The 576,716-nt window shown below is 35.4% G+C and overlaps 1 protein-coding gene and 2 long non-coding RNA genes across 10 annotated transcripts; 1 reads left to right on the top strand and 2 right to left on the bottom strand.

Annotated features, from left to right (window-relative positions):
• Positions 1-209,637: 209,637 nt before the first annotated feature.
• On the bottom strand, positions 209,638-227,198 carry LOC148224917 (uncharacterized). Its single transcript, XR_015801756.1, has 3 exons — positions 218,747-227,198; positions 212,283-212,428; positions 209,638-210,056 (listed from the first exon to the last, which is right to left on the bottom strand). It is a non-coding gene; the product is annotated as an uncharacterized LOC148224917 (long non-coding RNA).
• Positions 227,199-228,265: 1,067 nt separating this feature from the next.
• LOC148224916 (uncharacterized) lies at positions 228,266-288,731 on the bottom strand. Of its 7 annotated transcripts, none has more exons than XR_015801753.1 (6): positions 288,671-288,731; positions 286,372-286,434; positions 242,953-247,198; positions 233,218-240,937; positions 231,866-232,098; positions 228,266-228,705 (listed from the first exon to the last, which is right to left on the bottom strand). It is a non-coding gene; the product is annotated as an uncharacterized LOC148224916 (long non-coding RNA). The 7 variants fall into 7 exon arrangements; XR_015801750.1 differs by having other exon boundaries at positions 233,218-233,409; positions 239,590-240,937; positions 286,372-288,729; XR_015801755.1 differs by having other exon boundaries at positions 233,218-233,409; positions 240,766-240,937; positions 286,372-288,729.
• A 169-nt stretch (positions 288,732-288,900) lies between these two features.
• NLGN4X (neuroligin 4 X-linked) lies at positions 288,901-447,332 on the top strand. Of its 2 annotated transcripts, XM_014884528.2 has the most exons (8): positions 288,901-289,305; positions 317,142-317,225; positions 337,779-338,612; positions 378,590-378,649; positions 382,127-382,279; positions 432,570-432,755; positions 434,636-435,425; positions 443,618-447,332. In XM_014884528.2, exons 3-8 carry the CDS (start codon positions 338,141-338,143, stop codon positions 444,465-444,467), a joined length of 2,511 nt encoding a protein of 836 aa, XP_014740014.1. In that variant the 5' UTR covers positions 288,901-289,305; positions 317,142-317,225; positions 337,779-338,140; the 3' UTR covers positions 444,468-447,332. The 2 variants fall into 2 exon arrangements, with proteins under 2 accessions (XP_014740014.1, XP_014740017.1); XM_014884531.2 differs by lacking the exon at positions 378,590-378,649.
• Positions 447,333-576,716: the final 129,384 nt, after the last annotated feature.

Below are 576,716 nucleotides of genomic sequence, written 5' to 3'. Positions count from 1 at the left end.
AGGACTGTCTGTATTGAAAATCAAATTTTTAGATGGCATAATATAGACTTCTCCACAATGTTAAAAAATAGTTGCGTAATTTTGTTGTTGTTGGCTTCCCTAAATTATTTAAATATGAAAGAACTGATCAAAGTAATACTTAAGAAGAAAAAAAGGTAGTTATAATATAATTACTGATATACCTGTTCTTATGGTACTGTTTTACACCTTTCAAAATATTTTAGCCATAAAGCAAATGGGTTTCTTTGCACTGAGTTTTCTCAGTATGTACTGTCCTCCTATATTACATGAAGGAGAAAATCTAGCAGTCCAGATAACACTTTTCTACACTGAAAATATGAATAAATATTGCACTGAATATGCACAATATTGTAGCAAATGTGATACGTTTTCTGTCTAGCTACTACTTTCCTGTCCCAGGAAAGTATTTTGTTTTGTATTTTTCTCTGGATTGCAAATTGTCCATTTAAAATCACTGAATATAGCACTGACTTTTTGTTGATGTTGTTGCTGTTTTTTGTTGTTGTTTTTTGTTGTTTTTTTGTTGTTGTTGTTTCAGATGCCATCTGTATCTGCATGATATTTCATGAGAAATAGTGAAGGGAAAGAAGATAATAATTTCAAGAAATGGAGAGATGGTACTATGATTGAAAGGCTGAGTGCTATAGTGATATCATACAAACTGTGTGATTTAGACTTGACCTAGATAATAACCTCTTCGTGCATAATTACAAAGTTTTCACTGGATGTTGCATATAGGTAAAACCTTATAAAATAAGCCTTATTACCCTTGTAAAATCAAAGTAGCAGGCCTGCTACTTTGGCTAAGTAGAAAAGGACTGTGGGAAAGAGACTCTGCTGAATTGGATGTATAAAAAACAAGTTATATAACCATTAAGTGTTCACATTGTGGTGTATGGTGGTTGGTTGAATGATATTTGTTATATTTAAATGGAATGTAACTGATAATGAGCTAACTGCTTAAAAAGGCCTGTTTTTTGCAGTAAAGGGCTCTCCTTTACACCTGCCTGGGGACTCTACATAACTTTGCTTCATACATCTGGAATGTTAACAAGACAGCTTTCTTCATCATCTCTTAGTCACAAATTAAACCCGCTTCATCGAGCTCTTATGGGAGGATTGTTTTGGTCTTTTTAAAGACTTCTGAGTTGCTAGCAAATATTTATCTTAAATTTTGAGTGGTGAAAACTACAGTTGTTTCAACTCTCACTAAAACTATAATTATTGAAAGGTACTGATTTTGTTTTTCTTAATGAAAAAATGTTTTTATATTTGTGGTTATAAGTCCATTTATGAATGGAAAGGCATTACAAAACCAGAAAAATAATTCTTGGTGGTTTTTTTATTTTTTTGTTCATATAGCAGCCTTTGCTGGTGATCACAATGAAAGCAGATATTGTCACAGGAAACAGTTACAGTTTTTAAATTTTTTTAACATCTCTGGACATGGTGAATTCTCACATAATAGATCTGGTAGCCTCATGAATACATTAGACAAGATGTAATGACTGCTTCAGTCATAAGTGTTGGTGCAGCAGGCAGAATGTGTCACTGGAATGAGAGCTTAAGAAACTGATATCTGTCTACAATTGTAAGGAATTGACAAATAATCTAGAAAACCTTAATGTGAAGCCTGTTAATTTTTAATTTTATACATTTAGGAAGTGTTACAGGTAGTTGTAAAGTATAGACATGCAAAGTTATTCTTACTAATGCTGATTAAGTTATCTGATGAAAACTCTTTTACCCATTACTTATTAGGTTCTATGAAATAGCTTGATAAAATGCACAGAATGTAACCCACCTTCCATTAACTGACTTGGAATGGGGGTGGGTTTTTGCCTTTAAATAGGAATCAGATTAAATGTCTACGCTGTAAGTACTATTTCTATTTTTTAAATAAATCTATTTATCATCTATGTATCTATCTTAGAGAAAAATAAATCTTTTAGAACTTTTTAAGATGCTACAAGTACTATGGATATACAAATTTGTAAAGATATGTGGTTTTGTGTTTTGTATGGTTATCTCTTTCAAATTTGTTTGTAGCACAGCCTTTAGACCTCAGCGTTGGATCTTTGTACACAGTGAGAACCTGATATGCTTCTGTGGTAAAATAAGTTGTTTGTTTGTTCAGAAAGATTTGAAAGATACTATTCATGATCTCAACTTTCCTTCATCTCTCTCATTCTCATTTCACAATTCTGCCAGATAATTTTGATTTGTTGTGTTGCTGAAATAATCCTTGGAGGAAAAAACAAACAGTTATTGCCTATACCTTTAATGAGAAACTTCTTGTATAACACGAAGACTAATTTGGATGAACACTGCAGGTATATACAGAGAAAAAGTAATATCTTTTGCAAAGAACTACCATAAAAAATCTTTGGGGAAGATACAATCTGCCTTGTACAGAAATAAAGCCAATTTTATTTCCCACTCTCCCTTAAATGTAAGCTGCTTAGTGGGATATCTCAAAAAAAAAAGATAAAATCTAGAGATTAAGAAGTCATATGACACATAAATCAAAAGAACAGAAGGGGTTGAGAATGAATTTATAAAGAAGTAATTTTTAGCATTCTCTATAACTGGTCTGCTACAGTACTTAACCGTTATCTGCTTTTTTTAGTTTATCACCATCTTTCTGGAACATGATGGATAATTGTACTTAGGAATTTGAAAGTAAAATGTGGTATTTGCATAAAGAATTCATTTTTAACTCAATTTCACCTTTACATTTTTTAGCCTCATCTTTTTCGAAAAATACACCTAAAATGCAAAGTTAGTTTTTGTAAGGGCATATCTTACATTGCTACAAATCACGGGACCTTCTGACTTTTGAAAGATAGGTTCCTACCCTTTACAAGATTTCTGTCCTCTGTGTCACTGTGACAGCAACCTCAATTTGATACTATAATGTAGCTGACTAGAGAAGCTGGCACAGTATCTTTGAGGATTCAAAATGAAGGTACAAATGTTACCTCAAAACATTTTCAGTATTTCTAAAGAGAATGAGGGAAGAAAACTGAAAAACTTCAGCCTTTAAATAATACAAACTGCTGAAATATGCATATCACACATTTAATCAACAATAGAGGCCCTTTTGTTGAGAGTGATTTATCATCACCTGGACAGACAGGTGATGGGTCACAGGAGAGCCTGTTTCTCTGCATCAGTCTGGAGAGGTAACTGCTCACCTGAAACACTGAGGTTGTTATACCTGAGAGATTTAATAAGGGGTTTAGTAGGGCATATCCACTCCTGAATTATAGCCCTCTTTTTCCAACTTTTACATAAACCAACACTTAGAAATGTGTGCCTGCTAAATGCTCTGGTCTCCACTCTCCAGCAAAGGTAAACAGCTTTCTGTGCTGACACAGTTTTCTCCCAAGCACTGTTCTGCTTTCTGTTATGCACTTTTCAATTTAGCCTTTGAAAAATAATCCCTCCATGGAAATATCACAACAATAGTGTATCAACTAAAAATAAAATTTAAATTTCCATGTAAATAGTTGCCTTGCCATATCTCTCAGTTGATATTATTTTGTCTCAATTGAATAATTTCTTTAAAATTCATCACTAACATTCCTTTCCTATGATGCTTTGATTATGAATAGATTTTTGTTATGTTTATTCTTGCATTTGAAGGTTATCTATTATTTTCCTTTCACTTACTTGTTTTTATCCACCTGTGGTCCCTCCTCCTACTTTAGGACTGTAGGGACATCCTCAGCAGAACTGAGAGGGAATAACTCTGCTATCTCAGAAGATGCAGGGAAGTTAGCACAGAATATGGCAAAACTTCACCTTATTTCAAACCTGGACACGAGAATTGGGTTAACGCATAACAAATCATGTCTCAAATGTAAAAACAAAAAAATCAAAAGCACGGAAAGAGACTTCTATAAGCATTAAAGCAACAGCAAGAAATACAGTTAAATATACATTTAAACTAAATTTTCAATGTTTCAAATAATTTTCTTGACATTCACTGGTTTCTTGTTTGCATACTCCCCATATTATCCATTTCATTCCAGTTTATGCCTTCTGCTTTGCTGCATATTGAAAAGCTTTCAGCTTTTTTTTTTTTTTTTTTTTTTTTTTTTTTTTTTTTTTTTTTCTGACCACTGCTGCAGTTTCTGAGGTCTTTTTCTTCACATGATTTTAAAGATGAGTGCTAGGATTCATCTTGCCTCGTTTGGCTGCCCCAGACTGAGGTTGATAAGTCTTGGTTGTTTCTTCAGACTTTTTTATTAGATAATTCAGAAAACAACTACCTACACAGCATTACATTATATTGATACACATAACATTATTTTTATTTTAAGAAAGGGCATGCAATTCTTTTATCTATTGTTATCTAATTCCCTCCACAAATTATCAAGGAAATCAAGACATTTTATAACCTTAGATCTGTCTTTAAGTTGCTTGAGTGTCATGGACTTCATCTGTAATTTTTTTCCCGTATTTAATTTTATGTATATTTTTAAAATTTGTCTTGCAGGTAACTTGAAGAGGAGGGGTGAGGTATTGCAAACGTTGTTCTGCCTATGGCTAGAAGTACCTAGAAAGATGCATATAAAGGGAATCAGACTTCAATCCACCCTCCATTTTCTGGCATCATTCGGTTTTTTTTCATCCTAACATCATATTCTGTTCTCTTGACTCCAGAATTTGCATTGTCCCAGAAAAGCACAGCTGTCAGTTTTTAAATCAAAATTCAGCCTTTAACATAGCTTTGTTTCAATCTGTGAATATGCATAAAACTAAGAAAAATATGCTTTTCAATGAGGACAATGAGCAACAATGCTCAAGATGGAGTGACTCGTATGTATGCATGCTTATCTGTAACTCCAGCAGTTTGAAGTTTGTGGGGGGTTTTCAGCTGATGGCTCTAACTTTCAAAAGGACTCGTCACATAGATCCTCAGTCATCTGGAATACTTTTGCAAGTGCTTAATTCTTTGTCCCTGAAGCTTGCTCCCAAACTTTCATCCATCAGTGCTTGAGGCACAAGCCTGTGTGGGAGCCCCGGTCCACTCCACCTACACAGCCAGAAACCTGCACACGCATCAGGAACAGAGCATTTTGGAAATTGCCTATTGTCCTTTTCCTAGTAGAGTAAGTCTTTTACACATTTAGCTGCCACATTCAGAAGTCAAATGCCTTTATTATGATTGCTCGTTGCCAACCGTGTGCTCTGCACTATGCAATATATAACACTGCAGGTAGGGTTTTCTCTAGGGACAAAGAATGTTGTTTTCTAGCTAATGGCAGGCAGTGAGATTGTAGCAATTTCTGAAGGCAAAATACTTTCTTGGGCTTTACTACTACAATAAGAAAAAGATCAAAGTCTCTTAAACGAGATAGTGCAATCCTCACAGCTCCCTATTAGTGCAGAGTTTTAATTTCTTTTGGATGTTCTGATCTTGTGGACACAACTCTAGACAATTTCTCAAAATAAGTCAATACTGACATTGCACTTTGCCATTGTTTGCTCATTTACAGAGGAAGCTATTGTCTTTCTGTATATTTGGAGATAGGAAGTGCAGTCACAGTGCAGTGACTTGTCCTTTGTCATTCCATATGTCAGAGTCAGAAACAGCACCTACACCTTTGAACAGCACATGGTCTGTATCCAGCAGCTACATCCTTTCAAATGGTGGTGCTTTGGAAGCAATGCAAAAGGAGGCAAGTTTTAATGTGGTGGAGTGCCATACTAAAAGTGAACTGTACACATATTTATGCAACTGCATCATGTCAGTGAACTCAAAAAGTCTACTGAACTGTGCCTAAAAGGCAGCAGTTGTACAGTCAATCACCTGCCTCTGCAGATGACATTTGGAAGCCTTTGCAAGGATCTGAGATCCACAGTGCTACTTTTCCTTTTGGCTCTTCAGTTACTACAGACTGACAGACAAAGTACCTGTAAAATATCTCCTGTTGTTCTTTATATGTAAAGGACTGAACTTTCACACACCTGCATTGCATTAATTCTCAGTGTCATGAAGTGGATCTTTCAGCTTTCTGGAATGAAGGTTGCATTTGGTAAATAGCTATTGTAAAGTCAGTTCATGGTAAACACACTCTCCTGGCAGACAAAAATAAGAAAATATCAAGATATTATTTCCCAACACTGTAAATGAGGAAGAAACTTAGGAATACCTATTATTCCATTTAGTGATGGATGGTAATATTTTTCAACAGTGTTAAATTATTTTAAAAGGGGCTATGGCTTTATAGCAGTGAATTGCTACTTACAAGAGCAACTCTAGTCAGTCTGGAGGGCAGAAATACTCAGGAACTGTCAATACTAACACAGTGAGCATGGACCACACTCTCCCCTGGAACAGCTAGTAATGATGTCAGAGAATAGTCAACCATGTATTTACCCTTATCTGTTACAATATAATCATATTACTCTGAGTTTTAAAGAGTCCTATTGCTCTTTTTTGAATCCAGTTTTAGAGATGAACCACTGTCACTGACAGTCTTACTAGGCTTAGTCAGAGGTTGTACTTTGTTTGTAGAGATATCCTTTTATTAGATATGGTGAAGGATTAAACATTAGTATTGGTATTAGTATTAGTAAAAAACTCCAAAAATGTAACCCCCAAACCAAACAAAAACATTGAGGAGGAAGATTAGGCTGCAAAAGGTTTATTTTACCACTGACAAATTTAGAGTGAGGTTCTCACAGCTACTAATAGTGAATGGTGCTAAATCATCTGATTTAGCTTGCAGCTTACAAAGTATATGGAATTACCTTGCTAGAGCATCCCATTATAATCCATTTACTATTTCTTTCTTTCTCTTCTGAACTGACACTTCTCTAGAGAATGACTCCTTTATGGTGGAAACTCTGTAACTAGTAACAATTCCAAGTGAGCTGTCAACAATATTAATATATATTAGAAGACTATGTGTGTTTTCTCTCTGCATGTCTGCCTATAAATTTATTTTTCACACTTGCAAAATTTCAGTCATGGAAAAGAGTCATTAAGTACTGCTGCAATATTTCTGTACCACACTTCTGCCAAGATTTGGTTGGTCTCAATAGTGCAGTTTTCATTACATTGTCCAGCATCTTAATCCATAAATAACATTTCGTATCCTGATACTTTACCTATATTTAAGGCAGGTAAATCTTGTGAATGTAAGAAACTAAGTTCTGAGGGAATTTATATTCCTAGCATGAAAGTTGCCATGTAACAGGGCTTGTGGCTAGGGAGACGACAGGAATATCTTTTTCTGATGAGGCCCTATGTATATTTTTTTGGCCTTTAATAGGTTGATTCCCTGATAGCTTCCCAAAAATACTGTTGGACTGAGAGCATAAAGGAGCTTTTCTGTGTTATTTTCACTATCTTTAGTATTTATGAATGTTTGTGAATGTTTCTGAAGTGCTTACATGAAATTTGAAGAATGATTGTTTTTAGGTATTTTTTAGATTAAATAGCCAAAGAGGGTAGTCTGATTTTGCGCACTCTCCCCAAATTTCTGTGTAGTTTCTAAGGTAAAAAGATATACTTTCTAATTTACTCAATTGAACAGAGCCTGCTCCAAGCTGTAGAAATATAAGATCTTTTTCTCATTGATTGCAGCTAAACTCTTATTCAATATCATTTTGAACTCCTCTGTTGTTTCTGGCACTTACTCTCATTAATGTTATTTCAATATTGTTCTTTTAGGTTTTTTCCTCTTCAAAGAAAGTCTCTGTAATTTGTCTTGAAAGCTCTAGTCACACAGCCAAATTATTTGCATTTTTTACCCAGTGAATTGCTTTAGGCAACTGCTATAGGAGTTCATATTTTGTGCAATCTTCAGACCTTCTCTTCTTTCAGTATGAAAAGGAGGAAGAAGAAATTCACAGTCAAAATCATTCAACTGCAGAAACTTACACAATTGCAAATTTTATGGAGAATTTAACCTACACTAGAGCTGATTGCACAGCTGCTACATGTTTATACTAATGTGGGCTCCAGTTTTCCTCCAGACCCAAGCCCCAGTTGCCCATATTCTGATATGTCAGCTGATGTTCAGATTCTACTCTTGAGTGAGCCAGCTGTCTTCCCTGGCAGGGAAATGAGGGATTGCATTCAAGTCTTTTCCCTGCAGACTGTACAGTGACCAGAACCATTCTGATTAAAGCCCTTTGCAGTGCCCCTCTCATATCTTCTCATATCTTTCAGAGTGAACTATATTGTCCTTGCTGCTTTGACCTTATTTTTTTGCTGCAGAAGTTCTTTCGAGGTGGGCTGAAAGACAGCCCTTTGATTTCTGGGTAAATTTTCTGTGTGCATCTTATGTAAAGAGTGTGATTTGTATCACAGTGGAAAAAAAAGTCTCATTCGTATTTTGAATGTGCCCACAGATAAATTCACAACATCTGGTGTGAATTCTGTAACAGAAAAAGGAATCAAGCTCCTAGGATTTCCTGTGCCTAAGCCAGCAGGGAAGCCACACAGACTTTTTTTTGGTTATTTGTTTTTTTCTTCATTTTGTTTTTAAAATAAACTCAAGAGTGCTTGTTCTCTGTCCTATTTTATCTGTAGCGAATTGCAAAAAATACATAACAAGGAATCTACAACTGAGACATCTCATAGGTCGGGCAGCTTTAACTAAGTTGCAGGGCAAGTCCCAACTGAAGTCTCAGTGAATGGGAATCCCAGAATACAAAGAATGAAATCACAGTTAGGTCTGAAGTCCCAGTAGGAAAAAATCAGGAGACTAAGACCTTCAAATTAATTCCTTAAGAGAGCCTTTAGGACCATGCTCATTTCTCTTGTAGTCCACATAAATACACTACTATACTATGTATGAGCATTCTGACATTTGTGGAAGATTAGATAGGTGTATGCACTTGGAGTAGAAGCAATGCTTTATGAGGGACTGACTGGTTGGTAGGACCTGGCCTCCAGGGCACAAGAAACTTTAAGAGACATTAAGGAATTCATACGTCCTCAGCATAAAGTATGTCTTCATCATTCACAAATTACGATGAGAAGCCACTTCTAGTGCAAGTAAAGGAGACTATGATTTTTAAGGCTGTGCACATCCCAAATAAATTGCCTTTTGAGTTTTTTAATTACCTGATTATGATTTGTTGTTGTGTGATTTGGAGCAAATTTCTTAACTCCTTTTTTGCCTCAGTTTACCAAGTTGTAAAGACAATATCCTGGCAGAGTTTATTAAATTAAATATTAATTGCATTAAATATTATTGAGTATTGAATTATATATTATTGCATTAAAGAACATTGTTGGATTTGAAGAAACATTTTAGCTTATATCAGGGTCCACAAGATCTTTTTGTGTTAAAATTATATTGGGGATGCATAATTTTGTTGTTTGTGAATCATCTTAAGTTTGCTGAAAATACAATGTCTGTGATATATGAAGACTGATGAATAGCCTTCTACTGCCCTAAGCTCAAGAAACGTGTAAATGACATTTTGTATGACATTTTGTGTTACACTTCTTGTACTTCCAATCTGTACAAGAACTTTTTTTTTTTTTTTTGCTAAGAAAAATGGAAGATTAAAGGAACATCCTTGCCTAAATTTTTATTTCAAGATTTTGAAAAATCTTTTCCTAAGTTTTAGAATCAAGCTTCTACACAGCTTTTTTGAGTATCTTCTATCCAGAGATCCAAAAGTGGAGTTCAGATTCCAAATATGGGGCTGAAAATCACTGTGTCCTGGTTTGTCTTTGTAGCTCTATTAGAACTGCCTAAATCTACGCAGAGCAGGACTAAGCTTTTTATAGAAAGTTTTGACAGGTCAACATAATTTCTCTAAAATGGGGCACCATTTATTATCTATCATTAGAGTAAATAAAAGGTTTTACTCAGAAACTCATGTTATTCTTTGTCCCCTATAGAGCAGGACAGTTTAAAACCATGATGAATTATCTGTTTTGTAATATTCTTTTTCTTCAATGACATTTCACTTCAATCCTTGTCTTTATGAGTGTTGATGCAAGCTCTGTACTTGTGAACTCACAGTTATATGGTATGATTAAGAACTCTTCTGCAGTCAATCTTCCTCTTTGGGAAATCTTTATCTGATTTGATTAAAGACAATTGAAAATAATTTAAATTTTTTTTTTATAATAATAACACTCTCTTGGGGTCAATGCAAATAAAATCCAAAAAGCATCTATAAACCACACTTTATGTGTCACATAGCTAAAAGAGCAGTGTAAGGAGATAATATTAAAAAAGTTAGAGCTTTTCATGTACCAAAAAATGATCCTCTAATTAACAGTTTCTTGGTTCAGGATTGTTTTTGTTTGTCTTTTATTAATTTGTTAGGTTGGGATTTTTTTGTTTTACAAGTACAAACACAGATTTGCAAATAATACATCTCCAGTTGTCCTTGAAAGCAACACACACTAAGTGGAACAATGCCATTCAAAAGATTCTGTCAGTGTTTGATGTACCCGAGGAGATATTGAGAATTAGCCTAGTACTGTACATTGTTCCCTCTTTTTCTTACTGAAGTACTTGCATCAAGTATCTCAGTAGATAATGATTTTCTCCTCTACTTTTTTCTTCTCAATGTCTTTACTTAAAATGTTTTATCCAAGTGATATAAAAGCATACCCCAGGCAATGTATCAACAAGCAACTGGCTGGTAGAAAAAGTATCCTTAAAATAAATTCTCATGAAAACATAGTGTATTGACTGTAACACTTTCAGTAAATGACTGAGATATATGAGAAGTAAATTAAGGTGTTTTTAGAAAACCCACTGTTATGAAGAAATACACTTTGCAGGTGAAATACACTTTTCGTTTTGTATTATAGATATTGTTTTGTCAAAATAGTAGCAATATAAAGTATTCAGAATTACATATTTTTATAAAGTACTAATAATGCTATGAGCAAATGAAAAATAATAGTTTCTTGCTTCAATCTCAGTTGAAATATTTCTGGGAAGGAGGGAAACTGAACCTAAAAAGCAGCCCAACGTAATTTTCATTTAAGGTACCTAATTAACCTGGTTCGACCTGAAGCTGACCTTATTTCAAGAAGTTGGGACTAAATAACATCCCAAGATAATTCCAACCTGAATTATGCTGCAATCCTACAATTTAGATATGATTTTCCACAGTCTTGAAATAGAGTTAAGACCAATCCTTTTATCTGCTGGACCACTTCTGAATCACAATTAAATTTCTATAAATATCCTATAAGGCTGTCATCAGAGATATTATTTAGGATTAATGGTGTATAAAATTGCAATGCTGATTTCACACCTCTTTCCAGCCACTTTACAAGGCCCAATTAAAATCATCACGAATATCTATGTTCTATGGATTTGGGGAGCCCTAAGACCAGAAACTCACAGTAAGCCTAATGAGAAAAAGGGTATATTTCCTTCTACTTGCTACTGATTAAGTTGATTTTGGAATACAATCTCCTGTTTTGGATGTCCAGTGGGTTTCTGGGGACTTTGTACTGGGAAGTGTAAATAGGTCAACATAGTCACCTCTGATAAGTCCTCTTCTCACACTGCATAGATTTATAATCACAGCTATACATATCAATAAGGAGGGATGATATGGTTTCTGACACACACAGTCCAATTATCCCAAGCGCTGCCTATGCCCAAACATCTCCTGAGAGGACAAAAATGTCCTGGAAATTGTGCCAAAATATCAACAGTATAGGTGCCCATCCACTCAAGGCATAGGCATTATTATCTTTAAACTAAGAGTAAACACACATCATGAAGACTATTAAAACATTTTCTTTATAAATTTCAAAAAACATTTCAAACAAAAAATCTGGAGAGATAAAGATTAACCAGTATAAAAACAATAAGTGCTTAAACCCAAGTCTGTATGAGAGCTGTGAGAAAGTACTAATGTCAAAATGGGAAACTTCATTTATTGGGAAAAAAAATAAATTGAGTTAGTGAGTCAGAAGGTATGTGTGTAACAATTGTTAAAATGTGATTAAAGTCTAAAAATACAACATAGCTGCAAGAAAGAAAAAAGAACACCATTCATACAATAATGCAGGAAACAGGAGGTGGAACAGCTGGGTGAAGCTGAAATTTTTAAGAATCTGTGATCAGTTAACTCCATTCTTAGTCATAACATTTGGGTTTAGAGACAAACGTCTCCAAAGCCTTGCAGTGTGAAAAGCTTTCAACTGAAATTCTGTTATATTTGTCAGAGAACTAGATGTGGCAGCTTCAGTGTCATAAATAGGAATAGGTGTGTTTATTTGGTGAGACCAAGGCCAAATGTTTGGGACTTCAAGGCAACTGATAATCACTAGAACTACACGTGTTAAAACTATCTCTGTTAATTTCATCTCAGTAGACTTCAATTATTGTCTACTTCTTAGATAAAAGAAGGATCTCCCTAGCAGTTTTCAGGGGAAAAAATAGAAGTAAGTATTTGGAGGTCTCTTTCCATCAGTGTGAGCACTGAATTAGGACATGGGTCATGGCTGAGTGCTTCCTAACATCCTTACTGCAAATGGGGGTGATTTGGGAAGAAGGACATGAGATCTGCATCAGGGCTCTACAAGAAAACAAAACAAAACAAAAACAAACAAACAACAAAAACCCCCAACAAAGAAACAAACAAAAAACCACAACAAAACAACACTAGCCTCTGGAAAAACATTTAGTAAAGTACTTTACTGTCCTTTCATTACAATCACTTTACACATTTGTGTGAATGCCATGATGTTTTTAGAGTTTCCAAACTTTCTGTCTACTTCAGTTGTTACTTTATCTTGATTTTCAATTTTAAAACTCAGCCTGTGTTATCTCGGTACAAAAAGCTTACCTTTTTTTTTTTACATTAATCAACTAATTCCTTTTTTTTTCCAGTTTTCTTATGCTTGATTGACAAAGATTTTTTCCTTGATCGTTGCTAGAAAAAAAAATCAGGAAAACTCATCTGGCAGAAAAACATTGCTTGGCAGTGAAGACACTAGGTATATATTAAAGGCTTGACATTGCTTGATTTAAAGATTTCTGTATCTAACTGAATAAAACTACTGAAGTACTGAGACTCAGATCAAATCTTCACTAATCTTACATCTAAGTACTCTAAATTACGTTGAACATCTGAGTATAAATAAAATAAAAAATTAATAAGTAGTCTATCACAGAAAATCAAACATATCTTAATAATAAGTTTAAGCCACTAAACAGCTATAAATAAAAAGATATCATTTTAATTACTTCATGTGAGAAAACTTGTTTTTTTCATTTTAAATACTACCATCAAAGAATGAAAGATGTTTTACCTGGAAAACTAACATGCATATTTTAAAAACTATTTTATAACTTTAATAATTCTTTAGCTAGTTGTGTATTATAACAAAAGTACTATAAAATACAAAAATATTTTAATTGAGTGGTGGAATTCTAAAATATTGAGTCCTGTCCTATCTTTTTCATTGACAGATACATTTTTAATTTTCTCCTGTCTTATTTCCAACATGTGTAAAACACATCTAATTAATGAATGTTTTTCTAAAATTAGATCTTAAGGTTAGGTATTAACAGAAGATATAGATTTAATAATAGATTTAATAAAATTTAAATTTAGCATGTACACAAGTTAAATTTTGAGAATAGCAAAGAAAAAACAAACTGAACCATTTCCAAAGTCAAATGCAGAAGAAAATGGAAAAACTAGAAGTGAGAAGTACTCTGGAAAAAAATTCAAAATAAAAGTATGTAAGTTCCAACCCATTTGATATATTCTTCATACATATTTTCTTAAATTCTACCATATACTGATACTTGACATTAGGGACATGATTTTAGGTGAAGATAGGAGTAAAAAAATGGCAGGGGTGAGTGATAGAATAACTGTGTATTGCAGCAATTGTTCTTCCTTTTAAATGCTCTTTGTAATTTTGAAACTCGTAATTTTTAAACTCATAATATGCCTGATTGCTTATACATGTAACAGTGGAATAGCTGCAGACTAATACTACTCCATACAGTAGGAGAGAGGAAATTTTTAAAATTATGACTTTTCTACTTCCTCTCCAGCTGAAAGATCACACCAAGAAAGTTGAAATAGAATTGCTGAACTGCCATTTTAAAGTAGTAATTAAATAGCACATAACATGTCCTTGAGAATATGACCAAAAGAAACATTTTTTTCAAACTATCTTGTCATTGAAAAACCTGTGTATAATATCTCATTATTTACTACTGGTCACAAGGCTTGCACTTCTAGAATTACTAAAGCAGTAATGTCAAAAATCAGCCTGGTACCTCAGCTGCTTCAAATCAGATACCCCAATGGGCTTTGATGACTTCAGTCACTCCGAGTGAATATTCTCCTCTTTAATATCTTTGTTGGCTTTCAGTGTAGTTTAAAATTGAGCTAATTCACAGAGATATTCTGAAGAAGTTTAAGCATCACCAACTTAAAAACATCAGCTGCCAGCTGTTTGCTGAATGTGTGAATATCATCTTTTTCTTGGAGCCTATGATAGTAGTCCTATGATGAAATCTGAAGCTGAAGTGTGTTCTGTATATAAATAGGGCCTAGGGTGTGATGTGAGGCATGGGATAGCAAACCGTATTGGACGTTTTTATATAATAAGAGGAGACAGAGTGTTCAACTTGAAATTGTTAAAGCTGAGCATGAAAAGTTAAAAAGCCACATTCTGACTTTCAATATAACAGCCTCCCATGAAAAAAAAACCTCTTACAAACGATGTAAAATCTGAAAGTCAAGTAAATTTTTTTTCCCCCAGAGCTACACAGTATTCTAATTGGGTAAACAGAAACAAGATTCAGTTAAAAATACTTATTTCCATATGTGTATTTTTTCTTGAGGTCACTTTCTTAAATAAATCAATTCATGTTAGCTTTTAAAATGCTCATATTAAGAATATCTTAGGTGCCAAATTATATTTTTAAGATTTCCTAGTGAACTATTGACTCAGGCCTTGAATGGCAACTGCAGGTGTAAGAATTATGTAATTCATCACCCATTAAAGATCTGACAACCAATACCACTATGTTATTACAGTTAACTCGCCCAAAGGCTCACCAAATCTGCAAAGACTATGCTTATTTTCCAGAAGTCTGTTTTACCTAGAGGAGTGCAACAGAGTAAGCACGAGCAGGACTATCATTCTTGGAGGAAGAAAACATTACACCCTTTTGAAAATTCAGTGTATTGCAGCAATGAAAACAATGGGTAGCTGGTAGTGTAATAGTCTTTCTTGAGATCCTTAACAGTTAGTTTAATGGTAATTTTTTTAAACTCATAAATATATGTTACAGTGGTCAAAATTATATGTATATCAAAAGATTAACACTTTAATTGGGGAATTTTATAGAGGACGTATACAATATGTAGGCATTTAGATTCTGTCAGAACAAAGACATCTTTTATGCTTTGAATTGAAAAATATGTTTCTGAAATATCACCAGAAAAAGAGTTCTTACTTCAGTCAACTTTCTAAGAACTGAGACAACTCAGAAAAGGAAGGATATGAGAAGAGCCACATGGGAGAAATTTGGCACTGTCTCCATCTTTGCTAGTTAGACTCTAATTTCCTTGGACCTCTCATTTTTGAGATGTCTTATTACTCAGGTAACCAATACATGTGTTGGCTGTAGTCCCCTAGCAGGTATGTATATCTGCTAGTTAATATTATGGCAATAAATATTACCATAATAATGAAAGGTTACCATGAAAACAAAATGTTAATGAAGTTTTTGATTTCAAGGAGGTCTAGAGAATGTTCAGTAAGGCATCAAAAAGGCAGGAATCTGTCTCTAGGGCTGCCTTCTGGAGCATAGCATTTCAGATCCTGTCCTATACAACGTGACAGCTACTTGCCACCAAAGTAAAAAGCATGCAGTTCTATGGTTCCTGCTTCTCAGCAGGAACTTCTCCTTGTCAAGAAAACTTTTTGTTGTGAGTTGGTGTCTACAGAATAAGAAAAAAAACTCTTTTGTGATTATAGTAAAAGTCTTCCAGGGTGACCTCTGGCTGATTATTTGACCTGTCATCAGTGCTTTTCTAGGGGGCAGGTCAGATGACCTAGAGCTTGGAAACTTATTTTCCTGTCATTGCTCTTGTTCTTATGAACAAGATGAGTTCAGTTTTGGTAAATCGTTTCACTTAGAGCCTTCAAGTCTGCAATGCACTTATGCAAATGTTTAATTTTAAACATGTGAATAGTACTATTAACTGGTGGGACTACTCACATACCTAAAGCTAAGGACATGCTTAAGTGCTTCACTAATAACAGTGAAGGAGGGAGAAAGAACACCCATGACCTCCATTTATGTTATTGCTTCATTAATTTTTTTATTTACAGTCTCTTTTATGGCATTCATCATCACAATATTGCAGCATGTCAGGAATATTAATGTTGCCATTCATTCGCCTTTGCTTGACAACCGTTATGCTTCACAAAAAAAAAGACGAAAAGAAGATCCTGCAGAACACTGGATGGCTTATGTAGATAATCATGACAATTTCTTAATGTAATTAGTAAAAAAGCAATTAAAATTTCACACAAATCCATCAGCACATTAAAATGATAACAACTTCAACTTTAGTATGCCCTAAGTTTTTCAACAATCTCAGCTTTCCTTTTTATTAAAAAAACGAAAAACAAAACACTCCCATATGATGGAGATTCTTTCTGGAAATATCTCTAGCTAACCAAAGTGAACCAAAGGAAGCTGTCATGTTTTTGAAATGTTTGCTTAGAAACTACTAATTATTATGTAATTTCTTCCTTTGCTATTCCACAGATGGTATGTTAAAGGTCCTATCCTGGGAACTCTCTCGTGTTAAGTGTATGACCCATGCATCTAATTAAAGAAACTCATGTTGCTTAAAATGTTAGCAAGACAAGACAGTATTTCTTCATACAAAATGAAACCCATGCCACAATATGATATATTCTGAAATCTGTTCTTTTGTGCTCCCTGTTTTTCTTCCATTCGCTTCTTTAGCTAACATTGGAAATGCAAATTTTAATGGCTGACAGTTCTACTGGTTGATGAATGTGAGAACTATAGAGTTGAATAAAAAGTAATGCCCAGTCTCTCAGGTGGAACTGCTGATTCTCTTGGGTGCTCTCCCTGAGTCTGTCCCCAATTCATTAGTGACAGAAAAGATTACTTAAATCTGCTTTTTAAAAATGTTTTGCACTATAATAAACAAAAATGAAGTATGACATAATTAATCACTTAGGCAGGATGATTACAATTTTCATCAAGCTAATTGAAAACTAAGTTTTACCATTATAAATTTAATATCGTATAGCAGAAATGTTTGTGATAAACTTGAATTTATGATCTGTGTTCCTTTGCAAGGATGAGGCTTAAGCCCTGACATTTTCTGCTGAAGGCAACCCCCAGTCAGCTAAGTAGCTTCAAAAAATGGATCCTATCTTTAGGTTTGTTGACCACCTGGTGTTGACAGACCTGTGTTGCATCTGCAGACTAGTCAATGTGGTAGCAACACCTTGCTGGTGCCAATCCTGTCACATCCTGTCAATTCTTTCTGAGCTGGAGCTGACTTATGGGCAGCCAGGATGGACAGCACAGGCAGAACTAGCATTATAAACTCTTCTGGTTCTGACCAGGACAGTGTTAATTTCTTCAGCAGTAAGGAGAGGGTGTGGCTGGGACCTGAATGAATGTGAATTGTGGTACAGAATAACTACCTCATATCATTTCTGGGGACAGGAGAATGGGAGTCTCTTCCAGGGAAAAGGGGTTCCTTCTGTTTGAGTAAGCATGGCAGAGAGAGTAACGGGATAACGCCTGTTCCAAACTGGAGGGAGGAGTCAGGGTGGGATGGCTGCAGTCAGGTCAGATCAGGCTCTGTGGTGAATGAGCATTTGGCAAGTGGATCACTTTCCTGTCTCTTGTACACCGTCACTGTTAATTTTCTTATCTCACTGCTGTTTCCAATAAATTGTTCTTGTCTCAACTTCTGATCTTCAAATTTTATGCCTCCAATTCTCCTGTCCAGCTCTCTGCAGGGGGAGAGGGAATGAGCAAGTCACATAGTTTGGAGAGTCTCAGTGGGAGCACAAAATCGGGATGTCCCATTCCTAAACCATGACAGACGCCTGCACACATCTATGAGTAGATGAAGTTTCCCAGCTCTTCCACTGAGCTAAATTTGACTTTGAGATTTCCACTACAGGAAAGCATCTCAAAGTTGTAATACTAAACTTTAATAAGCATTTGTGGATTGCTGCTAAGGGGTTGAGAATTTCATTATTAAATAGTCACAAACTGGTTTTGTTACAGAAGTCTAAATAATTTTACTGACTAATGAGTATATTATATATTAGCTAAAAAAACCTCTCATGATTTATCAGTTCCATCTAGAAGGAAAAAACCCAAAATTTGTTATCTATCTATCTATCTATCTATCTATCTATCTATCTATCTATCTATCTATCTATATCTCTACCTTATATAATACTATTTTATGTATTTTAACAACATTGACTTCAAAGAGCTTTTGCTGTATATAATGTTAAAATATATATGCTTTCTCAAATGTTTGCTAAGCAGAAAGGGTGGGTTTTTCTAATGCAGTCTGCTTCTGAAGTTGTGCAGCATCAGATTTCCAGGCTGATTCTGGTGTGAAGACTAGCAAATAGAACATTTTTCATGTTACCCTATTAGAAAGTGTTATGGATTAATGCAAAAGGTTAGTCTTATCACAATTTGTGCAGTACAGCATGCTAGAGCACATTAAGAATTGGAATACATTAAGGGCTAATATTCTAATACATTTTTTCATTAATAGAAAGAAACTAGAAGCTTTACATAATCAAGGTTAAAGGTTTCTGTAAAAGCTTAAAATTATGTTTTCTTTTTAAACATTTAAACCTGCAATTAGAGGTGTATCCAAGACATACAAGTATGATCTTGAAACCTAAAGAAAAATTGGCCATGGTCTCAGATCAGAGGTTTTCATAAAAGAATTTGATTTGTCTCAGAATGTTTTTGTATGAAGAAAAGTTAAGAAAAAACTTTAGAATCTGTACCAGTTCATTCTAGTTATCTCTGAGTCTCAATGTTTGAGTCCAGCGTCTTGGTGTAGATCTATTTCCAGTTCAATCTCTTCCAGATGGTGGACATATAACTGTCTTTCAGTAGATTGAATCTATTAATGACTGAATAAGCATAAAAGAATATGTTTATTTGTTTTCTAAGCAATTCTAAGTGTAGAAGCACAAATACTTTGGCACAAGGTTTTCCATTCCCAACATCTTCTGTTAATACTGAGATTACTGCTCAGACAGTAGTTCAGTGACATATAAGTTCTGTCATGGAACTCTGGGACCTTACAAAAGTTACCTTATAATTTAAGTATTTGTCATTGTTAGGATTTACTATACTGAACTTTTTTCCTCATTCAGTCTGTACCATCCTCAGCTTTTAATGTATGACATGATGACAAAAGGTGATGAGTAGTCAGCACGGATTCACGAAAGGTAAATCATGTTTGACCAACCTCATTGCCTTTTATGGTGCAAAAGCTACCTGGATGGATGAGGGGAGAGCAGTGGATATTTTTTACCTCCACTTCAGTAAGGCTTTTGACACTGTCTCTCCCAGTATCCTCATAGGCAAACTCAGGAAGAGTGGACTGGATGAGTGACAGTGGCATGGCGTGAGAAGTGGCAGATCAGCAGACCCCAGTGTCATAATCAGTGGCTCAGGGTCTAGTTGGAGGCTGTCACTTGTGGTGCCTCCAAAGCTGGGAGGAGTGGCCAATAGCCCAGAGTGCTGTGCAGCCCTTCAGAGGGACCAACAGGGTGGGGAGATGGGCAGGGGAGAACTGCCTGAAATTCAGCACAGGCAGGGTCCTGCCCCTGGGGAAGAACAACCCCCTGCACCAGGACAGGCTGGGGCTGAGCTGTAAAGCAGCTCTGTGGAGAAGGACCTGGGGGTGCTGGTGGATATATGTATACATATATACATATATACATATATACATATATACATATATACATATATACATATATACATATATACATATATACATATATACATATATACATATATACATATATACATATATACATATACATATACATATACATATACACATACACATACACACACATATACATAAATACAAATATATGTGTATGTGTATATATATTTTAGCACTATTAGGCTTTTTAAGCAGTCCTGTGAGGTGCTGGGCTGCACTGAATCCTGTGATAACGAATATTATCTAAAACCTCTCAAAATTGTTTTCAGAAATGAAGTACAATGTGTAAAGAACAAGATATATGTTACACTGTAAGTATAGATTCAGATGAATGCCACATTGTTTTATTAAAAGCAAAATTCCTGCAATAACATCATAATAAACCTTATAAATGGTTTTCTAGAAAACTCAGTTTCATAAGTCATTATAATGCATGCTCTAGCTATTTCAGGAGGAAGCTACTTCCAAAAAAAGCCAATATTGTGACTTTATGGAATGTTTTGCACAATAATACAAGTTCTTACTGACAATTTCAGTTTCATAGATAATATCTAGTGCATACTAGGAGTTCAAAATGAGTAGATAATATGGTTCTTTATTTGTATACTTTGCAGGGAAAAGGTACCTATAATACTTGATCACAGTTATCCCTGTGATCTACTTCCTGAAACTACTAAACAAAGTATCCATTCTAATTTATCCATTCTCAGATTAAAGTTATACAAGATTTGAGCTCCTATGCTGAAACAGATATTGACTTATTTTTCTTTCATTGTTTTTCCCCCATGTAGACTCAAGATACCTAACATTTATCATACACAACACTGAAAAACTGCTACATTTCCTAAAATGTGGAATAATTGTTACTGAAATAAAAAATTTTGTACTGTTTTTCCCTCCAAAGCCCACTTTTTCTATGGTATGCTTAATCAACATTTCTGTTTGAGGTAATTACTGTGTTGTAAGGAGGAATGAAACGGCATCAAATAAAGAATCTATAAGACAAAAATAATTATTAGGCAAATTTATTGTACTGTACAGTTAGAAATTATGTGAATTAAAACTTCATATTGGAACTTCTATATAATTTATTAAATTTCTAAATCTGTGAAGAACTGAAAGCAGTAAATTCATTGCTGCAAGAATGTAAGGTTATGCAATGTTGAGAAGAGACAGTGATGGTTTAATAAAAGTCCTAAGCAAAGCAAGATCTGTAGGAACGTTTTATCAACTAACTAAAAAGGTGGGGAAAAAAATTTAAAATGTAAATACAATGGCAGTAGTGATGACACTTTCTTTCAAGGCTGTAACACTTTGCTGATGATCTAGTATGACCATTTCTTAAATAGCATTTCTAACTTATTCTGAAACAAAATACCTTACACATATGAAAAATAATAAGTTTTGGATGATAAATATCATTGTCAATCAAATGTATAATCTTATTTAAGAATGCCAAGTATATTTAGCAATATTGTTTCTCCACAACCTTGTGCCACTGACACAAATTATGTTTTTCATGTTTATTTCAACAGAGGTATATGGACCTTATCTTTCATCCTGTGATTTTGCCCAACATCCATGCCAAGTTGCCAGAGATTTTATTTTTGCAGTATCTGTTATTGGGAGTTTTGGAGTATCTACGTTCTTTTTTGTCCACTGTCATTGATTTCATAGGCTGACTTTCAACCTAATGTATCAGAACAATGGAGACAATGGAACACACTTTGAATGAAGGCTGTTGTTTTCTGTGTGTCCATACTGATCTACAGTAAAAGCGGAAAATCTGCTACTAATTGTAAGCTAACATCTGTAAGCTCTGGGTATACCCTTATTATTGGTAATAAAGAGAAAGAATACTCAATAAAGGCTATTTGCCTTTTGTGTAATTTTAGCATTCTACTAAGAAAATGAATCAGTTTTAAGCATTCTATTGCCTCTGATGTATGCTTTGAAAGATGTTTAATGGCAATTTAAATGGCATTGTAATAGAAAGGCTGATGAAGTCTAGATTTCCATTCTTTATTCCAATGGTATGCTGTTAATCTGCTGTTGTTCTTCCCTTTTTTTCTCTTTTCTTTGTGGCAGTGACATTTTTTCGTAATTTCAACAAAGAAGACTTGTAGCATTGCACATTTGCATGTTCAATAACATTGTATATCGACATATATTTTAAATTTAAGATCATGAATTTGTATCTAGAGACTATTATCACAGGATGCTTAAGTAGTGAAAAAGCACATTTTTCTTCTTGTACACTTTCCTTTCTGTAGGGAAAGTTTTTTTGGTGATTTATGTGTAAGACCACATCTTCTCATCAGAATAAGTTGCTTTAACCAGAACGTGCTACTTTTTCCAGGCACATTAGCAAAGATTGTCTAAATTTATAACTACAGGGTTTGTGAGTGGTCACAAAGTTTACAGTTTCAGTAGTTAGTCAGCAAGGCAATCTGTCAAGCACAAGTTAAATACTTTGCATAGGAAAACACAGTGCTGCTATGACACTGCAGAAAGGTTACCCTTGAGATATTGTGCAGACATCTTAATTTATGGTAGCACATCAATTAAAGAAGTAATGGGAAGTGACACATGCTTGAGACCTGAATTCTTAAAGTGTGATGGCGTATTGCCTGCTATGGTGACCAAAGTTTGCAACTCCAAAGCATGCTGCAGTTCTTGAACTGAATTAAGTCAGTGTGGGAACACCATTTGCTGTAGGCAAAGGTTGTCTGTATTCAGAACAGACAAGATGCTGTAATCTGTGGCTCGGAATTTTGATATCTTTAGATGCAAAAATAGATGGGAGTGGGGACAGGAGTTTTTAACGTATGAAATTGGAACATAAACCAAGGTATGCTGTACTAAAGCTTGGCAGCTTCAAAACAGGATCCTTCTCTTCTCCCCCTTAACAACAAAGTTAATCAGAAGAACAAGTTAGCAAGACCATAATACATTCTCTGTGTGGGAATTTTGGTATGGTGCACCTTAAAAAAAGAATCACTATTTTGGTGTGTGTGCTGAAGCAAATACGAGTATCACAATAGTATGCATATAATTTATACTTTCTTATCAAGGGGCTCTGTCCAAAAACATGAAGTGGTACAGTGACATGAAGGAATATTACAAATAGGACTGAGAATTGCAATGGATGTGACCTATGGGTAAATACAGAAAGGATGTAAAAATTTCACAATACAAACATCTGAAATATAGTTACATGGTTGTAAATGATTCTTTTTTTCAACTGTAAAAACATTTAAAACAAACAATCAAGCAAAATATATCATATTTGAATATTCAATAGCATATAACCCCCATTAAATTACAGACATGACCTTTATGAGATGAGACATGACCTTTAATTTGTTAAGGACAAAGTTTTGCTGGCATTACTTTATGAGATGTTTTCTTCTAGTATGAAGAGCTATAGATTATAAGAACCTACTTTTGAAGAGTTCTATCCAGAATTTTCCTTCTTAAAATAATGGGTGCAGCTAAAGAAGCATTTTTAAAAAATCAATCAAATCAGGTTTCAGCAGAGCTGCACATACATAATCTTTTCACTGAAATCAGGACAAAGTTGGTAAAAGCCCTTTGTTCCAAATAGGTTGTCTGTCATTATATTTTTTTATATTAATAATAGCAATTGCACTAAATTGCTTTGGAAAATTAACTAGGTTAGGGGGTTTTGGGTGGTTTTGGGTTTTTTATTTGTTTTTGTATGGGTATAAGCCTCAGTCTTAATGGAATCTTATGTCAAAATATAGGTCTAAGCCAGTTCAGGATGGAAAACCTATCAGACATCAGTGATATAGCAATAATTTGATCTCTGCTTCTGAAACATAATACAAACTTACAAACTAAAAATAAACCTACTGATATTGCCTGTTTTCCTTTAGTGCTGATACCCTAGAGGAAAACAGAAAGATGACAGATATAACATGAAATGTCCCCCTGAACATTTCTAACAGTGTAGTGCCAACCAATAAACAATATTTTATTGTTGCTAAAGAGCTGACATTTACCAGCTGCTGGTTTTGAACTAATTGTTGTGATACGGATTGTTAGACTGAATTCAGAGGTTCAGGTGTAGAACAATCTGTATTCAGATGTAGTGGTGGTAAAAGAAAAAAAATGTTAGAAAAGCTGTCTTATCATTCAGCAAAATTTTAGGTTTTCCTGCCTTTGACTAGGCAACTGTGGTCATTATCACTAATTTTCAAGTATTTTCTGTCTTCTAACTCCATGGAGACTTCTGGGTTTTCCAGTGCTCTAGTAGTTACTAGAAAGATTGTGAAGTGACAAATCAGGACTGACATGATATTTTTACCACGAAGAAGCAAAAAAGAGGAGCAGTATTAAAAGAAAAGCTTCCTGAGAATTAAGGCCCCAGGCAGGAGGAAGATGAAATAGAGTAGCCTTAGGTAAACCCACCCTAAAACCACAAGGAGTTTTAGCATTACATTGGCACTCTGCTGTCCCAGAGGGAGTAGTGGGCTTTGAAAGTAGAACTGGAAGACCCAGTCTGAGGGTTTAAATGCAACCGAAGTCAGGGGCTGTCACTGGTTCATAGCTGTGTGAAGATGCTCTAAGCTTACATTTCTGTGCCAGCTCCAGCATTATCCCTGTAGATAGATACTGCCCTCTTACTGATTTTAACTTGAAACTGAAATAAAGGTCCAACAGACAGACAGACTAGGTTAGTTAATAGTTAAATATATTTTTCTTCTTGAAGCAGGTATTTGGGTTGAACCATGAAAACACAACTCCTAGGAGTTACAATATATCTTAGAACTAAAGACATGGTGATTCTGTTCTGAAGCACCTACAAAAGTAGACAACCTTTCAGACCATTAATCAAAGTATTTACAGTTTTTATTTCAAGCTGGTTGAAAGCATAATAAATACTGAACAAGGAAAATTAATCTGTCTCTGCTGCTTCCCGTCTCACCACTTTGGGGATGCTGAATAACTTTTCCTGTCCAGAGTCAGACACAAAAGTGTCATGTATTACACCTGCTGCTTCCTTAAAATTGCTTTCTCCCTTGAGCGTATCTAATTCCACAAGCAATGTCAATGCCAGTTTAAATTTGAGAATGTATGAGTTGTGACTTGAAAAGATACAAGAGGGAGGTGACTTAATTTTATCTCCCTGGAAATTAGAAGAAAATATAGTGGTTTTGTTGTTGTTTTTTTTGTTTGTTAGTTAGTTTGTTTTTTTAATTGGAAGATGGAATGCCACTTCAGCAAGAAATAAAAGACTGTTCCTACTCTTCAGCTTTCAAAGTTGTGTTTGTCATAGGGAAGTTTTAAATTCTGTAACTGCAACTTCTTAGCAATGTGACATACAGAGTGAACTTTATGATATGGGAGAGGTCAAGCTGTGATATTCATCTGCATTTAATCCTCTAAATTCAGCTGCACTGGTGACTAATGTCCACTATGAATGCAGAACTGCTTATCCTGAAATTACTGTAAACTGTGCTTTAAGAAATTTAGTCTCTGAAATAAGACTGGCAATTCTGTGTCCTCTGTGAATCCTAGATATTCTCAGAAAGAAAAGTGAGTATAGGAAGGTAAATGTGTTACAAACTTGTGGAAAACATGAGAAAATCTAGAAAAGTGCCATGTAGTCCTCACAGCACCAAAAGCTAGAAGGTGTTATGAAGACTGTATAGGACATTGCAGATCAAGGGCTTCATTGGTACCAGACAAAATGCCTAAACTTCAATGTATATATTTATCAGAATTGTATTTATCTGAATTTATCTGAATTGCACAAGAAGCAGACAGCATATCATATTTTCTCAAAGCTATGGCAGCTTCTCCATCCTTGAGTATACAAAACTTAACATAGCTCACAAACATCCACTGTCACTGCAATTAAGAGTTCTAAGGATGGAAAGACAGACATAAATAAAAAATAAAAAGGAATTGCTAAACAATAATGAATTTAGAGAAAAGCTCAGACTTTCATATATAGGATTCTTACCTTATCAAAACTCCACGTTAATCTTAATTGAGGCACAGAAGTCTTCAACAGGGTAGGACAAGTGCACCAATCTCTTTCAGCTAATAAAAGAGAAAAAATTGGAAGTTATAGTCTTGGACATAACTGAGGAAAAAGAGATTACAGTAATGGGGCAAAAAATACTTTATCTGTTTAATACTTCAGATTTTTGCCTAGTGTCATGCCAGTATCCTTGGAGAAAAGCTGAAATTGAATGTCACTGTTGTAGTAATCTTTGAAATATTTCAGCATTTATTTTATTGTTTGTGTGTTCACTCAGAGTTAGGCAACTAAAATCTTATCTTCTCTTCCTCATTTTTTAAAGTTTGTCTTTTTTTTCTCCAAACCAGTTTTTTGTAACATCCTTTTATGAAAAAAATACAAATATTCCCCGGATTAATAATTAATATTTACCCATATTTATGAAATGTTAATAAATAGACTTTGCATTTTGGTGAATTTCCCTGTTTTAGATCAGCCTTATTTCTCTGCTTGTGGATTATCACTCTTTCTTTCTTTAGAGACTTGATAGTAAAATTTAAAAAAAGAAAAAAGAGTTAGACAATACAAACTTCAAACAATCATTGGGCCTGACAGAGAAAAATATTTAAGCCTTCACCCTGAACTCTATTTTTAAGTGTTCTGCTGATACGGAGTCATTATAAATTAAATATTTTTTCTTTTTTATTTTTTTTTAAGACAAGCGTGTAGATTTTAACCAAATTACTTTGGCTACAAATAAAAATCACTCAGCTTCATGATCATAAATAATGCATTTTTATACAGAGTGCAAACTCAGTAGCATTTATAATCTGCCCACAGTCTTCCTAATAAATTAGGTCAAATTAATAGTTGATGTTATGCATACTGACATGAGTGAAATTACATTAAAGTTTAATTTGGCCCACTGCTTAAAATTCAGTTTTGAACCTCTAGGGTTAGACAATTTGCATTATGAAGAACCGATTCTGTATTAAGGTTACTTTTGACTATGTATGTTCAGAAGTCTGATTTAAAGCTCAGATATATAAACGATGATCAATAGATGGTCAATTTTGAAGACGAGAAATTATATTGATAATAACCACTGTGAAACAATGTCTCATTTTCAAACTGGCTGTCATTGCTTCTGTAAAAGCACAACTCATTGCATACACTTTGTTTGAAATAGAGCCCCTAAACAGATCTCAAAAGCATTCGTGTATGAGGGGAGACTAGTGCTACCACCCACCCCTGAAGACAAGACAACTGAGGTTCTTTTTAATAATAGAACCAGTTCTTTTTAATGATAGAACCCTTTGACTAGATTAGAATGAAATGACCCTAAATGGCTGATATTCATAAATATATATATATGGTAGGTTTATTTCAGAACAATTTGGTCGCAATGGAAAGGAGATATGTACCTGGTTTAATTATTTATAGAAATATAGGGATATAAAATGCAAACACAACCTTTTAGAAAATGTATAAAGAAAGAAAGTGTAAGGTAGAATAAGATAGAAAGATATCACCACCCATGAATCCAGTCAGGAGACCTGCAATCACAGTGTCTGCTGAAGTGGTAGTTGCTGTCTTTGCTTTGGGGGTGGGGGAAACCCACAAAATATAAAGTTAAAATGTGAAGTTAAATAAAGTTTAAATATAGTTCAATAAAGTTTAATAAAGTTGAATATATTTAAATAAAGTTTAAATATAAAAATATAAAGTTAAAATATAAAATAGATGGGTTAATATACCTTATCAGGTATATTAATTATCAAGTTCAGGTGGGAATGCCCAGGTGGGAGAGTTGTACATTGCTGCAGCACTATGAAACATGTGCTCTGGGGGAAGGCCCCAGAAATTAGTCTGGGGGTACTTTGATCATTTATGACACCTCTAGGACTTAACAACTGTCTCTCATGCCAGCATAGATGAGCCAGGTTAAGTCTCATCAGAAGGGATGAACAACTTCAGGACTACATGCAAGTGTCCCAAAAATTCCCCTGGGTGGAGGGGAACAGTTTCACACCTGAGCCAGTTGTATCAGGGAGTTATGTAAGGAAGGACATTGGCCTGATAAAAAAAGCATTATCCCACCTAGCAGGATCTGCTTTTTTTCAGCTTCTTTCCTTATATGGCTCAAACCCCAGCTTGTTGTTAAACTGGTTGTTTTGGCACAATCATCCTCTAGTTCTCACCCTCTGCACATGGGCCGTTTTCATGCAGATCAGAGCTTTCCCTACCACACTGCCTCTTCTCTTCTTCAGCTGGGGGATGCAAACCTCAACAAAGCACTCTGATGCTTTTGCCAATGGCCAATTGTTTGAGTCATTAACTCTTAACATTTCAGTCTCTCACAGGCAGTGAATATAATCTACCTTGATGTTAGCACCATCTGTGAAAGCATCTCTGTATCTAAACCATGTTGTTATGGTTTAGCTAGGTGAATTATTAGAACTAAGCTTCTATAGTAGCTGGACTGGGCACTGACTAACTTGGGAGCAGGCTTACTATAAAATGCCTGGGTATCCCAGTGAGCTGCAAATTGAACATGAATGAGCACTGCATCTTCCCAGGAATTAAGTTTACTGGCACACTGTGGTAGAAATATTGCTGGTATATGAAGGAAGTGATTACTCTCCTCTAATAAACAGAGAAAATATGAAGAATAATGCACCCAGTTTTGCCCTTCCGAATAAAGGAAAGACATCTATAAACTGAAGTGAGCTCAGAGAATGGCCATCGAGTACTTGGAGTACTTCCCTCAGGAGGAAAGTCTGAGAAGCTGGGAGAATCTTCAGGTGTGTTCAGCCTTGGAGTTATTTGTCTGACTAGATGTGCAGTACATAAATCAGAACACCATATGAATGCAGGTCTAGACATCTGCATAGATAATATGACACAGGATTTATAGAAACCTATGCCCATCTGGAGCAGCAGGTAGAGGCCAGACAGGATCAGATGAATAAGACAGATCTAGAGGCTTATGTTTGTGCAAGTGTTTGCTAAAACAGTGACAAGTAAGTGGTAATAGGACCTGTTGGTCCTAAGTGAACATAAAAGTAGCCAGGATGAGATAGGGTCAATTGGTAGGTCAGCTGACACAGTGGCACACCTAAATGGTACTTATTGCATTTTCATATGTGATGCTCAGTGCTGTCCAAAATGTGTAACTACAGAAATCTAGTAAAAACTAGAAAAGGAAATCAAATGCATTGTGACCATATGCAACTTACTGATGGTTCAATGTACTGTTAATAGCAAATTATTATCAATAAAACGAAACAACTGAAAAAAAGCAAGAACCAAGGATAGGCTTAGCCCAAAGAGCTTTCATTTCACAAAGCTATAAGCACCTGAAAAAGAAATGCAATAAGAAGGTTTCTCAGCTATAACTAATATTGTTAACTAAGATATTAATTATCCTTTACTACCATAACACCCTACTCCAAATAGTTCATTGTGAAGCCAGGTTTCAAATATAACTTTTCATCATACAACTGATTTTCATCATACAACAGATTTCCTACTGTGACTTTTTCTTTAATGTGCTGTAAGTATCTTTGAGCAACATTGGGAATATGTAGAGAATATGGGGAGATGACGGCTAACAAATATGAAACAAATAATAATTAATTTATAAATAACATTACCTATGAACTAGATTTTTCCTGCTCTTTCATGTCTTTGAAAAATTTTGATATAAAGTTTAATAAACACAATTTTGCTCTGAAAACAAGGACATTTGTTTTCTGTCAGAGAAAATAGTATATGTAAAATTAAATATCAAAACACGTCCATACTAAAGTTTCAGTAGCATTTTTGCTGACATGTCAATACTGCCTACAAACCCAAAGAAAGGCAAAAGTGGTGTTGCTATATATAGTGGAAAAAATACTTTGTAACACATGCTAATTCTTCCAGTTTAAGGAAGAAAATTGACAGACCAAAGTATGGCATTTTTCTCTTTTCTCGGAACAAGTAGTGATGCAGTGTTAGATGATTTATTTGAGTTTTGAATTTAGTTTTCTAGAGTTGTAGTTGTATATAAAGTCTCTCACCTGTGCAAAATATCTTTCACCTCTTTTTGTTTATCTTCCTAGCTGATTTAGGATTTCTGATATCATTAAAATTTTTTTGCTTCTTGCTAGCTTTCAGTTTTGTCAACTGTCATCTCTGGTATAATAGATTTCATTAGAAAAGTTGACAATCAAGGAATGTATTTAAGGACATGTTATCTTAATTCTGAAAACTGTGTTCTTTCTTAGTGATTTCATTGTAGAAGTTAACTCTAAATCTCTTAGGAAAAAGTGTCATCTCCTAAAGAATTTCACTCATCCCTGTACAAAAGTGTATTATTATTTTATCATAATGTTGGCAAAATATTTAGATACTAGGAAATGGTGCTGTGTATTTTAGCTAATATAAAAAAATGCTATAAGTGTTAATAGAAATTCATGCAGCAGTTCCTGTAAGATGTTAAATTTTGAGTGCTACTTACTTTGGAAAGCAGAACAAGAATTCTAAATATATTATTAAGCTTCAATAAATTTTTGATAAATATTTACAGATAAAAATAATTCCAGAAAACTTGAAATACACTCATTACAATATGTATGATATTTAAAGTTTTATTTTGCTTAAGTGTAGCTAAATGTTTGTTTTTAAAATAAACCAGAAAAATTGCAAAGAAAAATTAGAATGGTATCTAGTGGAATGGGGAAATTGTCAATATGAAAAAATAATTCAAGTGAAATATTGAAGTGATGTAGTGCAAGCCTGTATTGAGCTAAACAACTTTCCTTCATCAAATAACTATAAAAAATCAGGGTTTGCAGAACACTTAATTTTTTGTCTACACAGACCTTGTATTATGTCTGTAAAAATTTTCAAATGAAATTCAAATTAGGTTTGCTATTGAGCCCAAGTATATTTAATCAATGGGAAGAATTTGAGAAATGAAGTACACATGAACTATGTACTTGGAGGGAAAAAATTTTAGTTTTCCACAGGGGGACAGAGAGATGCACATTCATATGGGCACACACTTATGAAAACATTTTTCTCTTCATTGGCAGGCATAACACTGGAAACCTCCTGCCTGGGAGTGAAGAGTTTAAAGCCAAAGATGAGGAAAGACAAAAAGCACATCTGAGAGCAGTTGTGTGTCTCTGAAAGAGATCAGATGCAGTTCTGTAAGATTTGATTTAGCCTAACAGCCTTCTTCTAAGTCCAGCAAGAAACTGAATCAGCTCAGCTGTACTGATTGTCCATAAACTCTCAGCTTCCATGTCCTCCCATCTGACTTCTGACCATGCAGTGCTACCCCGAACTATCCCAGTAAAAAGAAGGGGGACAAAAAAAGCAGGATGAAAAGCTGGGTCAGTTTCCCAAACAAGCCCATTTAAATCACAGGAGTGACAATAAGAGTAGAAATATGGGTTTTCAGAAAAAGTCTCAGGGTAAAGTTATATTTTGGATCAGACTTAGACCCAGATTCAATCACCTCAATTCATGTGTCTGCAGTACAGATTTCTACAGGTCCTCCTAGTGTCTTTAGCTCTCATCAAAGTCAATGGAGGTCTCTGATGGTCCTTAGTGCCAGTTCAGATGGTGCAAGCTATCCCACCTTCACCTCTTAACAGCTTTCAGAAGTATACAGTTTCCTGCATATTTCATATCTGCTAGTTCTATTCAAGTATCTCATATACCTAAATACATCCTGAGTGGTATTACCTAGCTATGTTATGCCCACTAATCTCAGTTTGTAGTCAAATTACATGTTTCTAGTACCTAGAAAACCATTCATCTGGTAAAATATAGGTTTACTTCTGGATAACAAAATAACTTTCCATATTTTTCTAGTTAGATCTCTGCTGGCTTAGCTGTAATGACTGCATATAGACACTTTTACTATTGCATGCATTTGCATTGTGTTGATCTACAACTGTCTTGATTAGGAGCTATTCTCACTCCTGATCTAATATATCTTTATTGTCTGGAAGGATTTGTCAAATTACACACCAACTAAAAAAATAGCTCAAAGAAGATGTAGATCTTTTATAGAAAATATTTTCTTTCCTACAGTAGTTGGAAAACTATCCATCTCGAGCAGAATTGCATCAGTAAAATAACTTCTAATACTGCTAATGTTTCCTCTTAATAAGCCACAAGATCCAAAATGTAGCCTATTATGGAAATAAAACCTGATTAATTCTTTATGACTTCTCAGGTAGTATTGCTTTCTAGTAAAGTATATATAAGATGGTCTTTCCTTGGTCTTTTCAACCTAGTCCTGCCATTTTTCTTACCACAGAAGTCTATTGGTCTTTATCCAAAGGAGGATTCAGTACAACTAATGTTTATGCCTTGCTGCTTAGAGAGAGGCAATGTTAACACCACCAATGGAAGGCTATATTTGATGAGCACCCAGTGGGTTTTGCAATAAGCACTTTGAATACGAACCTAAAGTCATGAAATTGAGATATGGCAGCAAAGGAAAGGACAAAATGGGACTGGGTGTTGGTGTCACCTGAGTCAAAGCCAAACTAATTTACTTAGAAAATCTCGAGATTTTAACCTGCTCACTGGGCCTCTAGCTTACTTAAATACTTTTGTCGATGTTGTTAGATGTGAATTACAGTTTTAGATTAAATCTAAATAAATTAAGGCATTTTCTTTAGCAAGTTTATATGAAATTGTGTGGATGGAAGAGTAATAGTGACTTCCGAGTGCATCTTTTAACCCGATGGTGTATATTGTAAACCAAATATTTAGCAATAGTCTGAGCAACTGAATTTTAGTACAATCAGTCCTGGAATGAACCAAGGAAAGCTTTCATGGTAAAGCTAATGTCACAGCAATTGTGCATGTCAGAAATTTTGTATGTGTTTACTATATTTTAGATTAAAAATATCCTTAATATCTGCATGAAATATTCAAAAATTAATTTATGTCTGACTATTTGTGGAAAACATATACCACAGGACATGGAAATAAAATAAGAGGTCATTGAACTGTGCTCAGGCTCTGCAGGGCACCTTCCAGGTGGGTGCTTAGTAGAACAAGAGCGGTAAAAAAATCCTGTCTTTTGTTTTCAAAGTCATTGTGTTGAAGGCAGTTAAAAAATCTTTCCCTCCAACCCCCCTTGAAAACCAGTATTCATTGCTACAATGTTTACATTGTTCTTATTAAAAACAATTATTCATATATATGGTATGGTCAGTTTTCTGAATTTCAGTTTAACACATGAACTTGACTGTGTACACAATTATTACCCCATATCCGCTCTGAAAAAATTTTTATTTTTAAGACATAAAATGCCTTTCCAAAATACTAATTAGCTATAAAGAGATCAGAATTCATTGACTATCATTTTGCTACTCTTAAGCTAAAGGCTTTCCAGAGGTGTCATGCAAATAGGTAATTTTTTAAGTTGCAAGTCACATTGCTTCTGGAGGGGCCCCATGTTTAGATCTCTGAGCCACAGACCATAATATACCTTTGAGTGATTTACAAGGGCCAGTAGAAACTGAGCTCAATATGAATGTGCAAGAACTTAATTTGTCCAGTGGTACCTGAATTTATCTTCACAATTTTGCTAAAGGATGACTTTATTCAAAGAAAGTAGCCACAGATATAAATGTCTGTCAGACAGAGGCTTTGGGGAGATTTGTAATGGAAGAATATTAAAACTGTATGAAAGACTAAGGCTAATATCAACAAACAAGTAAGACACATAAGTAAAATGTAATTTTCTTTTCTACTTTTATACCGTTTGTATGCATCAAAGCTTTCTCATCACTGAAAAAAACTTTTTTGCAATCAAATTTTTTCCTAAAGTAGCACCTATAATATTTACAGCACAAACATTTCTGTAATCTCTGGTAATGAGATTCTGAAACAGGAGAGATGTAAGATAATGTATAATTGCTTTTTTTGTCTCCAGAGATTTTTGGATACATTTTAACATCTGGCACGTTACTATATCCTGGAAGACCTACAAGTTTTCATGGGGGAAGAATTTTTATGATTCTGTAAGCCCAGGTCCCACTTTTGACATCTGGTTTATTTTTGATGACTTTAGTTTTTGTTAAAATTAGATACTTTTTGGCTAGTTTTCTTTTCCTATGCTACCCTAAAAATAGTTCTATTCAAAGGTGCTTTTCTTGCTTCCTCTAAATAGAAAATACACAATGCGCTTTGTTGGAAAGATTAATGATTAGGAATTAATTTTTCATAATGCCTAATAATCTGTCCTCTGAATCTACCCTGCTGAGACTGGTCTATCACTTTCATGTAAGTTGTCTTTTTTATTAGTTGCTTTTTCTTCTAGTAACTATTATAAATATAGTATCTAATTAAGATTACCTTGAAATATAATTCTTATTGGTACCTTGAGCTGTATTATTTATCTTTTTATATTTTAAAAATTCAGTCATCTGTGTCCATGCGGTCATCAACTATTACATCTTCCTTTCTTATTAAAAGATATCATACTAATATGTTAATATATGAAACATGTTATCTCTTTACAGTTAGGAGATTAATTTCTGTTTGCTTTTATTGTAATTTGTCTATAATCACACTGTTCTCAGTCATGCTCTGGTAATATATTATATTGGCATAAACCTCTGACTAAACTAAATTCAATCAGTTACAAAAATTAACCTGTGATAGAAAACTGACTGATACAGAATCAAATGGTACTTCATTAGGAGTGAGGTTTATTTTGCAGCAGAAAAAAATTACTATTTTAGTACTAATATTTGGCATCTCTGCCAATGGCAGGAGGATTGGAAATAAATAATGTTTAAGGTCTCTTCCAATCATTCTATGATTTTATGATTACTGAATAAGAAAAATCTGCTATTTGTAGTCACATACCTTTTGGCTTCCATGACTTTCTAAAGTGAATTCCACTGTTTCCCCCTCCCTTTGTTTCACTCTTCTCTCATACTCCCCTTCCCTCACCCCTTGTGCTAGTAAAAGGATTCCTTGGTGACTGCTATGAATTAATGCTTTGGAAAATGTAATACTAATAGACATATCTCAAGATCACAGATATTGTCTGCTGGAGAAAATTATTTTGCTATGAAAGTAACTTTTTTTAAAGACCAATGAAAAAGAAAGTAAAATATGTCTGGTTCCTGTCTTTCATATGCATCCTCCTCCCCCAAGTTCAAATGCTGTTAATTGCTGGATGAAAAGAGGATGTGGAGGCTGGTGTCATTTAAATATTTTATTCATTACACTTACTATGTGATTTGTGGGTAGGAAGTGGGTAGGGACTGAAAGGCTCCTTGGATAGTGCTATAATAGCTATGAATCTATTTCTTCAGGCTCTGAACGTCTATAACTCCTTGCAATGAATTACAAGACAAAAAGTCCAAAAGGTCCTGTAGAAGTACCTGTGTATGTTGGCATCCTACATAGACAATAAAAAAGAATTAAATGCACTAGTACTGTCTAAAAGGAGACAGTAGAGACCTACATTAATATATGCAGTGATATAATTGAACATTTCTTTCTGAATGTGAGTGAATAAGTAATGCCATGGGAATGATGAGGACATAGATCTGTATGTAGATTTCTTATAGTAACATAGAAGACAAAAGATGATATTGAAGGCTGCAGAATTACTTCAGGTGTGTAGCAGTGAAGTTTTAAAAGTCTGTCTCAGAGTAATTCTGATAATGTGAGCATTTAATGGTGTTTTTTATCAAATACAAAGGAAGCAGCATTAATACCAGATCTCAAAAGTATTGCTTCCAATTACACTGCAAAAAAATTTCTCTGTGTTAGTTCACAGGGCATGAGAAAATATTTCTGATGGGGAAAAAAATTAAAAATCCTGGGTAATTTCCGTCTCATTCCCAGCTAACTGGAGGCAATTGTGAGAACTGGTAGGTACTACCCACTTTATCTGGTCATCAGTGAAGATTCAGGTCTACATGATGCTATTTGCAGTTCTTAGTGCAAACAGATTACAGCGATAAAATACCAATTTCTGATGCTGTATTTTGAGATAACATGGGCTTTTATGTGACATAATGTTGTGAGCTGTTTTCTAATTAAATAGTAGACCTAAGACCTTTATGTTTTCTGCTTAGCCATTAAAATTTCTGCCTCTAAAATTAACTAACTAGGTGTTCATGTTTCTAAACAAATAATGTTACAAATTTGATCAGTGCAAAACTGTGATTAAAAAATCCAAAATGCTAATTTTTAAGCACTTACATATTAAATTTTCTATGATGCTTGAAAGAATAATTCTGTTTTGTTCTCAATTAAGGTTTTTAAAAATAAACAAACAAACAAATCTATCCCCTTTCAGTATACTAAATCTCACCAGGCAGGTATGCCCTCAAAACAGATATTTCAAATATTAATTTTTCAATCCCTTACAAAAGTATGAATTTTTGTTTTATTTGGTAACATGTCTCACAGGATTACCTATCATTAGAAGTTGTGTGTTGTTAAAAAAATATCCATTAAAGAAGTGGACTGGCTAAGTAATTCTGCAGTTATTGAAAATGTACTGCTAGGAGCTTAGTTCCTTTCATTTGTATTTAGCCCTTGAGGCAGACAAACATATTTATGATTTTTTTCCTCTGATTAACCAAGAGAATTCATATATTTTTAATGAAGTCATTATACATCAACTATCCATTTTATTTCCTTATACTAGGCACTTTCAGTATTGGAAAATGTCACATACATATGTGTAGGAAATCAGAGGAATGACTGACTGGCTCAAACAGCTGGGTGAGGAGTGTATGTATGTGGGCAGTTCTGTGAAGAGGGGACAGGGCACTGCCCCTCACCCTGCCTTAGTCAGCCCCTGTGCAGTCCCTACGTGGCTGCCAGACACACAGCATGCCAAAAAACCCCAGTGCATCAGCTGACTGCTGGATAAGATCTCAGGAACTTCAAGTAGCCTTGTAGTTGTTCTTGGGGAAGGGAAGGGTTTTTCTTGACTTGACTTCATGTTTGGGACTATTAGTTAAAAGCAAGAGGTGTTGCAAAGAAATTGAGAAACTTTGGAGAATCAGTGTGGTGTCAGTAACACTGAATTATTACACGTGGTCATTAAGGCCAAATACACCCCAGAAATGAATCTGCAAAAAAATCAGAAGATATTATGGATTAGAAAGGGGCTTAAAGGTCATCTAGTCCAACCTTCTCACAGTAAGCAGGGACAATTTCCATTAGACTAGATTGTCCAGCCTGGACCTGAACACTTCCAGAGATGGAGCATCTGCAACATTTCTGGGTAACCTCTTCCAGTGCCTCATCAGCCTCATAAGGAAGAATTTCTTCCTAATGTTGAGCAGAAACCTACCCCTATTTTGATGTAGCCCAGATAATATTTTATCAAATACTAATTGAATTAATTAAATTAATTGCCCCCACAGCTCTGTATATAGGGTTATCTGTAAATTTACTTCATGACTGTAATTTTTTTTTTTATTTAGTCTGGAATTATAATCCATTTCTAGCTGTTTGCTTTTCACCAGCATTATCTTCCAATTTAATTAGTTCTTTTTCACATCTTCTAAAGCCCCAAATATTTAGCTTAACAAAATTAAATGACTCCTTATATAAATAAGTCAAGTCCTTTAACCTCTTTTCATAGGCTTGGTTTTTCATTACTGTAATTATTTTGACATTTCTCTGAACCTGTTTCAATTTAAGTTCATTAATGTAGGTAACTAAGATTGTAAATTCCATTCTATATGAGGTGTAAACTTTACTTTTTAGAGTGTTATGAATATAGAAGTGGTTTGGTTCCTTTTTTCCAATCTGTGCTTTCTGTTGCTTCCTAGAAGTGTGAGGCTTTTTCAAATGATTTGTTGCACTTGTAGGTCAAACCCATCTCATAGGATTTGAGATAGGAAAAGATGTGGTGCTCTTAAATTGAAGCAAAGGAGACCAAAGTTCACTTAAAGAAAAGCACTCTAATGCAACATCAGAATAAATGGTTTAAGGACACTGTCAAAGAGAGAAATTTAAAGAAGAGTTTTGACAAATATCTGTCAAGAAAGCTTTATTTTTAATTCATGTGCCTCTTAGTGTGAGAAGAGACTACAGGACCTTTTAAAGACCCTTTCATTGTTATGGTTCCATAGCAAAGTATATTTCTATACCATCGTAGTAGCAGTTTATGAACCATATGGTTTATTACTTACAGCAGCAAACAGTATTCTTAAATTAAATTCTATTTCAAAATACTTTTCTAAATCCTTGAGGACTAAGGTGAAAATATTTAAATTTATTCTGAAACATACACAGTGAGAGATGCCCACAATTATATTTCTCAGTTATCATAAAATACAATGTCATAGAAAACCCTGAGGTGGAAGGGACCCACAATGATCATTGAATCATTGGATCCTGGCCCTGCATAGGATAGCCCCCAAAATCACACCATGTACCTGAGAGCATGGTCCAAGCACTTCCTGAGCTCTCTCAGGCTAGGTGTTGTAACCACTTCCCTGGGGAACCTGTTCCAGTGACCAATCATCCTTTGAGTGACAAACCTTTCTTTTCCTAATATCTCATCTGACACAGTCTCATGACATTTCCTTGGATCCAGTCACTTGTCACTTCACTAGAGAGATCAGTGTCTGCCCCTCTGCTTCCCCTCATAAAGAATGATCACAATGAGGTCTCATCAATTTCTTCTTCTTCAGGCTGGACAAGCCAAGGGACCTCAGTCACTTCTCATATGCATTGCCCTCATGGCTGGACCGTGAGTGATCCAGTTTAGAAAGGTCTGGAGGCAGCAGTGTTTGTGCCCTGCTGTGATCTCCTTGGGCTGCCTTTTCCAGCGTGACTGTCCCTGGAGCTTTGGCTTTCTGCATCTCTGGCTCTCTGAACCCTAACTCTAACCATAGAGGAAGCTTGGCACTGAGGCTGAGGTCCCCATCACTGTGGGTGGCCCAAAATATAGAAGAGACAGAGAGCTATTTTGAGGTCCTGCTGTGATCCTGTTTGCATGCTTTTCCATCCCCAGTGTCTCTGGAGATGTAGACTCTATTGGTCCCTGATCCCTAACCTTAACTGTGATGACAGCTTGGCACTGAGACTGATGTCACAATCCCCATGGGTGGCCAAGATTATAAAGGGTAGAAGGAGAAATGCTGGCCCTATTGTGATTCCCTTTGACTTTTTCAGCCTCATTGATGCTGGAGCTTTAGGCTCTCTGGCTCTCTGAACTCTAACCATAACCATAAATGCCTCTTGGTGCTTCAGCTGGGGATCTCCTCACTGTGGGTGGCCCAGATTATAAAAGTGTGGAGGCAGCAATGTTGGTGTCCTGACATGATTCCCTTGGAATATCTTTTCCAGCCCTGGTATCCTTGTAGCTGTAGGCTTTGTAGGCAGACACAGCCATACTTTTCCATCCATCCATCCATCCATCCATCCATCCATCCATCCATCCATCCATCCAATCTCTTTGTTAATGTTATTTCTCCAGCATTTATAATAAATGCAACCTAATGAGGCAGACAACCCCTCCCATTAATCTATGGACTCTGCCTATGTTCATATATCTTGGGAACTGCCAGGAAATACCACAATAGATGTTCCTACCACCATCCAGGCCTTTTTTACAGAGCAGCTCCATTTTTTCCATTCTGTCTGGATTTTCTGAATGGCATCCCTGCTCTCAAGCATATTGACTGATCACCTCATCTTGAGGTCAGCTGTGAATTTGATGAAGCTGCTCTCCATTATTGCCCTTACTTTGTTGGTGAAGACTTTAGATACATGAGGAGCTGGGATGGATACCTTTGGTGAGCCTCTTGTTAGGTGCATCTGGATAGAGTACAATCCATTACCATCTGGGTCCAACCATCAAAATACATTTTTGTTCATCTAATTGTTCACTCATGCACTATAGTATCTTAATCCATAGTAATATTACAGGGGGAAAAGTCTAAAATGTTGCTGAAGTCAAGATATCGGACATAACCTCTTCTCTACCCATCTACATATTCAATCATTTTATCATAAAATGCAATCAAGTTTGTCAGACACAATATACCTTTAATAAATCCATGCTGTCTGCTCCTTGTCAGTCCTACTTCCTTGTCTTGAATCATACCCACATCATGATTTTTCCAGGGATGAAAGTAAGACTGACAAGCCTGTAGTTGCCTAGATTGAGCTTCCGGCCCCTTTTGAAGTTGACTATCACTTTTTATTTTGTTCTATTTGTAAGAAGTGTCTTCCAATCTCCACATTTTTTCATAGATAATGGAGAGCGATCTTACAAGGATCACAGAATCTTGCAAGGTGCAGTCTGTCAAGTCCCTTGGACTTTAAATTAATCCATGACTTTATCTTCATCCACTACTGCTTTCTTTCTTCCTTGAACTGTGCCTTCAGGCACAAATTTCATATAATTCTTCTAATACTCTTAATTCTGAAATACAATTTTTCTACAGAGCATTTGAAGTCATGAAGTAAACTAAATTACTCAGTCCAGCACAGGACTCCTTACCTGAAAGTTCCCCAGACACTTAGTCACCAAAACATGCTCGGTAGCATCATAATCACGAGATTAGAAAGCTTTTCTTGCTCATGAATCCCTTTGTTTCCTTCAGGAGGAATATTTTTACTTGCAGCATTTCATAATCTGATGATCCCAGCAAGGTAAATCGACTGAATTCTTAGTCAAGTACCTAGGATCTCTAATTTCTGTCTTAGTTTTCAAAGCCCACAACTTTTTTCCAAAAGGTGTTCTGATAACAACTGGGGCTCCAAGCATGTGAGGATGAAATAATTCTCATCAGCTATCTCTATTTTCAGTGAAAGAGAGGGACATGTAACGTAAGATAATTTCATGTCACCAAACTCCCACAAAATTAAGTTTCATAGACAGTTGGGAGGACAGGAGGAACATAAATGAACAGTATGTCTTTTGGCTGTCTCGGAAATTATATTACTATGCAAAGTAGATTTCTTCCTGTTGAGGCAAAAATAGAGTTTCATTGGCACATTTCCAGGACTAGACTTGTCTTGCTGCTGTTTGCCATGTTCATTTCTCTTACGCCTTTGCTTTTACTTGTAAATGTTGGACTATTGGCTCATTATATTCTTTTCGTTAGAGGTGAAGTTAAAAGGCTTTGAGTGTTTAAATGTCTTCTGTTTCACTCAGTAGCTCACCTCACTATTTCTCTTAATCTCTCTTAAAATTTTTCTGTGCTTGGGGAACATCTTATTGCTGTTAATACTCTGCTAGTTTTAACTCCTTAGGTTTTCTGAATTTGTAACTATAAGCTTTTATTATTTTTTCATAGAGATTTTATGTTGCCATTTTCACTTTTTCTATTATTGCCTTTAGGTTTTCAGATTATTAAACAATTTTTTCATTCCACAATATGGTTTTCTGACCACCTAAGCTTATCTTTCCTTTGTATGTGAATAATTTACCTGAAAACATTTGATGTTGCTGATTTTTAATATATAACACTTACTCTACACTTTTCCCTTCCTATCACTTTCTGCACAAACAAGTTCTCAGGCTTGTTTAATTCCTCTTTATTGAATTACAAGATATGGTTTTGCTTTACTTTCTTCAGAATGGTGGAGGTCAATCGCTTTTGCTTACTTTGTCTTAAAATTTTAAATTATTATGCAGAGTTAACTAAAAAAACTGCAGACCTGTGAGTTGATTACAATATTTTTTGTACGAAAAAATTCACCTGCCAAGCTTTCCCTAATTCACTTGAGACTTTAAATGCTGTGATAGTACTTTTGGAACATGTAATTCTGTAGACAGATAAAGTCTTCCACTGGATTGCCTTTCCATTAACAGTTGGTGATTCTCTTCTGCTAAACTTAACTTCAATATTTTCATTTAACTTCCAATTTTTCCAAATGAACTACCAAGTTTGTTCAAAATCAGGAAGTTAGGAAACTTGGTTGGAATTTCTACCGCTGGTTCCTTGTGTTGTTCCTGCTGCATTTCCTGGGTTTGTATTTTCTTTATCTCCACGTTGGGAGAGTTTATACTACACAATTTATTGCCACAAACAGACAAAATATGTATCAAATATAGCAAAATGCATATAGTAGCTACAACACATTCCTCAGCATTCTGGAAAGCACTCCTTATTGCCATGTACAGAGTAAAACACATTACCAGAAGACTACAAAGTATTACTAAAAAGGTCTGTGCAGGTATTTGCAGTCAGGTACCATTTTAGAGTGAGTGGCTTTTCAGGCACCACCACAGTTACTCCCTGTTAGGGTCACTAAAGCTTTCAGATGTCTTTGCATTCTCTCTATTTAAAAATACATTGATCACATATTTTATCTTTACAGAGAATGTCAATATTTCAAATTTTTGCATTGTAGATTTATTGTTAGTGATCTATTAAAGATGAAAGAGAACTGATTGATGTATCTAAACACGATTCTTGTTCAATTTTAAATACCTATAGGACATTATTCCTTATGCTCTTCATTTATCATTCTAGGATGGCAGAGACATTCACTGAGATGTATCTGCCAGGCCAGTAGAAGCACCTGAGGTAGTGTAGTGAATCTAGGATAGAACCACATGCCAACTCTTAAGCAACCAAGTTGCTGTAATTTTTTTCAGGTTATCATCTGACTTATCTCCTTTTATCTAACATGTATTGCTTATAGATCAAATTTCATTTTAAAACTTTCTAATTATCTTTCAAATTTATGTCACTTTCTGTCTTTTCCCTTCATTTCTTTCAGTTCAGTTTATCTGAGTTTGTTAAAGGTTTTTGCTATACTGAGATTTAACTTCAGTATTCTGCCCTTAGACATGTGAACACAGGAATTATTCCATGGATTAGAAAGTACTGGAAAAAGATACTAATTCAGAGGAACCTGTAAACTTGGCCCCTTTCCTTCATCCATCTCCTTTTAACTGCCCCCACATCTTCAACTGTTGGATATGAGATTCTAATGACTCTGCCTAATTCCTTTGGATTCAATTAAATTTAAAAACCTGCTTATACCTCCACAGCTTCCTGTGGCAATAAATAATGAAAATTCACTATCCATTGAGAAAAAAAAAAATAATGGATTTGTTCTGAACAGGTGTCTCACAAGTTTCAGTAAGAAGAATAAATTCTGGCATTGTGTGTTTTGATACATTGTTTCTTTCATTATGTTATGTATTCTTCTGTCCAAATTTTAGCATATCAGATAATTTTTTCTCTCTTGAAAAGCAGTGCCTCCATCCCCTTGTTTGCTGCTCTACTCTTTCTATAACTCCACTCTATGCAATTTCATCCCTCTTGACTTGCCTAGGCCTAGCCTCTTCAGAGTACCCAAGAAAATCTCCAATAAGTTCTTTTAAGGTGATCAGTTGAGGTGTGTCTTCTGTTGTTTCTTTCCCCTGATTCACAGTATTTTGATACCTTTCCTTGCTGGTGTGCACATTAAGGCAGTTACTCCAGAGAACCTCAGAAATTCCTGCCTGAGCTGCAGCTACCAGGCATAACAGACAAGGTCCTACGTGACACTTTGGAAACCACACTTTGTAGTAGGGATATATGTCAGGTTTGAATTGCAAGAACTATGCATAGGGAAAAAGATTGGTGGTAGGTTATTAACAGAGTCTAAGTAATCAGCTTTAAATATTCTTAAGACAAGTGAACAAATATGTTGCTACTTCAGAGTTTTATTTCCTGGTGCTTTCCAGAGACAACATATGTTCACCTGTTTGCCCAAACCTAATTTCAAGGGGAAGAAACATACAGACATATGGGAAGAGATGAGCACTGGGAAATGTTTAACTGTCTGAATATGCATTCTGGTAGGTGTGTAAATGTGTGATGGTCAAATGAGGACAATTTAAACTTTACGAGGATCTACTATTAAAACTTTAATGAAATGAGTCTGAAAAGTTCATGCATCATTAAGGACATCTGTCACAGGGTGTGCATGTGAATTTCTTGCTAACTGGCATGCTGGAAATGAAATATATTATCAGTGTGTTCCAGAAAGGAAAATGAGACAAAAACCAAGTGAAATGTGAGGCAAAGACGGAAAAGGACCTTTTTGTATCTTCAAACTTATATGTAGATAATCGGTACTTTGGCAAAGAAATGTGTACTCACCATTGATTCATTCTCTAGTCATCTAACACTTTCAGGTAAATAGAAGTGTTTGCTTTTATTAATTTTCTGTGACAAGAGAATAGAGACCACTTCAGGTAAAAGATATATTATGGAATATTATTATGTCAGGTAATTATTTTTACTTTTTATTTTACATAACCAAATTAACAATTTATGTAGTAAAAAGTAATGTTTATTTTTACACCTTCAGAAAATGTTCATTAAATAGAAATTTTTGCAGAAAATTTCTCCATCTGGAAAAACCTTCTAATAAAAGTTTTGGGTTACAAAAACACTACTTCAGTGGACATGTGTGCTTGCAGCTCATAAAAGCAGTGATATTCTGGGCTGCATCAAAAGCAGTGTGACTAGGAGGCTGAGGGAAGTGGTTGTAAAGAGAGGCTGAGAAAGCTGGCATAGGTCAGGAAAGCTGGGAGAAGAGAAGGCTTCAGGGAGACTTCAGTGCTGTCTTTCAATATTTAAAGGAGTCTTAAGGAAAGATAGAGATGTTGAGGCCTGTAGTGACAGGATAAGGGACAATGGTTTTAAACTGACAGAAGGCAGATTTAGTTTGGACGTAAGGAAGAAATTTTGTTTACTATAAGATTGGTGGGACACTAGAACATATTCCCTAGAGAAGTCATGGAAACCCCAGTGAAAATGTGCAAGGCCATGTAGGAAGGGGCTTTGAAGAACCTGATCTAGTGAAAGATGCCTTTGACCATGGACTTGGGATTGGACTAGCTGATTTTTGAAGGTTCCTTCCCATTCAAACCATTCTACATGGCACATATTAGAAGGGGTTTGAGTAGGAAATCTTTAGTAAATCTTTGGGGAAACTAGTAGAACTTTAAAAGTAAAACATTTCAAACTTGCTGAAGCAATGATAACTGAATTTATTAAAGATAATCTTAAAAGAGCTCAAGTGGTCACTTGTGTTATACTGAACAGCCAGGGAAAAGAGCAGTCTGAGTTTTCTCAGACTAACATATCTAACATCTGGTCTTGTGACAAGAGGGATGTATGAAAACCATGGTGTTTTGGTGAAAGCTTGTTTACTGGGGGTGTTGTCTTCATTGAACCAATGAGTTTGATTTTATTCTCAGTTCTGAGATCACGTGTTTATAAAAAATGTAGTGTTACAATGAAGTCATCCTTTTCATATCTTGAAAGGAGACCATGTCGCTGTGTTTCACTCTTGCCATTCCATAGCTACTCATATAGCTAAACAGTAACAGCCATATAAGCTGTCATTTTCTGGGTTGCAAAACTTGCATGTCCCTTGCAAAGTAATGTATATTTTAGAAAAGATTGAGAACAACCTTGCTGAGAATGATTTGGGAGTTCTGGCAAATGAGAGGCTGGACATGAGCTGGAAATGTGCACTCGCAGCCCTGAAAGCCAATTGTCTCCTGGGCTGCATCCAAAGCAGCGTGGCCAGAAGGGCAAGAGGGGATTCTGCCCCTCTACTCTGCTCTGGTGTGAGCCCACCTTGAGTGCTGCAGCCTGCTCTGGGGTCACCAGCACAGAAAGGACATCAATGTGTTGGAGCAAGTCCAGAGCAGGCCTGCAAGATGATTAGAAGGCTGAAGCATCTATTCTATGAGGAAAGGATGAGAGAATTGAGATTGATCAGCCCAGAGAAGAGAAGGCTTCAGAATGACCTAATTGTGATCTTGAGCAAAGTACATGAGGGGAGCCTACAAGAATCGTAGAATGGTTTGGGTTGCAAGGGGACTTTGAAGATTATCTAGTTCCAACACCCCTGCCATGGGCAGGGACACCTTCCACTAGGCCAAGGTAGGCTTGTGATCAAACTAGATTAATAGAGGCAACCTTTTAGTAAAAGAGTAAAAAATTCATCTAATGGGTGTAGACTTAATAAATTAATATCCTTTCATAGGGTGCCAGACAGAAATGAAGAGGCAAGTAAGCTCCTGACAAACTAACTGTCCATTTCTTCTGTGACAGGGAAATTAAAAGGATTCACTATTAGTAAAATGAAAGCTGAGGATAACCAAAAGTTAATTTGCCTTTTGTTTGCTTGTTTGCTTTGTAAGATATTTAGACAACTGTGCCTCTTCATTGCTGAAAGAAAAACTCCTATATCCAAATCAGAAAAAAATCACTTATGTGAACAGAAGGAAAACAAGAATTTGTAAAATTACAACATAACTTGAAGAATCTACAAAGAAATAAATTATGGACAAAACAGAACAATTGCCAAAGCCAAAGAAAAACTAAGTTGCTTGTATTTTAAAGTCATGCAATATTCTCTGAGATGGTTTTGAACAGTGTAGAAAGGATGATGCAGAAGACAGGCTGCTATATGGTTTCATCAAATAAGGAACCAGAATAGAAATGGACTGCACAACGAAGTCTACAACCATGAAACTTACCTTTAGTTATGTCTATTGTATGTAATAAAAAGAACCAATACTAGTTTCTGGCTCTGAAATCAAGGAGTATGGACTTGTTTACAACAATACTGTATTCCTTTGATAGTAGACATAGAATTAGTCTAGGCATATTCCCTGTATTTTGATTGTCCCTGAAGTCAAAGGTATGGAGTAGTTGCAAACAAACTTTACCATTTTTCTTGTGTTTCTTTCTTTCTTCACAAAGCTTTAGTTTGGAGTATGAAACTGGTATCCTAGCTGTTGTCACTTACACTTATCATGGCAGATGGGAAGTGTCACTGATGATGAAGAGATTTGGAGAACATTTTCATGACCCAAGTATGACTCATAGTTGGTTGCTGCATATAGAGAAATGGCCACAGACAACTTCTTTCTAATGTTTTTTAAATGTTGTTTTTGAATGGCATTATTATTTTAGCATCTTCACAAATGCTACATCACTTGCTGCAACTCCTTTTCACCCTCACATTTTGTATTTTGTCGTGGTATCCAAAAAGCCAAGATTAACACCAGTGAGATTCATGCATACTGGCTAAGTATAAGTGAGAGAAGAATTAGAGTTATTTTGTACTTTTGTATTTGCTGTGGAAGAAGAATTAGAGTTATTTTGTACTTTTGTGTTCACAGTAGAATGCTTTAAGAGAAAAAAGAGGTGGTATTTTCACTTTGTTCTCTGAGGCATTTTTCATATTCAAGTCAGGACAGAAGTAGTTACTGGCAAAAAATATCCAGTCTGGATTCTTTTATTCTGGTTACTTTTATTAATATTAGCATAATGCAGGAAGAACTACTTCAGTCTTTCAAAATTTATAGGCCTCTAAAAATCTGGTGTACCTATTTGTTGGTGATGGATTCTCTGAATCAGGGGCTGGAGCACAATCAGAGCAAGAAGCCAAACCTAGTAGCATTGGGAAATATGAGTACTTTATGAGTTTAAAGGAAATTTTGGAGTGTGGAAATGGGTCTGGTGGGAATGGACAGGAAAGCGCCTTCACCTGCACATGCAGAGAGCTTCAGCCTCTGGCCCTGGGAAGCACCTAGCTAGGAGAGGGAACATCTTTTGATGTTACAGTGAAAGAATAGAAACAAGAGTTGTCTCATGGGAGTTAATATGCCAATCAGTCTGTTACAAAAACGGTTATGTTTATTTATGGTTGGCTGACCACCTGTTGCATATATGGTTCTCCTTCTTATCCTTGTTATTGATTGGACCCTGCACCCCATACATTGTTATGTTTGCCACACCCCCTAGTTTTTGGATGTTGCCCTTCAGACCATGCAGTTTCTACATTTGTTATTTTATCCATTAAAGTTCTTTATTTGTCATTCCCATCCCTCTATTTTCACCATGCACTTCCCAGGCTGGACGGGTCCTGGTATCACTGCCCACGAGCAGTGATTTTGGAGCACTACATGGACAGCTAATTTAGAGGTCTGCAGCAACATCAGCAACTAAAAGTGATCTGATGTTGGCAGTAATGGCAAGACAACCTGTGAGGCTCCATGGAAATCTGTTTTGCATTAGCCATCTGTACTGTCATCCATTTGCACCTTATAGACATGTGATATGTATCTAGCCCTGGGAACTGTTGTAGATTCATTGCTAGTCAATCTGCAGTTATTTCACATGATGTTAGAACCTTAATGGATCCAACAGCACCAAGTACCAGTCGAACACTTGTCATTCCCTTTTTGTGCTGCACCATTCATTCAGAAATACAGATGAACTCTGAGGAGGTAACAAAAATTATACTGGATAAGGAAATTCTGCAATAAACCCTACAGAATTCTGGACAAGTTCTACAAGCCAAGAGGCATAACCATTTTGATTATGCAGATGAGGAAGAGAAGGGTTAATCAGTAAATTTGCTGCCAACCTTAGCTAATTATTTATTAATAGAAAAGGGTGAGGAATGTTTGTAGGAAGAAGTAGAATCCTTAATATATAATCAGTATTAGAATTTACTTGGTTTGATGAAAACTAATGGTCAGATTTATCTCACTTTATTATAAGTAATAAATAAATTCCCCAAAATACCTGTATCCAGTGCCATTAAAGCCACTCTGCTCTGTGTGAGGCAGCAGCATTTGACTGTTAAACACAACATGGGAACTACCTTGCCCTTCTGAGGCAGCAGCTGAAGGTCAGCAGGCAAGGGTACCAGAACTAATACTAGATTAATTACTTATGTTTCTGCAGCTAAACTGCACAATGGGAAGCAATGGATGAGGTTCATACACTTATAATGTAGTTGTCAGCATGTGATTAAGTAGTATTACATGAGCTAGGTGTCTGCATTGTTATAGGAGATCCACTCAGTGTAGTGATATATTAACTCAGTTCCTTTGAGATATGCACCTCTTGCCATTTGAAGCAGCACCCAAGGTTGTCCAAGACACTTGTCCAGAGATAGCAGAAATAACAAGGGAGGTAACTAAACACCTAGTAGCTTACATAAGGCTGTCTTAAAGAGAAACAACAATTCTTCCATTTACACAAGTGAAGCAGGCTTACTGGAATCTGAAGATCTTCTCAGGTGAATGAATATATCTTATACATTTCTGGGAGTATTTCTGTCCATATAGATAGAGCCCAAGCCTGGGGTTCAAGATGCATGAATATTCCTTTTATAGCTTGAAAAGAGAGAAATGGAGGCTAAAAATATTGGTTTTATGGACTTAACTGCAACTACTGGGGAGAAATTTTGGAAATTTGTAAGCATGAGAAATTTGATGAGAATAATTTTGAAATTGAAGAATACCTAATCCTTATAAAGGAATGAAAGCAAGAGCAAACTGGTGACAATGGACAACAGACTTCTGCAGAGTCAAAGAAACTGTGGGATGCAAGGTTCCCCTAGGAAAAAGGTCTATGAAATCAGGTATTTTAGAGAGCAAATGATTCCTTAAAAAGCAATATTAGGAACAGAAAGACAAAGAATTGCTATGAAGAAGAATGATAGAACATAAAATGAAATTAAATGGAGTTAAATGTTGGATCTTGCATGACCTGAAACTTTAAAAAAAAGTTGACAAAAATTAGGTGGTAGGCTAAATTACTAAAGGAATAAAATTGCTAGATAGAAGCAATGAAAGGCTAAAAATTACTAATGGAACAGTAACAAAATGTTAGCAAAATTCAAAGGACTGAGGCACAAAATGAGGTACTTCCAGCCAAGGACATCATAAAGGAACCAAAAGGGCATTCTTAGTGTATTTGAAGAAAAAAGTCCCCAAGAGATACATTACACACTGAAGATGAAAAGCAATTGCAGATTATGCTGAGTGGCCAAAAGGTTGAGTGAGTTTTTGCTTTTCCTGAGGCAGCTTTCAGATATGATCAGATAGCTAAGACAGTGAGGGGTTTGAGCCATACACGCAAAACCAATTGGTATGAAAGTGCTCTGGTAAGTTAAAAGACCTCAAATCAACTCAATATTACTAAATCACCCTTGAGTATTAAGAGTATTAATAAAATAATTACAGTTATTGGTTGCAGAAATATACTTTAGATCAAACTTCTAAAAGGGTGTAAAATAGTTATCTAGTCAGGGCAGTTACCACTTACATGTTGTCAAGCTCTTTCTAATAGAAAACAATCTAATGGTTATAGTAATTTGAAGCATCAGCAATATCATGCTGTTGTGTAGAAACAAATATGACCTGATTCATACATGTACAAATACAAATATTATTGAAAAATAAATGCTATACCATGATTGGACTGAATACCTGAAGATGCTTAAAGGCCAACTCTCTTGGTTTTTCATGGCCTGATTCTTTGTAATGGAGGAGCCATTTGAGAAGATCCTAGAACCTTCTACTACGTCTGACAGAGACAGTTCCTGATGGCTCTGAAGATTCACTTGCCACTGGCCAAGGCTGGGCCAGTGAGAGATGTTGATAACATGTCTAAGATAACATTTTTAAGAAGAAATCAAAATGATTGGTAAGAAGTTTTGATTCTAGCCAGAGAAGAGGAGGAAATGAGAATGTGTAAGGGAAACAACATGGAGACACCAAGGTCAGTAGAGAAGGAGGGGCAGAAGCTGCTCTGGGTGCCAGAACTGAGATTCTTCTGCAGGCCATGGTGAGACCATGGTGAGGCAGCAGTGCTCCTGCAACCCATGGGGATCCACGGGAGATGCAGAGATCCACCCACAGCCCATGGGATCCATGGGGAATGCAGAGATCCACTCACAGCCCATGGGGAAGATGCCTATGCCAGAGCAGGTGGATGCCTGGAGGAGGCTGTGATCCAGTGGGAGACCCAGTGGAGAGAGGGGGCCCTGGTTCCAGTCTGGAGCAGCCTGTCCTTGGAGGACTGCACCCCATGGAAGAGTGACCCTCACCACAGCAGTTTTGGGAGGATTGTTTGCCCGTGGGAGGGACTCAGGCTGCCAAAGTTTGCAGGGAGCTGCTGCTTATGAGATGGAGCCACATTGGAGAAGTTCAGGGAGAACTGTCTCCTGTGGGAGAGACCCCATGGTGCAGCAGGGGCAGGATTCCTCTCCCTGAGCAGTGTGAGAAACCATGGATATGAACTGACCTGTAAGCCCCAGCTCCCTGTCTCTCTGTGCTGCCAGTGAGAGGGAGAATTTGAAGGGGAAGGTATTTTTAAGGGCTTTTTATGCTTTTCATTATCCTGCACTGATTTTGTTTGTAAGAAATTCACGTAGTATCTCTAAGTTGAGACTGTTTTGCCCATGATGGTATTTAATGAATGATCTCTCTCCCAGACCTTAATTCATGAAGCCTTTGTTATATTTTCTCTACTCTGTCAAGCTGCAGAGGAATGAGCGAGAGGTGTTTGTGGGTGTCTGGCATCAGGACAAGGTCAAACCATGACACAACAATTTGAAACCTCCAGAAAAACAAAAAGAATGATCAACAGAAATTTAGGAAGCAAAAGACCAAAATAAGATGTAACAGGTTTAAATAAACAAAAAGGGTATTAAAATAACAGGAATTAATTACTTTTCATGTTCAAAGTGGATAGAAGTAGCTGTTGAAATCAATCACTCCAAGAGGTATTTAGTTCTGACATTTAAGTAAAACCTCCTAATCAAAACTAGTTAATCAGCAAATTACCTCATCCAGTGATGTAGTAAAGTATTCTACAGGAAACATACATATATAATAAAACAGAATAAATAAATATCTCTTGGGAATATGCAGATATAACTGAATCTAATAGTGAATTCTAATAGTGAATTTAGAGTCATGGCTGGATCCAGAATTTATTCATGTATTGTTTTCCATCCATTGTGTCTGCAAAGCAGACATGAGGCTCAGTTCACCTTAAGTAATTGAGTGGAACAAGATTTACTGAAGCAATGTTACAGAGATGAATTGTATGTTGGTAAAATTCTTTGACACCTCAGATGAAAACTGCTGCATAAGGGAAAAATATTATATTGCATTACTAACTTCATGCATCACAGATATTTTGGGAGGAAAGCAAAGTGTAAATAAGGTCATCAGACTGATAATATTTGCAGACCTTTCTCCACTCTGTCAACCGTATTTAGAATTTGCCCAATGTGTGCATTTGGAACTGCTGAGTTTCAAGAACTGTTCAAAATAATCTTGTTGCTCCACAGTAATTGTTTGTTGCACTGTATTATTCTTAAATATTATTGAAGAAAATGACAAAGGTTTGTCTATTTGCATGGCAGTTTTTCCACTGAATATTAGCAACTTCCAAAAATGGTTTAAAACAAAAAGAATATAAAAACCCCATCAAGCACAAAAAATGTATACTTAGTTTTCTTATAACTGAGTTGATCAAAGCTATGTAGAGTAGATAATAATCTTTATGAGAAATAAATTATTATTTTGGATAGTGTAGAATCATGAATAATATTGAAAGAGAAAGCTTACTTGAGGATATTATACTAATGGAAAATTTTCTCTTAAATGTTCTTTTTACACAATCTTATAAAAAAGGACAATTTCAGTTATTTTAATAAAATTAGTACCTATTTGTAATGCTTTTATTTTCAAATTGGACATTCAATAGTATAAATCTAGTAAAAACAGTAGCTGATGGAGAAATAAGTTGATGTGTCCTCAGAGAAGAAAGTAATGTAATAAGGAGACAATGGCAATAAGATGCTTTTCATGCAATCTGTCTTCATACAGACCATATAGGATTCTCTAGTAACATCTCTGCAAATTACATTTTTTATCAGAGAACTAATGCTGTTAGTTGAGTTCTCAACAAAAAGATTATATTTTCTTTATATAAATGTTGTTGAGAAATCTTAACACAATTCATCAGCTACTTGGACCTGTGATGGTAATTTTCTGATATTTTTATGCATGATTCCATGAAAGATAATATCATACCATAAAGAAGTCACATTATACATAGTGGTAAATACTTTTTTTTAATCAAAATGCCTTAAGTTCTGTGTTGACCCTGTCTGGATGCCCACCCAAGTTTCTCTATCACTCTACTCACACAATAGGTGAGAAAATGTAATGAAAGACTTATGAGTCAAAATAAGGACTGGGAGAGATCATTCACCAAATACAGTCAGGGGAAAAACTGACTCAACCTGGGGACATTAACTGCATTTGTTACCAATCAAAATCAGAGCAGGATAAGGAGAAGTAAAACAAATAATGAAAACGCCTTACACCCCACCCATTCTTCCTTCCCAGGCTCTATTGTCTTCCTTCAGTAGCACAGGGAGACAGGGAATGGGCTTTATAGTGGGCATTATTTCTGCTGCTCAGGGAGAAGAAACTTCCCCCTGATCCAACATGGGCTCCCTCACAAGGGAGACAGTTCTCCACGAACTTCTCCAGCATGGGCCCTTCCCATGGGCTGCAGTTCTTCCCCAGCTGCTCCAGCACGGGTCCTTTCCAAGGGGTGCAGTCCTTCACGAACAGGCTGCTGCAGTGTGGGTCTCCCAAAGGGTCACAGGTGCTACCAGGAACCCTGCTCCTGTATGGGATCCTCCCTCCTAGGGTCTGTGGGTCCTGCCAGGAGCTTGTTCCTGCACAAGGGTCAGAGCCTTCCTTCAGGCACCCCCTGCTCCAGTGTGGGTCTCCTCCACGGGAGGATTTCTGCACACACATGGTCCTCCATGGGCTGCAGGGGCACAGCTTTCCTGGAAACAAAGCCCATTTCCTGTGAAACACGAAATCCTCTGTTCTGATCAGAGCCAAACCCCTGTGCTGTTTCTACTCTTGTCAGCATCCTTAATCTCTGATTTGTCATACAAAGCGGTTTCCACACAGACCTTTTTGTTGAATTATGATTTTCTGTTTGAACCTTTAAATTCTGCTTTGAAAGACAAGGAAACTATTGTGGTAGATTTTTGTGTTTATTGAATTTTCTTTTTTTTTTTTTTTTTTTTTTTTTCATGTCCTGTTACAACATACATGAGTTTTAAATTTACTTTGTATAAACTTTCTTTTTGTGATTATCTAGTTTGCTCTGATTTAGTACCCCTAAAAGGCATTTATTACCTTATAAAAATTTTGAGATTTAGTTTCTTGGAACTCAGGGTAACTAAGTGGAGACAAGAGTACTACACAGGTTCTGGGCCATACTGCTGAAAGTTTATACGTACTATTTATGCATTTAAAAAGTCAGAATCCTTTTAGAAGCAATTATTGGATAGTGGACCGGGGTTTTGGGATGTGTAGTTTCTACCTGAGAGTTTTCTGTTTCCATATTTTAAATACTACAATGTTCTGGCTCGTATCACAATGTTCTGATCACTTATGAGACCTGATTAAAATAATGTCTATTCTACCATATTTGTACTGCCAAAATCTTATTTCAAATGGTATGAAAATGCCTTTATTGTTTTAAAAGCAAATATTTATTTATTACACATTTATTTATAGAAAATCTATATTTAAAAATTTTGCCTTTCAATTTGAAGCAGACAACTTACAATTAAGCTTGTATTATCTGTGACAAGAGGCAAACAATGTTCCTACAATCTCAGTACTTCATAATTGTACTGGGATGCTTTTTCAGTCATAATGTGTGTATTATCTCGTACATGAAACTGAATGCCAAGGAATCAATTTTGCACAATAACTATGACTTACTTGTGTTTTGCTATTTATTATATTCATTTTTCTGGTGCTAGTGTTATTGAAACTGTAAAAAGGATAAATTGCTTCAAATTAAAATGTCTTTGAATATCTTTTTTTGTCTTTACCACACTGTGAACTTCTAAGACACAATGGAACATAATGCATGAATTTTTTCTCACTTCTTTATATATTAAGATTTTGTATTGGAGTTGCAAATGGTGCTTTTAATAGAGCTAATTTGCATAACAACAGTACTGTACAAATAGATTTGTTTGAAAAGAGGAATTACTGAAACTTTTATTTTATATTAGATGTGAAACATTTGACACTATCATCAAAACCTCTGCTCATTACCATCATGAATAACAGTCTTTTTTTTGGTTCTTTTTTTTAGGATAACTTTTTATGCCAGTAGTGACTTGGCAAAGAATTTAAAAAATCCCTCAGGCTCTCAAGATCATGTATTCTGTCTCTGTAAGTATTGTAAAACCTCTGTTTACAATTGTAATAATACATTGCAATTTAAGGTCAACTTGGATTTGAAACAGTACAAAAATAAGTTGTTTGCTTAGAGTTCTTTACAGATACTTTTCAATATAGTGTTTAATTGTTGAGAACTGTCATTTTTTTCAAGATTTTGAAGGATGGGGTTGTGTTAACTTTCAAGACTAAATTCTGTTGTTGAAACATATAAAATAAGGAAAGCACTTCTTTGCATCACCATAAGTATTTGCAAGATTCAACCATTGAAGAAAAGAAAAAACAACCCTTAAGTTAAACATAGATAAAACATGAGCAAATAATTTCATTTGCAAAAAAAAAAATTAATTAGTCTAACAAATACACATAAGATGAATGGTTTGGGTTTTTTTTCTTAAATGCTTTGATTAGAACTACTGGAGAACTACTAGAACTGCTGAAAAATTAAATAATAGTCTCCAGTTTTATTTTCTTTCTCTTGCATCTATAGCCTAGTACAATGTTATCAAAAGCTCTTCCATGACATGCATAGGTTAGAGCCTCTAAAAGGCATAATAAAGATGATCTATAAGGAAAAATTATAAAGGAGAAAATGGCTGAGAGGATTCTCAGAGAAAATGATCTTAAGGGCCCTATCAGAGATAGGTGCTCATTCCAGTGGTAGGGAAAAGGTGATATCAGATTGGGGAAAAAAGGCTAAAGAGACATGAGTGAGAGATATGCAACACACAACAGGCAACTGAATTGTCTCATGGCTTTATTGTGCTCTAAAGTCAGTAAGTGTATTGGTTAGCTATCCTTTGACTTTGTAAGGCACTTGGACCTACATGTAAACATCTATCTTCCAATGAAAGTTTAGCTTTTTTGTTAGTAACTACACTTAATATTGCAACAGAACATGAAATCTCTTACCTACAACTTAACAGGCTGTGTTTTTCTTCTGCCTTTAATAATATTGGTTTAGAGGAGGCAGCAAAGGAAACTCATAGGAAAAAAAGAAAATATAATTTCATTATTAAATTCACTTTTATGCATTACAGTGTATAAGTGAAGAGCCAGTCTCTTTAGTTCTCCACTTTGGGATGTCACCAACTGGTATTGAAAAATGCATGATGTACAATGAGAAAAATTCTAAACTCTCAGGACTTTCTCAAGAACAGAGAAAACATTTTTCCACCTATTTCTTTTGGAGTGATTAGCTGTTTATCATGTATTAAAACAACTCAGTAATGGTTTCAGGAAGTTGGGTGTTTTTAACCCCAAGTCCTCAATGACAAGAATGACAACTTCATAATCTCCCCAGAGAAGAACAGGATCTTATTAAAAAACAGAGGGCAGAAAAGAATATTTTCATTAGAAATGCCTAGAGTTCTAATTTATATACAAATACAAATCAGTAGCCTAGCTGAAGTACGTGTACTAATGCACACAGCATGGGTAACATACAAAAAGAGCTGGAAGCCATGGCACAGCAGCAAAGCTGTGATGTAGTTGCCATCATGGAAACATGGTGGGACAATTCATACAGCTGGAGTGCTGCACTGGATGGCTACAAGCTCTTCAGAAGAGACAGGAAAGGGACAAGAGATGGAGGGGTGGTCCTTTATATTAGGGAGGCTTTTGATGCCTGGGTATTGAAACTGATGACAATAAGGTTGAATGCTTATATGTAAGAATTAAGGCAAAGGCCAACAAGGCTGACATTCTACTGAGAGTCTGTTATTGTCCACCCAGCCAGGAAGAAGAAGTAGACAACCTATTCTATGAGCAGCTGGAGAATGTTTCAGGATCACCAGCCCTTGTTCTTGATTTTAACCCGCCAGACATCTGCTGGGAACTTAATACAGCAGAAAAAAAGGCAGTCCAGGAAGTTTTTAGAGTGTGTGGAGGACAACTTTTTGTCACAGCTGGTGGGTGAGCCCATCAGGGGAGGGACTATGTTAGACCAATTGTTTGCAAATAGAGATGGGGTGGTGGGAGATATGGTGGTTGGAGGCCGCTTGGGGCACAGTGATCATGAAATTATAGAGTTCTTGATATTTGGTGAAATCAGGAGGAACATCAATAACACTTTTACATGGGACTTCCAGAGGGCAGACTTTGGCCTATCTGGGAGACTTAATCTGAGAGTTCCTTGGGAAGTAGCCCTTAAAAACAAAGGAATCCAGGAAATGTGAGCATGCTTCAAAACAGAGATCTTGAGGGCACAGAAACAGACTGTGCCTGTGGGCCAAAAGATGAATCAATGAGGCAAATGTCCAGCTTGGATGGGCAACAAGGTTTTGAAGGAAGTTAGGAATAAAAAGAGGGTGTACCATCTTTGGAAGGAGGATCAGGTCTCTCAGGAAGTATTTAAGGGGCTTGCTGGGGCTTGTAGGAAAAAAAATTAGAGAGACCAAAGCTCAGTTCAAATGTAATTTGGCAACTTATGTAAAGGAGATTAAAAAATGTTTTTTAAAAATATATTAACAGCAAAAGAAAGTGTAAGACCAACCTTTGTTCTCTACTGGCCAAGAGGGAACTTAGTAACTGCAGATGAGGAGAAGGCAGAAGTGCTTAATGCCTTCTTTGCCTCAGTCTTTAGTAGGAAGATGGTTTGTCCTCAGGACAGCTGTCCTCCTGGATTGGCAGATGGTGTCAGGGAGCAGGATGGTCCCCCTGTTATCCAGGAGGAAGCAGTCAGAGAACTGCTGAGTGCCTTGGATGTTCACAAATCTACGGGGCCAGATGGGATTCACCCCAGGGTGATAAAGGAGCTGGCAGATGAGCTTGTGAAGCTGCTCTCCATCATTTATCAACAATCCTGGCTCACTGGTGATGTTCCAAATGACTAGAAGCTGGCCAATGTGATGCCCATTCACTAAAAGGGTGGGAAGGACAATCCTGGTAATTACAGGCCAGTTAGCGTGACCTCAGTACCTGGTAAGGTAATGGAACAGTTTATACTGAATGTCATCACACAGCCCTTACAGGATGGCCAGGGTATCAGACCCTGCCAGCCTGGGTTTAAGAGGGGCAGGTTGTGTTTGACCAACCTGATCTCCTTTTATGACCAGGTGACCCACCTGGTGGATGTGGAAAAGGGTGTGGATGTTGTACCTGGACTTCAGCAAAGCCTTTGGCACTGTCTGTCACAGCACACTCCTGGAAAAGCTGGCAGCCCATGGCTTGGACAGGAGCACTCTGTGCTGGGATGGAACTGGCTGGATGGCCAGGCCCAGAGAATGGTGAATGGTGCTGCATCCAGCTGGGATCAGTCACCAGTGGTGTCCCCCAGGGGTCTGTGCTGGGGCCAGCTCTGTTCAATATTTTTATTGATAACATGGGTGAGGGTATTGAGTCTTTCATGAGTAAATTTGCAGATTGCACTAAGCTGGGAGTGTGCATTGATCTGTTGGAAGGTAGGAGGGCTCTGCAGAGAGACCTGGAACATTTGGATGGATGGGCAGAGTCCAGTGGGATGAAGTTTAATACGTTCAAGTGCTGAGTCCTGCATTTTGGCCACAATAACCCCCTGCAGCACTGTAGGCTGGGGACGGTGTGGCTGGACAGTGCCCAGGCAGAAAGGGACCTGGGGGTATTGGTCAGCAGCCAACTGAACATGAGCCAGCAGTGGCCAAGAAGGCCAATGGCTCCTGGCCTGGATCAGGAACAGTGTGGCCAGCAGGAGCAGGGAGGTCATTCTTCCCCTGTACTCGGTGAGGTCACACCTTGAGTGCTGTGTCCAGTTCTGTGCCCTCAGTTTAGGAAGGACATTGAGACGCTTGAGCACATCCAGAGGAGGCAACGAGGCTGGTGAGGGGCTTGGAACACAAACCCTGTGAGGAACAGCTGAGGGAGCTGGGGTTGTTTAGCCTGGAGAAAAGGAGACTCAGGAATGACTTTATCACTGTCTATAACCTCCTGAAAGGTGGCTGCAGTCAGGCGGGGTTGGTCTCTTTCTCCAGACAGCAACTGACAGAACCAGACGATACAGTCTTAAACTGTACCAAGAGAAATATAGGTTGGATATTAGGAAAAAGTTTTTTACAGAAAGAGGGATAAAATACTGGAATTGTCTGCCTGAGGTGGTGGAGTCACCATCCCTGGATGAGTTTCAAAAAAGACTGGATGTGGCACTCAGTGCCATGGTTTAGTTGAGGTGTTAGGGCATGGGCTGGACTTGATGATCTTGAAGGTCTCTTCCAACCTAGTGATTCTGTGATTCTGTGATATTTATATATCCTCACTGAAATAAATGACCAGGAAATGTTAATAGCTGTGATTTTTTTTTCTCCTTAGTCCGTCTTTATCTTTGAGGGATTGCAGTGTAGCATTATGTTAAATTGCTTTCTATATACTTATTCTTCTGAGACCTAATCAAACAGAGCCCATATCTCTGGGCCTAAACAGTGAATCTCTGTTAACATTGTTGGAGTGTTGACTTTCTCATCATTGAAGCCCATGATTTTAAAAGCACAAGAAGTTTCTAAAATGCACTGCTAGGCTCTAGAAGACTTTGCTGCCAATGAACCTGCCTCAGCATTAGGAGGAGGAAATAAAATTTCTATGTGTCTGGTTGAACTTGATAGGAAGGCAGGCTGAGGGGGCTTGTGATTTCAAAAGGTGCAGGGAGTTAACAAGAATAGGACTCTTCTTCCTTCTCAGAAACACAAGTAATTGACTGCTAGAACTGCTTCTTCTGTGCTATTGATCAGTGACAGTTAGAGATGTTCTTTACAATCACTCGCCCTGTGAGGCCTAATTAACAAAGGCTGGCTTGCTGAATTAGATAAAACTCAATGTCCACTGAAATTAATGTGATGCTGTCTAAGCGTCCTTCAACTATTAAGGGAAAATCAAGTTTAAGTGGAAGAAACGAGGGAAGTCCTGTTAAGGGCTAAAACAATTGTGACTGGAAAAGTGGATTAAGACAACAGTTTTGCAAGGACAATGTGAGGCTCAAAGACACTCTCTTAAAAAGTGCCTCTTTGTTTTCTTGTTATATTTTTAATAGTGTTTATGCTATTTAAATAAAAAATTATAGTTTTTTCCTGGGTATCACTTAATTGAAGAAGAAGCAGAGACTGATAAATCATAGCTTTTAAAAATGAAACAATTTCTTGGCTATACTGTACTCCGCATATCTCTGGCTTTCTGGGTGGTCAAGAAACTGATAAAGGTTTCACTGAAGCCACCAACACTCGTGCTTTCATGCTCAAAGTACTATATTCACAGCAGAACCAGGATCAAGTCTGTATTTAATCTCCAGGACCTGTATGGTTTTGAGCTCTTTGGCCTTATTCCCATGTTGGCTAACCTGGTGTAAAGGTCCTGTGTTACAGCCAGATTTATAAATCTGCTCTCAGAGGAGCCTAAATAGACCAATTGATCACAATCAACACAATTTTCAACAAGATATTTAAGAAATCCATTTAATAGTAATAATAATTGCTTATGTCACAGCTAGTACTGGATCTAAAAATGACAGAGCAGAAGAGACGAGGCATATGCAAAATTAAGTGGGGTTTGTAATGCTCACATATTCAGTTTAAGCCAGTTCATTATCTTTAATATGGGCTATTCAGTAGTTTATGTTTTAGATAAACTGCTTATTCTGGATCCTATTTCTATACAGCTTCTTTATACATGGACTGTTTATTTTCTTAGATAACCTTTCTATCTGATTGAAGTCAAGGTTGTTTTTTTTTCTCAAATGCACATTTGCATTCTTTTAAAACATGGGCTCTTCCACGGTTTTTTCAAGTATGGTTTAATACAGTTTCAGTGTATGTTTGGCCAAATATTTTAACATCACTTAATTTATGGTGCTTTTAAATATAGTTAACCTTTTTCACTTAAATTTATTTCATTTTCATCAGACTACAATACCTGGGCTCCTGAGATTGCTAAGTTTCTTTTATCGTGGATGATGAGAGTCTTCAGAGGTAGAGCATAGCTCTGGAATTGTCTGTTCAAAGCCATATTCCCTGAATCCCAGTGAATTATCCTGCTGTCATAGAAAAATCCATAGATGTACTGCATATGGGGATGAGAAATATTATGTGGAAAATCAGTAAGATTATTTATGGCGGTTGCATTTAGGCTAGTTTAAATTCTCAAGATTGAAATACAGACCTGTAAGCTAAGAATGGAAGAAGGGTTGCTTTAGGAATACTCTGGCTTTGGAACAGACTTTGATATCCAGTAACAGCAGTTGAAGTTTTTATTGTACTCCAGAGAAGACTATTTGGCAGAATGCCCCAGAACATTATGCTTTCAGAACTTTTTGAAGTATACACTGGGTAGACCTGAAGTCTATCAGCTATAAACTAGTCTCTCCTTCTGCCTTTCTTGATTTTGGTGACAGTTAATGAAATCTGAAATGTCTTAAATGATAATTCATCTGCCAGTTTAGAGTAATTACTTACTTTCAGTTAGAAACTTTTAAGAGAGAAAGAAATCAAAGTCTCATCATCTTCAGGATACAATAAATTGAAAGTAATGTAATTTGGAAATTGAAGTCTGTCATAATTAGCCAAGATCAATATCTTCTATTTTCTGTCTGTAATCATTGTGCGTTCAAAAGTAAAATCCTCAAAGCTTGATATGATGGAAAGTATCTACCTTTGTGACAGGAAAACACAAAGCTAAGAATTTCAGTCACTTCAGCCTTTCTATAACTTTTTGGGAGAAAGACCTCAGTATTGACAAAAGGGTAAGCTTTGAATCTAAGAGGTTGCCCATCAACTATAGCACAAGAGCCATGCCAGTAGATTTCTGGTGCTCATAGGGTCAATGGCATAAACTATAAGGTTATGTATAGAAATGCACATCAGTTTGCTTAAATATCCAGAGGCATTCAAACACCAGATAGTCTTTCAAACACTTTGAAAAATGATCTGTTTTGTTTTGTAAGTAGAGGAATGATATAGATGCTAGCTGTCAAATGACAGCAAATTACACATACTCTTCCTTTTATACTATCATTTATCAGAATCAGGTTTTGTTATATGTAAAGTGGTTTAGATCAATAGCTAGAAATCTGCTTGTGTTGTATTGATTTCCTGAGAAGATTATATATGAAGATGACAAGTAGTTATGGCTGACACAGACTAATTTCCAATTGCCTAATGGATTTAACACTTTTCAGTTCTGTGAGTACAATACACTGTTGAAAGTATTTTAAATATTTTTACAGTATGTTCAGTGACAATAAGAATACAATCTGGAGAGCTTAAACTAGAACCATTGGCATGAAAACATAATTTTTATCCTTTAAGCATCATTTAGTAAACAATTAGTAAGTCAAATATGTGTAGAAAGAAGACTTGTTACTTGGCATTATATTTTTTCATTTGTGTGGCTAAACCACAGATATAGAAAAAATCAGCAAAGAAATCAGTTCTATGGTAAACATGAGTTAAGTAATGAGAAAATGTGACAGAGCATAACTGAAGCTTCATTTATAAAGTACCTCAGCTCCATTCATTCGCCTCTTTTTATTAAAAAACTGTATCTATTCACAGCTTACAGTAGTTGACTAAAATGCAGCATCTAAAATTATTATAGATATTTTTCTTCTAATTCTTATCTTTTCATTGCCAAGAGTTTATTTTTATTTTCTACTCACTTGATATGACTTTATAAGAGAAATTATTTGAATTTAACCAACTGGGACATTCAGTGTCACTGGGAGTGCTGGTGGAGGAGAGGCTGGACATGAGGAGGCAATGTAGTCTCATAGGCCAGATTAGGTATGGAAATAAATTATTATTATTATTATTAGTTAAAATAATAAAAGAATGTGTAGGCACACCATTGCCTTCCAGCTGTTCCGAGGAACATGTAGAAACCTGCAGGATTGAGCTCCAAAAATACGAAACAAAAACATTTTGACTCATCATCTTACAAAGTGTGGAGCTAAGACAGAAGTTTGACATCTTTCAACGTTTTCAGGTGCATGAGAAGGACAGTCAGAAGCTGGCTGAAATAATGTTTTGTTCTGTCCTTTGCTACTGGAATATTAATATTTACTATATTTCATCATAAATTTGAACAGTTTAGATAACATCTCCAAATGCTGAATTTCTCTTGTTATATTGCATGATTCTGGCCTGAAATTTGCTGCATAGAGTTAGTGGACTTAGAAGGCTCCTGTCCCCAAGATAACAGCAGTTTTACCATGTTCATCAAGTATTTCCACATGAGAAAATAATTTATTAATCTGCTTTTTTCAGACATCCTCTAATTTCACCAGACTGATTGTTGTGAGATAGTGGCTGAAAGTAGAATTAATATTTTATTTTTGTTTCCTTTTCTTGTGTCAATATTTTAATTTTGGTTTAAATGTATAAATTTCTAGTGAAAACATGCTTTTCTTTTATCAAAGAGTATGCAAAATATGCAGTACAGTCAATAAAATAAAATAATTTATATCTGAGGAGCAGAAAGACTTTCGAATGAATTGATTAATTTTTACTTATTCAGTTGAATAGCATGTGGAGCAATTTTTTCAGTAGTTGATAGGTCAGAGCAGCATCATATAAGTAGTTATATATGGATGAAAGGACTGATGTAATTTATGTTAAGATTTCACTTTTGTCTAGGCTATTATTGTTACTATTATCAATAGTATTAATCAAAAAAACTCTGATGATTTGAGCTACAAATTATTTTAAAAGGCATGAATAGATTTTTCATTTGTTATCTGTGAGAATCCACTCTCCATCTCCCATAACATGCGTTTTATCGATTGCTCTTTCTGCCCCTTCTGACCTGTTTATTTCTACCTGTAAACTAAATCACCACAGAATTGTATTGCAACAGCCCTAATATTTCTTTGCCCTAATTTCCAGTCTGTTTCTTTTACTACACCTATGATTATTCTATTGTCCACCATCAATAAATGCGCCTTTTGATTTTCTTTTGTACCATTCTAAGTACGCATTTAATTTCTATAACTATTAGATGAAATAATAGTTATAAATATAAGTTTTGATCTTCTAAATAGGATAAGTAATTTTATTCTTAAAATAAGGTCAAAGGCAAAATGGACAAAACTCGTCTCTTTTCAAATTCATTGTTGTGCAATTTTCATATTAGTGTACTTATTTCATCACTATTATCTTTTAAATTATAGAAGTAATTTAATCTAGCTGCATTTAAATCCAAGACTGAAAAGCCCCGAGTCTTCAGGTCAGGTAAGCAAGTAAAAAAGGGGAATGTTTAGGGCACAGATCCATCTCATTTGTTCTTTATTTTCTCTAGATATAGCTGTTACAGCACAGACTGATAATACGTGAGAACAAAATGCCAAGAGGTAAGAAATTATGCTGTTGTAGGAGCTGTTTCAAGAAAACAAAGTTTCCTGAGAGATTAAGTGACCTATCTAAAAGTATTACTCCTAGGTAGAGGAATATAGGAATTTTGGATGTTATAAATGAGCATCAGATATGGAAATACAGTTCACTGATTAGAAACTAAGGTAAGATTTCAGTTCCCCCAATCCCATCTAGATTGTTTTTCTTATTTCAAGAAATTCACTAATTCAGCACACTTAACTCTAGGGAACTACTCAATAGAACAAAGAACAAAACAGAACAAATAGAACATAGGTGTCTTATTTGTGATATTTCCAGAGATATCTGAAACATTCCCAGAGGTCTGAAAGAGAAGATAGGACAGAGGGGCCTCTTAAGGCTGGAGAAATAATTTAAAAAAACAGTAGGCCTCCTCATGCTTAGAGATTAAACACCTACTCCAAATTAGTTCTCTAGGGTTTGCTTCAGTTTCCCGCTTTCTCACTCAATGAGTGCCAGCAGAGATGCCTTGCAATCCCGTTTCATCCAAAGCCAATACTCAGATGAATGGAGGACATTGTATCTACAACCAGAAACAGAGAATCACAGAATCATTAGGGTTAGAAGGGAAAGGAAAGGGTCACCTAGAGTAGGTTACACGGGAATGTCTATGTGGGCTTAAAGGGTATCCAGAGAGGGAGACTCCACAAGCTCCTTGGGCAGCCTGTTTCAGTGCTCTGCTACCTTCAACATAAAGCTCTTCCTTGAGTTAAGGTGAAAGTTCTTGCATTTTGTTTAAAATGTCCTTTGTTCCTCATCCTGTCAGTGGGAGCAGAGAAGAGTCTGGCACCATCCTTTTGGCACTCACCTTTGAGATATTTATATGTATTGACAACATGCCCTCTCGATCTTTTCTCTTCTCTTCTCTTCTCTTCTCTTCTCTTCTCTTCTCTTCTCTTCTCTTCTCTTCTCTTCTCTTCTCTTCTCTTCTCTTCTCTTCTCTTCTCTTCTCTTCTCTTCTCTCCTCGCCCAGCTCCCTCGACCTTTCCTCAGAGGAGAGATATTCCAAATCCCTAATTGTCTTTGTGGCTTCCACTGTACGGTCTCCAGTAGCTGCTTGTGTCCCTTGTAGTGAGGAACTCAACTGGACACTCCAGCTGTGGCCTCACCAGGGTTGAGTAGAGTGACAGGACCAGCTCCCTGGACCTGCTGTCAATGCTATTCTAATGCATCCTAGGGTACCACAGGCTCTCCTGGTCACAGGGGCACACTCCTGGCTTGTGGGCATTTGTGTGGAGCTGTGCTCCTAAGCGAGAATGGGTGACAGATGCCAAATCAAAATTTCTTAAAAAAAAAAAATGGAACACTCAGCTATATGGATTTACAAGGTTTAGTGCTGAGGATGATTGTCAAAGCTAACAATAAAAAAAAGGAAATTTTTTGTTCTGTTAGCATTTGTCACTTTTAGATTTGCACCTGGTACTTGGCTCAGAGGATCACTTAAATAATATAAATACATGAAGCTATTCACATTTCTCAAACAAACTGTGGTACTTTTATGAGAAAGGGATATTTGACTATAAAACTTGGTAATGCAAATAAAGGCACAGTTGTATTTGCAGTGCAAATATGTATTCTCTCCCTCTCTTTAAAAATTTGACCAATTCATTGCAACACATCTCTTAAGTGAACCCCAAAGGTTAACTGACAATAGCACATGTTTTTGTTTGAAATCACGGTCTCCCTTCTCCTAAAGTTTTATGTGTAAAAAGAAGACAGTCTAACTTTCAATTAGCATAACTACATTTATATTTCATAAGAGTGATAGTGGTAGAAAAGATAAATACTCCTGATACTGAAGCAGTAAATAAGTCAGAGGTGTAAACTAACGGATATCAAGGGAAAACAGGCTGGAAGAATAAAATACCCGTACAGATGTTGAGGACTACTACACCTGACAATTTTATTACTTGGTGAAGATGGCATCTCCTCTGTGATGTTCAGTAGCAGAAGACTGCTAGACAGAAACAGTACAAGCTGAACTCAATATTCTGTAAAAGTTGTTAGTGAAAGCACAGTGCATGCCTAGCATGAAATGCAGACTTCATCTGCTACATAGACGCTTTGATCCACTTTGCAAATGAGGATGTGATGGTTTTCATGAATAGTAGGTGGTTTTCATCTCCTGCAATGTTGAATATTTACAGTGCAAGCAGTTACATCTTAGCCTGTGATCAATTATTTTATTAGTAGTCCCAGGGACTACTGGGCCATTCCAAAGAGTGAATGCATACAGTGTGCATGTCAAGTGTGTGTTGTATATATTTGCTGCCAATGTGATGCCCTAATTGCTACATCATAGAAAGAACCCTTAGGATCTAGGTCATATTGTAATGAGTAAGACAATGGGTGCACTGTGCTGTAAGTAATGGAATTAATTTTACGTTTGCAATATTGATTCAAAGAATTTTTTTTCTTTCTTCAATTTTTCTTCTCATAATTTTTCTATTCTGCTTCTTTCTTGCAGAAAAAGAGTCCCACACATAATCACATACACATGTGTTCATGTATTTATTTGACTAATTCAGAGACAGATCATTTCTGTCTCTTAATGTGAAACAATATTTTGATTCTCTATTATAAAAATATGCATTATTTGAAGAAATTCCTCTAAAACTGAATGCTTGGAGCTTCACCAGGAATTACTCATCAGCACATTACTACTGCAGCTTGAAAAGGAAATGGGTGGTATGGTTAGTAGCAGCCACATAATTTATGATGAAAAATAGAGGGAAAATAAAAATAATCCTTCTTAACTGTTTCAATGGGAGCTATTTCTTGATGTTTCCATTAATTCTAATATCTCCTTCTACTTTCTCCCTCAATCTCTCTTCTCAGTCAAGCACCTCTGGTATTACAGTGAAGATGGATAAACACTGAGATACAATAGCAGAGAAGGTGAATAATGGCTTGCCAGCATGCCACTACCCTTGCACCAGCTCAGACAGACTTTTTAAAATGGGATGTAGAAGACAGGTGTTTGCTGAGGTGCAGATATTCTCAGAACCTGCACATAAAATAAAAATGTTATCATACTCTGTGATTGTTCTATGTGTAAGATTGAGTAATCATTGTGAAGTAACCACTTACAGAAATACTCTTCCTCTGATATTTCTACCACAGCTGGAATTTACCCAATAGCTCCAACTTAAATCTTTTTAGTTGTTTGGCAGATAGCTTTGGTTCAATTTTTTCCCCTTGTGAGGGCATTAACTTTTTTCATGCAGCCATACAAGTGAGTTAGATTTCATGAGTGGAAATTTTGCAAAATTAAGAGCAAAATTCATGGGGCATTGAGAGGAACTAATAAAATTTATGAGACCGAAGACACACTGAAAGATCTTCTTAGGAGTACCTAATGAATCAAAGATAGGACAATCTACAAATCCCCTAAACAAAAGTCTGTAATGGAGCAGAAAAGAGAAATTCTGCTAAACAAGAAGCTGTTAAAAAGGAAGGTGGACAGGAGGTAACTGGTAGAAATTCAGGTGTGGATGGGAAGTCTAAAGAAAATATTTTTACCTTTTACTTTTGTCAACAAAAAGAAAAGGATTTTTATGATGTCAATACAGGAAAAAAAAGGATAGCGAGTATTAAACTCCATGAAAAATCAATTCAGTGTAATTATATTTTAGAATACTTAAAGCTCAAAATCCGACATAGATTGATACTGTGGAGACCTACATTAACAGTCTGAAAAGGCCCAAATATGCAAGAAAGGCAAGCATGAAAATATATTAAGGAAAGATAAATGAAAGAATAAGGAGTAAGACCCTAACTGTCTCACCTAGTAGTCCATTCTGCCTCTTTAAAATTTTTAAAAATTCTAGAATAATGAAAGCCAAGAATTAGAAATTGAGGAGGAAAAGAGAAAAAAAAAACCCCAACAACCTCTAACTACCAATGTAGATTACTGAATTTTTGCTTTTCCAAAAGTGAAGAAAAATAAGAGAAACTCACCAATGTTTCTGCCAAAAAATAGATATTTTTGAAAATTTGGAGATAGAAGAATTTGTTTCTAAGGCTGCAAATATGGAGGCTTTTGTGTAAAAACTAAATTTAAAAATATGTATTTACAAAGTGGTTTTCAGATTCACTTTGAGATTAGGCAAAATAATCCAAAGGAATATCTCAGGAGATTCAGTAGATGCTCCAGTATTATTTGCAGAAAGATCAATAAGAAATCATTCTTGTACTGCATGATAGGCTCAGTAGATTTTATACGTATTTTCTCATGTTTCACACAGCTCTGGGTAGTGTTAAGGTGTGGGCCTAATTTTCTTTAAGATAAGGAAACCTCTTCCCTATTATGCAGGAATATTTCTCCCCACAAAATGACAGTGGCAAATCCTCCAGCATTATATTTCTTTTCTTTCAGTGGTAAATGCATTTCTAAACGATGTAACACTTAATTTCTGATTTAGGATACAAACACTCACTCTATCTGGAGAAAGATAAACATGATGTCCATTTTCTTAATAGCATTTATAATCATGACTTCAATGCCTGTAGGTCTCAAGATGCATACCAATATATAACTAAAACTACAAGGCAAATGATGCCATGGCTCATTGAACTTCAGAGCCATTAAAAAAATGTAGGGAAAAAGCCCAACCACCCCTGTGAAAGTACATGAACTATTCTTCAGTGAAGAATTTTTAAATCTTTTTATCATTAACAGTGTTTCATTACCAATTGGCAAGACCTTTAAGGGCCTTAAAGATCATCTGCTTCCAACCCCCCTGTCGTGGACAGGGACACCTTCTACAAGACCAGATTGGTCAAAGCCTTCATCCAACCAAGCCTTGAACACTTTCAGGAATGAGATATCCACAACTTCCCTGGGCAACCTGTTCTAGCACCTTATCACCTTGACAGTAAAGATTCTTTTCCCTAACTGAACCTACTCTCTTTCAGTTTGAAGTAATTTCCCCTTGTCCTATCACTACATGCTCTTATAAATATTCCTCTCCATCTTTCTTGTAGGCTCCTTTAGGTTCTGGCAGGTGCTCTAAGATCTCACTGGAGCCTTCCCTTCCCCTGTCTGTACAACCCCAACCATCTCTGTCTTTGTAGGAGAGGTGTTTCAGCACTGATCATCTTTGTGGCCTCTTCTGGACTCACTCTAACATGTCCATGTCCTTCTCATGTTGGGGTCTCCAGAGCTGGATGCAGGACTGCAAGTGAGGCTTCACCAGAGCAGAGTAAAGGAGCAGAATCACGTCCCTTAATCTGCTGGCCACAATGCTTTGGATGCAGCCCATGGACATAATGATGGTTGGTATTCTGGGCTGTAAATAAACGTTGCTCTGTTGTGTTGAGCTTCTTGTCAACCAACACCAACAAGTCCTTCTCCTCAGAGTCTCTCTCAATTCATTTTCCATATAAGCCTGAGAGAAGAAGGAGAAAGGAGGGAATGTTAAGAGCGATGGTGTTTTCTTCCCAAGATGCTGCTACATGCGGTGGAGCTGCCCATGGGAAACGGAATAAATCCCTTGGTTTTTTTTGCTGACATGAACAGCTTTTGCTTTACCTATTAAGCTAAATATATGTCAACCCACAACTTTTCTAATCTTCTGATTCTCTCCCTCACACCATCAGGGGTGAACAAGTGAGCTGCTGTGTACGGCTCATCTGCCAGCTGGGCTTAGGTTAAACCACAAGGTTCACCTTTGAGAATTTTTCAGCATATATTGTTCACTCCAGTTTATTGGTTATGAAATGTCTCTCTTTAAGAGTTTATCACTATAACTGTGTCAAATTCAAATTTTGATAGCTACATTCTCTTTACAGATATGACTAGTAGGTTTAATTTAGCTAAAGTATCATTTTTCTATTGTCCTCTGTTACTTCAAGTCACCTTCTATTGCTAATCAGCTGATATGTTCAACTAGAAAACTGGTTGGAACACAGTGAAAAAATACATGGATGAACTTCCATGGAGCTTGGCATTGCTTTTTCATGAAAATATGGTATTTATGAAATATGCTTATTTAGTAATTTCATAATACTGTATGAACATTTAATTAACTTCAGAATGTTACTTTGCTAGTAAATGAATACTATTATTATTCTAGATAATAGTCATTGAGGTCAGAAAGCTGCATAATGGTGATGACAGTTTCTTACTCTCACAGCTTATTTTCATTCTTGAAAATTAATCTTGAATAATTACTTTCTAAACCTGAAATGGATATTTCTAAAAAAGAACATATGCAAATAGAACAAGAGAGTCCATTACAATTTAAATTATAAAATATTAATTTTAAAATATATTTATGCACAAAAATAATTAGTCATCAGCATCAACTGTACAATAGCTGTACATAACCATTTCTCTGCATCAGATGATTTGGCTATGTTGTGTTTTCTGGCATGCTTTGTTTTGCATACAAATGTTCAAATAACTTCTATTTCCAACTGGAAGAGAAATAACTCCCAAAAGAGTTGGGATTATTGTGGTTTTTATTTGTTTTCCTTTCTAGGAGAATATGAGTACTTCAAGATTCAAGAATTGTTTTTTTCCTATAGAATTTAGTTCAGGATTTTTGATCCTTAGGCTTGAATGTATTACCCATTTATGCACATGACACTTTAAGATAGAACAAGTGTTTTATAGCTTTCTAGTTCCTTTCCTCCCTTTTAAATGTCTGGGGGTGTTCTGCTTCCAACATCTCAGGGAATCAAGCCCAGATTTTTAGGGGATAGAAAGGAGGCTTCTGCCTTCTGCTCTTCAATACATTTTATTACAGGGCAAGTCCCATTCTCCCACAAAAATATGTATATTTTTCTGATTGAGGCATTTTTCCTCCTGCTTTTCTTCCTTTTTCTTCTTCCTTGACCCCTGCCCCTCCTCCCTTTTTTATTTAAAATATACAATTAGCCCTTACTACTTTAGTGACCTGTGCAGAGCAGGTTATAGCTAACAGTAAAAATGCACTATTCTGAGATTAATGTTGTTATTCTTGTGACATTGGGACATCAAAAGCCATATAAAAACACTCAGAATGACAGGTGGCATTTGCTTTGTTACTGTGCTTTTGCACATGCCTGTGACATCTCTTCACAGACACAGTGGGGCTTTGATTCCTTCGTGTTTTGTATTCATGCACTTTCCACAGTACTGCTATGGATCTACAGTATGCTAGGAATTGCAGAAATTCAAAGCATGCATGTAAAAGGATAAATGATAAATTGTTGATGGGGAAAAAATGGCTGTGGTCAAGCATGGGAAATAATCCATGAGAAATTTGTATTCCAGAAAGAGTACAAACTCCCATGGGGAACATAAATGATCACTATTGTTTGTCCTATAATTTTCAACCATTCCAAAGAGGTTTCATACTAATACTAATCTTAAAAATAGTTGATCATTAACAAAGGCCAAAATGCACCCTCTCATAGCTGGGTAGTATATTTTAATCCTGTAAGTGTCATTGTGCCACTCTCTGGTTCAACATTGGTTTCCCAGTTTAGTATTCAGAGAGCTAATTCATTTTGTTGCTGGCAGCAGTGCATTAATGATGAAGCTACGACAATGAACACTGTCTGCATAACAAATGTGTCTTTCTCAAGCTGCAGTAAATACAAAGTGATTAACATGAAATAACTGCTCCAGCAAACTGCTTCTCAGCTTTTAAATAGATACTAGTGTTTTAATTTAACCCTGCATTTGTCAGATATATCTTGAATGGCCTTGTTTTCATTTATTTTTTGGAGGAGAGGCAATTGCTACCTTGGAGGTTTATTTTACAGAGTGCATTCTCTTGGAGATCTGCTGTTAGCATACTGGATGCAAATGATTATTAATACTCTGTTCCCTGCTTCTGACATTTACTAAGGCAGAAGCATCAAACAGAACTAAATCACATCATGCTCCTTCCAGCTATCTTAATCCTGCCATCCTATTGGAGATAATGAAAATAAGGTCTGAGCAGGTTAATGTTGCTGTTGTTAATAACCTTTAAATCTAAAAGAACCCAAGGTGAAGTTGGTTTCCATCCCAAGTCAGGCAGGAAAGTACAAAGAGAGAAGGTGGTGAATAAGAAAAATCAAACCAAAGTTGCTCTCCTCTCACAGCTCCTCCCCCGTTTTTTATTCTTAATCCAGGCATAATGAAAAATCTGAGCAATGTCACTGTATTATGAAAAGATGCGATTATTCTATTCTTAGAAGAAGTAAGACAGAGACAGAAACAGAGACAGAGACAGGGACAGGGACAGAGATGGAGACAGTTGATTTGACAGTCAGTGTCCCTTATCCTTGTTGCTGCTCAATCCCTGTTGGGGGAGCCCCTACCTGAAATGTTACAGCAAAAGCAGAAAAGAAGAGCACCCTCCATGAAACACTTTGAAATGGGTCTCTTGTCATCCAGACAATCCTCTAAAGCCGTGCTGTTCACATTCCTGCTGTCATTTCACTTTATCTCATGATAATGTGCCAGTAGCGTAGGCTTTCTACTCCACAACAGTCTTTTAGAGAGAGTTTTATTAGAAGATGCTATATAAGAGAGCTCAAGTATTAATTTCTTTTCCCCTTCTAAGGCATTGCTATAAGGTCTAGAAATTTTTCTCATTTACATCATATATGTGACACTTTTGCCATGAGTTTATAGAAATTGAATGTTTGCATTCTGGAAGTATGTGTTTTTACTGTTCTGTGAAGGCCATTAAAAGATTTATCCTCAGTGAAAAATAAACAGCATCATGACAATATGATGCATATTCAAGAGTAATACAAAAGGAAAATCAGAAGTGAAAATTTTGCTTTCCTCAGGGAAATCGCAAAAAGTACTAATGATATGTTGGGATATTTTAAAGACATGCTGATCCGCTCACCAGAAGTATTGAGTAAAGTTTAGAGTGTGGGGGAAGCAAATAAGTATCTTCAGGCTCTTTAAAAATTTGAGAACTGTTCTTTTTTCATTCGTTAAACACAAGTCAGATTCATGGGAGCCTTAAATCAAAGGAAAAAAATACCCTCTATTCCTAAGAATGTGCATGTGTTATTAATAAGGGAAAAAAGACCAGGGAAACAACTTCACTTGGAGTAGGATGTATATGGACTTGTGACTACAACATAACCTACCACAGCCCATGATTAGTGGAGACGGGAATGGCTGGTAAATGGGCAAAACAAATTTCCTGAAATACTCCCTTGACAATCAGAGACTCAAATGTAATCACGTTTGAATAGGATGAGATCAACAGAGAAGTGCTGGTTCAGAGACAAAAAGATTCCCATAATTACAGCTCTCATCTTCCACTTTGGTAAGCTAGAATAGTTTGAAAACAACAACCAGGTAAGGTAAGATGAGCTGTGCCTGCTGTGCTCAACAGAGGATGATCCGGAATTCCTACAACCAAAAGGCCTGCTGGCATTTAAGTAATCACAAAAGAAGTAACATCTTCAATTTCCTGTTTTTGAAGTATGTTAGGTGTGCAATGAACTGGCATAAGCACTTGCTCCCTGCTACTTTAGTCCCAGCTTTTTTCTACTCCGCACAGTAATGCTGATGGTGTGGGACAACAGACTCTCTGGCATAGCAAAGGTAGGTTCAGGAAAGCCTGAGGACACACAGGCATCTGGACTATGGGCCCTGCTAATATTTATCCCCGCTCTTTTAAAATTATGACTACTGAAGTTTTAGTTGGTTAAATCAGTTTCATATTGAGGTCATTTAGCCAAGATTTTTTTTTTTCCTTTTGCTTTTCTTAAACTAGGGGTCATATGCCAAGCTTTAAAGGACAGGCCACTAATGAAAATTCTGTAATATTGAAAAAAATATAGCTTTTTATGAAAATAATGAAAAATAGTACCAGATCATGAACACAAAGAAAAACCACAAGCTCAAACTCACGGCTCTCATCCTTAAAACCAATTTAAAGTGATTTCTAAATGAAAGCATATAACCAACTCCCTAAAAGACTGAATTATTGAGTGAATTAACAATATAAGATTATGAGAGAAGTTCTGATTGCCATGCACTGATAGTAAGATGAAAGTGTCAAGTCAACATCAGTTTTCAGATAAAGTTGTTTAACTACCAAAAAACTGCTGTAGGGCCAACAGTCGCCATTTCTGCAAGGGTTTATTGCCAGAGGTGTGGAAATTCTGATTAAATCAAGGCACAGTTTTTGAACCATGGATGAAGCTATACAGAAAAAAAGAATCTCAAATATTTTACAGAGTCCAGTTAAATTTTACATTAATAAGGTAACCTTATTAATGTGAGTAATAAGTAAGTAAATAAGTTATTCTCTGACTAAACTATTTGGACAGTTAGTACACAATCAGAATGCCAACTCTCACACTAAGGAAACTTGGCAAGAAATGTACCCCTGCACCATGTACATTCTTGTAAGGTATCTGGCAGCGTTATTTATGGTAAGATCATTAAAGAAAAGATGGTGCTAATGATTGGATTTTTTAAAGAAAACTTCCAAGTATCCATTTTGAGTCTTCCTTTCTCCGCTCTGACTTTCCACTGGAGCAGTATTAAATGATAACAAGTTTTATTGACACATGCTTTGTGGCTAGTGAAGCAGGAAAAACATCTGTGTACTGGGGCTGAGGTAAAGACTTTTAATCATAATTAATTTTACTTCTAGATCTTGGCCTGCTTTTCTTTTCTAACTTGCTTCACTCATACAGTTTTGTTTTTTGTTGGGGTTTTTTTGTTTTGTTTTTTGTTTATTTATTTTTCTTTTTAATTTTTCCTTCTTTTCCACTTGTTCACAGAAGACTCAGTGAAAAGAGAACATCAAACAGGTCAGAGTTGAATAATATTTGCCTTATGTTGGTGTTATTAGCATACTCTCTCAAACCACTTATACTGTTTGATCGTTCTCATCCAGATTCTACCTTTTGCAACAAGTCTCCTACATTTACATTACTGATTTTGTTTTTCCCAATTTTTATTAAAAAAACCTCCACATGTTATATAGCTTCTCTTTTCACCTTTATTGTCAGCTAAGCTATATTTTACATTATTTATCAATAGAAGAAAAGTTTAAGTCAAAATTCATACTGAATGCTATAAAATTGCATTGTGTCCTATTAAAATTTATGTTGACTGAATGCCAAATTGTGCTTTGTTTATACAATCTCCACTGGATTTCTGTGGTCTGTGGTAACCTACATAATATTTGGGGATAGCAGAGTTTTGAACAGCTTTTGGCAAACACTCTGAAACATACATAAGAAGCATCAAGGAAGAAAGTACTAGAACACCACATGAAGGTTGCATTAGTAGAGTTGTGATAAATTGGCAGTTTACTGCTTGGTCTTTTATTCATGTGCTATCACTGGGGAGCACTGGGCTGCTGAAGTAAACATCATGGATAGAAGAAACACACAGAGCACATTGCTCTTCTACAAGCAGGGGATGATTTGGAAATTTATCAGCATATTCTTAGTGCTTTTCCTTCACTAGTGCCAGGAAACAATTTCTGCCCAAATATGGTTGCAGGTTCTCACTATCTTGCTTATATTTCTTCTAAGTTGCAATGCTAAAAACAGGGAAATGCAGAACAATATTACATCTTTACTAGTGTGAAATTTTGATATTAAGAATAGTTATCATATGGTATGATGTATCATCTTGTGCCAAAAGTTTAATTTAAACTATTAGTTCATGGAAATGTTAAAAGGCAGAAACTCTTCAGGAAAAATGTATGATGGTGATTGTGATTTAAATGTCCATATTTTACCCTATTCTTCTTATAAGAAGAGGTATCTATTTATCTCAGTAACCAAAAAAAGTCTTTAAAAAATTGTAGCAGAAAGCTCTTTACAAGAAGTCTATAAAGATTTTGAGTAGCAAAAAGGTGCTGAAGTTATTGTATTTTTTTTCCATTTTCTCCTAGATAAAATACACATGTGGATCATACTATCAATGATAAAAATAAGAAAAAATGAAAATTAATTTAAAAAGATAACACTTCCCTCTCCCCAGTAAGACTTCCACTGGTTGTGGGTTGTATTTTTTTGTTTTACTTTGTTGTATTCTTACTATTTCTACTTAGTCACATAGGGTGGAGGGAAATGAGGCTCCTGACAAGCTGTTTTAATGTCTCTTGATACTGAAGTGATGAAGAGCTGTTGGATTCCCACTGGTTCCCCCTGTGGACTAATGCAGGGTGAGACAGAAATTGTAGAGCTGCCATGCAGAATGACCTTACCTGATAAGACTGTTCTGCCTTCACTGCAGTAGGTGAGAAGGGCAGGCTGTATGCAGCAGGATGGTTTTTCCGCACCTTAATGAGAAAAATTGACCTGTTTATCCACCAGATGTCTCTTTGTTTTTGATTCAAGTAATTTTTGGAATTTTTTTTCTGAACTTAAATGTTGTATTAAAGCTGAATCCTCCAAAGAATGGCTTATCGGCAGCAAAATCTGGTGGATTGCTACAAATTATGGGAAAACAGCTGCCAATAAATGCATTTATAAGACAATGATATTCACAGAACACTTCAAGACATAGTATTACTGACTTATTTTATATTATATCAATGAACAAGAACTCTTTTTTCCACCTGCTAAACTGCTTTTATTGTCTTTTATAAGCATTTTGTATAGCTTAGCTTTGCTTTTTATTTTTTCTGTTGCATATTTAGGACATACTTGGGTGAAAAAATAAAAGGTGAACACCTCCAAATTACAGCTGGGGGAGGGAGGGGAGGGCTTAATGTAGGAAATAAACATTTCAATGACATGACTATGCTTGGCTTCCATCTCATGCTAAAAGATAAGTATTTTCTAATACATGTAATAGAAAGATAACCTGTGTCTATCAGATAGTACAAGAAAATGAAAGTATTCTTTAAGGTTACTGTATCAAACGTTGAAGAATTAAGAAATGAAAAAGTAAAGGTGGAATGAATAATTCATTTAGAATCAAGGTAAACTGAATGATTACCCATTTCACTGCTCTTTTTTGAGTTTTACAGTTCTTGAATCTAGTATCTTTGTGCAGTTCAAATTTCTCCCCAGATGCTCATCTCAGCATCTGATTCCTCATTCAGCCATTAGACTCCTGCTGCTCCTTGATTTTCCTTATCGCTTCCAAATCACTGAATTATAGCAGCCCTTTTCTCCCCCAGTTCTGTATCATGCTCAGACTTTCATTCTCCCTATCACCCAGGTAGTCAATAAACAGATAAAAACCACTAATGCCAGTATTCATCCCTGACGGATGTCACTGTTAACCATCCACCACTGGGATTTTGCACTGCTCATCACAACCTTTTGCCCCTGATAATCCAGCTGGCTTTCAATTCACCTTTTGGCTAGCTTGTCCAGTTCAAATGTCTGCTAAAGTGCTATGGGAAACCGTATAGAAGGCTTTACTAAACTACAGGTAAACAACACACAGCTCTCCCTTGGTCCCCAGCACATTATCTAACAGCAAAAAATGGTAAGTTCTGTCAGGCACTACTTCCTCTATATAAAACCATGTTGGCTGATCCCAGTCACCTTCTTGCCTTTCCTAAGGCTGGCAGCCACTTACAGCATTAGCTGCTTCATCATCTTCTCATGCATTAAGGTGAGGCTGAGCAATTTGTTTCCCTAGATTCCCACTTCTGCCCTTCTTTGAAATGACTGGGACCTTTTCCTTTCTCTCATTTTCAGGAATGTCCCCCAGTCATCATGATCTTTCAGGTAATATATGGTGGCTTCACACTGATATGGACCACATCCATCAGCAACCCTAGATGGACCCATTTGATCCCATGGAGTATGCCCAGAGGTCCAAAGTGTTCCCTCACTCCATCTTATATTGCTCTGTGTAATGCTTGTTGCATTACCACTGGACCTGTGAGAAAACTTTCACCTTACCAGTGAAAACTGAGGCAAAACAGGCAGTGTGAATCTGTCTCAATTTTTAAAGCCTTTTCTTGGCTGCCATTTTAAAAAGAATCCTTTCTACTTGCCCTTCACACCTCTTACTGCTTTTAGTAACACCTGAGCTTTGGCTTCCTTAACTTCTATATTTTTGTAGAGAGCATTTAACATTACAAGGTAACTTCCAGGAGCATATCAAACATTTTTCAGCACCCTACACTCTCAGAAAAAAGTTAAAGCCTTAATTTGCAGATGGCTGATTCAGCCCTCAACATCCATAAACTATCTTTTACAGTACATACTACATAGTTATTTGCTGTAGGCCATTTCCACAGACACCTTAACTTCTCTCCTACTCCGAACACAAAGCTTTCTGCTTGCACAAATTATCTGCGATTTTAATTTTTTTTAATATAATGTTTTATATTTCAGTCCATGGGTTGCTTATTAATGATGTGCTGAGGGTACTGCTTTCAGTAGTATCTTATAATTCCCTGTTCTTCATGTAGCAACACATAATTCCCATCTACTATGATGTTTCAGGCATTCTAGTGCTTGGCAGAAATCATTCTTGTCAGCTCCCTCAGACTCTGGGACTAAGTGCAGCAGCATCATTCACAAGGCAGTTAAGTTCTGTTAGCAGGTAGTGATATGTGTCAGTATTGCCATACTTGTTCCACATGATCAGTAAGGACAGCCCAAGTCTCTCAGACTGATTCTCTTACCACTTTGTCATATCTACATTATGCTTTTGCCACATATGTAGCTGTTGCTTAAAACTGTTGTGAATCAGCAAGCACTCCCTTGTTCAAGCATTTCTGGAGTGGGGTCCACAAGACAACAATGAGTTTCCAATAAGAATCTGAAAACAGCACTGCTAAATACATTTATAGTCCTCTAGGAATAGCAAAACTCCATTAGAAAAGAGCAAGGTGGGTAGTCAAAGATGTCTTTGCATGAAAACAAAATGTTTGTTTTATAATAAAGTTTGAACAGATAAGGATTGATGGGATCTACAGCTATATAATCGATATCTAATATATATGGGATTAGATCTATTAATCCCATAAAGATTTTACATATATTTCTATTTCTATTTCTATTTCTATTTCTATTTCTATTTCTATTTCTATTTCTATTTCTATTTCTATTTCTATTTCTATTTCTATTTATTTCTATTTCTTTTTATTTTTATTTTTATTTATATTTATTTATAATTATAATTATAATTATAATTATAATTATAATTATAATTATATTTATATTTATGTTTATGTTTATGTTTATGTTTATGTTTATAATATAAAATATAGTTTTAGTGTGGGTGTCCAGACCCTGGTGGAAGCGTGGTGTCTGTGAGGAAGAGGCCAGGAGCTGCCCTGAGTAGGTTACAGCAGATTCCAGCTGGCTCCAACAACCTAAGATGGTGGTGCCTCTGTAAAAATAGACCTAAGAAATAGCAGAACACCACACATTAGAAAAATGTAAGGGAAAAATATGTGAGACAGCCCTGCAATTACAAAAGAGAAAGCAAAAAAAGGATTAAGCGCTCCAGGGGCTAGAGCAGATACCCATGCTGCCATCCATGGGGGATTCCATGCTGGTGAATGCTCCCTGAAGAAGCTGCAATCCATGGGAAGGGCTGTAGACATTGCAATCAAGTTCCTGAGGTGCACCAGTCAGTATTGTCTGCACAGTCCTAACTGGACCTTATCAAACCCTGAAGCTGTTGGCTTCTCAGGAGGAATGCCTTGGCAGTGGAGTGGTGAGAGCAGTCCATGGCCATGCTGGTGAGTCTCAGTAAAAACAACGGGCCCCTCTAGATGATATGTACATGCCATGTACAACCTGATCTATGTAGTTTACAGATATGAAGCACTTTTATCCAAACCCTTTTTTCATAACCTTCTTTTTCTCTTCTTTCCTCAAAAGACCAAACCCTTTCTTCCCAAACTCAGTCATGATCTGACTCATTCAGAGGCATATGCCAATGGATCTGGTCCTGTAGAGAACAGGCCTTTGTCATCCTGAAAATCAGTGACATTGCCTCCGGACATTTGGGGCAACTTTGCAACATCTGAAAAATTTAACATAATTTTTAGAGAAAAGTGAATTCTGTGTGCCAAGGGAAGGGCAGAAAGCTGCAGTAGCTTGGACATATATCCCAGTGCTGGCCCTAACTTCTTGGTTAGGAAGATGTTTCTGACTATGCCAAGACATAGAATTATGACTGCAAATTTTTTCTAGGACAGGAATTCCTGCTGCACTGTTAATTCTGAGGATGCAAGGATACATTACTTTCTTGGCAGCACTACAGAGGCAATCTGGACATGTTCTGTGAGAGACAGAAAGATAGATAAGACTGGAAAATGGAATAGTTATGGCCTTACATTTTCAATAGCATCTGACTTGAATAAAAAGCTCACAATACTCAAGTTCATTGAGCTGTGGGCTGACCAAATGGAACTGTTGCTGGCAATAAGAAAGAGCTCAGCATCACCAATCACATCACAACATCTCTTTCCTGAATAAACATGTTAGGAAGTGTGGAGTTAAGCTTAATCATATTGTGAGATTTTGAGACAATTGTTCTGCTCTATGCCTTTGGTTGCTGTGCATTTTCATCTTTTTCTGTCATATTGCATGGTGGAGTAATCAGCATTGTCTAATTGATGTAGTTGGAAATCTAAGAACTTGTGTTCTGAAAAAGACTTACAGACAATCCTAAGATTTCAGGTTAGAAATTGTTGGCAATACATGGAGGCAGGCAGAGTGGTAGATGGTTACCTGGGGGAGTCCTGCTCATGGACTCTTTTCCAGATGTGAGGGGCTGCAGCTTGTCTTCTCACTCTCCTCTTCTGTCCTCCTCTTTCCATCCACTCTGGGCTAAGTAGAGCTGAAAAAGTGGGCATGTGGCTGTGATCTTAGCTACATTATTTTTAAGAGTTTCATACACAACCTTTCCCTATTTATTCCCATTTTACACAGATGAAATCCCTGATTTCATCAGTTCTTCTGAAGAACTACACATAATTTTTCTGTTTGTACTATAGAATGTTAACAAATAAAAGTTTTTGTCTTCATACATGGTATAATAAATTGGTTTTTTCCTCATCTTATGGATGCGAAACCTAGAAATGTGGCTAATTTTTGAAGAAATTAATTGTAGAGCAATTTCTTACTATCAGTCAGTCATGAGGTAGAGGACCTTATTTAAATCAATAGGAATTTTGCATAAAAGAAGATATTTTATCACATGCCTTTATTATCAAAGTAGGGAAGGAACATTTTTTTCTTTTCTGTTTTCTCATTAATATAAATTACAATTTCATATGACTTTTTTTCTAGACTGGTATTAGTGTTATGGAATTCCATATGAAAATATCTTTACTATCTAAAATAATTATTCAAGTTTAATCTTTCATCATGTATTTGTAGGGTGTTGAAATGTGGTAAGATGGAAGACAGTAATTTATTTATTTACTGTAGCTTAGAAGAGAGAGTGTCAGACTACCAACTACTACAGTAAAAGGTAGTAGATTCCATAGGTAATTTAATACTGTCCTGTGGCTTCATTAAGAAGAAGGTATGCATACAAAAATGTTGTGGTTTTCCAGCTGACTTTATATGCCAAATTTGTAGTGCTGCTAATGATGTAAATAAAAGGAAAACAGATCCCTATCGGATCCTAGTTTGTTCACTGATATGAGAGGTCTTATTAAAAGAATGAATATTGTGTACATGTGTTCCACATTAAAACATTAAAATAAGGAGTGTAGTTGTGAACATACAAAATTTTCTAGCCTTATCCTACTACCAAAACTATCTTGTTATGAAATAAACATTCAACTATTAGATTCAAAAATAATATTCCTGGCTTTCTATAGCAGATTTGCATTTAATAATTAAAGTTTGTCAAACAAACAATGCAATTTTTTTTTTAAATTTGAGTAGCAATATTGCTGTGGAAATATTTTGCAAGTAATTCCATTTTATTTTCTGCAGTTATATATTTCATGCCAGTTACATGTTATGTGAAAGCTTCAGAAAACACATTTTTTATATCTTAAAATTAAGAAGAATATAGTAACAGCTTAATGCTTTTGATAGAGATCTATCAGCATAAGAAGGACTTCTAATTTTCCCTGATTGCTTTGTTCAAGAAACTGTATAATGATTAGAAAGTGATTATAAAATAGTAGTCACTGAGCATATTAACACAGTAAGTTCATTTTCAGAAAATCAGAAAGGAAAAGAGAGTTACTATTTAGCTTTTAAATAAATACTGTACATATATAACCATACATTACCATACATAAATCGCATTCATATAAAAAAGAATAATTCATAAAATTGCAAAATGTCAAACAAGTTGGGTGGGGTGACCCATGCAAATAATTATCCCCAAGAAGCACTATAACTTCAACAGACCCCTGTCCTTCCTAAGTTGTCATCCTTCCTAAATTGATTCTTTCTAGCAGTAGGTGTCTCAACACTCCTGGAAAAGCAAGATTGATGAATGTCAAATTAAAAACACAGATCTGCTGTTATAAATGCACCTCTTCTGGGAGAGAGGGAATGAAATTGAGAGTATCAATGAAGACTTAATTTGTCTTTACCATCAGCCTATGGTGAATATGCTGCCACGCCCCATCATGGGGTCATTCAGCCCTAATTCACCAGTATGGAATGGGTTAGCTTTGACTTCTGAAAGAAACTTTAATCCAGAGGAAAATATTCTATGCAGACTAGTAACATCCTCTTTATGGGGAAAGAAGACATTAGACGAAGAAATAAAGATCACTCTTTTCCTTACACTATTGCCTCAGAAGACTGACAGCTCTTGGGCTGACAGATTTTCCATCCTTATGCTGTGCCTGGTCCATAGAATGTCACAATCTTCCTGCCCACAATTTATCTAGTTATTAACCAGATTAATTACAAGATATACAGAGACAGATGGGGTTTGTCTATTTATTCTACTTCTGATCATGACCCCTTGATTTTTCTTTGGATTTCTTAACAGGCAGAGGTTTACTTCAACAGTTTCAGCTTTTCAAATGAAACTGTAGTGGTGGTTTGGAGTTACATAGACTAAGCCACGAGGGAACCCCTCAGATTAAAAGCTTCATTCTCTGCAACACTTATGATTAGTATTTTATGTAGAAATAGGAGCTTACATTTTCCTGTCCACAACCTTCTCTTTCTAATATGTCTTTATATTAAGCACCTCACAATGGAAAGGATTGCTTGGTCATATAACTGTGAATTAATTGCATGTCATATCATTACTCTGCTAGTAAAATTAAATTGCAAAGTTCTTTCTGCGTTTGCCAAAATAACCCCCAAAAAACAACAACAAACAAACAAACAAACAAACAAACAAACAAACAAACTAAAAAGAGCCACAAACAAAGATACAAAAAACTTTTCCTGCCAGACGTTGTCTAGCCTAGACAATTTGTAACTGAGTCTTAAGACTCATGCAGGGTGTTTGCTCTCATCACTGCTGCATGGGTGAGGTGATTGAGGTAACATGCTTGAAATTCTGGCTTCTGTCTAGGATCTTGAGGAAGCTTAGAAAATTATCTGCACAAAAAGAAACATTGTCTTCAGTTTAGTCCAAATTTAAAATTTTTTAGGAATTTGTAGGAGACAAGTAGGTAGAACTCTCATGCAAATTGCTTGTATTAGCAACAGAGTTCAATACTGACTATTGTGGGAATGGTCTGCAGTCACTTACTTTCCATTATTGCATGTAAGAAATGAAGTATCTGACCCATCAAAAAATATCAAATGTAGATCAAACTCTGCAAGCAATTTCCTACTTCTGTGCAGAGCTGCAAAATATTTTGTCTGTTTAGTTATTTTCCCGTGTATGCATATTGTGTGTATCAGTTAATATGTGATAATCTTTTAGCTGGAATGTATGTGATGAGAGAAAGTAGGTGAATGGAGGAAAACTTTTAGTCTTCTGCTAATGACTTGTGATTGCATTAACTTTCCAAAGGGACACAGGGACTTACATGTGTACTACAGAAAAAATTATTTTTTAAATTCATTTTTGAGGCATGTTCTTCTTTATATAAAGATCCTTTCTTTTTCTTTGCTACTTAACTATTGATGAGCAGGCTGTTTTCTAAATAAATTCATAATTAATAGAAGAGCTTGAGGAAATAATTACAAAATCGTGACTAGAAGCAGAATTTTTTCTCTAGTCTGCAAGTACAATTATTCCTTTATTGGAAACCAGAGGCTTTGAAAATGATTTTGCTAAGTGAATTATGGAGAAGAGTAAGATCTTTAAAAGTGAAAAGGAATATAGAGAGTTTCTGGTAACATTTGTTTTTTGAATGAATCAGCCTAGATATGATTGGGTTTAGAGCTAAGAATGGCTGAAGGATGATCTTCAAGAAACACATAATAAACCACCAAACTAGATAAAATATTTGAGAAGCAAGAAATGTGCACTTTCAACAAGAATTGCAATACAAACCACAGTATTTTAAAATCTTCTGATGGTATCCATAAAACTGTGAAATCCTCTAACAGTCAAGAATTTAAGCCTCAGGCAGTGTATGAACAGTAAACATTTAACAACAAAAACTCCCATCTCATTTTTCCTCCTACTTCATGCAGTTTATTTTGTTTTATTGTTTCATATTTCAGTTGATTGCACACTACCTTTTCCCTCCTCACAATACTAGTCAAGAAAGTGTATGGTAATTAGATAGCATGCCTCTGGCACAAGTTGTTCACTGCAGTGGAGTCAGAAGGAATTTCTTCCAGTGCACAGTTCAGAGTTGCATTCTGGGATAATTTAATTTCAAATGCTTATGTATTTTCTGTGGTGAAAAAAAACCCAAAAACTCATTAAAGGAATAAACATGATGGGGGGGGAAATAAAGAACTGAAGGTGTTTTTTCCTTAAAATGGAAATCAGGCATGCCTGAAGACACAGATGACCAAATGAGGCCATGCCACTGCTGTTGGATTTAGAGTGAACCCTACAATTTTATTTTCACTGCATATAGATTTTTTTAATGCCCACTTACATTCTGTCCAACTCCAGCACTTCTCCCAGCTGAATACATCATTTCTCAAGCAAACTCCCATAACTTACCTTCAGATATTTTGCCATTAGAGTGAGTATCTGGGTTTTCCTCTACATATCTTTTAAACTAGGCAGCAGACATATCTTAGGAACCTCTGGGACATAATGCTATCTGTTCAAGACAGAAGTCTTAACAAAATTTATCTTAAAGACAGATTCTCCTGGAAGATTTCTAAATACCTCCATATAGAAAAAGGCAGAAGGAATAACATGGAAGGGAGGGTAAAAACCATCTCTGTGGCTGTTCAACACAATCCCCTTTCAAAAAGAAAATGAAGTTCCATTCTACCTCTCCCACGCCCCCAAATTAGTACAGCAAAGTCCTTACTCACAAACTGTAGCTGGCCTAAAGGTAGGTTCAGAAGGTATTTTTAGTGCTTGAGCTTCTGATTTTTCAGGGTCTTTTTTGGAGCGAGTGCTCAAGAAAGCCTATGAAAAACAGATAAACTTCATTTTTTCCAACATGACTATGGTACATAAAGAAAATAGTTGCATTAGTATGCAGAGATACTTAAACTAAACTAACCCCAGGACAAAATCTGCTTGGAGAGTATATTTTCCATTAATTCATTTTTAGAAATGTCACCAAAGTCTTGTGTCCCTCAGAATTTCCAGGTGAATCTGGCAAGATAGCTATTTTATAATTTTGCTGTATCTACACAGATGAAGTGAAGATGAGGTTGGCAGTGGACACCTACTTTAATAGCTTTATTTTGCCATAACTTCCCTGAGGGAGCCAGGGAAGTTCTAGCTGGCCCAGCATCTGACTTTCAGTAATGATTAGACAGTGGCAAAAAAAGAGATACTCTTAGCATGCAGATAGTGCCAAATCTGCTCCTGGTTTGGCCCTTGAAAAAGGGATACATCCTAGGAACCATAGAGAGGATGAGAGCAATATTTTTAGTCTTCCTGGATGGTGGATATTGTATGTAAGCCAGGCTACACGTTGTTGGGCAGGACTGTGACAGAGGTAGGAGAACTGAACTGGCACATGGCACACCTTGGCTAGGAATGATTGCATTGACCTACAAGTGTTGTGAGTTACCCACAGCATGTGCATGACATATCTGGATTAGCTTTCTTATGTGTACTCATAAATTAACTAAAACTTGGCTTGGATGTGAGACAGCTCTGTGTGGGTTTCATCAATCTACTCCTAGCTATTTGCCTTGCTCCAAGACCATGCAACTGTTTAGAAGTGACCTCTGGAAGTTAGTTAGTCAAGGCATAGTTAAATTCAAAGTCAAATCAGGTTGCTCAGAGCTAAAATCAATCAAGATTTAAATATCTCTGAGGACAGATTCCACAACCTTCTGGGGCAATCTGTTGCAGCGTTTAACAAGTTTTTGATGACATTTCTCCAGTCAGAATTTCTGGTTTTGCAACTAGTTTCACCAATTGCTTATTTAATTTCTACCTGAAAATAGTTCAGCACTGCTTTCTCTATAACAACCCATTAGATACTGGAAAAGAGCAATTAGATCCTGCTTTAGCATTTTTTTCCTCAAGGCTAACTTCTCTACCCACTCTCTCCAACTTATCAATATTTCTCTTGCAGCAGGGAGCCCATAAGTGGTACAATATTCAAGATGAAGACTCTCAACTGGTAAGTAGAAAAGAAAAATAATTTCCTCCAACCTGCTGGCTGTAATCCTATAATGCAGTCCAATATTCAATTAGCCTTCATCTCTGCAAGATGCACTGGTGATTTAGTCAGCAATCTCTTTCCGTAAAGCTGCTCAGCTATGCAGTCCCCTGCCTGCATGGACACATGAAGCTGTGCTATGAGTAAACCTGTGTCCAGATGTTGATGAACTGTCATTTTTCTTTGCCACCATTTTGTTTTGGACTCACTACATCAGCTTCTCCCATGATCACTGGAGCATTGAATGTATATTTCGCTATCATTATCCCTGTTCTGCCCGCCCTGCTCAGACTGTGCTCTGTTTCAGCAGTGCAGCATCCTGCCTGGGCAATACTGGGTCACCTGTGGCTCCCAAGTCACCTTCCCTGAGAAGGAGCCCTGCTCTAGCTTCTCCCAAGAATGGGAGGGCAAGGGTTCCATTCAAACAAGTCAAAATATGCTCATCTGAAATCTGGGCTCTCCAGTCTGCAGCTGGTCTTACAGAAGTTCCTCAAACTTAAATTTTACCATTTCATAGTCACTTCGGTCAAAGCTGGCATCAGCTAATTAGTTTTTCTTTATATGTGTGTGCATAGCAGATCCTCCAATGCACTTTCCATTTTTGTCCTTTCAGCACAAACATTTAACAATTGTACCTAGCCTACTCCAGAATATTCTGTGTCAGCATGCATTGGAAGTTCAAAGTTTCCTATGGGAAATAAAAGTCATGTGATTATCAGGCTTTCCTTAGCATTTCAATTTGTGGACAGGGCAGGAAGGGGATAGGAAGCATTGGGCAATTGTGTGAGAAGGCAGTGGAGTTATAGACTGTGCAGCAGAGGGAATGTCCATATCCAGGTAAAGAAGGTTACACTTTTCTCCATTTTTCATCTGTACTGCACATGGCCTACAGTTAAATGCTGAAAGAGCAGACACCAAGGATTTCAGAAATACATATAAATTTTGCACTTCACTACCCTTCAAAGTGTAATCTGATTGCGATATTCTGACATTACTCCTGGTTAGGAAAGTCTGCAGCACTGGGTAGCCCAGGTAGAATAAGGTCTGCAGAGAAAGTGAGGTAACCTCTCTCTCTCAGAGTCACAACATCAGGGAAAAAGGGATATTGCTAAGGCAGAGGCAGATGAGCAGCTCTCTGCTTATTAGTCTATATGCATAGGGAAAGCTCCAGTTCTATTAATCATTATGCTCACAGTTTTTTGATTATGTGGAACATGATTCCTTCACAGTATGGAGGGGATTATCTTGCTGCACAGAAATCATTGGCACACGCTCTGTAAATGAAACAGAGTTTAATCTTCTGCCTTATCTCCATGACAGCATAGCATGAACCCCGTTGTGCATCCTTCTCAGCATAGCTGTAAGGGTCCTAAGGCATGTTATGGAAAGGCCATTCATGACTGCTGCGTGACCTCTGGGTGTTCCAATTATGGCTCAGATGTGTTTCAAAATATCATGGAAAGCCAGGAAACTTTTCCTTGGGAATATATCTAAAACTGTTGAAAATAGGAAGTGTAGACATAGTTAGCAAAGTTAAATGCTGTTGCAAGACAACCCAGGAGGCTAGTGGTGAATTTAATGTTGAGTTCAGCTACTTTAGTCTGAGTTGAGAGCTTTCACAGTGGCATGGGCATTTCTCTGATGTTTATCTGAAACCTCTGGCAGAGGATTGCTTCTTGCTTCCTGTACATTATATTGAGTTAATGTGATTGAGGTGTTTTTTAACATTATTCTCCAAGATAAGTCCTAACTTTTAGTATTGAATTAAAGCTGATATGAACTAACCAGAAATACTTAAGAAGGCATGTACTCATGAATGGTACGAGGCAAACAGCAAAACTAAGGAAAACAAACAATTCTTAGTATCAAAGATAATTTCCAAGCTCTGTATCAAATAAAGCTCTATAATTTGCATGAGAACTGTTTGTTCTTTCAGAGTTTTTAGCTTAAACTGTCAGATAAAAAATCAAAGCCATCAGATAAAAACAATCAGGAAAAATAAAAACCAAAACACACACAAGCCCCACCTCTCCCAGAATCCACCACCACCATCAACCAAAACCAAATCAAAACAAAATAGAAACACCCAAAAAAACCCCAAAAACCCTCACCAAGGGAAAAAACGCCAGAAAAACAATCAGATTGAAAAATTATATGCGGTTCTAAGTTTAATTTTTTTCCTCTTTCTAAAATTTGAACAACTCAAACTATGTGTTTTAAGACTAAAAGGTAGTACAGAGAAACTGAACAAACCAATAATGCCAATGATTGCTTATTGGTATAGCCTATTACCTAATGATGCTTACATAATAAGCTGAAAAAATGTCAATTCTTGCTTTATTTCTTTCTAGTTTTTAAATTATAATTGTCTTACGTTTTTGAATCGTCATGTTGTATTTTAATAATTATATTTGCTCTGTGTGCTGCAATACTTGTTAATGGAACTACAAGTCTTTTGTCAGGAAAATAAGATACATGTTCCTGATTAAAAAGTTAAAGAATAAAAATTACAATAAAGCAAAATTTAAGTAGTAATTTCAAATTTTATTTAAATCTATTGGATAGCTTTTCATTTTCTTGCTTCATTTTGGCAGACTATGATAAATCCAACACAGTTTTCTATCACAACCCTAAATGTAGATGGTCTTTACATTAATAGAACAAGGCTGAAAAACAAAACACAAAAAGCCCCGACAGTATCACTCTCCTGCTCTGAAAGTTTAAAAAAGCATACAGAGATGAAATGTAGGCTGTTTTTCATGAAAGCTCAAACAAGGCACTAGCATGGAGGAAAGGTGGGAATTCAGGTTACTTAAAAAGTGTCTGCTGAACCAGAAACTTTAGCTACCTTTATAGTCAATGGGGATATTTTGGCAATTTTAGAATATGACTCATGCAACCTATTTTAAATGCCTGTTTGAGGTTGATAGAAAGCCCAATCTATAACAACTCTTTCTGCTAGCTAAAACAGGAAAATAACATAGCTATTCAGAAGTAGATGTCTGTTTAACGAGACGAACTATACCCAAACCTTAGTTTCTTCCTCTATTAACTTTGATAGACCATGTAAACAGTAAAAGTCGTACTGATTTCCTTTGCCTTTTGCTAAAACAAGACTATTTCTCCATAGCTTGTCCTGAGAGATTCATTACATTGCTCTAAACAGGATGAGACAAGGCTCTGGCCTCTCCTCCTGTGCTAATGTGATGGTTTTTGAGGAACATACAAACCCTTCACATTTCCACGAAGAAAACTCTTATATGTCCTATTAAAGTCAAGTTTTCCATAGCTATACCTAAGAGAGCAGAACTTGTCCCTTATCTGTACTTATTGGCTGTCCTAAAGTGGTGAATTGAATGGTGATTTTGGATGCTGAAATTCAACCATCCACACTCGTATATTGTTAGATTGGTCCCTGGTGTGATTTTTGCAATGGACCAAAAGGCATTCTCACAGGTGTCTTCTGGACTCATAGGAGTTAGCAAAGACAAAGGATAATCCTCAATATGCAGTCTGCATACAAATGTCATTTTTGGGGGAATTAAAGCAATTAATCATGCAGACACAGGCCAGTGCATGCCAGTAGATCTAAATGCTAGAGCATAGTAAATCTTCTGGGTATATTTATTTTTCTACTACAGACAAAATTCAACAAGGTAAAGGAGATCATATCTTTCCTTCAATTAACATGCCTGTCATTATTTTTTTCTTTTCAATGATACTAAAAATTTTAATTAGATATAAACTTTTTCTGTCATATCCTATAGAAAATAATATAATTTTAATATAATAAATTTTAGAAATAATTTATTTTTAATTTATAAATGTAATATCAAATATTAAATATAAATGTAATATAAAATAATAAATTAGCTGTTTTGTTTAGCAGCAAAATGGCTGATCATAAGGGAAGAAGTGTAATGTTCAAGCTACTTGATTTAATTGTCAGTGAATAAAGTAACTAGGAAGAATTTAGTTGGTTGTAACTGTTCAGCTTCAAAGCAGCCAAAAAGGGGACAAGTGATAAAAAAAAGGTATAACACAGTATGATGAAATTTCAGTAAATCTCTAGAAAATGTAGCTATCTCCACATAGGATCATAAAAACTTATTGCAGGAAGAGGCTATTGAGATTTAGGCATGCTTAATCTGGAAGTTTAAAGTTTAAAATAATTTTCTCTACCAATGGCATAGAATTTTTGGTGTACCTTTCCAGATTTTTTTTCTTTTTTCTAGCTCTCTTTGCATCTAAAACCCAACTGATTTGACCCCATTACAGAAAAATCAAAATAATGTTGTATTATGCAGATTTTTTTCCACTATTCTTGTCATGTTTTGGTATTTTCAGTGTATTCTTTGAATTAGAAAATAAAATCTTCGTATCAGAATTGATTTGCAACTCTTTAAGAGACTCCTTATTGCTTTACATCTGAGGCATTCACTGTTAGCAAATCATAGAAGATCATTCTTCTTTTCTTCCCTTGCCTCTTTTACAGCAAAAGTTAAAAAATATCTTTTATAACAGGACTTAAAAAATAAAACAAACCAAACCTTTCTATAAAGTGTATTCAAAAACTGATTATCTTTTTTGAACGACAGCACAAACCAAATGGGCAGGAATTTATTGTTCAAAATACTAAGCATGATTTCCTTGGGCATTAGAAGAAGTGCCACACACACACACATATATATATATATATATGTGTGTATATATATATATATATATATGTGTGTGTGTCTGTGTATATATATATATATGTATATACATGTATGTGAATGCATGTGTGTGTATATATATTTTTCCTAAATAATATATTAGAAGCAGAAGTATACTTGACAAAATTAACCATATAGTAAACATTGTTCTGGTGAGACACTGATAAAGAATGCTAACTTTTCATTTATTTATATAATTAATAGGATTTCTAAGAAAACTTAATAAAACAAATATATACAAATTTTATGTATTTGATTTTGAGAAGCTGCAGCTATTTCTAGAATATAGCATAATTATTAAATATTTGGTTGACTGATGATGTGTTCATAAGAGGTTAGCTTCAATCTATGTAGTGGGAATTAAGAAATCTAAACCCAAAGATTGCCCTTAGAGCTCACTGGTTTGCCAGTTTGCTCCTGATGGTAGTGCATGTGCATATATATTGTGTAACTAGAACAGTAAGAATATTCTAAATTAGTGTTTTGGATACTCATCAGGAGTATCATCTTTAATCCTAAAAAGCTAGGTCATTCATCTCAAACTCAATGTTACTATGTTTTTTGGAAACCAACAGTGAGATAAATCTTTTTACTCACTTTGTATATGTGTGTGAAGTGCAAACACACTGAGAAATTTTATCTTGAGCAAACATTTTTTCATTATAGAGGTAAACACTGAGCTTCAATTTGCTTCCAGTAAATCAGAAAACATTCAATTTGAAATGTATAATCTATTCTCTATAGCCAGTTAACCCCAAGTGACAGTTTCTTTTGTTACCTGTGAGACATGGCCCTGCAAGGCTTTACCTGTCAGGTATTGATGTTTCCAGTTTGCAGTGACTAGTATATTTACAGACATTCTATTTCTGGTGTATGACTGGAAATGTGTCTCTTTGTTGTATTTTACAGGCTATCACAATGACTACCACTCCAGAACAAGATGCCAAAGAGGGAGCACAATTCTTCCATACTAACCTTCCCAGCACTGTTAGGATATTGGTAAGGCAAATTCCAAACCTCTGAGGGAAATTCTAGGTAAAAGCATTAGCCAGACTATTCCAATTCACAGAGAAGCATGAGAGGTTACAATGTCCAGTTCCCAAGAGTCTTGACTAAAGAGTGAAGAGAATTGAAAAATGTCTCCACAGCTAATCTTTGTAACTAGAAGAATGCAATTAGGGGTGGGTCTGGTTTTTTGGGTTTTTTTTGGTTTTTTTTAATGCTCAGTTTCTCAAATTTCTGTCCTGCAGAAGGCTAATTGCAGTGTAGCTATACAATTAGATACAGAGACAAGACACGATTATTATCCAAGAATCAAAAAAGACTATTTCAGAAATTCATTGGAGTAGAAATCATCCTTCCAGAGATAATTAATCTGGATTTCCACAAAAATTACTTTTAATATAGTATGTTTAGCTCTGAAGCATGGGCCAGCTTCTTTGGCATACATTTATCTTATATTTCTTATCTGAGTATATTGTCTTTTGCAGCATTCTTGACAGTTTCCTCATTTTGGATGCAAAACTTAATGAACTGAATTAATATAATCTTCTATCTCTTCGTGTCTGGCCATAGTGATAGTTTCTTTTTTTAGAATTATATTCCTTCAAAGACTAACAATTTGGATACTTCAAACTAGATATATTTTTCTGTTTCTATGATTTTCCTTTCCTTTCCACTTTCTCATAATCAAATATTTCTTGGTAACCTGTCCATTAAAACAACACAGAATTTAACATCCTCACTAGAGAAACAAAGTTAATTAATTTTCCTATGAATGATTTTTCTAGGGCTCTTTTTCATTCCTTTGTAACACTTTCTTTCAAGGCCAAAATTGTTTCTTTTTCTCACCTGGTTTTATACTCTGATGTAAATGACTTTTTCATCACTTTCTCAGTGTTCATTTTCAGTGTAAATAAAAGCTACAAAAAAAGTTTTGAATAGACATCTGTCTTCTATTAACTTCGTCTGATAATTCTGCTGCAAAATGATGGTTAGAGTGTTCCATGAGTTTCCAGTGATAAGAATGATGCTGGTCCTTTTATAACACTAATGGAGATTCTGGTAAAGCACACTTTGTGCAAACTGTTGGCTGATCATAGTTCTCAAGTCTTAAATTTTTTTGATTTTGTGAGTTTTTGTTCCCAATCCTTTCCCAATATTGAGGGAAGCACCCACTCCACCCTTCCAAACCCAGAGTGAAACTGTGGGTTTATCCCTTTTAATCTTTTAGTTCTTCCTCTAAAACCTGGAAATAAATATTGCATTTTTTTCATATCTTTTGTTCATAGGAACTAGGAGTGTGCTTGTAAGACAAACATTTCATATTGTAACTCTTTGATAATATCTATTACATTAAGCAGAAAAGTATCAAGAAATCTGCATTGAAAATGTAAATTAGAGCAAAGGATGAAAAGTAGTCTCATAAGCTGAAAAGTAAATTACTTTATCTTAGCATGTGCCACTTTGTATATTGAATATATCTTACAATTTTGATTCTTGGCGTAGAACTTAGCCAGTGAAATGTTTACAGGAGGAGGAGGAGTAGGAAAGATGTATTTTAAACTCCACTACAAAGTTGTACTTTTCCTGAACTTTATATTTCACTTTACTTTACTTCGAGGAACATCTGTCAATATAGAGAAAGTTGTTTAGCAGTTATGCTGATGGCTTTACATTCAACCAAAATATTCCATCTAAATACAATTTCTGGGTAAGATTAGTTTTTTACACAGTACCATTTTTGCAGGGTTTTTTTTGTGTGACCATATCTTGACTAACAAATTTGGAACACTGTTCCTTTCTCAGTAAGTTAAAATTAAGAGCTAACACAAAAATTGGAGCTAACACAAAAAGTCTGCATATGAGAGATTGTACCTTCATTTGTCATCATCACATGATTGTGCATCTGCTGTTGTCATTTGAAGGCTGTGTTCAAGACAGTGATTATGATCCAAAGATGCTGGGAAATTGAAAACTTATCCAGTTCAAAGAACATTCTTTTCAGTTAAAAGAACCATTTCCATCATGCTTGCCATAATGCCTAGAACCTAGAAATCCAACTAGGGACTTTCAAGTTAAAGATACAGACTAACAAGGTTTGACCTTAGGTGAGATTATATGCTCCTAGGTTTTTTTGGAACAAGTTGGAGGAGACATAGAACAATCCTTCAAAGTAACTGTCACACAGTTCATCTTGTTCAATAAAACACATTTTATTACTACACATTCTTCTTTATGATTTAACTATTTTTAGACAAGTGGAAAAATCTATTTTTGCAGTCTTCTCAACAGTTTCCAGTGATTCTCTGGAGTCTGACAACTCTGATAATTTTTTCTAATTTGGTAGATCACTGTCAGTGCAGTTATGTCCACATAGACAAACCTAAACTTGTGATCTACAGATTGATTTGATTGAGACTATAGTAGAGTATTTCTTTCTATGATAGTTGGTATAGAACACTTACCTTTTCTTCCAAAAAGTTTATTTTTTCCTGCCTTCTAGCATATAATCCTTCATGATTATAAATATTTTCAATTTATCAGAGGCTATGATTAAAACTGTGCAAATAAACCCTGAAGCCTTTTCACTTTTGGGTTATGGAATTCACACATGATACATATTCTTGTCTTTCAAAGCAGTTCCATCCAAGAATTTAGCACATGACCAAACTTCTGTAGTGCTGGGTATCTTTCCTCCTCACTTTTATTTCTGTCATAAAGGTTAGTATTCTCTATACACACATTATACCACTCTTAATACAGTCTGAAAAGATGGACAAATGAATATGCAGCATTTTCTATCACAGTTGCCTTGGAAAATAGGCACAACAGGTGGCATAATTTTGTATTGATAGGCACATTTAATAATTAGTTCTTTGTTTTTGATGAGAACCACCAAGACATGGTAGATTAAAAAAAAAATTCATCCTTTTTGCAAAAAACAGTCAACACAAATATTTTTCTTAACTGTTCTTGTGTAGAGATATGAATTCTAAGGATATAAAAAGAACTAACTCTACTTTCATTGCAGTACCTGTGAAGTTCACACTGTCTTCAATATCTCCCATCCCAGTATACAATCTCTCACTAGTGATGGTGAAAATATTCCCATAGTCACAACTCCTCTTTGCTGCTTTTGTAGCAGTAACATCCCTGTGCTGTTGTAGAATGCACAATGTCCCCTTTCCCTTCCTTCTCAGTCTTCTGTGTGCTTGAGGTACTAAAGTCCGTTGGCTATCTTAAAGCAGTAAGTTGTATTTATGGTGTTTGGGCTGATTTTCAGCCTTTTGAGCAGAAGGTGCATTATGCATCACTGTTTCCAGAGGCAAAAATTAACTTCCCTCTGGTGCTAGAGCTCTGGTCAATCCTTTGAAGGACTTTAAAACTTGATTTAGTTCTACACTACCTACAAGTTCATGCCTTTCTCTCATAGCCTGGTAATTCTCTTGAGACAGTTCTATGTCTATAGTATTTTTCTTTTGCTCCTCTTTTTATTTCATCTTAGACTTTATGAGACAGCATTGGATCATATGCAAAGATTTGTATTTGTAAAGGTGCCACAAAATATGAAGAGGCCTTGTTAACACTTCTCTATTAAAAAAAGTATGTGCAATCTTGAATCTTAATTCTATGCTATTAGAACGTTGACTGAAAATACATTTAAAAATCGCCTTATACATGTTGAACTATTTACTGATAGTACAAATATATATATATGTACAAATATATATGTATAAAAGATATGATTCAAAATGTCCTAATAGTGGTAAAAAATTGACTTCTGATTTTGATGGCCAATGCAGAAAGCCCTTTATATATATTTTGTTGTTGTTGCTGCAGTTACTTTTTCCATTAATCTAAAAACGAATAGTAGTTTTACTAATCTGTTTCTTAATGTGTTAATGACAGGCTGAACTGCAGCAGAATATTTTGGCAAGCTGGACACTTTTAGTTCCCTCATCGCTGGTCTTTCCTCACGTGCTCAAGATCTACTTCCAGTCTCCAGGAATTTCCTCCTCCACCATAGACTGCACTGACTTTTGAACTCCTTATGTCTGCCACAGAACACCAGTTCAGGAACAGTTTCCAAAAGAAATCTAACATATTTTCCCTCCTTGACAAACCTCACTGTACTCTGAGGTGCCAAAGTTGGGCACTTCATTCACCTCTGATATTTCAGTTTTGGCCATAGCTGCCTATTTCTGCATAGAAGAGGATTTCCTGGTCCATGAATTTTTTTTAGATTATTTGAGGTTTTTCCACCCTGAAATGGGACTGAAAACTGATCTCTTAAATTTCTATAAACACACTGCTAACTAGAAAAGGTGATCAATGTATTTGAAAAATTTCAAGTTTGAAATATTTTTAGTTAAAAATTTTCTTAAATATAATAACATTCACATTAACAAATGATGAATGAAACTTTGACTTTTAGAAGTTAGAATATTTTATAATATTTTTCTTTTATTAAGACAGTCACTTAAATGAGGTCTTTCTCTCAAGGTGATATTTTTATAAGTTCACTGTTTCTGTTAAAAATGTTCAGTGAAATATTTACAACCCATTTTACCTGTACAATCAATAATTCTTCATAGAAATTTAATAGGAAAGATGCATAAATGCTGAAGTGTCATCAGAAATTAGTAAAGAGTTTAGAATAAAATACAAAAGGGGAAAAAATCATATTTGAACTCATGTACGAACAAAACTATTAAAAAATAAATTTAGACACACAAAGAACTAAGATGGCAAAATCTACCCTGCATTTGCCAGAACTTCAATCCTGAAATTTAAAGGATGACTGAAAAATTGTCTACGAGAGTCATGCAACAGCTTCTAATGCCTGTTAGAAATATATAGTTTAGAATATTTAGAAAGACACAGGATTACAGAAGAAATTAAAATCTTCACTTTAAATGTCAGAAAAAAGCAAAAAACCAAAAATAATCAACCAAAAAATGAACTAGGAAAGTTGAGAGAATATAAGAGAACTTGAGAGTCAATCCTTGCAGAAAGGAGTCCAAAAGAAAAAATAAGATTTAGTAGATGCACAATTGCTACATTCACAGGAGTCAGAAAATAAGATTATGTCTTTTACAAATTGATTAATCAGGAAGAAAAATAAACAATTAACTTTGAAAAATAGAAGAAATTTAAAAGAATCTTTTGAAAATACAAGAAGATGATATTGTTTTGTATAGTTATATGGCCTTTAATAGTAACAGCTATGGTCTTAATTGATCTCAGTTGACATAATTTTCCAGTAATAGAGCTAAAAGGATGAAGTAATAACAAAGGCAAGCAGATGTAACTGTTACACAGTAAGAAGTTACACTTAATATAACTAATTTGCAGGGGAGTAATAATAAGTCTCTTTGATTTTGTAGTGCCTTTTGTAAAGCACTATTACTTTGCCTATTTTAATATTATATTAAATATTATAACTATTATCATATTTCCATATGCTACTGCTTAAAGCAGAGTCAGCAACCATAAGATGAAAATTTCTAAATTACTTTTGTCTCCAGTTTCTCTCCACTCAGAATTTTATATCTGAAATTTACATTTATCTTTTTCTATTGTGTCTAAAAGGTATAAAAAAAATTACTAATGTGTGCCTATTAATTAGTTCCCCTACTCTCTAAGAATTTTACTCTATTACTTGTTCTTTCTGCTGTCAATTTTTCTCTTCTACCAAAGTATTAGAGTTTTGTCTGCTGGTTTTGTTTCACATTAAAACTTTTCTGATCCTGATATGTATTTAAATGCACAAAAGTGTTTAAAAGCTGCATTTCAGATCTCATTATATTTTTAAATTCTCTGCAAATGGATAAACTCAGTCTTCTGTGATTTAACTTGAATCATTGTTTTGGTATCTATGTCAATTCAATCTGCAAAGGTAATGCTTTCCTTCCCTGGAGAAGTGGCCAAAATTTCTGTGTGGAAATTTCTAACATTTTGAGAAAACTTTCAAGTCTCATTGCAATGGAAATAGAAACCTAAAACTTAAAAGGAAAAGAAAAAAATGAACCACCAAGCAAATCACAACTTTGATTTCAAGTGTAAAGAAAGTCTCTGTAAAAGATATTCAGTCTCTTAAAAAAAAAGAAATTTCAAACTCCACATGATTTCTCTAACTAGAAGACTCTGTGAAGAGCTGAACCCATTAATTGTCACAAAGACAGGTGTGAGAGACACACTTTGAGCCATGTCATACCTGGGAGAACCCAGATGCTCTATGGAACTGAAGTCACTAGCCCTCACACAGCAGAGACATCATCACCCACATTGCCCAAGGGCAAGCTGCCAGCTCCAATACTTCAGGCTGTCCTGACTGTGCTCAAATCAGTCTTGCCTTTTAGCAGAATTTCTCAAAAAATATCTTTTTGTTTTGCCAAGACTAGATTTTGTGCCAAAAACGTGACGGAATTTTTGCTTTGTTTCCTTGACCCATTCTATTTCCTAGGGTATTTCCACAAGAAATAAGTACTGAGAAGCAGAGACTTGTCAGGACAAACAGGCTCTGTCTTATTCTGGAAGTCCTTATTAACATTCTGACTCATGTTTAAGTAAGAAAATTATGATAAAAATTCCCTAACTGGTTAGAACAAACTAAAGCATGGTGTTGCCTAAGACAAGGACTGCTTTTTTCATTGAAACAATTCCTTCGTACAATAAAAGGAGAGTCAAGTAATTTAACAAAAAATATTCTTGCTCTGATTACTGCAATAAATCCAACCCACAACACTGAAATAAAGCCACAGAATCACTGTGATACACTGTTTCCTGCTTGCTTAGTCCTAGCTATGTAGCTGTGGGGGGCTCACACTTATCCTCTCATTGTCAGAAGGTGATATTAAAGTCATTAGTACTAAAAAAAAATATTAATAGTTTCACGTTATCTTTTTCCTTAAAGACTTTTGTGTGCTTAGAACCAGAAAACATTTTTTCTTAAATTCTTAAATGCCTAAGCATTTTAATAGTGGCCAAGGGAAAAAAACCCAAAAAAACAATAAATACTTCTTGAATACACCAAAATGTGAAGTGTTTCTTTTCTAAAAATCTGTTGCATATCTGGATCAATAGAGGAGTAAAACATGAGGCAAATAGAAGGATATACAGTGTAGTAATCTACTACTTACAGATTCATTTTGAGTGCTTGTCCATGCTCTGGTAATTTACACAAACTAAACAGGTGAACAATCCTGAGATCAGCCAGTGAAGCTTTATTCACCTTTTCATGTGAATACTTAGTAACTCTGTTAACAAAATATTATTTATCCTTGTGTTTCTTTTCACTGAATTTTTCTTGAGTTCTTCTCTGTAAAGATTCAACTGGAACAATATTAAATGCTTCTAATATTGAGCATCCCAAAACCCCTCTATTGACTACCTGATCCACCAGGAAATACGAGGAATTTGAATTTTCTCAGGCAGAACAAAAACCTTGATATCTCTCATTCTCTGTGTTCTGACCATTACACTACACTATAAAAAGACAGAGTAACTTATCCTGCTAACAAGGATTTCTGTTGCAACCATGAGAAGAACAAGAAGGCCATCCAGGGCTTAAAAAATCTGACCAGTAACTCCTTTATATATACTAGAAAGAAAGCATCAAAATAATTTTCACATCCTACACAATCTCTTTGACAACAATTAGGAACTCAGTAAAGAGAGAAACCTGGGGCAATTGTCAAGTGACTTGCAGCAATTTAACTTTCTTGTCCGAGAAATATCTGAAAACTCCAACTCTGCTGCACAGTCCAAAAGAGGGAGACAAAACAAAGAAGCATGAAAAGACTACCAAATTTTGAAAATTGCAGCACCTACAATGGTTTGCTTGCTGTATGTAAGGGGCAAACAACCTAAAGCAGATTTGCCAGTCAAGAAGCAATCAATTACTGACTATAAACTAAGTACCATGATACTTTTTAAGTCCCTCTTTGCTGTTCTTTAACTCAACTCTGCTAAGAAAACCTGGCTAAAGAGCAATGCAACCAATCTGCCATTCAGGGTCAACCTCAGGGTGAACTGAAAACCTTTTTGACCACATGGCTAGATTTACATTAACTGTGAAAGAACATCAGAGACTTGGCTCACACATAACCCCAAGTGGGTGAGTTGGGATGACATTGATCCTATGCACAGAAATGATACAGAAAAGCAATGGCCTCAAGAAGGGGAATATTCAAAAATTTTAACCTCTGTGTGTAAAGTTAAAGGCCACAAAGGTCTTACAAAGACTGGATTTACTGCTGAACATATTTTGTTTTGAAATACTATTTATTATAATAATTGGACTAATTCCTTTAAACCGAAATGTATAAATAGCACCAGCATAAAAAAATAAATTATCCCTGGCATTCCGGTGTCAGAAGATCCATTGCAAAATCTTTGGACTGAAGTAGACTTTGTACGTGCATCAAAAAATAAAGATAACACTTTTACTCAGATCTTTAAATGGGTTGCTCTTCCAGTGTTCTTTGCTTCTACTTTAGTTCATTCATAGTCACTTTGATATTGAGAAGTACTTCAAGAAAAGTGTCAAAGTAATTCTAAAATTTAGAATGTTGCTTGAAGAATCACTAATGTTTCTAAATTTTCCCTTTTAAGGATTCCATTTCATGTATCTACTATAAGACTTCATAAAACTTCATTCTTGCTATCAGAATGAAAGATTATGACAGTAAGCACATGGTGCTAAATAGCAGCCTGCAGCACCTAAAAAGTACAACTAACCTGGAGAGGGAAGGGCCCTTTTAGAAGGGAGTGTAGTGAGAGGACAAGGGGATAAAATAACTTTAAGCTGAAAGATGACAGGTTTAGGTTACACATTAGTAAGAAATTCTTTACTATGAGGATGGTGAGGCATTGGAACCTGTTACCCTGAGAAGTTGTAGATGCCCTATCCCTGGAAGTCTTCAAGGCCAGGTTGGATGGGGCTCTGAGTAATCTGGTCTAGTGGGAGGTATCCCTGTCCATGGCAGGGATGTTGGAACTATGTGATCTTTAAGATACCTTCCAACCCAAAATGGTCTCTGATTTTATGAAATATATCTCATATATTATATACATATATATCTCTCATATATCTCAAATATATCTCTTATATTATGAAATATAAATCAGCCTCATATTGAACACTTAGTAGCAAGACACCATTCATGTGAAGTGCAATCTGAATACAGTAGAATTTCAGATGCAGTTTGCTTTCTTTAGTTCTTGAATAAATTAAGATTCATTCATAGCATGTATGTATATAATTTCTTGCTTTCAGGTAAGAAAGTGATATTTTACATAGAGGCACAACACCATGTCCTCAAGATATTTGTAGGATACAGAGATGGCAGACTGCAGTATTCACTGATCTCCATGAACATGTAATTTGTTCATATATTCTACGAACAGAAAGTGTGTCTATTTACATATAGATGTTTTTTAATTTCTGCACTAAGTGGCTTTCAGTACCAGATTTCATTAGACTGGAAAGTTGGAAGAACATTTTGTTTTCTTCTCTTTGCTCTTCAGTTTCATAAAGTGCTTATGCAACTGTAGCACAGAAATGGTGAAATAGAAAATATTATCTTTTATCAAAATTTAAAAGCCAGAGTTGATTTGATTATCTAAGGCTTTTATGTATGATTCTTCTCTCATATCCCTCTGCTTGCATATATTTTGTCAGTCTTCTGCTCCTTGTTTGGGAGTCTGCAGGATATTTTTGCATTTTCCTTGTCAGGATTCCTCCCTGAGAGAAGCCCTGCTTACAGTATTTGGCTTTGGGAACTTGCAGATTTTTGTCATCATCACAGCTTTATCTCCTTCAGTTCCTATTGAATCCGCTTTAAATACCTCATTCTAGTTCTCCATTTAAAATTCACTTAATATGGCCAAAAGCAGAGGTATTTTATTTTACAGGTTTCACATTTTTCTTCTTTATAGTAAGTTCCACAATACTTTGTCATGCAGTTATTTTATTAGTTAGGATTTGGTTTCTCTTGGCGCAACCATAGTTCTCGTTCCTGGACACAAAAACTCCCACATTTACCTTTTCACATCACACAAACCATTTGTAAGCAAACTGATTTTCACAGGGATGAATAAGAAAGGAGACAGATATTTTGACTGTCCCCCACTATCCTTCCATTTCAACATTATTACTTTAACATTATGAACAGAAATTTTTCCACATCATTTGTTCTTGTCTAAACATTTGTGTACTAAATTCATGCAGCCTCCTACATGTATAATTACTGATATAATGGCTACATGAGAAAAAAAGATGCAGCTACAATAATACCAAAATATTTTATCTTTTCCCTTTATCACATCATTTCCCAAATGTTTTCTTATGAAATTTTTTGGTTTAAAATTTTCTCTTGTCATGCATTAGACTGGCTCAGAATTGAATGGACAAAAATACAGGGAGAAATAATTTAATTAGTGAAATGCGTATTGTCTAATACAGAGAACTTGAATAGAATTCTCCACCAAGTGATTATAAGATTTCAGTTTGCTCTCTTAATAAAAAACCACTCAAAACTCATAAAACAGGAATTGCAAAAAAGGGACTATGAGTTTTGTTTAACAATATCAATGAATTGATAAATGTAAGTGCTAGAACTTTGGTTTCTGGCTCTATATAAACAAGTTGTTTATGTTCTATTGATCTTACTGTTAAAATGCTTTTTAAAAAGGACACCATTACTAGTGTACCAAAAATTTGCAACATAATTTTAAGATAGACATTTAAGCTCACTGTATCTGCTTGATGCCTATTTGTCTGTCTGACATCATTTTGTGTTCATAATATGCATGCTTGGGGTGCATTATCGATTAACTGTATTAATCTTAAATGCAAATTGAGGGAATAGCTCATAAATGCCTCACATATGCCTTGCTAGACATAATGCAAGTTAACCTGGTCTTTTTAAAAAGCTGAACATTATAAAAACATGTCATTGAAATAGAATTTTAATGAGGTATAAAGGGAGTTGCTATGGAGAAATAATATGGTATGGTGATATATAAAAATGTGTAAAATATCAGAATTTCTTGGAACAACTCCTTATAGAGACTTCTACACTTCATATTTTTAGCTATCAATCACTTTACAAAGTCTGACAAATAGCAGGTCACACTATCCCACTGATTATCATGTATGAAATCTGACACACAAATCAACATGTCCCTAATGAAGGACCAGTGAAAGTCCTAACATTTCATGTTCTGGAGAATTCCTGAGAATTCTGTTTTGGCAGAGTGTCAAATCAGGAACGCATATGGAAGTAAAGAACTGGAGGCTGCAGAAATTCTTTTATTTTGCCCTGCCATGTGCTGACATGCCAAATGCCTTAAAATTACATCACTGTTCATCCTTTCTCTTAATACAACAGGGTATGGATGCAAAAGCCAGCTTTTCTCACCAGGCTTTATGGAACTATACTTCTCTACTATATGTGCCAAGTAAATCATACATTTTTCAATTCCAACAATATAAAAATCCCCTGCAGCAAGCATATAATCTTTCAGTGAGTGAAAGAGCAGGTAAGATGAATTTGGCAATTAGAATAAAACTGAACCAGAACTGAAGAAAACAAGACAAGAAAAAAGGAGAGACTGAGCTAGTGATTGCAGGTACATCCAGATCCACAATTGTCTGTCAGCCATCTGCTTCCTGGAGAAAAACAAGGAACGGTTTACATCCAGCACAGGGCATGCCTTCACAGAAACAAACACACCACGGGCAACATAAGCTCCCAAGTTGCTTCTTTGCATCTTAACAGGAAATATTGTTCAGCTCCTTTAATTCAGCAGACACATGTGAAAGTCAATCCAGGATATCATCACACACTACTTTGCTTGGATTTTCTACCTCCATGCAGATCACACAACATGAGTTTGACAGTCTCACCCTGCCTCAACCTGTCTTTCTCAACAGAGGCAGCCTACTGTGAAACTAAGAAGTTTCCTCAGAACAAAAAATAAAGATAGAATAGTGGTTAGAAGACTGGAAATAAAAAAACATGGAAAGCTAAAAGGAATTATATGTAATTGAAATTTTACCAACCTGTGCTTGTTCTGTTTTGAGATACCATTTTTTCTACCTAAGGAAGTTAACATGACAATAAATCATATTCAGAATTTAGCTGGTCAATCTTACTCTATTACATGAACTTATTAACATCATAAGTCTACTAACTATTTTTCACTAAATTAAGCTTTCGATAATCTACCACAAATACTTCACACGTTGTGTTTTTCTGCGTGAACTTTTATGAAGAGCACAGACAATGTCTATTTCCTATGACTTTGCTATAGCAGCATCAAGGTTGATACTTAAGCAAATTTAGTCTTCTTCTCAGTGGCTTTCATAGTCCCCTGTAAGCTCTGAACAATGTAACTGTACTGCTACCAAGACACAAGACTCTTAGGCAAATTCTCTGCCTACAATACGTTGCAGGCAGCTTTCTCATTGTAGATATACTCTGAGCCTTATGGAAATGCACAAGATCCATCAGAAATACTCCATTCCAGAAACTATATTAGGACTCATTAACTAGTTCTTCCATCAGTCTATTCTTTCCCTGTAGAGATGTATTTCTGACTGAGCAATATTTCATTTTTTAATTTCTGAGCAACATTTCAAATGAAGTCATGCTTTACATAAGTTTATTGATTTTTATTGACAATCAGCAATGAATATATATAAACTAACAAAATCAAATAAATATAAACCAGCTAAATATAGACAAAATAAGAGAATTTAAAATCTGGCAAACACTACACTCAACTCTTTGATGTTGCATAAGTCCTTAACAGTTCATAATAAAAGAGTTGGTTTTGGTATGAAAAATAATAAAATAAATAGACTTCACTACGAACAATGAGCAATGAAATGCAATAATTTTATTTAAAGAAAATATTTACATGTCCAATAAAATAATATGGAGATGAATAAAAAAATAGTAGCTACTTGAAAAATCCTAAAAGTGACAAGGTACTTACATAAGATCCTGGCAGTATCATGGAATCAACTATCTTGATGTGTGAAAAAATCTAGACACAAGCACATGGGATACTGCACAGTTGAGAACAGACTCTAAAGCACACAAAAAAGCAAAGTGATAACATAATAATTTAATCCCAAGAAGTCCATAACGTTCTATGTTTTATCTGTACAGTTGCTCTAGATACCTTTAAAATAACAGGACGGATAGAGATTAAGGTAATCTTCAGTGATTTATGGTCATTCTGAGATTATCAGATTTTTGTTTCAGTTATGCATTCTTTCAGAAAATTTCTGAGGAATTTTCAGATGTAGGTTCCTTAAAAGAATCCCCTCAAAAAAAAAGCATTAGCTATGTTCCAGAAAATTTTCCAAAATTTTCTGTCTGCTGTAGAGACAAAATGAAAAGGCAACTGAACTTGTGCAAATTACAGGAAGTGCAAGTGTGGTATAGGTAATAAGATCATCATCAGACACTCTACTATGCCATCACTCATTAAAATATCCAGGGGAAGATTGGTTTTCAGGATCACAATTCAACAGGAATCTAGAAAAATGATCTAGAAAGTTATTGTCTGAGATAATTCATTCTCCATGTCTATTCCCAGGGGGTATTCACACATTCTGTGTTTTCACTATCTAGATATATATAGTAGATTTCTGAGTCACAGTCAATAAAGACAATAAACCCTTCTAAAGTGTGGTTTATTTCATTTTAAAGAGATATTAGAACAAACTATAATACACTATCTACAAGTGTCATTTTTTTCTCCATTGTCTTTGAAGGAAGTCCAGGCTGATTAGCTGAGGTTTGGATGTCTGCACCCTTTATATATATATATATATATATATATATATATAAAAATTAATTTTAGTTATTGCATTTCTAAAGCTTTCCAATTGTCTCTTTTACAAAGCCCAAAGCCACAAGGTGTCCTAAAAAAATCATGTTGCATTCCTTAAGACATTTGATTTACCCTTTAATTTGTTTCTGAGTCTGCATACCACACATGTACCAGACTACTACACTGCCAAATGTATAGGTTCCAGAAGGTCATGCTTTGTCCTCCAGGCCCAAAAAAAGAAACAGAGAAGCTCATGTTCTCTCTGCTTTGGGATAACTCCCTCTGGTGCAGCCTAGTGAGAGCCATATGAAGAGCATTTGGTCCCGGGTTGTCTCATGAATGTCTGGAGCATTTATGGGGTTATTAAACTCACTTGCTCCCTTTCTCCTTTGGATTAAGTAGCAAAGGTGTCAATAGTAGTAATAGAGACATTTGTGTGTACATACAGAAATACAGGAGATTTACCTTGGGACTACTTTAATTTAGATCAAGTCCTGAGTAATTTAAGTGTGCACTGACTTCAGAAAACGTCATTCAGTCCTTGTCTGTAGAAGAAATATCCACAGGGACACTTATTATCTTTACCTACTACTACTTTGCTCCTTGTAGTCTCATTTTGAGCTGATAACTGAAAGGAATAAAGGTCTTCTTAATGATACAATCAGTTTCCTATTAGCAATTTTTCTTCTCTTACATCTGGGAGAAAGTATTCCTAGGCCTATGACGTTTATCTCTAAACAGAAGCACTAGATTATTTTTAAGGTCCATTCCAGCCTCTTAACAATCTATGATTCTATGGTATACTTTGATCATTCAGAGTCCAACACACACATTTTCCTGTGGTAGGCCACACTTTTATACTCTTAATGAAGTTTTGTGTAACATTCTGCTCTCTTTAGCACATCTGGAGACATTTGTGCAAAATTCTGAACACTTGGTGTTTAGGAATGAATCATAGCTCCAAATGTTCTCGTCAACTCAGAATTTTCAAAATATTTGTTCTAGACACAGAGTTGAGAGCAACATTAGACAGGATTTTGATGGTAGATGTCTCTACATCATCCTAGAAGGGCATTTCAATGATTACTTTATTTCCTCTGTGTCAATGTATGCCTATTACAAGATTTTATTTTCTTTATTAGACGAATCAAATATGAGTCCATGAATTGCAATCTGAATGTCTTAGAATTTAAAAACAATCAACAAGATCTGATCTAACATGCTTAAGAAATTATTGCTGCATTATTATTTTTCAATTTTGAGTCACACACAAAAAACCAGTATGCGACATGAAATAATGTCTTCACCTAAAACCATGATCATTCTGCTATCTGTATATTTAAAGGCACTCTTTCCTTTGCTACTTATCATATAAAAACTCACCTTTATTCTAAATTTTCTTTTCCTTCACATTTTAACTGTTCTGAAATAGTTTTATTTAAACTCAGGTGTCCTATTCTTACTCATATTTCATAAATAACTGGACACATTCTGTCTTATAGGCAGATTGCATACCTGAAATTTATAAACTGTTACTGGAGAGGCCTCATTTAAATTACTACTTTTTTTTTAAGTTTTTTTTTTTTTTTTTTTGACCAATATATTTTTTAGCACAGTACAGAAGTATAAATGGGAAAGCCAGTACTCATACATCTTTGTCTTTGGCTTCTATTTCTGACATACTGTTTTGAATGATGTTCTATTTTTTCCAATTTATCAAGCAACAAGATTAAATGTAGCAGCAAATTCCTAATAGTAACAATTATAAATGTATACAATTGGAGTATTGGAAATGAATAAAATCAAAATGCATATATTTGAGAATATACAAAATTTGGCAGTAAGTAATTTAGTATAATTGAGGTTCGTATAAAGCATAAGCAAAACCGACCGGGGATACGGGGAGTGGTTCGCCATTCCTCACGTACCAAAGCATCCAGGCTAACAATCCCACTCATATACTGCAGGCTACAGAAGTTTCTAGAAAACTCCTCCTAGTTTCTATTCCTAAAATGTGCATCACTGTGTGTACAGTGCATGCTCTACCAATGGGTGAGGGGGGTCTCTCATCCTTTTGAGGGTCTTATTTCCGATGAAGGCTCATCCTCTTCATCAGTGATCAAGGTGTGACCTGCAGGTAGCGCAGGTGCACCATGTGACTGAGCAGATGTTTTCCATAACAAGACTTTAACTGAGTCCCATACTTGGAATCATCCCATTTTGGCTCATGTCAAGGTCGAAACTTTCTATTTCTAGATGCTGCTTGTCAGACCTATGTCCTTTTACTATTCCTTTCCAACATTCTTCTTTGACTCCCAACGTCTGGATGCTGTCCTTTGTCCTGTCTCACCCATCTCCCCCCTCACACTGTAACAATTGTCTTCTATTGATCTAAATACAATTTTGTTAATATAGTTACAATTTAATTGGCACAAATCACATTTATCATAATACTAATCTCTGTAGTTTAAAAAAAATGAAATAGCACATCTAGAAATATGTGTCTGGTTTCAGACACTGTTCTCTGTCAATTTTCTGTTTTATAAGGCATGTAATGCTGTTGCTCAGAAGGGTGCTCATGTCAGTCTAGGCTGACCTCTTTTTTTTTCATTGATCAGTAAATTGTCAATGGCTTTGTGTGCACCTGCTAAATGAGTTTCCTTTCAGATAAGTCTGAAGAGGAGTAAAGTTGCCAGATGTCTATTTAACTTAGAAGATGTCTCTGACTGAGGCCAAAAACAGCTAATAAAACAAAGGGAGGAGTTGTCCCCACTGAATGCACAAACAAATGCAGGACAAGCAGAAGAAGAGTTCTTTCCAAAAGGACAATGCACAGGTCAGATATGAGAAAGCTAGAACAATAAGTGTGATATAATAATGGACATATTATGCTAGTGCTCTCAGAAATGACAGCTTCTACCTCCTCTTCTGCCTGATTATTGTATCAACAGCACTTGCCTAAATTATAGCCTACTGGAGATCAAGATTTAATGCATATTTTTCTTCAGCAGCTGGTTGGAAATTAATGAAGTTAGAATAAACATGACTGTAAACTTGAGTTGTTAGAGGTCTCAAACTCTACTGATTTGTATGGTGCTAGGATGACAAGATTCATGGAAACATACTATACTTTGATCTGATTGTTACCTAAATCAGTTAGCATTTCTGTTCCAATGAGTAAAGCCCACACAGAGGTGTTGTAAGTACACTCATCTCTTTCGGTCTGGTCAGTTCTTTGCCCAGAAATTTGTTGGATTCAGTAAGACAGGAGTCTCTCAGAATCCTTCAGAGAGAGATGAGAATGTAGGGATTGAATTAAAGTATTTGGATTTAATAAGTAAGTGAATAGATGGAGTGAATAAGTAAGTAAGTAAATGGAATAAGTTTTAAGTGTTTTTAGTGAGTAAAAGGTCTTAGATGCCTGAGAAGTAGTACTTGTTCTAGTGAAGGTTGAAAAACATAATAGTGTTTCCTTAGAGGCTCCAAGAACCTAGCTTCAGACATAATAGAGTTAAGAATATTGTTTACATTTTTCAGTTAGAACAAGTGGTCTATACATAGCCTGGCGTGCAAAGAAACTAGAATTCTAATAAGTTAAGAAGTAGTGGTCCGAGATTGTGTCTTAGCTAATTGGAAATTTTCTATAAAAGAACATTCATTAGGGAGAGCTGGGGGTCTATGCCATGGCTTTATGCCATGTGCATTTTGCCACTTGCTGTCTGCCATTGCTTTTGCCACTTGCTTTAATGCCATGTGCTTATGCCATTGCTTTGCTTTGTTTTTGCCTTTGAGACTGATGTGCTTCTGTAATAAATAACTTTATAGCAACTATTAGCTGCTTCACTTTTTAAAGGTGAATATAGCCCAACAGTGTGGGTGCCCTCAAGGCACTCGGAGGTTTTCCTAAACCTCACAGAAGTTGAACAAGAAGTGAATACTTAAGGTACTTTCTAAGACTGTATTTGAGCTGAGAATGAGGAAGCATTGTAAAACATTATGATCCAGTCTACTCAAGTGTCATACAGTATGACATTCAAGTATCATTGAGGAACCTAACCTTCAAACTAATAAAGGCATATTATTTTTATTTCAAAGAGGTGTATGTTCTTTCCCTCCATTTGCTGATCTTTCATGATTTAAAAGGTCTAAAATCTTAAATTCTCTCTAAGAAAAAATTTCCTAGTTCAGAAATCACACTCTGAATCATTCAGAATCACATTCCCTTCCTTGGCTGTTGGTAGTTGTTTCGAAGTTACATATTTTTCAAGATGCCAGAACAAGTTACAAGATTTCCACAAAAATAACCTCTGGGTTATAAGTAAAAACAATTATCATCAGTAGTGCAAGCTATATCCTTACTTGATAGAGTAAAGCAATGTTTTATTGGTTACTCTGGTAACCATCCTTCCACAAGATCCATTGGTTTTCTCACTTTACAAAATACCTCCTCAGGTCTCATTTTATACATATTGTAAAAGATGAAGCTATACTTATGAAAACTTTATATCTTCCATACATGGAAGCTTATTTAACTTTTCAATAATATAACCAGAGGCTTCTTCTTTTCAGTAGTATGTTACTGGAAGCAGCAAAATTATCAGAGCTGCTGATAGTCTTGGCTTTGGTATGGGACAGTGGAAATTAATTTAGACTATTTACATTGACATAGAAAAGTCATTGGAAGATAATATAAGAGAAACTATGACAGCTGTATTTACTAAGACTATATTTACTTCCCTGTTGTTTTCTTTTAATTTCTGTCCAAATTTTCAATACAAACAGAAAATAATTTAATGGAGATAATAAGATTATTTATTTCAAAGTAAGTAAGAGGTATGTTTATTTCTTTTCTATTTATATAAAAGACAGTTTAAATTATTAAACATATTGTAGTGTATTAGTAGTCATTTACAATTTTATGTCTTATGTAATACTGTCAGACTAGTTAAGAATTAGTGAAAATATAATCAGTTATGCAACTTAAATCTAATTCCTTGTAAATTCAAAATTTATCAGAAGATATTTCTCATTGTTAAAAATTTCTTAAAGGAAAGATTATATTTTGAAATTAAAACATGGGTTTTTTTGTTCAGAATTCTGAGATTTGACCAGCTTTGAATTTAATTTTCAAAGCTGAATTAAGAAGCACATCAACAACCCACAAAAGCTGTTGAAAAGTGAAGCAATTCAAAGAATATGCAGAACTACCCATCTCTTCTACTTTAATTACTTCAGTCTCACCATAATGGAGAAAAGAGTGGGATAGCAGTGGCCATGAATAGAGAGAATTTAGGGGATGAGTTATCTAGCTGTTAAAAACATGCAGTCTTCATAACTTGCCTAAGGTCTTTCCTCAAGACTGTCCTTAAAAATTCCTTTGATCTTATTTACTTCCCTCAAAGGCTTAGGAAATGGGGAAGTCAAATAAGAGTAGGCATAGAAATAATAGCACTTAATTAGTACTTGGTGCTGAAAATCTCCAAAGTGCCCTACAAATATATACTAATCATTCACAAGATCATTTTCAAGGAGAGATAAATGTTTATATGCTAATAAAAAAAGTTTAAAAAATATGCCCCAATGTCAAATGTCTTGAATCAAGATTAAAGTATGGCAGCCCAAGAATTTGGAGATTAGAAATTCATAAGTTTTCATCTACACGCCATGTTTAATCTACGTTTAGGGTCAAAGGCAGATTTTAATTAAAGGAAAAAAGAGAAAACTAATTACATTGTTGATAAATTGTTTGTCACACAAACTTGCAGCTATAAAATATGAAAACCTCCTTATAATAAATTTGTAAATTTATTTTTTACTATAATTTGTTTAAATTCGGGAAATGTATGACTCCAATTGCCCCCTTCTTGCAGGAGAAGTGTATCATCCCTCTAATCACCTTTGGGTTGCTCCCTTGGCCTTGCTCCAACAGGTTCTGTCTTCCTGATGTGCTGAGCACCCCCGAGGTGGATGCAGCACTGTGGGTGAGCTCTCACCAGAGCTGAGCAGAAGGGCAGAATCCTCTCCTGTGCCCTGTTGGCCCAGCTGGTTTGGATGCAGCCCAGGGTACAAGTGGCTTTTTGGGCTGCAGGGGCACATTGTCAGGTCATGTCCAGTCTCCCTTTGACCAGCACCCCTGTGGACACACACATTTAGAGGGCTAGGAAATTACAGATTAGCAATTCTTTCAGGCCTAGATTTCTCCTGTCTCTCAGGTCCATTCCCAGGCTGACAAGCTGACTACAGCTTCAGTTAGGGAGGCAGTCTCCCAGGGTGATAACATAATAAAAAACAAACAAAAAAATCATAATAAAGATTAACACCTGGGGTCTTTCCCATGGGACAACCGGACATGCTGTCCCAGGGATGTTTGTCCCAATTATCCAATAAACTACTGTCCTGTCCTAACTGCACATAACACACTTTAAATACAGAATGTCCATACAATAAAATTGGCCTTTTTTCCCCAAAAGAGGTCCGTGTGTGTTGCTGTCTTTTCTCTCTCTTTGCAGCTCAGTAACCACACACCCCCAAATCCTTCTTGGCAGAGTTGCTCTCAGTCTGTTCATTCCCCAACCTGCCTTTGTACTGGTTCTTGTTTGGTTATTTCTGCCTACTGCCCATATTTGCTATCAAGAGAATTTGGATTTTGATGTGAGACTGCCCTTTTGTTAGAGAAACGTTTTCCTCCTGACTGGACATGTCCTTAGCACTGACATACTGTCCCACCAATGTGGCATGCTTGCCACAGAAACCAAAGTGAGACAAAATAGACTTTGTACATAGAGAAAACGACCTTCAGCAGATCTTTTTAGGGGCTCTGTTGGTCCACTTGGGGTTCCATGGAGTTAATCTCTCACATTTTCCTACAACAGAGAAATCTCCTCCTGCTGTTCTACATTTTAAAGTTTACAAGAGAAGACAAGAGGGGAAAAAAGATTTAAAGGAGTAAGGATGTCTCTAAGTGGAGGAGGAATCTTAGGCTTTCTCTTTGTTTGTCAACTCCTCAAGTGAAGGCTCAGAGAGGTGACAACTGTGTACTTTATACCTACAGGATATCTCATCTATGAAGGGTGATCATTACTGCTTTTTGTGAGCTTTTGAGCTACTAAAGTCTTTCTCTGAAGTGAAAGAGAAATAATCACCACCCTTCACGGAAAAGATTTTATTTGTTCTGCAAGAAGTCGTGTCTTCATAAAAGCCCACATTTGAAGACTGAATTAGTAAGCACATCAGCTTCAGTCAGTCAGTTTTTATTTCTGCTTTCTATCCTTAAGGAGGAATGCTAGTCCTTAACTCTCCCACGGGAGGAGGCCAAGCTCTCTGACAGAAGGAGAAATCCTATGGAACATCAGGAATATACATATCACAGGGAATAGCAAGCCACAAGCTCTGTAGAGCTCAGACTTTTCCATTAGCTGACAGTATGTTATATATTGAATGTTCAGATAAAAAATAGTAACGATTTTTCGTGAATTTTTCAAAATACATTGGCCCATTCCCCATATCTTGAAGACACAAGTTTCCATTTAAAATTTGCACATTAAAATTAAATCGTTCCAGTGGTGCTTCTCACAACTTTTTTTTTCTTTTAGCACATTTAATTTTCAAGACTATGTGTTCTGTTTGCTGGCTGACCTGAGAAAAGACAGTGCACAGCTATAACACCTTGACACCTTCCCAAGTACAACTGATTTTCTGCACTACACTTCTAAGGAGTGTTTTGTGCATTGTTAAGGGTGCCTGGATTGCCTCACCATATGGAGTTCTGGAGTTCTGCACGATATTATTTTGTGCTTCTAAAGTACTACTGGCACTGAGTGCTGTATTAATACATTAACACACTGAGTATCATGTTGCCCCTGACTCAAAAGAGACTGCACTTACATGTTTCTAATTTGAAAATGCTTGTGAGCTATAAAATTCAGAGTAGGCTTTCAAGACTAATCCCTCAAAGAGGAATGGTTACACTATGCCTCACAGAGTACAAGTAGCATTTGCTTTGAGTATTTTACTCTTTATACATGAAATAGAATTGTATTAACTTCACTGAATTTAGAGTCTATCTTCCCCAACACTTAATTCTAGTGTATTCACTCTGTAAGTCTTATCTGGATGATTTCACATTTCTATTCTCATTCTAGTTAGCCACTTGATGTTTAAAACATTTAACAGCTCTGAACGCACTTAGGAGTATTGAGTTATGCTTTCAGGATTTTAAGCTTTCGCCATGCTGCCCACTGCAAATGTAGGCACTGATTCATGAGTTTTGTAATCTGGGCCTTGTTGTAAATTGGGTTTATGGATTTGTCCTGAAATCTGCATATTGCAAAACACCATAAAACTAAAAAAAATTCAATTTTTAATCATTAGAAAACTGCAACAAGCTGTGATATTCATGGTAAAACCTCCCCCTCTTTGGCACTTAGAAATCAGTGAGATGTATTGGATGTATTCACAAGCAACTTCACTGCTATGGAGCTGCTCCTGAAGAACCCAAGGTTGGATTTCCTTAACGCTGCAGACCCTGCTGTAAACCCCAGAGATCCCCCGGGGCTTCTTGCTGCACATAACAATGTGTGCTTGGTCCCACTGCCCATCTCAAAGTCTTTGAAGCTTCTAAGAAAATCCCTGCCACCCATCTATAATTCAGTGGTCATTTGCCACTATCCTATAAAAACCATATGAAGCTCCAGGTGAAGGGCCCTTGAACAGCCATCTGTGTTCTGCAAAATGACCCTATTGCAGGGGGATGAAGGCAAACAACTCAAGAACTTGAGAGAGAATCAAAGATGGGAGCTAAAACAGAAGAAGAGACGAGTTACATAAAACTTTTCATACCGCTGTCACATTTTCCAAGGTAGCACAAAATGAACTCACTACTTGCAGAAAGCCTAGGAAAGATACTGAATTGCAGCTCTTTAAATACAGTTTAAAAAAAAAAGGTTATGAAAGTAGATAAGTAAACCATATTAATCTATAACACAAATTTTAATTTCTCTGATGTCACTATTACTTAGAAAATGTCAAAATATGTTTTCTTTAACACTGTGCTACATATACACCACGCTGCAATGGAGTGGTGGGCTGACCTTGGCTGGCCACCAGGTGCTCACCAAGCCATTCTCTTGCTCCCTGTCATCAGCAGGACAGGAGCATGAAATAAGAAGAAAAGATCATAGGTCAAGATAAAGACAGGGAGATCACTCACTAGCTACTCTCTCGGGCAAAATGCACTCATCTTTAGGAAAATAGATTTAGTTTTTTGGCAATTAAAAATAAAGTTGTATGGGAAGAAACAAAAACAAATCCAAAAATATCTCTCCCAACCTACTTCCTTCTTCCAGGCTCAACCTCATTCCTGACACTTCTACCTCCTACCTCCCAGGTGGCACAGGGGGATGGGGAATTAATTTTGTCTCCAATGCTTCTTCCTGCTCACACTCTTCCCCTGCTCCAGTGTGAGGTCCTTCCCACAGAAGATTCTCCACTGCTCCATGAACTGCTCCAGTGAGACTCCTTATGGGCTGCAGTTATTCAAGCACTGCTCCACCATGGGTCCTTTCCTCTTGGTACATTCCTTCAGGAATAGGCTGCTCCAGCATGGGTTCCCCATAGGATTACAGGTCCTGCCAGAAAATCTTCTCCAGTGTGGACTCCTCTGCATGGGCCACAGTTCCTGACAGAAGTCTGCTCTTTCATGGGCTCCCCACGGGCTGCACAGCCCATCCACCAATTTTGGTGTCTTCCATAGTGCCACAGTGGGGATATCTGCTCCACTGTGGTCTTCTCTATGGGCTTCCAAGGACTCCCTGCTCCAGCATCTGGAGAATCCCTTTTGCTCCCGTTCTTACTCTTCTCAGTTACTGTACAACATTTTTAGCCTTTTCTTAAATAAATTATGACAGAGATTCCATCAGAGTTACTCATAGGTTCAACTTTGGGCAGCAGCATACCTATTTTGTAGCTGGCTGAAACTGACTTTGACATGGGGACAGCTCCCAGTCTTTTCTCACACAAGGCACTTCTGCAGCCTCTCCACTACCAGAATAGTCACATTGCCATGAGAATCTAATACCAACCAATAGAAAAAAACATGTCCCAAGTTTACGAGGTGATGGGAATGATTTTCAGATCTCAAATGTGATTAAAAAGTGTCTGTTTCCCAGTAGACACCTAGCATATTTAGCGATCCTTTATCAGCCAGACAGACCAAAATATGGTTAATCCAGCAATTCAGAGTTGATACATATGTGATAAAAAACATTTGATCTGGGAAGAACATTAAGTGTTGGAAAAAAACCTCCAGAATATATTAATGAAAAAAAATGCATCATATTAGTTGCTATAATGGTTCTACTGCAAGTAGAGTAATGATCAGTGTTCGGTGAAAGACAGCTCTACCAGAATTGCAATTGCTCATAAAGCAAACATTTATGGTCTCAAACAAATGGTCTACAGTCTTCAGAGCTGAAGCTAGGGCATCATTTCATTAGGTAAACACAAAACAACAATAATGTATCTTTATCACATAATTTATTGCATTATGTTTCCAGATTACAAGAGCCTTAAAACTCATGTCCTTCACATAATAATAATGACTAATGAAGAATGACATCTGATATATACATGGTTCACTTTTTACAATTTTGCTGCCTCTGCTAGCTAGCAAAATGCACTGTGTGCAAGGCGACTAAATTTATTTGGCTTCTAAAAGAAATTACTATTTAACTGATATCCTGATTATTAAATATTGGTCAACAAGTGCACAGCACCAATGGCACACTGTGCAATTTTCATTGCTAACCATGGTGAATAAAAATGTCGCTATACTTAGAAATAAGCCACCTTTTGTAATTAATAGAATACTCAATTCAAGTTTATTCAAATGAAATGCCCTGAAGAGTTGAAAATATCTTAGCATATGTAATGTAAGGTTTACTCACAGAGAGGAACTTTCCATGGATCAAATTATGGCTTTGAAAAAATATCGGGTCAGAACAATAAGGAGAAAATTCAGAGCTCTCTAATTTTCTTGCAGAGTTTTTCACTAATGTTGTACCACGATAAAGAATCACACTGCCTTTCTCAAAACCAGTTGCTTTATTTTTCTGTAATTTTTTGTATTGCTGCAAAACATTTGTGACTTTTTGGAAAAGAGGTTTTCAGTGTTTATCACATTGCAATCTAAAGCACAAACAAAAGAAAATGCTGCAGTAAAGAAGCACAGCATATGAACAAAAAATGGTGTCTGTGAAATTAAATACACAAATTTTTATTTTAATTATTTAACAGAATAAGACAATCAGCTAGAGATGAGTCATAAGCAAAGATAACTTGTTTCTCAATATGTCAAAGAAAATTTTATTAATATAAGGTAGTTCAAGAGCAGGACAAGAAATAGAAAGGCTTTGAAATCACTGTGTTTGAAGTTGCTTATGGCAAGACAAGACACCCCATCAGAGAAATCAATTCCCCAGGCATTTAGGGTTTAGTAGAAAAGCAACCTACTATAAATACTTTTTACTGGAATATTCTGTAACTGTAGAAAAATCTCAGAAGCTAAATTCAGTACTGAAAGATAGGAACTATACACAGGGTTGGAAAAATCTGGCTAATTTTCTCAGTTTTGAAGGTAGTTCTGATTAAGGAAAAATAGAGGAAAGATAAAGTTAATGGCAAACTCCTTTGACATATGTCTCTCAGTCCTGCGCAGGATCCTATTCAGACAAAACATGCAAAAAGATATTTTTCCCTCAAGATCTGGAAAAAAATTGAACTTTAATGAAGATGAAAATTACAATTTAATGGGATCTTTTACAAGTTCAGCTTCATCCTATTTCCCATTTACTTACATGAGACAAAAAGACAAAAATAGCTCTAAAATATATTTGGGTGTTACTAGTATTTTGGCTTAACTCAGCAATAAGAGTCTGACAGCTGTGAAAGAGATGTGAATATTCTGAATAAATATATTAGCTTGATTCATAACTGCATTACTTCTTTCTGTGCAGGTAAAAAATTCTAGTGATGTCTGCAGAGCTACAGTAGTGCAGACAGTCTACAACAATTGTTCCATTGAAAGTTTGACTACTCATGGAACCAGGCAATTTTACAGCTTTCCACTCATCAGTTACAGATATATTAGAGATCTAAATCTGCAGATATGAATGGTATTATTAACCCAAATTTCTATTTCTGACTAAAGTGGAAAAATACGGTGTCAGGACAAATGATATCAAAACCGGGGTTCTTTCTGCAGAATAGAAGCAATCCTTGATTACAAGGAAAATCACTTTGACCCGTGGTGTGGATTGCAAAGGATGAACTAGGAAGGAGTTAGAAAAAAAGGGAGGCATCTCAAAACAGACCTTTCTGTTCCTCCTCAACACGACTGATTTACACTGACTAGAAAAGGTAGTGTGCTAGTTGTGCAGTTTTGGCTTCCCTTTCCTAGTTTATGGCTATTTTATGGATGGAGGTTGACAAGAAACAGAACTTATTCCTACACTGTGATCCCCCGTCATGTTATAGGGCTAGAGACTCAAGATACTGGAGGTGAGACAGACTATCTGCTTGGGTTAAGAAAGATTCTTTTTCCTTCTGGGATGAAAGTACTAAACCTTAACAGCTCGTTCACCTTTGCTCACCTCCATTTCAGCAATATTTAATCAATTAGATTTAGAACTTTGTAGGCTTGTTAGTTTTTTATAATATGCACCTCATGTCCACTATGGACAAAGGAGCCAGGTCATACAAATATGAGCCCTGAGCAGTTCTGGTCACCTCAATATAAGAAAGATGTTAAACTATTGGAGAGAGTCCAAAGAAGGGCAATAAAGGGCCGTGAGGGGAAGCCATGTGAGGAGTGGCTGAGGCTTGTTCAGCCTGTAGAAGAGGAAACTGAGGGGAAACCTCACTGCAGCTACAGCTTCTTGTGAGGGGAAGAGGAGTGGCAGGACCTGATCTCTGTTCTGTAGTGACCAGGGACAGGACCCAAGGGAATGGCCTGAAATTGTGTCAGAAGAGGTGTAGGTTGGATATCAGGAAAAGATTTTTCACGCAGAGAGTGTTTGGGCACTGGAACAGGCTCCCCAGGGCAGTGGTCACAGCACCAGACTGACAAGAAGGGAAGGGTTTGGACAATGTTCTGGGGCACATGGTGTGACTCTCAGGTACGTTCCTGTGCAGGGCCAGGAGCTGGACTCCATGATCTTTGTGGGCCCCTTCCAGCTCAGTAGTCTGTGATTCTGTATCAGCAATATAGAAATGATATGACCAGAGTCTGACAATCCCCCATAATGCAATTAAATGCTTTGTACATGAAGGGGAAAAGGAAGAACAGATAATTCTCTTCTTCATTATTGAGGGCCATACAATAATTTTATTAATTAACTCTTTGTCTATATTAATTTCCATGCATATCTTTATGTTTGCCTTATAATTTTTGATTTTTGAAAATAAGTTATCCACTTCAAGATAAAATGAATATATAGAACATGAACACTAAAACGTTAGAAACAGAAGTCACTAGTGCAAATGTACCACACTGCAATGCCCTTTTTACTGTAACATGACATGTTCTTAGAGTACCTCCAGGCCACACCAGTCTCATTTCAGACTACAGAGCATGTTACTGCAGATTGCATTTGCATGTGCACACTCTTCTCAGCTCTTCTACTTGTCTGTTTCATGCACTACTGCCTTCACCTTGCTCTAGTTTAAAAATAACTCAGAGCAGAGGCAATGCTAAGTGCATTTTGTTCTGGTTTCATCTGAGATAGACTTAGGTTTTTTCCTAGTATCTGGTACAGTGCTGTATTCTGGTTTTAGTATGAAAATAATGTTGATAACGCACTGAAGTTGTGTTGAAGTTATAGTTGTTGCTGAGCAGTGCTTACTGTAGGTCAAGGACATTCTAGTTTCCTGTGCTCTCCCAGTGAGGAGGTGAACAAGAAGCTGGTGGGAGCATGGCCAGGGCTGTTTACCCAAACAGGTCAAAGGGATAGTTTGTGCCATACAGTGTCATGCCCAGTATACAAATAGGGGAGAGTTGTCTGGAAAGGGCTGATGGCTGCTCAATGTCAGACAGCATCAGTCAGCAAGTTTTGAGCAGTTGTATTGTGCCTTTCACTTGCCTTTCTTGGGTTTCATTTATATCTGTTTCTACTTTTGATTACTAAGCATTTTTAGCATTATTGGTATTATATTTTACTTATAAACTTTAAATTTACTTATAAGGTTTGGTTATAAACTTATATTTTACTTGAATTGTTCTTATCTCAACCCATAGGTTTTATTTTTTTTTAAATTGTCCTCCCCATTCCACAGATTGTGGAGGAGAGAGAAAGCGTCTGCACAGTACTAAGCTTCCAGATGGCATTAAACCATGACGGCCCTTTTTGCTACCCAGTGTGCAGCACAAAGGGTTGAGATAACAAATCTGAGCAGAGTGTGTTAAAAGTAAGTTGCCATAAGCATCCACTGTACAGGTTTTATAGCCACTGGTCACAATTTATTTCCTCTGAGTTGCACTTGTTCTCAGGGTTGTGCAGCATGAAATCCTTGTGGTGATCTTTATCATTTGTGAGGTCTCAGCTAAGACTATAATTCTGTTGTACTTCCTAGTATTGGCCTGGCCTATTATATGACAGGATCCCTGGCCATGAAACTAATCCACTGAGTGCTCTTGGCATGTTGTCACCTCTGTACTTTGGGAGCTACCTCTTGGGACCTACTATTAATTACACCTTTTGCCTGTTCTCCTCCAACAGTCAGCCTACAGGAGAGTCTCCCTCCTTCCTTCCTTCTTTCTTTCTATCCATCCATTACATTTGGTGTTTGAGAAATTAAAAAAATTTGAATACCCTTTGGATACCCTTGAAACCAGCCTGGTTATTTTTGTCAGGAACCAGCATGCTGCTGCACATGGTTCAGGTCTTGTTTAAGATTAGACAACTATTTAAGACTATCATCCAAAAATCTACCCCAAGCTTGAATAGATAATGAGTGGCAGAATGTGCATGATAGCATGGGCAAGCATGGACTGTGGGTACCTCCAATGTTTTTAATCTCACCTCTGAAAAAGTGCAGACTCTAGAAAAACACTCAAAAGTATGCTGTCAGCCTTGCAATTCCAGAGAGACACAAATCACTGCAACATGCCTGGGAGTGCACAAAGGAAGTGTTGATGTGGTGCTTAAGGACAGTGGTGGATCTGGCAGTGTTGGGTTACTGATTGGACTTGATGGTCTTAAAGGTCTTTTCCAACCTAAATTAGTCAATGATTATATTCTATGCTGGGGATTGTTGCAAAGAGTGTTTTAGGTTGCTCAAAGAATCATAACTTTTGAGTCCTGTTCAACATTTGTCAATACTCTGAGAGGGAGAAATAGGTCTTTGTTTCTGACATTTTTATGCTATAATACACTAAACTCTTGCAAGTTTAGGTGAAGATGAAGAATTAGCACACATTGTTTTAAATAAAATTACAACACTCATGGAACAGACATTCCTTCTTAATTGAATCAGCAAGGTTACTTCACATAGAAATTATTCTGATTACAAATAGTCTCTCATTCCTTCTCTACTGACTGTGACCATGCACACTTCGTGCAGTCAGCACATGCACACTTATTGCCACTAGCTCAGAAACAGAGCACTTCTGACACACAATAATGAGAAATAGACCTGCCTTTCTTATGAGATCTTAGTGCCCAGCTGCCACAATGGCAGAGAAAAATTTGATGGCTTAATGGAACATACTAAAAACATTTCTTTGAGTTCTTTGCATAAAGATGTTTCACTATTGTCATATTTATAATGTGTCAGTAACAGGGTTTTTACATGGGACAATCTCTTAAATTTAATGAAAAAGGACAAGACATCATAGCTTCATTATTTAGGGATTTTATTTTTCACTACACTTTTATTATTTTGAAACCCTGAGACTGAGAATAATCTAATTACTCAAAATTATTGCTCATTTACCTAATTCTACTCTATTGCAAGGATAACATTATGTAAAATACACATTCATATGTTGTAATGCTTCTTCAATAAAAAATCGTTTAAACTATTATCAAAATATTGTCAGATATAATCCTAATTTAACTAACAGCTATAAGGTAGTGCTTTTTCATTCTTGTCACCATTTCTCTGAAGCTAAAACTTTGTCTATTTATTTCAGAATACATTTCAGAAATTTCTTTTCATGGTATTCTTCTATTTTTCAGCTAAACATGAAAAATATATTCTTCTGTTTCAAAGCAAGACTAAGAATTTTTGACTTTCACACTGAGAACTTGATCAGGAAATTTAAGCTTCTCAGATCTTTGTTTCCGAATGTTCATATAATGCAAATTATGTCTCCCTCTCATAGTCTTGCTTTGAGCTTGTAACTTGTATTTTCTGATAGGCTCATTGATGAAAACTTTTTTGTCAAAAAAGGGAGAAAATTATTAATATCAACAAAATAAATTAAAATTTTAAAGCCCAAAGATCAAAATTCTATTAGAGCTGAAAAATTACAGAATATATTTTCAACATAAAAAATTACTTTTCCATCAAAATACTAATTAGAATTATTCAAATACACTTCTAGTACATATTTATAAGGTGGATAAATAAAAACTTCAAATATCTGAATCAGATATCATTCTTCTCATATATGTAAATTTCCTGTCTCCTACTTCAGCCATGTAGTGAGTATTTTAAATTAAAATACTCTCTGATCTTTGGATATTAAGGGTCCCACACTGCTGCTCTGTTTATAGCATGCTTCCCAATACCTCTTCAACTTTTGATTCTTGATTCATTCCCAGAGGTGGCTCCAATTCTGTGCTTTTGTAAATATTTGAGCTGAACATTTTTATATAAATTTGTATAATTAATGTGTTATTTCCCAAGTTACAGAATTGTATATGCTAAATGAGGTACATGATGTAAATACAAGGCAGGTGTATAGAACTGCAGGAGGAGATTTAGCTCCTGCTTTTAGAACAGCAATAACCATAGTGTCTCTCAATCTGATAGTAGTTTTATAGTAAAACCTATCTGAACTAGTTTTAGAACTATGTCTATTACAAATGATTTTGCTGTGAAACAGCTTTTCTGACATTTTGTAGAGAAAAATTTTTAATTATTAGAGTGGTTCTCTTGGTAATATGATGCAAACTTGTTTTCTGATTTGTGATAAAAGTACATAGCATTAGTAGCATTAAAAATTATATTAATATTTCTCTGCTGTTTTGTTTATTAACATTAGGTCCATAAGTTTCTCTTAGCTGTACAGCTATTTATAACAGAAATGTTGCAGGAGACCTCTCAATAGGGGTAGAAATGAGCCAAGACAGACTCTCATTCTACATGAAAAGGGTCCCAGTTTATTCTTCTTTACAGTTTAGCCACCCTGACTCTGACTGCTGGCTATTTCCTGCTGGGCTGTGACTGCAAGTTTTGGTTTGCAGACTCTGAACACAGGCTTTCACCTAGCTCAGCTATGACTGCAGCCTCCAACTCCAGACCCAGACTGACCTCACACCAGATCTTTCACTGCAGCAATTCTTTCATGTTTCATTCTTCTTTGTGCCTCTCTGGAGACTTCCTTCTTCCTCAGGGCTCCTCTACCTCCTCAAAATCCCCTTTCTCCAGGCCCTCTTCCTCCAAGATCCCCTGACCAGCCAACCCACCCCTTTTATCACGCTTATCTTTATTAGTCACAGCTGTGACCCATTAAGGACAAGGCTGTTCCTCTTTGGTAATTAGTACAACTGTGACTTATCAGGGGCGAGGTCACCTGCAATCCCTTCTTCTACACCTGCAAGAAATTTGAATAATGATGTTTGAAAAAAACAAAGAGCAAAAGAACAAAAGACCACATGCAAGCGCTGGAAAAACTGTTTCTCACAAAATCAAAGGAGTGGTCCTGGACTTGGATGAAACTAATACAATAATATAAAAAAATCATGTTTGTTTCCTTGGAAGAGTGTTTATACCAAAACTAAGTTCATGGTTACTTTTAGTACAGAAAAGACAAGCTCAAATAGTGGAAATAATCATGTTGCTAGGAAGCTGTGCATATGTTCCATCTCTCCTGAGTTCAGAGCATCATTAAAGGCATAGAGACATAATTGTGTATATCCTGCTATCTGCTGTCATGGCTAACGTTCTGGCTCTTTAGAATACTACACCTGGGCTCCAGACTGCACACTAGAAAGTTGCAGATGTCCTATAAATCCGCTGTTGTATCTGTCCATTCCACCTTGAAGTCTTTAGTACCAACACTAGGTCCACAGGCTCATGCTGCAGAATCACTTCTTCAGATTTCTGAACAGTAGGTATAAGGTTCAACTTTAGAAGAGATGTTCTAAGGAGTGTATAGGAATGTATCAACGGATAAGCCAATCTCTGTCTCAGTGGAGGTGTAGTTAAAGTAGGAAATGTAATCTAGAGAGATATCAGATAACCCTAAACCAGTTACCTATTAACTCAATTTGATATCTTAAATATAGGGGTTTAGTAATATTTTGAGCGACTTAATGTATCCTTTCTGACCTTGGTTTAACTTGTCTCCCATAGATGCTCTGTTAGTTCTTCATACTGGTATCCCAGATAAAACATGGTATAGCAAATATAATTAGATTCTTCTGCTTACTGATTAGAATTAAACTTCGAAAGGTTTTTCTTTAAGGTAACGTAGGTGCCTTGATAGCATGAAGATATCTGAGATATTTTACAGGGCTCTCAATATGCAAAAATCATCTCTCGGATGCTTCAGAAGAAGCTTTAAACCTGTATTTAGGGTAGATATTAAATTTTTTTATAAACTATGCAAGATATTATTCAGTCATCATTGAAATATTAAATTGTATTAAAAATATTTGTGATTAATTCTACAGAGATTCTTTCTCCTAGTTGTAGACTAGAGTTTCCATCACATATTGGATCTTTATAGAACTTGTTATCACTAGTCACATTGTCTCGATGTTGATTCCTTTCAACCAAGAAAGTTGAAATTTCTATTAATTGTCTCGATAGACTAATCATTTTATCTGTTTTGAAAATTAAATTCACTGTCTTCCCCCTCTAAAGACAAACATGGGAATGCCCCCATGCAATTTTTTCTTATCTTAACGATATTTATCTTAACAAAATGGCATAAGTTAAGCTAAAACAGACAATTCTCAGTGTTTATATTAAAATCGCAGAAATTAATAAACAATTGATTCCTGTAGTACCTGCTACATAATCTATCTCTACTTGGTCTTAAAGTTCTATAAGTTTGTATCAAGGCAGGCATAAATTAATTTTGCTTAGACAAGAAATAAGGGAATGCCTTAAATTGTAAACTACAGATGTTAAGACCTTAACCTAAATGATTTTATTTTGGATGTTCACACAGACATGTATTCCTCTGTTATGATGGTGAAGATAAATAAGGCATTTCCTTTAAGAGATTTATTTCTGTAGAGATCCAGAATTTTTGTTCAGATATCTATATGATAAAGATGTCTCATTACAATAAGTAAATAAATAAATAAATAAAGGTTAGACAGAGATTGGTCACATTCTAAAAATCATGGAAGTTTGAGTTCTAGTGTCTTCATTGTGACTAACCAATTAAAATAAATAGTTTCTGTTGGCTTCGTATTTAATTGCTCAAAATGGAATGCTATTTCTGGTATTTTGTATAGGTACATAGTACTAATCATCAACTGCATAAACATATCCATGGCCATGTGGTCTAAATCTTTTAAAGGGCTTTTGAAGACCTATTCTTTGAAAGTCAGCATACATACCTTCAATGCATGGATATTTTTAAAATTTCACTAATAATACAGATGGGAACAAATGTTTCTTTTTCTCATGAAAAGCTAAAAAGCTTTACAGTGATGTTCAGCAAAATTTTTAAAACCTTCAAAAGAGTTGTACAGATGCAGCGCCTCTGAAAACACAAAAGACACAGCGAAGCTCAAAATCTCCTAATTCCAAGCAGTTGGTCTTTATAAAGTCTGAAAAAAAATCATTGCTGGAGACCACAGGGTCCAAAAAAATCTAGTTATGGTTTATAGACAGCCTGGACAGAGCAAGTAAACTTTGTAGGCTTGAAAGCTGTGATTTAACAGACTTCAAAGTTTTAGCTGCACTTCATTAAAACCCATCATAAGATATATTGTTTAAATAAAGCTTTTTGTAAAATTCCAGGGTTCTTGCACATTTTGTTTCAAGAAGCTACAGGTGAGGAATGGGAACCATAGTTTCACCATTCAAAGCATTCTGTGGCAAAACTTTTGTCTCCGTGCATACTGCTTGGTTTCTCACTCCCACACTGTTGTGTGAAATTTCCCAGTTGTGCTGAAGCAACTGCTTCTGAGTTCAGCCTGGAAGACAGCCAGGGGCTGATATATTTTTAAAAGAGATTTTCCACTTCCACCTCTATTTCAAGAAGGTTTTCTGCATAGATCAGTTGCTTCCATCCCACAAATACTGGGGTGAGAATGACTGAGAAGTGTTGCTCTGTTACTGGCAAAAAAAGGCCAAGGGCTGTTGGTAGGGTGAGAGCTGCTTTCACTGGGGCTGTCACAGACATCACTTTTTGAAACCTCAGTCTGAGACTGACAGCCCAAAACCATGCTGGGACTTGAATGCTTCGACCTACAGGCAAGCTAACAGTTCTTTCAATTCACAGGCTGATCCACAAAAGCTTCTGAAAATTATTGTTCCAGAGCTTTCCAGAGCACTCAGAAATAACACATCTTTTTCTATAGTACTTAATACTTTTAACATCAATCTTACAGTAGTGAAATCTGGCCACTGGAGTTCCTAGGATAGAATTTTTAAAAGTTTAAATCTCCCTGGAACTTGTAATCGTACTTGACTTGCTGAGCAACAAAACAAAGCAGATTCAGGTCCATGCTCCTGGAGCAGTTGCAGTCTGCAACATTCTCTGTGTGAAGTCTTACTACCTCAGTATTGATCTTAAGGAGTTTTTTTCACCATCCCTATTTTGCAAAGAACCTACCCTTATGTTCAGCACTAAGGAAAAACATTAAAGAAACAATACTCAATCATTATTTTTAGACAAAAAGTCACGAAAAAAATTAAAAACTGTAATGAAAGACTAGTTATTTTGAAAGTTACTGCATGATTTTCTCCCCAGGGCCCCAGCCACCCTACTCATATTAACTACTTGTGTTAGCCACGTTTGTTTGCAGTCCTAACTAGAGAAGTGGATCAGGAACCCAGGTTAGGGGGAAAAACCCAAAAACAGCAGAACAAAACAAGCTCAAAACCAAAATAAAAAAAAATGAAGGACAGAAAAAATGGTTATGCAAGAGGAATTTGGAGGATGGGAATTACAGACACTGATTAAGGTTATGAAATGTCCAAATTGCCAGAGCCTTACCTGATGTGCTTTATGTGTAGGACAAAACTGAAGATGAAATATTTTTGTAGCAGCTGGAAGTCTGGATATACTCTCAGATGCCTATACATAAAGAAGTGTGTATGTTTATTGCTTTATTGATTTTATTCTTTGAAGAAAATAATAAATACATTATTAAACCAGTAACAGCTCTTTTTATTAAAAGCATCACATGCATGATAGGTGTTTCTTTGTCTTATGCAAGATATGTTTTCAAGCTCAAAGCACAGAGTAGCTTTTTTGTTGCTTATCTATTTTAAATATAAATTTTAAGTAAATTATACAAGAAAACAATCTTGTATTATCTTTAGAAGCAATTTTTCCTAAGCTTTCATACCTGTTTCATCAAGCAATATCTAAATAATTCGTTTCCAAGAAAAGCTCTGGCCTTCTAGAATGATCTATTATCTTTAAGAAGATTTTTTTATTAATTTCTGTTAACTGAAAACTTGCAGGAATAGAATTACTTGAATAAATTAGTTTTTCTTTAATAGACAAAAAGCAGCTTAAATTCTCACTGTTGTTATAAAAACCATCTTCCCTTCATAACAAACTCTATTATTATAAACCCAGTTGTTAGAAATGTTATTACCTATTATATAGATAAAATGCAAACTGACTTCAGAGCACTTAAAATAGAGAGAGAGACCAGGAAATCCATCACGAAAGGAAGAAAACCCAAACTTAACACATACTTTCAAAACTAAATAAGAAGAAAATGGAAATCTAAACATCTCAAATGGTTAGGTAACACATTTCCTGAAATGTTATATATTATTCTTTTTCATAGCACACTAAGAAGTGTCATTACTGATGGTGCCACGGTACAATTTTAGAACGGTCCACTATATTGTTCAGATTCTTGAAGATCGGGGAAGCACTATAATAGTAATGGATAGTAAAAAATTCTAACTTAAAAAGCACTGAAATAAATTTATATCCTGCAACTGCCTCCAGTGGTTGGAATAGATGTATATTTTAAGTCCCTTCCAGCTGGAACTATTTCTATTCTATTCTATTCTATTCTATTCTATTCTATTCTATTCTATTCTATTCTATTCTAACCTCAGTTTGTCCTTCCCGAAAAGGAGTTCTTGTCAGAAAAGCAAATTAAGCCTTGTTACCAGACTTTAAGATAGCTTGCATACGGTGCTCACAGTCTCTATCTGTCCTTCACTCCCCTTTGTATTTATGTGACCTCTACATGATTTTCCTCAATCTATCAGACTACACAGTAGCTTCTAGAGTATATGGTAGAGTGTAAAAAAGATGGTTCCCTAGAAGAGAAGACTAGACAGAGAGACTTAGACCTGCACAGAGAGGGTGCTCCTTCCAGAAGGGAACAAACAACCAGAATCCTGGCCAAGGGATACCTTGCCATATTGTCATTGCACAGGTCTGGGTGCAGGAGAGACAAGAGCAAATCCAGACTAGTTATCTTGTAGAGACACATAATGAATTCATAGCCTGTTTCCACTCTCCAGGTGTGAAAGGAAAAAAAAAAAAGGGAGGGGAGGTGGACCGTCACTTTTGGTCAGTGAAGAGTAGCATCCTGACAGCTCTAGGCAGAGGTGTCAGAGCCAGGCTGTACTCAAGTAGCTGACAGACTGAAACCTGTAGAAAATTGTAGAAACCTCTGAATGAATAAAGCTTATTAACAAATGTAAGAAATAAAACAACAAATGACAGCCATCAGTTTAGGAAGATTGGTAGGACTGATGCTAGAAGTAGTCATCACAAATCAGGCTCAAGGAGAACCTGTCAGTAGAGCAGTGTTTCAGGAAAACACATGAATCTCACTTCCACCTCCTACTAAGCTCAGACTTCTAAGGCAAATATAGTTCCATGGAACATTCAGCTCAGAAAAAGGATCAATATCTAACCAATTTAGATTCACTTCCCAGTGAGGAAGTTATTATAAACAATTTGTTGGAAGAAATTTGGAAACATCTTGGGAGCAGTGATTTGGATAGAAATAGTCAACAATAATTCACAAGAAAATACAGGAGATAGATTTCCTTTTCTTAGAATGTAGAGCTTCTCAAAGAAATTACTGTTCAATTGATATAGAAGATTAAATGCATCACCTATTTTTAATTTTTTTTAACAGAATTTCATCTTCTTGTGTGGAGAGGTGAACTGGCGGGGATGGAGTTAATTTTCTTCATAGCAGTTCACCTGGGGCTGTGTTCTAGACTGACCACCCAAAGCAGTGATGATAAAATGCTCATGTTTAGCAGCTATTGAGCAGTGCTGACATAGTGTCAAGGCTTTCTCTGTTTCTCACTCTGTGTCTCTCCAGTAAACTGAGGGTAGTAGTGGGGTGTGTGTGCACAAGAGGTTGGGAGTGTGCATTATCAGGCATATGATTTGAAATTGTCAAAGAGGCATTCCCTCCCATACAACATTATACTCATCTATAAAAAAGGAAAAGAGGGATTTACATAGCCAGTTACTCAGAAACTGGATGGACACAATTTATCCATGGAGTAAACTACCTTTACATCACTTTTTTGGGCTTTTTCTCTCTTCTTCCACTTCTCCACTTATTAAACAATTTTTATCTTGACACACAAATTTTTTGTTTTTATTTTGACCCTCCTCCCATTCCACTGGGGACAGAGGGAAGTGAGGAAGCAGCTGTGTTGTGTTTAGCTAACCAGGGTTAATCCACAAAAAGAGGGTAAGGGGGCAGATATTGCTGCATAGATAAACGACTGAAAAATAGAGCTGTTGCAAAATGCAAGAAATCATGGGAATTAATAATTCTTAGGCTGGAAAAAGGTATGCTGGTGTCTCAGGGTACAATTTATTGCTGTAGCCTCTGTTCATTTATCTTTAGATCTTTTAAGCTTCCTATATGGATTAAAAATAAAAACAAACCCAAAGAAAAAAATTTTAATTGTGATTCCAGTTTAGTTAGTAAAATTAAGCCCTACATGTATTGACCTGTAGACATCCCCAAAATTATAAGTTTGTATAGAGATTGTTGTCATGTTTTTTTCCTTTGCACTGTAGTGACAGATTATGTAGGTATTTGAAAAAACCCATGTGAGAAGTACATACATCATCAGTAGTGTAAAACATTAAGCTCTGGATTGTGCTAATTACAAAGCATATTGCACATTCTGCCTGCTTAACATATCTTCATTTTCAATCTAATCCACTTCAGGGGAAAAAAACAGAATATCTCAGCATTTATGATTAAGCATTAAAGAGAAGAACCAACTAGTGTTTTCAGAATTTGGAGTATTATTTCTTTATAAAGATGAATATATTTAGTAGCTCAGTAAAGAACAATGCCCTAGCTACTAAAAAAGGTTAAGTACTTGCATAATGTTTCCATCTCTTCATTTTCTGAAAGAAGTATAATAATAATAATTACACTTTATAATAGAATTTAGTCGCTGCCTAACTGTGTTTTGATTTCTTAGGATTAGCAGTTGGCACTGTAATTGTTATTCCTTCTGATTGCAAGAAGCACAGCATTTAACCAGTCGGTTCTCATTTAGTATTTCACAGACTGCATCCTTTTTGAGACTGATTTACAGGTAATGAAGTAACCTATATTTAGATATTTTTCAGGGGATGATTCTTTTGGTATTTTTAGTTGGAAATTAAATGTGAACATTCTAGGTACTAAATGAATAATGCTGGTAATATGCATAAAGTTATTGGATTCTTTTTAAGATAGGATTTAAAGTCTTACTTATTTTTAATTGTGTTAAAAAAGAAGCAGAAAATAGACTTGCATATCTGCATTTTGTATAGTTCACCCTTCTGACACACATAGAATGCAAGAACAGATCAATTGTAAGATTCATAAAATGGAATATTTGAATAGTGATTAGGTGTTGAATCAATACTTATGTCAAACTAATCTACTACCTTGTTTCATTTATTGGATTGTGTAGCACCTGTCTCTTGACATTTATCAAAGTATGACTGGGAAGGGAAAGATGACTATTATTAAGATTTCCGGTTTTCCTTTGAGTTTCTTTTTTCCATAACGTAAGTTAAAGCACGATTCTGCTCTTCCTTAGTAACAAAATAACATTATCTCAAAGCCCCACAACGTCCAGATACAAATTCCTACTGATAGAGCTAGGAATTCACCATTGATAAAGCAATAAATTTTATTTCAGCTTATCAGACATTAATATGTACTTTTTTAGACATCCCAGGTTTGCGGAAATGTTGACTGCAAGGACATTACTATTCCTATACTCTGATTGAAGCAGGATCACTGCCAGGAGTCAGTTCATTCAGAATGTTTTGGTCTTATTCTAATCTTAACAGTTAACAAGGATGGAAGTTTCATAGCTACTCTGAGAAAGACATTCCAGTGATGCACAGTGAATTTTCTTTCTTGATATTCACCTGACACTCACAAGGTGCAATCTTCAGCCATTATCCCTTCTATCAGTGTCCTTTGCACTAACCAGAGAGGTTTATCTCTCTAACTTCATCACTGCCTTTCAGATAACTGCAGGCCTGTGCAATACCACAATTTAGCCTCTTCTTTGTCAGACTAAACAAGAAAAGATTCCTTGGCCTCCCCTTCCAGGTGATGCCAGCTAGACTGTAAACACCCTCTGAGCAATGTCTGATTTAACTATGTCCTTCTTGAGCAGGGGAGTTTAAAACTGAACAGTCTACTGGTGTAGCCTCCCCAGTGCCCAGCAGAGGGAGAAAACAACTCTTGACCTAGTGGCCATGATCTTGTTATAGCAAAGTATGTGGTTCACAGCCATGTCAACCAAAATGCAAATACACATCTGAGGGCACGTTGCGTTGTTTTTAAAATAATTCTCTCCACACTCCCTCCTGTAGTGCTATCCCTTACAATGAGGAACATCTATTTCTATCCTTTGATAATGAAGGATATAACCTTTGTCAAATAATCTGAGGTTTCCAAGTCATCTTCACAGGGTGGTAGAGGACATTTCAGTTGTCTCTATCTTAGAATCAATGCTAAAACAGTGAACCTGCAAGAGATATCATGTAAGAGGTTCTGGATCTACTGGGAACACATATCCTTTATACAGGTTGCATATAGTCAACATGCACTGACGATTTCTGGCACATAGGTATGTCTAACCTGTATTTAGGTTAAAATAAACGCATTCCACATATATAAATTCCCTGTACTATTATCTTTGTTTCTATCGTACTGGATTGCAGCAAAATAAATTTGCTCTCTTACACACTGTTTACATGCCAGTGCTGGGCTGGCTGCATTTGATTTCCCTTATGACATTTCAAATAGTATAATATATAGACAGCAACAAAGGAAAAGATTTCTGTTCTCAGAAAAAAAAAGTCAAAGGACTTCAACATTAGTAATAGTAAACATTAATGGGGTCAGATGGAGCCTTCATATTCTCTGTTTTTCTATTATATCCCCATGAATAGGAGTCATGGCTTTGAGTTATTTAAGTTTCAAAATCATTTTATCTACTAATCTTGTGGTTCCTTTTTACTTGCAGACTGCTACTAATGTCTGTGGAAATTGGTGGTTACAAAAGTTCACCTAGACAGAGTAAAATAAATGTAGGATGTGACAATTCCTTTTGCTGTCATTCCTGTGTATTTTAGTATATAAAACTTTCTAAGAGTGTGGGAGCACCTAAAGCTACAAGCACTGAGATAAACAGTTTCCCACTTACCTATAATGGATCAAAGCTTGGAAAATTCTCCTGATCCAGCTATACAAACAGCTCACCCTTGTGTAATGCTTTCAGGTAGAATATCTTCTAATACTAGAGGGTTGTTTAATGGGCATCTTTATTTTTCGTTGACAGTGAATTCATCCATTTCAAAGGGCAAGTACAAGGTCTATGGACATTTAGGTCCCATTTGAGTGCTCAAAGTAGAACCAAATGGGATGTAAATGGTCTTGTTATGGACTCAAGGTAAATTCTACACTGATTAAATAGGCCATAGTGTCTCAGTGAGAGACAATGGTTAACAGCAGTAAGGGCAGGAAAAAGCTGTTCAAGTGATAATGTGTATATAAAGTGTCCTCTTTGCCACTTCAGAAATGTAAAATTAAGCCTGATGAATTTAGGACCTTGATTAAAGCTTCCACCATGAAGAACTTGCAGAAATGCAAACTGCTATCAGGTAAACTGATGTGTAAGTGCTATCACCTAATTTCACAGAGTACACTTATTTACCCTAATTCTTTTCAAAGCTCTCTGCTAGTCTGTTTGTATAAGCTGTTGCTTTCCCTGTCATCTATTAACCCACTTGAGAGACTTTTCTTTTTGCCTCCCACAGAGCCTGAGTATCATGCTCCTGAAAATTAACACTTAAACTCTAATTCTTAGCATCCTAATTGTAATTTTGAAATAAAGGAAAAAAATCTCATTTTAGTAAAATTTAAAATAAAGTAACCCCTTAGATAAACAAAACTGGCCTCACTTGTTAGCTCTTTTATTTTCAAAACACTTTCAGAGTTAGAGCAATTCAAAAGAACTACAAAATAACTGAAAGATCTGCATTGAGCACATTCATAATTTATCACATAAATTTTCTTCAGTTCACTCATCAACTTTTCAAATATCCAGAAACGAATTATCTGTAGATAATCCAAATTCTTCCTCTGAAAAACCCATTTAGTAACTCTTAATTTTATCTCTTTATTTATAAATTGATTATCCATGCTGCCTAGCTGAATGGCATGATGTCCATAGACAGTCCTTTTGATGTAATGAGATTGTTCTCAAGTAAATGGACAAAAAGAAATTATAAGGACACATTTCCATTGTATTTATAAATCAGAAGACCTTTGTGCGCTCAGCTTTCTCATTTCTTTTTGGCATTGTTTGTTAAAGAAATGTCTATTAATTTTTTTTTCATAGTAAGTTATCACAGTTCTCTGCTCAAGAATTGGTATTGTTCTGTGATTTTAATTAGTTTACCCACTGGGAAAATTAAATGCCTCACTGTGTACACAGAGAAATAGTGAATGAAAATGGATTCCCCATGGAGATTTCCTAGGAAAAAATTTACATTTATTTTATGCAAACTTGGTGGCTAGTTTTTCATTCTTGCACTATTTAATTTATAATTGTATTTATTTAGTGCAAGTTTTCTTGAAATTGGTAGCAGTGATAATCTAATGCTCTGAAAATGGTTGACAGCATTATTGATAAGTGTAGTTACTCAATCTTTCTATGCATCTGTACACAGTGCCAGCTAATATTGCCACAGTACTCATGAAATATGAGCAGATATTGATAATATCATCATTGTAAATGATTGCTTATCCAGTGTGAACACTATTCTCTGGTATGTAAGTTCAATCCTAGAAAATGGAGTGTCTGTGTTTAGCAACAATGTAGAATCAGCTATGACTCAGGAACCACCTGTTTCTGTGATCTCTACTCCATGAAACTATTAAAATTTTCATAGTGCTTTTTCCACAATATCTCAGACCTCTGTCCTCCACTATCATTTTCTCAATCCTCTCTGTTCATACTACTAGGTGACCCTGCTTGTGATGCACATTGACACCCTACATTACTTCCTTCAATATTATTCATTCCCATTTGGTAAGGGTATTCCAGTTGCATATTTGTGTTTTGCCACATTATTTTATCCATCCTGCTGTTCAGCAGTGGTAAGATCTTAAAGTAAGCTTATTTTTATTATACTTTCAATTACTATGTCAACATCTCCAAGAGTAGTAACTTGTTCTCGTCTTTCAGTTTATAATACTTGTACCCTGACACCATTTCTGTCCTCAAATAGCCATCTAAGAAAAATTTCTATCATGTCAATTTTCACCTTAAATTTTCTATTATCTCACTTGTGTACCTTAAAATTTCTGTGCTGCCTACATTGAACCTCTCATGTCCATGTCTGTGTCATGTCTGTGTTCTCCAGAATGTCCTGTATTCTATGTGCACCTCCATGTGCACACACAAACTTGCATGGGTCTACCATTCTAGTGTGCCCAAAGGACCCTGTCTTGATTTTTAAAACAGGTTTCATGACACAGCTGAATTATCCAAAACCATTCTATGACGGGGAAGGTACCCTCAATTCCTGACTACAGGGTGACAGTTCTTTCCTGTGTTTCTTATGGTCAGACATATCTGGCACCTCAGATGTGGTAGAACCCCAGGATGGCTGAGGGTGGAAGGCACTTCTAGTAATCATCTATCTCAGTCTTATGCCCCCAGGAGAGTCAGATAGAACAGATTGTCCAGGACTGTGTCCAGCTGGATTATCAGTATCTCCAATGATGGAGACTGGATATTGAGCCTTGGTGGTCTCTCCCTAATGTCTAATACCCTGTAAGCAATAAACCTGCCTGCCTGCTCAGCAGACAGTTGCCCTCTGCTGCCACTCACCACTTTCTCTTGGTGCTGCTCTGGGACTCACTCTCAGCTGACTTTGTTTCTTCACTGGACACAGCTCACAGCTCCCAGGCACTTAGTGCTACCAGAGCACTGAACCCATTCAGGAGCTGGACATCTGCAGGTGGAACATGAGGAACAGGAACTGTCTTCGTGGTGCTAGAAGAAATGAGCTTGCAGCTTTTACTCCTATTTTCTAACCCAACCAGCACCTTGCCTGCTCCTGTCTTTGGTACAGCTGTGAGGCTCAAACACTTGTACCCTCAGGATCTCAGAAAAGCTTAGGTCACTCTCCTTTTAGTCATCTCTGACATTACCCAGAGTCTTGACCTCAACCTGCAACTGCTGTCTTATGTAACACAGAGGCTTCCCCAGCACCTCAAGTGGACAAGTGAACTCTCTGAGCCAGCAATAGGCACCAATCACCTGACTGTATAGAGGTGCAGAGCAGCTTCCTCCCTTGGGAGCCCTCTCTGCCATGTCAGGAATAGTTGCTGCAGGACTGGTGCCTGTGTTGTCACCACCACTGCAGATCCTGTGTGTGCTGCCCTCAGCAGAGCTGCTGGACTCACTTCTGTATGCCCTTCCACTCTGCCTACTGCCTCCTTTGGCTATGCTCTGAGCTGGACACCCCAGGCACAAGCTGAAATGTTGTTTGTATTTTCCTAATCATTTAGAACAAACCTCTTTGACCAGGAATAGCTGACAAAGTTTAAAATCATATTGTCTGTCTCACAAAACAAGAGAGCCAGGGAGGAAGAAAGGAGCTGCAGGACTCAGCCCTGAACAGGATGAATGCTCTTAGCTTTAACACTGTTTGAAAAAAAAGGAGGAATCATTGCTTCCTTCAGGCAAACTTGAGGGGGTATTCTCCTACTCATGCACATGTTTTCCTTCATTCCCAAGTTTTCAACAGAAGTGACTCATAATTTCAGAGAAAGCTTCAAGGACACAAACTTCAAGTCCATGTAAATGTGTCACGGAAGCTCTGGGGAGGATGTTGAAGCTTGAGAGCTAACTAAAATGGTTGCCTGCTTTATCTTCAATTCAGGTGTACTAATTTTCGCCCCAAATATCCCACTGAGTCTTTGAGAAGCATCAAAAGCAATGTAATACACCAAAGGCCACTGATAGCACTCTTGAATAGTACAAACTGCTTAACTAAATAGGAATGTGAAAATTTGCAAAGGTTTTGACTAATATGAATAAGACACAACAGTTAGCATCAGTTGGCTCATTGTTTTTCAGAAAGTTCTTTCTCATATACTAATTACATCATTAAAATAATAACTGTTGTGTTTGCTTTTTAAGTTTATAATTCAATTAACTAAAGAACAGGAATATTTAAAAGTTACATTTGTGTTGCTTAGAGATATTTCTTGTTTAAAGAAAAAAGTAGCCCAAAAAGTCTTGCTCATTTTCAAGTTCAGGAATTAAATGAATTTGTGCTTCTCAATGGAAATCCTTTATTTAACAGTAAAATATAGAAAGTCAATGAAACTTAGAATGTAAATAACAAAAAGTTAAGTAAACAATTATGGTTACCAGACTAACATTAACACTACTGAATTGAGTTATAGATTATTTTTCTCACAGATTTTATAAGAAAATTTACAATTTATTTGTATATAATCCATTAAAATGAATAACAAATGCTGACAATGCTCCTCTATTAAACGACTTGGAAAGATGAAGAGCCTATATGCTTTTGCCAAAGGTAATAATGTCTGTATCTAAAATTAATAAGGCCAAGATGAGAAGTCATTTATTATTTAGTAGTTGGTGGTGCTCATATGCTCATTTAGATGCTACCATAGGGTTTCTGTTTATTCATTAGTAGAAAGCCATAAGAATATTTTTCAAGTGATATCTTGGGGTTTTATATTTTCTTTAAAAAATATATGTATAAACACATCTGAACAGTTGCAGAATTATATTGGTTTGATAATATCTGAATCAGGAAGCTTTCCCAGCTCCAAGACAGACAGGAGGGGCAAAATTGCCTGGAAGTTATAACCTTCATCTGAGAAAGGAGAAAAAGGCTTGGATTCTAGTTTTGGTTAGTGAATACAGACTATGGTTGTAAGGAGAGATACAATCTTTTTCACTAGCCTTCTCACTCAAGAAACAAATTTAAAAGAGCCTAATCCCCAGCCAGAGAGACAAGACACATTGCATGACAATTCTTTCCAGCCATTAGATCATAACTATTTTGGGTGGGAACCATTTTCCCTGGACTTTCTTGTCTATTTTTTTTCCAAATGAAAGATGAAAAAAAATCACATTCTCACCTCAGTAAATTATTTAACTCAGGTCAGTAGAGAATATTTCACCACTGTTTTTATGTCTGCAAAAGGCAATTAACTGGAAACTGAGTCTAATGTAAGTGAAAACTGGCACAACAACATTTTGGCTTCCTGACTTTGGGACATAATTCATAACAATTATTATTTTTTAATAAATTGATCAGGATTCCCTATTGTTAACAGATTTTTAACAGAACATAGATTGGTTAACAGGTGAGGCACTGCCATGGTGGAGGGTGTGGCTGCAGGGGGCCCAACAGCAAAGTCTGGAGAGTCTCATCATGCTGAGTAGAGGAGCTGTGGCTGAGCACACTGGGAGGCCTGAAATACATGAAGAGTAGAAATAAAACATAAAGTCATTCCCTGCAGGGTCAGAAAAAAAGTCACTAATTATCACCATGGAGACACTTAGTAAGGAGTCAGTTGGATAGTGCACCAAGAAAGGGGGGAAAAGGACTCGGGGTGAGATAACTTGAGCCTGGTTGAGGAAGAACAATCTGGGGATGGGGATTACAAAACTGCAACTCATATTAAGCAGAGAGTCAGGATACTACCTAGAACAAAGCTTTGGTGACTGAAAGGTAAAAGTATTGAAGTGTCCTTGAAGGTGAACGTAGGAATATTGTTTTTGATGTCCATGAGCATTTGTTGTATGTTTTTTTCTCCAGTTCCTCAAAGTACACCTAAAGCACCTATTATCACAATTTCTATAATGGGATTTAAATGGTCTTATTTCACTTTTATAACTTCTTGGTGTCGTTCATGTGAATTCCAGATTTTACAGGAGCTAATAAGCATTTGCTGTTTCTTCATGGTCTGTGGTGATATTTTTCACTTGACAAGTCAGCATTGTTACTAATGGAGAGGTTTTTATTAAATTTACATTCCAAATTTGTTCCTAACTGAGATGCCTGATGATGTAAGGTATACACTTTTTCTAAATCTCCTTTCACCACCCGTCAGAAATCCCATATAAGTAGAAAAAATAGTTGAAATATCCAGACAGATATGCTCTACTATTGTTCTTCATAAAAATGAATTAACTTTTAAAAAAGGTATTAAAGAATAAATTCTAGAGAGAAGACACATAAATACTGAAAGAGTTGAGAACTGTTGGTTTGCATGGCAAAATATGTTGCAGCACATGGGACAGCTGGGTAATTGTTTAGAACTTTTTTCCCTGGGTTTGTTTCTTTCCCCCAAGGTTGTGTTTTCAATTTTTAAAATCCAAAAAACTTTGAACATTTTGGCATTTGGAAAAGAGGCTAATTTTCATTCAGTTAAAGATGATTTTTTTCTTAATCAGATATTTATTCCTAGTGTACAGCAATATATGGAAATGAATACCTCAGTTATGATATATGGATATAAAAACTGTTTTGAAAGGATATAGTGTAAGAAAATTGGCAAGTAAAAGCAAACATGGTGGTTTTCTCAGGGAAGGTAACTCAGGTGTTTGTTATTAGGGCACAGCTAGCAGTAGTCCAGCCTCCATTTCATTCCAGCACCAAATCAGAGCTTTCCCAGACCACGCCTCCTCCAAATACTTTCCACAAAATAGTTGTCTGCCTTATGAGGTAAGCATGTATGTTAAAGGATTGCAAGCAGAATGAAAAAATTGTTGCTTTTGTGTTTTTTACTCATATTTAATGAGCAGAAATTTCAGTGAGTTTTATAAAAGTGGGGGAGAGTTTGAATCCCTAGCAATGTTCTTGAAAATCAAAGACCTTCTTTCCTTTTTTAGGTGAAAATTAAATCACATTTTTATCCTTCCTGACTTTTCGCTAAAAGCTGCTTGAGAGTGAAATAGGATACAAAAGGAATAGTGATGGATAAATGTTCAGGATTTCCAGTCAGAATAATCCTGTACATTGCCTAACAGAAAATAAGTTCAAAACATATTTTCCTGCTACTCATTTTATTTCATGTTATTTGATCTTTGTGTTATTCATACTTCAAATTATTTTTAAACTATTGTTTCATTCCAATATGCTTATATTCTTTAGTTTGTTGCACATGAAAATTAGTAAAAATATTTTGGATTATTCCACACCAGTATCTGGGAGCTGTTGAAAATGTTTCATGCATTTTCATTAAAAACTGATAGTTAGAAAATTACCTTTTAATTTTTTTTTATTATCAAAATATGAGTGTCATGTCACTAGGCAAGAATAAGGCATTACTGGAACAGTATTTACAAATCTGGTAATTCATTTTGATAGAAGTGCTTAAGACTGGATTCAGTAGAGGTTATTAGGACATATAGAGACAATGTTAAAAGAGTACACAAAAGATCTTGCTCTTTTGGTTTGGTACAAGAAAGCCTGAGGAAGGGCAGAGTTGCTCCCACAAATGTTATTAAGTAGTATATACATATTCTGTGTTGTACTTATGTAAGGATTGCATTATGCACATGTCTATGTAGGCAGTAAAAGCATCCAAGCTGCTTGTCTAATTTCTATTTTCTCTAATTTAATTTACCTCTATAGCAACTGTGCATTTACTTTTGCTGTTCTGTACCTTACTCCTTTATTTGCTGAAGGTACTGTTCTTATTATAAACTTCTTGTAGTTTGGGTACTCACTCTCCTACAATTTGAAATATCCTAGGAAATATTCCCAGGATTTGCTCTATTTATCTTACTTCATTCAACAATTCTTCCCTTTTACTGTTCCATAGAAGCTGAATGAAGTCTTCTATGATTTTAATACTGTGCATTTTCCCGAGTCTAAACTATGTATTTGAGTGATTGTAAGTTCATAAGGGCTGTTCACAAAAGACTCCTATGAACCAGTTTCCTTAGTAATAAAAGACCTGGTATATGCCCATCTTTAAAAATGCGTGATATTTTTGTTATTCTCTTTCTATTTAGAGATAAACAGTTCCTTAGTCCTTAAAATATGCAAAATGGTGTGGATCTGTTTGCCTCACCTGCAGGTTTGCTCTGTAGCACGTGAACATCTACTCCTCTGTAATTACTGAATGTAAAGAGAGATACGTGTTAATATATGTGTAATTCCATTTTTCTTTTATGAGTCCTTTTGTTTTTTTAAAGTTAACTTAGTGTTTTCTAGAGTCAGAATTTTTACCATTAAAAATAGGTGTTCATTATTTCATAGACTGCAGTCTAAAGGCACCCATGTTTGTTACATGTGCTTATTGTAATTGTAATTGTTGTAGTAATTTTTATTCAATAATTTAGGGAAAACAAACTACAGCTGAATCACCCTTCAACTTTATGATGTGAACATATTAAAATGTGCTCAGATAGGAATGTAATGCTAAGACCTCTTCTAAAGTGTTGACACAGGACTTTGGGATGAAATCAGAACCTATAAGTTTAATATTGTGGTGTAGAAACCCTGTTTTTTATGATACTGAAGTGCCATTCTATATATAGTTAATCTTCATTAATGCATTGAAAAGAGAGACTTTGTGCCATACTGTGTTATCAGTATAAGTCAGCATTGCACAGTACAGGTTTAGCTTCTCTTCTAAATTGATATTGACTTCATACTTGGAAATTTATAATTTTTTCTTAGGAAGATAGCATTGCGTTTTTTAGTATTGTTCAAGACAATTGCTCTGGTGTGTTGGTGTACAGATTTCAATTTGGACCTCCACAGTGTTGCTAAAAAGAGATCAGAAATCCAAAAGAGCTGCTGACTCTGGCAAAGTAAATTGCTCTTACAGTCTTGATGTATTTTTAAGTGACTAGAGAAATCAAGATAGGAATCAATGAAAATGTAACAATGACAGAATGAGACACTGTAATCTCTATACAGTTATTCAGTTTCACACATGGTAAAACTCTCCTGGATCAGAAAGAGAACTCAAAAAATGACCCCAAAATATATAGCTCTTTTTTAGCTTTCATAATGACAAATGAATGATAGGAGAGGAAAGTTTTCTGGCAGTATGATGTATTAGAAAACTGCTAACAATGAGCAGTTAACCCTGTTTATAGAAAGAAATCCATTTGGGGACAAGAAAAGTAGATAAAGATTGTTAAAATTAATTTTTAGGAGTGAATAAATTCGCTTGCCTTACAGAGAACGGAACGCCCTCCTGAAGTTTGTGTTTAAGTAATCCACAAAGAACAAGACCAATTCTTGTTACACAGACAGGAATGGAGAGGGAATTAAAACACTTGGGAAACAGATTTTTAATGAAGTTAGAAAGGAAACTCAAGTTCAGAAAGGAAATTCACACTTAAAATATCCCACCACAAAACTTACCATCAAGACATTAATTTCTTTTTGCCATCATGTGCTATAGGAAGGAGAACAAGACCACTAAAGGTTTTTGGCTCTGTTACACAGCTCCAATATTATAACTTCCTATGTTTTTCTGTGTTTTTACATTCATTAGGGTTACCAGAAATCAGATGATGAGAACACAAAACTGCTGTGAACTTCTGAAAAGAGGACAGGACTTGATGTAGTTGGAGAATTTGTAAACTCACCATATGCTCCAGTATGACAGCATCCTGATCCATGATAAAATGGCCTGAAAAGTAATTTTTGAGTTCCTATTTTGAACTCTGCATCTCAAACTATTTACTGACATTTTTTTTTCTACCTTTTGAAATATACACATTCTCTGTCCTGTTCACACACTCCCAGGAACTCTCCCATGGAGAAGTAATAACAGAATGACTTTTTCTTATACATAATCCTTTTCTTCCTGGCTTCTGTGTGGTTATTACCTTGACTTGTTCAATTCTCTTGTAAAGACAAGACTTCCAAATCATAGTTTTCTTCTCAAAATGGTTGCACTTTCTGATCACTTTTAATACTCTCACTTACACATAGTAAGCCTGCTACACTGGGCTCTCCAGAGACATAACTGGAAGTTTTAGCAGATAAATTAGGAGGATAAAGATATATATGTATACATACCTATATGTACACATAAAGACTCTTTAGTATTTCTCATAATAATATCTACTGAATTCCTCCATGGCTCCTGAGCCACTGTCCTGGGGTGACGTTATGGTGTTTGTATCTCCAATCGCGTGTTCTGTTTGTGCTTGGTATTAAGTCCTGTGCTTTCAGGACTGACTCTGAAAGTGAAGGTTTGTTTTGTCTTGTTATCAGCCGGCTCACCTCCCCCATGGTCTGTGTTTAGGAGACGCTCGCTCGCTTGCTCGCTTGCTTGCTCGCTTTTGCTCCTACTTTTCTTGCTTTGCTTATTAGTTAGTTCAGCTAGGCAGTCCAATTTTTCCTCTGGACTGTTTTGGCTTTTTTTTTTCCCTCTTCCTTTCCTGAATACCATCTGAGCCTATTCCGGAGGGGGACCTGGGAAACACCAAGAAACACCGGCAGTCTGCATTCTGTGTCCTGCAGCAGTCATTCCCCAGCACTGGAGACTGATAACTGGGAGACCACTCACCGGAGAGACTTTCTGAGTTTGTTATCCATTCAGAGCATGAAAGAGTTTTTTGTCATCTGGTGTTGTTTTTTTTTGTGCTGGGGAGTGGTTTCACTTGTTAAATAAACAGGGTTTTTTTTTCCACTCCTCTCTGAGGAAATTCTTCCCGAACCCCGTGGTGGGGGGAGGAGTCTTGGGGGTTTGCTTTCTGGGGGCTCCTTACAGAGGTTTTCCCTCAAATTTGCCCTAAACCAGGATAGCCACAGATTAGGAGTCTCCAAAATACATTGATTTAGATTATTTACTAACATCACAGGGCTTATACCTCCCTGGAGCTCAATGCCAAAGCTCTCATTGATGTCAATAGGACTCAGGGTCAGGCATAACTTTTTAGAATGGGTATCTCTTCTTTTCAAGAGTTTTTGTTTCTGCTACTGCATTTGCCCAAGAGCTATATTTTATGTACAGTTTTTATTGTTCTCACTTAAGGTCCCTGACATGGTGGTTACTGTTTTGCTTCATCTCTGACCCAAATTGAAGGAAAACAGTTACTATTAATGAATGATTCTTGCACTGTTTTTATGGGAAAAGAGAAGTAACATTGTTGGTATGGAATTATGATTGAGCTTAAAACAAAAGACTCTATTTCATCAAATATCAGCTAGGAACTTGTCTGACAAGTTCCAAATGAAAATGACAAAGACATCCACACCAGTAGTTTCAAATGTAATCATTTTGTCTGTTTTCATAATACTTGTGGTATTGGCAACCCAGCTGGAAGGAAGAAAATAAGTGACACTTTCTATCTTAGAGTTGGAAAGGAAAGAAAATGCAGATGAGTGCTGTATCCACTTGTCTGTTATAAAAAAATCTTGGGGTTTCCTCCTTTTTAATTTTTCCTTTTTCTTTTTTCTCCCTGAAGTACCTATACTATGTACTGTGCTGAACACATATAAACTTTCCTATTTGCATCCATGGTGTACCAAGCTAGGCTACTATTTTGGGATATTCAGGGAAACAAACAGAATGTGAGCTAGTAAGACAGTGAGATTCATCTGTTGTTTCACTGTAGATCCTAATTTTTTTCTTTACATAATAAAGAAAAACCTAGACAAATAGATTTTATGAGTAAGCCTGTAGTATAGATGTCTGAATTTAGTTCTTCTTTCTTCATATTTGGAGAGTTTAGGGTAGGACTCAGTGCCTGAGTAGGTAGAAAAAATTCTGCCGCATGGGGGTGGCACTTGGCTTAGAAGTCAACACTCAAGGCAAAGTTGCTGATTTAGGCATCACCAGCCTAAGAGTGTTGTTGAAGGGATCTTTCTAGATCCCTTTTCCTCAACCTAGAAATTAGTTTTTACCTAAATCCCATTTTCAATGTATACTGGAAATCATACCTGCAGCCTTGTCATCATTGCTATAAATTGGAGATTAAATTTTACTGACATGGATAGAAATATTGTCACTTTAACCTGTTATAAATCAGTGTAGCTGTACATAAATTGATCAAATCTTTGCTGATTTCCATCCAAAAATAATCTATCATGCTGAATTTATTTGAAGTTTAGCGAGTTCTGTTGAATTGATAACTGTAACATGGTAGTTGCTGTGATTTGTGGGATATGTAAAAGCTTCCAGTATACTTACCACCAATTAAAATGCAATGTAACCCCAGATTTTTTTTTTTTTTCTTTTTGGAAATGCACAAGAGATGCTGAATTTCTGTTTGTTTGCTTTCTTGAGAAAATAAAGTATTTATCACTGGATCTGAATGAAAGCTAGTTGTTATTGTTTTACATCTGCTGAAGAAAATCGAGGTTTCATTTCATACATTAAGCCGGGTGAATCAGATTGCATATGACACCTCTCCTGTGTGACAAATGGGTTTGTAAAGTATTACTTGCACAGCATAATGGTAATTTGTCTACTTGGTGGCTGTAACAAACGCATTACATTTTTGTTTAACGGTTATAATTCATCATTTCAATACACAGAATATTTTATTCTTCAACAGGGGATAAATAGGATGTCAACATTGAAGTCACATTTGTTTCCCAAAAGCAGCACTAATAATTCATTCTTGTGTCTCCCCATAAGTAGTAGCCAGGCTGAGTCTGCAGGATTGCATTTTTAAGAACAGTCAAAAAAATTATACTGAAGAAAGAACCATGACAGCTCCCTGTTCATTTGAGCAAGTGTAGCACTATGGGGAGGTGTCACATGACACTTTTATTTTTGTCTATTTGAGATGGAAATTGTGACTGCTTTATCTATATTTGTTGATATAGGCTTAGAGAACATTTATATATCTAAGTAAATCCTTTTTTCTGCACAAGTCCTTTGAAAGTTTTGCTTGTCCATGTCAGCTTCAAAAAAGAAAAAAAAAATCTTCAGCTTCAGAAGACCTTTACAAATACGATAGTATAATCAGAGAGAAAAATGTTGTCATGTTACAAGAAATATCTACAATAGAAAGTCTCAATAACAATATTTAAGATAAATACAGATACATCCATTGTGGCTTTTATGTGCTGGACATGTAAAAAGTGTTATCAACATAACCTTTCAAATAAAATAAATATATGGTAATCATTAATAATCTAATTAAATATTACCCTGAGATAGCCTCAGCTGGATTTTAAGCTCTCAACAGATTTGGCACAGCAGTGGCCATTTTTATATAAGTGAGTAATTAAGAGCTGCAGATTTCTGAAGAGGATTTCTTCCAGATTAGAAAATAAGAAGTAGATTTAGTATTTCTTCAGATGCAGTTATGTCTTTGATCTTAAAGACAGAAATCTAGGTTTTCTTTAGGTGTTTGGTATAAAATAGAATAGACTATTTCAGTTGGAAGGGACCTACAATGATCATCCAATCCAACTACCTGACCAATTCAGGGCTTACCAAAAGTTACAAAATGCTGTTAAAGGCTTCATCCAAATACCTAGTAACCTCTTAACCTCTGGAGGCATTGACCAGCTGTCTAAGAAGCTTATTCCAGTATTTGAACACCCATTCTTTAAAGAAATGCTTCCTTACATCCAGTCCAAACCTTCCCTAGAGCATATTTAAACCACTTCCATGTGTCCTATCAGTGGATCCCAGAAGAAGAGACCAGAACCTCCCTCTCCATTTGTCTTCCTCAGAAACTGGTAGAGAACAATGAAATTATTCCTCTATTTCTCCAAAGTAGACAAATACAAAGTCCTCAGTCATTCCTCAAAGGATATGCCTTCCACACATTTCACCAGCTTTGTTGTCCTCCTCTGGACACATCAAAGGACCTTTACAGCCATCTCAACTTGAGGGGCCACACAAGTGATTGAGGTGAGGCCACACCAATGATGAACACAGTGAGATAATCTCATTTAACTGGCTTGCTATGCTGTATTTGAGTCACAGCTGGTTATGCTGTGTTTTATGCACCCCAGGATGCCATTTAGCCCTTGCTGTGGTTTAACTCCAGTTGGCAGCTAAGTATGACACAGCCCCTCTCTCCCCCCCACTCCCTAGTGCCATGGGGAAGTAGAAAATAAAGAACATGCAGGTTTGACATAAGAAAGATAAGAACAGTTTGACACTTATAAAAGTTAAAAAACCCCTACTACTACTACTACTAATACTAATAGTAATGAAAAGAGAGCACACACACTTTCCCTCCACCCCCCAAAAAAATTTAAAAAGAGAATGACACTTGATGCCCAATATGATTTCTCACCACCTACTGACCCATGCACAGCCCATCTCTAAACACCTTTTGGCCCTTCCCATCCAACTCCCTACAGTTTATACACTGAGAATGAAATTGTGTGGTATGGAATACCCCTTTGGCCAGATCAGGTCAGCTGTCCTGGCCACGCTCCTTCATAGCTTCTTCTGCACATGCTTACTGGAAGTGCATGGGAAACTCAAAAGGCCTTGACTTCCTGTAAGAACTGCTCAGGGACATCTAAACATCACTGAGTTATCAACATTATTCTCATACAGAATCCAAACCACAGCACTGTAGGAAGAAAAATCACAGCTACTAGGAAGAAAACTAACTCTATCCCAGCCAAAACCAGGACAGTCCTCATGACTGCCAGAGAATCCTGCTGACTTCTGTTGAGTTTATCATCAGCCAGCATCCCTTTCTGCAGGGTTTCTCTCCAGCCACCCTCTCCTTGTGATTGTGCCAGCATTACTCCATCCCAAGTGCAGAAGCAGCACTTTGGGTCATTAAATTTCATGGAGTCCTGGTTACAGAGGGGAGGGCAGAGTACTAGATAAACACTATAACATCTTTTGTTCTTCATCCCCTAATCCTTACCCTGCATTTTGCAAACATATCAACCCTAACTGTAAGGGCTGTGCAGTCAAATATCTCCCCTGCATACAGTTCAACCCTTCCACTTCACCTGTCCTGCCAATTATGCAACTTTAACCAACTGTCTAAAAGTGCTCTACTTCATAAAAAATAAAAAAAAATATTTTTTTTCTCTTTTCACATTGAGATTTTTTTTTCAATAATTATTGCTCCACAGGAGACAAACATTGTTTTATTAGTAAAGAAAATGAGGTGGTTTTTTAAAGGATTAAGATTTCTAGTTTATTTCTCCCCTACCTTTATACTGGGCCCTCATAATTTTTGCTCTTTGCTCCCACAAAGTAAGCAAAAGTACCTTATGAGATGCTTAGTTGCTGTTTAGAAAACTTATTTATAAATGTTTATAAAAAGAATATGTAAAATAATTTAATTCTGAAGATAAATATGAGATTAACTACATGAACAGGAAGGACATGATTCACTTTTACAGTAAATCTTTTTAGAGCTTCCAGTACTGTATCAAAAGTCACATAATTGCATGATACAAAATGATGATCTAAATGATATAAATGCATTCTGTTATTTGAAATCCTTCCAGAAATACATGGTGGGTTACCGTTGTACTGTCAGGTTTTATGTAAAATTGTAAATATTTATAATGTTTATTCATTATTTTTTAACTTTATGCTAAATCAGGTATAGGCTGTTCTCTTACAGTTGATATAAAAATAACAAAATTTTCAGCTGTATAAGGTCTGGCCATTTCAACAGAAGAAGTGCAGACCAAATGCATTTATGCGATGTATGCTGTTTGCTGGAGTGTTTCAACAGTTCTAGGATTAACAGTCATGGAAGAAATCTGAGACAACCCCTGCTCTGTGAAAGCAGTAAATTTATGTCCAATCTATTGCGTTATATTAACATAGGTTTCTGCAGAATTAAAATTTAATATGATGCAATCAGTGTGAAGGGCAATATAATTTCACAGAGCAACCAATCTGGTGCAATGGCCTCATATAAAACTGCTAAATTTATGTCTTAGTTTAAGACAACTACGTGGGATGGACAGTCCAAAATGTGTTACCTCCCCTTTCAGTTTTAACCACTTTGGGGTCACCAATAAGCAGAGAGCTATATGGGAAGATATAAGAGAAGAAAAACCAGTTTACTAAAAAATTCACAGAATTCACAGAATCACTAGGTTGGAAGAGACCTTCAAGATCGTCAAGTCCAACCCATGCCTCAACTAGACCATGGCACCGAGTGCCACATCCAGTCTTTTTTAAACACATCCAGGAATGGTGAGTCCACCACCTCCCCAGTGATTAATGAATGAAATGAAACAGCAGCAGAAAAAAATAACAGTAATAAGCACTAGAAACAAAGCTGCTGAATCCCACAGGCTCCCCAGGAACAAAGGAAACAAAATGGCGGAGAAAGCTCTCCCCTCAAATGGCGCCCTCTGCAGACAACTGCACGCTCCGAGAGACAAAGCAAAATGGCTGACAGGGCCCCTCTCCCAACCACGTGTGGAGAGAGAGAACAAAGAATGAAAAACAGCACAGCAACAGAACCTCCGTGGTTACTAAAACTCCTAAAAAACAACCAGCAGGGAACAGCGACAAAACAAAAAGAAAACCTAGAGTCCAAAAAGTCTCATGCTTCTCAAGCTCTTTGCTTCAGGCCGTTGGATAGGACCTCTCTCTCTCCTGGTGGCAGCAGGTCTGTCGATAATGGCAGACGGAAAAAAAGAAAAGGGAACTGGGACAGCAACAATCCTGTGGTGTCAATTTCCCTCCCTCTTCCTTAGCTGTCTGGACCCACTTGGCGCTGCAGGGAATGTGTGTGAGGGAAGAAATGGCGCCACTGAACACCAAAAACCAGCAGCTCTGTGTGACACATATTGAGAAAGCAAGAAAATTACAGCCTGAAAAATATTCCAGGCCGGAGCTTCTCAGCTCTGTTCCCAGCCAATAAGCTGGTCCAGCTCAAGGCTAGGGAGAATTTCTCCCAGGGTGATAACTTGGTCAAAATAAAAAGGAATTAATAACAAGATAGAACACCTGTTGTGGTGTGTGACCAGGCCCTGGGAATGGGGTGTCTTCTCTCTGAACCAACCATCTTTTCTCTACTCTTGGAATTGTGAGTCATGCTATAAAACCAAGTGTGTTTCTGAATAAACTTGTCTCTTTCTTCCTGCCATGAAAGACGACCATGTAGCTGTGCATCTTATTTCCGCCGCACTTAAAGGGTTAAAACCCCTTTCCACGGCTACACAGCTCCAACCTCCACAGCTCCCGCCACAGACAGGATTTGTGTAATTCGCCCTGAAGTAGTCTGGGATTGCCAAGAAACTGCAGCTCCTTGGAGATGTAAGCCAGGCAAGGAGCTTGGAGAGAAATGGAAGGTTTCTGCCTTGCGCTGTCTCAGTCTCCCGGTGGAAATGAAAGAGAAAGGGCGAGGGGCTTCTGCCTGAGCAGCCCAACTGTTAAACAAGACCCCAGCATCTCCCAAACCCGGGGCCAGACACCCCTGGCCCCCAGGACTTTACAGGAGCAATTACAATTTTGGGTCATGTGATGTAGCACAGATATGGAATACAATACACAGTTTTGGGTTACCCATGACAATATATCAAACAAGAAAATGTGTAACAGTTTCATGTGTATGTCTTCATTCATGTGTATATATTTATTCACATTTATGTCTTCATTTATGTTTATTGGGGACCAATAAAAAAATCTATTGCATAGAAATATGGGAAACTGTCTTTAAGAAAAAAAAGCAACAATTTTGTGTTAATAGTGCCTGTCACTCCAGCTACTGCAGACAGACTTCCCAAAGAGACTATCCCAGCTTCTAGAACTGTATGAAACAGTTTAAAAATTAGAAATGTTAGGTTTATTATTAAAAAATAGGAAACCATTTGATTAAATTGGAATGAAACTGAGTGATGGAGAAAAATTATCATTTTATAGCATCAAAATGACCGATTTGTCAGGGACCTTAGCAGTCAGAAAGTCCACTGATTTTATGCTTATAAAATAGGCTAAGAAATTTAATACTCAATCTGAAATTCTGTTTTGTTATGATGGAAATATTATAAAAATTAATAACATGCATTGCAATGGAGAGTGAATGAATATAAATCACTCCCTATATGGGCAAAACTAGAGAGCACTGACATACTCCTAGCTTGAAATGTGAGCCAAGATTCTGAATAATTAGTTTAAAAGTATTGCAGAATTCCAAATTAGAAAAAAGGTATTGGGGAGGGGGCAATGAATCATTGCAGTATAAATGTGTAAAGCTAAATAGACACTGTTTACTGGTTAATAGAATTAGTTGACAGAAAGCTATCAATATTCAAAATTTCCCCCGTCAGCTTTGTATTTTAAAAAAAATTAAAGGCAATATTAGATTTTTTTTTAATACGTTTCATTTAATCAGATGGATAATTTACCATGTCTTTGTGGACAATAGTGTGGAAATGTATGATTTATACTGATGAACTTCTTGGAACAGGGAAATATATTCTCATGCCATACATATTAAGCACAGATCTCTTAGAATAGCAAAACTGAAATTTTATACCACACTTCTTGTGATGAGTCTTTTGCAGGAACAGAAGTGGGATTTGGGTTTGGGAAATAAAAATGTTTTTCTGTATACTTGTCTAGGTGTCTAAACTCTCTGAGCTCCTTAAATCACAAGGGCTACAAATAGATTTTTCTCTCTGATGGCTCCACAGAATTATGTAGGGAGGTAGCCCCAGTAGGCAAGGTCTTGTCTGCATCCATACTGCAGCTCCCCTGGGGCATCACAATGCATAAAGCAAAATGAAAAAGAGGAAATAGGAAAGGGACAAGAGTTTTTAGGGCTAAGTGCTTCTTACAGTTTTCCATGGTAAAAATTAATATACCAATATAGCAAGATGTCGCTGATATTGTATTTAAGAGAAGACATGCACACTCAGAGGTCATTTGTAACTTTTATTCTTTTTACATAGGCAATAGTATGCTATATTTATTCCTCAGGCATGAAGAAAGTCCTTCTATGACATATATAGGTCAATCCACATGAATGGCAAAATTTTTACATCATAACCATACCATGGTTCACTTTTGCATGGGACTGCTGCCAATTAGCTTTCCATGTGCAGTATAACCTTTGAAAATACTTAAGGGCTCTTTTATGTATGCACAGTCTGGAAATTTAATTATAAAAAGCACAAGTATAGAATATTCAAAGAAGTTATTAAAAGATCCAAGATATAAACAAATCCTACTCTTTTTTTTCTAGTAAAGAAAATCTGGTATCTCAGAAATTCTTGAAAATTTAAGTGCTTCTCTGTAATCATGAATTTTAGATTTGAAAGGTCATGAGATCGTATGCCTTAAAAGCATACCAAATTTCTAAATACAGAAAAATTGTTTGTCACAGAACTGTACATCATTGACCTGAGACATCATTGGGTTAAGTTTAGGGTAAATAGTGTTATTGAGATAGGGAGGAGAGGTGTCTAGCAAAGTCACAAAACCAGCAAAATCTGCTTGGAGCCCTTTTGGGTCCTAAATCGACTAATGAAAAATAAATAGAAATTTGATAAATGCTCTGTTAACCTTATGCATAAAATGCAAATTCTGTTTACACAGGTTGTTGAATATCTGTACATGCTAGTGAAGTCATTAGGAAGAAGTCTTTCTCCACCACTTTCTTATTCTCCTGCAATTTGCCAGCCTATGTGGAAAAGGGACTTGTATCTTCACTAGTCTGCTTTTTCTGCTCAGTGCCAGTGAAGAATGGTCTGTTGAATGGCACCTAAAACATGCAGCTAGCTAGAAAATGGTTGCTGTAAGTAGCCAGTGGGCTAGATACCTGGTACAGGCAAATTTGGTGACCCTTCTTCATTTCTTCTGTATTTGGCTGATGTTTACAGGAGTTTTATTTTGTTTGCTTGAAATACACAGCCTGTGGTTTCACTTCTTTGTAGACTTCACTGACAGTATTTTTAAAAATAATGGATATTTGTGCTGTCATAGGCAGAGTGGTGTTCATGCTGACACTCTTATCTGAGAAACCCCAGGTAAAGTTGTTTTTCAGGCTTAGTAGATTGAATGTCAGTCTTGGATACTGTACTAACTTGGATAAGAGAATTGGGAATTACTTCCTTTTTTTGTAACTGTGCCACTATACAAACACAGACATGTAATCTACATAAAAACATGATTAACAGGGAAAGTATATACATGAAAACATATTCTTCATGAATAAGTTGGTTTGAGTTCTAGACAATATTTGATATAATATTTCTATTTAATAACTGTACTGTAAAGATATATTGGGGAGATAAGGAGCTTCTTTTGAATAATTCTGATGGTAGAAATACAAAGCGATGAAGTATTGTTTGGGGAATCTATGGAGCCTTAATAAGTGTAGAGAAATAAAATACTTCATAGTTTGAAAAGGTGAAAATTCTTCAGGGAGATGCATTCTGAAAAAGAAAGTGCAGATTTTTTTGGATTGTTTATTCCTTGCTCCAGACAATAGTGATAATATTATTATCTATTTTTTTGCTAATGCAAAATTTTTATTTTTCATATCTGAGTTGCATCCAATTTAAATAACTACATGTCCAAGTGGATTCAGGGACAAATTTATTCTAGATAGGCTTCTTCACAATGGATATGTGCTTATGATTAGTGTTCTCATAGAACAAATGGAAACTCTTTCAGTGACAAAACATTAATTAGGAGTTCTGTGTAAGAGCTATGCCAACACAGAAGCACAGAGTGATGGGGATATGAATGCAATTTCTACAAGAAATACTAGCTAAATTTAACAGTTAAACTTGAAATAGATAGATAATTATCTTTCTAGAGGCTCTTTCCAGCCTATCTATTCTCTTTCAGCATGTGTAATATAAGGACTTCTATTTGAGAGTGAGAAACACATGCCCAGCACAAGTTCATGGGTGAACATGATATTTTTTTATACCTGATATATTTAGTCTTTGATCTGAATGAGGATGAGAACACTTAGGGAGAAAATATCTTAGATTTCTTAATACCTTTTATCTAAATTACAAACAATAAAAAAAGTGGAGAATAAGCAAAGGATTTATTTCACTTGTTGTATTTCAGCAATAATAAGGAAACAGTATTCTTTCTTCCCTTATAATACATATACTTAACCCTTGTTATGCTAAACTCATGAAAAAAACCTCACACTTAATGCAAATAGCTTCTGTAAAATACAAGCAAAGAAAGGGCAAATCAGAATGGGTACAATAAAAATATGCTTAAAGAAACGTATTTTTGAGAAAACCTACCCCTTGTTTAAATGTGTGTATATTTATATATATATCTATGTATCATATATAACACTTTGATAAAGAATTAGAAGAATGCTCACTTAATTTCAAAACCTCTTGGAGGGAATATTTTTGCAGGATAATTTATTATGTATTAGTTTATGTTAATACACATTATATTTGTGTAACACTCAAATGTTCTAGTTTAGATGAGAAAGTTTAAATACCTCAGGCAGAGTAGTTTCTTCAATACTCTCTTGGAGGAGATAAATACACTAAGACAAGACTAGACTTACAGGAACCAGATAACCAAATTTATTGCTGACAAAAACTCAAACCTGTCTAACGTTCCCAAATGTCCTGTTTATGTAATAAAGAATAGCTCATTTGCATTTCTCATTAACGTCAATATCCTAATTAATATTAGCAATCTGTAAATGGGAAAATATAAGTGAGAGCATTCGGGCAAAACATGAAAAAATAAAAATATACAGGAAAATATTTCTTCCCCCTCCTCCACATCTGAACATAGAAGGTATTCTAGTTAGTTGTGTGTAAGCCATTAATAATTTAACACTTCTTTCTTTAAGAACTAGATAAATCCAAATACCTCTTGGGGATTTTATCCCAAAATTTTGCTGGAGAGGTTTTAATCTCCCTGAATTAATAAAATCAAAGCTAATTTTAAAGGCTTGACAAGCTAAACTAAATTTGACTCAAATAAAGAAGCCCTATAATAAACTGTTTTTCAGTTGATATTTGTGAGACCTATAAATTATGTATCTCTGCTTTGAAAGTCTGTATAAAATTAAAGTGAGAGATCATTTCTTTTTGGACAGGAGATAGCTTTAAGCTATTTTGAAATGGTATAAAGGGAGAAAGAGGATAGAGAGGGAAAGACCTGAAGGTAATTTAGTTTTATTTCACATAAAATTTGATGTGGTAAGCATTCACAAGCTTTCTTCTTTTGTTAGGTATGAGAAATCCTTACTTTCAATAAATCTGTTATTTTGTCTATTTTGCTTCTTTATCAAATCTAAGATCTGGAGGTAAACCAATCCAAAGCAGGATTTTCAAGATGTTGGAAGTCCAATAAAAAAGTCAAAATGAAGTGCTCTGACTACTGTCTGTCAGGTATGAGGGTGTCAATTCTCTATTCCCTTCCCCATCTTTTGTGAAAACCAGTTATGTTAAGTGGCAAAAATCTACCACTTTGGGTCCATCAGTGAAGTGAGGAAGTAAAATGCTTAATTTTCAGTTCCCTTGGGGTTGTTTTCTTAGAATGAATATATTCTCTTTGACAATGATAAAGAGGATCCCTAGAAGCACATATCAGGATGTAAATGGTACTTAAAATAAATTTGTGGAGCAGAAACAGAATTAAAGAACTTATTAGTTGCCTAAACTGTAAGTACATATTGGAAAAAAGTATCCAAATTGAGGAGTACTAGAGCAAAGCATCCAGGGAATCTGCATGAGAGAATTTATGTCTGCAAGCAATTTTATCATTTCAAATTTCATCCTAAGGATCATAGATTTCTAATGTAGGATTTTCATGCCTTAAAAATTCAATAAACCTTGGCAAATACCAAATATTAAATGATAAGTCCAATGTTTATTGCAAATTTTTCTTTTCATAAATACAGATAAAATTAAGCTCTACTTCTTGACAGATGAGCATTTTCTATACATCTGTTTAAATATTGGATCAATGTATTCTTAACTATGTCAAAATTTCTTCCTAATCCAATAATTAAATATATTCTTCTTCATCTATATCAAGATAGATGAAGAGCATATTAATTATTTTCTCAAAAATACTTAATATGAATTGGTAAAGTCTTTCTTATTTAATGAATGAATACCAGCACCACATTCCTGGTGGTGTTCAGGCAAAGTCTTGATTTTTGAGGCTTTTTTTACTGCTTGTTTTCTATTCCTTTCATATTTCTGGAATCATGAATTGCAAAATTTGGTTTAAAAGTTACTAATAATACTTCAGAAAAATATACAATTCTTTGAATGAACTTATATTTATGCTCAAAGTCCATACTTATGTTTACAACCTAAATCACAATATAATGGAAGTACAGACTCCTCCCATGTGAAAACTATCAATCCTGCAGTTACAGTTTTTTGAAAGAGACTGCCTCATTAGAAGTCAGCAGAGGAACTAGCATCATTGCAATATTCAAAGCTTCTCCTGAATAGCCAAGAACAGTAGGTTTCCTTACAGAGTCTTAGATTATTGCCATTTATTTCCTATTTATGTGGAAATATTGTCATATCTGGACACAAGGAGTCATGCTACATGACTTTCATGCTATGAAAGGAGGATGTTTTAAAAGCATCCTCCATCTGTTTTGAATGGACTTGATTCTGTTTGGCATGCATTTCTTGTATACTTTTCAAAATATAAAGCAATAATACTCAACACATTGTGTTCAGGCTCTTATAGCACATGTAAACTGCCACATAGCATATCTACTTTCCTTTCTGGAGAAAAGTCCTGGAGAAGCTTTCTAGAAACCCTTAGTCATTCATTACAAATCTCTTCCTGAATATTTAATAATTTTTATAGTATTGACTTTGCACCTGTTCACAACGTTATTTCTGTCAGGTTGTTGGTACTACATTGTCTTTATTGATTTGATGAAGTGTGTACCTATTTGATTCAATATTCTTGTGAGAAGGTCATCCTAATTTTACTGGAGTTTAGTTAAGAAAAGACACTATTCTTCAGATGGTAAATATATGTAGCATGACTATTCTGTGATATTTTAACCCTCGTTTTTTCTGTTAGTAATTCAATATTTATGCTTTAAATTTTCACAAGAAATAACAAATATTTGAAGGATTTTATCTCCCTTGCCAGATGTCATTAAGAAACTTAAGGAAAGCTGTCAAGGAAAATTTTCCTTCCCTGTTTAATAGGCTAGCTGAAGCCACCAAGAAAGAATGTACGGACATGAAGCTAATCATGCTTGTTTCTTGTTGCCTAAATGGTACAGTAACATAAGCATGTCCATTTAGGAGATCTTCTGTGGAGCTGTTGGAGACTGTGTCCATCACTGTCTTCTATTGTGAATTGTCTTGCTCCAATCTAGCAAGAAGATAAAAGTATTTCTTGTCAGTCCAAAAAACTTCAACCTCCAGGAGAAATTTTGCAGCTCTTAATAGGTTTCATGACCTCTATCCCTCAGCCTTTTTCAGGTGCTTGTGATGAGTTCCCACATGCAGCCTTGGTACCAGTAGCACAGTCCATTTGCTGAGTGTTTATAGTCGGTTTTTTTGGACTCATTTGCAGGAAGCTAGCTGAACTTTATAGCCATAATTAACATGCTGTAAAATATAAATCTCAGTTCTTGAAACCCAGATAAAGTAGAACTTACTTTTACTGCAGCATTATTTCAGCCTACTGGCAAATGTGACTGCATAGTGGTTATATAAGGAATATGTTACAAACATACAGGTCATGGTGATATGCTGACCAACTGAAATGTATCATGTGCATGGGAGTTTCTATTTTTCTCCAAATTATAAGGCTGAAAGCAGAGTGTACTGTTCCATTTCTACTAGTTTTATCCTGCACAGTGCTTCTTCAGACACAGTTACATGAAGTCACTCAAAGAAAATGTTTTTCAAGGATGGCTTACAATGACAACTTCAATTTTAGTAGCGATATCTTCCACAGACTTTGTATCCTTCAAACCTTTAAGAGATAATGAACTAGTTGGTAAAGACAGTGCTGAAATGCTTCACACTGTGACTTGTTCCATTTACTACTAACTTCCTTCCTGCTACCCCTAGGCTATTCAGGAATATAAATCCTATAGGATCATTACAAACAAATTTAAAGTGTTCACAGCTTTCACCTTCTTCTGGGAATGGTTTCAGTGAGACATACTGAAGGTCTATCTAGGCAGCAATTCTTCCACTGCCAGCACAAATTGGTGATGTTGAGGTAGTGTATGGGAGGAAGGGCTGATGCACAGTGGTAAGTCCATTAATATATTCTCCCAGGCCCTTGAAATCCAATTTGGATGGATTTTAGGAAAAAAAAACATATTTATGCTTATTAAGCACTGATAGTTTTCTCTTTCATTAATCTTGCTTTTCTGATAGTATGTTTGTTCTCAGATAACATGAAAAATTTTGGCATGGTCCCTGTAAACTCCAAGTCTCTTGGCAGATATTTCAAGAAGAGTGGGGCAGGATACTGAACTTGAGTTTTTGGATTGGCCAGTGAAATGCTGACTTTTCAGATGATACCTTCCTATGGTGTTAGAAGGCTATTTTGGAGACAGTCTTCCAAAGTCTCCCAGTCCTGAGGCAGATGCAGTAGAAAGTCTTTCTTTGTCCAAGTTCTCAAGAAAATTTCCCACACAGACTAGTGAAGTATTCACTATATCGTAAGTTACCAGGGGCATTACACATTCATAATATGCCAAAAAATGTGAATGGTGCACTGCCAGGTAGAAAACTAATTTTCCATATTTTCTATCATCACTATTCCTAGCAAGCAATATGAAAGTCCTTTCTGGTTTACAAATAATATGTAGAAGTACTGCAAATAATAGAGCAATTTTCACATTTAGACCTTAATTTTATTTCAGGATAATATTTTAGATGTTTTACAGTATTTTAAAAATTGTATAGTCACTGTAATAATGCCTTGTATACAGTTGTGTTTATTCTTTTTTCCATGTAGGTGTCCTGGTTTCAGCTGAGAAAGTAGTAATTTACTTCTTAGTAGATGTAGAAAAAAAAACCCCAAGGTAAAGTGAACTGATGAGAAACCCAAAACTACATTTTTTTAAGCTAGATAAAAATCTATCTAATAATAGACCTTCATACTGAGGGTCTTGTATAAATTATTATTCTGCAGTAGAGAGATTTTGTGTAATGGATTGGGACAATTAAAAAAAAAAAGTTTAAGGACATATATTCATAAGCACAATAACAAGATATTTTTTGTCGCTAAAACTAGTAAAGAAAAACCACACAAAGGAACCTGGGGGTAGAGTTGTTGTTTATTTGTTCTTTTTTTTGTCTCCAGTTGTTCGGATCTACACTGATTTTTACACCTTAAAAAAAATCAATGATATTACTTCATATTCATACTTTTCTTGCTGAAGTATCATAATGGTCCAGGTTTCACTTTTAGCACTCAGCACCCTGGAAAAGAAATGCTGAATAAAGAACAAAAATATATAGAATATAAAATTTAAGTAGCAAGTGCTTTCCCCACATGGGAACTGTATGTCTTATTCCAAACTTCACTTCTATTGCAAGCTTGATAAAATATGAATGGAAAGAGTTTGAAATGTTTTATCAAGTATGAGCTTTCTAGAATGATTTCAGTACTTCAAGAAAGGCTGAACTTGGATGAAAATATGTTTAAAAAGGAGAAAACCCACTACTAACAGGACTGGAGAAGCCTACATGACTGTAGGAAAAATCCTTCAGAACTGTACAGTTAAAATGAACAGGGAAACAGGGTTCCTTTAAGATTTACTCAGTATATGAAAGTTAAAGAGTCACCCAACTTTCAAGGAAAATCATGCAGCATTCTTCTTCAGACAGTGTGTGTTGTTCAGCATCTGGACAGAGGTAGACAAGAACAAATGGTTGAATATTGCAGGTACTTACTTCCTCCCATGAATTCCTGAATTTTTAATTCTGTACCTGAGTCCAGAAAATGAGATAATTCCTTTTCAGAATTACTTTTTTTTGAGGCAAACCCCTGTATGTAAGATCAAAAATGTCTATAGGTCACTTTTGTGTAAAGTATATAAAGAACTTAGTGAATCTTTGAATTTATTGAATCTATACATAAGTTGCTTCACTATTAGATTACTAGAAAAAGTAAAATATATTTTTGAAAGTACCAATAGATTATAAAACAGTCTGCAGATAAGAGTACTTTCTATTCCCAAACCTTATTTTCTGAGAATAATGTTTTATCCCATATAGTTATGACAGTCAAAACATATGGTATTGAATAAGATATAAAATTTGTCTTAGAAAAACTCAGATTTGTGAGGAGAAATTTCAGGATCTATTTTCTAATTGTTGTAGATCTGTAGCCACATATGCCCAAAGCCATAAACATATCAAAATTTTTCTATAGTTTCTCATTATTTTATAGCTGAAAGGTAAACGGTCTATTGACTTTTCAAGGCAATGATGGAATTCCTTTTGAATAATTGGAAAAGTATTAATAAATATGAAAGTGTAGGAAATTCAAATGTTTTGAACTTTGACACTGTGTCCTTGCTTGTAGTTAGCAGGGTTAATATGAAATTCAGAAAATATTGTTATGTCTTCACAATACCTACAGTAAAATAAAAATGATTATTTGCTCTTCTGCAATTGCTCAGATAATTTATCACATGATACAACAGAACAGACAATCTATAATTCATTACTTGGGCTGTGTAATAAAAGTTGTGCACAATTTTTTTATATCTTTCAAAAATAGACTTGCAATAAGAAAACAATTTTGAATATTTGGAAAAGCTGAGATATTGTCACGCTAATATTTTTTACTTGATGTGCTTCATGTTGGAATAGAGTGTAAAATGCTTGGGGCCTTACCAGGTGTTGTCTTTTATGCTAGATGTCTCTTACTGGCATTGTAAGTTTATCTGAAAGGATGAATAGCAGACATTTTCCGTGACTATTATTTTTGTATTTCTTACACTGTACTAAGAGATTTATGTGAACAAAGAATGGTAGCTTTACTACCCAATGAATTCCCTTTAATGAAAAATCATTGGAAACAATTTTTCATCTCGCAACTGACCAAAAACATAGTTATTATATATAAAAACACATATGACAAAATAAAAGCCTTTCAGAAAGAATCCATAGTAGCACCTGAAGTACCTCCTGTACTGGACAGTTCTGGGGCTGCACTTCTGCAGTTTGTTGGTTCTGGGCCCCTCCCTTCAAAAAAGACATTGAAGTGCTGGAGTGAGTCCATGAAGGAGATGGAGCTGGTGAAGAGTCTAGAGAGTAAATCCTGTGAGGAGCAGCTGAGGGGCTGCAGGTGTTTTGCCAGCAGAAGAGGAGGCTCAGGAGAGACCTTATTCCTGTTTACAACTTCATGGAAGATGTTTTAGCCCGGTGGTGGTCGGCCTCTCCTCCCAGGCAACCAGTGACAGGATAAGAAGTGGTTTGAAACTGCACCAGAGAAGGTACAGGCTGGGCATAAGAGGAATTTCTTCACAGAAAGGGTTGGCTAGCATTGGGATGCACTGCCCAGGAATGTGGAGTCACAATCCCTGGAGATGTTCAAGAAACAACTGGATGTGGCACTTAGTGCCTAGTTGACAAGGTGATGGTCAGTCAAAGCTTGGACTCGATAAATTTGGAGGTATTTCCTAGTCTAAATAATTCCATGATTTTATGTTTAAATATCATAGCCAACAAAATATTTTTAGCAACCAAAATTTATGTGAATATGAATTAGCTGCTTTATTTGTAAAGAAGTGCTAACTCGTCAGAAAATTTATTTAAAAAATAAAACCTAACAAAATACATGACAAAAATTATGAAATAAATAATTTGGTACAAAGTTTCTTTCCATGTACCAGAAATCCTGTCAAAGAAAATGACAAAGATTTCTATCTTCAGATTCTGTTTTTCACTGTTTAATAAAGCTCAAGAAACTAGTCATATCTTAGATTTAGGAATAATAATAATAATAATAATAATAGAAATAATAAATTTTTTCTACTTGAATGGGAATTTTGCGTTCTAGGTGTTGGACTCTTTAGTGCTAGACCTTCAGATTAAAGTATATTTTCACTAGGCATATAAATAGTCATTATTTATTGAAAGGTTTATTGAAACATATTTTTGAAATAAGATTATATTCTTGCTTGATTTAGCTGGCCGTGGTTTATACTCTTGAATAACTAATGGAAACCATAGGAAAAGTTACCCATCTCAGCAGTCAAAGATTATGCCCCATATTAGACATATTAATGGTGGACAAGCAGACATAGTTCTGTTACCTTCCATCCAATGAATTTGTACTTAATTTGCTTTTCCAAATATCTGGACATATCTCTTGTTTGCCATTCAAGAGTTGTGGTTCTGTACTGCTTTATAAAACTAAAAAATACAAAAGGGTCACCACGGGATACTTGCCTCTCAAAATCAGAGTTCCTGTTCAGTTTTCCCTGTTCTCCCCTGGCACCTTGCATTACTGTCACATCTAAATGTTTTTCACAGAAATGACATTTTGAATACTTTGTAGAGGAGTTGCTTTTTACTGTCTTCTGCTCTGAAGAATAGCTAAGGATTAGGCTTCTTTGTTCACTTCTCTTGCGTGGTTATCAGGACCTATGTCATTTCAAACTAAACTGTTTTAGTGCCTGACTCTATTGGGTCTTGAATGCCGCTGCATTTGCAGATTTGCTGGTTTCTATTTGCTGCCGTGTGTGGCCACTACTTTGGCTAGATGTACCAAAAGGAATTCCCAACTTGCTAGTAATGTACCTATTCAAGGATATCCAGGGGGCATCAAAAAGTTTTTGTTAGTCCCCTGAACATACTTCATAGTCTGAAATTTGGCAGTGGATGTCAGAGTATTTTTTCTGAAGCGTATATAGGTGTGGGATTTGCTGAGCTTTGAGAATATAAAACTGAGTAATAAAGAAATTGTGCCAGGCCCAATTGGTTTTTGGTTAGTATTTTTGTGCTTGTTTTTTATTTTTTTTCTTTTAGTCTTTGACCTGAAGTCTGCTACTTCGAGTGTTTTGGGGGAAGGACAATTCTTCAGTTCTCTTTCTTGTGTGTATCTCTGAAGTAGAACAGAAGTGAATTTAGTGATATGAGTATATGGGCAGATTGAACAGCATTTCCAATAATGATCCAATAATAATAATAATAATAACAATAATAACAGCAACAGCAATAATAATAATAATAATAATAATAATAATAATAATAATAATAATAATAATAATAACAACAATAATAATAATAATAATAACCTGTTGCCCTGATGTTTCTGGCCTTCTGATGTTGACATATTCATGTTATACTTTCTCACACACTCTTTCTGATAAACAGAATTGTTTTGCATTCCTCTTTGGATGAAGCGAGCATTGAAGGACAGATGATGAGGCCAGTGGAGTCAGGAGGTCTTATCATCACTGTCCAATCCGTGTTCATTGTTAGATGTCTTTAAATAGACATGTCATGTAAATAAAGTCCTCTTTTCTTGTTCATCCACCTTGGGGTCAGGTATGTGTCTCTCCCTCTCTTTTCTGTGTGCATCACAACAGACCACAATAACCCTTTATCCTTCAGTAGAATTAAAAGCTTCAACAAAAGCACTTAAAGAAATGTGTGTGTATGCTTTGTTTAGCAGTTAGTGTTCTGACTCAAGGGCTGAAGAAAGAGATAGGTAGTGGCATTTATTTCCACAGGAAATATCAAGAAGAACTTGATCTGAGAGAAATTAAGTACAGTCTTTTTTTAGGTGGATCCTTGTGTTCCGTTTGTCTCAAAGTCACTTAGGGGACTTTCAGCTAGTCTTCATTCAGCTTTACAAGAATTTCCTGAGGTCAGGTTGCAAAAAACTTCAGAGAGAGATGAATATTTCGAGTGATTTGAAGGGATTTAATAAAAAGGTGTTTATTAGAAAGTTGCAATTCTCAATTTATAGTGAAATCCACTTCAATAGCGTCTTCATTCAACAGAGCAGTCTGGAAAGGCAGCTGTGATTCATTCCCTTGAGGAAAGGGCAAACAATATCTATTACTTACTATTCTACTATCACACGTATCAAGTTTCCAATTTTTGAAAAATTACATAAATATTTAAGAAGGGTTGTTGCAGTTAAATATTGTGATTGTCACTAGAAGTACCTTCTGAAAACAAATAGATATAGTGATTTTTGTGTAAATTGTAATTTTTAAAGTGTTTCCAGATGCATTCCCCTGAGTTAAAATATGGAACTATTGACAATGTCCAAACAGTAGCAGCTACATTGGCAGAATCTTCCTGTTGAGCCCGTAGGCATCTCACAGGTGCTTGATACATGCTGTGCCTGGAGGACTTGCTCAGAAGTTTGTTAAATTGTTAATTTTCCACAAAACATATTATTGAGGTTAATCAGTATTTGAAAATCTGACATCAACAACTCTGGCTGACATTATCCAGGCTGACATTTTACTTTTGGGTTAAATGATCTTTATAGTCCTATTCTAAAATATGTAGAGACACATCCAAGTTTCTGACTTTTTCTGTATCTTCTTAAGTGTCCTTGGCTTATTTTTTTTCTTTTTTTGTTTTCCTGTTTGGTTGATCTAGCCCTCAAAGCAATACAAACGATCCTTGAATGTTGCACACAAGAGGATTTTCTAATTTTTCAATGACAATTCGGCAATGTCATGATAGAATTTGATCACAAATGAACACTGATTAGACATCACCACCACAGGTTTCAGTAAGCTTTTCTTTTAATTGATGTCTGATTAGCACTTAAATTGTTACACACCATTACTTACCTAGGATTTTAGTGATCATTAGTGGGTCTGAAATTGAGTAAGAAAAAGGGAAGCTTTGTTTTAAACTGGGGATGGTTTGCTTTTTGCAGAGTCATTTGCCACTAAAGAGGTGTGTGCTGCTGATTAAAGTTTAGTTTTATGCATCATTGTATTCTGTCATGAATAATAATGGTATTTTCAAGTTAGGCAGGGTATTCTTTACTTTCTCCTCTAAATATTGAGCAGTCAATAGTGGTTTTGTGCACCTGAGTAAGTTGGATGTAGCTTACTTTAGAAATACTATTCTTGTTCATTTCTACCATAAGCTGCATTTTGGTGCTCTGAGGATATTTGTGTCTACACAGAACATGTGTCATCAATAAACCTGTACAAAATAGATGGTACAGTTTCCCACTGACTTATATGGCCGGTACTACTGCCTCTGAGCTATAGTGTGGGGCACCCTTTATGGAATCAAATCATTCTGAGGTTGTCTAAGAGGTCTATACAGAATAGTAATTAATGCGTAGGTCTTCACTGTCAGTATGAGAGCATAGTGATCTTGCGAAATTATATTTATCATGCATTTTTAAATGAAAAAAATAAGATTCAGTTGTTAAATTACTTAAGGATGTTGTGCTAAAATCCGAAAATTGTCTTGAGTCTTGTTCTCTGGCAGAGTTCAAAGTATAAAAGAAAACTCAAGACTGAGCATTTCCAGAAGACCTTGACTGCAGGTCTTAGTGGAAGGACTGTGATACTGGAATAACAACATCCAACCGGAACAAAAGTTGTGATTAAATATAACTCCCTTCTTGAAACAGCATAAGAGAATTGTCTTCAAACAAATACAAATTCTGCACATATATAACGGTTACCCTGCAATGTGTAAAGGAGTTTAATTTTACCATAATTTGTCTTTTCTGGGGTGATCACAATACTATCCCAAAGCCTTTAAAGTTACTTGTTGTGGCTCTAACTTCAAAGTTTTTAGAGCAGAATATGGTTGTCAACACACTTGTCTCCACAGGCATATTTGCCATCTGCAGTGAAATAGATGCCTGTATATGAGTTAGAGTCTTAAGATTGTCTTATTATGCACCAAAGCACCACTTCTTCGTTTCATAGCCATAAAAAAATAGTGCTATAATTAATTTTCCAGTCACATAAAGATTTGATTTAAGAAGCTGCAAGTTCTGTGCAGAAGGTTAGGCACCTCTATTTAAAGACAATTTTCACTTCCCACTATTGCTTTGATCAGCATCATTATAAAAAAAAAAAAATAAAGGAGCAAAAATACTATTGTAAAATGCTTGTTTAATTATGACATATGCCATAGTATCTATTTTGTAATTCCCTTTTAATTGCTGAGCAAGGTACAATAATTAAGTCTGAATTTGAAGCCCTTAATTTGGTTGTACTATTTGTTAAGGCGAAAAGGTTATACCACGACAGCGAGGATGAGATTTTCTACAATCATGAACATTATTTTGACTTTAATAACAATTTTGAAGAAGCACTAAATCTTTCAACTTTTTCTCATAGGTGAAGAGCTGGAGAATTACTTTCATTTATCTGTGAATCCATGTCAAAATAACTCTAATTTCTGCTAGCTAAACAAATACTGGAGGAAAAAGAGAACAGAAATAATAAAAATCTATTTAAAGTCAAAGTAAAGGGCAGGTCTCAATTACTTCCAACCTTAGTCACTAAATTCAGGAGCTCTATGTGGTAGTCTTGTTTCATAAGGCAAGAGACAAGCTCATTCAGTGGGGGTTAAGTCTTCCTGAAACTAGAATCATTCTATAGAAGCCTGCCTCTCTTTAATTCCCACAGGAAGGATAGTAATTTTCCAATCAGGACTTTTCAGCCTACTGTGATTTGCCACAAAGCTGAGCTGCTCCAAAAGCATGTAATTGCTCAATGATTCAATCCTTCTGCCTCTTCTTCCCTGCATTCTTGGATAAGGTTTCTTATGTGTTTTCACCTGCTGATAGTAGAAGTAGTCTCATTCTGAAGTTATTCAAAACATTAAACATTCAATAAATATTTGTTCTTTGTTATGATATTAGCTTTTGGTGCCTTATGTCATTAAATGGTTTCACTGCAGAGTCAGATGACCACCAGGGGTATTTTGTGTCCTATCCACATGGTCAACAACCTCAGCTTTTTTATAAAACCTTACTTTAGCTAAAAGGTCAAGAGGATGATATAGAATTGAAATATTGGTTTGTATGAAGGGACTCTGAGGTTTAAAACCCTTATATTTTCATATAAGCTAATATTGCATATCAAAGAATCACTGAGGTATGGGAAGAGATAGCATTTTAATAACTAGGCTTTATTATCTCAGGTTAAAACTGACAGACATCATTCTCTGGTTATTCCTGATTCATATTTGTTCAGAATGTCTTTTGCAATTATAAAGTTGAGAAAATGGCTTCTTACTTTTAGATGAAGTTACAATTGCAAACTTTGACTTGTCATTTTCATAAAGAAATGCCAGTCAGTAGACTGACACAGGCAAATTATTGTGCCATGTAATTCAAACATGAGTTTCATGTAGGTCATGTAATTTGCTAAATGTTCTGTCAGTTTACTAAGTGAACTGGCAATCTGTATTCAACCTTTTTTTTTTTTTTACTACCGTGGACTTGAATAGCAAAGTCAGGAGTTATGCATTTGCAACAAAGATTACCATGAAGCCTCTATTCTTGCCATGAATCAAGAATTGTAGAAGCAGAATATGTATAGAAAACTGTCAATTTGATATGCTGTGTTCACATCTCTGTCTCATATTTCCTCTGTGATTTCGCTTTCAAGAACAACTTCCAAACAAATTTGGAATCAAAAGAAAATCATTCAAGCATTTAGTTGCATTTAAAATGAAAGACATACTTTGCAATATTCTGGCAAATTAGTATAGCATATTTTAAAAAACCAGAAACTTTTGTCTGAAGATATCACAGAACCAGAGATGTTTTTCTGAGTTTATGAAAAGCTTGAAAATACTCCTTGTGTTACAAGGAACTCATTTATTTACAGTACTTCCAGGTCAAATTTGTAAAGTTATTGTATTTGGATGTCTTGCATTGAGAAACTGAAATTGTAGTAGAATTGAATCTCAGCCTTTTATATCAATATTGGTCTTCTCCTCCACGTTCAACTCACTAAAATTTTTATAACACTGTGGTGAATACAAAACTTTTTAGAGTGAAAGATAAGAGTTCACTGAATGTTATTTTGCTCTGTTATTATTGCTGTTTGTTATTATTTATTATCAGGTTTTGTTATTATTACTTTAAAAAATCATCAGAAAGAATTATTTTGCTGTCAATGTATCCAAATGAGCTAAGTAACACTAATTCTTTTTTTTTTTAATAGTTTTTCTACTTTAGAAAAGATGCTGCTTTTGACAACACGCCTGAGAGTTCTTCAGTGTTAATGAAACATTGATGGCTTTATTGTATTACCACTCCATGAAAAATCACAATGAAATTCACTTCGTGTCTGATATTCAAAAATTATTTTGTTGTCTCCAGTGTTTGCAATTAAAAGTTTCAGGCTACTTAAATGTTTTTAATACAGATTTATCAGAATAATTGTGGGATAGTCCCTGCCACAATATATCCAGCAGAGAGGTATTTGTGAGGATTAAAAGCTGACCAATTTTGCTTTTGAATATTGTTAATGAGAAGCATTTTAATGAATGTATAGCCTAAAATACCTAAAATCTCACACTCCGAGGAAATATATTTCTATTTAGACAGACTATTGCCAGTAAACAATAAGTATGAGGATTATTGTTTTTCACTACTGCTATTATTATCAAAAGAACAAAAGGAAATTGTGAATTTCTTTATTATCTCAAATATTCTCAGGTAAATTTATCCAAGACACCTTTTGTTTTGAGAAGAGTTGGCCTAGGTTTGAAACTGAGAGTGTAATACAATGTCAAGATCTTTGCATGTCTCTCATGAGCTGTGCTTTGCTTTGTTGAACTATTTAAAGGGCAGTTCTATGGCTTAAACCTTGGGTGAAGGGGGAAGAAACCATTAGGTATGTTGAACTTTTCATTTTCAAATGTGTTCCTGTTTTAAGGACAGCAACCCACTGAAATTGCACATAGCTTCAAAATCTTCATACAGTAGGCATTCACATCTGACATTAATATTCCTATATCTTCCTGAATAGGAAACCCTAGTAATCATTGCTGCTCCTCACCAATTGCCTTTCTTTCTTGTTCTACTTCTCACCTCTGAAAAAGCTTCTGTTTTATCTCCCATTCTACATCACCCATATAAAATGGTGACAGTTATTTTTACAAAAAACATGGACTGCATTAAGTCAAAAATGGAGAATAATCTAGGAAATCAAAAGAAATTTGAATTCATCATAAATCAATCTTTGCATCCAAGAACACCAAAATTAGCTACAACCTACAGGAATAAAACAATTTGTATACATGTTAATTATTTTATTCCTCTAGCCTAGTAGTGAGATGCTGGCTGGGATAAAAAATTCTTGACCACAGCAAGAGACAACAAAATACTCGGATTTCTTTCCCCATGTATATAAAAATATAATTATTTTGTGTAAATCTATATACGGTCTAAATTAGGTGCTTTAGCTGGAGTGATTGTATTAAGAAAAAAAATTCGTGTCAGAGTAATTTAATTCTGTTTTATTAAGATGGCCCAAGACAAGTGTATATAGCTCACATTTAGTGAACACAATAGTGTTCACATCTTACTTAATGAAAGAGTGTGAAACAGATGTCACAGATGTCAAAAGGATTGAAAACACTGGAGGCTTTCTTTCAGTCATGCTTGTAGGATGATATCTTTTTAAGATTTTCCTGAGAGACTACAGAAGAGATTGAATTTTCCAGAGAGCAAGTGTAGGAGAACAATCAAATAGCCATAGAGTGCTTATCTTGAATTATCCCTTACCATTTAAACAACATAATTGCAATCACTAGCTTTATACTTGTTTTTTATAGATTATTAAATTTAAAAATATATTGGTGAATATTATTTTACTTTAGAGTGATCTCTTGTTTGTCAGCAAAGTCTTACTAAGGGTTTACTGTTTTAAGCCCATGATATCTGGTGGACTAAAACCCACATTTTTAGATATATAACCTACCTTAACCAACAAACATGTGTGAGATGCTGAAGTTATAATAGTTTATTAGTGTACACTGACACAGGAAAACTACAATGTCCTAGCAAAAATCTCCTATTTTGACAGCTGGGTCTAGCTTTAGCAAATTGTGAATTGCCCTCATATACAACAAAGCTTCTACACAGCCCCTTTTAGTGACTTCTCTTCATTTTCTGAGCAGTAATTTCAAAATCTAATTACAGACTAAATTAAATTGTTTTATTATGGTCTCATCCTTCTCTTCTCGCTTTCCAAAATCACCATGCTTTCCCTACTGGTATCTGAAATGCAGTTCCACTTTATGGAGGTGAGGCTTGTATTTATAGTTCCCAGGTGTATGCCTTTTAATTTAACTGCACTGGCATACATGCATGAATGTGTCTTGGCTAAATGAAATAACCTAACTATTTTAGTTATCATTCCAGCAATGCCTGTAAATGTTACATGTTTTCCCAGTGTTCCTGTTTCCTTTCAGGTTTTCAACATTTGTTGACAAGGTTTTCAGTAGACACAGTCAAAAGCAGCTCACTGTGTGTGACTACTGGTAGAAGATCTATAATGTCTATAGATCAAGCTAGAGTTGAGGATATTGAAATTCTATTTGACTTCATGCTGGAAATATTTTTAATAAAAACTCTGTTTTTTCCCTTCCAAACCTTGAATAGGTTTTGTGATGTCTGATAGCGAAGCAGATGAAAATCTCCAAATTCTAAGAGGTTGCAAAGCAATGTAAATTTCTGAAGAGCTATGAACAGCAAATTCTGCCAAGACAAGTTACAGGCAGTAGCAAAGAAAACTTAATTTGCCCTTTGTGATGTTCATGCAGTAAGTTAATTTCTTAATTTATTAAGTAACCTCATTTTAAAGTGGTAAAGCCCAAACATTTGTGGTAAAAGCTTCTATTATGAACAACAACAAAAAAATGTTGCTATGACAACTTAAAATTTTTTAGACCTTACTGCCTGATGTAACTTTCTAAACTTAGTCACTTTCACAAATTAAATATTACAAGTAATAATTTACAACAATCAATCCATGTGTTTCTGAGGAAAAAAACCCTGCACTTTAGACTAAAAATCTATCTTTAAATTATTTATACCTGATGTAAATGGACATTTACACAAATATTCATTCAATTAAGTATCTGTGTACTACTAGTGCAGCTATCACAAGGCTATTTAAAGTTTCATCTTGCAGGGGAAAAACAGCCTTGTATTGGAAGGAGCTACTTGGATTTTTGTTTGGTTGGATTTTTTCTCATTTTTTTTGTAGGGCAAGCACAAAACTATATGGCAAATTGGAGGAAAATAGTCTGAAGCTGAACTTCCACCTAGGGACAGTTCCCAACCTAATAATTTTTACACATTTCCTGTGGTATTTTTTGCACCCATATTGACAGTCTCTACAGCAAGACACAGTGATTGGTGTTTGAATTTGCAAGAAGGGAGGGATTTATTTTGAAGTTTTAAGAAAAAATTGTTTTTTAATGAAATTTTTAGCCAGCCCCCAATCTAATCTGGCAGACTGTAGATGCTGTCATCAGACAAAGACAGTCTACATATAGACTACAAATAAAAGATATTTGCTGAACTTCTGTGTGTTCTAACAGAAAGACAGAGTGATACCAATAAAAGTGGTCATTTTAATGGAAAATTCTAAATGTAAGCCTTTTAGAAAGAAAATAATCCAATATGATTGCAAACCTCCCATAAGGTTCTGATAACTGAATTTGGTTTTGCATGCCTTTTATTGTTTTGATGGTTGTCACTGCTAATAAACCTGGCTCAATCTAGTAGATAATAGTGTGACTGTACCATAATGCTTTCTACATTTTCCAAGCTGCACATTAAGCTAATAATGTCATACTTCATGCTCTCACATAATGCAGAAAGTTACCAAGAATTTATGCAGAGCTCACAGTTATTTAACAGGCTAACTGGATTATCCAGGAAGGGGAGTCTTTTGTTAGCTGAATTGGTTTGGCCATGTAAGTATTTACAATAGGAGATTCCTGCAGCTGCAAGCATGAGTTTACTGCTGTGTGAGAGAAGGAGAGGCTTGTGTAGCCAATTAAGAGATGCAGTGTAGTGATTGCTCCAGGCAGGCAAAATGTCAACATCAATTTCAGGTTCTTCACATTAAACCAATCAGCAATAGACTTTGTTTCAGCTTCTGCTCTCTTGCAGGTTTTTGGTTAAATTAAATCTTATAAACAGGCAAATTGAACTGAGCCCTTCACCATTTTGAAGCAGGTTTTCTGCTTGTGCAAATGAAGGTTAATAGGAAATGCAAATACCATATGCATACCAATAATTCTTTTAAAATATTTCACCTTCTGCACTACCCTTCAAGTCAATTTCCTTCCATGTAGAAGTGCTGTACTTTGAGTTGCCTAGAGTTTAACCATTTGAAAATATATAGGCATCACGAATACAAATTGTATTAAGGATTCCTGGCTTTTTAAGTGATACCCAAACAAGATCTGTTGTCCAATTTCCTTTAGCTACAGATATGTGATGGTGTCTGTAATTTAATCTTGTTTCAGAGCAACTTCCCTTCCAACACAGAAGTTATACTTTCCAGCTCTTCTATTAACTTCATAGCTGTTATAGGGAAACATCTGAGGCAGTGTTCTTCTCAAAAAGTGGTATAGATATTCCCTTTTACCTAACATGTATATGATGGGCTTCAAGGGTAATTTCATTATTTTTTTCAGACAAACACTATCTCCCAAGTTTACCTTTTTTTTTTTTTTTTTTTTTTAAGCCCTAATGGTGGTTTCCTGAGGAAACAGATTCAGGCTACATGGTTCCGAGCTCAGACCTTCATGGTTTGCAAGTGTGATTCTAACTTTTTAGTGCAAAAAAGCTGAAGGGAAGATAGTACATTCTTCCACAATTTAGCCCCTCAGATAATTTTTCCTTCTCCATGAAGAGACAAGCCTTTCAGGCTGATCTAAAAAATAAATCATTTGGATGAATCTGATCCAGCCATGCAGCAAGGCCATTCTATCCTTGTGGAAAAAAAAAAAAAAAGAAAAAAAAAAAAAAAAAAAAAAAGAGAGAAAAAAGACTTATCCCTTATATATTATGACAGTTTCAGGTCTTTGTACTGTAATCATCACAACTGCTGTGATCAACCCACGGATGGGTGTCCTCAGGAATTTTACCACCAGAATTATGAATGTGATTTATGAGTACTTTTGTATGATATGGATGCATCAGGGAAGTTGTTTATATAAACGTGGGTAGCATCACCTTTTTCAGACAGTCCCTAAACACTGTCCAAACCTTCTGGTACTGTTGGAGATATCATAGAAGTGAAGTCTTTATTTGAAAAGGCTAAGCACACATTACTTCTGCTTTACACACTTATTTGTCAGATTCTTTCAGAATCACAATATTTAAAGATTTATTTAGATTGTTCAATGTGGTATGATCAAACTATTTGATCACAAGATCATTTCTAGAAGAGAACTTGGAGAATAGACACGTTTTCTGGTTCTTAGGGGTTGGTCTGCATAAGACTATCTGAAATTCATGTCAGCAAAATATTCTCAGATGAATGATCATGCAATTTTTGTACAAATGCAGGTCATTTTCTCAGTTTGTTGCTACTTCTCATGAAGTTTCTGGTGCTATGGCAGTCTGTAGCAGCCTAATGAGAGCTTAATGCTAGCCTTGTCATTGTTAATAATATCATGTTTTATTCTGTATAGTTGCTACCAAGTAACAAAAAATCCATCAAGATCATGTTTGTTTGAGAGAAAAAAATCTTCTGCAAAGATTTTGTTTTCTTGCTTGCAATATGAAAGCAAATGAAAAAACATTTGTGATCAATTGTATGAGTTACACTTCTTTTTCCACAGAAGGTAATACATGTTCTGCACTCTAAGTAGCCTTGCCTGATACTTACTGATTTTTTTTAATACTTTGACATATGCAACCTGTTTCCTCCATTTACATTTTAACTTCTCTTTAGGAATGCAATGAAAATGTTACTCTCCTTTGGTTATCTTAACAGGTTTTGCAGTCTAAAGATTTTGAATTGCTCCACATACTCCATGCCCCATGTGTATTAGCTGCTTGTTTGCAATGACTGAATGATTTGCCAATCAAAAGGACGTCAGGGCTTAGAGATGTTTATTGGAAAGATAATTACCTACTTTTAAATGCAATGAAGACGTTCCTTTGGAAGATATAGACCCGCCTACTTCAAGAATTTCTTGCCTCTTATTTTGTTTTTCTTTTTTGAGCTGGGTTTATAATTTCTTAAGGGGAGAAGAAGATGAAAAAAAGCAGACAGGAGAGTTTTAAAGAACTTTTCTCATCAGTTCAGGCTTATCTCAGTCTAAATTTCTTTTCTAAGGAAAGGGTCTGCATGCACTCTAACTAGCCTGAGCTACCAAAGTTCAGGACAAATGGAATATATAGAAATCCAGGACAGGTTAAAATAATTAAACATTCTTGCATTAATATTTGAGAACATCTTGATTGTCTGACAATAAGACCATCCCAGCTGGTATGATGATTCTGAGTGCAAAGAGTATGAGATGCTTGTGGTTGGGTTAAGGAAAATGTAATCCTATTGTTTTGACTTTATGATAATATTATATTCCCTATCATATGCTTTATGCCCAGAAATGGGTCCTGTAACTTTAAGCTGGGTCCTAGAGATGGGGGGAAGCCAGGGAAATTCTTTCAGTGGTCTATGTTCAAATACATATTTATTCTACCGTGTTCTCTCAGCTATGCTGTGCAGTGGGCAGAGTGCATTCTTTGCTTTTAGATTGTTTCTTTTTGTTAACTGAGACAAGAAGTTTTCCCGGAACTGCAAACAGCATTTCTCCATTGACTTGTGTGGCTTATTCTAGACCAGTTCAACTCTGGCCCGAGAAGAGACCATCGCTGGGAGCTGACAAGGATGCACTGGGATGCTGCATCCCAGCTCCAGACCTTGGGAGAAGCTGAGCAGAGCTCTAAATCCACCAGCTTTCTCCACAGTTAGAAGGTTCAAATATTAAGTTATTGTTCTTCTCCCATGCCTGTGTGCACTCGGCTTGCTAAATAAACAGGTTTTTCACTTTCCACCAAGAAATTCCTTTCATAGGAGCCGGAGAGATTTATGGGAGAGGGAGTTCTCAAACCTGCCTTTAGAGAAGATGTTAATTCCTGGATGTTTCCTCCTGAACTTGTCTCAAACCTAGACAAAGTCTTTTAAGCTGGTCTTCATTGGCTCTTGGGCTCTTCAGGTAGGAGATCTGATTTCTAGAATACTTATTCTGTCTACCAAATTCTAAATAATTTACTTGCACAGAATGTGCCTTCATCCCTAATAATTTCTCTGCACTTTTCTAGTTAAAGGATTTTCTTTTTGAAGTGGAGCGGACAGAGCTATGCGTAATATTCAATGTGTGTACTTACCAGCAATTGTTAATATCACAAAGTTGTTTTCTGACTTATTCTCAGTTTCTTTCTCAGTAGTTTTTCACACAGAATTTTTTTTTTTTTTTGAGTGCTGGGGGAAACTGAGCTGACATTTTGAGAGGTACGAAACTGTGGCTTTGAATTCTCTATGTGGTAATATATAATCTAGAGTCCACCACTGTCTACAGGTACAGTGATGACTAACCATGTCTTCAGGGTTGACTCCTTTTAGTGAAGAATAATAATGCCTCCTTGTTCCTAGGTTGTTCTCTACACCATCAAATGATGACTTACCTCATACAGAAACATCTTTGTTTGGCCTTTCTAAATTAAACTTAAGTATTATTTATGACTTTTCAAAGATATAGAATATAAACTGCAGGTCTTTTCTACTTCAAAGTATTACAATTCCATCTTTCATTTCCTGAATTATTACATTGCAATAGAAACATTATGTATTCAACACTATATTTTTAGTAATTTACAGAGAAGAAATATTAAGTTTTATTTTGCTATTATCAATCACTAAGACATTAACTTTCATTTTATAATTTAATTCAGTAGCAGAGTGATATCTGAAATAAGCGGCTTTTTTGATCTGTCAGCAAACAGGACAATAGACAATTACAGGCAGGAAATTAAAATTAACAGTATAGATTGTTTGCACAATAAAAAAGGGTGTTTATTCATCCTACCTAAATAGCTAGAAGTATTGAAGCATTATCCAATGGTAAGACCTTTTTTTAAAAAAAACCCAACTTATAAAAACCCATATAAAAATTTCTGTACTTTAGGAAACAACCTAACTGTTGCTTTAGGATTTTTTTGCCTTCTGATGTTCTGATGTTTACACATTTCTTCAACAGTTCTCACACTCTCTTCTGATAAACAGAAGATTGTTTGCATTCCTCTTGGAAGAGGAAAGAATGGATGGACACTAGAACAAGCCAATTGGAGTCAGAGATTCTTCCAGTATTGTCCAATCCATGATCATTGTTAGATGTCTGTAAACAGGCATGTCGTGTAAATAAAGTTCTCTTTGCCTGTTCACCTAACCTGGTGTGAGGTGTGTGTCTGTCTCCTTCTTTTGTGGGTGCACCACAAAGCCCACACCTAACCAATTATTAATTGGGACCAGGTAAAACTAATAACTCGAGAAGATGTTTTGGCCAAAGATGAAAAGGAGTCGTCATACACAGAATACTATGCACACAAGCTTTTACGGAGTTTAGACTGTCTTTCTTATTCCCTACTTCTAAATCAAAGGTGAGAGTTTGAATACTCAGGCAGAATAGGAATATAAATGAAAAGCACAAGACTGTGATATTGAAGCTGATTAACTTACCCAATAGGATTTCAAATTGAAGAACAATTGAAAAACCAATTGTGTTGTGTTTTAAAGAAAATAAACAACTTTAGCTGCCTTGGAAGGAATAGGAAAGCATCAGCCAGAAAGACATTTCTGGACACAGAAACAAATTTCAGGGTTTTACAGGAAATGAGTATTGCTGATGATACACAGCAGCAATGTGGACAGTTATAGAGGAATTTACTAACTTGTGGAGGGACATGAAAGTGAACAATTTCTCTTAAATGTTCTCACAGATAAACAGAAAAAGAGCAGAGCCCTAGATTAAATATCTGAGGGATAAGAGCCTACAATTAGGAAACACAGGATATTCATTGCAAAATATCAGATGGTTCTAATGAATTTGTTTTATTTATAAGAGAAAATTCCCATTCATAAATTAGTAAAGAAATCGGCAGGCCTAAATTAGTCAGCAAATTGAAGACTGGGGCCAAGGTAATCCTCGTTCCATAACTTCCATATACAAAATCTTTGGTTGCCAAATTTGAAAAAGCCCAAGCAAAATCAGATATGCAGATATTTAGAAATTCCTCATACTACTAATAAAGTGAAAACTCAAGATGCTTGTAGGTTCAAAGGAATATATCACATTTGATATAACCAAATTATCACAGAATTTTTCTTATAGATAGTAGATAGTTACAGCTACCATACTATTGGGCTATAACAAGAAAAAGAGAAGAGTATATTTGAAAAAAGATACCATTGCTTCACAGATAATTAAGGATTGCTATGCCATAAAAAATTAAACATATAACCTTTAAAATAGTAAGTTTTAAGAGAATTAGTAATTTCTGAGAAATACTGATGTCTGAAGGAAACCTGCTCCTTAAGAATCTATTCATTTTATATATTATAATTCTGTATATGCTCTTCTACATGAGTTACTGAGGACATTGTCTGTAGAATGGTACTGTAGAATGGTTTACTATGTATTAAATGAATAATTTCTTGCAGCAATTCTTGCATTCATCACGGGCATTTTAGTAAACAACTAATTTTTGGTAGACATCAAAAAGTTAATCACTGATATAAATTTTGCAATTTCAGAATCACATAATATTCTTAGTTGGAAGGGACTCATAAGAATCATTGAGTCCAGCTCTTAAGTGAATGGCCCATATGTGGAGCAAACCCACAATTTCCGTGTTATTAGCACCAAGCTCTGAACAACTGAATGAATCTCAGTGACATTGCTTAGTCCAAATTGATTAGGATCTTGACCCATATGCTTGATGTAAATACTTAAGGTACTTGGTAATGTGTACAGGTTTACATGTATGTAGACCAATCATTTAATTCTAATTTTTAAATAAGCTTCTATAAAATATGAGTTTTACATATATTTTATCCCAAAACTATGAGTTAGCTTAGACCAGTTGAACTTTAGTTCAGCTAAATAAGTTGTGAGATTGAAGGTATGAAATAGATGTTAACTTGGGCCTCCCAGGGACCAAAATTTAGCTGGAAGAGATTGAGCACCAAGTAGCAAATCAATTTAACTATTGCTTTGTTTAGATTGAAATAAGATTATTATCCCTCACTATTTCATTTAAATTAATATTATTACTAGGATTAAAAGAGAAGCTGCCAAAAAGTCTGACTGAATTCCTCTATTCCTCTAGACTAAAATTTTACTTATGATGAAGGCTTACCTCTGCAGTCCTTGAAATTCTACTTAAAGACAATAAAATTTCTGATCCAGAAAGTAATTTTTCTGTCTTTAAAATGATCCAGAGTTTTTAAATTTAGCTATCTACTTTTCCTCTCTTAAACTTGTTCTTCATTTTCTTGTTTGTGCACATTTTTTTCACTGTACCAAATGACTGCCATATTGTAGCTATATTTCTTTATTTCCTCACTGTGCTGTATGATGAAGTTGTTGAACAACCCTCAGTTCATCTGTTATTGTGAAAGACTTACTCTTCATGAAAAAAATTGCTTGAGGTCTAGTGATTTGCAAGGTCATGATCAACAGAAATGGAGGTCTGTAAGAATTTGATGTTGAGGCAATAGATAACATTGCTATATGTACAACTTTAATGTTTGCATATACATAAATATACACAGATATTTATATTTACATAAATTCTCTGGTTTATATATAAATATATAAACATAAATATATAAATATAAATATATAAATGTATATATATTTATATATATATATGTTTAAGGGATAACTGGTGCTCGTGTACTTGACCAAAATAAATAAAATGAAAAATTATTTAATGAAAATGAGATATAAAAATTCATGGATCTATAAATTATGTATTTAAAATGCACATAATCATTAACAAATTTTAAAATTTTAAATATCTTTTAAGAATTTGTAACACCATGGATCGAATATTGCTAGATACTGAAAATATTGCAAGACAATAAGATTGTAAGATAAATGCCTCTGTGCAGCATCTGAATTGAACAGAGATGAGTATGGATTCAATCTAGTGCTGTAGCAAAGAAGTGAAGACATCATGGCCAAAATTTACAAACTAAGTTGTCCGTATAATGTATACGGAAAAATCTTAAAAGAGCATCTGAGGATTCTCTGAATCTCTAACATGAATAATTAATATAGTGTGAAGTGAAGTGCAAAAAACAGATTTTTTACTTTTTTGCATTGTATTTCAATCACCATTGGTAGACGTTTCCTGCAGACCCTGTGGAAGCCATCTTTGGAGACTTTCATAACCTGACTTGGCAAAGATCTGAGCAGCTGATCTGAATTCAGCATTGACCATGGTTCAGGCAGAAGGTTAGTCACAGTGAGTACTTTAAGGACTGCTCTCCCATTCTCCTTTCTTAGTTGCTAATTTATAGAAAATGCTAGGGCAGAAGGACATTTGTCAAAGTGCTTTTCTGGTGAGGGATGACTCAGGTTTATAGGGAACCTATGAAATTTGAAATTTTACTCATTCAATTTGGAGGAAAGCATTTATTCACAATATTCAAAAACAATACCACAGTTAAAACTGTGACACTGATAAACAGAGATGAAAAGCTTAATCTGTTCACATGAATGGTTCTGTAGGAAATGAGTACATAAGTGAAGCAGGAGATGGGTGCATTCAATATCACCCTCTTTCCCTCTTACTGTAGAAGTCCTAATCATTGTGCAACTCTTTAATTTTAAAACCAGAAATCTCTTCTACTTAATCTTTCAGAGGACCTATTGTACTCTTTCTTAATGCATGTCTGCTTGGGGTCCTGCCACTTCTTTCTTGATGGACTGCACAGCCAATTATGTCCTATTTGAAAGAGCTAGAAATATCGTTTGAACCTCTCCAGGATGATTTTAATCTTCCACTCCAGGTTTAGTTTAGCACTTCCATATATCCAAGACGTATTCTGGTCCTTCATCTTTGCTTATGTGGCTCAAATGCCTCTTTGTTTCATCACATTCTTAACTGCCAAAATCTCAGTGAAGCATAAAACTCTCCCCTCTTTCCCCTGCTGGTGTTGGTAGTGTGCACACGTGTGTGTGTGTTTGTCAAGATGAAATATTCCACTTGGGAGATGCTTTCTGAATCACTCTGGTCTTTGGCAGTCATACCTAATGCCAGTAGCTTGATGGAATAAATGCACTCATTTCGATGAGGCACAATGGTCTCATTTGGACACCTTCATGTAAATAGTAGGTTTGTGTGACTCAATTTCAGGTCCCTTTCTGAGATACAGTACATCAGGAAATCAGCTTTTATATTTTGCTTATGTGCATCAGGTTTTAAGAGTAAAGAACTTATTTCTTGCAAATGCTGTTGTGTGTGCCTGTTCACAGATATCATTCACATTCTGGGAAGTGTCTTCAGAGATCTATAACCATAATTTGTTTTGCTATTTGGATTGCTCATACAATGCAGTCTCTGATTTGCATGCAAAAGTCATATAGCAATATCCCTTTATGCATTGTTATCATTACTGGACTGCTTTGGTTTGGAGCATGAAAAATAGAATTACTCTGCTCAGACTTGAGCCAACTGTTTGGTAAAAGACATTGTCTAAATCCCCATTAAGAAGAATAAGTGAACACCATAAGGAAGTCTAAGTGTTCAAGGCAGTGAGATAAATCTTCCTCTTTTCCTCAGTTACAAAAAATATTTGCTACAACTCTCCATTAACTCAAGGCAGAGATGATACTGGCTTATTAATACACACTGAGAATTTATGCAGATGACACAGATTTTCTTTTCATGGTAAAAATGTTTTCTCTAATTTCAATAGTCCTTGCTCTGTCAAAAAAATATTTTTAAGCTATGCGTATCTGTAAGTCACTTATGTATTATTTATGCTGCTCTTATCATAAAAACTAGCTTGGTATGAATGCATATCCACTTAAAATATAATTTTTTCATCCCAAAACTGAGCCATGTAATTTTAATTGCATTCATGTATTTGGTGAGATCAATAACAGTCTTAATTTACTAACAGAAAGCTTTAAAAGACTTATCATGAATATTAAGTAACACAAATCAATATGAGTTAGTAATTAATTACTTGTTCTAGACAACACTAACCATGGTTTTAATTTCTTGAAATGTCTTTCAAGTTCATGAAAAAAATTTTTCTATTCTCTTTATGTTATGTTTGTACATAACGCAATACATAGGGGGAAGGCTATCGAAATCCATTCCCTACCAGAAATCTTGTATTTTTATGTGCTTAAGGATATGAGGCAGCATTAGCAATAAAAAATTGTAGTCTTCCTTTTTCTCCATCAGTGAGCGATAATTCACATAAATAATAGAGAATTACAGAGGGATTTAATATAGTTCAAGAATATTGTTGGTAAGAAGTAATCTTCTGGAGGAAACTATTGTGTAGTTGATCTATATACAGGATGAGATAAAGGTAGTGTTTATCATATTTTCTCAGTTTCCATCTCAATAGAAGTTAGTATTGAATCTTGCCTCAAACCAAGAGCTTTTCAGGAAAGGAGTCATTACACAGATTCCAATCAGTCATCCCATTGTAAATCTGGATTGCCTCTATTGAACTCACCAGCGTAACTGTGGAATTACTGCAGTGTAATTTGGCACATGCAGTATAACAAGATAAAAACCCCAGTGGCGTGATACAAAAATATATATATGCACATAAAAAATCATAATTCTTTCTGCAATGCATTTAGCAAGTCTGTGTAAAGTTCTTTGCAAAGAAGTGTGCCAGAGAAGCAGGTTAAATGATATGCACAATGTTCCAAGCTACAACTGCAGGAGCTGATTTTTCTGCAGCTGCTCGTGGTATTGCTCACTGCACAGTAGACAGAAGTATAGAAAGTCTGAGAATGACTATAGGATATTCAGGAAGTAATGGAAAACATGTTTGTGTGTAAATATTCTGGAAGTAATTTTAAATGGTTTAATCAGGTAAAATTGTCCAAAAATTGCTCTTCATTTTTTTCATAAATCTATTTCTGAACATGAAATATTTGCTTTAATCATCAAAAAAGCTAAAAAATACTGTGATAAACTCCAAAAATTTCATAGATCACATTTGTCTTTCAAGAAATGAACATTTCCTCATTGATTCTTGTGTTTGTATACTCAAAATAGAAATTGTTGTATGATAGGATATAAATATTATTCACATGGATTAGGATGGATACAGTTCCCAGGGGAGGCAAAATTGAAAGTGATTTATACAGCTTACCCTTGGACTGTGCTTCTATAAACTTTTCATATCATATTTTATCTGTTTTTAAGTTTATGAAAATAATCACTAAAAATATTATTGTTATCATAGCTTCTCCAAGTAAAAAGGTCTGTTAACCCACCAGCTGTAGTTCTTGTTAATCATTTTTGGAAATAAAATAAAGCTAAGTGGAAAGAAAACTAAATTCTGAGCCTGAGATAGATCTTACATATATAAAAATGGTACCCAAGAAATAGATTAGTTTTTGTAAATACAATTTATTTTAGTAAACTATTATGGACTCTTCATGTTTGAGAGAGGTCACTGACAATTCAGACAGAATTATTCACTTCCCTGTGCCAGGACAGTATTTCCTTCAAGCTTTGGGAATCCTGCCTTGAAATCAAGTGAGAAAAGATACCATAAATATATGTACATGAACATTCTGGGGGAAAAAATTACACAATTCTTATGAAATTAACTCTAGCTACAGTGATATAAAGCTTTTTACTAATTCTTTGTCTATAAAAGCGGATGAACCCCAGTAGACAAACTAAAGTCACTATACCAAAAAAACCCAATTTCTAGAACATTTAGAAACCATTGATTATTAAACTCCATTCTCACAGTCTTGAAATCTGCTGTTTGTTACCTCCTGCCCCTGTGCCAAATGCAAATATGCATAATGTTCAATGGCCAGTAGCCAGTATCCCAAACAACTATCCACTTGTTAAATTATATGTGGCATTTTGTAACTGATAGGCTTGTCTTCCCAGTCTGCTTCTAGGAATCTGGCCAACAAAATATGTATTAAATAAGAAAATATTGTATATTGTGTTCTAAACACAGTGCTCTTCAGAACAGGGGAGGGAATATAAATGAAAGAATTGAAAAATATTCTGCAGTGTTGTACATGAAGCTGGTGGTACATTTCAACTGAAGGAGAATTAAGCAGCACCTTATTTCATGATCCTTGTTTAAAATGAAAGATTTAATTCAATTTATAGTGCATGTCTCCACTTTCCTATCTTCATTAAATACTTTATACAAGTATTTAAGGTCTTTCCTTTTATTACAAGGATAGAGGAGCTTGCTTCTAGCTAACATTTACTTCAGTATACTGTTTGACAGAAGCTAATGGAATCAGCTCTTGCATTTTGAAGGGGTTTACTTTTTAAGAGGAAAAAACCCCAAAAATATGTCTTTATACTAAGATTTATAATACCCTTGAGTGGTTTTTCAGTTTTTGCCTATTTGAAATTATTGAAATTTTGACAGCAAGACAGACTGTAATTTTTAAATGTTATTTGCTTTTTTTTTTGTCTGTTTGTTGTTCACTGCGAATAATGAAGATTTTTGGGGGCTGCTAAAGAGTTAAAACCATTATGAATAATTACTTTAAAAATTTCACCCTTCAAACTAAAATATAATATTTTCAATAAATCAAATAAATCAAGCGTAATTGGTTTGCTCAAGCATTTGTCTCAGATCATCTTGATGGCCTGGAAAAAAGCAAGCTAATGAGAGAGACAGAAACCTTCACTCCAATGCTGACAGATGTTTGAAAAGATTGCATCTGAACTTTGTGGATAATGCTGCTTTTTCTTTAACAAGCCTAAGCTTTGTTAGACTGTCTATAGTAAAATAGACTGATCTTATATACTTTGCATTTAGACCAAGACTGTGGAAAAACTTTGCATCTCCTGAAGTTAAATGCAATGTAGTTGGTACATCATTAGAGATAGAAAGTTGCAGGCTGATACTGCAGATACTGTTGTCCTTCAAAGCAGTGTTAAGACAAAACGGTTGGGTTTGATGGGGCTGGATTTGATTCTTTGTTTTTTCATCATTACATTCTTGATATATTTTCCTTTTTTTTTTTTTAATGACATGCTATGCAAACAAGATAGAGGATAGCCTATCTAACTTGCTCCAGCCTGCTCTTTCTCTCCTAAGAAAAAATTGGCATGGCTTTTCTCTATTCCACTCATAACACTGAGAAGAAGACCCTTCATATGGGTAATACACCATAAATAATTAACGTACTGCAAACGCACTCCCTAAACTGTCACTTCAAACTTGCTTTTGTTTGTAAAGTTGGGATAATAGCACAACTTGTAAGGGAGTATGGTTTAATAATACATTCTACATCCATGTTGTTGGCCATGTTTCTTATGACAGATTCAATGGCTCAGTTGCAAACATATTTAATAATGCATTCCAACACAACAATCAGCCATTTTTTCTGTCACAGACACAATGGCTTAATTGCAGTCACTTTTTAAAGCAACATTTTGTCTACATGTTGCAGTCTGTGTACAATAAAGAAGAGCGTAGTGTCCTACAATACATCTCTAGAGAAAGAAAGCCCCCTCACTGCATAAATTCAATCCATAAAATGGATTATAAAGAAGTGTGCCTTTCTTAAGCTTTTAATGCTTTGTGTCAGTAGCTTACAGATTTTCTTATAATTCTTTAAAAGATACTGATAAACACAAGGTTACCTAACATACAGAAACAAGACTAACATCTTTCTGAAAAATGCTGTGTCATGATGTGCTCTTGCCCACTGAAGCAATCTTTAATTACAATGAATGATACTTGGGAGATACCTTTATTACCATGTGGAAGTTGATTTATTTAAAATAAATTCCTTTCTGACCAAACAAACATATTTCAAATCCTTGCAACGAATAAAAGGGTATGTCTGAAAATATATAGGTTTCTGAGGAATCCTGGCACTGTCACAAATTACTATCATGGTCACTGGGTTGTAGTGGAGTAAAGTGAGTCTCTGGTTTCATGGTCACTTTCTCACATGTAGTTTTTTTGGAACTTGAAAAAAAGAGAAAAATTTTTGCTTTCAAAAGTATGATTTTTAATACTATTTAATCCATGCAATTCTCAAGACAAGTGCAGATGTTCAGACTGATTGAAAAATTGAGCATGCAAATTAAAGAATTTCAAATATAAAGCATAAATGTTTTGCTGGTGACCGGTGTAGTTTCTGTGAACAGCTGTACTGAGACACAACTGAGCTGTACTGAGATCATGGAGCTCACTCTTCATCCTCTTCTTTGTTGAAAGGAGAATCATCGAGGCAAAAGCAAGGAAGAGTGTCCCACTTTTCTCTGCCTTTCTGTCATAACAGATTTTAATAAACAAATATAGACATAGTTGCTGTTCAGAAAGCAACAGCTTCATTTTAAGGGACACTATTATAAAAAATTATCCATTTTTTTTTTGGCAAACTGAAGCTTAACAATCACACTTTCTTTGTTCTTAGCAGGAGCTGAATGTCATAAATTGAATGTTTTTGCTATGTAAGCTAACATTCAGTTCATGCAAACTTCAAACAACTTCATGAAGAAGATTACATTCTGGATGGAACCGCAATAGGACAATGATCTTGGACAAATTTATATATCAGCCAAGTCAAATATCAAATAGACATAATGTTGGAGACCTGTGATATCTTCTGAACAATAAGAAGAAATACAAGTATACAGATTTTATTTCTTTAAAACAGTCTTAAATGCTTTTTTTTTTAATTGTTTCATTTTGCTATCAGTAATTTACTGAACAAGAAATATTTAAGTATATGCAAGACTAGAATTTTCATAGGTTCTTTTGAATATATAGTTTGTGTTTGACAAATTATGTAGAAGTGTACGTGAGTGTGCGAGGAAAGGGACAAACTAAAAATGCTAATATTTCCATTAGAATTCATCTATTCTTTTTCATCTGCCTCTTTGTAATTAAAAGTTTGTCATTTTCTGTTCCAGTATGGAACAGATATTTTTTAAAGATAAATGAATCAATTTATGTAAAACAATGTAAACAGAGATTTATATTTTATGAAATTATGTTGTTTCAGTCATCTCTTTTGTTCCCCCTGAAATATTGGAAAAACTCATGGATGATGAGCTCTGTAAGTGAAACTGTTTTCTGATGTATTTCATATGAGTCATTTGAAGCATTAAATAATTTACAGCATTAAATAATTATATTAGTTTACTTTATTTTCCTACGTATGGTGTGATTTAGAAAAACCCTAGAGCGAAATGTCTTTGGGGGGTGTTTACTTTTTCTGTATGGAGAAGTTTCTTTTCCACTGGGTATCTTCTTTTCCTGATAAAATATTATCCAGTTTAAGGAATGCTTTCTCTCTCAACTAAAAAAATCTGCATTTCTGGACCTGATCCAGAAAGAAGTAAAATCAATGAAAATCTTTTCATTTGTTTCAGAGGGCTTTGAGTCAAGGTTTTAGCTAAGCAGCTGTTTGGTACTTCTAATCACTATAGATCATTCTTTTGAATGATATGCATTTTCCTGTACTACACAGCTACTGTATATAATTTTTTAATTTAATAGCAACATGTATACTTACAGGTGACATCAGTATATGTGCCTGATCTGAATAGAATAGGGATAATAATAGCTTGTAATAGGGATAATTGTTAAATATCATGACTAATTTGACTACAGTAAAATACAAGGTCATCAAACCAGAGATGCTAAATAATACAATTTCCAGGAAGCAACTAACACTGGTGACATTGCCATGTATTCCTGTAAAAAGCCATGATGAAAATGAAATATCTCAAATACAAACTCAGATGATTTATGTCGTATGTAGCCTTTAAGATACTGTCAGGATAAATTAAAAATGTAATGCTATTTGCAGCCAACTGCTCATAGTTCTACCATTAGAAACACAGTTGAGGTTATACGTAGGTGTTTTCACACAAATACTATATGTAAAAAGGGAAGTTTAAGTTTCCTGCCATCAAAAATGGTCCTTATATACAGTACATCAGGCAGAACTTTTAAAATGGGAGAGTATTACACTCGAAGGAGTAATATCTGCGTTCTTAACAATATATCCTAGCAGAAGAACCTTCTCTTATCCTGTTGCAAATAACACTGTTGATCTCAGCATGTGTGTGCTGTCCTGAATGATCCTAAATCTGACTGGCTCTTGGAATAATGCTCCATTGGGTAAGAGTATCTTGTGGTACTTTTGCTAGCACAAAATTTTTGCCAGATTAGCATAGTGCTAATCTCCAGAAATAGGGGAATGGTTGAGTCTGAGATTATACATATGGCCTCATTCTGATGCAGTTCTTTTGAGACACTGTATTTCTTCCCTTCTGCTCTTGCATATGGGTTGCTTTTCTCTTCCCATGTCACATTTCTTTAATATCCTCTCCAAATTTTTGGCACGAAATTGCATAAATCTTAGAAAATGCACTGCCTATGTTGCAAGTTTCAGTCTTTTTTTCTAATGAAAATACTTCAGATATTATATACTATGCTATTAATCTCTTGTACTCACTGAAATTAATATTGCATTATTCTCAAACAATGCTTGCAATTAAGATGGCATGTTCTGTCCAGCATATTATGGCCTGGGAAATAAACTTTCCTTTAATTGCTTAATAGAGTTAAGTAGTAATTTTCTTTTAAAAATCGATGACAAGTGTAATTTTAACTTTTAGGGTGCTTCTGAAATTCTGAAAGACCTTGCAGAAAATCCATGCTTATTTTTTAACCTACTTGGTGGTAAATAGGATCATGTAATTCAGCTGATTTAAGAGTTACATTGGACAAAGTTAACGTATGCTAGTAAAAGGACTGACCAAGGCTATCCTGCTGAAGAAGGTTAGAATGTCTGTTTGGCTTACAGCTATGATCAGTTTCCCTTCTCTGTCTTTTATGTTGGATTGCACACAGGATCACAGGATAGCTGAGGCCGGAGGCATCTGGGGAGATATTCTCATCTAAATCAATGCTCAGAGCAGGGTAGGAGAGGGCAGGTTGCTCAGGGCTGTGTCCAGTCAAGTTTTGACTACCAGCAAGGATGGAGGCTTCAGTATATCTCTAGGCAGCCTGTCTAGTGGTGGATCATATTAGAAAAGTGTCTTCGTCAGGTCAGACAGTATTTCCTCTGTTTCAGTTTGTGCTATTGACTCTTGTCCTGAGCACTGATGAGAAGAGCCTGGCTGTCTTTCTTACTCCCACAGTGGTGTATTAATACACATGAATAATGTCCTCCTGAGTCTTCCCAGCTCTCTCAGCCTCTCCTTACATCCCAGATGATCCAGTCTGTTAGTCACCAACAGATTACAGGAAGGGCTGTTTCTTATGGTATTTCTACATCAGATCACCACATATGCTGGCATGCAAATGAAAAAGGGTTAGTCAGTTAAACAACATTTCAGCAATGTCAGAACCAGTCCTGACAAGACACAAGCATCACTTTATGTCTATTGTTCATATTTCCAGACTAATATTTTTTCCTGTACGACCTACTTTCAACAGCAGTTCTTATTTCAGTAACAAAAGACTGGGATGTGTGAGTAGCTCATACCTAAACTTAGTGCCAGCTTCTCATCATCACACAGAACACAAGTAGCAAAATCAAATGTGCTTGTTGTGAAATGCTAGTGTATTCATCCCAACACACAATTTTTTCTGCTTTATTGCTAAGTCTTAGGCCTTTCTGAGTCACTAGGAAAACTGAACCTGGTAGGCAAAATTATTGAAATATCTCTTAGCAGAAAAATAAGAAAGAAACTGTGGAATGGAAATCTGTGGCCATGAAAGTGTTGAAAATAACTGAATTTTCAAGAACTGCAGCCTGTGTAGCATAGATTGGGAGGCACTCGTGATAGAAAATTTGGTTTCGGTTAGTTTGGATAGGAATGACTGACTCGTTTGATGGCAGATTTCATATCCAGTTTCATGAAGGGTTTTTGGTTTTGATTTTCTTGTCTGTTCCCTTTTTGTTATAACAAGGTAAAAGAACTTAGGGCATATGGGAACCCTCTAGAAAGTGATTAAATGGTTTCTGAGAGTATTCTTCCATCTGTTTCTATTTTCCTATGCACATTGACTTAGTTCACTCCCTTTAAAGGGTAGCCAAATAAGAAGGAACAATTTTTTGGATCTGTTCTTAGAAGGAGATTTTTTTTTCCCTTTGGTCCAAATCCAAAATCTACAGATACTTTCCTCAACAGCTGCAATAAGTGACATAACTTGAGCATCACTATTTTTAATTTTTCAAAATAAAAAAAAAAGAAAAAAATATTTGATTCTTTCCTGCATTGATAAAAATATATATTGAGAAAAATATTGATAATGCTGATGAAACCTATTTTACTTATAGATGATATATGGAAGATGTTTTGTCTTATGAACATTTTCCTTGAACTTTTATATTTCATGCCATGTATGTGTATATGAGCACTAATACACATCTAATATTAATTAAAACTTGTTTAAAAACTCTAAAGAACTTACCATGCCACTTTGGTATGGATTGTAGGAAAATGCAACAGTACATTCTATCTTGCATATGCAGAGACTAATTACTCAACACATTTCTAATATTATTAAAGAGAGTAACGGTTTAAATAGCTTAAAATTTCATTATTGTATTTAATGAAATTTCCAAAATGGAAGTGAAAAATAATCCATTAAGATAAAATAGGTGAATTTCCAATTTTCTACTGCCATGACTTAATGGTAAATATATATGTATGTATATTCATATATATACTATATTTACATATATACATATATATATATAGTTATGTAGTATCATATCTCTAGCATGAATAGGTGACATTCTTTTCTCATTATTTCATGACTACATGGGGGGAAAACTTGATTTATAAGAAAAATCAAACACTGAAAATGCAAAAGCTGGGGTTTTTTAATACAACTAAGCATTTGATGCTATTTTTAAGGCTGAGTGCACAGGATAGTCTAAAAAGTTAGAATCAATTATATTTAATGAAGCATGTGGATTTATAGGTTTTCTGTAAAGTCAGTAAGGGGAAATGAAAGTAACACAGTATATTAACTCAACAAATATTCTAGATTGACCTCTTCTTGTGACTTAATGTGATATTTAGCAGACAGTCTAAGATTAAGAATACTAAACACACCCAAAACTTTTCAAATAAAAGGCAAGAAATGTCCCTGAAAATTCAGCATATTCTGTAAACTGTTAAAGTGCAAAATACAATATTTTTTTCTGTAAAAATATGTCATCTGGCAGTGTGTGGTTATATTGGTAATTTCACTCTTTCATTATTCAATTATTTAAATGTACATTGTTTTTTAATACTGAGAAATCAACACCTGTATTTTGCAAGGGGTTATTATTACTGGAATAGTAACACGTTTTCTGGCAGGACTTGTGACCCCATGGGGGCCCACCAGAACTTTCTGAAGGAGACTGCAACCCCATGGAAGGGACTGATGCTGGAGCATTTAATGAAAACCCCTAGTTATGGAGGTCTGTCTCCAGTAGGAGAGATCCCTCGCTGGAGCAGAAGAAAACTGAGAAGGGTTCTCTCACTGAGAATGGAGTAGCAGAGACAATGTGTGATGAACTGACCACAGCCCTGCATTACCTGCCCCCCTGTGCTATTTAGAGGTGAGGAGGTAGAGCAAATTGAAGGAAGAGTTAAGCCAGAGTAGAAGGGAAGGGTGGTGGAAGGTCATTTAAGATTTGGTTTTATTTCTCATTAGCTACACAGAATGCACTAATTAGTTTTGTGCCTTGATTGTGGAGTTCTGTCATATGAAATCAGTTCACGTGAAGCATGAGAATTATACGACTTTAATGCCAAATAAGACACTAATTATCATAATAGGAGTTGAGTGTGATTTCAGTACATACTGGAATTGGTGCAATTGCTGGTCTGTTTATAAAATTTTATCTTCTGAACTCCATGTCTGTTTGGCTTTTGTCAAAAGATGCCTTTAGTTATGTAGCCTTTACAATCTCGATGTAGTGAAAATGTGGGTGTGATTCCAGTGCTGAGTTTTACATCAGCAGTGGACCCACATACATATATATATATGTATGTCCATTGTCTATGCATATATATGTATGTATGTAAATAATGCCATATCTATTCTGAACACCAGTTCACAATTTTGTCACCTGCCCGGTGTACCATTCCAAGTCTCCCTAGCAACACACCAACTCTTTGCAGTAACAATCCATCTGTCTGTTTTACCAATCCAACTGTTCACAAGAAAACCCAAAATCTTTCCAGGATCAATCAATCTCAGTCTCCTGCCAAGCTATTTTCTCCTCCATGTTAAAATGACACAGATTCTTATGCAATAAACTGCTCTGGATTTTTTAGGGCCACATCTGTTGTGGTCCACTGGTCTTCAGACAGTCATGGAACTCAAATTTCAGTTAAAAAATTAGATAACAAAAAGGGACCGAAGAAAACCAATTAAAGTTCAGCACCTGTGCCAGAAAAACGCAGAATATTTTTTAGAAATTATATACTCTTACAACGCCTTCAACACCGGGCACATCTCCATATGGGAGTACAACGCATAACTTTGAACTGAAATTGAAAGGAAGATAATTTTCTGCAATCACAGAGCACATTTTACACTAGAAAATATGCAGTATTTCTTTGTGTGAGTGCTGAGTACTTCATATATATTGCAAAATTCTAAATGTAATTATCTGTATTCATTTCTCTCTCTTTCCCTAATGCTATGAAAATAACAATTTATGCATGTCATTTACCCTATTTCCAGTCTTATTTATTCTGTCTTCAAGCTCCAGTGACTCCGTGCTTCCTTGGGTCATTTTTCTTTATTTCACAATACAGGATCAGAGTGTATTTCCAACACATATCTTTGTTTTCTATGCACCAAAGAATAAGTGAGGCTGTCAGGGAATTCAGGAACCATCTAGGCCACCCCACAGCCCAAAGCAGGGGGAGACCATGTTATTCACAGCATCGTCCAGTTGGGACTTTAAATCTTCCAAGAACAGAGATAACACAGTTTTCAGAGGAAACTAATGTTCTCACAAGATAAGTTCTTCTCACAAGTTCTTCTCCTTTCTGATCTGAAACTCTCCTGTCACAATGTACACCTGTTGTTTCTTGCCCTCCCTCCTGTCTCCAGCCTGTCCCAACTCCATTCTCTTCTCAAATGGTCAGAACTCCAGCCCCCACCATATCAGTGGACCTTTGCCGAGCTCCCTTCACTTTGTCCATGTCATTCCTCTTGAGAAAAATAAGAAAAGTTAGATGGGCTACCTAGATGTTATCTGAGAAGTGCCACATAGCCATTCCCTCCACCTACAAGCTATGCCATGCTCTGGCATGGTTCATATGGTCCAGGAGGTTGCTGTCTTCCTTTTCTGCCAGCAAACACCATGGACTAATGTCCATCTTGGTGTCCACCTTCATCCCAGGGTATTTCCCACAGAGCTGTTTCATGGCCTCTCCATCTCCACATAGAATTGCATTGTTGCAGGAGCTGTTTTTAACCTGTAATAGGAAAAGTTTTTTGATGTTTAGAGAATTTGTCTCTGCTGTTCCATAATGCTCCTGGTGGCCCAGTTCTTCAGCCTGTTTGGGCCTTGTCCTTGACTGTAATGACTTGTATCCCTAATTTGACATAGTCTGCAAAAGTGATGAGAATGTCCTCTGCTACTTCCAGTTCATCATTGATAGAGATTTTAAAGAGGGCAGGTATCAGTGCAGATGCCTCTGGTAATCCATGTGTCACATGCATCCAGGTAAAGTATGACCTGTTAATCACCTCCTGAGCCCCATATTTGATCCATTCACTTGTCTAGCCATGCAGACTGTAACACTCTGTAAATATCATGGATGACAGTGCCAAAATCTTGCTGACACAAATGAAGTCATTGTCATAGGAGACAACCACATTAGTTAATCATAATTAACTCTTGGTAAATCCATGCTGGTGACTTCCAGTCACCTGTTTAACTTCACATGCATAGAAATGTGCTCCAACTAGACTCAGTCTGTAATTTTTCCACAAACTGAAACAAGGCTAACCATCCTGTAGCTTCTAGGGTTAATTTTCTGGCCTTTTCTAGAAGGTGGCTGTGACATTTCTTTCTCCAGTGTACATTGACCTCCTTTTCTTTCTCAAAGACCATGAAAAGAAACTAAAACCAAATTGCTATTTTTAAAACCTTTCAAAACTTGCACATTTGTCATTGAGTATATATTTTGTTTTGCTGAATAACAATAGAAACAATAAAATTACACATCTCCTCTGCAGATGGCTTAACATTTGATTTCAGCTGAAGTTGTATTCATTTTCATGGTACGTAAATTCTTCTGGATATGAATTACAGATATAAATTTTCTGTCTAAAGAATATATCTTGGAAATCTTCAAGAGGATTATTGTGTTGGATTGCTGTCAAGTGTACTATAGCTTGTAAGATGTCAGAGGAAATTAGAGATGCATGGACATTAAAATATGAACAACCAACTTAGCTGAGGAATTTTTTAATGATTCCAAATTAGCCTACTCTTCACTCACAGGAAATTCAGGCAGTGTTTCAAGTCTAAAGATTATTCACATGAATTAACAGTGTAAGCCTGAGTACACAAATTTGCTAATTGTAGTTATGAGACTAGTATTTCAATATGCTTCCTGAGAATTTAGAAACTATTTTAAAATGGTTTCTGTTACTGTAATTACTGCAATTCATCTAAAGTTAAGTCAGTTCACATTCCTTAAGTTACTGGTCTTCTCAAAGAGGCTGACACTGTATTTATCTGAAACAATAAAAGTTATGGAAAGAAAGCCAACGTGACATATGCTAATAAGTTACTTCCCTGCCTAGCACCGTGTATATATTTTGTCTTTTAGATCAATGCTTAAATTGGTATGTCTGGATGACTTTTAGATCCCATTCACCTGCACAAGAAGATGGTTTTGCACTGTTTTTTGTAAGCAGAAAACTTTATTTATTCTCTCTTCTGCTTGTGCTGTCAGCATAAAGTAATTTCTGTTTTATAGTCTCCTACTCAGAAAACTCAGTATCTGGAAAACTGGGTAGGAGGAAGTTCATTTCTTGTGCATGAATTTTTGAGGCGCCTATGGAGATCACTAGCAACACAAGAAAGCTCTAATAAAATTTCACCCCTGCTGCTGGATAGTGTTATTAAGCGAGGTTTGTGCTTTATTTTGCTTTATTGATGTATGAAAAACATTTTTATTTATGCTTGTAACACAAGCAGCACATCTTAATGTTTCTACTGGCTTTTAAAAATAGTCATCTCCTTGTAAAATATTCTGTGAAAATCAGGTCAGCTTTATTTTTGAAGTCCAAATTAGCACTGAGTTGCTGGGGATAATATCCTTCTTGTCCTTTATACAAGTTGCTTCATACATGCATGTACTTTGTATTTCTGTACTTTTTTCTTGTCCAGCATGTTCTTAACAAGAACTAGCATGTTAAACAAGTAGATCATATGTAAAATATACTGGAATAAAATATAATATGAATGCAAAAAATAATAATGCTGAAACAGACTAAAATAATCAAATTATTAATGATATTATAGGTAGGCCCCTAGATATTCTTGGCATTTTATTACATGGAAAAATTTCAGTCGGGAGAGATAGTCTCATAGTCCTGGTCAGTAAAATCAACAGATATCCTTATTCAGACGAGTTGCCCTGTACATCCTGAAAAATTAGATTGTATAGGGTGGCTTGAACTTCAGCACTTGGTGCAAAGAGCTGACTAGCATCTCTTCAGATCATGTGAAATTAATTTGGGATCCGTAATGTAATGGAGGTTAGGCTTTGTGCATGATTCTCATGCCAGACTGACAACAGGGGATTCGCAGGGGTGATAGGGTTGAATGGATGAAAGCACTGCTGTATTACAGACTCACACTTTAAACCTAATTTGGAGACAGAATTTCACCTCTTCAACTCTTCCTTGCATTCAGTCACAAAGCACAATTGATCAGACTTCATACAAGCCATGACTTTGGCCCTGCAGTCATAAGCAGAAATGTCACAGTTAATTGATCTGAAATGTATATAACACTAGGCACTACTTAGGAAAATGTTTAAAAACAAGCAAAACTAAGTGCTGACTACTCAGAAGTTGGATACTGTGTTAAATTGATGAGACAAAATGTGTTACAGAACCTCGTGGGAGGCAGACGTAGGAAATAGCTGTAGATCTAATGTTGCAGAGTGTTCCTCTACCTGGAACACTGCAGACAAAAATAAAAATGAGGAATATTTAATTTTTCATTTTTCATTTTAGAAGTGAAAATATTTATACACATTTTTAATCTTTTATATTAATCAAAAACGGAAACATACCGCGGTTACATTCTACTTCTTTTGCATGCTTGCTTCTACAAAAACAGAGGATGTTTTCAGTGTTTCTTATGTCTTTCTCAATTCTTGGCAGGTAAAGAATCACGCGATTTTAAAAATTAGAACATGCTAGACAAGAAAAGGTGATGAAAGAAGGAAAATAAAGTTATATTGAGAAAAAAGAAGATAGCCATTGACCCAGAAATATAGCCTGATTTTATACATTAGAGAAAAACCAGGCACAATAGATGTCCTACCACAGACAAATTCTGAGGGAAAGTATCAAAAGAAAATAAAAACTAGGCGTTGCACTGCTATCATTCCTGTATGTGATCAGCCCATTTTCTATCTTTCTGATGAAATTGCAAATAAATGCTATAATAATAGTGTCTTCTTTTAATGCAAGTGCTATTTATTTTGTTTTGCATTGGAAAAAGCAGCGGGTGAAGAAAAGTTTTGTAGTTGGGTTCCATTTCACATCTCATCTTTATAATCAAACTGACTTATCTTGTGTTGTTAAATGGAACACAAATAGATGCTAGAGGACAGGGAAAGAGGAGAAAATTGTGACATAATTTGACAGGGAAGCTTTGTGATATTAAATGAAAGAGTTTGAGTGTTTCATCTGAAAAAAATCCAATGAATCTTGTTTGTAATCTTTGATTTCTTCTTGTTCTAATTAGATATAAGTTGAACAAAGTAAATTTTTGTAGATATTTTTAAAATTATAAAACCATTCCATATTATAATAAAAAGGAAGCATTTTGAGCTTGAAAATATGATGCAAATTACTTCACTTAGCCTATAGCAAAACATTCTGCATCAAAGAGCTGTGCTAACTGAAGCAATAGACAACGTTTAAAAAGAAATAATGAATGTAGAAAATAAAGCTTGAATTTTAATTCTCATTGCTTTTGGAAAATTATTTTATCTGTAGAGTTACATTCTTGTCTTTAAATACAGATCAAACTTTAGTCTTTGATAATGACATAGTTCATAAACCTGCAGTCCATAATTCTGGCAGATCTGGAAAAACAAAACAGAAAAAATCAGAAGTTGTCATTTTAATATGTTCAAATGGATGTAGTGGGCTTATATTTGAAATGGCACATTTTTATAAAAATTAGAATATTTCCTAAAAGAATCACAAAATCATGGAATAGTCGAAGTTGGAAGGCACTTCCGGAGGTCATCTGGTCCAATCCCTGTGCACAAGCAGGATCACCTAGAGCTGTTTGTCCAGGACTGTGTCCAGATGCCTTTTGCTTTTGAATATCTCCAAGGAGGGTGATTTCACAACCTCTCTGTGCAACCTGCATCACTGTTAGGTCACCATCACCATAAAAAAGCATTTTCTGATGCTCAGAGGGAACCTCCAGTGTGCCCATTGCCTCTCATCCTGTCAGGTTGGCACCACTGAAAGGAGCCTGGTTCTGTCCTTGCACCCTCCCTTCAGGAGTTTGTATACATTGATGTGAACCCCCCTGAGCTTTCTTTTGTCCAGGCTGAACTGCCTCAGCTCTCTCAGCCTTTCCTCATAAGAGAGCTACTCCAGTCCTTGAAACATATTTATGGCCTTTTTTGGACTGTCTCCAGTATGTCTAAGTCTCTCTTATCCTGCGGAGCTCAGAACTGGACACAGCACTGCAGGTGTGGCCTCACCAGGGCTGAGCAGAGAGGCGGGATCACTGTCCTCCATCTGCTGTTGGTACTTTGTCTAATGTAGCCCAGGATCCATTCCCCTTCTTCATAGCAAGAGCACATTAGTGGGGCATGTTTATCTCATGTCCACCAGGACCCCCAGGGTCTTTTCTGCCAAACTGCTTCCCAGATGGGTGGCCCCATTACTGGTGCCTGGGTTGTTCCTCCACAGATGCAGGGCTTTGCAATTTCTCTTGTTAACCTTCCTGAGGCTCATATCAGCCCATTTCTCTTCCTGAAGAGAACCCAGAGACTTCTGCAAAAATGGCTTCCTAACCTGGCTGCCACTGTTGTCTGTGCTATTACAGAGATACCTCAGAATAATCTGCTACAGACACAGGATAGTGGAATTGTTTCAGCACCCTCTGAATTTTAATGAGTTGTGGTTAGAAATAGGCTCTTACCTTTGCTGCGTGTTCTGTCTAATGTGACCATCCTGCTTTAGAGTGCACTGTGTAGACATACATGATTTCTTGGTGCTTGGGTAATATTCCTGCACACTAATTCTATCACCATGGAATGATAGTATATGCAGATTACTTAAAAGATTATCACCTTCTTCCTATATTCATTCAGCTTTCATTCAGCTCTCAAACAACCGCTAAGAATAACCAGTTACAAACTGTAGGGAGCAGTTCAATTGTCTCTTTTATAATTTTTTATTTTTTTTAAGAGAAGGAACAAGTAAATATTGAATTTTTAATGTGTTTGTTTTGAGGGTTTTTTTTGTTTGGTTGGTTTTTTGGTTGTTGTTTTAGGTTTTTTAAAAATTATTTTTATATATAAAAAAAACCATAATATATGCAAGGTTATGAATATAAGCAGCTATTTAGATTTAAGGCTTACAAAAAATTTTTGAGTAAGCCAACCTGATTCTTAAAGGTGTGAAAAAGGCTGTTTCAGGATTTGGTTCCTCATTTATGTACCTAGTTTTCTTAGTAAACATAATCATCTAATTATACAAATAAACTTGAGAAAAATTGCAAAGGCTTTTCGTCCTTTCTAAAATGTTTCCTTTTATTACTGTTTGCACAGTAACAGGAAAAAATGTTGCTTATATACCATTCAATACCATTAGATCTACCAATATATTTCACAGTTTTATTTATATGATGTGGCCCCTTGCTCAAACTTCCTATTTCCACCTTTCTCTAACTGTTGTCTTTACTCATTTTATTTTATTGTCAACTTAGATAATAGCAGTGATTTCAATGGAACTTAAGATTATGGACCAACTTATGCTAAACAGAAGCATGTACAGGACTCTAATGTTGGTCTCCTTTTAAAAAGACATTTATTTATTTCAGAAAAAATAGGAGGTTTTGCCATTTGTTCTCAATTCCAAACTTATTGCTTTATTTTAAAATATTTTTTGATTGTAAGGTTTGACAGACACAAACTTTCATAGAAACTGGCCCCACCAAGAAAAACTCCTTAACGAATGAGCTCCTAGACACTGTCAATTGGTTTGAAAGAGTTTTGGTTCAGTGTTCCTCTGAAAATCTGCAAAGACAACCAGGAAAATAATTTCTTTCCTTCAAGCCATATGATGTGTTTAGGGGAGAGCATTCAGGTAAGAGTACTTCTTGGTTTTAGAATACTCCTGTCCAAGCCTGAATGGTTTTTACATTTTTAATTAGTGGACTCACTGTGCTTCTCTTACAGCCTTTATCATAAACTTTTTCCATCCACTTGCTGCTCAAGTAAGAAAGAGAAAAATTATTTAATTTAAAAATTACAAATTAAAAATAAGTCTAACAAAATTGTGGAGACAGATGTTAATGGTGTCCTAATCCATTTTTCATACAAGAACTGCAACATGTTTTCCCTTACATAATAATCAAATGTTCCCTCACAAGTAATTTATTCTCTCCCAAAACCTTAAAAGCTTTTGAATGTGATGTTTCCCCCTTTTTTTCACTTAGAAGTGTTAGTGCTCCTAAACAAGTAAGCTCTGGCTGTACTCTGATAGACCTGATAATTTTTCTTTGCTCTTCTTTGTATTACTCTATGGTTTTGTGTGCTCCTAGATAATTCCACCTTTTAAAAAGTACTCTTCCTTGGAGAAAGGTAATGAGATAAATGCTGTCTTCAGATAGTGTCTACAAAAAACAGGGGGAATAGTAGCCATTACCTGCAGTGAACTTTTAGTTCTATTAGCACACACAGAGATGAATCTTATGACTGCTGAATTTTAGATGCTTTTAAAGATAACTTAGAAGTCATAGACACGAAACATACAGTACTAAATTGTTTAACTACACAGCCGATAAAAAGACTCTCCAGATAAAGTACACTATTTTTTGCCTTCATGGCAAAGAAAAGACACATATTTTTATTCAGGAACCAGCTTTCAAAGTTGAATTTTGGAACCTTTGGACATTTTGGAATAAAACATTACACATCCTCTAAGGTATCAGCTTGAATTCAAGATCACCAAATCAGCAACTTTATTTTATTTATTTTTTTTTTTTTTTATTTAGCATTCCTTTAGAAAAAAAATAAGTAATTTTTAAAGGCAAAGTTAATTTTCTGTTGGATCAAAGTAAATAACTACCTCTGTCTTTATGGAAGTTATAACTATCTTTAATTATACCGATTACAATCTGTAATTATTGTTAGGGAGGTTAAGGTTAAGGTTATGAGAAAAGCTATAAAAATGGGTCAAACCATCTTTGAAGGAAAATTTGACAATACATTTCTGTGATGGCTTATGTCTTCTATATAAAGAGCCTTTCTAAAATGTAGTCCAGGTTTGCCTATAATCTCAGGCTGATATACACTGAATGCAAAGTAATTGCGAACCTGCACAGAAAAAAACCTCAGAGTGAAATACATTTTGACACCTTAAGCCACAGCAAATAGTCATCTACTTCAAGAGTGATTTCACTTAACCCAACAGACTTCATGCCAGCAATACACACCTATTTACTGCTGGTGTGCGTCTTGTGCAAAGTGCTTCCTAGGCAAGGTGACAGCAGATGCTATCTGCTTTGCAGAGGTGAAAACAACTGCACAAGAGAATCAAGTCTTTAAAAGACATGTGTAAATCAAAATGTCCAAAGCAGTGAGCTGCAACTTGTGCTAGAGGGATTGCTTTTACTTCTGTGAATTTTGTCTCATTTTTAACAAAGAATCAGCAAAACCAAATAAAGCATATCTAAATATACTCTGAAAATTATTCCATTAAACATTTTGTGTTACAGGTTTCAAAAACCAGTCTTGTGCATATCAGATGACACTTCTGTTTGTACTCAAGAATATATTTCTATTTGTATCCACTCTTCATTGTTTTTTAAGTAACATGATGAAGACTACTGACTGGTAAATATTCCAAAATCTAGGGAAAGAAGATAACTAAAGCTGCTAGAAAACCTTGATTTGAATGCAGGGCTACTTAGAAGATTTCTCTCAAACTTCTAGTAAGAAAAATGTTAAAAATTACTGTAAGCAGAACTTGGCGACACTTCTATCTACTTAATGTGTAAGTTTCATGTGGCATAAATTTTTTAATACTTTTTTCCTCTGTTTCTTACTTTATATAATTTATTAAAAATATACTGCAAATTTTACAAAACTAAATGCATCAAAGAGAAGAAACAGAGGAGTCTGGCACAATATCTCCAGGGAATCTGGAATTAAACTCTGGTGGGGCATTCCAAGCCTCCCACATTCCCCTCTAGGAAGATGATTTCTAAAGCAGTAGATTCAAATGCACTATATTTTAAAACATGGTACTACAGTATTAATTTTAACAGAATTTATTTTCTTTCCAACTGTGTCGAGCCTATCAAGAGACAACTGTAAACAGCTGCATTGTGCCAACACTCCTAAAAGGAAATCCTGTTTCTTATCCAATATGAACAACTTCATTAACATTATTTTTCTCTTTAGCTTCTGCAATGCAATTCCACAGTGATTTGGAGACAATTGCAAGTCATCATTAAGAGTATTATTCATGATTCCCTCAGAAATGCTTCAGATTGTTAACAAACACAAATGAAGTCATGAGGAAGATGTATAGTATTTTAATTCTTAATTCCAAAGCAATAAAAGAACTGTGAAGACCTGTAAGGAGCACAGACAGGTCTTTCAGCAGTAATGTATATAAAAAATGTATATTTAAGTCAGTGTAATTTACTAATGTTGACACTTCAAGGTCAAAGCTCTTTTGAGTAGAGACAGATCTTTCAAAACATAAGCATATGAATAAACATAAAAATTTGAATTGAAAACCTAAGAATAAATTTCTAAATCAGGGTACAGAAAATACACATACATTTACAATACATAGTGAGATGTTTTGTGTTGGTTCCCTGAGTATTTTGGCACCACATCTAATTTTCTTACTTAATGATCCAAAAAAATTTTATTCATTCTATTTGAAGAATATCTGTCGTGTTGCCATGTTGAAGGATACTTTTATGAGTTTCAAGAAAATAGTTGAAGCCTTAGAAGTTCCCTAAAAATGTCACACAAAGACTAGGAATGCCTAAGTGGTGTATCTCTTACCAACTAAGTTAGATATTTTATCATCAAAGATAAGTACTACCTTTCACATTACATCTTGGCATTCATTTCTCTGACCTTTTCATCAAATGTAATATAAAAAAATTACTTCTCTGGTCAATGAAGATGAACGATTGAGGTGTAAATCTGAAAGTGACAGAGCCTTAGAGAGGGGCCTCTCTCTCTCTCCAATGCCTATAGAGGGAGCCTGGCTGCCACATTTTTAAAATGCTGTATTTACGTCAGAGGAAGTCTCATCCTTTCATATGACAATATGATATATGAGCAGTGATACATTCCAAACAGTTTAGAAAATAACTTAAAATCTCTGCATCTAAAATAGCATCTGGTATTCAACATAAAACTGAGGAACTTTTCCAAGAAACACTGCTTGTCATTAGGAAAAAAACAATTAAAAGGTGTGTATAAGATTTCTATATGGTATAGTTAAATGGTTCATGGGTAGAGTGTGCATTTTAGCGATGCTTAACTTTGCATTTGTCATTAGCTGTTGATTAATATAACACAATAAGAGAAGGAGAAAACTGTAGAGTAACAAAGTTCAGGGACACCAACCATAGCCCATTACACTAAACATAAGTTTAAAAAGACATTTTTCCAGAAACAGGAAAGATAATTTTAGTATATAGGAATAACAAGGAGATAATATCAACATGGTTTGTCAAGAGTAAATTATATCCTTTCATAACAAGGCAACACATTTTTTAGATAGAGAAGAAACAGTAGCCACATATTTTGAATTTCAGACCTATTCTCTGTTAAGCCTAGTAAGCAAGTGACTGAAATAGAGAAGAGTTGCTAATTTCTCTCTAGAATGGATATATTGACTGAGGCTACTCAAGGTTCTGTCTTAGGTCTCATTTTGCTTACCTTATCTCTGACTTGCTTTCTGTTGTACTAAATTTCTAGATGAAGGCAGATTAGGAAGGACTGTAGCAATGCTGGAGGACAAGATTGCAATCAAGGAAATCTTGACAGATGTAAGAAAAAGACTGGAAATGAAGATTAATAGATGATTCAGTCAAAACATAGGCAAAATTCTTCCATTTTGTTCACTGTAAATGCAGTTGGACATTGACTGTAGAACGTGTCAACAAAACACTTGATGTCACTGGTATTCATTAGCCTGAAGAAGAAAACCTTAAAGTGAAATGAAGCTGGTGAAGGGTCTAGAAAACGTATCCCATAAGGCATGGCTGATTGAATTGTGGTTGTTTGGTCTGGAGGAGGCTCAGAGGGGAACTCATTGCTCTCCACAACTGAAAGAAGGTTTATTGAGGTGGGGTTGACCTCTTGTGCTATATCTCAAGTGAAAGGACAAGAGGAAATGGCCTTAAATTGTGCCAGAAATTCAAATTAGATAATAGCAGGGGAAAAAATCATTGGAAGAGTAGTTAGGCATTGGAATAAATCAGCCAGGGAGATGATATGGTCACCTTCTCTCTAAGAGTTCGAGAGGCATCTCAATGTTCCATTTGGGAATATTGTTTAGAACTGATTATGGATTACATTTGGAGCAGATGATCTTGAATGTCTCTTCCAACCTTGATGATTCTGTGAGTCCATGAAACATGGGAAAACTTTCTGCATATTCACAAAGTAGGGGCTAGAGATTGCACAGGTCTGTGGTTACCTGCTGCCAGTTGTGGTTTTCACTGGCTGCCATACTGGTCAGTCTAACACTGCAGTGGGGGCCACATCCCTGCAGCTTCCAAAGGGTTCTTTGGCACAAAGTCTGAAGGGAGAAATCCACTGATAAAAATTACCCCTTAGTCATGTAGTGGAAAGTATCCCTGCCCATAGCAGAGGTATTGGAACTAGGTGAACTTGAAGGTCCCCTCCAACCCAAACTATTCTGTGATCTTGTGATTCTGTAATTCTGTGATTCTGATTATTCCATATGTTTACTGATGACATTGCAAAAAGTATAGATCACCTATAGAGAAACTCAAAGGAGAAGAAGAAAGAGAAGGAGCAGGAGTAAAAGAAGAACAAGAACACAAAGGATGAACTTTCCAATTCTAGAAAATAATTACTTCCCAATTCTAATGATAGTAGTTCCTGGGATTTTCATGGGACCTAGCTGGTCAGGGAGGAGTGAACAAGTTCTTATTTTATTTTTTTTTCTAAGCTTATGGGGTAACATTATTCCTTACTTTGGAAGTCAAACTTTGTGAGTCATATTTCTTACTTATGCTTATGCTTATGATGAAAATGGAGTTGTGCATCTTACCCAAATATAACTTAACTGGGGAAGAAAAGTCTTCAAATTTTAAACTGTGCCAATGAGATTATCTATTGGTTCAGTTAAAGCTGCATTGTTAAACCCAGGGAAGATGCATATTTTGTGGCATCTTTTATTACTATTCCTATGGAGTCATGTTTTCCTTCCACTATGCTGGAATGTGTGGTAATTTATAGCACTTTCTTTTAAATGTTATTTGGGAGGAAAGGACTCTTCTTTTGGGTCTACTTTAGAAAAGACTACTACTAAATTGAACATAAACACAGTTTAAAATGGAAAAGACAGGAAATCTTCCTTTTTTGGACTTAGTCCTACCCATATTTATGTTGGTAATGGAGACTTTGATGGTAGTACAATTAGACCCATTGTTTGTTATTTCTGAAGATAATTTAATGGGGGTAATGTACAATTGAAAGCAACTGATATGGTGGCAGTACCACCCAAAAAAAGATGTAAAATCAAATCCATATTCTCAAACCTGGCCTAAGGTTGGCGTTTACAAGCACATGCAAAAAGGTGCTTTGCAAGGTTTTAAAGGAATCATACAAAAAGACCTAAGATTAGACTTTGTTGTAAACTAAGAAGAAATTTCTTCTCTTCTAGTAAAAAAGTCTTTATTTCAATTTTTTAATGCATTCTCTGAAAATAAGCAGGGTAATTCCAGAGCTTTATGGCAATATGACATGTTTCAGAAAAAAGATTCATAATTTTTGCTATCTAGTGGTTTAAAATGTCTGCTTTGCTGCTCTGTCTTACAGGAATGAAAATGTTATTGCAGATTTTAGCTCTGATATGTAGCTCTATCAAGTGTTAACAAAACTTTCTTAAATACAGTATTGCATTTGTGCAAATAATTAGAATATAGACAACTCATAGAATAGTATATTTTATACTCTTTCTAGTACATTTTCCTAATTTCACAGAATCTGCATTGTATTGTATTGACTAACTAAATGTGATTGATTAAAGAGAATAAAATATCAGATTAAAATGTTCTTTATGACCAAGCTGACTGAAGTGGCAAAGGCAGGTAATTGTGGTGATACAATAAACATCCAGAAAGCACATAAGGCCACCTAGTTTTCAATCAAGCACTAAGTGCCTAAGATACAGGCAGGTGCTACAAGGAATGAAACTCTTTTGTGATTTCATTTACTCACTTTGCAAATCTACGTAGTTAAGAAAATCTGATAAGGATAAGAAACTTAGGACTTATTAAGAATTTATTTTATTATTGCATTTATGTTACTGTTCCTTAAGGATCATTAATATTAATCTCTAGGAGCTATTAATTTCCAGTTAGAATGAAAGCCATAAACCATAATACTGTTTCCTGCTGAATAAATATTGACAAAATATGAATATGTAGATATTTATATGCTCTTCTACTAAAGGGAAGTAAACTTCTTCATTAATTGCAAGCAGTAAAAATGCTTTTTGCTATATTATGTTACTGAGCATTTAAAGCCTTGCCCTTAGTAATGTAATAGCTTTTGAAAACAAAACAGAATAAGTTAGTTTTATTTTGTCACTTCTTTGTCTTACATCAAAAGTTTAAATTGTCTGGGTCAAAGACTGTCTCTGCAGGATGTATTTATGATGTTTTTTTTTAATATTTGGCCACTTTTTGTATCACCAAGAAAAAAGATTCAAAAACTTTAAAAAATATAGAAGAAATATATGTAAATGTAAAAGCAGATTATTTATTGGTGATGTAGCAGTAGAAAAGTTCTATGCACAGCAAATTTTGAGAAAAAAGTAAACCTGAAAGAGAATCAAGTCTTAGGTACAAGTAGAGCCCAAAGTAGTGGTGAAAGTGGAATCCAAAATGTTATCCTGAAAGCTGATTTTGCATGTTTAATTGTAGATATTCTAAGTATTCCCAGGAAAGTCTGCTTGGACTTCTGGGAGCAAGAACATAAATTTTTACAATAGGAGGGCTCAAAAATCAGTATCATGTGTACCTTATAATTTTATATTAATAAAATACTGGCATAAAAATATAAAGTACTTCATTTGTAAAAATTTGAAGCATTGTTTTCTTGACTAAAAATGACTACTTACAGAATCGTGTCTCCAGTAGAAGAAAACCATCTCCTTGATCACGACATAGCTGATAGAGAACACATTTTTAAGCTTCTTTTATTGATTTCTTTCTGGTTAGTTTTCACTACTATTTCAGAAAGTAGGAGGAAACAGCATGTTCTCTTTGTGAAAATAGTGACAGCTTCAATATTTTGCAAAAACAGAAGTCATAGAGCAATGCTATACATTGTCTATGACAATCTCAGCAAACGGCTCATTTTCTGAGGAAACGAAATATGATGAAATGTCAGAAAATCTAATGATAATCATTAAATATCAACTTTCCATCTTTTAAAATAGAACTTTGAATATTCTTTAGAAAAGTAATTATTGGGTTTTGATTTTTAAAATTTTTTTTGTTTGAATCAGCAAGGAAGAAATTATATTTATATATTAAAATAGTTTATAGTAGTGGCCTAAAATTGCCACAGATTTTTGCAATTGCTTAAGCATATAGAACTCTGAACATGCTGACTGGTGAATGATCTTCAGAGGTGTGTGTGTGGACTGTGTATCTCTAGGGATTGAACACCTCTAATTATTGAGTTCAAGACCTGAAATGTTGTGTATTTCTAAAAGAAAATTAAAGTATCTGCAATGCTATAGCTGAGCTTGAGAACATCTCTGTGTACCAAGGTCAAGTCTCTTTTCTGTTCAGATATTAACATATTCATTCATACTCTCTTGAAATCCCTTGTCCCTCAGGGACTGCAGAATAGGCTTAGTGACCCTTAATTATGGTCATGAAGAAAAAAAGTCATTAATGAGCTAGTGCCCTTTGGCTAGCATAGAGAGCAAGAACAGAAGCAAAACATCCCCAAACCCACAATAAAAATGACAAAAAAAAGAAACAAAAAACCCCCCCAAACAAACAAATAAACAAAAATGCCTCCAAATCTCTCCAAATGAAATTAACTTTAACTCAACATTTAAAATATGAGGGAATCCGTATATGAGTTTAATAAAGCAGTTGTCCCTCCCAAGCTCTGTTCTGTTCTGATTTTGTTTTTTTTTTTGAAGATCAAGGAATGATGTGATTTAAGGCAACAGGAAAAAGACACGTGGTGACCCTAACAAATTCTGGGAAGTAAGACAAGTGTACTGGGGTCATAAATTTCTGATACATTCTAGCAGAATTTGAGAGACAATTGGATAGACTAAGAACTAACAAAGAATAGAATAATTTATAGCAATAAATATCCTCAGTGTAAGGGAAAAAGGGATGCAAACCAACACACATGGTAATGTTGCTATGAAAACGAATTTTTTGAGTTTCAGATTGTTCCTGTTTAAAAGCATTCACAAGATTTGCACTACAACAAAAGTCTGTCTATGAGTGGCCATTTGTCGTATTTCCAGGGTATTTTGCTTTGTCAGTTGATTGTAGAATCATAGAATGATTTCATTTGGAAAGGACTTTAAATATTATCTGCTTCCAATATGCTGTCATGGACAAAGACATCTTTCACAAGACCATTTGTTCATACCCCCATCCAGCCTGGTCTTGAACTCCCAGGAATGGGACAGGAATAACCTCTTTGGGCATTCTGTTCCAGTGCCTCACCACCTTCACAGTAAAGCATTTTTTCCTAATGTCTAATCTAAACCCATCCTCTTTCAGTTTAAAAATATTCTCCCTTGTCCTGTCACTACATGCTCTTGTAAATAGTCCCTCTTTCTTTTTTGTAGGCTCCCTTCAGGTACTGGAAGGCTGCAACTTGATCACCACAAAGTCTTCTCTTTTTCAGACTCAATAAATCCAATTATCTTACATTTCCTTGAGAGACTGATGTTCCATCTCTCTAATCATCTTGGTGGCCTCTGGTGGATCTCAGGAAAACACAGCACTGGACCTGAAACCTTGGAGAAGACTTGTAAATATAAATAATAAGTTAGAAATCACAAATGTGTAGTGGGTTAGATGTGTGTATTTTCACTGGGTGATGGGTTTTAAATTTGAGGTTTTTACAGTATAGTAGCTATGGGACAAGATGGAGAATTTTGGGTGGTGTCTTTTCTTCTTGTTCATCTTCTCTTCCTTCTTTTTCACAGAACTTAGGTAGTAACCTTTGGATTGGTCGGTTGAAAGCCACTCTAAGGGTCACGGGAATCTATTATTGGGTTAAAAGTATAAATAATATAGGTGTAAAACCTTTATTGGTGTGTTTAGTTTTAAAAGCCCTTGAAGTCTCAGCTGTGGCCATTTTTCCTACTTCTAGCAAGCAGCTAGAGGTACTGTTGTACTTTCTGTAAATTTTGTTAAGATATAATAAACATCCAAGTCCAAACATGAGAAACTGATTTGATCTCCTTTCTAATAATCCTGGCTCTGAACAGAAACAGACGAGACTGATGATAAACCACTAATTAGTGGTGCAAAAGCCTGGCACACTCTTACAGCCCCCTCTGGACTTGCTCCAAATGGTCCTTTCTGAGCTGGGGACCCCAGGGCTGCATGCAGCACTCCAGCTGGGATCACACAAGAGAAGAGCAGAAGCTCCTTCACCCTGCTGCCCACACTGCTTTGGATGCAGCCCAGGATACAGCTGGCTTTCTGGGCTGTGGGTGCTCATTACTGGGTCATTTCTGCCTCTCATCCACCAGCACCCCCAAGTCCTTCTCAGCAGGGCTGCTCTTGATCTGTCCATCCCCCAGGCTGTGTTGATAACAGTAGTTGTCCTCACTCTGGTGCAGCATCTTGCACTTGGTCTTTTCAAACCTCATGATGTTTCCATGGACCCCCTTCTCAAGCTTGTCCAGCTCTGTGTGGATGACATCCCATCCTTCAGTTGTGTCAACCACATGAGTTGTGTTGGTGTCGTCTACAAATTTACTGAGGGTGAACTTCATCCCTTTGTCTATGTCATTAATTAAGATGAAATGACAGAATTCAGTTTGGGCCACTACGTGCATATTAACTCTATTACTGCCTAATTGCTATGGCAGGAGTGTTTTCAAATCTACTATGCAGAAGAGGTAATTAAGACATGTTAATAAAGGTGTATTTTATACCTTTTTTATGTATTTGTATAAACATGTATACAAAGTATAGAGATGCAAGAACAATTGTGCATAAGGACTATTTTATTTTAGTAGAGTATTTAAAACTTTAGTCCTTTAAAACTTTAACAAATTTGGGGGTTAGTAAATTACTACAACTGGCTATAAAAATATATTTATTGAGTAGAAATTCCATGGATTTTTCCAGCATTTTTTACACTGAATTTTAATGTCCATACAAGCACAGTTTGATATATATGTTATGCCCCTTATCATAATTTAGAGTATTCTAATAAAATGAAAATCTGAAGAAAAAAGGAAGTTTAAACAGCCAGCTGCTGTTGACCAGTGGGCACAGTATTGAGAGGATAAGATCCTGCAGGCAACAACACTCTTGCTTCTTTCTGAAGGCTTCAGTTCCAACTGCTGTTAAAGCCTGAGTAAGCAGTTTAAATTTCTCTCGACCATAAGCAGTTGCTTCACATGGGACAACATGTTTCTGGGGGCCTTTAAGTGATTGATTGATCAAGGCAGGCCTTCCTATGAATAGAAAAAGGGAAAGCTCAAATTATCAAAAAGAAAACAGAGTTTTAAAAATTTGAGTCAATATTTTAATGAGTATAAGAAAAGAAATGGCATTTGAGGAATAAAGCAATTCAACAATTTATCAAGATTTTCCTCATCAATGACAATTTTACTTTTGCCAGGACACATATTCAAACTGTTGTGATGGTTTCTGTCATCTTGGACTAGCAATTCTCAGTTATTCAGTCTCAAGAATGGGAACTAAACTCCTTGATCCTGCAGGATGTTTCAAGTGAATTATGGTGTAAGTACCCATTGGGGTACACTTTATTTTAATGTGTATACATTAAAATATACAAACAGGCAATAATGAAGAACTTGGCTAAATAACTATTTAAGGAAAAAATTGAACTGAAAGACTCCTGAAAAAAACAGTTTCATACTAGATATGTTGTTTTTTAAATGTTAAAAACACAGCTTTACAGGTCATTCAAGAATTATTTCTTTTCAGCTATTACAGAATATGAAGTAAATCAGTAATAAAAAGAGATACAATCAACTAGATTGAATACATTCTAATTGTTTTGCATTGGAGAAAATAGTACAGAATTCTTTTATATGTCATGAGCATTCGCAACTTGCTGAAATGGATATTTTCGTATAATGTACCTATTAGCTGCATCTGATAAGAATTGTCTTGAAGGACTGAAGCTCTGGAATCTAAACTCTTTTAGAAATTTAGCCTGTCAAAAATTAACTAGAATGTGTATCTGGCATTGAAGCAACACGTACTTTTGAATTACTATTTTGTTTTTCTCTTACTCTAGTAAAGTTTTTCTAACTTTAATAGGAACTATGCTTATCTAACCAGCACTAGGGTTTGCTTCTTCACTTTATCTTTCTATCATTTCATAAATGTCTGTATAAATCATCTCAGAGAGGACTAAGAAAAATAAACGTCTATAGCAAATGAACTATACAACCACCCTCTACTATAACTGATATTTTCATGCTCGTGTTGCAAGCTTTAATGCTGATGAGCAACAAATCAAAATCTTCTTCATAGTAAACCAGAAAAAGCATTTCATAAGAAAGTAGAAAAAAGTATCAAGTATTTTGAATGTTACAGAGCGGGCTCATGAGTCTTGAATATCAATAAATTTGATTCTACAAAGCAATACTGACTGGTTTTCTAATTTTCAGAAGTTGATAGAATAATGCTTCAGTAGTTTTTCTGTTCTTCCTAATTAAACAAGCAAAGAAAAGCACTCCCAAGATTAAAATGCATACAGAGCTCAAGAGAAATCTAATTTAAAATAACTTTACAGAAGGAACATAAAAGTAGTTTACTGTCTTAGCTTAAATAAAATTGTATACAATGAAGAATATTACTAAGAGTAGGAGAAAAGAAAATTGCATCTACAAGAAATGAGCGTGTAGCACTCTGTGTTTCTCTCAGAAGCTAAGGGAGTGAATCCAATTGGGGAATATGAGAAGGATGACAACAAACTCCCTATTTTTGGCCATCCTCACAATGACATCCAGAAAGTCTCCGTACAAATAGATCTTCATCCTTTCTCTTCTCACGTGCAAACCTAAAATGATCATTCCCTAAAAAATTATCTCAGAAAAGTTTTTCACTTCCTAAATTACATATTATTATATATACTGGGAATGCATAACAGGGGGATGTATCATGGCTGGTTTGGCATAAACACCAGCAGAACTATCAGGTGAGCACCAGAAAATATCCTCACCTTGACTGAGAGGTAGATAGACCAATAAGGGTTGAACAAATGAATGAGTTGGGCTACCATGCAAATGTTTCTTCAGATGGTCCTATTTCTTTTCATAAAATAATGAACATGTAATACCAAAAATGTTCCAAATGGTATTTTCCTTTTTGTTCAATACCAATTACAATGTTACTACAGGAAAAATCCACAAAATACAGTCCACACTCTTTTGGTGGTAGCATGTCTTTTTAATATAATGGAGTCTTATAAAAAAAGGGCTGAGATAAAAGATAAAATGCTGGTGAGGAATTATTTTGAGCGTTTTTTTCTGGCAACATAGTGCATCACATAAGAACCTTTAACTACACAAAATATGCTCAATTTCCAACACAATTTTTCTCTCTTTGAAACATTTCCAGTTCAAAATGAAATCTTAAATAGAAAGAGATAGACAACAAGAGTTAGCCTAATGTATCACTAAGCCAGGGGTGTAAAAGTGACTCACCTGGAACATTGGAGACCTTAGTTTGTCTTTCTGCTCTGTATAATTTCAAACAGTAATTTTGAACCTTCATCTTTTATATTCAAGGTGACTGGCATTATCAGTAAAGTGGAAAGTTTGTCTCTTTCTCTGACCTAATGAATATTCATCTATATAAAAAAAAGTAGAAAAGCCTCAGTAAGAATGAATGAAAGAGAGAGCAACTTCAGTTATTCATATGTATTATACTCATTATAGGGGCCAGAAATTCAAAATTAAATCTGACATTCACTTGTTCTGCTAAAAGGGAATTACAAAAAGCATGCCAATTGCAAAAACACAAACAAGAATGGTAAACATTGATAAAATTATGTTTTAAAGACTGTGAATGTGTTTAAGAATGGTTTGTTTAAGTAATATATTGAGTAGATAGAATTTGTATTTTCCATCAAATGGATTCTTCTGTTGTCCTTATGCCCCCTCCCATGCCTTTTCTGTTAATTTAAATGCTGCCTGTTCATTCCAGCTGAAGGATCAGCTTTTAAGGGAACCATCCTACATTTCCACAATGTATGCTCCAGCCAGTCATTAGCCTTATAACGTTTAGGTACAAATGAGAAATTACAGTCTTTGTAAGTCACACAAATAAAACTTCTTGTGCCTGTCAGGGCATAAATCCCTGATGTTTTACGAGCTGCTCTTGCATGTCTCTGTTTCTGTTTTGTATATCTGAATCTAAATTTCTTTTATTACTACTCAGATTGATTTAACCTTTCTTGAAGAGTTATCTTATCCATTTTAAAGAGGAAATACTGTGATCCATACACAGCAGAGTTATGATAAAAAACTGCAAAAATGAAAAATTAGTGGCATTAAGTGAAAGTTTCAATGTCTCATTGCTAAATGTCAAAGGATTTTTTTTAAAAAAAGTACTCCATTTCGATGTGAGTTTCTTAGTGAAATGTCTGCTAATTTTTGGAGATAATTTGAAGCAAAGAAGATAGGGAAACCACTTGATTGAAGAACTTTTAATTTATGCTTTCAAAGCATACTTATATACTGATGTCATAACATGTAAATAAATAAATATTCTTTATATTTATCCATAAAAATATAACAAAATACATAAATTTAGTGTTTGAAAATCAATACTTGATTACAAAATCTCCTGTATTCTATCATGACTCAAATTAATTTTTGCTCCTATTGTGTCTGAGTTTCCAGCATTTGGAAGCACAATCTCACAACTATTGTCTTGTTACTATTTATTTTACAATAAAATCAGTGGTTTTCCACTACCATGCCATATTCATATTTATTTAGCAATACTTGTTGCCCCTAAAATTTGAATGGTTCTTATATGTTAAATTTGCATTTTATTATTTAATGTACCCATTAATGCAGCTCTTCTTTGAGAGTCAACCAGAAAAAAGTGCAAAGATGAAAGGAGTGGATACAGGACTATAAGCTGTTCCATGTTAGTTGTCAGTTTTTAAGTCAAAAAACTTGAAAGAAGTGATTTGTAGTCCTTTGAATCATGGTAAATGAGTTTTAAGTAGGTCAGATGGGTTCTCAGTATTAGAGGGTCTGTGTAATGTGGTTTAACTGGCTATAGATGGGGTGTGATTCATCATAAATTCCACATGGCTTCCAAATATAACTGCATTTTTTGTGAGAATCACTGTAAAAATAAGTTATTTGAAGATTTAATAATAGTTTTTTTTCTGTGTTGTCTTATATCAATTTGATCATATTAAAGAATAATACTTCTGTTTATTAATTATGTTCTTTTTATGAATTGAATTAATAATCCATCATTATAAATGCATAAAATGAACTTCCTTATTTAAGACCATATAAGATATAAAAAAGGGAATTTTTTTCTCAATATCTATATCAGTATTTAGAATTTGTAAGTACACAGATGTGCCTGTGTGTATGCAACCTTCATGAACAAGGAGCAGGATGTAGGGAAATCAGTCAATGTGTTTACACTTGCCTGAAGAGTAACATGTTTTTTAACCGAATTGGCAATTTGTGGTGCATTTCCAGAACAGAATGAACATTAGGAATAAGGTGTGAAGAGACATAGATACATGAAAAAAAATTTTGTTAAGAAGATATTTGATATTAAAATTATCCACAATATGAAGGTACTACTGTAATATATAATCTGATTTTTTTCTGTGTAATTTTGCTTATTTCAGTGGTACTAAATATTTAACTAGACAACACATTTTAAAAATATTTTTAAACGGGATTTTTGCAAGGGTGATGAGACAAATCTTAAGGGAATATAAATTACTCCCTGTCCAGCTGGAAAGGAGAGGTAAGTATCATCTCTGTGGGCAATTTCACATAGAATTATATAGCTCTAGAAGGAAAGCAATACCTCTGGAGATAACAATCCATAGGGAATGACTGTATAATTATTATATTTGGGTTTTAATCAACTTTTGCCTAATAACTGGTTGTGTCTCAAGTGTCTGTGGGCCTCCTGCTGGAAACATTAACTCAAGAAGGGAACCCAAAGTTCCCCTGGCCTAAGGCTCTGTGTGTACAATAGTCAAGAACCATTGCCTAGACAGAGGAACATAGAGCAAGCTCACTGTGATTCTCCTCTTATACATTTCTCCCACCAGCAGTCAATCAAATATCTGTAATTCCTTAGCATCCAGACAGTTGCAGTCTTGCAGGACTTCCTGTACTCTTCAGGCAATTAACAATGTTTTATCACAAGTCACAGCGAGTCTGTAGTTTATAAATGGGCTATAAGTTTTTTGCTTAAGTTAAGCTTGACAGATTGGTTCTTCTATGCTGGAGAGAATGTTTATAGCTTACAGGCTCAAGGTTTTCGCATGCAGAATTACTACATAGATCTTGCCTTACTGTAAAAAGAAGTAACTTCTTTGTAATCAGTGCTAGGAATTAAAGAGTTTCTATATTTTTATTTAGATATAATCTCACTCACTACTGAAATCAGTATTCATGTGAAAGTTTGAAAAGTGGAACTAAACTATACTTCTGAACAATGTTATTCTTTTAATAATTTACAGAGACGTTTTGGGATATCAAACCATGCAGTAAGTAAAAATAAATGTTAGAGCTGTAGGTGGATAACATGGTGATTTCAGGCTCTGGGCTGATTTAAACTGGGAGAGGAGAGGAGAGGAGAGGAGAGGAGAGGAGAGGAGAGGAGAGGAGAGGAGAGGAGAGGAGAGGAGAGGAGAGGAGAGGAGAGGAGAGGAGAGGAGAGGAGAGGAGAGGAGAGGAGAGGAGAGGAGAGGATACAGGACCAGTGGTGTCAGAGCTGTGCACGTGAGGAATTTCTGCGTTGCATGACTTGGGAAGGAGGAGTCCTGCAAGGAATTAATGAAATCTGTAACTGAAAGGGATGTGGGTGCTCCTGTTTGGGTCGCAGAGCCTTACAGAACCAGCAGGGACTAGTTTAACCCTTTCAATAAAACTACATAATGACGAGATTACCTAGGTAATGATGTTGGGTTTAACAACTCTGGGTATAGGTGCAGCAAAACTAATATCAAAGTGGTAAAAACAATTATTGGTAGTTTTTTTTGGGAGAGAAAATTGGGGCAGAGAAAGGGAAGTAGAAGAGTGGCAAAATGAAGGGTTGAGAAAAGGAGATAAGTTATGCAAATCATGCACTAAGTAAATCCTGGGGTCCCCACTGGGCAAGTCCTGCTCTTGATCCATCCTATGGAAATCATGGCCACAAACTCAACCTGTTGCTGTGACCATAATATATATGTTTCCAGTTAGGAACACATTTTTCCAGTCAGGATGACAAAAGAGGAAAATGTGCTTTCTCTAAATGGAAAAGGAGCACTCGGTGTATGTAGGAAAATAGTTTGTAAGGATAGTGCAGAAGGCAATTTTCCTCATGAATTACAGCTGTACTGATTGCTGAAATGTGAAGACATCCTTGCCTGTCCAGTGAGGATGGGTGTTATAAAAGAGTGGGCTAGCTGGTTGAGAGTAGGATGAAGTTGGAGTGTGCTGAGGTTTGGGATGGAATCTGCTGGCTGTGCTGAGGTAAGGGACATGAGGTTATGCAAGGGACAGACAGGGGTAGGTGGCTGGGTAAGGGATGGGTTGGAGTTAGCCAGTCAGGAAGAAGGAGTCAATGCTGTGTGGAGCTGCCTATGAGGAAAGGAGTCAGAGTTGCCTGGAAAAAGGTGTGAAAAGTTTTTAATAAAGGACTGGTGATGATGCCAGTTGTGTATGTCTTGACATAACTACTGAAGGTGTAGCCAGTGTTGGTTTTTGTATCCAGCTTGGTGGCAGTGTCTTCACAATCTTTTTTAAACAATGACTTAGTTGAGCTTTCTACAATGCACAAGCCAATATTTGATGGTGGGTCTCAGCTTTTTATCAATGACATTTATGCAAACTAATGAATCTCCAGAAAATAAAAGTGCAGCCAAAGTATCTCAGCAATAATCCATCTTTGCATTATTTAGTGTTGTGTTGAGACTCCCTTCAGTGTTTCTGAAACTCTCACATTTTTGAGGCTTGTTTTGTTTAAGTTTGTCACATTGCAAAAAAGACATAATGAAATAAGAGGAGTCTCAGCGTCTTGAGTTGGATTCCAATTGTTTGCATCATCATTTACAAATGATCACTGGACTTGAGTTGCAACTTTACTAATTCACATTATTTAAGTACACTGCACACTTCAGAAAGGCAATGGGCTATTCACACAATTAGATATGAAACTGAAGACAAAGTGAATGTTTTCAGATAAAATGAGATGAGATGAGATAGTGGAGAAAAATCAAATTTCTTCCTCACCATCTAAGTTAAAAAATGCAAGTCAGTGAAGTTAGGACGAGCTTCATGGTAGGCTATAAATATTAACACTGTTTTAGTTTCTGGAGTAGTTTTCATTAATAAACATATCTTTGAACTTAATTCTTATCCTAATGCACTATTCACCGTGTCAAGTACTTTTTGTAAAAGATTTTTGGTGGTTTTAGTATTTGTTAAAAGTACTGTAACCAGTTACAATGGTAAGGTTTTCAGAATGTTTGCATATCTTGTCTCAAAAGGTGTTTCAGAATACAACTCATCTGTGTGTAAAAAGTTATTAGCAAACTGTTTTGATATGGCTTAATCTTTACATTTATATTATTTAGGGCTCTGTGTTTTTTTTATTTATGCCTTTTTTTTCTTGCAGGGTATATTTGAACTATAGTGTATGCTAGCTGAGAAGTAATTTAACTGCCAATTAATTTTTTATTTAATATTGTAATGATTCAATTAATATTTTATTTCAGAAATTTGTGAAAAAATGTTTTTAAATCACCTTATTTTGAAAAGGTATTTATAGCTGAGGGAAGAGCTGTTTTTTCCCAGTCTTAAGAAACAAAGTTGACTATGAGTCAAATTGGAGAAACATCCTGAGGTTCCTTACAGGCTTATACCCAACATGTGATTTCCCATGATCTTGCCTTAAAAGCTATTACAGATTTTCAAAATAAAGTGAGAAGTGGCAGAGTTGTTACTGCAGGTTCTAAATAAAACTATATAGATATTTACTGTATTTAGGTAGGTTACCTAAGACACTGTTTTTCAATAATTATACTTAACAGCAAAATAAAAATTAGATTTCCTGCAATGTTAATCATAAGGATCACAGTGATACAGCAACAATGACAAAAATAATAATGGTAAAGATGGAGATGTTGCTGATGATGTTGATAATACTAATGTAATAATAAAGTATTTCTGAAGCAAATCTCCAAACCTTATATATATCTCCATTCATCTGGAAATTGCCACAGAATTACAGCCTTCTTTTCCCTTGCCTCTAGAGAGTAGAGAAAAGGTTTGGAACTACGTATCTTCTCCAGTAAGGTACCAAAAGGGAAGGACATACTGCATGAGAACCATCAGTGTGGAATTGGAGGAGGTTGTTTGTAGGAGACCAGGTAAGATGCTCATTTGAACATCTGCAGCGAGTTCTGTCTTAGAGCATTCTCCCAAAATACAGTCATAAATTGAAGTTTTCATTTTATACAGCAGCTTTTGCTGGAGAGGAAAATCTTCAGTAATATTAAATCACTTGAAGAGTAGGAAATGAAAGAAATCTATGTCCTCCACCCACAGTTTTTAAGGCATTGCTGATTTCCTGTTCAAAAGTTTAGTGATAATGCTTACCAAGGTCAGGACTTTTTTTTTCTTGGTCTTAGGACTGTGAAAGGTCCTAAGACCTCTGCACCTACTGCAGAGCCTGTGTCTCAGAATGCAGTTACAACCAAACTTCAGAGACACTTTGTGATTACGGTTACCTTACTGGAGGATAGCATATTTATCATAGAAAGATTTGTCTCTCTAACACAGTACATTCAAAACAAAACACTTCGCAAAATGATCCTGAAATTACATTTTATTACCAATAGTGGTAATAGATCAAAAAGGAAAATTAATGCCTGGGTCATTTAACAACAACATTAGTAAATAGATACCTGCATATTTTACAAAAGTAACTAACCAATCTTCAGATCTTTCTGAGTGTTATTTAGCATCAATTAGGCAATAAAATGGAACAGAAGCTAGATTGCAGTTTCCTCATTCTAAATGTCTGTAAAAAGAAGAAAAACTTTTATCTTGGATGTCAGTCCTCAGATAATCCTTAAAATAGCATGAGTTATAAAATCTGAACAACAGTTTTCAGACATGGAGGTGTCCATCTGAAGCCTGTTGTAAGCTCAAGTCCACAGTGTTTTTATCACCCTTAAATTTGAATAAATTCAAAACATGAAAGGAAATGGATGCATTTTGTTGGCCATTTATGTACTTCCATTCATTAGACACCAGTTTACTTACTGCTTTTGTAGGCAGAAGCTTAACACTATGAAGAAAAGAAGTAGCTTTTACCCTATGCATGACTTCAACAACAACTTCTACTTGTAGAGTATTCTATATTTTCAGCTTAGAATTTATCTTTCTTGTCCTCTCACTTAATTTCCTGCGGTGCTTTCATGCTGGATGATTGTCAGGATCTCTTCTGAAAGGACATAACTCCAACTATGAGAAAACAGAACAATTGTTCCTGCAGACAATGAGAACCAGATGATGTCAGATTTAAGTCCTTCTAGCTACCTCAGTCTTCAGACTGTCTTCCAGCATTTTTGTGCCCTAACATATGTTATGTATTTCTTGCTAGGAACATAGTGTCACAAAGACCTGCAGTCATTAACCAACTAGGAACTCTTCCAAGTGCTTTGCAGTGTCAAGTCAATGCACAGGAAATTTTAGAGGCCACAGGTTTTACTCAAAAGGAGATTGGAGCCTAGCCCCCTGCACTGTGAGGAAAGAAACCTTAGCCACAGGGATTGTTTATATACTTGTATTTATTATGCAGAGATAGTATGTGACAATTTAGAAAGAATAATGATAATCAAATTATTTTTGTCATTATTATCATTATTGACATTCCCATATGATGTCAACAAATAAAAAATGAAAAAGGATACAATGAAAGAGCAAAATAATTTCAACTGCTGTAGATAATGGAGGAAATAATGATGTAGACTTAGAGAACTTCTATAGTAAAGAGGAAGATAAATATCCTGTAGCAGTGTCCTTCTCCTCTATTACTCATCTTCACCTACCACATTTACCAAGGTATCATGAGCAAAAAGATGATATCTAAAGTTTTTCCACAATGGCATTGCTTGATTTGTTAGTCAGAGGAACACATGTGAGGATAAGAGCAGGTCACGAACTGCTTTCAAGTTATGCTGTTTAATGCAAGATCAGGGGGCTAATTATTTTAATATTATCTTCCATTATTCAGGCATGGCTAAGGTTCTGAACTCGGTATATAGATATTGCTAAGGGATAATACAAGGCAATTATGGCTATAGCTTTCTCTTGCATAAACACAGCACAAAATCATATTCAAGAGGGTGTTAATTATGCAGAATTAAAGCCCATAATCACAGCAATAGGACTATCAAGAGCATGTGCTTTCAGTCCCAAAGGATCTTGTATAGCTGTACATAATTCACAGGCAACTTGGAAGCATTTTAAGACAGGAATCTGCAAGTAATTCACCCTCCATGACTACCTAGGCCCTCAAAGTTCATGGAAAGAAAGCTGGAGATGATGCCTGTTTTAACAACATTCTATGGCAACACCTATACATAAATATCTTCTTACTCTTGATCTTAGCAGGAGCTGTGAAGTTCACCTGTATTTGAAGGTATCTTCTTGTCCTTGGGAAATGAAAGAGGAAAAGGACTTACATGTATTTTACATTTGAATGTAAGATGTGGTTAAATACACTTTTTGTACATATCAGAGTTACTCTGCAAAATTGCTCAAGTTTCTCAGCCAGTATTTTCCTCATGACCTGCTGGTGCCAATATCTGTACAAGCATTCTTCTATGCCAGTTCCAGTGACTCTTCTCACTCAGCATTGAATCATGGTATTGCTGCTGATACTGTTCTGTGTTTTTAACATGCATTATGAGAGAACCTGTGTCTCAGCACAGCCAGTGAACTGCTAGGCAAAATGAGAGCTCAATGACTTGTCCTTGTTATGCAATTCAAAGCATCTGATAATCATAGATCTCTAAAGTGCAGGTATTCCTGCTAAGTTAGAAGTTCACAGTCACACAGTGGGATGCACAATAGCAGAGACTGTGTATGTTCATTACCACTTTCATATGAGCATTAGAGATAAGTCTTCATGTTTGCCAAGTGACATTAAAAGCTTCATGGATGCCACAGGGTGCTGAGAGGCTGAACTTGTCTGTGGAGGCCAGAATTACTTTTGGTCCTGCATTGCACTGCCCAACGCTTGAGAATCCTGACAAAAGTCTTTTGATTAGAGCTCTGCCAAGATGTTAATGCATATATTATTTTTAATGCAAGTTACCTACTGCAAATGATGGGGTTTAGATCAACACTAAAAAAACCAAATCAAACCAAACCATACCAAACATAAGTTAAACTAAACTAAGCTAAACTAAACAATGAAACCCAACCAGAAGCAAAACAAACAAAATAACCAAAACCCACTTAAAAAACAGAGAAATGCCTTAGATTGCAGTGAAGATGCAACACTGTAACTCAAGTTGTTTAAAAAATCTGTTTCCATTGACAGAATGTGAGAAATTAACCTGGAATTGCTTAACTTTTAACAAAACATATTACTTTATGCAGAGAAGGGTTTAATTGATTCTTGATATTTTATGGCTTTGCTAGTTTCCCTTAAGTTCTAATTTCAGAATGCTATTTATTCCATTACATTTGAACAAAAGTAGAATGTCTCATCTTTTATTTTTACTTTCTCATATTTCCTTCCCCTCTGGACTTTTTCATTGGATTCACATATAAGTCAGGAAGTCATAATTTGCTTAATGCAATGCTTATGCTACTTGATGAATAAACTTCAGATTGTAAATTTCATTTATCTGTAGTCATAACCTAAGGTCAGGTTCTGATACAGGATACAGGGGAGTGTGATATACAGACTCCAAAGAGTCACAGAAAATAGATTATTTGTACCTGGATACAAAATTTCAAAATTCTTACTGTACTGGGCTACATGATAAGTGCTTTCTACAGCAACATGGTTGGATGTAGTACTATCCACAAGGATACTTTTGGCCACATTTAGAAAACTGCATCTGTGAGAATTTTGGACCTTTAAGCTGTAATTATTTTTTCATTCCCATCACCTCCATTTTTGATGCTATCTATTAAATTCTAGCAGGCCAGTAACAGATGATTTCTTTTCCTAAATCTTAAATAGCACAACAGAGCAGTGCTAAAGGAAATTCTTCATCTGTATGGTGCTGCCTTGCAACTGGAACTATCCATGAAAGAAAAAAGTAAGGAATATCTGTCAGCTCCAGGCAGTTTCTTGTTTTCCATACCTAGCCACTCATTTTGCTGTGCTATTCTTATTAAAGAAAAAAACATAGAAAGAAGAAACAAAAGGTTAATCATATCTGAATGGTAGATAAAACCTGGAAGGCTGTAGATAAAACAAGAAAACTGGAAAGATGCTGATTCTCTGGCATTGCTGTGATCAGGCATTAAATGGATTTTATTCTGACTGCCCATCTAGCATTTTGGTTTTTAAAATACAAAATTATAATTTCCTTTCCTCTGGTAAATTTTCTGAATTGTGAAAAAGCTATTTTGCTTATTCTATCTACAAACTGAACTTTTTGACATTTTTAATGATTCAGTTTTTTAATACTAAGTATAGATGCTAAGTAAAGTTCCCTAGGAGAAATGAAACTAGGGAGTTTATATTTTATCATGCATGGACTATTTACAGGCAGTCATGATTGTATTTTAAAATATCACTTTTACTTGTAATTTATTTTCAGGATACAAGGATCAATTAATATGCAAAGTTATTTGTTGCATATGAGGGGGGAAGCTTGTAAAGAATATATATGCTTTGGTTTTTTGACACAAAAAAGATATGAACAATAAATCCTAAGTCTTTTATTATCATATAATTTAAGTGCTTCTGACACAGATGTTTGTATTTATAATTGAAAATTTAATTTAGCTTCAGATTTCCCAAGAGAATGTACACAATATTCAGAGACTTGGAAAAAGACAAATTATGTTTTAAAGTGATTATAAAAGAGAAGCGTAAGCAATTAAAATATCCAAAACTTTGTTAAATTGTTTATGATTCTTTTAGACCTCTAATTGATTGCTAGTTCTCATTTAATGGTGCAATCCACTTATTAAGCAGAGGATTCCTTCTTTCATGTTGAATAAAGATTCTAAAATGATATAACAAATATAATTTGACTACAATAGATTCAATTGCTCATATTGTACTTTTACTTTATTTAATTTAGCATCTTAATCCTGTTACAGAGTTCTAATCAATGCTGTTTCCTTTTGTATGACATAAGCTTTTTTCACTTTATGTTGAGGCCAGTAAAGTCAACATTAGGCCCTTCTGAATTGGAAGTTACCTTTTCTTTAATTGATATTATTTCCATAAATATCTAGTCTTTTGTTCTTAAATTGGACCACAACACAGAAGCAGCGTGGCCAGCAGGTCGAGGAAGGTGATTTTGCTTTCATGAGACCCCGGCTGGAATACTGCATCCAGCTCTGGGCTCCTCAGCACAGGAAAGGTGTGTGAGTGAGTTCACAAGAGAGCCATGAAAATTATTAGAGAGCTGGAGAACCTCTCCTCTGAGAAAAGGCTGGGCTGGGGTTGCTCAGCTGGAGAAGAGAAGGCTCTGTGTAGACCATGCTGCAGGCTTTTGATGTATATAGGGGACTTGAAAAAAAAACGGAAGCAGGTTTTTTTTTACAGGGGCAAAGGTTTTAAATGGAAAGAGGGTAGAGTTTTATGAGGTATAAGGAAAAACTTTTTTTATGTTGAGGTTGATGAGACACTAAACTAAGTTACGTAGAGAAATGGTGCACACCCCATCCCTCCAAGTGTTCAAGGCCATGTTGGATGGATCTTTGAGCAACATGGTTTAGTGGAAAATATCTCTGCTCCTAAAAGGGGGGTTGGACTATATGATTTTTGAAGTCCCTTTCCAACTCAAACTATTCTGTGATTAGATGATCCAGTTCATTATTTCCCTGAGATTGTGCATAAAATGGCACAGAAATTCTTTGCTCCTTCACCTAATAAGTGAATTTTAAACTAATATAAAGATGATGTCATCTTCCACTTCTGTCTTGGTGAGTTGCAGCAATCCTCAAAATGACATGTGTGTTGCAATTCTTACTAAATAACTCTTTGTGGCATACTGCATTGTATGAACTGAACAGCTGCAAAATGCCAAAGGACAATTGCATACTTAGAGTATAAAATTCACAAAATCTGCAAGTTACAAAGGCAAACTCTTACAGAAAATTCTGTTCTAAGCTTTCAGTTAAAGGCAGAGGAAGAGTTTAATTATGTTCATATTTTTTTAACAATTTTCTCCAACTGCTGGACCAGAAATGTTAATCTTTATCTCCATATAGACCATTAAGGTACTTATATAATTCATAGTTATTTTTCTAATAGTTTAATAATTGTTACGCTAACATTACAGAGAGGAAAATTAAAGGTGTTCTTTGTTCATTGGTTGCTCTTGATTTTCATAATTCATGATCATTTACAATTTAAGAACTTATGGACTCCAGTTCTTTTTAGGTATTATTCACTCAACTTGCTTCATTTTTTTCTGTTTCAAGTATTTCTAAAGAAGCTGTTAATGAAACGTGGGGACAGCCCTGATGAAATGTAATCAGCATTCACCGCTTAGGACTGAAGATCTACTTAACTTACTATATAGAAAAGCATATTTTCCAGTATATTCTGAAGATATTATGTTTCAATCTTTTCTTTTGAAGGTAGGATTTCATAGCATGACATTTTGAATATTTTCCTGCACTCAGATTCTCCTTGAATTTTGGTTTGAGCCCCTTTACCACAGTGTCTCTTGGCAATATGGCCCATGGGCTGAAGTACTGAGAAATAGTCTCGTGTAATTAGTGCTGAAACTAGTCAAGGATTTTGAATATTAATATAAAGATCATTAAGTATCACTAAATCAAGTAAATCATCAGGAACTGAACAAAGCACTATTTTTGAAATGTTTCCATAAGCTGATTCTGTTTAATCACAGGTTATTATGTGCATTAATCCAAAGACTTTTCACAGTTTATAGAAATGATAAACTAAAGATATGTATTTCAATACAGAGTGAAATAAGTTGTAATCATTTTGGAGGGGACTGGCAAGTGATTAGCCAGTGGATCACTTCTAATCAAGACTGGTAAATTGTCTAGGATAATCCAAGAGATCAAAGGAAACCTTTGTCATTTTATTACTATTCTGTTCTAAAGAACATCAGTATCCCAGGGACTTTTATTAAACTGACAATCAGAGGAAGTAGATATTTGAAGAAAATGCTTTTTGATTACTGATATCCAGTCAATGTGTAATTATGAAGACTTTTATCTCAAAGATTCCTTCAATTCTTTCAAACGTGCTTTCTTTCAAAGATTTTTCAGTTTAAACTTTGAAAGATGAGGGTTTTGAAAGTTCATAGACCATACACTGAATGAAATAAATTGCAGAGTAGAGGCTCTATTTCAGTTACTCCCAAAACATTATAATGTACAAAATGGAAAAAACCCCAAAAAACAAACAACTATATATATACACACACACATATATATAGATTGAGAAGATAGAGGTACTAAGACCAAAGGAGGTTCTTGCAGGTCAAAACATTAGCCTGTTTTTCCAGGTACATCAGGTGGTCTATTAATTGCCACCCCCAAGTTGTGAATTGCTAATTAATTTTTTTAATTACAGGCAATAGAATTAACTGCCTAGATAAACTCATTAAGACTGGATAAATTGAGGTCTTCCTGAGAAAATTCAGTGAAGACATAAGGACATTCAGGAAGATCCTGAAAAATTGTAAACAGTTTTAGCAGACAAGAGTTGAGGAAAAAAATGCAAGTGTGGTGATATTTTTCAGCATATAAAAAATAACTGTGTCATGCACTTGCTGGAGACAAGCAGGTCTTTGACATTTAAACCAGAAAATATCTTTAGTGCCCTCCCTTTCTATGATAAATTTAAGATACTGCATTTTTTCATTCATAATACTGACAATCTTCTTCATTTTCCTGTGACGAACCCATGACTGGATTGATATATCTGCCAGGGCAAGAAATCTTAGGACACACGAATATTTCAGTACATTTTACTTAACAGATTTTAGTCTTTTATTGATGGTGCTAATGACTCAAACAACGTTTCTTTTAGTTGCCTGTGATGTCTGCATTACAGGTTTCTGAGAGGAAAATATGTCTTTTTTTTTTCGTTTGATATCACCTCTAAAAAGGTTGGACTGGAAATGGAGAATAACCCCGACCTTCTGTTTGCCGGGGCAGAATTTTAGCAATCAAAATGGCTGCTAAGTCATGCAGCTGATTGGGGGAAAAAATGACAGTCTAATCACACACTTGACTGCATGCTGAACTTTTTTTTTTTGACAGAACATTTGTCTCTGAACCAGGAACAAGGTGGCAAATGAACTACTGATGCCGGTCTCCTAAATGCATTTATATCTAATTTGTATTAACGATATATTTCTGATTATATCTTTAGTCCATCAGCTGCAGTTGTATATTTTTGTGCTTGTGCACCTTAATTAAATTAGGATTTTAAAAAATCTTTTAAATTTGATAAAACATCTTCTAATCTAACAACATACAGTTCCAACCTGGGAGTAGTACTAGATACAATTCTTGAGTGTGTGCATAGCAATGCATAATAGTGCATTCCCTAAAATATCTGTGTATGTACACATGATGTATTGATAATTAAACCTTTATTAGGGAAGGGAAATATTTTTAGTGGGAAATATTTTTAGCAGAAAATTTCTCTTTGCTAGAATCCAAAAGGGCAAATTTAATGGTAGTATTGAACATAAAACCAAAATAATTTATCTCAGCATCCACAATATTAGATGCTTTTGGAGACATTTACCCTCTGCTAAAATTCATAACCTTGCTGAGAATCTCTCCCTATTTTGAACCTTCAGAGTTCCCAATAATGACTCATGAGTCAGATATGTCCTAAATGAAGCAGTGCCTTTGTTTCTTAAAAAAATTTAAAATCTGCCTCGTAATTTATTTTTTCTACTTCATATATTTTATAATCAGCAAAAGAGAATTTCCTGTAAAGTTTTTACACACATTGATTTAGAAATTTCAACAAGTCCCCATTTCTGACAAGCCAATACCTACTCATTTCTTTTGTCCTTTTGTGAGACTATCATTTCCACCCTATGTCTTCCTGGGACACAGAAATCCTACCTCAAAGCATGCATACAGGGTGGATGCCAACTGGCATGTCTATATTTTGTTCTTGTTCTCTATTCCAGCATTATAGGATTTTTTTCTTCTCCATCCCTCCCTCCCTACCCCCCTCCATTACTGAGGATGCAGCTGTTTCAGTCAGTGTTCTGCATTGGCCTCTGAACTTTTTCCCAAGCAATCAAAGCTGATTTACAGTCTGTCATGATGCACAAATAGAGGTGAATTATTTTGCACGTAGTAACACTGAATTTTGCCTACTAATCATCTTAATATGGCTATCCTAAACCAACATTTGGATTTGCTCTGTTTTTCCATTTTCTCTGTTCCATTTTCATTCTTCTTTTCCAAATAAGGTAGGGCTTTTTTATGTATTATGAACTGCTCAGGTTCCAGGTTGTCTTGATTTTACACTAGCCAAACACCAAGCACCCATGAAAGTTGCTCATCCTCCTCTGCAACAGCTGGGCACAGGAGAGAAAAATATAATGGAGGCTTCATAAGTTAGGACTGGGAGAAAACACTCCAAGGGCAAAACAGGCTTAGCTTAGAGGTATAAAGTGAATTTATTATTAACAGAATCAGAGGAGGATAATGAGAAGCAAAAAAAGCCCTTAAAACACCTTCCCCCCCCAGTCTCTCCATCCTTCCCACCAACAGCACAGGGACACAGGGTATGGGGGGTTTGGGTCAGTTCATCACCGAGATTTTCTCCACTGCTCTGGGAGAGGAGACTTTCCTCTGTGAGACTGTGGGGTCCTGTGGAAAGATAGTTTGCAAGGATAGTGCAGAAGGCAATTTTCCTCAATGAATTACAGCTGTACTGATTGCCAAGATGTGGAGACAGCCTTGCCTGCCAATGAGGATGGGTATTATAAAAGAGTGGGCTAGCTAGCTGAGAGTTAGTTTTTGCAGTCAGAGACTCAGAGTCTGCTGGCTGTGCTGTGAGGAGAAAGGGACATTAGGCTGTGCAAGGGACAGACAAGGTAAAAAGATGCTGTGTGAGGGACAGACAGGGTTAGGTGGCCGGGTAAGCTACAGGTTGGGAGTTAGCCAGTATGTAGACAGAAGAAGGAAACTTGCAGAGAGGAGAGAAGGAGTCAGTGCTGTGTGGAGCTGCCTATGAGGAAAGGAGTTAGAGTTGCTTGAGAGAAGGCATGAAAAGTTTTTTAATAAAGGACTGGTGATGATGCCAGTCGTGTCCATCTTGACATAACTGCAACAGGATCCCTCCCATGGGAGATGATTCTCATGTGGGTCCGCTCTCAAGAGCAGCAGCCAAACTGTACCTTCTGCAATGTGAATTCCCCCTGCGGGCACACAGTGCTCCCAAAACTGCTGTGGTGAGGGTCACTCCTCTATGGGGTGCAGTCCTCCAAGGACAGGCTGCTCCAGACTGGAACCAGGGCCCTGTCTCCTGGATCTCCCACTGGATCACAGCCTGCTGCAGGCATCCACCTGCTCTGGCATAGACATCTTCCCCATGGGCTGTGGGTGGATCTCTGCATCCCCCATGGGCTGCAGAGGGACAGCCTGGTTCACCATGGTCTCACCATGGCCTGCAGAGGAGTCTCGGCTCACTTAGCTGTTCCTAAGACCACAAAAAAAAAATTCTCTGTAAGTTACCAATTAAGAGGAGGCAACAAAAACATAAAAATCCAGAATATTTTCCAGACTGAAAGGGGTTAACACCTCAAAAAAATTAGAACTTATTATGGAGGACAAGAGAGAAGTGCATTTTGGATCGAGTAAATTTTAAAATGGAATGTTTAAGGGAAGGGACAAAGGCAGGGTAAAGGAGGGAACAAGGTGCATAAGGGAGGAAAAAGCATGGAAAAAGAGACGGAACAAGGGGATAAAAGGGTCCAGATGTGTATAATCTAGTTCTAGACAGTACACTTGAGTGAGAAATCTGCATCTGGTCAGTGCCCTCTGTCTCACTTTCTTATCAAGTTCTAGTCTTACCTTTCTTCTATGTGGCTGCCCTGTCCACTCTGTCTGTCAATACAAGTGAACCTTGACATAGAAAGTAGAAAGAAGGTCTGAGCTCTAGTTGCTGGAGTAGGACCATGAAATACCTTTGCCTGGGAGCTCCAGGTGTCAGGAACTGGAAGAGAGACACTGGGGGCTAGGTGCTAGATGGGCTGCATATCAAAGACCAGCTCCCAGAGAAACACATGTGTGTCTTAGAGTGGGCTTCACTCCTGATAATCTGGAGAGGAAAAGCAAGACTACAGCATCTGTCCTGTTTCTGTAGATGCCTGTAAAGGTTCTGCTCTCTGCCTCTGTCAGCTTTGTGGTTGGCTGTGCTATTGCAGTGTGTGTGTGTCTTAGGCTGGGCTCATCATTGCTGCTCTGTGAACTTGGGCACATGGAACTACAACATTTAGCCAAGGACCAGTGAACCTCCTTTCCTCAGCCCCTAGCAGTTTGCAACCTCTAAGATTTTCAACAGTGCTGTGTTAATAATTATTATACACACAATATAAGACTTCACTAAAAAAAGGAAATTAAAACATATATTGCTGTTTTGCAAGGCGAAATTCTTGCACAGTGTGATTCTTGCACCATTTAATATGTTAATATTAAAATTTTAATTAAAGAGGAGGAAATACTAAAAATCATAAACTATTTTAAAATCACCGTGCTGTTTCCATATTATTTTGGTCAAATGGCAAAAAAAGAGGTAACAGGTTACACTATCAGCATGGTTGCCTGTGGAGATTGGAAGAGTATGGGAAGAAGATACTAAAGTGAGAATTAGCCAAGGAAATGCAACACAGTAAGAAAGAGATAAAAAAAGAGAGATATATAAAATGCAAGAGAGTCTACAAAATTAACTACAATAGTGAAAAACACTGTAGCATATTCAAGAAGCTGCAGCAGAGTATAAGACATCAGCCAAAAAAGTCCATGGAACTTTGGGCTATAAATAAGGAGTAACACAACAGCTGAAGTACCACAAAGGAAAGAGGGTTCCTCTCTGTACTAAGCAAAACATCCAATGTACAAGATACATATATATATATAATACTCCCAAGAAATTGAATTTCATTCAGAAGGTAGAAACAAGAAATCTGCGATATTAACCACATATGGTCTTTCTATTATCACTTATTCAGAAACAGTATTTTTTTCATAACTGTATTGTCGAATACCTATTTCCCGTATACCTTGTTATTCTCAAGACAGCATTTTCATCACACATGAGGAAAGAAAGGGGATATTACAAAGTTAAATAATTTTGACTGCAAAATATATGGTCTTGTTTACAGGTCACTCTAGGCATAAAAAGGTAGTTTTCTTGTCTCATCATATTTCTAAACTACTCTGGTAGAAATATACCACATGTATTTTCTATTATTATGATTGCTACATTCTTCTATATGGGCAAGGATTTTACAGTATACATAAGGGATAAAAATGCTAGGAAGTGTCACAAGAATTCCCTTAGATCATGTGTAGAGAATGTGGATGATGCATCCCTGGGAGGGTTCAAGGCCTGGCTGGATTGGGCTGTGGGCACTCTGGTCTAGTGGAAGATGTCCCTGCCCAAGGCAGGGGGTTTGAATTAGATGACTAAACTCTCTTTAAATCCAAGCCATTCCACGATTTTATGACAGGAAAGAGAAAACAATAACATGGGGATCTGTGATGTTTGAACTGAGTGTCAGTGGGACTGTGCAAAACTTAGGAGGGAGCATAGTGGGAAGGGGATGGGGAGGAAGGAAGGGATATGGGGCAGCCAGGGCTGTGTGTAAGAGCGTCTGGCTGTGTGCAGACTCTGGTCAGCCAGCAGGCTTGTCTGAGCCTCACATCCCCAGGCTGGTCTGTCTTCTCCTTCTTCAGTCCTGTGATGCCTCTCTGTGCTCCTCCTCATTCATCCCTTTGCTTGTCTTTAGGTTAGTTATTGTATGATTTATTAGGTTATATTCCAAATATTTTTGACACTGGTTGATTTCAAAACCCCAAATGTATTATTAATTTTAGTTTTTCATTTCCTCAACTTATTTTAGATATTTCAAAGTCAGTAACCCCCTTAATTTATTCCCAAAGTTCCATCAACTAAAATATTTTTCTAACATTATTTTACTCAAATACTAGCCTTTTACAGAGGAATTAATTTCAATTTCTAGGGAAAAAAAATATTTAAGCAAGTAACCAAAGACCGTTCAAGTTTATTCTAGAACAACAAGTAGAAACTTGCCCTGTTTTCCAAGTGTTGGCAGAAATTACATCCTAATCTTGCACTGTTTGAGTAAATCCCTTGAATTCCCTGATTGAGCCTTTGCTCACAGTAATATATTCAATAGCTGAGGTACTGAGAATTATAGTTCAATAGTTTGTTAGAAACATCTTCATTTCAAGTACCAGTAAATAAAACTTTGATGTGATGAATTATTTCTTCCTGAAGTTTTCACATTTCAGTAAAAATACAAGTCCAAATTTATATCTGGTTTCCACTTTGGACAGATTCCAAAACCAGAACTCCACAGACACAATTCCTTTGTATATTTCCTATTCTGACATTTGCTTCTACAAAGAACCATAACAGGAAACTAGAATATGTATGTATTCCTGCATCAACTATTTTGTTACTAGATCAAATAGACCTGGGTACTTTTTGTCCAGCCCTTATTTCTCCTCAGTCTATCCTTTCTGCAAAGTCTCACAGATGTCTTGATTCCCACAACAATCACACATGTAAATAACTGTAAGCACACCAGCAGAAATAAAGGTCCTGTGCTTACCTAAGGTTTTCTTTGTCAATGTACTTGCTGTTATGGGGGGGAAATTGAGGGCTTAGAATGCAAGATTTTGATCCAGAGGTGCATGAAATTTGAGATACCGGCAAGATCACTGTTGAATATTTTTGATAAAAGTAGGTTTCTGTCTTGTAGCTGGATTAAAAATCCAATGGCTTATCGTGCTTTCTGAATTTATCTCAGAAATTGATCTAGATGAATACATAGATATCTTGAATCTGGAACAGGAAAGATGAACAAACTTATTTCAACAAGATTATGTCTGTGTCAATAAAATTGTTAAATGCATTCGAATTAGTTTTGTAGTGAAGAACTATGAGAACTAGGTTATTTAATTGCTGCCATTAGATTTCTAAAAAGAAAAAATAAAGATCTTAGACTTACTTAAACACAATATCACAAATAAAAATTATTAAAGGAAAAAATCTCCAAGATTATATGCACATATTATATGATGAGAAGAATAGGTTCCTGAAAGTGGTAACTTCTTTCTACTAATTATTAAGGCAGCCTAGAGTGATTAACATAGATCCAGCATGTTTAGCCTCCCAGGTTAGGATTACATTTTCAAAGGAAATTCTGAGCATTTTAGCCATCAGTATATTGTCCTAAACTATTATTACAATTTCTGTATTCTCTATATTCTTTATTGACATGAAGTCTATTTTTTTAGTGGTTTTCTTATTCAAAACTCCTAAATTTAGTATCCAAAACATGCATTTTTTATTGTTTAAAAAAAAAAGTAGTATAAAATATATATAAAGTGTTATAATTAGTAGGCTTTCCTTCAGTAGACTTATTTAAATAACATCTGTTCAACCACCATTTCAAGGAATAAATTGCTCCTCTCCTTTTCATTCTCAAAAATAACTTCAATAAAACTACTTCATTTTTTGTGAACCTAGATGTATGTAAAGCTCATAATATATTTACATTTCATTCCATTCATGTAACTAAAAAGTTAATAAAATCTCACTCAAAACAATCTGTCAGAGAAAGAAACACTGATTTAGTTTTCATGGAGCACCCTGTAAGATGCTAATCTTCCATTTTAACAATAAAATAAAGAATATGCATTAAAAGGCTGAAATGTTGGTAAATTTATCCACCCACAAAAAAACTAAATCACCTCCTGATGTGCATTTTAATAGGCCTTCCTATATGGCCTTTCATTTTCCTTCCTTTATTATAATATCACTTTTTTTGAGGTACAACCAAATATGCTACCTAGTAACAATGCTATTGATAGCAGAAATACAGAAAGAAATAAATATTGAGCTTGAGGCATAATGATTTGATTTGTTTTCTTTGACAAAAATATAGGGTGAAGAAATTACCAGACTGCTCTTTTTTTTTCCGGGTTGGTTGGTTGGTTGGTTTGGTTTGGGGTGGGGTTTTTTTTTTTGATTGGTTTCAGTTCTGTTTTGTTGGGTTTTTTTTCCTCCTGGATTCAAAATTTTTCAAATGAAGTTGTTGATCTCTAGATATGGGATTTTCATCTTCCAGAGGCTTTCAAGCTGACCACATGGCTAATTAAAAAAAAAAAATAGGAAGTTAAAGTTTGCTTTCAATAAGAAGCATGCCAGGCTAAACAGAAGACAATGGTGTGGAAAAGAAGGAAATAAAAGAGACAAGAGTCATCAGACACAGAGAGGAACTTTACAACTCTCACTGCAGATTTCAGTCTTAAAGTGAAGAAAATGTCAAGTTAACACTTCAGCTTCATAAAAACAAACAATTCACTAAAGAAAAAAAATATAAAATTCTTAAACAGAGTAAGTCTGGTTTTTTCTCATGCAGTTTTATACTTCATGGGTTTTGGTCTTTTTTTTTTTTTTGGTCTTTAGTCATATCAAGAGTAAAGAATATTTAGATTTGGTTCAGGATAGACATCTTCCAGTTTATTCTTTGAATAAAGTCTCTTGCAACTGCAGGAAGAATATTGCAATCAGAAATACATAAATGTGGGAAGTTATTCTCATGCTTGGGCTGAAGGCATCAGGATAGTTTGTGTCTAGAAGTATCACCAGATAAAGACTCTAGATGTAGTAGCTAGTTTCTGCTCAGAATCAATACTGAGATTTTGTTCTGCTTACCTTTTTCAGTCAGCATTTTGAATCAAGAAGTTTAAACAAAGAAAAGTAACTCAAAAAGCATCCAACAAAAAGCTTTGACAAATAGGGAATTCTTTATTGTTCTCGAAAAAGGAAAATTCGGGTTGCATTTAGGCTGCCTTATCTTCCAAGGAAAAGTATTATCCTTATTTATGTGTGGCATATATGACATTTTTCTTTTCTGGATGAAAATTTGTGTCGAAATATTTTGGCTTCCTGGGCTCACAGATGGGAATATCATCAGTGTTAGGGACCATACTGCAAAAAATATGATAATTCCTTATAAGCAAAAAAAGCCCCAGCAAAAATTGGAGAATACTCAGGACAGAAATACCACTTTTAAAAAATGCATTTTTAACATAATTTCTGAAAGCAAATCAGATTTCTGTCTGCTGATACTAGTGCTTGAGTAGTTAATGTTTGCAGCAATAAATCATAACTTGGACTCTTTGTAAGAAAATAGTCATTTGACCCTGTACTCTGCTTCTGAGTTGAACTTCATGGTTCAGTACTCACTCATTTTCTATTGTAAAATTTGGGTACATAGAAGAAAACAAATACTGTCCTTGCAAGCACATATAATTCTTTCTATGTAAATGTTATGCAGTGCTCCTGCTATTCTTAGCTTATTTTTCAGGGAATTGTGGTAAGAACCAACAAAGTGTGGACTACTCTGAGAGTGTGGACCTTCACATTTCTGACTCTCTAGATATAACTGACATGGTACTTCAGAAAAAGAAAATAGTTGATTTTTTAGAAAAAAATTCTGCATTGCCATTGTTTTCATGCTTATATTCTTTCATTCTGCAGTTTTTTTTCTTCACCATGAGAGTGGCAAAATAAAAACAAGGTTTTTCCACCAATCATTATCGTCAAAAATTTCCAAACAAATTCTAAGATAAAATTTGTTTCATAGGCATACCAACCAAACTTGTAAGTTAGTCTTGTACAAGATTTGGTTTTTCTGTAAGTTTAGAAAGCAAAACAAGCTTGATGTATTCTAGAGCTTCTTGCAATTTGCATGCTGGGTCCAGCATCTCTATTTTTACTTTTTCTTAAGCTCTGCAAGAGTTCTAGTCACACCCAAAAAATTATCCCTAAAGGCATGACAAAAGGTTGATTATTTACTTTTCTACTTTTCCCTTTAAACCTTTTTTCCGGAATTTTCTATGACCTGCCATCTCTCATTTAGTGCCTCTTCCTGTACAATAAAGTATTTAGTACCCATCCAGTAGAAAATAGAAATTTCCATTTTCTCATGAAAGGAAAGGGGGTTGGCAACCCCCTTCACATTCTATTTTCCTGAAGACAGAAATTCCTTGGCCAAGAATGACTGAACTCCATTTCACAGAATCATGTAGGGTGGAAGTGATTGGTTACCAACCACTGTCCTTGATTGCCATGATTGCCACCCTTTCAAGATGACAGATTTCCAGTGTCATTATCCAGACCACTCAGCACTCTGAGTGGTCCACTCCAGGTCCCATGAACTTCTCTATGGCTCACGTCTTGTGATGTGTGACTCGTAATTGCTTAAGTACTCCTTATCTGGCAATAAATTAGGCCAATTTCCCCAGGTCAAATCTGTTTTGCCCATGTCAGTAACTGCTGAGTGATTTCCCCCTGTCCTTATCTCAACTCACCAACCATTTGTTACATTTTCTCTCCCCTGTCCAGCTGAGGAGGGGAGTGATAGAGTGGCTTTGGTGGACACCTGGTGTCCAGCCAGGGTCAATCCATCAAAGATAGCATATCCTTTGGCTTTAGCTTCTCTATATTTGTCCCCAGGAGGCCTTCTGGAGTTATGTGTTTGTTTCCTTCACCTTTTCATATCATCTAGCAGCTACCCTTAAATTTTATTCATTTAAGAACAAAAAGGATAGGATAGGATTCCTCTAAAGAAAAATGGTTCTCTGAAGAACTAGCTACACAGCTACTTCTCTATAAATACACAGTGTAAAAAGAGGGAGGTTTTATTCTTGTGTTTAGGGGAGGAGGGAGGGAAGAATTGAGTGGGACTGTTTGTTTTATTGTTTCCCTTCAGAACTAAACCCTTACTGGATTTTTGTTGGTTTTAAAATAATATTCATTAACCATGTCTTCAAAATTGGTAATATCTCAATTTGTTTGAAGATCTTTAGAAAAAAAATAGCCTAAAAAATGAATCTCAAATTTATTAATCTTAAACAATTTAAATTTCTTATGAATCAATTTGTGCTTAAGATACCTTTTTTCCTCTTATCCTTGATTATTATCATCGATTTATTTAACTGGGCTTTGAAATAATTCGGCTAGAAAGATGTCATTTTTCTTTTTCTTTATGTGGTTTATCACGCACGTGATTTATGTTTCACTTGCTCTGATGACAGAAAGAAAGCCTTCACATAACAGAAGTGATTCTATAGTATTGCATTATTTTTCTTGGAAAAAGGAATGTCGTGACTGTTTGCCAGCACACCCCCAGGGAACAGACTAACTTTTATGCCTCTCTTAGGGTTAGCAAAACTGTGGATCTGCAAGGATTATTAATAAATTTACAATTGGCTTTGAATCTACAGAGTGCTTTATATATCATAGTTCGCCATCACTGTACCTGAGGGAATAAGTTGACGATCTGGAGAAAAAAAATATTAATTGTTGAAAGAAAGGAAAGCCTTACAGTCAAAATTCATGAAGCTACAGTGTTCTGAAACTTATTTATTTTGTCTACTTACATTTCCAAAACCTGTTCCTATTTGAAATCTAAAAAGAATAAGCAAAACTTTAGATGACAATGGTTTGCAAATAGTATTAATGTGGTTTTCAGTCTTGCAACTATCACATTGTCTTGGATAAGTTGGACTGAAGCTCAGTGATATATGATATAAACTCACTGCAGGCTGGGAAATCACTGTCTGGAAAGAACCTGAATTCAAGAGACATTTTTATTTAGTAAAACACTGGGATCCATGCTTGAGAATTTATGCTGTGCTAAAGTGAAATGGTCTAAGACTTTTCCCAGTGGTTACCCTAATCTATGTTCCAGTAAATTCCACTCTCCAAGGGCTAAGAAACTGCAGCCTCCTGGTATTACTTATTATATTAATTTAAAGTGTCCAGGTGTCTTGGTGTGAAGGACTCTATATCAAAAGATCATTAGTCTGCTTACATTCGGATAAAGAAGTATTGGTGTGCAATTCTCTTGACTAATAACTCAATATGTCTTCTGCAAAAAAGCCTATATATTCTAAGCAAGAAAGAAAAAAGAAAAAAAAAAAGAATAACAGGCAATCCTCAGAAAATTTTCAATTGACAAATGTTGCTGCCACCAACTTCTTCTATTATAAGCAAATTTTGCGGGTATTTTTCCTAAAATATATATGTAAAAACAATAAAATATGTGAACCATAACCTTCAATATACGTATCCTGAAAGACTTATTTTGTGACTATCAATATGCTGCTCTTCCTTTACAATTTCAAAACAGGACCGATTCAGACTTGAAATACAGTGACGATTTCAAAAAATGACAGCTATTAACCATGGTAGGTATACATTGTCACTGGTGTATTATCAGATTGTCTGCTGCAGCCCCTATCAATGGTGAACTTAATATCATGAATAAATATTTTTTTTACATATTCTCAGTGAAGGAAGATTCAATTCAGAAGTCTTTTTGCCTCTTATATAGATCAGATAATGATAGTAAATACAGGTAAATCACATATCAGCAGATAAAAATATTACTGCAGTTGTACTGCATGTTCCATTGTTGGAATCAACGAAAGGCTTGTTTCAAAATTTATATAGTAAATAGATACTTTTAAAAAATTCTTAGCTTTTAATTATCTCACTGATTATTGTGAGTCAAAAGATATATGAATAAAAAAGAAAAAATCTCATTATTTATAAAAATAAATTCCCTATCTCCAAACTATTATAAAAACATCTGTGTGTTATGTATAGTGGAGATGGCTTTAAAGAAAAGAAAAGCAATGATAAAAACGAGGTCAGTGCACCCCATCAAAGTGGTAATCTTCACATAATGACTACAGCAACACATCATTATAATTTTAGGCATCGAGCATTCAGAGTTCCCCATAGTCATTAGAAATTACAGTGTAATTGACTATTCCATATCTTTAGAAAGATATTAGTCTGACTCTTTAATAAAATCTGCATAAATTATATTGCAAGAATATCCTAAGCCACATGTTGTGATTCTAAAAATTTAATCATAATTTATATAATAAAACACATGACCATTAATTATTCTTGTAAGAAGTTATCAGTACAGAAAAATGGTGTATTATTCAAACTAGAAAAGAAGTAATTCTGTCTCTGGAAAGAATTATTCTCTGTGTTATTCAGGTGCTTGCTTTTCTGTTTAAACATAAGCAATCGATGAGATTTGCCCTTTTTCAGTACCCCTACAGAACTCATTTTATAAATGGCATCTGATAGAGGATAACATAAAAACCCATTACTTACTACAGTTCACTTGCAGATGTTCTTCTGCCAAACCATAATTTAAGAGTACAAAAAGAAATTATATGGAAGTTTTGGGCAAGACACTAGTGATAGTAGCCAGCTCCACTTGTGTATTTGAAAAGATTCTTTCTATCCATTTTCCACTTAAGTCATTGATGCATTTATATTTTTACTGTTTCTGATACTAAGAATAGAATTTCATGTGAGATGGGTGTGTGCTTTAATGTCCCTAATCCCACAGCCTCCCATCAGTGGTTGATATCAGGAGATGCTGCACTGTGTCTGGGGCTCATTCAGAACGAGAGGGAGGTTTCAGTTCTGACTGCAGCTCAGAGCAGTCACAGAGCAGTTGTTTTTCTGAGGTTTTTTTACATGATGGGTTCAACAGTTTTATGACTACTGCTTATGAATTTTGGGCCTGTATAATTATCTACAAGATCTGGTTTATGAGATAGTATAACTGAAAGGGAAATGGGACTTTGCAAATTACGAACATATATCATAAAAACCTGGGTTTGTTCCAAAGCCTAATGTAACTGGTGGAAGATTTTCAGTTTATTACAATCAGCTTCTCTTGTACTAATCGTTCAACTAAAGAAAGCAGTGGAATTCAGAAACTTCAAAATCTCTTCTAAACTAAATTACTTTTTGGAAATATGGTCTGACATCTGTTGTCACAGACTAATCTCAAACTTCTCCTTTTCTGTCGCCTGAGATTTGTACCTCCTTTCATCTAAAAAATATCAGCTTTGTTCTCTAAGAATTTGGTTATATTTCCTGTATTTCTGTTTTCTTGCCTTACACGGTAATTTGGTGCCCCTGTCCACTATACACAGTACTAGTTAAGATTCAAAATAGAGGAGTCACCTCTACCTTAGTGAGACCATGTGTGATGGATTGACCCTGGCTGGATGTTAGGTGGTCACCAAAGCCACCATGTCACTCCCCTCCTCAGCTGGACAGGGGGTAGAAAATATAATGGAAGGATCAAGATAAGGACAGGAAGTCATCACTGACCACTTACTGTCATAGACGAAACAGACTCAACTTTGGGAAATTAAATTAATTTGGTATTACTCAAATCGAAACAGAGGAATGAAAAATAAAGCCAAATCTTAAAAACACCTTCCCCTGGCCCGTCCGTTCTTCTTGGGCTTAACTTTACTGATGAATTCTCAAATTTCTTCCTACCAGCAGTGCAGGAGACAGGGAATGGAGATTGCAGTCAGTTCATCACAAGTTGTTTTTGCTGCTCCTTCCTATTCAGGGGAAGTACTCCTCACACTTTCCCTGCTCTGGGGTGGGGTCCCTCCCATATGAGGGAATCCTCCAATAATTTCTCCAATGTCAGTTCTTCCCAAGGGCTGCATTTTTCCACAAACTGACACAGCTTGCATCCCTTCCACAAGCTTCACAAGTCCTTCCAGCAAACCAGCTCCAGCTTCTTTCTCCATAGTTCTACCAGTCCTGCCAGGAGTCTGTTTCAGGGCAGAGTCATATATGCAAATAAAATTAAATAACCATACAGCGTGGCATGGCATGGCATGGCATGGCATGGCATGGCATGGTGCTATTTGTACAAATGCTGTCTAGCACCACTATCTTAAACTACTAGGAGATTTTGATAGCTCAGCTATCCAAATAGTTGTGCACAAGTCCAAATACTTGTCCACTGATCTAAAATAATTTCTTCAGACTGTTAAAAGCTATCTGCTTGCTTCTTGGAGAAAACTTCTAAAATTCTGAGTTAATCTTTTGGGAAAACCATAGCCAGATATCATTCCATGAGGAGTAAGTTTAAAGCTTTCCAGACAAAAGGCCTTTAAAATAACAAGAGCAACAGAAACCATGCAATATTCAGTAGCATATTCCTTGTGGTTAGCAGAATAAATCTGTGACACATCTGGCTTTTCCAAAACAAACTGTGAAGGTATATTTTAGAATAGCATGTAGAAAATTATGGTTGTTTGAAAACAAGTTAACAAACTGTCTGGAGTGTCTACAACTAGGGAGTATCCATTGTTTTTTCCAGGAAAGAAATAATACCAAGTAACTGTTAAGTTGTTTTTCTTCCTTTCCTCTTGTGCTATATGATTCCCAAGGAACATTCTGTTTATGTCAGAGAAAGTAAGGAGTTCTGGGGATACTGGATAATAGCTTCATTTAGATGACCAACGTGTGGACATCAGTGTTTCTAAGTAGTCTATGGTAGTGGTAGTCAGGATCATGAAAAATGTGCTTCATAGATTTGGTAAGGGCACAGTTTAATTAATGTATTGAATGAATATTTCATCTGATTACTTCTTTTGCTATGACAGTAGGAATGAGGTGCTTCCCCTTTGAGGTAATTTCTTCTCCTTATAGTGAAGATTCTTCAGCCTCTGCTGTAACATAGTCTCTTCAGAAGCAAGCAACAGGCAGTAGGTTATTCTGTAGCCAGGCATCACTATCAACTAGTAATCTTCACTGGAGTCTGAAATCAACAAATAGAGGACAAATAATGAGAACATTTTATTCCAAAGAAGGAGACAGGAGTGACTAATTCTAGTGGTAGGATAAAACTTGAGATCTGTGGTTAAGGACTACACTACAGTACTTTTTGAGGAATACTGTTAATCAAAGAGAGCTTGTGAAGTTCTTTGCTTTCAAACAGTACAGGATAAAAAGAATCTCCTTCTTTCACTAGTGCTATTTTGCTTTTTCCTGTTTAATGCATGTCTACTTAGTAATTTTCATGTGCTAAGCTATGGAAAGTATTTTTACTTTATTTACAAATACAAAGTTACTTAAAAGTCTCTATTGATTAATGATCCTGATTTCCTCACAGTCTTGCATATTACAAAATTGAAAAAATAAACTGGAACATGTTAGTCAAAAAATTGTGAATCCCAGATGATAGGATCATTAGAACATAATCTAAATTATACTTGCTTATTATTTAAAAGAAGCTCAAAACAGAAATACAGACTGAAGTTTAAAAAAAGAAGAAGGAAAAATGGATTCACTAAATTTTTGGAGAGTAGAGATAAACACAGTTAGCTTGTTCAGCCGTGTCTTAATGTTCCTTTTTATAAGATACTCAAATACAATAGTTATGTTCACTCAAATAGAACTCACGTAGACAGATCTGAACTTTTCTTGAAGGGGAAATGATTGATGATGTCTGCCACTACATGAAGGATGGGTAAGTCACTGTGAATGTTGTTTTATTGACAGTGCTTGAACCTTGACTGATCTCAGAGGAAAAACAGTGGATATATAATGTCACTTCATCACAAAAGGAGCTTTCAAGACTCTTCATAAATGATTTGTAACAATGTTTTATCACATTAATTTTGGATATTGCTTTACTATTATTTATTTCTTGTATTCAAATTCAGATAACTTTATTTAAGCATTAGTTAACCATTCATGTTCACTTCTTAAGAAAACTAAACTCTTTTGAGAACAAACATGACATTTTGTTTTTACACTGAATTTTTGATGTGTGCTTTGCAACAGTGACCACTACCAGGACTCAATTGCTTTTTGCATTAAAGCCCTTGGATACAATTCTCACAATATGAAAAATGGATTAAAGTGAGAATTACTTCAGCTTATTTTTAGATGAATATATCGCTTCACCAATGGTACAAATATTGCTGCAATAAAAAAACACAATTGTTTTTTAATGTAACCATGCTGATTTTTGTAGTATTAATTTAGCTTCTAGTCTAGACCAAAAAAAAAGAACTGATTAGAAAGTAAAAAAGCCAAAAATTACAAAATTTATTAGCATATCTTGGGACTTCTGACAAAGTCATACCTTAAATTTATGCCCTCCATCCATGTTAAGTTTAATTTGAATCAAATCCTAAGCTGTTTCAATTTCTCTTATAATTTTTCCAAGGTCTGTTTGATTTTTCTTTGATCCATGCAGTGAACTCTAGCTGTCAGAACCTTATCTATGACCAAGCCAGCTGACTGTGAACCAGAAGATGGTGTAGATGACAGACTGGTAGAGAAAGCAACATTCTCAATGTTCTTGAGCTACATCATCTCACTTACCATCCAGGCTCTCAATGGCATGTACAAATACTGGATGTATAATGCCAGATAATGCTCCATATGCTAAAAGAATATCTTGCATTTCTGAATGAGTAAAATGCTATCCTTAACACAGTCACTGCACATAAAAGTTCATCCAAAAAAGCAAAAAATGTGTTTAATTATATTATTTTTTAAAATTTTAATAGTTGAAATTTTTACTTTAGTCAGTCAGAGTTAATTTTGAGGAGGAAATGCTTAGCTTTTTGTCAAAAAGTATTATTTATTGCCTTACTTTGTAATTCTTTGCACCAATGGACATTGATCTCCATTCATTTCAGGTACCTAGTAGACTTTTTTATTGAATAAGATTTTTGGTTTCAATTTTAAATGACGTATTGAGAAGATTTTAATTTTGATGCCACTAAAATTTAATTTACAGACAAAAATGCTTCAACTTACATTAATTTACATTTGTTAAAGCTGTAGATCTAGATCCCCATATCACTTCTCCCCATCTAATCTCTGGCATAGTTTTGCCTCATGACAATGAGTTCTGTCCCAGAGGGTACCTAGAAGAGGTATTATTATAGACCAAATATTATTCTTAATAGGTAGCATAGACCATTTTTTTTCCTCATTAGGAAGAATGGTGAGAGGGAGAATGAAGTATATTTTATGAAAACAGGTGACTGGCAATCTAGTAATGTAGATGTAACCTATAAGAGAAATTAAGACATTTGGCATTGGTGAATTTAGATTAAATGCCATTAAATTGATTTTGACCATGAAACAAGATAGTTACAGGTTTCACATTGTGTGAGAATGATTTTGGGGGTTTTGGTTTGTTTTTACACAGTTTTTACACAGTTTTTTTCATAGTTTTTTTACAGATTTTTTCCTCTTTGTCAGACCTATGAAGTCAAACTGAGGTTAGAAAATTGGTCTATTTTGTCTCCTTTTTCCTGGACTCTCATCTGTAATAAGGATTTTTGAACCATAGTCAAATATAATATCAACAAAAATAACACCTACATCAAATAGAGTGAAATGCAATGTCTTCTATAGCTGAATTAGTACTTTAGTGTTCGCTGTTGTAAAAGCCTACTTTAGACATAAAAGTAGTCATGATTTACCTGAAGAATAGCTGATATGTTAAATAACAAGCTCCACATTGACAGCCACTTTTCTGACTATAACCACAGTTTTAGGAGTACATTCCAACACTTCTTCTGACATAAAATTCACCTAGAAGATTGAGTTTAATAAGGCAAGAATAGTCATTTTATTCTGTAAATATCATTTGCAGTGCCACCTGCATTCATATTAAAGTGGTAACAGAATTCTACCTCTGATATATTTTCATTGTATTTCATAGTACATAAAATATCTCAGAGGCAGCAAAGATTCTGTCAGATTCTCAGACATCAGTGTAGGTCACCAAAAAATCAACATATTTATTAATACCCTTATAAAAAAGGCATTTTTTACCTTTGTACTTTCCTATCCCAGCCAAAGTCCCTGGATAGTGCTCATACCTGAGACTAAAGCAGGTGATCAGCTACTCTGGGTGACCCAGAAAGCATCATGAGAAAGACATGAGGTGGCTAACAAATTTACAGAACTTTTTGTTTATGATGTTTTTCCTGTTTATTATGTGACAAGGGATAGCACCTGACACAGACCATTTTGCCTTATATAAATGTGGCATCCTTAATATATTAACCCACATTTAGAGCAAATAGAATGGAAGAAGTGCAGCACCGTATGTAATTTGAGGCAGGGTGCATGGTGGTTGTGACAGTTGGATTGTGCAACAGAAAATTCCTGTACCTGAGCAACAGCCAGAAGCAGTTTCTCCACTGTGCCCTACATTCAGTGCAACCTATTTCTTCTTGAATATGCACTGAGGGTTAGAAGAGTGCTGTTTAAAATTCATCATATACTGAGAAGTTTCCTATGCTCTCAGCTTTCTAAAACACTGCAGGTTGCAAAGAAAATAATTCAGGCTTATAAGTGGTTTTCTGCCTCATTTTATGCACACAGAGTGCTGTTAGAATGTTCACCTGAAAAACAGGTGCTTTTTTAAAGTGGCTTGCTGTGTGAGTACTGATATATAGCATTGAAGGGCTACGTTTTTGGAATGTCAACCCCAAATTTGATTGAAGTTTATGATGCTGATCTTAACCAAACATCTTTCAAGTCATGATTCATAAATTTGTCCTTTTTTATCCCAAGTGAAAGAAAGATTTTTAAATCCAAACTTAGCATTTAGGATTTATTAGGAAGATTTAAAAATGTAGAGTCAAAAATGCATTTTACTAAATTATAGAGCTGGATTTTAACTAGAGATTAACTTGAAAAAAAGGTCTAAATCAAATTCTTGTCTGAATTTCAGTACAAGGTTTTTTTAAAACCTAGGGAAAATATATTGTTCAGACTTTTAGAAGTGTCCATTTTGAGAACCAAAAAAAATCAACAGGAAGACACTAAAAATCTATTATATCCATTTCCACTTTATCTGGCCAGTTTCTGGGAATATTTGTCTGTATCCTTTCTAATATTTTACATTAGAACAACTTAGCTCTGCAAACATTGGCAAGTTCTGAATCAGGGTGTTTAAGGGCAATTTAAAAAAATTATATTTTAAAGGCATTCTCATAATAACCAGTTTTCCTGCTCAGTAACCTAGGAAAGTAAAATAACCCAAAAAGGATTAAAAATTCAAATTCTGTTTCAAAATGGCATGCTTTTCTATCCTAATTACATAATCAAGTAAACAAAGTAGTAAGAAGCTGCTATCTTAATTACAGCTTTCATTTTATCTTAATTCAGGAATACAAGGATGTTACACTTCTGTTATTCTGATACCTTGACAAAGCCCTGATGAAAGTATGTTTCTCTAAGCAGATTATACAGCAACTCAAATAGCACATTAGGAATTCATATTTTCTAAATGCATGTAGACAAACTCCCACATATACAGAAAAGCAGCATAAAGCCATGTCCTACTTAAATCTCCCTCTAACATATTTGCATAGGACTATATAATTATGCAGTTATTAAATTTCAGTAATACCAAAATGAATTTATGAATATATATTTTCTTGTTGTAGTCAATGACTTAACTATTCCCAGATAAATCAGTTGTCCTTCTCTATCCTACATGAATATCAGTATTTTAAGAGCTTTTTTCCTTTACTGTAGGACTATATCTGTTATACAGTAACAGCTGGAACATTAAAAAAAAACTGCCTTTAAATGCTTCTGGATTTATTTGCTCTTATGATTTCCAGTCTATCTTGTCCTTTGATTTTCCCTCTCTACAAAGTTGTCTGAGTTCCTGTGAGTAGAAGGTTAACATCTATGTATTTCAAATACTATGTCATAATGTCACAGAATCATAAACTGGTTTACATAAGAAGAGACCGTCAAAAATAATCTAGTCCAAACTCCATGCCATGGATAAGGAATATCTTTCAATAGATTACATTGCTTAAGGCCTTGTCCAACATGATTTTGGACACTTCCAGGGATGAGGCATCCGAATCTTCTCTGAGCAACCTGTTTCAGTGTCTCCCAACAGTCATTGTAAAAAATTTCATCCTTCCATCCAATATAAATCTTTTTCCCACTTTAACCAATGACTCTTGTTCTGTAGCTACAGGTCCTGGTAAAAATGCTCTCTCTATATTACTTCTACTCAAGTATCGACAGGCTGCAGTAAGTCTCCCTTCTCTTTTCCTGGATAAACAACTCCAGGTCTCTGAGCCTGTCCATAAGAGAGGTGCTCCTCCATGATTTTTGTGTCCAGAGGCAAATCCTGCCTCTGGATTTGCTCTAATACGTTCATGTCTTTCCTGTGTTGATGATCCCAGAGCTTGACACAGTACTGCAAGCAGGGTGTCATAAGACCAGCATAAGGAAGAAGAATCACCTCTCTTGACCTGATGGCTACACTTTATTTGATGCAGCCCAGCATATGATTCCTAGGCTGCAAGCATACATTGCTAGATCACATCCAGTTCTTTTCATCCACAAGGTTGGTGGACATCAAGTACTTCTCCTCTGAATTGGTCTCAATCCATTCCTTCTCCAGTCTGTATTGATGTTAGAGATTGACATGACCCAGGTGCAGGACCTTGCATCGGTCTTGTTGATATTCATGAGATTCATACAGTCCCACTCCTCAAGCCTCTTAAAGTCCATCTGGAGGGTGTCCTTTCCCTTTAATATGTAAACTGTACCATTCATCTCGGTGTTATCCAAAAACTTGATGAGAGTGCACTCAACCCCATTGGTCTGTGCCATCAATGAAGATGTAAAATAGTTTTTGTATCCATATGGACTCTTGAAGGACATCACTGGTTGCTGGTTTCCACTTGAGCACTGAGTCATTGACCATAACTCTTTGAATGTGACCATCCAGCCAGTTCTTTATCCATCCAACAATATATCCATCAAACTCATAATCTATCCAATTTAGCATCAAGAATGTGATGGGAGACCGTGCCAAAGGCCTTAAAAAGTGACCAGGTAAATAACATCAGTTGATCTTTCCTTCTGTACTGATGCAGTCACATCATCATAAGAAGACCATCAGGTTAGCCCGGCAGCACAACTCCAGATTTGCCTTTGGTGAAGCCATGTTACTATGTCTACTCACTTCTCTGTCTTCCTTATGCTTCAATGTGACTTCCATGAGCATCTGTATCAGAAGAGGAAGTTGTTATTTGTCAGATTTTAGAATTAGAGAAGTCTTGGTAGGGAAGGAGACAGATAAAGTAATGGAAATTTATTCCTAAGTTATATGATACTTATAGACAACTGGCCATTTAACTAGTGTCTAGGAGGAACACTAGGAGACATTATAAATTGGAATCACAATTTACTGAAAAATCTCAATAACCTCAACAATATTCATAAAAGAGTGAACAAAATAGAGAATTTTACCCACAAAAGGATATTCACTACCAAACAAACAAAAATATTTCCTAAAGACAATATCCATCGTGATTTCCCAGGCAAAGGCAAAACGGCCACTGGCCCTGTGCTACAGCCACATGGTGCTCAGGAAAACTAAAGCAATATATTTGGGAGGCTCTTGTGGCTTAATTTCCTGCTCCCCCAGCCTGAAAACAACAGGCCCTGAAAGCAGGGACAAAACATAACCAGGAAAGCTAGTTCATCCAAATGAGGAGCTGTGCTGCCAAAATGGCAACTCTGTGTGGCTCAGGCCCCGCTGCGGGGGCTCTCTCCCTGGGGATGGTGGCAGTGTGGCAACAGCAATGGTGGTCCCAATAATTCCCACACCCTCTCCAGAGCAAGCCCAGCAAACCAAAACAAAAGCAAAAATAAAAAACAAAATCCAAGGCAAAGTTGTGGTTTAATTCTATTCCAATATGCACGTCCTGGAATATTGAGAGCAGATAATGTGTGGCCAGGTTTATGTCACAGAGAAAGGGTGGCTGCAATAGCGAGCTAAGAAAATTTATTTAAATTACTTTAGTTCCAACAGGAATACTGGAATGGTTACCAATTGATTTGTATGAAAAGCAATACGTCCACTGAAAGACAGCATGGATTTGTTAGGAACTCTAACAAATCTTTTGAATAAAGTAAAAAACAGTAAATCTAGAATCCATCTGACAAAGCCCAGATGATTGTAGGCTGCTTACACAGTGAATAAAGAGAAATAAGAATATGGAGGGCAAAGGGTCCAGTTCTGTATGTTAAACTTCACAAAAGATAAAGATGGTACTGATTTGTTGTTCAGAATACAGTAGAGAGAATGATCATTGGGTTATAATATACAGCCTATGAAAAGAAAATTAAAGAATTATATCTCTTTTGTTTACAGATGGACACAGAAGGAAAAAGAAATGACTGTGTAAGCATGTAAAAGTTGTTGTCATAAACAAAGATAAAGAGAACAAAGATCAAGAGGTTTAATTTAAAGTCAGGGAGATTTATTTAATTTGAGAACCTCTTTCTAGTAAGGAGAGCAGTGGATTATTAAAGTGGACTGCCTAAGGAAAAGTTCTAATCATTTATGGAGAGGCTGCATAAACTTCTGTCAGGTAACATACAGAGTAAGTCATGTCCAGAAGCAGAAGACCAAAGTGGGTGATCTTTTGATGTAAGCCCTAGTACTCCGTGTTTCTATTTGTCTATTACCTAATGATGAAGCCAACTGTTCTGATAAAATGATAACATAGATATATTCCAGTCCATATTGAATTAGGCATGTATATCTATGGAATGCTTTCAGTAGTGATGCAGAGAGCTATTTATATTAAGCAAAATAAGCTACAGCCTCTGTCAAACTGAACTGAATCTTCACTATCCAGCACTAATCTGATTTAAAAGTCTATTGTCTGCATTTTTGTCTCCCCTATCTCTTTTATTCTATGAATTAAACCTTCAGTGTAGGAAAACATTCCTGATTAAATTTCTGTGAGAATTTTAGGCTGATCCCTACTTCCTTTATAAAAAAATTTGCATTTTAATGTTCCTAGCCATTTCTGTCTACAGGTTAATATAATCAACTTCTGGTGTTTGAGTTTTGTAAGAATATTTTTGTTGTGCACTTTTCTGAAGGAAAAATTGCATAGAAGAGGAAAGAAAATTTCCTGCTTATACCAAATGTCTATAAAATGGTATTCATCTTTAAAGACCTCTGAATTATTTAATAAATGTGGCTCTATTCTTGAAATTATTAATGCATTTCTTAAGCCATGTACTTTGTGTTCAATAAGGCTAATCACTCCTGTAATGTTAAAACTGTGTAAAGTTTCATAGAACAGAGATCTCCCTGAACAGTTTTATGTCTAGAGGTAAAACACTGAAAGCTACTTAATAGTCCTTACTTACATGCCACTATTTCAGTGAAGAGCTTGGATTTCTTACCCCTGTGCCTCGGAAACATTTTTAAGTCTATTTGGACAACAAAAGGAAGACTCATTTATAGACCACAGACATCTCATCTTTGCCCCCCACCGCAGCATTTTCTTCCCTTATATGAAATTTCTTACATAATTTAACAGATGGAGCACCAATATTTAAGGTCATAATATGATTAAGACATTGTAAAAGTTTAAAAGGCAAATACTCATTCTTGAAAATGGTTGAAGGAAAAAATATAATTAGTCTCCATGAAGTAAGACATTTCCATGATCAAGGGCAGTAAGTGTTAAACTTCTGCCCTGAATTAACTATAAAGAAAATGATTTTTCATATACCTTTTATAGCTGTTAGCTAAAAAGAAAAAAATCAAAGTCTTTAAACCTGAAAAATCTGTTTTTGAATGTTTAACAATAACAACAATTATTTCTAATTTGTGAAAATAAACAAAATTTAGCAGTGTTTTTGATCAAAACTTTTTATAATTTTATAGACAAATGCCAGAATCTGCAGTCACCACAAGACTGTGAATTAAATCATAGCTGCAATATTATATTGCTTTAAAAACTGCTTACTTTGTCTGCTCAGATTCTTTCACTTATATTCTACCATTTCCAAATTCGGGCAATTAGCTCTTCTCTCCCTGGGGATGTCTTTAGCATATTTTCACAGTTTCCCTTTACAATATATAATTACTTGGAAGGTGGTAAGAACTTATTCTTTTCATCCAAACCAAATACATCTACTTAAGTTACATTACTAAGAGAAAAAGAAACACCTTACCCCTACCACTGAGTTCTTGATATTGGAGTGACAAAGTGTAGAACCAAAAGGGCTTGTAAAATTTAGGTTGCCTGGCGACCTTTGCCTTTTCAGCAACAATATACAAAAAGTTCTGTGACCTTTTTTTAAGGGCAAAATATATTATTTAAACTTTCAGAAAATAAATAGCATTACTTTCATTTTCTCTGTACAAAAACAAAAACAAAAACAAAAACAAAAACAACAAAAAAAGCCATTAATAAGAGATTCCGGAAAAGAAAATATATTCAGATATTCAGCATGGTGAGGTCTTTAGATTTAACTAATATGAGTTTCCCTTGAAAGATAAAAAAAGATTTAAAAAAGGTGTTTTATTTTTGTTTCTGAGAAGGACAGATATTCTTTCCTTATGTTGTTAGGTTCTATGAATGCCTCAACTTTTCCACTGAAGAATTCTTTTTATTCTATTTATACTCTTTTTCTGGTGTATTTCATTACATTTTATTTTATTTTGCATTTAGGAGGTACATCTTTAGGTCTGCCATGACACTAAAGGCCATTTAGTCTTTCGGAGCCAGAGGTGGCACTGTCTCAACTCTTGCTGGTGAATATTTTAACTGTTCTTGAATTTTGTTTCTTCTGTTTCAGAAGAAAAGTAGCATTTCCTTACCAAGCATCCTTGAAATAATGTGAACACATTATTCAAAGCTTTGTTTTTCTACAGATACTAAATGCATCATTTCGGAAATCACCTAACTGCATAATAAAAATACTTAATTTTAATGGCTACCTATCTGTAGGTATCATAAAGTCTGTGGTAAAACATACAGAGCCCATGACAGGTCTAAACTACCAATAATTGCTACAAATGAATATGCTCTATTTTAAGGGTTAGGAATTTTATTAAATAGGGCTCAGATAAGCCTCAGCAAATTATTTATTGGGCAATAATCCTTAAAACGAATTTACTTTTGCTGCTGGTTGACCAGTTATAGCTGTTTAACAAACCATTCATAATAAAATAAGTACAAGCATAAATGCTGTATAAACATCAACCAAGCCATTTTAAATTAACATAATCATCTGTTTAGAATACTTAGTTTGATTCAGTGATTATAGCAGTCCTTTAAAAAAAAGGGAAGCCAGCGAGTATTACTTTGATTGGTTATATGTTGTATATGTAATGTAGGTCTGTGGGAAAAATACTGAGATAATAATAAAGTCATGCAATGAACTTTCAAGTAAGAGATTTTAATGGATGCATATTTTTACGCAAAATATATATATACATTAAACCTGTTATTGGTTACTCTTCTGAAAAATATCTTGAAAGGAGGACCTTTTCTTGGCTTCCAAGTTAGATTTTCTCAACTTTCACATCATCACTGCAGACAGTGAACCCCTAGCAGCTTCATTTACCTGATAAAAACCAGAGTACTACTACGCTAACTGTTTTCAGTTCCAGTCAATTAGAAGACCCACTGTATACACATTACATGATAGAAAATGTCAGATGATGAAATAATGTTTCTTAACACTTTTTGAAATCCTGAATTTTAAGCATTTTGATGGATATTTTACAGAGATAAACTTGTTTTAAGTTTTCTTTTGGAATGTTATGCTAAAATAATTACTTTCTGTATCTGTTGCTGTTTACAGCTTTCTTTAATTTGCCCTTGAATTTTGGAAAAGGGATTTGGATTCTTTTCAGTGGATTTTTCCCCTCAGAAATGTTTTGTCTCTTAGTGTCTATCACCATAGAACTCTCTAAAACTTAGTGTTGCTCACATAATTATCTTTTCTGCTAAGAAAAATGAAGCAATTGACTTCTACAAGACAGCAAGTTAGAAGGGATGAACATCTATAAGAAAGGTTGATCTTGACTAAAACATGGAACAAAATTCAGGGTTTAACTTCCCCATTGTTTCATAGTTCTTTGATTTTTTCAGTCATCACTTTGAGAAGACTAATTGGGGAAAATAGGAAGCTAGCATTCACCAATTTTTACAAACAGGACAACTAGGAAATTGCAAAAGAACATTTGATTTTAAAAGCAAGCAAACAACAAGAGCCCCCAAAACAAAACCAACAAATACATAGACTTCTAATCCAACAAATTCTGAATGAAGCTAGCTGAAAGATTAGCTTATGCTTTTTCAGGGACAAAGTGGTCTGAAATACAACCAAAACTTTTAAGAACCACGCCCACTACAGTAGACAGGATCATTCAGTCTTCTACGTTATATAGGAGATTTTAATTTTATATTTGTAAGATGTGAAAATAAGTGAGTGTGTGTTTCTTCTGCTGCTTTATTTTTCCTTAAGACTTTCCACTACATATTTGATAAAGTTATTGGTCTATAGATACTGAATAGAATTTAGTGCATAAAATTCTATTACAGAGAGGAGACAAAAAGACAGTTTAAAGACTTATATCTTTCAAAGTGAATAAAAACAAATAGTAATAAATTCTTTATACTTTTAGGTAAAAAGCAGAATGAACATGGCAGTATGAAATGAGAAAGATAATCTAGGTACAATTCCAAAATAAAGTTGAATGGTGTTGTCACAGGATACAAACACTGTGGCAAATGTGAAGGCGGGGGGAAAAAGACTGATTATTGCAGGTGAAGTGAAGGAAAAGAATGCCTGTGCTCAAAATATATTAAATGGACAATATGCTGTCAGGATTTTGAAAGAAATGGTACTTGAATACTCAGGTTTCTGAGATTGATAATATGAGTGACTTAGGAACGTTTTCTTCCAGAAACAATTATCTATACCTGCACACAGGTAACATATTACCCATCCAAGTGTTTTAAGAATGGCAAGTTATATTGCTGCAACATGGTATATTTCTTTATACTGACTGAGTTTTAGATTAAATTAACACAGAGGCATTAATCATGAGTTTATTTATTATTTATTTATTTATTATCCTCAACCTGGAGTTGAGGAAAATTGATTTGGAGGTACACAAAATTTACTAGTTCATCTTGAAAACAGTAGCTGATTAAGGAGTAGAAACTTTTTTATTCATGCATTTGTTGTTTAGAGGAGAAGATTCCAACAGGTTTTTTGAGTGTGTGTTGCAAAGAGGTTCCTCAAGGATCACTTTAGAGTTGATCATGTTTAATTCTTTTGCCTAACAAAATAGCTAGAAGAATGTTGGTGGAATTTGCTAATGGCACACAATTGCAAGGGATCAAGAGGTAATATAATGTGGATAATGTAAGGAAAGAAGAAATCTGCTTTGTAAGAGTAAACAAATTTGGCTTCTGTAGCTTAATAAATGGAGGCTGAAAGGGAATACCTGATTTTTTGTGATGATAGTGAATCTGTTCACTAGTGATCCATTATTGTGTCATTTACATTTTGCTTTTCTAGCTTATATTTCTCAGCAAGGTGATCATATATTGTGACTAGGAGTTGTCTTCCTGTCCTCATATCATATAACAATTTTGGTATGCATATATATGTGCATAAAAAAACAAATAAAATTTATACGCTATAATTTCTTTCTATAGGCATATGAAAAGAGTTAAGGTAGAGGGTTATGGACTTGTATGACACTGTTATCTATAATTGCTTGTCTTGGCTCTCTGCCATAGTTTAACTGTCTTATTGGTTTAACATCCCAAGGGAGAATATTCCCCTATTTAGCTTGATACCAAATTTGTGTTTGGATAATGTTTTAATTGAAGTTACTGTTGAAGCTTATGAGCTCTGCATTTTTTAATATAGAAAAATACAACTACATGCCTGTTTTGAACACTCTGTATAAGAAAAGAAGGTGTGTACTCTGGGTTAGTTTCCACAAGATGTACAGAATATGAAAAAAAGAATATAACCTTTTTGGTCAGTTTGAAAAAGCTACTGTTTCCTTGAAAATGCAAAAACCTCAAGTACATCTCTAAACCTTTTAAAGGTCTCTTGAAGAATATAGGCATCAAGAAATTGCATTTATATTGCATGTTTAAAGCTGTGTGCTACAGAGGCAATTGCAAATGGTTGTTTGCTTCTAGACTGTAAGAGTAATTTATTTCCTTTTATGTATTGAACTGGAGATAATAACAAACAAAAATAATGGTGGCTAATATCCACAGATTTGCACTAGCCAGCAGGACCAGGAGAGAAATTGTGATAGTTGTGAGGTCTCCTCTTTACAAAAAAAATGGAGATAGGAGCTTTTGGTAAACTAGGTGAGGAAGATATTCAGCGGAATTGCCTAGGTACAGAATATTCTGTAGAGATAAGCTCAACAGCATGAATGAAGGAAGTGCCCACTTTTGATAATTGTTTATCCAGGGAAACAAGGTTCATGAGTACGTTTTTTTGCAGGAGGCACTTTATCAGTTTTCCCTATTAGATCAACCCTGCTAGATGCTAATTACTGTGAACAAAGAAGCAGTCATGTGCAGAGGGTAAGTCAAAATGGACAATGACAGTGGATGTCTTCTCTGTACACTATGCCATGCTAGCCATGACATTAAAGTGTTACGATAGCAATTGTGAGATTTCAACTGTAAACTGTCATTAGCCACAGACTGGTTTCCTTATCCTTCTATGTATCCACCCTCTAGAGAAATAGCATCCTTAGGAGCACTAGTAAGTACCTCTGTGAGAATAAAAAAAAATAAAAAATAATAAAAAAAAGCTCTTATCAATGTCAACAAGCTGACCTGAATGTCTGTTCATGAGCCTGATCCAGAGCATGTGTGTTTGATAGAGACCACCAGTTTCTCCTCCATCCATGTGATTAAGAAATCCAAAGTTCTTCTGTTTTCAGTGTTTGATACAACTGTTTGACCTTCTCAAATATTGTCTTTCTCTGTTTCGTGTACTATTTCAGAGAGAAAGGATAGTATTTAAAATGTTATATTTTAGAATAGCTTTGTTGGCAGGCAGGCTGATTTAAACCCTCCTGGGTATGCTTGGGGGCATAGTCGGAGTTGTGTCCATGTTGTCTTTTCGGAAGCCTTTAAAACGGGTATTGCTGACATAATATAAGACATTCATTCAAAGAAAATCCTCTTTTTGTTTGGCTCATCTAGAATAAAATATATGGCATTAATAAAGTTCTGTAGAAATTCTGGGCCTGTGAATCTGGTTATTGCCAGCAAAAATTAGGCCAAAAAATTTTTGACTTTTTAAAGAACAGTTTTCATCTGAGACTTAGATAAACCATCTGATTTTAACTGAAGAAAATCTAGTAGTTTATTTACTCTTTCTTTGATAATTTTATATGATTAATACAGCTTGTAGGATAAAAGAGCTCTGTTCATGCCATATCACAGAGTGGCAAAATCTTTGAGCAAAACTTGATAGTTAACCAAATCCTTTTTAATAAGTAATAAACCTCATCCCAAAATAGTTATAGAGAAAGAATTATTAATTGTCTGCTTATCTCACCTTTTGGTGAAAAAGAAGAAAAAAAATTGTGGGTCACTGCAGAAGGCTGAATGCATGAGGCATAATTATCATGTATTCTACTAGCTCCACATAACAGAAACATAAAAAGCTGCAGAATTTTCATCTTTTGGGGAGGGGCAGGGAGGATATTGAAGTTGGAGAGTGTCGGAGAAGGGAGACGCGGACACCAATTCGGTCATCAGCAAAGTCTCGTTTATTGATACGCAGAGTGGCGATTAAATACAGTGCTTAATTAGCTCATGCATAGTGCAAAATCTGAGCTCATCATTGGTCTAGCTGTGCGACTTAGCTAAGCACTTCGGCATTCATGTTTTTCTCAATTCTGCGTGTCTTCCTTATCTCAAGGACACTGTATCCGTGAGACTGAGGCCCACTTTGCTAGCTTTACTAAGTTGATCTGACTATGGCCTTTTTCTTCCAGCTATTCCTGCACCAGGCTCTCTACACTTCCCCCGTTTTCTTTTTGAGCTAGAAGAGTGGTATGTCAAGCTTTGCTGACAGTCTTTTGAATAAAATTTTGTAAGCAAGTTATCAAGCAAGGTAGCAATAAAGCTAAGCACAAGAATATATCTAACACTATAATAGCATACTTAATAACGGTTCGAATCCATCCCCCAAGACCTAGGCTTTTTAACCACTCGTCAATGCCCCAACCATCTTCTTCTTTTAGGTTGTGTAATTTCTGCTGCGTGTTTTGTATCCTTTTGTGGATGGACTCAGAGTGGTTAGATAAATTCATGCAGCACATTCCCTTGAACTTCTTGCAACCATACTGGCAACCTTACTAGGCAGGTTTTAAAAGGATTTTGTACTCCTCCTAGACTTAAGCAGATTGATTCTTGTCTTGTTATGTTAGTGAATGTTACCTATACGTTTTCCCGAGGCGCATGCTGCATTGGAAAAGATTTTGTGTGAGCAAAGTTAGCAAGCATAAGCAGTGTAATGATCATCATTTTGATTTCTTTGGCGGCCTATTCTTTTTACGCCCTGTATTGCTCCCTGTTATCTGCAGTTGTTTTACCTCTTCTATACTTTGATTTAATACCTCCTCTGGGTCTGTACCGGGCTTAATTGGTCCTACCTGAGGCCAAGGCAGGTGTGGGACTTTATGTCTGCATCTTGCAGCGATAATGTGTGAATTTGCATAGATGTGCTGCCTCTTAATCCAGTTGGTAAGTTCCCACCGGGCCCAAGCTAACAGGAGCTGTTCTGGTGTCTCGTATAGGTTTCGTACCTGGGCATATGGCACTCCTGCTTCTTTTTCTAGGGCCCGACCCCAATTTGAATTTCTTAGGTCGTCACTTTGACACCTCCAGCACCACAAATTAAACACTGTTCTCTGTTCCACCCACGAGCAGTCCCCACAGCCCCCGCACTTTAGGGCTACCCAGGCTTCACACCATGACCCCCCACACGCACAACAAGGACGGCTGCTGAGGGGCTGTTCTTCTTGGTGGACGTGGCTCTCAATCCAATCAGCCCAATTCGGTGGTGGCTGCCTTAGCGCCTCACGGGCAGCGTTGTTAAACTGTGCTAGCCTCCGCAAATAGGGCTGTGAGGTCACCGTCAACTTCTGCTGAATCCGCTCCTGGTCGGCTGGAGCCAGCCGCCTCCTCAGGAATCTTTCCACCAGTTCGGTCATTTAGAACGGGCTTCACCCACCTAGCAGGGACCCAAAGTGTTCCTGTGGGGGTAGAAACACAAACATAGCCTCTCCCCCAATATACCACTTCCGCTGGTCCATTCCATATTCCTGTCTTTGGATCCCGGTACTTTACCCATGCCCTCATGCGTTCTCTTCTGTTACCTTCCCTTTTCCCTCTATGCCTGATTGCAGGCGGCTCAGATTCATCCCCGAACACACACAAATAATTCATGACATAAAGAACCTTGGCTAGTCTTTCTTGTGGATCATCTACGGATTTGTGTTTGAATAAATACTGTTTGAGTGTCCCATTGGCTCTTTCTACTATGGCCTGTCCTGTGGGTGAGTGTGGTACTCCTGTAATATGTCTGATTCCCCAGAGTCTCATAAACTGACTTACTTTCCCACTGACATATGCAGGTCCGTTGTCGGTCTTTACTTCCTTAGGCGTTCCCATAACTGCAAAGCAACTTGTTAGGTGTCTAATTACATGGATTGCTTTTTCCCCTGTCTGTGCTGTGGCCCAGATATACTTACTATAAGTGTCTATGGTAACGTGCACATACTTGAGTCTACCAAACTCTGCCACATGTGTGATGTCCATTTGCCAAATTTCATTACTCTTCAGACCCCGAGGATTTACCCCACACCCAAGACCTACCCCACTATTATGATGACTGCAGGTGGGGCAGGCTCTCACTATTGCCTTAGCCTCTTGTATGCCTATTTTGAACTCACGCACCAATCCTTTAGCATTTTGGTGAAATCGTGTGTGTGACTCCCTTGCTTCAATCCCCCTGTCATCAGCTACATTCATAACCAGTCTATCCGCCCTGGCGTTGCCTTCTCCCAAGCCTACGTCCCACTTATGACTCCTGATGTGTATTATACAATAAGGCTTGAACCTTGCTCCTACTGCTCGCTTTAGCTGCAGCAAGAGTTCATAGAGTCTCTTGTTTTGCACCTCTTTCACAGAGGCGTCCTCAATTCTCTGTGCTACTCCTGCTACATAAAACGAGTCAGTGACCACATTTAAAGACCCCTGCAGTTCACTTAGTGCCCACACAACAGCAAGCAATTCCAATGTTTGTAAGCTGTCCTCTGGAGCTGCATCTATGGTTTTACTCCTCCACCGAGGGCCTTCTTTCCAGGTGATCGCTGCTCTTCTCGTCTTTTTTCCGGCATCCGTGAAGGCTGTGGTGGCGCCCGCTATCGGCTGCTCCGAGCGCATTGGCTTTGCTATCCAGTCCCAATTTCCTAGCCACTGAAGGTGACGTGGCATCAGCGGTCCGGTGTGGATGGCTGCTCCGACTTCCAGCAAGGCCGTTTGTAGATCTCCTGAATTGAGGAGATACCAATCTAAGTCCTCCTTTTTCATGGGCAAATAAATTGTTGTTGGGCTCGTTCCGGTGATTTCCATGATCCTTACGCGACCCTTACGAATCAAGGAGGCTACTTGTTCGATTTTTGTGCTGATTGTCCTTTTTGATTGTAAAGGTGGGGTTATCCATTCTAGTACCCGTGTCTCCCGCGTTTTCTTTTGTAGCTGTGTGAGTGCACCGAGTAGGTGGTTGGCAGTACTCCAGATGGTAAGATCGATGGGCGAGGAGATATCTCGGCGAGAGACAAACCCCTCATCGATGCAGCGTATAATACCCTTGAGGGCTTCATGTTGTTGTGGGGTCACGGTTACGGGTGCGGTTGGGTTAGTTCCTTTAAGTAGTGGCCTGAGGGAGTCTAGCAAGGAGTTGGGTATCCCAACAATCGGCTTGAGCCATTGTAGATCTCCTAGCAGTCGCTGTGCCTCATTTAGAGTGGTGATTTTTGTTGTAAGCTGGAGCTTCTGCGGCCGTACGATTTGGTCTGTGATAGACCACCCCAAGTACCTCCATGGTGTGGATCGCTGTATTTTTTCTTGAGCTATTATGAGGGATGCCTTTGCTAGGGTGCTTTGAATTTCCTGCATCTGAGTGTCTGTAAATGCTGATTCTTGAGCAAAGAGGATATCATCCATATAATGATAAATAATTGTGTTGGGCCACTGTATCCTCAATGGTTGTAGTGCGGCATCCACATACAGTTGGCACAGGGTAGGCGAGTTTTTCATTCCTTGTGGAAGAACAGTCCATTCATACCGTTTATCAGGTTCTTCTCTGTTTATTGCTGGTAGGGTGAACGCAAATCTTTTAGTGTCTTGAGGGTGTAAGGCAATAGTGAAGAAGCAGTCCTTTAGATCAATGATTAGAAGAGGCCAATGCTGTGGGAGCATTGCTGGGTTGGGGAGGCCTGGCTGTAATGCCCCCATTGCCTCCATCTGATTATTTACTGCCCTTAAATCATGTAGAAGACGATATTTTCCTGACTTCTTTTTGATCACAAAAATTGGCGTGTTCCATGGGCTTGTTGAGAGTTTTAAATGTCCTTGTTGGAATTGATCTTTTACGAGTTGATGTGCTTGTATTAGACTTTCCCTTTTTAGAGGCCATTGCTTAACCATTACCGGTTCATTGGTAGTCCAGGTGATTGGGATTGGGAAAGTCCAAGCAATGGCAATTACCCCAAAGGGTGCTCATTGGATAAAACGACCCCCATCTGAGCCAAAATGTCCCTACCAATCAAGCAATGTACCGATGGTGGTAAAGCAACTACGGACAACACAGTCACCAAATCTTGCCCATCTATAGTGACCTTTATTGGAGGAGTTTTTCTGGCAAGGGTGAATCCTCCGACACCTGTCACGGTATCCGTGGTCTGCATTGATGGCCAGTTGTGGGGCCATTTTTCTGGTGAGACAATGCTGGTATCTGCCCCAGTGTCTAGGAGTCCTATCATTTCTATTGTCTCTCCTGCATAGGTTAGTTTCACCTTCTTTTTGGGTCTGGTATGGAGATCCATTGTGAGCATAGCAATACCTGATGATCCGAATCCTTGGTCTCCACGTGGGGTTTGTCTTTGTGGTTGAACACCCCGGCTTAACTGTGGAAGTGGAATAAATTGAGCAATACGCTGACCTGCCTCAATTGTCAGAGGAGGAAAAGGAGTATAAACCATTATTTGTATTTCTCCCGTGTAGTCTGCATCGATGACACCTGGCAGCACAAACAGTCCTACAATGGAGCTCGACGAGCGTCCCACTATTAGTCCTCCATAAGCTTGTTCTTTGATATTTATCGGGCCATAAACTCCAGTTGGGACTTTGACGGAGCGAGCTGTTATCAAAGATGTTTTTACTGCGGCTGCCAGGTCGAGTTTTAGGCTCCCTGTTGTGGCTGGTTGTAGACAGGAGATGGCGCTGGTGTCACGGCGGCTACTTGTGACCGGGGCCAATATGGTGGCGGCCGCCGGGGGCTGATCGGCGGCGCCCGTCGGGCCGCGCCGCATCCACCCGCATCTGTAGCAGCGCGCCGAGGGAGGCCGGTGGTCGTTCGATGTGGCTGGGGCCGCCGTAGAAGCACGGAGCGGAGCAAGAGCGGCTAACACCTGTGACTGTGTGGACTCGGCTTGTTTCTGCAGCCCTAAGCCTAATTCTTTTAGTGCATTAACTAAGAAAACCTGCGCCCCTCTCATATACTCTGGGACTCCTGCCTTTTTAATAGCAGCAGCAGCCTTATCTACAAAGTCCCCAAAGGATTTATTTCTTCTCTGTTTTATCCCCATATACATGGGTATGCCTGAGCTATCTTTGACTTGATTGATGGCATTCCTTACTAGACGCATGGCTTCCCTAACCTTGTCGGGTCCCGAAATCATTTGAGCCTCTGTCCTGCGGTATTGACCCAATTCTATTAGTTCGTCTATGGTAATTCCAGCTAACGGATCTCCCGGGCCCCTCTGTGTTGCAACTGACTCCTGAACAAGAGCTTGCCAGTGGGCGTTAAATAGCAACTGCTGATGTTGCGTGAAAATCAGTTTCACTATACTTCTCATATCATTTGGCAACAGCAGGTATGTATCGAACAAGAAATCTAGCATTTGCTTAGCTGGCTCACTCTGGAAACCAAACTGACTCACTGTCTGTCTTAGCTGGGCTAGCAACTTCCAGTCGGGAGGCGAGTATGCTCCTACTTGGACGGCTTGTCCTTGCTGGTTTATTCCCTGTGTATACGTGACGGGGAAAGCCCAGGTTTTCGCTGCGTCAACAGCGGTCTCGTCCCCAGTCTCCAAGCCGTGTCTGGCTAGCATACTCCACGCCTCCCCCCGCCGTCTTGCCATCTCCTCCCACAGGTCGCTTTCCGCCCTAGGGACCGGAGCTGGCTCCACGGTGGGCTTAGGGGCGGTAGGCTCAGACTGGCAAGGGGATTTTTCGCCGCTGGTCTGGGGCCCTTCGCTGTCGGAAGGCGGGGTTACTCCGCCTTCTGCAATTGTCTCCGCCGCCGCGGCGGAATCCTCCTCGAGCTCTTCTAAGGGGGGTGCCGAGGGCCAAGCGCAGCTAGCCATGTCTGTCATTCCTGCCGCCTCCCCAGAGATAGGTATTTCTACTCTGGTCGTGCTGGGTGCTCGGGGCTCATTATCGCCATACTGAGCATTCCTTTTATATGCCTCTACTGCCTCCCGAGCCGCCCTTCTCTCTGCTTGCTGCTTTAGCAGCGCATTATGAACTACCCGCCAGATCTTTCCCAGCTTTTTTGCTGTTTTATCATCCTGTAATACCGCCTCCCACAGTGCATCCCCTAACTTACGCCACTCATTTAAATCATGCACGGTGTGAGGATTAGAGAATAAACCTTTAGCATAACCCCAGACTAACAACCCCGGTATATCCTTCCTGGGATTAATCTCTTTTAACCCTAACTTATCTATATGTGCTATAAATAAATCATATGCTGCTTGCCTGTCCATTTTTCGTCGTCAGCGCTGTTGCAACTCTCCGGCTTCGGCAGCACGTATGGCCCAGGACCACCTTTATGGCTCCTGGGGGTGTCTTCCCTACGTCGTTTGACACCGACCCGGTTGCGGCAGGCCCCAACTCTACTTCACCGACCGTGGCGCGTTCTCCCCCGTTTTCTGAAACCGTTTTCTTTTCAGCGACGGAGGCACGTCGGGGTTCACCAAATGTCGGAGAAGGGAGACGCGGACACCAATTCGGTCATCAGCAAAGTCTCGTTTATTGATACGCAGAGTGGCGATTAAATACAGTGCTTAATTAGCTCATGCATAGTGCAAAATCTGAGCTCATCATTGGTCTAGCTGTGCGACTTAGCTAAGCACTTCGGCATTCATGTTTTTCTCAATTCTGCGTGTCTTCCTTATCTCAAGGACACTGTATCCGTGAGACTGAGGCCCACTTTGCTAGCTTTACTAAGTTGATCTGACTATGGCCTTTTTCTTCCAGCTATTCCTGCACCAGGCTCTCTACAGGAGAGCAAATACCTGCAAAAACCATGAAGACTGAGAATGAGGTTTCAGAATAGGAATGAACTTCCAGAAGATGACTTGTACGCAGATTTCCCTTTGGTAGGATTTACAGATGAGCACTGAATAGGAAGGCAATATCAATCTGATTCCCAAAAAAAGCCCTACATAAAAATTATCATTTGTTCCAAAAAGAAAAGGGAGAGGTAGCAGCGGAGGGGTGAGGAGGGAAGCACTGTGTTATTCCTATCAGTATCTCAAAAATAGGCTTTTATTCTTGATTGTACCTCATGTTGGTGTGAATAAAGAAAGCAAAAATCATCAAGGGAAAGATTTCAAGAAACAATCTACATCATTCAGCCTTCCTGTGACTAGGAACATGGGCAGAATATTAAGAAGAAAATGCTGTCATTAATAAGCTACAAGGAAGTACATGCATGCAGAATACTTCTACATTCACTGTCCAAATAGGTAGGTGTAAAGGCTCAAGTTGCAATAATAATGACCAAAGGATCTGTCCATAGATGGAAGCATGGTCCTGAATGGATGAGGAATGAGACGAGCATGGGAGGAATGGTGGGGTGATAATGTCAGTTTTCAAAGCTGTTACAGATAAATCAGCACTTTGAAAACGTACCTGCTAATAACAGAGTGAATTGCCCAATTGGATCTGTGGTCTCCCTAAGCTAATTGTTATGAAAAATCATATACATTTTGAGCCTGGAAGAATGCATATGATGAAATGGCATAAATCACACCACAGCAAGCCACCAAAATCTGCTGTGAGCACACTTGGAGTTTATTAACTTGAACATGAGCTTCATTTGGTTCCCGTGTCTGACTCCAGACACTAAGAAAAAATAGTCTTAAGAAGGAAAAAACAAAAGAGCTTTTGGGAATAATTTGTTTGGAAGTACTTGGTTTGACAGCCTTAGGACCAGGAGCTATTTTGTAGCCACATAAGCACCTCAGCAAAGCCTACAGTAGCATGCCGTGAGAGGAAGAAGATGGAGTTGCCTTCCTTTTCCTTTCTGATTATTCATATACCAAGGCAAATCATCACATTTTTAACGACATCTGGAGAAATATTTTGAAGATTTTTTTGAGATGAGTTCTCAGAAATCTGTTCTTTTTTTTACTTTCTGAAGAAGTAAAGTCATTGTTAAGCAACCTGGGCACTTGATTTTGAAATAAAAATTATGCAACCTTAAATGTGTTCTCTCTCCATATTAGAAAAGGGATAGCCTTTTCCCCAGGGGAAACTCTTTTCATTTGCATGCAATTACTCTTATACTTGTTTATGTTGCATATTTTAAATGTTCACTGTGAAATCTGTGTCAGTAGGGAAATAATTCTGGATTCATTGAGCAGACACCAGTAATCCCACACTATGGAATATTGCCATACTCGTCCAAAAATATTACAATTGGCAATATACATATATATATATATAACTTAAGACTTTTTAAAGTAACAAGCTGCTATTGTATCTTCTGGCAGAGAGATCAGCCCTATTGTTAAAGGAAAATCTGGTGTATTTCTTAGGTTTCTTCAATAGAGGCATTGATCTAGATTTAAGAGTTTGTAAGCACTATAGTTAGCTCTGTTGTGGTACATGACTTAATTTTCTTTGCACTCTTTTTCTTCAGTTCCCATCAGAGAAAATTCTTCTAAGAAAAGCTGCCTTGATGCGGCTCTCTGCTGATATTGATACTTTTAATAGCCTAAAAGGTGCTTTGCCTGCCTTATCACAGCTAGTGACAGCTGAGGATCTTGGCTTGTTTTTTGCTGCTTTCAACAGAAGACTAAGACTTCCTCCAAACCGTCTCTTCTGTTTTCTTATATTTCTTAAAAGAATGTGATTTAATTAATAAGTTTATTTAAGCATTTAAATATCTACTAAAACATTTAAATATCTGCTATATACATTCAGGACAAGTCTAATATTTTTATGTTCATACTATTGAGTACAGAGGGAGGGAAAAGAAGCATTTGTTGTGGAAAGAAAAAAGTTTGACCATTGAGGAAGATCACACTTCTTTCATGAGCCCTACTCAAATGAAGAGAAATAGATTCAAAAAGCCATTAATAATCATTCTGTGGGCTTTACTGCATCCCAGCCAAGATGTCAAGGAAAGACATGCAGTGTAAGTAACTCAGAGTTGTTTAGGTGTATTTGTTGAGCATTCATATTTAAGAGAAATGAAAAGAAATACATAGTAGGGGCTTAATGTTATTTTATCTAATTATTGGTGAATAAAACTCTCCTGGAAAAATTTTTTTCTCTTCCTAATGGAGGAAAAATTATCAGATTTTTTGGCTACTAAAAAGGAAGTTTAGATATACATTTTGCTCTGAAAGGAGGCAGAAAGTGTATGCATAAAACAATGTTTTGTATGGGCGTAATTTTAAGCTTCAATTTTTCAGTTTAAGGAAGAATAGGAAGGAAAATCAGTGTGATCAGTAATATTCATGTCATTCATTTAACACATATAGGGGATAACCTTTACTTGAGACCAAGGATGAAGTAGAATATAGTAAAAATACATTGATTTTCTCTGGTCCTACTATATTGATATCCAATATGCCTGTTTAAATGACCTCTTACATATGTACCTATTGTACCTATTACACATGTTGTACAGAAATTCAATAATGAATTTTTTTGATCAGTGTTTAGCACACCTTGTAATGAAATAAAGTGTGCTTTAATGCATATTAATCTTATACGTCACATAATGAGTTTCAAACACATAAATTTATTAATATGGTAGGAAGGAAATCAGTGAGATTTACCTGTCAGAGTTTTCTGAATTTTCTTTAACATGGCATGGACTGGCTCTACAAACAATATAGAAAATCCTGCCTAGATACCATTGGGTTGTTTCTGGCTTTTCTTTTCTACTAATAGTCTGTGAATAGGAAACATGACTCTATAGTAAAACAATACTTTAAGAATGTCAGAGCATCCACTGCCATTACAGACTCTTTATTTTAAGGTCCATCAGTGGATTGTAGGGAAACTTTGGACTTAAGCAGTATTTGAGTAATAAAAATATACTTCTTTTGATCTTTTTTATCATCTCAGGACTATGACATGAACTAGAGAGAGGCTCTTTAAAGTCTCATTTTGTATCCGTTTAGATGAGGAACCTTATGGGCTCAAATGGGAGATTGAGGTAGTTCATTTTACTAACTATAGGATGTGTAGAAAGACAAAGCACTGGAAACCTAGAAGGCATTAGGAAAGAAAAAAAGAATTCTTATCAGAGTATGCTGGGTTGACCTGGGAAGAAGAAACTCAGAGAGAAGTTCTCTCTAAGGGGGCTTCCTCTGTGGGTTGATTGGGAACATTGAGGGCTGGTTTAGTTATTGACAGCCTCAACAGCCAATTGGAGAAAGTTAGTTTGCTCCATGAACACACATTTTGAAGGAGGCAATCCAGAACTGAGTCTCTTTTTCTTTCCGGCGGCAGTGCAGGTAACAGGCCCTGGTCTGGCTCCACTGCAGGCCTGTGGGGCTGGCAGGGGGGCAGGGCAGGACCCCCTGTCTGGGGACTGGCATGGCCTGGCAGAGATGGGGGGTGGCCATGGGCAGTGGCCAGAAAGACTCAGGCTGATTTAAGATCCCGGTCGCTTTTCCCACCACCACCCCCACCCTGTCATGGCCGGTTTCGGAGATCCTGGCAAAGCTCCAGCATTGTAGCCTTGGTTTTTCCTCTTTTCCCTGTTCAAAATCTTAACTCTTTGAATGCTCAGATAAGACTTGCAGACTTTTCAATCCTCCCTGGAGTCAAAAGGAAAAAGGAGATATTCTGAAGTCAGTGAAGAAAGAGCTAAGGTTTTCAGATGGAAGGAGAATGAGGAGATGCTGTGAAGATGGCTGAAATGTCCTTTTGTAAGATTGTAGAGATGAACTGATGTACTGAATATTCCTATAAACCATGGAGAAAGACATGGGGGGTTAGAGTGTTCCATTTAATAGATCATTTGACCAGAAAGCACCTGTGTTGAGAATCTTTTGCCCCGAGGAAAGAAGGGGATCTCGATTTTCTGAGGATGAAGCATGAACAGAGAGAAAAGAGATGAAGAGAATCTTTGTTTTGGAACATTTCATTCTTAAAAGTAATACCCCATGAATCTGACATGGCCCACATGAGCAGCTCTGGGAAGGCTGTGGAGTTGGGAGGACGATTGCAGGTTCCTGGGCGGATGCAAATCGTTAAAATGAAACCACGAGAGAACTGTTTTCTTCCTTCCTGTGGAAAAAATCCCTGTGGCTTGACAGGAGGAAGCTTCTCTCTCCAAAGTGAACTGAAAAAAAAGGACTATTTAAGTTGGGAACTGACTGAAGTAGTTTTTCGTATGTTTGTTTTGTTGTTATGAGAGTTGGGAGAGGGAAGGAAGGAGTAGTCTGAAAATCTTATTCTGAATTTGTTTTTTTTCCCTTCTTTGTGTAGTTAATAAATTTCTTTTTATACCCTTTTAAGTTTTAGGCCTGCCTTGCTTCTGCTCCTCGTTCTGTTTCACAACATAAAATGAGTATATTTAAATTGGCAAATCAAAATCAAGACACAGAGATAGTTTCTGCTGTTTATATTTGGAAAATATCTTTGTGGACACAACAGAAGTTTATACTATAATTTGCCTCTTTGCTGCTGACAAGAGCAGAGAAGTGATATTAAAAAGAAGGAAAGACAAATTGTTTTCCTTCATTTTTATTTTAAAGATTCATTATACAGTCATTGATAAGGTACAAGAGAAAGGACTATCTTCTTTCCTAATGCTGGCAATAGCAAATAAAAGTAGTCTGTGAAATTTGTCATCCTTTTCAAATGAAAAACAAATTAAACTATTGAGCATGTAAAAGTAACATTGGAAAATTAAATATAATTTTATCACAAATTGTGTGATAGGAGGAAGAATGAGTGGTGAATGGCTTCATCCAGAAAGCCTGCCACTTAGACTAAAACAAAAAAGAAACCCCTGCTTCCCAAAACAACCAAACAGAAATAGACACATCTTTTATTTTTCTATGCCTGAAATTGCTGTTCAGAAGGCAGTGTGGTGACTTCTGCTCTTAGCCGTGATCATGGCATCAAAAAGTGTCATTGTGAGAAATTGGAAAATTCCATCAATGACTGAGTGGACACACACAATACAGAATGTGCTTGTTACAGAAAAAAAGTTTGACACACTATTTGTAAGATAAATGCAACCACAAGGCTGCCACCTGGTACCCTGTTTTTTAGTTTTATCTTCTTTTTTTTTTTGTCATCTCTTCAGATGCTGTATAGTTTCCAGTCATCTAAATCTGAACAGCTCTAAACACTGAAAGGAGGATATGTATCTATATCTATATATCTATATCTATCTATATATCTATATCTATATTTAAATCTAGATATAGATATAGATATAGACATATGTAACCTAACACACATGAAGAAGCGAGCTGTAAGCATGCTGCTAAGAAAACGGCTTTTGGGCTCCACTAGGGCTGTCTAGGACTCTTGTTCATTTATTGTTGGAGAGTGTGCTGTAACAACAACTTGGTTTACAAAGAATAACATATCAGCGACAGATAGTGGTGGCATTGATAGTAGTTGTCAGATATTTCATTTACAACATTAAGCCACAGTATAAATTGTTTGTGAATTCCAGGAAAATGGGTTTAGGATCACCTAAGAAAACCCATGGGTTTTGAAATGGCATTTTTTTAAGTACACATTATGCTAATAATAGTCTTTTATTTGTGCTGTACACCCAGAACACTTTTAGGGGTTACCTGATCTCTTGTTCCTTTCACCATTCATGTACTGAACATTCATTCCAAAATTATAAATATGCTTGCTGTATTGGCCTTTTATGATCATTACCTAAGTCAGATGTCAATTTTTTTAGACTGGATTGTAAAATACGCCTTTCTGAAGATTGAGAGTGTAACAAAATGGTTGAAGCTATCAAGTCCCTATTAGAAATAGTTTTCACTTCATCTCTGCATCTATGGTCTGACACGATTTTGTTCTGTAACCTTGACAGAAGTATAAGTGAGTTTTTTTACTAGTAGTGCATCTGAGGTGTATCAGTACGTTAAAAACACGTACGTCTTAGAAAAGTGCTAGATGAAGGCACTTGTCACTCACTGCTGAAAGTTTTTCTGTAGATTAAAGCAGTGCTTAAGTAGCATGGCTGAAACCCTCTAGTCACATACAATACAGGAGAAGGAAATACTGAGGTCTATTTTTTCTGCTGCCATTGCTCTAGTTACTAGTAAAAACACAGTGATTATAGCATGCTTAAAGTTCAAAACATTTTTTCAGTTTCTAAAAATGCATGAAAAGATGTTTTCCAGTGTATGGGAAGTCCTCAAAGAAAGCATTAGTGCATTGTTAGCATGAATAATCTTTATCTGCCTTATTGTACAGAACTGTATTTAATCGAAATTGTAGAGGAGAATAACACAACACATATATTAGACAGATTTGGGCCTTCAGTCATATTTACAGGACATCACAAGTACGAGTCATGTACGGTATGCAAAATTGATTAACACACCATTGTCGCTATAGTCATCGTGCTTAGCTTCTAGATGGAAGATGAATTGGACAGAGTTTGATATTATTTGATATGTTTAGTAGAATGAGATGAATAGAAATACTTACCAAGGGAAGCACTATCCACTGAGTGTATTGTATCATATCCTTTGAATTTTCGTTCTGGATATCTCGCCTGTAATAACTTCAAATATCATCTTCATGGTCCTATTCATCTTATTCCTGCTTTCTATTGTTCTACGCACTTGGGAGGGTTGTGAAATTCCCTTTATGGACAAGATACAGTTAAACTTGTTAGATTTCTGATAGGGCAGAAGGATGCCCTTGGAGGCACTTCTCCAATGAATTTTCCTATCTTGTTAACAATGATCTTGCAGAAACGTTATTCTATCTAAAGAGAAGGAAAGATTCTGACTGACTTGGCTGATATTTTATTTCCAAATTGATCCATTCAAGAAAATATGATTACTAGAGATTCCTTTCAGAGTCAAATACCACTCATTGTATATTACAGGTTTGGAATTTGGCCTATTTCCCAAATATTTCTCCTTTTTGATGGGAGGGAGGGAAAGGCCATAAAAATGGCAAACCTGATGACACCAACAGTGATATTTCTCATGGGAAATACTTTCCACAGATAATAATATTACAATGGTGAAACTAAGAATTTCATTTTTTCCTACCCAAATGATGGGCATTTGACTTGGATATGATGTCGTTTGTCATATTTTGATATAAGACTTACTATTCCTTAAATAGATAAAATCTACCAGAAAAAATAAAAGTAAAAACCTGATGTGTTGCTCTGTTGTTTGGGGATTTTTATTTTTTTTTAAATAATCATGCACTATTTTTTTTCTGTAGTCAGATGTACGAAAGAGCTATTTCTTCCACAGAAAAGCCATATAAGCTGAAACACTGCGAGAAGGGAGTGCTAACCGTCACTCTTATCACTCAGTTGCTCTGTGACCTGAGGAACCCCCGTTCTGTACCTTTAATCTGCTGAATGAAAACCCTTTAACAGCAGATGACAGCTGTTGTGCGCTTCATGCTTGCACTTAAACAGTGAGAAATGCCACACTTCCACTGTGGCTGTATGATCTAGTTATGGGCTTATTAAACAAAACACAACAAAGTGAAACAAAACAAAAAATGTTCAAAAAGCCTATGAATTAACTGTCAAGAACTGATTATATTATAAAACAGAAGTTTTCGTGGAAACCAAATTTAACTGTACTGAGAACTTCCATCAGAAGATTAAGCGATCCCTGAAAAGATAAAACTGGAATTAATCTGGGGTGAGCTAGTCAGATGGTTAGGCAGTAGCTTATTACAATTGTCAAATGACTAGAGATCAACATGTTGTGATGTCACCCTGGGAAATAGAGCAGAACATGCAGCTTTGGAAGTAACAATTTATTCCTAAATTTACTATTTGCCTTTAAATAACTAGTTTTTGAAATGGCATAATAGTTTCAGGACAGATGTAACTTTTCATTCCCTCTATGTTTCATGTACATAAATACAAGCCCCATATCAGCTCAAATGGAAGTTCATTTTTCAGTAATACTGATTTATTCAAAACACAAGTTTCTGGAGACACATTGAAACTCAGCAAAATTTGGGATATTCCCATTATTAAGCAAAGAGACTTGAGTATTAAAGTTTCTGGACCTTTTTCAGGCATTATCTTTTTTTACAGGTGTGTCAAATATCTGTCTAACAGATCTTAGTAGATTTAAACAGGAAAGCACAGGCTTTCTACCTGGGATAGAATAGGTCACCATCATCCTTTTAAGAGTGCAACTGCCATTCTCAACCTTTTAATCTATGATTAGTCATCTAATTGTGCGTCCAAATTTAGTTGGTGCACTTTGCATGCATAATTAATTGATTTCCTGAAGATCTCTCCTAATTTTTAATTACTGCTGAAGCTAGCGTTAAATATGGAATGAGCCAGTCTGTGCACCAATTTCCTTAGAAACTGGATGCAGACAGCTTGTGACAGGCATGAGTATTTGTGGAATACAGAAACTGGCTGCTGTCTAGGCTGGGATATGTGAACTTGACCACAGGTTCAGGTTAATTCTCTTACTGTCTGACTGAAGCAAAGTCATTCAGTCTTAATTGGTAACAGAGGCATTGCTGAAATACTGGCATAAAAGAAAACTTATTACATTTAAAGGAACTCTTCTGAAGCTCTTGCCGTTTACACCTGTAATTATATGAAAATGTAAAAGCATAATATTGAGTGATAGATTATCCAGCTTGATTTTTGGTGCTTAAATCAGAAACTGTATGACAGTTTATCTATCTGCTTTACTGTGGTGTATATTTCCATACTTCGTTAATCAGATTAAAATCTCTGCATGCAACATTATCAGAGGAGCAATACCAGTGAGACAAACAGGAGCTTTGCCCAAGTAAGGACTTAGAGATTTAACCTACATCTTTTCTCTAATCCATGCTTCTTTGCAAATATGAAAAATTTTTCCTTTAGGTGTATATTATAAACCTCCACAGTTCAGTTATCATACACTGAAAATAGTACCTGCACTAAACTAATGCTCTTGGTGAAAGAACATTTCATTTTTCTAACAAAAAGGTCACAAATTTGTTGAATATGTTCCTATTAGCAATACCATGTTTCATTCCTCTTTCTTCATCATCTAACAACAAAAGGTTTTAGTAATAGCTTTGTTGTTGTGTTCCAGTTTTCATATTAAGTCCCTGTTTTGTTTCTGTAGAACAAATCTTTCCAAACCAAAAATGGAGGTCCCAGATTTATTTTCCTTTTGTTCTTTCTTGTCTTCTTAAGTTAAACTTTTAGTGAATAAATTACCTTGAATACACTCCACTAGCCTTTTCCAAAGCAAAAGGGTCACGTTGATCAAACAGGAAAACACAGCATATATATTTTACTTATATTTACTTGTATATTTACTATTTCTGTAGCATCCAAAATCACTTCCAGAAGCTGAACTGCATTCAACCTCCTGCATTGTAAAGGATGCATGTTCAAATTTCAAGGAAGAAAAGTATGGAAAAGGAACAACTAATCCTATCATCTACAGGAGAGCTGTAGGTAAGGTTTAATACATGTGATTACGAAGTGATTTACGTATATTCTATATTCCCAAGACTGTACTGGGACTTTTCTGTTAAACATTTTCTCACTGTAATAAAACATCAATTTTATTTTATTGCCATTGTGGTAAGAGATGTTATCAGTAGGGTCATAAAGGGGCTAGAAAAATTTGTGTGCACCAGATCAATAAATGGACATGGAAAGGAACAGCCTACAGTGACCTATCTAGATTGTTAAATACAACAGGTAGAAATTTTGGATAAGTACAAAGCCAGTGAGACGCAGCAAGGGACGAAGGTCATATGTTTAAGTAGGGTTTCCTCTTGCTACTGTCAGACATATATATTTGGCCTCAGAAACTATTGGGATGACCCAGTAAGGCATTTCCTGATTTTATGTAGAGCTTCTTCCTGATAATATGCCCAATATCAATTCTTCTGTCTTAAGCAAGAAAATCTGATCTAGATATTACATAAAGTATTAAAGGAATTTTCTTTAACTCTCCTTTCATGAATGCACTACATGTGCTTGTCACTTAAACTTATCAAATATTCATACTTTGATATTTTTAAAAAAAGAAACTGTGAAAATTGTTTAAACAAAAAGTTTAGTAAAAAAGACTATAGATTTTGTTTTGTAGTAGTTTTTGGGTTTTATACTATATTAGGTCTTTGACTGAAAGAAAGCTTTAAACTGAAAAATGATTGTGTTTTTTAGATGAATGCACCGTCTTGATGCAAAATTATATTCTGTTCATAGAAATGTAGCCAGTAAATATTTCCTTCCACTCATCTCTTGTGCAGATATACACTCCTTTCACTCAGCACCTCATTTTACACTCTTCTGTCTTTAAAGAAAATCATATCTGTTCACATTTAATTATATTCTTGTTATAGAAGCCAAACTTTAAAATAAATTAAAAGCTCCTTTGAGGCATTTTTGACTTCTTCAAACAATAAAATTTCTTTTGTTGTCCCATGGAGCTTCAAAACGGCACCAAAAAATATTAATACATTCTACAGTAATTCAAGCCTTACTAAGGTTCATATTATTACACATTCATTTTGATCTGTGTTTTGCTGATTATTTACTGTATTCAGCTACCATATTTATTCATTCATTTTTAATTTAGGAGAAAACATTTGTAGGGTATTATGTGTCTTCACAACTCTATTGATGAAATACATATCACATTAAAAAAAAAAGCAGTATCTTGTACTAACAATCATCAGTCTTAGATTACAGCCAAGAATATTTACATATTTACTATCTTATTAAGACCTGCAGTGCAATTCTAACTGACATAAGAGTAAGACTGTTAATATATCTAGAGGATATAATAGTAGTAACTTCATCTTCAAGGTGTGAAAGTATTTCGACATGCATAATCGATAAAGCTATACTAATTTAATCATTGCCTTTGGATATTTGACTTCAACTGTGTAAGAATGGGGACTTGTCCAGATGTTTTATGCAACAGCGGGGTTTTGTGCCACAGACAATAAAGTTTATCTTGCTTTCTTGCATAACCTGCTCTCTTAATTTCCAGACAAATTCTAGTGTCATTTTTCACATGAAATACATTTTACACTCAGTAGCATCTGGAATTCAAGTTGATGGGTTTATTTAGGTTTCCACTTAGTACAATTATGAGATTTGGGATGTCTCTATGAGGACCAAAAAAGAGAAACTGCAACATATTTGTGCATAGCTATCATTGCTCCAATTTTCATGTACTTAACCCCTGTTCTGAGTTTGCAGAGAATCCTTCTGGACTGAGACCATGTCTGACAGATGTTTCACCATGCAGAGTAAAAGTATGGAAATGTGATCTCTTTTAAGAGGCTTTTAGAGATTTCACAATATTTTTAGTTAAAGTTTTCTTTTGTAGTGTCTTCTAATTTCTGTTTCTAGCATATAAATTCATTAGTGTAACATCATGAAATTGTTACTGAAGGAAAGTTACAGAAACTAATTGCAAGATTTTTTTATCAGCTGCTGCTGGTTACACAACTCTGATTCTGCTAAATTAACAGAAGATTATATGTCTTGCTAATAATGCACCTCCAACTAGCTCTTTCCACGTACACTGGATCACCAGTCACACACTCTGGTTGTCATAGGGTAAGGCATGAGGAGAAATTTAGTTGGGTACATTCCTTGTCTCACAGGGTTTGAATGTATTTCAAAGATTTCTGAAGTCAGACTCAGAAACCCTTCTGAAAGTTTCTGAAACCAGTTTACTTATCTCCCTCACTTAAACATATCCATTAACAGAGGTTTCATGTCCTGAAGAAGAAATTCTGTATTGTACAACTGGGATGACAAGTTTCTGAATCCCTGAAATTTAATACTAGGTATCAAATATAACTTCAGAATGAAGAATAATAGACATCATGTGGCAAATTAGTATTCAAAATGCAAATAAAATTAAAAGCTGAAAGAAAAATACTGCCATTGCTATAGTTACTCTTTGTGATCAATGGCAAACATATACCCAATTATTATAACTTATTATTATAACTCTTAAAACTCTTGCTCTTTTCAGACAAAAAACGTTAATTGGGTTTTTTTTTGTCTGGTTGATTTTCTGCATTCATTTCTTACCTTACTGAGTAATCAAATTAAATTACACAGCCACAACACTAAGATTCAGAAGATTTAGATTATCTTACATTCAAAAAATGAAACAAAATTGGTAAAATTCTGAGTTTGTTTATATGCCCACACAAGTTCTTCCATATATGTAATACGTATATATTTGTTTTTAAATACATGACAATATCTCACAAAAAACCTATTCACAATATTCTTTTCCTTTGAATTTCCTACCTTAAGATAACTAAAATATTAGATCTTTTCTTCATACGAGAAAGATCAATAAGAACAGCGACCATGAGTGTCCAGCATATTACTGATACATAAAATATATAAACAAGGCTATGTGTGTATGTGTATATGCATGCATATTTGTCCATATTTCTGCTTGCCCAAGTTATTAATAGATAGAATACCTTTATGTGTAGAATCTGCTTGTTCTTAAGATAGCATCCTAAGGACCTCATTTTTGATCTGGTAGCTCCTTATCATGATGTAATATAACTAGGTTTTTGGGTTTTTTTCCAAATAATATTTGCCTTTACTTTTCACATGATTCTAGTCATTATTTTGAGAGCTGGGCAATATCAAGCCAGCCTGTGCTGAACCAATGTGACCAAGAGACCATCATTTGCTCTAAAGAGCTAACTTATAATGCAATGACTCACAAACTTAGCATTTATTTCAGGGGCATGACCTTAAGAAGTCATTTGACTTCAAAAAGATGTTCCTGTGAACTTAAACTCATGTGTCATGGTGGTGGATTCACACTGACTCAAGGCTGCTGGCAAATTTAGGTTGATATTTCTGAGCTGGGAATCAGAAACATGCTATGTACTCTCTAGTCCATTTGCCTAATTGAAAAGTCATCATTTTATCTTCTGATACAGCTGGAAAACAGAGAGAATGGAAACTGTCTTGTGTTTGCTTTTAATATCTGCACATTCTAAACATTAGCATGTCCTGTATATTCTGTGTAATTATTGCACATTGTATTGCAGTAAATGAGATTCCTTCATCAGTGAAAAACATCTATATTTGTCAAACAACTTTTGAACACTTCTAAGTGTTTCAAATAGAAATGTAAATATTTCAGAGGATTTTTTTTAATATAGTGTAAATATTTCTTCACACAGTTGTATATGCTGAATGATCATGCACAAAGAGTGCAATATATAGTGCATCACTCTGATAATGAGGAAGCACCAAAAATGTAATTTTTTTTTCAGTGTTTTAGTGACATGCACTGTGCTTTCATCTGAAATGATGGGGTATTAGGAAGATTGAAATTCTCAATATCCACTAATCTAAAATGGTCATTCATATTTGCTTCAAGATTGAGATTCGATGATGAAATATATTTATTGCTTAAATCTGGACTCTAAAATCATTAAGAGAAGGACATCACAAAATTTCCCATGAGTATATCTTGGCACTGAAAGCCTGTGGTATCGCAAATATATGTTGAATATAGTAACAACCATGAACCTTTCTCTATAACTTCCTTAATTTTAAGTATGATGGCCATCTAGCAGACACCCATCACCAAAATTTAAGAAAGGAAAAAAGAAAAGAACCATCACAGTGTGTTGCTACAGAAGTCTGTGAAAAACAGTACTTTATAATTTTAGGTATTCAATTTGTGACAGTAATTAGCCACAGCAGGATCCACTGAATAGATTTCACCAAAATTATTTTTATTTTCCTTTGTCAATCCTCTATCTCAGCTTTCAGAAACTTCTGAGAAAGGAAGAGAGTACAGCTGAAAATTAAAAGACTAAACTTGCTTTGCCTAAGCAATAATTATTCAATTACCTTAGATCGATCAGGTGAAATGAAAGGCCTATTGATCTGGGTACATATTTAATTTCAGTATCACCAAATCCCTATCATAAATATCAGTTGATCATCATTGCTTTTAATTTTTATAAAATGAGTGATTCCTATAATGAAAGTTTTTTCAAAGAGTTTGAAATATGCTGGTGGAAAATAATTTCTTATATCCAGAATGAATTATAATGTATCATAGATACTAATTTGTGAGGAAAAGGAAAATAAATAGAAATCCATTAAAATATTTCCACTTTCTCTTCCTCTTTTCAGTGCTAGGTAAAACGCCAATCTGTTTTTCATTATCTTCTCCTCAATACTGACTTTAATAGTGCCAATATCAGTTTAACAGATAATCCTACATGATTTTGTCTGATACTATTCTTGCTTCTTTGCTAATATGATTCCCATTGGTTATTTTCTAACAAAGGTTTGAACAAAACACAGTAAAAAGGCTGTTCAAATAGAAGTACTTTGCAATACTTCAGACTTGTAATTAATCCATAGGATTCCTATAGATTGGAATTTTTTTACTGGCTACCAGTACCAAAGTTTACTGTATGGTGTATTAGTTACCTTTTTTTTTTTCCCATACTCTGAAGAAGTATAACCTAACAAAAGAAAATGCCCGTTTTCTGGAACTCTGAATATTTTTAGGTCAATTGATTCACATATATTGCTTACTGTGTGTTATTAGGTTAGTCAGCTACTGACAAATGTAGTACAGATTCTAAATAAGATTATTTTTATATCAGTATTTACAAATCTGAGTTCTCAGCTGGGATTAGAGCGATTAGAAAGCACAAACCATTAAAAAAATCATGAAGATGTGTTAGCTTGTGGCAAACCAGCAAATCTGTTATCATCTTCAGTTATTTTGTCTGTGTTTAGAACAGAAAAGTTGCCTATGGCTGAAATTACTCAGTAGAGGCAAACAGTAGACACACATGGCACATCCATACCATGCACAATGTTCAATGTGCAAATTAGATTTTGAGTGCTGGCTGGATCTGGCTGGCCTCTAGCACAGCCTTCAGGTTTATGTCATCTGCATTGACAGACATAAATGCCCAAGGAGCTGCTCTGCCAGAAAGGAATACCCAGTGCCCACTGCTCAAGCCCCTTCCACCTCTGACATATCCTTACAATGTCTGGCATTGGCAAAAAGTCAATGATTGCTTGCATTGAGATACTCCTGCCTGAAGATATCCTTCAATTCCCTTACATTGCCAGAGTGAAGCAGGCTATATTTGTGAGGGGCAGAGCCTGGAATGATTCAAAATGTTTTTGTGATAACAATGTAATGTTCTGCAGCAAATCAAGTCAAGCTCAAAGGGATCCATAAATGGGAGTTTTTTGCCTTATTCATTCACAGCCCAATGTATACAGGTAAACTGCTGTAAATTTTTGTTTTAAAAAAAATCGCTCCTTACCATTTAACAAAGAATGCTAGCCTTGGTTAATAGAAAAACAGTAAACTGAAAACTGAGGAGCAGACGTGACCATTCTGTTGACCTTGCTATGATATGGCAGCATCTCACAGAGTGGTAGGACCTGTAATAAACTCCTCAACAATCAGACCCTGTAAGACAGAACACTTAGAAATTACCTGAATATACCTTAAGAGCTGCTAGCATTGCTCAAATGTATCAGCTCCCATCTGAAAACCTGATTCCTCCAAATCAAACTTGCAAGTGAACACTTTCAAAAAAAATTTTCTGTGACCTTATCAAGTCACATACCACTTCATGTAACGCAGGTCTTCATCTTGATTATTTTATTATTTTTTTAATTATTCCTATAGATGCCTTAAACCCCAGCTATGTTGACTTCACTGTGTACTTTAAGTAGGACTAACAAAGTAGTCCACTGAGAGCTAGGTCATGTCTCTCTTTGTAGTTCCCTCAAATTATTTGATAATTCCAATTTCTAACATAGAGTATCAATACAGAATTACCCTATTCACTGTGTTCTCCCAAAGTGCAACACCAATAACATTGTCAATGCTAAATGTTTTACATTTCAAGGAATCCAAGTTTAAGAAATTATCTATGTAAGTTATCATCTCTATATATATCGCTATCCAAAAGAGCAGAAGAAAAAAATTTTTAAAGTATGGAACTAATTGTTCAAAATGTGTAGGAAAATTTATGTACACTCTGATAGCATTTGCCACAGTGCAGCATTTCTTTCCCACCTTGCTAGCTTAACTGACTTAGTTGAAGCAAAGAGGAAAACTTTTTTTTTTCACCTTTGGTCCTGGTGAATGAAACAGGATAAAAGGGCAAAATATTTTGTGAGTTTGTGATAGAAATCCACCACCTTCTTTGAGGTCTCTTGATCCACTGAGTGATCAAGAGCTACTAAAGGACAGCTGCTTTGTCCCTCATGTTGGGGTGGTCGAGAACCAGAGCTTGTGAACATGAAGCTTTCCTAGCTGTCCCTAGAGGACTGTGCCTACTCAGTCTTCCTGGTCAGGCAGCCTGTAGCAGACTCCCCTTATAATGCCACCTGCTCTGCCCTTCCCTTAAACCTTCCTCATGAGGTCTCAGTCAGCTCCTCATCCACCCCCATGAACTCCAAGTGGTCACTGACAGAGAGGGTGACACATCCTCCTTGTCCCTCTCCTGTCCTTTCTAAAGAGTATTCTTCACTCCAACATTTCAGTCATAGGAGCTATCCCACAGCGTTTCCATAATGCCAATGAGATTGAAGGTGTGGGCACATCTCTACCTCCCCTTTTTTATTTTCCATGGCTGCTTCTGTTTGCATAGAGCCATTTAAGGTGGCATCCCAGTGAACCTGACTTACTGGTTGGAGGGGCTGGAATTCCTTTGTGCTGCTATGTAAGACAAAGAAACAAGTCAAAACCTCCATTTCTCATTACTTGGCAGGAATTTAACACAGCTTTAAGTCAAAGCAAGCAACAGAGCCATAAAATTAATGTAACATATGGTTAAATAACTGTGCCTAGTTACATTTATTACAAATAGGCATATTAGTTTTGAACATGTGTATTATGATTGTGTCCAAAGATGCCAGTAAAAGCTAAGACCTGAGTGGAAATCAGGAAGAAATTATCTCTACCAGAGAGTTTATATTCTAAATATCACACCAGAAGATGAAGGTTGAGAAGGTATGGCCTATAATTAAATGAACATGATGATGACTGACACAGTTTTATTTCTTAATTATGTTTGTTGTAGCTGCTTTTCTCTAGATAACTCGTCCTCAGGAATTATCTTACATAATTGCTCAAAATAATTAGCAGAAAAAATACCCACAGCAGATGAGGCTTTGAAAGTTTTGGATAGATTCTGTCCAGGTCAGTGAAATATTTTGCCAATGAGTACTGTGATAGCACTAATGGAAGTCCACCTGAGCTCCTCCTGATGACAATATTACCAGCAGACACACTGATAAATTATAATGGGCACACCAGCAGCAGCAACCACTCCAGAAAAATCCTTAGAGTGAATTTCCTTTAATGGCTGGGAAGACAAATGGCTCACATTTTATCATTGGATTCCTCCTCTTTCAGAAAATTGCCAATAAACTTCCTCTTCTTAATTCAAGATTTGGCAGTGTCTTGAACATAAACAATTTAACCCATTCAGTAACTTTAATACGTTTGTTTATTTATGTCAGTCATTTGTTCAAACTATTCTTCAGTCAACCATCTTTTCATATCTGAAATTAAGATAATTTGCTTTTTTTTAATGGCCCACAAACTGAAGTAGTAATTCTGAGGAAGTCAGACTCCTTTAAAACTGTTACTCAGAAAAGCTTGCCTGTACTGCAAGTGCCTAAATTCATGAGGTACTTCCCATTTATATATAAGGGTTTCTCTCTGGTCTTTTCAGACTGACTGCATGAACAGCTTGTACCTGACTCTTCCTAAATTCAGCCAGAACCCCAGAGAATTAGCTGTGGGCACACAAACAAATGTTACAAAATTTCTGTGCTTTGTCACCCACATCACATTGGCTGAGCTTGTGTGTTCTGTTAGCACTCTGATTTTCTTTTACTTAGCAAACAGCACCAACAGACACAGTTTGAGATATTATTCCCCCATACCAACTTGTTTGCTCTTTTTCTGCGTCTGAAAACCATCGTTTGTAGTCAGTGTGGTAGAATAAATATTCCTTTTCTCCTACAGGTTAGTTTAAACTCCTATTCACTGCTCATTTAATCTGATCTGTTGCGTTATGATAAGTAGGTAACGCATATACAAAATTTTCTTCTGCTAATTTAATTTCCGGGAATTATGACCTCTGTCAGAGATATGGCACTAAAGCTGCAGTTAGTTTCATTAATGCTTGTCTGTAAATGCCTTTAGCTCTTTCAGTTTCAAAGCAAAACACTTAAAATCTGTTTGAAGGAAATTGCCCCACATTTGGGATGGGCTAACAATGTGCTGATGAATAGCTGGCTCAGATGACAGGCAGAACCAGAACTTGACAGCGTTCTCACAACTTGGGGATCTCAGGTCTGATAAGTGGCTTGCTACTTGAAGCATTTAAAAGAATATTTATGTATAACCATATCATCTTATAAAAACACTGTCAGAGACATTAATACTTCCAGAGTTGCCTGGTCACTATGTAGTAGCTCTTTATGCTCAAGTATTCAATGAGAGAAATTGTGAGACTTGGATTCAATGCCTTCATCAGTCAGTGGACTTTCAAAAATATAATCTCAATAGACTGCAGTACAATAGATGCTAGTTTGGGTAGAAAGCACTCTCAACATTCCAGCTAAAACTGTACTTTGGGTAGCAAAAAAAAACCAGAATAATTTTGCCTAGGAAAAGCATGAACAATAAAACGCAGTGAGAAAAGCATTTGGAAATAGATACCACTACCTACTACTGAGATTGCATTTTATGTAATTATATTGCAAATAGGAAAATAGTTCCAACACTTCTGATCTTCTAATTGTCTCTTGTTGTAGTCCAAAAGTTGAGATTTTCTAACAGCTTCTACGAGTGATTTTTTCAGAAAACATACTTGCTGTTTGAAGCTTGCAGCTCTAGTGTTCTTTTGAAGTCCACAGGTCTATGAGCAATGTCTTACAGACCACAAGTCGTCAAAAGAATTACCTGCAGAGCTATTCTGTTTGGTTTTGAACATCCGGATCCTTAATATTGTGGCTGTAGATTAAAGGTTGTTGAAGAGATCTGACTTGTGAATGAATGTGAGCTGTGATATATGCCTTAGGTACTTAGACATTGCATTTCATTTCTCTCTGCTTTAATTTAAAGATATTTCTGCTCTCCTTCCTGTGCTATTCAAGTGCAGTTAAAGATCCACATGTATAGTGGTAAACTGGTATCTTATACGGTGTTAGGCATATGATTTTCTGTAATGCTTAAATTATGCTATAAATAATTCTTTCTAATATTAATAACTCATCAGTCTGCATTGCATTTTAAAACTGAAAAGGTTGCACTCAGCTGGTAAGAACTTACTCCGAGGTACCATTTCTAATCTAAAAAACAATAGAAGGATTACTAGCCTCTGGTTAGCATAATCTTTCATATCAATGAAAGTTACTGACCACATTTCTCAAGACCAAGTTAAGAATTCTGTGGGTACTTAGGGCAAAAGTATTAATCTGAATCAAAATCTGACCATATAAAGCCCTAAAAATTGGATAATTATATATCACAAAGAATAATTAGACCTACTATTGAATATTTTTGTCTGTTTGTCTGAAGTATAAGCTTTTTAATGCTATTAATCATATTAACTATCATATCACTCAAGGAGCCTGATTACACTATACCTGTACAATGCCTAATTCAGAAGATACACGGGTTTGTCCTGCAGAGGTAGAGACCTAAATGGCAATAGGGATGTGGACTAAGTGTGCAGAGGGATTTTCTTGACTCACTACAGCCATAAATATCACCTCAGGGCTTGTGTTGTTGAGTAGATGCTGTGGTTTCTGCAAAAATTGCATGGGTACAGCAAGGTTTCAACTGTCCAGAATATACTGCACAGAAATTCATTGAATATCATTTTTGCATGTATCCGAACATGCAAAATGGAAACAACCATTAAATTCCCACAACTAAATTATCTTTTTCTGAATGGTAATTTGAAGAATAAAGATGCTACACTATAGAAATACTGGTATTGTTGTACTGTTAGATATTGATCAGAAGTTTGACTCCTTAATTAGGTTTCAGGTGATAGCAAGAACCTTGTTTTGAGTGATCATCAATGGAAAGAGAGGGTATGCAAAAGCAGGAGTCAGTTTCCGGTTCAGAAAAGGACATTGTTAACTTGGGGACAACCTTTGCAAAATAATTATTAGCTTTTTAAATTATTATTTCTTTTTTTTTTCTGGAAAAGATCAGCAATGATTAAGCATGTAAGATCTTAGTAAGGATCTCAATGAAAACATCAAATAATTGCAGGAAAAGTTTGCAAATGTAATCTCTAGTGAAAAATATCAGTGACAACCAGTTTTGTATAGATGTTAGGAAACATTCTTGTGACTCAATCTCTTTATAGAATAACTGTGTTAAAACTGAGAACATAGATTACACTTTAAGATGAGAGTTGCTTTTTTTGTAACTCAAGAAAAAAATAATTGAAATCATAATTAGTAACCAGGAATGTGAAGTCTTAACTCACATAAAGGCCAAGGTCAAATGTTTTAAAAATAAAAGTTTAGAGTAAAGTATTATGTTCATATGACTACCGTGAAAATTCCATATTCTATTCCAGAGTTTACACTTTTAAAAGGATATTGATAAACAGTGAAGATTGAGAAAATCCTAACAAGGATGAATCATAGTCATGACAGCCAGCTTTGTAGTAAGAGACTAATGAAACAGAACCTAATTATCTCAACAATGAGAAGGTTAGAAGGCTGGCTAATCATGATTTGTAAAGTATGTAAGCTGAAAGAAGGAGGTGTGGAGCCAAAATGAAGTTCAGTTTTTCAGACTACAAGTCAGGAATGCAACTTTGAGAGTAAGAGTAATTAAATTCTGGTTAAACTTACTCAGATATTGTAGAATCTGCACAATGAGAAATATTTACCTTTAAAAAAAATCCCAAACCACCTTGTTCACTTTAGTTCAACAGTAAGTAAAAAGCTTCATAAAAAACCAAAGCAATAACAAAAAACACAAAACAAAAGAAAACAAAAAGAAATCAAACCAAACCAAAAACCAAACTGATGAAGCACTTGGGCTAAATGATACTAAATATCTCAGTAGATAATGTTAATGGCATTTTTAATCTGTGTTGTTACACAAGGTGGACCAGAGCCCACCAACTGCTTCCACTTTTCCAGAATTGAAATATTGTGTCTGTTAATGTCTTAAGGTTGCATCTCAGAAGCTTTTTAGTATAAATTCCCATATTTTGTTCCCAAATAAAACATTAAATACATGAAGTGATCTTAATGTGCTATTTTATATGTCTGCAATATTTTGGGTTTGGACCTTTGTCAGAAGGAGAAAGTGACACTAAAAGTTTTAGTGAAAAACTGCAAGGAGAATGCAATTAGAATGTAACTAAAAAGGCATGTATCGCATCTTTGGGAAACTCTAGAGAGTATTAGTTCTCACAGTACACTACTCTGAAATTATCTGGTTGGCCATGCAGGTGGGACTGTACAGTGTATTTTTGATTTATCTGACATGTAGCAGAGCCAGCAGTGTAGTAAGCATTTAATTTTACTATAAGTGAAAGATTTTGAATGTGAAAATATAGATGTGATTTTCTATGTTGTAATTTTGTTACTCTGTGTAATTTTCTGTGAAATAGTTATCAATCAAGTTTCTCCTTCATGAGCAAACCACAAGGCGATAAGTCACATAGGAAATAAACTTCTTTCTTGAAATTTAATAAGCACCATTTTGGGGCTACTCAACTAGGAGATATTTATTATTTTTCCCAAATCTTATTTTTTCGACATGTTCATTTCAAAATAATCTCTGAAATTTTCTTGTTTATTTGGTGGACATGTTGAACTCATTCTATTTGTTTTTAATTTGTTTTATGTCCTGCAATTTGGCATTAATTTCTTTTGCAGTTCTCATTTGTTTGGAGTCTTACAAAGGACTATGTCTGCTGTGTGTTTTTACCCTTGTACCCAGGAAGCAAACTCACCCAGTGACCTGAGTATGGTCAATGAACCCATTGTGGTCAGCTGAGGATGAGCCATTTGCACCATGAAGCTAGTGAAACATAACATTACAACTGCATAAAGTGTATTAGGATTATACCGGCTCATCCTTGCATAAAAAGAAATCTAATTCCATTGACACTATGCAAATTGGAGTAAGAAGGCCAAGCAGGAGATAAAGAGGGGAAAGGAGTAAATTTCTATTCATGAAATTGTAGAAAAACCCCTCTTGCCCTGCATTAGGTTAGCATTTTCACACATGGAATCAGCAACATTGAAAGACACCTTCAGGATCATCTTCACAGAATCACAGAACATTCTGAGCTTCAAGGGACCCACAAGGATCATCAATTCACTCTGTTAGGTGAATGGCCTGTGCAGGGATTGAGACCCTAAACTAGGCATTATTATCACCCATTTCTAATCCACTTAGCCAATCTTAAGGCTATCCAGTCCTACCAACCCAGCACCACCACAATACTCCCTAAATCATATCCTCAAATGCCACATCCAGACACCTCTTGAATACTTCTAGAGACAGTGACTCCACCACCTCCCCGGGCAAGTTATTCTGATGCCTAATTACTGCTTTTAGTGATTTTTTTTTTTCTGATACCTAATCTGAACCTCCCCTCGTACAACTTAAGGCCATTCTTCTCATCCTTTCACTTGAGATATGGCAGAGAGACCAACCCTCACCTCACTACAGTCTTGTTTCAGGTAGTTGTAGAGAGCAATGAGGTCTCCCTTCTTCTTCTCCAGACTAAACACCCCCACTTCCTTAGTCACTCCTCATGGGACATGCTTTCTAGACCCTTTACCAGCTTCTTTGCCCTTCTGTGGACACACCCCACCACCTCAATGACCTCTTTGAAGTGAGCAACTCAAAACTGAACCCAGGATTCAACGTGTGGACTTACCAGTGCTCAGTACAGGGGGACCGTCAATTCCCTAGTACTGCTGGCCAGACTCTGAGCAATTCTCAATACACTCTTCCCCAAGGTGATAGCTCTGCATGGAGCTGTTGTAACCCAAGGGTAGGACCTGGCACTTTGCCTTATTGAACCTCATACAGCTGGTCTTGGCCCATCAATCTGTACTGCCCAGATGCCTCTGCAGAGCTTTCCTGTCCTCAAGCAGAGCAACAGTCCCACCTAACTTGGTGTCACCTGCAAACTTACTGAGGATGCATATGATCCTACTGTTCAAACCATTGATAAAGATATCAAACAGGTCTGGCCAAAATTATGAGCCCAGGGAACACCACTAGTGACCAGCTGCCAGCTGTATTTAGTTCCATTTAGTTAATTTTGAATACAAATTGTTTGGAATGAATAAAAAAAGCAGAGAAACAAAATTAATTGAGATGCCCCCTCTCCCCTCTCCTTCCCATTCAGCAGCTAAGCCCCACACAGCTCACACAGCCATTCCCTAACTCCCCACTCAGGATGGGGGAAGAGAATCATAAAGATCAAAGTGAGAAACTCATGGCTTGAGGTAAGGACAGTTTAATAGGTAAAGCAAAAGCTGCACATGCAAGCAAAGCAAAACAAGGAATTCACTCACCACTTCCAATGGGCAGGCAGGTGTTCAGTCAGGAAAGCCAGGCTTCATCACACATAGTGGTAACTTTGTGAGAAAAACACCATCAGTCTAAATGTCCTCCCCTTCCTTTTTCTTCTCCCAGATTTAGATGCTGAGTATGATGCCATATAGTGTGTGAAATCCCGTTGGTCAGTTGGGATCAGCACATTGCTCTGTCCTCTCTCAACACCTTGTGTACCCCCAGCCTGTTCCCTGGTGGGGTGGGATAAGGAGCAGAAAAGACCTGGATGCTGTCCAAGTGCTGCTTAGTTATAACTAAAACATCCCTGTATTATCAACATTTTTTCCAGCACAAAACTAAATCATAGCCCCATGCTATGAACAGCTACTATGAACAAATTAACTCTGTCTCAGACAAAACCAGCAAAACAAGTAAAGTTGGGTTAATACTAGAATACAATGCAACCTTGTAAGAAGTGATGGTGTTGTATAGCAAGTGGAATTCTTCTCTCTGAATGACTGCTCCCGGACTCCTGCTTCGAGTAAATATGCAGTGGATTGCTGCAGATAAACTACAGATTCCAATTGTACATTTAGCTTTTTGAAAGTGTAAGAGGAAAAGAGTACGTTCTGCTCTTCTGATCAAATGTCTTTTACTTACATACTTTGATCACAAATTTGTGTACAGTCTGTGGAAAGTTCCGTTTTATTGCTGTGCTTTAGAACATTTAAGTCATAGTTGCAAACATTAATTGCAAACATTACAGATGATCCTTTGGTAACCTGTAACAAATTGCCTCCTCATGTACAACACAGGTGGAAGATCATTATTCAGATTAACTAGCACACACTTTAATATCCTCCAAATTAATCTTATAAATTCATGACATATTCATCAAAATAAAGACTGTCCTGCAAAATTTGGGACAGATGGCAGTGCAAGATGACATCTTTTCTAAATGTGTCAAAATATTCACTCATTCAAGCAATATGATTGGTTACACATTGTGGGTGCATTATTAAAATAACAAAAGCAGTAAAATTCACTTGCATGAACACCTGCTGCTAGAGTGACTTAATATAAGTAAGCCAAAACATATAATTAAGTAATATAAATATAATTACTTCACTGACAAGTAAGTTAGCAGTGGCTATTACAACTTTTAAAACATTTTAAGTCAATGAATTACACCTGTATTTAGATTTACAACATTTAAAACCACAACATACCTTCCTAAGTGACACTTAAGGAAGTATCCTTCATACCATAGAGAAAAATATAAGAACAGACACACAACAGGCCTACTAGTTGTCTCCTAGATGATTAGATCAGATAGTATATATTCCTTTACCACTTGAAACAGGAGAGCATAGAAGTGATTGATAAGCCAATTATCACAGACAATTCAGATTTAAGAATTCAAAGCATTACCTGCTCTCTGTGGAGGATCTGACATGGGGGCAGAAACAAAGCATATAGAAAAGAAGAGCTGCAGATTCTTTTTTTTCAGAATTGAAAATCTCAAAAACTCTTATGGAAGGAAATCTCATAGAGGTATGATTTTTGTTTCAAATTTTGGCAAGATCTTCAAGACCCCCTTATTTTGTTCTCTGCTCTGCTCTCAGCACAGTCAGGCAATGCTCACCTGTTCTTAATGCAGGGTCTTGCACTCTGGACAGTGATAAGTGCTGTTATTAAACCGCTCAAGAGAACATGCTCTGGAGTGAAACAAGGTGTATCTGTGGAGGCCTAAGCACATATTTGCTGCACCACCCTCAGTCTGAAACTGTACACAAGAATGAACCAGAGACCCTCTGTTGTAGTGTGTGGAAATAGGCACAGGGCCCCCACTTGACCATCACTTAGCTTAGTAGCTAGCTAAGTAAAATATGAACATCAAATAACTGGTCTACTTATGAAAAAAATAGGGAATCTGTTTAAAACGACTGGGCACAGAGCAAATGTCTGCTTTGCTGCTTGCTTTTTTTTTTTTTTTTTTTTTTTTTTTTTTTTTTTTTTTTTTTTTTCTGGGAGGATGAGGAACAGGAACAAAATGCTTTATTGCTTGCTGCACAATTTTATTGCCAGCTACACAAAAACGCTGGGTGAATATGGTAACAACAGGCTGGTACTATAGAAACTGCTACTGTAAAGGGTTAACAAAGACTGCACTTGCTGTACATGACCACGGAGCAGAGAGATCGGCAGTGTGAATTGTGTGATTCTCCCGAACACACACACACACACACACATACACACACACGCAGACACAGATAAAAGGACACCTTCAGTCCTCCGTGTGGTGTGCGCAGTGCCCACCTGTCCAGCCCCCGGTGCCGGCGCCGCTTCGCGCGGGGATGCGCCGCTGCTTCGCGGGGGGCTGTGGATGGAGATGCGGTTTCTGTAGCGCTGGGCTGGCTGCGGGGAGCCATTGGCTGGCGGCTTTGTGAATTTCATTCAGTTTGGTCCAATAGCGGGAGGAGAGCGCCTGGTACAGCCTGGACCTCTCCCCCCCCTCCTCTCTCTCCCCCCTCCACCCCCACCCCCCCATCTCCCTCTCTCTCCCAGCTCGCCTTGCCTTGCAGTTCAGTCTCTCCGCGGCTCGGTCTTTCTGCATAGGCAATCACAGCTCCTACTTGCAGACTCAACTCTCCCTCTCGCACTGATTGCAATGAATTTTCTGCCTGAATGTAGGTCGCTTACAACCGAGAACACGAGTTTCCTTCAAATTCAGTGTTGTTGTCTTTCTTCTTGTTATTTTTAATTTTTCCCCCCTTTCGTGGTCGTTGCATTCCTTTGGAGAAGCCAATCGCATTGGATTCCAAAAAGGAGAGCAGGAACCGTATGTGAATAATCCTGGCTGCATGATAGCCCGAGAGGATTTCCTGAAAGATTCTGAGATTCTGGCTGTGTAAAAAAGACCCCTATGCTTCTGCAGCTATCCCAGTGTTAAGGTAGGAGTACCGGATTTGCAGTTTGAGTGTTCATTTTCATTTTTTTTCTGTTTTTTTTTTTTTTTTTTTTTTTTTTTTTTTTCTGTCGTCCCCCCCCTCTTTTTTTTTTTTTTCTCGGCGAGGGTGGGGGAAGAGAGGGAGAGGTGTTGCAGTTGGTACTCTGGCAAAGGGCGAGCAGTTTGCTGCAGTCGTCGGTGCTTTTACTTTGACCATCATGATAAAGCGATACTTTCTTTCTGACATTTCCACCATCATACGCGATCTTCTTGTCACATATGCATATTTATGCAAATTTATTTCTTTTTTACCCACTTCGGTCTCGTCCCTTTTACCCCCCTTGCACCATAATTTGTTTGGAGGCATTTTGCTGCAATCAGCTATTTGGAAAGGCTCTGAGGCTCTGTGTGAGATGTTTACAAAGTAGCTTTGCCTTACAGGGAAATAAACAGAAGAGTGTGGAGGAGAGGAGGGAAAAATATCTGCAGTACAGGCAGAGAAAGAAAGAGCGAAGCCACAGTTTCTTGCAAGCGCGAAGAGGGGCAGAAGCGGTACCTCATGCTCAGTGTGCGCCTGTGGTTTTCAGGGAAACAAAAAACCAACACGTAGGGTTTTGGTTAACCACTTTCATTGCCATCGCCACAGCCACGAAAAAGCAAAAAGGGAGAGGGACGGGGACGGGCGGGGGTGACAAGGGAGGCGGCTGCTCAGAGGAAATCTTGGATCTTCTGGGATTAAGCGGTTCACCCGCTTTCGCTTAAGCTATTCCGTGGTGGGTTTGTCTTTCTTCCCTCCTTCCAACCCTTTTTTTTTTCTTTTTTTTTTTTTTTTCCTTTCCTTCCTCCTTCTCCTTTCTTCTTTTTCTTTCTTTATTTCCTTTCCGGGCACGGGTAAAATGCCCGCTTTTGTGATGGGCATGGGCTTCCGCACGTGATGGAGCGGGGACTGGCACTGAGGAAAGCCAGCGTGCGCGGACCGGTGGCGGGGGGCGGGGGGAAAAGGAGAAAAAAAAGAGACGAGCACCACCACCACTCACCCCGCCACACACTCCTCCCCAGCTCGGCAGTAAATCGGCTTCTCTGCAAAGCTGGGGCGGGGGCGGGCGAGGCGGGGGCTGGCGGCGTGAGGCGCCTCCGCAGCCGCCGTGCTTTGCCCCTTTCCCGCGGGAGCGGCCGTCGGCAGCGCAGCCCCGCACCGCCCCGGGGAGCGGGGGCGGCCCCGCCGAGCCGCCCTGGCCGAAGGGCCCGAGCCGCCGCCGCTCCGCCCGCCCGCCCCCGCACACATCTCGCGGGCGCGCAGGGTCGGGGCGGGCAGGGCGCGTCCCGCGCCGCCGCTGCGGAGGGGTGCGGGACATGGGCAGCCGGAGTGGGTCGCGGCGGGTGTCCCGCCGCCGTGCCTGGACCGAGGCTAAGAATAGATGGCATCGCGGCCGGGAAACTTGGCCGGTTTGGGCGCCCGGCGTGGGGGGGAGAGAAGTTTGCGGGGGACGCGGCGGCAGGGCCGGGGCGCGGCCGCCAGGTGGCGGTGCGGGCCCTTCCAGCCGCGCGCCCGCCGCCGCAGCGCCGCGCGCCCCGCCGCGGGGCCGTCCCGCGCGCGCCGCGGCCCCAGCGCGGCCCCGGAGCGGCCCCAGCGCGGCCCCAGCGCGGCCCGGGCGGGGCCTCGGCGTGGCCTGGGTGGGAAGTCGGGGCGTTTGCCGGGCTCGGGGTGGCGGCAGGAGCGCTCGGGGCGCGGTGAAGGCGGAGAACTCCCCCGGCGGCCGAGGCAGGTGTGAAGGAGCCGCGGAGCCCTGGGCGCGGCAGCCTCGGCCGGGCGGTGAGCCAGCGGGGACGGCAGCGCCGGAGCGGCCTGAACCCTGCTGTGGTTCTGGGTGCCTGTGTCCGCCTGTCCGTCTGCAGCCTCCGCGGAGCTACTGCCTCCCGTAGGGATGGCTGAAACGCACGGCCAAGTTCGGGTGTTTGGTGTTTGGGGAGAAACCAACAACCGCAAAAACCCAAAATACCCCCCTCACACCACCCTTCAAAACACTCCTTTAGCCTGATGTTTGATCGGTGTTGAAAGCAAACATTTATAACATTCTAGCTTGGTTTTAAATTAATAATGTTAATGATATACATGTATGTGTTTAGGAGATTAGAATTCAAAGCTTAATTGGAGGAATTTAGAGTTACACCAAAATGGACATCCCTGCTATTCTCTTCTTAAAACATAAATACAACTGTTAATGCAGATCTTATGTATTTATTAAAGGGTAATACTTTTTCCCATGTCATGTGGGACAAAAATTACGTTTTTATTAGATGTATAATTCCTCAGTTAGCACTAAGGAAATAAACTATTTGTCACCTTAAGAAGCAATTATTTCCACTAGTTTTAATTCCTAGGTAAGAACACTGCTTTGCATTGTAAAAGCAAACTGATTTCATATATCAAATGAACTCTGCATTTTATTTTCATTTTGCTTACAAAATACTTTACATTCTGTCTATTAATATCTATGTAGGCTTCTGTATAGGTAGCCTTGATATAGATGTGCATTAAGACAGGAAATTCTAAGTATTTTTTGCTTATATTGCTGAATAGAGGGTTGCATGCATTGTCTTATGAATCATATTCCAATGAATCATTAAGGTTTGAGAACCATGAAAATATGCCATGCACTTTCTGATTATTCAAAACAGCAATGTCTGTGGTGGCATGCAATTTTCTCAGAATAATAGAAAAAGAAATTTAATTTTGACATAATATTTATAATCATGAAGTTATTACTCCTTTGTGTATAAATGCAGTTATTATTACCCTTTCTCTACTCTATTAATATGCCAGTGTATCATATAGATCCAATTTTTTTTGGTGGGTCGTGTGCAAATGCAACCTATTAAGTTGTACCAAATAATAAAACTGAAATTCAGTTTGACATCCAAAACATCTTGGCCTTATATGCAGTTAAAAATTAAAAAAAAAAAAAAAAAAAAAAAAAAAAGTCCCAATGTTTTTTATTAATCAGCAGAACACAGTGAGCAGTGCCATTTCTTTTAAAGTCATCACAATGCGAGCAAACAAAAGCAAGCCTCATAGTGTGAACAGAACAGGCCAACTGGATTAAATTAGGACAAGTGATTAAACTGGTAGCTTTACTGGAGATGCCGTGCTAACCTATATATTTTGTAGTCTTCCAAATACTTTAGCTAATCCCATGTTCTTGGGCAGATCATTCACCTGCAAATGTTTACATTTGATAAAAATGTCAATCATAATAGCATCCTTCAGCTGGAGACCTGTCATGCAGAGATGAAGGCAAGAGGCAGAAAGAAAACCTATTTATCTGAAGCTTTGTATTAAAAGTATTATATAGAAACAAGGATCTGTTTGGCTTTTTTTTTTATTATTTCTTAACAAAAGATTGATTCAAGCAACACTTACTGATTGCTACATAGAGGTTTGCACGTTTGTTTTTGACAGGTTCTCAATACAGCCTCCTCTTGGCCTTTGAAACACGCACACTGCTATTTGATGGCTGAATCACATAGTGTAAAGAACAGCTCCACCTGGATAGGACAGGAATAAGCATCGTGCTATAACCAGCATATAATTTAGTCATTCTGTCGCTTGAAGACTTGTCATCAGGATTCAAGATCTCTTCTGCATGAGTAAATTGGTTAGTTTTGTGCACAGAATTACAAGGCTGTGAGTCTTTATAGAAACAAAAATCTAATAAAACATAAACACTAGCTGCACAAATCAATATAAGTATCTCATGTCCAGCTGCAGCTATCCTCTGGCACAGTTCAACTCAGGTGCTCTCAAGCAATGTTTGTAAAGCATTTATGCTGTGAGCCATTTTGATCCTCACATCTGACAGGGTTATGTACTCAACTATGTCACCTTTTAATAGTTCTCCATTTCTCATTGTGTTTGTTTTAGTAGTGCCCAGATTGGATTTGAAAGAAAAATAAAAGAGCACCAATAAAAAAACCCCAAACACCAATGAGAAAAAACGCTTTGCTGTCTAGTGGAGAAAGAGCAAGTAACAAGTTTTATTTGCAATACTCTTGGAAAATTTTTAGCAATGAGATAAGACGCAATGCTTTTCACAACTTGGATATAAGGGGGGAGAATAGAAAACTGAAAGATAAGATTTATAAACAATTGGCAGTAGTCGAATTTAAAAAGTACGAAATTTTTCTGGAAACATTTTCATCAATCTCATCCCTCTTTAACCCATGTAAACAAATAGGGATAAATTTTGATATTAAAAATAAGCTGTATATGAAACAGGGTTACTTTATGGCTTGCCTGCATAGCTGACATGAAAGTGAATAGAAGCAGCCCCTGTAGAACACTGATTTATCCTGTGAGATCTGCAGTGGGTTTTACCAGTGTCACGGCTAATTCAAACTGAATGCATTACCACATGCTGGAACGATCCCTAGCTAGGAATGCTCAGATTTGTACTGTAATAATCTAAAAATAAATTGTAGTCACTGATGTCACAATGTATGATTCTTTCAGCTGTCTTCTGTGCTGAGCCCACACACCACTCAGTGTCATAGGACGTATTTCAGTAAGTGTATACCACTGGCAAGCTTCAGTGGAGGGTTAGGATTTTCCATGCTTGTCTATCTTCTGTTATTTATGTGCTAACTGAGATTTGCAACTTGATGGAGAGGCTGAGCCTTTTAAGAGAGATAAGCTCTGAAAATGAGTGGCACTCTTCCTGACTCTGCAGTTACTGTTACGATTTCATATATAGTATGAATATAAATAGAAATTTGTATTTACTTGTGTATTAATTTATTTTGAAATAAATTTAAAATATTTTTGAGATTTAGTTACACAGATCATTAAGACTAAGCCCCTTCAATGTTTCACAATAACAGGTGACAGATGAAATAATACTGGCATGATTTGATGGTAGCAAACTTCCATGTAGCAGTATTTTTCAGATTTTCATCTGTTGAATGCAATAGACAAAACGAGGTAGACCACTGCTTCTCCGTTTAGACAGTTCACAGGGAAGACTTTTCCTTTTTCCTCCAACTGGAGGTAGTCACTGACAATTAGGAGAGGTCTAGGACAGCCAGAAATGAAAGAGGACAATCATAAATAGGATTTCTGACAGAAAGTGTTAATTGAAGTGGTCTAATGCCTTGATTATTTTGAAAATTGCTGTTACTGTAGTGTCTGTGTGGGCTGCAGGCCCAGTACAGACCTAGAAGGAACAGATTTTCAAGCTCTGTAGTAGTGTTGCTGTCTGGTTAATGGTCTTTGAAGGACTGACCAGCGATCTTCGTCAGTGCCATCATGTGGTGATCTTGTGATATTGTTGTCAGACATAGCTGGGTTAGTAATCAAGCTTCTGGATGTATTAACATCACTTTGGACCCTTAACGAGAAGACATGGAGTTTAATGCCAACAAGTCTTTCAAAAATCTGTTTAGAGAAATAGCATGGAGTGGGCTCAAATAAATTAGCTATATTTTTTGTAACTACGTTTCTTTTACAGTTTTAAACTGGTGGCAAGTAAGTGGACAGACTTCAATAAATCTCCTGCTTGGTATATTTTTTTGCTCTGAAACAGATTTTGAAGTAATTATTTCCAAATACCTATTTGATCTATTCCAGTAAACAAATACTCCATTATACATCATATTTTGACTTCTGATATGCAAGAGCATTACTCTGTATCCATCCAAATGTAATAAAACAGGACAAAGCTGATAGCCTCTTTTGAAATAAAACAATTTTGAATCGAGTCAGATGTCTATTATTTATTCATATATCTTTTTTTTGTACTGATTCTTGTGATACTTAAGTTTTGCATAAATCTTATGCTTGGAAGTAGATGTGCCAGACAGTTTTCCTCCTCTTAAATAAAGTTTTTTACAGACACTACACAGAACTCTGCAATTAAATAATACAGGGGTTTGCTCAACAATTATCAATAGTTTAACTATACAACTAAGAATTCTTTCTCTGAAAATAAATAAGCTTTTCTTCCCCCCACCCCCTTCTCTTTATTTCTTTACCTACTTTACTCCAACATATATATATAATTTATCACTTATATACCACTTATCCAATAAATACCTCTTTTGAATACTTGGTTATATACAGAACAAATTACCTTGAAAATATGTAACAAATATATTTATTCTTTGAGATATGATTGTACCTTTTCTGCTCTATGTAAATGTTTTCCAGACATATCACTTCAAATAAACAAAATTAATATATTGTTCATGTAGAACACTGTATAAGATACAAGCCATATGCTCTCTAATGTACAATTTTTTACTCATTTTCTTACTGGAAATAGCATAAACCATTAACATTGAAAGACCTGTGCAACAGGACCAAGATAAACGGACCATTGACAGATCAGTGTCATGCAGTGAGGTCTGTTGGATTCAGTGTAAAGATATCTGTTAATTTCAAGAAGCCTTTGGTCAGGTTCTGGGAGAAAGTAATATTTGTATGAAATGTTATGGAGTATTTCCACAGAACTGACAATATTTTATATAATGCTTAAAAGTTTTCTCCTATTAACTTCCCATTAACTTCTGGTAATGAAATTGCCTTCAAACCTCTGTTTGAAAAATAAAGAAAGCATGGGCTCTGAAAAATAATGCATCTCCATCCCTTCCTTGAAGAGCTTGTTATAAGCATGGATGATTATACACTCTAAGAGTATGCTATATAATATAGGACCATGTACTGTCTCAACCCATGTTTTATTGGTGACTGTATTTATAAAGACAAATGGTTATACAGACTTGGTTCCCTCTGTGATTTCTTTCAGAAGTTTCTTGGATTTGCTTATCAAAGAAACCAGGCATGTGTTATGTGGAGTATTCAAATCCAGTCTGTTCACCTTTTGATTCAGTTATCTCATTAGTTGTGGTGGTGCTCAGGTTTTTGCCAACTCTCCAAACTAGCACTTTAACACTGGTAAATAATTCTCCTGGATGTTCAGTTGCAATGTTTTTGGATAGATTTCAGTATTATTTTATAGGTGATTTGTGACCAAAAAGGGGGCACAAATCCTCTGGATTACAGAAGAGTTATGCAAGAAGAGGTGAAGCCCATGTAAATCTTTGGTACATCTGCCATTACAAAAACTCTCTGACATTTATTAATTAGTAGGAATGTATGTGGATTTAGCCAAAGAATGAAAAAAGATTATAGCAACAACTAGAGAAGGAGCTAGTGAGTTGTTGCTGTATGAAATGTACCCTTCACCCAAATGTTAGTGCAGAAGGTCCAATGCAGCACTTCAGGAAAGCATTCATCAGTCAAAGTGTTTCTTCTCAGTCAGATACGTAGTCACTGATTTGTTTGTTGTAGTTTCCCAATCCAAATTCATTTCTGCCAATAATGTAATTATTTTTATGTCTGCCTAATGCATTTTATGTCATCTACGTTAAAGCAAAGATAAGTTCTCAGTACACAATGGTGTGAGGGGGAGTAGAACTTTCTGCAAATTATGCACAGCTGGACAGATGAGCTGTGGTGCCTGAGGCTGTGAATTTGTATTAACACAGCCAGCAGTAGGCCTGCTTCCTGAATTAGAAATGTTCAGTGTGTGTAGGTTTCAAATGTGCAGGTGGTGAATTTGGGGACAGATGATGTAGATCCAGTGGTTTTGATAGATTAAATAATAGCAGTTGGCATAACTGTAAATTAATCGTGAGATGGATAAGAGAGCTAACATATTAATTTCATGCTCATTATGATAATACTTGATTTAATTCAGGTACACAAGTTAAAGTGCAGGTGGACTTACTGCTTAAATCTAAAACGTCTTACAGTTATTAAGAAAATACATTGCTTTGTTTAATCTTACATTTATTATGTCTTTCTCAAGATCTTGTAGTTAACAGTGACATACAGGTTTTGAAGACAATGCTTCTTGTTTATATTTGTTTGATGTCATCTTTACATAGGGATGTTTCAAATATAGCGCCGTAGGAATATGGAATGCAGGTCACCCAGCACTCAAATTAAAAAAAAAAAAAAAAAAAAAAAAAAAAAAGAAGGTAAACTAGAAGACCCAGTAAGCTTTTTATACTGTTGTACTGTGAAAGGCATGCTGCATTGATTTATCTGCCCTGATGTGGTACAGAGGTGTGATGTTACTGAAATGCAGGGGATTAATGGTGCAGTTAGCATGTGCCATTACTCTTACACCAAGTTGTTATGGTCACGGGGAGGCCTGGAAGTAGAAGCAAAAATTCCTCTCTAGAAGAGCTGGCTGACCCTCCTTTGTGCTGTAGAGTAGCAAATGTATATTTATCCTTGTAATTTCAATTTGTATTTTCTTTTTCCTGTTGGCTTTGGAAATAAGATGTTCTAGTGAATTGTCCTCTTGTCCAAATCTGTCTTGTCTATAAAAGTTTTAGCTTGAGAAAACTGAAATTAGAGCATATAGTTAGAATCTTTTATTTTCTTTTTGTTCCTTTTCTGCAAGTTTTATTGTTGTTTGTTTTTCTTTTTCTGTAACTTTTTAATTTGCCTTAGCCTCCCAGAGCCTGTGAAATGTTTTCCACTCATGACATAATAAAGTTGTAAATACTGGTCAATATGGTGACCAATAAAGTAGAAATCCCATTAACTCTTGGATGATTTGCATTATCAGTTCTCTTATGCTTAATTTGAGTGTCTTTTTGTGAAGGATGTCTTGTTCTGGCAAAGAAAATTATATTAGCAATGTAGAAGTTACACTAGCAATGCTGTAGAAAGCACAGGAGATGGGAGTACTTCTAATAGTGCCAGTGTTGAATTCTCTTAGATATTAAATAGACAAGATTAAAAAGCTAAATAAGACTTGCATTTTGTATATAAGTAAATGATCACTGGATAATAACACTTCATAGAAACATCCTTCTGTAGTAGATTTAATTTTCTGTTTGCCCCTGGAGAGTGGTCATTTGGTGAGGCTTCACTGCATTCTGAAACCAGTTAGAGCTAGTTTATTCAAGAGGAAACAAAATGTGTACATTGGAGAAGATACTGTCTGGAGCCCCAGACATCAATGAAGATGATGGAGAAATGGCAGTTCCATTTCGGGAGACAACTAATGGGTTTCTTAACAGCAGTGATAGCACTTGTAACACCACTTCTGGCTCTTAAAGCCTGAAAGCTAAACACTAAGCATATCCATGTCTAAGATGACGAGATTGCATATTTTAGTTCTTAATTTCTCCGCTGTGAAAGATGAGGATGCTTCCTAAATGGCCCAACCCCTTCCTCTCTTACTCATCATCCCCAGCATGGTGGGGTGTTTTCCTTCTCTTGCTTATTACTGCCTCAAGAGGCCCATCCTAGTCAGAGTCTGTAAACAGACAGATGACCAGTTTCAGAGGAAGGTTAACATGATTAACTTCCATAGAAAAAGAACATCATGACACACAGGGATAGCGCACACACAACAGTACAGGGAGGATAGTAGTGGGAGGAGTGGCAGTTCACATACTGTGTTCTGGAGAACTTAAACCAGCAGGATATAAATCAAGTTGGATTTACAGCAGGAGTTGATGCTTCTGGACATGGGGGTTTGGTTTAGTCTGAAGAGGGAACAATCTAAAAGTTACTGGTCAAGGTAAAAGTAGTTTTTAATATCGTCATCCCTCTGTAGAAATCTAGATTATACACTTTGAAATTGAGTCTGTTTTCTTCTGGAAAATATTTTAATTTTTTTGTCCTGATAAAGTATTTCTTGAAATAAAGCCATTGGTTCTGAAAGAAACCATATCCAGTGGTATCATCACTGAATATGTTTTTGGTTAGGAATATTTGCTTGTTTGGTTTCTTGATGCTGTTTGTCCCAAGAATCATAAAATGTCATTTTTTTTCATTTCAAATACTTGGCTTTCTGGAGTGTTGGATTGTTTTGTTTTGTTGAGGTTTTTTTGGGATGGAGTGGGGTGGGGTTTTTTTTGGTGGGTGTTTTTGGTTTGTTTTTCTATTTCGTTTTGTTTTGTTTTTTGGGTTTTGTCTTTGGTTTTTGTTTGGGGGGTTTTTTTGTTTTTTTTTTTGTTTGTTTGTTTGTTTGTTTTGTTCTTGTGTCTTTTTTTTTTTTGTCTGTGTGCTTTTGTTTGGGTTTTTTTTCTCCTCACATGCCCAATTTTACTATTAATTTTACTACTACTTGCAGTTTCTCAGAGAAACTAGTTTTGCAGAGAAGTGCATGAAGAACGTGAAGAAATTTACCTGGAATTAGAGAAGGGCAGGCTTGACAAACTTCGTATTTTAATGGTTCTGTCACTGGCACATGGGGGTGAGGGAAAGAAAATTAGAGTAAAATGTGTCTTCATCCTACTCATATACATCACTTAGAGAAATTAATGTAATAGTTGATAAAGACCTTGCAGTTGCTGCTTAACCATTATTTCACATCTAAGTTATATTCCACAGTTACAAAACTTTTTTCTAATCACATTTTAAAACAGAATTGGCATACTTTGTTTAGGTCAAAATTTGCCAAGAAATAAAGCAGACAGAAGAAAGCAATTTTTCTTCAGAGGTTGCAGAGTGCTAGCCTTTCATGTTCTTAATAAGCAACCTTCCCCTATTTATATAAATGGACATATTGCATACAACAGCAATTTTGAGAGCAATTTTTCTTTGCTTGCTGTGAACTGTATATTTAAAAGATTACAAGCATGACTAAGATCTTATTAACAATGTACTTGCATTGGTTTGTAGCACTGTCTTCAGTGACACTGGGCCTAATATCTGAGTGTCTAAAAGTATTTAGTGCTTAAAAAAGATAATCAGCTTGCAAGATTTCCCCCTCCTTCTGTAGCTAATATCTCATCATTTAATGTATTGATGTTGCAGAGGTCTCTTTTCAGCTAAGAACTTGTTCTCTGTGGAGTAAATTGTTTACCAGCCAGCTATATGTGTTTGCCTTAGCAAATCTGAGTGAAATGGTCCATCAAAAATTCATGTAACTGCATTAACCTTCTTGACATTGTGACTCTGAAAAGTTAAGATGAGAATAGAGGTGAATGAAAGGAGGTGGTGAAAAGGAGATTCTTGCACATGATGCACATTTCACTGTGTGTAAATAGGCTTAGAACTTAAGTGATTTTTAGGGAGATAAATTTATCTTTTAAATTTATTTGTCTCCTTTAGATGATTCTTGTTAAACATGAAGAGTATGTTTTTATCAGAATTTTAGTTCTTCTTCCACACTAATTTCTAGTATGTACTCAGATTTTTTGTTTGGACAGGCAGAAGTTGCAGGTACAGAAGGAAGAAAATGGATGAAAAAAACTTAATCACAACGTTTTTTATTACTTTACACCCGTTTTATTTCTGCTCTGACATGTACCAGAATTGATTATTTATAGTACATACTTTCTATTAATAAATAAGCACTGAATTTTCTATATAAGCTATCACAGACTAGAAGTAGTGTTCTAGAGAAGATTAATAAAAGTTTGGCTGAAGAATTCAACTTTCTAGAACCAAAAAAAAGAAGAATCTAGACTTTGCTAGATTGTTACGTGCTGTCCGGAGTCTTTCATATATCTTGAGAATAGTTTGTTTGGGGAAGGGAAGAAAGAAACAAAGGAATGAATTTATTATTTGGTTATTTTTCTTTTTTCTTTCTTTGTTTAGTTTTCATTTGGCTAATGTACTGTATAAGACAAAATGGATTTCAGGTATCTAGCTGATATATATACCCCAACCTGCAGCACCACTCAATCTTACTTCAGAAATGCACAAAATGACCACTTTAGGGAAGGAGAGGAGAAGGTGAAGATTTGAGTCTAGCCCAAGTACAGAATCAGAAAATAGCTCCAACACTCAGATTGGGAAATGATTGGGGATTCTCTGATCTGGATATAACTGAAGTGGTGGCAGGAGTCACTCTTGCTTATCCACTGTGATTTTGAAAGTACTAAGTTCATGGATTGCCATGACATGGCATGTACAGAACAACCAGGGGATCAGGCACAGACAGCATGGGTTTTGGAAATGTCAGTCCTGCCTGACCAATGTGATCTCCTTTGATGACCACATTACCTGCCTGATGAGGGAAAGGCTGTTGTCTCTCTGGATTTCAGCAAAGCCTTTGACATGGTCTCCCCCAGAATTCTCCCAGAGAAACTAGCAGCCCATATCTTGGACAGGTGTACTCTGACTGGGTTGAAAAATGGCTGGATGGCTGGGTCCAGAGAGTGGTGGTGAGTGGAGTTAGGCTGAGCTGTCATTTTGCCACAAGAGGTATTCCTGAGGGCTCAGTACTGGGGCCCAAATCATCAAGTGCATTCTCCGGAGTTTGCAGAGGGCAGCAGGTTGTATGGGAGTTTTGCTCTGCTGAAAGGTGGGAAGACTCTGCAGAGGGATCTGGACAGCATGAATAGATGGGCCAGGGCCAACTCTATGAGGTTCAGTAAGATGAAGTGCTGGATCCTACACATCACACATCCTACACAGCAACCCTATATAGGGTTTAAGCCTAGAAACAGAGGAAAGAATTTTCATTCTAGATTTTCACCTGTATGGTTACACAAAGGGTCTTGATCTTTATTGAAGTATGGTAATCTTAAGTTCAGGTGTTGTATGCCTATGCACTGCATATGGGGCTTCTGTACTGTAAAGTCTACAAAACAAAAAGGAAAGCTGAACCAGGAAGGACAAAAGAGAAACCATTCTCACTGTAGTGATGGTTTTTCCCACAAGTACCTACCATACAACACTATTGGGATTTGCAGTTGCAAGACTGTGATAATAGCAACAGAAGACCCAGAATGTGAGAACATCAAGGGAAAAAGAAAAATAATGGTTTGGAGGGCTCTGGAAAACACTGCTTCAGTGGCTTAGATGATAGTTTACACAACCGTGAATTGCAGACCCTTGACATTACTGAGGTTGAGATACTAATTTACTCAAGGCAAAACATGATTTAACAGCATTCATGAATGAAAAATTTGTATTGCATCACTTAAACTTAACATCAGAGATATAAAAATTAGGATCATGTAAAAGTAACTTAGAGCTTTTGCCTGGATACTTTCTTTTTCTTAAAAAGGAAGAATATCGAGAATTCTAAGGGTATTTTTGTTTGTCTTTACCTTGCTCTAGGTAAAGACAGTGTATCAGTAAAGACCTTTATTTTTAAACCACATAGTGATAACTATATAGTGAACAGTATATAGTGTTTTAAAATGAAACAAAACCCCATAATTTTCTTATGTTTTATTATATTCATGAAAATGGAACCAGAACTTTTTTGTATGCTGTTTGTAAGTACTAGGTGACTTTGTATCCTTTTATAACTTCTATTATTTCATAATGGATCTTTTGGAAGGAAGGATGTCGTCTCTTCCTAAGACTACATCATTTATCAAACAGTAATTGCCATGGTACATTTAGATGTACTATGACTTTGTAAATCATCACAAGAATTGCCTGATATCCACATTACCCAATGCCTCAAGGTATTCCAAAATACAAAATCTAGCCACAGGCATTAACAACACATACAGTGATTGCTGTCATATTTTGGTGCTGTTCCCAGAAATGCCACATTCAGAAGGCTGTACTTTGAGGAATGATGCTGCATAATCAGATGGCTAAATTCATTAGAAGCTGAGGTGCCACAACAGGGAGTACAATGTTATCCTTGATGATTTTGGCTTTTGTGGTGGCAAACAGAAATACCCACAGAATTTCTTGATCTGGTTACCAACTGATTCAGTCTTTCAAACTATTCCCAACACTGGCAAATTTTTTGGCATCACATCTTTTAGCTTAGCTTCAGTTTTCTTTCCTGAGAAAGCATTGAAAAAATGCAGACATTCCTCAGTAGTCCAGGTAATTACTTTGGACAATGAGATCAGTTGTTCAGTGGCTGGATGTCAGACTTATTCTTCGGGTTTGGCTGATACAAACTGAAGAAGCTGAGAAATTGTGAATCTGGACTGTTCTCATACACGAAACAGGGAAAAACCCACAGCCACCATCTCCCTCCTGCCCTGCCACCCCCAAAGAAAGAACCAACAAAACCCGTTCTTTTACCATATGCCTAACTCATTAATGGTTGATGAAAGATCCTTACAGGGTTGCTACTCTGTTTCCCACTGTAAACTGTATATGTTCAGTAAGGCCATTTTTTGTGAAATGTTCACTGAATATATTGCATAAACTAGGAGAACTAGAGAGGAATGCATTTTAGTTTTAGTCCACATATTCTAGATAATCAATTCATACTCACATGTGCTGACCTTTATGACAAAAATTTCACACTTCTTTTTCTACAGTTGGTTCAATGAAGACAACTTTGGTGAAGCACCAACAACCTCTGCATTTCAGTGATTTTCTTACTAGTACATGAGCATCTTTCTCTCAAAGATATCTCTGTCAGATCAGTGAGGACTCTATCTGTAGTGCTTTTTACTCCCTCCTAGTATGTACTGCTAGTTTAGCTCAGATGCCACTGAATATCATAGTTCTGAATCTCTTGGAAATGCTGTGAGGTTTGGTTTTCACTATGAAAAAATATAGCTGAAGTTATTTGTTACTCATCCTTCAATCTAGATACTTTCAGATACTGACCAGATTAACTGTCTAGTAGGATTATCAAAAGCATGCTCAGATGATTGGTAATATTTTTCTGAAATTTTTAAGGAAATAACTTGTTTGAGTCCCCTGTGGGTTGGTTCATCCTGCATACCAGATATCTGTTTTTAAACTGAAGGCAGTCATGTACAAATTAGTTATTTTAGGTTCTCAATGCAATTTACAGGAATAATTAAGAATTTTGGAATGCAATTTATCTTTTTTAAGATTTGCTTCAGAATGAGATTAAGAATTGGGATTAATGAATAAATGAATTTGATCAGGTGAAACTGTATCTTGGTCAGTTTACATTGTTCCAGAGACAATAAACTGTTGGCTTTCCTGTTCTGAGGCCTGTCTGAGACACACATATTACTGGTGAAGCAAATGTCCCTTACAATTTATTGCTTTGTTGTTATTTCTGTCTATAGAAAGTTGCAGGTCTTGTTTTAAGATAAAGGACTCCTCTTTCCATGACTTACAGTTCTTGATGTTTGAATACCTGTGTCATTCTCAAACACATTCTCCTTACGAAGCTGTGGGATTGTTGGATGTCTGATATATTTGAAAGCCATTGATAGTCTAGGATCTAGCCTTAATTTTAGGTTATTACTGTACCTACCAGAAGCCTGAATCATTAGACTGTATTCCTTTCTGAACTTCTGCATGCTCACACATTTGTCAGTTTTTTGTGGGTTATTGGTGTCAAGAAATGTCATTCTTCTATCCAACATTGTCATCCAGTGGTGTTAGTAGTACGTAAAAAGTATCAACTATTCATTTTGATGTATGCAAATTGTTATGTATGAAAGAAATAAAGTATTTTATATGCTGATTACCTCCAAGTACATTCTGTATGAGACATCCTTTTGAAGAAATGTGTGGAGGAGTTTTACAGGATTTTCAGTTATTCTGAATGTAAAAGGGATGAAAAAAATACAAGTGGTATAGCATCCATTTGAAATAATTATAATAGATATGTTTTACTGTGGCTGAGTTTAAGGACTAAGTCTATCATCTCTTATTCTTTGCTAAGCAAAAAACTGGAGATGTGGTTGATTTTTTTGGCAGTGGTGAAATGCAAAGTAGAACACTTACATTTAGAGGACGAAGTTCACAATATAATCACAGGAAATTTAATTAAATTAAATTTAAAATTTAATTTAATGTATTTCAGAAGGAAAATCTCCACGTGTTGCCTGCTTAAATTATTTAACACAAGGCATAAAATTTAAACTTCCAAAAGCAGCGATAAAGCCAGCATCTTTCGTTTCTAGCTAATACCGAATATTTGAAACCCCCTACTCTTTTTGGAATTATGCATTGCAGTATGAAAATTTGGAAGCAGAAGACTAGATTCATTATTTATAATAATATCTGAGCACATTGTATAAATCTAATGACAAATAATTCTATTTCAATATTTTACTGAAGGGTACCAGTGAAGGGAACAGCTAATATAGTGGTTGTTGCAGTACAGGTCTGTCCATTCAGCAGCAACTGTTAATATTTCTCACATGAAAAGGGCTAAAGAATTAGACATATATGGATTTTTTTTAAAAATTGAAACTCATATTAAAAAAAAACATTTTTCAAATGAAAAAATATTCAGGTTTTAATGAAAATAGGATTTGTGCATGTATATGTACATGTATTCTTCAACTCATTTCAATGTTTGGTGCTTTTTATTGTCTAACAAAAGAATGTATGTGTCCACCTGATAATATTGATGGCCTTAATGTAGACCTTTTTTTTAAATGAGTGATTTTTAAAAAAATGAAACAAATACAAACTCAATTTCTTTTAAGAAATAAAAAAGTATCATCTATAACAGTTCTTTTACTGTGAAAAGCTTTCACTTGAATACCATCTAGGGGAGGTTGGTTTTTTTGAAGGCATACATTGCAAGTGGATTCTTGAGAGAAATATTAGCATTTTTTCGTGCACCAGTACAAAAGTGATAGTGATAATCTCTGTTCACAGTTGGAAGTGCTTACATGTCAAGAATTTAATTTCAAAAGGTTTTGAGCTGTGTTTTCTACAAAGATATTATTTCTTGATATCTTAAATTCCTTTTCAACTCCTGAGAATATTCTTTTTAAAAAAATAAATAATGCAAATTTAAAAGTGCTACTTAAAAACTCCTAAAAGTGTTAAGAGCTGTATTTAAAAACAACAAGCATTTGCTCTGATATCCTGTTGTTTTCTAAGGAAATATAATAATTGAATTATTAACTAAAATCAGATGATGACTACAACACACGTATTTATCAGTTAGCCATTTGTGAGTCTCAGTTGCATCTTAGACTTGTGAATAGTTAAAAAAAGAATGAGAAAGAATTGCAAACTGTAATGCTTTTAAGTGTTTGCAATGCAAATTATTTATTACTGGAATATTTAGTTTGTTTAGAGAAATTTCAAATTGTTACTCTCGAGTAGAGTACCTTTGTTAGCATATTTACGTGTAGTTGGAAAATTTTTTATAGATTAGGATATTTCTTTTTGAAAAATAACACACACAACATTTAGAGCTTATAGTACCTGAGAAAAACAAGAATTTTATTGCTGCTGAAGTTTGTCATCAAAGGGGTCTTTTGAGTTATTAGTTTTTCAAAACTTTTGAAGATCAAGCCACTTAGGTACCTGGTGTGAGCTTACACTTTCTCATCATCCTTCCAACTTATAACTTCTGCTCATATGTGTTCCAGGAGTCTGTGTGTACTCAGAGGAGTATTTCTACAAATGTTTAAAAGCACTGTGCAACAGCTCCCAAGTTACTGGATGAGTACACATCCTCACAGTGACACAACGGTGCTGATCAGCCCTCCAGAGGCTGGTGCTTTGCTCTGGCACAGAGTCCTCTGGGACCTGAACTGTGGTCTTTGCACTGCACTACAATGCAGTATGTGATGTGCCAGTTTGGTCAGAGTTAGCTTTGTTTCACTACGTGACTCAGGATGTATCATCACTTCCTAGAGCTTTTTGAGGTAAAATTTGACTTGTAGTTTGCAAGTGACACTGTGTTTTGTGTTGTAGATGAGACTTCTAAAATATGTTGCTTTATAATGCTCTGCTTGAGACCTTGTGATAGTTATTGCTGTCACAACCATGCTCTTACATGTGATTTATAATTTTCCAGTAGCAGCTACCAGCTATTGTCAGAATTTCTCCCAAAATAATGTTTCCAATAGACTGCAGTCAAGTATGAGACCGCAAGTATTAGACTTGAATTCGTGGACTGACTTCTGCAGTTTACTGATCTCATGAGAACTTTTGTTGACTTCAAAGGGCTCTGGATCAATCTCTTAGCTTCTACTCAAAGCAACTGTAGCCTTTCTTCATTTTTTAAGACTGAAATAGTAAAAGGCCAACATATTTATAGCTCATTCACTCATGAATATCTTTATTCTTCCAAGTAACAGCAGGGTAGAGAAAAGCAATTGACTTCTCAACCAGATAAATGGAAAGAGTAGAAATATTGTACTCATGACAATCATAAATTTGGGTTTGTTATGACCTGTAATCAACAGCATATGATATAACCTATTGCTGTTGCAGGCAGGAGATCTAAAGATGACTGACAGCCTAGAGCAAGTAAGATCTAGCTGAAAACAGAATGTTCTAAATACAGAACAATGAGTCTATATATAGCCCTACAGTGAGAGAAATCTTTTCATTTCTCCTTCGGATGGGAGACAAGAGAGGATTTATTTGACTTTTGGGAAGCTTTAGAATCTTCAGCAAATATTCCAAGACACTAGAAACATTTTAGGCAACTTAGTCAGTTCATGTAATGGAGTTTAAATAAATTTACCAACATATTGATTTCCTGCACTGGGGAAATGTGAAGGTTCTTCTTATTATTGTGTTTGTTATTTGCTTGTTAAAGTAATTATTTTACACTGTCCACTGCTAATTTTAGACGATTCTAAATACAATAGATTCAGTTAGTACATGGAGTGGTTGATGAGCTGAGGATTGAGATAATCCATTGTCATGCATTAATGCTTCTCTTGTGGGTATTCCAGTGACCTCTCATAACTCTTAACCTTTATCTAACATTTGGTATATGGTCCATTCAGCACAATAAAACTATAATGAATGATTAAGTTGCAATTAATGAATTTTACTTCTTGCATTTGACTCAATTCTTAGTAGAAGCATTCAACAAAGTTCATTTGTTTCATTTGTCAAGAGACAAATGTCTTTTGAATGCCTTCAACTTAATCAAAAGGATTTAGGGCCACATTGTCACCTTTTATATATGTTTTGACTTTGGTTTTCTGTTGATTTTTTTTGTGGTCTTCACAGACTGTTTGAAGTTACAGGAAAAGAAAAAAAAACCCAAAAACTCTTACAATGCCAAATACATTTACCATACCTTCTGTAAAACACCTTATGTCAAAATGTCAAGGCTCAATATGGCCTACTGCTGCTTGAGCTACAGGACTTCACATCATTCAGTTGACAGTAATCTGGTGGTGAAGAGGGACATTGTACTACAGGTGCCACACCCTGGCTGTTACTTTTCTGTCCAGAAAAGTCCATTTCAACCCATGTCACTGCCTCTTTTGCTCTAGAGATCAGGATTGGGTTGATCATGAGGTTCCTCTCAAGTCAGGATCCCTTCTCTTGCAGTCTTCTTGTGCACTCTCAACATAATAGTAATGCTGGTAGTGGCTGCCATCATTGCTGTTCTGTCACATTTTCTCCCTAAAAAAGAAAACACATTTTAAAATATTTGCTTTTTTTATATACTTTGATATTGGTAAACTGCCAAAACTTCCCTGAGAAAGGAAAACTGATAGTTTTAAGCACAGCCTGGATAAATCAGAATGGAATTTAATTAGAGGAAGAAAGGTTTCCAGTGGAAGACTTTTCTCCTCATTGAATTTGAGGGAAAAGGAAATGGAACCCTAAAAGTAAGTTCTCTGCAATTTTCTCTTGTTGCTTTGTTACCAAAGTAAATTCTGGCTGTGTTTAGACTGCAAACCTGGGGCAGGATTTGAAACAATTGGGTCACACTCAGCTAAAGACCCAGGTTGAGCCATGATCTGGAACAGCTCAGTAGTTATTTTCACGCTTCTCTTTCTGTTACTCCTACTTAGAGTTATTTTATCTGTTGAAAGGGAACCCCACATAGACAAAAAGAAAGGTAATTATGTTTTTACTAGGGGGCTTTGTATGTTGACAACTGTGAGAATGAAGATGATAGAGATAGAGCAATTAAGCCGCAAGCTCAGAGGGGCTCTTATAAACATAATGTGAAAGTCTTGTGGATCTCAGGTGTGTTTTTGTTTGCTCACAACGTTGTGGTTGCCAGAGACTTAAGTGTGTTTTCTCTTCTTGTCAAGGAGCCTAAAAGTGGTGTAAGCGTGCCTACATCCCATTTCGTATAACTAAGTATTTTGTGGTGCTGGAAGACAATGGAGTTGTTTCTTTTCTGTTCTGAGTCTGTGACTCATGTCTCTGTGGAGTCTAACTTTGAGTACTCCGAGTTAAGGAACTTAGTGCTTAGATGTATTTAAAAGCTGGTAGTCTGGGTGGAGAAACAATATAGAGGAATGTTATTAAAAATGAGTGGTAATAATTTCCTTTCTTAAGAGATTGCATGAGTTTATTCTGCTGCAGTGTTTGGTGTGGGTTTATCTTCATGTGTTTGCTTAAGTCCACATAGTTGTCATGATGGTGACTGGGGAAAGATATATGGGCTTAGAAGATGCAGATTTTGGTGATTATGTTATGGATGGAATGATGATTGCTGAAAGAAGGATATGTTCCTCATTTGCTTGTCATCGTGGGTCCAATCATAGGTGGGTTTTTTTGCCATGCGAACATTTTATTCACATTAGTAACATTGTGTCATGGCATCACAGGGTGCAGAAATGTTAGAGGCTTTGCATGGAGAGCAGCAGGGCAGGACTGTCAGCTAGGACCGACATGTCCCCTCCCAGTCAGGAGCAGGATGGCCAAGGGCAGTGGGGCAGCTTCAAACACGGGCATCGGGAACCTCTCTGGCGAGTCGAGGCCAGGCTGTAGGGAGCTGTGCCCAGCTCTGCAGGGCCATGGCTGGGACAGGCTATGGGGAGCTGTGCCCAGCTCTGCAGGGCCATGGCTGGGACAGGCTATGGGGAGCTGTGCCCAGCTCTGCAGGGCCATGGCTGGGACAGGCTATGGGGAGCTGTGCCCAGCTCTGCAGGGCCATGGCTGGGACAGGCTATGGGGAGCTGTGCCCAGCTCAGCGGGGCCATGGCTGGGACAGGCTATGGGGAGCTGTGCCAGGCTCAGCGGGGCCATGGCCGGGCAGGACTGTGGGGAGCTGTGTCCGGACCTGCTGAAGGCTGGGGCTGACAGAGAGTCCCGGGCCCCAGGCAAGTCAGGACTTGTGCTGTCCTCAGGGATGTGATATGTTGAAAGGCTTTCTGAAAATGTTCGTTCTGGAGAGGCAGTACAGATTTTAGGTTCATTCAGGAGAACTGGTAAACACCAGAGAAGTGAAAATGAGTAAGAGCTCAGTTTTCAAGAGAAGAAAATCTCAGAACCTCTGTTCCTGTCACTCGGGCCCTTGTGCTTTGTATCATTGGCAACTTCCAGTTCCATCAACACTGAACTGGAATATCCTCCCTGTGCATGTTTTGTCCATCGGAAAGTTGTTTCAATAGTATAGAAATGGAAATTTATGCGGCTGGATAGGCAATTCCCTAAATGCAGACAGATTTTGATTCACTGATTTCACCTTGGTACCTGGGATTGCAATTTCTTTTACCTTACGCTGCATTTTTGCATTTTTATGGGGTGTGTGAAAAACAGCTCAGTGGCTTAACCAGCAGTGATAGTATCTGACACCATCTATGAAGGGATAAACACTTTTACACTTATGAGAAAGTTTTCACGTATGAATTTTTATGGAATGGATTTTTAGTTATTCCAGTCTTTCTGGCTGAAAATTTTGGGAGAATTTTTTCCTGAATCACTAAGGTCTTAAAAAAAAATCATGAGGGAGAAAGGTATATTTATCAGAATTTGCTCATACATAGAGAGGCATATATAATTTCATCAAAGGTAATTGCTTTAGTTATAATAACTTCAAAGTGACAGAGATAATGAACATTACCTTGAGCATAGTAAGAACCTTGCTGTAATAGTCGTTTTAAGTGCCTTTTTGTACATTTCTTACTGTTAGTTTCAGAAACAGAAATAATATTAAAAGGCCCAATGAGACTTAACTAGGTACTTGAAGTGAGGACCAAAAGATGATCTGAACTCCATGCCACTGGGTGGATTATTCTGTCTCCTATTCATCTTATTCCCTATCTGCAATCTCTGAATACTGTAGCTTGACAAGTTTGAAGACTATTATGTGGAGCTCTTGCTGTTCCATCTGATCTTTAATTTCAGTATGTCTCAGCATGGTCTTGAAGCTCTCTTTGGATTTTGTTTCTTTGACTTCAGTTTTGTCCCTAGTCTTTTTTTTTATTATTATTATTCAGATTGATCTTTCACCCTCTGATTTCTGCTATCTTTCTCCTTTAGCTGTATCTCGTCCTCCTTTTCCTCCTCCTCCTTAATCTCAGGCTTGGCCTTTCTCTTATCCCTGGCTTGAGATTCAACCTTTTCTTTTCACACAGGGCTGGCACTCTCCCCTTCTCTTTGACCTTAGACTTAACATTTCTTATGTCCTCCAGTTTTTCTGTGTCTTGTTCTACATACTTTTTTTGGCATTGTTACTTTCTGGCCTGGAGTTTCCCTAAGGGGATTTATCGTTCCATTTGCCATTCAGAATTTTTTAACACGGCAAATTATTCTCTCCCACATCTCCAGCATTTCTCTGGTCTGTGTTGCTGTTTTGGGCCTAGGCTTCATGAGTTTAATTCTTCCTGACTTCTCATAGCAGTTTGCAAATTCTTCAGATTTATTTTGATTTGATTCAAAGTGAGTCTAGTATCTTTGTTTCCAGCCTGCTTATTGTATTTTGGCTTTGGGTTTTTTTCTTTAGTTGTTTTTAGGTTTGGTTTTGGCTTTTTTTCTCCTCAGCATGGTTTATTTTTTTATTGCAATTTTCAGGTTTTGACCTGTAGTATTAATTATTATGTTTGTTTGGAACCTCATTGCTCCAATATTTTCATCCTTTCATCCTTTGTTTTTTAATGAAATGTGTATTATATTCTATTCAAATATTTATCCTCATTTATTCTCCTGATGAGGAGGAATTTTTAATCTTTTTTATCTGCTATATCACACGTGGTATCTTTTTTTGATAGGTGGTTCAGGATGTTTCTGATGTAGCCCACATAAGAAATTAATCTGTGTTTTGCCAGTTGTATTACCAAACATTCATATCCAAATAATTTTGAAGGCAAGATGATTTCTCAAGAAATGTTAGTTCTTTATGGAAAAAAATAAGCACTGCAAATTCACATCATTTGTTCCTAGCTGCCATCATGCCTTACACACAGCTTCATTTCTCCTCTCTTTCTGCATCCTGTGGAGATGGTCTCAGCCTTTCTATTTCTGTGTTACTGCTTCTTTGCTGCTGCTGTTGTATCTTTGGTAGCAGCCCATTTTCTCTAAAGAGCAGTCTCTGTTTATTGTTTGTGTTAGGCTGTTCTGCCTACTTCCTCTGTTCATCTTTGGTCTCTGCTAGACTTTTTCTTGCCCTTAGACCTTGCCAAGATTTATACAATCCTGATCTTTCTTTTTTCTTGTAGTTTCTCTCTGAAACCACCCACTTGATTTGTGGGATATTTTAGTTATTTGTGGCTGAGGATACAGTCCCTTACCTCGGGCTTCAGAGGAGTATCAATCCCTTTTCCCTACTTTCTCTGACTATTACTACCACATGGGTATCCTTTTGGGACAGGCACATATCAAGACTAGAGATACAGAAAGGTTCAGAGGTTCAATTATTAAAACAGAAATAGCAGAGAATCATGAGGAATGTATGTCAGAGGGAGAAAGAAGCAACACAGGTTTCACATCTCTTTCAGTTCTTCTTGAAGACAAGGACTGTAACTCAGAATATGTACATTGAGAGGGAGTTTGTGGATGAGAGGCTTCCTGTCTTCTGGTGTGCTGCTTCTGATTAAAGTTGCAAAATAGGTCTGCAAAATGGGAGTTTTTTCTGGATGAATTTCCTCCCTTTAGGCAGAGAGTTGTTGCCTATTCAGCAAAGGAAAAGTTACATTTCACTGCCTTTGCATTACTCGATACTTAATTATATTTGGTTCAAGTAAGGAATTAAGATACCACCACTCATTCCTTTGATATCTCAAAATCAACATTACCTCAGCTGGGATATGTGAAGAGTGGGTTGTTAGTTTTCTGACTTGAAGCCCACACTCTTTGACTCATGAAGATATTAATAAGTCTTCTACAATTCAGGATGCCTTTTTTCCTCCCCACTAAAATACAAATGAAGACCATGGTCATATTTAGTTATTTTGTTTTCATATACTTTAATCAAGGTAAAAAAAATATTTCCGTATCTCTGATACTCCTCTAGCTGATCTGTGCCTGTTTCCTGCTGTGAGACCTACCTCTAGACAGGCAATAATGAGTTGAAATAGCAGCATCTGCTTACTTGATATTCTGACTTCTGGACTATTGATGCTGAGAATATTACAGAACTGCCTGCATGCATTTACCCATGGTCTCAGGCACATGGTGTGATTCTTGGGGTGTCCTGCACAGGAGCAGAAGGTGGACTTGATGATCCTGATGGATCCCTTCCAACTCAGGAAATTCTATCACCCGTTGTTTAATCATGGATTTTCTTTTATAGTTAAAAAGATTCAAAAATTTAATTGTTGATAAATATGTCACTATAGATGAAATTTTTCAATTTCACAGTGGGGAGAACTGATTGTGAAAATTTTCAAAGAAAGAACTTGGTATGAAACTGAATTGAAAGGGAAAAACACTGTAGAAGTTACGTGTTAAAAGATGTATTTAAAGATGCTGAGATTGAATTCAAAGGGGTACATTTTCTTAGAGTGACTTCATGAACCTATCTGCTCAAACAGAAGTTAATTACAATAGTCCAGTAATTGTGTTGAATAAATTGAGGATCAAAGAATAAAATACATGTTTCTAGCTTATATTTAGGTATTTCCAGGAGCTGTCAGGGGTTTTGGGGATAGCTGGAGACATTGGGTCATATTATGTTCAAAACAAAGCAAATTTTTTATGAGATAGATTTTATTTCTCAAGTTAGACTAAGATTCTGTACATAATGACAGAATGCCAGTATTACTAGGTCCTTGTTGTATCACCTATAAAATCAGAGACAGTTGTGGTAATTTTGAGAAATTACTCAAGTAAGCTTAAACTGGGTAGCATTAAAACTAGGACCATTATAGCCCCATCAGATGTAATTTACAAATGCATCTGTGGAATGGTATAATCAAACCTGTTTATAGATTTCACAAAAAATATGCTTAGAGGGACTTCCAAGTTCCCATAATATTTTATTAAATTTTTTAATTATGATGAAATCAGCTGTCACAGATATGAAGACAAAATAGCTCTTTAAAAAATAAAAAACTGTGTAGAAAATGACTATATTTTGTCTTAGAATTGAAGTGCTAGTCTTTTAATGTGTGCCTATGCTTCCTGATAGGAAGCACAGTGTTAGCTGTTGCTTTTTTTGAAAGCAATTGACTATTGCAGAGATAAATTCTAAACATGATCTGTAAATGGACATTGTGGTTACTAAAATACCTAAGTTTAAATTATAACTTAGTCATCTACAAACAAATTCAGTCTGCCAAGGACAACTAGAAGACAGTGTAAGATAATATGAAGGTGAAAAGGATAAACGCATAGGTACAGAGCTAAACTTGGAAAAACCTAGTTCAAAAATAGTACTTTTCTTAATTTTTATGCTTTAAAGTTAGGGTCTATTTTGGTACCATGGAGTGACAGTAAATGCAATCCACTGTGTTACCAGTAAAGCTCTCTTCTCTTCTCTTCTCTTCTCTTCTCTTCTTCTTCTCTTCTCTTCTCTTCTCTTCTCTTCTTCTCTTCTCTTCTCTTCTCTCTTCTTCTCTTCTCCTTCTCTCTCTTCTCTTCTCTTCTCTTCTCTTCTCTTCTCTTCTCTTCTCTTCTCTTTCTCTTCTCTTTCTTCTCCTTCCCTTCCCTTCCCTTCCCTTCCCTTCCCTTCCCTTCCCTTCCCTTCCCTTCCCTTCTCTTCCTCTCTCCTTCTCTTCTCTTCTCTTCTCTTCTCTTCTCTTCTCTTCTCTTCTCTTCTCTTCTCTTCTCTTCTCTTCTCTTCTCTTCTCTTCTCTTCTCTTCTCTTCTCTTCTCTTCTCTTGCTTCTCTTCTCTTCTCTCTCTTCTCTTCACTTCACTTCTCTTCACTTCCTCTTCCCTTCATCTTCCCTTCCCTTCCCTTCCCTTCCCTTCCCTTCCCTTCCCTTCCCTTCCCTTCCCTTCCTTCCCTTCCCTTCCCTTTCCCTTCCCTTCCCTTCCCTTCCCTTCCCTCCTTCCCTTCCCTTCCCTTCCCTTCCCTTTCCCTTCCACTTCCCTTCCCTTCCCTTCCCTTCCCTTCCCTTCCCTTCCCTTCCCTTCCCTTCCCTTCTCCCTTCCCTTCCCTTCCCTTCCCTTCCTTCCCTTCCCTTCCCTTCCCTTCCCTTCCCTTCCCTTCCCTTCTCTTCTCTTCTCTTCTCTCTCTTCTCTTCTCTTCTCTTCTCTTCTCTTCTCTTCTCTCTTCTCTTCTCTTCTCTTCTCTTCTCTTCTCCTCTTCTCTTCCTGTAGCAGTAATTAAACTATAAAGGATGCTTAAATAAAGAAATACAGGTTTAAAATGAGAAGGGAGGCTGTGTTAGCCTCAGTGAATTTTCACTGCCATTGACAGCCATTCCTTAAATCCTTCTTTATTTCATACATCCTAGGTTTAATCACATACTGCTGTTGGAGAATTGGAATGACTGTCAGTCTACAGGAGCAGTGTATCTCCAGTAAAAGTACCATTGTTATATGGATAGATTTAAGACACTACTATAGCTTGGAATTAAGATTGTCCTAAACTTCAACATCTGATTCCTCAATGGGTGTGTATAATAAGCTGCAGTGTTGCCAGCCTTCCCTTGCAGCAAGTGTCCAGATGGACACTTTGACAGTTATCTAGGGTGTTTCACACATTGCTTATTCATAAGGAATACTGCTTTTTTTCATATTTCAGAATTTCTTCTTTAGAGATGTGTGTTCACATAGCCATCCACTGGTAATTATTTCCAACTTACAAAGATAATCACGGTGTTTACATAGAATTGAGGACTGTGTTTGCAGCTGTTACAAAGAATTGCACTTACAGGGAGTGGTTGGGCTGTACCATCCATGAGGAAGTATTCATTGTGATTCAAATTGCAGAATCTACAATCTTTATGCTGATCAACTTAATGCAAATAAGAATAAATTATAAGAAGTGACTTTAAGAGCGATACAGAGAAAAATAGAGTGCATGTTTACCTGGCAAAATGTGTGCAGGGGATAAGTAAATCCTATAAAATCTACTGGCTTTGAAGGGAAGATACGTATTTAAGGTATTAAAGTCTTGAAAACTATTAAAATTACCTGAAATACCGTTCTTATCACTATTAAGGTTTGAGTTTTAAATCACAGTGTCTTGGGATACTCTTGACAGAACAGACTGTTGGTAAATACTGGAATTTAATCTATCTAAATAATAAATCTAAAATGGATAGATTATTCAGAAATAGTCTATCAATTTAAATGTCATTTGAAGTATAAACTACAATTTTCAATTGCACATAGGAAAGAAAAAACAATAGTAAAATGGCTTTAATATTGATTATTTATATTTAAATTAAATTGAATATATTTTAATATATTTGGCTATTAAAATTTTATATTTGGCTATGCATAATATATGTTTGGAGAAATATTTAAACCAAAGTGTTTTTTCATTATTTCATCTGTTTCTTGGATTTTAAAGTATTTACTTGTCTTTATTATACATAAAAAATGTTTACTTTTGTGGTATTCAGGTTTAAAGACAGTTCTGTCTTTGTAGCAGTGATCAATCTGCAAAGAAAAAATATTGCTAATAATTTTATAACAGAAATCAATACACTATGCTTAATGTATTTATTGTGTGGTTATTAATATTGTGATTTCCCTTTTTGTAATCTTGATAAACAGTGTTACAGATGATTTACTAAGTAACTTCTTTTTTTACCATTTGTGACTCATATGTGTGCATTTCTCTTCTTCATTTACTGAAGAGCACTGTGTATTTTTTCCTAACAGGAAAAATTTCTGCTATAACTAAAATGACATCATGCTGCCTCCTATGGGGGAATGCTGAAGCGTTTTCACAAATACAACACAGTGGTAAGTACTAAAATCATGTTCATAACAATTTCTTTTTTTGTAAAAATATGTAAAAGAAAGAAAGCAGATCTCTGTTGCTAGTGTTCTTAAATGTGTTTGAAATATCTTTGCAATATAGACATCCAGTTAAAATGTTTGTTTACTGTATGTTCATCCAATGAGACATGGAATACAGTGCATTCTAAGCATTAGTGGTGTTTATATGCTTACTCATTATAAGAATGAATTGTTATTATTTTTCAGCTCTAAGAATTGAATGTTACCAATAGGTTTGTAGTTAAAAGACATGGGATTAAAACTGGCTATTGGGACACTGCTACTCAGTACAGTTTGGGGGTTCCAGGCCACACTGTACCAGACAGAGCTGATTGTCTTTGGTTTGTAAGACAAGATTGGGTTTCAGAGTTCTTATGAGGCTGTTACTAAAAAAGAGGCTTGGTTGCTGTTTCATATTGCTACCATAAAGATCTCCTTTTTCCTCTCAGTTGTTAGCAAAATATGAGAGAACATATTTTTATATATAGCAAGCATTATACACAGATAACACATATATGTATGTGTATATATATCACACAGATATACATTCTTATTATGACAATATGAAATATGTGACAAGGGTTTAATTTAGAAATCTATACAGAGAATATATTCTATTTATAAAACACCTTAATCGAATTACCATTCTTTCATACCGTGCCTGACACATTGATTAATGAGAAGGGAATGAGATGTACAAGTGACCAGAAAAGTTTCTCTGGTACATATTTTTCCTTTTCACTTTGTATTGTCCATGAACTTCAAAGCAGATGCAACTTTTTCTATAATCATTGTACTACCTGTAGTACAATGATGTTTCCATTTTGCATTGACACTGGGACCTAAATTCAAGGAGAAGGAGTAATAATATATCTGATGTGATAATAAAATTGTGAATAAGCAATAATTCAAAGTGTGACAGGTTAGTTATGAGAATCGAGGGTACCATTATATGAAGTGCAAAATTCAGACAAAGAAAATAACAGCTTTGAAAATTCCTGTGATTTTTGCATCACTGAACCATGTTTATTCCAATTTGTAACAATTTACATAAAATTGAATAAAAAATACTTTATGAGCAGGATCCTGTTTAATAGTTTAGCATCCACACTGGTTGTGATAATAGCTGAACTCTTAGTAGTTACATAGTGAGTAGTACAATACGCATGAGTGCCATTCATAGATTTCAATTACTTACTCTACTTGAGAGAACTCATGACATTTTTTTCAGGAATGAGGCAAGCAATTGATATAAAGAATACAAGGCTCATATAAAGCTGAAGTTGAAATAATTTAATTTCTTTGGAACTAACAGTTTGTGGTACATTTACCTTGTCTGGCACTAGAATAAGCCACAGCCATGTTCCAAGAAGAGAAATTGTCATCTCTAGATCTATCACAATACACTGAGATAGACCACAGAAGCTGGGGAGAGGATTTTGAAAGGGAAACTGAGGGATGAAAGGATTTTAGTTTTCTCTGTTTTCTCAGCATTTTGTTTGTTCTTCATAACACACAACAGGAAAGTCAGAGAGGAGGAGAAGAAAAGGAAGCAAACAACATTAAAACAGAAAAGTGAGATGGAGCCTACTGATGTCTGGCTTTTAACTCACACTGCAAGTTAGTGAACATCAGAAGCCAGCTGTGCCTTTTGAAAATTTCCTTGTTCATGTGAGGTGATAATTGGACTATACATTAAAAAAAAAAGAAAAAGAGATTATAAAATGAAGTTATAAATCAGCATAAAATTTCTCTCTGTTTCTCTGCTTGCTAATTTTCTGAAGTAGACACAAATATTTGTGTTCAACTGCCAGCCCTGAGGTACTCCAAAATACACAACAAAAATATTTGTTAATTTCTTATTTTGTCTAGAAATTTGTATTGAGAATGTTTTCAGGAGACAAATAGAAATGGATCCAAAGGCCTTCAGGGTAATGCATAATCCAAGACAAACTAACCCGGAATCAGCAGGCAATAGGGATCCATTTAGATGAACAAAAAAATTCAAAAAGTTAACTAGGGATGGTAACTTGGACAGATTGTAACTATGACTTTGGCTATATTGTACTCTTATATTTAAGAGAAATACAGAAAGGAATCCCTACATCTTGAACATTTTAACTGCTTACTTGCTATTTTTCTCATCCGTAATTCCAAATAAAATTCTTTAACATGATAAACCCATACTCTTTCTGAAGAACAGAAAACATACATTTATGTTTGGAGTATGCAATATGTGTTTCCTGGCAATGCACAATATCGTATTAAAAATTGAAGCAAACAAATGGCCCATGATTTGTCCTCAGATTTTAATCTTGCATCAGAAGTTTAAGTGAGTTTAAATGGTGGGATTTTGTTCTAGAATCCCAACCTGACAGCTGAATGTGCAGATGGAGCCCTGTGGTAGTCTGTGAAGTGCTGTGTCGTTCCTTTGATGTAGCCACATACTGTCAGATTCTTGATCATGTTCTCAGACTCTGATCAAACCTTCTGTCTTGTATCATTTATGGTAACAAATGTGAAGGAAAAATAAAGCCTTTATATTAGAAGGCAGGAATAAATTGTTCCAGTTTTAGTCTTGGGAGTTTTAGGAAACAGATCAACTCTTTATTCTCTGAGGAAAATCAGGGCACAATGCAATTCTCATTCTTAGAGCTGTCAGCTCTCCTCAGCTTACTTTTCAGCTCTTGGGATTCAGATAAGAATCTTTGCCTTCCTCTTGTCAGGGTTTATGTCTGTACATGAAAGTACTCTTAGCTGAGCAGTCCAACCTCTGTTTAAGCAGTGTCTTCAACTGCTCCAGTTTTCTCTTTAGGTTCTCACTGATTTTATACTCCTAGGTGGAAGAAAAATGCTCCCCACATTTTTCTATCTTGGTGAAATATCTGCACAATTTTAGCATGGAAATCCATCAGTTATATGGACCTGTACTCTGATACATAGGCTCTGCTGAAATTATGGTGTGCATTCTTCTACCAGTTCTCTTAATTTTGAAGCACAAGGAAGGAAGGAAGGAAGGAAAGAACTCAGTTTAAAATTCTTCCCTTTTATAAAGATAGAAGGTGTGTTTTCCATACTGAATCATAAGTGAAAACCAGAAGCAGCTCATGAAGTTACCACCTAAACTCAGACAAATGTCAATTAATTGAGGCTGATGCTCAACATTTCAGTAAGTTTCCAAATTGGAAGCTCTATCTTCTTCAAGAAATTCCAGTAGTTTAAATTCAATTTAACATCTACTGTTTGGATATTTAACCAGACTTTAATGAGAGTTTGTCTAGATTTTGTTGTAGGATGTTCCACAGCTCTCTATGCATCCACCAGTTTTTTCCAAGGAGAGTGTTCTGAAATCATAAATCCAGTGTAGTGTTTCTCAGTTTGTCTTGAAAACATAAGTTAAGTTGCATCATCTGCTTTGCTATGAGATGTTACTGGTAAATCTAACCTTAACAAATGATGTTAAGGTGTGTTCTCCATTAAAGGTAGAGACCTACTGTGAAGAGTGGAATCAAAATATTCAGATTCTTTAATGCATATAAATAATTCCTTGCTTCCATTTTAATTCAAAATTATGTATCCATTATTTTTTATTCCAATATTTAGTTGACCTAAACTATCTAAAATTATCTAAAAGTAGGTAAACTCTAATTATCTCCACCAATATGTGAATTTCTTAAGAACCCAAGTGAGGAATGGAAATACATAGTATTTTTCAAATATTACTCAAATATGAAATAGCAAACACCAAAATTTTCCAGGTCATTAAATTTACTTTCAGGTGGCAATGCAATTGAGTAATTTTAAAACTTCTACCTAAGCTCATTAGTTTTATTAAAAGCTTTGGGAAGATAGTTAAACAATTTTTTGAAAATATGAGTGATGATTGTCTTAAATCTTTGACTCGTACACTGTTCTTACCTAAGTAATGCTTCTAGAAATATAATTGATTTTGTAGGAAATTAATTTGAACCTAACATTACATGAAGTATTGTACAACAATAACAGAGAATGGTTAAAGAAGTATAATTTCAACATTATACAGACTTCGTGGATAATGGGAGTTCACTGAATCATAACATCATGAGCAATAAGTAAATGTGAAATAAAAAATAATCACACTACTTTGCACAGACAGCTCATTCAAAGTTCAGTCATGTTCAATTCAAAGAACCAGAGTGCAAATTTTACTATCTCAGTGTTCAAACTTGAAAATGTTTTTTTACTATGACTAACATAATTTAAATCTACTGTACTGAACAACAGGTAATGATATTATATCTATTATATCTGTTTCCGTGGGGAACTCTTAACTCTTAAAAGAAGTTTCATAATAACTCAGTGGATTTTTTTTCCCCCTAAGAACAGGAAAGCTTTTGAGAACAAGATTCCAGTGTAAATAAATTACAGGCAAGCAGTTGTCCTCTTCCTGTCAAGGTTCAAAACCCCCTGCATCTTCATTTTTAACCACAAGACCATAGTTTTTGTTTGGACAACTCAGTAGTTGATAGGAAAGGAAGACCATCTATATCTGTTTATAAATATCCCTTTACCTGTTGTTCAGCAGTTATCTCCCTCAGTTTTCAAATAAAAGAAATAGCTCTGTGTAAGAGCAAAATTTTGTGTCCTCCTGTTATTTCCATGGCTTAATTTGAGCTCTGCTCCCTGAAATTTCTTTTAGAAAGAACTCACAGAAGATAATTTCTGGGATCATCAACTCCAGCTTCTATAACAGGGGACGATGATATCATACAATGTTTTTACACAGGTTGTAATCTAGGTTTTGAAACAAAGGCTACATTGGTTACTGGTGGAAACCAGTAATGAATGATGTCTCTCAAAGGTCCATACTGGGACACTGCTATACAATATCTTCATCAGTAACATAGACAGTGGGATTAAATGCACCCTCAGCAGGTCTGTGGATAAGGGGTGCAACTGATTCACTTGAGGGAAGAAATGCCATCCAGGAGTACTTCAACAGGATGGAGGGGTGGGTCAATGAAAACTTAATGAAGTTTGGTGAGACCAGTATAAGGTCTTGCACCTCTGTCATGGCAATATCCATTACCATTAGGGGCTAAATGATGAGTGGATTAAGAGTAGCCTTGCAAAGAAGGACTTGGAGGTACTGGTGGATGAGAAATTGTTAATGAGTAAGCAATGTGTGCTTGCAGCCCAGAAATCCAAGTGTCCTGGGGTGCATCAAAAGAAGTGGCCAAAATGTTGATGGAGACGATTCTGCCTCTTTATTCTGCTCTGGTGAAACTCCACCTTGAAGTGCTGCACCCAGCTCTGAAATCCTCAACACAAGAAAGACATGGACACATTAGAGTGGGTCCAAAGGACAGCCACAAAGATAATCAGAGGACTGGAGCACCTTGTCTGTGAGGATAGACTGAGACAGTTGGAGTTGTTCAGCCTGGAGAAGGGTCTTGTGAAACCTTACTGCAGCTCTTCAATATATAGTAAAGGAGCAATAAGAAATGTGGAGACTTTTTATCAGGGCCTGTAGTGACTGGGAGTAAAGGAGGAGTGGTTTTAAACTAAAAGAGCATAGCTTTAGAGGGGCTGCAAGGAAGAAGTTTTTTATTGTGAGGGTGGGGAGACACAGAAACAGGTTGCCCAGAGAAGCTGTGGATGCCCCATCCCCAGAAGTGCTCAAGGCCAGGTTGGGTGATTTTGAGCAACCTGATCTAATGTGTGGCATCCCTGGTCATGGTCATGGAGGTTGGAACGAGATAGTCTAAAAGTTCCCTTGCAACCAAAACCATTTTTAATTTTATGATATTTCTCCATAATATCATAGTGATTGTCTATACATGTTTATAAAACATGCAAGAGTATTAAGGTAAATGGCTGAGTATATGTATAATGGATCGATTTTCACACTCATATAGCACTAAAGGTAGCACTGAATGTACCTCAGCATCAGAACTGGAATTTGGAGATAAAATAGAAAACCAGTAATGATGGAATCACATTTTGGTTTAGGTTTTTTTTTGGTTTTTTGTTTGTTTTTTTTTTTTTTTTTTCGAGCGAGGGGGTGTTTTTGGTTTTTTTTGTTTTTTTTTTTTAATTTTTAAAGAAATTATATCACACTGAAACTCTTCTGAGTAATGATCTCAATGTAGCTATTTGCAGCTGATGTCATGGTTGTGTGCTCTAGCCGTAGTATGGCATTGTTCATCAGCACATCAGAAGAATTAAGGTCTTTGGTTCTTTCAGACGGATTTTCAAAAATAGGCTTTTAGTACAGTTTTAGGAAAAAAACTTGCAGCACCACTCCAGAGGGCCTGGATATCCCATACATTCTATGTCAAGTCTACTAAAATACTGAATTATTTCCATTCTGTGCTAAATGCGAGTAATCCACCACAATTATGCTAATCACTGCCCTGAAAACAAATTGATACAGCTGTTGAGTGACTAGGGAAGATGATGGCATATTTCTTTCTTTTTTGAAAGAAAAAAATAAAATGTTTTTGCCAGCAGGAAGCCAAACTGCTTGTAGAAATTACTTAGAATTGAAAATCACTATTTGATTCCAAAAGTAAATATGTTTGTTTATATATATGAATATACAATACATTTAGCTTTAGTTGCGTGCCAATTTAGACCCAGATAGACACACACATAGTGTTTTCTATTGGATCTTAAGTATGGAAGCTGAAAGTATCTAAACCACTCCTTCTATCAGGTTTATTATCAACTCCCTCCACACATTTTCTACCATGTATACTACTTTGCATTCAATTTTTCTTTTCCAAGAAAAAAGCCAGAGAAAGGGAACACAACACAAATATGGTAATATTGTTATCCACAACTTAAAAAAACCCCTCAGAATATCTGAATGTAGGTGAAACTACTCAGGTTAAATAAAATCAGATTCTGTCAGCTTTCATTGTAGGCTCTGTTTCCTATAAAGATATATGAAGTAGTATTATTCTCTTTTTCACCTGGCTGCAGCTGTATTAATAGCAATGGAGATTTGCCTTTCTGCTCTCACAGCGTGAACATGGATTTAAAGCTTACACAACCATTCACAGAATGTTAGAAAAAACATCCTGATTTTTTATGTTTCAATATGACTTCAGGAAGTAACTCACAAAATTTGGTGCCTAATTAAAATCTTTAAAATTTGCATTTTTTTCTTTGTATAAGAAATCAATAACCTGCAACCAGATATCTGTTAAAAGTGTGGTTTGTCTCTCCGTGGTAGAAACAAAGCTCTGAAACTAAATCACACATTTAATTCTAATGTAGTTTGCAGTCAATTGAATTAATTATACTGAAAAACTGTGTTGCTTCTATCATTTGAGGCTTTTTGCTTGGCTTTAAAGGTATGTAGGTGATATTTCCTATTCTGTATCGTACCATTGTGACTGCTATTACTGGTAGATATACGTTATGAATTTGATTCATAGAGATGCAAGTCCTTGAAAACTAGCTGTGAATAATGAAGTGCAGTCTATTCTTACTTAAACAATTTAATCAAAACAGGCTGCAGGTATCCCTCCTCGAGCAGAGGGGTTGGACCAGATGAATTCCAGAGGTCCCTTCCAACTTCTGCCAATCTATGAACCTGTAATCTTTATTTAAAAGCAAATAAATATTTCTTTCCATGGATTTAAAATAATAGTATACCCTTTTACTTTCATTATATAAAGTATCAAAATGGATGGAAAAAACCTAAAATAGAATCACTTGAAAAGTTAGGTGATGAACAGAGACTTAGCATTTCTGGTTTTAATACAGTTCTGTTTAAAGGAAGAAAGTTAAAAGAGATATACTTTATTTGACGAAACGAAACAGAAGTAAATACTTTAAAGACTACTGAAATAGTTTTTAGTTAATATTTTTTATAATGTATCTATGAAATATAACTCATTGAGTGGCATGGTGCGAGACTACAAAATAAAGTTCAAACAATGGCAGAACTAATCTGTTTTTGTTAGAAGCATCAAAACTAAAATTTATAAACAGTGAGATAATATGCTACGTAAGGGCACAAGAAATTCAGATCTGATATATTCAGCATCAAATATATATTAATTTGATATCAGAATTAATGAAAGCATATGTATCTGAAAAACAAAGCTTTTAGGATAGTTCAGTAATTAAGCAATCTGAGTTTATTAATTAAGAAAGCAGGATTTTCAATAGATGAGCTTGACAAAGAAAATTGAAGTATTAGAATATCACTAATGAAAATTGAAGCTGGGACAGAGCAATCACAGCAATTACACTAAGAGGTCATTCTCTTGGCAGCTTCATTGTCTTTTGGAATATGAATTTTCAGTGCTTTAAAATATTAGTATAATATTAGTGCAACTTTCTCCAAGTTTTTTGAAATTTAAATATTACAAAAATATGCTATGAAGATAACTTTAAAAAAAGGATATAAAGAGTTATCAAAACTTGACCTTTATTTAAAAACAAATTGAAACTCATTTGGTACAGATGATTTTTTTCTGTGAAAAAATATCTTATGGAGAACTAAATTTAATTCCTTAGTGGAAGAATTTTTCCCTATAGCTGTTTATGGTTTATAATTTGAAATCTATATGCTGGAAATCGTGAAAATCAGAAAAAAATTAAATAGCTTGGTTTCTTTTTTGTTTGACATACAAAATATATAATCACTATTGCCAGAATATGTCAACAACACTCAACAGTTTGTATTATTGGCAGTGTAGTTCCCATGTCCAGAAATACAACCCATCTTGGTGCAAGATTTTAGGAAAGATAATTGTTGCAAATATGCTGAAATTCAGGGCCAGAGAAATAATGAATCAGGACTCCTGGATGGTTATCTTCAATACCTATAGAAGACTATATTAAATTCCAAAAGAAGTGGTTAGCACCTTGCCAAGGTGATAGCTGTATCATCCTTTTGAGGGGAGGACTTCAAGGAGAAGCAGCTGTCTAAAGGCAAAAAGGAGATTTGATTTGCTTGTTCTGTGAATCAATAAGAATACTGCTAAAAAAACCCAAAAAAACAAACTTTCCCACCATTTAAAAATAATTATATACAGCTGAAAGCAAGACCTTTAGATGATGGATCTTTTTCTCTCATGCCAAAGAAGGCATTATGGAAGGAATTATTTTGAAGAATAAAGTGTAAGTCAGATCACATAGGAATTACTGACATATCTCCAATATGAGGTAGAATAATCTTCTCCTCTGTCAAAGGGATTTAATTGTCTGCCCTGACCTCCATCTGTTCTATTAATTGACTGCATTGGTTTGTGGTAGATATTTTTGGTTGGTATTATGTTTTATTAGTGAGATTTCTTAAGATGATATAATAGTAGCGCACAGGAAGCTGTAACTCCTGCCATGTGACAAGGTATATTTTTTGTCAATCCTGACCTAAATCAGTTGACTGAGGGCAGGAAAAAATAGATCAGTCCTTCCTAGTCAACCTGGAAGCTGCAAATTTTCTTCTGTTATGTTGTTTTGGTTTTTTTTTATTCCTGCAATATCATCCCATATGTATATGATACAAGAAAAAAAAAAGGGGGAAAAAAAAACAACCCAAAACCAAATAAGTAAAGTAAACCAGAAACCCTTTACAAAATAAATGAAATAAATTCCTTCTACACATTAAAATCAATTTTACATTGATTGATTTGATGGGCATATTACTTTTCCTGTATACAAAAAGGAAGCTAAAAACAAATGACCAGGGAGAAGAAAGAGTCACAGAAAAGAATTATGATCTGGAGAAAAGAGCATGCTAGCAGTGTGCACTGTATGAGAAAGATTTGAGAATTAGAAAATAACTGAGAAGGCCATGTGCAAAAGAGGAAAAGTATAGAAGGTACTTTTATAAAAGGACTTTTTCAAGTAGAGAAGAAGAAGAGTAAGATGGGTCTTGCAAAGGTAACGGCATAATGTTTTGTCGTGGAATCATATTGTTAAAAAATATTTCTCCTCATATTTTAAAATGCCCATGTAGTTTTGCAGTCTTGTAAGGAGGTAGAGTGTGCTAAATAATATGATAAGAAAAATTTTACTACTAATTATAATATTGTATGGGTCTCGTTAGAAAGTAATTCATAAATGGCATACTTTGCAACCAAAAATCATGGGATACATGTTTTTAAAAATAACCCAAATATTTCTAACATAATACTCATTTTCCACAAGCCTGTCAGTTCTAGTGGTAAAGGCTAGTATTAGGTGAAGATGGCAAAAATGGATAAACTTGGTCTCTGAGATATGATTTTAATACTAGAGAAGATTCATTGCAACATTTTTAAAAATAATTTGAAAATGGCTATGGGAATAACAATATTAATGACAACAATAATTAAAACAGCCCCAGAAAATAAAATTAATTGAACAGTAGGTGAGAAAATATCTGACTTTGAGTCTTAACATTGTCTACTGAATTTCCTACCAATGCATGCTACATCATCTTCGATAAACTATCAGCACAATTAATGATAGAACTGACAGAAACTGTTAAGAAACTCATAGCAGAAACAGCTCTTCCTGATTTTAGTCATGAGGACTTTGTTCATGTATGAAACAAACAGGAAAATTACAAGGTTATAAAGATAATTCTGTATATATTGGTAAGAGGCGAAAGAAAAAATCATCTTGCTACAGCTCAGTTAGGACAGTTAGCTAATCTAGGCTAATCACTTGGGCTTTTTCAACATAATCTTCAGGATGTTTTCATAAAGGTTGACTTCAACTAATATTTAATGTCAAATACCTACATTAATAGGAAAAACTACTTCCTGAAGTGTATACTTCTGGTATAGACAGAATATCTGACTTTTTAATTTAAAGTTTGGGAAACAAATATGGGCTTTAGTATATGCTTCCAAGGTAGAGAAGGTATCTATTCATTGTGCTAGGCAAAGATGGAAACATTCCAATAATTGCAGCGAGAGGATGAACAGGAGAAGAAATTATAACTTCCATGGTTTTTGTTGGTTTCCATTTCCTACTCAGATACAACTCTACACATTACAAAGCAAATATATTACATTAGATTTCTGAAAACCCTTTGATGTAATAAAATATAATTAACTATATGTGGCTTTGAAGTTTCCCATGTAATAGAATGGTAGGGATTGTCATGCAGATAATTTTGAGATTTATTTTTTTTCCTAAGAGAAAAGCATCACATATTATTCTGAGATTTCTCCTGGAATTGTTAAAAGACAATGAAAGATGTTTTGATTTTTATCATCTGGGAGCATGGGATTTGAAATGGAGGACCTTTTTAACTGAACAGAAAACTACCTGCAAAAGATTTGATATCTTTTCCAAGCTTGGATATCCTGCTTTTTTGGCATGTTCATCAGTGGTGAGGAAAGATATCTCTGGTTCTGTCCAGGAGGTTATGTCTTAGTCAATAAAATGGTCCTGCTGTCTGCCCCTGAGTCCACATAACATAGCAGTAGAGCTTGCATCTCTATAGGGAAAATCTTTCTTAGTAAAAAGAAAATGAAAAAAAGAGCTGTCTGTTGAGGAATACCTCTGGCCTATCCTAGTCCCTGTTTATTCCTTTGCATTGAATGGGAGGCATGAATACTGGGGCAGAACAGTGTTGGAGTCTGTGTTCTAGTCCTATCTAGTTTACTGCTTAGACCCTGAATTCCAGTGCTTATTGCATTAGCCTGAAAACAGCTTAAGATATGGATTCATAGTGGGACTTTTGCATGGTAATATTATGCTTAGCTTTTAGGGGTACATAGCTCCCAGTAATTATGTCAGCTAGAAAGTTAAGAATTTCATCTTTCATTATTGAATTATGTTCAATTATGTCATTGACAGGACAGTAAGCAGAGGATATCTCTTCTAGGCAGGCTTTTAAACTGTATTTTAAACTGTATTTGCTGGGAGGAGGTGAAGGCAGCAGGCAGTACAGGAATGGTTTCATTAATGTGTTTTAAAAATCATAGAATAATATAATATTTTTAGTTGGAAAAGACTTCTAAGATTCAGTGCTGCCACACCCACCACTAAACCGTGTCCCTATGTGCCACATCCACACGCCTTTCAAATGTCTCTGGGGATGGTGATTCCATCACTTCTGTGGGCAGCCTGTTCCAGTGTTTAGCAACTCTCACAGTGAAAAAAAAAAATCCTAATATTTAATCTAAACCTCCCCCGCTCCAACTTGAGACCATTTCCACTTGTCTTATTGCTTGTTACTTGGAAGAGACTGCCCCCCCCACCTCGCTAGAGCATCCTTTCAGGTATTTGTAGAGAACAATAAGGACCACCCCTAAGATTCCTTTTCTCCAGGTGAAATAACCCAGGTCCCTCAGCCACTCTTACACTCACACACTTGTGCTCCAGCCCCTTAGGCAGCTTCATAGCAACATTGTGAGTGATTCTGGTGATCTCATTTTTCACAGCATTTTATGGAGACTTTTTTTTGCTGAGACGTGTTGTCTCACCCCCTAAATGTAAGGGGCTCAAGAAAGCATTTAGCAGGTGAAAGCCCACTAAGTTAGGAAGAGAGCCATACAGGAAGAGAAGCTGGAGGACACTTCCTTATGCTGGTGAAGTTGTCCACTTCACTTTCAAACAAATAAAGAAAACCTAAGGGGAAGATTTACTTGATAAAATTTGATGATGTAAAAGCATAGTAAAGATTATCTCCAGTCACAATTTTTATTTTATGAAATAACTCTCCTACAAACTGCATAACACTTGCTTGAAAGTGAGAATACCTGTCAGAAAATTTGCATTTTATGGGAATAAAATGTTAGAGTTTTCTCATAGTCCAAGGGTAAGAATCTTAGAGTGAAGTCAGAAGTCAGTCTCAGAAGTTCAGGGAAAATACTTCACACAGTCCTCATAGCTATCCCAGCCTTATTTGAAAGCTAATGTTTGTAACTTGAAAGAGGGAGCAGTGGGTTTAGATTTCTTCAGGTTAATGAGGGTAGCCACTCAACTTCCCCATTTCCAGAAGGAGTGTATAATTGTGACATTATCATATGAATGAAGGCAGTATCACCACCTGGTAACTGAACCAGGTAATGCAATGAAAATGTCCTGCCTGTGTCTCCTGTGTAAAATAAAGCAGCAACTTTTTTTGGCCATATAATATGTTAATGGTGTGTGTGTGTGTCTCTATGTGTGTTTGCATGTGTTCACATGCCCAGCTGGTTTAAATTGCTTTTCCCACCCTGTTTCTCATTATTATAACATTTTTAATGTCTCCTCTTCTGAGACTAGAATGCCTAGAGGGAGATATCAAATTCTAATCATTAAATAGCCTCAAGAGATCAAATTGCATATCAATCAGTCCCTTAGACAGTTTCTCAGTTGGTTCAGACAAGACTTTTCGTTTCTTTCATCTTTGACAAGGGCACGCACTTCAGTTCAATGGTGAAGACAAGAAAGAGAGGACTGAGACCTGTGAGTTTCTTGTATATTTAGACAAAACCTGCTAGACTTCCTTAAGAATTTTTCTTTTCAGTCATTTGACCTTTCTTACTGGAGAGGAGTTAAGACATTCCGTGTTACAAATGCTTTTGTTTTGAGGTCTTGCAGTGGTAGTGGGTAATTAACTTTGATTTTTTTCAGGGTTTATTCAACTTTTGAAGGCCTACTCTGTAAGCCTAATGTATAAAATACTGATTTTTGTGTGCATGTATTTTTTTTTCAAATCCATAAATTAATGGTTTTCTCCAGGCATAAGAGATTTTACTGTACAGGAGCTTTTGCCTTAAAGAAACTTGGGGCCGAGCATTCTGTTTCAGATCATAATATTTTTATTTTTGTAGTAGCACATCTGAATTTAAGCAAAGAGATGTGCATAAAAGAAATGAAGAGAGACCCAGAGTGTGTTACATTTCTTTACAAGGTTATATCAGGAGTAAAAGCTGGAAATGACACCATCATTTGTGTTAGACTTTACTGATGCTATTTTTTGTACATTTCCCTAGCATATGTACTAGAAATGTAGTATTAAGACTTTGCAGCTGAAATTAAACCACAATTGAATATCTACAGTGTTCATTCAGTCATGAGAAACTTAAATTCAGATCACAATTTGAGCTGAATGGAACACACCTGTAATTTTGGGATTATTACTTATTTCAGGCTTATATTTGTAAGGAGTTTATGCCATTTTTCCCTCCTAATATTGAAACCTCATGTTTATTTGCAATCTTCATCAATTTATCCTCAGAAGCAACAAGTATCCTGAAAATTGTCTAACCAGTGAAATTCTTCTATGCTTACATATAATAGCAGTTGAAATTACTGTTCAAAAAGTCAGTGAGATAAGCACAACTCTCTTAACTAGCTGAGTTAAGTAACTTAACTGAGCATTCCTGGTTAGTCTTGGGTCCTTCTGGCCATACAGTTTTTCAATCATTTTAAATACATAAAAAATAAGGGAAATCATATCTGTGATTGTTCAACAACCACCTCTTATAATTATGTCGAAACAGCTGATTTTTTGAGAATGCTGAGGTGAATTTCTTTGTTTTTTTTTTCTCTGAAAGGAGTGATGATTACGTTTTCTTTCCCTCTGCTTGCTTTTCAAAATGTTTTCATTATTGAGAGAATTGCAGTTTTCAAAAACATTGTAGGGACCACACAGCTTTTCTTTAAAATCCTATTGTTCTTTTTGATAGTGTATGAGATGTAGAAATTCAGAATAAGAGTAGTGGTATCTCCAGGCAAGAAGCAATGATATGAAAGAAATGTGTGCCCATTTTCTGAAAAGTAAATGGTGATTGCATTTTCTAACCTGAGGGATCTACTGACACTGTCCAAGCCTATCTGAGCCTATTTCTCTCACTTGGAGAAATTAATAGAAGGGTAAATACTGCATGTTCTTTTAAAAAACCCCAAGCCTGTTTAATTCAATGTTTGTATGTAATTTGTATTGCTTTTCAGGATTTTTTCCATATTTAAAAAAAAATTAAAAACTCTATCTTCAGTTACTTCTAATCATACAGCTAAGACCAGCTTCAAGGTCAATAGGGATGTTTGTATAGCTGGCTTTTTTTTTTTTTTTTTTAATTTAAGCAAGGGTACATCATAATTCTTAAATTTGTATCACTTTCTTCTCAGGCTAAACCTTAATCTTGAAATTTTTGACTGTGAATTAACGAGTTATAGTTTCCACTTAAATAATTCTTTGATTCTGTGAGACATTATTCAGATGCTCATCCCTAGTGAAGTTTATAATGCTAAGTTAGTATCATGACTCACAGTACAGGGTGTCATGTTGGTTGTAAGTTCTAGTCAGGCTGAACAAAGACACTGGACCACGTGTCAGGGAACTCTTCTGCTTTATTGTGCAGGTGTGTTCTTAACTGTGGGAACCAGTTAAAGAAAAAAGGAAGACAGAGAGGAGAAAGTGAGAAGGGGCGCAATCTGTATGCCTCTTATGTAAATTAGGTTTTTAGCATGTGTTTTCGCCTTTGAACAGCCAGTCCTTTCCCAGAAGGTGAGTTGGGGTGAAGGGGACTGAGCACAAGTCTCAAGGCAGAGCAGGGAGTTGGCTCAGGACAGCACTGCCTCACCCCACCTCTGATCACCTTTCCTGTAGCAATGCTCAGAATGTTTGAGACAAAACATGTTTAGATCTGGTCCTCTACAGTTTTAAACAAATTGCTTTTGTTTAAAAACAATCAACCAAACATACGTACAGACACAAGCCAAAATAGCCAAGAAAACCCAAAAAGCAAGCAATATATATCCCCTTTAGTTAATAACTTTCAAAATTACTTATTTCAAGGCGACAAAGGGAATGGAAAGAAGAAAAAACACAGTTCATGTTCTTGGTAAATGAAGTATTTTTTGGAATCCCTATATTCTATGAAATTAAATACTTAGCAAAATGTCAATATGAGGAGAATCTGAAATTTTATTGATTACATAATTTGTCAGTTTTTTTCTACTGACTAGTGGGTTGCTCTTACATTTCAGCTAATTGAGCTGACTGTATGCTTTCAGAGTGAATGTCTAATGAAAGGGACGTGAGTCTTTAACCCTGACTCTCTGACTTATGTATGTGCCTGAAAAACCCCTTGGGAATATGAGCAGAAGGGAGGGCCAGGGAATAAAAGTGGTCAGTGACTGAAAGCTGATGTGTACTGTTCTACACTAGTTGTTTTAGATAAATCCTGAGAAACCATAGGATATCTACAGAGTCTTCAGTTTCCTGTGTTCATATAATTTATATTTCTGTTTAGTTTTCTTGTAACTTCTCATGACATGGGCAAGAGGATAAAAAAAACCCCAAAAAACAACTTGAAATCACTTTCGTTTCCTATTCTACACTGGAGCAAAGAGGACTTCCATATCTTCTATTTCCCTAGCAGCTACAGAATAAGTGTAGAGCTACTGACAATCTTCTCAGATTGAAAAAGTCATAACTGAAGATCCTGGAAACCATCAGTTTAGCCCTGAAGGCCTGATTCACAGACTATTTAAGCATTTCTAAGGGTGTCCTGGGGCACAGATTTATAAATAAGCACAAGTGGTATTTCCAGACACATATCCATATTAACTTCAATCTGCATTTTCTTTAAAGGCCATAAATGTTCCATTAGCCTCAAATTACACTCCTCTGCCAATAACGAAATCATGTATGAATGTATGTGATTTCAGATCTCCCTTGACTTCTCTTTGTGTGGTGTGCTGCCTGAAGTTGTCATTTTAAACTGAATATTCTGACTTGGATTGATTAGTTTTGATTGTTTGAATGAGTGATACTTCCAACTAGGAATTTTTTGCAAGCAACTTTGTATGCATTTTTGTAATATTTGAAGCAGTAAAAAAATTATGGAAAAAGTGAAACACTATTAGTGATAATAAACAAAGGCATGACAAGTATGTCTTCCTGTAGACTCAGTATGCAAAGGCATTAAATATCTGACTGGATACATCTAATTGAACATCAAACTAGTTTTGATATATCTAAAAACCTTTCTAGAATCTTTACAGTTTTCTATTTAAGATTAATCCCTAGTTGAAATCTGTGACTCTCTATTTGCATCTTCCAACATTTTCAATTATGTATCTAACATCATAGCATAGTCATCAAAGTTCATGAATTAATAGGTAGTATGCCTTCTTCCTTACCTCTCAGTGTTATGACTGAAAATTATTTTGTGTGTCTTTGTCTATGTATGAGCGTGTATACATTTCACATGTGAAACTAAACTTAGGAAAATGGTAATTCCTCTCATAATATCCATAAATTGTGATATTTTCTGCCTAATTGGGCAGGAATGCCACCTTAAACAAGATATTTTTTCTTTTCTTGCCTCTGTCTGGGTTCTTTGCCTCAGTATAATACCAAAACCAGTTGTCCTCAGGATGCACAGCTCACAGAGCTGGAAGCTGGGGAAGTATGAAGAGCTGAGTGAAGCCCCCTTAATCCGGGAGAAAATGGTTAGTGACCTGCTACTTATTGACCTGTAGCAAATTAGACACACACAAGTCTGTGGGCTCAGATGGGATGCACCTGAGGAAGCTGATGAAAGAGCCTGTCAAGCCACTTTAAACCTCTTACCAGCAGTCCTGGTTAACTGGAGAAGGTCAGGTTGATGAAAAATTAGCAAATGTAATGCCCATCCACAAGAAGGGTCAGAAGGATGACCCAGGGAACTACAGGACTGTGAGCCTGAACTTAATACTGGGGAAGGTCATGGAGCAGATCATCCTGAGTGCCATCACATGCTATGTGCAGAACAGCCAGCAAATCAGACTCAGATGATACTCACAAATGGGTTTACAAAAGGCAGATCCTGTTTGACTAACCTGATCTCTTTCAGTTATAAGGTAACCTGGCTGGTGGATGAGGTAAAGGCTGTGGATTTTGTTTATCAAGACTTCAGGAAAGCATTGGTTACTGTCTTCCACAGCATTCTCATGGGGAAATTGACTGTTCATGGCTTGGATGGGTGCATTTTTCACTGGCTGAAAAACTGGCAGGATAGTCAGGCCAGGGAGTGGTGTTGAATGGAGTTAAATCCAGACGGCAGCTGGTCACCAGTGGTGTTCCCTAGGACTCAGTATTGAGGCCAGTTTAATGTCTCTTATTGATGATTTAGAGGAGGGATTGCCTGGGTCCTCAGTATATTCAGAGATGATACTAAATTGGATGTGAGACTGATTCCCTGGAGCGTAGGAAGGCTCTGCAGAAGGATCTTGGCAGGCTGGATTGACTGAGGCCAGTTCTATGAGGATCAATAAGGCCAAGGGTCAGATCCTGCACTTGGATTGCAAAAAACCCGTGCAATGCTCTGGGTGTGGGGAACAGTGTCTTGAGGGCTGCTCAGCTGAAGGAGACTTGGGGGTGCTGTTTGAAAGCTGGCTGGATATGAGCCAGCGTGTGCCCAGGTGGTCAAGAAAGCCAGACTATTTAGTATGTCACATTTTTTATAATTGTATATTATCCCTGTTGTATCAGCTGAGGATTTCCTTCATGTTGTCATTTTTGGTTCTCTCCCTGCTGGAAATGTATTCTTTCTTGTTTATTTGTCATTCCCATTTTCTTTTCTTGTTTTGTTTCCTCTTTTTTTTCGCTTGCTGTTTCCCCAGAATTTATTTTCTTTGTCCGTCTTTCATCATCTGGATCACTGTGTTTCCTTCCACCTTGTCAATTTTCTTAGTGCTATTCCACATTTCCTAGAATGTCATTACAAACTTCTGCAGTGTGGGTGTCAAGGGAATAAGATCTGTTGTTCCTCCCTAAGCACAGATTAAATCCTCAGTTGGATATAACTGGAAAATCTGATTTGTGCTGCATGATCAGTAAAGTGTGTCAAAGTCAGGATGGGACAGAGCAAGAGGAATACTACAAAAAATCAATCACCTGCTGTTGATTTCCATTGTTAAAGATGTTAGCAAAAATCAGAAGAGAAAGTGACACTTGAGGAGGAATTTCGAGTGACCCATAGCTGGCTGACCACTCTGAGTGCCAGGGAGCATCTGAAGTGGGGCTGACCATGGGGGAGGATGGTCCAGGAGCTGTGGGCCCTGCAGAGCAGGCAGGGCAAGACTCTGAATTCCTAAGGCCCCCATAGAGGATGGGCTGGAGCAGGGGCAGGACTCTGCCACCACCCAATAATCATTAGGCCAGGCAGGGTGAGGATCAGGTCCAAGGTCTGTCTGGGGACCCAGAGAGGCCAAGATCCAGGCTGGATGTGGGGTTGGGCATGGGGCTTCCTGCAGTATAACTCCGGGACTGATGGCCCTGGCCCTGCCCTTGGGGACATGAAAATTAGAGCTAGTAATGACTTGTTCTTCAGAAATTGTGTTCAAATTGCACATTCTAGGGAAAATGTCAGTAGAAATTTTGGTCCATCACAAGTAATATATATCTGGTATTTTTCTGGCTTCTGGTGCTCTGGTGTTTCAACAGTTTTGTGGTAAGAGTGCTAAAATGAAGTAATTAAAGAATTCCAGGAGTTTTGAGAGAATAAAATATCTTTCAAATTATTTTCTGTCCAAGTCCTGACTGAAAAAAGGACCTGCTAGTCCACTTATATATAATTTTGATATATGAATGTGTGTTCATCCTACCAAATAGAAGGTATCAGTGTCAGTTTCCTATAACAAGGAATTTTTTATTTGTGGAATATTTTACCTGTGGAATTGTTGTCTGTGCTTTTGGGCTGAGTAATGGGTAAAAAGGGCGTCCTTAATTTCTTTGGGCAGGTAGAAGAATGCTGATATGTGTTCATTTGTACACTTGTAATGGTTAGCAAATACATGCGAGTGACTTGTATTTCATTAAAATTTTTTAGAATTATTGTATGAACTGCTTTCTATTTAAAAATAAAAGTAGGAGAATGCAAGCAGGTAATGTTACATAATTGTAACACTATGTAGGCCAAAAGCTGACTTAGAAGATTGTATAATTTTTTTCTTTCAGTTTTCCATTGTTCTGTTTGTCAGACATAGAAAAAAGATATGAAAACAAAAAAATTGTATCTTATTTTCTTATTCTCACACTTGATTTGAACTAATTATTTGTTGCATTCGTTGGAATTTCTGAATTGGATGGAGGTAAATTAGGTTGTCATACAGAAAAGAAGTCACGTCTGTGAAAAAATACTCTATAGTCATCTCATAGCAAAAAGAGATTACCCAGTAAAGGAAACAAAAGTGACTAATGGTTCCTGTGGGAGGGCAAATAGGCTTAAAAAGAAGATTCTGTTTATTTAGGGCAGAAAATATCCTCAAGCTAGCACTTAAATGTGATACTCTTCCTAAAATCCGAAGTGTTTGGGCTGTGGTTTGGTTTGGAAGCGTATAGAGGAGCAGAAACATTTGTTTTGTGGTATAACCTCTGACAAGCCTATGGCTTCAGGTTTAGCTCTCTAGACTTACATATCTTTGGAAACACATGGCGAACCACGATGTCTAAAGTTCATAAAACATTTGTGGGCCTTGGCATGGAAGTAGTGTGTGGATATAATTTTTGGTTTATTTATTTATTTACTTATTTTAAGTTTATGCCAAGATAAATTTGTCTGTTGATTTGAATTGCTTGTTTTCTCTTGCCTGCAGGCTGACTGAGTGAGCTGGACTTCACAGAAAGGAGCCGCTTCACTGGGGCAGTGGAATAAGTGAGGATCTCTCACCACTCATCAGGAAGTGCTGTGCATTGCCAGGATTAATTCAACACTAAAATCTGGGATGGGCCTTAGAGGCAAACACTCCCTTGTTTCTTCTGACATTGGGATTTGTCTACAGCCAGTCAGCTGAAGCACCTACCACACATCAGCTTTTGGTTTTTTGTTGTCTGAACAAAGATACATTTTCCCTCAGTTCATCTCCTTTTGACTACTTTTTTTTAGTTTTCATTTTCCTTGACTGATTAATTTCTCCTGGCTTTGGAAAAAAGAGCCCTGCTGATGTTGATTTAAATAATGTCGAAACCAATGGGACTCCTATGGCTGCCTTTGATCTTCACACCAGTGTGTGTCATGTTGAATTCTAACTTCCTCCTGTGGATAACCGCACTGGCTATAAGATTTACTCTCATCGATGGCCAAGCACAATACCCAGTTGTTACTACGAATTATGGCAAAATACGTGGTTTAAGAACACCTTTGCCTAATGAGATCCTTGGTCCAGTGGAGCAGTACTTGGGTGTTCCTTATGCTTCTCCTCCAACTGGAGAAAGGCGATTTCAGCCCCCGGAGCCGCCATCGTCTTGGACGGGTGTCCGCAACGCCACGCAGTTTGCTGCTGTCTGCCCACAATACCTGGATGAGAGGTCACTGCTCAATGATATGCTGCCAGTCTGGTTTACAGCCAATCTGGATACTGTGGTGACATATGTTCAAGATCAAAATGAAGACTGTCTGTATTTGAATATCTATGTGCCCACAGAGGATGGTAAGTACCCTGAGACCCGCACTGCAGTGTGCTCACCCCTTCTACATATGAGGAGTGTCCCAGTCTTCAAAGCATCTTACTGAGTATCATCCATGTTTTATCTGTGGAAATGGATAATGCCTCTGAACATGCATTATTAGTGATACTTTGTAGATTGAATATTCTTGCATGGATTCTCTCTTACGTTTCAGTGCAACACCAACCTGCAGTTTGATTGCGAGTGGTGGCCACGGTATGTCAGCCAGCCTTAAATTTGCATCTTAAATACAGCTGAGAATCATTCACAAGAGAGGAAAGGGGAAATAATCATTAACCTGAAGTAATACAGTTATTTTGCCATGCATGAATGGTACAAATATACTGCTACATGCTAATTTTTAAAGGAGAATTTACCTATCTTTATTTTATTATAAAATTTTTAAGCCTATGGTCAGCTGGGGCTTTTTTTAGGATTTTTGTCTGTGAAACTTTTCAGTCCAGCTTATTTTTTTCATTCACTGAATTTAAAATGAAATCAAGGTGATTTATTATGCAGATTTGAACAGGTGGCTTTAAACTTTCATTTGTTTTGTGCAAGAGGGCTACTTTAAACCACTTTCTATAGACAAAAAGGATGAACACAATTGGTAATACAGAACTCTTTGAACATTTACATGATCTCAATCTTAAAAATTGTAGCTGTATGGCATGATGAATGTATTTTTGGTCTTTTTGAATAGCATTGCATCCTACAGGCAAGAAAACCTGTTTTCATCAGGCCCCGAACAAGCTAAGTCTAGTCTATCACAAAGAAATAAAAATACTACTAGGACTTATATTTAATATTCCACTAAAAGCTAGTGCTTTCTGCTAATTAGAATGCAGTTACGGATGCATAAAATGACAGATTTCTCCCAGATATGCAAATCCCTTCACTTTTGCTGAGGTTTTGATTTACACAACCAAGGCATTGTTATTTCTCAGTAACCATACTCTAAATATGCAAATTTTTTACTTTGATTATTATAATCCTTTTGCCTTGATTGGCTTCTTTACTCAGAATTTCCAAGCTGTCTGCCAGCAATAAACATACCACCTTCTTTTCCTGTTCTCATCAGCTGAAGAAAAAACTTGAAAGCTAAAAATAAAGGGGTAAGGTTTGGGAATAGTGGGAGCTTTGCAAACGTAAATACTACCAAGCTGCTTAAAGGAAAAGTGCTGTGAAAGGAAAGCTGTGTTTTTTGGGGCTCTGTGTGTACGAGGGTGTGTGCATGTGTGTGTGTGTGCCTCTGTGTATAGACAAAGGAGCAGGTCTTTACAACTCAGTTCTTTCCCTCTTCCAGTCTCATTGGACCCCTTACTCCTTGGATAATGACATACATAATTTTTTTCCCAATTTTTTTTGATGTTCTGGATTTTATCCTTCATCTTTTAATTAGTCATGGGGGTAAGCTTGCCCTGAGAAAGCATTCTGGATTAGATTTTATTTGTTCTCACTGAAGAAACATCAGCTCTGCTAACTCAGTCTTATTTTAGAATCCAGTTTTAATAAATAATACATTACTCCAATCTAATAATAAGAAGTTTCATTTATTAATTAGGGAATACAGGAAATTAGACATGGAAAAATATATGTGAATATCTAGGAGAAGAATATTTTATATCAAATGAAAAATAATAAAATATTGTGGGGTGAATGACTAGAAACCTATAACACATCTTGCTGTAATAGCTAATGACATTTGCTGTTAGATTTAAAGTAGAAAGGACTGATAAATTTAATTTTACATTCTGTAGACATTTTTGTCCACTTACTTCTCAAAAAAGTGTGGTTTGCTCTTCCTGGTTTTAGATTTTCTTTACTGTAAATAGCATATAAATGGCATCTATTTACTTTTGTATCTCCTGTTGAAAATATAAACACATTCATAAAAAATATGTAGCTGAATAATGAGAAGACAAGGTTTGTGTTAGTGATGAGCTGAAGGTAAGGCTGCTCATATACAATATGACAAGCATTTTTAAAAGAATCCATTGGGAAACAAAAAGCTTAAGAATGAATCAATTAAATACACAATGTTTTAATTGTGTCCTGTATATCTTATCATTAATTAATAAATCTCAGTGGCTTTTTGGCGGGGAATATCTATGATCTTCTGACCATAAAGATGCTTAAGGAGAGCTGACCTACAAATCATTTGCTCTTAGGTAGTGTGTCTCCAAATCACTCTAAACAGTCTTAAATAGTAGTCCATACAATCTGATTAAAGATTTTATACTTCATTATATGAGGCCTAGTTGGCAAAAATAATCTATGTTGTTATGGAAACAGACCATGAAATTAGTTTTTGAAGCAACATTTCAAAGTGAGTGATTTTGAGTTAAATTCACATTTTCAATTCTTTCTTCAGCACAGATTGATTTAAAAGAGCTTTGAAACTGCTTTCTAGAAGGAAAGGTGGCTGGATTCATCCAAACCCCTAATAAATGCTCTGATTGTGAAGCTTACTCTGAATCATTTTTGGTGCTTTTTTTTAACTTCGGTGAAAAGAATAGAACAACAACTAATGAATTAACTGCAGTCATTTGCAATGTTTATTTCAAATCAATTCTAGTGAATAACTAATCAAAATGAATCTCAGGTTTGGGTAGTTTTTCGTTGTTTTGCTTTGTTGCTCTCCTTTTTCAGTACATTGTATGACCTGTTTCTTATTATTTTTGTGGTTTGGCAAGAGGGAACCAAATTTTGATCATGTACTTTCAATAAATCATTGACGAATAAATGCACATCTCTCCATCTGGTTTCAGAATTGCTTCACTGTAATCCTTCCATGATGAACTAATGGAAGTAAGAGTAGAATAAGCTCACTTTAACTAGGTAGATAAGTTTAGTTAGTTATAATAAATTGTTCGAATTGTTACTGCATTTGTCTGAAGAAGTACCATGAAATTAAATAACATATAAATCTATAATTCCTTAAAATAGTTTGAGCTTCTAGGTTAAGGAATTAAAATAATGTGTTACACAGTTTGTGTCTATATTAATCCTAGCCTTTCTTTAGACCCATAAGATTCTGGATTTCAAATGTCAGATAACAGGAGAATCCTGTCAGAATTTCCTATGTCAAAATGTCCTTTCAAAACAAAAACTATCTTCCTTTTTAGGAGCTGTCTTTTTTAATTTTAGGTGAAAATATTATTCATCATAGAAGTCAATACACATACCTAGCAGGATATTGCTGCTATTCTGTCTATGTAGATTTTTATTCTTTTACTGTTTTTCACTGGACAAGTGGTTTTTGGTGTCCCTTTCTTTACAGTAATACTTCTATTTCAGAGTATCTAAGGTAGCTGTAGAATTTCACTGTTTGTTTTCTTTTGCCTTAGGAAAGGAAAAAAAATTTGCAACCACTCTGATCCATTGCGATTTTTTATTTTTGGTCCTAAGTATAAATAATAATGCAGTTATTTTAAAGACACACAATACAAGCAATAAATATAAAATCTAATAAAAAAATTTTATTTTATATGTCAAACCTACAGTAATAATAAATTACTCAGAACTGAAGCAAATAAAATATTTATAGTGGAGCTATCATTTTATCCAGTTGTTTTCTAAACATTTGGTTTGATCTTCAGCGTTATTTGTGTGGGTATATATTGTCTAGGCTGCTTTTTCAGTTACTGTGGACTGTATTTTTCCACAAGAATACTTGAATGTCAGTTTTGAGGAGGTCATCTAGGGAAATGATATTGAGGACAGTGTGTTTATTATAACTTCAGTCTGAATATGGGTTTATCTACAGTGGAAATGCTAGATTGAAGAGGACACAGACTGTTAATCGGCTGTGCTTAATCCCTGGCCTTTATCATTTGAATCTGTGGATTCTGAAAGAGATTGCTAACTCCTATCATAACTGGGGAATAAAGTATAACAAGAAAAAAAAAAAAAAAAAACAGAAAAGATCCTTAATTTTTATTTCTTTCATGATAAACTTCAAAATTTTATTAATAGCAAAGCAAGATTTTAAAAAACAAATCAACACAGCAAAACAAAAAAGAACAAAATCCAACAAGAACAAATCTTTTTATGTTTGACTAAAGCCTACTATGTTCAGACCAAAAGAGAAAATACTAAAGATTACATTTTGTTGTCTTTGCTTGATCAATAGTAAGTGTATATAGTTTTTTACTTATTTTGGCATATGGATAGAGTGTACATTTTAGGAGGGTGGAGCTCCTTATCCACCATGTATCTGTTACACATTAACTAATGAAGTATTTCGCATCTTCAGAGGCTTGCTCTTGTTTATTGTAAGTTCTTGTTTCATTTACTTCAGAATAAATACAGCTGAACTGACAACAAAAGGTGGGAGACCATGACACTTACTAAGGCTGGATGGGAGGTGTTAATTTTTCGTTAGATCATGGAACTGAGACTTGCTCAGGATTAGTGGTATATTTAACTGTGGACTACCAGGAAGAAAAAAGTCTTGTGCAAAAGCAGAGAGATAACAGTGTTCCTTCTCTGGGTGGTGATTGATGAAATATATCTGCAGCTCTTGATTCTGTGTCTATTTGACTAAGAAATAATAAAATGAAAAATTTGAGCAAAGCTGATTGAGAAGACAAGCCTCAGATTGCTCCTTTTGCACATTATGAAATGTCAAATGTCTTCTTAACATATATTTACAGCTTTATTCTTGCCATTGCTGTCGAATTGCAATGTCTTTAACATGGAAAAGTTTTTTTATCAAAATTATCCTAATAAAACATAATTGATCAAAATTGGGGTAATTTTAGTAGCATAAAGATTAGTCTCTTCATTTTGATCACATAGAATGAAAAAGTAAGCTAATCAATGGTATCTTTGTTACTGTGAGAAACAAGGGGTCATACATAAAAATACTGTCAGTGAGCAAGATAGGTGCAATATGCAGAACATTATTTTTGTTGAATTATTAGGAGGTGATGCTAATAATAGTAGTAACTTGTCATTTCCAAAGAAACTTCATTTTCTATACAATAGATTCTTCTAAACTGAATGTAGTTTTAGATTTCAGTAACTATATATATGAGACATTTTTCAGGTAATGTTAAAATTTTAATTATCCTGTTATCTCTTCACTACTTTTGTAAATGTAAGTAGCTATTTAAGAAATAAAAGAATGAATTTATGTATATAGCTTTGAGGAATTAGGAATCCAGTATCTCTTGTCCATATGTTTACAGATTTTATTGTTCCTCAAAATCTTTAGTACATATTTTTAAAAGTTAATTACAACTTCTGTAACTGGCATAGGAACATAGAGTTTTATTTATATTTGCTGAAGTATTTTTAAAAGCAAATTAAATACATTTATTTACTTCTAAAAATATTTTAAATCTGTTTTAAATTATACTTTGAACTTCTGTAGATAATAATGTTTAAACAGTTTCACATTGAAAATAATGTTCTTTTGAAAAAAACCCCAGGAATATAAAAAAAAGTTATTTTCCATTTCAGTATTGTCATAGGTTTTGTTAGTAGCTGATTTATTTTTAACCCCCACCTATTCAGTCAATTGTTTGTCTGTTTTGGAGAACTAAAAATTAATTTTTAAAATGTTACTATGTAAATGTATTTCAGCTTAAAAAAACACATATAAAAATTATACAGAATAAGACATATCCTTTTGTAAAACAATTGTACTGCTTTCCAGAGTGAGAAGTATTGATAATAGATAATAATTACAATGCAAACTGACAATGTTGGAATTATTGCATATAGTACCAGTTGAATATAAATATATACTTTTTAGGATCAGAAAGAAAATTGTTCTCCGTTGTGAAAGATAAACTCCCTGTTGTGTCAGACTGCCTCCAGACAATTCTTTCACCATTAGGGTCCAATATATCCCCTCCTCCTAATCCAGAAATATTGTGGCATCTGTGAGAAAGAAAGAGGCATATGTCTGGCTGTTCTCTGCCTACCAGGATAAAGCTGTGGGTAATCCAGGCCCTTATTTTACATTCTTGCTTTTAACAGTCGCAAATACCTTCTGACACCAAAGAACAGGATTCTAATCTAGATGAAATAAAGTTCTTAAATCCTTAGAGATAAATTCAGATTTAGTTGCTAATTTCAAAATGCTGTCCTTTCCCCCAGGAGCTGCCCATTCCACAGGCACTTTACAGGATTGCACCCAAATGGCCTTCTCAGGAACTGATATGCAATGAAGCCTAGCAAGAAGACTCAGCATTCAACATGACTTTAGTTAATCCCAACAGGATTTTTGGCACCATTTCTTAGAGTCTCATCATTACCTCATATTGAAAAATCTGCTAGAATGGGGAGAATGTTCTTTAAAACATGATGAATTAATGTGTCTTGTGAAAAGGCAAAGTAATGTTATCCTTTTAGTTATAGAACAGTGCCTTTGGAATTGTAGAGGCTGTGCCATTTGGCTCAGTGACACAGGAGAAAAAGTGTTTAGTCATGTGGGTCATGAGACAGACCAGATTTTAATTTTGTCCACTGACTCCCACCTGTCTATTCAGGGTGCTTTTTGTTTAGGTTTGGATTTTTTCCTATGTATTTGCTTCGGGTTTCTTTTCTGTTTCGTTTGGGGGTTTTGTTACTTTGTTTTCTTTTTAGATGCATCTTTCCTCTTCACTCCTGCAAAACACGTCTTTGTGCGCTGCTGCTGTTCTCCCTGTGTCTTCTTGCTTTCTGTCAAAACACAAATCAATGTGATACCTGCTGGCACTGAGGCAGTGCCTCTGTCCTAGAGCAGTGCAGTGGGTCCTTGTCAAGCTTCTGAGTGGTGAATCGTGCAGAATATGTGCAGTTGGATCTCATCAGTGTCTTGGCCACACCATTGGTATTAGTTTTGATTTCCTGTTAAGGCTTTGTGATCTCCTTGGTCTTCCTTCAGGTAATTTTCGCATTGGTCTGAAGGTTTTGAAAGCTATTTGTATTTCTGAATTGAAATTTAGTTCAGTTTCCTTTAATTTGCACATTAATTGCAAGTTCAAACAAAACTGACACATGCTGAATAGCTCAGCTAAATCACAAGGCTCATAAATCAGTCACATCTGTGAAAATATTTTAAGGAATTGTACCACATCAATGTGATAGTCATAGGCAGTTTGTCAACTGGGAAAATTTACAATTCTCTTCTACAAATGTTTAGGTATCTGTAAAATAAATGAACAAAGGTTTGAAATAAAGCAAATGCTCATTATTTCCTCCTCGAGATTCCTGAAAAAAATTGGATAAATCAAACAAAGACCAAAATTTCTCCTGAACATGACAGCTTTTTGCACAGCTTTGGTTTGCCATTGTTTTTAGAGGGAAAGAATATTCTGGCCTTTATTTAGAGCTTCTTGCTTACAATTCCAGATAAAATTCTCAGAATGGCATATAATCAATTACGTATGCTTACACTTTAGGACAGTATTAGTTGAATGTATTAGCTGTAATCCAAACAGAACAAAGGAAAAAAAGGAAAAAAAAAAGTTAATGATAGCGAATTTCATTTGTGTTTGTGATATTATCATCTGAAGAAATAGGAATGAATTTATGTTCTAGGAGTTTAAAGCTTTTCTAAATCTGGACCTTGCTCTTGGTACCCAAATAGACAAACAATAAGAAATAATAATCATGAAACCGTGAAAATGAACTAATGCTTATAGCTATCTGGTACTGATGTGTTAAAAATCCATTATAATTGAAGGAAAATTTTTCTCTTACAATTCTTGCTGTAGGCAAACTTTTAGTGAAGAATAAATTTACTTGTGAAGCTAAGCCAAATTCCTACACTACATATATAGGAAATTTTAATTACAAGTAGATTTCTGGTGCCTCATTCCAAAATGCTTATAATTGCTGGGTTGATGTTAAATAGATTTTTCATTGACAGGGTGTGACTTGTTTAATCTAATGGAAGGAAATTGCTTTGTGCAGATTCAAATGACTATTCAATTAGTCACTGGTAATGTTTACAAGCCATCATAGCTGGAAATCATGGATACATTGTTTTATTAAATATGCAGTAGGGCAAATGAAAACACAATCCAAATGTATACACTTTGTCCTCTTTCAAATAAATTGGTATAAAATTATCTTTTATGTAGTATTTTTAGGGTGGCCAGGAAATTCAAAAAATCATTCTGCATTTGTAATACTGCCCCCATAGTAGTGCTTTTGCTGGCTTTTCATGCTTGATTTAGACACCAGAGGGAGCACAAGTTTCCAGCAAACTCATTTTTTTCTGTCCCTGGGAATCACTGAAAGAGACACAAATCAAGCTGGTGAATGCAGTAGTAAAACATGAAAAGAGGTGCTAGTTTTTACTGTTTAAACAGGTAGGAAGGCATCTGAATCCACCTTTTCCAAGTTGAAAGTTAATAAAGTTGACAATGTTGATTCTGGTGTTGTGGACTGGTGAGTTTATACAAGGGATAGAACTTTTCCAAGCAAAACATGCACTCACACTGAAAAATTTGCATGAAACAATTTTTTTATTGTAAAATAATAAATGTTTGGGTGATAAGCATACTGGAGATGCACCAGTTTTTAATTAAATAATAGTTGTAAGGCATTCAATGGCTGAGCAGATTCCAAAATAGAGAACTTGATCTCTTTGATTGTGGTGATTTAGTACAAACATTCCTGCTTTAAAAAGTATTGATTTGGTCCTTCCGTATCAAAACCAAAATATAAAGAAATTTTTTTTTTTCAATTAATGCCATTATCTTTCCATCTTCTGTTTTGTAGTTATATAGCTCAATCATGTAAAGTGCCAAATGTGTTTTGCCTCCTATTTCGCTGAGACAAAATTTTAAGCATGTTGAAGTTTCATTCTAACTTGAAGCATCTTTCAAGTTTTTGCTATCACTTTGTTGGAATTAACAATATAACTAAGCTATATTATGTCATACACAGTGCCAAATTACACAATTGCTGGAGGGCGCCCCCTCCAAAATACCTTGCTTCCAGATTCATAAGGTATCTGATTTGTGAAGGCTGTTATTTTTATGGTGTTAAGGATTTGAGGTGCTTTTCTCATCTACCTAAACTATAGACCTTATTCTGCCTTCAGGGATTAGATGCAATAGGCTGAGTTGCAATTGATGTCTAGTCTGGGTCCTTTTGGATCAAATCAGATTTTTACTGTGGTGATGCATAAAACTATCCCTCTGGATTAACTGCTATGCCTTCTCACTAACAATTACCTGAAATTATACCTAAGTCAAAGAAAATGACACAGAGATTGCACAAAATGAGCAGCTCCATACGACAGTCTCTCAGTGGGAATACTTTAGTGAAAACAAATTGAAGAAATAACTGAATATAAATAAATGCAGTAATGTGAACTTAAAAAGTAGGATAAGTTCTAAATGTCATACTGTACAGTGTATTCTTTATTTTCATTCTCACAGGGTTATCCATAATGCCTTCAGTGTTATTCCCAGAACTAAACTGTAGTAGATGGATTAAATGGGTAAATTTGTTATTCTTAACTGTGTCCATTTTCACAATAAACTGTTGAGAGATGTTCAAGCTTTATTTCTTTGCTATCCAATTTCACAATCCCTTGTTACCACTTCTTACCTACTTTGGCCACTGTCATTTTAAAAATAAATCTCCTTGCTCCTTACTTACTGTACAAAGTAATACTATAAAGACAGTGTAAACTCTTTTTGGTTTCTATTTCCAAAAATAGTGTTATCTGGTTATTCTTCCTTATCTATTTCTTTATCACAGTCACACACAAGAAGCAGCAGTAGGTGCAGCTATGATTCTTAAACAATTTTAGGAAGGGTAGCTAGGTATATATTAGATATGCAGTGGATGTAAAAGGATCAGGCAAAGAGAGAAAGCCTTATTCTCTTTTATGTGTTAGTCCTTCTGTACTGGTCTCCTTCAGTGGGCTGCTCATCTCTGCTTGCCAAGCTGCATTTGGCCTATAGGATAGTACATAGGGATCCTAATGCACCCTGCTGTAATAAGTTGGGGTTTACTTTAATTTACTTCTTGTCGTTTGCTGTTGTTTTCATTTTTAGCTGAACAGTTCTTCCTTGAATTTTAGTTATCATGAAGTGCTCACCTGACACCCCATGTGTAAATATACCCAGAAAGTATTTCAGGTATTTCAAGAATCAAGGGGAAGGATGATGTTCAGATACTGACTTTTGAGAGTTTTCTTGAGTGTCCTTTAAATGCATACAGTTTTTTATAAAAGTGCCTGAGCATCTAGGAAGGCCATGACTAGGTAAGGCATATAAGCTCTCAGTGTAATCTGTTTCAACTCAGAAAGGATCAAATAAATTTCTGAGGAATGAAAAAGGGTTGTTACTAATACATGATGTAAAGTTAATAGATTTCTCATGAAGTTTACTGAAAGCAAGAAATCAGAAGGGGATTTTGGAAGAAAGTATGTTCTTTGCAGATGCAACAAATAGCTTGGAATGTTTCTGTGAGTCCTTTAATTTTCTTTGTTATCACTCAACTAATAAAGAAATTACTCTTGAGTACAATATTAAGAGTTTACTCTAGCAAATTTGCCAGATGGCTATGATCTAGGTGGCATAACCCTTGTAGACCATTCTGAAATGAAAACATTGCATGACCTATAAGCCCCCTCCTGAGAACAGACCCAATGATATATGTACTTTTGCACTGGTTGGGAACACCAGATGCATTCTTTATGCACAGAACTTGTTTAGTGCCATTTTCAATCAGCAAACATTGTGTAGATCAAAGAACCTAACCCATATTGACTTCTTTTACTTTCTTGTGACTGCTAAACCATCCTTGAGGGAGCAATCCACTACCTTTGTTTTTGGAGTTTAATTCTTCAAAGACATTATATTTTGCATGCAGCACACTTACTTTGTGATGAACTAGAATATGTTGAGTTTGTACATAACCCAGAAGGTGGTTATTAAAAATGCCCCACCTTTCCCCCAGTTTCCATTACCTTAATAAAGCATTTTGTTGTGCATTCCTTAGCTTGATTCTCCTGATCAGTCAGCTGTAACCTTTTCTCTGTAACCTTGACATGATTCATAGTCTAAACAGCTCCATGGAGGATGTGTCCCCTTGCTACTGGCAAGTGCATTTCTCCATCTTCCCCACAACTTCTAAGGACTGAAAAAATTTCAAACACAATTAGGCTACTGCAGTAGAAGAGTAGCTGCATGAGTTCACTTTGCACTTTCTTAATCTATTATAAATGCCCCGGTTTTTAATCTAGGTGTAAAAAAAACATTAATGGAGGATGCTTAAGCTAATGGATTTTATTCAAGTTTGTTGTGAGTCTAAGGCACACACACTATGAACAGCCAGTTTATCTAATGTGTTGTAATGGTAATGATTCACACCCTGAGAACTTAAACCTGTTTCACTTTAGTAATCAAGATGACATATGAATATGTAATTGGTAATTTTACGTTAGTCATATATGAAGACAATGTGAACTCCAGAAACAGAAAAAAACAGTGAAGGCTAGCACCCTTGTATATTCATGACCATAAAACAACATACTGGTCATGTGGAGCACATGTGACATTGATAGGCAAATGAGAAGATTTTTTGGGGTTATTTTTAATCAATAATATGATTTTAGTAATTTGGAAATCACGGGTAGATTGTACCTGTGCTTTGCTCTGTTCTTTGTGGAAATTTTAGACCTGCATTTATTAACACTTCTTTTTGGCAACACAAAGCATGACATACTCCTGCAGGCTTAATGCCATTCAAATATAGCCTATGATAATTCCTAACATTTATGAGCAGATAGTTTTAAGAGCCTTACCTGTTATTTTACAAAAATATGTTGGCTTGCCTGTAACCCAGAAATTATATACACCCTTGGGAATTTTTCATGAACAGTTAAAATGCACTAACCTCTTTGCCTGATAATTACTTTGAAAATTGCATTCATATTTGAGTGACATTTCCTGCAAAATTACCAGTATACACTGATAATTTGAATTACACTTCAGTACACCCTACTGCACAATGGGGTTGCATAGATAAGCTCTCAGATAAGAGAGATAAGGACGAACTCTACATTTTTGCTGAAAAGTTACATTTATTAGATAAAGTCACTGACTAAAGAAATTAGTAAAGAAAAATAAAATGTTCCTTTATTCTCTTACAAGGGCTGTCAGTGCTTTAGCTTGGAGGAAAATATTTTAAGGAAACTGGTAGACTTCACAAGTCTCCACCTAAAGGAAAGCTTCTGTTGAGCACAGCAGCCCTCACGGGAGGAGTTGTAGGCTCTGTTAGATATATAAGCACTGTATTTGTTTTCTTAAGGCCAGCAGACAGTAAGTGGTATCTTGTGCAGTCTGCTGTCAGAACATCCAATAAAGGAATACCTGATGGCAGCCAAGTCATGCAGTGTGCCCAAGTGAAATACTTTGGCTTAATGATGGAGAAAGCTGCTTTAGGGAGCAATCCAAAGCTCTAGCAAAGTGGGGAAATGCTAAGAGTTAGCAAATAGTCATGACAATACATTTCTCTAGTTTGGACCTCACTGAGCTGGACTGATTTGCTAGACAAGGTTGCTAAAGGAGGAAGCAGCAGTGACAGCCAAAAAAGCAATTTTCACCATCACAGGGAAGCCTGGCCTGAATTCCTACTAGAACAAAGAGTACACAGAGAGCATCATTAATCCTCTCTGGTGAGACTGGACCGTGGCAAAGTAGATCTAAACTGCTAAAGAAAGCCTACATTTTCCCAGAAATAGCAGTGCAGATTCTAGAGGACAAGTGGATAGAAAGGGTTTTGATAGGATACAGGAATTTCATTATAACATTTCCCATTTTTTTCCCCTAAGTAGTGCAGAATCTTCACTATTTCTTATCTATGCTCCCTTTACTATATCAATCTTTTTTTTCTCTGCAAATAAGGTACTTTTCTGAATCAGCCCTTAGCTTTTTATTTTCCCCTTTTTGGACTTATATTTACAGATCTGACTAGGCATATTTGGTAGTTTTTATTTAATCTTTTAGTATAGGTCAAAAGTAGTCCTTTGTTTAGCTCATTTTATCTGGAAAAGTCACAATCTATGATGAGATTGAGATATTTTCTTAGGGTTTTATGTGCACTGTGGTTAGTTTTGAAGCAAGCTGTATGATAGGACAACATTGACTTGTAAAGAATTTTTTCATACTTAGAAAGTTTAAATAGGCTGCAATCAGCAGAAATATGTTTTTGTCTTAGGTCAAATGTATTTGTTTCATGAACAGTTGAAATGGGCATAAGGAAACATTCAATATCTACTGTATCCCAAATGTATAAACACAGCCACCCCCCCCGCACACATGCACACACACCTGTATTTGTCTATACATATAATACCTATTTGTCAAATATTTTCTTATCTAGTGCATTCTTTAGTAATCTGAGATTAAAAGTTTTAAAGGAAATTGCAACCTGAACCTTGTTAGAGCAGAATTTCCATCTGAGAGAAGATCATAACTCCTTTGATTCATGAAATCAAAGTAGTTCACAGAATCAGAGAATGTTTGAGATTGGAAAAGACCTCTGAAAATCTTCTAGTCTATCTCTGCTACTAAAGCAGGCTCGCCCAGAGCAGGTTGCACAGGACTGTGTCCAGGTGGGTTTTGAGTATCTCCAGAGAAGGAGACACCAGAGCCTCTGGGAGTCCTGTTCCAGTGCTCTGTCACACTCACAATAAAGAATAGATTCAAGGGAGTCTGTTTCCATTTGCATTCAAATGCATGAGTTTTGTAGTTATTAATGAACATTTATTGCCAAGGTGGTTAGAAACTTCTCATGTTCTACAGTTTTAAGCATTTTGCATATTCTGTCATGAATTTTACATTCTCTCTCTCTTCTCTCTCTGAAGCTTCATCTTACATATTTGGCATTGGACATTTCCTCAATTCATTGGCCTCTTTTCTAGAATATCTGATCAAACCATTTGAAAATAATACTGCTGGACTTTCTTGAACACAGTGGCTGCCTGTGTATCTGTTGCCCATCAGTGGCCATCTATTCATCCTTTTCTTTACTAAAAATTCAGAATGAATGTTCTTGTTTAGGAAAAAAAAGGGGAAAAAAAGACTCATTAAAGTTTTTCATTATCCCTTTTGATTGCTTTCTTACCTGTTGCACAATTAAGCAATGCATTTACTGGAGGTTTCAGTGTCAGCCTCTGCCCTTGAGATCCCACTGGACTGTTAAAGAACCCTTAAGCCTTTGTAAAACAGGTATCTTAGTTAACATTAATCAACTTAGTAATTATCTGTTTATTTCTTTCTTTTACCTCAATTTTTTCAAACATAGTAAATAACTGGAAATACCCACTGAGAAATAAACTGCAAGTGTCATATGACTGCTGTGAATTTATTCACTAAAAGAAACTCCACTCCTTGAGCTTACTCAGAAAAATCAAACTTATGTTCTTTTGCTGTACTTCTCCTGTAGATAAATAGATTATCTCTATCTTAAGAGTTGCCAGCTCAGCATATTCAGGAACAATAAATAGGTTTAAATATTTTAAATTAGTGGACTAACAGCAAGCCTGCAGAGCAGCATTCAAGTTTTATGACAAATTTAGACATTTTTTATGAAGGCCTTTCTATAAATCTATTTGATTCTTATCTTTTTTTAAACGAACTCTTCAATATCTATGTACTCCTCCCCCCCAATTATTTTCTGTTTATCTAAAAAGCATATAATGTTGGTAATGATCTTTTTTGCTGACAACAGTATGTCCAAATTTAGCTTCAGATCTAGCAGGATAAACTTCAGTAGAAAGCCCTTGTGTTAAGCATGTACATCGCCAATAATTAATGTAGTGCAATAATTAAGATATTAGTAACCATGTGACGTGACAGATTTATGTTACAGTTTTATATACTTGGAATATATTGCATTTTTAAGTTTGCTTTTTTTTTGTTTTGTTTTTTTTTCTTTTGAACAAGAGAAGTGCATCCAAAAAAGAGGAAGTCAGGATGTTGAATAATATGAGAGCTCTTGCATAAATAATAATCATTTGAGTACCAAACAACAAAACACCTTGTTTCTTAGACATCTGTATATTTGGTCTCCTACTCAATCTGTCTGACTCTCTGCCTTTCATCATGATCCCAGATCTTTCCATGTCCTGCATGACAATTCAAGGCAGAAAGAAGTGGTTTAATTTTGGGTGTTCCTGACTTCAACACTGGCTGGGCTAGACTGGTTAATATGGTCATGCTGGTAGGGCTGCCAATTGTTACCGTAGAGAAGGTAGAGTTCCTGAGTCAATCCTTACTTTCCTCAGAGGAAACATTAGCTCCTTGATAAAAGAGGTTATTTGCAAAGAATAACATATGTAATCTAGTATAAAAGAGCACCAGGAAATTGTCAATTACGCATGTAACACAAGGCAGTATTGATTACCACTAATAACTGAGAGCAGCAGAACTCTTGTGGACTAAATTTACTTTCTGTCTGTGATGTAAGAACAAAACAATCACATGAATAACAACACTGGATACAGAATAGAGCTGAAAGGACTTTCATTTTCTCATTTATGACTCTAATTAAAGCAAGCAGAGTAAATGCTTTTGCATAGAAAATAATTTTAAAGATGAAATTAGAGTAAGAAAATACTTCTTGACTTCCTATATGAAACATTTACTGTGACCTAGGGATTAATTCTTGTTAAACATTGAACTTTGCTTACTATTACCTGTTTTGGTAAAAGATATGGTACAACTAATGTTTTATTATTATCATGTTGGTTTTGACCAAACTAAACACAACAGTAATTCCAATGATGCAATTATCTGTCACGATTTTCTTTAAAAAAGAGATAGCTCTTTTTGCAGTGAGTTGTAGTGTTTGTATGAAAACAAACTAGCAAATAAACAATTATGGATATACCAGCTTCCTTCAAGGCTTAGTATGGTAACTTTGCATAAATATTCTACACTAATGTTAAAGTTGTTTACAAAGAATTGAAGCCTAGTCAAAGTTGGATGAAGCAGGACACTGTGGATTTAGGAGCATATACTGAATGTGTATCCTTCATGCATGTGTGGCAGTTTTCCCTGCTGTATCTAACTAGCTGTACAATTTGGCTGTTTTGTTGTTACCCAAGAACATCTATCAGAAAGTCTCAACATTAGAAACAACGGCCCACATGAAGCCTGCACATGATTCCATCCTGGACATCCTAGATAGAGCTGGCTGTGGTGGAAAGCCTCAGGGCAGCAGGCGTGGGTGCAGCTCAGAGCAGGAGCCAGGCTGTGTGCCCCAGGTGTGAGCATTTCCCCACTGAGCTCCCTGCAGGTGCATTCCACAGGAACTGCTCCCTGCCAGGGATGTGGGAGGGTGCAGTGACAGCCAGAGCTTGTGAGGCCACTGTGGCTGTTACTGAGGAATAAAAAAGAGCATGGCATTTGGAACTTCACTGATCTGAACCTGTCTGAAAATAATACAGATAGATAAATAGCAGATAATACAGACAAATAATGAGTATGTTTATCTGAGCAATAGGAATGGAATGGTACAGATGAGGAGGATTCAAATATTGTAGCTTATACTTTGATGGTGCATTTTCAGTGATTATCATCTAGTTTGGCTGAGTTTTCTAAAACAAACTGTATATGCATATTTTACATTTTTGTGTGTATTTTACATTTTTGCATATATTTTATATTTCACATATATTTGTGTGTGTGTGTATATGTACTTACCTTTGAAGAGATTTCAATTAAGAGACTACCTAAAATCTAAAATTAAGAGGCTATCTATCAATTTTTATTTGGAATGCTAAGTTGTAGTGCCAGTTTAAGCCTATGAATTACACTTCTGTAGGAATCAATTTTTTTAATAATGCAGCTTGCTTTTACAAGGGAAAGAGAAAAATAATCTTTAACTTTTTTTTCTTGTTCATAATTATTAGAAAAAGTAATAATAAAATAATATTTTATCCAATAATGAAATCAGCCAAATAATAGCTTATTTTTTTGTAAATAATAATAACTGACAGTGTTGGAGATTCATTAGAAACAGATTATTTGGTATAGGGATATTCATTTAAACTAATGTTACATTTTCCTCAGTTGTACCTGACAAAGAAAGCCTGCATTGATTCGTTAAATTGTGAAAAAAATTGCATTTATAATAACAATATTATAATAATGATAATAATAGTAACAATACTACTACTATTTCTACTACTAATAATGTAAGAGTCAAAAGAATTCTTCCTGCTTCAGGGATTTTTTTACCCTGAGTAACCATTGCTATTTTACAGTACCAAATTCCTACTAAATGCTCAATGTTTCAGACACCATTAATATGAAAAAGATCTGTTTGTTAAATAGAGAATTTAACTTCCTTCATTTTTTTCAAAGAGGCTCCATCTAGACTACATGTTGTTGTCACTTATCAGACCTTACTAGATTAATTAGGAAGAATGTGATAGAGTTTTTCTGCTTCTTGTCATCAATAGGTCTGTTTGGTTCTAGCCCAGAGATATCTCTATTCTGCTACTTCATACATGGCAGACAACCTCTTAGGGACTCATGGAAGCTGTTTCTTTTTTCCCCATATTTGAAACGTCTGTGTTCTTCTAAAAGTTAATTTGCATTCCAGTATTATAGGTTTTTTTTTCCATTTCCTGTGTAGTCATTGCTTTACCACTTGTTAATGTAATCTATAGGGTTGGTTATTTTTATTTTAAGTAATAAACTGGACAGCAGGAATGGCCAAAACTCAGTTTACAAGGGAATTGTAGATACACATATTAGAACTAAACAACTTAGTGAGGGCTCATATGTACTTCCTGTTACTTGTGGCACTTATGGCATAAATTGCTTCCTGAGGTGGGCTGCTTCTCTCTAGTGCCCATTAAGGCTGCCCCTTTTTTTGGTTTTGTTTTTTTTTGGTTTTTTTTAGGTCTAGAAGGTCAGAACAGAATTTTTGTGTATATTACACAGTGTTACACAGTCTAATTCTCTGCTCCCTAATTCTCTGTTATATTTCTAGCATTGCACAATAAATATTTATATCTGTGAGTAAGTACATTGATTTCAGGTCATTCCTAGTAATTTAACATGTAGTATATGGGAAAAGAGCAGAAATTTCACTTTGAGTTCAATAAGGGTTTAAACCATCTTCACAAAGAATGAGACATTGACGTGTGAAAAAAACCCCTATAAAATGGTTAAGGATTGTGATTCCTGGAGTTGGAGCTACCTCTAGTAGTCACTTTTCTTTTCAGGAAATAATTTTTTTACAGGTTTCCAGTTCATTTGAATGCATTCATGCATGGCTCTATGCACTCATGAACGGATTTCTGACTCTTCCTGATGCCTTTGAACATAGTATAAACTATGGAAATATTCCACTATGACTACTTATCTGAAGCTTGCCCGAATGATTACCTTTCTTTTTCCTCTAGTGTTTTCAACATGTTATTGGTTTCCTGCCCAATTCCTGCCCTCCAGGCAATACAATTACTTTATATGATATCAGATGTAGCCAGGTTATTCAATCATGTGTGCTATGTATAGAATTTGATTAAGTTGCCCATGATTTTCAAAAGCAAATTTGAAAGCAACTTTTGGCCCCATAGCCATCACACTCTTGCTCGAATGAATTCCCAAAGGAACAGAATAGAAACTAGGGAATTTTATTGTGGTCCAAGGCAACTAGGGAAAAAAAGGGATGTAGTAAAAAGAACATGCATCTTCTTATTGTACACCACTAATAACTTAGGTCTTAATGAAGGTTTAATGGAAACATAGCTTTTTATTTTTTTTTTAATTACCTGGATTGTTAATTAGGCTGCTGTTAGTCTGACATGCTGTCTGCTTTCTGCATATTCATTCCCAGTCATGTATGGCGACTTTGGAAAGAGATTTTAATGCTGAAATTTTAAAACCTGCTTATATGAGCTTGTCATTGACATTTGGGACCAAGTTCTGCTGTTAAAGAAGCTTCTTCAGAATTCAGTCCCTAGCATATAACTTCTATTTATTTATAGGTGTCCCACTTATTTGAATGGACTGTCAGAAGCAATGAGTTAGCACAAGGTAGTTTCTTCATGTACAAATTCAATATTTTTCTTTGAAATTGCAGGTGGACTTGAGATAATAGTTCTCCGTTAAACTCATGCTTTCCTTCGTATCATTTCCAGGTTTACATTTTCAGCATGTGTATAAGCAATGGAACAAGCAGAACCTGTATAAATGCTCATGGTCTGTCATTCTAGAAAAGCTTTTAGAATACATACAACAGTCACCCTAACAAGTCTTACAGCAAAGCTCACATTATATTTTGTCGTACTGAGACCAAAACAAGGATTAGATAACCTGTTTCCTCTCTGCTACCTGTTGGCCCCTTTAGAACTTTTAGGATACAGAAGCACACATTTATGTGCACATAAGATAGAATCAATTCCAGAAAAGAGCAAATACTAAATTTCACAAGGGTTGAGAAGTTGTTAACGCTATAAAGTTTTTCTTTTCTAGTTCATTTTTTCCTAAGCTGCCAGAGGTCTACTTTTACCCCAATATTGCCTTGTTTCAGAAAATGGATCAACAAAATAGTCATCATCTCACTCCATCTACACAAAATAATAATGGTATTTTGTGTGGAAACAGAACATATTGTTTCATAATGATATTGAATGTGATCTCTGCCTGTGTTAAAGTCAGTGGTTGCTTTTGCTTCTTATATGAAGATGCATTTCTACCAGTGCAATAAACAGTAAGATTGTCATGTTTTAAATAGGGATTAGGACTTCAGTATAACAGCAGTGAAAATAATGACAATGTAATGATTTAGGATAAATCGTGGTGAAAGCATATATATATATATACAGAATTCAAGATAGTAAATTATATTGCACAAAAAAATATGTAGCGGCTTCAAACCCACATGAGACTGGACCTTTTAAAGACATTATTAAATTCCACACAGACCTGCTCAACTATTTAGCTACTTCGATTTCAGTTGAATTTGACCTTGAGGTTAGTTTGCAAATATATGAATGTGACTATAATCAAATATCTGTAAAGCTGTATATCAGAAAAAAACCCCATACTTATCTACTCAGAATTTTTTATGCCGTTTTTATGCAAAATGCATGATTTTGCAAAAGACTTCTCTTGTGTGTAACAAAACTGCTGAAATACTCTACTTATACCTTAATAGCAGAAGCCTGATTATTTTAACTTAGCTTGTCATTTTGTGAATCCTTGCTCCTTGGGTACAGGAAGTGCTTTTCACTAATGGTAGAAAATTACAGAATAAATTTTCTTAGTGATTATAAGGAAATGTAGATGTTTTAGCATAAGCCTTAGAGGAAGTCCATCCATAAACCTAAACTTTTCCCTTAAAGGCTTTTGCATAATCTACAAAGGAAGATTTTTTCAGTTTGCTTAGTGTTTATGGGATTCTGACCTGATTCAGAGTTGCTTAGAAACATTATTTCTTTAGAAAAAATGAGTCTTTGCTGGATTTTATTATATGAATATTTATTTATGGCTAGATTGTGCCTTTAGGCAAAACCTGGAGTGAGAGCTGATTCATAATTAGCAGTCCCAGAAGGAGCCCTGGAAGGTATAGTGCCTTAGGAACAACCTTCAAGCTCAGTCTCCTTTTTCTTCACTTCCTGCTTCAGGGATTCAGTTATTTTAACACAGCAGCGTTAAAAATTGATTGTAGTTCAAACACTGCATCTAAAGATTATATTCTCCACATAAACCTACTCATATTAATACAATCACTCTGCCTACACCATTGTATTTGTTCTCCTTTAGAATAGGTCATTTAAGATTGTAATGCTTAACTCTTATTCCACTTGCAGTAAAACTGCCTCTAGTTTGACCTGTTTTTAGAGAGGCCATATGTCTGATACATACATAGACTTTTCTGGAGTACCAGGATCAAGATTCCATTCCAGAAATATCTTTCTCTTTCTTCTGTCAGTTATAGTTAATCTCTTTGACTGTGTTGTGATCTGATTCCAAGCACTTCATTAGTATTATTTTACTATAGAGAAATTTGATTTGTCTTGTCATTAAAGGTGAAAGACAAGGAAGAATATGAACATAAAAGAGATTAAACTTATTTTGTAATTTGGAGTCACATATTTTTGAGAAAGAGTTGTTCTGAGTGCCTTCATTGGTATCTGCTGCTTTACTAGTTGTGGTTCCTGCTTCCTGATGGCACAATACCACTCTGCTTTCTAACTTCACTCTTAGTGATTGAATTAGTGTTTATCTTTCTCCAGTAAATTCTTAATCCTTCCTTCTCTGCCAATGACTTCTCACCTGCTTAAGTATTTCAGAGAAGTGGATGTATCCTCTTCATACTGCAGCTGTGCCAGGAAAGAAAGTCACTGCTTGCCACCCTCCAATATAGCAATATCTGCCTCTGCTTGTGAAGCTACTCAAATGATTGTCTCCTAACCTATTTCAGTCAAAGTATTTTAGCTTTATCAGTTTAGGGTTGTTCTTTGCTAACTTGACACATTTTTGTCTGAGAAGAGCTGTGAAGAAATCACATGTGCAGTTGAATTAGCTTCTAGCAAGAAGATAGTTATAAGCAGATGACAGAAAGGGTGGGATTTAGTCAATAAATGGTAATGCTTTCATGACTATAACTGCCAATGGGAGATAAGACATTTTCACATATAAGTTGAAGACCAACCTTAAAAATTATTCCATTTACATTCAGTTCTTCGACAGAAATTGATACTATCTGGTTTTGTGTACATGTGTGTTTGAGCAAGCTGTGTGTACAATGTGGGAGAAGAGTGGAAAATCACCAGGAATCTGCATTCACTGTACAACTTCTGTATATACATGTTGCAAGACAGAATGGAAGAAACATTAACAGGACAGAAAAACAACAGAGAAAATGCAAAGTTTTCAGTAGACATAATTTGATATAATTTACGCTCAAATCTTACAGGAGAAAAAACAAGAGTGTACTACCATATGATATCATACTCTCCTTGTCAGCTTTTTTTCTTCACCTAAACATAAATATTAAGAAGTATAGGATTAATAAAAAAAATAGTGACTGTCTGAATGTGCTGTAAGTATGCAGTTTATCTTTTCTATGTATAAGCATTTAGAAAAAAAGAGTGCTTCCCAGAGGATTGTGTAAAAAAACAAGCGGGATATAAAAATCTTACTGTGGCCTATGACAAGGACAAGTTTCAACCATGCATTTAAATATCTATTTTCACAATAACAGTACTAGTAAAAATTGCCTATACCTATATTATGATGCCTCTGCTCAAGCTTTAGGGACTAGCATTAAAGCTAGATTAAGAAAAAGGAAGGAATAAGGTGAGACAAAGATTAGACTTGTTTGGCTTTAGTCTTAAATAATTAGGCAAATGATTACAGTTGGTGTGCATTATTTGGCTCTAACTACAGTTGCTGCTGCTGTTCCAGTAACTTGAATGCTCTGCTGGGCACCAGCTCCACCATCAACCACAGTTTAGACTCCAGCACGTGCACTGGGGCCACTGGCACTGACACTGTTCCAATACCTTCAGCAGCTTGCTTCTGCATAGAAATTGTTGCTTCACCTAAGATGAAGCCTGGTCTGAGAGCCCAAGAGCACAACATCCATACCATGTAGGAAAATCTTACCCTTAAGTCCTGTCTTAAAGTTCTACTTTCACATTCGATAAAAAAAAAAAGAAAAAAAAAAATCAAAACCAAAACCCCTAAAAAAACCCACCTCCTTTCCCCCAGCAAAAGCACAACCTTCTGACTGAACACATGGATGTATTTTATCTCTAATTATGCTTATAGTGAGAGTGATCCATATGGTATTTCTCCCCTGATTCACTTGCTCCTAAGTTTACTATATAATATATTCATGTGGGTGGCTTTTCATATCATCATCAAACCAAGCCTTCCTCCATGTTCTACACATTTGTCTTTCTTATATTTAGGATGCTTTTAAGTTCTGATTTCCTTCCTGCATTTTCTTAAGCCAAAAATGTTTCTATTCAAGACCAACCATAAATCCCAAAGAAATACAATAATTTTAATTAACTCAAGCAAGCCTCTCTTGGCCAGGGCGATCATGTGGACAAGCTGAAAAAGTGCTGACTGAATGCGATGTGTGCATTGCATTGCGACGGGTTACATCACTAGTCCTAACATGATGTAACCCAACGCAGCATGATGTAAGCGTCGTGATACATTGGAGATTTAAAGAAACATCAGCATTCTCTTCTCTCCCTCTGCCCATTTTCAGGAGTGTACTTTCGTTCATGATCTAGCAGCTAATAACCAACCCCTCTTGTGAGTCATGAATACTGATGTATTCTTATTCTTATTCTTATTCTTATTCTTATTCTTATTCTTATTCTTATTCTTATTCGTATTCTTATTCATCTTCTCTTTAGTTCTAATAATATTTTCCCTTCTAATTTTAGGCAATGCAGCCTCAGTCCTTAAAAGAGATGTTATTTATTTTACTTCTATGTACATCTATAGGTACAGTTGCTCTCTGTCAGTTATAGATTTCTGGTGAAAATTTAAAGGTAAATTAGTCATGCTGTGTTCAAAAATGTTTCACAAGGTAAAAATTATTTATTCCAATTTTTAAATTGTATAGCCAAACCATAGGTTGAAATGCCTTTGATTTGTATTGCCAGTTGCACATGGGAAGCTGTGCTAGGCTCATGGCTTTTTAAAAAATTTTGTTTCTTCTACAACTTGCTGCATTTTTTTGCAACATCACTGCAGTTCTGAATCAGTTCAGCCTGTCTTCTGTGTGGATGTTAGGATGATTTGTCTTGCGACAATGGCTTCCTATTGCCATTGCTGCTTTCAGGACAGACTTTTGTATGTTCCTTTTATTACTATGTCTATTCTGAAACTAAGTTAGCAGGCACATATACTGCAAATGTTAATTAACCTTAGTAACTGAGATGCAATTCTTTTGTGGGCTTGTGTACAAGTAATTGTGTGATTAGCTTTGATGTTTTGAGAAAGCTTATTTTAAGAAAAATATGAAGCACGTGTAATTTTCTAAGGGTGAACCCCTAGAAGCCCACATTTTAGGCCCTAACAAAATGATATTCCTTTTATGATCAGAAAGGTGGAAGGAACCGAGTATGATCAAATAATATAGTATACTTTAAAGGTTGAATAAAATCAACGAGAACAAAAACAACCCTTTTGAAAACTTAATTCTAAGATTCTCTGATCCCATGTGAGAACTAGAGACAGTAACTAGTTCTTCTTTGATCCTAATATCAATTTAGCATGAGCTTTTGAATTCACTGCTAACACATCTTAAACAATTATGTTGTTATAAAAGTCTATTTTCTCCACAAAATTATTAAAAACTGAGGTTGAAAGTGTTTTAGAACCACATGAAATACTTTTATCCTGTTCCTTTCTTTCAAACTGTCAGTCCTCTCATGCATCAGAGTAAGTAATCCTGATGGTGCAGTGGACTTCTGTGTCAACTAAACTTCACCATAATTTCTTCCCAGAGAGTTTGGTGATTAATCTATGCCATGAAACACACAGTTCACCATCTCTGGTCCATAACTTTTATTTTGAACATAAATAAATCCCACTTATCTTAATTAAATTAGACATAACTGTGTGGTTTGCCTTTTTTTGAGTTATTGGTGCCAGCTATATGGTATAACATGCTTAAGTGCTAATAATAGTGCCAAATGCTAATAAATATCTGGTATTTTATTGCATTATGTCTTTGTAATTTTTTAAAGCATTTATTGGTTTTGAGTTGTTAAAGATTAATAGCTTTTAAATATATTCAGTTCTTCAGAGGAATTCAACACTGTGTTTTCACAGAAAAGTTGGCTTACTTCGTACATGAGATCTGTAAAGCAACAATTCAACAGTGTTAAAATTTCTTTTATTTTTTCTGTTCTCTGGATGTAATTAAGGGTTCTAACTGAATCTCTTCACATACAAAATAATTTTTGTCTTCCAGAAACATAGAGTACTGATGGAAGACTTTATGCTTTTAAGACTTTCTAAAAAAGAATCTAGATGTGAATGTATAATTCCTGATAGAACCTCCTATACCTGACTATTATACCTTAATGTACAAGTTTTTTGTATTTTCAGAATAATTTCATGTTGTACTTTGATATTCGAAGTATTGCATTTGGCAATATTTTTTAAGGTTCTCATCATTATGACTAGAGTAACACCCAAGCCTTTTTCTTTGGAAGTTATGGCTAATTTGGAATCTAAAAATCATGTATCTGGCTCCAGTGATTGCTTCTGCTATGCATGACTATGAGTTTTTAAGCATACTACTTTAGAAGTACGTCCAGCACTGTGCAGTTTACTTTTTACTCAGAAAGAAAAAAAGAGAAAGAAGTACACCTTGTTTGAAATTGTCTCAAACTGGGGCAGGTATTGTTTATCTCCATGGACTGCAGAGTGAATAGCTGACATTTCACAGGCATTTAGATGTTTGTGCGGCTTAAATTAAAAGCATAGCTCCTTAAGTTTAAAAAACATAGCTCCCTCATTTCCCTAGCTTTATAAACTGCCTTTGAAGATATTAATATTCTTTCTAGCCTTGACTCATGTAGTTTCTGTGCCTGGCAAATTGTACAATATGATAATTCATCCTCTTTTCCAGGTCATTAACAGAAAATTAAACATCAGATTAATATACAGAATATTTCACTAGACCATTAATTTTTTGCTAGATTGAAAATTGACCTCTGGTTACAATATAACATACCCTGTGTAGCTTTTTTTTTTAATCCATGACATTACTTCACCACTTTCTCTGTGAATGATTATGTTCTCAATATCTCATGGAAGAAGGTTTATGAAAGGGTTTTTTTTGAAAACTCAAATAAATTTTATCAACATTTTTTAAATCAAGATTTTTAGCAGATCAAAGAGTGATGCTTTTTTTTAAGGAGAGCTATGTCTTATTTTCTGTGTATATATATATAAATGCTCTATAATGCTTCTAATGACTGTTTTCCTTAGGCTGCAATAACTTTTTTCCTTGATTTTAATACATATATATGGTATATGTTCCTACTAATCTCTTGTAGTAATTTATTTTAATTAGTCACTGAAGCATTTCACTGGCAAATCAATAATTATATTCTCAACCCCTTTTTGGGTATAACATACTGGTTTATAATTAATATTTCTAAGGATATAGGTGGTAGTAATTATTCTTCTGACAGTTCAGTTGATCAAAATATATCTTATTTAACTCTCTTTTATACATCTTTAATTCCTGACTACTCTAAGAGAAATGTGTATTGTCTGTTGCTTCTTGACACTAGACACCTAGAGAAGAGAGAGTGGAACAAAGTGATATTAACACGAATTGTCAGAGAAACTGAAATGGCATTCAGTTATTACTGAATGCTGAAAGACGGAGAATAACTAAAGAGAGGATGAGATTGAATTAATTTTTTTATTCTGAAGTGTTGACCTGGTAAACCCCAGCCAGCTCACTCACCTGTTCACTCATTCCTCCCCCAGTGGGATGGAGGATTGTATCGAAAGGGTAAAAGTGAGAAAATTCGTGTGTTGGGATAAAGACAGGTCAATAGATAAAGCAAAAGCTGTGCACACAGGCAAAGCAAAACAAGGGATTCATTCACTGCTTCCCATGTGAAGGCAGTTGTTCAGCCATCTCCAGGAAAGCCGGGATCTATCACGTGAAACAGTGACTTTGGAAGACAAATGTCACCACTGAATATCTCCCTGCCTTCCTCCTTCATGCCCTGCTTTATATGCTGAGCATGAAGCCATATGATGTGGGACATCCCTTGGGTCAGCTGGGGTCTTCTGTCTCTGGCTGCATCCTTTCCCAGCTCCTTGTGCATCCCCAGCCCTCACGCTGGTAGAGTAGAGTGGGATGAGAGGCAGAAAAGATCTTGACTCTGTGCAAGCTCTGCTCAGCAATAGCTCAAACATCCCTGCATTGCCAACACTGTTTCCAGCACAAATCCAAAACAGAACACATGCAAGCTACTGGGAAGAAAATTGTCTCTACCCCAACCAAAACAAGCAGAGGTAGTAAAGTTCGTATTGTGAGTAGTTAAGCATAATCCAAGGGAAAGTTAATGGACAAATAAAAACATAATAACACCAAAAAATGAGGGAAAAAAAGAATAAAATTATTGTAAGGAAAAGATAAGAACATCACTTTAGAAAGCTTAACCACTGTGAAGAAAAAGAATGGTGTCATAGGATGCAGAACCATGCAAAGGAAAGACAGAAGAGTTGGAAGAAAATAACTTGTCAGATGATATTGGTTTCTTGGTGCAAAAATCTGAGAGCTACTCTTGAGAGAGGGAACATTATCAATTACTTTAATGATCTTGTTTGTACCATACTTCTGATATTGATGAATTTGAAATCTATTTTCAAAGGCAAGAGTCTGAATCACAAATTAAGGGTTGTTACTGGAATTGCTGCTTTTTACAAAAATCTGTAATAAGCTTCCAAGGGAAATTTATATAGAGACCTGTGAAATGAGATAGTAAAATGAAATGCAGTAAGTCAATATGGGACAGAAAAGGGCAGTGCACTTTGATCATGAGGAAAATTATATCACCAGAATTAAAATATGGATGACAGCAGGGGTTTATTTTGAAATGCTAAAATGCAGAATGTTGTTTGTTGAACTCTGTATGATATTTTGCAGAATGTCCAATCCTAGACTTGTTGCAAGAATTATTAAACTTGTTCCGAACCTAATGTGTCAGAGATTTTAGAAAACATGCAAAATAAAACCACAGCCCTCAGAAATGGTGAACATGCTTGGTTTTATGCAGCCAAGATTTTGACTGGCTTTCTGGGCTGCAAGCCCACACTGACATCTTATGTCCAATTTTTTCATCCACCAGTATTCCAGAATCCTTCTCTGCAGGGCTGCTCTCAATCCATTCATCACTAGACTCTACTGATACTGGAATGTCCAGACTCAGGTGCAGGACCTTGCACTGGGCTTTATTGAATTTCATGAGGATCACACTGGGTAACTGTTCAAGTCTGCCAAGGTCCCTCTAACTGGCAGCCCTTCTCTTCCATGTGTCAGCTGTACCACACAGCTTGGTGCTGTCCACAAACTTGCTGATGGTGCACTCAATCCCACTGAGTCATTGATAGAGATATTAAATAGTATGGGTCCTAATACAGACTCTTGAGAAACACCACTGTTACTGGTTTCCACTTGGACATTGAGCTGTTGACCATTTTTGTTAGCAGCCTAATCCATCCAAATAGCCCTTCCATCAAATGTTTATCTCCCCAACTTATCAGCAAGATTGTTGTAGGAAAAAGACCTTTCAGAAGCAGAGATAGATAACATCTGTAGCTTTTCCCTTATCCCATAATAATCATGGAAGGCCACTGGGTTAGTCAGGCATAATGTACTGATGATATTCTTTTCACTTTCTATGGCCAGTTTCATTTTACTGGTAAGAATGTGAAATTACCCACAGTGGTGCCTGAAAAGAAAACACAGTACAAAAGACATTCTCAGATTTTTCCTCTGTTGCTAAAGGATCCAGGCATGAAAGCCTAAAAAGTATGAGAGCTTGGCAAATGTCATACAGACACACAGGTACAACCACACACACATACAGTGGAACTAATGGAATTTGCCTTTTGGCAGCTGTCCAGCTGAGGAACAACTACTACAAAAATCACCTTTCACCTGGTGCTTTTGTTTCTTTCAAATTATGCCTCAGGAGAAAAACAGTTGGCAGAAACTGAGTGTTCTTTAGAGGGGAGGGGAGGAGAGAGTTTAAAGGCACAGGGTAAGTTCATCTGCTACACCATGTAGATTTTGTCAGGAGGCTTTGAGCTTGGACAGGAGGTTTGGTTGGTGCCAAGAGGAAACCCTGACAGATTTGATCACAGCAATCTGGTTTTGGTTTGTTTTTATATCTGATAGCTTCTTCTTGTTCCCATTAGTGGTAGGAAAGTTGGCTGTGGTGCCAGACTTTCTGGTTTGTTCGTGTATTTCAGTCCTGATATGACTGACAGAGTAACAACAGCATACAGGCAGGTATAATTTGGACTGATGTTTTGCCAATTTTACCTCCACACAAACTCGCTAAATCCCTTTGTCAGTGACCTTCAACAGACTCATGCTCTGCGGCTTATTTTCCCGAGCAAAACTGCCAATTATAGTTAATTTCCTCAAATAGATGGTAGGTGTTTTAAATTGTAAATTGCACTGATTGAGAAAAGGAAACATTCAGCTCTCTTCTACAGCTGAATACAAATGCAGAACTAATGTTGGTTTTTTTTCCTGTAGGACTTGAAGGTGTATATGACAACAAATAACTTCAGCACATCTACAATAATATTGCTTAAATAAGTCAAAAGAAGAAAAACTTGACCTGTTCCTTTTCACAAGAACTACTTATATTTAGTCAAAGATGACTGGAATTCAATTTCTCAGAGGTAGTTACATACATAAGCTGTATCATTTCACATCTAATTCCATGTAGTTTATATATAATTGCTATGAAATGCAAAATTTAACTTGTCTTTCTTCCGATAGAGTAGTAAATCATATAATACAATATTGATATTATATAATTCTATTATTTTGTATCAAATGGCACATGCCATGTAATATTTACATCAAAAAAAGCTTTTTATTACTTGCTTCTAATTTCCTACTTCTGTCAGAGGATTATTATTGACAAGCCACTGTTTTTCTTTTCTAAATTTTGAGTAAAACCTGAGCCCCAACATTGAAAGTACAAAATGTGAGTTATGCTTGCAAAATTGCAAAATGGAAAGCCAGAATGAGATATGAGTTCTCATCCAGTTTGTTCAATAGACAAAAGATTTTTCCACTAGTACAGATATATAATCCACAAATTATTCAAAACCAACTGATATTTTCAAATAATGGCGTTTAGACAGATCAGATACTAGTAAGCTCAGTGCTGTGTTGCTGAATTTTGAATAATCGTGAACTAAATCATGATTCTGACCACCAGTTTTGGGACTAGCTTAATATAATTAATACTTATATAGCATGTATGAATCAAAATGGTCTGTGTTCCACTTTAATATTGTAGATGAATTATCACAACTTCATAATATGCCCAAAATGAATGGAAGCAGTTAAACTGTAAATAATACAGAATGCTGCAGGTTTTGTCTGTCTTTTTCCTTTCCTCATTCCTCTTCCCCAATATTTTTCTGTGAAAACAAAAAATCTTACCAAGTTGATGACAAAATGTATTGCCAGTTGTTTGGGATAAGGGCACTAATTTCTGTTTTGAAAAGTCATACATTTTCAGTACTGAGTAATAATGAATATTTACATGAACTTTATTTCCTGCACATCTGTTATTCAATTCTAGGGAAAATATTTTATGTGCCCAAAAGTATTAGAATAATTAAATATTCATATTCCACATTGTAAAGTTTTTCATCATATACAACTTAGATCTGATTTCCCCACAAATAGCTGTCGTATATTCTATTCCATCTTTTAAATTTATATGCTTTTTATTAGCAACTTATTTCTTCGATAGTCTATTTTTAGTTGGTTTGGTATCATGAATTCCAGTAAGATTTAATGCATTGTTGTGTGTGGATGAAGTTGTCATTAAAATGTAGTAGAGAAAAAAACCTGAAAATATGGCTATATACTAAAACCAAACCAAACCAACAAGCCAAACAAAAAGACCACTAAAACCCACAAAAGTTTTTATCTCCATTGGATGTCTCATATGGACCTTTTATTTACCTGTAACTAACACTCCCAAGATTTCCAAATAAAACTAAGGGGACAAAGATCCAGCAAACATCAAAATATGATGCCAAACTATTATCTATCACAATGGAATAAAATTATAGTTTCACAGGATCCCCTGACATAACAAACACAATTACTTCCTGAATTCTCCAAAGTCAACCACAAATTAAACTAGTTTTCAAAATGAAGAATTTAATAGCTGCATCAAATAATTAGGTGTGTTCTTAAAAGTTGATTATTCAATTCACAGCTTCCAGTGGTGCCTACAAATGTCCAAAGGGAGAATTTGCACAAACAACTTCACCAGCACTTAAATGCAGAGCACGTGCTTGCAGCGTTCAGTTGTCTGCCTCATTCAAAGTCATTTTAAATGGAACATAGGTACTTACTTCTCTTAAGCATGTTTGAAATATTCACCCTTTAGTTATAGGTAGTATTAAGTCAACATTACTGAATTATTTCTGCAAATTCTACTTAATGTCTACATTAACTAGAACGTAGTTGCATTTAGGCTTGGGAATTTTGATTATTAAGAAATGCTGAATTATCTAATTTAGAAATCATATACATTATTGCAACTCAATTGTAGTATACTCATCATACCAGCAACCTTTTTTCACTCTACAGCTATCTGCACTCTTGTCTTACACTCACTGACTGGACACTGCAGTATTAATATACTCTGAACAAACTTTGCAGTGGGATTTATAGATCCTACCAGTATATGGCCATGCTCCTCTGGCTTCTTGTGCACCAGCAGAGTGTGGGAAACTGAGAAGTCCTTGACTTAGGGCAAGCATTACTCAGTAACAAGTGAAACATCAGTGTGTTATCAACATAATTCTCATACTAAATTCAAAATACCAAACTGTACAAGTTACTTTAAAAAAATTAATTCTATACCAACTGAAACTAGGACACAAGTTTACTACATTCACACTTTCACAAGTGCATTACTTCAGCAGAGAAATGTCAGCTATTTGAGGTCACTGCTATGCTTTCAAACTGACAGTGTTTCAGCTGATGCTTGCACAGAAAAATATGTGCTTCTTTCTGAATTAATCAAACTATATGATAGTTTTATGGTTTTAATTAGTCTTTCATTATTGAATCAGTAAGCATTGCAGGCCTAGTCTATTTCTCTGCCAAATAAAGCAGATTCAGTTACACTGGAAGTGCAAGAAACACTCCTCTTATCTGTTGGAGGTCACTGAAAGGATAGGCTTCACAATGCCCTCTTTCTTTTGAGCCATTATGGATTGTTTTGTCAAAGCAATGTACTCTATTTAGAAGACAGTAAGTTCTAGTTATGGTGTAACTTGCATGACAAAAACCCTTATAAAAACTATTAGTGAATTTATGTGGCTACCTCATTTCTATTTTAGCTATGACTCCTCTAAAATAATAATAATTTTGCTAATACGAAGATGAATGAAAACAATATGTTAAATGATAGTTCAGTAGCTTTAAAAATTATCATTATTGGGAATTTTTATTCAAAGCAATTTTAGGAGGTAAAAAGTGTGTCAAAATTAATTAACAGGGGTTGAAATACAAAATTTATTCTTTTTATAAATTATTTTCCAGGATGAATGAATACAATCTAAGTAAATGTAAATATTTTCAGAAAAAGAAATAACATTTAGGTGTGTTTCTTCCAGTAACCATAACACGTGTACAATATAAATGTCAGTGTTTATCTTTGTCATAGACCCATTTTTAACAATCTTCTTAAAATACATTGCTTACTTTCCAAAAATGAAGTATATAGGAAAATTTTGAAGTATAGTGAAAACTGTGACAAACGGAAAAGAAACCTGATTTTTCCCAGTTACATAACTTAAAGATTTTTCTTTTATATCTTACATGGACTAAGATCTATTATCAGTTATTTGTTTAACAGAGAATAGACCAGCCAAAACTTCATGTAGCAACATCTCTCCTGAGTAAAAATGGTTGCTGGTATTTTTGTAAGCTCTTTTTGGTCCTAACTAGTGGTCAAAATAGATATTATCTATAGAGATAGTCTAAAGATTTTTCTACCCCAGAATCTGTGGGATATTATAATTTCCTCATTGAATTGAATCCATATCAGCATACTGGTGTGGAATAAATTTATAAGGAAAGGAACTCCCATGTCAATCACAGATCTAATAACTCTTAATAAATCAGAGTGTAAAATTGTATTCACAACATCCCTACTTCTGAAAAGTGCTTGTAGTCTTTTGTAGAACTACGTGGGACCCCAAAGTCACTCTATGTGACAATTCATAAAGTCCACTGCCTTGTATTAACTTGTTGAAAAATAAAACTTCATTAAAAGCATGGGAAACTCGATGGACTGATATAATGCACCTACTGTTGTTCAGGAAAATATCTTGTGGGAAACACATAATTAAGAGTGTGGACTAGTCATTTTTTCTCTCTTTATTTGGTAAGAGCAGTATTCAGCATACCATCATTTGTACAATATCATCGCACTCTCATTGTACACGGAACAGGTAATATCCAGAAAGATGTAAGCAATTATTTTTTCAGGAAAAAAAAAAGGTTTGTGTAATCATGTAACTGAAACCTATAGGCAACATAGACTATAGAACTGAGGTAATATAACAATCGCATATTTTTTATGCAACCTCTTTTTCAACCTCAGAATTTTTCTTTTTCAATAGATTTTTTTATTGGTTCTCTGGAACTATTTGAAAAAGCTTGTGAAACAGCATTTTCTTTTTTATTTAATCCTTCATAATGCACAGAACACAAAACTGTAGGGCTTTCTGCTGATCTTCTTTACAGTCCATCCAATTATGGATATCACACAGAACTGTCCTTTAATTCTCTTTTCTTGAAAAGGAACATTTCCTGGATATACAGCAACATTTATGTGTTTTCTCTGGAATCCAAATAATTTTTTGTGTGTGTTGCAGCTGGAATGATTAAGAACATGAATTCAATTATGTTGCATGCTCCTTAGTTAAATGCTGCTGCTTTACAGAGCTAGCACTTGCAGCCCAAATGGTTTTGTTTTGTTGTTATTAATGGCATTAGAATAATGGCTACTTTAATCGTGTGTCTTCTGCTATTCAGTGATAATATAGGAATTAAAACAAAACTAAACACATTTCATTCAGGCAAATTTAAGCAAATTTTTAAGCTTTCATTGAGTTTCACATCGAAAACTACCTACAACAGTAGTCTTCATGTTATTAAGGAAAGAATTAGAAGGCCTCTAATTTATGGCTAAGGACTTCATTGAAGTCATTAAATATGGCTGTTTGCTGGAGTTATGCACATTGTTGATGTATTATAACTTAATTTTAACATGATTATGGGGACAGAGGGCCAGAAAATAAAGCTGGTTTCTTTCTGGAAGCTGATTAGCTGTATAGAGCTTTTTCATGTGCATTTATGTGTACATATTTGCTTATATGTGCACACCCACACACAGTTACACACACATGTTGCCATTATTCAGTTAAGAAAAATAGTTATTTGAATCTAGGCAATATGAATATATTTTTCTTTCTTTGATTAAATGAACAGACTTCCAAACAACAGGTATATAGATATATTGCCTGCCTTTGTGATCTTTCCTAGGATAGGGGATCTATCAACTTCTACATCACTTTAACAAGCTGAAATTCTAAAAATCATTTTCCTCCACTCTATTTGAAGTGTCAAATGCCTCATTTGATCTTTCTTCAGCTGCCAAATTAGAACTTCTTGTTACAACTATAAAGGTAGCTGGAGAGCCTTGGCCGTAGGGGTGAGCAAGGTACAGTGTTGACTGCCAAACTACCCCACTGATGGACCCCTTTTTTTGGACATGAAATGACTCAAGTCTTGCACACTAGATGAGACTCAAAGCAAAGTTATCCCACCAGTCTTAGGAGAAATGCAGAGAGGAAATTTTGCTTTTCTAATGCTCTCTTGAGATTGCAATGAACTATTGACTTGACCTGATTGTAAAATTACAATATTTTTCATGGGTTTGGAAAACAAGAGCTTTGGAATTTAATAAAATGGCTGTACAAATAAGACATATCACTGAGAAAATTACTATTAAATCTTGTATTAATCTGGTTTGAGCTGGAAATTTCCAGAAGGTTAAGCATGTGCTATGTGAAACTGGGAGGTCATAGAACTAATAATGTGCTGTGTGATTTCTGAAAACTGAGCCCTTTTCCAAATTTAAATGGGGTCAAAAGGTATACTATGTGACAGATGGAGCAATTGCATATAAAATGGAAAGAAATGGCATCAGCTTAAGCACTTGTGGATGATTTTTTGCTGCCATTAGAGGCTTCAGAGTGAATACCTAATATGCAAGCCTGGTAAACTGCGTGCATGGGACTTGCCTATATTACATATATGTGATTCATATCATCTGAATGGAGAAAGATGTAGCATAAATTGTCAATACAACTGGGACAATTTACAAAACCAGAAAATCTGTTTCTGAATGAGATTTTTATTCATTATGCAAAGGAAATGTGAGCCAGAGGACATGCTTACATCAGGGTGATTTCTTAATTTGTGATAAATTTGTGCATGGCATTGAGAACAAAGCTATGAATACAAGGTGACTGTAAATCCATAGACAAATTAAATCAACTCCTTTTTAATAGTTTATTAACACATTTATCAGTATTTCAAAATCAAAACCTTTTAGAGATGTTTGCTGACATAATGTTTAGAACTGCATTGCTTGCAATGCTTCCAAGAGAGGAAAAAAGGTAGTCCACATGAAACTCTACTTCGTTATGACCATATTGGCTGGGGCTGTTTTCAAAACAGCTTATATATATATATGAAAAAGAAGTAATTTCTGACAGACAAAAATCCTTCACAAAAGAGGTTTGACAAAGTTCAGTAATACATTGCACCATACTCTTTTCACTGAGCAGTTAATGGAATTGTAGGACAAATGGAAAGAGATCACATGGCCTTTAATATATGCATTACAAAGTCACATATTTTTCTAGTAATGGTCATTAATGGTAAGATATTTTTCTAAACCAGGAACCTTTATACAAATGTATTCTTCAGTAGAGCTATGGTATCTACAGCATATTTAAGATATGTAATTAAATCATTCCTGGCCTTGACCATTTGGAAAAAAAATCCCATTCTATTTACATTTGGAAACATTTTTGTGTATTACTTTTCAGTATCATGAAAAGTGAAACACAAACTTCACAAACCAGGAACTCTGGTCAAACACCAGGTTACTCAATAGAGATACTCAGGGAATTCAGTCTTTAATGCACTAGATCATTACTACTACTGCTGGATCCCAGCAGATTACCATCTGTGTTTCGTGTGGGATGAATGAGTAAACAGTTCTTAGACTGCAGAGGGGCCAAATCCTAAAATACAGTGTTTACTTGGTGTATGGGAACTGAAGGTTAAAATTGCTGCTCCTGTGATTTGGGATAAGGAGACTATGAGATATGGGGAAAAATTTGGCCCAACCCTGAGCACTCAAAAAAGAAGCACCAAAGCAGAGGGAAATGTTGATCCGTGGGACAATCAGCTGTTGCAGGCAGGCAATTTTTCTGAGCAATGGGAGTTTTTCAGTCATAATTCCATTCAGTCTCCTAGATTAATGCAACCTCAAACTAACCTTAGAGGTATAGCAACTTTTTTATCTTATGACAAGGACTACCATGTTTTTTTTAAAGTTTAAGGACAAATTAATTGACCTTTCTAATAAAAAAAACACAACATGGTTAAAAAATTCAAATTTTGCTCTCTGTGTGAGAGAGCATGTTTCTGGAAGCTTTTATTTTTGAAAGATTTGTATAATTTTTCGAAGCAACGCTCCTGAGTATTTTGGGTAGGTTTGGAGCTACTGAAATAATTCCAACAATAATGTCTGTTCTCCTCCAACTGTTTCATGCTAACAGTATTACCCACATGGCTTGTATCAGCAATAGTGTGGCCAGCAGGACCAGGGTAGTAGTGATGATTCCCCTGTATTCTGCCATGGGGAGGCTGCACCTCAAATCCTGTGCTCAGTTCTGGGTCCCTCACTGCACGGAGAGCACTGAGGCACAGGAGTGCTCTGTTATTGAAGGTCAGCAGAGGTGGTGAAGCACTTGGCCACAAGTGTGAGGAGCAACTGAAGGAGCTGGAGTTGTTTAACTTGTTGTTAAGCTCAGGGGACATTTCATCACTCTCTACAACTACCTGAAAGTAGTTTGTAGCCAGGTATGGGTTGGTCTCTTTTTCCAAGTTACAAGACATAGGGTGAGATGGAATGCTGTCGAGTTTCACCAGCAGGGGTTTATATTGGATATTGGGAAAAACTTATTCATGGAAAGGATGGTCAGGCATTAGAACACTCTGTCCAGGGAAGTTGTTGAGTCACCATCCCTGGAGGTATTTAAAAGATGTAGATGTGGCACTTAGGGCCACAGTTGGACCTGAAGATCTTTTTCAGCCTTAACAATTATATGATTTTATGGCTAGTATGCATAGTATGAAAAAAATCCAATGGGATAGGAACACAGAAACCTGGTTTGAGAATTCATTGATGTAATCCATCTTACCAGATCTCAAAATGAATATAAAACCCTCTCAAACCCAAGAACTTCGTTACAAAACAATTGCCAGCAGGCAAATGATTGTTTCACAACATGTAGGAGAAACTGCATTCCCACTCGCATTGTAAATAAACACATACCACCTAAGTTATAGTAATTTCTTCTGAAAATGGATTACAACATAATATTTTACATCTTTGAAGGAATAAAAAGGAATAAGGGGTGTTTCAAATGTCACAGATAGCCTTATATCACATACCTTTTTAGGTAATCCATCTAATAGCATGATGTGAGCACATGTTCTAAATTCTCATTACACTTGTGTTATTTTTTTTCAGAAGTACACTAAGCCAGAGTCCCATTGGGAAGTACATTAAAGAGAAAATCCTTGCAATATGTTATTCATATGTGTATTGGAGATTTTGGGGTGAGATAATACCCAAATTAAAATGTTTTGTGACACAATTATTTCTTTCACTCAGAAATACTGGAAATAGGGATTACAGTCCTAATAATTGTACACACAGTTTTTGACTACAGGTACTGCATATGTGAGATCACACTGACTTTGATATTTTTTAATTCATAGGACTAAAAATATGTGGTAATTGATTTAATTTTTTCCATATGATGATCATATTTTTTTATCAAACAATTAAAAGACTACCTCCCTGGGGAAACTAGTATTGAAATTTGTTATGTTCATTCCAACTTGTGTCTATACTTGTGCCTATATTCTTTGCCTATAAATATGTCTCATAAATATTTTATATGAATCAAAAATAGTTTAAGTGCACGGTTGAGTATTTATTTAAATACAAAATTAACTTTATCTGTATATCACCTGTGAAAGTATTCAACCTTCATTGGGCTATAACTAATTTGGTAATAAGCAATAAAAGAACAAAATATGGATGGTGACTGAGATTATGAGCCTGTATCTATTACTTCTGAAATAAATTAGAGATTAGAGAACATGTATATTTCATTGACAGAGATATTTTACTTAGTTAATTATGTACTGCATATTTATAATGAATCCACTGATGTACTGCATAAACAATATCTTTTGTACAGCAGCATTGAAGATGGACACTTTATGTGGAGATAGAGTTCCAGTCACTGCTTTCCACATTTTTGCTCACTAATCATCATCACTGCATACATAGTGACAGAGCTTCCAGAAAATGCCTGTAGAAAATGTGTATCCAGAAGACAAATAAACTAGTACACTGATTCCAAAACCATATATATTAAAAAATCTTAAATACTTTAGTAATAATAAAGATAATCTATTTTACAATCATGGACTAAGATTTAATTGAAAGCTTGGATTTTGGGGGATATAAATATAGTCAAAAAGTAAAATTTAAAAAGAAAAATAAAAGTAGTAAATCATATCTATTTAAATAGGATATATCTGTGACAAATTTAGACTTCATACATAAACAAAATAAAGTATACTGTTCTTTTTCATCATGTCTTGTAAAGGCACTTCAAAATAAAGAAAAATCAAGAAAATTATTAGAGAGTTTAGACCATTTTATTTCTTTAGTAGCTATGTAAATTTCTAAGCTAAATTATAAATTGAGTTCCGTATTTGTGTTTCACTCCTTATCAAGTAACTGTTTACATTACAGAGGGCTACTTGTTACAGAAGTAAGCACAGTATAACAGAATTCTGGGTGCAAGAATAGCTTGATGTATTTTTATTTTTTTAGTCAGAAAGCAGAAGTATTGCCCAAGGATGGGCATGGTGAAAACTATGTTTATTTCCTCTTCTCCAATAAGCACAGGCTATGACATGTATGAGCATAAATGTTTACCTGTGTGTGTGTGTGTGTGTATGTGCATGAGTACACCTCAAAAGTATTTTAAGAAAGCATCTTGAATGCAAATTAAATATATTCTTTACTAAAGATTCTAATAAAGAAATACAAGTTATTTATCATGGTAAGTAAATGTTTTCAGTCAATTTCTAGGTTTTTCAAAAGAGCATGAATGTTGTATATTTTGAATCAAGGCTGGTTTTGGATCAATTTCATGTCTGAGATCAACTGAACTCTGTTTCACTTTTGTTTACAGTCTTGTTTTAAATATCTTTTTGCTCATATGGGAAGCAAGATTAAATTCTAAGGAGGTCTTTATGGTTTGTCTTGGTCCAGTCACATTGTGAAAAACTCAAATGATCATTTTATTTGCATTAGTTTTATCCAAAATTCAGGTTGTGGCTATTTCTTAAAAAATTCTACTGAGGATGAATAAAATGTTACATCATTGAAGAAAGTAACTGAAAGTATTATTTCTTCAAGGTTACAGAACAAAATTTTTAAAAAATTGCATTTCTTATGTAAAAACATAATTTGGTGATTTTTAACATACTTTTTTGGTTTATATTATTCTTTTTTAATAGTACATTAATTTGTTTTTTTTTTTTTTGCAGAAATCACTTTTAACTAAAGTACTGCATTGTCACAGAATATGATACTTTTTTTCAAATATTTTCAATTTGTTCTTCTTGACATTTTATGTTTATGTGCAGTTTGCATCTTTTTTGTTTTTCAATTTCAAATGTAACAGATCTTGACATTTTTGTTACATTTTTTGTACTAGTGTTTTTTTATTTTTGAGAACCTGCTGGTTTTGAATTCTCTTTTTTCCCTTTATTCTCCTCCTCAATATGATCCCAGGAGCCAACACAAAGAAAAGCGCAGATGATATAACCAGTAATGATCGTGGTGAAGATGAAGGTATTTTTTGTTTTTTCAAAGCCTGACCCTGATGCATGAACATAAACTTTTCAATTTTTGTTATAATAAGAATGATTATTGTTATTATTATTGCTGTTATTTCAACATGATTTTTAGTCCTTTATTTGCAGAAGCTCACATCAGTGTGCTTCTTTATTTTCTTCTTTAGAATTTACTTTGATTGTTTTTCTTTTTAAAATCTAAATTAGCATATAGATGACTGCAGTTCCTCTGTGACAGAGGTGTAAAGTTTATTCCTAAATATGTGTGAAGTGAGTAACATAAATGTTATTTGGAACCACATTTTTTTTTCCCCCCTCTATTCTTTCTTAGGTTGAGAAAATGGAATTTAAAGACATGCATGTGCTCTTTTCCCTCCTACACATTTTATATATTCACTTGTTTGAAATTCATGAAAAAACACATATATCCTTCCTTTCACTTCCACTGTTTCCCCAGTGCACATGCTGTACATTGATGCAGTTGAATTGTGCTTTGTCTTTGCTATTTTTATTTACTTATTTATCTTTTTTTCTCACAGGATGTGGTTTATTTCAGGACACAAAAATAAAGGAAGCTGTTGATGTTGTTTTATTTTTTTTCCTGTAATCAGCTAGCCTCTGAGACACATTCATTCTGACTCTGACCACATTTCCACTTAAATCAGTAACAATCATTTTCATTGACTTCTTTCAAAGTTAGATTGGGTTTCCTGAAAGGAAATGCTAAAAGTTCACAGTGAAGTACCCCAAAAAAGTTTTAGATGGAAACATATTTTTTTTCTTGCCTTGACGCAACAAATCTATTTAGGATGCACCAAAATAGAAAGAAGTCATGAAATATTCCTCTATTCTCACCCTTCCTCTTCATTAAAGTTACATAGTCAGTTTACATGTATTTACCAAACTAAGAGAAAAAGCCCACTTTCAAATTAAATGAGAAGATAAAATCCCTGGGTAGTTTACTGGTCTGGCTTCAAAGCAATGTGTTTATTAATCCTCTCATGCTTGGCCAATCCAAAGTGTTATTCCATGTCTTTTTTCCTGTTTTCTCCCATCTGACAAAATTTCAAATTACTTTGAAATGCTTCTTCTCTATTTCCCTTAGAATCATACACACTGCAGTGAGGACACTATCATCTCTTTTCCTCAGAGTTCAGGTCTATTGTAGCTACTCTGTCTATATATAAAATACCTTAATAAAAACCTCAGGCCTTTGGTTCACACTGGTTGCCCTCTACTCTACCACCTTCACTGCTGAATTACACTTTTTCTTACAGCACAGAAATACTGTGCAGAATACTCTAAAATTACTCTGTTATTTTCTGATTATCACCTTCATATTTCTGTGCAACATATGCTTTTTTCAAATGATGGTATTATCACTTCTATACCAAATACTGAAGTTAATTTTAAAGTAAAAAGACAAGTAACAAGAAAAACAAAATTACTTTAAAAATAAAAATAAATACTAGATTGTGAACACATTATTATTCGGCCTTTTTTAAAATTTATAAAATGTTAGTATTTCATTATTAACAAGGGTATCCACTTTAGATCCAAGCATATAAAGCTTCGAGCTAATTTCCTTTATGTTGAAGATAATCACATTAACATTGAAGGGGGAAGAGAAACCTTCTATTGACTTCATCTCTGAGGTAGAAATAGGTAATAAGAAAAGATTAAATATAGAAATTGTGCCATGAGACTTTGGGGTGAGAACGGAAAGGTAATTCAGCAACACAAATAATTTTGTTAAATAATTGATGCTTTCAGGTTTTTTGAGGACTTAGCAGTGCCTTCATAGAAGAAGCATTTTTATGTGCTTTGCTGAAAATGCTGACAGAATGCACCTAATTTCCTTTAAGTATCTGTTTAATTGCTGTACTACTCTTATAGTCACAACAATTAAAAAGATCTTACAAAAACTTTTGTTCCGCTGCTCAAATACAACATTTAAAATACAAGATGTATGGATGTATCTTTTTTGTGGAAAAGAGGCAGAGTCAAGCACAAGCCTTAAACTCTGACAAGTAGGTGTACATTGCAGCCTGAACTCAGCTGGAAATTTGTGATATTTAAGCTAGTGTATACACATGAGTCAAGCAAAAAAGATATAGGAATATGACAGTCAAAATTTACCTTTGAGTATGCTCTAATTACTTCCATATATATAAAACACTGACTATCTGGTACCTCATTCCTGATGACATTTTTGGCTCAGTATTTCCTAATAAACCTGAGTGAAGATGTTTGGAAGGCTTTCAAACCCAGATCCCTTACCTGTAGATATTTAGTTCAGCTTTTTCTTTGTCTGCCTCTCTTCTCCACTCTTCAATAAATGCATATCCAAAATATTTTCTTTCTAAATCTGGTTGAATAATCAGAGACTCTGCTTTTCCTTGTATGTTGTGCTATATACTTGAAAGAAGTGCTCTGATTCCATACAGATACACCGAATTATTTGTAAGATTTGTATATCTAATGGCAGCTTGATGAATTTGCCTCTACTTTATAAGGGAGCTTAGCTTCTCAACGGTTTTTGTAGAATACATAAGTTCCAGATTTAGGTATTCTGAATCATCACTGGCATCAAGAACCAAGCTTTTTAGATTAATCTGGTCCCAAATATACCCCAATCATTGATTAGCACATCTTTATAACTCACTGTTAAATATGTAATATCAATTTAATTTGATTTTCTTTTAGATTTTTTCATAAATTTTGCCAATTTCATTTAAATTTCTTTTAGAGATAAAGACATAGTTGTTTGTCTTTTTCAAAGTAGTCAGGAATTTTCTACATATACAAAAGTTCAGCAATACCATTAACTCAAGGCTCTTTGAGGCTTAGCTGCTACCAGACCAGGAAAAATGCAACACAAAAGACATAATTTGATTTAAATACAAAAAAATCTGGGCCATGAATTCACACAAATCCTCTCTCTTTATTAAGTCGTAAGCTGTTTCAAAGAAGGAAAATCTACTATGTTTTCTGCTATCAGAACAGTTAGATTTTGTGATATTATCTCTTGGGAAAATAATTTCAATAATTATGTCACATGAGAAATGGGAAAGTATGGATCATTACTATAATTTTATAATTAGATGCACAGATATTTTAATTTGAATCTGAGTATTCTAAAAATAAACCAAGATTATTTCATAATTTGGTTTTTTAGGCTTTAAGACATTTCTATTAAAATTAAATTTCCGGTAATACTGAATGCATTTGAAGTGTTCTGAGACCATTTTAGAGGAAATAGTATTTGAAATTTTAAATTATAAATATTAGGCTTGTAGGATGGTCCTGAACTGCCTAAGCTACCAGGTATTTTTAGTGGTGGTGACATTGAAAACATAGGAAGTAATTAAGATTATTTTTAGCACTGTAATTTAAAGTAAGTTTAAAGTTACTAATACCATTTTCCTTATGTTTTTATTACTTTATTGTGTTTTCCTTACTTGACATTTTTCAGACATTCATGATCAGAACAGCAAGAAACCTGTTATGGTCTACATCCATGGTGGATCTTACATGGAGGGGACTGGCAATATGATTGATGGCAGCATTCTCGCAAGCTACGGAAATGTCATTGTTGTCACTATCAATTACAGGCTGGGGGTTTTAGGTAAGTTCCTCTTTTCTTCACAGAAATGTTTGCATGGAAATATTTGATTGAATTTCCACAGATCAATATAGATATTTGGCTCAGTTTTGATTTTAAAACAGAGCAATCTCAATGATGGATTTTGAATTCTGTCCATTTTTTATGGAAACTGTCTAAACTACATTATTTTTGACAACTGCTTTCACCTTTGAGAGAAATGACTGGAAATGTATCATGTTGTGAGAACTCGTGCATTTTTCTAAATAATTTATATTCCATGATTTAAAAAAACAAAGAAGAAAGTCGATCAAGAATGAGTCCTCACAGTTTTACAGCAGTTGGTAATGTCAAGAAGAAGGAAAATGTTAATAGTTATCTGTATTTATTATGTGTGTGCAAATTGGTTTTTAGAGACACATACAAAAAATATACACTTGATGGAATTTGTGTTGTGGGTAATAGGCAATCAAGCGATTTTAAGGAGTACAGTGACATTATCTTCAAACATATAAGAAACTCCATAATCATGGTACATAGCATGTACCAAACTTTTGTCCAAAAGAAGGTTTATTTGTATATTGAGGCTCTCCTTTTCCACAGGAAAATAAAATCTAAAAAATGGCAGATAAAGGTAGACATTAGAAATACTTGTTACCTTAGTGGAAAAGCTTATAGTGTGTATAGAATGCTCAAAATTTTAGATACACAGGGTAAGACAGTAATTTTGTTTGTGTGTCTTTTTACAGGATTTTTGATCTTGCTTTTCTTAATATCTATATCTATATTCACGGCATGTACTGTTTTGGAACACAGAAGACTTCTTTTGCTGAGTTATCTGTTCATGTTGTTCACATGTGATAATTCGTCAGAATACTGAGAATTTTTTTTTTTCTTGTCCCTGATTTTGAGTATTCATTAAATACAAAAGAGTATTCTTTTCTATAGTGGAAATAGATTTAAATGTAAAGCAGGAAATATAAAAAGATATCTTGGTATATTTATGCATGCAGTCTTGGTACTCAGAAACATCCAAGCAAAACAAAAAACAAAGCAAAACAAAACAAAATTACAAAAACAAAACAAACAAAAACCAAAATTCAAACCAAAACAAACAAAAACCCCCAAAAACCAAACAAAAACAAAAACAAAAACCAAACACACACACACACACACACACACCTCAAAAAAAGGGAAAGAACTGAAGACACAAGAAAAATTGTTGTTCTGGTTGTTGTCAAATGACATGCATACCCAGAATCTTGGTAATAGTTATTTATCTGTAAAAAAAAAAAACTATTTAAAAGGTTTTCTCTTGCTTGGTTTCTTAAAAATAACATTGTTGAAGGATACAAATGTGTGTAAACCACTATAAGTGGTTTAAAATATTTCATTGTCCTCTGTATTTTATAAATCTAAGGGGAAAAGTGCAATATTTGCATTGTCAAACTCCTATTTTATATATTTATACTGAAAACAAACAAAATGGAAGAACAAGTCAGAATTCTCTTTTTAAAAAAATTTGGCATTCAGGAAAATGGGAATTTATATGTGAAACAGAAAAGTAATAGTTATCAGGATTTTAAATAGATAAGGAAAAATACAATTTTTGACATTAAATATTGCTTCTCAACAGTGGCAGTTATAACTTTCAAGACTCTATGGAATTTATTTTTTAATAATATTCTTTAATAAGAGTGTACGTTTGGATTAGAAAACAGAAGATATTCAGAAAATATGTACACAATTAAAAATCAGATGAATTCTGTTTTATGAATGAATATATTTACATTTTTTCTTCCTGGATGAAATGTAAGTGTGATCATTGTGAACTCATTAGGTTCTCCTTGGACATTGGAAGATATGTGAATTCCATGTATTTTTCACTTGCTTCATAAGTTTAAAAAAAAATTAAAAAAAAAAAGAAAACACAAATTTCTTCAGAAAAACAACCACCTGGAAAACAATCATGGCTATTCATGAGAGTTTAAAAAACAGTGTCATTTTTATGACGTACAGTTTGAATATTAACAACATTTGTATCCATTTCTTCTAGTCTGGCCTACTGAAGTTCATATTTCTGTAAATCTGATGTGTTTCAATGGCATTTGATTTGTAAGTGCATACACAAAGTTGCATACAAACTGTAGTTAATGACAGAGTTGTGTAATTCTATGACTATTATCTCACCCTGTAATGAAGGAATAAGGAAGGAAAAAATAAGGTGGAAATTGGCTTAGTGTCTACATCTTTTATTTCCCTCCAGACCTTTTTATTGGGTCACATGGACTTCTGTAAGCTCAGGTTCCTCAGATGATCCAAAAACTGATCTACTACAATGGTGGAGATGTAATTCCTCCAATCTCTGCCTGAAAATTTGGAGATTCTACAGATGTAGAAAGAGAGATTACTAGTGAAAACTAAGGAAAAAAAAAAGTTTTAGTACCTCAAAGTTCTTCATGACATTTTTCAATAGATCTCTTGTCTTATTTATTGTGAGAAATGCATCTTCATTTTCTGAGCAACATATCTGTAAGAGCCCTTCTATTCAGTCTTCATATTCCTTGCCAAATTCAGCTCCAGCTGTGCCTTAGCTTTTCTGATCCCATCCCTATACATCTGGACAGCATCTTTATCTTCTTCCTAGAGTATATGTCCCTAGTTCCACTTCCCCAAATTATGGCTACAACCCAGAAATGGAAAATTCTGGTCTAAAGTAAATGAGAAGACAGACATCTGAGTCAGAAAAAAACCTTTTTTTAATGTAGCTGTAACATCATGACATTCAGGGTTATAAAGCATTTTAACTGAATCATAGAGACAAATATTTTCATCTCTATATTTTCTCTTTGCATATGGCTAAAATATAAGTCTTTAGATTGTGCACTGAACAATATTTACCTGTAACTCCAAAATATTCCCTGTCTTAGAGGACTGCAGAGATGCTCTGGGAATAATTTCATCATCTCTCTCTTTTTCTCTAAGTAGCACTATGACAAAATAGCAGACAGATGGGCCCAAGACTTTCCAACTTTTTAAATTATCTCTCTTTCCCTTGAGCTCTAGAATTTTCTCTAATTTCTAGATCCCCAAGAATGCATGCAACAAGAATATGGGTTGTTATTTAGAAGGCCATATTTTACCTTTAAATATAAATATGCATTTATCAAAATGCATTCCACGGATAGGATACTTTTGGGACAATAAAATAAATATATTTACATTTTTCTTCTACTTATTTTAGTGGGCACTGTTTGAGGAGTGCTGCAGTGCTGAGTTTAATTACTTGTGTATTTCAAGGCTTGTGAGGATCCTGCCTCTGCCCAGCTAAGTAGTTTCTGTTTTTACTCATACCTCACCACAGTGGTGGCTGAAGATGCTACTGGAGCTAGAGGAAGCTGCTAAATCGTCCCAGTGTGAGGCAGTGCTCCTGTATATTGAAAAATTCAATACTGTAAAACACAGAAGTACTAAATCCAATGGCAGTCCTTACTCCTCACTACCTGCTTTGAGCACAGTGTTATTGTACATATAAGCTTTTCAAAAACAGAGTTGAATTTTCAAAATTTCAAAGCTATTTAGAGAGTTATTTAACAAAAATAATAGAAATTTATGAGCGTGGGAGGGAAAATAGATGTCCTAATTAAAAGTATGTTCTAGTGTTACAAAAAATGAAATGGTTTGAATCACCTGGCTCACCCAATCTAGATACTGCTCAATTCCTTTTTATTATCTAAATTCTTAGTCTTTGTAGATATGCTTTTAGAAGTAGCAACATCTTTCCAACACTGCGATAAGCACTCTTTTAGTGCCTTTTTCAGGATTATGTTGGCAGGAAAAATACAAAAGAGGGATTTGTGTTTAGTATCATTTTCCAAAGAAAAGGCCTGAAAAGTCTGTCTCATGGTGAGATTTCAATATACTGAATCTCTGTTTAGATTGTATAACAGCAGAAAGTAAACCTGACAACTCAGCCTCCCTAAAAAAAAATCCAATTCCAAAACCAAAGCTAAACCTTAAAGCAATAAAATCAAAGTCCTAGAATATTTCTTTATGCAGTTAAATTCAATTACAGTATCATGCATTAAAAAAAAAAAAAAAAGCCTAAGCCATCTTCAAAAAAGTTGCCATATTCAAAGAGAACTGTTCTTGTGTTACCTAATAAAGACAATACCATAGATGATTTTTAGAAATATGAATCAGGCATTTCGAAGCCAGAATCTTATTACAGAAAAACAAGAAATGCAAAAACCTGAGATGAATTCTAGAAATATGAATGAGGTATTTTGGAAGTCAGATCTAAATGAAACATCTACTGCAGAAAAACGAGACACGCTAAGACTTTAGAATTGTAAAATTGATTTAGCATTTCTGAGACCCCTTGAAATTTAACCTTTTCTTCCTCTTAGAATTCTAAATCATGCAGATAAGAATAGACTCATCTATCTGCCTTTTTGGCAATAAGCATCCATTTTAAGTACTCTGTCTGAAAAGGCTGGACTTTCTTTTAGCTGAAATTATATCCACATGCAATTATAATCTAAGTAATCATATTAGACAGTACAATATAAATCAAGTTTACAAGGAAGCTCCATACATCTTTAAGTTAGTGAGAACTTTAGCTTTTTCTATTTCACTGAGTACTTGTGCAAGTTACAACACTGCCAAAGTGCATGTTGTAAATGAACTGCTTAGGATTTGTCTGACTGATAGGTCTCTTCCAACTCAGCTACATTGGGTTGGGTTCTATTCTATTCTATTCTATTCTATTCTATTCTATTCTATTCTATTCTATTCTATTCTATTCTATTCTATTCTATTCTATTCTATTCTATTCTATTCTATTCTATTCTGCAGTAATCAAATAAAGCAAGCAGTATATGACCTCATAGGCCAGATTCTTGTGTACACTGCAAGACGTTGAACTTTATCTTCAGTAGTGTAATGGCTGTACAGAATTACTCTGTATTTTAAATTTTTATATACAGATATCTGTTCCCTTTGTGCCTCTGGACAGTCCTTCTCTACCTCCAGTGTCTATGATTCCACTAGTACAGGAAACCTAAAGATGGTCTCTTGGTAGAAAAGGCCAAATAAAAAGGAGGTAATAAAACATGGGAATGACCCAGGAGCTGGAATGTGTTAAGTAAATCAATCTCTTGCTTACACAGAAAGGAAGTTTATTTAGAGTCATTGAGTTTATTGTGACTGTTTCTATTGTTGAAACCAATACAAATTTCTCTACATTGCCTCACTTTTATCTCTAAGCTTCATGCAGATTTCCTGGCCAGTTTGGTCCCGCATGTTTCTTTTCAGTTGGCTAACAATTTGTTAGCTAATGTCAGTTTTCATAGGTGATTTTCTAGTCCAGTGTAATTCCTAAATTCCCAGAATGGCACCTGTTAATCCCACTGCTATAGATATATTTAAATTGCAGTGTCTTCAGAAGCTATATGCACACTCGTAGAACTTCTAAAATAATATTGATTGTTGAAATGTAATCATCAAAACTGGAATTTAGCAAGAAACTTTTGACAGTTAATTTTACCTAAATGCAACAAAATGCACTTTCCCCAGGCTTGAAGGATTGACCCAGTTGACTAAGACAGTAGATCACAATCTTATAAAATAATTTTAATGATAATCTATATAGTAAAACAAAACAAAAAACTACAAGACAGTGTAAAAGGACCCTTTACTCCTGATCTGTGAGCCAGCTACTAACCCAATGCATGATGTGTTTACCCAGCTGTATGCTGGACATGTTATCCAGAAAGATACTGTGAGAGACATGCTTTTGGGTTTTTTTTCGTTTTATGAAGATTCTGTCTGGCTAAAAGAAATGTGTGTTAAATACATCATTTCATAATTTTGTAGGAGATAATATTTTATACGGAAATTAGAAGGAAAAAAGAAAAATAGAAAAGTGTAACTTAATCTAACCACCTCTTGGAAACAAGCCTTTTAACACAATCAGATAGGGTGTATGTGAGATAAATGTCATTATGTTGCTCACAAGGAGACAGGGGAACATCTTGCAGTGGTTAAAAGAGTTAAAAGGTGCATGATTGCACCAGCTCTTGGCAGGATAGCACAAAACAAATGCATTTTTTCCTGAATTATTTTATACTTCCCATGTAATTCCTTGCAATTAGAGACCAGCAGACACTAAAGAATCAAAATACCTTTCCTGTTTTACAATACGTATTCACACAATATATGAATACATAGTATAGAGAGTTGAAAATGCTTCCAGTGTGATTTTGGAGTTTCCATTTTAGAACTGATGGATTTTATTTTATTTTTTTTTTCTTTAATATCTCCAAAAGCTTCTGTAAAATATCTGAGAATATTGAATGAATGAAGCTTTTTGGTGATGGATGTTAAGTGCATTCTTCAATATATATCTGCAGGTTAATAGCTGAGAAAGGCCATCCATTTCCATCAGTTCATTTTTGCTTTCTAATTGAAAATTATGGTTGCCATTTAGGAAACAAACATAATGTGTCCTTTTGGCTTTCATTAGTTCCAAGTCTCCTGCGATAGCACTTGTTCATTTAAAGCTCACATTGATTATGGGATTACAGTACTGGATGTAATAAAATTATTGTTAAAAAAGTGAGAAGGATAAAATGATGTAAGAATTTTCCATTCTTCTGCTCCCTATTTTCACATAATCTGTGGATTGTATTATGTATGTTTCCTAAAACGAAGCACCCCCCACTTTGGATCTGGGAAAAGGTAAAATAAGTTAATACTTCAGAAGAATTCAAGAGAAGAATAAAATCAGAAGGTTCCTAAGTTTTGTCACTCATAAAATCTTAATTTGCATAAAGTCAGATCTTAGACATGCAAAGAAACAAAACCAATTTCTGCAAGTATAATGAATAAGTTTATGTTTTCATTTATGTTAGAAATGTTAAATCAATGTTTAACATTTACTCAGGTGTGTGGCTTTTTGAAACAACTTAAGTATGATTTTTCACATTTCACTTGTGTTCCATGCAAAACAAGTTGTTTGATTGTAAATATTTGTGCTCCTTAAAAATATTTCCACATTTTAATAGCAAGTGAGTACCTAACTGCATTATGTTTGTGTTATAATCTCATCTGTAATGACTAGATGAGTTTCTATCAGAAGATACTCCGTTCAAATAAGAAGGTAACAAATAATACTTTGATTTCCAGGTATTGTCTAGCCCACAGTCAAGTACCAACCACATTGAGACTAATTAACAGGAGAAAAATGTTATGCCTTTTTTATTTTCAGTGGGATTGCATTAGTTCCCAATAAGACATAATCAGTGAAAATTTTCTTCTGTTGAGAATCTTACAGGGAGAAATACTGCCATTAAAACTTTTATGGTTTTTTTAAATTTTTTTTTATACTGATGACTTAGCTACTGTAAACTTCCAGGAGAGTTGACTGTAAAGCTCCTTAATTTCTGTATAGTTTTCCTTTTACCAGGAAATATAGAGAGAATTCCTGTTTCTTAGACAGAGGGGAAACAAACCGAACCAGCAACCAAAAAAATCCCATCCTTTCTGCATGTCATTTTTATTTTACTGTGGGAAGTAGTAGGAATCAAACATACATTCTGCCCTAGATTGTTAATTGTTTTTAATCAAGGACTTGGATTAGTCCTTGATAAAAATACAGGGAATTAAATTCTGAATATCCTTGAATAAAGGGTAGCTTACAGATGTTGTACTCCCAAAATAGAAGAGAGAAAAAGCTATAACTCATAAGGTCCTAATTTCATCTTTACTTTTCCCTCGCTCTCAGGATATTACATTGCTTCAATTGATGATTTCTCAAAGAAGCAAACGATTTCTCTTTTCTGCTAATGTGGATTACAGAGTGACAAAAAAAACCCCAAAAAACTGTTTTTTTCATAGCAGTAGAGTGACAGGAGAATAATTGCTTTTTTCTATACAGCCACAACCAGGAGCTCATGGCACTTTTTATCTGCTTATATATATTCACATGGTCTCTACAATGCTAGACTCAAGATTGTTTCTTTCTGAAATGGTTTTATCTTCATTTTCAAATCCTGTAAATCCATTTTTAAAGAAAGAATATTTCAATCACTTAACTTGGCACGTGGAAGTTTCTGCTCTTTCTCAGAATGGCAGAATTTAAATTATTTGGTAATTTTATGAGGAAAGAAAAAGGGGCCCTTTGTGAAAAATCTTTCATCCATTTGAGACCTAACACCAGCTTTGATTTCGCCCTCTGGATGGATTAAAGGACCTTCACATTCTTCTTAAAAAACGGGGCCCAGAGCTGTGCTCGAGGTGAGGCTGAATAAGGTGGGATAACTTTCTGGTTTGAGCAGCTGGTGATGCACCCCAGGATGGGGTTTGCCCTCCTGGCTGCCCAGGCACCCTGCTGACTCCTGCTGAGCCTGCTGCTGACCAGCATCCCTAGATCCCTTTCTTCAGGGCTGCTCTCTGGCTGCTCCTCTCCCAAATATACCTGTGTTTTTTCCTGTGATTCTAGTCAAGTCTCAATTGAAATGTAAGTTAATTTTAATGAGACCTTTATAGTGCCTACTGAAGCCAGCTAGTCATGCCTGTTGCTGATAAGAGAGAATAAAATCCAGCTAGACTTCTACTTTTCAGTATCAGTAAGTTTCAATAAGTTTTATCTCTTAGGCACCTTTAAAAAGAATAAAAAAGTTATTCGATAATAATTTATCTTCATAAGCAATGTTTTCTATTAAAAATACTTTGCCCCCCTTATGACCTTCATGGAGGGTATGTACATGGCCTACACTTACGAGAAAACATTCCAGAGATTTACTTCAAATACATTCTTCTGAAAGAGAAACTTAATGGGGAAGATAAAAATCCATTGTGCATACCTGCTAAAATAACACAGACCTTGAACTACTATTTCTTCTTCCTAACTACATGCAATGTATTCAATAACCTGTGGGACAAATTTTTCTAACATTCATGATGAAATCCTTATGTTTAAACCAGTAGGACTTTTGCCTTTCAATTTAAGGTATCCAGTTTTCACCTTCATATATTTTTCTTTAAAATGCTATACCTTCTCTTATTGCAGAGAATAATAACTTGAATCTTCAATAATTTGAAAAGATCATAAGAGGAAGCAAATCACTCCAACAAAGAACTATCTCACTCACCTATATAACTATGTAACTGAATCATCAAGGACAAATTGCCTGCATCTTGGTATCTGTCAAAAGGTGGTACCTAAAAGAAGAATATATTAAAATTCAAATTCTCATATCTGGAAACACCTTCTATGTCATCTCAATGAAGAGAAATTTCATTTAGAAACATAAAAAGACCAGTCACCACAGAAGTTTTAAATTGGTGACATTTCACCCTTTCCACATTTTAATTTTTTTTCTGAAGCAGTACTCAGAAGGTGTGACTTTGATACACCCTGCCTAAGGAAAATGAAATTGATGTCTTAGGGAAATAATATATAGAGAGATAGTGCTTTAGAAATTCTAATGAATCACCTATGCAATTTTCTATTTTTATGAAGAAGTAAATAGAAGACAAGGTCAGAAAAATCATACAGCCATAGATACATAGAATGGCCTGGGTTGGAAGGCACCTTAAAGGCACCTCCAACCCCCATGCACCAGGCAGGGACACCTTTCACTAGACCAGGTTCCTCAGAGCCCCATCCAACCTGGCCTTGAACACTGCCAGGGAAGGACATTCAGAGCTTTTCCAGACAACATGTTCCAGTCCTTCACCACCCCCAGTAAAGAACTTTTAAAAAATATCTAATCTAAACCTACTCTGTTTGAAACCATTCCTACCTGTCCTGTCATTTCATGCTCTTGTAACAGTCCCTCCACTTCTTTCTTGTGGGAACAATTAGGTCACTCCAAAGCCTTCTCTTCCCCAGGATGAATAATCCCAATTATCCTGATAGGAGAGGTGCTCCATACTTCTAATCAACTTAGCAGCCCTTCTCTGGATTCACTCCAAAAGGTCCATGTCCTTCCTGTGCTGGGATTACAGGGGGAGTCTCACCAGAAATCCGAGTATAGGGACAAACCCAGCTCCCTCAGCTTGCTGGTCATGACTCTTTTGATGCAGCCCAGGATGTTACTGGCTCTCTGAAATGCAAGCACAAATTTTAGGGTCATGTCCAGTTTCTCACCCACCAGCACGCCCAAGTGCTTCTTGGAGGGCTGAGAAAATAAGAACTAGCAATGTTGTCAAATATAGTTTGGCATATTTACAATTTAATATATTTTACTTAGGAAAGAACTGAGCATCTTCCCTTTTCTGGTAAAATTAAACATGCTCACTGTTGCTTATAGGAAAAACAAAATTGCACCAAAAAAATTCTGAGCAGGATCTTTGGTTCGTCTCACTGATCACTACCATACAGCATTGGTTAAAAATGTAATTTAAGGTTTAGAGAAAGTTCATGCACTGGAGAATACAACAACAAAAGTTAGAGTCAGCATGTGTCTGAGCAAATTGTGATTTTCTAACTTTCTTTGTTTTTAATTTGTAAGGACAACTGCAGGATGATCTTGAACTATATCAGTATTCAAAAAAAAAAAAGCATCTAATTCAGTGTGCTGTAAGCTTATATTCTAAATAATTGTTTTCCATTCTTCCTGGTTTATTTTTCTTGATACTTCTCTGAAATAGAATAATCAATCAAAATCCGTCAAAATCACCTTACATCCTACATGTAGCAAGTCTGACTGGCAGATATTAAACAGATTTGTTTATGTTGCCTGTAAGCAAATGAGACATTTTACAGAATTTGCAAAATATTCCAAAATATTGGTTTAAGGACTATAGGCAGTTTGTCAATGCAATTTGAATCCTGAATACATAGTTTCTTGTAAAGTGTGGGAAGCTGCACAGTTCTCTCATGCCTAGGTATACAAGACAATAGTCTGGATTATTTTTTGAATATATGGGACATGTACTGGATGTGCTGTCAGAACTTGAGTTTTAAAAAACACAAAATCAAGGAAGCAGTGCTTATAGATAAAAATTACTTTTTTAGTCTTCTTGAATATACTGTAGCTACAGTTTAGGGGAAAATGCAGAATTTTGAACATTAGACATCCCAAAAGTTAGCACATATTTGCTCCTATTGTTTTATAGTGGTTGTGTGATGGAGCATTATCAAACATCTTTAAGTAGAATTTACTCTTCAAGACAAAAACGTATTTAAAGAGGTTTATTTAAGCTGAACTGTGAACTTTGTGTATCACTCAGGGAGTTAGGAATCAGACTATATTATTGTCCTGGCTTAGGGCAAATTTGGGAGGAGACATCTGAATGGGGTCCCTTTAGGGAACAGATTCAAGCAGTCCCTCCCCCAGCTGGTTAGAGGAAATATTTCCTCAGAGAGAAGTGGAAAAAACCCCTGTTTATTTAACAGGCAAGGCATTTCCCAGCACAAAAATGAACAATACTAAACAGCAAAACCTCTCTCCGCTCTGACAGATGACAAATTCAGCAGAGTTCTCTCCGTGGCTGCCCGGCTCACTCAGTCTGTGCTTAGTCCCTCCTGTGCTGGGGAATGGCCAGGCCCGGTGGGACACAGGTGTGAGCTCCCGGTGCTCTTCTGGGTTTTCAGTCCAGAGCAGGTTCAAACAGTTCCAGGAAAAAGGGGAAAAAACAATCCAGGGAGCTTCTCTGCCTCAGCTAGCCAAAAACTAACCAAGAGCAAAGGAGAGCTCTCTCTCGCTGTCCACCGCAGACAGCACAGTCTGTGAGCAGCAATGCCGGGGAGCCACTGCAGTCTCTGATAACAAACTCTGCACTTCTTCTCTCCCCCTTCACTCTGGGAACCAGTCTTAAAGCTGCAAAATTCAATATTCAACACCAACCAAACAGACGATTGGGGATATACATGCATCATAAATTCACCCCCAAACAATCATCTTAGATAAAACTGTTCATTTACTGAGCTTCCTCACAGAGAAATGTGTATACTCATGGTGAAAATGAGCAGAAGTAGTGAAGAAGCAAAAGGCAATAACTTCATAGACATTCAGATCAATGGTGAATTCAAGAATACAAGTGTCATTCTTTGAATGAATGCTGGGCTAGTACGTTCTGTAATGACTTTGAAAACAGCTGCTATAGAAACCTTCTATATGATCAACACAATCAATTCCCTTTAAAAGAAAAAAAGGATTTCAGTATTTTGTCATGGTTTCGTCAAGCCGCTCTCAGCTGCTTACTCACTCCTGTACCTGTAAGATCAGGGAGAAAACAGGAAGGATAAAAGCCAGAAAACTCATGGGTTGAGATAAAGACAATTTAATAGCGAAAGCAGAAGCCACACACACAGGCAAAGCAAAACAAATAATTAATTTGGTGCTTCCTATGGGCAGGCAGATGTTCAGCCATCTCCAGGAGAACAGGGAGCCATCACATGTTACAGTTATTTGGGAAGACAAATACCATCAGCTCAAATGTCCCTCTCCTTCCTCCTTCTTCCCTCCACTTTATCTGCTGAGCATGATGTCATATGGTGTAGAATATTCCTTTGGTCAGCTGAGGTCATCTGTTTCATCTGTGTCTCCTTCCAGTGTCCTTGCACCTCCAGCTTCCTCCCCAGTGTGGCAGTAGGAAAAGCAGAAAAGGTGTTGGCTCAGTTTAACAAGTTTTCAGTTTTGGCCAAGCAAAGAAAACATACTCTAAATAAAAATGGAAATGTTTTAATCTTTCTCTGCCTTTCTCACAATCCTGTTCACTTACTAAATAGAAAATTAAGCATTTTCTTGGACTTACACAGTTTATTTTTCAAATTGTTATGTATAAAATGTGTGGTTATCTGAAACTGAAATTTCTTTTTGCAAAATTAGTAAGAAATAGATAATTATTGCCCCTTTTAAATAATGAGCCTTTATTACTTTAAACAATCTTACATTTTTTTAAAGTAAGAAAATAAAGCTTTGGAGAATTTTCAGGTGTGAGTTATGCCATTTCTCAATAAAAATTGTCTGATATATATAAAAAGCAAATCACTTTAGGAAAATATGGACTAGTTGAAAAAAGAAACTCAACTTTTTTTATATCTCTTGTGATCCTAAACTGTAACATCTTTTAAATTTTTATCTTTCAGAATAAGATAATATTGCTAAGCAGAATGTATGGTTTGCAGATACTGTGATTGTTAAAATACTGGCCTTTAAAATAATGATGAGAGAAGGGAAGAACTATCTAGTAGAATGTTAATTTCTTCCTATGCTACTTTTGCACTTTTTTTAATATATTTTACACAGTTCCCTGATTTTTTTTACAGTCAAAATAAGGTCAAACATTTCTAAGAGCAGCTGTTACAAGAAATTTCTTCTTGTGTAGGTGTTTCCCTTGGGCACTGATTCTTTTCTGCCCTGTAGAATAGATTTCCTTATTAAAGTAGCACTTTAAATATTGAAGCATATAAGACTAGTGCAAAGATAATGATTTGTTGTCCTGTAAGACCAAGAAATTACTGAATGCAAACAAGTATTCCCTCTTTAGAATCATCCAAACTTATGAGTACTTAAGGAACATATTTAACACTATTCACTGTTTAGCTCACAAAATGGTTTCTCCATCCCAAAGTGTAACAGTGAGGTCTTATGTAAAGCCATAACTCCTGATTATCAATTCTTTCAACAAGAGTAATTTCAAATAGTAATTGCTCTCTTTTTCCATGTTCTTTTTTATTGTTGTTATATTCAGCTTTAATTAGAAGTTGTTGCTCAGTTGTGACTTTATGTGGGCATTTCAGATCATATGATGTGTTTACTGACTTTGAAACCCCTGCAAAATCTTTGTCCCTAGAATTTTTCCTTCCCCATTTCCCTTTTAATGATAGATTAGGAGACAGGATAGGGAACTGGGAGAACTTGCCTTGAACTATGCAATGAGTAAATCAGAGATAAAGTTCCTTCTTTTAACTCATTCCAGCAAACATGAAACTCTGGACTGAGGGAAAGCATTTCACATATCTGACTGAAAGAAATTTCTGCAGATCATAGTCGTAGACTCCAGCAAACTCATCCATTTTACTTTTGGCTGCATTGGAACTGGCATATGCAAGAGAACAGGAATTGTGTTTTGCAGCCTGAAGTTTAGAAATAATGTGAAGGGGATCAGAGTCACATTCTTTGATGCTTCCAATATAATAAATATAAAAAACAATGTCGAAAAATAAACATGATAGCATCAGAAACTGTGAAAACACATGTTTTGTGGTCATCAGATTCTTTAATTATCTGCTTCTTATATCACTGTTCCTGAAAAATACTGCTGTAACTTTGTCATATTTCTTATATGTCTTCTTGTGATGCCAGGTAGGTTATGCATATCCCTACGTTCCTGAAAAGAGGCTGACTCAAAAGCAATCAAAATTATAATGAATGTAAGGCTTGTAAAAAATGAAAAGACATCTATGAAACAGTTTGATTTTTTTTTTTCTATGGACCTGACTATGCCTTGATTTATTTCATTGCATATATTCTGCGTAGTGTTTTCAAAGTAATACTCAGACCATGTTAAACAGTGGATATACCAGTTGCAGTGCTAAACACAAAAGAAAATTTTAAAAGTCACCAATATTTTCATCCATTAGCTCCTCTATGTGTATTCTATCCCCTATGCCACATAAAACACTAATCTTTGACCCATTGATGCAGGGACATGAAATGTTATATTTCCTTAAGTTGATTACTTTCATGTATTCTTCCTATTTATGCCATGTATCTTTGTTCTTTCTGGTAACCCAGGAATCACATTCAAGTCCTCTTAGTCAGAACTGCCTGTTTTCTATGTATGAGCATCAGACGTTCCTTGCATACTGCCTAAGGACGAAAGCTGAAGGTTACCTTTGACACGGTTTCAAGGTCTGATTGCACATTGTGCCATAATCATTTTCTGAAGCTCACTCTGTATTTTGCACATGGACTGGCTGGACAGTCATGTTCAAAGGGAAGATTGACTTCTAAAAATAGGAGAATTACAAATAACATGGGAAAGAGCAAAATTGAATGCCAGGAGCAGATGAAATACTCAGACACCAGGTAAAGAAAAGGCAGACACAACCAAATCTGAACTAGATAATCACCATGTTGAATTGAGGCTAAATTTGATGATAACGCTTAAGATGAAAGGTCCTTCAATTGTCAGAGTAGTTATTAAGTATTTAATTTATTTTAAATTTATTTTTGAATATGAAGCTCTTTGAGTAGATTGTCTCCTATTGTTTTTGTTTGTGGTGTTTTTTTTGCTAATTGATTAATTATTTAAAGCTTCAGTGCTTGTAGATGACAGAGGTTGAGCAACAGGAATATCTGAATGAAAGCTGTAAGTGTACACTGAAGAGAAGGCTTACAGTCTGTGACAGAGGCATTGTGCATGGGGCTATCACTAAGCTGACATCCAACTGGTCCAGTAAAAGACAAGCTCATGTATTTAGAAAAGAGTCTGACATATAAAACATGGTTTGTGCCAAGAACAAAGAACACATTAAAAATAAATAAATAGGATTTCCTTTCAAAACAGCTTTCTAAAAGGCAGGAATAAATAAATAACACATTATACATGCATATATTTTCTTCTTTATTAACTTATCTAAAATCATGCCTGTACTAGTGTTTAGTTATGTTTGAGAGATTTCCTTATTTTTCATAATCTAATTACATTGTTACAAATGGTACTTATCTTTTTCTTTAAATCATCTGTTTTGAAATCCCATGAATATTCTTCAGTTAAGAATATTCAAACTTAATTCATGATAGTGTAAATTTAGGTTTTGGGTAAGCAAGTTCTGGGCTTTGTATGAATGTGGACAATATAGTTTTTATGTATACTTCTCAGTAGTAAAATGTTTTCTTAAGTTATTCTTATCTACTCAATTTTTTTGGGCTTAATTCTTACATCTTTATTTCTCAGCTTACCTTCTAGATAGGTATGTAAATTTTAACAAATACCATGATCATTGTTGTGGAATAGACTGACATAACATACATTTATTTACTCATAGAAAATAAAATCTTGTCAAAACCTTGAAAAACAATAGAAGAAAAACAATTGCCTATTTCTAAAGAGCAGTGTCTGTTGCTGGGAGAATCACTACCTTCCTCACTGGAATTAACAAGTAGATTTATTGATGAAAACCAGCTCTATATATTACATGGTGTACAAAACATCAGTGCATTAACAAATTTTAATCATTTTTAAATGCATTCTAATCACATTCTGAATAGTTCTGCATTTTTTGCCATAAACTACCTTTTTGTCCGAATTTTTAGTGTTTTTTGGTTTTTTCCCACGTAAATGTTAACAAAAAATTGAAGGATCAAACTCTGCACATTAAGTTTTCAGTGAAGAAGTAGGAATTTCAGTGGTGCCTTTAGAAGACAGAAATTTTGTTATAGCCATGAAAGACACAAACAAAAACTGTCGCAGCTGTGTTTATACCAAGCCCTGACTATTCAAAGTAGTGGCTTGTTAAACTTGAATAAGACCTTGATACATGCTTGTTTGTTCATTAATGTCTTTGTGATCAAATTGAAGAAAATTGCATTTAAATACATTGAAAAAATGCCCTTTTCAAAATCTATATATATTTAATTTATGTTGAATTGATACATTAGATTCTTGCCTAATGTTTATTGATCCTTACTTACTGAGTGCAGATTATATCCTAAAATCTAATCTGAGCCTGCAAACACAAAAAAACTACACTAAATAGTTACCAGTGAGAACACTGCTATAGAGACAAAAGGAGAAAAGTTGGTTATTTGAGTCTTCTTCAGTGCTATGAATACTGACTATGGCTGATAGAATATTATAGCTTAAAAACAAAGAAGTAATATAACATGTTTCTTATAATTTTCCTTCATTTAGAAGAAAATATAATTCATCCCTTTACCTTGCCCTAAAGAATGTACTCTGTTGTGTATCCAAGATGCTTTATTCACATGGGTAACCACATGAGTTAATGTCCATGCTAGCCAAGAAGAGTGAAGGATTGGTCATATCCCACTGAGTGGAACTAACTACAGAAGAGTAATTAATCTAACAGAATCCAAGGAGAAGTGCATGTTAAAGATACTTAATGGCACCTTGTTCTTTAAAATAAAGGAGACAGGGGGTGTCAATGAACTATGACTGAGGTCTTGGGTCTCACAGCTGAAGTCAGGAACAAGACTACATGGAAGAGGTTGCTGGCATGTGAGTTATAAGGGGTTCCTGAGCCATTAAATGGCTCCTGAGTAAATAGAAAAACTCTGAAACACAATTCTTTATTTTTTACTTTCTCTGTAGATATATCTAAGGTTCCAATAGAAAGTCTTTCTATTCTTTATGTCTCCCAAAGGGTTGAAGTATGAACAATAGTGATCCCATAAAATTAGAGCTGTTGGTCTTTCCATGAGCATGAATCATGATTAATTTTGAAATCCCCTTTATGGCTTTCAGCAATTTTATAGCCAGGGGCTGACTAGAAAACAGGAAGGGTGTGAAGCAAGCAGAAGCCTTTTCTCTGGCTTCTGCTCTGGCAGGCTCTGTAAGCAGCAAGCATTTAGCAAGGAAAAGACTCCTTCAGGGAGTGCTCCAGAGCAGGAGCCTAGTTCAGGTGAAGTTCTCTCTAGGAGAGCCCTCAAATCTCACTGACTATACTAGGAAAACAAGAAAAACTATGTTCCTTATGGAAATCCTTAAATTTAGTTGATTCATTTAAAAAGAAATCAAGCACCCTTCTTTTAAAAATGTCTTTAAAAGAAAACTTAATATTTTATTTATTTGAGGTTCTTTTGATTCTTTTGTTTGGGTTTTTAGTAGGTCTGGTATTTTTTTTTTTACGAGCTAAGATTTGTTAAAGTGGGGAGAAGGATTATGGGATATAAAAATGCAGTGAAAGAAAATGATAACATTTATATAGGTTTGTATATTTCTCTTGCAGCTATGCTGGGCACAAGCCACAAAAGCATGGAGACAACAGAGAATATAGTGAGATAATTGCGGAAAAATATTTTCAATTAATAACTGGAAGCAAAAGTCCTGTCCTAACAATAATGACTTGGTCTAAAATACACTGAACTTCTGAGATGGTATTATATTTTTTAAAATGTCTTTTAAAGACTAAAAAATGTCAACAGCTCTATAACAAATTAATCAAAAGGAAAGGAACAGTGCCACACAGAAGTTGGAACTGATTGTTGGGCTTGGCTGGGCCCAAGAAATGTTTGGTATTGTAGACACAAAAATATACATAAGGAAAATTGTTCTCTTTTTTCTCTCCACAGCCTATTTCATAGTCAGCTGTGTCAGAGAAAGTGACTAGATAATCTACACATAAAGATATAAAATTTTCAAAAGGATAGGCTCAATAGCCAAATAAATTAGACACTTGATTCTGTAAGGTCCTGAGCAGTTGGTTCTGATTTGGCAAAATATCTCCTGTCTACTACTTCAGTCTCATTAAAACTTCTGTCCATTAAAAATGCGCTGGGAATTCATTATTAGAAAAAAAGGAAAAAAAACCCCAAACCTAAGCAACCTCTAAACCCATGGATGCAATTAGAGAAGATTCATTTATCAAGAGAATCATTTTAGTGTTTTGTAAAGATTTACTTGTAGCAAGCGGTTGCTACAAAATTGAGTTGAAACAAGTTTTCAGTTAACTTTTTTTTCTTTAATTTATGTAAGAAGATATTTTTTGTCCTTGCGTTCTCCCTTTTTTAGTTGTCAGTTGTTTTTTAGTTGTCAGTTGTCAGTTTTCTGTTGTCTAGTCTTACTTAACATTTTTGAAAGATCACTCTATTGAAAAGTTATACAGCACCTATGGATTATCATGCTTTTATTTTAATATGTAAACATGAAACACAAAATCTTTAATGAATTATATATTCTTTGATTCTCTGATTTAGAATATTTGTCTGGTTCAAGTCTATCTAGGCTTATGATAGGAAAGGGTCAAAAAGGAAGGGCTAAGTCTCTAAAGGTTAAGTAGCACTAATAAGATAATATTTTTATATTTTCAGTGCTTGGGAACATGAGAGATATATGAAAAACAGAAGCTGAATATATTGAGTAAGCAAAACACTGAATAATAAGTGACCACCTCCACCCCAAGCAAGCTTAAATTCACAGCAGGTGCTTTTCTTACTGCAAACAAGACAGGTTGTGAGAAAGAACAGAAGGAAAGAATCACCACAAAACCTAAAACTAACTGGAGGTTGAGGGGATGGGTGGAATGTCACCTCCTTACCTACCTGCTGCACTGGGATACAATATAGGCAGGTTTTGGATAAAGATCTGAGAACCTAAATCTCTTGGGAAGCCAGACAATGTCAGGCCTTTGACTAGCTTCTTTTGACCTGGTCCTTGTGGTGGATGAGTGTGATGGTTACAGACTTCAGAACAGTGAGACTGGGGTCATCACCTGTGCTGAACACTGGGGAAAAGGTAACCAGCAATTCTCTGCTGAGGTGTATTTCTTATCTTTTGTGTCCTAAATTTCAGCCTACTCTTCTTTTTCTCATATTCTCAGCTGCGTGTTTTCTCAGCTTGATGAAACAAAACAGTGGAGAGTCCTGTGCAAGAGTTTAATGTGTCCTGGTGGATAGGACACTTCTAGAAACATGGTGTCACCTTTGCGTTGTCTGAAACTACTGCTTTCTTTTACTTCATTTACTTCTACCTTACACTGAAGTAAATAACACTCTTTGGTATTTCCTATACTTGGTGGTTAAGGCTCATATCAGACATGGGTAGACTGGATCACCTTTCAGAATCTAGGGAAATGACCTAAGATATTAAATTAAAGAAAGAAGAATACACTTCCGGTCTTTTAAAGTTATTTTCAATCAGAGTGAATAGAAATTGGTTGTTAAATAATTTGTTAAATAATGGAGGTATCAGACTACCTGCCCAAAGTTTAAATAAGAAATCATGAGAATGAAATGGAAAATAAATTCTTAGAGCCTTTTAATTCTGACTGAACATCTGGTCATTTATACTACATCTGATTCTCAAAATGACTGATTTTCAAACTTTTGTATAAATGTTTCTGTTTGAAAATATTTTTGCTCAAATATATAATGATGCTAACTGTATCTATAAGCTTGAATTGATGACACTGGAATACTTTCTAAATGAGGCAAGAATGTCACTTGAGGACTTGGGAGGTGAAGTCTAGCTGGATGTTCATCTCATTAATTAGACTGGAAACTTACACAACTCGATATCTATCTAACGTGGTGTATCCTCTCATAGTGGAGGTAGGTAAAATTAATCTAATTAATATTAAGTAATGAATTAAGAAGTGGGCAATGTCTTAGAACTGCCTTCTTCTCTGAACTTACTGCAAATAAAGTCTTGGCAGCTCAGATATTTGAGGGAGATCGATACCTGGGGAGAATAGTAGATGTTGTCTACCTTGGCTTCTGAAGGGCTTTTGACACTGTCTCCCGTAGCATCCTCATAGGTGAGGTCAAGGTGTGTGAATTGGATGAGTGGACAGTGAGGTGGGTTGAGGAATGCTCCACATGAACCTGCTTGAGCAAGGGGCTTGGCCTAGATGATCTCCAGAGACACCTTCATATCCTCACCATTCTGTGATCCTCTGATGTAAAGGACTTTTTTTTTTTTGCAAATTCTTCCTTGTATTCACAAATAATGTTCCACTTAAATATTGTGACATTCTTTAAAATCATATTTTTTTTACCGTTTTTGCCATGAAAAATGTTTTGAAGTTGTTGTAGTATCACAGAAAGTTAAGTTCACAAAATATTCTCCTGAGTCTAATCTACTGTCTATTTATGAAATTTGTGGTGTTACTTTCAGGGACTTTTGTGCATACTTTTTAATAATTGAAACTTTAGTATTAATAGCGTTCTACAAGTTTGTTAATTCTTTTTCAGTCCTGTAATTCCAACGTGAGTTAACGTTAGCAATGTAATTATTTTGCTTTAGAACAGTCAAATACACTCTAAAACTGCTTGTTGTTTCATTTTGGTTTTTGTTTCTTTTTTTTTTTTTTATTTTAATGAGACTTTTAAGAATATGTAGCTTGTATGAAATCAGCAGTAGAAGGTGAGATGTGCATAGCCTCATAACATTTCTAGGGAAAACAATATACTATTAATGTCAGTTGCCAAAAAATATTTAGCATGTTTAAGAACCAATTACTTTTCTGAAACAATGTCTTCTATACTGCTGCCACTAGTACAAATGTCTTTTTAGGATAACTCTACCATCTTCAGGAAGCAAGAGTTAAAACAAAGGGAAAAAGTAGCAAACAAAAAAAAAACTCCAACACAAAACCAGTCTTCAAAGCTTCTAGGAGCTGGTGATCTAAAAAATAATCTTTCAAAATCAGATAATAGCTTAAGAAAAAAACCCATGTTTGAAACTTGTCTGTCATGAATTCAAAACATTACCTCAGTTCCAGTGATTTTTTCATTTCCTGAAGAGTTTTAAAAAATTAATAGAAGTGAAAATAGCAGCACTTTAAAAATTGATTAAATTAAATTAAAAAAACATATCCTGACCTTTTTAATTAGAAGGAATTGAAAACAGTTAAATTCATATCAACTGACTCTTAAGAATTCTTACAGAAACTTATTAAGAAATTCATAATTACAGTAGATAAAACTGATTATATTAAAAGAGTAATCAGAATGTTTATTTAAAAAGAGAGTATTTTTATCATGCTGAATGGAGTTCAAAGGTAGCAACAAGCTTGTTGAAAGCTGTTAAAAAAGAGTAAAAAATCCCTTTTTCTAGCACTGTGACTTTCAAGTAATGGCAACCAAGAATTTGACTCAACATTCAAGTAATGTTAGAACTATTTGAACTAGGAAAACCTTACTCCCGACAATTCCAAAAGACCTGAAATGTTTAGGATATTACAACTTGTGTGTACTGGAATTCAAAACACAGTCTTGTCACTGGACATGATAGCTCTTTTCAGCTTCTTTTAGGTGTAACAGCCAAGATAAGGGTAAGTAAGGACTCCGGTGAGTTTCTTGGGATACAGAAAAGGAGGTGCTATTACTTGCTACTGTTAAAAAAGTATTTCAGGCTGGTTATCTCTTATTTTGGGGGTTTAGACATAATTTTTTTGATTCTGTTTTTTTTCACTGTGTAAGAGTCATATTTCCAATGGATTAACAAACTTGGAGAAAATGTTTATTTTTCCTCATGGAATATGTGTTTTGTCTGTGATGTGAACTGAGCCTTTTCACTACTTGGTACTGTATTATAGGTATAGATAATTTTTTTTTTTATTTTATTCTTTGTTATGAGGTGATCTTATAGCTCAGGTAATCCCTTTTGCATTCTTTATACTGTGTGTTTATTTTCAAAGTTAAACTGTTGACTTGCTTGAATAAAAGATAAACTACAAATACAGACCTTCTTACTTCTGGAACTCTGAAAAGAAGGATATGGGTTGACAAATGTAGAATCAAAATACATTTACTTCTGATGTAGTCTCTGGAATTAGTTGGTTTTTATTATCAGAGTAAGTGGTTTCTATTTCTGGGAAATTTATCATTTTCAAACAGAAAACAAACCAAACAAGCAAAATATGCAAACTTATTAAAAAAAAAATTGTAGGTTATTTTAGAGTAAAGTTATCATTTGAATACTTGCAAATCTAATAAGCATTAGTTAAATGGGGTTCTCAAGAACATGGAATCTTGTTTTACAACAGTCATCCAATATCCTTAACCAGCCTGCTCAACTTTGTATTTGTCCTTGAGTTAATTGGATATATTGGAGATAAAAATGACATTACCTTATGAAACACCAAATAGAAGTGTCATAAAGATAAACACAGTGATGTTACTTACAATGCAAGATGTGCTGAATAAAAGGAATCACAATTCCAAGAGGGGGCAATGTACACAACATTTAATAGGAGCAGTGCACACCAATTACACAAAAACATGTGTAAACATGGAGAAGACCTGACAGCACTAACAGCTTTGACAGCAGAAGATGAGGCTCCAGTGTATGACGTCTGGCCTTAAAAAAAAAGTCTATCTCCCTAGATATTAAATGCAAAGAACAAAAAGGACTTGTCAGAATGGGGTGACTGAGTCACTATTTCCTTCAGCATGACCAAATCCAGGCCAGAATAGGACACAAATATGTTCACATACTAGGGTTTCATTTTTTGTCCTTCCAAAGTTGGCAATTTATATTATTGCATGTCAAATAAACATTATACCAGAGAAAGAGTATATTTTAAAAATATGATAAAATTTTGTATATTTTGAAAACAACAAACTAAAATGAGTTTATTTTTCGCATGACCACACTAGCAGATGTCTTATTGACATAATGGTCTTGTAGGAATGTAGATTTATAGCAATAAAACCAATGAACAAGAGAACTCTTTGTATGGCACAGGAGAGTATCTGAATTGTTATTGAAAGGTCCTGAAAAGATAGCTAAAGGCAATAAGACAAAATAATAAAATTATGTCTCTTAAATATAATTTTCCTATTTTGTCTGGAATATGTAGCAATTTTCAGTTTGTCATTGAGATGTAACATGCATGACTTTCAGATGACATTAGGTATTTTAGTGTAAGTCACCTCAATAGTGCGTTTGTGTAAAAGGTAATTTAACTATTACATTCAATTGGTGCATAAGATATTGAAGCAGCTGATGGAAAGAGAAGGGAATGAAGAATCAGAATGAAAAATGAAAAGTGGACTAAAAAAGAATGGGGAACACATTTCTTTACCTTGTGGCTAGTTTAACAACTTGCATTCTATATAGAGCAGGTTGTACTAGTTTTTCATTCCTATAATAAATATCTTTCCTAGGCAAACAAAATCTTTTAGCTTGTCACTTACTTTGTAAGTTAGTTTGACCACCTAAGTCCAGTTTTTAATTACTAGAGTTATTAAAATTGATTTATCTTCTCATGTCTCAGCTGGGAAGAAAATAGAGTTATTAATGAAAATAGCAACTTAGAGTCATGAAAAGGACACATAATTTTGCCATTTCTTTTGTTCTTCAAATGCAAGGCAGTATTTTAAATACATAAAAGTGGAATCTATGAGATATGACAGTTCCTAAAAAGTCTGAATTTTCTCTAACACACCTAATTTCAGTTTTCACACTAATTTGTGATGATTTCAGTTATAAACTGCCTACATATATAATTTAGTTTCTTCCAGAAAAGCTACTGTGATAGATTTAATATGCATTTGATTCTTTCTCATGAGTTATTCTAATAGACTTCATCTACTATATACTGCACTCAAACTGTCTCCTTTCTCCAGTTTGGGGAGATATTTGGAATTCTAATGAATATGGAGACCAAGACAACTGGCCTTTGAAATGGAAGGAGGCTAAGAATACCAATTTGCTTTTAAAAAAACTCATATAGTTTTGACTTTAATTGAATTTTGATTGATAAATGTGTATGTATTTTTCTGTATAGTTGCCTAGATTTATTGAAATATGTACACAGTCATGAGACAGTTATTTTTTACCCAAAATATTTCTACAGAAAAGTTATGTTAGTGCATTATACTCTTTGAGAAAATGGGTTACATTCTGCATTTCCAAATTTACATTTACAATTTCATTGCTACTTACTTTGCTCTAACAAGAAGCAGCATTGCTATGCAAAGTATTTAATGCACTAAGATGGTCTCACGATGGTCAACAAATGAGAAAGAAGTGGAAAAAAGGCATCAGTGTCTCCATTAAATACTAATGTTAGGGGCATATTAATGAGATTTGAATTTTTCTGATTTTGAAAACATCCTCACCTTTGTTGACAAGTGCAGAACATATGGCAATACCAAACATCTGCACTGTTAGTCCTAGTCTACAGGAATAACTTGACAACAATGTAAGCAGCCAACATAATTTACAAGAGCTCAACAGCTGCTTATAAATTGTATGAGGATGTTGAAAGTGATGTCTTCATGAAGAAGATTCTCTTTGCATCATTCTTATGTTCACATCTTAAATCTGATTATGACCATGGTCTGCCCAGCTTGGAGCAATACTCTGGTACCTCACATCCTTTGTTCACATCAGATACCAGCAGGACATCATATTGTCCTTTGTAAAGTTTGGGCGTGAAGAGAACTGAATTTAGAATTTTTTATTCTAAATCAATAAAGTGCACATAGATATTCTGTGATATTACTAGAGTGAACAAATTCATGTGGTTATTTTCAATATCCAGGGATAGGATACAGATAATTCCTAAGATAATTTCAACTTAATTAACCAATTCAAGTAAAATGAAAGGAAATATGATCACTGTGTGGTAAAGAAATTAAGTTCTGAGACTGTTTCTGGCTAAATAATCATTTTCCCACAAAAATGTAAAGATGCACTTTAGATTTCAGACATATTAAAGATTCAGATATCCTTCATGAACATCATAGATTGGCAAGATCCTAAATAATATTTGATTTCAAAATTGTATTGTAATAAATTTCAAAAATTCTCATAATTGGCCTCTACTCACAGTATTGGGGTGATGATTTTGTTTTCTTTTTGATTTTACATAGGATTATCTTTAAGGAATAATTTTGAGACTTGTGTTGATTGGTCTGCTTAGGCTTCACATTTTATTTATGGGAGAATGTATCAGCCAAAGTGATGTGCTCATATGTGTCTGTTTCACAGCTAAAAATGTGCATCAGTGGATTTTAAGTACTTTAATTCCTAGATAGAAATATAATCCAATGGATTAGACACCTGAGCTGTTTAGAACATTTTCTGTTTATTCCTTTCTCTTGCTCTAGTGAGCCTCCTTTACTGCTTCCTGCCTTGCATTTCTCTTTTTTCAGCTTAATGTCAGTAGGAAAACAAATTCTATAAGAAGGATTTTTTTTGTCTAGAATGCTCTTTGGCCTAATGTTTGGGACACTCTTCAGCAGTGTAGGAAATGGGATTTCTGTTCCTATGTGGTTGAGCAGAACTGAGAATCACAGAAAGAGGGTTTGTCTTTTATTTTCTGACATCCATCTCAGCTTGCATTAATGACTATAGAGATTCATCCAATGGATTACAGACAATGGAAACAGGAGGATGGAATTCATTCTATCTGACAGAGATACTGGATCCATTGTATATTCCATACTTTGACCCAGAAAGACAATTTAGTTAAATGACTGGCATTTCCTTGGAAATATAAGGAAAATACAGAAATCCAATACTTATAATACATTCACTTGATATGCTAGAGATATCCCTCTCTATCTGCCTGGGTTTTGTTGTTTTGTGGTTTGTGGAGTTTTTTGTAAGATTATTTTGAACTCTATGTGCATATAGAGGTCCCATTATGTTTCACAATCCACGTATTATTTATGTTGTTTTGAAAAGATCCCTGACTCAACTATTGCCACCAACTCTACCCCAGCTGACCCCTTTTTGTTCTGCATTAGTACTCCAGTACTTTGGCACTGGTATACTGGGCTTGTCTTTGGATTTTGCCTTATGATGTTGCAAAAAGAGCAACATTCTTTGCTGGAGTGAAATAAAACAGCTAGACTGACCTATTTATTTGACCTAAATACTACCTATTTACATCAGCAGAAAAATTTGGCCAGTTTTTCAGCCATTTATGTTACAATCTTTATTAAGAAATGCGAGGTTATTGACTCTTTCACTTTATCAGATGATGAACTAACCCACCAGTACATCTTGTAATTGTATTGGTCACTAATTTAGCTACACAAGGTGTTGGTCTGAGGCCTTGAATCCATGAAGAATACCTGCTGGCAACATTCAGTGAAATGGTGCTTCCTAGTAGAGGGATTTCCCACCAGAGCAGTTTGTCAGTGCAGCTGCTCATCATTATGTACACTGCACCCTCCATCTTTTACAAAAAGATTCTCCCCCTCAAATATCAACAAACTCTTTGTGCCATCTATAAGTTCTTTATGAATATGTGAACATGAATCATGAGGAATTTCTATTTTATTTTTTTTTTAAATATGGAATTTTCCTATACAAAATCAAAGGAAATATACCCATTGAAATAAGTCAGCATTTAAATTTTAAATTGCCCTTAAGGTTAAAGTGGATGTGTATTCATTTCTAACAAAATGTTGCATCTCCTTCATTAAAATAAAATATTAACCACTATGTAGAAGAAATATTCAGTTCACGCACTCATTTTCACACCTATTTTCCTTCACAGAAGTGTTGAAGTTTTAAGTGTGGCTGTTGAATTTGACTCATGAGTACTTATTATTTATCTCAGCTTTTGGACAATATACCTACTCAAAAGAGTTTTGAGTAATTTACTACTGTGATAATTGAGAAAAAATTACACAATATAGTAAAATGATCAAATAAACCACTTGGAAACTGAAAATTATTCTTTTGACTTTGACATGAAAAAAAATTGTAGGATTAGAGTAATATTTAAAATGGATATATAAATATTATTTCCCCCCACAGACCCACAAATATTTTACATAAAGAGATCTTCCACTGATTGTTCTAATACAAAAAATGCCTTCGTAACCATACCAAAATATTCTGAGTGTCCAAGTCAAATAAATTGCATTATTTTGTTTAAACATTGTGGGTAAAATCCTGACCTGACAGAAAACAGCAACGAAATATTTCTGTGTACTAAATAAAACCTACTTAAAATCCACTGAAGTTAGATTTACTTAATATCTACTGAAATAGTGCTATTGCTACTATTACTAATGCTATTATAGTATTAGTTAAAGGGTAGTATTTTGGTGCTAGATACACAGATTTCTATTATCACAGAAAATTAAATTTGATATCTTAAAGATGTAAGATTCAAGTACAACATAATAGTAGCTACTAGAGGGAAAGCATATTGCTAATTATCACAAACACTGATCATTATTAAATTTGACTGATCTTCAGAGATGTAAGTGCTGTAAATGTAAATTTTTATATTTTTTGTGAGATTTGAAAGTGCAATTCTTTTTTGTATATAAACTTTATAAACTTTTCTATATGTGTTTCTCTAACAATTCAGAGATTCATCCTTTGGATGATCTATATTTTCCAAGAACAAAATTCTACTTTCATTGAGTGATTTCTATCCTTCTATATAAGACTTTTACTCAATATTCTTAGGGATGACAGACAATATCATGTTTCATAGTTACTACAGAACTGATTGAGAATCTTTTGGAAAAGAGGAGGGACTGATTTTTTCTTCTTCAGTTTCTCTAAACAGGAATTTTTTGTTGGTTTTAGCTTTTGGTTTTGGAAGGTGGGTTTGTTTGTGGGTTTTTTTTGTTTTGTTTGTCGTTTCGGGGGGGTTGTCTGTCTTGGTTAGTTGGTTTGGGGTTTTTTGGGGGTTTGTGTGTATTTTTTTTGGGGGGTGTTATTGTTTGTTTGGTTTTTTTTCTGCAATCCTAGTATGTAGATTGAATGTATGCTATGGAATGTGGATAACCTTTGGTGGTGTCAGATATTTGTGATCACTTTAGGCATCACTTGCCTTTGGGATTAATAGCATTTTATTCCTGTGGGACTTACAGAAATGATACCTGGTCCTGTTAGAAAATGCACAGCCACAGAGCATTAGGCTTTCTCTCTCCTAAAATCTAATTTTAGACAGGCAGTCATGGGCTAATGAAAGGAAGATAGCAGAGGCACATGGTGAAAGGATTAATGGATGATAATTTATTTGAAGATAAGTCATTATTAGGAGGATATTCTAATGGAAAGAAGTAAGGAATAGACAAAGAATGATAGCGAAAGTGAATATGCTGAAGAAAGGACAGCTAAGAAAAATGAAAATGGGGCAAAAATACAGACAAGGAAATCTCATTTAAAACCTGGTTATAATCTGCATCCCCAAATTTGGGTTCTACATACCTGCATCTACTAGTCTGACTTTTTAATGTCTGTGCTCTCCTGGAACAAGCATAGGACCAAAGTCATTTAAAGTCTTTATATCTGGGGAGAGCTTTAGTAGCTTGCCTCAAGAGAATGTCAGTGGGAGGAGAGTCTCTAGGTAGTGCAGCCTTTGGTTTGGTTGCTTGTGCTCTGAAGAGTTTCAGCTAGTCCTTGTCTTCAGTCTCTTCTCTGTGTGCAGTGCCTTGTTTGTAGACCTGTCAATCATTATCATGCCTAAATAGCATAGGAATGTAATGGAATAACAAAACATGGAAAGATGAGCTAGCTGCTGGATGTCGCCAAACTAGATAAAAACACCAAAGTGTATTTCTGTTTTGATAAAAAGGGCTTATCAATTTTTTTTTTTCAGCATTATATTAAATCTTTGCTATTTAGGCATGAAAATGATTGGTATCTAGCATCTCATTTCCCAGCCTGTAAATCCGGGGTTGCTCCATCTCAAGTGCACACTCTGGAGCTTCCCTTGTTAAACTTTTTATGGTTGGTGATTGCCCAGCTCTCTAATTTGTTGAGGACTCTCTGCACGGCCTTCCTCTCTGCCTTTGAGGGAGTCAACAACTCCTCCCAGTATTGTATTTCCTGTGAACTTAGTATCCCTTCCAGTCCTGCATCCAAGTCATGAAGATGAAGAGCACAGGGCTGAGGACGGAGCCCTGTGGAACCCCGCTAGTGGCAGGTCACCAGTCTGTCACCCCATTCACTGTAACTGTTTGTGCCAGCCTGTGGGCCATTTGCTCACCATCACATGATGTGTTTATTGATAAAGATACAACTTCTTTGTTCTTATAACAGTAAGATATGTACTTTTTTTTCTCACTTGTGAATGATTTAATAAATTTATGTCTTTCTCATATAGTATTTTTTCTTTTCCGTTTAAAGGATTCTCTTTATTTCCTTGTACAGTTACAAGTAATTAATTTTATAAGAAATCAAGTACACAGTTAAAGCTGAAAGACTTTGCTATTTCTCTTATTTGCATACATTTATTCAGAAAAAATATATAATAATTAATAATTTATAATTTATAGGAGGCTTTCAAGAGTCTCCGGTGGAAAAATGGTTCTAGAAAGATAATATGAGACTACAATATTTCTCGCATCATATGTTTTTAAAAAGTTCTGCCAATTTTACATTCATTTAGTCTTCGAAGTAATCTAGGTTTGTGTAACAATTTCAGTCTGAGACACACACTATAGTGCAATGAGTCACAGGGCATTGTTAATGATTTGTTTTCTGTGGAAGTCAGTCAAATATAGAACAAATTTGACCATGAGTGTTTTTGAGGGATAAGGTAGCAAATAAAGTGGGAATTGAAATAAGCATTTTTTACCAGAGACAACTAGAGGAAGAACAAAATTACTTCTAAGCTTAAAGAGCTCTAATAGTGGATATGGAAAAGACATCCAACTGTCATTATTGTTAAGTATGCATAATACTATTCTCTAGTGTCAGTTAAGACTCGAACGAGAAATGTTGCTGATAATGATCTGTGTACATAGTAAAAATAATTTTCTATCATTGAGCACAGCAGATTTACCAACTATCTCAGAAAATAATCTATTTCTCACTGCAAAATTTACTTCCAGGTTTGAAATACATGGACAATTTTTTTTTGACAAATTTGTATTCCCGTCTTTATAAGTGAGACAACTTGTGTTGATGTAAGAGTAAATCTAAAGTGAAGGTAAAAAAACAACAACTGTAAAGGAATAGCCCCACTCCCATTTCAGGGTAATGGGTCTGCAGAGGAAGCTATCTTGTAAGGGATACTGAAGAATTCTTTATAACCAGCATCCAGTCAATCTTTGTGCAGGCATATTTAGCTTCTTGCTTCTTAGCTTTTTAGATGATACAAAGAACTTCAATTTTCCTCAAGATATTTTTTGCTTTAATTTGTTCTTTTCGTCTTTTTTCCACACATCATATAGACACTCAGAAGTTCCTTAATACATAGTCATGAAGATAAGAAAACAATATATCTTTATAGCACTGATTATACAGAATGCTAATCTGTTGTAGCTTATATTCTTGTGTAGCAGATAGAAATGTGAAAGGGTACATCATTCAAAATGTATTTATATATATATATATCTTATAACTGCCAATCCTTCAGCTGTACTCTCCAGTGCAGGAGACTGTGAGAACTCTGAAGACACTGTATAGAACTCATTGTACAAATTCTACATTTATAACTGCAGATGCTCATACAGCACTTGTGTACTTTCACTCTATCATCCACTTCTGAAATTTTAAGCATCTGGTAGTAATCCCTTGCTGATAGCTGCAGCATAGAAGAACTAAAACAAAGGATAATAACTCTTATCCCATCTAAAAAAAATAGGCAGAGCTGTCATTCGGCAGTCTTCATTGACTGACTACAAGAAAAAGCTAGATTACAAGATTCATCAAGGTTCTTAACCTTAGGAAAGTTAGATGAAGAGGAATCCTATTCTTAAAGTCTTCCCTGAAGTCTCTCAGTTTGGTTAAGCTCTTATAATACCTTAATATCTTTGTTTGAGCTTAGGTAGACACATAATTTTCATCACTCTGAGCATTTTGAGGCCCACTGTAGAGAAGAGAAGTCAGCTCTGTGTCCTTGTTGCTTGCTGCTCTGTGTGTGTTCAGACAGTATGCATAAGAAAAGTCATAAGCAGAAAAGGATGGTAAAAATCTGAAAAAAAAAGACAACAATTGAAGACAACATTTCCAACCTGATTTTCACTTTCTATGTTAAAAATTCTGGAAATAAAACAAAAAGTACTTCCCGAAATGACTGGGAACACAACAAAACTATATTCAAAGTTTGAGCTGACTCATATTTTTCGATATTGAAGGCAAGAAATTACTTTTCAATCTTTATGGGGCTTTGAACTGACATTGACATTTTGATGCATGTTGTTTAGCTTTTTTGACTCCTGTGTCTTCTGTTGATGGCTGAAGAAACATTTAAAATATTTAGTGCTCTACATAATGCCATAGAACAGTCTGTTAAACTCCAATGTCATCTTTTAATGGAATACTCCTGTGCTAATTATATGATAACTCTTTATTGATAGATAATTCCATCTAGTCCCCTTGCATAGTTCATATTACTAGTACTTATGATCCTTAATTTTTATATTCACAGTTTTAAATTAAACTCATTTGTTTCAAGGAAGTTTATCCTGAATGAAAACTACTGCATCTGTTATTTTGTTTATTTTATCCAAATCTTCTTGAGTCAATGGGCATCTTTGTAGGGACTTGCATGGATGTGGGATTTATGCTGTTGAAGAGCACCCTTTCAGTGAAGCTTGAGAGATTGGGCCTCACTTCCAAAGATTTTCAGACTTAGGCTTGATCTTGGATTTATTAGCAAAAGGATATAAGGATCCAAAGTTCAGTTTTGTTGTGTTGCAGTTATGTCTCATTGCTTTTTCTGTAATACAGGGATGATTACAGTTTCTCTCACAAATTGCTTAACTTATCTGCCTGAAGTCTAGGGACTCAATTTAAAGCAGGTAGGTATTAATATTAATGGCTTACTGCTATTTTTGAAATCCCTATTCAGGTACTGCCTAATCCTTTAAGAAGCAAGATCTCTTTCAGTTCTCAATAAAAAGCTGTTCACAGGGAGGGCTTCCTAGATCAGTTTATTAATACTCAAATTAGCCTTTCACGGGAATAACTAGGAGGGAGAGAGCGACATGTGAATAAACACACATGAAAGGCCACTGAAAGCTGCCCAATGACAGTGCCTATTGCCTCAAAGACCAGTTTATAGTATCCCATCTATTCTTTACTTTTGCATCCTTTTGAGAGCAAAAGCAAATGAAATCATGATGGTTAAAATGATACATTTTGTAATTTAAGTGGTATTTTAATACTGCTGTGGATGAGAGGAAGTTCTTCCATGCTCTCCCCTTTACCCATAACCCAGATCTGAAGTACAGATAATTTATTGCTGTTTACCATTCATGAGGAGTAGTTTTGCAAGAATTTTTCCTTGGAATTTTGAGGAATATAGTCCTCATCTATAATGGAATCTGTACAAAACCCTCAGTGTGTAGCTAATGACACTTTTGCATGATTTATTTATAGTTATTTCTCTTGTCAGAGTTTTCTTCCAAATTGTTGATTTTATACTGACCTTCCCATTGACTCCCTTCTGTTTAGGGCTGATCATGGCAACTTAGTAATATCACAAATGTCTTTATGTCAAATGTAAAATGCATCTTACATAAGAGATAACACACACATATATATATATATATACATATACACACACACACATCTATATAAAACATATTACTGTATTCTGCATTGGTATATTATGATTGCAGTATTTCTTTGGAATTTTCATTTAATACTAACATTATTTTTTATGCACTTTCAAGTTTGGGTCATTTTCTCAGGAATAATTCTCGTTCTTTAATTTCTGTGGTCTCATTTACTTCCCTGTGAAACTTTTTAGACTTTAGGCAAAGTTTACTCTGAAAGGAATGTTATGCTGTGGTGCTTCTCCTGAGGTCTGATGGATTTGGTTACTGCTTGAAGAGCTGTTTGTTAACCCTCCTTTGGTTTGATAAACAGGCTGCCATTTGGGAAAATGTCCTTCCTGTAGCATAGACGTGATTGCAACTGGCAAGACAGTTTCACTTCATTTAGCTTTAGACTAATCAGGGAAATAAGTATTAGAAAAAAAATCTTGTCAAGTGAAAAGTGCATTGCACTCTGGTATTTTCAGATAAAACCTGTTTTCCTCACAGATGGTGAACATCAAATTTGCAGCTACTGGATTTTGCATTTGGGAAATGGCTCCTATGCATCAGGAGACAGGAGACATGCAGTCTGATTTTGCAAACATTTAAGAATCTGAGGAGGAGTCACTGATTTCAGAAGACCTAGTCATATGTGCAAAGTTTTCTTTTTTCATAAGTATTTGTAAGAGTGGAATCAAAGAAGGTTTTCTGCCTTAAACAAACAAACAAGTTATTGAAGTTCTTTTAAGGTAAAAGTGTGAAGGTAATCCTTCATTTCATCATTTTATTTTATTTCACACAGGAGACCTATTAGGTCACCAAAGAATCTGTTGTTTTGTGCTCTGTTTTAGTTTAATTTCTCTTCATTCTTGTGACAATGTCCTTTTCACAAATATTGTGAGGCATTAACGAGTAGAAAAAATCAAGTAAGTTCTGCTATGAACTGCTCAGTTTAAAAGTGGTGATAGATTAATCTGTGCTTTTGTCTCAGAACTATTTAATCAGACACCAGAAATGCTGGTTAAAAATTAATTTTTTTTTCTCTATTCTTCATTCTATAACATGTCTCTATGTCCCTTGGTTCTTTGAAAGAGTTGAAATCTAGTTTAACAAACAGATTTGAACCATATATTTTTTAGTGATTTACATTTGTGGTCTAGCTGTCCTTATGATTATGCCTTTAAATTAAATTATTATTTTTGTGCTGTAAGTTCTGTTTCTCAAAAAATCTACTAGCAAAGTGTAAATTTCTATAAAAAATATTTTTGTTTGCCTCAGTGGCAGGAGGAAAATACAAATATGATTATGCATAGTATATCAATAATATATTTATTAATTCTGGTATATTCAAGGCTCAGTCATAACACAGAATGTGCTAGAGTACTTCTATGAATAAAAATTACTGATTTGAAAGGAATATCAGCTTCTATCCTCCTCTTCCAATCACCATGAAATATGTTAAAAAGCCTAGTCTATGAATTTTTCTCTTTATTTGTCATGTTTTATAAAAAATGAGTCATCATTAGAAGAAAGTAATCCTCAGCTACACATGTGGGAACTCTGAATCCCTGTAAAAGACACCGGGAAAGCTGGGTTAGCTGTAGTATGCATTCAGAGGAAATCATAGGCTAAGCTAATATGCACTTTGTTATGAAACCTAAAATTTTCCTTCTAGATGGAATTACTGGGGTTTTTTGTTGCTATAATGAAAAGGCAACATCTCTCAGAGATTTTGAGAGAAGCACAATTTTTTGTTCATTTAATGGCATAATATAAGGTAGCTGAACTGCCATGATGAACAAGGACATGATGAATGGATAAACTATTCCATTTTGTTGTGTAGGTGATTAGAAGTTGCCATATGAAAATCACTGTTTTATTATAGACCAACGGCAGTACCCATTCACAACATTGTGATCATCTGCCTCTGTTTCTGGAAGTTAAACTGCATACATTCCAGTGACTGGCCTCTGGTATAATCAATAGTAGAAGGGAAGGAAAAATTGCTCAGGAAAAGTATAGCTTAAAAATTAAATAGTTTCATATTAATAGAAAAATGGAATGGAAAGAACAGTTACTTATTGTAAGAAAAGAAGCTTCCATCTATGTATGAAATTGAAATACTTAATAAAAGGGTCAAATCTGATGCTATAACTTTACTTAGTGCTGCCAATCTAATTCTCACTCTAAGGATATTCCCCAGTAACTAGTGCTCATGAGTTCATTCAGTAGTTGTACAGAGGGGTTTATATGTAATTTTTAATGAGTCTGCAATAATTTAAAATTAATCATTTCTTGGTCCTAGACTAGAATATAAACTTCACTTTCTGTCTTTATTGGTGGGTTGAAGATAATCTGTGTGTGTTGAAAACGTGATAGTATAGTCATAGCATCTTCAAAGTTGTCTTTCAGTAGGCAGAGGTGTGTGTTTTGAAGTAAAATAATTCCTCACATAAATGTAATACTACTAGATCTGTTCTTAGAAGAGTTGTATCAACATCATGCACTCACCTTTAGATTAAAGTATCAACAGTACTTGCTCTTATGAAAAAAACTTCCATGATTATATCTCATTGGGATTTGTCTCAGTTTAGCTTATTGCCTTTACTTGTTGTTTTTGAGACTTTTTATTGCCAAGTAAGTGAATTTTTGTGATCATAAAGGTATTTTTACATTGCAGTTAAGTTCTATCTCAAATCTTTTTGCAAAACCTCAGCAGATTTGGATTCCAAAATCTAAATAATGGAATTTAATTATATGTGTATGCCTAAAATGTAGTAGATACTGGTTACCCTTAAGATTAAAGAGACAGTTTAGAGATCTAAGCTCTCTACACTGACAATATTTGAAACAAGAGAGATGAATCCTAATTTTTTTCTATTCTCCACAGATCCTGCATTTTTTAGCTTATCCTTCATTCACACTGTTAATATCTTAAACTAAAAACCTCAGAATGGATTACAGTGTTCTTCATAGAGATGAAGTCATCTCTCTTTTCTTACAAACTGCTTCCTCCTTAAATATCCAAAGATAGCATCAGTTTATCACACTGGAATTTTCTTGTCAGTTGCTCCCCAGCCCCCTGGGGCTTTTCTAGTCATTGATTTGTAGGTTACTGCCCATTGTTCCTCTCATATTCACATACATTCCAAAGCTATGGCTTCCCTTCCATGCTGCTGTAAAAATCTGTGCTTTGCTCTGCATAAAGAATTTTTGTATGAAGGAAAAAGAGCAGAATACTAAGTTTATTTGTAGCTTGATTCCTGGGTGTTTTATCCCCTTTAGATCAGTCATCTGTAAGATTTATCATCTGTGATTTTCTATTTACTTTCATTAGTGTAAACATTTGCTTTGCAACATGCTGAATTAGAACTGGAAGCTATATTCTTCTTTATTCATTCTAAATGTTATTTTTTCTGTGTCTTAGGTTTTCAGTTTCTCTACTCCAGTTTCTTCAGTTGCAAAATAAGGATAACTGTATTTTCTTACTTTCAGAGGAAGGGCACTGATAAAGTACCATGACATGAAATAAAAACAAAAACAAACAAACCCAAACAAATTAAAAATAAATAAACTAAAACCAAACAAATAAACAAAATAAAACATTGGGAAAAGGTGAAGAGAAGGCAGGAGAGAGTGAGACAAAAGTAAACGTATCACAGAAATTGCTCTGTAGGCCTACAGTCAGCAGAGGCTAGTTGGACCAGAGAACATTTATACATACATAGCTGTATGTCTCTGCCACACCTTTTCCATCAATTCCTTTTCCTGAAGAGCAAAGCACTAGGGATTCATGCACTTTTACTTATTGTAACCTTAATTATCCGACCAATAACTGAAGAAACAATGACATGAACTTCTGGTAATTTAAGATAAAATCTCTTGATGTTAATCTGTCAAAAAATAATCTGTCAAAAAAGAAAAATCTCTAGGTTTTTTTTAACCCGATTTCACACAATCTATTTCACTTGATATGAAATGAGTCTTAGGGTCTAAAGTTTGGTGTAAAGAGGATTTCTTTTTTGCATCCAAATTATGAAGTTAGAAAGCTATGAGCCTGGAAGTACAAGGCAACTTGACACTTTCAGATTTCCATCCCTTTGTGTAGCACAAAAATTCTGTTAAATGGAATAGATATGACCTGAAGTTTAAGAAGCAATAATAATGGTGCACTAACAAGAGTAAAAAATTCTCAAATCATCCTATGGAAATGAAGAGCCTTGTATCCGTCTAATTTCTCATTGTAATGAAGATTGTGTATAATGAGATTTATGCCTTTAGAGGGCATTTTGAATATGTGTGTGGGTTTGTGTATGTGTACATTAAATATTTCAGAACAAGGAAACAGTAAAAAGATGGTGAACTTCTATTCAGGAGGTTGGGTATTTTCCCAGTTTCCAGTCTTCGTTCTCAGACACTATGCTTGGTATCAAACTACACAGAAAATATATCTGCACTGACGCTATGTCCCTAAAGCTCTTACTCAGGAGGATATTGATGCGATTAAAAATCTTGGATAAAAATAGAGGAAAAAAAATTTAAAGCTGTGAATGGGCTGAATGACCCACTTAGAAACATATTTGGTGACCTGCCATGAAATAGTTAGGGAATGAAAAAGGCACCATAAAACATTCTGCATCCTGTTGGGAGCCCTGGTATCTTCAATAAGAATATTGGTACAAAGACTTGTTGTCACAAACAGACAAATAGTGCTTGTGAGTCATTGCTTTGATTCCAAAGTAGCACGCAAGCAAAATTGTCCCTGTTCATAATGCAACAAATTCAGCAAATGGTGACAAACAACTCACCAGCTTGCATAAAAGAACTCACTATCCAGGCTATGTTAAAAGTTTCATTAATTGTTAGGTAAAATACCAATTGCACTACCTGTTTACTTCTATTCATATATTCTGTATATATTTGCATTGCAAAAGCAAAGCCCTCTGTATATCACAAAGTGTGTGGATCTAAAATGAGCTTTCTGAAAATAGTCTGAAAATACTTTAAAAAAATTCTATAGTAAACAGTGCTGGAAATCCTTTCTGGAGAGTTTAATGTAGATGTTTGTAGAGATATTGGGATATCTATTTGGTAGCATTGCCTATTAGTTGTGTTTGATTAGATTAGTTTGTTCAACTCAAACACTATCTCTATGGTACTTGCAGATGCCTGACTTCATATTTAGGGTCTATTCTACAAAAATAAAGTATTTGTTAGTAAGGAAGTCCATGGAGAAAGATAGGTAGCTCTGGAGACCATAGGAAAGACTGACTTTTTCTTAGTCAGGTTCTTCCTAATTAAGACAAAGCAACGATCCTACAGGAAGCAGACACTGCTGGGAACCTTCCCCTTAGGAGCTTAGAACTTATTAAGGCTTGCATTCAGGAACAGGCAATGTGAAGAAACAACTGTTTCTCATCTTACCTTGACAGTATGCATATAAGATGTAGAAACCCATTTCACAAACTTACTCAGCCCCAAAAGAGATATTCCAATTGAGGATAGAATTTATCTTTCTGGTGAATTGGGGTGACTTCAGACAGGCTAGAAAAATCATGGGGCCATAAGACAAAGAGGCAAAAGAAAGCTGTGTGCATGAATAATTGAAAACTTTCAGGAAAGGGAAAATAATTGGAACAGAGCAAATTATTTTATTTAGGTTTGATTTGCATTATTCTTTAAATTCCCATGGGAAAAAAGACAACAAACCAGAAGTGTGCAACAGCCCAGAAAGTAGATTCTGCGACCTTCTCCCATTTAGCAATTTGTTTTTCTTACATTTCCTGTTTTAGCAATAAATATCACTTAGTGGGTTGAAATGTTTGACAGAAGACAGATTTGTATTTTTCAGTTTCTACTTAATGAACACTAAATACACACGCACATACGCACACACATACACACGTGTGCTTGCGTGTATATATGTGTATAAAAATTCCACTGGAGACCAATACGTAGATGAACATAGGGCAAAAAAGTACAGTTCAAATAAAAAAGAAGAGAGGGAATTACAATTTCTGCGTAATAGCCATAAGTTATGAAGTTCTGCAAACATATGTGAAATAATGTATTAATCTATTTAAACTTTATGATGGCCATTTTATATAAGAACAGATTTGAAGAAACCATATTTCTTTAAAATTATAAATTTTAACTTGGAAAATACGGTTTTAGGTAATGGTATGAGTAGCACAGATGCAAGATTCTTTGCATCATATTTACATCCAAATAAAACCAGACCAGTAAGTAAAGCTATAAATGTTGCTTGCTATAGCTCATTGTCTTCTTTGTGCCAACAATCTAGTGAATGGGCACAATAATACATTTAAGAAACAGCTGGTGAAAGGCTTTGAATGTAAAAGAAAGGCCATAAAATCCTGCTGGAATTGTAGGTATCTTCAGTAAGAATGTTTTTTATTATCACAAGCAATGGTAATGAAAAAGGGCAAAGAAGGTTAAAGAAAATACTGGAATAAAGAATTATTTTCATTTGTGATTGCTTTGTTTGTTCATGTGTATTAGTTATATAAAGTAGCCTTCTGATCTGTATCTAGGCAACACAAAATTGCTCCATTTTAATAGTAAAATATGAATGTAAATAATCATTTTTAATAAGCACATACTGCAGAAGAAATAAATTACTGGTTGACCCTTTTTTAAAAGGTAAAGAGGAGCAAAATTGCATTTTTTAAATAAAGGGTCAACAATAACTAGATTTACTAAAAACTTTCAACAAAGTGAAATATGGATCCAAATATGAAAATTAATTCCTAGTGCTTTCTTCCCCCTTAATTTATTTAATACCTCACAGAATTGTATGCTATTTCTTGTCAGTATTCTTTAGAAGCAGCATAGAATGAAAAGAAACAAAAAATGTTGTGTCTGGTCATTCCTAGATATTCTTCCTTCTGCTGAACATTAATCTAGAGACAGACAACATGCAGCAGAAGTGCTTTAAATGTGGTTGTTTTTTTTCATTAACTCTCAGAGAACTGAGAGTCCTAATTTTAGGATTATGTTCTTGAATACATGGTAATAGAGAGAACTATGGTATGAAGATGTAGAAACCAACCTAAAGAGCTTAGCCAAAACTGCAGAATGTGAATTCCTAGCCCTCGGAACTGATTTCTAAAGAAACTATTATTTCTATTACATTCACTTGTTGAAAATAACAAATAGAAAATTATTGGGTTTATAATACTATTTTGAAACATTCATAACGTGAATATTTAGCAGTGTCTAACTTTTTTTTCTCCATAATAACATCTGTTTCATAACCAGAAGAATTCAGGATGAAAACAACAAAGTCCATATACTCAGCATTTACATTTCGTAAAATAAGATACATGTGTGCAAATCCAGAAGCAATTTGGGCTTTTCTGTATATTTAATACATCTTTTAGAACTGTGTCTCTTAATCTTTTGCTATGTCAAAGAATTTGAAAGCATCCAAATCGTTCTAGGAAATAAATATTTTTGGCTTTATAAACAAATTAAATCAAAGCTTTTCAGGCTTCTCAGATACATCTTCTATGAAGAATAATTTCAGAAGATTTGTCTTTTTCTCACTGGAGTAACCACAGTAAAGTCTGGATACAGTCGTATTACCAGTTTATAAAATACATCCATATTTTCTTTTGCTGCAGATTGATTTCTTTCTTCAACATTTATGCCTTCTGCTGTTGTTTGATAATTATCATGTCCTTACAACTACTTCACTAGAATTTGAGCCCTGAAACATCTTAGCTTTGCTTGCTTCCTAGAGGACCTCAGTTGCCTTCAAACACATTGAGGATCATTTGTAGTGGAAATTAGCAGAGAAAATTTTTAGTAGTGATATATTGAGTGCAGGTGAATCAAGAGTTTTGCTGCTCTAATGCATGTGAGCTAATGCTGGACTGATTTCATAGGAATCAGATTCATGTGGGAGATTCTGATAGCATGTTTCATTTTGAAGCATGTGAACTGCTGTCACAGCCTTGCTCAGCCCTGACAGACAGCAGCAGTTTGTCCAGCCATCCCTCTAACCTGCACTGCTTCCCAAGTGGGATCTCTATACTTTCCATCTTTCTTGTACTTTCTTTAGAGAGTAGTAACTGCTCACTTTTTCAACACCACCTTGCTGGATTGGAAGATGAGTCGTGTCTGACACCCTTCTGTGGGTGCCTCCCTTGCACCCCTGGTGGCACATATCAGGAGGAGCTGAGGTGGTGCTTGTCATGCCCTTAAAAATTATTCCTATTAAACTCTTCTCTTGTGAAGAGTGAGTACTTAGTGGACAACCAGAGCAAGATTGTGACTCAGTGTTTTAATTTAGTTTCTGCAAAAGGCGGTGGGTTGTTTTTTGTTGGTTTTTTTTTTTTTTTTTCTCTCCTGCCACTGTCTATAATAGAAGATTTTCTGAAGACTAACCTTCCTTTACAAAAATTTGCCCCTGTGAGTAAGGTTCTCTTACAATTCATATCTGTGCCTGAGTGGCCAAATTATTGATAATGTTGTGAATATTTTCTAAGACTTGATTAAGGACTGAATTACTTTGCTTTTGAAATGTGTAATTTTGGGTATGACAGTAGTGAGCACTGGGGAGATAAGGTGGAGGGTATCCCCAAAAATTCTATCTGACACTTCGGATTGTCCCGTCATCATTTTCAGTGGTGTCTCAGAAAGCACCAAAATTGAATCTGTCCTGAAGAAAAAATTAGGAGCTACAGCATAATTTGGGGATACTTAGAAAACCCAAAAACTGTTTTAAAGAAAATTCTAGCTTACTGTCTCTATTCAGTTATTCTTTATTCAAGTTTTCTCACATGGTCTGCAAATCACTACATGGATATGTAAACACAAACAGTGTAATAACTGAAGCTATCACTATTAGCTGAACAAAGTAAGTGTACCCTAAGATTCATTAAAAAACCCCAAACATATAAAATGGAGAATAATAATTCATTACTGTTAACCTTTATAATGATTTAGTTCTATAAAATATGTATTATTAATCAGAGAAGCACAGAAGAAAACACCAAAACCCAAACCCAAGAATAACTATATTAGCGAGGAAAATCCCGCATTACCTGGAACATTAAATTAAATAAATCTAATCAACATTTCCTTTTCTAAAGTATGAATGTAAGAATTGAAAATCTAATTCCTCCCTAAGGCCCACAAGTAATTCTATTAGGAAGCCATTATATAGCACTTAAGGAAGTTTGTGTGATGCCTATGGAATTGTAGCTATTGTGCCATAAACTCAGCTCACAAGTTACTCACAGAAAATAACCCACAAGTAACTCACTAAAATGTCCAAAATTTATATGTTGGTCCATTCACCTTATTTTAAAGGATAAGTTTTTACTTAATGGGGGGCGGTAATTAATGGCTTTAAATTGGAAGAGGAGAGATGAGGAAGAAATTCTCTGCTGTGAGTGTGCTGAAGCACTGGAGCAAAGAGCTCAGTGGTTGGCCAGAGAAGCTGTGGACACTCCATCTCCGAAAAGGTTCAAGGCCAGGTTGAGCAGTCTGGTCTAATGGGTGTTGGTGGTAGGGGGTTAGCAATTTTATTTCTCTTAATAGTAACATTGTAGAAAAGCAACAAAGTATGTTGGGCAAATTATTTTCTTAAATAGTGAAAAAAAAATAAATTACTCCATTAAGTTCTTAATATTAACATTGTGAACCCTTTCTTTCTCATTTTCACAGTGGCTGGTAAGCACTTGGGTTTTGAAACCAGTATATTAATGCAATAATATTGTCAGCTTGGTCAATTGGTGCTTTTCCTACCAAGAAAAAATTACAGCTAATATCCCATAACCCATTTTATTTGAAAGATTCTAATCTTTTGAAGCTGATAGTTAAAGATAAAAATCCCCTTGCTGTTTATAAAGCTAGTGCTTGCCATTTATGTCATGCAGGTTAACTTTCCTGTCATTTTTAGGGGTAAAACTAATGTCTTTTTATGTCTTTAAAATACGTAAAATTTTTGTAACTTATTTCTCTTTTAGGGATATACAGCTACAGATGTTGTCTCTTCATCATAATATTGATTGTTTACTCGAAAAAATAAAAAATATGCTTATTTAGTCTCAGTTTCATGTAAGTTTCATCTATATTTTATAATGAAAATAATAAAATCGTTTCTAGCTTTCACAGACCTACAGCACATCTCTTCTGGATGAGACAGGCACTTCTACATAGCAACCAGATGCTTTTTTGTCTTTTTCGCAACCTGGAAATGACACTTGAGATAATTTTAGTAAGGAGATAATATAAGAGGAGATCTTTATTTGAAGGCATTCAGGGGCAGTTCTTGGAGCTCTGGAATTTGTTTTGTCTTTCTGTGCAGGGAAAGGCCATGGAAAAGTACTGGGAAAACTAGCTACTAATGCAAGAGGTGACAGAGTTACAAATAGATGTGTGAAGAATACAAAGGACATATAAAAGAAAAAAAGGCAAAGCCCAAATAACATCACTATGGAAGTGCAGATTGTGCCATAACTATGGAATAATATATTGGGACTGGCTGGGATGGAATTAAGTTTCTTCAGAGGAGTCCATATGATGCTGTGGTTCGTGTCTATAGCTAACATAGTGTTGATAACAGATTGATGTTGTGGGTGTTGCTGAACTGTGCTCACACAGGTCCAAGGCTTTTTATTTTTCCCATGCTACCCCAGAGACAATAAGGTCGAGGTTGACAAGAGTTTGGGAGGGGGAGCAACAACCAGGACAACTGATCCATAATAGCCAAGGAGATGCCCCATGCTGTAGCATCACATTCAGAGGATACAATGTTAGAGGAAGAAGTGGGGTGGGCTTGACCTCCACGTAGCTGTTGTTCAGAGACTGTCAAGGCTTCACTCTGCCTTTGGGAGGTGTCAAATGTTGTCCTTTTCTTTAGTTATTTTTATTCTGTTTCTTTCACTTATTGTGCTTTGTCTCAATCTATAATTTTTCTTATGTTTGTTTTTTTTATTTCCTCATGTAAATGCATGACTGCTTCATAGATACTCATGGCACATTTTTCTTGCCTTTGGATTTGACCATCTAGGTCAGTGATTATAAAATATTTTCAAATCATAGGCTGATGACACTAGATATTTATTAGTCTCTCCTCCAACACATGCACACTTTTTTCCCCTGACAATAACATTCCCAGAACAATTAATTGCTTTTTAGCTTGGTGTATTTTGCTATTAATCAAGCTGTTAATAATATATTCAACAGTAATCTTTTTTATTGAACCTTCTGTTTTATTCATTGTATATTATGTAATGGCAGGTTTAACGTGTGAATATTTGGTTAAATGGTAGGTAAGAGGCCAGTAGATCAGTGAATGTGTTCTGAAATGTTTGATGCTGTCATCGTCATTTACTATATTTTAAAAAATCTACATTCTTAAAGACTGGCAAAAGGTTCTTCAGTGACACTTTCTATAGAGTTATGTGCTGCTCATTATGAATAATGAAAATAGAATTGAACGGTATGAATATCTTAAACCTTTAAGATTTTAGATAACATTCATTGGCCTAACCTCATTGCACAATAGCTTCAGAGCATTTTGCAATGAAGAAGGCAAATCTAAGAGCAGTTTAAGTTTCATGTACTAATTTCAATTAGATTCCTTAAAAACATTGCATTGTAGAATATCATAATGGCTTGACTGAAGGAAACTGTTGGTCTCCCTGATGTTCTGATAAATTTATGTTAAGAAGCTTTTCCCTGTTAAGAAATATACATAAAAGTAGGTTTTAAATCTTGTAAAATGCATCCTGATGTCTTTTCTCTTTCTTTTACTGCTAAGTGTTCTTATACACTTTTATTATCCAGGAAATTTTCAAAAGTCTTTTATGTATTTAAGATTAGATGTTTTCCTGAATTGTAAAAATTAGATTTTAGGTTTCAGTACTGAATCAATATAGAAACAAATAACAATATTATCACCTCACCATCTTTGACCTATTCTTTTCTACTGCATGTAGTAATGAGGTGTACTTTCTAAACAAGCAGCTTTATATTTTGCCTTCCCAATAGAAGCAATTGAAAAGAATCCATCAAGACAGAATCAGAACAACTGTTTTCTTAAGCCCAAGCTAGAAAATTGAATTAAAAGCACAACTGTCCTTTATATTTTAACATAATCTATGAACTCATATGAAAACTGTAAGCTGAGTTGTCTTCACTGCTTGTTTCTCTTCACTTATCATAACCTGAGTTAAAATTTAAATGAATGTTATTTGCAGCTGGATAGGGTAAATAACCATAGCATGCAGAAATTCCCTTTTGTGACCACTGCTTCAGAATCACACACTGTCCTACAACTTGAGTTTCTGAATATTAAAACGTTTGCTTTGGCAGAGCACCTGCAGATTTCAAACCAATTTGCAGCTAGAGGAAAGATATTGCTGTTTTATTTTCAGGATGAAGAAGTATCTGTGTAACATTATTTCTGCACAGACCCATACATAGCCAGTTGACAGTCCTCTCATTTGTTTTAGTCTCTAGGTAGAAATTTCAGGTATAGGCATGATACTTACCAAGCTTTGCATAGGCCAGTCACACTGCAGGAGTTTGGGGTTTTTTTTCTGCTAAAGCTGTGCCCAGGACACTCTCGCTCTATCTTGAATCCCACCAGCTTTTCAGTAATATTTGCATTGTACTGGTAATAGACATAGAGTCAAAACAAAAAAGGAATATATAGTTATATTGATTCCAAACAAGATGTCATCCAGCCAAACATCCTGTCTTCAAACACTATTGGAGATGTTTGGGAATGGTTAAGGTAGGGCAAGCATAGGACAAACTTATATGATAATTCCTTCTAATGCTTCTCTATTCTCCAACTATTTATATTTCAGGGTCTTCCTGAACCAACTGTAGTCTCTGTGTTCTCAGTAATCCCCACTGAATTTCACTTTATATTTGAACAAGTCCACTTTTACAGTGGTAAATATGATAGGTACAGACAAAATCTATTAGAAAATATGAAGGCACCTGCTGTATGCTTGCCATTTGCTTTTTGCTTTGAAAAGGCTCTACTCTGATATTTCACAAATGTAAACAAAATAGACGTGATTGTACTTTGAAGCACAGTCTCCAGTATTTTATTTATATTGCTTATGTCACAGTTCTGATCAGTTGCTGTACAAATCAATCTTTGTATGTTGCCTGACAAACTGAAACAAGTTACTCAGGCTTGGACAGCAGTCATGAAAAGGCATAAATACAAAAGAAATGTGAACTCAGAAAATGCAGCAGAGGCTTAAAAAGACGAGTTAAATCGATCAAAATGCACTTGCTTGTAGATTTTCTACAGATTTCCTGGTGATTAATTTCTCATTGTGACATCTTGGCTATTTATTGTATCTTACTAAGTTTGGTATTATTTTTTATGTGAGGGCTATGTCTCAGAAATTAAACATTTTGTTTTCAAGAAAACCTGTGAATGGAAGAAGATGAAGTAAAAATACTTCATTTACAAAGAAAAGTATGTCTCATTTCAATACATACTTTTAAAATTGATTGGAGTAGCTAGTAAAATAGAATCAAGTTTAATTTTTCATTTTTTATGTTTTCCCTTCTTAAATAGAAAAAAATCAAATACAATTGATTGAATTTCTGATTTTATTTAAATCTGAAAGTGCAGTTTGCCAATACCAAAATGTATTTGTAAGTTTTGAAGACATTTTGAGCCAATAATATAATACCAGCTTTCATACATCAAGGCAACCTCATCTGTTTCCACTGGGAAACAGTCCCCCAGTTTGGGGCTTGGAAGGGAGGGAGAGAGAGAGGAAAAAGCACAAAGCAATGGAGGAACATTCACAGTTGAAATTTAGGCTTTCAGCCAGCTATCAAATTGATTTGATATGCATTAGGCCCATGGGGCTGAAATATGAAGATAAAGAATGGAATTTTTCCTGCAGTGATGTAATATTGGGTATTACTGTGTGCAAAATGTCAAAGGAAAGTTGTGTAATTTATTTTTTTCAAATAATTTAGAAAGAATGAGAAAGTAGGTAATATAAATTTTAAAAATTGCTACAAGATTGCATTATCTTGGTGATTTTATTTATCTCTAAGTGTGAAATCATAGTTCTCAGATCACAATTTACAATCTTTAGCGTAATGGTGTTTAGTGGGTTTTCTCCTTTGCCTTTACTTTTCCTAAACCTGTGCATGTTAAATTGAAGTTCTGTGTTTTGGAGAATATGATTTTGATCCTGACCGTGTTCACACTAGTGTTCTAATTCAGGTGAAGAGTGTATTTCCACAGAAAACCCCAGTACTGTCACCACTCCTTGCACATTGTTTCCCATTGCAGAGATTTTCTTACAGCTCAGGCCCTTCCAGGTGAGCCTCAGCTGGAAGATGTCCTGCCCCTTATGCCCTGTGTCCATGAGAAGTCATTCATTCAGCCCATAGACCAGACAATAGCTTGGTCATGGTAAAATAAAGTACATGAAATGTGTACAATGGACAGGCAGTCCACCTGTTCTCCTTAGACTGACTCTTGAAGGTCTGCTGGCCATGCTAGTGTAGGGATGGCCCCCAACCACTAGCCAAGGCTGGAGCTGAACTAAAGGAAACTCTTTGGGTGGATTTTATTGATGCTTCTCTTCTACTTGTCCCTGTGGGTCTCTGCATAACGTTTTAGTACTAAAGGGGAAATATCACCACGAGCATGTTGGGATTTAGTTACTCAGTAAAATTTCTGTAGCATATGGGAAAACCAACCATGAAAATAAAACAAAGGATTTCTTTTTGTCAAAGTGGGATCTAAAGGAGCCTTGTATGTAGCTTTGTGTCTTCACTGCAATATCAAAACAGTGCAAGTGACAGCATGTAGCTTTTGAGTACCTGCATTTTTTAAATGTAGAAAAGGAAAATTCCCACCAATTTCCATTTGTAATCATTTTCTCCTTGACTATTGCTATCTAGTAATTTAAAATTAAAGACTTTTGCTTGAACGCTTTCCTTCATAGAGTCAGAGAAAAATAAAAACAGTTATTTCAGGAACTTCAGATTAAAGAAGCATTTTTTTCTCTTCACCAAAGTAATATAGAAAAAAGCCCAAAAAACTCCTAGTGTTGTGTGCTTCTGGATAAATAGTTATTATTTGCCTGAAGAAATAGCTTTGAAGAAATATTTTGAGCATGAAAGAAAATATATCCTCGTCAAGAAAATACAGATTTATGAATTCAGTTTGTGTAATGTGGGTCTGACTCTTTGCCATAGTGATTAGTTTTTAAATTAAGAAAATTTGTTCTTGCAGTTAATGAGAATCAGCAGACAACTGTGGAAACAAAAAAAAAAAGTTCGTCTGTTGAACATTAGATATTCATTGACTGCAGTTTTATCCAGTTCACCTTTTAGTACATTTGGGAAGAATTCAAAATTACAAAGTTCAAACAGCTTTAGTTTGATGCTGCTAGTAGAACTAAAACAGGTTTAGGCTCTGAATATTAATTACCATCCTGCTTTAAAGGTTACAACACTCTCTTTATCCAATGGATGTCGTAGTTCTGATTGAATAAAGCCTTAATTATAGAATATTGCAATGAGCTGCAGCAACAAAGCCAGCAAGTGGGTTATTCTTTCTTTGACAGGCTTAAAAAGATAATAAAGGCATGAGAAAAAAGAGAAAAGCACATCTGTTAAAAAAATAAATTGAGGTAATTATGGATTAAAAGTTTATTTTTTCTCCATTTGTATAGAAGAGATACTAAAGTTTACTGCCATTCTTATGACTGTGTTTGCCATTAGTAGAGAATTTTCAATGGAAAATCTTAATCAAATGTTATTTAAAAAATGGATTTGATTTGCATTCTACTTCCTCCATATTGTGAATACTTTTTACTGTGTGTATTTTCATTCTTCCTATCAACAAAAAATTATTACAGTCAGTGCAAATAGATCTATTCCCCTTTGCCAAAGCCTGGGAAATGTACTGCAAGGTCTTTTTTCCCCTGGGGACCTAAGACTCACCTTCCAGTCAGGAGCATGGAGCAGCAGGCTCAGGTGGTTTATGATAATAGACTCTCTCATTTCAAACTGCACTAAACCATAGATCTCCTGAGTCCTGGGTCCCCCTTCTAGTAAATTTTTCTGAACTGATAATTAGATGGAGAAAACCTGCCAAGTGATGTCCTTGTTTTGTCTTTGACGGCTGTCACTGGTGCCTAAATCAGTAATGTCCATCTAAAAACTTCCATATGCTGAAAGGTATTTCTAATAGACTTGTGACTTTGCAGTTGTCTAACAGGAAAAGGTCTGTGGGAGTTAAAGAGTGGACTGTGATTACATGGCTCAATGTGGTAATTTGGGCATAGCAAAAGGTCTTAATGATAGGCAGCAGAGATAACTGCAATGTTTCTCCTTAGCTGGTTTCAAAAAACCAAAATTAATCTCAGTCCTAATCTTACGGTCATTTTGTTCTCAGTTGCAAGACAAGCTGCAAACATGTCACGCTTTTTTTCTAGAATCTGATAACCACAGTACAGGAACAAAAAACAGAAGCACAGGTTTTCCTGCAATTTCCAAAGAGGAAGACAAGACCTGATTTGTTCAGATAAAATCTCCCCACCAAAGGCTATATTGCCATGGATTTACTTGCTATCTTCCTAATAAATATCCTCTGTGAAATTGAAGTGAAATTTTTTTTCCTAGGCTTTTTCCTGTTTCTTTTACTATTTACTTCAGCCTACTTTTTCCTGTTTCTGAGTACGTTTATCCATATCACAAGTACAGAAATTTAAATGTAGTTCAGGATAATTTCGGTAAGAAGTATTTAAATTAATGTGTTAGGGAATGTTGTTCTCAGTCATAGACTGGATATCTCACGTCTTTCCCAAAAATTATTTCCTATGATTTTGTACCCTACTTATATCCAGTAATAAAATGTGTAAAATCTTCTTGATGTGTTGTTGTATTGCTAGAGAAATATTTCAAAAAGAAAATAGTGATTCTTCATAAATGGGACCTCTGAATTAGGGAAAATCAAACTTGATCTAAACAGCACACAGAATGAGTTTCTCTGCTTGCGCTGGAGACATTTAACTAGGACTGTGACCTTTAAAAATAAGAAAAAAATAAAAGCACGGGAGATGAAAAGATGGGAAGATGTGTTTTAAATATGTAGATACCCTGTAGCTAACTCTGTATCTGGTTAACTAAATTTATGGGGTTTTGCCTTATAGGTTTTTTAAGTACTGGGGACCAAGCTGCAAAAGGCAATTATGGATTGCTTGACCAAATCCAAGCTTTACGTTGGATTGAAGAAAATATTGGATCTTTTGGAGGAGACCCGAAGAGAGTTACTATTTTTGGATCTGGGGCAGGAGCTTCCTGTGTCAGTCTCCTGACACTCTCCCACTATTCCGAAGGTAACAATCCTCAAGGCGAAGTACTTTTTTTTTTCCTTTTTTAATGTTAAAATGTAGAGAAAGTGCCTAACAAGGTAGACTGAATTAGAATTACATGAGGTCTGTAATTTTTGTAAAATACTTACTTGATAGAATTCTGGATTTGTATTAGTTAACATAAATATATTTGTAAGGAAAACTAAATGCCATTACAGCATAAATCTCATGCAACAAATGCCATGGGCAATATACTTTTTCTAGCTTAATCAACAGATTCCACTGGCTCTTCTATCAAATAATTTGCCCTAATTAAAATGGAAAAGAGCAATGACCTTTTTGATTTTTTGTACACTCTTGGCTGCACTTCCAACATATATATAAATGCTTTCCTTACTTAATAAGAACATAACTAAGCCTTATTAAAACTGTATTTAACTCCCCACAAATATTGTGTGATCCCGCATAGTGTTCTTAAGATTTTGGTAAGCAAGCTGTGGATTTTCTACCCTCAACACCTCACCCTCCAAAAAAACCCAAACCCAAACTCCAAGAATGTACAGCACCAGTACTGAACTGTAAATGTTACTGGTGATAAGACCAAATCTACAAAGACCTGATAAAAGACAACACCAAAATATCGATTGTATTTATTAATCCATGCCATTTCTATCACATTAAAACAGACAGAAATTTGTAACAGATAAGCTATAGCCAGAAGTTATAGCAGGGATGCTGGAAAACACACCTAATTTTGAAATACATAGAATTATGCCTGCTATTGATACAAATAAAATTTCAGTGAATAACTGTTGAGCCAGCCATGCCAAAATCAAGCAGATGGAACTGTGAAAAACTTGACTGATCAAATAATTTAAATTTTGTAGTGTGTGCATTCAATAATTATCTTCAAAGGTATATCAACAAAAACCCCACATGCTTCTGTAGCTCTTACCATTTTTTGCATTTTGAGAACTTGACAGTAGAAATCATGTGCAGAAGACATCCAAGTATTTTAGTTTAAATACAAAATAGGCCATTTTAGTGGTCTTGCAAGAAAAAAACCAAACAGATGAGGGAGATTCACCAGTAAGCTCCCCTTGCCTTTCAGTACTTTACAAAAAGAAGCTCTTCAGACTGGGTTTTCATTTCTCTTTATATTAGTGTCCATAAAAAAACCAAAAAGAACCATTGAATATCATCTTACTCTCTTGAAAAACAATTTAAATATATTTTAATTGTACATATAGGCAGGCTTACACACACAAAAAAAATCAACATGTAGGAAGTGCTAACATACACACGCAATAATAATTTTAAAAATTAAATGGTAAATAAAAAATGTCAGAGTAGAAGATTCAAATGCATGAAATTGCTTTTAATAGAGCAGATTTTTTCAAGTTAGTATGATGCACGGCTTTTGTGAAGGAAATGAGAACATGTAATTTTCATTTGACCTTTAAACTACTGAAAGGCGCATTTATGAGTGTCATTTACATGGCAAAGAGCATATGATGCCTTTTAGCTGCCAGTCCTTCAAAGAAATTTTCACAGGACTACAAAAGTGGTAAAGCCAGAGGATTTCCATCAAAGACTCAAGAAAACTGCAGTACAGGAATGAGCTTTGTTCTTGAAACAGTAACCTGAAACCATGATGCTTTGTGTGTGTGAAAATCAAGAACATGAGAAATTTTAATTAGTAGCCTATGCTACATAGCATAAAAAGGGAGCAGTGAGTAGGATCTACGGAAATTGATTCAAAATTTCATTGTATGCATCCTTTAGGGATTCTATAATTAAAGCTTTGTTTCCTTAGTAAGAAATACTTTCCTTTTTTTAAAATTTATATATATATTTTTTTTCATATCTAATTGGATCTGTATTTAAACAATTTGCACCTGCAGGTTTGTTCCAAAAAGCAATCATACAGAGTGGAACAGCCCTGTCCAGCTGGGCAGTGAACTATCAGCCTGCCAAGTACACTCGGATATTGGCAGATAAAGTGGGCTGCGACATGCTGGATACCACTGATTTGGTTGAATGTCTGCGGAATAAGAATTACAAAGAACTCATTCAACAGACTATCACTCCAGCCACGTACCACATTGCCTTTGGGCCTGTGATAGATGGAGACGTGATTCCAGATGACCCTCAGATTCTAATGGAGCAAGGGGAATTCCTTAACTATGATATAATGCTGGGTGTGAATCAAGGGGAAGGTTTAAAATTTGTGGATGGCATTGTAGACAATGAAGATGGTGTTTCTCCCAACGATTTTGACTTTTCTGTCTCCAATTTTGTGGACAATCTATATGGTTATCCAGAAGGAAAGGACACACTGCGAGAGACCATTAAATTCATGTACACTGACTGGGCAGACAAAGAAAACCCCGAAACAAGGCGGAAGACCCTGGTTGCTCTTTTTACAGACCACCAGTGGGTTGCTCCAGCTGTTGCCACGGCTGACCTGCACGCCCAGTATGGATCTCCAACATATTTCTATGCATTTTATCATCATTGCCAAAGTGAAATGAAACCCAGCTGGGCTGATTCAGCTCATGGTGATGAAGTCCCTTATGTGTTTGGGATTCCTATGATTGGTCCGACAGAACTGTTCAACTGCAACTTTTCCAAGAATGATGTCATGCTCAGTGCAGTGGTTATGACATACTGGACTAACTTTGCCAAAACTGGGTAAGTGTGACCCCTAGCAATAATTTTGTTGATAGCATACTTCTAAAATAGTCAGTATCCCATTCCAGTGGCCTCAAAATCTGATTTTGAAGTAGTAGTGTAGAAATACTTGTGTTAACATAGGAAGGAAATGAGGCTTATTCATATTTAATAGATTTTTAATTAGTGTGTTCCCTCAAACTATTTTCTTTCAGTAGCTCAGTGAGAATAATAACACACTGTATTTTTGGTTTAAAAAATAGGACAAAGACAAAAAGCATGTCTCAGGGAAAAGGTGGTTCACTAAGATACTGAAAAATCGGAGGCAACATGTCTGTTACTTGAAGAAGGTACTGTCAGGCAGATAGTACTTATCTGCTACAAAAGAAAGGAAGTTCTTGTTTTTCAGCGACCTTCATAGGGATGAGGACTCAGGGAGGATTTAGAACAGAAAGGCAGACACTGGAAAATTTTTTCCCTCTGAGGGCTATAATGGCATTAATAAGTACTTGACTGGAATGCAGAAGAGACTCAGATATAAATTTTGCCTTGAGAAGGTTAAAAAATTAAACTAATTCTGCTTGTGAAACAAAATAAAGATATCAATATTTTGCTGAAATAGAGTTATAAACATCAAGGAAACAGCCCTCAAAGCAGCTTAATCTGTGAGAAATATTAATAAATTCTGTTGTCTTCCTATAACATTCCTTTAAAGAGTATTGCAGTGTTTTACTTCAGTGGCAAGGGCTTTTTTTGTTAACCTTGAATCTTCAGTACTGAATTAAAACAAAGATACTTGTGGCACAAAGGGGCTTTAAATCTTTTTCACTGAATGTTTAATGGCAGGATTGGGCTCTAGAAACTGCAGCTTTACTGCACTGCAGTGAATGGTGTGCAGCTATATAAGAAAAACTCTGATGCCTATTGTGAAACACTCAGAGGCTTTAGCAGCCCTTGTAGCTTTCCATGAATCTAAATGATGTTCAAGGGAAAGAGATTTTGCAGTCTTAACAAGAATCTCAAGCATAAAGTGAGTAAAAACCAATCAAATGCTTCAGTTCAATTTACAAGAGAAAAAAAATCTGCATATCAGACAAACAGGTACAAAAGCATGCAGAAACCCTGGAGTTCAGCAACAAAAGTGAATGAACCATGTAATATTTAGATGTATTTTGCAACAAGAAGTCATCAATACTGGGATGGGCAAACTGTGATGAAATCTTGGTTTATGGACAGACAATGCTGCATGATGGCTGTACCACATGCTCAGAGATGATACCAGCTCAGATGATGATATCAGCTTGTCTTTGTTCTGGTAAATGAAATGCCACATATACATAGAGGACTTCAGATCCTTACAAATATACCTCATTGGAATTATTATGGAGATGCAAGATCTCCATAGTCTCACTATTGTTTACAATTACTTTATGACTATTCTCTGCAGATTAAGAAGTTGTATTTAAGCAGTTTTTGAGGCTGACAGAACTTTCTCACAGTCCCAGCTGCCACCATTACTCATAATTTCAAACACTTTTCAGCTGTTGCTATTTGAAAACTAATTTCAGCAGGCTGTACCCAGTTCTCTGGTTATAAAGCCATTGTCATACTATACCTAAAGGCAAAAATAGGTGTTTTGGGAATGCTATTATTCATTTCTGAAACTTTTGCATTGCTTATGAGACAGGAATGGGGTATATATTCTATTACAGACTCACTACTTTACAGGCAGTCTGAAAGATGTGTCATTAGAAATGACCTCTAGCTGTAAAATTTCAGTTTTCAAAGGAAAGGAAAAGAGCAACACAATGCATATTACCTTGATGGGGTCTTTCTTTGTTTGGGTGAACCATGATTAATTGTTCTGAATAGTACAAGAGAAAACTTGGAGGGAAATAATATTTTAAGATTACATTTGTTCTGCATCTCTGCTTCCTCAAACAGAAAGGCAAAGCCCAGAGCAACAGCATCTCTGGGGTAACTGTTTTCCATTCTGCTCACTCACTCACAATCTGGAATCTCTGTACCCACTCAGATCCTTCAGCTCTCAAGATGAGTGATGCAGTTCAAGATTGCATTGCTGGAAGCTCTTCTTTGGTTCTTTTCCCCTCCCTATTTTTTTATTGATCATTTCCCATCCTTATTATGATAGAACTTCTCTTGCTTTGTGCTTGTACCCATGGCAACATAAAAAAATCTTTTAAGTGAAAGATTTTGTTATTTCACATTTCCCTCTAGGTAAGCTTTGAACATTAAAACTGCATATATATTTATTTTTTTTAATGTGTTTGAGACTTTTCCAATCTCTATGACTCTCTCACAGAGGCTGCATCCAGGTACTTATTGTATAATTATGGCTCAGATGGTGCATCATTCAGATGGACTTTGCTAGGCTTTTAATGACAGGCCACCCGTTGCTAAAAAAGACACATTGTTTAATGGGCCTGCTGCCAAGGCTGGGTTTGGAGGGCAGGTCAATCTTGTAAAATCAGTAGGTGGAAGATACAGCATAGGCCAGTGTTTTTATTATGTTTAACTCAGAAGCTGTTGGTTACTGAAGCTAGCAAATAGGAGGTGACAATTAAAGTGTTTAATGGCCAATAGTTTGTGCTTGAAATGAATGCCTGGAAGCTGCATTTTGCTAATCCTCCATTCTCTACCTAGCTATGACTCTTTATCTATTATGATGATGATGATTATTAAGAGTTTTTCATTTTGCCTTTTCAAAACCATGTTTTCAACATGCCTTAGAAATAGGAAAACAATTTATTACAGAGTAAGTTTGAGATACTACATTTGGGATACAAGAATGACATAAAAATACAGTTTTCATTACAGAATTACAGAATACATGAATTCTTCAGTGTACAGAATTATATGTGAGAGCTTCATTAAGAGATGCACTTGGAGCTTCAGTCTGCTTCCAGTAGTGCTATTCTAATGGTAATGGTAATTTTATATGCCAAGTGTTCTGTTTGTTAGGGCCATGTTTGCTCCTTTGCAGACACATCAGCAGGGGAAGAGTGAACGACATGAGGGGCTGTGTGCCAGTCCTTCATATATAGATACTCTGCCAGTGATGTTCTTGTGAAGAAGGATTTGAAGTTCCACACATTAGATACAAAGCCATGCTCTCATTAGAGGCATCTATCAGGTTCCTAAAAATTGCCTTTTTTTTTTTTTTTTTTTTTCTTGAGGAATTACAGTACTCCACTTTTGCTTCCATTCATCCATCTCTGCCTGGGCTGGTATTGGGAAAGTTAAAGGTCTAGTGGATATATCCTTGTTTCCTTTGTATTTCAGATAAATACTCCAGAATTATTTTGCTATCATTGATTCTGAAGCACAAACATGAGTTATTAAGAATATCTGTGCTTTGTATGCAGTTTGGTTCTCTCATATAAGACATGATTAAACTTGAAATTATTAAAGTGTAGTTTCAAATCAAATCTCAGCGTACTCTTTTATGAGGCTGCTGCATTTCCTTTTTGCTGTTTTCATCTGAAGAAATAACTGTCTCCAATGGCAAATCTGTGTTAGTCAAACAAAACAGTGTAGTTATGGTTTGTGTTCCTTAGTTCTTATAAGGAACTAAGCTGTTAACTTAGCTGTTAGTCCTCAGCTGACAGGGAGCATGGCAACAGTGGGACCTGGTGATAACTGAGGAAAGGAGGAAGGGAAAATATGCCCGAGTACCAGTCCTTCAAGCAGGAATGGCTGTGCCATTATTTGTATTGTGACAGCATGAAAAGAATAAACAGAAAAATGAAGAAGAGCCGATTTTTCTCTCTCTTCCCTTCTATTTTTTATCATACGGGGAAAAGAGTACTACTGAAAGAAAATAGAGTATTTAGAGACCTTTCAGAGTGTTGGAGGCAAATATGTAACTGGGAAGACCTTTTGCTCTCCAGTGAAGATAGAGAAAGATACAAAAATTAAAATATTTCAAATACATTAATGTAACAGTTCCATTGTTCTGAGTGATAGTCAATGCTGTGGCAGAAGTAGTTAAAACACAAAGGAATTTGGGATATGAGAAAACTTCTTAATTCCCCATTCTTCCCATGAAAATATCATCAGATATGAAATACACAGTTGCTTCATTTACCCTCCAGGTCAGCTACTAATCTACCCTGTGAACAGGAGTGTATGTTGCTCTTCGGTCAACATCCATTGCAGGCATATTTATTTTTTATCACCTCAGAAGAAAATGATGCTTTGATTTTATATCTCTAGCTCATGAGGTATGAATTGAATGACAATATACAAAAACATCTTAAGCTGCACAAAATTAGTGCAGACTGAAAGTGGGAGGAAAAAAGTGACAGGTGAAATGGGATTATTCTGCACATTTACAAAAATATACCTAAGAGAAGATATGGTCTTCTGTCATATGCAAAAAAAGTTCAAGCATTTCATGATGGGGGCATTTTTTTCATGGATAAGCTGTTTGAATTCTAAAGGTGGTAAAAATAAGTTATGAGAGAGCAAAATAAATAACAATAATCATCAATCTTATTTTAGTAGTCAGATGAAGAAAAAAGCCTGCCTACCAACTGACAAATTGGGAAACAAAAAATCTCCTCCCTATGAAAGCCAATACTGTAGGAAATGGAAATATATTGTTCAGATTATACCATTATCATCATGGTTGCAGTGGATTTTTAAAGGAAGGTTTCCTGGCAGCCTCTGTTATGAAATTACACACTTGAGACTTGAGCCTTAAGAACATCTAGAAGCACAAAGGAATTGTTAGTCTTAAAAAGCAAGGCAAAATTTGAAATTGAAATAACAGATCAAGAATTTTGTTGAACAGATGATTTGATAGGAGAAATGGTTTTCTGTACATCTATGTTTTATGCCTACCAGTAAAACTGAAAAATGGCTCCTAGTAGAATAAGGTGTCCAACTACTCCAGGAAAAAAACAAGTCATAAGTTGTAACTTCTTGAATTTTCTGCAGTGTACATACCAGGATGACCAAGGAAAGTAAAAATTCTCATATTTATATCTACTGACTATTTTTGGCAAATGATTATTAGTCTATAATATCAAGATCCAAGATTCTTTATTTAGGACTGGACTTAGTTATTCCTGTTTCTTATAAAAATCCCCAAAATAATTTAGATATCTATCTTCCAAATTCATAGAGACTATTCAGACCATTTTATTAGTTTTCTAAGTGATCAACCCTAGAGTTGATGTCAATGGCAGAGCTCTGATGTCCTCAGCAAAGAAATTACTTGTCTGTAGGGATGGCTGATTTTCTTCTGTTTCTTATTTCAATGGACAACTTCATGCCCACACAGAGCCATGTAAACAAATATTCAAACACAAGCCCAGACTCATGTAATATTATTTTCTCTCTTGTGTTTGGAGGAGGCGGCAGCATAATTGGCTGCTCCCAACAAATAGAGTTAAAAATGACAGATGGAAGTAGAGGATGGAAGAGAGGGAAAAGGAGGCTGATATTTACTTGTTTTGTAGGCTTTTTGCAGGGGAAGGGAATCACAGGATACAAAATGGGTAAGGTTGGAAGGGACCACAGTGAGAATGCTAATTAAAAAAAAAATGCTATTTGCTAAAATAATCATCTATGATGATAATAATTTTTATAGGACCACTAAAAATTTTAAATGTGCATGTTCAACTTGGCTGCTTTTTGAAAAGAGTGCTAATCTTCTTCCTCTCCTACTCTGTGTATCAACTGCAACTCATTTACAAGAGCTAACTTAAGGAATCAGTTCTCTCTAGGACCATTCCCAGAGTCTTTTGGGATGTGAATCTGAACAGCAAGGGGGGATGACACAAGATTTTGTGCCAGAACTCTTGCAGTGTTTTGAGTATCTGAGAAGAAAAATGTTTTGGATTTTGATAACCTTGTTGATCTTTAATTTGCTTTAGAATTTATATATTGAACCCCAAAGTTTTTTCAAAGTATATATATTGAATTGGGCCAATATCTTTGTGCTTAGATTTCCCAGCTCTTTCAGTCTGTTCCCTAATAACAAAAGAAATATCTTTATTTCCTTTTTCAGTGCATGTTAGAGTCACTCAAAGTATAGGTATGCATCTGTTTCTTTACTGCTTGAAAGGGAATATTGTTTCTCTATTTTGAGCTGGAGATGAACAATTACCAATAAATTATCTTTTTTTTTTTTTCCGAACTAACACATTTTGACTAACTGTTGAAAGAGAGAGAGAAAGAGAGAGAGAGAGAGCAATAAAAGAAAGAAAGACAATAAAGATAATAAAGAAAGGAAAGGAAAGGAAAGGAAAGGAAAGGAAAGGAAAGGAAAGGAAAGGAAAGGAAAGGAAAGGAAAGGAAAGGAAAGGAAAGGAAAGGAAAGGAAAGGAAAGGAAAGGAAAGGAAAGGAAAGGAAAGGAAAGGAAAGGAAAGGAAAGGAAAGGAAAGGAAAGGAAAGGAAAGGAAAGAGGAAAGAAAGAAAAGAAAGAAAGAAAGAAAGAAAGAAAGAAAGAAAGAAAGAAAGAAAGAAAGAAAGAAAGAAAGAAAGAAAGAAAGAAAGAAAGAAAGAAAGAAAGAAAGAAAGAAGAAATAATAACAGTTTCAGAACTCCTAGTTTGTATCTTATTGAAATGGGAAGGATTAGATAGATTTCAGTATTTAAAAAAAAAATTCAGCACAATAAACCATCCCCCAAAAAACTCCAAACACTAAAACCACAAGCATAAGTAAGCCAAAATACCTAAATTATATAGAACAACAATTGTTTTCTCTCAGAAAAAGGTAAGATACATCTTTTCAGGTAAAAAATACAGGAATCCTAAGTTTATTAAAGTCAAATTACTTGTCTCATTTAAGCACTAAGAAATAGCTCTTTATGTACAGCAAAGTAATGCTAAAGTAGTCTACTAGATTCACGGGCTTTTGAAAATGGAAAAAGTAAAAAAAGTGATTTAAAATATGTAATGATGTGGTTTGGTATTCCCAGAATATGCATAACTGTATATTGGAAGAAAAGGAAAATATTAGAATTGTTTTCACAGGAAATAAATCAATGTATATGAATGAATAAAAAGGAGAATGGAAAGTTGTGAATAATGCACAGGAAATAAATTATGTACTCTCAATATAATATATCAGAAATTCACAAAAAGTACTCATTGCTAGAAAAGACGACTCAAATTAATGTGCAACATACCATTAAACTTAGTTTTAGTAATTTTAACTTTCTGTATTTTTTCATGCTATTTATTTAAATTTTACTAAATTTATAAGGATACATTAACCATATCTAAATGCTCTTTGTGGCATTGATTTGTCTTTATTCTGAATCTGTAAGAAAAGAAAATATTTGGCTTACCAATTTTGAAATAATCTCTATCTTTTGTGCTACTCTTATCTCCACTACTACTTAAGTACTATAAAGCTGGTTGATCTCAGCTAAAATATTTCTTATCCCAGTTAAGGCTCATTGTCCTTTGGCTACCAAACACAGTACTTCATAGCAACGATCACACAGAACATTCAAATAGTCACAGGCTAGTGGAAATGATGGAAAGATTTATGACACAAAAGTAGTTCAAAGGGTTTTTTCCCCCAAGTAGACACTTAAATGCAGGAGGGCTAAGAGCTCAATAAAGTAAAACAAGCAGAAATGGTTCCCAGGTACATGTATTAGCCCTGCTACTTCAGGTTTTGAAGAGGTTTTTTTCCTTGTAATATACACAGCAAGTATAATTTTGTATGTTCACAAGAGCTCCCAATATTGCCACAGGGCTTAGATGCCCATATTTACTACTTACAGCAGTGAAAGTAGTGGTACTTTAAATGACAAAGTTAGTGTCAAACCTGGAGAAGGGTTGAACCTACAAACGTACTACGGGAAGAGATAGTACTTCTCTGAGATGGTGTGTCTCTGAGACACACTCCTTGGAGAATGATACTGAATCACAGAACTTCAGATGACCTTTTGGGAACTGAAACACTATGATTTTTCCATTTTCATGTAAAAAAGTATTGTAGTATCTGGGATGATCTGTACGGTAAATCATTTTCTTTTAATTATTAATCACGGTTCTTCCATTAGGGAGGGGTTTTAGCTTCTGCTTTTAGGTTACTGTAAGTATTGGATAAATATTAACTGTAAAATTGAGAGAGTTTGGTGTTTTTTTGCTTTTGTTTTGTTTTGAGTTTTTTGTGGGAAGGTTAATGACTGTAATATTGTCGGGTTTTCTTATTTTTTTTTTTAGAGATCCAAACCAGCCTGTTCCACAGGACACAAAATTCATCCACACAAAACCCAACCGCTTTGAAGAAGTGGCCTGGTCCAAATACAATCCTAAAGACCAACTTTATTTACATATTGGCCTGAAGCCCCGGGTTCGTGATCACTATCGAGCAACAAAAGTTGCTTTCTGGTTGGAGCTCGTACCACACCTTCACAACCTGAATGAAATATTTCAGTATGTTTCCACAACAACTAAAGTACCCCCTCCTGACATGACCTCCTTTCCATATGTGACCCGACGTTCTCCAGGTAAATTATGGCCAGCCACCAAACGCCCAGCAATGACACCTGCCAACAATCCCAAACATTCAAAAGACACCCATAAAACAGCTCCAGAGGATACGACAGTTCTGATAGAAAACAAGAGAGATTATTCCACAGAGCTGAGCGTCACCATTGCTGTGGGGGCCTCCTTGCTGTTCCTCAATATTTTAGCTTTTGCTGCATTATATTACAAGAAGGACAAGCGGCGTCATGAGACTCACAGGCGCCCCAGCCCCCAGAGGAACACCACCAACGACATAGCACACATACAGAATGAAGAGATCATGTCCTTGCAGATGAAGCAGCTGGAACACGACCACGAGTGTGAATCGCTGCAGGCCCATGACACTCTGAGACTCACCTGTCCGCCTGACTACACGCTCACTTTGAGAAGGTCCCCAGATGACATCCCGCTAATGACACCCAACACCATAACCATGATTCCAAATACATTAACAGGAATGCAGCCTTTGCATACTTTCAACACCTTCAGTGGAGGACAAAACAGTACGAATTTGCCCCATGGACATTCGACCACTAGGGTATAGCTCAGCCCTTCCCCATCTACCCTCACAAGCCACTTGGAAGAAAGAAAAAAGAAAAAAAAAAGAAAAAAAAAAGAAGAGGAAAAAGTTATACACCATCCATTGAACACCTTGTCAAAATCTAAAGTAAAAATCAGTAAAAGAGAAGGACGGTCATTATTTTCTTACTGATCCTTCCCACAGAAACTCACTGATGTTAAAGATCAGCTACAAACCCTGTGAAATGTGAAAAGTGTACATTGCTGTTACAATACTGCTTTAAGATCTCAGCCACTTTGATTGAAAGTTGAGGCCAGAAGAAGTAATCTAAAATGGTGTTTTAAGTCTAACGAGCAAAGCAGAGTCTTCTGGAACACAGAGCCAGTGACTGTACAGGTGTTTTGTTTTGGTTTTTTTTTTAATAAATAAAATTATAAAAAAGATTCTTTATGTGCCATACCATGAATGGCCACTGATAAAACAAAGACATCACCATGGGCTTTTACCCAGCATATGAAGCTGTAATTCAGATGGGGAAAATAGAATTTTATTATTAAAAACAAAAATGAAAAAAAAAAATGAGGAGGACTGACTATGCAGTAAAATACGTATAGTTCTGTGCAGAGATGACTTGCCAGCCTGAACTATATTTAAAGAAACTTTGTAAAAATGTACATAGCTGTGAGTTTAAAACAAAAAAGAAGCAGCTTTTATTGATGTTTTCAGTTTGAAAAGAGCTTTTAGAAAGATTGTGCATTCGATTGTGACCTATGTGTATATACATTAGTCATATGACCTCTGTTTCCTCCAAGACAAAAGGAGGAATTTCTTCTTAATTACTAGTGGTTAACAAAAACCATGAGTTTTTTCTAACATGTTTCATTTATATGAGGCCATGGTGTCATGCAGAGGATACAGTTGTCTGTGTGACCTGCGTATTTTCTCTTACAGGTTACACTAGTGCATGTTAAAGTATTCATAGGAGATTGTCATTCTTTTCTGAAACATTTTTTCTATAATTTAATTTTGTGTTAGCCTTTGTTAAATTCCAACACAGCAATGGATTGGAAAACAAAGAGAAAAAATACAAAAGAAAAGAATTACTATTTTAAGCTTGTTGAACTGAACCAAGAAACATCCAATAATACATATTTGGAGTCCAGTTTGTAGTTCTTGGTTATTGTAATACATTAGGAAGAGTTTTGTGCCCTGACAAAAGCAATGAAAGCCTGTGTTTTGGTCAGCCTTCTTCAAGGAAAATTAGCTCTATATTCACCAGCAGTTGCAGTGGAATCTCAGCTGAGAAAGCACCTCCTCAGCATTGCTAAACAAAATAAAACTACAATTTGAAAGTTGGGAAATTCAGGTTTGGTTGGCTGGCTGTTTTTCAAACTGTTCAGAGTGATGAGTGTGTAAAGAACTTCTCAGCCCAGTATCTTGTTTTGCGCTTGAGAGTGTACCTGTCAGAAAATTCTCATTTGCTGATTCATTGCACAGCAGTCCCACAGTCAGTGAACATAATGGAGAGAGAAGCAGAGAAATCCTCAGCTATTCTGCATTTGAACAAAACTGAAAATCCCAGAGAGTATCACTCTCAGGAAAGGCAAAATTATTAGCTGGGTATTCGCTTCTGCCTTTCCTTCGCTAGAAAAACCGGGGCCAAGCAGAGCTATCAAAGTAGCTTTGCGGTTTGATTCAAACTGATTTGAATGTGAAAAGCTAGAAAATAGTTTTTGCAGATGAAGATTGCTTTATATTTTGTCTTTGAAAGTTACTCCATCATTGAGAGATAGTAACCAAAGATCTTTGAACAAATTGGTCTGCACTTGAACGTGACTCTCCCAGATGTATTTTCTATTATTAATTCACAACTAAACTGCATCGATATCATATATCCCATAACGATTAACACAAGATGCCTTGTACCTCTTCTTGTTTTCTACACTTTTGTTTTCTAATAAAATACCTTGAAATAGTCACCCCTACAAATAAAATCAAAGACAAGGTGGTTCACTAAGGTCGATTCCTCTGCACAACACTTTGTTGTAGCAGGCAGTAAAGCAAATTCTGAAGGAAAGAAATAAAAAGTTGATGACATGATAACAATGCAACATGTGGCTGATAAAATCCTTTTTCTGCAGTAAATGTGCTATAAATCTGATCTGGGAGCTCAGGTTGGAATGTGATGAAGCAGCAACCCCAAAGTATAACTAATAGAAAATGGAAAATTGTTTTGTTTTTTTCACTGATCCATCACGTAATATATTAATGCTGACTCTATACCAGGCCATTTCCACCAGCTATGTAATGCCTCAGCTGAGATGCAGCAGTTCATAACTCTTAAAAAAAGGTTTAAAAAAAAAGAAAAAAAAAAAAGTTTAAAAAAAAGGTAATGATGCTTGGCATCATAATCAGTTGGGTATGTTTGTAATGTGAATTACAGTATTTGTTTAGTACTTCCAATTGTCTTCTGCTAGCAATATGTACAGTACTGTGTCAGGCTTGTGACATTTGGGTAAAAAAAGTTCCTGTAAGTGAATGATTTTAGCTTTTAAAAGTAATTACAATCAAGATGATTTAATAATTTGATACATCTGGACTGATGTATGATTTATAGAGGGAACAGATTTATAGGGTCTTCATAGAATTCTATAATAATGATATCAAAATATACTTTGAAACTGTAAAAGAAAAACAAAAGTACTTTCCCAGGCTTATATTCTTGTCCTTAAGAGGCACACAGGGTTCAATGGTTTCTTCTGTTATTGTTTTGCAATTTTTTGGGTTTTTTTTTGCCTTAAGTAATGATAGAAGATATATATGGCTGGACACATATGTATAAACTTTTCAGCAGCATTTTTAATAATAAAATATCACGGTATTTTCTAATGCTTTGTGCAAATAACTACGTGTTCATGCTTTTGTGTAGAGTCTTTCAGAGGTGTGTTTTCTGCCCCATCTTCATTTCATTACCTACTGTAAACAATGCCTTGATACTCAGTATACAAATATTAAAGTAACAGAGGTTGCACTTTTAAGTTAGCATTGAGTTTTCATGGCTTTTGTAATTCTATAAGCCTGCCAGTAAAAGGAAAGCCACTCAGACAATGAAGATATAAGAAAATAACTCCATATATTTATTACCTGCATACACTGCAATTCCCATTGACATAATGGTTTAATTATTTTGTTAGCATTTTTCTGAAGCACTGAAAAAAAAAGTTTAGGTAAGCAGTTTCCCATATTAGTGTATAGCTTAGCAGCTGAAAAACGCAAAAAAATTATTTTCCAAATTAGGGATCAAAAACAAGCTCCACAAGTCGATATACTTAACTTTCAAGTTTTAAATTTAGATAAACAGTGAGTTTTGTTAGAAAAAAAATATGTAAAAATAGCAACATATTCATTACTCGTATGCATTTAAGGTATTTACATATATTGCAAGGATGTTAATATCACTCTTCCATCAAAAGCTGAGTAAGTAAATCATTTGTTCTCTTATTATATCAGATTCTGTTTATCAACCAGGTTTCCTTTCACTGGAAAGGTATGTAGACACTTTAGTAATTTGAACTGGGTATTGTTTTCTTTCTGTAACTTCTGCTGAATAGAGGTACTAACAATAATATTTGCTGAACTTTGGGCATATTAGTTAAGGGTATTTGCAAAAATCAAAGTCTGAATTATTCATATTGAAATTTTGATATGAAGAATCAAGCTTCTGAGATAGAAATATGTACCTACTGACCTAATCAAGCAGCTTGAATTTTGAACATTGAACTTGTACATAAAGCTTTTGCAAATAAACAGCAGATTTAGAGTTTTTCAACAAATATGTTTAATTACAGGTACACTTCGAAATCTCATATCTTGCTCTGAGATAATTCATACACACAAAAAGGGGTTACAATTGTGTCATTTCTGTGAATTGTTCCCCTTAAATTTCTGGGTGAACTCAATAAATTAGATTATTTTCAGCTAATCTGTTTCACATTTAAAAACGAGAACATCTTCAGAACTTTGTTAATGCTAACTTAATACTGTGTTATTTTATTCCTTTACTGTCTGAAATATAAATATGCAGATTAGTATGTTCCTATTTTGGCTTTGCTAAGAGGATTAAAATTTAATGGTATCTAATATCACATAAAAATCATATGAAATAATACCATTACAATTATGTGCTTGTCTCAGATTTGTGTTTTTACATTTGAATTATTTAATTATTGTCAACTGTTTTACATATTTTCATCTACAGCTGTTTGGCATCACAAACCTCATCAGCCTGAATCTCTCCAGAGGCCATTAGCAGCTGGTAAAAACTGGGATTTTTATCCCGCTAGAAATTATGATATTATAAATTTAATATCATAATATTTTAAAAGCTTCTCAACACATTAAATTACTTTTAAAAGTAAGATAGTAATCTTTTATTAAATTAAAGGAAAAATAAAGAAGTGGTTTGGAAATGTCTAAACATCTTGTTTGAACTGTAGCATAATAAATAATATTTTACTTTCAGATGAAAGTTTGATTCAAGACATTTTTTTGGTGTCCCACAGTGGGGACTAAGGTCCTCACTGTGTCTTCTAAAAGTTAAGTTATGTTATAAGGAAGTTATGCTTTCTTAGTCTTCTGTAGCCTACCCAAATTATTTAATTAAATTTTTACCCATGTAAAAAAGTCAGATCACTCAGGGATGAGTTAGACACAATTCAGTCACAAAGTCCAAACCAGAGAAGGAGTTTTGTCATAAACCAAGTGAACTGCAGCTCCCCTAAGACACAGCAGTAATTAAAAAGATTATGCAGTAATATCTCAACAATTCAAATGTAAAACAAAACATCTAATAAATAAGGTACATTCCATTGTTATCAGTGGAAAGTTTACAAATTTTTGCAATACCTACTTTTTCCTAACTTAATTTTCCCCCCTTCTCTACATGAAATAACAAATCCTTTTCAGACAGTACTTTCTGGAATATCCACATACATAAATGAGGAATGAAATAGATGACCTCTTTTTGTTTTCTCTTCTACATAAAAAATCCTCAAGTGCTGAAAGCATAAAATGTTCTTCCTCTAGTGCCTTTTATCAGAGCTTCTAGTTATCTGAGTGATTCAGAGTAGTCCCATTCCAAGGGCTCCAAGTTTAAATAAAAGGGAAAAGCTAGACAAAGGAGTGACATATATTGGCTTTGACTTAGACTACACAGCACAGTTGTATTTCTCTCCAAGAGACAAAGATGCGGCACAAAAACAGAAGAGAGCTTTATCTGTGTTTTATTTTTAAAACACTGCATTTCTAGAGACCACTTTTTTTCAAGATTTTGATGTCTGATATCTTGCTTTTTGCTGTACCTAACTCAAAGCCCGCACTCATTTCATGTCCTGTCATATCTTTTATTTCTGTTTACATCAGATACTTTCCAAGAGATACTGATATGTTTTCGTGTGTGGCTTTTTTCTGCCACAACATTTAAGTTTGGCTTCAGAAGTGTTCCGTTCTGTTCTGTATGACTGTGAGAGAGCATTTTCATCTGACATTTTCCTTGCTGCTTTTAATGTTTAAGAAGTTCTACTGAGGGGGTATTTACATGACATTATTCCTCATCCTTGAAATGCATCGATCTCCGTGACTGCATTTTGCGCCAGCCTAACAGCTTTGCTTTGACACAGAGTATGTCTTAGTGGGAAGTGCCAGCTAGCTGCCAGCTCTCCTGTTACTCTGCAGCTTTTATTATTGTTATTATTCACTGTTGGCATTTGTTTCCTTTCTACATTGATCTTTAATCAAAGGTAAATTAAGTTAGTATGTCATTCTATTCCACAGCAAGGTTTCTCAAACCCTATGTTGTTCGTCATTCTTGTTTAGATACAGCTAATTACATTGTTCCACCAGAACATAAAAAATTTTCTAAGCTATAATGTTTCCTGATTCTACCATCAATGCAAACTAACAGGGGGCTAGCACAGTCAGCCTTATATGACAATAATTCATAGTGTACTGCCTTCCACTTGGTGGGGACTTGTTTCACATACTTGGGTAAATCAAAACAATTAGCATTTTCATGCATCAAAATTTCATTACATAATGTCAAAGGTGAGCCAGACCCAAGGTAAAATTCAGAGAAAATGCACTAGTATCCTGCACTGGTGATTATTTTGTATAGGCATCAATTTGCAGACTGAGCTGCATGGGTGTTTGTACACTTTAGTTAATGGATATCTCACTTCAGAAACTAGACTGGAATTTGAGGATTTCAAGAAATTAAGATGATATTGCAAAAGTATTTTTAATGGGGTTTCAGCTTTCAAAATACCTACCAGCAGCAGCAAAGAAACTGCAGGAAGAGTGTTTTTAAATAAATAGGAGTCAAATGCAAATTGTTTCTAAATGAATTTGACAGGAAGAAATATGATACTGTATGATATGAAATGACCTTAAAGTAATGTGATGGATTTCTTCTGTGTGAAGGGCCAACAGAAAAATGAAAATTATCTCAAAGGACACATTTTTACAGGGACTAGTCAAATTAAATCATTGCAGAAAATGAGACTATAATGGAATTTTGAACAGAGATGTTGTGTCGTAATGGAATACCATATGGATTTTGATATGCAGAACATAATCTACAGTGCTCATCTGGGTACTGAGGAGTATAAAATTAGATCCCAAGATGCCCTACTTTAACCAGAAGGCAGTGCCGCCATTGTAGATAACACAGCAAAGTGAAATGTGCACATTTCTCAGGGAATGACATAAGATAAAGTGCCAGACTCAAAAACCAGGGAAGAATGACAATACAAGCCAGGTGCAGGTCCTGCCTGGATAACCACCCTGCATAAAAAACAAACAGAGGGGTTATGTTTTATATCTGCTTTTTTCTTCATTTTCCTAGGTGGGGGTCTGTGGAGAAAATGTCCTAAGACTATATTCTTTCCCACTAAGCACTGGCCTTTGAGCCCCCAAAAATCACCAACAACTGATATGTTAGAGGCCCTTCTAAGTTGGAACTGAGACTGAGAAAGAAGAAATATGAACAGTTTACTTATGACCCATTTTTTTCTCTTCTGGGTGAAGGACAATCAGAAAGAGTTAAGACATGAAGACTGATGTGCAGCTAACTTACCCCAGTACTCAGGGAAGGGCCAGTCAAGCACCTTATTCAGTTTTCAGCTGACTGGGAAAAAAGCAATGGAGGCACACAAGGAGCAGTGGTCCATGAGGGAGTTGCTGGAGATGGGCAACAATCAATTACTGAGTTGATTCGTGAGGATTGAAAGTCTCTTTTTCACCCATTATAATGGGTTCATTAAAAAATATCTATGCTGCTCCCCAGACTGTAAATTCTGCACCATTAATATAGCAGAAAATCAGTAAGGATGTGATTAAAAATTAATCAAATAAAAATTTAATTATCAAAAGTAAACCTCCAGTATGTGTGAAAGAAGTAATACCTAGCATTGCATTAATGCTCTCATCTGACTGCAGATGTTTTACTATGCCTCCAAATCAGACATGATAGAGATTTCTGGTGAAGCCATGAGAATAAATCATCATGTGTATATGCACAAAGGTATAAAGTGGAATTCCATTTGCAACAGCTCCATAAATTGCTGTTTCAATACATAGTAAATTTGCAGTCACTTTTTTTTTTTTTGCTGAGTTTTTAGAATGGAAGGTGATGTATACTAAGGATACATGTAACAACTGCTAGGAGCTCTCAGACCTGCAGCACACAGCTAAATAAAAATGAAGACATAAGTAGTCAGAAATTTGGACAGCTGAGACCAGGTTTCTGCTAGGAAACTGGTCCTCCAGCTCCTGCTTCCAAACCTCCATCCAGATCTTACATGTAATGTACGGTTTTCTTGTGAATAACTGTTGCTTCTTATAGAAGGCTGCCATGTAACTAGGGACTACCATAGATTGTAAACCTGCTCTGCAGAGGTCAGTGCAGTCACTGGCAAGTTACCATGACCCTGAGGAGATATGTTTGTTTTCAAACTTCCTTGGCACTCAGTAGTTTATTAACAGGTGACCGATCAGAAACAGAGAAGTCTATTCATTAAGTACCATGTGAAAAATAACACCAACCACAAAACATAAATGAAGATAATTCCTGTTAGTAAGATCACTGTGATATAGAAGCACTTCAGCAATTTCCAAAACTCCTTGTGAATCTGGCATGTAATAAATAATTTGGAGAGCACAGGTAATGCTGGACGAATAAGTAAACACATTTTACTGTTGTACAGATGTGTACATTTGTGCACTAAACTGGCTATAGTTCTCCATTTTGAATTCAAGATCTGATCTCAGCTTTATTAGTCACCTGGAATTACTTGGTTTTATGGTTTTTTTGATAGTTATGGAGTTATGCACTCTGAACTTGTAGAATTCTACTGTTATCTCGCTTTCCTTAAAAATAGAGTGATTAACAATGGAAAAATTAATACTCTTCAGTTATCTCAATGACTGCCTGAAAGAGACAGTAAAGTTATTTGAGAGTGTACATTTCAGCATACAGCTTTTTACAATTGTCCTAGTCTGCAACTCTGACTGTAAGTGATTAGAAATTTAGCAGTGGTTTTCAGAGAACTTTCTGCATTGCAAGACTTGAAATGTTAAAAAAGTATGATAGTAATATAATTTTGTAGGATATATAATTTGGGGAAAGAATGTTTTTGGTAGATACACCATCTCAATTGTTTTAATAGGAAATATGATGATTGATGTGAAAATATATAAACTTTATAGGAACTTCTGCTAACATTTGAGTCTAAAAGTCTGCAAATTTAGATATTCGGGATGTACTTCTACATCCATCTATATATGAAGATCTATTTATGATATATATATATGCTTATTATATGCTTCCTGCTTGCTTTCAGTTTTCAGTGTCAGATTATGAAAGATATTTTCAATTATTTACAATTCGTAGAATACCAAAAAATATTAATGCATTTAACAGGTATTTTGTATCTGGTCCTTTTAAAATCCATTTTTTCATAGATTTGCACAAGCTTTTGCTTTGAAGAGCCAACACAAATGCAACTGAGGGAAAGATGAGAAGATAACTTGTCTTTCTAAACTCACTTGGTGAAAATAACTTCCCACCTGCAAAAATTCTGTTGCAGAATGTAGACCTCAGTTGTTCCTCAGAAAAAGAAAACAATCCCATTCATCTGTAAAAAATGAGTTTACAGAAATGTGAGTAAACAAGTTATGCAGAATGGACAAAGGCAAATCAAGAGGATGGCAGGAGCTGCAGAAGAATTGTGACCATTAACCAAGGACGTATGAGGAGGAGCTGGGAAGTGGTTTGAGGCTGGATCAACTGAACCCGGGAAAAAGTGTAAACCAGAAACCAGGAAAATAACCAGAAAAATCCATAATAATGAGAATAAAAGTTAAAAAAATGCACAGGATAAAGACACAATGCTATACTGCCAAGTTGTGTTTACATTAGTATTTTTGTTTGGTTCAGGAATGTACTGTTAAAGGAAATATGCCAATCCCCATTTATTAAACTTTCATCACAAACTAAACTTTGTTGTGCATTGCAAGCAGTCTTGGAGCAGGTGAGATGGATTCCTTTTGCAGGCATATCCTGAAAGGTATGATCTAGCAATGCACCCCATGCCTCCAAGCAAACCACTGACACTTGTGGATGCAAAGCATTGTGTGACACTTCCCCACAGCCCAGGTATCAGCCCTGGTCCCTCTTCTATTTAACAGCAATTTATCAATATGGCCTCTGGCATAAAAATGAGTTTTTTCCTACTGCATCAAAGCTAAATGATCCTATTGTCTAAGTTCAGTTTACTGTGCAGTGCCTTTGATTTCAGTCCCGAAATTTTGCACACTAAACTGCCAAGTTCTAAAACCGTTTACAAAACACTTGCTCATTTTTTAATTCTGCTCACAACTATTGAAAAGGGAAAGGGTATGTCCTACTATGAACTTTGTAGATTTTATTGATGAAAGGATATTTATTTTCTCTTTTAAATAAAGCAAACATGCACCTGACACTAAAACCAATTCTGCTATTGGTGGTTTAAGGGTTCAGCAATGCAATGAAATTTACTTTTGTCCACTTAAAAACATGAAATCATTGAAAAAATGTTTTAGTGGGATAATATGCACCCCTGGTATTATGGTATATTTTCCTAACACTGACCTAAAATGCCAAACACTTGAAGATGTTCAAAGTGAACATATCCAACAATATTAAAAAAATAAATAAAGAACCCAAAACAAACAAATGAACTTCACAATTTTAAAGGGGATTCAACTTGTGAACACCTCATTTGATTTTAATCCTTTTGCACTGTGAAATCCAGACACTGACTAACATAATTGATTTTGAAGAGTTATACTGACTTTGGCAATTAATTTCAATACAAAATATGGGGAGATGAATTAGTGTGATTGCATCATTCTTCTCTGCATATACCTTCTAAATAAATATTGTAGCCATAGATAGTAGGTTTGTCACTCCACTCTGCAAAAAACAGACAGATATGTTTCTGATTTCTATTTTGTACCAGATATAATAACAATTTTGATGTCAAAGCTAGGCTTTTTATTATTTTAGTCTTGGCTATTACAGTTAAAAGACCCTGTGTTAACTAGGAAAGGGACACAACATCCTTTCCATATTTCCATGATAGTTCTGTCATCACATCAGTTGAGAGAACTCATGTCTCATCATGTACTACAACACCTAAATTTTGAGGTTTTCTCAATTCAAAGACATGCAGGAATATATCTCTTTAATTCCATAAGTTAAATAGGAAAAGATTCTTTGAACAAAAAACCAAAACATACAAAAGAACCTCAATCCAAAATGTTTACACATTTATGGGGACAAATCTATTGAAGGCACCTCAGAGAAAATTAAATTTACACCTAATACTGAATCTAATCCACATCACATGTGGTAGCCAGAAGTCTAGAGACAGGTTTTAATGGACTTCAGGAGTACAAATTAAATGTATAATAATAATAATAATAATAATAATTTTTTACTTAGATTCTCCTCGATGATTTAGATAGAGATTAATATTGATTAAAATAAAAAATTTTGAATATGGAATTTTTTAAGGTATCGAAAAATAATTGTTAAGCTAATGAATAATCTACTGAATAATTAAACTTTTAAAGGCTCTCAGAACTTCCTATACATTTGAAGCTTCAGAAGAAAATATTTATAGAAAATCACTCATCAGTCTAAAGAATCAAAGTAAAACTGGGTACATGAAGTAAAACTGGGTACACAGAGTTAAGATGCCTTATACTCTTGGTAAAATTTTATGACCTAAAAAGCAAATTCCACTGATACTTCGTAGAAAAAAAAAAAGAATATTAACCAGTAGTAATATAGTTATATTGAGTTTTTAATTCAGTTGTGAATGAGGAAGGCAGAGCACCAGATTATCTTGATTAAGAGAAATGTATTATATTTCATTTTAGCACATCTATCCATGCAAGATTTTAGGAATACAAGGGCTGAAAATGTTATTTATATAAACTAAATTTAAATCCATTGACAAAATTAAACAGATGTACCCTACAAACACCTAGCACAAATTAAAGACTAATGGGATAGGCAATGGAGAGTGTCAGGGGAGTTTTGCCACTCTGGAGTTATTCAGCTGTTTAGCAGAAAAGGAAGAGCAGAAAAATGTGAAAGGATACTAAATCTTAGGGAGAAGAGAAACCTAGCAAAATAGATATGGCACTGGGCTCAGAGAAAGAGATGCAGTAAATGTGAAGAACTGTGGTCTAGAACTGCTAAATTCAGAGAGAGAGCTGACATAGAAACTCAGAGGGCAAGATTGACTTGATGTTTAGGTGAAGAATTGTTTTTCAGTAATGGAAATCAAGTGACTAATGAAGATGTCCAATATTCTTTTTCACATAACTGTAAACAATCAAAATTATATACTTGCAGAAGGTTAAAAAATCACATTCATGGCCAGCTCTGATTGGAACACGGAGTTGAATCTTTAAAGGATAGAGGCTCTAAGATATAAGTGCATGCAGAGTGGGACAAGAATTGCTCTGTCCAGATATTTTTAAGTAAATTTATATCCATAGTGGTTTTCCTTGGCACCAAGCAGAAAGTGTGATCAGTTAGTGCACAGACTCCATCTAGAAGACCAATCTGAGTGTGCCTGGTCTTCATGATTTGCATACTCAGTGAATCCATTTTCTAGTAGTCCGTTACACCAAGAGTAATTGAAATGGCTATGAGAACTTTTGGGAGAGAAATCGAAAATAGAAGATAAGATCAGGGGCTGCCTATATCAAGTATTTCAGAGGCAGCATTCTGTGAGCTCAGTATTTGTGCTTAGACTTCACAATGGAAAAGAAACTGCTGTTGGTACAGGGGGTAAAGGTAGAAAAGAACTATGACATAAAAACTCAGAATAGATGAAATAGGATTTACATTTACAGGGATACAATAATAGTCATGTATCACAAAACAGAATAATAAAATAGCATATGAGACATCATGATGGAGATAGCTATTAGAAAATAGCATAAACAAAAAGAACAGAAAACTAGAAATAAATAGAATAGCAGCAGATAAACCTGAAAATATTCCTGTATTCTTTCTCTTACATTTAGGTGCATCTGTTGTACAAATGTTACATAGAGGTGTGTAACCTCTAAATCTATATGATATGCATGTGATAACTATAACATTAATAGTCAGCAGAGGCTGGTGAAACACAAATATTGTGAAAAGATGAGAACCTAATAATATGGTGAAAAATGCATGCACATACATATTGTTTTGACTTTTTCTTCTTATTTCTTCTGGAAACATGAGGGCTTTAGTGGCATATAGGTGAGGTTGATGAGTCCACAAGTGCACAGTTTTCTACTGAAAAGGTGAGTGACTGTAACCAGAAGACGTAAAAGGAAATTTTTTTTCTCTAGAAAATAAAGTATTATGTTCTGCTTAGAGCTGTTCTTCCAAACATATAGAATACTTTAACGTGCTATCATCAGTCTCATTTTTTTTCTAAGTTGTAGAATATTAAAATACCTCCTATATCAAGTACTACTGAAAGTCAGGTATTCCAGCATATACGTTGTGAATAATAAAATCAGCATTTCTTTTAAATTTTTTTTCACCCATTATGCTATGCTATGTATCTAGTATTTATTTGCTCTCCCCTTCTTCCTTTTCCTCTGTGCATACACATACAGGTATGCATTTTAATCTAGCCTTGGGTTACCCAGATCAATCATGGATGAAAACCCAAAGACACATCCAGAGGCAGTCTGGACATAATAGACACGACTTGGAGTGTCCTGGTTTGTTCATTGTCTTGCCACCAGTACTGTAGGATGCCTATTAAATAGGTCCTAAGGTGCTCCTAGATCCAGTGCTGTATGTCACATGCCTGTGTTGGTCTGTCAAGGGTTGTCTTAGCCACAGAGTATAGTTATATATATATATATATATATATATATACATATATAGTTATATATATAGAGGAATTTCTTCCATTTGCTCCCTAAGAGGATAAAATCTATAATTCTTTAAACTGAACTACTTTTAAAATACCTGACCTTCATTATGACCCCCTTCTTTTTATATTACATTTAAATATGTTCTTCATAATTAGATATCATTTACTTGGAAATACTGCAAGCATTCCCACCAAAATTAACTCTTGAAGGCAATTAAATGTTGTGGAAAACGTTTCCCTTTGTTTACTCAGTCACTATGTTTCCTCATATGAGGTCAAATGAGCAAATAACTTTTAGACATAAAGCTTGGAAGAGCTATGTACTTGTTTGCAACTTTGAAAACCATATTGTGTTCTTCTGGGAAGCTCTAATTTCCCTAGTTCTATAATCACAGATGTGCATATTGGTCTAAATATTTTCCCTCTAAAATCAATAGCAATATTTCCACTGAATTCCACAATGAGAATCAAAAACTATACTCATGCTTTCTTAAAAATAAGACGAATGTGTAGCAGGTGCTTTTGCATTAGTTAGTGGAGGGTATTTTTGTGTTTTTCCTCTCTGTTAAAAGCTAAAAAACAATTCCTGGTGTCATACTCATAATTCATTCCAACTTTAGCTTATTCCTAGCAAGAAATTTACAGTTAAGAAGTCTTTATCATTAATTTGGAGGATTTAGTTGTATCTGTCTAAAATACACCTGAGTTGTCATTTAAGTTTTTAATAAAACTAATAAGAAAATTTGTTAAGAATAATAAGAATTCACTAGAAGTAGTACTCATATATGAAATCTCTAAGTCATGTAATAACTGGAGTCATAATTTGTCACTGACCATTGGGAACAACATAGTTTATTAGAAAATAACACCCAATTTGGAAAGCACTTTACTAGATAAAGTTCTATAGAAATACCACATTCAGAAAAGGAAATTAAGCCTCAGGTAAAATCTTATTTTTCAAAGAGATTTTTAGACTTCTTTAGACTTCTTCCCTGACATAAAAGAGTAATATATTCCAGTGTTAACAAAACTTCTGTTTGAAGTTTTTGGTTTGGGTGTTTTTGGTTTTTTGGTGGTTTTTTGGTTTTTTTGTTTGTTTGGTTGGTTTGGTTTGGTTTTTTGTTTTGTTTTGGTTTGTTTGTTTGTTTGTTTGTTTGGTTGGTTGGTTGGTTGGTTTTTTGTTTTTTTTTTTTTTTTTTTTTGCAATTTTTCAAAGATTTCATATTTCTGTAAGAAAGATTTCCTATTTATACAAGAAATATCTTTGTTGGGTACATTTTCATAATTCTCACTTTTTCTAAGTTGTAGTAAAATAGGGTGATTAACATGTCAGGGAAGTTATAAAAACCACAAGGTTAGACAAAATGCAAATTGAATGTAACTTTAAATTTTAATATGTCTGCTTCTGTCAGTGTGTATATTTTGCCACTTAGGTTCTTTTCACACATAAATAACATGTAGTTTGTAAGAATTTACTATGAGGGAAGGGGGAATGATAAAATGATTGAACTTTTAATACACTAGAAATTTTCCATTGAATTGTATTCATATTGAAATTTTCAGTATATTTTTTTCAGAAATAAACCAATAAAACTTGGTTATCTTTGAAAAATATAAAATCAGCGTGACCTTGATTTTTTATACTTTTTAAAATCAGAGCTCTGTTCTTTTTAAACATGAGACAGCATAAAGACATAAAACAACATAATGAAGACCAAAATAAGTGAACTAAAATTTGCTCAATTTACCCTGTAGATCATATGTAAATCATGCTCATTTGACCCAAATAATTAAGCAACATTAATAAAGCAGTAAAATGATGTACCAAGGAAACAGAACCATACTGATAACATGATATTAACAAACCCACATTATACCATGACTTACAGACAAGTACATTCTTAATAGCTTCAATACATCTCAAAAAAGAATAAAGAAAATAAATATAGTTTGTGTATCTCATCAAATTGTAATTAAAAATTAATTTATAAATGGACAAAAGAAGAAAAATTACATATTACATGGTATTAATGTGAGGGTTAAATGTTTCTTGTCTTCAAAGTGACAAAGTGAGTAAAACAATTTTTTAAAAAAATATTTAAAACTGTAATAAATCACAGTCAACAAAACAAGAACTTATTTTCTACATACTAGTCATGTATTGTGATCATTACCTAGAGAACATTTTCATTTTTGCCTATCACGTGACAGAAGAGTTGAAAGGTGGGTTTAGTTTGATATGGACACTTATGCCACAATAACAGTTAATACAGAGGTAGAACAGAAGGAGCACCAAGTTTGTGCAAGGGCACAGGGACTTTTCTAGTTGCAATATTGAAATAGAATGAATCACTCCATTGAATTAAGTGGAGCTTTGTCTATTTATGGCAGATGAGGATTCGTCACAATGATTCTTCCATGTATTTACTAGATATAATTTTCCTTGTTTTACTTTTTAATTGACTTACTTTTAATGAATAATAGAATTGCTTATATTTTGTGCTTTGAAACAATAGAAGCAAATAATAGAAAATTCCAAACTTCCCTTAGTACTGCAATTCTCAGAGCAGTTTTTCCTTCTATTTCACCAGTGAGAGACAATTTTAGCAAGATATTTTTGAAGGAATGTGTAGGTCATTGCCATATATTAATTTGTAAAACAATATGAAGCTCAATTAACAATATGAGTAACTTTTAACAAGCTTTTTTTCTTCCACATCTTTCATCATACAAAATCAGTCCAACCAGACATATAAGAACTTTGCCACATATTTCTTCTCTTCATTTAGCAGTAGGTTTGGGGTATTTTTTCACTGTTACATGGTTATTCTGCTACCTTTTAACTGACACCATGCATGATATAGTAATGGAGACTTGTTATCTGATTAGTTTCTGTTTTATTGTTTTCTGGTTTTTTTCTTAAGGATATTGTTTCCCAAGTTGTTATTTCAGTGCTATTTCACCAACTTTTCAGTGAATTTTCACTCTTTAAAATCAGTTTATTTCAGGAGTAAAACATATCATGGCTTCTCCAAGTCCTTCAATTGCCTTGGAGTTTGGCTTCAAATTAGGTTTCCAGCAAAATATAGGATCACAGCTGGAAACAAAAAAAGATCATGGCTTTTATCATATCAAGCTATAGATATCTGCTAAATAACCATTCATTCTCCAAGCAACCTGCTTTGAAGGTAGAAGGAGATAAATATTTGTATCTGAATGGAAGTAATTGCTCTGTTCTCCAGTCCTCTGCACCTAAGTTTCAAGTCTTACAGCCCTCAGGACTTACAGTCCTACCTCAAAGCAGTGTCTTTCCTGATAAAATACTCTTAGTCTGCTTTTTAGGGACAAGTATATTCTACTTGACTCTGCTCAGACTGTTCCTGCAGGCTCCACATAATCACAGGATCATAGAAAGGATGAAGTTAACTTGGCTTGGTTAATCCGGCACCTTCAGTCTTTAAAGAAAAAACAAACCTTCATGTTAAAATTTCCTCTTTTCCATCCTTCTGATAAGTTTTTCTTTGGAAACAAATTATAATTAATTCCCATTTGGTACGTACAAGATCTTTTGAAAATATCTGCTCTTCTGGATTTCTTAAACTTTTGAAAGGAGAAAGAAGAAGACTGCCTGGCTTGCCTAAAGGGTCATATGTTTTATAGTACAATGCAGAGAAGAATAGGCATGAAAAGCAGGTAGAAAATTTTCTTTGTTTCTGTAGAAATCTCTTTCTATTTTCTTCACACAGACTTTTACTTCATCTCCCCAGAAGGAAGGAGATCAAGCTACTTTACTTGTAGGTGCTAAATAATGGCATTTCTACACTGTGCTTTGAGACAGACACCACCTCATGGCTGGGAAAAAAAAAAAAAAAAACAACAAAAAAGCAATAAGAACGAAAAAACCCATTAATTTCAGTGTATTTCCCTTGATTTGTGTCCATCACCTTTCTTAGTCATGTATTACAGAATTTTTCAGGATTTGCTCCACTACTTATAAAGGATCTCTCTCTTTCCTCTCCAAAGCTTCTTTTAGAGTCTCTGAAGGAAATCGATGATTATTTTTCTCTCAACGAGTTTATCAATTACCTGAACAAATAAATTCTACACTATGTTACCCTGCTGATGATTTTTACTAAGTCCAGGTTCATCGGCAGATAGAATTTGGGAAAGCAGTGCCTTAATCTATAGTTCTCAAATTTTATCCTGTGCTTTTTCCTTAAGAATTTACAGTGACTGTTTCTTATGTGACTACTAGAGTCCCCTACAAGTCCGAGATCTGTTAGCTGTGATTTCTAGGAAAGAACTGAGTTTTCTTGCACCATTAAAACTTGCATCTTAAGATAAGTCTAGTAATGAAGCAAAGCCATGCAATCTAAACTTGCTATTAAACTGTACAATTTTTTAATCCCCTAAGAGTCCATTGTCCTTATTAAAGAACTTAAATAAAGTTATGATAATTGTGAAACAAACAAATGAAAGGTTTTCTGTATATACTGAATTCTATTTCTTTTCTTCCCCTCAAATAATTCAAATTAAGCCATACCATCGACTACAAGTTTTGGTCTCAGACTGTGTTACATTTTGGAATTTGCTAAATTGTTGCAATGCCCTGACAATAACAGCTGGGCAGATCAGTTGTGATGGTAAAATAAGAACAGTAACAAGACCCTCATTCTTTCAATTGAATGCAATTCATCCTATGACCCATCATCCCTGATATTTGACCAAGACAAAATAGTCTCCACAACCTAATGTCATAATTTTCCCATAGATGAGAAGCAGTCATTTTAGATAATGTGAAACTTATTTCCTTTTTCATCTCCATGCCTCTTAGCTCCTTAACTTTCTCTAAACGTGATCTTAAGCCACCCTTTTAATGTCAGAATTACATATCTCCAAGTGATGTTGATTCACTTTGCTGAAAATAACGGCTGAATAGTCTCAAGCAGATCCCTAATCTTCAACTTGTCAGTATTGCTGAAAACTTAAAATATGTATAAAGCAAGTAGCACTTTTGGAGTATACCGATTTTACAGTCTGTAACTGAAACATTTGATGAATTTTAGAAACAGTATAGACTCATCGATGCATTTATCTCAGAAATCTTTTCTTTTCATCATATTGTTATTCTCTGATATGTTGTCTGACATTAAAACAATTAATTCCGTGATTTGAAAATGTAATTTGTATCTTTGTTTTACAGTAATACAAGACACTCCATATAATCTAAATTAAAGGTTTGAATTTAAATAGACTGGACATGGACCTTGCTTCTGTGGAACTACATAGCAATAGCTCCAGAATTTTAATATACTTTCAGAGATTATCCTTCAGCTATCCAGCCAAACAAAATGCTATTAAATATCATGAATAAATTAAAAAATTAGAAGTCTTTTCCTCTTTTGCTTCTTATTGTATTCTTCAAATCAAAAGAAATGTAGTAAGGAATTTCAATGTTTCAGCTATTGAAGAAAGTAAAAATATTCTGTTTGTTTCTCCATCTGCTTTTCATATGAAAAAAAATTATATTAAAAAAAGGAAACACAAAGATAAGGAGCATTCTCACTGAAAGTGTCAAACTTTTAATTTCTGTTCCTGTCTTTTTCATGAGGAAGAACAATTTTAAAAAGAAAAGTAGTCTCATAGATTTTCAGCAGAAAAGTTCTGTTAATCTGTTAAACAAATACTTTGTAATGACTGTTCCATTTATGAAGCATTGAAATCTAAAACCAAAAATAATCTTGTTAAATCCCCTAGGGAATCCATCCTGCAATATTTCTCATACTGTATTTACTAACATATTGTTAAATTGAATATCATATGGCTTGATCAATGAGACTTTAGTCCCATTCCCTTGGGAACTCAAAGATTAACAATAGATCTCATCAATAGGATGTCTTGCTTTGTCATTTCCCTTGCACATAATTACATTTACCATTTTATATGTCACTGCAGTTTCTCACAATTTGTCCTTACATGACGATGAATACCCACCTCTCTGGAGATGTCTGTATTAAAGTATTAATGTTCTCCTGCAAAAGTAATCCAGACTTGTGTTGGATTTCTGCTGAGAAATTGTGCTCGTTTACATTGCAATCTACTGACATTATGTAATATAAACTCCACTGCTGCTACTCAGGGTAAAGAAAACAGAAAAAAAGGTCACTGAAACAAATAAAGTACCTTCTGCTGAATAAAGATACAAATCACACAAGTTATTGCTTTCTATAAAAAGGTATCTTTGGGACTGCAAAAAATTGAAATTTTTAAAAGTCTTCAGAATTAAATGGATAAACACTTGACCCCTCATCTTAACCCTCATCTCACTCCAGACTGAATGATTTTTTTTCCAAGTGTTATTCCAACTGTTTCCAATCAGTTTCAAAGTACAGGATTTCATAGTTTTATTTTTGGTTTGCTATTTTGAAATCGACATGTAACAATTGTAAACATATTTTGGATTGAAAAAAGAAAGATTTAATAAATATCAAAAATATATCTTGTAATTTACAGTTTTTCTCTTTTAGAACGAGCATTTAATAAGGCTTTGCTAATACTCCTAGGTAAATAAAAATTATTTTCATATATTTTTTCCATAGAAGAACCAAAATACACTAAATGTTCATACAACATTGTTTTAGTGACATGTAGCATACATACACAACACCAAAATACTGTATTTTTAGTTGCTTTTTCCCCCCTGTTAAATATATATCTTCATAGTAAACATTTAACACTGTAGCTTGTTTTTAATTTAATAATAAACCATATTATGAGTCATTCTTGTTTCTAATCTTTGTATAAAAACATACTCGTGAGAAATAAGCAGTTGAAAACATGCAACTTAAAATCTATTTGGCAGACATTAATTTTTCATACTGTCATTTATTTTAAGGATCTGTCTATTATGAATCTCCAAAATATGTCCAAAACCAGGCCGCCCACTTTGTCCTGATTCATACATGCACCTTTTTCCATGATGATCAGGCATTTAATGAGCATTTTATGGGAAGGACTGCCAACCTTTCCAACCTGTTTCCGCTCCAGCAGGCCCTTCCCACTGCATTTGGCTAGGCGTACGTGCAGAAACATTAATTTCGCTGCAATATTGTTTATCCCCCAGCAGACAGGTGGTAGAATGAGTTCATCATCTGAGAGTCAATGTTTCATGTTTTCAATAAAACTCCCAACCAACATGCATAGATAGACACGCTGTGTGGCCGAGATGAGCATTCAGATACACTGTAGGCAAGGATGATAGCAAACTGTTTTAAAGAACTTCTTTTTATAAATTCAGGAAATTAAGCCTTAGAATGCATGGAGCTGTGACTTTTTGAATGTATTTTTGTCAAACCAAAACTAGTTGAAAACATACTTTTCTGGCAAAATATTTTGTGCTTGTCTTACACTGATTTATTCTCTTTCATGTCCCCATTTCCACAAATATATTTCTCTTAATTTATAATTTTTCACTCTGAAACCAGGCTATGCTTCTTGATTGCTGTGTGAATATTGTCAATCATAATTCTCTGGCTGGAATAAGGACAAGGTGAAGAAAAAAAAGAAGCCTTCATGAGGGAAGGAAAGTGAATTTTAGAGGAGAAAATGGAAACAGCATCAGCTGGGTAGTTTATACATGACAGGGATGTCTTGGATTCAAACATGGTGAAAATCATCACTGGAGCAGAATGTGCCTCCTTCATATCCCAGTAAAGAGCCCTTGAAAGCTGAGTTATGTGCATCTCTGGAGCAGGCAAACAGCTGTACTTCCTTTTCTCTCACTAAAAGGGATTTCAGGAAAAAGACAGTGTATTTTCCAACCACGTGGCATGCTCATTCTGGAAGTGTGAAGGTTTCCAATATATCTTGTCCTACATACTCCAGCCTACTGGGCATAGAGGCATATTAAGTATCAAGGGGCATTAAGCAGAAATATTTAGGAAATAGAATCCAATTATATATTTCTGTGCAAGGCTTGTAACAGCGTTGTATGTTCTACAAATATCCTTTGAGAACAAGTGGCAAAAGGGAGGGAAATTCTCCTTGAGATTCAGATACTTAAATGTAGATGCTTGTAATTTTTGGCTCCACAGTCCACTATAGAATGCATGTCTAAGCTATGGTCTAGAACATAGCTGAATTTACAGAACCAGAATACTCGTCCTAAATAAGCTCACTGGTCACCTGAGGAGCTTTTTTAGCCTTCACTGATAGCATTGGATATGCCTTTGAATATAACCTTTACAGAGCCATTTTACCTGCAAATTTATCTTCCAAAAGCTCGGCTCATCCCTGATGTCTATGATAATATGGAGCCACCTAGCAGATCAGAATACCCCCAGTATTTCCAACGTCTTATTTGTAAGTCATTAAGACTTAATTGTAAGTCATAGTGCTATCTCAGTAGCATACCTTAAAATATATGAGATCTTATATTTTAAAGTAACTTGGGGACAATAACTTTATATATTATTAGTTCATTGCTATTTGATTTCTCTTTTTTTATCATCTGTTATTTTTGATTCTTAACTGAAATATTTATTTATTTTTGTTTAATTTCTGTGTCCCATTGCTTCTCCTTTAATTCTGTGCCTTCATCTAATTAACATCTCACATTTATTAATTTCTTTCCTGGGTTTGAGCAATTTAGTTTTATAAGCACTTCAAAAATCAGAGTGAGAACTGAGCAGATTGCTTTATTATGTGAGTAGTTAATTTGCAATTATGTAGAAATTAATACAAAGTAAGTGGTCTTTAACTTTTAAAATTTCATATGAAGATTACAGTATAAAAGTTTTTTTTCTTTTTGGTAATTGTTCTTACACTGTTTGGAAATTAGTTATAAGAAGGAGCTAAATAATGTATGAAATGCTTGTTTTTATTAGATTTGCTAAAGATTTGCTAAAACCAGTAATATACTGCAGGTCCCCTAACACTGTATCTCTTCATCTGATACATTCTGAAATCAAAGCTATTTATCAGAGCCTTAGATTGAAAAGAGACACTCTCTATAAGAATGTTCTGAGTCAGTTCATAAACTTGGCAGCATCTTTTTTATATCCCTTGGGAAATGCCTTGTCAAATGTCTAACCTAAATCTAGATAATAAATGACAGACAGTGTTTTGTCTTTTAGAGTTTTTACTTCGTAGTTGACTGATTTTAATTTTGCAAGAAGACTGTGGTAAGGTCCTAGGCATCCAGATACCAAATCTCTGTTCTTACATCTTTCAAAGGGGCAATAATGTATGAGTGAAGTCACCAAGCAAAAGTGGCAGAGGTGACTTTAAGTCATAAAAAGCCTTTACTCCTGTAAGTTAACCCATCCAGTCCAGTGAACAGTTACAAGCCCTGTTGTTTTCCTAGACAGGAATAGGGGGAGTGAGAGAATTCTAAGCTAGGAAAAGATACTTACTAGAGACCAATGTTAAAGGTATTTAAAATACAAACCTAAGCAGACTTCTGCACCAGATTGTGGATGCCCATAGGTACATCCCAAATAATCCATGAGAATATTGAACTAAACATCTTTGAAATGTCTGTTCAATGGCTCTGACTCACAAAAAATGTGCTGTTGAAAATCCAGCTAGAGTATGTCACTGTATCTTCAATTATCCTCTCTTCTCCTGGATTCTTCCACCTTGTTTGTTGCATAGACTGATCCATTTTATCTGAGAGAGATCCTGAATGAACACAGCTACCAGCCTTAGATATTAGTTAAGACAAAAGCCAGTGTATGTTTTTTTTTTTAAAAAGGTGGGGCAATTCAGTAACATCTTTGGAAGTCAGTTAGTGATAAGAATATGAACTTCTAGGGGAAGAGACTACAGTGAAAGAAGGACAAACCCTCACCTCAAATCAAGTTATCGTCACTAAGGAAACAAATTTCTATATCTCAATTTGATAACGTAATTAATATGAAGAGTTCTTAATACATTCTTCTGTAAACTATTTATTTTCAAAATACGAAATCTGGAGAGACTGAAACAATTCATCAACAGATTCAGTAAAAAAAATAATTGAGGGTTTCATATTGACGTGTTCAAAGTGAAATGTTTATCTTTCTTAACATATTTTTTTCTGCTTGAAACTTTTTCAATTACTAAAAAAAAAATTGGTTTTCTTTCCCCTTATACAATGAGAATTGCATTCAGGGAAAATGAAATGCTTTGTTTAATCTCTGATATTTCTGTGAAAATTAGCACAGATATGTTTCTGATCATCCCACTTTTGCCTCTTTTATTCCTAATTAAAAAATTCAGTGGCACAACCAAAGAATCAGTTTCTTGTACAGCCCTACTTAGGATTCTAAGTCCCATTGAGCTTCAATGGGTCTTTGTGTTTGATACTGTCCCACTGAAGTCAATGGGTGCAGGATGAATCCCTTTATCCCTCATACACTTTGCAAATGCATGAGTCACACTCCATGCAGCCAGGGAAGTGAGGCCATCAGCCAGAATCCTCAGGACTGAAGCCAACACTGCTTTGTTGATCTACTCATAGGAAGAGCCATAGAAGAATGCAAATTAGTCCTTGCCCTTTGCCTAAATGAAAAGCGCTACTTAATATTTCTAGATGCCTCAATTCCAGACAAACAACCCCAAAATACTGCTACATTCTAATTTCCCAGACTATGTTTTGTAATAACTGCAAAACCACTTTAGTAAAAGTACAGCTTTGTTTTCATTAGCATTTTTGGTAGCTAAAAAAAAAGAGAAAAATCTATTTATATATGGCAGCTCTGATAAGCAAATTTCTATAAAGCCTTCATTGGTTTCCCCTTAATTTAGACATAATATTTGATAATTCTTGATAAATAAAACACATATACAAAAAACACTGCAACCATCCAAACAAACTAAAACAAAACCAAAAAAATCTAAGAATGTATTAGACTTAAAATTTATGATAGTACTTGACAAAACCTAGTTATACTGACAAGTGTTATTACAGTGCTTATGAAAGTATTACTGAGAACAAGTGAAATCATATTACAGCTGCTCATCTTTTTCAAGATAATTTCATCCTCTCTGTGTACAGTCAAAATATGTAGAGGACATTTGAAAACAAAAAACCTTGCCTTTAAAAATTATATTGCTGCATACAGTGCCACTGTACATGTATGTACCAATTTAAAAAACCCAGCAGTGGAAATTATGAGATCAGATTTGTGTAATGAAAATTTATAATTTAAGAAGTACATGGCCTTATTGTACAAGGTTTGATTTCCCAACCAACAAAGCAGGAACATTTCCCCATAATAAGCATCTTCATTGCCATGGAGCATTTTCCTTGACTCTGTTGGATCAAAAATGAGCCTTTTAGTTACAGAGGAGCATTGTATTCAATGTTTAGAATTAATCCAGCTCTGAACTGGATTAACTAGATTCTTTGGGCAGACCACCAGGGTGCAGAGGACAATGTGTATAATGGAACTTTCTGAAATTATTTCCAGTCCAGATATATTCTCTTGTCCCTTCACACTTAAAAACAACAAAAGAGAGGGCTTCAAGCCTGCTGGCAAGTTGGCAAGTTCCTTGCAATAGTCATGAGTGCCAAATAATGATGAGGTTACATGGACATCTTGCTCCTGCATTTAGAATTACCTGCTCCTCAAGCTAATTATTTATTTCTTCCAGCTTTATAAAGCTGCTGAGTCATAAACTCCTGTAATCAAATGCTTCATTAATCCTTTTAAGCCAATTTTTAAGCCAAAATTGACAAACAAATAGAGAGGTTGAGGAAGTTAATTTTTCCTACATTTTCAATTCAATTTAATAATTGGTATAGCTGTACATACTATAACACATGCTCGGCATTTTACAGCAAGACAAGAGGCTGATTAGGACCATTAGGACTTTACCTTCTTAGTGTCAGTCTTCTGCTCTTTCTTCATAGAATAAGGAAAATAGGATTAAATTAATTCTGGCTTGCAAATTGGCAAAGACAGTCCTTCAGTCTTTACCATACCCCATCTTAGACCACTGACTCCCCAGGGGGCTGAGAGAAGGATCACCATGCCTGACACTAGGGAGACAGCTAAGGACACTGCATGACAGCCCTCCCTTGAGATAGGTACATTAATATTGTCAGTGCTTCTTTAAATGCATTTCCCCTTGTTATTTGAAAACGTCTTTTTAGTAAGAGACATGTAGAAAAACAGTTTTCAAGATGCTTCTGACAGCATGGTTACCACTTGAGAGATTGTGAGTGAAACGAGCCATGGGGAGGCTCTGAAATAGCCAACCCCATTTCATCATGAACCCCTGTGGCAGGGTGGGGGGTTCTTTGTTGTATGGGGACATTTTGACATGTGGGGTAGTGCCAAAATTACAGATTCTGTATGTTGGTGTAAAAGCCAGCTGGAAAAATATAGAGCAACATTAATCATTGAATAAAAAACCACCCAGTGTTAAATGGTAGTTTTTACATGGAGTGCTATCTTGCTAGTGATTTGGCTTCAATGAAAGATAGGAATAAAGAAAAAGTTTTCAATTTTTCTTATTCATCCTTCTAGGATTCATGCAAATGTGATTAAGATCTTTAAAATAATGTATAAAGAAGGTTACAAATTGAATTAACTGAGGAAGAGCAACATTTACTAAATGGTTACACAATTTTCTGGTTGGTAAATTGCTCTTGGAGAAGATTCTATTAAATCTAATAGAAGATGTCTGATAGAAAGAATAAATAATGGAAACCATCCCCAGACATTGTGATTTCTCTAGCCCTTCTTGGCACCATAGTAATAAATTACTTGGTTCAGATAGAGGGGATTTCTGTGCATTGTCTTGTCTGCACTACAAATTCCTAGGCAAAGATTTTTTTCTACTGCTCCTTCATTAGTATTTCCTGACAAGAGAGAAAAACAAATCTTGAACTAGAAGCTGAGTTATGTTAGCACTTAAATTGTTTGCTTGCCACAACACACATTGTAAAGTGTGCAGTATTTATTCTAACCACTTAAATTCCTTGTCCACTTTAGGCCAATGTAATTTTAGAACTGTAAGTAAAATCACATCAGTCAGGCTTATTCAGGCAGATATTAAACAGAGCTCATCTGAGAAAAGAAACCACAACAAAAAAAAAAAAAAGAGAAAGAAACAGGAACTTAAATGATCGGCATTAATTTTTTTATTTCCAGCTATATCAGAGACTGCAAGAAATACACTATTAAATGCTGAAGTCTGTGTCAGAAGTACAATTAATTGTACAAAATATTAATTGATAGATCAATGCAGTAGAAAAGTATTTTCTAAATCTTCCACTGTAGTGTGGATTTGGAGTTTTGTTGTTGTTTGGAGATATTTTTGTTTTTTTTTCTTTGCTTGGTTTTATGACTTCTGTTTTATGTCTAGAGAGCAAGTACAAACATACAATGTACTTATATATCAAATCTGATCTATCTATCTTTCTAATGAAGTACCTATTTTAAAATTGATATAAAGGTATTATAACCCAACTACAGCTTATGAATAAAAAGTGGGCACACAGGAGGAAGAAGAAATGGCCGAGAATTCTACTGTTTTCATAACCAAAATTCTAAGATGAGTTTCTGAGATAAAAGTTGAACTTCTGAATTCCATATATATCTGATCAGTAAATACCATGCACAAGGAATTTTTTTCATAATAACAACATGATGAACCTTCCTTCTTTATAGAAATAGAACAATGGTGGATGGTTCTCCATTTCTTTAAAGTATGCATAAACTGATCTGAATTGAAAACATTCTATGTTATGTCCTAGAGTCCTTGTATTGTTCCCTATATTGGGATCTTGGTTGGTGCCTTTGTAGTCTTCCTAGCTGCATTACAGAAATTCCATGCAAACCCAGAAACTAGATGATAAAGCATACATAGAGACCAGGAGTCTGAAAATGGTGGTGGTATTCACCTGGATTTATAGACCTTGGCCTTAGTATTTCTGTAAAACTTTGGAAAAAACCCAATAACGTAGTGTATCCTAAGTGGCCCTATTAAAAAAGGACCTACTAAAGACACTAGAAAGGAAAGAAAGAAAAGAACAAGCATTAAAAATAACAGAAGAAGATTTGAGAATTGTAATTAAACTTGACTCATTTTAAAAATAACTTTTTTTAGGAAATTAGATTAACTTTAGGCTATCATACAATGCATTTTGCAAGAATAAAAAAAAAAAAAAGAAACACCAACCAATTTGCTTAACAGATTTGCAACACGCCTGGATATAAACAGAAGATATAGAAAAGAAAAAACCCACAATAACGAAATAACTTTGGAAAGAAATCTTAATGGATAAAAAACACTTGTGATATGTAATTTAGCAAACTTCTATCACGAAAATGCAAAGCATTATGTACCTAAAACCAGTAAGCAGTGGGAAAAAAATACATTAAAGAAAATGCTCTAAGATAAACATTGTAGCAAGAGTGTGGTCTTTCCTCTGAGGTGAAAAGAAAGAATATAGTATATTTTCTTTATCTAATCTCAATCTGTGTTAAGAAACATGAAAAAATGCCTGAAAAAAACCTTCATAAAAAGCTGCTTTTTCAGGCAGCCCATAAGTGTGTATAATGCCTCCCATTTGAAGTATTTGCATTGGAGCAATAATGGCTAGGTAGCCAACTGGCATAAAGAAACACCACTCTCAGTTTATTGAAAGCTGGTAGACAAGAAAAGTTTCATGTACTGTTTTGCACATCTAAACACAATACTTGAGTCTCTATGAATTGTTAAAAGCTTAAATTCCTTTCTCTACCTGGAGGATCACAGGTTAAACACATCTACAAAAATATTTTCCTTCCTCCTTTCCTCTCTTCCTCTCTTCCTCTCTTCCTCTCTTCCTCCCTCCCTCCCTCCCTTCCTTCCTTCCTTCCTTCCTTCCTTCCTTCCTTCCTTCCTTCCTTCCTTCCTTCCTTCCTTCCTTCCTTCCTTCCTTCCTTCCTTCCTTCCTTCCTTCCTTCCTTCCTTCCTTCCTTCCTTCCTTCCTTCCTTCCTTCCTTCCTTCCTTCCTTCCTTCCTTCCTTCCTTCCTTCCTTCCTCCCTTCCTCCCTTCCTCCCTTCCTCCCTTCCTCCCTTCCTCCCTTCCTCCCTTCTTCCTCCCTTCCTCCCTTCCTTTTCCACTGTAACACAAATATATCTACAAACCCTAATATTCATATTAATTTTGCTAAATAAAAGGTGTAAAAGATGCCCAGCTCTGACAACAAGTGGCACTAACAATTTCATACTGACACTGTACTGAGCTTGTTCTTCCATACCAGACAGGTTTTGGAAAAACTGGGTTTCATAGCAAAAGCTGAGGAATCCCCCAACACCCGAACAGCTTGTGGTCAGCTTGGGACTCAAGATTTGTTTGGTTCTCTGAGATTTTGCATCATACATGTCCCTGCTGTGCTGGTAGTTAAAGGTCTGGGCACCCCTTGAGGGGCACCTGAGCACAGCTTTGAGGTTGTAACCACAATCCTTCATACAGGAGAATTAATTGATCCCTGATGGTAAAATTATACTAATATCAAGGAAAGTGATTCATATTAGTCAAAAGTGCACTCTTCTAAGTATAAAGCTGTTATTTAACACACACAACCAGCATAAGGCATAAAGCTGTTTAGTTATGAGGCCAATATGTTGCTTGAGGTTACTTTGTATAAGTTTGAACCAAAAAGCGAATAGTAGCAAAAGACACTGTATCTGATTATTATTCACATGCCTGCAAGTAAACCACAGTATCTCCTAATGAACCATTATTTATATTTTAATGACAGAAGAAAAATACAGTTGTCATAAATATTTAAAAAATCTCTGAGACAGTAATCGATCCATGTTATTTTAAACAAATTCCTTGAAGAAAGAAATTGTGGTTTTTTAAGTTATTTCTGGTGTCTCAGAAACCTTTAAAGCAGGTAGGTGAGAAATTTCAGAAATGAAAGTTGAAAGGTATATTTAAGGCTTTACAATTAAGTTGAATGTTTGTTTCTTGCTCAGCTTGATGAGAGATACTACTTTCTCCTATATGATGTCTTGAAATAAAACTTCAGAATAGCTATGGATAAAAGCTTAATTATAACAATTTATATAGCTTATTTTAAAATGGATTTGGAAGATGATTAGCTCAGCTTAAGATGAATTTGGGAGTCAATTTCTTTATGAAATTATTTAGGATTCAAGATCACAAACAAAATCACATTTATTAAATTATGAAAAACAGCTTAAATATAGCAAAAAAAATGTCAAGAAGTACAAAAATGTAAACAACTCACAAAGTTGATGATCTTTGTGCAGATAAAGGGAAAAGAATTGGATTACATGAATCAAGAATATAATGATATTTAAAAAAAAATTAAAAAAATAAAAGTAATCCTAAAGAACACATTTTGACCTTGGATGAGGAAAAGTTCCCCAGAATTGATACAGAAGCTATCAAGCCAGAAAATTACCTCTCAGATTTCACCACATTATCTTCATGACCTCACTCTCCCATTCTTTCCTGTTGCTTTTCTATCCTATTACCTTTGCCAAATCTAGCCTCTTTTTCTAATTCTGTTTTTTCTAACTAGATAGATTAGTGACCCTTTTTGTCCCTCACTCCTAGTCTTAATTTCTGTATTAGTGTCCTGGCTCCTGCAGACCTTGATCTCTTAATGACTGATACAAAAAGAGTTCCTGTAATCCTAGAATAGATTATGTTCAACGAGACAGAGCCTCTGGGTGTTTTTTGTTGCAGTTCAGTGAGTCTCTGCTGAGACATTTTTGGACACATATAATCTAGCCAGATTTTTCTGTTTTCACTTGCAACTGACCTTCCATACATTCTTGCTGAATTCCAGGCAACTACATTGAGAGAATGGAAAAACTTCATAACATAATGCCCCTTATCTGTGCTGCTACTGGTCCTGGAAATCAAGATCTGGAGTCAGATAGCACAATGCATCCTAAATATGACAGCTTGTAAGAGAAAATATAGTCACTTGACTTCTTTCGTGAGAAGTAAAGCCTCGCCCCAACATACGAACTGTCAGCTTCTGGTGGGTTATCTTCTAGAATGCATTTTTGCTCTGTCAAATAGTTCATACTGATTGAGTTAAAGGACTTTATAGAAATGCAACAGGTTTAACTAAATTCTGCTAGACAAAATGCTGCCATAAGAAAATATATTTGCTTTCTTTTAAATCAAGAGATCCTAATTCTTCTCCAAGATAAGCATGGACAACAGAGAGGGAGCAAATGAGAAGTCTCAGACCAGGCAAAAAAGGGACATTTTAAAGATTAAACTGAACAAGGAATAGAGGGAGGAAGCAAGGAGGTCTGCTACAAGCAAGAAAAGAAGAGAGCTAATTCCTTCAAATACTTTAAAGATACCAGTCCCAGTTCTTCAATCCTGTGTAGATACGGGACCATGTCACATAAACACTACCGGTTTTGTTCCTTGGATGTTTTCCCTCGAATTTTAAGACAAGAATGTGCATTTATTTTAGTATGTCTTTTTAACACATCGTGCTCCATGCTCAAGAGCTATCCTTGAATAAATGTACATAAAAACCTTGAAAAGAGTTTGCTGTAAAAGTTCCACAGTCTCCTTCCTTGGGATGAAAATCAGATAGGTTCAATATGGTATCAGTGTGGATGATGTCTTCTAGAATAACAGAGAAATAGTATGAGAAAAACGGGTGATCACTATACCTATTTGTGTCGGCTATTTCTGACTGCATGTCAAGATGTGCAGAAGGCTGATATTTAGAAATTGCTTAGAAGTAAACCTGCTGCTGAGAATCTATCATGGGAGATGATCAACAGGCTTCATGGACCTGTTAGTGATGATGTTTCCACAAATGACTGAGCACACTGAGAGGTTAAAGCAGAAAGTGAAATAGCCTTCATTACAACTCTGAGTGAGGACTGGAGTCTGGAAAGAGCAGGGGGAGGTACTTGAGGATCAAGCACCGATAAGGAAGAAGAGTTGACGTTAGACCCAAATAAGACCCACTTAGACCCGAAAGCCCCTCACATGCCCTGCATTGTGGTGGGTGGTGTCAAGGCATGTTCTCTCCAACTTCAGAAAGTTACCCTTGATTTCATTCTGCTGGTTTTGCTCTATTGCAGTTAAGTGGTAGTAGATGGTAGCGCTCTCATATTCAGTGAAATGCACAGGATAGTATGTGATTTTCTTAGGAATAATTTGTGTCCTTGAATTTCATGTAGTTGTCTATTCCTCATTAGCCCTTTTATACTCTCACTACTATTTTGGAATTTTAGTGACTTATTTTCATTGTACAGCCTTGTTATTTTTTGAGTGAGAGCTTAGAAAATAAATGTTCCATGTGACTTCTTCCATCTGTACATGTTTTTTTCTAAAAAAACCCAACAGATTGTTTTGATGGTGATATTCAGGGGAAAAAAATCATCTATCTGCTAACAATATTATTTTTTGCTGCATGTTCTCCAATATAATTTTTTTCTATCTGTTCATGACAAACAACTCTTTCATCCCGAGATCTTCATATTTTTTAATGAAATGTACTTTAAAAATTATACAGAATCTCATTTGGTTTTTAAAAAAATAATCTTTATGGCAACTTTTTTGAGTTTTACCCTTCAGATAATGCCACATGACCCTTTCTTGATGAAAGCTATTTACAACTTTTTAGTGAATTAAGTATTAGGGAAAAAAATGTGAAAAGTATTCTAAAATAATCTGAATAATCAACTTAATTGGTTTTCAACGATCCATGAAATAGATTAATTATTCAGTCTTCACAGCAAATCTAACCTCTTTAGATTCAGATAAGATAAATGTTCTCCAAAAATACAGGATCAAATCTTGAATAAGTACATTCTATTTCAAAAGCATGGGGATAGTGGAATTATTCTTCAATTTCCATTGCATGGTAAGATGTGTCAAGAATTTAAATGCTGAAAAATACTGAAAACCCCCCAATATTTTTCCTTTTGTATTCCAGATCCAGAAGCTGATAAGAAAATTTTTATTATTTTGAGGATTTTGAAAAGCAGCTGTGTAAAACTGGGAAGAGTACTTACATATCTGTATTATCTAAAACAAAGCTCAATTTCACAGAATCTTATGGAAGAAAGTAAAAAATACTTTCATTTTGCTGTTTAGTTATTTAGTGTGAAGGGGCTTGTGAATAAAAGGACAATATAAAGCCACATTTATACCACTGAATTTTGATATTACACTATGAAGTTCTAAACTCCAATTCCAGCAAGGCAATGATCTTAGAGGCTTCCTATCTAAAAAACAGACCAGTTCTCTGGAAAGAGATCCAGGTAGCTCAAAAATGGACCTCTGTCCTGTGTAGAGAAAATGTATCTTTTATGGGATTGTTTTTGAATTTTATGAGGTTTGCACAGCTTTTACACATGGAGTGAAACCACATCAATAAATAACACGTATAACCTCACAGGAGACCAGTGACAGCAGTATGTCTGAAGAAATGCTTCTCTTCCTTGTGGAGTTTGTTTCTGAAAGGTCGTGCTTAGCAGAGGAGGAAAAGCACACCTTTGGATAAAAATCTCTAGACTGAAGAATTCACAAAAGAAATACCTGCTTTGCACATAATTCTCAGTAAGTGAAAATTTAAGAAAAATCTTCCTACTCCTCAATCTCTAGCCACTAGACAGAATGCAAGATGTGACTCCACCATTTGTACTTATTGGAAACTGAAACAACTGGGAGCCTGAATTGGTAGGTTTCAATCTTGTGATGACAAGGACAATTCCAGTCCAATCTTTTATCTCATCCTTGTACGAACCAGACTAATTTTAGTGACATTTAAAGCAGAAACACAAGAATTGTACTTGTAAAAAAGTAGTGGAAGCGACAATATTTATCAATTATTATAAACTGGCTTATATCTATCTTCATATACAAATCTCTCAAAAAAACTTTCATATTTATTGTTGGAAAGTTTCATCTCCCGTCTTATTTCAGACACATACAATGAAACTGTGTCAGTTTTTAGACTCTCTGAAGAAAGACTTTTTAAAAGCAGTATCTCTTATCTTAAATGTTCACATTAGGTAGATGAATCTTTGGGTTTTTCTCCAACAGTGACTTTACTTCATCTAAAAAGCCATCTCAAGAAAAACACCACATGTGCTTCTGTTTGGTTCTACCTTTTCAAAGTATTACCCCTGCTGCTAAATGGTCAGAATTGTAGTGTTGTTTTAAGGCAGTGAAGTATTTATGGGTCTGGCCGAGAAAAAGATGAAATGGTTCCGTTGCTTATCTTGCACTTGGCTCAAGCAAGGCCTAACAGCAGAATAATGTCTGAAGACAAGCAGAGGTCTCACAGCCTAATTTTCCAATGAGGGCCAGAAGAACACTGAGCCTCTGTACCACCAACAGTCCCATTGCCTTCACCCTGAGAAACAAGTCTTATTATAAACCTGCTTCATTAAGGAGGTAAGGATGTGTACAAAGACCCACTGATGAAGGACAGAGAGCCTCTACTTCCTTCTCAGTACTAGGAGAAGGACCAAAGTGTTTATTTTAGCTCTTTTGTTGACTATAAATTCTGACTGAGACTCTCATTAAGCCCCATTAATATATTAAATTACACACCCACTGGGATACAAATGAAGGAGAACATGGGACCTCTAATGCAGGTATGACCAAAGTTACCAAGCCCCATCAACAAGTGATTGTTCCCTCTCCTTGGACCAGCCAATATTTATAGCATAAAACACAGGCTTCAGAAAAAGTTGGAAAACACCTCTGTGCTCTGTGAACAGACTGTCTCTTCTCTTTTCCTGAAGGTTTTCCTTTAGTTGAGATTTGCATTTCCAACTGTGTTGGAACATACTTGGGAATAATTACATATTCATATATTCACATATTTATATATTATATATTTATATAATATATTCATATAATATATTTATATAATAAATATAAATATAAATATAAATATAAATATAAATATAAATATAAATATAAATATAAATATAAATATAAATATAAATTGACACACATCTATCTATCTATCTTTCTATCTATCTTGTTACTAGATCACTCTTATTATAGTTTCTGCCACAGCACATTGTCCTGGTTTTGGGCAAATTTGGGGGAAAACCTCCAGAAGGAGCCCCCAGACAGCAAACCCCACGACTCCTCCCCCCCCCACCCCACCGGGTTCGGGAAGAATTTCCTCGGAGAAGAGTGGGAGAAAAAACCTGTTTATTTAACAAGCAAGACACTCCCCAGCACAGGGAAAAAAGACAACACCAGCTGACAAAAAAAACTCTTTCACCGTTCTGAAGGGATGACAAGTTCAGTCTCTCTGGCGAGTGGTCGCTCAGTTATCAGTCTCTGGCGCTGGGGATGACTGCTGCAGGTGACAAAGTGTAGCCTCCCGGTGTTTCTTGGGGTTCCCAGGTCCCCGTCCGTTCAGATGGTATCCAGGAGAGGGAGGGGACGGGGTGGAAGAGAAAACAGTCCAGGGAAAAAGTTGGACTGCCTAGCTGAACTAACTAATAAGCAGAAAGCAAGGGCAAAGCGAAGGAAAGAAAAAGGCAGAAGCGAGCAAGCAGACAAGCAAGCAGGCAAGCAAGCAAGCAAGCAAGCAAGCAAGCAAGCCGAGCTAAAACCTCTCCTAAACATAGACCATGGGGGAGGTGAGCCGGCTGATAATAAGACAAAACAAAGCTTCACTCTCAGACTCAGTCCTGGAAGCACAGGACATAATACCAAACATAATCAGGACACACGATTGGAGATAGAAACACCATAACATCACCCTAGGACACACATACTAATACATACTAACATTCTGCAGTTCGTGCATTTATCATGGGCAATCCTGAACCTGATTTTCTGCTGCTTCAATGAAGTCTACTGTTTGTGAATCATGTAAGACCTCATTGAATACAGTACTGGGTTGATTTGAACTCAGCCAGACTTGTTATGCTGAATTGGCTATAATCAAAAATTAACCTCAGCCACACCCAGCCTCTCTTATCTTAAAGGATCAGCTCGAATTCAAGGGGGGATATTTTCTGCTAAATACATATACACTTAACAGAACTCTACTGAAATTAGGGCTTTGCTTTCTTCAAGGTGTTTTTCGGGTTTTTTAATGTATTTTTCAATTTGTATATTTGTCAGTGTCTTGAAAAATACTCATATCCAATCATAAAACTAAAAAATGAAATTGATCTGTTAGCACTTTTATCTTGTCTCTCTACCAAAAGCCAAATTGTTTTCTACCTGACAAGACCATCCTCAGTTTGTGTACCTTTAAATATCTCAAATAATTAGTTATCTTTTTGCCACCTTCAGAGACAATTTCAATACCTGGCGTATTTGTTCTGTCCATTTTGCCATCTCCCATGTGGTCTTTTGCTCATCCATAGTGCCATTAAACAGTATTGCTGTTACAATATGGACATTTTCCAATATTGTATTCATACAAGGTCATTTTGAGGGAAAATAACTTACTTTATTATGTATGACAATGTCATTCCTATCTGCATTAAAGAAATAGCAGTCCTGTTCCAGACTTGCCATAATGGTAAATACATCAAGTCTGACAACGTAACCCTGAAATCTGGATACTTCTGTTACTTTGCCACCATCCAGCCTCTGACCAAGAATCTCACAGAGACAGCAGCTGTTAATGAAAATTCTGTGTAATTATTAGTATTTCTGCAAAGAAAATACTTCTATCTTGAAAGTTGAATGTGCAAGCACAGCCTTCACTAGCTTTCCAGGCTTTGATACTCAGCAAGTTAATTTTGTCTAAGGCCTTAGACCATTCTTTATGCACTACCTCTCCTCTTAGACTGACAGGCTAAAAGCACAAACCAGACTGGTAAGTCACAGCACAGATGGAGCTGAAGACTGAAGGCTGATCTGGAACCACAACACATATAATTTGGGCACTATATGAAAACTGGGACAATTTGTCTCAAAAGATGTGTTGTCTTGTGTTAATTTTGTGATAATTGCCAGTGTCATTTACATCTTGGAGTGACATAAGGTGGCTGGACATGATTAATCAGATGGAAAAAGTTCGAATTTGTCAGTAGGTAATTAGGGCCTTATAGATTCTGCACGGACAATGGCCAGAAACTGATCAAATTCAGGAAACATACAGCATGAATATTTTAAATTTTATTTTTTAGCATAAATTGAAAAAAAAAAAAGATTGAAAAAGATTATGAGGTGTGGTCGTTGTGACTCACACAGAGAGAGAGAAAGACACACCTGACTCCAAACAGGTCGAGCAGCAAAGACCTTTTTATTTACATTACATGTTTATTTATAGAATCCCAGCAATGAACATGGATTGGACAGTGATGATGAGACCTCTTGACTCCACTGGTTCCATCACCTGTCCCTCAATGCTCTCTTCCTCCAAAGAGGAATGCAAAACATCCACTGTTTACCAGAAAGAATGTGAGAAAGTGTAACAGAAATCTGTCAACATCAGAAGGCAAGAACACCAGGGCAACAATGAGACACCTTGGCTGGACTGAGAGAGATATCATTGCTTTGAAACTTGGACTTCCAATCTTGCTCATATAAAGAGAAAAATTAAAATATAGTAAGTATTTAGGGTTTTGTTTCTGAGTTTCAAAGAAAATTAAATTTTGGAGGCTGGTTTAGGACAATTTTTCCAGCAAGAGAATAGAAAGAGGCATTGTAAGGCAAATTTTTTCTCAGCATTCCATATGCTGATGCAGTTAGGAACAGGTAGAGATTTAAAGCTATGAGAGATAGTAACTTTCCTTGTTAGTATGACATGAGGGGAAAGTCTCAATGGAATAAGTGGCTGCTCATGCTTAGATGGGTGTACCATTTGCTGCATGAAAACCTGGCTGGCTGGCTGAGCCCAGAGAGTGGTGGGGCATGGAACTGAATCCAATAAGCAGCCAGTCACTGGTAGTGTTCCACAAGGCTCAGTACTGGGGCTGGTCCTGCTAAACACTTTTATTGAAGATTTAAATTAGCAAGTTCAAATCATTGGAAAAAAGTCCAACAGAAAGATCCCAATAAGTCTGCAGGTGACACCAGCTTTGGTGTCACCAAAAACTCACTCCCATGAGTGTTGATCTGCTGGATAACAGCAAGGCACTTCAGAGGGATCTGGACAGACTGGATCAATGAGCTGGGATCAGCTGCATGAGGTTCAAGGTGAAGCACTGGGTCCTTCACAGGTCACAGCAACCCCAGGCAGTGCTGCAGGCTTGGGGAAAAGTGGCTTGAGAGCTGCTCAGCTGAAAGGGACTTGGGGGTGCTTATTGACTGCTGAACAAGAGCAAGCAGTGCTCCCAGGTGGCCACGAAGGCCAGTGGCATCCTGGCCTGTATCAAGAATAATGTGGCCAGCAGGACCAGGGAAGAGATTATTCCCCTCAATTTAACATCAGTGAGGCCACACTGAAATGTGTGTTCAGTTTTGGGTCCCGCACTACAAGGACATTGTGATTCTGGAGCATGTACAGAGAAAGGCAACAAAGCTGGTGAAGGGTCTAGAAAGAATGCCTTATGAGGAGGGATTGAGGGAGCTGGGGTTGTCTAGTGTGGAAAAGAGGCCCAGAGGAGGTCTCATGCTCTCTACAACTACCTGAAAGCAGGTAGGTATAGAGAGTTGGTCTCTTCAGCCATGTCTAAAGCTGAAGAATGGGAGTAAATGGCCTTAAGTTGCACCAGGAAAGGTTTAGATTAGATATTACCAAAAAAAAAAAGAAAAAAAAAAAAAAAAAAAAAAAAAAAAAAAAAAAGAAAAGAAAAAAAATCGCTGAAAAAATGGTATTGCAATGGTATGGCATTGCAATAAATTGCCCTGGGAGGTGATGGAGTCACTGGAAGTGTTCAAGAGATGTCCAGATGTGGCACACGGGGATATAGTTTAGGGGTGATTATGGTGGTGCTGAATTGATGGTTGGACTAGCTGATCTTGAAGATCTCTTGCAAACTTGATGATTTTGTGGTTTTGTGTCTGAATATTTAATCAAACGTAATTGCAATCGAGAATCTTTTAAAGAAACAAATTTACTTTAATAAAATACAATACATTCTTAAATAAGTATTGATACATTTAAACAGGATTTCTTTTTTCTCACATAAACCTAAAGCATGAATCAAAACTAATCCATTTAAATTCTTTGTTTAGCATATAGCAGAATCTTTGTCTAAATGGGATTCTCTATTCCTACAGCTATTTAAAAAAGCTTTTGGCTAGCTTTACGCTTCAAATACAGCTTAATTGGGGCAAGATACCCTAATTTAATCAAAGCAATCATGCTGTTATCAACAAAAAAACCCTGTTTTCTTAATTACTATGTTAACATTAACAAATATGCTATAAATTTAACTTTAGGTATAGCTTTTTGAAATACTTCAAAGATGTAACTGAATAGATACATGATACTTAGTGAAAAACAGACTTTCATGCAAGTTACTTTGATATCATAAGTGCTTATTATTTTCTCTACCTGTTTTGAATTTGAAAAGAAAAGTTATTTGTCATCTACTTTTAAAAGCATTCTTTAGGAACTGCTACTTTACTTTTATTCGTGATTGTAGGTGAACCAAACACACCTTAATGAGTTTAAGTAGGAGCTGCACAAAAGCATAAAAAGTAGTTGGACAATCTTAAAATTATTACAATTTTTAGTCACCTGTTTTCTCAAGTTAATACATCAGACAAATATCAATTTTAATCCCCTGACATAAACTAGAAAGGTTTTAAATTATTCTTTAATGTTTATTTCTAAAATACAGATGAGACTTTTGTAAGCTAGAGAGAACCTAAAATACTTTACACTTCATCAGTGGTAAAGGAGGACAGTCAAAAAAGATGTACATATTTCCTGTTACTGCCTTAATCAATGGATTGTCACACTTTCATTTGTATGTAGAGAAATTAATCAGCTACTAATTGGCTATGCTTATCTATTATGCATAAATATTCATATCAGAATTAAAAAGATGTGTGTTCTTATACGTACTTTTATTCATTCAGCAGTTGTTTGGCTCGATTTTGTTCTTTGGCCTGGCGAGAAAAATAAATTAGAGCAGAATTACAATTGCATCTCTAAGACTGTAATTCTACGTTAAAGAAAATCTGAATATCAACTAATACGAATAGTTAGGATTTTTTTCAATTCTAAATTGAGATATTAGAACAGCTAAGCATCAATGTTGCAAATGCTTTTGGAGTATAGAGCCACCATTCAAAAAACATGGTAAAATTGAATAAAATATGCTTTACAAATAAATTAATTGCTCTGCACTGAAAGAGGTCACTTACAATAACAGGAGCCAGCAATCTTTGCACATTGGCACTAACAAGTTAAATCATTTGGACATAATGATGGGATTGTATCCCTCAGAGAGAAAATGGAGGCACCACAATAAGCCATTGAAAAACTCTATTGAGCAAAAAACATTGATTGAAAGCATGAACAGGATGTTGACAGTGTTAAAAAAGAGACAAATGTCACACTGTAATATAGAAAATGTTACAGTTTCATTATTATTTCAGTAATTCATCCATACATTAAATATTGCAAATAACATTTTAAAGTGGTATTTCAGAACTAGGAAAAATATAGATAATAAATAAAATTTATGGATGGAGTAATGGATTTTATTCAGTGAAATGATGGAAGGGTTTAGATTGTTTGATTTGGAGAAGGAAGGATGGAGATTAAATGTGATACTATAACATTAGAGTAGGGCTAATAGAACTGCAGGATCAATTGTGTCAAATCTCTTTATCTGATCCTAACTTAATAATACTTTGCTAGTTTTCAATAGTGGTTCATAGAACATTTATAGCACTGAATGGTGGAAAATAAAATCTATGGTTGACATTCTGTAAAAAATGAATGTATGTACATGAAAAAAATGTATGTACATGAAAAGGAATGAGAATTAACACATATCTTGACTTGATTCTTGTCACCATAGACAGTTACACAGAAAGAAATTATGATCGACATAATTTCTGTTTCTATTATTTTGTAAGAAATGCATACTACTAAATTGATACAACCAAGAAGCCTCATGACAAATTCCTCTTGTCAGCCAATGTAAAATCATGTAAAGATTTGATAAAATCCCCTCCCTCTTAAATTAAAGATCAGCCAAATTTCTAGCTGACCTGGGTTCTTCCCTTTCTTATTTATGAAATCTTTTCCTTAAGAATAAGATCACTGAATGTGTTGCATTGCAAGAAATATAAAAAGAAAAAATTGAATATTTTTCTTCTCCCTATATTTACTCATTAAATATGGCATCTACTAGATTTGCTTCATTGATGATGAATACAAGAGTGAACTCCAGAGTATCCAGTTTTAAGTACCTCAAGGTTGTGGGCTAGTGAGCACATGTATTCCATTTTGAAATACTCCATGTGTAATTTTTTCAAATGTTGAAATAGCAGTAGTTTTTGTTTAATAAACTCCATCTATGAAAAATGTAATGAATTTGACTTAATTTCTTAAACCAGGAGATTTATATAATAGGATACAAATTTACAGTGGCCTGCCTCCTCTCCACTAGGTCTCCGAGTGAATAAAAAAAGCTACACAGTGTCTACTGTACAGAAAAGTCACCAAAGCTGTATACTTCTATTTGTTTATTTAGTCATTTAGTTATTCTATTGCTCGTGTGAAGATTTAATTCTACTGCTTGTGTGAAGATTTAATTCCAAAGGGCTTTTTCATTTGTGAGTGGTAAGCATGCCTGCATGTAAGTGCACCAAATAACTACCTAGCTTTATTTCACAGGGGACGTTTCATCTTTTCCCCTCAGGTCTTATTTCCAATTCTGTGTCAAGAACATCACGTCAGGACATTTTGAGGACTAAATTTATTTCTGAAACTGCTCCAGCAAAGCTCACCTGATTGTGTCCTATTGAGGACAATACGTTCCTTTTAGAGAATGTTGATAAAAAAGGAAAGGTGAACTATAGTTTTTCTATGGAGGAAAGAGGCAACAATGGCTTAGGTGGTTTGTCATGGACTGACTGCATAGCAAGAACACCTTTTTCCATCTAGATAAACACTTGGTTTTCTCTAATCAGACCAGGCATCTGGATATGACAGCCAACTGCAAATGAAACAATGTGCTACAGTTTATCCCTTTGCTGTAAGACTGCTTTTAGAAGCATTTTGGGAGGCATTTTTCTACCTGGAATCCTAATTCTTAATATGATTTCTTAGTTTGGAACACCAGCCTGGGTCATCTTTTTGCAGGATCAAACCAAAACCATCACTAACCAAATTTCTTCTAAAGTCACATCCCTTCCTTTTAAGAGAAATGGAACTGTAATTCATCTCTTACCTTTGCTTTGTAGCAACATTCATTTATCCTATTGGGATCATATTATCCCTTGGTCAAACTGCTATGCTCAAAAAAAAAAAAAAGAAAAGAAGTTAGATGGGACCACAAAGCTGTGGAGTGATGATTCTTTGGCTCTTACACTCATAGCTTTCTCATGAAAGTGAAGAAGAATCATACAAATAAAGGAGTAAATATTACCTGGTCATCTAGTAAAGGTAATATTACAGTCATTATTTCTTTTTTTGTTGTTTTTAATTTTACTCTTTAGAAACTGTGAAATGTCTGTTCTCCTTTAACATCTTAATAAAAAATTCTTATATATATTGAGCTAATTAGACCCATTCTTTGAAAAGAAAACCCTCCATGAAAACAGCTCTAGGCACTGATTATCAGTATGAATAGATCTTTAGTTATTATTCCTTAAGTGAAAATATTTTTATTGGAAATTTCCAATTTATTGGCTACAGGAAGAAATTAAAAAGAAGCTCTTTTGCAGAATGTAGGGAAAAGGAAAAAAAATAGACCAATGTGAATGGCCAATGTGAATATGTCTCCAGTTGAAACCAGACTGAAATTACACCTACATTATCCAGGTTACATCCCAGGAAATCCTGCTCTGAATTGTTTCCGTTTTGCCTTTATTGTAATTTTAAAATAATCTAAGAAGAACCAGATTTTGCAAGTGTTTTATGTGAAATGAATCAATATAACCTGCCAAAATAGGATGCCATATATTCAGAAGGTGATTGGGTCATTAGAACTTTTGTCATTTTATGCTAAAGCATAAAATTTAACAAGTTATTTCACCAAAGGGATTTACTATTCTGCACAGATAGATATGTCTTTGAAGAAGATGAGGGCAAAGATTCCCTGAAGGAAATTTATGAGCCACTGAGTATCTTTTAAAGAGACAGTACAAGCTATGTAATATAGGTCAACAACAAAAGATATAAATCCCAAGCTTATCTAAAATAAATTCTCTGTCTCTCCACATTAGGATTTATTCTCAGGTTGGTCTTCAATTCAATTTAAGACTGCAGGAATTCCTACTAATATAGGAAACCAACCTAAGTATGTCCCCTGTTGATGTCTCATATTAGCCCAAATTGAAAGGTTTAATATAAATTTGTCTTAACTGGTTCTGTGAATAAAAATAAACTTCCTACATGGAAACAAATAAATTATTTTCTTTTGTCAATCCCTTGGAGGAAAAAAAAAAGGAAAAAAAGCCAAACAGCTAATCAACGCATTCCAAAAGGGATAAAATTGTCTATCCCTTATGTTTGAGATCATAAGAACAGACAAAAAGTTACCCAAGTATTCAGACCTTGGTTCAGTTTTTCGCCTGTCAAGAATTTATATTTCTTTTAGAATGCACTGTATGAGATATTTTAAACTTTCTATAGAAGATAACCATTTATCTTTTGTATGTAGACTGCATTTAACCTTACACAATGTGGACTGTGTTCTTTCTCATTTGAATTGCTCTGCTCTGAGCTATTAAGTTACACTTAACTCTGAGAAAGCTTTCAGAACTGCGAGAAAGTAGAAATATCAAGAGGTGATCTAAGCCACTTTGTAAAGACTATAAAAATGTTAGGATTTTTTTAAAGATGTTCAGAGTGTCACAAAGTCTGGTAATATAAATGAAAATAATTTTCCTTTGTTTGAGTTTGGCGGCCCATGTAAGATAGATTGTACAGTAAAGCAAAAGGCTAAACTTCATTTTACTCAATCTCCTAACACAACAGTAATTTCTCAAGGTGCTAAGTTAACATAAAAAATCAGCTGGAAAACTGTGTGTGACATTGGACTCTGAGAATATGTGAGAGGATTGATTTTGCTCTTATGAAAGTGAAATGAGTACTAATAATTTTCTTCCTTATTTTGAGTGGACCACCCATATTACAGTAGTGCCAAGGGTTTTTTCCTATTCATAAACTCAGCTATATTCAGCTTCTCTTTATGGATACATTTATAAAGATCATTATTCAGCCACAATCTTAACCATGCATTAAAGCGTACAAATAATCCATTGAAGCATTCTTCTGAGATTCTCTGTTTTCATTCTGAAGTGTGTTTTCTCTACATACTTTTCATATGCCCTCTCTAGAGGGCACAACCTGTCAATATGTCACACTGCTGCTAGATTTCATGAATTGACCCTACCAAATAGTTCTGAACAATTTGGTAGAAAGCACTCTATTCCATTGAGAGCACTGCATTCCCATGGATCTGATAGGGATTCCAGTCCAACTTCTGTTCTTTCCTTGTACAAAACTGCTTTTCATGCCTTTCAAGCAGAATCACTCCTTCCTACGAGAAATGCTTTCAGTACTTGCTGTTAACAAACTCTGTGTTTGCCATTGCAATGACTGCAGGAATGTAACGAGCATCTGGCATTGTACGGTGCCACCAGGCACTCTGTTAAGGGAGTTACAGCAAGTTGCTCAAGAAGACAACATTATTATGTCAGAGATTTTGTTTGCCTGCTAAAAAATCTAATCAGGCTCATGAAGGAAACAAGTCTGCTTTGTGATGGAACATTGACTAAATGTATGTCTGAACAAAGAGATATCCTGTGTCACAATCTTATAATAACAGAGTCATTCTGTAAATTGCTAGTGTGAGTCCTTCATGGGTGCTGGCAGTTTCCATATAATCATGTATACTCAAATAAAGTGGAAGACCTGCTGAAGGCTCATAAAGTGGGAGGAGCTGCTGAAAGGCCTCGCTTATGCTGTTGGTGTTTCCTGTCCCTGAACAAATCAGTCAAAGCATCCTCTGACACAGCAGGACTGCTCAGTGAGGGTTCCCCCAGTGGAACTCTGACAGGCTGGTTTGGAACCGGGATTTCTGCTTTCCTGGGTCACTGACAGACAAATCAAACACGGAGTCTTGAGGAAATCTTCCACACTGAGGGTTAAGGAAATCTCCTCTTTTCACATGACAAAAAATATTACTTAGTATTATTAAATAAATCATTGACCAATCTGCTCTGAATAGAACATTTTACTTTCAAATCATGCATATATAGAAATTTTTATTATTCGCACATTTCTAATGCTGAAATATACCTAATGAATTAAAATTTACTCAAATTCAGCATTAGTTTGTCTCCTGTTCTTATCTCACAAAAAAAAAAAAAAGTCTATTTAATAGAAATCTCTGTTTACTGTTTCAAATATTCTAGAAAATTATCTTTTTTCCTCTGGTGCAGATGAATTTTGCAAAGAAATATAAAAAAATAATTTGAAAGTAATTCCTCACAAAAAAATGGGCCCACACAATTTTGATCTGTGGAGGTAAAATGATAAACCATGAGAAAGAAGCATTAGTAGTCAAGGTGTTGTTTAAAAAACCTTAATTTTTATACAGCTCCAGAGATACATGAAGAAAAAGTAGAAAGAAAGAGAGCTTTGATATAATTAATACTCCACTTGCTGTCGTTCTATTATAAACTTGTACTTTTTCTTTTCACATTTTGCTACAGCTCTCTTTCAGATATCTGATATTTTTCTGACTCCTAACTATTCTACGGAAATCTTCCTCTGAGCCCTGAAATCCACTAAAGGTCAAGTTTGTTATCTTCTAATTCATACAGAGGGTGACAGAAATACTGCTAAAACTCCATCTTTTGAAGATCGGGTCTGAAGTAAATAGATATGAAATAGATATTCTTCCTCAGCAGGAGAATGAAAAAACATGTTTAAAATATTGGAAAGCTGATTCAATGTCTACCACCAGAGAATGAATCTCATTATAACCTGACATTACTTTGTGGGGTATCTCATTAGGGAAAACTTATGTCACAGAAGAACGTATACAAAGCAGCAAAATGTTAAACAGTCAGGATCAGAATCACTAATTAGGTAAGATATACATGTATTTCTCTGAAGTACAGAGGGATCAGAAACTGGAATTAAATTATCATCAGATAATTCCCTTTATATTAGATAGTTCCCTCTGATTCCTCATGTGGCAGATTGAGGCCATCTACCTTCTGTTTAGGAAAACATCCAAATTAAAAGAAAACAACAACAAGAAAAAGAGTTGCGGTTGGCTCTTTCTGTATTTCAGCAGCTAAGAACATTTCATCATTGCTAGAGTAGTGATTTACATGAGGGTTAATTCTTTCCACTGGGTTCTCAGTGACCATTCCAAAGAGCTCCTGGAAAAGCACAAAGGCATTCTCCTCTTTACCTATCATTTGATAAGGAAGGAACCACTATCAAGTCAGGAGCATTTTATTTTAGGTATCACGTTCTACCTCTTTGTAGTTACTAAAAAGAATCTTAACACAAATTTTTTAATGAACTGAAAAGAGAGAAAAAATAATTCCAAGTATATTTTAAAAATTAAGCAACACTGCAAATTTTAATGTCTATGTTAAAAAATTTGTTTACTATCTTTGGACCATATTATTAGGACAGAGAGCAAAACCAGAAAATAACAGAGAAAATTAACCCTTACCACTCTGATATAAACTGAACTGTAATTTGGAGACTTTTCTGGTTTGGTAGTGCTTAATTTGGGGATTATTACAACATTATCCTTAAAATTTTGCAATAAAATTCATAATGCACACTCAGCTTTGACGAGGAACTTTTGCTAGGAACTCTCAATAAGATATACACTGTTCTGCATTCTGTTTACAGTTTTATAGTTGCTTGGGAGAGAAAATACATATTGTCCTACCCTTTTCATTTTTATCTTTCATTCACCCTTCAGTTTTCTTTTTAATCTTATTTCTAATCTTATTTTTCTAATCTTATTCAGTGATTATTTCAAAATTAATTGACAGACAAGTGAGGGTAGACTAACTTTCTGGTGTTGCTCCTTGTGAAATATAGTTGCTATGCAGGCTGAAATAAGATAGTCATAGAACAGCTATTTCACACCATACTGTACTAGCCAGTGTTCTCCACACAATCAGAAAGCATTAGCTTGAAGCATGAAGTATGAGTACTGCTGATGGCATGGCTTTGTAATATGGATGTATTTTGTTTATTTTTTTATTGCTTCTTCTTTGTAATTAAATTAAAGGCGATGGACACATCTATAAATACAAAGCAGTTAATTACAATGGTGCTGGACTACTAAGTCAAAGAAAAATTTTAATTTTTTTCACTTAGTACTAAAATATTTATAAGATCTAAAATAACAACAGTTATTAGGAGTTAAAGACATTCAAAAAGTTCTTGGTTGAATTCTGAAGGTGCTTTTATGCTTGTTTTCTTTATTCCTTGATAACACTGCACCCAAAGGCCTGCAGTTTCTCTTTTTCAATTTCATTTGGAGCTGCCTCTGAGACCAAAGACATATTAAGAAATGAAAGGGCATACAATGCTTCTCTTTCTGTTTTTATCTGTGCAGGCCTGACCTCTTTAGTGAATCTAGGCTGAGAAAAGCTTCATTTCTTTCCAGGTATGTTCCTCAGGTAAAGTTTTGTTCCTACCCATCATACTTGCTCTTAGCCTTGGAACACTATCGTTTTTATCTGAAATAACTTCTGCTGTTGCTTATGCTGTTAAATCTCATACCTTCACTGAATAGCCACAGATGTGAAGTGGCTGCTTCCAAAGTATTTATTCTTCCCAATGTTGTTTCTCTGAGCATCTTGGTGAAACAAAACAAATTAGTAATGAGATTCTAGCATTAAGAGTAGCATTCAGGCTGAATTTCCCAATCTGATCCTTATCAGGTCAGAATAAAGTTTAAGCTATTTATGTTATTTTGAAAGATATAAATGCATAGATTTCATCCATATTTTATTCAGAATCAGTTTTTGATTCAAATGCTTGGAGTATTATTTCCCCCTCCCCTCGGAAGGGTTTGGATTTTCTTTCGAATATCCTTTTATCTCTTACTTCATGTCTTACATGGAAAATCCTTTGATCTATTTTCAAGGGCATTCTAGGACAATAGCACTGCCCAGAGAGAACCATGAGTTTTTAAGAAACTTATTCAGGTTTCTGTAATGGCACCTATGAATATAATACACATATATCAAATGCATTTGCATATAAGGTATATACCCATGGGTAAAGTTAAGGGCAGCTGTGTTTATACCAGAATACAGATATACATGTTCATGTACATAAAGTTACATGGTTTTTATTTTAGGCATATTTAAAAACAAAATGGAATTACTCTTAACAGATTCTTGTACATTCCTAGAGAGAAAAACAAGCATGCATATATGCATGAATAGAAGATAAACCCTGTCTTGAAAACGCTGCATGTTATCCAAAATAGATCAACACCTACTCATGTATTTTCTTCTTCCACTTGAGATTTAGGTAACTGTTTCTTAGAATACAATTATTTTTCCCGTGTTTCAAAGAAAAATACAGCTCATTAGTGTAATGATATGTAGAAGCCCACTTCAACCTTCCATTTATGTTGGCTGATAAAAGCCGAAGTAGAATTTGAAGTTTACTAGAAAGTTCAGATATGATATTTGTCTAACTTCACATTTATTGAATAAGTTATTAAAAGAAAATAGGGCGACACAGGCTGTAAATTCCTGAACCAAAAAAATATATCAAGGACAGTTAATATTTGAGATATGTACTGAAATCGATTCTAATAACAGAAATCTTCATCCTTTTCACATCAGTAAACAGGAAAAGGTGAAGTATGGCTTGGAGAAACACTTCAAACATATTCAGCTCCAAATTCTTCTTGTTTACCTTCTTAATCCAAATTCCTTTGTGAAATTACAGATAATAGTTCTTCTAGATAAAATAATAATGATAATAACATCAGTCTAGGCTATTGTTTAATATGCTGCCACTTCCCTAAAAAGTTAAAATTCTCAGGGAAAAGTAAATATTTTTCTGTGTGTATTCTGTGTAGTCTACAAAGTACCACCTTTGCAAGATGTATAATGTCTTAGACATTGTTATTTAGAGACTACACTCATGAAAAAGTAGCCAGAGAAGTGGACTTTGAATGACCTGTGTCCGCTCTTGAGGAGCTGGAAAATCAACATAGCTGAGTGCAACACACCCATGTCAGAGAGATTTCATATCCTGATTTCAGCTGGGATAGAATTAATTGTCTCCTTAGTAGCTGGTACAGTGCTATGCTTTTTTGTATTTAGCATGAGAATAATATGAGAAGCTTGTATTTCTTCTGTTCCAAGGGAGTGCTTGTCCTAAACCAAGGATTTTTCAGTTTTCCATACTCTGCCAGTGAGGAGTGGCACATAAAGGTGGGAGGGACACCATGGTCAGTACAGGGGAAATGAACAGGCCAAAGGGATATTCAATACCATAGGATGTCATGCTCACCATATAAACTGGGGGAGTTGGACAGGAGGGGCTGACTGCTGCTTGGGAAAGAGCTGGGAATTGGTTGGTGGGTGAGCAGTTGTACTATGCATCACTTGTTTTTCTTGTGTTCTGTTACTCTCTCTGCCTTTGTAAGTGAAATTATTATTTTTATAAACACTATTATTAGCATATGTATTATTATGTTAGTGTTTTGTTTCTTTTTTTACTTTGTTTTCAAACAAATTCATAGGAAGCTCAAGTCCTTGTTCTTAATCACCTAAAGATGAATATTACCCATATCTTCCACTTCCACGTAGAAGATATTTCACCAGTAAGATGTGAGCAAACGGAATATCTACTCTGCAGTCCTGGAGGATCTCTTACACTCAGGAGCCTTTGGAAATTTTTAGACCCTAAGCAAGTCTTTTAAAGCTAGAATTTGCTATCACAGGCAGTTCAGAAGTCCCTTTAGCTTCCCTTCTTCCATTCAACAGTAATGTTGAGCAAGAAAAATGCAAAATACATAGAATATTCTAAACACAAAAGGACAGTCACAAAAGGAAAAAAAACTTATATGAAGAAAATTACAATTAGAAAATGAAGAAACCTCATTCAATTTCTCTCTTAATTTTGTATCTGAATGCTGTATCATGGTACATTAGAAATTACAAAAATAAAGAAAAAGATCCTTTCTTTGTTGCACTGCCATCAGAGTGGAATGGATTAAGGTTTGTGTGTAGTGAAGTTGCTACATGTAGCATTTCATCTTTGTACCTTATACGATTAAGTAAAAAATAATTCAACACTGTAAAACTCACAAGACTGTTGAACAAGATATCCATTGGTCTCGTATAAGGAGAAGAGTTCCAGTCTTTTATCACAGAGCCTTAACAGGTTTAATACAGAGATAAGTACTGTTAGATTCCCATTATCTACTAGCTATATACCTATTAAATATAGTGAAGATAAAGCACTTGTGTAGATCAGTGCTCTTCTAATATGTTTTAAAGACTTACCAGATACAACATGCCTTTAGATGTTCACCATATAATCCATTATCTCCCGTAGTACACACCTGAATTCAAAGTCAGAATATGTTGTAATGTTCTTAGTAACAACCATACTGCAACACAGCATGATCAAAAGGGATTGGCTTTAAAAACTGTAACTGATGACCTTCAGAGTTTGAAGGAATTAGTGAAGAGACAATGTCCACATTTTAGAAGGGCATTCATCAACAAATACAGAACTACACACACACTGAATGTCACTTACTACCGATGTAATTATCATGCCCCAGCTTTTGTTCTGTGTGGACAGCTGCCTGTCTTTTCTTCACCAAGACACTGTTGAATATGTAATATACCTGGCTGGAACCTCCCTGGGAATCTGCCCTCAAGGATAAAGAAGTAGAACAAAGCTTGCAGGCATTTTAAGTACATTTTTGTAAGACCTCGGGAACTCTTTGATTACCCCGTGTAAGAAATCAGGTATGGAAGGCAGCAGGTCAGCAAGGTTGACGTCCTGGACAAACTAAAGTATAAGAGGGAAATGCACAGGCAAGGGAAGCATAGAGATATGCATTCTAAGAAAAATATTGAGACTCTGTAATTATGTAGGGATGGCATCAGCAAAGCTAAGAATAAGTTGGAGTGGAATTTGGCAAAAAAATGTGATTTATAAGATGGGTTTCTGCAAATATATTTCTCAGTAGAGGAAGATTAATTCTTCATAATAATTAAGACAGGAGAATTAGTGAAAAGAAGCATGGGGAAGACTTTTTGCCTATTTTCCCTGGCAATCTGTGTTCTCTTATGTATTTTAACCTTAAGAAAGTGACTGGGGGAACAAAGACCTTTTCATTGAGGAAAATCAGATCTGAGGCCACCTAAGGAGCTTGGACATACAAAGGAACATGTGACCCAATAAGATGTAATATTTAAAGCATTCAATTCCTCTAAACTGATGAACAAATTATTCAGCCAGAAAGCTTACTGATGAATATTTCTGCATTGTTTCAGTGGCAGAAGTTACCTTCTGGCACTTTCAGAAAGTCTCCACATAATAGCATATATTTTAATTTTCTGGCGTTCAGTTGCCTAGCAATTTCACTGCATACCTCTTAAAAAGTTCACATGTAATAATTCTGAATAAAATGAAAAGTTACGATTCACCACTGTCTGTGTTGTTTGTCCATTATTCTTCCTTTTAATATTTGGGGTAAAACAAAGTCTTCTTTCAGCTCCCTCTAATGGCAAAAGTCCTTTTGAAGGAGATCTGCATTTAAGTTTGCAATAATTTTGACAGAAGAACCCAAGCAATGATATATTATATATAGTGAACTCGAAAGAACACAAGTGGCAATATATTAAAAAGTTTATTAGATAAGTATAAACATCCCTGTTTATAAAAATTTGAGAGCACCAGTATTGTTGGCACTCTAAAACTCTCCTCCAGGACAGATTTCCTCAGCTCTCATGGTGTTAACATATTTTTGATCTCTTCAGAAGCTAACCTTATCATATAGATCACATCACTGCTCTTTAAGAGCTCCCGTTTGAGAATTTGCCATCTTATCATCTAGTCACACTGCCATGACTTGAGAGTGGTGCTGGAAATCCTTTGCTGCAATCAGATCAGTGAAATAAGTGAGACAAAACATATATGTATGGCCCTACCTGTCATTTGTTAGACACATTCTCTCTGTGACTTCAAATATCAGTGCTTGCTGTAGTGATTTACCTAACTGCATATTTTATTCTAGTTATACCAGGCCACTTGCTGGCACCTCTGCATTAACTGAGTCTTTGATGTCTATTTTAAGTTATTAAGATTTGCTTGTAGAAAACAAATCATGTTCTTGACAGTTGCTTCCTCTTGACAGTTCCTTCCTTAGTATAGCACCATCAGTATTTATGAATGTACTCTGGAGCACTTATTCACTCTAAGTACAGAAAGTCATGGCATAATTATATTTGAGATTGACTAGAGTAGCTTCTGCTACTATTTCTTCTCTGTTCAGGATGAAACAATACAGAACAGACAGGACAAGCATGATGTAGAATTTAGACATTTTTCTGCAATAAAATTACACTTGTTTTTATTTTGCCTTGCTGTTCTTCTCAGAGCATTTGCTTGCTGGCTATTTTTAATTTACCAGTTTGATTATAATTTAATTTCAAATGTATATTTATATGCACACACACATATATGAAAAATTAGCCCCTTTTATTTAATCAATATATCATATTGATATCGATATAGATATATAGTTATAATGCCACAAAATATTTTAATTTCAATAAATAATCGTAGCAAATAAACTTTCACTGCACACAAAATGCACACTTCACAAAGGACAAAACTTGACAAATAGCACATCTTTTTAAAATGCCAGCTGTGGTTTATAATATCATCATACTTACATCTGTGATTTTCAAATTAACCATAGGATTTTAAAGACTTATTAATGAGTAGTAGGAAGCAGAGTATTTTCACTGCTCATTCTGCATGATCAGTGGGTGCCATAAGTCCTAACAAAAATGTGATTCTTTTATTTGCAAAAATGGGCTGGGTGGGGGGGGACGGGATGTTTGTGAGAATAAGATGGGAGATTCATTTAAAGCAAATACAGAAAGTGAAGTATAGAAACTAAATTTTAGAGGAAGTTTATCCACATTTAATATTGCACCACTTTTCCCTAAATATTTATTCACACAAACCCCAAGTAATTCAGGCTAAAAATACTTGAGAAAATTTTTAACAGATGACACAAAGAATAGAAATTCCTGGTTTTAAATATTTTTTTAAGAATGGAGTAGAGAAAATATTATGAAGAAGTATTCTGGGTAAATTATATGTATAAATAACAAAAGACATGCATTTATGTACTCCTTTTTTTCAGTAGGTTTCAAAAACAAATTCATCTCTGGACATAAGGTCCAATTAAAATGTCACAGAGTCATGGGGTGAAGCTTACCCTAAAGCACTTCTCTGACAAAGAAGACCTTGACTACATCTGACCAACTCTAAATGACTAGATTAGTGTAGATAATCTGGAAAACAAAGACACATCAGAAAAAAATGTGCAGTACATAACCTCACACTTTGAGGTAATAAATTTGAGAAGGAAAATGGGAGGATGTCAAAAAGCCAGTTGACAACTGCTCTTTGGCTTTAGATCCAGAGAAAGTCAAAAAGATTGTCCTGAGGCTACATGACTAGAAAAGCCTTAGGCCATAAGTCTGAAATATTTATAGAAAGTCAAAAATATTTTTAAAAACCAGTCCTTTGTGGGGGACAGAAACAACATCCCTGGATGTTGACAGTGTGGCTAGCAGAGTAGTGGAGACATTATAAAAAGATGCTGTAACCCCAGCTGGGCCAGGCACATCCAGTGGTGGAAGTGAGCTCCCTGTTGCCCAGGGCCCATGTGATGGGGAAGGGAGAGGCCATCAGTGGTCTGTGTGGTGTAGAGTAGAAATTGTGATCTGTGGATGTAGATCTCTATCAAGGAGAAATAATCTAGTGAGAAAGACAAGACCAGGGAATAATGAGAGAAGGGGCAAGGAAATAGAATAAGAAAATGCTTTCAAATTTAATTTGAGATCCATCATTTTTGTATGCAAGTACCTACAATTCAAAATTAATGTTTCTTACCTTCCTTGAATATCTTTTCACTCCACTATACCAGTTTATCTGAACCATTAACATCTAGATAATACTTACCGTATTCCTAGTTTTACCCCAGAGAAATTGCATTGACTCCAGACAGTTTTTCTGATTTATGTAAGGATGAGGAAGATGAAACTCTAACTGTTTGATTTCCATCGTAACAGGATGAGGAAAACTATGTTATGCTTTTTGACACAGGCCATTCTGTTGCAGCTTCAGGAAATTAATGCTGTAAAAATACCCTCTCTTTTACATTTTTTAATGTCCTGCTTAACATTTCCAGTTACATTAACCTTTGTATGGCTATAAGTAGTTCAATTATTTATAAATTCTTATTCCTAAAATATTTGATATTAAGCATAATTTGTGCCCTCCACAACTTGAATTTTCTTATTAATTTACTTTTCCAAATTCTTGACCCTAGTGGAAAAGGTTATTTTTATTAGTGGGACTATGCTTATGTGACTTAGTTTTGACATGAAGAATGGCATTTTGTGCACTTTTTGGACAGAATTTGGTAAATGAATGACTAATTTGAAGATCTTTATACTAGTGATAGCTAGATTGCATGATGGAAAACAGTTTTGATTCCAATGCCCTAATTGATGAGTTCCATCATTTCTGTTGAACATCAGTAAACCTTACCTATTCCATTATCAGTGAGATAATGGATGCCTACAAGGTAAGAGGAAAAGATGTATGCCTCAAACACAGACAGCCAGGTAGCTGTGGAGCCAGCCAGGATTGTTGGCAAGAACCCACTGAGACAATGAACAGGATGTGGCTGGAGAAGGAGGCAGTGCAGAGGTAGGAGAGCACTTTTCTATGACAAACATCCTTTGTCTGGCTCCTGAGACAAGCACAACACGATAGAATGCAAGCACAGGAATGAGTCAAAAAGTCGCCATGTTCTGTCTACCAAAAGGGCAAACAAGTAGAGGGTGGATCATGACCCCTGAAGCCTCTGACCCATTTCACAAAAGGTCTAGAAGCATGAATTGTGCATGGAAACTAATTTGCATAATGAGAAATTTATCTCCTGGGTACCCCCATGAAGCCTGGGCCTACCTCCCAGGACCCTGAACTCCAACATCATCTGGATCGATGTTGGAGCCAGGACTGATGATCTTCCCTTCCTTCCTCCTTCTGTTTACCTCTCGCTAAACTCTCTCCTGTCTTTCACCCCATCCCTTTGTGCTGGTTATGTATTGAAGGCAAGAGGGGATACATGGAAGGTTTATTTTTTGAGAAACTTTTTTTATGAATTGATGAGACTAATTAGAGGCTGGTTTGGTTGTTGACAGCCTGAGAAACTAATTGGAATAGGTAGTTCACTCTGTGAACTTATATTTTTGAAGCAAGTAAACTTCGGGAAAGCCTTCCCTTTGCCCTGAGGGAAAAAAGGGGATTTTTGTTCCTGGGAATGAAGTATGAACAGAGAAAAGAGAAATGAAGAGAATTTTTGCTTTTAAACAGTTCATCTTTAAAAGTAATACTTTATAAGTTTAACACAGCTTACAAGCACAGCTCTGGAAAGGCTGTGAAGTTGGGAGGAGTTTCATAATTGCAAAATTTCCAGGCGGGTGTTATTTGTGAAAAGTAGTCCCGAGAGAACCGTGTGTTTTTTCTTAGGAAGAAAATCTCTATAATCGAATAAGAAAAATCTCCTCTCCCTGAATTGAACTGAGAAAGATCATTTAAGTTAAAAACTGACTAGAATGTTTCTGTATGTTGTTGTTAAGAAAGTGTGGGAGGTGGGAGGAAGGAGTGGTTTGAAGATTTTACCCTGAATTTATTATTTCCTTATGTTGTTAATAATGTTTTTTCCTTTATACCCTTTTAAGTTTTAGGTTTGCCTTGCTGTTGCTCCTAATTCTATCCACAAAAACAACAAAAAAATTAGTATATTAAAATTAGCAAACTCTCACATTTATTGGTACACTGGCTGGAAAATATAGAACTAAACCAAGGCACCCTTCTTCAAAACCCATTGCCATGTGCTTATACTATAAGAAAAGGGAATATTTATCTCAATTTCCATGTCAAGTGTTTAATTTAGCAATAAATCTCTATTAGTTTTTGCAGACCCTCTGTTCGCTTTCTGTTCCTTATCAACTACAAGAGTCTATGCACTTGTGTGTTCCCTTTCCCTTTTAGGGTGGGATGCCACAAATAATTAAAATAATTCAACAATTAAAGTAAAATTTTTTTTCTAATAAGAGAAAAATAAAAGTAAAACAACAAACGTAAAGAAAAGAGTATGACTTTGACTATAGTATAAATCAAATGTAGTACTAAATATACTGCAGATTTTATGATTGATAAATGCTTTTTCATTATTTTTTCCTTAAGAATTTTCCAGGACTTACATGAAGTGGGACAGAGATAAAAAACTTAGAAGTGAGGGGAAACTGAAAAAGAGTGAAGTTTTCTCCTTTAATGTCTAGCCCTATCACAGCACTATTAGAGGAATAGAGGGTAGGACAACTTTTTTTCTCTGTAACTTTTATTGGACTTATTATGGTAATTTCAGGTACTGTCAGTGAAGGACTATGGGTGTGATTCTGACTGCTAGCCACTGTTACCTTGAACAGAGTGATTAGGAGGAAGAAGAGGGGCTGTGGGCTGTGAAGGTTCCACATCTGCATCCTACTGCTCTCTATTATTGTGCACTGTATCCCATGAGTTAGTACTTTCTAAGTGACTTTGAAATTTCAGGGCAGATGAAAGGCAACTGCTTTCCTCAGCTATTTCTCTTACAAAAAAAACCTGGTTTTGACTGGGATAATTTTCTCCCTAATAGCTGGCAAAGTGCTGGGTTTTTTTGGCTTTATCATGAGAATAATGTTGACAACACACTGATATTTTGGCTGTTGCTAAGCAGTGCTTACCCTAAGTCAAGGACCTTTCAGTTTCCCAGGCTCTGTCAGTGAAGAGCTGCATAAGGAGCCAGGAGAGTCCACAGGTGAGATAGCTCAACCCAGCTGGTCAAAGAATGTCATGCCCAGTATATGAAGCATATGTATGTGTGTGTTGGCTGGGAGGAGCTGACTGCTGCTCCACAACAGACTGGGTGCCCTTCACCTGGTGTTGAGCATCACTCACTTTTCTGGGGTTTTCATTCTCTCTCTGTCTCTTCTGCCTTGTCTCTCTCCATTGAAATTATTATTATTGGTGGTGGTAGTAGTAAGGATATATTTTATTTTGTTTCAAATATTAAACTGTTCTTATTTCAACCCACAAGTTTTGCTCATTTTCCTATTCTCCTTCCCCCACCACTAGGAGAGCCAGTGGGAGAAAGTGAGAGTGGCTGCATGGCACTTGGTCGATGGCTGGGACAGCCTTGGTTGAATGAAAGCTTATAGTTTTATTGATTTATGGTTTCCTTAAGAAATAGCCCAAGAGCAACTGGCTGCTTTCTTTTCCACGTTCTGCTCTTTCACTCTTCAGCTCTTTCTAGTTATTGATATTTCAGCTGTAGAAAAGATGGAAAAAAGTTTGTGAAATTGATTACACTGAAAGTGAGATATATAAGATGGAGAATACGTATGAAAACCTTTTTTATCCCATACACAATAGTAAGAGATGCTTCAAAATAGGAAATTCAAAGTAGAAATAAATACGTTTAATTGATATAACAGCATTATTAAACTCATTCCAACTGGAATTTGACATGACTGAGGATTTAATCAGATTTTAAAGGTATTATAAAAATATCAAGGAAATCTATGACTGCAGAAATAAACAAAGACAATGTGTGTAAGTACTACAAACCCCTCATGTTTCAAAGCCCTGAATAATTCTTCCTTTCAAGGTTCAAGTCTAGACAAGGAAAAGACAGTTATGCAATAATTTTTACATCTTGCTTTTAAGCAATTATACACCTTAGTATCAGAAACTAAACTGGATCAAGCTCTTGATACAGGGCAGCAGATCTTCTGTTCTAAAATCATGCTATGAATACATACAAATGAAATATCTCACCAGCCATATTGTAGGATTTTGTTTGAGGTTTTTAGCAAGTGTCTTCTATGTCCCAATACCCAGGGCAATAATTATTAGAACAGGCATTGGAGGAATACAGAAACACTGTTCTTAAAACAAATATCACACTTCCAGGAAGAAAGATTTCAAGGTTTTCAAACATTTTAGATAAAATTTTGTAGAGTAACAAGCTTTTCAATAGGATCTTTGAGTCAGCTAAATTTTGGGTTTAAGGTATGTGTATTATACATTCGTGATTTGATACAGTCATGATGTTTCTTCCCTAAAAATTAAACCAGAAACAAACAAAAAAACCCCAAAAAGTTACCCTACACCAAGAATCTTTGTTATTGCTTAGTTCCTTCTGCACTTCCCCCATACAGATTAATTGGAATGGTGGTATACAGTTACATTTTTTCATATTGAAATTCAGTGCCAGCAATGTATATGAATGTTGACTGCCTAGGATCTTCTAGATGTCAGTAGAAATAAAATCAGTACTACCAACTTGCACCCAAACTCTGCTAGAGGAGCAACTGGAATGTCTCAGATAATACCTTTCAGGTCCCATGCCATATCTGCCCATCCTGGGCCAATGCAGTTGACATTTTGTATTTGCAGAGCTGAATCCTATCCCTATTGACTGCAACATCTCATTCACGCCCATTCTCTTTCCAGGGATATCACTTCTTGGAAATGAAAGTCCAGGCAGTGGCTTGTAAGGAAGAATTGTCGAGGATTGCAGAGCAAATCTTCACTTTTTGAATATAAGGCACGAAAAATCCTGGGTTTTAGTTTAGGTTCACTGGTGGTGTTTGTTTTGGGGTTTTTCTTTTGTGTGTGTGGTTGGTTTGCTTTGTTCTGTTTTAAAAACAGTTTTAATATTGTAACTGTTTTAAAATCTCATTTATATCATTGATCTATGCTTTATATCCAGAAAATTTACCAGTTAAAAGAGCAACTTCAGTTATGAACACCTCTTGTGAAAGTGCAGTCAACGTGTCAAAGTTAAAGATACATTTTCTGCCTATGAATGAGTAACCTTTTAATATAACCAAAAAACTACTGAATTTTCTGCCCTATATGTCTTGAAACTTCGTTTGAATCTTACAAATTACTCTGACTCTGACCTTTTCATGCAAGATAAGTCAAATGTGGTGACATTATCAAAATCTGTATTTTATTATTTTTGTATTCATAAATTCTTAACACTGTAAAGAATATGTTGTCATTTTTTTCTTCAATTGTAATAAAATTTAATTTTATTTGACTTTTCAAACAATTATTAGGACTCTACAAGACATGTCTGTGAAGGAAATAGGTTTTAAATATTTTTAACTGTTTCATATTTCTACTTCACTATACAAACACTCTCCCAAGTAACAGAGATTACTATCAATTTTTAATCTGAATTTCACATATTGAATGATAGAGAAACAGTGCAAATCTCACTAGTTCAACAGCTTTCCACAAATATTTTATTAGATGGACATTTAAAAAATGGAAGTTGAATTTTTGTGGTTTCCTGACATAACATTTTTAAGTGCCCCAATTTGTTAGAAAAAAAAAAAGAACATTCATGTTATAGAAGAATATGAAGTAATTCCTAGAGCAACAAGAGTGACTCGGGACATCTGAAAGCCTGAAAAAAACTTAGAACAGAACTATTTTGACTCAAGTACATATCACAGTGATTTTCAAGATATTTCCAAGATCATATAAGAAATATATTAATAAAATTTGTTGGCTGTCATGCTGTGATTATTTTTTTTCTTTGCTCTTCAATTAACATGTACATACTCTGTCAAATGTGAATGAAGGTTACAAACTATTCGTTCTTGCACATCAAAGAAATATAGTGAAAAAGAATACTCTTAAACACATTACAAATGAACATTTTTTTATCAATATTTTACTTTTTTGTCTGGTCTAATCAGTTCTTCCCATTGGCTCATATACAGAAGTAAATAGCAAAAGGAAAAGGGATGACTTTGGGTTTTTTTTCTTAATATCAAAACTAGACAGTCTGTATGCCACAATCTAATTTCATTTTAAATGCTAGCCATGAAATTTTGTATGAAAGAAAATGCATGGACAGGTCTTTGCAATACTTTACTGAAGTAAGAACAGAACCTAAGTACTACTGTAACCATTATATGTTGATCTCTTTATTTTCACTCTCTCACGCTTACTCTGTTTATTCAAATTCTAGTTTAACTTGAATTTTAAGAGTATTTCTCATAGATAACAAAATGTATAGAGTTTTTTCCTACATTCATAAGGGATTTTTTGGCAATTGTAATTTCAGTTATTTAAGAAAGTTTATTTTAGAAACTTAGCTAAAAAATAACAAAAAATAAAGCTTTCAAGTTAAAAATTCATTTAATGCAAACATAACAGACTTTGTCCTCTGGTTTAAGGCAATAATAAATATGATTAATAAAATTTTAAATAGTTCAATATTTACATTTTGAACGTACATTTTTATGCAGTCTACTTGGCAGCTCTTCTTTTTGGTTAAAACTTCTCTGCTTTTGGAAAATTACACTGTGCCACGCACATAATGGGAGTGTGCATAAAGGAAATCCAAATTTCAAAGATTCAGTTTTCATAGACTCAGATTGGTTAAGACTGGAAAAGACCTCTCACATGAATCGAGTCCAAGCATCAACCACACACCACCAGCATGTTCATTAAAACATATCCTCAGGTACCTTACCCCTATGTTTTTAGGGTATTTCCAGGGCTGATCACTCCACCACTTTCCTGAGCAGTCTGTTCCAATATTTTACAATCCAATCCACGAAATATAAAAAGTTCTTAATATCTAATCTGAACTGTCTGAGGCTGTTTCTTCTCAAAGTGTTACTTTTTCACTGGAAGAGACTGACACATATCTCACTAGAACCTCCATTCAGGAAGTGTGATAAGATCTCTCCAGCCCTTTTTTTTTCCCAGGATAAGCGATTCCTGCTCCCTCAGTTGTTTGACGGCAGCAGAGGCACGACTGACACCAGTATCAGTCCTTTATTTTCTTACAAACACTCTGGGGACTTCTCACAGGCAGCTACACACTGCATTGACTCCTCCTCTCTTCTTCTGCATGACTAGCTGCCTTCTTCCTGCCCCTTACATGGCCACATAACTCTTCTCCTCACAGCACAGCCAGTAGACTCCAACTGCAGCAGACTCCTCTGGACCAACTAACCCACTCTTTTATAACACCCATCCTCCTTGGACAGGCAAGGCTGTTTCCGCTCTCTGGTACTTAGTACAGCTGTAATGCATCAGGGGAGATTGCCTTCAGCACTATCCTTACAATTCATCCTCCTACAGTTCCAGACCCTTTACCAGCTCCATTGCTCTTCTCTGGACATGTTCTAGCACCTCTATGTCTTTGTTGTAGTAAGGAGCTCAAAACTGAGCACAGGATTCAAGGTGTCTTGGCACTCACCAGTGCCAAGTACAGGGGGATGAAAACAGGAGCTGTGCCTGTGCAGCCGTGCCTCTGAGAGCTGTGCGGGCTCCCCAGCACTCAGTGTGCACACATCCCTGCCAGCTGGATTTCCATGGCACTCCCCAACCTTCTGGTGGTAATGTCTGCTTTTTCTCTGTCTCACCTCTGTCTCCCTTCTCATTCTTTTTCATTTTCCTTCCTCATTTTCTGCCTTTCCTATTCTTTAGTAGGCAACACACATTTCGTTACCAATAAATGGTTCCCAGATAAAACATTTGCCTCATTTGGCTTAATTCTGTCCTTGAGCATCCTTTTTCAAAGAACTTCCCACAGCTCCCCTTAGTAGAATGTGACTTATCTTTTACAGTTCTTGCCCTTTAAGAAATTTATTGCTGAGAGAGTGTGATCTTTACTGTAGCTTAACTTAGTGGAATATGTCGTGAAAATACACACTTCAAGGTCTTTGATCATGCATTTTTTTTCTGGGTTGATACCACATTTCTGACAACATGTTTGACAACTGTTCTTTCATGCAGCAGGGTTATAGGCGTTTTCTAGTGTTGACAATCCTCCACCTCAGGCTGATGTCTTATAATCAGGTTCTTCTGTCATACTGCAAGATTACACCAAGGGCTAGTCACAGCACGCAGAGAAGCCAAAAGAGCAGTGATAGGCAGAGGAAACCTAGTAATCTGGTGAGGGCCTGTGGCACCCAAATCAGAGGCTCCTTAGTCTGTCAAAGACTGAGCAGCTTCTTGCCTTGGTACAAAACACACTGAGCAAACCCACTGTCTCCAGAAAGCCTTGCAATCTGAACAGTGCTACTGAAATAAGGGAGATAGGGCACATTATGGTTGCAGGGGAAAAATACTTGGTAATTCTGCAAATGTTATTATAGAACAGTTTAAGGGTATTGTGGTCATTTGTGTAACATTGTGGAGTACTTAGAGGAAAAGTCAAAAAGAAGGAAAAAGAGGGATTAAGATGCATCAGAGAGGAGCAAGTGTAGGAAATACAGAGAAAAGTGGATGAAAGTAGATGACTACTGATGAAAGTAGTATGTAAAAAGAGGTGCAAGTCGGTTGAAATCAACTGTTCCTGAACTAAAGCTGGCTTTGCAGAAGCAGTTTCAGAAACTAAATCCATCTCCTGTGTGTCTGTTTATGCAATATTTGATACATTTTCAGTAAAATTGTTGATCAGTTACAAAATAAGCAGGTTTCTATTGAATTTGAACTAAACAAACCTACTCTAGGAATAAGAAATAAAATGAAAGAAAGTAAGCTCTTTCCCATAACACTTCTTGGTTTGGAAAATTTTATATTCAGGAAAAAATCTAAAAAAAATCACTTAAACTAGTTCATGTTGTTGTATTGGTAACTCAAGCAATATTCTTAGCCTATAGATTCAGGTTATGTGTCAAAAGAAAATTTGATGCAACTGAGTACTGCACATTTTCTCTAGGTGCTTCATGAATAATTCTTTTTTCGTTATCCATCTGTAATTTTTTTTTTTTTTGGTATCTTTTCTGCATCTTAAAAATCAAAATTATTTCACAGCAATCACTAGCAGGAAACCTTACTCAAAGAGAAAGTCTCTTTAAAGTCAGTAAGGCTCAGAAGAGATCATCAGCATGTGTATACATGTATCTGCATGTCTTGCTTCAAACTATTCTTCATATGCCTGGTAAGTATGACAGAAGTTAGAAAATATTTTCTAGATATTTAACTATTAGTCCCATGAAGTGAAAAAAAATCACTACAAACCTTCATTTGAAGGACATGTTCTTTGCTTTCCTGCTCTGAATTTACATGTTTCTGTGGGGTTTTTTTTAATGTTGCTTCCTTTCCTCTTCTTGCATTGCCTTGCAATCCTGAGCTGTACCAGCACAAAATTTACTAATATTGTATTCTGTCATTCAGTAAAAAAAAAAAAAAAAAAAAAAAAAAGTAAGAGATAATAATCATTGTAATTATCAGAATGATTTTATATTTTATTGCTTAAAAGGTACTGCTAGTGCCTTAAACTTGTTACAGTTTACTGCTCTATCATAGAAAATACACCTTACACTGTGAAATACTTGGCAAAAGAAGAGATTAATGGACTCCAACCCTCCAACCCTTCAGACTATCTCCAGACTTCCAGATTCCTCTGGAAAGCTTTGGGAAGCCAGAGGAAAGCTCTGAAATGCTTGAGCATCTTTTTCTCTTTGATGTTTTCCATTTGACTTACTCTCTTGCCTACTAAAAAGAAAACACATAAAGTGCAGTGCTCTTCCATTAAATGTTCACTACTGAAACCCAGAGAAACACATTCCCTTACTGTTATTGTGTATATGTGCATTCCTTGAACATGGTTCTAACTAACAGTGTAATTATTGACCCTCACAACTGAACAGCTCCAGCTCATCGCCAAAGCAACTGACAGCAGAATTGTTAATTTTGAATTGCATAGCTTCTTGTAATACAAATAAAACATGACAAAAATAAGGCAAATGATTTTAAAGAATGTTAAATTATTGTTTTAGTGAGAAATGTTGGCTAGTTCTAGGGAAAAATGCATTAAGACTGAGACATTATCAAGCTATTTCTTCACACTGGAAAGACAGACATTAGATTTTTTTTTACCATATAAATTACTTCAGTAGCTTTAGTTTTTCTTCCCAGATGTATGAAACACCCTGGATGCATGCCAAAACTAACATTAACCAAATATGACTAGTGTGCTAAATTAGTGATAGAGCTGACTCCATCTGTAGCTGACCAAAAAGCTTTGTAAATGCTGAATGAACAGAATTTCTTATTTTGAGAGTGAAAGCTATAAATTAACTATATTGTTTTCTTCTGGGAGTGAAAAGACACTCTACAATATTTTCCCAGGGAGAGTATCTTTTAGATGATAAAACAAACCTTTTTTTTTTTTTTTGAGTTTTAAGATGTCTCATTATTATTTGTATTTTGTACTGAAAGAGTAAAGAAATCTTTCCATTCATGTTTATTACAACTCAAATGATTATACCTGTTATGAGTAAGATTAACATCTCAGACCTTAACCATATTTACTATCTATAGAACTAAGTAAATTTGGTGCAACTTTTCCAAGTAGGTCATATTTTTACATATACACAAAACTTGAACATGTTTGGGAGGTTCAGGTAGGGAAGGAAGAGGGTAAAATTTTTATTTTATTGTCTCTTATCTATTAATCTAATTTTACTCAGTAGAAAAAAAGAAGCATTGAAGCATGTGAAAGATGCTCCAGTGTTAGTCATCTTTGTGGCCCTAATTTCACTGACTTCCTAGGGACTTGCAGCAAAATACTTCAATAGATTTTTTTATCCATTTCTTCTTATAATAGGCCTTCAATTAAATTCCTCAGTGCTTAGTCCTTTCAAGTTTTTTTCAATGGTAGGCCATATATTTCGCTTTCTCATCTTACTTTGGTCAGTTATCCAGCTTGAAATAGAAAGGAATAATAATCTAACAAGATAAAGCCAGAGATTTAGTTCATGCAGTTGAATAGTCTAACTGGACTGTCAATTGCAAAGTCACTTTGGGGTGTTTCAGCCTTCCAGCTTCACTTCACTCTGATAAGAAGGCAGCAGCAACTATGGAAAGGTATGTTATTTATAAAATATATAAGATGTTGTTATTTGTGAATTCATATTGCGCTGAAATTTTAGTCACTCGTTGCTGTAGCTGGGAGAACTTAGTACTTAAACCAGCTACATGACTTATGACAAGGAAGTAATTTTTGTTTTGCTTCTTTTATCCCAGTATGTGCAAGTGACTATTATGATAAGTAGTGTTGGGTTTGAAATCCTAATTGTATTTTTGCTTTCTTATAGGTATAACTGCATACACTCTGTTAAACTTTCTTCTGCATTTATTTTCTCAAAATCAAGCAGACAGCTTTTTAGCATTATACATAATGGCACTTTCATGCAGGACTATGATAAATCAGAAAATGGTAAAGCCTGCTAAACATAAGTTTCCTTTGATTTTTCCTCTCTTTTTCTAGTAAGGAATATGGTCTCTGTTTTTATTTCTATGCCTTCGACAATATTTCCGGCAATCCCATGTTGTCCTAAAGTCCTTATGAGCGTCATGCAAATATCTACGTGGGCAGCTCTTGAAAGGCAAACTACTTAACAAAGTGAGCTTTTATCAAAGCATTAAGCTGTTAATAAATGAAGAATGTTTATCCTCAGAAGAGCTTCAAAGAGTGTTTTGATGAAGATGAGCTTTCTTTCTCTCTCGCAGCTGTCCTTGCTTGCGGATGGGAGCTGGCAGGCCAGATCAGGCCTGCTGCCAGTGAAGAATAAGTAGGAGGAGGTGGGCAAGGTTTCAGTGCAGGTGTTCCTTTAGAGCTTGCTGTTTGATTACATCCTAAACTGTGTCTGTGAAAGTGAGGCTGCTTTGTTCTTTTATGTCTGCACTGTGCTATTTTTAAACATGATAAAACCTCCCGAAACATTTGCATTTTTTTAAAGTTGCTAATTAGAAAAGAAAAATCCAAGTGAACAAAGACACTGACCAGCAATAACCTATAACAGATTCAATGAATTTTCTATCTTTTCAATCATGTTGTTAAAGAAATTATTTTCTTTAAATTGAAAACAATAACACTGCATGAGGAGATTCATCTGCAAACATAACTAAATCAAGATGAACAGAAAGACATTAAGATTAAAAAAAAATCATAAAGATGCAGCTTAATAATCTTAATAGTTCTATTTCAATGCGAGTTTTTCAACACATGGGTGTTTACACCCCTAGAAAGAAATTGAATTGGTATTATTCTCCAGTGGCTGCTCTTTCAGATTTTATTATGAATATAGCTCCTGAAGGTGACTAATGTTTTTGCCCTTTGTCCCACCTACTTAACACATCTGTCTGAAATTCCAAGGCAAAATTTTGGAAAAACATTTTTCAAGCTTGAATAGTAATCATTCCCTTTGTTATTTATAGATTTGATAGAGAGGAGGGAAAGACAGCATGGCCTGAATATACCACACATAAGGACTTAGATCTGTAATAAATCCAGTTGCCAATAAAATCTTATTAACTCCATAAACCATATCACAACATCTACATAAAATAATGTTTTATATTAGATATTTCAAATCTGAATGTTTGGAGGTACTGAATAGCATCACAAAATGCTTAAAATGCAAGCCAAAATATAGCACCAGGGGTATTATGAACATTACAGTATGCATCTGGATGTGTAATTTCCTAGCTCTGTTTTCTCATTGTGGTGCCAAACCAGTTTACAGAGAGCAGAAAGTGGTCATGTCCCTAAAGCTGCATTTTGGTCTGCTATGATGAGATACCTGCATGGCATAAAATAGGTATTGGTCTCACCTTCATTTTGATGGGGTTTTTTTGTTTGTTTGTTTGTTTGTTTGTTTGTTTTTGTTGTCGGTTTTTTTTGTTTTGTTTGGTTTTGGTTTTGGTTTTTTTTTAGTGATAAGGGACAGAAAAGAACATACTTTTAGTACAGAGAAGGAATTCAAGTATTTATTCTACTTGATAGTAACTTCTTTAGTTTATTGTAAAATCATAAGGCTGAGAAGAAAATTTATGTAGGATGACTTATATCCCTTTCTTTTTGTCTGGTAAAATTTAAAATTTTTTGTCCAATATGTTTCTTTCAATTCTTTCTGGCAATAAATATTGAACCTAAAATACTTGCAATAAAACCAAAGGACATGAAAAATAAGATCCATAAAGTTGAAAGCAAAAGCTTTCTGTTTTCAGGCAGTGGACAGACACAAGGGGGAAAAGTTTAGTATCTAATTCAGCATCATGAGATTCAATACTGCATTTCCCAGTGCAGAGTATATCTTAACTTTAGGCTATCTGGAAGTAACTTAACTCTGTATAGATTTGCAAGTAGTCTTTAAGTAGGGACTGAAAGCCAGATGTCAGTATCCTGACAACTCTCATTCTATATTCTGGAAGCTGGCAAAGGTGCATGCTACAGTGCCTTGCAAAATTTTCCACATTTTGAGTAGGTACTAGAGAACAAAAAAGAGCATATTTGTTATACCTCATATGACCTCTGCCTTATATTAAAGAATAGGTTTGGCTCTTAAGAACCACTTAAATACTCCAAAGACAAGTGAACTGCTATGACAGAAGAGACTGGAAGAGGTCTTCCTTGATATATTGTATCTTCTCCCAGGAAGTACATGAAGTGAAACTTCATTTGTGGTCTCTCTCCAATGAATCTTTATCTATAGGAAAGTGTCAATAGGAATGATTGCATTAATTCACCTTATTTCAGGAAGGCCTCTGATTGCTTATAAATTTTGCCTTTACTATAGACAGGCAGTCTTTCTAATTATGGGTTCATCTTCCCAAAACCACTTTCCATGCATATTTTTTCACCATTTCTTTTTTAAGGAAGCTTTAATTTTTAATTTTTTTTATTATCACCAATTCTGTCATTCCATTATAGAAGTCAAATGATAGCATGAATATAATGTCACTGACACATGCAAACCAGTAAAGGCAAAAAAGACCTTCCCTTTGGTGATATTTCTACACCATTCTAGTTTGCATTTGTACAGACAAATGTGATCTCCCTATTATTATGTCAAAAAAATTGCTCCTCTTAAGACATGCTAATGGCTTTTTTTAGCTCTTGGTGCAAAAGATAAGAACAAAATAAAGAGAATGGCATGATAACAGAAATTATTTTCTGCATTTTTCAGCTGAACAATTAAGCACAGAAAGCTAAAAAAGTTTCCTTCTGAGATGTGCTTGTTTGTCAGTATGGATGTACTGCAAATACTGTTTGTTATACTCTACATCATTTACATCTATTAGCTTTACTGATAGAGCTAAACAAGTTGATATTCTTTCTGAGAACTGACAAAAGGCAGCAGATTAAGGTTATGTGTTGCCATGGTCATAGATTATAACTGTTTCAGAAAAGAGAATTCAAATAATAGAAGAATCTCTAATGTGAGAAATCCCAATGGTTGCAATATGAAGCCAGACAATTTCAGATAGAAACTACACACAAGGAAAAAAAAATGTAACACAAATCTAAAGTTCCCTTCCAGTAACTACTGCAGTACAGTAAAATTTGAAATTACGACCAGGTTCAAAAGTTAGAGGCACTTCCTTTCCATAATTGGAACTATATGATTAATGATATTTTCACCCTGATAAAATCTAACTGGTCTGAAAATTTTCTGTTTATTTGCCTGAAGAGATTTTTTCCCTTTGTTTCAACTTTCAGAAAATACACAGCAACAGGTAAAGCAAATAGATTTAACTACTTATAACTTGTGTAAAGCAAAATATCTAGGAATTAAACCATTACCTTGAAACAGGAAGAGGTAGAAAGGTCAGGTAGAAAGTAGCTTAGAAATTGGGTTTTCTCAGTCAGAGCTGTGTTGAGTATTCTGAAATTAGTTTCTCATGGCCACATTTCATTAATTAACAGAAAGAAAAATTTCAGTGGAAATACAGTATGGAAGAAATTAGGCCAGATTTCGTTCTGCCTTTACCAGTTCAAAACTCTCTATTACGTTTCATTCTTATGCTGAAACAAAACATGAATCTGTGGGAAAATATATTCATTATTCCCTTTCATTATTGTTGAAATTTATTGAAAGGATAGGCTGAAGTGAAATGAAATTAAATGAAACGAGGGAAGAAGCTGATAGCTCAAATAGTCCCACTGCTCACCAGCTGGTTGGCAGACAGAACAGGGTGAAATACGGAACACAGCAAAGATTTCTATTTAAACTCCTTGAAATCCATGGGCTTGCCTATATTTTATGAGCACCATGAAGAAAGAAATACATTAGTAAGTCCAGTCACTCAAGCATGAACACGATTCCCAAGTTTCCTCTAAATCATGAGTCGTAAAAATGCCATTTATATTTTAATGACTGTTTGAGATGTGCAATGTACATATTTAGCAGTTTGTTCAAGCACCACAACAGCCTTTTAAGGAAAACAAATTAATAACAGCTTGGTTATCCTTTCCGCTCTTCCTACTTTGACTCTTCACCTTAAACTGGGGCAATTAAACAGCCCTACAGGTAGCTTTTTAGCAAGGCTTCCAGCCTAAAACTAATGTGTCTTAGGGAAAAGTCAGGAGAAGGTGAAGAAGCAACAATGTCAGTAATAATGTGACCTTTAAAAATAGTTTTATCTAAAACTTTAAATTCAGATGTTATGTATTGGAGAATTAATATTTTATCCCTCTCTTTTTTGAAAGAATGTCTAAGTTTTTTTCTTCAAAAATATACTAAGTAAAGAAAGGAAGCTTAGAAATGCATAATTCCCCTTCCAGGATGTATAATCACAATGGACCACTAAGCTATTTCTTCTCTCCTTATCTCATCTTTTAATGCCTTTGAACACAAAGATCTTTGAGATCTTAAAAAATTATATAAAGATAAAAGGAATACCCATTAGTGCCCTGAGGAAGAAAATATGGCTGCCTCTTCTTTAGCTCCTATAACCTGGCTGACAAGAAACTATATCCATTTTGGTTTTGAGTGCTCCGCTGTATAGTGGATGGTTTTTCAGTGTCTACAGCAGTGCAGTGCAAGGACAGCAATAAGGCATCCATGTACTGAAATAAATTACCCTACTTTCAGGAAGTTTGCAAGTGTTTATAGCTAAGCAATATCTTTGCTTTTCTCTTTATCTGCTGAAAAACTAACATCAGTGATGTAAACGTGGATATTTTACAGAATGTATCTGAATTATAATCAACACAGCATTGAAAGAACTCACAGAATTCTAAACTGGGATCTTTTGTGTGTTTGTGCCTTGTGGACTGACATCTTGACTAATTTATCATTCCCTTGACCATTGCGTAATTTTCAACACCAATATAAAATATTGGAGCACAACAGAAGACTGCATAGGATCTACATAAGATATACATACTGTACATACAACATATTGCTGCATTTTAAGTTGTTAGTTAGGACTATTTTATTTGTACAAACATCAGTTAAGAGAATAAATGCATAGAAGCAAACTGCACAGCTGGATGATCAGTGGCCAGCAGTAAAAGTCTCTAAATCTCAAAATAATTAATTAGCAGGATAAAATTCTAATCTTAGAGAGTAAAATGGTCTTTGATTTCCCTCCCTCTGTGCAGAGGGACTGCATAAGAGCTGGAAATCAGTGCCATTTAAGCCCTAATTTAACAGTTTAGATAGCATCTCAGTGGGACTTAGACTTTGTTAGTTTTATTGGGGAGATAGGATGACATACTTAATACAGGTAAAGAAGATAAAATAATACTATTTTTTTAATTATTTGGTGGGAAGAGGTAGCAGAAATAAGAGAGAAAAATGCAAAAATATGTCAGGAATTCTGGTGTATTTTAATGAACTTCTTCTTTGACCATACACAATAAAGGAACGCAACAGCTAAACTTCAATAGGCAGAAGTCATTTGCTGTAGTGTACTAACAAATTTCTTCTTTTCATCTAAAAACCATGGGAAGAATTATTCACAATCTATTCTTAATTAAAAACATGGTCAATAAGCTTCATTTGCTTGGTTGCTAACTGCTTATGTACAGATCAATTTTTTAACTAGTATAAACTAAAAAGAAGAAATTTTATTTTGATGTTAATGTATGTTCTTGATTGCTTCCACATTTGACACTCCTTCTGACTTTTGATTAGAAGTCTGTATTCTCACAGAAATTGAGAGTTTGATTCTTTCTGCAAGAAAACAAGAAATGGAGATAGAAATATGTGTTCCTTTCTCTTTCCCATTTGAATACAACTCTTAGCAATGCAGCCAGTTTAAGAAGTAAGAGAGAAACACTATGAGCCATCGGTTAATTCAGGAAGTTACCAATATTATAAACAGATATAATGAATATACTTCCCTCTAAAAAAGGCACAAAAACCTTCCACCTTTATTTATATGTTTTGGCACGTATTTCTAAGTGTCTTAGATTTCATAAAAAGTGTAAAAACTTATGGACACTTTGTTTTAACATTTCCTATTAAAACCAGAAATTAGTTTTTCCAGTATTAAAGAAAAGTCTATGCTTAACTTCTGAATGTTCTGAATATATGCCCTGTCTTGGTCTGTGTAAATGTAATTTTAATTCATTCTCTTAAATTTTTCACACCTGAAACTTCCAAAGCAAAAATGCATTGAAATATATATTTTGTTTCCTCTATCTAGGTCAGCTGTGTTAGTGTCTAGGGTGATATCCCTCACTCCTGATTTGAAAACTAATGTAATGGGACAGAATTGATGGTTTCTTTTCTGACAGATTTCAATGGTGCTCACATATTGCCTATTTATACAGAGTGACATAGATAAGGAAGGAGATTTTTGTGAAAAAACAATGCTGAGGCTTCACCTGGTTTCACCTGGATTCTGTGAGTCTTCTCCTCAGCTCACCGATACCCAGTGGTGAGCTCTGTGTTGTATACCTGATTTCAGATGGTTTAGGGTTAAGATGAGAAACAGTTTTGCTTTGCCCAGTGCCTTCACTGACTTCTGGCATTGAATGGCTCTTTATGTTCCTGGGATTATAATTATCCTGGGGATAATTTGCTCCTTTGCTCCAAAGGACTCGAGTCCTTTGCTCACAGTACCATGCAGATGAAGACAGTGAAAATTACTCTTGATTCTCTCTGAAAACAAAGTGTATGCCACTTTTTTCCTGTGATGCAGGTGCCCAAAGAAATGTCTTCATGCAGAGGTTGTCAACTCCCTGTTGCTGCTGATATGGAAGCAGCATGTCCAAGAAAAGTTTATTTCTTTCCTGTCTGTACTGTGTCCCTGAGCATAGGTATTGCTGAGGTCAGATTGCAGTCAGCACCTCTACGTGTCAGCTGTGGAGCAATGAGGGGTCTAGGAGTTGATCCCAGGAATCTAAGGAGAGAATCAGTGGGCATTGGAAGAGAAAATGTGAGTGATCCATCTCTTCCCGCTCATATTCAAAGAGATGGAAGTGGAGACAGGTGTTAAGGAGATGAAAATTTTATCTAGCAAGGCAGAATAAGGTGAACTATTGTCAACAAACAGGAAAGAATGACAGCCCAAAAGTTTAATTCTTCATTTAGTCATATCCTTTTCGGTGTGAGATAAAAGTGGACAGTAGTTGTTGTTGAATAATTTACATAATTTACAAGTGGGTATCTCTGAGGCCTATGGGCAAGGCAGCTCAGGACAGGTGAACTATTCTTGTAAGCTGAAGTTATGACCTAACAGCACAGCATATGAGAATATTTAAGCAGAAAACAGTGAAGAGGAGGTATAATACCTTGTATTGCACCTGATGTAGAGAGAAGGCAAGTGAAGATTGATTGTGTGCAACACATTATTTTGAGAAATGCTGCTGCATAAATAGCTGGGCAATCAGACTTTATTTGATTGCTTCCACGTAGGCTCCAGAGTCACTTGGGGGACCTTGAATATCCAAAATACTCACATGGAGCATGAATAAAAGATTTAGCACCTGTGGGAGATCCAAGCTCTTCTGAAATGAAACTGAATGTCTATGTGTAAGGTAACTGAATCCTGCCCTGTATTCTGAAGTGAAAACTATTTACCAGCTGAAACAGAAGTCAAATCCTTAATTAGATTAGTTTGAAATTAGATGTATTTAATAACTATATTTTGATGATTTGAGGGTTGTGCTTTGTTGGTTAGCTTTTGTTTTGTAAACTTGTTCCAGAAAACCCTCAAAACCAAACAGAAAGATGTTTCCAGTGCTGAACTAAGAATGGTTTTTCAGGTTGTGCCATTCTTCAACACCAAGACTCCTTATGTGATGGGCAAAAGGGCAACCTGAACATCCTTTGGGTTAATATCCTGTCACAGAACAAGGAGTCCTTATCTATACAGGGGAGTAGCCTCTGGTATGTGCTGTCTCCAGCCTGTATTGTGTGGGAGGGAGCTGTTGAATGGAGACAGACAGCAAGAAACTTTCTGATAAATTGACATTAGGACTAATTGCCAGTGCCTGAGACTATGCCCCAGCCTCCTTCACTGTGCAAACACAGGCAGTCTCAAAGAAAAATACTGCAGGTTTACCTCTGGTTTTCTCAACTCCTTCTGTTGGCTTTAGTCATGAAGTGTTTTGTCCTAAAATCTACTCTGGAGATAAAGTAGGTTGGTGAGGTTATCCATATACATGTCATGTTTTGCACTAAAAAGTCTAAATTTTTCTAATGTAGTTTTTTTGACACATCTAAGTTCAGCAGCTTGTTGATATGCAACCTAAAGTTAGGTAATTTTCCTATAAGTCAAAACATGAAGTTAGTGCAGAAGTTAGAACAGACTGATGTTTGCATAAGCTTTTTTTTGCATGCTGAGTCAAGAATACTGCTGATGAAATACATGATTTATAGCTTCTGCAGTGACTACTGAAAATACTCTTATCTATATATATTAGTGCTTGTTTTGGGGGGTTATTGTTATGCCTTCAGCTACCCAGGCAGTTTGTGTCTATATTTAAATAACAGGCTGTGTGTTTTGAGTCTTACTCTTAGGAAATAATTGAGGATTTTTTTATTTCTAAAATGAATAGACACTATAATCCATGATACTTCCTTTTTTGTATTTAAACTTTCTGTTATTTCCAATTAAATGCAATTAAATAATTTCATTATTTTTCACTTGTTAAAACTTGTGGAGCAAGAGAAGGGTCATAATTCAAAATACAGAGATAGATTAAGAGAGATCAAAATCCAAAATAATCCAAAATATTCCACTATATATATATGCAGGAAAATCACTATTAATATGCAGAAAATGACTTTGGAAACCTGATTGTCACTGTTACAAACAGATTGATCAGCCCAGGCACTGTCCTCCCAGCCACTCACCAGAAACAGATTCTGTTTCTAGAACAGTGCAGATTGCTGTTGGCTGTCATTTTAGTAGGATATTCTCTCTTTTACTTTTCAGATGAGATCATATGCATGAGAACTAGAGCTATAATACTTGATTTTACAAGCATTTACTTCTCCAAAGGAAAGAAATTATCTGGGAGAAATTATTATTATTATTATTATTATTATTATTATTATTATTATTATTTCATCAGGCTACAGAAAATCTCTGGATTATTGGTTTGTTGCTTTTGCACTGGGTATTAAAGAGTCAAGTCTGCATGTTGTAGTACCCAAGTATTCCTAAAAATTTAATTCTAAGTTAATTCTACCTTATATACAAATTAAGACTTCCATCTCCCCCGAGTTTTCCCATGTCCTAGACACTGTCTCTGTTGCTATTCTCTACCCAAAGGTAGTGACGTTTTTCAGAGAAAAAGTTACAGACTTAGACCCATAACCAAATTACAACTTGAAACTTGAATTTTAATTTCACTTCAACTGCATTCAACTTGAGCTTTACATATAAGGAATTATTTTGCATGTCTCTGATATGTTTTCTGCTTTTTAAAATAATTAGCATTTCTTTTTCCAAACAATACTTTCCACACTCAAATGGTTTATTACTCAAGTGGGAGAATCTGAGAGTCTAAATGTAGCACTAAATAATAACATCCCTTTCTGACTGATGCTTTCCAACATTCCAAGCTTCCCTTGAAAAGCAATTGGACTGAAGGAGAAAATTTAACCAGAAATCTTCAGAGTTATAGGTATGTCCTGGCTTTCTTCTGAATAGAGTTTTGAATTTCATATTAAAATTTTTTGACCTTTCAAGACCCAACCAATTTTTACTTCTGAAAAGTGATGCAGCAATTCAGAATAATCCCCATACAGACTTTGGCACCAATTATGTAGAATTTGTAGGTGTGCAATAGTGCTACAGGTCTTACATCAACAAGAGTGTGTTTCCACTTACCACTGAAAGAGCAGCTAAATGTCACAGTTGGGTTTTAAATAGATTTTCTTGACAGATTAGTCAATTATTTCCACTTTCAGGTTAGAGTACATTCATACAAAGTTTAAGTAACAAATCCATCTCCATCTCCCTCTGTCCCAATACTTTGGATTAAGGATTAATTGTAAAAGCATTAGCTATGTTTGATTCAAATTTTCAGATAATGTGCATAGCATATTCTCAGTGTAGTATTTTCAACAGAATTAATGAACACTTGTTTTTTCAAGGTCTCATAATTATTGAGTGTTTCTACCTACATTCAGGTTGATGTTTCTGAACAATCAATTAGGGTTTAATTTTTCTTCTTTTTTTTCCCCCTGCTGAAATCACTGTTAAAAATTTGAGGTTTTAATCTCTCTGCTTGACACCTCAGCTTTTTCGGACGACATTTTCTGAATCAAATGAGCTTCAGCATGCTTGTGAATTTTTATTTGTAGCTTATTCTCATAATGCTGTATGACTTCATCTGTGAGGATGTTGGAATAAAGTAATCAAATTCAGACTCTAACACAATGTAGATGTATGCAAAAAAGTTATTCAATTATTTTTTTAAAATTAAGGCTTATTTTTCATGAAAACATTGCCATTTTCTTAGTAAAATGTCTTAGGGGACACATTCTGCAGTACTTGCAGCTATGCAATGTTAATCTTTCTACATGTGTATAATATTCTCTTTACAGGGAGCTGTTGAGAAAGTAAGGTACTTAATAATGAGCTTGTGCAGAAAAAGAAAAATAATTTTGTTTAGACACATTTCGAATTGTCTATTTTATTTACTGTTTGAAGTAGGCAAAACAACCTTAAATTCCTTTTGCATTTTAATTTTCCCACTGAGTCTTCTTGCCTGAAGACACACACCTCCTCTTTATCTCTGAGCTCAATAAGGGGGCTACCTTGTTACTTAATCCTTAAATCATCGGCCATGGTTCTCAGATTCTCACAAACTGAGGTCTAAAGGTAATCTCCCCAACACAGACTCACACAGAGACAAAAATATCTCTTTTTCATACATTAGTAATAATAATTTAGTAATAAGTAATAAGATTATAAGTATCAAGCTAATACAGTTTTTTATATGCTGATAGACTGAATATTTCAAAGCAAAAAAGGACACAACAAACTTTGTAGTCTGATTTCTTTTTTTTTCTTTTAATTTTATTTTACTGATACTTTTTAGATGGGCATTGATTTGGAGAATCAGTCCACAATACTGCATCTGCACAGACAATGGTTTGTGAGTAACTTTCTTTCTGAAATTTCTGATAATTTCATTTCATGTGGATATTGTTTTAATATCACAGAATGAGGAATTTTGCAGGAAGCACTGCCAGTGGTAACAGACGAACACTTCTGTTTTCCTGCAATTTTTTCAGTCAAAGTCTTTGATTTTCAACTATTATAATATTTTTTACATTTATTTTTTCCTTCCTCTGATTTCCAAACCCACTTCATTTTAGTTGGCTAAGGGATGTTGTCTGAAGAATAATTTGCAGAGTTGACTAAATTCACTGCTGTGAGCAATGTGATAGTATGCCAGGGAAGAAAAGGATTTGCCATCAAACTGACATCAGAGTGTGACTGATTTGGTTGCACAAGATTTTGCCTAATGAAATTTTAACTGTCTAAATGGAAAATAAACCCTCTCACAGAGTAGTGAAGAAATGCTGTCTTACCCATCAGAAAAATATTTGGGGATAATTGTTAATTTTGCAAAACAAAATAACTTTTTCCTTAATGTGTAAAGTGTAATTTTTTCCTTAGATATGTATCAGAACTTAATTACAATCTGCATTAAACCGTTGTAGTTTGACAAAGAAATGAGTTACACTCTGATCAGTCAAATCAGCCTAGTTTGTGTATTTGTTTGCTTGTTTTTACCTTAATAATAAACTGTGAAATATTTTCATTGAGTTTTCAATCAAGAAAAAATACACCAACACCAAATTTTGAACTGTGTTGGTTTTTCGTTGTTTTTTTCTTTAAGCCAATTATTTTCTTAGATATCAACATCGATTTTATTACATTGCTGTCAACAGTAGACAAGCTAGAGGACTTTTGGTCTTATGGACATATTCAGGTAACACTCATTCCAAGCAGATACTGAATATAATATATATAAATCCGAGACTACTTCATAGCTTTCAGACTAAAATCCTTAACTAAGCACATGCTCCATTAGGTAGAACTAATGGAAAAGATGGTTATTATCACCTTTGTGATGTTCTGATCACATAGTGTTCTTAGACTGACTCAGAATAGAGAACTTCAGTGCTGTAATGTAGTGACACTTCACCTGTACTAACAGTTGCAGTATTTGGGGAATATAAGAAGTTATTAGGAGAACCTTAATCACTGTCTCTCAACAGCAAAAGGACTTACTGAGCCTGATATATCAAGAAGAAAAGTGTCTGTGTCTATGCTGGGCACCTGCAGTTCTGTCTTCAACAATGACACATTGTTCTTCCATGCACCTGCCGCTGCCAAGGCCATCTGTGACCACGGCAGCAGATGCGATCCACATCAATTACCAAATTGTAAAAAAAATTAAGTTCATAAATTATGAAGATCTTAAAGATAAAATCTTGAAATGGCAATCTTGTACTTATTGATAGCCGGGGAACAAGACATTCCAAGACATTCATGTTTTATACATAGGTGCACGAAATGGAAAAACAAGGAATATGGCTTTGTGTCATATGGGAATACAAGGCCAACTCTGATCACTGTAGTTTCATTTCAAGCAGTAAAAGTGGCACATTTTGTCAGAACCTTTCCATGCATTTTTAAACATATTTTGCAAAATACTTTATCATTTGAAACTGCTAGCTTAGCTTGACATGGCTGGTGGCTATCTTGTCACATTGCATTACTCCCAAATCAAAAGAAGATTGTTCACGAAGTTGGAAAAAAAACAAAAGGAAGACATGCTTTGTTCAAAATACAAAAAGATTCTTGTTATCTCTCATTGATTGCTATTTTAAAGATTTTCAGGCAAATACTTACAGGTAAACATGAACATATACTACTTGTTTTTTCCTCTTTGCTTTCAGTATGGTAGTACAGATAAAGTAAGGTGTAACATCATTCAAAATATATTCATTTGCCCCAGCAATAAAATCCATGTCAACTCAGGTAAATGCCTAATCTTGTCTATGGTAAATGGAAAGAAACCCAAATCCTAGGCAACTAAAAATGTTATATATGCATGTTTGTCTGAGTGCATATTTTGTCTCTGTATTTTCTATCTGGCTTGGTGAGAAAATTAAATGTTTCCATCTATTGTAGATATAAGCTTAGCATTTTTAAAATGTAAAATACATAAAATATATTTAAATCAGAATCACTTAATTCCATTCTTAGGTAAGATTTAGAATTTTGTAACCCTGCACTTCCTTGCTCTTATGACTTTTGTATTCCTGTCTGCATGTTAGCTGAACAACAGAATGTACCCCAGTTGTCTGGGATATCATTTAATCCCAAATACAGACAGTTGATAAAAGCCATTTTGAAGAAAGAGATGGCAGACACATCAGTGGCCACTCCCTTGAAGAACTCCCAGTGTGTCTCACTACTTTGGATTTCGTCAGGCTTTTAAGTTGAGTCTGTTGTGCTTAATCCCCATATGAGCTCAACTATCACTACATACTTAGCTCTGGTCATGGGTCCTGTGGACCCTTGCCTGGTTCCAGTCCCCAGAAATGGTTCTTGTCTGAACCTTGGCACTGTCACCACTGTCCTGTCCAGAAATCACTGACCTCCAGACTGGAGGTCTGTGCTGTGGTCAATGCCCCCAGCCCAGTTTCAGCCTTGTTCCCTTGCTAGATGCTATGGGATAGGTGTCCTGGAGTAGGACCCACTGCAGCTGCCATTAGTGACTGCCCTGGAGGGCAGCAGGCCCTTGCAGTGCCCTGGCATGGATGTCCCCAGGTATGTCCACATGAGCAGTAGCAGTCTACTTTTCCAGACCAAGGATACAGCAATCCAGGTTCTGAGCCCAAGGAATTCAGAGACCTTTTCATCTGAGATGCTTTTGAGGTTTTTTAGTTTTTCGCTAGCTCTGTGATTTTCTCCAGCTACTCCATGATGATATTAATATAAGCTTAGACACTACCTTACCTGTGTCTTTATTATTGAGCTGGATTCCAGTTTTCTGTTGCAAACAACTGAATCTGAGATTGAATCAACCTGTAAAAGCACTGGCAGAAGACAAAACGTAAAGTGTCTTCTTTTTGAGGAAGATGTAGAGTCAAGGAATTCCTTAATTTTTTGGCAAGTGGTCCTCGTGAACATTATAACTGGGACGTTGCTCAAATTCTGAAGAACACCAAGGAACACCAAATAGGATTTTCACATTCTAACTTGCAGTTTTCAAAGGGTCTCAACTCAGTTGCTCCTAAGTAGATATCTAGTCTTACTTAAAAGTGGTGTCCACATGTGTCTGGTGACAGCTCAACATAAGTGTCTAAGATAATCTCTAACATCCCAAGTGGCAAGAGGGTTGATGAGTGGAAAACTTTCTCTACAAACACGGCATATGCTCCATACTCAGGTGATGCTTCCTCTGAAGAATCAAGAGGATAGTGATCACTCTGTGGGTCGCTAAGTTCTCCTTTTTCCCCAAGTCCTAACTTTTCACAGCTTACATGATTCAGAAACACTGGGAGAATTGGGAGAATACAATTTCCCACTGTAGTGTTAAACTCGGAGCAATGTAAATAATATTCTTTGTAATTTGCAAAAAGAGGAAAATAATTTCTAACAGTAAATTTCAGGTATGATAATTTTCTACCTAATTTTTTTGAGGTGAACATCCTCTGTAGAAAACTGAAGTACTGTAAGATGAAGTGAGAAATGCATTCCAGAATGACTTGCAAAATATCTAATAGTCCTCAGTATAACATTCAAACTATAAAAAAATTCCAACAACAAAAACAACTGAAAAAAAAATCATATGTTTAAGCAGGTACTACTAAACTGTGGTTCCCTATTACTTAGGCAAGTTATACTTACATCATAAAGGCTGCTCATTGCTAGATATTGCTGTAGCTGCTACCACAGCTACAACAGACTTCAATCTTTCCTGTCCTATAGGTATTCAGATTGTCTGACTGGAGTATTTTCTTGTAACTTGATTAATCTCTGTAGGAAGACGTTTGTATGACTTCTTCTAATGGCTTTGAAATCATATTCACTTTTTGATGATTTTTATAAGAGTAAAGGAGTAGCTTATGCAATGTCTGACAGTAAACTCCTATGCTAAGAGGGTCTTTAACAATTTGAAATACTCAGTGTTGTTAATTACAGTTCTAAATCTTTGATTACTGCAGAATGGCTGATTTCCTTCACAGAAAACAATGCCAAGCCAGAGGCTCAGGACTGTGATGTCAATTGACTCCAATCAATCAAGTCTTGAGGTAGATACTCTGGTAAGAGAAAAAACAAGTAAGCCCTGATTTTTAGCAGGAGAACTATAAAATGAATATAGATCTGCCTGTTAGAATCTACTTATTAAGAGATGCCTCTACCCAAACTAAGGTGCAAATGAGACCACATGCCAAAGTCAATAGTACAGATTTTATTTAACAGTAATTATCAGTGGGGGACGAGAGAGAGAGAAAGAGAAAGAGAGAGAGAAGAGAGAGGCATAGAAAGGAGGAGCTCAGGGGGGAGGAAGAGAAAGAGAGTAAAAGAGAGAGGAAAAAAACAGATATTAAACAAAGATACACATGGATTCTTGCGACATCCTGCTAGTCCATCTCCCTGATCTGTTCAGTGGTGGGGGCTCCCAAATGTTCTTCAGGAAGTACCATTTTTATACAGTCCAAGTCCTGGACATCTGTGAGGCATAGGTGCCATTCCCATAACTTGGAATGGCATGTGTATAAGCAGCTGCTTCCTTCATCAAATTTGCTGTGGTGGGGAATTTTGTGCAGATGGGCCACCCAGATCTGCCTCACAAGACCTGGAATCTGCCTGTTGTTGCACCAGTGCTTTTCCAAGTCTGCACAGTGGAACCTTACCCAGTGTGCTAATTACAAACATTCACCTCTGTTTAGGTCTGGAATTAACACCTTCCTGCTTGCCATCTCTGCTTATCTTAAAATCCTGTTATGGGTGCTTGCTTCTTGGACAGTGTTTGAGACAGTTCATGGTTCTCTTTGAGTCCTCACGCTACCTGCTTTGGGGATGCCTGAAGGTCTCTTAGCTTTCACAGAATATACTTATTCCATGGAAATACATAGAAATGAAATGAATTTACTGAAGAGGAAAACAAAGGGCAGGAAATTGTGTCAAACCAGGTTTGCTTAAAATGTATAAACACTGGAGTCTTCACACACTTTCTTTCATTTGAAGGACAGGATATCAATAAGTTAAGACATAAGAATAATGAATTTTAGGTAATTTAATCAAAGATATTTTAGAGTTTAAACTAACATATTATCTCCTAAACATAGTTTAGTTCTAAAGATAATTATAACTAAATAGCACTGAACTCAATCTGACTAATTTTAATTCACATGGGTATTTAACAATAATAAATATTTTAAAAACTTTTTTTTGTATATGTGTATATATGTAGTATATATACATGCATATATATACATACATACACATATATATATATACAAAATATATTGAATATATGTAATAACAAAACTAGATATGTAAAGCTGATTGGACTGCAAATTATGTGGATTTTGTACCAAATGCAACTGAAAAAACAGGAGGAATTTCAGCAGATATTAACAGTACTCACAGTTTTTCTAGTCCTTGACAACCACATTGTGTGGAGGGTAACTTTCCACTGGAATCAGAAAGGAACTCTGTGATGCTAACCTATGCTAGTTTATTTTGTATGGACTGTTGAAACCCTGATCGTCCAATATTTTCTTTTTCTGTTCTGTTTTCCACTTTTGAGGTACAATTATTCAGAATTTTGTAAAAGTTCTTTGTGTGAGTGTTCTAAAATTGAGTGGGGATATGTCAGTGAAAGTAGATTGACTGATATTTTGAATTCATATCTTTGTAGGTAGAGTCTAAATCACCATTGTAAAATATATATTTTTCAAATATTATCTTCCTTTTTTTTATTAGTATCATTGTTGTGTTTACTTCCCCTGTGATGGCTTAGTTTAGGCCAACAGTCAAACACTCATTCAGATGATTGCTAGCTCTCCCTCGGTTGTAAAAGGGGAGAAAGTAAGATGTGAAAACTAATATGTTGAGATAAAGTTAGGGAGATAACTTACAAATTATTATTGCAGGCAAACCATATTTGACTTGAAGAAAAATAATTTAATTTAGCACTGACTAATAGATTGGGGTCCTGAGAAACAAAGATGAACATTAAAATAACAGCTTTCCAAATATCCTCCCACCTCTTCCAGGATCAACTTCTCTTTATTCTGCATGACTCTGCCTCTACCCAGAGGTGCAGGGGGACCTGGGGGACTACAGTCAACCTAGAGTAGTTTTATTCTGTTCCTTTTTAGATGTCATGGTTTAAACCCAGACCACAACTAATACACACAGAGCCACTTTCTCAGTCTTCCAGCTGGTGGGATGGGAGAGAGAATCAGAAACATAAAAGTGAGAAAACTAGTGGGTTGAAATAAGGACAGTTTAGTATGAAAAGCAAAAGCTGTGCATGAAAGCTAAGCAAAACAAGAAATTCGTTTCCCACTTGCTATCACCAGTCAGGTTTTTAGCCATCTTCAGTAAAGCCTGGCTCCATTGTGTGTAACAATGATTTGGGAATAAAACACCATCATTCTGAACATCCATCTATACTCCTCCTTTTTCTCCTTCCTCCAGCTTTACATGCTGAACATGATGCAATATGACGTGGGATATTCCAGGGGTCAGTTTGGGTCAACTGTCCCAGCTATATTATCTCTCAATTTTTTTTTTGCATTCTCAGTCTCCTTGCTGGTGGGGGGAGTGAGAGGCTGAAAAGGCCCTGATGCTGTGAAAAAATGACTCAGCAATAACAAAAGTATTTCAGTATTATCAACACTGTTTTCAGGGCAAATTCCAAGCCCAGCCCCATACTAGCTACTGTGAATAAAATTAAATCTACCCCAGGCAAAACCAGAATATTACCTCACATTTTTCCCCTTCTCTGGCATTATTTTTCCATGGGCCACAGTTCCTTCAAGAATATCCACCCATCTGCCCTGCTGTGTCATTCTCTGTGGACTGCAGTGTAGGTATCTGCTTTGTCATGGTCCCCCATGAGTTTTGGGGGGACAACCTGCTCCACTGTAATTTTTTCAGGGTCCTCTCCAGTGCCTGAAGCACCTTCTACTACAACTTTGGTGTTTCCTCTGTTGTTTCTCACTCTATTTGTTCATTCTGATGACATTATTTAAATGTATTTTCTCAGAGGTGCCACCAGTTTGGCTGAAGTGCTCAGCTGTATCCTGCAAGCCATCTGGAAGCATCTGTGTCCAGCATGGGGCAGTCCTGGCCTTTACTCAGAGACCAGTGGACACATACTAACAGTACCTGGTAACTTAAATTCAATACACTTCTCTAAGTTAACATAGTCTGATAAATACTAGTGAATTTATAGAAGTATTTGGGCTTCCAGTTCATGTAAAATACAAAATTCTTGAACATTGTCAAGGAAGATGCAAATCAGTTGGATGAAAGTAAATAAATTATTGCCAGTATCTCTAACTACATAAGTATAAATTGTCACCTTTCTAAGATGCAGTTTGCATTTTACCCTTCTCCATAAGAATCTTCCAGCTTAGGAGTAGGACACAGAAGCTTGTTATCATAAGGTGTTTAGCCCAGTGTCCTTGTTACTGTTCCTATGAACTGATTGATGTTTTTTGGACCTGACATGAAGCCATATGATATGTAATAAAACTAAATCTGAAAAAGCCTTTCATCTGGACAAACTGCTGAAGTGTTCCAGAATCCATTACAAACCAGCCCCTATGACAGAACTAGTGAATTGAAACTAGAGTTTAAAAGACTATTTGTCCAATATTTTAAAATTCTTAAAGCACAACAAAGGTAGAAGAAACACAGCTGATTCACATAATCATAAATGGAAAAAACAGAGGATGGGATACATAAATTAGAAACTCAGTTGTGTGAATCTGGCTTATTATCTACTTGCAAATCAATACATCCCAAGAAAGGATACTTGGGAAAGCAACAGTTCTGGTGTAACAAGACTGAAATATTCATGAGGCTCCAGGGATTTTTATGCTGCATCTGATTATGATAGATGTAATATTGCTATGTGGGGTTTCACACAATATTTTTAAGCCCTTTTTCTGCTTGGGTATCTATCTATCTAATCTATCTATCTATCTATCTATCTATCATCTATCTCTGACATTGATAGAATAAGACCACATTGTTGTCTTGCAGTCCATTTTGTGTGTGAAGGAAAGAGTAATTCCATCTTTATAACTGTCTCATGTCAAGCAGAATTCAGCTTTCAGAAGTCAGGAGCAAATCTGACTCGGTAGTAATCCCTGAAGATGATAATATGAAGCCCAGATTGGTAGCAAATAAGTATCTCTGTATTTAGGTGAAGTGTAAAGTTCCTGTTTCTATATTTATTGGTATACATATATGTAATTTAGTAGTCATATATAACTACACTGACTACCATGAAACCCTCCAAACTAGAAATATTTTAATTCTTACCTACTTTGTTTTATCTCTTGTTTAACTTTGTACAGTGCAGTGTAACATATAAGGCAAGATAAATTTCCTTAGCCAAAAGTAGCAAGAGGAATAACAAATAGCTGTTCTGTATAAAACTAATTGTCCTTAAAAAAAAAAAAATCTGAAAAAAAATCCTCATTTGTTCAGTAAAATGTCTAAACAGTTTTTCTGATATTCCATGTGTGTTCTGGAAGCACAAGTTCTGTAGAAGCAACTGTTGACCTTGCCCTGTGCACACCAAGCAGCTCAGTCTGCAACAGTCTGCAACATAATTCCTAAACTTGAATTTTGTTTGAAAATTCAGCAGACTCTGAACTAGTCAAGTTTTGATAAATCCCTATATTTCATCTTAGATAGTGTGTGCACCACAGGTGAGGAAATGAAACAACATCCCCCTGGTTAGCCTGGAGACATCTGGAATGTAAACAACACTTGAAAAGTAATAAATAATTAAGTCTTCAATTCTCTTCCAATTACTCTGTTTTGTACTTCATGGAAGAGTCCTTAATACTGTTTTGCTATAATTTTCTCTGACTTACACACCAAAATATTATCTCTTGGGTCCATATGTTCTCCTATTTCAAACTCCATTCCCCAGTCCATGGCCGGTTAAAAACCTCCATCTTGAAAGCCAACTATATTGCCAACTCCTTTTTGTTTATATGCAAATAGATGTTGAATAAACTATATTCATTTTTTATGCTATTCTAAACTATAAGGGGCCTTGTTAAATGTGGGTTCAGGAGGTGGAAAAACAGGAAAGAAGCCAGCAATGAAAGGCTGGTGAGCTTGCTTTTATTGCTGCTTCACTACTGGTTCCGGCTTCTCCTTCTGTTTCCTTGGAAACAGTTACTGGGCAAGCGAAAACAAGGTAAAGGTTTTAAAATATTGACTTTAAAATCTTCTGCCTGTACTGTTTCTGTTGGATCCTGCTCTACTGAACAAGAGTGGAAATACTTAGCAAACCACCACTGTATGCTAACACGCCTATTGCTACTGCAACATGGGTACTTTGCTGCATCCTTTAGCCTTGTTTGCTTATATCTTTCTAAACCACAACTGTATTATTAAAAAGAGAGAAAGAAAAGCACATGGGAAAATAGCCAAAGCCAACACTGGAGTGCAATCGTTATCAGATTCAGCTGCTGTAGGAGCAGCATAATTGCCACTGTAGAAGAATTGCCCATAGGCACTTGGAGGCGCTGGTTTCTAACGCACTGAACTGAACAACGTTTCAATTGTATCTTTAGCAGAAACAGCACAAAAAAGCCAGAAACCCCCAAAACTTGTTCGTTTGTAACATAAGAAAACAGATCCTTAAAATACGCTCTTTAAAAGACTAGATACACTTCTTTCACCCGAGATCAGTGTGATTGGAGGATGATAAATGCCTTAGTATTTCAGTTCTGTTGTTGAAATATATATTATTATCTGAAACTTATTGAACCTTGATTCAGCTCTAGCTCTAACTGGAGAACCTGCAATAAACAAAATTTTTCGCATTTTTGGTTTTGATGCCCATCAGAAATACTGAAACAAGATTTTTTTTAAAAAATAGTTTAAGACCTGGCCAGAACTAAAACTACATTCTACTAAAAACGGGTAAATTTAGTTTAAATATATTAACATATTAAATATATTTCTATGATAAAACATGAACAAGTTGAATACTTATGGTTGGGGAAGCTGATTTTATTTTTGGAAGTGTAGACTTGTATGTGCTTGTCAACTTATATAAGTTGACAGATATCCATCTTATTGACCTTTCATTTAAGATTATTTTTTAGAAGGACATAAAGGAGAATCACCTGTTGCATTACAGCAAGTAAGGTTGGAATCTCGAGGGCAATGCTTGACAGTGGAGGACAGTCTTTCTTGTTTAAGTTGTGTTAGTGGAGAGTGTAAACTCTAAAAAGTACTGATTTTTAACTATAACATAAGTTGCTGCTACATAAGTGCACAGCATGTTTTCCTTCCAGAGATAATTGTTCAGGCTAGCAACAACAGGAAACAGGGAGATCTCCTCTTCTGACTTCTGTGCTTCAGTTGTTTCTAGATGACTTTTATCATGGTGTATCCATTTGGAATTTTTTTTACATACAATTATCCATAATGATTTTTTTCAGGTTTAGGTTTTGATTTTGATTTTATCTTACATTACAATAATATCACAGTGCTAAAAATCACCAGCTGCATAGTAAATCAGTCTAATCTATCAATTTCAATGCTCCTTAGGGAATGAGAGGACTTTAGTGCTTTAGAGGGTTTCTGGTTGAAAGAGGGGACACAGTAGAAGCTGTTTCATTAAAACATATACTAGTGTAAGAGGTATATGAGACTATAAAACAAAAATATGTTCATGAAATGCAAGTTAAAAAGCTTATCTGACTATCTTTTGGTCCTTTCCCATCTCACTTTGATACCAACACTGCTACTCAAGAAAATTCAAGCCCTCATGATGGGCTGAAGATCATTCTGCAAAGAAAGTGTGTAAACAATTACTAAAGCATGCTACCTTCCTCAACTTTGACTACTTGCTTTATTTTGTTTTTCTTATATTCAATATAGTAAAGTGCAATACTTTATTTCTTTCATCTTTATAATTTTCCCCTCTTCCTCTGCTTTTCTGAATATCTGTCTTAAAAATAAATAAATGAGCCTGAGTTTTCTAGTCTCAAAATGATCCTTTGATCATGAATATTATTCCTTTAGTCATCTGTCACCAATATCAGTTTCTGTTTTCATCAGAATACAAAGGAGAAAAAAAGAAAAGAACCCACATGAAAGGTAATAGTGACAGTAAATCTTAGAAATCCTTCTGACAATGGGATTTTTAATAAAAAATTCCAAAAAATATTTTGGGATCAAAACCCCAAGATGCTTAGAACTGTCTGACAAAGCTTACATATATTTTTGTCTTCTGTTGCAGAAATAACTTTGCATCCTTAAGGACAATTTCTCTCTATATTTCAGATCTTAACTTCCATATCCAGAAAGAACATGAAAATAACGTGCTGGATTTACCACAATGTTCTGGAGGTTAACTTTACCTTGTCCATGAAGTCTTCTTGAACCTGTGTGCTTGTTTCCACTCTTAACCTGCTCTGTTCCTCTTCTGAAAGAATTCCTCTTTATTATTTAGGCCAAAAGGTTAAATTACCTGGGCTTACCTTTCCTGATTTTTTTTGACTCTCAGTATTAAATACACTGCTTCATGGTATTTCTATTCACAGACCCATATTTTAAGGACTATTAAAATAGGTCTTGGTTCAGAAAAGAGGGATTTGGGTTTGAACTCCTTTTTTTTTTTCCTTAGAAAGTAGATCACTGAGCTAGAAATCATATTTGTCCAATGATAAAAAAACATTTTTAAAATTCATACCAAACTCTGAGAGCACCTAAGACCATAAACGCTTTAAATGGGAAAAAAAGAGCATTCAGAACTAATGGAGACAGCTACGATATCTAAATGAAAGGGCAATGATATAGTTCTTCTGAAATGAATGAATTTATAGCATGAAACAAATGTCTTCCATTTCTATTATTCTTGTGGATGTAAAAGCATTAATCAAGTGTTTTATAGCTTTGGGCACAACCGCTGTGTTAATGTTCTGCCTAAGACCTGAAAGCTTTATTGATATCACACAAGCTGCAGATCTGAGCATGTTTACCTGGTCTAAAATTAACTTCAGAAGTAAAGGATAATTGACTAAATAGCACTGAGGCATAATGGTTAAAGTACACTTGTCATATTCAATGCAAATTCTGAAAACAACAAATAGATACTTGTCAAAACTTGTCATTTGTATGCTATTGCATGATGATAAAATGCATGGTGCTTTAGGTGCCTCTTGTCAACAGGATATAATTAACTGTGGCTACATTTAGGTAGTGTTTTTGCTAAGAAGATCAACAGCTCTGATTCTCTCTGCAGGGAGTGTGTTTGTTTAGGAAGGTTCTTAGCTTTTCTGGAACTCTGTCATCTGGTTCTCTCCAGGGGTTTCAAAGCAATCATCCCCCTATTCCAAGACCTAGTAACAAACCCCAAACATAACAAACCAAAAATTAGCACCTGCACAAACTCACTGAAATATATTTGGGGTTCTCTACTTGTAAAAGCATCTTCTGTTTAATGCAGTTTAATCTCAGGCTTTGTTTATTGATTACCACTCTCTAGTTCATGCTGAAGCAAAATTTATAATCTCTTTGCAAGAGTATTTTATGTTTAGGTGAAATCCAATTAGGGAGAAAAAGATGGTTTTTTTCTTTATTTTGTCAATACTGATATTTGCATAGGGAATAATAAAATTCTCACGTGCCTCAATACAGTATGTTTTGTGATTATTAAGAAATCTGACAACGAAAGGCATACCTAGATTTGAGGCTTTGCAGGTTTGTTATGAGAAACCAAATCTTAGTGAGTATAATGCTGCTTTAGACACTGAACCTTGATATACATTAAGATCTGTTTTTCTTGTGGAACTCAAGGTGACACATTTTATCACATTTAACACATCCCACTGTTTTCAACAGCCCAAAAGTCAGCCTCAAAGTGAAATTAGTGTGTGCTATAGCTTCACTGTTTAACTCATATAAAACACCCTTTATTTTTCAGGTTTCCCATCAGTGAACGAGAATTTTCCTTGGGAGAAGGGTAAAGGAGTTCATTGTTTTAAAAGGCTAACTGGATACTCAAGGTTTGGTTCCCCATGCTTCTTCCATGATAGTTGTGAGCAATATCTACTTTCTGTAGAGAATAATTTAGGGCATTTATTAAATGTAAAGTAGTTTGAACACACCCTCCAAATCTTGTATCTCTGCATTATCTCTGAAGTAGAATTTTTTAATCTCTGTGAAGCCATAATGATTAAATTCCATTAATCATTCTGCTTTATCAGCTTAAGAAAAAAAAAACAAAGGAAACACCTCATATTTTAGTTGTTGAACATTATTTTCAGATTCTTAATTAATGAACAAAACATTTGTACAATCCAAGTAGATACCATGTGCTCCACTGCTCTTCTTGTAAAAGGCTTGTAAACATATTTTACAAAGCTATTCTCCAATTTTATTTCTTTAAATCACTGCTTTGCAAATATCTGTATTTTTTCTATTGTTATTATGAGGTAACACTAGAATTCATAGCACTTTTTTTTCTATACTCAAAAAATAATTATCTTGGCTATTTCCATAAGAGACTCTGTAAATGTCACAATCCTTCCTCCTTAGAATCTTCTCATCAAAAATCTTCAAAAGAACAGACTTTCATTTAACCAGAGGAGCCAAAGACACATACAATAGGCTTTGGGAGAACTATTTTTTATTCTTTTAAGATTATAATAGCCTCCCAGCAGAAATTTTATTTATTAACAGGGAACTTTATCAATTGCAATTCACAAGTAACCATCCCAGCAATTTGCTCTCAAGAGAATATACCTTCTACCCAAAGCTACAGAGAATAGCTACATGTGTCACCAGTTTTATAATTTCATTGTACTTTATATGAACGCTAAGGAGCTACAAATGAGTTTGAATAATTTTCAGCATGCTGCTATTGTTACTTATTTTTTCTGAAGGAGTTGCATTTTTATTTTGCAACTATCTTAATGTTATATAACAACTTTTTTTTAAATCAGTTTTATTTTCATACTAAGAAACGGAAAATTGTATTTAATGCTTTTGGAGTTATGATGAGAATTATTAAAATAGTTTCTTTGTTTTTATATTTATTTATTTTCCTAGTTCTACATCACAGTGATAACAAAATGGCAGAATTAAATGATGCAATTTTTCCATCAGCATCTCCTTTGTTGGTATTTAATAACTCAAAGCACTTACTTCTTCCAGCATATCATACTAACCTGCCTATTTTGTCTCCAAAATGTGAAGAAAGAAGCAAAAGGAAATATGAGGACAGTGATATTTAACTAAAGAAGGTCAAACAAGTCGATGTTGTGTCAATGTTACTCACAATTTATTTCTGTAAAACCATGAATTTTTGTGTTAAAAGTATTACTTTGAACATCATACTTAAAACATCAACCTCCTGTGTGTGGTCTTGGGGTGCTGTTTTAATATTTTGAAAGACTGCTCTTGTGGACTGACTTGATTTTTCCATTTAAGTCTCTTAATATGAAAATATGAATGCTGCTGGGTTTTGTTCTGTTAGAACAAAAGAATGACTCACAAAAGCAATACCTCATTAAAGGAGAGATTTATAGGCAAAGTGATGTTACTTGAAAGAATTGTGTACTTATTAAATGTAGTTCTATAGCATTTATTTTGTTCCATAACTATTTTTTTCATGTCCTATATATATATATATATATATATATATATATATATATATATATATATATATATATATATATATATATATACATCTATATATACAGATACATAGTCCACTTAATATATCAATGTGTATGTTGACAGAACCTCTGGGTTTTTTTTGTAGATCCCAGTCTAGAACATTTATAAAAAATAGGTTTAGTTGCAGAGCTAGTGAGCTAGTGAGGATTAAAAAATGTGAAAGGAAGAAAGAAAGAAATTTTGGCATTTTCTTTTTTGTGGCTGAGAGAATACTTTTCAGTTACTTCTGCTGATAAAAAAAAGTTTCAGCAAACTAGAAATCTTTCATTCAATATTAGTTTTCTCTCTGTAAGGTTTCTGCATGGAGTATTTAATATAAAACTAAACAAAACTAAAACAAATCAAACTCTAGTGGTGATAGTTTCAGAATTTGTCACCTTTCCTTGAATGTCTAAATTATTATTATTATAATAAAACATCTAGTATTATTAAACATTTTCTAGATATCCATACAGTTTTCCAACTTCTCATTTTAATTTTATTAACTACACTATCACTGACTCTTTAGAAATCAACAGAAAAATTACACTTGAAATTTAATTGCACTGTAGTTACAAATAGTTTTTGATTGGTTCTCAGTATTTTTGGACTATTACTTAGAACAGATTTTTCTCTCAAATATATTAAATTCTTCAGAAATCAATGTTAACATTAAACAGTAACAATATAAAAAATTTAATAGAACTTTTCAAGAAAAGAACTGAACAGGTGGAAACAAGAATGTTGTCATAGTTTATTTTTTGTTAACATCTTTGCAGATAAAATATAATAATTGTTTTGTTTCTTGGCTCATTGGAAGTTCTTGCGAAGTTCTCAGTCTCCACTCTCATGCTGAAGTAAGTTTAAAGCTGTCATGAGAGCAGAGAGAAGAAGAAATGAAAATAATGTTTTGTTCTTGAGCTTGATAGACAGTAACAGATATGGTGAGCTGAGTACTATACTGCATGATCCCTGTTTTTAAAATTCTCCTCAGTAATGCTCTGAGACATTTTTCAAAGAGCAGTAGTCCTGCCTCATCCATGATCATTTCCTGTCAAGCACCTGCAGATCACAAATGAACACAAAAGACAGCATTCCACCTAGAGGAGTTTTTCACCTTGAAATGAACTTTCCCTAGCGTCATGTTACTGAAAGATCACAATTTCCCGTGTTTTCTGGGAAATGGACAAAAGTCAATGATCACAGAAACAAGTCAGACTTATGCTTTTGAACAAAGCCAATTGAGATAATTTGGTCTATGTGAGAGTATTTTTGATATATTTATTATTTTATTATCTTATTTATTTTTTAATTTTGTTTATTCAGAAATTGGGTTGGAAGAGTGGAATCAGTTGTGCACCACTTAATATGGCTACTTCTTGTTTTAGGCATACCAGAGAAAAACTAGTGCTGTATGTGTAGCCTTGAGTTGCAGATTAGCACTTTCATGGATTTTATGGTTGGGTTACTAATGCAATCACTCTTGAATTCATTTCGGTTGGAATCAGTCAGGGTAGCTACTGTCTAAATTATTTAAGCTATCCCATTTCTTTTTGACTGAAATAGATTAGAGGACAGTTGCATGCACACCTCATATAATACTTGAGGACCTGTGTAGTAATTTTTTATTTAGAAAAGCTAGAAACAGAGGAGAACTTGGGTACACTGCGATAAAAACTAACAAAGTAGTTTGTTCTTCATCTCCATAGTGATCTAGTCTTTTGAAGGATGGAGGTTAACAGGAAAAGGAAAGTAGAGAAAGAACTCTACATTTATGAGATAAAAATTTGCACAGATCTGTAAAATTGAATAAACATTTTATGTACATTTAACTTTCCAACAATGCATGTGCCACAGTTCCACAAATATTAATGTGTTTCTGCTTACTTAAACTAACCATTTTCAGGTTTGATATGATTTACCCCTGTGTCACATGAAAATTGAGTGCTCAACTACAAACGAGAACAAGAGAAGATACACCCAATAAGTAAAAAAGGCAGGCCCCAGATATTAGCAAATCTGCTCTAATTAAAATGAAACTAAAACAATAAAAGAACCCAACCCAAGCCACTAACAAGCCAAAAAAGCCACTAAACAGTGTTGAAGGCTGATTTTATAGTTATGGCTGAAGTATAAACCAGCATACACATTCTGCAGAATATGATCTTTCTACAGAAGAGAGCAGACCTAATCATAAAATTGCTCCTGGATTCATTCCACACAAAAACACCCAGACTAGCTAAATTATTTAAGTTATATCGTTTCATTTTTGTCCATTAGCTCATTCATATTACAGCAATCTTTTAAAAAAAAAAAAGAAGTGCTGTGTCATCTGTTAGGTATAGTAACGTTTGCTTCCAACATAAATAATTTTCCATGATGTTCTTCATATCACAGATGTGGATGATAACAAAATGGGTCTGTTTCGTGCATCTGTGTATCCTAGAAAAGGAAATGCTTTAAGCTCTAAGCTTTAGTAAGTTGAAAAAATAAATATAATGGAAAAATCCATCGGATGTACAGAATAATCTGCTACTGTGACTATCGTTAGAGTCTTCCTAGAAACAGTTCTATATTATTGTGGGTAGTCTGTGGTTTTCTGTGTGCCTTGTTTGTCTTATGTTTGTTTATTTTTAAATAGTCAAATAGTAACATTTAATAAGTATGATTTTATGGTTAAATCTCAGATATAATCCCATACATTCATGTTAATTTTTTTATTTGCTTGACTTTATGGAACAATTTTCTGACTTACAAAAGTCTCTCTCTTCTCTCCTTGTCATTGTTGTAAGATCTTGTACTACATTAGGTCAATAATTTCCTCTTTTTTCCCCCCTTGATATAAAATACAGCCTGTAGTAAAATTATCAGAAGTATAGTTATTTCTTTCTACAGTGCAAATAGGCAACAAATATTTAAGACACTAATGTAGAAGAAAACAATTAAAATTAAAACAACATTTTGGTAGCAAATGGAATCATCTGCATTTTCTACATATTCATTTTCTGAAAATGAAGGAAGGGTTTAAAGAAATTTTCCTTCTTGTCTTTTATAGGTACTCTCAGTAGTTTGCACTCCACTTCTTTTAATTTCCCAGTGGTTTTTTGTAAACCTATCCTAGCCATTTGATGAAGATGAAATTTGTCTTACTGTCTTAAAAAGGGTAGCTGGCCATGGTCATACGTCAACACAGACCCTCTACCAGCTTACTTCCCTCTTCCATGGGGTGAAGAGATAGTAGAAAGCATCTGAGAAGTCTTATGGATTGAGATAAAGTAGTTAAATAAGTGAGGCTAAAACTGCACAGAAGCAAAGCAAAATGCAATTGATTCACTATTTCCCATCAGTAGACAGGTGATTAGCCAACTCTGGAGAACAGGACCTCAGCACATGAAATGATTATTTGTGAAGACAAATACCATAACGACAAATAGCTCCTTTTTCCTCCCCTTTCCCTTGTATTGCTAAGGAAGGCACCATGTGGTAAGGAATATCCTCTTGCTCAGTTAGGGTCAGCTGTCCTGCTGAGTCTCCTCCCAGTTTCTAGTGCACCCCCAGCCTCATTGACTGCTGGGTAGGACAAAGGTGGAGGCAAAGCCATGATGCTGTAAAAGCAGGAAAAGCAGGATTCACTAACAGCCAAAATACTGGTACCTTGTTCTAGCCACACATCCACACAGGACTGTGCATGTGCCTATGAAGGCAATCAGCTCCATCCCAGTCAGACCCAGTAAGATGTGTAATTGCATTACAGGAGCTTACTAAAGATGGGAATGATAAACAGTGTTACAACCTAAAATCATATTTATGTCCTGATCTCAGGTAGTCCTCCAAAACAAAATAAAACACAAATGAAACTTCATAGAGAATAAGAAATTTCACCACTGGACACATTCTCTTTTCTTTTGTATTTAAATATGATATATAACTTCCTGGCTAGGCTTTCTATAAATACTTCCATTCATTAAAATAGACAATGTGATATTTTTCACATTGCTTTTGGGAATTATGGATTAAAAAAAATTGAAAAGCAATCAGTAGAAAATTTACACTGAGAAATCAGGGCACACTCTACAACTATTGTATTTTCAATGAGATACACCTGGCATATCCTCTGCAACGTTTTCAGTTTGACTGATAAGCTCAGAATTTCACTTGAAAAAGAACAACTAAATGGTATGCAAAAATTTAAGCTTAGCCCTTATGCAGGTATCAAGGGAAGCTCTACAAAATACAAACAAGAATTATGAGATTTAGATGTGGCCTAGTTTAACAAACTAGCTTCCAACATACTAATTTAAGCATTCTGAAAAGAGCATGACAAACAATTCCATATAATTTCTATTTAAAATTCATACTTGGCAGAATTTCCCTCCTCAGATCATCATGCATGACTGGAAGCAAAAGTCTTGCTTCTTCCTTTCTGGAATGCTTAAGAGGAACTCAAAGTGATAAAACTAGCGAAATAAATCAAGTATAAACCAGGAAATAAGAATGGTTTTTATTAAGGGGAAAGGAAAAGTATTAATGGGTAATTTATGGCACTTGATCTTGTGTCAGCATTGTCTTCTACCTCAAACAGATTTTTGCCTCTGTAATATTATTCCAAATACTTTTCTAATACTGAACAGTCATATACTATTGGAGTTTTCATTTTCTTGTACTGAACAAGCCAATTTTTAACACCTTCCCTTATACAAAAGGCTCTCCATGTTTTTGACCATGGTAGTAGCCTTTCTCCCCATTTGTTTAAGTCTTCATTAATCTTCCTATCAGAAACAATCACGTAATGTTCCAGATGAGGTCTTCTAAATCCTCATGGAATAATAGTTGTTTTGACCATCTCTACTGAGAATAATTTTGACTTGCATATCTGATAGGCATTTGTTTCTTTTCCATAATCACACCAAACAGTCATCTTCTAGTCATACTAGACAGAAGATTTTCTTTTGTTAATTATCTTTGTGATGATCAGCCCCTTGAGTTGATGATCAACCCTCAATCAGTTGAGTTTTAAGTTACAAAGGGAAAATAAAAATTCAGAAAAAAATATTAATTTTATATCAAATCTTAGTAAGGAATCTAAGTCCTACCACTTCATCAGCATTGCTTTTGACTTTTTACTTCCATATAAAATTGCAGTCTTTGGGTTATGAATCTGTATATACATGATAATAAGTCATATCAGGAAGTATCTACAAAAGGACGTTTCAGGAGTCTGTTCTTCTCCAAGAATAAACAGTAAGATGTAAAGAATTTTTGTAGTTTAAAAATCATATCTACATATTTTGTATGTATAACCTCATCATCATATATATGACTAGTGTACTATGCATTTTATATATGTCTGTGTATATAATTGTTAGTATTCATGTGCATCTTTACATATAACCAATCCTTAATTTTACATTAAAAGTACTTTTTTTCTCTACACAAAAAACAAACAAAACCAAATCTCTTTACATACTTGCTCTCTAAAAACATACTAAGAAAGAGAAATGAATGATTGTAGGAAATGTAATAACATTTACTAGCTCAAAGTGTAAGAGACTAAGGGCAAGATGTATACAAACTTGAAGCTTAGAAGTAGGAAGAAACTTCCATGCCTTTGCTTTATCTTCATTACCAGAGAGAGGGGATTATAAAACATGGGAACACAGGTATTGTACTGATCAGTTGTCCAGAGGACATGTATGCAGTGATTTTATGTTTTCATCCCTTCATTTCAGTCCTTTATAGTTAAAACCTAAACCCTAAATCCTGCTAATATTTTAAAGCATGATATTGAGACGTTAGGTTTAACTACGTAACTGCTATCTTGTTTTTCAATATTAACCTAAATAACAAGCAGTTCCATTGAAAAGTGAAATCTTTTTAACCTGTATATTAGTCCTTCATTACTATGGCAATGGACCAATTTCTATTTTTCAATTTCCAGTATTACTAAGACCTTGTTGCCCATTTGCAGAGTAAGCACTTTTTCTGTACACAGTGGAAAGAATAGTCAGAGGAGTTGGAGGAGTTCCCAAATAGGATATAACTTTTTTATGGCTTTATCCAAAAGATCAGAGAGGCAATCTGCATTCCTGCTGTGGCTGTGATGTAAGTAGGCCACAAAGCCAGCTGAGATTGGGTTATTTCTGCCTCATCAGTTAGCATCTTTGAATGAGAAGGCAGATATGATTTATGGTGGAACAGAGGCTGACAGAGCCCAGCTGGAAACGCTCATATTATGGTAGCTGAAATGCAAAAAATTGGGTTAGTGTTGAAATACAAAATATAATCTAGGTCATATAAACGAAGATAAGTAATTCAGCCTCATAAAATTGACAGGCAAGAGCCCTAAAACAATGTTTGTATGTTCTGTCTTTGACTGGCTATGCCACTAATACATTTTTACCATAAAAGTATTCTCCCTTAGCTCTCCTATCTGCACAGACTAAACTCAACTGCAAACGAGAATCTATTGCAGCCTAAAGGTGATGATCTATGATAAACAAGTTAGCAGTCTATCCCAGGTGAAGATGGACTGGTGTCTGAACACATAATCTTCACTGCTGGTATTTAGTGTCAAGCTTGTTGACAAAATCAGCAAACAGAATATTTCTATTATTCTAACATTTAGTGCACAACATTTCTACAAAAAAAAAAAAATTCAAATCTTATGGCAAAAAAGTGTTTGAAAAAATCCTATTGCTTTTCCATAGACAGTAAAAATTAATCATGGTGATTCCTTGGATTTATGTTTTCTCTTTGGTTTGTTTGGGGGTTTTGAGAGGGATTTTGGACATGGGTCTTTGGCTTATTTTTTACTGTTATTCACTTTCTTTTAAGAAGAAAAATGGAACTACTGAAGTTCTGGCTAAAAAGTAAAATATCTCATGTACTCCCATCAGAACCAGAGTTGAATTTTGTACACTGGATATATTTGCAATGCATCTTTGAAGTCTGAGAACATTTTGGTTTCCAATCTACTATTTACCCCATTACCTTCTTGCAAGTATGTTCTAGTGCCTTCTGTCTTGGTTGATCACCCTCTTGTGAATATTCTGGGTGTACAGAACCTGTGGTATGTTAGCCTCAATCTCCCTGGTGAGACTATATAAAACTTCTCCCCTCCTTCATTCCTTAAGATACTGACAAAAAAAAAGACTTGGGTAGAAGACCAGATGCTGCCATTACTGGTGCATTGACTGTTTAAAACCAAGTTTCTGGTTGTAGTATAGATCAAGTAATTTGAACCAAGCAGAAATTGTGAGAGTGTATGTCCCAAAAGGCTCCAGAAGCTAAAAAGGTGCTAAAATGGCAGCAATTGCAGTACCAGTTGCCCTGAGATGACAGAGACTATTGCAGTCCTGAATACACCATAACCCAGTCCCAATGGCTGAGGAGAGGGAGAACACTTATTCTGAGAATACTCTCTCACCTGGTGCTTCTGGATCTATGCTGGGAGAGTGGACTTGTGAATTTTCTTTTTTCCAATCTGAAGGAAATGCAGGTCTTTGCCTTGCAAATGTGTGTGATGTGGTAGAGGAAAGGGCTATAAAAGCATATTGGGGAAAAGTTAAAGCCTTGAACAACTGAGTAGGACAATAGTAAAAGTATAACTGACTGAATAATAAAAAATATGAATGAAGAGGTTTGATTTTAAAAACATATAATTTTATTTCATAAACTATAAGCTACATAGAATTGATCCTTTTCCTTGTAACACACAAGGAATCCGCATGGTTTCAGTTTCAGAACTCTCATTTCAGGTTTAAAACTGAATTTTAAATGTGTATGCCAAAGTCTCCTATAGATGCTGGGTGAAAACTCCACTAGCTCTTTTTGAGCTACTCTTGTAGCACAGAAAGATGTCATCATATCCTTTGCATAGCATTACCATATCTCTAGCTTGCCTTCCTTAAATCTTGCTTCTTCCTGATATACTGATATCTTATTCTATTTGTGCTCCATTTTTAAATCTTGTATCAGTATTTCATAGTACCTACATTTACTTTCAAATACTTTTTCTTTTTAGTTTCATCATAAGATATCCTGATTTTAAAAGATTTTGTTTGTTTTTGTTAGTTTCTCTGTAATTTTCTGAAACCTGAATCTTTCTTGCCCATGTTCCCTCCTTTCTTCTTATTGTTCCTCTATTCATTTTTTCTGCTAATCACATCCTCATAAGCCTCTTTGCCATCTGAGTTGTGGTTATCATTTTCCTTAAATTCTTCAGTCTCATAAAACTGACAGGCAAGAGCCCTAAAACTACGTTTGTATGTTCTGTCTTTGATTAGCTATGCCACTAATACATTTTTACCATAAAGTATTCTCCCTTATCTATCCTATCCTATCCTATCCTATCCTATCCTATCCTATCCTATCCTATCCTATCCTATCTTTTCCATCCTTCTAATTCCATAGTTAAATGAAGGTATGATGAGGTTATTTCAATATGGAAAGGTTAATTATTAAAATTTTTTAAAAAAAGGAACTGAGGAAGGGTTTTTTAATATCTTCAAAATTTCTAAATCTTGTCTTGTAAAATTTTCCACATTAGAGAGTGGTAAATTACCATTACCTTAAGAAAAGCAAATGCACCTTCCTAAAAAAAAAAAAAAAAAAAAAAAAAATTGATTTACATAATGTAGAATTACAGTACAGATTTTTATTTATCAGGCAATACCTGTATACAAAATTTTACTTGTTCTATATTGGAGCTGTAATATAGTTAAAATGTACAGATTTATTATCAATTGGGTTATTCATATTTATATTATACATAAATTATACTAAATATTCATAATATAACCTACTATTTCTAATATTTAGTATTGAAGACATAAAATGTACTTTAGAAGCAGTAGTGTTACATTATCAAATGCTAGTAATCTAGTTTACTTTCTTTGAACTCAGTTTAAGAGGTCATTTATTATTTTATAAATTTCTTATTAATTTTTCTATTTCATAATAAATACTTAAATTGCAAAAAAATCATGTATGTTAGATGACTTCTTTAGTTTTTTTCATATTTTAGAAACATTTGAAAAAATCTTAGATATCGTCTATCTGCGTTTTAAATTAAGATCCACTAAAAATCCTCTTAAAATATTGTATTTTGGTATTCTCTCTTAAAAAATACATTGCTGAAAACAGTGAAAGATTTTATGTTGCTGAAATACATTCAGAATCTCCTATGGCAGTTTTCAATTAGAGATTAACTGTTAAGTCATCAAAATCACCAGTGCAATGAAATCTCACTGATAATATTGGTAACCTTCCTCACTGATAACAGTTTTTAGGGCTCTTATTTGCTGTTTATAGGGAAAGAGAATAAGAGAACATAAGAGTTAGAACTTGTAAAGCATAACAGTAGTAAACATGCAGCATGTCTCTTCTAATCTATGAAGGGATGACATGCTGTGCTTATTTTGAAGAACTGTAAAAATGGGAATTGCAAAGGGGAATAGAAGAGAGAAATGGGAAAAACATACTTCAACAACTACTTACTTTAGACTGTCATTTCTTCAGAGAGGAAAGCAGCAGTAGGTCAAGATTTAATCTGTAAGTTTACAGCAATATTTCATAAAATGGACCTTTCTCTCCTCAAAGTGTATCACGGTATATTTCTCATTTTATTTCTGTGAAATGTTTGGAGTAAGGACAAGATGAGACATAAGGATACCTACCAGGATTTGATTCTCTTGGAATAAATTTCATGAAACTTTTCCATGCTGTTCATTGCCTACCTTTGAATCTGTGCTATTTACTTCTAAATCTTGCCAGTGTCAAGGATCTGGAAGATTTTTTTCACCCCATTAAACTGAAAGTTTTCCAGGTCTAAGCACAAAATGAAGAGTTAAGAAAAGCAGAAATGGATGCAGCTTGTGTAACACCAAAGTTGATTTCAAAGCAAAATCTGGCAAAATGTAAGAACTCGAGTAGGAGGGATGTATGGCACATAGCCATAAGGGACAGACAGATGCCACTTTTGCAGTAGGGTAATTGGATTAAGATTGCATGTGTGTTTAGAAGCTCTGCTCTTCCCTGTCCCCAATCCTGCCACAATGGACAGGGACCAATAAATGTAAAAATTAGCATATGTAATTAATTCTTTTGTCTTGCACAGCTCTCTGCATGTTTTGACTGAAAAATATGTTGATGAATTTTTTTTTTATAAATAGGCTTTCTAATGCCATTGATTTTCTTAAAGTACTTTTTTGCATGTGTGTGACTTTCCCTGTTCACTATTAGTTAAAGTATCTAATAAGCTTGAAGTCTGACACCTTTGGTGAATATGATCAGACATGTAACTGCAATCACACAGACCTTTGAAATTTTTATTATATGACAGGGTCAATACTACTGAAAAGTGTTAAACTCCCTGGTTAAAATTCAGGATGTATTTTCAGTCAATAGTTTTTGTACTGGTAATCCTGGGAACCTGAAACAGAATTACAGCACTGGCACTGGTAATTCTCTACAATCTTTTTTTTTTTTTTAAACTAAATATTTCTTTTAAAAAGTTTAGATGCATTCTGCATAAATCTCTCCTAAAAAGACCTTTTTTTTTTCTGACAAAAATCCAGACCACTCGTATTTCTTCACTTACTGGTTTATATTTGTGCCAACTCCCAAATTTTCCATCAAACATAGATATAATAAGATATCCTGGATAGATAGACTTGCTTCTCACGTTGTATCCCAAAACTGACAGAACTGCCTAAACTATTTCAAGAGTTAGTAACTCTGACCATAAATAACATCACCTGCTTGCTGTTATGGCCTTATAGAAAATCTTTATGTAGTAGTCTTATGTCGTGCTCTGGGTTTTGAAAGCTTGAGTTTTATGTTGCCATTCTGAGAGTGAATGGTCACAAAACTCTAACTTGCAGAGTGCCCCAGTAACTAAGATATTAATTCAAGCCATATCATACTCATTTCTTTCTGTGATGGAGTCATAAAAGCAAGGATTATGGGTTATCTGTCTCCCTGTCTGAGCTTTGATATGCTCAGTTTGAAAATGTAGAGTAACTGACCATGATTCACATTCATGTCCACTGTTTCTAGGAAAAAGTGGAACCCACTGACTGTACAAACCCATCTGCTCTTTAGTTGAATTAGTGCTTCTCAGGCAGAGCTGGTTAGTCTGTATATGACATGCACCACACCTCAGAAGCTGGCTGGTTTGAATTTCTGAGAACTCTACTGTCTATGAAGTCTGTTCCATATCATCGTACAGACATATTGAAAAACTATTTTAGCAATCCTTTAGCATTTTTAAAATTCTATTAAAAAAGAAACTAGATATGTGGGATGTGCAGTCTACATACTCACATAAAGGTACTTCCTAGCAAGTCAGAATGGTTTGGTTCTCATAAGCATCATTTTACTTCAAAGATAGTAATTTATTTCATATATACTCCATAATATTTTATCAGTATTCCCATATTCTTGCAACTGGCTATTTAAATAAATGACATAAGTAAAAGAGAATTATTTTCTTTGTGTTTGAAGATCAACAATTCTTAGATTTTTTTTTCCCTTTTCCTTCAGTCTATCTAAAGCTGTCTACCTTGAAAAATCTACTTGGGTTTCTATTCATAAAAATTGAAAGATTATCTACCTGGATATCTGACCTATCAGACCAAAAATGTGAGAAAGCCACCATCACTTTCTAATGCAATCCTCTAGCTTAAATCTTCACTTCCTTAATTATCTTTTGGGATTACATAACAGGTAGTTAACAATGTCAACAAGTCAACAATGTACTTCTAGTATGTTCATCTGACTAGCGCCAAGAATCAGATATGGGAACAATTTTTTGGTGCTAATTCTAAAATTTGTTTAGTTTATTTTTTACTTGATTAATTCTGTAGTCACTGGGAATATTTGATAGTATGTTTATCAAGTCTTTCTAAATATTTGTTTAGGATAGGTTTACTATAGCCTAAGTTCAACAGAGTTGAATAACTCTTTTTCACACATGTATGTGCCTTCCTAAAAGAATAAATATATATTTTTTAAATGTCTATTTTTCACACCTGGATTTTGGCACAGTCTAGTTCTACTTTTACAGAGCAGCCAAATAAAGCTGACTCTTTAATGCTAAAAATTTATTAGAACATTTGGCTAAGCATCTGCCTGCTAAAAGAATGTCCACTTAAACTACAGCATCATATTTCTTATAGCTGTTTTTCTTTTTTTGCCTAAAGTATGCTTAGCATCTGAATAAATTGACTACTCTATCACCCAGTGAGCAGGAACAAAATGGGTATGACCATAAGCTGTAAAGGAAATTGAATCACTTTTCCCTACTGACCTACTCCCAAACAAGTGGGACACAAAGACAAATATTTTGAGTCCAGAACTCAGACAGTGTATTCAGCATGTGCCTTAAGCAGAAGTACACTTCTGTGGAGGCCATTTTACTTAATGATAGAACTTGGATTTAGTTGTCTATAGTGTAACTTCTCATCTTAAATTACTTAATTGTGAATGGAAGGTAACCGACATTTTGAGATGTAGTTTGTCAGGCCTAATGAACTTGATTTTTAACTGAGGAAGAATTGACTCATACCCTAGAATTACCTATTTCCTTCAGTTGATTAAAAAAAAAAAGACTGAGATGTCCATCTAAATTTCTTATTGGAGGAGTTGTGCTAGTTTTCCCACTCTTCATATCGTATATAGCATAACTTCTAATGTACTAAAAAAATTACATTTGGGCTTCTTGAAGTTCAATTGAATTCTACAGAAGCAAGCAGAATTTTGAAGTGAAACAATGTGGTTTAAATTAATAAATTAAGGAATTGGGTAAAGGGTTTTAGTATATGTATTATTTACTGTGGGATTTTAAACAAAAGCCTCAAAATTCCACATAACTTAGGTGTAACAGACCCTTATTGAGTAAAAGTCCTGAATTTCTATAACTGTACTTTTTACCATGGTAATAACCTTAAATGGCTTTTCAGCATATCATGCAGCTCAGTTGTACTAATTTTTCAGGAAAAAAAATAAGATAGGTAGAACACCACAGAGGAATAATAACACATTTTGCTTCAGAGTAGTTTTCAGCTTTGGTCTAGATACTGAGTTATAAGTGTGTCATTATGCCTGTACCTGCATCTTCACGGGATTACTTAGGACAAACACAAGAATATTTTAATACTTCTAAATATCTTTGAATCTGAATGTTTCTCAGTTCCTACAGAGAGCAGTGTCCTGGTTTAGGGCAAATTTGGGAGGAAACCTCTGAATGGGGTCCCTCTGGGAAACAGATTTAAGCAGTCTCTCCTTCAGTTGGTTTTGGGGAAGATATTTTCTTGGAGAGAAGTGGGAAAAAAAAAAAACGTGGCAATTTCCAGTGATTACTCAACATGTGGAGTACAGTGAGTGTAGAAGCTGGTCCTTCGTTTAGTGCTATAACAGACAAAATATACTGTGATACATCGAACTCAAGTGTATATATTTTTCATAGATTAAGGATCATCAGGACTCTTCTGTTTTCATATGCTATCACATTACCTTCAACTGAAAAAATATTAATAACATAGATGGACTATTATTTTTCTCTTTTTTCAATAATTTGGCACTTCATTGACTTGGTAATACATTTTCTGTCAACCTTATAAATTGATGTCAAATCCTATCAAATTATTTTCTATTGAAGTAGTTTTAAAAAATTGTTAAATTGATGGGTTTTGTTCAGTTATACAATCACCCTTAGTTGTAGATAAGATTTTATGTATAGCTCTTAGCTGAAAAAAAGCCCCAGGAGCAAACCAAATCACCCAGCAGGTAATGGTGGTAGAGAGAAAAAGGAAAAGGCCACCACTAAAGACTGCCAAGTACTCAAATTTTGTTGGTTTCAGGCAAAGGTGTTCCCTAGAGAGGCCCAACAGGGGTTCCTCAGTATAAATCCTGTCATGTGCAGAGCAGAGCCAGCAGAGCCAAACCCTGAGAGCCAACCTGAGAGGTCCCTTCTACCCAAGGCCATCCCAAAAGAATTGACAGAATCACAGAGCAGACTTTGGGCTTTGCATGGGGCTGCAAGACACAGGACAATTTGTCTGCAAAAATTAAAAATTAGAACAAAATTCCAGCTCCAGAAGAATATGTGCATGGGGACAATAAGGAAAAGACCTAAAAGGGATCCCAAAAAATATCACAGGCACCAGAAAACTGGACAATGGATCCATGAGCTGCAGACTTCATTTCAAGACAAGTGTCGCTTAGAGCTGGAAGGTAGTAGTGGCTTGGATCTCCATTGTCCCATGGAATAAATGTACTTTAAACAATATAAACAATATTTAAACAATAACCATTTATCTTGAATGCAGAAAAATACTTAGATTAAAATTATTTTGGTATAAGCATCATTAGAGCTCAAGCTCTTGATAAATGCAATTATCTCTGCTTCTACAAGTTGTGTTCTAAGAAAAAAATATATAAATTGATCCAAGTTATTTCCAAATTTCAGTTAAGAGCCTCAAGCTTTGTTGACTTCTCTGTTTGAATCTCTACATCATTTTCCCTTTGGGCTACAAGATAAACACTTTGTTAGTTTTTCATATTACTGGATGATCTACTATAAAACATGACTGAACTGTATTAAAATCAAGATATCAGTTTCATCTTTCAAATATCAACTGATCTGTTGGAAAATTTTTTCAAGGTAATGTTTTTGTTGTGATAAAATTTATGAACCTGGTAGTTTTACATATCAGATGACCAGAAAGTACTTTAGCACCACACTGTGCTAATATTTTCTAAGTTACCTGTATCCCTATTCTAGACTATATCTATTAAAAGAATCCACAAACATTTTCATTGCAATCTTTTTATATCGATTCACAGTGGCATGTCCGTGTAATTTGAGGTTTCCTTCACAGTGATGCACCAATGGACACAAATTGTTAATTACGCAGTTGTTAATTACGCAGTTTGATAAACAAAATATGGTCTTCAGCATTTCTTTAAAAGTGCTGAGATGCCATGTTACTTTCCACAAAGTCAGGAAATAATTCTGCTGATCAGCACAAGCTATTGCTAAGTCTCTGAAATCCTGTTTTGCATAATCTTTCTGGAGACAATTGTACAAGTAAATTCCACATATCTATCCAAACATAGATCCATTTAAAGATTTCACATTGGCAAGGAAGAACAGGAAACTGGCCAAATGTTACCTCTTTTTTTGTTTGTTTTTGGTTTTGTTTTCAAAGTTTGCAGAAGAATTTTGTACCTATTCACAAAAAAAAATAAAAAAAATATTTCACATTTTTATTCTCTAGATTTTCACTATTTTCTAGGTGCTATTCCACCTAGAAGTAGATACATCATGATCACAAGGGCAGGCTGGCCTCCTATTGTGTGCTGTTTGTGGTACTAAGGTTTTGGGGATGCAGAATTGGTTACCAAAAGAGAAAAGGGAGATAAATTCTCTTTATCCTACAAGATATTGCAACTGGCTTCAATATGTAATAAAATGACTAAGAAATACACAGACATGAAGAGTGAAATGAACTTGAATGAATTAGCCATGGATTTGATCTAGAAAGAAATGCTATATGTTTAGTTGTACATAAGGTTTTATGTATAGTGCATAGCTGAAAAAAAGCCCCAAGAGCAAAGTAAACTAACCCAACACCTGGTAGGTAGTGATGGTAGAGAGAGAAAGGAAAAGGCCACCGCTAAAGAGTGTTTCAGGTATTCACATTTTGTTGGTTTCAGATTCTGAAAGGCAAAGCTATTCCCTAGAGAGGCTCACCAGGGGGTCCTCAGTACAAATACTGGCAACATTTTCTTTGTGTAGCAGAATAAAAGAAGGATGGGAACACCTTATAATCATAAAGATTCTCTGTATGAAGTAAGGGGTTGCTGAACTGGGCAGATTAAGCAGGCAAAGGCATGTTGCAGTAGTTTCAGATTTCTCAGAAGCAGAAAAGCAGGGCCGTGTGGGATTGAATCTAAAACTGAATGCAAAGACTGGGGTCACATTTATGTACTCATATGACTAGCTCTTTTAACCAAATGCAGCTTTTGACTAGTCTGTCACATCATTCTGATCCATATCATGCTAACTAGACTTATTTGCCTCCTATGGTACATTATTCTTCCACAGGATACTATATTAATCTTTTGGTTTTCACTAAGTGATCTAAAATAACAAATGTTATTTAAGAAGAACAAATGCTCTAAGAAGAAGCATTTAAAATATCCAGAATGTGAAAGAAACAAAACCAAACCAAAAAACAAAAAACAAACAAACAGAAAAACAAACAAAACCCCTATCCTCAGATATTATTCAAATAATAAAAATTGCAGATAGTTCACAAAATTTAAATGTTCAAAAATGGCCATTGAACTATGGAAAAATTCTTTTGTACTGTACATTTTAGGAAAAGCTGGGTAATTTTAAGAAAGAGCATATTGGAGGGGAGGTTAAAAACCGTTCTCTAACTGTGTCCCTAACTCTTCCAAACCCAGGTATAAAATAACATTTTACCAATTTCAAGGATTAGAAATATGTTCTGGCTCTGGTATTCACAACCATTGGTAAACTAGATTTTAGGTTTGATTTCTCCTGCATTTTGTATCTTGATTTAACTCATGGAAATATCTTAAAACTATAAATGTTATATCAACATTGTCATTTCTGTACATCTTGAGTTTTTCCATCCTGAAATTAATTTTAATGGAAAATTTTGTATTTTCTTCTTTAAAGTCCAATCAGAATTAAAATGGGATTGGATTGAATGGAGAATGGGATAGAATGTAGAATGGGATAGAATGTAGCTGTTCTGCTTGAAAACTTTTGAAAGGGATGTTTATATATACAAATTATATCCGGTCTTTCTCAATTTTCTTGACTTTTCCAATGGTCACAAAGACTCACATACTTCAGAGAGACAGGAAATTAAATTCAGTTAAACATACACTGTTAAAGAAATTAATGTTTTAATGCAGGTGCTATTTGAAAAACATCACCTTGCTCTTCCAAAGGAAGGAATTTAAAGAGGTGGAAAAGTTGTATCAGCTTTCATTACAGATTGTTAGTACATGTCGTTGTTGTCACATATATGTTTTACCATCAATGTCTATTTACAACCTGTAAGGGCACAAAAATAAAAATGTAGTATTTCGGTTTAAAACCCAACATACAAAGCAGTCTTTCAGAGCATAATAGAATCATTAATGCATTTGTGAAATGTGAAAACTTCTGCTTTGGAGCAACTCAGATGTTTTGTCAACTGCAGCTTTTTTAATCTGAATGGCAGCCACAGTTGCAAGCTAACAACATTTTTTAAACATGGATTCACTCATATATCATTAACCTTTTGCTTAGTTTTTTTCATGTTTACAGGTTGTAGAGGCCAATATCAACATGCAGAAATATGTGATCACCTGACTTTACTTTGAGAGACAGAATGAACTGGTACATAAGGTCAAGATTTATAGCTAAAACAGTGGAATAAGTTGTAAAATGTGCCATTGGAAGGAATTCAGTACAAGATACAAATTTGTTCCTTAGTGTGCTAAGAGAATATATCAAATATGTATTTGATTTTCAATAAATATAAATATGTATTTATTTATTTTGTATTTTATCTTTATTTCATTAAGGCTAAAGCCTCTGAGTTTTGATGAAAAATTTCTATGTACAGTAACCACTCCAGTGTGTTGGGAATGACTTCCCATCTGCAAGATGTTCAGTGTTTGAAATGTGTCAATATAGTTCTGGCTGTGCATGAAATCAATGTCTGTCTTTTGCTTTCTCCTAGCTTGCTTTAGCAAGGTGTTGATTAAACGGTGATGAGAACTGCTGTTGCAATTAACACTAAATGAGATTTGTTAATTGGCTTCTTTTGAAGCAAACCAAGGTTTTCCTTGTGGTGCCCTCTGTGCTTCTTGTGAATTGATCTATGGAGTAAGAGTATTGAAAATTGACTGTGGAGGTCGTGACATTTCAAAATTCAATCTAATTATGACAATTACGGCTGGCATTAAAATTTAAATAAATTAAAATATGTAAAATATGGCACTTGAGCCAATGATTAGCCAAAACATCATTTGTACAGTATGTTTACTTTTTTATTATTTAGATTTATTAAAATTAGCATATGGTTTTAAGAAAAATAGACAATCAAACAAGGAAAAGCAAAAAACTCAGCAGTTCATGTGAACGCACATCTCAAGCTTGTCCATATTTCTCTGGAGCTCTCAATGGCATCCCCTTCTTCTGTTGTGTCAACTGCACCACTCAGCTCCATGTGATCTGCAGACTTACTGAGGTGGCTCTTGACCTCTCTATGTCATTGATAAATTCAAGAGCAGAGCCCCAAGACAAAGCCCTGAGGAATGCCACCTTTTACCAGTCTCTACCTGGACACAGAGTCACTGACCACCACTCTCTAGCTGCATCCAGCCAGCCAATTCCTTCTTGCCCACACTTCAAATCGATGTCTCTCCAATTTGGAGATAAAGATGCAGTGTGAGACTATTGAAGGCCTTACAGAAATCGAGTTAGGTGACATCAATCAGTCTTACCTTGGCAACTATTGCAGTCATTCCATCATGGAAGGCCAACAGATTGGTCAGAAAAAACTTGCTGACTGCTTCAGAACACCTCCTTGTCTTTTATGTGTCTTAACATATCTTCTAGGAGGATCTGCTCCGTCATCTTCCCAGGCAGAGGTGAGGTTTACCTCTCTGTAGTTCCCAAGGTGTTCTCAAGGAAGGAAGGAAGAGTAAGGAGAAGCTGGAGCTAAACTTGGCAAGGGATGTAAAGAATAACAAGGGCTTCTGTAGGTATGTCTGACTGAAGAGAAAAGTCAGAGAAAACCTACCCCTCTGATATATTTGCCAAGCCATTCTCCATGCTATTTGAAAGGTCAAGGTATTCAGCCCAAGTTCCCAATAACCAGAGGATTAACATTATCCTACCTATAAAAGGGAAGAAAGAAGAACCTTGGGAACGAAAAACCTGTCAGACTCACCTCTGTGCCTGAGAAGGAACAGAAAATCCTAGAAGCTGTGCTAACACACATGTAGGACAGGGAGGTGATTTGAGACAGCCAGCATGGCTTCACCAGGGGCAAGGTCTGTCCCACCAACCTAATGACCTTCTACAATGGAGTGTCTATTTCAAGTGGAAAAGTGACGGGCTACAGATGCCATTTATCTGGATTTCTGTAAGGTCTTTGACATGGTTCCCACAATATGCTTCTCTCAAAATTGGAGAAAAAGGGATTTCATGGGTGGATTGTCTAGTGGGTTAGGAATTGGTTGTACAATCACATCCAGAGGATAGTGGTTAATAGCTCATTGTCCCAATGGATGTCATTGACTAGTGTTGTCCCTCAGGAGTCCCACAGGACCAATATTATTTAATATCTTCATTAATGACATTGATATTCTGTGATTCTATATTTATAAAGGTGCTTATCTAATATAGTGGAGTTTCATATTTAGATTGCATTTCTACATTTTAGTCTTTTTTTCTTCTGTGTTTATCTTAGCCACATCATTCATACATATTCCATTTGCATAGCAACCAGTCAGTTGGGTTAGATTCATTGAGTCTCCAAAGAGTATTACACTCAACAACAAAGAAAATTTTTCTATGCCACGAAGATGATTGGACAAGATACTCTTCAGGGGTCTCTTATAACCTCAACTATTCTTGGAAACATTGGAAGATAATTCAACTAGGTAAGGAATAAAGATACCCTCAAAACTGTATCAAAAACTAATAATAATAATAACAGCAAAACTCTAAGAATTTAAACATTGCTAGAAACTACATTTTGAACTCCTTTATGCATTGCTAGGGGTTTTACATTTGAACTCCTTTAGATCTGTCCAAGATTTTTTCAGATAAAATGGCTTATGAAGGTACTGTCATCTCAGTTAATAGAATCCACACTTTTTATAATAAAAAATCTGATTCCCCGAGTAAAATTTGACTGTAATGATGTGAAATAACTTTAGATTAAATAAACACTTTTACAGTAGTGAACTATGGAGTCTGGTTATTACACACAAAGTATCTGAAAATATGTAAATATTTAATTAGTTACAGAGAAATAGTAACTAAGGGGCTATTGTCCTTTCAGAAATTTTAGATTCATCTTTTGCATCTTTCTTGATGATTAATTCCTTAACTATTTATAGGTTTGGATATTTCAAATTTAATTAGACTTAATTCCAATAATACTACAAGAAATAACTTTTAGGAAAAGATTACTTTGGAAGGATTGTGCAAAAAAAAGTCTTGATCTCAAAGTTTCTGAGTTGTTTCATAAAATGGTTAATTCTTAGTAGTTTCTTAACAGGCAATCTAATACCAATAGAGAGAAATAGAAATGATAACATGCCAGCTTGAAAGGTATCTAGTATTAGTAGTATAGTTATTAGTATGCTCAAATTATCACATTAAATCAATTTTTTTCCTTACAATTCTCATATGGAAAAGCAGTGTATGTAATGAGATATCTTTGTTCCTGATAAATTGTAAATCACTACAGTGACTGATGTGTAAGTATTATAAGGAGAATTCTCTTCTTTCACAGTCTTTCTATCTTACAGGTACTTTTTTTTTTGTAATTTGCCCAGTCTTGATCTTTAACTTTGATTGCTGTGCTGTTTTTGAGATTCCTATCCTGTGATCTGCATACTTTGTGCATGCAATTCTATGCCTCCAACAAACTCAGCATGGAAGACCTCTGCACAGCTTCTGTCCTGGGGTACAATGCAAAAATGTGTATTCTATCACCATCTGTTGAAATGTGTGGAGGGATCCTTATCTCTGTGGGAGATATCCTCTGCTGATGTGCCATCTGATAAAATCAGGGGGATGATCATCGTTATTTTTTCACAACCCATCCGTCCTCCAGAAGATATATTTCGTTAATGGGCCATTAAGTCCTATTGTGTGACTGATAAGATTACATCATCCCACTGGGAGATGCCCCAGCCAGGGGCAGGAGCCAAGCCTTTCCTACCTAGATAAAAAACTGGGGTTTGGGACACGAAGGCAGTCCTTTCCACTGGATCCCAGAGGGAAGTCCTTTTCCACATCATCTCTGGACCTTCCGAGGAAAACTGCACCTTCTACAGGAGGACTTCAGCCACCATTTAATGGGACTGCTACCAACACCGGTTGTATTCTGTCGGTGGTTTTTCTTTTGTATTATTGCATGTATTTTATTTTATTTTTTTTCCTATTAAATTGTGTTACTGACTTGGAGTCTCTCACTGTTTTTGTTTTCAAACCAATACAGCTTCTTATGAGGATTTAGATTAAATTGTTATGTTTGTGCAATCAGGATATATTGGAGCTGGTGATAACATTACCAGAGATATACTGGCAAAGATATAGGAGAGAGGAATAGCAGTGTTTTTGCATAACAATCTGCCAAACAAGGTTAAGATTTCTACTTTGAGCAGTGTAAAATCATGACATGTAGCCACCATATTTTTGAAAGTGAGACTGTAATATTAAGGATTCAGAAATAATAGACATTTTTCTTGTTCAATTAATTATGAAGGACTTTAGTTGTTCCAAATAAGATATATCTTCTCTAAGTGTAAAGAAAATGGAAAGTGGTCCTTTAAGTTGTAGAAGACAATAGTTGGTGAGATGGATCCCACACAACATATTTCTGCTAAATATATTTGAAAGACTGATATGGAAAAATAGGAATACGAATTATGGAAAACTAAATCACTAATTTTTTTTTTTACTAAAGGAAGCAATAAAAAAAATCACAACGAATCTTTTTGACAAAATATATTGGATAGTATAATTGAAGTTGCTTAAAATAGGAAATTTGATAAACTAATAAATTGAAATCTGTCTCAGACTGAGCCTAGGCTCTCTCTTAAAGACATATGATAGGATTGTGAAGATTTAGTCAGCATATTTTGGTACATGTTCCTGATTTCTCTTTTAGAATTTAATTTTTATATGAAAGCAAAAGAGCTCATAATTTTTACTTATACCTTTGTTATGCTGCCCGATGCCCCAAACAGAACACAAACTAACAGAGTGTCAGTTTATGCGGTGCTTTATTCAGGGCCCGGGGAACCTGCGGACTAGCGTCCAAAGTCAGGGTCCCACAGTTCCCTTTTTCGTCAAGTTTTTTATACCTTTTTACAAAGTAGTCCACGTACAGAGGTACACATTCTTCAAGACAATACAGATACATAAATCTTGTAGATATCATTCCTAAAAGTTATAAATTTTGCATGCTTGTCTATTCAAAACTATAGGCTACCCCCCTTTAATTCCCCCTTGCATGTTTTCCCATCACCAGAACCCTTTATTTATTATTATACTTTAGCCTTATCCTGAAAGTTTCTAGATGTTCTTATATGCTCCACTAAATTCTTTAATTATCTTTAATTATTGTTTCCACAGTCCCCAGCTCATTCCCAGGGCTGGTTCCCAGGGCCTGTCCGAGAACTGCAGTTTTCTAAGCCTTAGCATGACTACTACTATATCTACATTAGTCCTTTTTCTCATTATTTCGGTATCAGTTATACCTTATTGCAAACCTAAAAAGAAGAAGAAAAGAAAATCCAATAACAGTATAGAAATTAGTATAGACAACAGAAAAAAATAATTCCTTTCATTAGAGAACTGCTTCCAATTCATACTAAAAAAGAAGCCCAATATAATTTGTCAAATAAGGAATAGGGTCAAAAACTGTTAAAATTCAAACTAAATATTCTGTAATCAAAGTGTTCTACGTTTAAAGAATCTAAAATGTATAGTGAAGCTCAGCCAAATAATAGCTTTTTATGAAATGAGGTGACTTGAAGTAGGTTTGTCTATTTCTTATTTCCTCTTCCTACATCATTGTTCCTAGGAATAAACTGAGAGGACTAAGAAGAAAGAAAAGTAAATCTTATTAGCCAAAATGGGTATAATTTGAATTACATCCTTTTTTTTTTTATCCTTTAGCTTCCAACTTTCAAGCTAGTAAACTAAGGATAAAGATAAAAAAGAGGAAAAAAAAAGAAAAGTAGATTTATGTTGCTGTGAGAAATACAGGGTGGGTGAAGAAAATGCAGAAGATAAAAGCTACGTTTAATTTTTCCCATATCTGGTACTGTTATTTATTCTGTATCAAAGGTACAGAAAATGAAAATACATAACTTTAAAATTAACTACTGCCTTACTCTGTAAAATTCAGGTATTATTATGGTGTACATATTTATCAAGAAAGTCAACTGCTTCCTAAAGTTTTTCAAAAACATATTCATGAAATATGGTCTGTATTCTTTCCATATAAGCTTCTTGATTTGTAAGTATGCAGAATGTTTCTTATCCTCTGTGTTTTGTTACAGAAATGGCTACTATATGAGCTGGCTCCCTATTCTAATTCAGTGAGATCAGAAGAGATTTGAAGGTGAATAGCAAAAGAGTACAGAATGAAATTTCATTGATTTAGATAGGAAGATGGTCCTAACAGCTGCATTATCAAATGAGAGTAATGTATGCTACTGTCAGTGATTAGGAAACTAAGCAGTCTTCTAACTTCAGTGAAACTGCTCTTTGCTTTTATCCCTGATGAGATTTTTGCCTATTATGTTTAGGGAAATTATCCAGGGAGTTGTGTGTTAGATATAAAAAAGATCCATAACAATTACAGGATGAAACAGGAAGAGCAGTTTCTCAGCACAGAACAAATCAGCAGTCATTAATTTGAGCCATTTAAAATATATGTAAACAAATAAAAATAATAATCTGTATAATTCTAGGAGTCAGATATTTTCCCAAATTTTCACTACAGAACAATCCTTTGCAAGTAGGTCGTATTAGCAGAACAAAATGAATGAACATTGCAGTTTGATTTGAGACTGAGATTTCTGAGTTCTGAAGTGATACCCTCTGTGATTAATTAAAAGATCAGTATTTTTGTTTTAAAAGAAACAAACAAAAATTCTTATATTAGCATAAAAGATAACTGAGTTCTGTTTTAAATAGATTAATGACAATATTAATTTGTTAATATTAGATAATTATTTCATAAATTTTATAAATTTTAGGTTTTGTTTTTTAAAAGGTGGGTTTTTGAACTGTGGAATGTAGTTGTTTCATCAAGGAAGCAACTAATGGCAATTGTTAACACTGGTGCTAATCATTGACCCTTAAATCTTCTTTCTTTGAGATCATTGGATCTGAGTCTGATTCCTTTAGTGAGTCTTCACTAATAGTGAATTATAATGATTTATGCAATGCCGTAGAGCAAGTGTAAGATCGAATACTCCAGCTGTGTATATATTAGAGAGACAGCCACATTGTACTGTGTTATTAATCTGCTTTGCTCAATATTCTGTGCCAGATTAATCCTTCATATTGTCCAGGAACTTAAGAAATATTGCCACAATGTGAGAATTCTGTGAATCTGTCCAAACAGGGAAGGACGTTTTTGGGTTATCCTGAAGTCCAAGAGATTCAGGCTGAATCCTCTATACAGAAGAGTAATAATTGTATGCAACGCCAATGTTTTCTACACTTTTTAAAAATGAATTTATTTTCTTTTTATATTCAGTGAAGTATCAAAACAAGATTTTTCACAATGCTATAGAACATTTTTAAAAGATGCAGCTGTCTTCCTGTTCACAAATGTGGTGCAGTGTTCTCTGTAATGATACTTTTGTTGTTGCTGTTTCAGTGATCTCTACAGCTTTTTTTGCTGATATTTTGACAATTATGGTATTACTTTTATTTTTAGGTGCAGCTGTTATTATTCCTGGGATTAAACATGGTGGAATCCTCAAAGAAGAAAGATTTCAAAGCTTGTTTATATACATTGACAGAAGGGACTGTAGCAACAAGGAAGCAGAATTTTAAAGGTCAACGACATGTACTTAGTCATGTGTCATTAAAAGAGCTGTATAGAATGAAGTTAGTATATAGCCTAATTGTTTGTCTTGAAGTTCTAACAACCACAGCTCACAGTAAAACTTACTATTTCAGGATATATTTTTTTTCTTTATTTTATCTTTTCTCAAATACACTCTTTGGTCTGTTTCTTTTGTTTTAATGAAGCCCAGAGGTCTTTTTAGTCTGAGCGAGGAGTACAGAATCCATACTCTTGTAACATCTATATCCCTCAAGCGTTCTCTCCAATGTCTTGAAAGCCATCTCTCTTTTCTGTCCCAGAAAAATAACAGCTTTCATCTGTAATCCAAAGAAAACAAGGGATGAAGGGAAGATTTCTTCAACTTTTTGAATTTATGACTTTTGGGAATCCACTGGAACAACTCCTTTGAATGTCACCAAAGCGCCCTATGATCTACTGTATATCTAAAATACTATTCAGCCTCTGCATTAGACTGCCAGAAGTCCCATTTGGCAGAGCCATTCTGTATAGTCTCATTCACTATAGCTGCATTTGCAATATATAAAGAATATTGTATAAAAACCCTTGATGGCAAACCACGTCTATAGAGGATCTCACAAGCCTGCACTGAAAACTTAATTTTAAAATACATGTTAGTATGCTGAAATCTTTTTCAACAAATCTTCTTGAAAGCATCATCTTTTCAATATCAATTTACGTTATCAATCAATAATAATTTTATTCATTAGCTAGTGTTTATTAAGCATGGACAGAAAATTGTTGCAAAGTAATTGTAGAAAAGTAATTGCTTCTTGAAGCTTTGTTATACTATGAAGTACTTTGTTGCAGTCTGTGAAAGCTCACTGTGCTTAGATAACCCTGTCATTAGAAGAGCAACAAAGAGAGCATTAAACACTAGAAACTCTTTGAGAAAAACTGAATTAGAGTATGATTTAGGTTTCTTGCTGGTACATAGGCTAAAGCATGGACATTATTCAATCATATTTTATCCACACAATTCATGCATGTGTAAATAAAAAAATAACTGTATCAACTGTATAAGTCTTCAAATTAAAAAAGAAATCAAAACAAAATTACCAGGCAGCTACAGTGAAACTGTGATGACTGACTATCTAAACAAGAGTAATAGGAAAATAGAAAATATCAAATCCTCTGTGTATGATGTAATGCTTCATTTAATAGTCAGACTACAGTTTAGTACAGTCTGCACTAAACCAGAATCAGATTAGAACACTGTCTTCCTGAAATGATGAATTCTGCTGCTGAGTGGTGTTGAAAAAGCAGCAGAGAATATGTTTGGAGGTTTTTAAGCTGCCTTCAGAGTAAGAAAATCCAAATGCAGTCTCTCTCTCTCATAACCAAGTACATTAAGAAAATTATCAGAGGGAATCAGACAGAAAAACTGAAAACAAGAGGTATTTTTCAGGAAAGTTGGAAAGAGCTGGTATTATTCTGAATATCAGTTAAATTTATTCTACATATAAGTTAAAGGATTTGATTCCAGAAGATATCTAGCCGTCTAATAATGAAATATAAATTATACCTGAATTATACCAAAGCCAAATGGGCTTCCTTCAGCCATATGCAATTGACGAGATTTAAAAATTTGTTACTTTCTTACTCACAGAACAAATGTAGCTTTTTCTTTAAACTACCCTCAGTCAAACATCAACATTATTAATAAGTTCATGTTTAATATATTAATATATACCTGCTTTCTATGATTTTTTTTCTGTAGGAATGAGACTTGCTAACTTTTCTTTTAGGGATCATCTGCTAATCTCTAATAGATGCCAAGATATTTTGTTCTCTTTTCTGAAATCCTACTGTAATTCAAAAGAGAGGATGAATCTTTCAGGAAAAACTATTTCCTGACTTTGTCACTTGTAACTTGAGCTTGTAATTCCCTAGTAATTGAGTTTCCTCCTTAGTAAGAGAAAGAACAACCAAGTAGCATTAATGCTGCTACTGCTTCTTAGGAGGCTTTAGGATTGATCCTGAGACAGATACAATCCCACAAAATCAGCAATGGGCTACTCCAATAGAATAAAATAGGTGTTGGAAAACAAGTCAGTGGAAAGGCAGCTTTATAGTTGAAAAAATATTAGAAGTTCTAACCTGGAAATAAACAGAAGGAGCACAACCACCATGCCTTAGCTGACTGGCATCATGTGAAAATGTACAATAGAACAGCAAGAGCACTTAGAATAAGTGTTAGGAAGTAATTCTTTACTGAGGGGACAGGAAGGCACTGGAGCAAATTGCCCAGAGAAGCCTCATCCTTGGAAATGTTGCAGGCCAGGCTGGATGCAGCCCTGAGCAACATGATTGAGTGGTTGTTATATAGGCCCATGAGCGTCCCTGCAAAAGTAAGTCCCTGAATCTTTCTTTAAGGTCCCTTCCAACCAAGTATTCTATGAAAAAGTTTGTTTCTGTGTTTTTTTTATTTTGTTGTTTTGGTTTTATTTTTGTTTGTTTTGTTTTGTTTTGTTTTGTTTTGTTTTGTTTTGTTTTGTTTTGTTTTGTTTTGTTTTGTTTTTTTCCCAGGGAGGGTGAGGAGGAGAGAGACCATTTTTAACATGTTTTCCTACTTTAGGCAGGAGGCCGAATGGCAGGGAAAAGAGTAATTTAAATGAGGCATAGAAGTTTATGTCTTGATTTCATTGCTACAAAAGAGAGATTTCAACGACAAAGTTAAAATAATGACTAATCCAAACTCCTCCTAGTAATAATCACGAGTAATCTGATATCAGAGTGTGGTACTAAAACTCACTACAACATATAAATTATGATGCACACAATATTGCTTCAAAAGGATCAATTAAAGCAATTATACAATCACTTCATTGTAAATTCCCTGCTGGTAAATTGATAATGTAATGAATGTTTTCAATATTCCATTTATGCTGAGGGAATTAAAGTGTTCGGAATATAAGGTTGATAATAATGTTACAATAAATCCACATAAAGATGCATACTAACACATCTGCTTACATACAATTTATTTTAACTATTTGCTGGAGCACTAATAATGGATTAATCTAGTACAGCCTTGAGAATCTCTCTGAGATGGATATAGACCAGATTTTTCAACAAAATACATGCCTCTTAAGTGCCAGAAAATATGATACAATTGACCTTAGTTTTCACTGCTACTTTTGAGGAATATAAACAGTGATTATTAGCTGTTTGTAATCTGTGGATTCTATTTGTCTAAAATCTAGTTTAGCAAACATGATATAATATCTATTTAATCTCAAAGAAATTGGTATACAAAGTTACCCTTTGTTATCAAATGAAACACAGAGTTCCATTTCAAAACAAATGAAATTTGTATTTTAAAATCAGTCATTTTGGATACTGGTCTAACCGAAGAATTATTTTCCTCTGAAATAAAATAAAACAAACCCTCTAATTTTAATAGGAAACACCAGATTATTTCCTATTTCTTCTTATATTCTAAAATTGAAACAAAAAATCATTTTTAGCAATTATCTTTAAGAAAATAGAAATAATACAAACTTTTTGTTAATTGCTCAAAATTTAAATGTGGGCACTCCAATTTGTCTATAAAAACTAATTCGGTTGGACTAGAAAAGTAGCTTGAAATCTCCCACCCAAAAATGGATTAACAAAAATTGTTAATACAGGGAGTATTCCAAACATTTCTGTCTATCCTCTTAGCTCCCCACAATGTTTTCTAACAAGTGTCTGAAGACTTCTTCTTATGGGTTGTGACTTTTGTTAGACCTGTGAGAAAAAATTCAAATAGAAAATGATAAGAAGGTGTAGTATCTGAAGAAGCTGGGCAATTTTCCTTTATGATTGCTGTGTTAGAGGGCTGGGCAATCAGCAGCTGTAAGATGTTTGCTGTGTGCCAACCATAAAAGCTTAACAAAGACAGGTGCTGTATTCTGCACCTGGGGTGGAGCAACCCTGGATGAACAGACTGGGGAATGAGATGCAGGAAAGTAGTGCCTGGAAAGGGACCTGGGGGTCCTGGTCAGTGGCAAGTTGAACATGAGCCAGCAGAGCCCTGGCAACCAGGAGGGCCAACCCTGTCCTGGGGGCATCAGGCACAGCATGGCCAGCCGGGCAAGGGAGGGATTGTCCTGCTCTGCTCTGGGCTGGGGCAGCCTCACCTCCAGTGCTGGGGGCAGCTTTGGTGCTGCAATGTAAGAAGGATATTGAACAATTAGAGAGTGTCCAAAGGAGGACAACTAAGAGCCTTGAGGGGAAGCCGTGTGAGGAGTGGCTGAGGTGCCTTGGTCTGTTCAGCCTGGAGGAGACTGAGGGGAAGCCTCACTGCAGTTACAGCTTCTTGTGAGGAGAAGCACAGGAGCAGGCACTGATCTGTTCTCTGTGGTGATCAGTGACCAGACATGACTGCATAGCCTGGATTGTGTCAGCGGAAATTTAGGTTAGATATAAAGAAAAAAGGCCTTTACCCAGTTGGCTCAGCCAACTGGAATGGGCTCCCCAGAGTACTGGACACAATACCAAGACACAGAGTTCAAGGAGTGTTTGGACAATGCTTTCAGAGACATGCTGTCATTTCTGAGGTTGTCCTGTGACGGGTCAGAAGCTGGGCTTCAATGTTACTTGTAGGTTGCTTCCAACTCAGGATATGCCATTACTCTGTTTCATATTTCAAAAAAACCTCAAAAACGTTGCAGCAGAGAGCTGAAGCTTTACAAATATTTATCAAATAATTTTGTAATATTATTAAAATTCCTTATTTCTTTTAAGGTGACAGACTTTGATGTTTTAATAAAAGTTTACCCCTTCCTTGATCTATCATTGCACGTACTCTCCCTACTTAATTCCACCATATGGAAGACATAAGTGTTCTGCCCACAGGACAAAGAAGAGGATGGGGCTGTACTCTTTCTTATTGCTTTCATTTTTGTTTCTATTAATGGAAACAGGACGTGCATGACCTGAAAATAAAGCAGTGTAACTTTCCACTTCTCTCCAGCCAACAGTTATTGTAATCTGGCAGCTAAAATTCACAGGCATTATTCAGAGAAGTAGCAACAACTTTTTCATTCAAGTTCTATAAGATGTCTCTGGAGTGAAATAGTTTCACCTAAATAACTTAAATATGTTTGATTGGATGCAAATATTTTGTAAATAATAGCTTCAAAAGACGTGCATATTTTAGTTTGATGGCTGTTGTCTGCGGTCTCCTTAGCCTCTCCTAATTTCCTCTAAGAAAGAAGAAATTTACCCAAGATTATAATTTCTCCTAAAAAGAAGAAAGGAAAGAATAAACCAGTTTTATTCAACTATTTAAAAGTGAAAACCAAAGTTCTGTGCCTGGGAGAGTGGGGCCTCTGCACTAGAAGAGGAACTGGGGAGCAACCTTCTGGGAAAGACCCTGTGGTGGTGGTGGGCAGCTTAGTGGACATGAGTCCATATCTGAGCTAGAAGCAAAGGTGTCCAACAGCCCCCAGGGTGTACTGAGAGTTGCACTTCCCAGTAAGGAAACTGAGCTGGGTCAGCCTGGAGAAGGCATGGCTTTGGGGGGCCTAACACCTCCCCAGCCTCCTTGAAGGGTCATCCAAGAGATATATCCAAGGGATATAAGCTCCTCACAGTGATGCAAGATGAGAGGGTACCTGTCAACAGGTTAAAGTTGAAACAAGAGTGGTCCAGGCTGAGTATAACAGAAAAAAACCCCTTTTTACTATACGGGTAATCAAGCATTAGAGCAGATTGCCTTCATAGATTGTAGAAACTCCAAAAGTCAGAAAAATTTTTAATTTAAAATGTGTATTTAACTCTGTAGACAATAAGTTCTGTGTAAATTATTTTCCTTATAACAGTTAATAAAATAAAAGAAAATAAAAGTATTTAAAATCCAGTGTATGCCAACTCTGTTAAATTTCTGAAGAGAAATTTCATTTGGAACAAAAACTTAGTCCATCCACTAAAAGATTGTAGCAACTCTCAAATTGTTTTTCAGTGTCATGGATTAGTGTTAAGAAAATTAAATTAAAGTTTGTACAAAAAGTAGTGTTAGTTCAAAAGTGTTATATTTTATTTTATTTGTACCCTGCCAAAGTACTTTCTGAGACAATGGAGTATAATTTTGTTGTAGCAATTGGAAAGATTTACTCACCTAAATATTTGGTTCTTAAATCCAAAATGTTTAAAAGATGGTAATAAGTGTCAAAGGAATATTAAACTGTTCCACAATACGATTTCCTTGCAGTTCAATCTCATGATAACTTACATTGTGTAGCTTTCTACACATAATGTATAAAATTATCCACTGATTTACAAATTTAAATTGTAAGTCTTATTTCATATTCAAGTGAAGATTCTGTGGCTGAATTTCTGCCGTAAGTGTAAAAGCATAATTATATTCTGAACTTTATCCTTTTTTTTTTAATTGGGTGATGCATTACCTTTTACAGCTTTGATCTTTCTGAGGTCCTTGCAACAAATACTTTGCCTTACAGGCATGTGTTTAAACATTAAGAATGGTTTTTAAATGATGAATTAGGGAGACTGTCTCGTGAGTGCCTTTTTACAATCTAATTCTAGGCATCCCTACCTCTCTTCTCATTCATTGTTTCAATATCAGCACATGAAGACCAATGAACTTCTGGCAGTCATCCTGGGCTCTGAAATGAACTAGATGTTAACACTTCTTTGACATGGGGTATTTCTTCCGCTATCCTATGGAGAACCATTCTAGTTCTGCTAATTTACATGAAAATACCACACAAATAGGTCAGCACATAAAATAATTGTCTAGTGCAAGATGGCAACAGATAAATATTTGGACCTTAAAGAATCATCCCTGAAGGGAAAAGAACCCATTTGATCCATTAATAATGAGAACTTACTCTTTGATCCCGTCTGTTCCTGTTACATCAGAGAAAACCATGAAATAAAACATCTTGTGATATGTATCAGGTGTTGCCAAAATAGCAAGCAGAGCACTTATAAATAGAATCTTTATAAACAAAAATGTTAGGAAAGATCTAAAATAGATTCAGTATCAAAACCCCACAGCCCAAAACAATGCTTCTCAGTGCCTTCTCTCTTCTATGCTTTAGATCATATAAATTAAATGCTCATGAAAGATAAAAATACTTTCATAATAATAATAAAAATATTTTTTAAAATGCTATGTCTTTCATATTCATAATAAAAATAATATTTTGTTTATTATGGTAGGAAAAAAATTCAGAATTTACCAAGCAGTATTATATTTTCTAAGCTGTAGTCAACTTCCAATTGTAGTCAATTGTGTAGCAGAATTGATAAAAAATTTTCATAAACATATCTTGAGATAGCAAGTGAAGACTTCACATCTGTTGGCGCGTTTTAGTTCTTCTTAAGACTGGCCAGACACACACATCTGTCCTCTGGACTAGGAAAACCTGAATATTGATCTTGCAACCATATGTCATCAGGACATTGAGCCAATATATTTGAATGGTAGGTCCAAGATTAGCACCAGAGAAGAAGGGCAGCTAAGGGCAACAGAGCTGTAATTCCAGAGAGAGTTGTGAGGCAGATTGTTTGGATACAGCTAAGGAATAACATCGTTACTTAACCAGAAATTTTATTATAATGGTGTTCACATATTAAAATCTGATATGAAATGTCAAAATCACAACTTTATTTACATTTCTTTTAAGATTTTGTTTGCTTAAGAGCACTGTATATTCATTATTTTTGTGCAAATTTGAAACAAAGAAAATATCAAGCTACTGCAATTTTTTCATGGGTGAAAATCTTGGTCACTGACCCTTTTTGCTCATATTATAATACTTCTCTCACTAGAAAGACATGTACAAAAGTTATTTTGATTAAATCCATACAGTTCTAGTGACATATATATATACAATCTTATTATTACATGGAACTTTTTTAAGATATACTTCATTGGTCTTAAAATTCCTTAGGCTGTGGCTATGTTACTGGGTACAATGGAAGATATCTTAGTGAGTAAAACTTCCTGAAAAGATTTTATAATATGGTGCTATATGATTGAGACATAATAAGGGCAAAAGGAGACTTTCTAGAACACAGTATTACATCATATTTACCTGCTCTTTTCATGTATCTATATGCAGGCTGATGTGTAAGAAAGATTGATATCAAAGAAAACAGAACAGATGAAAAAATTAGTTAATTCCATAACAATTTTACAATTGGAAATTGAATTTACTCAGTTAATACTAAAGAAGACTAGGGGTGCTTACATGGTCTGTTTTGTCCTACTAACTCAGTTTTCCATGTCATTGACCCCCAGCCAAGGACTTGCAATAAATGGAAGTGGAATAAATGGAAATGGAAGAAGAGATTGGTAACACCTTAAAACTCCATCACACTTCTGAACAAAATACCATAATCTTTCCCCATTAACAAAAACTAGGATCAAAACTGGTTTCTGTTGGATCACAAAAGAGGCCAGTGTACTTCATGCGAGAAACACGCAAGTTTATGAACTGTCATCTTTTTTCCAGAGAATGTTACCAAGATCTGTTGCTTCTATTTCATTAAACCTACAGTTTTGAAATGCCCAGTGGGTGTAAGATTAGTGTAACAATTTCTCTCCAAAACACCAATGTGTCTGTTTTCATGCTCCAATTGTCTGTCACATTTCCCTTAAGATTGGTGGAAAAATGTCTGTCAAAACTTGGACATTCCTCAAAGCAAATGACTCACATAGAAATAATTGAATAATCATCAAAATAATAGGTAGTGTGAATAATAACACAGAAGAATGAAAGCAAAATCTGCATATACCTAAAAAGAAAACTGTAGGGAGTTTAAAAATCACTGTAGGAGAATTAGCTCATCTGAAATTGCTCACTAACCCCACAAATCCTATGAGATACTTAAAAACTGTACATACTTTATTGGAATTTGCCAGCTAGGGATTTATAAATAATAATATCCATTCTTTTCTATATCTCTTTCAAGTAATATCTAATAAAAATTCAATTCACTGCATTATATGCAATCTGTAAACAAGCATCTGTATGTTATGGAGGGGTAAATTAAGGACAAATAAGAGCTCAAGGCTTAAGGTGCATTATACATTAGAACATAATTAATTTAGAAATTTTTTTGTTCATTTTTAGTAAGTTATCATTATACTTTGAACAAAGATCCATATTTCTTATAATTAATGCTAAATACTACAGAAAGACAGACAGAAATTAGAGGACTAATGAACTATCAATAGACATAGAGAGACATGTGCCTGTCTCTTGCTGTAGAGATGTATGCCTTCAATCTGCATAAACTGAGGGTTCCTAGAAGTGAATTTTTCTTTCTTATAGACATTAATTTCCTGTCGTGGTACAGGAACTTTTAGTTATCATTATCAAATGTCAGAGTTACAAAGTTATTCAAGGCTCTAAGAAGAACTGACTGTAAGTTTGCCCACATGGCTGTAAGTCTCTAATTAACATCTTCAAATGATCTCTAATTAACAGTTTTCAAATGTTAGGTTCTCTCAGATTTGATGTTCCATTCTTTCTTCAAATTTGTCATGGCTGAATCCTTTGGCTTCTTGATAGAAATACTAAGTCCTTACAGTAAAGATTAGGCTTTTTCAGGCTGTTTTGTTTTGGTTTGTTTTTTTTCTGTTTGTTTTTAAAGGAATTTTAAAATAAAATATAGGAAATCTTCTGCCATATACTTGCCATATAACAACCGTTCAGTAAAAGTGATGCATTGTTTGGATAGAACAGTAATCAAAATGTTAGGCAGATCTCCAATAATATAGTGACAATTTTTCTTGCCACAATTAAAAGTTTATAATTTCCTTTAGTATGGTATTAAACCCAGGACTAAGGCAGGATTCAGGAATTACATTTTGGCAATAACAGATTCTAAGAGCAAGACTTTAAGCTGAAAGCTTTTGAGCAAGGGTGCAGCATTCTGCAGGGTTTAAACTATAATCTTAGATTTGGGGGAGTGTAGAAGTTTTTTGGAAGTGTGAGCAATATATTTTTTGGGTAATGAATTGCTGTTAATGCAGCTTGCATTAGAGGTAGAAATGGGAAAAAAACACTTGAAGAAGAACATTCATCCCTAGTATATAGATGAGCAGTGATGCAGGCAAGGAAAGCAACTTCTGCTTTATTCTCAATTAAATACAGGTTTGGAAATAAGATTACATCTGGTGTCAACTGAGGATTAAAATAATGGATTTGTAAAATTTTTCAGACTGCGTGGAATACTGCACTGATAAGATACTGCTTTTAGTGTATCGTCACCTTAATTATCCCAAAATGTCCACTTTCTCCTCTGAATTGGAGAAATCTGACAGCTGAAGTGAGTTCTGTGTTCCAGAGCCACTAGTAGCCACTACTGAGTCCCCTCAAGACCATCACATTTTCACTAGATGGAATTTAGACATTGGAATCTATATTTGTAAAGATAAATTTTCACACAGGAAATATGGAGATGTAATTCTAAGCTCAACAGGAAATATAATGAACAGAACAAGAGTTTATTTCTATGGTACTTACTGTCAGATAGTTATGCTGAAAAAAAAAACATATTAAGATGTTGATTTCTATGCATACATTAATGTATTATGTTCAGTTTATAAAGAAATTAATAGATTAAATACTTCACCATGAACAGGCTGGTAGCTATATAGGAAGGGAGCAAAGACATTCAAAAGCGGTAAAGTCACTGTGTTAATTTTTCAGAAGACTTAACCTGATGGCTAGATTCCAAAGATTTTTAATCTTCCAAATCTGAATAGGAGTGTAGATAGTGAAGTGCTGACCTAAACACTTAGCTATTAATCAGCTTGTCTAAACTCACACTTTTAAATAAAATCAGCCTGAACTGTTCTCTGATCTTCAGTCCAACTGCCACATTATGGCTCACATCTGCAAGGCTAAACTTGCTTCTTACATTATAGCATGGTCTCATCTATACTGCTGACTGTGACCAGCTGCTGGCCTGTACTACCCTTCAAATCATCCCTGGGAATTGTTTGGAAGTGGACAAGTTCCTTGGGCTACAGAAATATTAAGAAAAATGCTGAACATGAAAGAGAAATCCCCATTAATTTAGTGCAAGTCAGCTAATCTAGACTCTTTGTTCAGATTACGTATGCTAAAATAAATCAGATTTTCCATCTGAATTGGATGGTGGGCTTCAAAGAAAAATGAAAAAGATATAAAGTCTGCTTACAGTCTTCAATGAGGTGCTTTTAAATATCTTGACTTCACCATTTTTCTGCTAGTCATCTAAATTGTCTGCCTGTTCAGCACAGATCAATATGATTAATTATGTCAAATGGAGCAGAAATTCTGTCACAAAAAAGCAGCTACCGGTTGCATATTGTATGACACGATTTATGGATGTGTTTGGCAAGCGCTGGGAATTCATACTGGATAGATGGAGGAAGGGTACAGAAAACAGCTCCAGGAATGTATGGAATTAATGTTCAAAACTGAAATACATGACAACATGAAAGGCGACTCAAGAATCAAACCAAACCTAATTGCTTGAGGTGGCTGTTCTGTTCCCTATGTAATTATGGATTTTGTATTCCCACTGTTATCCTCACACTTCAAACTGCAGCCTTGAAGAGATTTGGAGTTCCTCTGTTCTCAGGCAGTGCCTGAATTGTATCACAATGTTACATTTAGATATGATTTACGCAAATAGGTTTTCAGGGAGTTGGCGAAGCGTTCCTAATCTGCTCTCAGGGAAGACACACAGTGACTGCACAAGAAAACTAAAATTTATTCCTTTATCCTTGTAGATGGTTCTTTTAGCATTTGAGAATGAGCAACTGGATGATTTTATGTATACTGTTGTTTATATTTTACCTGTTCTACTGAGAGTTATGAATTCCTAAGCAATGTAAAACATGATATTCTTTACTAACAAGGTGCATTCAGGGAAAATAAATTTGAGGCCTGGCTTGGCAATTGCTAAGCGAATAATTTGCTGTTCATACTGGTCACTTAACTGTCTGCCCAAATGGCTAGTCAAGACAAAATCTGTGTCTGGCTAGAATTAATGGTACTTGCTACTCTGCAGTCATTCTTCTCATACACATATGAGCCATGACTTATGATTTAAGATATAGAAAAAACACTGACTAGTCAATGGGAGTTATGTACTGTGATATTAATCCAAAACACAGGAGTCTTTCTCTTCTGATGTTATTATTCTATAGAAACTCCAATCAATTCTTAATAAAATACTTTCCAAAAGTGTGGCAACTATAACCATTAGCTACATATAGACATTGTAACAGGTTGTTTAAAACTTTTCAATTTTAATCCAGAAAAACTGCCAGAGGCCAAAAAGCTCTCTTCACTTTCATAAGTAAAAGTAATATAAATATAATCAGAAAATGTCTTCAAAGAGACTCTAAGAAGCAGCTGGCAGTTCTAACTGTTGTACATGCACTCTCCTCTCTTCTAGCTTCTAGGTTTTTGGCTTTAGCCTTGATTTATTAAATCTCTTCTATTCCCACGTATTTTGTGTCTGAAGATTCTGCTGCATTTACTTAGTCTTGGTCATCATAAATCAATTCTCAATCAACTTTAGGCTATTAGTAAAACACCCTCCAGTTTAAAAGTAGGAGGCATGCTGTCTGATATTTTTCTAGTATTTCCAATTGAAGAACAAAGATTAAACAGAGCTTTATTAGCCAGTAGTTTACATCCTCAGTTATTTAATAATAATAATAATAATAATAATAATAATAATAATAATAATAATAATAATAACGATGTTGACAATAATAATAATTATAATAATAGTAATAAAGTGATCAAATGTCTGAAGAATGAAAAAAAGGCAAGAGCATTATTTGGCTACACTCAAGTAGATTAACTTAAACTGTAAAGGTCTGAAATCATACTTTTAAAGCTGCTCTTACTAGCATCTATAAAAATATAAATTGATTAAATGTTATGTATTATTTACTGTTCCTAACTAAGACAATCCAGCCCATGACAAATTATTATCAATGAAAAATGTTTAAATGGAAAAAACATAAATGAAACCTTAGAGGTGCTATTTCTATTTCATTATACTACATTAGCATTTCTGGGTCCCAATTTCAGATCTGAATTGTAATATGGTGAGTTCTATATAATTTAATAAAGGTAAAAATGCCTGTCCCAGAGACCTTTTCACTACAGTTAGCTGCCACCACTGTGAGAAACCTCTTAAAAATCAAGAATAAAGAATCTGTAGAGATTTTACTTTATCACAGCAATTTAATCTGCAACACATCATGTGTTTATTACTGCTCCTAATCATATTTATTCAGCCTCTAAAATCTTAGACATCTCTTAACGCTGAGTAGGAACCATCTGTGCACAAATGAAACTGAGATTGAATTACAGTCCAGCTTAGAAAATTACAAGGCCTGAAATCTTCATTTACACAGAAACACTCCAGGCATGTGGAGTCAGGATTCTCTTCACATTGTTCTCATTGCTGGATCAGGATCTTATTAAAGGCATGATTAGATATAATTGATTCTTTTATTTCCTCTCCTGTCTACTTTAGCTGCTATTTCTTCACCAAAGAATTGAGAACTCTCATTTTGGCAAACAGCTGGAGGGTCAATATGGAGAGTAAACAGTCATCAATGTTTTATTCTTGTAAAACGCAAAATCTAATTTTATTAAATAAGAGTAAGAAATAGCTAAAATTGCTATTTAAGTTTTCTCATTCTTAAAAGTCTGTAAATCTTGAATCTAAAATAACATTTTTTATAGTACTGAATGTATAAGGTTTGGATTTTTAAATTTTAACGTAACTGGTAGAGTTCTGAATAGAAACAAAAGATTTTGAAACTATATCTGGGATTAAAAAGTTCAAAGAAATCCACAAAAACTTATAGAAAAAAATCTTTAAAAATCTTCATCTTCAAAATTTAATAAAAAGCTGGAACAACTGCTAAACCAATCTGACTATATAATTAATCATTCTGGGCTACAGTTAAATATATATTTTTTAATTTATAAAAGTAATTAATTTTATTTCAAATATATTAGCAAAAATTCTTCTCAAAAACAACTCAGTCTGTAATATTATAGTTCAACCAAAAGTAGAAAGAAGAGCTTGTTACCTCAAGTACTAGATATAAAATATTCATAAATCAAAAGGAAATATTTTATTACTCTGAGTGAAATTTACATGTGCTAAAAGCATATATTATTGACATGCTTTCCACATTTTTTCATGCATTTTCTCTATATCAGAAGTAGAATATAAATATTTAAGTATAAAGAGTGTGAGAAAACATATATGTTTATTTTGAAATACTTTGGAAAGGGTAACAGTGTTAAACTTTTTTATGAAACTGACATGCAGCCCAAGAGCTGATGAAGATCACCTAATATTACAGCACCCAGAGTCCCATATTCCATTGGTATTGGCATTTGGTGTTGAATAAAATACTGTAATGATTTTCCAACTCCCTTAATGAGGAATTTTCTCACTCCATCCCTAAAGACAACAATCATCCAAGTCCCATAACACCAAAAAGTCTTTAAGATGGATTAACCACAGAATGAAGACATCTGGTATTTAGAAAATAAGGGACTTTCCAAGCACTAGACATCAAAAAAGCTAAAAAGAAGTATACAAAGTACAATATAAAATGGGTGCTAAAAGACTATATGTTTAATAAGGCAAATCCTAGCATGACTTAGAGCCAACTACACTCATACCAATTATAATCCCATACCATTCCAGTCAAAAAAATAAAGTACAAACATTGAATACCATATTTTCAAATTCCAGTCAGGAATCTCCTACAAAAACTTCATATATTAAATCGTCCCAGAAGCATTAAATACCATCTGGCACATTAATTAAAACATTAACAGTGATTTTGATTTTCATAAAAGAGAGGAATACCTATACAGTTTCCACAATCACTCCAAATCACTGAGATTTTCTGAATAACAAGTCCAGGTTTTATATTACTTATACAATATCTTTTCTTAGCTGTCCTTCATTACTTTTTATATCTGAACCAGTTTTCAAAATAATTTCAAGATTGGCTGATGTTCAACAAAATATAGCGATTGAGCAGGCAGATGACACCATATAATAGAGCCTGAATCCAAGCAGAAATATGTAACTATTATGCCAGGATAAACTGAAAAAAATGAACCTACTACTGAAAAATGTTGAACAAGTGTTCTCAAAAAAAGTACCACATCCTTGCATAGCTCCAGAATGGTCAGCCCATTAAAGTACAAAAAGAGAAAACATCAGTTGTCTCCTGCTTGCTGTTTTAACAACTGTTTTACATACCAGTTAGAAAAGTAGAAAGCCGATTTCCTGGAACCTTTGAAATGAAAAAATAGGTATGATTTCATATATCTTTTCATCTAACATATTTCTGTGGGTAACTAAATGGAAGAAATTACACAGTTCTGACAGTTTCACTACAGAACCTTCACAGCAAACAATGAAACATGACTGATGATTACAAAAGCTTCCAATGCATATGAAAAAGTACCATAAATATCACAAGAGCATTAAATCATTAAATCATTAACCATTAAGTCTAGTTTAATCTCTATATTTTGTCCAGATTGCAAACATAATTGGGTCAATAAAAAATTTAATTTATTAGATAATAAATTATCTTAACACTTTTTTCTTAATAATGGTGGGAGTGGAGAGAGAAGAGAGAACGAGACAAAGAAGTGAGAAATAAAACATCACGGTAGTGAAATAATTCAGTATTGAGACATTTTCACATGCAAAAGCTTGACAGTATGATGAGGTTTTTGTGAGAAGTTGGGATCTCTGCTCCATCAGTTAAGAAGACATCAATGATCAATCTACAGGCTTAATTGTCCTCTTTTGGTTTTACTTGTCATTTTGGATTTACTTTACACAGGCCATCTCAGAATTAACAGCCTGAAAAGATGATCTCAGCTCATCGCTCACAATTTAGCTTACAGTAGAGTCTACTCAGAATCTAATAAAAATAAGTGGATCGAGACTCTAACCTTTAATATATAGAACATGCATGTCAATGCATATACTTCAACATCAGTAATTTTAGAAGGCAAAGACTACAACACAAAAGTTAGTTACTTACCTTTTTAAGACAAGTTTGTTTGAATTCTGTTATTGACTGTTGCACATAGGGGAAGAATTCATCAGCTTCTCCCAGTAGACACCTCTGTAGACACCCCATTCCCAAAAGCTGGCTGCACAAACACAATAAACTGCTTCTCCTCTGGGAAATGACTTGGACTTCACCATCGTAGAAGTGACTTCCAGTGTGACTTCTAGTCACACACCATTCTGTGTGAT

The sequence above is a fragment of the Sturnus vulgaris genome, chromosome 2 (assembly GCF_052056855.1).
Source record: "Sturnus vulgaris isolate bStuVul1 chromosome 2, bStuVul1.hap1, whole genome shotgun sequence".
Classification (NCBI taxonomy): domain Eukaryota; kingdom Metazoa; phylum Chordata; class Aves; order Passeriformes; family Sturnidae; genus Sturnus; species Sturnus vulgaris.
Note: the sequence above shows the minus strand (reverse complement) of the source record. Positions and strands in the feature narration are given on the sequence as shown.

Coding starts and splice junctions, on each gene's coding strand:
- NLGN4X (XM_014884528.2), top strand. CDS start 338,141: ATGTCGAAACCAATGGGACTCCTATGGCTGCCTTTGATCTTCACACCA. Junction 378,650..382,126: donor TGATCGTGGTGAAGATGAAG/GTATTTTTTGTT, acceptor GACATTTTTCAG/ACATTCATGATCAGAACAGC. Junction 435,426..443,617: donor ACTAACTTTGCCAAAACTGG/GTAAGTGTGACC, acceptor TTTTTTTTTTAG/AGATCCAAACCAGCCTGTTC.